Source organism: Monodelphis domestica, chromosome 4 (genome assembly GCF_027887165.1).
Source record: "Monodelphis domestica isolate mMonDom1 chromosome 4, mMonDom1.pri, whole genome shotgun sequence".
Lineage (NCBI taxonomy): Eukaryota > Metazoa > Chordata > Mammalia > Didelphimorphia > Didelphidae > Monodelphis > Monodelphis domestica.
Genome location: NC_077230.1, coordinates 387,041,608 through 387,598,035, shown reverse-complemented (window position 1 = coordinate 387,598,035; position 556,428 = coordinate 387,041,608). Strand labels below are relative to the sequence as shown.

General features: G+C 38.9%; 4 protein-coding genes and 2 long non-coding RNA genes across 40 annotated transcripts in view; 2 read left to right on the top strand and 4 right to left on the bottom strand.

Moving 5' to 3' along the window:
- Positions 1–22,200: 22,200 nt before the first annotated feature.
- On the bottom strand, positions 22,201–56,293 carry HP1BP3 (heterochromatin protein 1 binding protein 3). Of its 17 annotated transcripts, none has more exons than XM_016422068.2 (13): positions 56,046–56,293; positions 49,209–49,406; positions 48,643–48,739; positions 44,194–44,350; positions 41,990–42,149; positions 38,504–38,647; positions 37,212–37,292; positions 35,074–35,228; positions 29,341–29,431; positions 28,475–28,634; positions 26,595–26,706; positions 25,071–25,208; positions 22,201–23,930 (listed from the first exon to the last, which is right to left on the bottom strand). In XM_016422068.2, exons 2-13 carry the CDS (start codon positions 49,302–49,304, stop codon positions 23,642–23,644), a joined length of 1,680 nt encoding a protein of 559 aa, XP_016277554.1. In that variant the 5' UTR covers positions 49,305–49,406; positions 56,046–56,293; the 3' UTR covers positions 22,201–23,641. The 17 variants fall into 17 exon arrangements, with proteins under 17 accessions (XP_016277554.1, XP_056651636.1, XP_056651635.1 ...); XM_056795658.1 differs by having other exon boundaries at positions 48,661–48,739; positions 55,785–56,276; XM_056795657.1 differs by having other exon boundaries at positions 48,661–48,739; positions 56,046–56,269.
- Positions 56,294–69,373: 13,080 nt separating this feature from the next.
- EIF4G3 (eukaryotic translation initiation factor 4 gamma 3) lies at positions 69,374–456,069 on the bottom strand. Of its 16 annotated transcripts, XM_056795635.1 has the most exons (38): positions 455,933–456,069; positions 350,769–350,844; positions 325,095–325,223; positions 282,126–282,176; positions 268,096–268,164; positions 245,328–245,423; positions 243,759–243,872; positions 240,064–240,096; positions 223,926–224,105; positions 223,063–223,177; positions 215,467–215,564; positions 206,472–206,594; positions 163,401–163,509; positions 158,612–159,490; positions 141,938–142,026; positions 137,514–137,763; positions 132,234–132,367; positions 125,527–125,646; positions 125,034–125,144; positions 117,651–117,821; positions 112,978–113,175; positions 107,395–107,541; positions 106,476–106,712; positions 105,142–105,246; positions 101,110–101,242; positions 100,690–100,784; positions 99,231–99,324; positions 98,137–98,254; positions 96,388–96,608; positions 94,415–94,530; positions 93,650–93,822; positions 86,712–86,837; positions 85,584–85,665; positions 81,223–81,321; positions 79,816–79,962; positions 74,160–74,241; positions 72,243–72,389; positions 69,374–70,414 (listed from the first exon to the last, which is right to left on the bottom strand). In XM_056795635.1, the coding sequence occupies exons 6-38, from the start codon at positions 245,355–245,357 to the stop codon at positions 70,233–70,235; spliced, it is 5,058 nt and encodes a 1,685-aa protein (XP_056651613.1). In that variant the 5' UTR covers positions 245,358–245,423; positions 268,096–268,164; positions 282,126–282,176; positions 325,095–325,223; positions 350,769–350,844; positions 455,933–456,069; the 3' UTR covers positions 69,374–70,232. The 16 variants fall into 16 exon arrangements, with proteins under 16 accessions (XP_056651613.1, XP_056651628.1, XP_056651616.1 ...); XM_056795650.1 differs by lacking the exon at positions 125,034–125,144; XM_056795638.1 differs by lacking the exon at positions 125,034–125,144 and having other exon boundaries at positions 163,401–163,506.
- LOC103098439 (uncharacterized) lies at positions 419,502–428,006 on the top strand. 2 transcript variants are annotated; one of them, XR_466355.2, is made up of 2 exons: positions 419,502–419,611; positions 424,132–428,006. It is a non-coding gene; the product is annotated as an uncharacterized LOC103098439 (long non-coding RNA). The 2 variants fall into 2 exon arrangements; XR_008911534.1 differs by lacking the exon at positions 424,132–428,006 and adding an exon at positions 420,906–421,083.
- Positions 456,070–456,090: 21 nt separating the features above from the next.
- On the bottom strand, positions 456,091–457,351 carry LOC130459003 (actin nucleation-promoting factor WASL-like). The gene is made up of 3 exons (XM_056826193.1): positions 457,292–457,351; positions 456,673–457,130; positions 456,091–456,230 (listed from the first exon to the last, which is right to left on the bottom strand). Exons 1-2 carry the CDS (start codon positions 457,349–457,351, stop codon positions 456,690–456,692), a joined length of 501 nt encoding a protein of 166 aa, XP_056682171.1. The 3' UTR covers positions 456,091–456,230; positions 456,673–456,689.
- Positions 457,352–499,427: 42,076 nt separating this feature from the next.
- The window catches only part of ECE1 (endothelin converting enzyme 1), a 198,700-nt gene continuing 141,699 nt past the window's right edge, over positions 499,428–556,428 (bottom strand). For all 3 annotated transcript variants that reach the window (XM_007491232.3, XM_007491231.2, XM_003341004.4), the window contains exons 5-19: positions 553,405–553,526; positions 551,608–551,754; positions 548,725–548,790; positions 545,703–545,894; positions 536,186–536,328; positions 533,575–533,689; positions 525,225–525,335; positions 523,920–524,018; positions 522,119–522,196; positions 520,496–520,599; positions 517,836–517,946; positions 515,326–515,393; positions 507,218–507,408; positions 502,839–502,934; positions 499,428–502,503 (exon numbers count right to left, since the gene is read on the bottom strand). In XM_007491232.3, the coding sequence (XP_007491294.1) occupies positions 502,327–502,503; positions 502,839–502,934; positions 507,218–507,408; positions 515,326–515,393; positions 517,836–517,946; positions 520,496–520,599; positions 522,119–522,196; positions 523,920–524,018; positions 525,225–525,335; positions 533,575–533,689; positions 536,186–536,328; positions 545,703–545,894; positions 548,725–548,790; positions 551,608–551,754; positions 553,405–553,526 (1,820 nt within the window). In that variant the 3' untranslated portion in view covers positions 499,428–502,326. The remainder of the gene's footprint in view (positions 502,504–502,838; positions 502,935–507,217; positions 507,409–515,325; positions 515,394–517,835; positions 517,947–520,495; positions 520,600–522,118; positions 522,197–523,919; positions 524,019–525,224; positions 525,336–533,574; positions 533,690–536,185; positions 536,329–545,702; positions 545,895–548,724; positions 548,791–551,607; positions 551,755–553,404; positions 553,527–556,428) is intronic.
- On the top strand, positions 533,138–548,891 carry LOC130453887 (uncharacterized). The gene is made up of 2 exons (XR_008911533.1): positions 533,138–533,507; positions 548,393–548,891. It is a non-coding gene; the product is annotated as an uncharacterized LOC130453887 (long non-coding RNA).

Genomic DNA, 556,428 nt, shown 5'->3' with positions numbered 1-556,428 from the left:
AGGTCCCAGTACTAGGAATTACAGATGACCCCACCACACTAACCAATCTCATTCCCTTATAATCCCAATGTAGAATTCCTTCTTTACAAAGATTTCCTTGTTTCCCATGCATCACCCCACCCCACTCCAAGAAACCAACTCCCCACAACTTTGGAAATGTTGCAGATTCCTGCCTCCACACAGAAAAGGGTATGGATGTGCTCCCAGCCTTCTACAAAGAGGAGTCCATGATGAATAAACCCACTCCCTCACACCCCAAGGAAGTCTCCAAAATGTTAGATTGCAATCATAAGGACTGGTTTAGAATCCTGGTTCACAAACTTTCTATCTATGTGCCCTTGGGGAAGTTATTTCACCTTAAGATTTCTGTAATCTGAGGGGCATCTGGGTGACTCAGTGGATTGAGAGTCAGGTCCTAGTTCAAATCTGGCCTCAGACAATTCCCAGCTGTGTGACCCTGGGCAAGTCACTTAATCCCCATTGCCTTAAAAAAAAGATTTCTGTAGTCTGGGGAGAACACAATATATACACATCTGCCTCACCAGGTTGTTCTAAGGAGGGTGACAACATAAACTTTAAAGTAGTTAATCACCATGACTCATGATCACATCTCCTCTTATTCTCCCCAAATCAGAACAGGAAAGGTTGAAAGATGGAGATAGGCATCCTCTACTCCCACCAGAGGGGGTAGGTCAGGAAGACAGACTTGAGAAAGAGGAGGAAGAGGCTGCTGGGGAGGAATCAGTTTGAGATTGAAGATCACCACTCTGCTCCTGACTGGCTTCATGACCTGAAGAAAATCACTTCCCTCCCTCAAATCAATTCTTTATCTATGGAACAAGAAGGTTGAACTAGAGTAGCTCTCACTCTTTCTTTCCAGCTCTGCCATTCAGTGTAAGGCTCCTCACAGCTCTGCCATTCTGGATTCTAAGGTTCCCCCTTGATTCTTTCCAAATTTCTACATACCTCGGTCCCAGAGTCATAGATTTAGAGCTATAGGAGCTCTAATAGATAAATTAGAGCTTTCTTATTTTAGCCCTGGGGATATTGAGACTCAGAGAGATGAAGCAATTTGTCCAAAGCCACATATGTCCTTTTCAGTTTTAATCTCTGGCCCTTTCCAGCTCCTTATTCTTTGGCTCCAAAATCTTATGGGGAATGCTGAGCACCTCCAGAGAAAGGACTGTTGCAGTCAGATGTGGATCTAAGCAGACTATCTTTCCTATCAGCGGATTTACCAGGGCTCTCACAACAATGACCAAGATGGAAGTGTGTTTTACATGACAATACATGTACGGCCCATATCAAATCGATTGCCATCTCCAAGTGGGGGGAAGGGAGGGAGGGAGACCATTTGGATCTTACAATTGGGGAAAACATATACTGAAATTTAGTATTACATGTAATTGGGGAAATGAAATATCTTTGAATTTTAAAAAAGAAGTATGCCTGAAAGAGATGGGTGGGTGTTGGGGTGGGGATGGCAGGATTGGGACCTGAACCCAGCTACAGATTAAGCAAAGAATTTAGCAGCCTTGAATGACAAACAAGAAGCTTTGATCTGTCCAGAAGCATCGAGGATCAATCCATCTACCAACAAACAACTTTAACATGCTTTTCTGTTTGGGGGCCTCTGTTAGATCGTGGGGAGAGGCATGCCAAGGTGAGACAAGACCCATCCTTCAGAAGTTTTAGTCTATTCACGACAGTCTGTTCAGAGAACATGCACCCCAGCTTCCTAAGCGACCACCCAATGGGAAGTCTCTGTTCCTCTCTCAGAGGAGAGAAATCCAGGGGCAAAAACAGAGAAAAGAGGAAAACCTTCAAATACTACGTAAGCAAATTCTTTTCATGAGCCAAGATTGAGAGAGGGAAAGAGAATGAGATGGAAGAGAGAAAGAGCCCAGCAATCAGGCAGAAAGAGAGGAAAGCAGCAAAGTCCAGATGTGTGTGTGTGTGTGTGTGTGTGTGAGAGAGAGAGAGAGAGAGAGAGAGAGAGAGAGAGAGAGAGAGAGAGAGAGAGAGAGAGGGAGGGAGAGAGAGAGAGAGAGAGAGAGAGAGAGAGAGAGAGAGAGAGAGAGAGAGAGAGAGAGGGAGGGAGAGAGAGAGACGGAGGGAGAGAGGGACAGAGGGAGAGAGACGGAGAGAGAGGGAGGAAGGGAGGGAGAGGCGCTGGAGATAAGATAAAGAAAGGCAGAGAGGAAAGATGAGTGAGAAAGGGGGGTGGGGGGAGGATGGGGGAGAAAGAGAGGAGGTGGAGGAGGGAGAGGCAGAGGGGAGATGGGGAGACAAAGGAACTGAGCGGGGGTGAGAGAGGTGAAGGAAGGTGAAAGCAGAGAGAATGAGAGCAAGCTCGCACCCTCCCAGCGCTGCCGCCACAGCCCCTTCAGCACCGAGTGTAGCGGAGAGCGCTCGCCTCTCTCCAGGAGTCCGACAGATCCGCTCCTTGCTGAGAGCTGCTCGCTAGCTGCTCCCGGACATTCTCTCCCTTGGCCAATGGTCCCGAGAAACCAAGCACAGCATTCAGCGCTAGCCCGGCCTCGCTCCCCCGTACCCCCCGAGGGCAGACTGGGAGAGCCCTAAGCAGCGCCCAGGACTGAGGGGTCCCATTTCAGACGCTAGTGCCGATTTCTTTGGACTTGGTTAGGGATGGGCCCATCTGTAAAGACCAGAAGCCTCTGCCAGGCGAGTCTCGCTGGCTTCCTTCCACCTGCTTTGCATTTTGAGGAGTCTGAAGACGTGCGGCGGAATACCTGTGCCAGTCTCGCGGCTGGTACGGCTGTGGGCAAATCATTTCCCGAGCTCAGTTTCTTTCTTTCTAAAATGGGTCTACATGCAACGCTCCACCTTACGGATCCCTCGGAAGGCAAGCCTTAAGTAGCAAACCTTAAAGGGCTATAAAGACGGGAGGGAGGATTCACCGGGCCCCTCGCACCCAGTTAGCACAAGTGACCTTCTCCTGAGGCAGGCAGTTCCCCAGCAATCCAGGCAGCTTCTTTCCCACCAACAGCCTCTGCCTCTCGTCTTCCTTCCTTCCCTCCTTCCCTCCCACCTTTCACATCCCAGAGACAGCCAGAGGCTAGGCAGGGACGCCAGAGAGTACCTTGAAGGGCCCAGAGCCGATCTGATCAGCGAGGCAGCTGTTTTCTTTGGCTCCTTCCACCCGCCATCTGGCCTGGGGCAGTCACAACCACTGGAGAATGCCAGCCAAGCCCAGGTCAGTCCCCGTACTGCCCCCGCATGGCTAGCACGGACTAGAGTGCTTCCGCGGATCCTAGATCTCAGCTCCGCCGACCAACCATTGCTTAGGAGGGCCCTGGGAATTCCTTTCCTCCCACCCCTCGGGCTTCCCTAGGCTATCCCACTGTCTGTCATGTCCCGTCACTCTCCAGTCACCGAGGGTGAGTACGGCTGGGGCAAAAGTGCAGGGGAGCGGGGGAAGACTTTCAGCCCCACTTGCCTTCTCCCTGCAAACCCCGCCCCCTACACACACGAGCTCAGCTTCCAACCCTTCCCGAGCAGAACCCCCCCCCCCCCCCCCCCGCTAGAAAGATCCTCGCAAATCATCTAGTCTACCTTCCCTTTTTACAAATGAAGAAACTGAGACCCGGGCATCCCTCCCTCCCCCCGCCCCCTGGTGCTCTAGGGGCACAAGCGCAGCTCACATCAACACTGTTGGGCACAGTCAGGGCTGGGTAGCCTGGCCAAGAGGAGTCGGGGCCCAGAGAACCCCCTCGGCTGCCAGGGTGCCGGCGTTAGCTCCGGGAGCAGCCCCACTCACTCGGGTGGTGGCAGCGGTGGCGGCAGCTTCTCCAGCCCCGGGTCCCAGCCACTCCACGGCTCCCGGCTCTACCTGCCTTTAGGCTCGTCCCCGAGGTGCGCACCTACCGCTCCGGTCGAGGATGGGCTCCTCCGAGCCGCGGCTTCTCCACCGGCCGGGACGTCCCCGTTCTGGCCGCCCCCAAGCTGGCAAGGCCCGCCCCTGCCCGCCCACCCCATGCTCCTCCCCACGCGGCCGCGGGGAAGAAACACCCCGTGTCACCGGCTGACAGCGGCCCCCTCTTGACTGTGCGGCCTGGAGGGAACCCCGCCACTGTCACATACCTCTCTGCTCCCCTCTATCACCAACCCAGCTGCCTCTTAAAGGACCCCGAGGTTGTGACGGAGTGAGGAGAACCTTCGGCTGAGCTGAAGGCAGCGACTCCCTCCAAGGAGACTGGGCTAGCCTTGGAGAGGCGGACTTGGGCATTCCGGCCAAAGCACGTTGGGTTTGGAGCCTGGATCCCTGGGTTCGAATCCCCGCTGCCCTACTTCGCCATTTATGAGACTTTGGGAGCATCTTCTTGAAAATAGGAGGTTTGCGTCGGATGCAGTATAAAAGCCTGCGGCCCCTCGGAAGCTTGGGCAGCCTTTCTCCTTTGCGGTCAAAGAGGCAGCTGATGGCTGTGGTTAGCTAGTGACAGAAGCTTCTCTTCCAACCGTTAGTAACTGGGCAGCTGGAGTGGGTGCAAGATGGAGTCGGAGATGGGGGCGACTCTCCCCCTATGTAAATTGGCCACGGGAAGAGCAATCCACGGTAGATAACGGGTCTAGAACCCCCGGGTTCTGAACTCGGACCCCTTGTCCCGAGCAGCTCAAATTGTCGGGTGAGATTCCTCCTACTCCTTGTTAAGAATACAGAGCCTCTAGAGTGGGAATGCAGATCCAAGTAGAAGGTTTTTCACTGTAATTTACTGGGGGTTTGAGTTTTCTATCATTATTCTCATACAAGACGAACAATATGGAACTGTTTTGCATGATAATAGATGTGTAATGCAGACAGAATTGCTTGCCAGCTCTAGGAGGGGGGAGCATGGGAAGGAAGGGGGTCAGTTTGGATCCTATAACTTCTAAAAACTTCAATGAAAATTTGTTATTCATATAATTGATCAAATAAAAATTTACCCAAAAATTGCCAAAAAAGAATAATGAGATACTCGATATGTCTTTGAGTGAGAGAAAGCTGAAAAGATATAGGCAGGATTAGATATAGTCCAGATTAAACAGCAATACAGGGGAAGCTGGGGAGCCCAATGGTTAGAGAACTAGAACTAGAGACAGGAGGTCCTGAGTCCAAATCTGGCCTCAGACACTTTCTAGCTGTGTGACCCTGGGCAAGTCGCTTAACCCCCATTGCTAAACTTACTGCTCTTCTGCCTTGGAACCAATGGTTGGCACTAATTCTAAGACAAAGATCAAGGTTTTTTAAAAAAGCAATAAAAGTACAGCTAGTAGGAATAATGGATTTTGTGATTACATGGTGCCCCTGACCACTAACCAGCTGGTTAGCTTTGAGAAAAATCACAAACCTGCCTCTCTGAACCTCAGGCTCTTCCTCATCTGCAGAATGAGAGAGATGAGAAAGAGAGAGACAGAGACAGAGACAGAGACAGAGACACACAGACAGAGATGGAGATAGAGAGAGAGAGACAGAGACAGAGACACAGAGAGAGACAGAGACACACACACACAGAGACAGACAGACAGACAGACAGAGATGGAGACAGAGAGAGAGAAAGAGAAAGAGAGATAGACAGAGACAGAGAGAGCTTTTTACGGACTGTGGATTTCAAATTGACAGAAAAGATACTTTCATTTCCTTGGGAGAAGGCAGGGATATAGGGGCCTCAACTGGGAACCAACCTTGATCTCTTTGCAGGAACAGAAGAGAAATAAAGAAGCCATAGATGGGGTTGCAGATAAGAACTTTTTAGAGGATCTAACTGCAATTAATTTGAGGCAACAATACTGGCCCCACTGCCAGGAAACACAAGTATCTTTGATGGCAATGAAACACCAAAGGTTCCTTTGTAGTGAGATTTTTACCAGATACAAATGATAGAATAGAGACCTAACAACTGTACCTTGGAGAGTTATTGTGGGAAGATCATGGGGTGTGTGTGTGGGGGGGGGGGGGGGGGGGAATCACATTTGTAGAGTGCTGTAAGATTTTCAGAAATTCACATTATCGTCATTTAATCCTCCAACAAATCTATGAGGGAAGAAGGATGGATTTTTACAGATGAGAAACTAAGGCTAAGAATAGCAAAGGGACTTTGACAAGATGACACAACTAATAAGTTGCAATGTTGGGTTTAGAACTCAGGTCTTTTGACTCCTAGTCCTGTGCACTTTTTTTTTTTTGCTGCAAAGCCTGGAAAAGCTTACTGGTAAGGGGAGAATGGAAAGAACCCAGGACTTGGAATGAGGAGATCTAGGTGAGACCCAGCTTCCTAAATAGCGGTGTGACCTCAGTGAAATAACATAGCCTCTTTGAGCCTCATTGTATATTACCAGAGTTGATCTAGAAGATAATAACTAGCATTTCGATCAAGCTTTAATGTTTGCAAAGAGCTTTACAAAAGGTATCTCATTTTATCTCAAAACAATTCTGAGAGATCAGTGCTATGATCATCCCCATTTTACAAATGAAGAAACTGAGGCTGAAGGACCTACAGTCACACAACTAGCAAGGGTCTGAGGCAGGACTGAACTCAGTTCTTCCCAACTCCAAGCCTAGTGCTCTATACACTTTACCGCTCAACTGCTTCCACATTTTGACTCAGTTTATAGAGAATATATTTTTTTTCTATTGAAAGGATACTTAGACACCCCCAAATCCATTAAGATGTAGAATCTTACAGCTCATTTGAACAAGACTGAATCCAGAATGAATGGCTAAAAGAAAGAGCATTTATTAAGTCCTTGCCATGTGCCAATCATTGTGCAAGGGCTGGAGATACAAATAGAAATTTGAAACAGTCCAAGTCCCTGCTATCATGAAATCTACATCCCATAATTTTAAACATTATTATTTTAAAAAATAAATAAAATTAGCATTTCCTGTTTTATTTTTAACAGAAAATAAAATGATAAAAACAGAAAAGTTATTGACATCATGGAACTATTCTTTTAAAAAATATTTTTTTTAGTTTTTAAAACAAAAAAATAATTTTTAACAACAATAAAATGAGCATTTCCATGTGTGGAGTTATAGATGAAAACATGAGTCTCTCTTGAGTACAGCTTGCTTTACCTTTAAGTTATTTTTTTTTAACCCTTACCTTCCATCTTGGAGTCAATACTGTGTATTGGCTCCAAGGCAGAAGAGTGCTAAGGGCTAGGCAATGGGGGTCAAGTGACTTGCCCAGGGTCACACAGCTGGGAAGTGGATGAGGCCAGATTTGAACCTAGGACCTCCCATCTCTAGGCCTGGCTTTCAATCCACTGAGCCACCCAGCTGCCCCCTACCTTTAAGTTGTTAACAACTTCATCATAGAAGTTCATCACATTCCAGTTTTTCTCCTTACCTCTACTTCCTCTTGTTCTCTTGGGTATATTTAAAAACAATGCTTCCAGTGTCCTCTTTTTTTCTTTTCTTTGCCTTTCGGAGCTTATATTTTAATGAGGGATGAAAAATAGAGGGAATTATTGTTGGGGAGAAGTGTTTAGGGTCAGAAAAATACAGGGAGGGAGATGACTTAATATTGACACCTGCTTTCCAGTAACAATGGCAGGATTGATTTAATCATGCTCCAGAATCCAACATGGTAGATGGGAGATGAAAGCACTGGGCAGCAGGGCTGGCGAGGAGATGGCCAGCAGAATGAAGCATGGCTGGACTGGCATCAATCAGGGCAGCTTTCCAAAGAAGTTGGACCATCTAGAGTTGTTGGAAGAAGTTGGACCAACCAGAGGATGACTCTGAGAGTACAACCTGGGGCTGAAGAGAAGAACTCTAGCGTCTTGTCAAATTCCTCGGGGCTGGAAAGGACCTTAAGGGTCATTCAGTCCTACTCCCTCATTTTACAGATTTACAGAGGAAACCAAATGACTCACCCAAGGCCACACAGTTAGGAGGTGGCAAACATAAATCTTCTGAGTCCAAGTCCACCGCTCCTTTTGCTTCCACCATAATGCTTTTCCAGGAATCGCCTCTTATCTCTACTTTGTGCCTACTCCAATACCCAAGATCCTCTGACTTTCCAGGGCCCAGAATGGATCATCATAATCTTCTCAATACAGAGAACTCATAATACATACATAAAACTCTCTAGCCCCGCAGGTCACAGCGGTAGAACTGTGAGTCATCTTTGCAGGAAGCCCCAAGGAGTCACATTCAACGTCGATGATTTTCTTTCAAGAGAAGCAGCCAGGCAGGAGGAGGAGACATGTTAAGGCAGACTCACATGCAATGGTTCCAGGGTGTTTCCTTATGAATTGGGTATTTCCTTATGAATCACCGAGAATTACTAACCCACCAGGGTGTGAAATCTCAAACGAAAGCCCTTCCTCCAGGTTCCTCTGAAGCTCCGGAAGACGTCAGCTGGCTGAATGACTGGAACACCAAACTATAGGGTGGCAAAGCTGTTCTTCCACAAGGCAGAATACTAGCCCACACGAAAATGATCAGTTTGAAGCCTCACCATATCATTATTAGCAGCAGAGAGTTACAGAAAGGGGCCTTTGGCTCCCGTTTCCTTTGAATTCATGCCCAATATAGAGGGCAACGTTTAATGTCCAGCCTCATTTCCCCAGTCTGTCAGGATGTGTGGTAACAGCTGCCTCTACCATGCCCTTTAAAAAACCACTATAGACGAGATAAAAATGGAATTCATACTACAAAAAAGACAGCTCTTCCCAGTGATGTGTGGAAGATGTTTCCACCCTTCCTTGCCATCTGAATCCTTGAGGATCTCTTTCCACCCAAAGGGAGGAAGAAGCCCACGTGATCTCTATTTCCTTCGTTGGACTGGCTGAGAGAAGGAAAAAGCATTTCCTAAGTAAGACCTTGCTGTGGGCCCTGCAGTGTTCCAAATGTTGAATTTACAATTGCATGTAGCACTCCACTGGGGTGGGTTTGGGAGGCCCCAATGAAGGGTAGAGATGGTGCAAGTGACAGAGATGCAATTGCTGAATGGCCAGGAAGAGTCTCCTAAGAGAGAAGCAGGAAAGGAAAGAGAGGGATAGACAGGCAGAAATAGTTGGGACAAGGTATGGACGGAGAATAGGGGAGCGAAGCTAAAGGCTCATAGGAAGGAAATGGTGCCCCACTATGCCACTCCCTACTTGAGTTGAGATTTTATCTCGTTCTCAAGTTGCCCAGAAAAACCCCCTTGCATGTTCCGTCATCCAAATAATCTGTACAACATCTCTGATTTCTGTTTCACTACTTTCTTTGATAAATATTTCTTACTTGATATCCATGATTGTCTTTTGTGAACTAAGCATTGGTTGGGAAGAGAGAGAAACTGCTGGAGAGGAAGATAGTTGCTCCCTTCCCACCCTGTCCAAGTGACCTGGGAAAGTGGCTTTTAATCTGAACTCCCAAAGAAAATTATATCCCCAGACTACAAATATTTCATGTGGAATAGATATACTTGTAGCACAGGACCCCTTTTCAAGTAGGAGAATGAAGGAATGATCGATCAACTGGTCATGGCCCCTTCTACTGTACATAAAGAAGAATCTCTCACTGTCTCTGTCTCTGCCTGTCTCTCTCCCTCTCCCTCTCCCTCTCCCTCTGGCTCTGTCTGTCTGTCTGTCTCTCGTTCTTCCTCTTTTTCTCTGTCTCTCTAATTCTCTCTCTCTCTGTCTCTCCCTTTCTCTTTCTCTCTTGTCTCTCTCTCCCTCTCTTACACTCTGGTTCTCTCCTTCTCTGTCTCTGTCTCTCTCTGTCTCTGTCTCCCTCTCCTCCCTGTGTCTTTCTCTGTCTCTCCCTCTCTGTCTCTTTCCCTCCCTTTCTTTCCTGTCTTTTTCTCACCTGTCCCTCTCTCTCCCTCTTTCTCTCTCTTCCTCCTTCTCTGTCTCTTTGTTTCTCTCTCTCCCTCTCTTTCCCCCTCTCTATTTATCTCTGTCTCTCTTCCCCTCTCTCTTTCTCTGTCTCTCCTGCCTCTCTCTCCATCTTTCTCTCTGATTTCTCTACCTCCCTTTCTCTGTCTCCCTCTCCTCTCTGTATCTTTCTTTAGCTCTCATAACCCTTACCTAATGTCATAGAATCATTTAAAGTATTGGTTCCATGGCAGAGGATCACCAAGTGCTAGGCAATTATAATTCAGTGACTTGTCCAAGGTCACCTATCTAGGAAATGTCTGATACACTGTGGTACAATTGAGAAGGAGGGAGAGAAACAAAGAAACAGAGAAGGAGAGAGAAAGAGGGAGAGAGAGAGAAAGACACAGACAAACAGTAGAATTCTCTACTAGTGGTAATGCAATGATCCAGGACCATTCGGAGGGACTTATGAGAAAGATGCTATCCACATCCTGAGGAAGAACTGTGGGAGTGGAAATACAGAGGAAAAACAACTGCTTGATCACATGGGTCAATGGGGATATGATTGGGAGTGTAGACTCTAAATGATCACCCCAGTGCACATGTTAAATCCTGTGCATTGGATATGGGAGGGCTTTGGGGGGAGGGGAGGGAAATAACATGATTTTTGTAATCCTGGAAAAATGCTCTAAATTAATCAATTAAATAAAATTTTTAAAAATGTAAAAAAAAAAAGATGGGAGGGAATTATGGTCTGGGGCCCATCAGTCAACTAGTCAAAGCAATCAACAAGCATTTATTAAATAGTTACTAGGTTCTATGGAGGGCAGCTGGGTGCTAGAGTAGATATAGGGCCAGGCCTGGAATCAGAAAGATCTGAGTTCAAATCTGATCTCAGATGCTAGCTGTGTGACCCTAGGCAAGGCATTTAACCCTGTTGGCCTCAATTTCCTCATCTGTAAAATGAGCAGGAGAAGAAAATGGCCAACCACTCCAGGATCTTTGCCAAGAAAACCTCAAATGGGGTCAGGAAGAGTCAGACATGACTGAAATGACTAAACAACAAATACTATGTACCAGGCACTGTACTAAGTGTTGGAGGGAAAAAATAGAAGAGCAAGAATAGTTTCTGCTCTTGAGGAACTTATATTCTTATGGGAGAGACAAGAGGGAAATCAAATCATATAAGATGGAAGGTAATCTTGGAGAGGAAAGCACTAGTCAATGGGGTATCAAGAACGACCTCCTGAGAAGGGAGGGAAGCCAAGGATTGGAGTCAGAGCTTAGGAGGGAAAACAGTCCAGGCACCAGAAGCAGTCAATGCATTGACACTGAGGTGGGAGATAGGAGAACCTGATGCAGGCCAATGTGGCTGGATTATAGAGTTTGTGCCTGGGGCTAGGATCCAAGAAGACTGGAAAGGGGCCAGGTTGTGAAGAGCTTTAAATGCCTAACAAAAGACTTTCCATTTGACCCAGGAGATAATTAAGAGCCCCTGAAGTTTATTGGGCAGGGGAAGGGGACATGTTTATACTCTTACTTTAAGAAAGTCACATTGGCAGCTGAAAGGACAATGGATTGGAGTAAAGAAAGTCCAAGTGAGGGGTAAGAGAGGTGCCTAAACTAGTGTTGGGATGTGAGCCTGGAGAAAAGGGGGTACATGAGATGTGGTAGAGGAATGACAAGACCTGCCAGTTGATTGTCTATGTGGGGTGAGTGACAATGAGTTGTGTGTGACGAGTAGGTGGCCAACTTGGGTGATTGGGAAGATGGCGGCTCTCTTGGCAGGAATAGGAAGGTTCAGGAAGAAAGGAGGGTTTGGGTGGTAGTGGTGGAGTCAGAAGTTAGGGAGAGATTGGAGATTACAAGGATTGGGGGTGATGGTGGAGGTAATCTGCTGGAGTAGATATGCAGGGATAAAATAGAGGGCACACATAGAGAAGTTGTCTCAACTCAATTGTCTTCTGAGCCAGACTTCAGTTCTCTAGAGCAGTTATAATCTGGTATCAGGAGAAAAGCAACAGTTGCTACAGGGAAAAATTCCATCTCCCCTTTATTCTATTAAAGATCCATTTTTCCCTGTAGGATTATTCTCAGTTTTTCAGGGCAAGTTATTCTTTGTTGTGAGCCTTTTTGTTTTGTCTTTTAAAATATTATATTCCAAGATTTTCTTTATATAAGTTGCAGAATAGTCTTGCGTGATTCTAGTTGTTGTTCGTTGGGATTTTATTTTTTTGGTTGACTTGGGAGAGCTCGATTTTGGTTTTGCCATAATCCTGGGTATTTTCAGTTTGGGATTTCTTCCCCCTCCCTTTTTTTAAACTCTTACCTTCTGTCTTAGAATCAATATTGTGTATTGGTTCTAAGGCAGAAGAGTGGTAAGGGAGGCAATGGGGGTCAAAGACTTGCCCAGGGTCATACAGCTAGGAAGTGTCTGAGGCCAGATTTGAACCCAGGACTTCCCACATCTGGGCCTGGCTCTCAATCCATTGAGCTACTCAGCTGCCCCCTCAATTTGGGATTTCTTACAGGTGATTGGTGGTGGTTTCTATTTTCAGTTTATAGGATTTGAGTGATAATATATGTATAACCCAGTGAAATTGCTTGTCAACTCTGGGAGGAGGGATGGAAAAGGGAAGGGAGACAACAAAAATCATGTAACCATGGAAAAAAATTTAAAAAATATTTTCACTTTTCTCTCTAGTTCTTTACCTTTCATCCAGTTCAGTTTTGGATAATAGATGCATTACATTATCAAAATTTTCAGTCTTACCATTTTGTTATAATATTTCTTATCTCATAAAATAATTAAGTTCTGATTGTTCTATCCAATATTTCAGGAAGCCTACTACTTGGGTAAACAGTTTTCTACATTCTGTTCTGTGTTATTTTTCTAAATTTTTTCAAGAGCTCTAAAAGTTTTCTTTTCATCACTTGATTCATTCTATCATTCTTGGAGTCTTTTTGTGGTCAAGCCATTTTTTGATGTTCCATCTGTCCTTATTATGGAGTTATGCTCTATTTCTGGGTTTCCTTCTTGGGCTTCTCTTCTTCATTGTAGTTAGGGGTTTCTTTTTTTCCTGTTTAATCATATTTTAAGATGGTTGTCCCCTATGTCTGGAATGCACTCACTCATTATCGCTTCCCCATGGACTCTTTCTTTCACTAAAACCCTTACCTTCTTAGTATCAATAATAAAACAGAAGAGCAGCAAGGACTAAGCAATTGGAGTTGTGATTTGATCAGGGGCACATAGCTAGGAAGCATGTGAGGTCAGATCTGAATCCAGGTCCTCCTGACTCTAGGCTTAGCACTCTGCTATCCTGCCTTGTTGCCTCCTTCTTATCTTTAAGATACAGCTCAGGCACCATCTTCTGTATGAAGCTGTTCTTTCCTGATCTCTCAACTACTCCCTCTCAAACTACCTTACAGTGGTCTCTCACTTTTGCATACCCAAATTCTTAGGAAGTCTGCCAACATTTATTTAATTGCTTATATTCAATGTACAGTCTTGGTTGATTACTAACCTCAGATGATGATAGAGTATGGATGTCCTCCAGTGCATTGTATGAATCTTCTATGGAAGATTTACAGTTCAAATAGAGAAGAATCATCTGTATTTGGGGAATGTGTGCTGACATCAAGATGATGATAGATGGATCAGAGGTCAAAGTAACAAATTAATTTAATGAAAGCATATGACTTTGATAATTGGCTTGCCTTTTAATAAGTAACAATGTTAATTCTGAGGTACCACCTCACACCTAGCAGACTGGCTAACAAGACAGCAAAGGAAAGTAATGAATGCTGGAGGGGATGTGTCAAAGTGGGGACATTAATGCACTGCTGGTGGAGTTGTGAATTGATCCAACCATTCTGGAGGGCAATTTGGAACTATGCCCAAAGGGCATTAAAAGACTGTCTGCCCTTTGATCCAGCCATAGCACTGCTGGGTTTGTACCCCAAAGAGATCATAGGGGAAAAGACGTGTGAAAAAAAAATAGCAGCGCTCTTTGTAGTGGCAAAAAATTGGAAAATGAGGGGATGCCCATCAATTGGGGAATGGCTGAACAAATTGTGGTATATGTTGGTGATGGAATACTATTGTGCTGAAAGGAATAATAAAGTGGAGGAATTCCATGGGGACTGGAACAACCTCCAGGAATTGATGCAGAGTGAAAGGAGCAGAACCAGGAGAACATTGTTCACAGAGATTAATACACTGTGGCACAAATTGAATGGAATGGATTTCTCTAATAGCAGCAATGCAATGATCCAGGACAATTCAGAGGGACTTACGAGACACGATCCACATCCAGAGGAAGAACTGTGGGAGTAGAAACCCAGAAGAAAAACAACTGCTTGATCACATGGGTCAATGGGGATATAGACTCTAAACGATCACCCTGGTGCAAATATCAATAATATGAAAATAGGTCTTGATCAATGACACGTGTAAAACCCAGTGGAATTGTGTGTCCACTATGGAAGGGGAGGGGAGGAAAAGAGCATGAATCTTGTAACCATGGTAAAATATTCTTAATTAATTAATTAAATAAAAATTTCAATTAAAAAAAATTAAGTGACACTGTTAGAAGGTAGTGTAGTACCCTTGATAAGAGGATTTGCCTGGTTTAACTCCAGGCTTTTTCACTCATTGGTGCATTTGTCTGTTGTCTAGATCTATAATTTCATTGACATGGAAATTCCCTCTACCAGTGCAGGTCAGTACTTGTTCTACACCACTTAAAGTTTTAAGAGTTGTCTACAGGCACAGAGAGTTGTGATTTGCCCAAGGTCACACAGCAGAGGCAGACCTTGAATACATAAAATAATTAGTTTTCTACCATGGCCATTTTCTTTTCTTCACACTAGTGAAGACAGCCAGACTGAACCCAGTTGTGGTTTCTGGAGTCTCTTAAGATGGGAAAAATCTGTTCACATCACTGAACTCTTCTTCCCAGTGTTAAGCTTAGGGGAAAAAAAAGAGATACAATAAATGGGTGATTTGGGGGCTGGGATGGTGCTGAGGTTCCAACATCAATATAGTTTGGTAATAATTTATTAATGACTTTATTGCCAAAAAGCTCCTTTGATCTAATGTCTAAATGTAGGATATGCTTTCATTTTTACTTGTGGAAGGATGAAACACTATACAAAAAGTGAGAGGGTAAAACAGTAGCACTTCAAGAGGAAAGTGAGAAGAAAAAACCACAAACACCTTAAAAATATTTATTTTTATTTTCAGATCCAAATTCTCACTTTTGTGAGGGTGGAGCCAAGATGGCAGCTTAGTAGCACCAAAAGCTGGAACTACTCAAAAGAATCCTTCAAAACCAAATTCTCAGTTTCCTCTAGTCACTCTCCAACCCATGAGAAGGCAAGAAATAAACTATTCATTTCCATTCTACTTATGAAGTCATGCAAAAGATTTATGAATTAACCATGTTAAAAAAAAGACAAGAAAAATAAAGAGAAAAAATACTTCATTCTATGTTCTGAGACTATCAATTCTCTCTCTGGAGGTGGATGTTACAATTCATTATTAAAATAAAAAATCCTTACCTTCTGTCTTAGAATCATTATTGTGTTCCAACGCAGAAGAGCAGTAAGGGCTAGGCAATGGGGGTTAATTGACTTTTCCAGGGTCATACAGCTAGGAAGTGTCTGAGGACACATTTGAACCCAGTACCTCCTGTCTCCAAGCCTGGCTCTCAATCTACTGAGCTATCACAAATTTTTAGAATTGTGATGGGTCACTGGATTGATCAGAGTTGCTAAGTGTTTCACAGCTGATGTTTCACAGCTGCTCACTTCATTTTGCATCAGTTCATTCGATTCTTTCCTGGTTTTTCTGAAACCATCCTGCTCATTATTTCTTATAGCATAATAGTATTTCATCACATTCTGTGAAGATGGGATTAACTCTCTACTGCCCATTTTTTAGATTTAATCACCAGAAGCATATACACCCCACTTATCCGATAGCTGCAGTTGGTCCATGTAAAGTGGAAGGAAGGCACAGGAAGTGAGGAAAGGAAGGGTCTTTAAAAGTAGCAAGAAACTTCCTGTGATGGAGGCTTGTAGTCAGGTCCCCAGCCAGAACTCCTCCAGGGTCAAGTTGAAGGCTATAGCTTTGCTTAGGACTGCCCAGGGGGCAGTCAATGGGTTTCTGACAGCACATGTGGGTCATAGACCTCCCCCACTTAAGGATAAGTGGGGTGCATATGCTTCTGGTGATTAAATCCAAAAATGGGCAGGGGATAGTTAATCTCATCTTCACAATTCATATAGCACAATTTGTTCAGCCATTCCCCAGTTCCTGAGCATCCCCTCAGCTTCTAATTCTTTGCCACTACAAAAAGAGCTGCGATAAATAATTTTGTAAATATGTTTTTTTTCCCTTTTTCTTTGATCTCTTTGGAATACAGGCCTAGTGATGGTATTGCTGGGTCAAAGGGTATACAGTTTTATAGCCTTCTTCGCAATTTTACTTTTTTCCCCCCTTAAAACCCTTACCTTCAGTCTTGGAGTCAATACTGTGTACTGTTGTTCTCCAGTTGTTAGTGATTTGGGACATTTTTTCAGAAGACAGTTGATCACTTTGATTTCTTCCTCTGCCTGTGTTCATGTATTTGTCAGTTGGGAAATGGCTTCTATTTTTAGAAACCTGCAGTGATTTTTCTATACATTAAGAAATGAGACCCTTATCAAAGTAAGTTTCTGTAAAAATTTTTTTCCTAGTTTCTTGCTTTTCTTTCAATTTTGGTTGCATTGGTTTCCCAAGCACTTTCAAGGATTCCAATCAATGTGATCTATTACTTATCAATTACTCACACTAAAAAGATAGCCCTGATACACAGATTCTTCACATAATCTCAAATATTCCTATTTGGCCAATTACTTCCTTTTCATTTCTCACTTCGACTTTTTTGTTTTAATTCAAATTTTCTATTTACTTGGTTTGAAAAATAGACTCATGACAATAGCACCTTTTTTTCTCTCTCTCAGTAGACAGGAGTGAACAAAGACCTGGAAAATCTCCAAAATGAGTAAGAATCCATGTCCCAAATAAAAGTTGATTGTGACATTAAACTTCAGAATCACAGACCCATAATTAATTTATAGCTAACCTTGGATAAAGGAGTCTTTCTGAAACCCAAGACTTCAGGTGAAATTTTTAACATGTGAAATAGAAAAAATTAGTATTGGTCCTTTCAGGATCTACTACAAATATCTCAGGTCTTGGCCTGGAGATGATCTTGGGTCAGGGTTAAACAACTGCTCTTATTATAGGTTCTACCTGTTCTACCATGCAGGAAAAATTCTGGATCCTGGGATCATTGTTGTGTACACTAATACAAGAAGAATCATTAGGTTGATGGGTTCTTCTTTTTTTTTTTTTTCCTTGATGATAAACCCTTACCTTCTGCCTACTCCAAGGCAGAAGAGCGGTCAGGGCTAGGTAATGGGGGTTAAGTGACTGGCCCAGGGTCACACAGCTAGGAAGTGCTAGGCCAGATTTGAGCCTAGGACCTCCCATCTCTAGGCCTGACTCTCAATACACTGAGCCACCCAGCTGCCCCCTTGATGGGTACTTTGACTTGAGCAATATACAAAATAGTCACTTCGTGAAAGGGCAGAGAAAAAAGCAGAATTTAAGGTGACTGCTTCCCTTAACCTTTAGATTGAAAACTATTAAAAACAACCAAAGACTATTGCTACAACTACATCAAATTAATTTGAACAGGGAGGGGAAGAGGACATTTCCTAGTAGGAAATCCAAATTTACCATGATAATTTTGTGAAAGATGAGAGAAAACTGAGTTGTAAATGTGGCAAAAATGTTTAACTTATTCAAGAAATAGGCTGAATTAAACATAGTAGGTCATGATTAAGGTCAATTGCCAACAATGGGTTTATAGCAGCAGTGCATTAGAGCTTTAGGGGAGCAAATCCTCCAAGACAAGGGTTTCAATAGGCAGTGTCGGTCCCCTAGAAGCATGTGACTAGAATATGATCCCAACAGCATGAATCAGATATCCTCTGAGAATGTGAAATTGATAATAATGTAATAGATAGGCATAAAAGTTATGGAGAAACTTAGAATTCTCATACTAACATAAATTACCTTTCCTCTTCCAAACATACTGATTACTGTTGAAAGCAACACTTTCTTCCCAGACACACAGGCTCAAAACCTAGAAGTCATCCTTGTCTCCTTTCACTCACTCCCCTATTAAATCTGTTGCCAAGGTCCTTTATTTTATTTAATTTTTAAAATTAATAACATTTTGCTCCTTTTTTTGGAAAATTTTATTTAATTAGATGATTTAGAATATTTTTCCATGGTTAAAAGACTCATGTTCTTTCCCTCTCCTCCCTCCAAACCCCTCCCATATCTGACATGCAATTCCACTGGGTTTTACATGTGTCATTGATCAAGACCTATTTCCATATTATTATTATTTGCATTAGGCTGATCGCTTAGAGTCTACATCCCCAGCCATATCCCCATTGACCCATGTGATCAAGCAGTTGTTTTTCTTCTGTGTTTCTGCTCCCACAGTTCTTCCTCTGGATATGGATAGTGTTCTTTCTCATAAGTCCCTCAGAACTGCCAAGGCCCTTTAATTCTACCTTTGAAACATCTAATATATCACCTTCTCTCCTCTGACATTGCCACTATCCTGGTATAGATAGGTCCTCATCACCTCATATTTAGAGTAATGCAAAAATCTGCTGGTGGGTCTGTGTCACATTGATCTTTCTAAGAACAAGTCTGATCATATTACTCCCTATTCCATAAACTCCAGCGGCTCCCTATTTGCACCTCCAGGACCAAAGGTTTTTTTTTTTTTTTTTAAATATATTTTATTTGATCATTTCCAAGCATTATTCGTTAAAGACATAGATCATTTTCTTTTCCTCCCCCCCCCACCCCCCATAGCCGACGCGTAAGTCCACTGGGCATTAGATGTTTTCTTGATTTGAACCCATTGCTTTGTTGATAGTATTTGCATTAGAGTGTTCATTTAAAGTCTATCCTCTGTCATGTCCCCTCAACCTCTGTATTCAGGCAGTTGCTTTTTCTCGGTGTTTCCACTCCCATAGTTTATCCTTTGCTTATGAATGGTGTTTTTTTTCTCCTGGATCCCTGAAAGTTGTTCAGGGACATTACACCGCCCCTAATGGAGAAGTCCATTACGTTCGATTATACCACAGTGTATTAGTCTCTGTGTACAATGTTCTCCTGGTTCTGCTCCTCTCGCTCTGCATCACTTCCTGGAGGTTGTTCCAGTCTCCATGGAACTTCTCCACTTCATTATTCCTTTGAGCACAATAGTATTCCATCACCAACATATACCACAGTTTGTTCAGCCATTCCCCAATTGATGGGCATCCCCTCGTTTTCCAGTTTTGGGCCACCACAAAGAGCGCAGCTATGAATATTTTTGTACAAGTCTTTGTGTCCATTATCTCTTTGGGGTACAGACCCAGCAGTGCTATGGCTGGGTCAAAGGGTAGATATTCTTTTGTCGCCCTTTGGGCATAGTTCCAAATTGCCCTCCAGAATGGTTGGATCAGTTCACAACTCCACCAGCAATGAATTAATGTCCCTACTTTGCCACATCCCCTCCAGCATTCATTACTTTCCTTTGCTGTTATGTTAGCCAATCTGCTAGGTGTGAGGTGATACCTCAGAGTTGTTTTGATTTGCATCTCTCTGATTATAAGAGATGTAGAACACTTCTTCATGTGCTTGTTAATAGTTTTGATTTCTTTATCTGAGAACTGCCTATCCATTTCCCTTGCCCATTTATCAATTGGAGAATGGCTTGATTTTTTGTACAATTGATTTAGCTCATTATAAATATGAGTAATTAAACCTTTGTCAGAGGTTTCTATGAAGATTTTTTCCCAATTTGTTGTTTCCCTTCTGATTTTAGTTATATTGGTTTTGTTTGTACAAAAGCTTTTTAGTTTGATGTAGTCAAAATTATTTATTTTCAGGACCAAAGGTTTTTAAAGGTCTTCTTAATCTTGACCCTTCCTACTTTTCTGCACTGTTATCTGTACTATATTCCCCTCCATATATTTGATTTGGTGATTCTGTGCTGTTCCTAGAACAGTTAGACACAGTTGGACATTCATCTGTGGGACTTGGCATCTTTTTTTTTTTTGGCTGTTTTCCATGCCTGGAATTCTCTCCCTCTTCATCTTTGCCTCTTGGATTCCTTCATGTCTGCTAAAATTCCATCCTTTCACATCCTAGAAGCCTTTCACAATCTGTGTAATGTTAGTGTCCTTCCCCTTGGGGTCTTCAACAAATTTTTTTTCTTTATACCTAGCTGTCCGTATGTTATCTCTGCCATTAGACTGGGAGCTCCCTGAGGGCAGGGACTGTCTTTTGTCTTTCTTTGTATCACTGGCACTTAGCACAGTGCCTAACATATATTTGACACTTAATAAATGCTTGTTGATGTTTCTGGGGTTAGATTTTAGCTGTTCTTGTGATTTTTTCTTTAGGTAATGTAGCAAAGTGAAAGGATTACTATTTTGTTGGCAATGGGAATGTCCTTTTATGGGCTAGGTTGAGAATCTTTCTGCCTTTGAATTTTTTAGACTGATTTACTTGCCTTTTAAAATAAATTTCGTAGTTGTAACTCTAAGGCAGAAGAGTGGCAAGGGTGAGGCAATTGGGGTTAAATAATATGTAAAGCTAGGAAGTGTCTGAAGCCACATTTGAATGCAGGTCCTCCTGACTCCAGGCCTGGCATTCTATCTGTTATGCTACCTGGCTTCCTCTCTAAGACTATTTCTTTATTTTAATTTTTACTAATTACATGTAATAAATTTCTACATAAGTTTTCCAAAGTTATATGATCCAAACTATCTCCATTCCTTCCTTCCCTCCCCACTCCCTGGAGCTGGCAAGCAATTCAATCTGGGTTATACATGTATATCATGCAAAGCATATTTCTATATTGTTTATTCTTGAAAGTGAATAAGCATATAAAACAAAAACTCCAGGAAAAAATCCCAAATAAATAAGTGAAAAATTGTATGATTTCATCTGCATTCTGACTAACATTTCTTTCTCTGCAGGTGGATAGCATTCTTTCCAAGATTGCTTTTAAAATGCAAAAGGACAAGACTGTTCAATGTACCCCTCAATCATCTAAACTACTGAAGCCAGAGTTGAGTCAGATACTTGCTGAGTTTCTTGTTGGGCATAAAGTCACTGCTTGCTCATAAAGAACACATAGGAAATCATAATAATAGTGAACATTTATGTAGTGCTTACTTTGTGTTAGGCGCTTTACAATTTTCTCATTATTTGATCCTTAAAACAACCTTGGTATAGGGTGTTGTTATTATCTTATTTTACAGATGAGGAAACTAATGCAGAGGTGAATTGACTTGTTCAGGGACAATCAGTATCTGAGGTCAGATTTGAACTCTGGGGTTCCTGACTTCCAGGCTCAAGCACTTTTTTTTTTTAATTTAATTTTTTTTTTAAACCCTTACCTTCCATCTTGGAGTCAATACTGTGTATTGGCTCCAAGGCAGTAAGGGCTAGGCAATGGGGGTCAAGTGACTTGCCCAGGGTCACACAGCTGGGAAGTGGCTGAGGTCATATTTGAACCTAGGACCTCCTGTCTCTAGGCCTGGTTCTCAATCCACTGAGCTACCCAGATGCCCCCTCAAGCACTTTTTTTACTAAGCCACCTAGTTATCTATAATAATGATTCCTTTCTAGCAGAATACAAAAGGAAAGATGATTAAGAAGTAAGCAAAGGAAGAGACTGGGGAGTCAGAAGCTTTCCCAACCTTGAGAGCCAGAGGGATGAACTACAGGCCTCTCTTTCTCTTCAAAATGGCAATGATATTTAAGACAGTTGACTTTTTTTTAGGGCTGTTTATAAATAAAGCACTCTAGAAATATAAGATTAGCATTCCCAGAGTAACTCCATAGGAGGAAACTTTACTTCATATTAATCTAAGTATGCTTTAAGAGGACACACATGCTGTCCTCTGATACCATTAGTTATTGAAACAAAGAGACCACAATTATCCTTACCATGGTTAGAACCACTATCTTTATGTTTAGATGATTCAAGCACTATTGGGGGTAGGTCTCTAGAAAGAACAAATTGGTTCTGCTTGGTATCACAGAGCAGAACCAGAACAAATGAATGGAAACTGCAAGGAAGCAACATGGGTTGGAACAGCAAGTGAAACTTACTAATATTAAAAAAAAAAAAGGGTAACAGGTCAAATGGCTTAATATCTCAAGAAGGAAAAGATTTCAAAGTAAGGGTTTCTTTTGCTACTTCTGGGGATAGATCACCAACTTTTAAACATAAGCTACAGAACAACAGCTTTTTAAATTTCATGTTTATTCATACCTTTCAAAATATATGTACATAAAAAAGGAAGATTTACAACAGGAAAGATTGCCTTACATGCAACACAAATTCCAATAAATTCATGATGGGATCACACGAGTATGAATCTAAATCAAGCTAATCTTCTCAAGTCCATTCCCTAGCCAAATGGAGGCTACAGAAAGGATCCCAGAAAACAGACTGCACGTGGAATGAATAGGAAACAAACAGGTTTAGCCTCTGGCAGTATTCAAAGGACCAGAAGATGTACATTGAATATCTTAAGACAATAAAAATTTTAAGTGCCACAGGGAAGTTAAATTAAGAATCAGAAATGGAAATTTCTCAGATAGAAAGCTTAGTAATATTTAACACAACTTCACAATACCAAAACAAAATACAAAGAAAAAAGGGTTAGGTAGTCAGGCTTCATTTACTTAAAATCTCAGAGAGGAAGCCACCCAAATGACGTCAAAGGTGCCAAGGAAAGGAAGAGGGGATGAGATGGGTCTGGAATCTAGTTTCATTTATTTTAGCAAACTGCATGTTTTCCCACTTAAATCTTTACATTAGCGACCACATAACTTTCCAACATTTCCTTTTAAAACAGCAAACAAGAAGTGACAACTCAGGCTCTTAGTCTTAAAAAATATATTTAAACATTTGATTAAGAAGATTTTTATATACTGTGTTTTTCAGGAACAGATAGATGATATGAGCAATCAACCCAACAATAAAGGTTTGTAAGACCATTTAACCAAAAAAACCAAGTTTTGTGAGAATTGTGCTTGTATGGAGGGACTGGACTGGACTAGTTAGATCAGGAAGCTTTTTCTGACAGGAGGCCTATGGGATCCTCACCTTTTTAGATTTCAATGGGATCATAATATATGTGACTATTTCTCAAAAGAATCTCCTGTTTTCTGTTGAAGAGTTGATGGAGTAGTTTCTTAAATAAAAGAAAGCTCTACGGCTATAACACAGAAGACCCTGAAGGTAGAGGTCTCATATTGCTCCCCCCTTTACTTCAAGTACCTGATGTCACATTGTTCTGTTCCTGAAGCTTTCTAGAAATATAAAAATCTTCTTTGCAATTGTTTAAAAGAAAACCAAACAATAAAGTCTAAGCAGAGCACTTAAAATAGGAAAAAAGGGGGTAGGAGCAGGAAACGAATAAAAGAACAAGCCTAGATTATATAGTGTAGAAAAGTTCTGAATTGTTGCAGAAACTAAAATGACTTGAGGGGAGGGACAGGTACCAAGAACAGTACCTAAAGCTAACAAATTACTAAACTGGTTTATTTTAACTTCCCTCCCCATGCTTTTTAAAGGAAAAAAATTTTAAAAGCATTAAAACTAAAACAAATGCACAATGACCTTAAGAAATAGAACTAAGATTTGAAATTTCATTGTGGTACCCATTTGCCTGTCAAGTTTCACTTCTTTGCTCTGAGAGATTTCCTGGATTTTCCCTTGGTGGAAGATTTCCCGTCCTTCCTTCCACTTGCTGCTGGCTTCTTGGAAGAGATGCTACCAGGCTTCTTGATGGCTGGTGGAGCTGGTTTGGTTTTCTTGGCAGGGGTTTTGGCCTTGGGTGGGGCTTTCTTGGGTGGGGGTCTTGCTTTTCCCCTCTGGGCAGTGGGGGTTTTGGGCTTCGGTTTGGACTCTCTTTGTTTTGCTGAGGTGGCCTTTCCTCGAGATTTAGCTGGGGCTTTCTTCTGCAATCTGTTAAGAAGGAAAGCAAAAGGAAAGAGCTGAGCACACAGATACTGCCATCTTCTTTCTTTCTTGTTTTTAAACCCTTACCTTCCATCTTAGAATCAAGACTGTGTATTGGTTCCAAGACAGAAAAGTGGTAAGGGCTAGGCAATGGGGATTAAATGACTTGCCCAGGGTCTCACAGCTAGGAAGTGTCTAAGGCCACATTTGAACCCAGGGACCTCTTGTCTTTAGGCCTGGCTCTCCAGTCACTGAGCTACTTCAGCTGCCCCTGGTACTGCAATTTTCTAGGATAACAAAAAGTCTACTGTTTTTGCCCCCCAAAAAGTTACAGTAAAGGTAGAAACTAATGGATGGGTGCTGGGTTCACAACATGGAATCGTACAGTTAACTGAAGTGGTGCAAAATTAACAGATGTTGTTCAAGTCTATGCCTAGCTCCAATTTTGCTAATAAATTTTTATTTGGCCAAACACAAATTTGGCCTAAAAGAACTTCTTCTTCTTCTTCTACTTCTAGCACTGCCACCTGCTAGATAACCCAGAGTGAGTAATTTCACTTTAGTGACTTCCTGTGTAAAATGAGGGGATGGAATAATGATCTCTAAGATCATGTCCAACTCTAAATGCTATGATTTTATAATCTGTAAAAAGGATTTACAGTAAAGTATTTATTAGCAATAGCAAATATTTTTATGACTCTTCTTTGCTAACATAGCCAGGCAAAGCAAAATCTGGAATAAAGAACAGTATTTGGTTCAAAAGTTTTAGCAGTTCATTGATTTAATATGTCAACTGGGAAAGATGACTAAAAGAAAAAAAAATTTTAAATGTATTATTAAAAGCAACAACCAGTGATGTAAAAGGAATTCCTGTCATGAACTGTTACTTTCAGCAAGGAACTTAAGCTCTCTGAGTGTCAGTTTCCTCTTCTTTAAAAAAAAAAGAGGTAGAAATATCTGACTTAACTCTTCTAATTCTAAATTTATTTTCCAGAGAATCCCTTGGGCCTCATTTTCCTCTTCTGTAAAATGGGGATGAATTACCTGATTTCTAGAGTTCTATTAGCTCCAACATTTTGTTATTTTATGACCTACAATTTGTCCTTCAGTCTCTATTTACTGCTCTCAGGTAATTTCAAATGTCACCTTTTCTTAGGTGGTGGTTCATCTTCTTCAGATTCTTCTTCCTCAGATGAATCTTCCTCATCTTCCTCTTCTGAATCATCATCCTCAGAATCCTCAGACTCTTCGCCTTGCTGTTTCTCTGGAAATAGCACTCCTGGGCTGTGAAATAAACTTAGGTTAAAACAAAAGTCCTATTCGGGTCAGCCAAAACAGTGCTAGCTTAAATAGTGGATGGAAAAAAAATAACCTAGGCCCCTAGATGACTACAAATGATGAAGTTACAATTGATTCTGAAAATGTGTGTACACACACAAACACATCCCTTCTTTAATAAATGTACATAAGCCACTAGGACTCCATGCTCCAATTTTCTCTATGTATCTCCCTTACAATTCCAACCTTAAAAGAAAGTGTCATGCCTCCACCCCCAAAGACTAAGTATTTTAATATTTTGCAAAGGCGGTCTGAAATCAAAAGTTCAGATCTTCCACTTTTCTCTGTCCACAATAATAATAATCTAAGAGTAATAACAGTATATAAACAGTATAAAATAGACTAAAACTTACATTAAGAACATTTCACTTGTAAAATACAAATAATTAACACACACTTAATCTATTCTCAAAATAAAATGAAACCAAAATGAAGTCCCCCTAAAATAAAGGTCTAAGGATACATGTCTTAAAGAGTTTTATGAAAGATTAAATCATATTACTCAGAATCAGAGGGTATGGATGGGCTGGGATTTCCATCACTAGGTATACTGACACCAATGGGATTACTGGATATATTGAAGTAAATGACAACCATACTATTAAAAAAAAAACAACCCATTACCTTCTGTATTAGAATCAATACTAAGTAACAGTTCCAAGGTAGAAGAGGGCTAAACAATTGCGGTCAAGTGACTTGCCAAGGGTCACACAGGTAGGACGTGTCTGAGGCCAAATGTGAGCCCAGGCCCTCCCATCTTCAGGCCTGGCTCTCTATTTACTGAGCCACCCAGCTGCCCCTAGAGTATACTATTTATGGTAAGGCACTTGCAGTAGAGGGCTAGAAGCACACTTGGATTTCTCTACTTCCTGAGAAATCATAACATGTATATCAGGGAGAAATTCTTGACTCTCCTGCAGGCCACAAGTTATGAAGTAAAAACAAAGTATTTGGGAGCATATGATGCTAAATCTTTCTAGCTCTTCCATTCTAGATGATCACAAGCAGTGAAAATTTGGATTTGCAACATCAGAAGCCAAAACTGAATTATTAGTCTGATAAAAAAAGGAACAGCATAACTACCAATGGATTTGAGAGCAGGGACTATCAAGAACTAGTTAGAGGGAAATATTTGGGTCCTGGCTATGAGACTTCAGGATATGACCTCTCTAGTCTTACAGACCTCTTAGACTGTAAGATGCAAAGGATAGCCTTAATTAGCCTAGGCCCCAGATGATTTCTAAGTTCTCATCTTTCACAACAAGTCTATGATTCCATGAATTCAACTGTGTTGTATGATGGGTCATGTTATCTGTAAAAACCTCTCTTTACCTGGGGTAATATGGAAAACAAAGCTGGAAGGTGCCACTGAACCCTTTCCCAGAGATCTGTTCCATCCATCCATTCTTTTCGCATTTCTGTAGGGTTCTTTTCAGTAGATGCACTGAGAACAAAAAGCAAAAATCTATTAACCAATACTCTAATTCTGTATAAATTACAAAATAAATGGGTGCCTATAGGTTAGGGGGTTCTTAATTTTGTGTGTGTGATGGTCCTTTTTGGCTGCCTGACTTAATAAAGGCATTCTTTTTTCTCATTCACATATCCATTGAAATCAATCCATAAGTCCCAAATTAAGAATCCCTATTCTAGGAGAATGTGATATTCTGGCAAACAACTGGGATACATGCTTTGGTCAAAGTTCAGATGTCTGCATTCTAGCAACATCTCAAGGATTTCATGAAGTGATTCCCAGAGCTGGCTGAAGGAATTAATTCCAGTCACTCAAAGGATGTTATCTTGAGTTACAACAAAGGTGAAGAATAGTTTAAGGGGATCCTGAAATTCATTCTAATACTTTCCAGTTCTCTAAAATCAAGAACCGAATGCCTTTAAGAAGGTAGGCATTATGCAATGATCTCACATGGAGGCATGGGCAAGTTTTTATTGTTTTTAATATGGATTTGGATAAAACCTTAAAAATGTGCACTAAAATTCTGTGTTCAAAGTTTTGCTGTCAAATTAGCAAACCCTTCATTTCTTAAAAAATTAAAGTCATCTTCTTTCAACTCACAAAGTAGGCAGAGAGTACTATACAGGAGAGATATTTTGTACAAGATGCCACATGAACAATTCCCTCCTCTGGCAAAAAATACATAATTCAAAAGAAAAACCCTTCTGAAATAGCATTCAAAGTGGAAAAACAAAAATTTGAGAAAGCATACCCTTAAATAATAAAGTAAATGACACATCTTATAAAAAACTACACTCAAAATTCCAAGATCATTTTCTCCCTTGCAATTTTAAGTTGCTTTGGTTCACTCAGTAATTTTCTTAGGGTATTTAGTTTACTAGTTTCATATTTTTCTTCTAATTTGCTTGCTTAGTTTCAGGTTGAAATTAAAGTAATCTTAGAATAACCTTTACAATAAATTCAGGAAGAACTTCCTTGAGACTTACTAGCTATGTGGCCCTGGGCAAATCTCTTAATCTGTCTCCTAAATTCTTCCTCTATAAAATGGGAGTAACAGCACATCCCTCCCAAGGTTGTTGGGAGGATCAAATGAGATAACATGCAAAGTGCTCTGCAAACTTTGAAGAGCTCTATAAATGCCAGCGATTATTAAATTAACATTCAGAAATAGCACACGCTGAGCTTGAGAATAGAAAATTCTTCATGTAGTTAACTCATCTTTTTTCTTTTATGAATGATAAATATGGAGCTGGGAGGAACCTTCAAAGACCCTTTCACTTTGCAGAGGAGGGGCACCCAGGTAGGTTGTAGTGATTTGTTTGAGGTTCCTCAGGAAGAAGTAGCAGAGTTGGGTTCTGAAATGAGGCCTGGCAACCCTGAGTCCTTTCTATGCACAACTAGGGATGTCCACTCATGAACTTGGTTTTTCCCCATGAGAAGGGAGTGGTTCTTCCTCATCTGACTGCACAGCACTCCATTTCCTCATATTTTGCTGTAATGCTTTATCTTGGGTACCAACACCACCATTCCTCCTGAACCAAATGCTTACTGTGATACACAATGTCATAGTCGGTATGTAGTAAATATGTGCATCTGAATGACCTGATTACCTTGCATTTCCAAGCACAGTATCATCTCTCTCTGCAGTCTGTGGTGTGTCTCTGCTGGAACTGATGGCAGAGACCTTGGAAAAACCCAGGAGCTACCCTGTCCTTTCTAAGCACACATCTAGTCTTACCTTGGAAATTAGAATTGGTCCCTGGGTGGTTCTCCAAGACATATTTCTTCAGAGCAGTTGTTGAACAGGTCTTCGGCTCGTTCATGGCAGCAATAGCAGACAGGATAGCATCTTCCATCAGACTTCCACCAAGCAGGGGTTTCTCCCCTGATCTCTTCAGCTGTTTTCCAAGGAGGAAGAGAAAAGCATCAAGACAACACTCTCCCAAAGCAGGTCAAGACAAGACTCCTCTGCACCAGGTGGGTCGGAGTTCCTGCATTAGCACAGATATGTTTTAAATTAAAATGTCGCATTAGGGACTTTTGCTTTCCAACCACCAAGAACCTAAACTAATTTGAAATCCCCAAACCCTCTCATGGATACTTTCAGTTATTCCTTCTCCCATCTGCCAGATTTATGTAACATTCAAAGCATAAATAGTTGACAATTCCTCAGGCCTAAGTATAACTACCCCAATAGGTATATTAGTTAACTTAAAACGCTCATGTGAACTGGAGGCTCAACTATTGTGCAATAGCACTAAATGAACTCCATATAGGCTGCTTTTGAAAGAATACGTACTACATTTTCATGGATGAAATGAATTAAATCCTTTTTATATCAGAGAATACTTTCCTTTAGCAATCTGAAAAATGAAGAAGCTGTGTACTAGTGAAAATAATAAATAACCCTATAAACCCTGTAAGGATAACAACAAAGAGAAAAGTTTAGCAATAATCAAGGTATCTTACTAAAGAAAAATACATACACACCATATTTCAGAAGTGGGTTGAGGTAGGAGATAAAAAAAGCATTCATATATAAGGGGATGATGAAAAAAGGATTAAGCCAAACATGTTCTAAAAAATGAACCTTTGGCTTCTGACCTGGAATGTTCCAGAAGCTCCTTTGCCTGTGATCTGCTCTAACTGGCCTTTCTCTACAGCTCTCTGCAGTGCATTCTTTAACAGTTGAGGTCTGAAAGAGAAATAAAAACAGGTATAATCATATAACGTATAATAACACATAATCAACTCAACAAACTGGTAGAAGCGGTTTTCTAAGGTCCCTTTAGCTTGAAACTTGTATGTTATATTTTCTTAAAACATGACTGGACAAACAACCATTTATGGGCACCCTGTAACATATGTCTTGTAACATTTCCTGACACAAGGTATATGAGGCAATTCATCACCCTTTTTCTGGTGCAATTTTGAACATACACAGATTTCCAAATGATAAAAATTCCATCATTCATTTATCTTAAAACAAACACACAAACAAACCATCAGACTATGACAATGATCAAGTTTGGGTTCCTTTTCCTTTATCTTTGATCTCTGGGATATGGACCAAGTAGTGGTATTGCTGGGTCAAAGGTTATGATTTTATAGCCCTTTGGGCAAAGTTCTAAATAGTTCTCCTGAATGTTTGGAGCAGTTCACAACTCCACCAACAGTGCATTAAGGTACTTATTTTTCAACATCTTCAGGCTTTGTATTTTTCCTTTCTGTCATCTTAACTATTTTAATGGGGTAAGGTAGAACCTTAGAGTTGTTTTAATTTACATTTTTCTAATGATTAGTGACTTAAGAGTCTTTTTAAATATAACTATTGATAACCTTTGATTTCTTCTTCTGAAACCTGCTTTTTTAAAAATACTAATTATCAACTGGGGAATGGCTCTTATTTTTATAAATTTGACTTGGTTCCCAATACAACTGAGAAATAAGACCTTTATCAGAGAGACTTTCTATAAAATTTTTTGGATTTTTTTTTTTGTGAAAAGAAAAAATTTAATTCAGTGTAATCAAAATTATTCATATTCCCTCCTGTGACCCTCTCCAATTTCCTTTGTTACAAACTCTTTCCCCACCCGTAACTCTGACAGGTAATTTTCCCCCATGCTCTCATCTGTTTATATTATCTTTTATGATTAAGCCATATATCCATTTTCTGGGTATATTGCTACATATGGTAAGATATTGATCTATGTCTAAATTTTTTTTTAAACCCTCACCTTCCATCTTGGAGTCAATACTGTGTATTGTCTCCAAGGCAGAAGAGTGGTAAGGGCTAGGCAATGAGGGTCAAGTGACTTGCCCAGGGTCACATAGCTAGGAAGTGGCTGAGGCCAGATTTGAACCTAGGAACCTAGAGACTCCCGTCTCTAGGCCTGGTTCTCAATCCACTGAGCTACCCTGCTTCCTCCTATGTGTAATTTCTCTCAAGATGCTTTCCAGTTTCCCTAACAAATTTTGTTGAATAGTGAGTTCTTGCACCCAAAGCTTGGATCTTTGTGTTTATCAAATATTAAGTTATTGTGGTCATTTACTTCTGCGTATTGCATACCAAATCGATTCCATTTACCAACTTCTCTATTTTTGATCTAGAATCAGATCATTTTCATGATTACCACTTTGTAATATATCCTTTGAGATAAGTTATTGCTGGACTGTCTTCCTTCACTTTTCCCCTCATTGATTTCCTTGATATCCCTGATCTTTTGTTCCTCAGATGAATTTTGTTATTTCTTCTAGCTCTATAAAGTAATTATTTGGTAGTTTGATTGATATGGCATTAAATATTATTTTTTCTTTTATGATATTGTTTTGTTCCACCCATGACCAATTAATCTATATCTGTCTAAATCTAGTAACTGAAGAGGTTTTTTTGTGTTCATATAGTTTCTGTGTATCTTGGCAGGTAGACTGTCCCATATTTTATTACCATATACCAATAAAATATATATTGTTCAGCACTATTTTACATGGAATTTCTTTTTTTCTATCTCTTCCTGCTGGGTTTAGTTGGTAATATGCAGAATTGCTGATGCTTTGTGTGGGTTTATTGTATATTCTGCAACTTTGTTAACACTTAATTGTTTTGACTAGTTTTTTTGGTTGACTCTCTAGGGTTTTCCAAGTATACCATCATATCATCTGAAAACAACAACTTTTATTTCTAGTCATCTTTGCTTATTCCTTCATTTTCTTTTGTTATTGCTATAGCTAGCATTTCTAGTGCAATATCTAATTGTAATGATGACAATGGACCTAACATCGGAAAGGCTTCTAGTTTATACCCATTATTGGTGTTTGTTCTTGGCTTTTGATAGAAATTAGTCATCATTTTAAGAAAAACGCCATCTATTACTATGCTTTCTAGTGTTATTTTATTTTTAATAAACCCTTACCTTTTGTCTTGAAATTGATACTAAGCATCTGTTTCAAAGCAAAAGGTAAGTAATTGGGGCTAAGTTACTTGCACAGGGTTACACAATTAGAAGTGTCTGAGGACAGATTTGAACCCAGGACCTCCTATCTCTAGGTCTGGCTTTTTATTCACTGAACCACCTAGCTGCCCCTAGCCAGGAGACTGTTATTATTTTTCAGTCAGGTCTGACTTTTATTACTCCATTTGGAGTTTTCTGGGCAAAGATACTGGAATGGTTTGCCATTTTCATCCCCAGTTCGTCTTAGAGATAAGGACACTGAGTTACACAACTAAAAAAGTGTCTGTGGCAGGATCTGAACTCAGGTCTTCCTAATTCCAGGCCTGTTGCTCTATCTATTGTGCCCCCTTGCTGCCCTCTAGTGTTTTTCAAAAGGAATCAGTGTTGTGTTTTATCAATGGCTTTTTCTGCCTATCTTACTATAATCACACTTATAATTTTCATAATATTGAACCAGTCCTTGGTAAAAATCTCATCTGGTTAAATTTTATGTATGACCTTTGTGATTGATATATTGCTGTATCTCCTTGCTGGTTTTTTATTGAAAAATTTTGCATTAAAATTCATTATGGAAATAAAAGTCTATTTCAGGATCTTTTGAAGGATAAAATTAAGAAAAAATTAGATGCTCTGCTTTAAGCAAAGAATTATAGCAGATGTCTGGATAATTGGATTTCCATATCACTACTACTACATATAATTCCTCAATGCTAGGCTTTTGATCTTTCCCAAATTCTTCTTGTTTCCTTCTTCTATTTAAGTACCATGAAGTACCCTTGCATAAGAATATGATTTTTCTCCTAGTACAGTATGTGGTACATAGTAGAAGCTTAATAAGTGTTTGATGATTGATTCTCCTGTTGATATTCACTAAAATATTCCAGTCCCAGAACTCTATCTACTGTACTACTTAGCTGCTCCCAGTTGTAGTTTCATAAAAGCCTACGAAGAAGATTCAAGGAGAGGATAATCAACAATTGTTAAATGAAACAGAAAGGTCAAGGAATATAATAAACTGATAAAAGGCCTTTGGATTCATTGTCTTTTATATATTGATGAGTAATCTAGAAAATCACAATGGAAGTAATTACTTTTACACTAAGGCAGTACATATTCTACAACATGAGCAAGAAAGCTGCCCTTAAAGAACAGTGTAAAGGAAAGAATGCTACTTAAGGAGTGAAAGGGACTGGGTTTAGGTCCCTAATCTCCACCCTGGCTCAATCCTATAGCCTTTTTGAGCTTGTTTCCTTGCTTGTAAATGAGGAAGCTGAATAAGACCTCTGAGATTCCTTCCAGCTCAATAATTTTTATGATTCCTATATACACAACAAGCTAAAGTTTGGATCATCATCTTTGTTCAAGTCCTATAAAATCAAATAGAAAACTGTTGGGAAGCCACTGTATATAACTAAGAGCCATGAGTAACCATGCAATAAAGGGATTCACAAGCAGGATGAATTTCCATGTTTAGGTGTTTGTTCACACTATAGTTAGTTCTTTCCCTGAGTTTTTTTGCAGACACAAAATACTATTTTAATGAGGCTCATAGTATAGACCCACAATTTCATGGCTCTATGATTCCATGTGTTAAGTACAAATGAGCTATTTTAGGAACTCAAATTTGGTACTTTGAAAATAATTCAATAGTGTTCCAAAAATTTTGCTTCTGGATTAGAATTTTAGCATCCTGATTTGCCTCCCTCAGTTATGAAACAAGAACTGGTACCAGATTAAGTATTGTTTTATATTCTGAATAATTTCCTTCTATAAAAATAAAATCTTATGAATTCTATTTAAAAACAGGTAATATTTCATATTTCAGACTGAAGACCTATATAACCTAATTAATTAAGTTATTATGCAGAACAACATAATTAACTATGAAATATGATTTAAATTTCAGCTCCATAGAGAAATTCATGTGATTTCAAATTCAAATACATTTACATATGTAAGATCAAACTTGAATCTGGGCATGGGAAACAAACCCAATGGAAGTCAAAATATTTGCAAGCAGTATCTTTTATAAGTTAACTATTATAAAAATGTGCCCATAATTTTACATCATATGTTTAAAAAATACACAGATATCATGTAATTCATGAGTGAAGGCAGATGAATGCTACAAAAATTTAAAAGTACAGAAAACATTCAAAGTTAAAGTTCCTGACCATGGTTCTGTAATATTGTAATACTGAACATGTGGAGGAAATGAATTCTATCATTTTATACATTAGAAGCTGCAAATGCATGGTCTAGTAGAAATTACACTGGTCTGGAAGTCTAATTCCAATTTCAGCTCTGCCATTAACTGACTATATGCTTACTATTTGGTTAAGTTTTTTTCTCTGAGTCTTTCTGCTCAGCTGTAAAATAAGATCTCTTCAAATCCCATTTGACTATTGTGAACTTTAAATTACTCCACCCTACTTAGATAAAATTGTAATCTCCTGATTGAACAATGAAGGTACTTAGTACTCACCTTATAGTGAAGATAGAACTTTAAGCTAAGTCTATTTTTAGATCTTAATACAAAAAGATGTTAAGTCACCATAGAGGTTAAATTAATCACAAAAAGGTCAAGTAACTAAAAAAAGGTGAACTTAACAAAGAAGTGTTAAGTAATTCAAAAGATATAATCTAATCAAAGAAGATGAGAACTAAAAGTATGGGCAGTCCTGGAGAAAGCCTTTAATGTGATTGGTAGATGTAAAAATTTAGAGGAGGAGCCACAAGGGTGAAAGGTCTATATATTTGGGATTTTTCGTCTCTCAGCTGACACTCTTTCCCTGATTGGCGGTGGAGTTAGCTGAAAACAGTGTGTTGAGCTTTCAGCATCTTAGCGTGTCTACAAGTTATTGTCAGTTTCGGTGGTGAGTTTATGGCTATTTCCTCCTTTACTTTCCAACTTTATCCTCTTAGAAGCCTCTAATCTTCTTCAGAGACCTAGAGGTGGGGATTTTAAACTACCCCTGGCATAGGCCAGGCAGGAGAAATCCTATATCCTCTTCCCTCCTCCTTAAATTTCTTCCCTCTATATTAATTAAATTACCATAAAATTCCAGACTGACTTGGGTATTTTATTTGAGATTTTCCCTGGTGACCAAATTTAAGTCACAACTCTAAAATCATCTTACACTATAAATGTAATGCTAGAGGTTTGGGTGTTAGAGAAATAGCACAGGAAGAAAGGGAAAAGGGACAACCCATGAGGAAGTTTTGACCACTGTGTATCTAAAAGAGTACTAGCACTAACAGCTGACATTCCCACTGTCCTGACCAACCTCCAAACTTGGAAAGATGCCAAAGAAAGACACTTTGAAATTCCAACATTCAAGTAAATGTAAGAGTAAACATTCAAGTTTATACCATGTGTCCATACCTGATATCCACCTTAAGTTTTGGATAATACTGAGACACGTATTTCCTGATCAGGCTGTAGGAAGCTTCTTTAGGTTCACAAAGTCGAGTGAAGGCCAGTGGGAGAACATCTTCTAATTTTACCTGCTGTTCTGGAGCTAATGTAGAACTACTCTTCTGAAATGCAATATATCCCAAATATGTCACTCCAGAATATACACAATTCTGTTAATACTTCAACAACTAAAATACTACTTCAAAGAGAGTAGATGATGTAGACCTATTCAAAGCTTTGATAAGTCCTATTGCAAGCTCTAAATGTATGTCTTTTCAATGTTTCCATTCCTTTTACTACATATATGTTTTGCTTGCACAAATTGATTGCCAAATCAATGGACTGAAACAAGTAATTATTACATTCCAGATATCTAAAATATATTATACAGTAGAGGGTTGAAGCTGCATATACTAGGTTTGAAAAAATATATTCTTCTTTAGAAGGATCTACTGTAAGTCTCCATTAGGACCCAACACCCAGGTTCAGTGAGCCCAGAATATGCAAAGGAGTCTAAAATCATGGCAGATTTCGGGGGGCATTTAAGAAGTCATGATTGTATGCAGCAACAAAGAATGGTTAACAACCTTGCATTAGATACTTTATTATGTGCTGTGAATCCCTATGCTGAGTCACAAATGACTTGGGGGTCAAGAATCACTATGCTATCTATTGTAGGAAATACATAAGTGGGGAAGGTATAAAGAGTTGCAAGCATCAAGATGAAGGGAACAATCTTGCCTCGAGCTGTATGTACAGTCAGCCCCCGACATACTCACAAGGTGCTTTTCAGAATTTGGTTGTTTTAAAATCTCTCTGCTCTATACATTCTTTTAGCCATATGATCTTAGACATAGTGATTAGATTCCCAGCTGGCTCCTTGAAAGTGTATTTAATTCATAAAGTACCTTAATTATAGTCTGAACACACTTCTAGTTTCCATTTATTTTCTATGGGAATAATAAATTCTGAGTTCAACTGAGGATGCCAAAACTGCATAATTTTCTCTATGATGCACTCTTCAGAGTGGTAACAGGGCCCCCTTAACTCCCAGCTACTTCTGTGATGGGGCAAGGAGCAATTTGTCCCTCAAAACTCTTACCTTGAACCAGTACTAGGGAGAGGAATTGTTTGGTAATAAATGGGATTGATATGGCATTTCTGATACTCTTTTCTTCTGAGGGTCCCAGGCATTAGCTGACCCACTTTCCTTTTCAGTGACCCTCTGTTGCTTTCCAAAAGCATTCCTTTTTTTCCTCTGACTGTGGAACAAAATAGCCTCACTATATTTACCCTATCTTCTTGTCCTTGAAGTGCAATTACATGAAAGTTTTTAAGGGAAACAAGTAAAAATGTTCTCTAGTATGTATCTTTTTTCCCACTCCCCCACTGAGATTTGGAAAGATAAAGACCACACAGATAATGGTGGGAGTCTTTCAAATATCGTAGGTTTTTGCTCACTGAATTTGGGTATACAAAGAACTGAATTAAGAGTTCAAATGAACACATAAATGATCCTAGACATTTTGTCATAGGAACTTGGGTTGAGGGGAAGGGGTGGTGATCAAAAAGGATTAGGAATATATCAAGGGAAATCTCAAGGGCTGGGGATGCCCTGTTAGGTGAAGGAATAGAAGTGGTTAATCTCCCCCTCAACTTTCATCACCACTAAATTTAGCACCTTTATCTTTAAATAACACTTGGAAGTGTTAAGATTCAGGGAAGTGTGAAGATAGGGCCCCTAGGTAGCACTAAGTCTACATACAGCAACAATGGAATAGGGAAGGAAAGTCTAAGCTGGAAGGAATAAGAATTTCTATGGCTACCTGGTCTATAGCCTAGGGTAGCTATTTTTATCTGGGAAGTATATGTCAATAACAGCAGAGAGATAGCTTAAATATTATGGTATTATACATCTAGGTATGTGTGTTTGGTTGTGAGTTGGAGAGGATTTGAGATAAAGAGTATATAGAAAAAAGAGAAAGAAAATTAGGTCTAGGTCTAGGGAAAATTTTAAAAATTTCACAAAATCTTCATCATATCAAAATAGTTAAATATAGTAATACCATAGTGTTCAAATAAACTTTTGAACACATATATCTTACCTTTTTGTCTTTAGATTTTTGAACAGTTTTTCCTGCATTTGGGACCACCACAAAACTCCCAGAAGCTCCTTTTCCTTTTACCTGAAATAGTTTTAAATGCAGTGACAACTAAATTTTATTTTTAAATAAGTTTGTAAAGAGAATTTAAACCTTTATATTGCACTAATAAAACTACAGTGCTTTGTCATGTTCCAATTCAAAGTAAAATTCTAATTTAAATTTACAAAGAGGAAGGGGGATCTCATGCTTTTAAAATAATTTAGTGAACTACATTAACAAATGTTAATTATGAGGACCACAGGTCTTCAGTAAGAACTGCTCATTAAAGGGAGAAAAAAACTGATGTTAGGTTAAAAAAACAAACACATATCACATTCTTATGAAGATAATCATTTCCCAGCAGAAGTCTCCCTTTATATAAGGTAGGTTTTCCCATGATTTCCAGCAACAGAAGCTTCTTTTCTTTTTCTTAACAGGCAAAGATGATCATTTTGCACGATGATTTTCAGGTGCACTTAAGATTTTGTTTTAATTATCTTTCCTTTAAGGTGATTTCTTAATCATGAGCTGAATTCTCTCTACTTCGGCTTTCTGTTTAAAGCAAGAACTTAAACTGGGGAGTTATCTCAGTCAATTCGCTGTTAAAAAAAAGTGGCCAAAAATTGACTTTTAATTAAGAAAAATTCAGATTAATATCTGAATTGGTATTACCTCTCAAGATTGTCTCATTCATACCTTCTAACAAATAACTTTAAAGATCTAGGACATGAGAGAAGGATCTTTAATGCCAAACTGGTGACCACTGCTGAGAAAAGGCAGATATCCTTCCCAAACAAATGACATGCTATAGTCTGGTGTAGATCAAAGAACAGTGGACTGACTAGAAGACAAGATCTAGATTCTAGGGTGGGCATTGCCAGTACTGTAATGATGTGGGCTTGGGCAAGTCCCTTCCCCTAAGCCTTCACATTTTGAATCTGCCATGCTCTGTCATAGCATTCGATCCCGCCAAAAAAAAAAAAGAGGAAAATGAGTTTTTTTTCTAAAGTCAGATGGTACAATGGTTTATGGAAACTATTCTCAGACATTTTGTGTAAGAGTAGCTACTAATTATTCACCATGTAATAATTATAGGTTTTTGGGAAAACAAGCTGAGAACAAGACTGCAAACCAAATATGGGATTGAGAGCAACCAATGGGGTAATGTATTTAGTATATACTACAATACACTATAACATAATATGCTATATAAGCTAATGCATGAATACCCCCTTTGTCTGAATTATATTTACTTGTCTGATGACTCCTCTTTGTAATTCTCTCTTCAGTGCTTGCTTAAGGAGATAGCCTCTTCTCTCTAGCTCCAGTGAAGGATATTTGTGAATGATATATTTTCGAATAGCAACAACTGATGCTCCAGTCTTCTGAAAACATGCCTAGAAAACAATCAATCTGTTAATCAACAAATATTAATTAAGCACTTATGTGCCTATGGCGGATGCTGAGGACCTAAAGCAAAGAAAAGAAAATCCCTGCTTATAAGATTGAATTTTCATTCTATTAGAAAAGATGATGTATATATGAATAAATACCAATCAACCAACCAGCATTTATTAAGTATCTCCTTAGGGCTAGGCACTGGAGATATAAAGAAAAGAAAAAAGTATTCCTTATTCTCAAGGAACTCAGTCTCATGGGGAAGACAAGATGCAAAAATACAGTGTCCCTCCATTAATGCATTACTGGTGGAGTTGTGAATTGATCCAACCATTCTGGAGGGCAATTTGAAACTATGTCCAAAGGGCTTTAAAAGATTGTCTGCCCTTTGATCCAGCCACAGCATTGCTGGGTTTGTACCCCAAAGAGATCATAAGGAAAAATACATGTACAAGAATATTCATAGCTGTGCTCCATGTGGTGGCAAAAAATTGGAAAAAGAGGGGATGCCCTTCAATTGGGGAATGGCTGAACAAATTGTGGTATCTGTTGGTGATGGAATACTATTGTGCTAAAAGGAATAATGAACTGGAGGAATTCCGTGTGAACTGGAGGGACCTCTAGGAACTGATGCAGAGTGAAAGGAGCAGAACCAGGAGAACATTGTACACAGAGACGGATACACTGTGGTACAATCGAATGTAATGGACTTTTCTACTGAAGCAATGCAATGATCCAGAACAATTCGGAGGGACTTAGGAGAAATAACACTATCCACACCCAGAGAAAGAACTGTGGAAGTAGAAACCCAGAAGAAAAACAACTACTTGATCACATGGGTTGATGGGAATATGACTGAGAATATAGACTCTAAATGATCACCCCTAGTGCAAACATCAATAATATGGAAATAGGTTTTGATCAAGGACACATGTAAAACCCAGTGGAATTGCGCATCAGCTACAGGAGGGGGTAGAGCGAGGGAAAGGAAAGAACATGATTCTTATGACCATGGAAAAATATTCTAAATCATCTAATTAAATAAAATTTAAAAAATAGTCTCCCTCAATAAAATCTAAGCTCTCTGAGAACAGGGACTGCCTTTTTTCTTTTCTTCTTATCCCCTGCTCTTAGCACTGTGCTAAGCACGTAGTTGGCACTTAATATTTACTGACTAAATAAAAATAGTCATTAAATAAAAAGTAGTTAAGGGCACTTTAGTTGCCCTTATTATAATTAGTTGAGGAGATTCAGGAAAGATGTGCCTGCGCTGTGTCTTGAAGTGAGGTATTCTCTGAGGTAGAGATGAGGAAGGAGAGGATTCCAGGCCGGAGGGTGGGGACCAGTACCAAGGCTAGAGAATTTGAGATGGAGTGTTATTTGTGAAGAATCAAGAGAAGGCCAGGTGAGCGCCTAGACTGTGCCAAGTGGAATATTTATTAAGGCCTCAACTGGGTTCAAGTTGCAAAGGGCTTTAAAAATCAAACATTGCTGTGTGACCCTGGGCAAGTCACTTGACCCCCATTGCCTAGCCCGTACCACTCTTCTGTCTTGGAGCCAATACACAGTATTGACTCCAAGATGGAAGGTAAGGGTTTAAAAAAAAAAAATCAAACATTGGAGGGGGCAACTTAGGTGTCAGTAGATAGAGAGCCAGGCCTAGAGATGGGAGGCCTTGGGTTCAAATTTGATCAAGATACTTCCTAGCTGTGTGACTCTGGGCAAATCACTTAACCCCAATTGCCTAGCCATTATTGCTCTTCTGCCTTAAAACCAAAACGCAGTATCAATACCCAGATGGGAGGAAGGTAAGGGTTAAAAAATAAATAAATAAAAGATGATTGGTAAGAAGCCATCAGATTTGGCAATTAAAGAGATCATCAGTAACTTTGGAGAGAGGAAGTTTCAGTTGAATGATGAGGTCAGAAGCCAGAATGAAAAAGCTGAGATGTGATAGGATAAGATGTTGAGAAAATGAATGCAGATTGCTTTTTCTAAGAGTTTGGCTGTGAAAGGGAGAGAAACAGTAAGTTAGCTTGTAAGGATCACTGAGCTGGTCTTGGTGAAGTCTCTTTATTAGAAACTGGAGTAAAGGAGGACAGAATGGGATATGTCAAAGTTCGTAAGAGGGAGATCATGTGTAATGGCTGGCCTTTCTTGGTAAAGTATGAAAGCAGTGATCCTTAGCTGAGAGAAAGGGAAGAGATAGATTGGGGAAATTTTATGTGTTTCTGTGGGAAGAGGAATAAAGAATCAATGAGGGAGGAAATAGGAATAAGGATTAGGTCTTGCTTCAGTGAGGACCCAGATGAAATGATTCAAATGTACAGTGAACCAAGTCAGCTTTAATTCCTCCAGTTTGGTATAGCAAGTATAGAGGAAGCAGTATATTCAGTATAAAAGAGGCAGATGGTGGTAGTAATGTGTTGATGATCAGATCAGGAGACAAGGAATTTAAGAGTAGAAGATACTGTAGAGTTAAACTAGTTAAATTGATGGTTGAAGACAACTCTTGGTATCCCCTGGGTCTTCTCTTCTCCAGGCTAAACATCCCTGGTTACTTCAACTTATCTTTATATGACAAGGACTCAAGGCCTTTCAGTATCCTTAGATAGCCCTATTCTAGACCTTTTCCAGCATATCCATATTTTTCTTAACTATAGGGGCTAAAACAGAACAAAACATTCCAGATAATCTCTGATCCAGGGCATAGTACAGAGGAAGCATCATCCTTGTTCCTGGAGGTTGTGCCTCTCTCAACTCAGCCCAAGATTGCTTTAGTTCTTTTTTTGTTTGTTGCTGCCATAGGGTATACTGTGAATAAAATGAAGTGAGTTCATTAGTGCTTTTATTTCACTTAGTTATAAAAACAGAAATGAATAAGACAAAGTTTTCTTAAAAAACAAAAATGATTTGCTGAGGAATAAATAGCTTCAAATTACCTTGAGTCATTTTCAGTTCACAGAACTCTTTACAATGCATAAAATGGTGCTAACTTAAGAATATGCTTAAAAAGACAATACTTACTAATCTTAATACCTACCTGTATGTAGTGAGGATAGTTTATAAATATTAGAGCTTCTAAGTCATTTATTATTACCAAAAATTAGAAATTCTACAGGTTAACTAAAAGTATATGTTGTAACATCTTTCTGATAACAGCTTAATTCTAATTAACAATGCTCAGCAAATCCAAGTGTGACTATCTTTTTGTTAAGAAGCAAAACCGAAGACTTAGACTTTCTAAAAAAAAGTCTTAAAAAAAAAAGTAAGCAAATAATGAACAAAACGTATCAAAATGGACTATTAGGAATATACATTTAAGATGAATTTTCACTTGCCTTAATGGCCTCTGTTAGGATTGCATCCATTTTGGGGCGTGAGGAAGCAGCCATGTGAGTTTGTTTCTGTGCCCTAGCAAGTTGGCTGGCAGAAAGAGTAGCCCAGGAAGGGATTGTTTTTTTCACTTTCTTCTCCTTTTCTTTAGTCTGGTCTTTCTCACTTTAAAATAATAATAAAAAGCACAATTAAACAACACAAACTTTCAAGCATGGAGGGTCATCTCTGAAAGCAGAGGCAAATTAGGATAATTTTGTATTTTAAAACTAATTTTATTTATATCTTAAAAATTTATATGAGGAATAATTTTTTAACATATCAAGTTCTATAAATGAACCTGAATATGTTTGTTTTTGTTTCAGGGAATGGGAGTCATTCAGATCACTCTCCTGGATATCCAGGACATAAACTACTGGTCTAAGAGCAACTTTAATAAAAACTGAAATTCACTCCATAGCCCTATTAACATTCATTTTGATTATTGCAAGTATAGTATTAAGCATAGAGTAAGATGTCTGATAATTACACAGGCTGGTTATAATTTCTGGTACCTATCTGAAAGACTTGGGGAAGGGTAAAGGATTTCCCAAAGAGTTAAACCGGGAATTTGTAATTCCTGGGGTTTTTTCTTTCTCTTTTAAAAACTATTAAATAAAGGGATTATTAACATTGCTCAGGTCAAGAATGGAAAGGACAGAATGAATTTTAAGTCCTTCTTACTGATACCCACTCTTTAGTGAAAAATAGGTAATCAACTCTATCATCCAAATTCTATCATTTGCAGATTAACCATGGCAAACCTCTCTTTCAAAAATCTGCAAGTCATTTATATACTTCAGATTTATTTGAAAGGACCCTCTTTGGGAAAGGGTAAACTGGCAATTTGGGAGAGCTGGGTAGAGAACAGCAAATTCTACTTTAAGTTAGAAAGAGACAACATGTTCTTCACATGGAGTTAGATCCAAATTAAATCTTCACAGTAATTATTTTGTCTAAAGTGTTTCTATGAATGGTAAAATCAGACATTCTCATATTCAAAAAAATCTACATACTTTCTAAAGCCAAATATGATTAAAACATTTTTTTGAACTAGCTTCATCAGTTCTAAGTATAACATGTACCTATTTTTTTTTTTAAACCCTTGCCTTCTGTCTTTGAATCAATATTGTGTACTGCTTCTAAGGCAGAAGAGTGGTAAGGGGAAGGCAATGGGGATTAAGTGACTTGCCCAGGGTCATACAGCTAGGAAGTATCTGAAGCCAAATTTGATCCCAGGACCTCCCATCTCCAGGCTTGGCTTTCATTACATTGAGCCTCCTAGCTGCCCCCACATAACCTAATTTTGAAACTTATGTTTAGAAATGTGAAGATGGAATTAACTCCCCCCTGCCCATTTTTAGATTTAATCACCAGAAGCATATACACCCCACTTACACTTGAATGGGGGAGGTCTGTGACCCACGTGTGTGAAAGTGGGTGATGAGTTAGAAACCACTGACTGCTCCCTGGGTAGTCCTAAGCAAAACTATAAACTATAATTTGTCCACATAAAAACTAGAGGAAGGCACAAGAAGTGATGCAAAGAAGCGTCTTTAAAAGGAGTTACAACTTCCTGTGAAGGAGTCTGAGTTCTTTGTTCTTTGGAGTTCTGAGTTTGAGTTGGAGGCTGGTGAAGAATCTACTTACTGGACCTGAGACCTCAGACTTGGTGAGACTATTCTTAAATTTCTCCCTTTGAACTACCACATGGGTGAATGAAAAAGGCCGACTCTTTTCCTGGATTTTCTGAAGGGACTAGCCTCAGGAGAGACCTTCCCTCTTGAGAGAGGCTTCATGACTGAAGCTCTTGCTTTATTCATCCCCGGGTCCTAGGCTCAAAGCTGAGGCTGAGGACTAATTAGCCCTGCCTGAGTTGAGCCAGGGGCCGGAGCAAAATACTCAGTGTGTTTAGGTTAGATATCTTACCCCATCCTCTCTCTGATTTTTTTACTTTCATTCTTTCTAAATTTTATAAATAAATTTCTAAAAAATCATTTGGAATTGATTAAATTCGACCGTACTCTTAAGTCCAACCCCTTACATTCTGGCCCTTACAAAAAGCATGTATTCTTATCTCCAAATCTGCAACAGAATAATTTAACTTCTATTCTTTTTACAAGGAATTTGGTTCATCAAAAATTATGATTCAGAGGACATAACTACTTACTCTTTCTCCTTTTTGGTTTCTTCAGAAGGCTTGTTTTCTCCCTTCTCCTCTTTCTCTGGTTCCTTTGGCTGTTCTGTTTCACTTGATGTAGCAGGTGGAGTTTCATTTTCTTGCTCTTCTCCAGTAGAAGCAGACTCCTCTGAACTTACGTCTGGTTCTAAAATTATATTAGTACAATTGCATGAGTATTTTAAAACCTCACTAAACAAGAAAAAAAGGCACTTCTGATAAAAACACCTATCACCTTTACCAAATATTCTAGTAAACCCATGAATACTAAAATCACAGTCTCCAATGGCCATTATGAATCCTTAGTGAGGCCATTGCTTCCTCTGTAGAGCACCAAAGCTACCTCTATAGGGCAAGAATCTATATTGAGATAGCAAAACAGGTAGTGGTCCAGTGCCATAGAAAGGGAAGCAAATGTAGTATATATTTCAAAATCTGTGATTTCATTGTTTGTGTATTTCCTTTACCATTGAAAATTACAATTCATCCAGACTTCATGAATTGACGTGTCTGAAAAAAAAATCTGGTCATTGTTTTTGTGATGAGCCATTCCCACATTCAGGTAGGCTGATCCTCAGATTAGACATAGTCCATAAGGGGGACAAACTTGTCATCTTTAGCCTGGCAGTACTTATCAGAGCTTTTCCTCTATTGGCATAGGTTTTGAGAACCCTGAGCCACTTACTTGCCATAATGAATTATTAGGAAAGAACTTTATTATTATTATTATTTTAAAACATCCTAACCTCCTGTCTTAGAAATCAGTACTAAGTATTGGTTTCAAGGCTGAAGAGTGGCAAAGGCTAGGCAATTGGGGTTAAGTGACTTGCCCAGCATCACATAGCTAGTGTCTGAAGCCAGATTTGAACCCAAATCCTCCCCATTCCAAGACTGGCTCTATTGCCTGAGCCACCTAGCTGCCCCAGGATAGGGGGACTTTTGTGTATTTTTGCTATCTCTTCTGTATCTCTCAAATGGTATGTGGAAATAGCAGTGAATTTGACAATGAAGTAAAATATAATGAGAAAGAGGCGTATAAATAATAGGTAACAATCAAATATTCTCCAAGTAGAAGTTTAGTATGAAAAGGAAGAAAAGACACAAGGCTAATATTTGAAAAATCATTGCATAAAGCACAAGCTGAAAACTTAGAGAAAGAATATCTGCATTTTTTCTCAGGCTGTGTCTGGGCACCTGCTACATAGCCTTTCCAGAATACTGAATCATATTAAAAGTTTGAATAGATGGCTTCTTCCAAAATGATTTTACAGATCAACATTAACTGTTCCCATTTTTTGGTTATCTTTGCCAACTTGCAGGGTTGTTTTGATATGTATTATTAGTGTACTGAATCATTCTTTCATGTAGTTGTTAGTTTGTGAATAGTTTGCATAGGCTTATACCACAAGGAGGGAATTGATAAGAATATCCACATACAACAGAGTATTTATAGTAGTTTATAGCAGCACTTTTTGTGAGAACAAAGAATTGAAAATGAAGTAGATGCCTGTAGATTTGGGAAAGACTAAATAAGTTTTACATGAATTATAATGGAATATTACTGTGCTATAAGAAATTAATATGATAAATACAGGGAAGTATGGACAGATCTACATGAACTGAAGAGTGAAGAAATGAATCAAGAATATACAGACTTCAATAATACAATACATTTTGTAGGGAAAACCCCTACAAAAAAACCCCTGAAAGTGAGTGTTGCAAAGTAATAAAGAATAAGTATGGCTCAAATGAGGTATGAAGTCTCTCTTACTCTAACTCTTGGCAGAAGTGGGAAGCCCTGAAGTATAGCAAATTGCACAATATTTTTAGACTTTATCAATGACCAGTTAAGCTGATTATTTCTTCTTTTTTTGTCTTAGAAATATACTATTATATGAGATAGGTTTCTGAAAGAAGTATTGGAGGAAAACAAAGGTGATATTTAAAAAAACTCAGGACATCAATAAAAACTTATCTGAAAAAAATTAATAAGCCTTCTTGTGGTTGAAAATTATCCTGAAATGAATTTCACTTGCGAAAATTGGGTTGTTAACCTAGTTTAAGGATCTTTTGGGCTAAGTATGTTTCTCAGACTCAGAAACTAAAGAATATCACAGTACCACTCTATTTACATATGTTATGAGCCTTGAAGAAGGGAGAAAAGTGCTGCAAAACTAAAGACCAAGCAGGTAGGAGTTAACTGTTCTTTGAACTAGTTATCCTGGGAACCAAGAACTAATCAACTTTATTACACTTTTCTTAAAAAGTGGAGGGGTAGGGGTGGCGGGGAGAAAGTCAGGGCAGGTAAAGCCAAATTTAATTTCTGGTTCATTTACTGGAAAGAAAAGCTGCCAAATGCAGCTTATGGAGTTCACACATCTACAAGGTGGAGTAGGAATGTTCTACAATGTTCACTTTTGATTTTTTTTTTCCTTTTGGCAGTCTTTCCATTTGCATTGTGTAGTCATTGTGTGAACTGTTTTTGTGACTAGTTTCTTCTTTATGTATTAGTTCATGTAGATCTGTTGAAACTTTTCTTGATATAGGTTGTCATAAAAAGTCTCACTGAGGATTTAAGATAATAAAACTTTATACAGCACTAAGACTTTTGGGACACCTTTATTTAAACTAAAATTGAACTCATTCTACTCTCAAATAATTGCTTCTTTTGTTTTACACTGGTCTGCCTATCCATTCCTTTTCTCTATTTGGATAGTTGATCGTATTATTATTTTTCTTTATATGTCACTTTGATCTTCCAATCTACCCCAAAATACTCATCATTTGATTTTTCCCAGACTAAAGCATATTTCCACCTAAGTTCCTCAATGGCCCCCAAATTAATTTCCCCTTCCTTTCTTTCTTTTTTTAAAAACAGCTAGAAAGTTTCTGAGGCCAAATCTGAACCCAGGACCTCCCATCTCTAGGTCTTGCTCTTTATCCACAGGGTCCACTGACCTGACTCTCCCACATATTTTCAATTCCAAAATCTCAGTAATACAATATAACAATGGTAAGGGGGTTGTGGTTGATAAGGGGGTTGTGAAAGGCACTTCCTGTTATGCTAAGAGCTGTATTGTGATACATTATACATTAGACTTTTTATTTGAGGGGACATAAGTTGACCTGTAGTCTAAAGGTTATCTGTGGTAGGAAGTGTTGTACTGTGATTTTACTTTACACTTAAATAACACATCTTTCCCTCTGTCTTTCTATGTTTTTTATTCATGAAACCATATATTATAATTCCGCAGAACAAGTATACTCAAATATTGCTGCTTTTAAATTTCCTTCCAGATCTAATTGTTAAAATATGGGCTTATGTATTAATTTGTATATATGTTATACATTTACTTCTCTGTGTAAAAAGTCTATTAAAGATAGGAATGGTTTTGTTTTTATATTCTATAAAGTACCCAACAATATCTGTTAAATTTAACTCTGGCTTATTTGAATAAACCTAGCAGAAGAAAAAAAAAACATATAATGAATCCATTGGCCTGGTGGTGATCCCCAAAATAATTTTACTTAGAAAGGACTATGGGGCAGCTAGGTAAATCAGAGGATAGAGAGCCAGACCTGGAGATGGAAGGTCCTGGGTTCAAATTTGGTCTCAGACACTTCTTAGCTGTGTGACCCTGGGCAAGGCATTTAACCTCCCCTGCCTAGCCCTTACTGCTCTTTTGCCTTGGAATCTATATCTAGTATCAATTCTAAAATAGAGGGTATGGGTTTAAAAAAATAAAAAAGAGAAAGAACTAGTCAGGATATTAATCCCTAACAATTGGGAACATCAGCACATAAATTAATACACTATTTTTCCTTAATATAACTATCTTAAGTTTTATAAACCTAAACTGATTATTCTTTGCCATCAGGTTTGCATTTTGGGTTTCTCTCCCTAAATAGAGGGTATATAGTCTGAAAATTCAAACTAATTGTAAAATTGGTCTAAGTTAGACAAAATCTAATCCTTATTTTATGAAAATTCAGTGTTCCTTTAACTATCTCAAGAAGTGTTGTAAAACAATTCATACATAGATCTCATTCCTAAAAGGGAGAGACTGGGCTGAAATTTTTAAATTTTACATTTGAAAGAAATCTTAAGCTGAGAATTCCTCCAGTGCTCTACTTGTCAAATGATTTCATTTGTTATTCAGTTAAGGAAATCTTACTCTTTCATACCGCCAAGACTTAAAAACTTACACTGCCCATGAAATCTGCGAATAGAATTCCTGTGACTGCATCTACTGTTGGAAAGGGATTAAAAAATCATCTAATTCAGCTTCCTTATTTTATAGAGGAGTTATCTTTGGTTTCTTAGTCTTTTAAAAAAATAATGGCACATAAGATTTAATTTTGAAACATTTACAACATTTCACAGTACAGTAGAACAAGACTTTATTTAATAAAACAATCTCCATTATTGTTTCACTTTACCTGGTTTCTCCTCCTCACCTTCAGCTCGTTTGCTTTTGGGAGGAGTTTCCCGGGTAGAATTCACAGCTCGGCGAATTGGCATGGTGTTATCTTCAACCTTCCAAGAGAAATTCAGAAATAGCAAAAATCAAATAATTATGACAATGTTGCCGAATTAAATCTTTTTTTTTTTTTGGTGTGTGTGTGTGTGGCATTTTTAAGGGGACCTAGTTGGGTGTTTGTTAGAAGATGTTGGAGAAATCTTCAAGCTGACTCCAGGGTAACTTCTCTGAAGGTGAATAGCTTTTTTTTTTTTTAAAGGAAATACATCTCAAGCTTTTTAAGTTCACATTTGAAGTGGCAACCAAAATTAACTGTTTTATTTGGAATAAACGTCAAAGGATTTCAGGAATTTTTAGAAGAATGGGAGATTAAAAGGATACCTGTACACCTCTTTGGTTTTGTCAGACTCATAACCCAGGCTCTTAAAAGTAGGGGAGGGAGAATGCACCACCACGTAGCCCTTGGCAGGGCTGGAAGTCAGGGATGGATCCAAGGGCGAGCTTCAAGAACGGGCCAGCCCCTACCTCACCTAACTTGTCCGCGTGGATCAGCTGAGCTCCTACTCTGAGTGGGAGTGCCTTAGGATGGACGAGTTCAGCTTCAGACGTATCAGTCGCCATTTAAATTAATTTCTAGGCCCAAGTGCAGGTTACACTCTGAAGCCTCAGCTTTTAACCACAAGGATTTTTCCTAATGGTTTCACAGTGCAGTGAGGAGTCAACCTAAAGTACAGAAAAGACCTGGTGTGAAGGTTAACAAAAACAAAACTAAACTAAAAAGTCTAAACTTATTTTAAACCCAAAGGAAATATAGCTGTATGTTTAAAAATGGAAAATGACTTGGGTCATCTTCAAAAATATGATAAAATAGCTAACAAAATATAAAACTACTTAAAGCAGCAACTAAAACAAATGCAGAAGCCAAAGCAGGAGCCTGTTCAGTGCTAAGCCTTCGATATGAAAAGAAAAGGCCAGGAAAAAGTTCATAAAGAATTTAAATCTACCCTTATTCAGGAATTTAAAGAGGAAAGCATAAGATTATAAGAGTACTTTTCTAAAGAAAGGAGAGGTTTTTAGCCTAAAGGGAACAATCAAGGAGAGTTTAAACTATCTGCACTACTGTCTTACAGTTAGAGAAGCAATTTTCTTCTCCTTTAAAGGGAAATCCACACTACTCAGGAGGATGGTGGTGGCGCAGAATATTGCATCACAGGGAGATCCTACAGACTTAATTAAGAAGCAAAGCTAGGCTTTCAAAGAGTAGCACTACACTAAGTTTCAAAGACTTACTTTTTATATTTTTAATATTATCAAAAGATATGTTAGAGAAAAGGCACAATTTAATACTTTAAGTCAGAATATGTTCGTTCACTCAATGATTTTTTAAAAATTGCAACAAGTTTAGTGGCTGGGACAATATATTTTTAATGAAAATTCTATTTATAATTTAATTTTTAAAAATAAACTTAATTTATATAGCTCCGCACTTGTGGAAAAAGCATAAATTAGCAAAATGAAAGAATCAGCTATTTCAAAATGCCTTGGCTTGCAGCCCAATTAAAAATATACAAGTTTTAGATTCCTAGAGATGACAATTGTGGAGAATCTTGGGGGCATAGAGAAAACAATCATTAACAAGAAAAAATATCAAAATTTGAAATCATTTGTAGTTTTATACCAAAGGAGGAAACTGGGTAGCAAAACGCTTCTGACAAATAACAGTTAGCATTTATATTCACACTTTAAAAGTCTGCAAAGTGCTTTATAGATGTTATTTTATCTTCATCAATTCAGGGAGGTAGTTGCTATTATTTCCATTTTACAGATGAGGAAACTTAGGCACTGAGAGGTGAAGTGACTTGCTCAGGATTTCACTGCTAATAAGTGATTAAGGCTGGATTTGAACCAAGGTTTTCTTGACTCCAGGCCCAAGGCCCTATCTATCCACTATATCACCCAGCTGCTTGGTCAATAAATGCATTGTCAAAAACTACATATATGAAGATGACAATTTAGAGATGATGTATTCTCAAACTTTGGTCATATTTTTTTAGATTGTGAAGTAGTTCAAAAAGTTCTTTCCAGATGAGTTCCTTGGTCACATGACCCTATTACCACAGGTAATGCCTTATTTCTCTTCCTACAATATTAAAAGGAAAGATGTGAGGTATAAAAATATTAAGTGTTAAGAGAACACAAAAAGCTTGCAACTGAAAATGTTAATAGAAGGTGGACACTAGGCATGAATGTCTGCATTCTGTATTCTTTTTTGTCATTTAAAAAATCTAAGCAAAGTAAGAGCTTTGAAATTTTGAAAATGTAGATGTTCCAAAAAGTTACAAAACCTTGATAAGTATTGACAAATGTATAACAGTTGCTAACATTGATATTGATTTCAGGTGTCCAGGAAAAGAAAAAACCAAACATTGTTAAGCATGCAAGATTTAAATCCCTTTTTAATGCTACATTTAAGGTGCATTATTTTTAACAGAACATCAAAGCATTCTTAAAACTATTTTATCTTATTTTTTAGTGCTTAAACAAGTCCTGGAGTGATGACCAATTCTTAAATTCAATGGATTTTAAAAATAGGAAGAGCTCACAGATGAGCAGCTTCTAAGCAGTATAGCTGAAAGAACCATTCAAGGAGTACTCTGTTATTTCTAGGATTAAAATATAAAGTCTTATATTTGGCACTAAAAGGTGTGGGGAGGTAACTTGATTTATTAATCACTTACTATGACCCAGGCACTGTGTTAAATAAAGCACTTTACAAATATTATTTTATTTGATCCTCACAACTTTGTTAGGTAGGTGCTATTATTATCCTCATTTTATGACTTGCCTGGAGTCAAACAGGTAGTGTTTAAAGTGGAATTTGAACCCAGATCTTCCTTAATCCAGGTTCCATGGTCTATATACTAAGCCACAGAACTCCAAAGTCCTGCACAACCCAAATTCTCCCTATTATGATTCCAATCTTATATTTTGCTCTCCTTCATGTGTCCTACAAACCAGTTACACTGGCCTACCTGTTTTTTTTTTTTTTTAGCATATCACCATGCTTGGTGTCTGGGATATTTTCCTTTTCACTGAATTACAAATATCACCTCCTTTCTAAACTCTTTAAGGTCAAAGATTGTTTTTGATCACTCCATTTCCTTTTTTTTTTGTATCCCAGGGCCTTCTAAAGTGTCTGACACCTAATAAGCAGTGAAATCTTGGTTTATTGACTGACATATTGTGAGGGACTCATTCCACTACAAATACTAGATTCTAGATAAAGGAAAATATATCACTTTAGATGTGAGACATAGAATATTTTAAATGAGTGGTATCAAAATCAAATAGAAATGGATTCCTGCAGATAATTCACAGACTTAGAAATACAACATAGATAACATTAATTTGGGGTTTCCTTTTTTTAAAAAAATATATATACTTCCCAATTACATTTTAATCTGATACTGGTCTCAGTGGGGAGTTTTGGGGAGCTTATGGAAGCTTGCAGTGAGTTTAATATTTTTGCCCTAGAGTGATTTTAGAAGTAATCCCTCAGCCCCATGAAAGGAAACACATTTGTCAAACATTTTTGTATCATGGAACTCTAAATATTCATGCTAAATGAAGTCATTGCTCAGATAGTTCAACAAAGTGGTTTTGCTTCTAAGGATCAGAGAACTCAAAAAAAGATATTCTTTACTCCATTCAAAAAAAAGTACCTGTAGAAAGGTGATAATTGTGATATGATAAAGTACTCCCCCAGTCCTGCCATTTTCTTGTCACCTAAGTTTCTAAGAAATAGCAAGCTATAAGTAAATCTGCAATTTTCTATATTGTATTCCATATGTCCAAAGAGAATCTGCAAATAAACAAAACTTTTGGGGGTAAAAGCAGGAAAAATGTTTCCTAAGTGAAAGTAAAGGTATTTAAAATTGCAGCCTAGAGGATCCTTAAGTGGGAACTGATTAGTTTTATAAAGCAAACTAGCCAATGATAAACACTGTAGAAGGAAACATTAGCAACCCAAAAGACTGAACAATTGATCTCAAACATCCAAAAAGAAACAAACTTCACTTTATGCTAGTTAGTGCACCTCAGGGTGGGAAGGAGAGGAAAAAGGGATAGAGAATGGAGACATTAACCTCTTTTACAATTCTCCAATTTACAAAGCAAAATCACTCAACATACACCTTAGCATAATCCTCTCCAATGACACCTACTATGGTACGATTTGTAGTTTACTACACTTATGGAAGTCACCATCACCATCAGTCTTCTAGTCTCCCCAGTGAAAATCAGTACTACCTGTTGAAGGACTTGATTTCTTAGGTAAGCTTAGATTATTTTAATACCATTAGTAAAAGAAATATTAAAGAGGGGGGGGGGGGGGATTCTTATATAACATACTCCATTCAGTTCCTTTTAACTGAATACTAAAAACATAAGTAGGGGCCTAGCAATCTTTGCTTCAGGGCATTTCTATTATCATATGCATGTAAACTTATATAAAACAATGACACTCTAATTTGGCCCAAAAAATATGCAGTATTTGGCCACATACCTTACAAAGGGTAGATAATACTAAAGGCTGTGTATCACTGTTCAAAACTATGGGGAGCATACCCACAAACTTTCCCAACTCTAAATCTTTCAAAGAGTCCTCCGAAAGAGTTAATTCTTCCCCAAACTTAATGAGTAACCTGTCACATAAACACTTTTTATTAACTAAAGGCAAGGAACTCAGCAGATATCTCTCACTTTCACATTTTAACCAAGAAATAAATATTCATTATCTGCTTAGTGTTGCTGTCAGGGAAGGCAGCAGTACATAGGGATACAAAATGTTGGATGATCAAGTCGCTTGAACGCTTGTCAGGATTTTCATACAAGAATATTTGATGTTCTCCCCAATATGCTTAGTAATGGAAAAAAAAAACACCACCCTATTTGATGTGCTTTTAAAAATTACACTGTATTTTTTAAAGATAGCAGCTGGCTAGAGCCATTTGGCATAAAAAAACAAAATCACAATAACCATAAAAGGGTATAATTGAATGAAACTAGTTTCTAAAGTGTCTTTGAATTCTTGGATCCCATAAAACCTGTATTAAAAAATGCAATATTTCTACTGAAATATTACTGTCCGTATGGTTATAACAGACCCAGATGAATTCCAAGACTTATTTCTAAAAGTCCCAGATAATTTTGAAGTTAATATACAATTCTAGTGCTAGTAAATTCGTTAAGAGCCCATATAGTTCAACCCACTCCTTCAGAAAAGAGTAAACTGAGACCCTGGGAAACTGAAAAGGCCTAGGTTCTCCGGACTACCAATCGGCGGTTATTATCATATCTTCCCAGCTCAGTTTGGTCATGGGTCTGGCCAGAAAAGTCTATCTACAACACTTCTAACACACCCTTACCCAACCGGAGCAGTGGGTGATCTGGCAGGCCATTGGAAAAAAAACCCCTAAGATTAAGACTGAATATAGTTGAAGTTCCGCTCCGTCTTTATTTGGGGTGAAAAGAGACGGGGATTTGGATTGGGATGGGCTTTAGGAGTGGTGAGAAACCCTAGAGCACAAAGTCCCTCTACGAATGCCCAGCAGGTTCGGCAGGGCCCCTAGGAATCCGCTCGGGCTCGTGTCTTCCAGACTCCGGAGCAGGCCCACGCGGCCTCCACCAAACCCTTCGCAAAACGAGCATCAAACATCGCTCAGACCCTGGGGGGTGGGGTGGAAGGAGCCGCGCGTGGCAAGGAACACCACGGGGGGGAGGGGGCAACAACAAGAGTTCCAGGGCCGCCGGACCCCCTTCCCCCCGCCCGCGCGCCCTAGGGCTGCAGGCCGCGAAGGCCCAAAGAGAGGACCCAGTCTGGAGAGGACGCCGGCTAAGGGGGGACCATCAGGGTCGGAGAGAGCCTCCGCTCCACTCTCCAAGGTCCGCAGGGCAGTCGGCAGCAGCGGACTAGCGGGCGGCAGACACTCACCGAGCCAAGAGAGCCCACCGCCTTGGCCTCGGCCTCGCCCCCACCGTAGGCGGCTCCGTAATGGCGGCGGGGGGCGGGGCCGCGCGGGAGGGTCGGGCTCACTGCGCGCGCCGCAGCCAATCACCGTTTCCGGTATCTTTTTGAGTTCAAAAGATAGGACTGTAACTTCGCGGGTGGGGAGGTCCGGTGGGGGGGATAGTGTGAAAAGAAGAAGTTGGGGAGAAGGCCCGGGGTGTGCAAGGGGGAAAGGCAGGACCCCAAGTCTCAGCATTCGGAGAATGCGCAGCCGACTGGGATTCGGTGAGCCAATCAGCGGCGGGCAGGAAGAGGTTGCGCAGGCGCATCTCGGCCCCGGAGGGACCGGACCTAGGAGGAACGTCTCTCCCCTCCCCGCTTCACCCCTCCCTCCCGCGACTGCAAACAAAACAGAAGCGAGAACGCGCGCGCGCTAGCGGGCCCAGGGGGATGCGCCGGCGCGAGGGGCTGGTGGGAAAAAAGAAGGGGGGGGTGCTTTGGGGGACGGCAAACAAAAGGCACTTGGCATCCCCCTCCCCCTACCGAGGGTGGCCCCCTAGGCCCCCTCGCGTCGGCCCGGCCCCGCCCCCCTCGCTTCGCTTCGCCTCAGGGACGGGCGGCGGTAGCGGCCTCGGCCCCAGGCGTTCCGGGGCCCGCGGAATCCCACCGCGGCCTCCCCTTCCGCCCCGCCAAGGCTGCGGCCTGCGTTACCTCTGCGCTCTCCCCCCTTCCAGGCGCCCACGTCCCCCTGAGGCCTGTCGGCTTCGCTCCCCGCCCGCTGCTCGCCGCCGCTGGCTGCCTTCCGCGGGTCCGTCCGTCCGCCTGGCCCCGCCGCTGCGCTCTGCAGCCCCGCCCCCCTGCCCGCGGCCCCGCGCGCGCGCCCGCTTCCCCTGCCCCCCTCACGCCCGCCAACGGTCGCGCGCCGCCGCCGCCCCGCCGCGCACTCCCCCATGCCCGAAGGGGACGCCCGCCCCCTGCCGGCGCGGCCGTGGGGGTGCGGAGAGGCCGACCCGAGGGAGTGCGCGCTCTCTCCAGCGGCTGAATGGACGAGCCCACAGGCCAAAGCGCCCGTCAGTGGGCCTTCCGCTGCGGACCTTCCCTTAGGAGAGAACGCGGCTTGGGCCTTTCCTCGGCATGATCGAAGTATCCGGCGCCTGGGGGCCGGCCCAGGGTGGGGACGGGACGCGGACCGGGAGCGGGCGGAGGGGGCCTTCTCGGCCGGCGCAGGTGTCCGAAGCTGACTGACTGCCCCAGGGCGCGCGGCCTTGGCGCCAGACTCTAAACGGCGGCTCGGGGACGACCGTGACGGCAGTAGCTCGAGCTGCGACGGGGCGGCCCCGGCCTCCGGGCTCTACCTCTCCTCGTACGGCCGGTCAGTCTGTCTCTCCAGGGGTGTAGCCGTAAACGGGCTCCTCACACGGCCCGCCGCCTGGCCCTAGCGCCTGTGATTCCCCAGACTGTTGCGCGTTCGGTACCCCCGCTCCGGCTACTCTCTCCCCCTCCCCCCCGTGCTCCTCTGCTGCACTAAAGCGGCTGTTGGGCCAGTTCCTCTATTTCCCATCTTCCTGCAGCAACAGCCGCCCCGGGCATCAAGAGACAATAGTATTCGAAGGCAGTTACAGCAAAGATGCTTTGTGACTCCCCCTCCTAGCTACTTCCTTACCAGGGAGCCAGCACCCCTCAGTCTGACTAGGCATGATCTCAAAGTCTTGATTTTGCATAGCAAATGTCTTTTCACTAATCACAAAACGCATAGATGTGGACCCGAGATGAGAAAATTTGCAGGAGGGGGGCAATTATTTAAGGATAGTTAAACTGGGCACTCCCTCTCCCAGCTAAGTGCTGTGGGCCCATGCTGACTCCCTCCTTAGCCTAGCCCTACTCTTATTCGCTATTAACACCTCAAGCATTTGCTACTGAGGTCATTCTAGAGGCTCCCCAAAATATTTCATATTAACCGCACAACTAAATAGGATTCTCATCTTTTTGCATGCCCGAGTAATCAGTTTCCTATATGGTATTGAGCAGGAATTCAACGTTTGTCCGGAGGAAGACATGAACAAAATTACTTTCCTGGTCAATGAACTTTCTAGTCCACAAAACAACCTGGGCCCCAACATCTGTCTACGCATGGAGAAACTGTAAGACCTATAAACAATCCTAAACAAAAAGGAACTCCATTTTAATTCCACCATGGTTGAGAATTCAGGAAGGATAAATTATCTTTGCTATTTAGCCGCCCATTTTCAGTGTTTTGGTTATATCATGCCAAGGGCCATATTGCAAGAAATATACATAATCTTGGTAAAGGGATGGCAAAGTATTGATCACTTGACTCAATCGGGCCAGCATTATATACATTAGTAACTTAGTTGCCTCCTCCTTTTTCTTTTTGGGGTAGAAGGAGAGGAATTGATATGGGAATAAAATGATGAATGGGAGGTTGGGAGGAAACACTAAAGATATATCCTCCAAAATTAGAAACAAATTTATTGTATTTATTGAGAGATGTAAAGGAGCGCAGAGAGAATTTTTTCCAACCCTCTTGTTTAACAGATGAGCAAATCAGGGCCCAGAAAGGTAGAGGAGTCTTTCCAAGGTCAAACAGGTCATCATGGCAGAGCCTATATAGAACCCAGTCTCAGCTACATTAAACACAAAAACAACCTCCTTGTGGCATATAGAAATCTTTTTCTTGCCCTTTAACTAAACATTAAGCATGTTTTAAAACAGTTTAAGAACTTGCAGTGACCTTAAAGGTAATTTCATTTTACAGATGAGGACACAAGCCCAAAAAACTTCATTGACATCCTAAATAGGACACCCCAAGTCTAATTTTGCAATATGGAAGGTCCTATGTGGCCAGACTCCAACTAAGCAGGGTCATTTGTGTTCTCATCATTTGCATAGTGTCTTGTACTCACCATTTGTTAAATATTAAAACTAAATGAGAGATGGCATGGCACGTTCATGTTGTGATAATAGTATTTATCTAGTGTTGATCTTGCCAGGAGCCCTTAATGTTCTACTTTATCTTTGAGACTTTCCTATAAGTTTTTGTTGTTGTTCAATTTGTTTCTTAGGCTTGTCCAACTTTTGGTGACCCCATTTGGGGTTTTCTTGACTGATACTCGAGTGGGTCATTTTACAGATGAGAAATCTTGAGGCAAACATGGTCAAGTGCCTTTCCCAGGGACACACAGCTGAGAAATGTCAACTCGGGAAGATGAATTTCCTGATTCCAGGCCGGCACTCTGTGTAATATCTAACTGCCCTACTTCTTACAAGTTGGGGAGGCTTAATTCTGCTATTTTTTTAGCATCTCAAATCTTTAATTTATCTGAACATTTATTTATTATTTTTTTAAAAGCCCTTACCTTCCATCTTGGAATCAATACTGTGTATTGGCTCCAAGGCAGAAGAGTGGTAAGGGCTAGGCAATGGGGATCAAGTGACTTGCCCAGGGTCACCTAGCTAGGAAGTGGCTGAGGCCAGATTTGAACCTTCCATCTCTGGGCCTGGTTCTCAATCCACTGAGCTACCCAGCTGCCCTCTATCTGAACATTTATGAAGAACAAGAATTCATTTCTTAAACTATCTTCCAGAGGGAGGAAAGACAAACAGAAAAAAGCTGGGATGAGCACAAAAGGGAAGGCATATTCTAGCAACAGTGGAAAGGAAGTACTGGGGCCAGCTAGTTAGATCATCAGTGGATATAACACCAGGCCTGGAAATGGGAGGACCTAGGTTCAAATTTACCCTCTGATACTTTTTTAGCTGCACAACCCTGGGCAAGTCACTTAACCTCAGTTGCCTATCCCTTACCACTTTTCCCTCTTGGAACTGATTCTAAGAGGCTTTTTGTTATTTGTTTTTTAAAGAGAGTACTTGATATAAATTCAAGAAGTACTATTGATATTGGATACCTGTGTGATTTGGGTAAAGTCCCAATTTCTGCTGATTTGTTTCCTCATTTGTGAAATGGGGCAAAAGTCCTGGATTAGATTATTCCTAGAATCCTTTCTAGCTTTAAAACTAGTGCCCTAGAGGTGAGCTAGTGAGAAAATAATTTATTAGCAAAATTTTATAATTTTCCCTTGTTATTCTAAGAGAAATTTGAGTCATCTTTAACAGATCAATTTTCAGCTCCTGCTTTCAGTTCAAGATTGTTAGGTGTAGTATGCTCAGAAAATATGCAGTCTTTGTGGTCTCAATTGCACTCATCCTTTCATGCTTGAAAAAGTAAAATTTCCAAATATGATAGTTCAAGAATCAAAGGAGGAAATTGATTTGGCTTTAAAACTCCTTCCACTATCTAGCCTAAGGGTCTCTTTAAGCAAAATTATAAAGTGGGGAAGTGGAAAAGAACTTCCTCTCCAAATTCTTAATTGGGACAATCAAAGTCCTAAGGAAAGGGGCCTGCCTTTGCAGTTGCCAACTAGTCCTGCTAACTTCCCACTAGTGGGCACCAGTCACAGGAGTATTACAATAAATCATATTTAAACTTGCTTGTTCTATTTAGTCTTTGACTTTAGTCAGGGGACACTCATGGTATCTCATCTTAGGTTGTAGTCTAACTTGAACAAAATTGTGAAATGCAACCTTATGGAGAGACCCTTAGTATGATGTCCTATTCTCTCCCCACAAAGTGCAAGTGTCTTCCGTGACAAAAGAATTCAGGTTTTCTAGCAGGTACCTTAAAACCACCACCTGACAAGCCCTCCACCACAATGGTCTTCCTTTGGCCCTCTGTGACAGTTGGCTGCTATTCTGTGGGACAATAATCTGAAGAGGGGAGGGGGCTCCTATGTGTGAAACCAGGGATGGCCAATCATATTGACTCCGTGACTTCACATGATGATTTGTGTTCTTGGTCTGCTTTCATGAAAGCAAAATACCTGGAGATATACTCAACAACTTTTTTTCCTCCTCCTATGCCAATCAAACCCTTTGCATTTTTTCATACAGCTTCCCATTGAGCTCTGTCACCTTGCATTTTGTTATCAGTGAGTCCTAATTCTATGTATGAAGTTCTGCTCATCTGAATGAAGTCCTCTCCTGTTGTGCCAAATTTCAATAAACTTTTCTAACAATGTCCTTACCCCCTCTCAACATTAAAGCCATATACTGAGGCTACCACTTGCTGTGCCTGGGATAGAAATTAAATTGAACACTGAAGATTGGTTAAATTTTCTATTTAGAGGGATTAACTTTTTTATGTCTTGGCTTAGGCTTGTTAACTTTTCGAGCTGTAACATCTGACCAATTTTAATTTTTACACTTAGCTGCTCTGTTGAAAGTGCCTCAAAGGTAAGGTTTCCCCCATTTTCTCCTCTAGTTTCCCTGGAGCTGTGCTAACAAAGACTCCATCGATCTTTGTTAAAAAGTTCCTGGGCTTCTTGCCTCCGTGCTTAGATATTCCCCCCAAGTCAGTACAAAGAACAGGACATACCTTACATTTGGAGTGATAGTGACATTCAAAGGGGGCCCAACAAGAATCTTTGGCAAACAATTTCCCCCAAGTGCTTAGTGTCCAAAATGGGACCCTTTGGAGACTCACTACTCTGGATTAAGTAATATTACGCATGGTGTAGTTGCCTGAACTCGAATCAGTGAAACCAGAGTTTAAATCCAGCCTCAGACATTGGGTAGTTTTGTGACCCTGGGCCAGTCACTTCCCCTATCTGAGCCTCAGCTTCCTCATCTATAAAATGAGGGGGCTGGACAACAAATTTTTATCCCACTTTAAATTTATGACCCTGTGATTCTTAAAGTGCAAATACTGGGGCAGATAACCTCACTAATTTGGGTAACCTCAGCTTGAATTAATTTGTGTTGTATGAGTAAAATTTGTGAGAATAGCTATAGTTTTTCTGTTTGCTTGCTGAAGAGTATACTTGGTCTCATAAAAATGTGAGCTAGGTTAGTGATCTGTAAATTATGAGGACAGGTGTTAAGAATGCTACTTAGAATGCCAGATTCGACCTCCAATCTTCAACAAAGAGGATACTTACCACCAGACTGCCAAAGGCCCGCTCAGCTCCCACTATCCCTGCAGACTGGCATGGTATGGACTCTGCAGACGTAGCTCTGTACTTAACATACCGGATTGACTAAAGCTACTCAGTGCACCTGTCTGTTTGGATGGTTTTTGCTAAAGCTAAATGGTAACTGTGAGCCTTAAGATGAAATGGCAGCTTTTTTTTTTCCTGAGAAAGAAAAAGTCGGGGGAGGGGTGGGGACCCTACATGTGAGGAATGAGACTCAGAGAAAGAGTTGGAGATTCCAGAGTCCAGGCATGTAGGAGACTAGAGCTCAAGTATTAGAGCCCACTTCCTGAATTGGAATAATGCCCAGTACAGTTGGGTTAACTGTTCTCATAGTACAACTGGTATGACTATCAAGAGGTTTTTTTGTTTTTAATTTTAAATGCTTTCTTTAGTATCAATTCTAAGAAGAGTGACAAGGATTAGGCAAATGACTTGCCTAGGGTCATACAGCTAGGAAGTGTCTGAGATCACATTTGAACCCAGGTCCTCCCAACTCCAGATCTAGCTGCACCATGGAGGTTTTAAAGAAGATTGTTGTTACAGAGAACAGTTACTAATACTCTGACTAGGTTTGCTGTGTTTTTCCTTCCCATTTACAAAACAAGAAGATAAAAATATTTTATTTTTTAGCACAGTATGACTAGAATTAGGATTTCATAGCAAAATGACATAGGGTTTGATTAGGTTAAGAGATTTCATCCCTCTGATATCCATGATCAGCCAGCTTCCCACTTGCCTGCCTAGACTGCTTTGTAGCCATTAAGGTTTTATGTGGCATTGACTTAGGATGGCAAGAAACTAATAGCTAATTACCAAGAGTACAATTCCTGGATGTGATTTCATAACGTACATAATTTTATGCAGTTTACAGTTATGTGCACATCAGTTAAGCCCTCGGCTAGCCTCTAAGCAACAACTCTGAATTTCCCCTGGTAAGTGTTGAAGGTTTCTCATTGACTCACAAGTAGAGATGGTTCTAATAGTTTTGGCTCATTCCAGTCAGCCCGAGAGTCGCCCTAAAAGACAAGTAGCCCAGTTCAGTGGAGATCAAGATGGGTGCCAAAGAGTCCATTTGTAGAAGAAATTCAAGCGGTCTTCTGGCACAAGACTTCCATTGGGTCAAACTCTGGGTAACGGATCCATAGTTGGACCCAATTTGATCCAGTGGAAGTCTAATGCTTAGGAACTTCCCAAGAGAGGAGCAACACTTTTCTCTGCTTTGGGAGAGAGGCTACTAGTTGTAGTTTGAGAGGAAAGCAGAATGCAATTTACGTTATGATAAAATATTTTTAGATTCTTAAGAAAGCTTTATTTTCAAAGTGGGAAGGGTTATTTTATTTTTGAGAAACTCCTTTTTTCCCCTGTCTACTTTAGTATAAATTCGAAGTCAGAAGTGCTGCAAGGCCTATGTAATTAGGGTTAAGTGACTTGCCCAGATTCACACAGCTAGAAGGTGTCTGAGGCCATATCTGAAACCCAGATCTTTCTGACTCCAGACCTGGTGCTCTATCCACTATGCTACCTTGTTGCCCACAGAGGGGTTTGGCTTTTTTTTTTTTAAAGGAAAATGTTATTCTAATACTACTAACTGAAGAAAAAATAAAATCCAAATTAAGTGTTATAAAAAGGGATTTTTAGCTTAAAAAGAAAAAAGTTTATATAAAGTTGGGCCTGGGGAATATGGACAAAGATCAGTAGTCAGTGTTCAATGAGACTGAGAAGAGCCTTTTAGGAGAAAAGGAAGATCAGAAAACACTGGCTGAGGTTTGCTTTAAAAGTCTGGAGAGAGGTCTTAAAAAGCTTTACTACATTAGTTTGAAGAGAGGGGCACACTTTGAAATAACCAAACTTGGAACTATGAAAACTGACCATTTTTTTCACAAGAAGCAGTGTTGGAATAGTGGGGAGAAAGTCTCTAACTGGTTGTGTGTTCCTGGGCAAGTCGCCATCCCAGTTACAGAGATGGTGGCATATTGCATTGGTAGCACCCACAGAGTTGTTTTGTCATACCAACATATATCTGGCTCTTTCTGAGAGAAAGCTTTCAATTCAAATGTAGTGTAATGAATGGGAAGAGCTCTGGACTTCCTTTAGCTCACCTACTGTCAGCTAGCTAGGTGGCTCCACAGTGCCTGGAGTCAGGAAGACTCATCTTTCAGAGTTCAAATCTGGCCCTACCACCTAGGTCATGTGACCCCGGACAAGTCACTTTACTTCATTTGCCTCAACTTCCTTAAATGAACTGGAGAATGAAGTGGCAAAACCATTCTAGTCCCTTTGTCCCAAATGGGGTCAGAATTGGACATGACCGAAAAAATTGTGTGTGTGTGTAAGGCAGCTAGGTAGTACAGTGGTTAGAGCACCAGGTCTGTAATCAAGGGGACCAGGGTTTAAATCTGGCCTCAGGTACTGTCTAGCTGTGTGACCCATGGCAAGTCACTTCATCCCAATTGCCTACCTCTTGCCACTCTTCTGTTTTAGTATTGATACTAAGAAGGTAAGGGTTTAAAAAAAAATCACCCATTGCATCACCTCATCTCTACAAGGGAAATAACATTTTTGCATTCCCTAACTCGAGTTGTTGCTTTCCAAACTGAAGTGCTTCAGAAATGTGAGCTATTCTTTGATTCAGCATTGCCTGTTAGCATGAGGGAAACCCAAAAGAAATGAGAGAATCTCTGCCAGAGAGCCTACCATGGTGAATGTCTCCATCATAGCGAAGCATGATCCAGAAGTCATTACTCCATTTTCTATTCTGTGTGACTAAATCTGATTTTCTCAGTGAGGAAACTTAGGATGGAGTAAAATTTGCAACCTTAGTCTAATAGGTCTGAAATGCACTGTGAATGAAGCTTGCTTAATGAAGGGGATCAAAAGTTAGCTAATGATGGCAGAAAATGCATATTCAAGGATTTTTAGTGATTTATTATGGTTTCAGAGGGCACAGTGCTTACCTCTTTCTTGTTAAAATATGGGTGCGTGTCACTTTCATTAAGCAATTGCCTATGGGGAGAAATGAATTTAGCTACATCAGAGTGTTTTGTTGGAGTTAACCCAAGGGTTTAAGGCTTTAATTCCCCACTATCTAAATGTTAGCAGGCTTAGGACTTCTTAGTACATCCCACTTCTCTACAAAAACAAAGTCAGAAAGGGATGCTACTGAAGAGGTATGGACATCAAAGCTATAATCTCTATAATCTTATAACACTTATGGAGATCAACTCAAGACAAACAACTGCAAGGTGAGGTTATTTAGTTTTAACTGCAACTGGCTCATGTTAACAGTCATGTAATTTCTAAAGACAAAATAAAAAAAAATCTTAGGAGAAGATGTGGTTCTCTGGTCAAGAGCTTTCCCCTCCAAGTTTGTCTCTGAGGCTTGGGAAAGGGAAGAAAGTCAGGTTAAAAAAATGGTGTGAGATATTCCTGTTTTCACTTTGGCAGGTTGTGTGTAAGAACTTTAATGTAAATTCAAATTTCGGGAAACTGACTAAAGCTAAAGCGAAGGAAGAAGTCTCCTTGGCTGGAGTCCGTTTTTGCCAAATAGTTCAAAATTAAATTTCACCCTCTGATCTATCACCATTTTTAGATGGGTAGAAGGGCCACTTCTTTCAGAAAAGCGAAGGCACAGGGTTAGACAAAACACAGAGGCATTTGTGGGTTCTGTGCATTGCCACATACAGTTAGGCTGGGGGCAAGCAGAAGTTAACATGCCAAAATAATTTCACAGCATCAATTAAAAATATTCGGGGCAGTGAGGTGGGTCTGGAATCAGGAAGACTCAACTTCAAATCTCACCTCAGATGCTATGTCACCCTGGGCAAGTTACTTCTCTGCCTCAGTTTCCTCATCTGTCAAATGAGCTGGAGAAGGAATTGTTAAACCGCTAGTATCTCTATCAAGAAAACCCCCAAAGGAGTCATGAGTCGTGCATGACTGCAATGACTGAACAACAGACAATAATTAAAACTATATTAAGCTTTTGCAGAATCATCTCAGTTTTGGCCCAACTATAAGCATTCCAAAAGGCTTCCTGGAGGAAGTGGTTTGTCATTTTTAAAGTGCTAATGAGAACAGAAGGCTGGATAGGAAATCACTGTACTGGACTCAGTGAGTGGATAGCTTTAAAGTATTCATTCACAATAAAATCTCTCATCAAGCTTAATAGGCAGTGTTATTAACCATCAACACACTTCCTTATGAATCTTGGCAGCCAGATTATTTAGTATCATCAATCACACTCAATTACTGGCAGAGCAAAACCAAGAAGTCAGCTTTAAGGACGACCCCATTGAGTATCGTAGGCTTACAGAATTTGGGGGCAAGAAGAGAAAATCACATAGTCCAACTCTTTCATTTACCAGATGGAGAAATGACAGTGTAGTGTTTGTGACTTGACCAGTGCCATATAGTGAGCTAGTAATGAAGCTGGGGCCAGAACCTATTTTCCTGATTGCCAGTCAAGTGCTCTTTCCACTATCCTACACAGCTCGCAGCTGGAAATATATACCCTTCTAAGCTAGGTACCATTTACTAAGTGAAATAGTATTTTGAATGGCAAATGAGGGGGAAAAGTGTTCTGATGCTACCTTTCTACTTATAACATGGGAAACATGGATAAAGGAGAAATTTGGGACCTTTTAACTCAGCAATCTATATAAGTTTTATAAATTTGGGTGCTATGCTAAAGTTATTTAAACTATTTCAGGTGACCAGGAGCTGAAATCATACAATCTTAAGAGTTGGAATAGACATTAAAAGTGATTTGGTTTCAGTCTCACATGAAGCATGAATTCCCTCTTAAAAAAAAAAACAAAAAACAAAACCTTTACTTTCCATCTTAGAGTTAATACTAAGTATCGGTTGCAAGGCATTAGAGTGTTATGGACTAGGCAACTGGGGGTGGGGTAAGGTGGTGGCTAAGTGACTTGCTCAGGATCACAGCTAGAAAGTATCTGAGGCCAGATTTGAATCCAGGACCTATCTCTAGGCCTGGCTCTCTATCCATTGGGCCACTTGGCCGCACTTCTCCTCTCTCCATGAATTACCTCCTTATCAAAGACCTTTAGTGACAAGTACAACTCACTCCCTCAGAAAGCAGCCCATTCCTTTTTTGGACAGCTGTCTTCTCCTGCTGTGCCAAAACACATGTTTTTGAAACTACCACATGCTATCTCAGTGCTGTCTTCCTGGGCCATACGGAATAAGAACTATTAAATGGTCTGGAAATTCAGACAGCTCAGAATGGATAGCTTTCATCCTCAGAGTAGCCAAGAGCATTCCTTACTCCTTTGGAAAGCTCTTTATTCATTCCATGATGTGGGTATCTCTACTCCCCGTGAGAGGTGGTATCAAGAGAGAAGTCCCTTCCCCCCTTCGTGGGATACATGTAGTATATGTGTCTTTTGAGGGTGTAATTTCTAAAATCTCTGAACTATAAGCTTCTTAAGAAGAAAGGAAGCTAATGAACTAGGACTGACCAGTACGGGAGGTTCTGTCTCAAGTCATTTTTTTTATTCTTTAGTGAGATGTTTTAATCTCATGACAATTCAATGAACAGCCTCAGGGTTTCTCCCAGCTGCTGTATAAAATCCACTCATCCATTCAAAACAAAGTATGAAAAATAATCCACCCAATATGGTGGTTTTCTGAAGTTCCTATAGCCAAATGTGCTTAAAACAATATGAGGAAAAACAGTGGCAACCATGTGTCTGTTCCCATAAAAGCTAAAGAACGAATATTTACAATCCTAGTCATAACCAATCTCTCATGGTGGAGGCAGCTTTCTGATTCTCTGGTTCAAATGACTTCCGCTTCCAGTCAAGTCATATGGGAAGCTCTCTATGGTACAGTATACCATCTCGCTCTCGAGACCTTTAGTCGTGTCTGACAGAGCTTAGCTGCCCTTTGAAGCACGCCACAGTCATACCCGAGGTCACAGCAGAACACCAGAACGTGACAGGAAAATCCCAGTAACTCCTGCTTACCAGGTAAGGAGTAACTAACAGATGGCTGCCAAAATTTGTAAGAAGAAGATCCAGCGTGTATTCGAAGATCAAAGGCAACTGACTCTGGCTTTCGGTCCATGGTGTTAAGGGCTAACACCTGAGAGTTGTTCTTGACCAAATGTGGGTTCAATGGCCAGATCTAACAATACAGTAAAAGGGAGGGGAGGATACTTTGCTATGAATGACCAACTAACATGGTTAACAATATAAAAAGGAAATTCCAGTTATTCTCAAAAGTTGTTTTCTGAGAATAAAAATCTAGGTAACGTGTGAAAATACAAAATCAGGGCTGAGGGTATGGGATTATTCTGTTTGTTTCAATCTGGTTTGTACTGAACCTACAGAACAAAAAAATTAATTTGAGCACATTTTCAGTACTTTTCCAAATAAGCCTGCCTGTTCCATGAGAAGTGGCGCGCTGTCAGAGACTTGCATTTTCCAACGGATTTAAGCTGCTTTTAGTGATAAAAAAATTTTAAAGGCAACAACTCCAAGATCTGTTGTACTTTGCAATCACACATGTGAGAGGATGCTAATGGAGGCAGGATGAGTTACTGGGTTTTAAAAAAGAAAAAAATAGGCTGTGAAAATGGCTTTTTGACCACTGTAAGATGAGAACTATCTGCTGAAAACTCATATAAGTTTGGGCATAGAAAATGGAATCTTATGTCTTGTTGCTTCAAAGAGCTTAACTCATCAAACTTACCCAGCAGCAATAGGTTAAATGACTTGAAACACAAATAGGAAATATCTCTAACTGACATAAATATAATACCAACTCCTTTAGTCTGCCTGCTGAAAAATGTCCTGCCCAATTAAGCTGCTGGGGGAGTGTCATGGCTGCCAAGACCACTCTCAAATACGAAGAACACCCCCAGGTGTGGGCAGGAAGCCAGCCTGAGGAATCAAAGAGCAGGCAGGATGAGAGCTGGCCAGGGCACCCGAGCTGAATCCCTAAAGGAAGCTCTAACTACACTACCATCTTGGGTGTGCTTTTCCTGCATCCTTTCTCACATAAATCAGGAGGAGAATTTTAATTTGCATAAAGAAGCAATTTTCTGCTTCTAAGAATGCTTTTTAGTTTCATTAATCGATCTTACAGAACTGATGAGAGGTTCTGTTATTGACATTGTACTATAAACATTTTATATCTGAAGTTTTTTCAATGACGTTTTATTTTTAAAAATTTCGTTTCTCTCTTCTGCTTTCCTTACATTTGCATGTATTTACTACTGGTGTGAGTGAACACAACCAATGGCTCCACACGACAGCTTCTTCATGACCTACAAACAACAGTTGCTGATGTGACTGTGGCCCCACCAACTATGATTCCCAGGGAGCAACTCTACCCCTTCTTTCTCCCCAAATCCCACTTTCCACCACCTCTTAAAAATCCATAGCACTCAAAGGAACCTCTGTGCTTTGGTTCTGGAAATTCTGAATATTCACTCTATTGTAACATCTGGGTAGCTCTGCTGTCCTCCTCCTACAGGAAGGCTTCAAGGCTGAGCATGCAGCCAGACCCAAGAACAGCATGCCAGGTTCCAATCGGTGTTGTAGGCTCATCTGTAGCACATTCTCTGCCAAGATCATTCATTGGCCTCTGTGGCCAGAGCTCTTCATCATTCACTTTCTTTTGCTCAGGATTATGCCCTGCTAATTATGGGGAAGCATTCTGAGCTGGTTTAAAAACCATGCAGAGGAGAAAAACCTTTTATTGCTACTGAAAAAAAATGTATTTGAGGGCTTCCACAGTTCTGCCAGGTCTCTCAGTGAGGAAGCTTCTTCAGAGGTGGGAGGTGAAGATCCATCTTTGGTTGGCATCCAACTGAGAAACACAAAGACTGTTTACTTGGGAAAGAGTTTGGTTTTAGGAATAAAAGCAGCTTTGCAAAGTGCTACCCTTCAGACAATAGACAGAACGCCACCTTTCAATCCTGTGCTGCAACTTTCTTTGGAAATAAGCTCCCAATCTTTGTGAAAAAACCAGAGGCCCAGATCTCACCGACTTCACACATACCACAATGGCCCGGGGCTAGCCGGGGAAACAATGCCCTTGTCACATAGTACTTAGCTTCATCTTAAAAAACCCAAACCATGTTGACAGTTGCTTTCTTTTACTCTCTTACACACTGTCTTTGGTTCCTGAAACATGAAGGCAGCTGTTGTTAGCAATCTTAAAAGCTGTGGTGGTGGCTGACTAGTAAGAGGTAACCAGTCAAAAAGTCTCAGAGAAGGGGAGGATGGTCATTTGGCTCAAAGGCTGTGTGCCAGGGCGATCGGGGCTAATGCCAGTGGGGTATTTGAGTCCTGACACTCAAGGTAGGCAGAGATTGTGAAACTGGACCCATTGTGCCCTTTGATCATCTCCCACTCTAGCAAAGATCTGCTATTGGAGGTCTCAAAGACACTCAGCCTGGCCTTTCAGGGGAAGTGGGTGCCCGAGTTCAAATTCCCTCCTTCACCCAAAGAGGCTCACCTTCCCTGGCTGGGGATACATAGACACACACACATTCTATGTACACAGATCTGAGAGACCTGGGCCTGGCCCCTAAAAGGGCAGAGACAGCACCTGTCGGAGATGGTGCCCCATCCAGTAGCTGCCAAAAGGAGAAATCGCTTTACTTTTCTTTAAACTTGCAATGCTTGTCTTTATTTTGTTCTTTATATTTTGAAAGTGAGAAGAAATAATATTGAGTCAATTTCTTTTTGTTTTTAAATATTTGTTCTATGTATTTACAAGCCTTAAAGTTGCTCTAAAGGTTTCAAAAGTATTATGAGTACTTTTCCCAGGGTAGCACTTTTTTTTTTTTGAACAAGTTAATTCTTGGAGCTCTCTGGTCCACAGCATTTTCTCTGTTCCAGGTTTATGTATGTTTTGATTACTATTTTGATTTTTAATTTCTGAAGCAAGCTGAGAGGCAGGCAGAAAGATTTGATGCCAAAAAAACAACAAAAAATGATCTCTCTTCCCTAGCTCACCCCAAAACCCTTACGTCTGGACTATCTACTATGCTTTGAAACAAAAGTGAGGTGCATCTGAAGGGGAGGGAAATTTATTTCTCTGCTTTTCTATTATACAATTTGTTTACAGAAACTGCAAATTAAAAAATTACACTGGCATTTGCAGTCCTTAAAATAAATTAAAGTTCTCAACTTTTTTTTGCTAAACAGATCTGTGTTTCCTTTAAAGTCTGAGTCCTTGTTTCAAAAGAAAAGAAAAGCTTAAAACAGAAAATAGTTTCTACAAATAATACATGTATTTTGGTTTAGTGCTCCCGCCCTCAGGTCTGCCGTTTACTTTTTCCAGTACCTTTTTCCTCCATGATCACCTTTTTGTTTCTCTCTCCCCTCTCCCACTCGTGCACACGTGGGGGTTTCTGCTCGAGAATTGGCCTTGCTGCACTGTGATTGGCGAAGACGTGAAACTTTTTAAAAAAATACTTAAATTGTTTCTTTTGTTTCGTTTTGTATATTTGAAGTTTTAGTTATCCTCGGACTCCTCTTCAGCTTCCCGCAGCCACGTGAAGAAGGCTGTGACCGACTTCAGCGCCACGCCTTTCCCGCTCTGCTCAGCAGGGTCCTTGCTGCTCTCCCACTTGTAGAAGGCGTCTTCTGAGATCACCTCCTCGTCATAGAGACAATCAAAAAACATCCGCAACAAATCTGCAAGGGACAAGGGCAGGGTCGTCAGTCCTGATCAGAACAGTTTCTGAGTGTGGCCACTGTGGGGGGCAAGAGGCCCTTTAAGGGGGAACCAGCAGAGAGGCTTCCCCCCAAACCCTGATTCTGTATAGATTCTCACAGAGAAGGAAAGGCCATCAACTTCAACCCTACCCATGCCCTTTCTAAAAACCGTTCTCAGTAGGACACTTGGGTCAAGATGAAAGATGTCACTTTTGGTGACTATAATTTAATTCAGTTTGAATGGTTCTATGGATCTAGGTGCAGAACGTTTTACATTATACTCCAATCATCTTTTTAAAACCAAAGTTTGATCTGCATTGCCCTGCTCCCATACTTATAATTTTGTGGTGATTTTCTGATGTGAGAAGATTAAGACAATCATCTGGATAAACTGGGCAAAAATTATCCTAGATAGGAATTTACATATATTCTCTTATCTAGAATTATACCTCATTTATCCATAACTTTAACCAGTCCAAATTATGTGGCTGATAATCTTAACCCTCTGCTTTTCTTTAGCCAAGGAGAGAGGGTTTGTACAAGGCAGGCAAATTGACAGGAATATCATACCTCATCAGATTGTCCATTTTCCATTTTTCATTCCTCCAAACCAGATTAGTGATTTGGAATTATCATATGACAATTTTGCTAAAGGTTTATATTTATAATTATATTATTATTTCAATTAATTTTCATCATTTAAACAGGAAGGTCAGGGGGAAGAAGGTAGCCAGGAATGTGTTAGGTGGTGGTGATGAATTTGGCCCGGGATGAAAGATTCAATGAAGGTTATTATATTAGACAATCAGTCCTATAGTGACTAGTGAGAGGTCACAGGTGTTAGCAAGGCTGGATAGAAAACAACATCCAGAGGCTTATTGGAAATGTACAGACCTAGCTGTAGAGCAGTGATGGTGAAACTTAAAAGACGGAGTGCCAGCCCCATGCCCTCCCCCACTCCCAAGTGCCCTGCCCTGCCCCCTCTTACCCAGACAGGGGAGGAAGCACTCCCATTGGGCTGCTGGGTGAAGTGAGGAATGTCCTCAGGCCCATGGAGAAGGGGAGGGGAGTAGCTCTGCCTGGAGTCCCTCTACCTTTCTAGTAACAAACGCTGGTAGGCAACTGCAGGCATGCCTACAGAGGGTTCTGTGTCTTTTTGGACACATGTGCCATAGGTTTGCCATCATTGCCCTAGAGAAACCTGAGAAAACATCTGGCTTTCTAGGAATGGACTGAAGTGATTCAAAAATCACAATCCACTGTTCCTTAACCAGAGACCATTAAAATTTCTTGCTATTTGTACAGATAGAATGAAAAGCCACAATTTTGAGATCCTGTGCTTCACCATAAACTCAAGTTTTTAAAAAGGCCAATGGAATTTCAATGTATTTGAGTGAGGTGGTATAGTTAAATGAACTTTAAGTTGGGCTCAACGTTAACCTGGAACTCTTTTTTTTATTCGAGAATGAATGGCTAAGTCAGAATCAAGTGGCTTTTGCCACTTGTGGACCTTGCATATTGTTGGGGCTATTTTGGTTGGAAAACAGCATTGTCCCTAGACCCTAGGAGGGGCTCTGGGAGCTATCTGGAGAAGAAACCCCTGGCATGATCTTACTTTTTTTGTTTCTTTTTCTGATCAAAATCAAATTCAGATTTATAGGACTACAGACATGAACCAGGAAAGGCTACTCATTCACTTTAGGGTCACTTAACAGAGGTTTCACTGCCTAGGCTGTGGCCCAACGGGCACCACCATTCATATGGACTCTGGTTGTTCATTCTAACACCATGTAACTTGTGAACTTACTGGCAGGTTGATCAAGTTTGACAATGGATGCTTGTAGTGCATAAAGTGCTTGTAGTTCCTTCTCTGTATCTGAGTCTAGGTACTTGAGTAAGATCGGCACTCTCTGCTTGATCACAGCAGTATCCACTCGGAAGGTAGAACAGTCCGCTGGAGAAAGAGAAGAAAACAACTAGGTGATGCTGATGTCAAGGGGTTGAGAGAGGAAGAGTGGAGGTAGGAACCCGACACGCCCTGCTGGTTCATTTTTAATTGGATACCCTCTTGATGCTACCATTCTTTTATCTCCCCACAGCCCTTTGAAGGGTCATACTAAAGTCTCAAAGTTCTGCAGACACATCAGCACTAGAGGCCTTTCAGTGCCTATTGTCTGCAAAGGCAGAGCACCCAACTAGTGACTCAATTCCAGGGATGCAGCAAAAAAAAAGGAGAACATTGGGGACGGATGGATCAGAACTAATTTATTAATTTAATTAGGGTATACACTTATGGTCATCTTCAAAACCAATATTGATCAGTTTTCTCAAGAGGCCAGACTCATTGCTTCTTGGGGGATGTTTGTTTTTTTCTTTAAAAATAAAGCAACAACAGAAGCTTTTTTCTTTTTCTTCTCTTAAACCCTTACCTTCCATCTCAGAATCAATACTGTGTATTGGTTCCAAGGCAGAAGAGTGGTAAGGGCTAGGCAATGGGGGTTAAGTGACTTGCCCAGGGTCACACAGCTGGGAAGTGTCTGAGGCCAGATTTGAACCCAGGAGTTCCCATATCTTAAGCCTGGCTCTCAATCCACCAAGCCATCTTGATACTCCTTTAAAAAAGTAGTTTTTGTAAGAAATTGTCTCAGTGTTAGTCTCCTTCCTGGAAAAAACAAAACAAAACAAAAAACTTCCAGAAGGTAGGCTTAACTGAGAAAGTTCTACACATGATAAAACTTAAGCATATAAAAGCCCAGTAGTATTTCAGATGCTGAGAATGTTTTTAAACTTTCTGATTAGCTTTTTAAAGAGAAAACATCTTGAAAGGGAGTGATTTATCCAAAAGATGCTAGATAACCTTTTACAGAAGGCTCTTCCTGCCCCACATCAATGGGATGCAGTATCAGTTTGGTATGTGTTGTACAAGCTGTCTCTCCCATTAGAATAGAAGTTCTTGAGAGCAGGGAATCTTTTATTTGTATTTCCAGGACCAACCTAGCCCAGGGCCTGGAACACGAGGATGGGTGAGCTCAATAAACGACACTTGATTGATTTAGGCATAAATAGTAGTGTGGCCTTGTTGCCTTGCTTTACCTGGGAAGAGAATCAATGCATTCACCAATTGCATATATGAATGAATATCTCCTATCCTTTCTGAAGTTTTTATGGTAAGTGCAGAGAGACTGCAAATTATGCAAATATCTTCACGAAGAAATATTACAGATGGACTGGAGCAAATGAAGTTTCTAATTACTAGTTATAATTTTACCCACCACTGTGACAAGTAATAGGGTTAATGGTATGTTTAAAAATGAAATAAAATGTGTCATTCCCACTCCCAAAATACTCTGTACTTAACACAGTGAAAGTAGCTGCTTTACAATGAAGAGCTTCCTCTGATATCAGTTTTCGTCTGAAAACCTCCCAACCCCAGCATGTCTCCATGAGAATTGGCTAGGACACTGGAGCCCAAAGGAGGGCAGCCAGTCCCTCATGGCAGGGGGTGCCTGGACCACAATCAAGCAGGACTCCTCCTTCCTTTTGCTTCTGGAGTCACTCCCTGACCTAGGGAGAAAGCAGCCCCTGACCTCTGTGGAAAACAAACCAGGCCAGGGAATGGCCCAGGAAATTAAATCTTTTAGACCGACGTAAATCAATAATCAAGAGCTTGACAAACGGTGGTTTTCTGATGGTAGGAGCTGCTTTGACAAATGTTATTACTTACCTATAATAGCTGCTTTACAAACTGCTGTCATTAAAGCTCTAAGGAATGTCGGTGAACTCATCTGGCTTTCATCTAGATTAGCCTAAAACCAAGAGTAAATGGATGTTAGAAGATGGAAGATGCCTTCTGTAGAGCAGTAATTGTTCCCCAAAGCCACTGGGGAGCTCAGCATTCACTACTTGGGCAGGGAAGCCATTTCAGCTCTCCTGAAAGAATTTATTTGCCCCATTAAGTGAAAACAGCTTTGCTGCTACCAATGTGGGCAGAATTATGCAGTTTGCAGTGTGTTCCAATGTGACTATGCTTCATGCCATTCCTGCCTAGGTGGTTCGAAGGCACAGGAGGTGAAGGGAACATTTTGCCAGGGAGAGGAGTCATAAAACACCTCTGAAGAGAGGTCAAAGGATGTCACATTCTTTCTCCAAAAATACTTTGCCTTCTGGACTTAAAGAGGCTTGGATGGTAAGCAACATCTTCATTTTAATGCAGACTCGTTTTCAAAACTAAGAAAACTTAATGAGGTTCTAAAGTTGTCTTAAGTACAAGAGAAGGTCTGTAGAGAAAGATTTTTAGTGGCAGAAGACTAGTTCACTGTTCTCTAAGGAAGCCAAAGGAAAATGTAATGGAAATATGGGACCCTGATCCATCATGAATCACATTCTAGTCTTTCTCTTTAAAGGGAACAAGCCGTTTAGACAGGAGGACAGTATTCTAAGTACTACAACAAAGAGACAGGACAATAATTTTCTTTCTTTCTTTTTTAAACTCTTCACCTTCCATCTTAGAGTCAATACTGTGTATTGGTTCCAAGGCAGAAGAGTGATAAGGGCTAGTCAATGGGGGTTAAGTGACTTTCCCAGGGTCACACAGCTGGGAAGTTTGAACCCAGGACCTCCTATCTCTAGGCCTGGCCCTCAATCCACTGAACTACCCAGCTGTCCCTAGGACAATAATTTTCTAAGTAGGTCTTAGAAGTCCTTTTCCAAGTCTCCATTTCATTCATAGCCCAGCATATAATTTTTTATGGAGCAGTCCCCCCCCTAAGAAGGTAAACAGCCAGGCCAAGAAAATGAAGAAAAGGTCATAATGAAAAGCAGAGCATGTCAAGGCTGTTTTAAAGCTCAGGTTCATTTTTAATGAATGAGCCAAGACTTGACGGGCTCCATTTTTCTTTCTGGTGTAGGACTAACCAGGTCTGGATCTGGTGGCAAGAGAAGCTTCTGCTTGAGATAGCTCAGAAATATTAAGAATGGAGGCAGAACTCAACACAAAAGCCTGAAAGATGAAATTATAAGCAAATCCAACCAGCATTAATAGATAGTAACGTCAGAGGAATGAAAAAGAAGTCATTTCACCCACAAATCATGAAGAAACCACTGTAGGACAGACAGATTATAGCTTTTTGTTACCATGTGATATCACGATGGATAGTCTTATTCCCCTCTAAGGGGTTTCATGCTCATTTCCATGATATTGGCCAGACTTTACTTGCTTATAATTTTCTAAAAAATATTTCACTTGGGCTGGGCTAACCTCAAAGGAATTGCTTCTGGAAAATCTGAGTGAACTTGAGTTAAGTTATAGGAGAGGGAATAAAAACATAGCCTTGCTTTTTGGCTCACCAAATACTTTATAAACAGATGGACAGAACAACTTCAATCTTGGCATATGGCTAGACTCCCCTAAGGACTAGACTTCAAGGCAAGCCTGAGAAAAGTACATAAAAATTCTGGAAATGAGGAACAAAAAGTACTGTCTGGAAATGCAAAGTAGGGGACCTTGCTGGTTCTGAGCTGTGCCTGCCTTCATCTGTTTCAAGGGACAAACAACATATTTTTTCCACCTATTGAAAGCCCAGACCAAGGGAAATGCTTTAGTTTACTCTGGAAACAAAGTTCAGGGAAAAAATTGTATGCATTAGGAAATTTAAAAGGGCTCCTCAAATTTAGTCATTTTTGCCTGGCAATAATCTCAAAAACTTGACAGGCTTCACAAGGACTAATGCGGATGCAGGACCCAATGTATGCTTTTTCAAGAACACAGGTAATTAAGGTCTACCCATGTGAGACACAAAGGATGTGGAATTAACTCAGATTTTAAAAGGACTATCTGTATTTGCTTTCTGGACTTTTAGTGACTTTTTCAGTATTATCTATTCTTAAAAATGTGGTAACTGCATTATGGGGGACAAACTGCTAGGTGACATTTCCATGTATCAAATCATTATTTCTGTGGACACGATTTTGTAAACCACCTCTCCCTTCTCCAACCTCCCTCCCTCCCTCCCTTGGTAAACAGGACATTTCCTATAGACATCTTAAAAATATATATTCAAAATCAAACTCATTAACTTTCCCTACAAGCCCTCCCCACTTCCAAATTGTCATTCTCCCAGTCTCTCCACCCCAGCTCACAACCCAGGGGGTCATCTCTTTGACTCTCACTATCACTCACTCCCAAGTCCAATCTGTTACCAAGGCCTTTCAAGCAATGCCTCTGAATATGCCCCCTTCTCTTCTCTGACACTGATGACACCCTGGTGCAGACCCTGGGCTATTACAATAGTGGAGTGGGAGGGCTTTCAGCCTGCCTCAAGTCTTTCTCCCCACTCCACTCCACCTTTCATTCAGCCACTAAAGTGATTTTCCTAAGGCACAATAAATCCCCGTGGTTCCCTATTGCTTTTCTTCCTACTGGTTATCTCTGTCTTCTGCTAAGGCAGTGGTTCTCAACCTTTCTAATGCCGTGACCCCTCATATTGCAGTGACCCCAAACCAAAAAATTACTTTGGTGGCTACTTCAAAACTGTAATTCTGCTACAGTTATGATTCGGAATGTAAATACCTGATATGCATTCTGTATTCTCATTGCTACAAATTGAGAGGTTGAGAACTGCTGGCCTATAGGATCATACAAAACACTATGTTTGGCATTCAAAGTCCCTTATAACCTACTCCCCGATACCTTTCAGAATCTTACTCCTCATTCCCCCCATGTACTGTTTGATCCCATGATACTGATCTCCCGGCTGTGCCACAAACAGTGAAAAAAAAAATACCCCACCTCTAGCCTCTGGCCATTTTCTATGGTTGTCCCCCATATCTGGAGAACTCCGTCTCTTCCTTTAAGTTACAACTAAAGTCTCACTTTCTAATAGGAGGCCTTCCCTAATCTCTCTTAGTTCCGGTGCCTGTTAATTATCAATAATTTCTCATTTACCCTGTCTATAGCTTATCTGGTGTACATTTATTTGCATGTTGTCACTCTGTTTAGATTGTAAGTCTCAAGGGCAGGACCTATTTTTTGCCTCTTTTTGTATTCCCAGCTACTTAACACAGTGCCTAGCCCATAGTAGGGCTTAATAAATATTTATTGTCTGCCTGCCATACAATGCCTGTGCAACTCCTAGCTGCCTTTCTTTTTAATAGCTGATACTTTCTTTTGCCCAATATTGGAGATTTATATTGCTCAAATTGAAGATATAAACATCAAGGCCCTACTTTCTGCAAGATGACTTACATGGGTAGGTGTGTGCTGCTTGAGACAGTTAACATAAGCATTCATCATCTTATTTCTTGGCTCCCTTTGCAAATTTTTCATAGAATTCCATTTTTTGGGACATCCTTTTAGTGTCTAGTTTGGTATAAGAAGACTATTTCCAAGATATCAGTCTCAAATCCTCAAGATTTCCCAATGTGTAAAAAGAATTGTATGACGTTTGTGTTCCTTGTTTCTTTCCATTTACAAGCCAGTCTCTCTTCTCTCTATCTCTTGGATAAGATATACTATTTGTAGCCAAATATCTAAGAAACACTGTTATGTTTTTCAAAATGCTCTGCTAATTGAATTCTTGTGGACTGGAAGAAGGACTGGAATTTCTTTTGTTTTCTGGTTTTTAGAAAGAGTGCTTCTGTTTGTGGACTGATGGGAATGCTAGGAAACTGTCTCAATTCAGGATAGAGAAATCACATTTCCTAGGATAACAAAAGCCCTTGTAGAAAAATCCATTTATCTTCAATGTGGGAGTAAAAAAAATCAATGGTGATTCCAGGTGTTCTGCTGACCTGTAAGCTTGTCTTAAAGGGAGTCATTCTCACAATGATTCTTGGCTGCTTTGGTGACTACAGGTACTGTGCCATTTTAGAGCCCCTGCAGGATGGAAACTGAAAGCTGGAAGTATGCCCTAAATAAAGTCCCTATCCTAACAACATTCTGAAAAACCCATCAAACATATATATGCATAGAAATAGTTTTAGCAGAACAAAGAGCAGTATTTACCCCCCTTTAATCTTAATCTTTCTCACACACACACACACACACACACACACACAGAAGTACAGGGCTTACTAACAGTCCAAAGAGAAATGCTTCTTTCAGTTTCCAGAGTGTATGTGTTTTTTTCCCACAATAAGAATGCCTCTGTCATGCACCAACCTACAAAGTCTGTTGCACTGGCCAATATAGAGGTTACATCAAAAAGGTTGGTTCTCTGGGTCACTGTGAGGGCCATTAATGATGATAAATGGAAAGTGCTTTGAAATCATAAAATTCTATAAAAATAAAAGCAAGAATGTTTCCTCAGTCACCAGAGAGAATAGTCTGAAAAGGCCATTGCTTAGAGATTTAAGGCATGATAAAAATAGGAATGGAAAGCAAAATAGGGGAGGGGAGAAGAGGATAAGATAAAATCAGTGTTAACAAAGGCCATTTTTAGAGTCAGAAAGATACACAAGGTCTTTGCTCTGCCCTGCCCTGCCCTGCTCTAGACCTCAGGCTAGAGAATTCAAATCTGCTCGCCAGAGCTATGCTTGAAGAACTCCACAAAATACTCTTTGTAGAAATCAAACCTGCAAAAGTAAATTGTCCTCCATAACCAGAAACCCTGCACAGAGGGCAAGGTCCTAAGTTGGCAATCAGAAAAAGCAGTCCATAGAAAACAGGTATGAGCAGACCCTCCCGGATATGGCAAGCATCAGGAAAAGCCTTCACAGACCCCTTCTGAACTCATCCCAAGACAGTACAGAGTAGCAAAAGCTTTCTGATGACCCCCACTCTCTGGGACGTTGTTTATAGTGTCCACTCTCTGGTCAGGGAGAGCTGATAAAGAAGTCGGTGCCTTGACTGATAAGGGCATCAGCATCTCAGGAGGAGGCTGAATTCAGAGAAGAGCTTTCTGTGGTCAGAACTCACGGCCAGGACTTCTTGGAGCAATTCAGAAGAGGGCTGCTTTGGATAAAAATGGTTCTTTTCGGGGGAGGCATCTGGACCTGTAGGGCTTTACTGGGGGAGGGAACTATCTGTTTGGAAACCCTCCTTCATACAGAACAGCAATTTGTGTGTGCCTACTAAACTTAGGTCTGCCTGGTTAAGTGATTTGTCCACAGTCACAAAATGGATATGCAGGTTCAGAGGCAAGACTGGAACCCAAGGTTTCCTGAGTCCAAGTCTGGCAGCTCTATCCATTATGTTAAGTAGTTTCTCTTTTTCAGACATGTATGAATGCACAATGATTGAACATGATGGATGCATAAGAAACTAACTTGCTTTCCCACTCCCAAGCGGAACAAGATGGGTAGAGGCTATGTGGCTTAGGAAAGGTTAGATATTGCAGAAATCATGTAAGCGCACAGGTGCCAGGGAGGAAGAGTCTTTATACCTCTACCCAGTCAAAGATCTGTTCATCATTCGCCTTGTCCTCAATAATGAGTTTCTCAAGCCGTTTGTACAGCTCTTCAGCAGAGAGTTCTTTCTTTGAAAGTGCTTCTGAGGAACTGGAACAGTCAGACTCTATAAAGTCCAACTTCTGAAATAGGAAAAGTGAAATATATTTAGTGTAGCATCCTTTGGGTTAGGAACCCTGAGAACCCTCCCCCCTAAGACACTAAATGACCTAATAGCAGGCAAAATTAACATTCTCAAACATATGCCCTCCTGTGGACTTTTCAAGTTTTCCTATAATTCCCTGAAAAAGGGAGATAACGCACGACAAATGATTACACTTTGTGGCTAGCCTCTTCCCAAGTGGCTGCTCCTATAGTTCCCCTCCGTTTCTTTGGTGCCGGGGCAGGTCCTAGTTAAGGTCACTCATAGAGTCATGTGGGCACTTCACCATTACTAGATAGTTCTGGAGTGTCTCACAGGCCCAGTCCCACACCAATCAGCTTCAGAAGGTCAGAGCTCTGCCTTGAGAAACTGTCTATTTAACTGGTTCTTGAATCCCTGCTGGAAACCAAAACTCAGGAGATCTTCAGTTTACAAAAGGACCAAACAAAGTGTCAAACAATGTGTTCTACCCACGTCTACTGGCTGAATGTAGAAGTGACGGTAGTTTCGAGCTCTACTCCTAAAGCACTTGAAAAAGCTGAATACTTTCAGGGATAATCCAGCTCTTGCAAAACAGTTTCTGAAAATGAGAAGCTCTATTCAAAGCCATGTAAAAATGTGTTCTCTTCATGTTCTGAGGCATTAGGACTCACAGAGGTGATGGAAAACAAGACTGGTGTATGTTGGTCTAGCAGTTAGAAAAGCTGAGGCCGAGGCCCGTTAGGAGGTCCAATCAGTATCTTTATAATGAAAGGCTGGATAAGATGACCTAACGTGGCCTGGAACAATTCGTCTAGGATTATATGAGCAAGTGATTTTCAAGAGTGCCTTTCCATGAGAGCTGACTGAGTGGAATGATGCCGGTGACGTGTGAGGGAGGACGACACTGGCCAGTAGACAGAAGCAACTGTTTACTGAGCTGCTCTCTCTCATCACAGTTTGGTTCAAACAGCCTCTTTCTGTGGCAGGACGAAGAAGGGGATCCTCTATTTGAGAAGGAACGCCTTGTAATTCAAAGGGTTTGAGTTTTGAGAAGCCCTCCATTTTTTACCGCCATAAACCTTTATAGGATTACACGAAAAGCTCAGAACTGTCGTCGTTCCATTTCAATCTAACTCGAAAGCCTAAGAGACATGCTTGCATACAGCTTCCATTTAGGGATAGACAAGACACTACAAAATAGAAATGATGACTAGTCATCAGTCTCACCATTGGTGGGCTCAGGAGACTCCACACTCACCTGCTCCAGGAGAAAGTTATGTACATCTTCCCCTTCTGGCAAATAGTCCTTCCAGCTGAGGCCGGCCTCCCTCCATAAGGCTCCCACTTTCTTATGGCTCTAAATAACAAACAAATGCTCATTACCAGAGGAGAGGACAAGGCTTTCAAGACAACAGCTTTGGGCTCACATCAAAAGCAGCCCTCGGTCTCACCAACACAAACTGCCTCAGACTCTGGGTTCCTAGTGGGGCGACTGTGTGTGCCGGTAAATGCAAAGACAAGAAGGACTTTTCAAAAGCTGGCCCACAACGTGGAACAAATGAATTGGTGTTGACCAGACACACACGCAGGTGCACGGCCAGGGTCACTCAGAACATCTATGTCTGAGGTGAAAAAGCAACGCTTCAGGAATCTTCTGTTTCTATCAATGCCAACATTCAATAACGGTCATTTACACTGCTCTCCACAGACCGCGGGCCACGAGCGCGTCCACACGGGCCACACTCCAAATCCTGAAGGCTGCTCCCAAGTCAGGAATGAGGCATGTTTGGAGGACTTCAGGAAAGGCAGAAAGGGGAGGAAGCGCAGGACCTGGCTCTGGGAGCATCGTTATGGTTCTAGGCTGAGCTAAAGGAAGAGGAGGCCTAGGGAAACACAGCGCCACAGGGGACGTTCTGGAGAGCGGCAGGGAGACGCCCCGAGTACAAGGGTAGGAGCGGGGTTGGGCTCCCCACTGAGCTCTCAGACAAGGCCACATTCACAGTCAACATCTACGAATTCCACAGAGCTTACCAGAAGCAGCCAGACACACTAGCCAGATAGACACAACATGCAGATTCTAAAGAGGGGGTCATTGGTTCCTCTAATAATGACCCATGAGCCAACCTTTTCTTGCAGCATTTGCCAGCACATACGTTTGTCAAATGGGAAATCCACAAATCTGAAAAAATGTAGGTCAAGTTCCTGGGTGGAAAACTGTTTGTGGATCTTGGACTGAACCGGCCCAGCAGTCCGGTATCTCTGGGAGGTAGTATCTTTTCAGCACCAGTAACTTCCTTGATATTTTCCCGAGCCCTTTTCTTTGGGATTCTTAGCTTTCTCCTTAATATCTTTGTCCATAAGCCCTGTATTCTTTTGCTCACTCTCATCCTTAGCCTGATCTTGCCCTTGCTTTTGTAAAACCTCCTCACACATCTTCTTAACCATCTGCTCAAGATTAGTGTCTGTCACCAGGATTTGAACTGCTTTTCTTGGTGTAACAAACTTAATGACATTCTTGATGAAAGAGAAAGTTTGGATTGCAGCTGTGGTGAAGACACAGTGGTAAATGGTATAGACGTTATGTTATGAAAGCTGTGGTGTTTGATATGAAGCTTCTAGTGTCCATGACTACAGTAGTCACCGCCCTATACAGGATGGTATATGCCCAATAGCAAGCAATGGCAGAGAGCACTAATAGTCCACAGATATGCAGCAGCATCTTCTTTCTTTTTTCACTATTTTTCTCAGGGAAGGGTAAGACCTTTTCTGGGGTGCCAAGTTGTAATAGATGCTCCTCACTAGGATTTTTTTTTCTTTTAAACCCTTACCTTCCATCTTGGAGGCAATACCGTGTATTGGCTCCAAGGCAGAAGAATGGTAAGGGCTAGGCAATGGGGGTCAAGTGACTTGTCCAGGGTCACACAGCTGGGAAGTATCTGAGGCCATATTTGAACCTAGGACACCTCCCGTCTCTAGGCCTGGATCTCAATTCACTGAGCTACCCAGCTGCTCCCCCTCACTAGGATTTTTAAGGTAGCAGAGAAGTGCTGGAGCGATGACACCAGGAAATTAGTTAGAGGGAAAGCTAGGATTCTCACTCCTTCCCCCCCACCCCACTTCCTGTCTCTCTCTCAGTTGGTCCCAACAGCTCTTCTCAATGTGGTGAGTTATCAGAAATTTCAAAAAGACTACTCTCACACTGTGGCTCTTTCTGAAAGGGGTTTATTCTTAAGGAAGGGAAGTTAGGGAGGTGGGAGAAGGAAAGAGGGAATTTAGGGTCTCCCTAATCTTCTATGAGATTCAATACAGGGAAGTAAAGTTAATTTATCTCTGAGGGGATATTGTTGATAACTGAAAAGGTTCTTCAGAGCTATGCTCCAATCTTTTCAATGTTAAGTCACAAGCCAGGAATCCAGAGCAGTTTGTCTGCTGGCTCCTTCTCCAGAGTCCGAGAGAAGAAGTGACTGGTTTCAGATGCTGGCTTTCTTAACTGCCTCCCTGACCAGATTCTTCTTTGGAATCTTCCTTCTCTCCTTGATTGACAGTTCCTTCAAGCTTCCATTTCCTGGCAATCCATGGCGTGTTCATCACACTCTGCAGAGACTACTTCAGGCCTTCTCAACTCCCACCTCCGGCCCCTCTTCTTTTCAAGGCAGAGGAACTGCCTTTGTATGTGAAGGATGCCATCAACTCCCTCTTCCCTCCTTTTCCACACTGGAAACCTTCTTGACATCATTTCCTTCCCTTTCCCTCTTCCACATCAGTCTGAGAAAGAAGTGATAATCCGTCTACCTGTGACTAGTTTTCCTCCTCCCCAAATCTTCAATATCCAGCTGCCCATCCACTGTCTCCTCCTCTACAGTCTACAAACATGACCAGGTCTCTTCATCCTCAAGGTCTATTCACTCCCAGTCCATTCATTTCTAGCTTTTGATGCTATCACTTCCTGAAAAGGCTCTTGCAAAGCCAAGTGCCTCTAAACTTCTAAGTCCAGGGACTTTCTGCCAGGTGCTCTCAGATCTCTCCTCTAAGGCTATGACATTGCTGACCAGCGATTCTCCTCCCAGATATCCCTTCTTCCCCCCTGTAATGGCTCTTCCCTGCTTTTCCTTTTCTGAGCTTCCCACCTATAGAGCACAAGGGTCTTCCAAGACTGTCTTAGGGCTGTTTCTTCTTCCTTTATATTCTTTTGATGCTCTCATTAGCTCCCATGGTTCTAATTATCACCTCTGTGCAGACTCTTTATCTCCTAAGGTGATTTCCCATTCCATAGAGCAAGCGTTAATTAACCCTTCTGCTTGACTCTACTCCTTTCTAACACCTGGGTATCTTTACCTTGCTGTCCCACCAAGTTCTCAAACTCAGTACGTCCAAAATGAGACACATTTTCCCTACTAAATTCACTCTGCACCAAATCTATCTACTTCTTTGGAAGCCATCCATCACCTTTTCAGTCACACAGATTTGCAGCCTTAGTTATCCTTGACTTCTCTCTTATCGCCTATATCTTGTCACTCTCCTCCTTCCCTGGGACTTCTCAGATAGCAGCCCCTTCTATCCACATGTATGGCCAACGTTCTTATTTAGATAAACGTGACTTCTCACCTTAACGATGACCAAAGTCTCCTAGCTTCCAGGCTCTCCTCCACTCCATCTTCCACACAACTATCAAACTAATATAACTAAAACAAAGGTGTGACCACATGGCTCTCTTTGCCAAAGCTACTTGGTGAATCCTGTTGCCTCTAGAATAAATCCAAGTCTGAAATCTGGACAAAGTTTTCAGGCTGGTTCTCACAAAAGTTTTCATATTTGATATTACTTCCTTTGTTAAATTATTTCCTGTTTATCTTGTTTACAGTCTGTTCTGCATATATGTTTGCATGTTGTCTCTCCCAATATTGTTAACTCCTTAGGGGAAGGGACCGTTTTTTGCCTCCTTTTGTACCTTCAACATTTAATACAGTGCCCAGCACACACATAGTAGGTGCTTAGTAAAATGCTTACTAATTGACTGATCTACTTATTCTACATTGTCCTTAAATTGAAACTGCAGTTCTATTCTCTGAATCTCCCATCTCCCAACCGTTGCATCTGAAGCACATTTCCTTCTTACACCTTTGTAAGATTTTTCTCTGAGGCTCAGCTTAGATGTTACCTCATAGAGGTCTTTCCCAATACCTATAGTTGTCAGTGCTCTCTTCTCCTTCTCCTGACATTTTCTCATGCTGCCTATCTTTGTAGAAGCTATCTCCCCCAACTGAAAGCAAATTACTCGAGGAGAAGGAATGTTTGGTTTTCGTTTCTGTAGCCCCAGAATCTAGCACAGGTACCTGAGACACAGTAGGTTTGAAAATGGGTTTATTTTTGTTTCAAGATTGATCACGAGAGATAAAAATGCTCCTTAGCATCAAATTTAGATAAATTTGTTCCTTTCCCATGGAGCACACGCCAAATGCTCAGAAGTGAAGCTATGGCACAGCCCTCCCTGCAACTGGTCCGCAAATAAAACTAGGCTTCCTGACTGCTTTTGTGCTATGGTTAAGCCAGTCTCCCAACCACAGCTCCTCGCCCCCTCTCTCAGGCTCCTCTGAACTGAACACAAGTGGAAACACTCACCATTTGTTTGCATAGAAGGTGCAATATTTCAGAAAGCAAGACCCCGGCTCTTCCCACAGGAAGTAAAGGTTTGCTAAATTCTCTGTAACAGAGCATACAAAGCAATGGTCACATTCATAAAGTGGTGGGTCAGCCACGTGAAGTAAACATTTCTGATTAAATCCTCCTTGTGCCATGAGAAGAGAATGTACAGCTGAGATGATAAGAAGGGTGAGCAGAGAATACCATGTGCATCCCAGTGCATTTCAGGGATTTGGGGTTTCAATCTGGATATTATAATGCCTAGACGGAGAAGCTTAAAAAGAGATTTTTCAGTTAAAGTGCCAACTCGTCCATGAGCTCCTGCCTCATGCTCAGGTATCTCCTGCAAACCTCCCACGGCACTTTTTTTGGTAGGCCTTGAATGCATGTACTGTGTAATACTGTGCATAATGGCTGTGTGTGGCCATATAGTCCTCCTCACTTGATGGTAAGCAGCTGGGGGGGTTGGGACCCAGAGACAATGTCTTGGTGTCTATCACAGACTCTGCTCTGCTGTCCTACAGAACACCTCTCTCCAACACCATTTAACTCAGTGCTCAAAAGCTGGCCAAGCACAGCCTTCTCTGGTGATCTACTTGTATTCTCAAATTCTTCTTTCAAGGCAAAAGGAGGCGAGCCTGAGCAGCCAGTAATAAAGTTACAGAACCAAGTCTGGAAGGCATTAGGGAAAGGCACTGGGGAATGTGTAAGGAGCAGCTGAAATAGAGCGGACCCGAGGAAGATCAACCTGAGCTCTGCTGGCCAACAAGCTGATCTTTCTCCTTTAGATGATTGTGCCCAGGACAGCAGCTCAGGGAGTTAAGGGAGAAGACATGGGCCCATAGAGGAAAAAAGGAGCCTTTTCCCCCCAGTTTTAAGAAGGACGGACCTTTGAGGCACCTCGTATAGCATAGTGTGGGTCAGTAAAAGAGCACCAGGTTTCAAGGACTATTAGAAGCCTGAGGTTCAGGGGCTTTGCAAATCACTTATGCTATGTTCTAAAAATAATAGTAATGATTGTGACATTTATATAATTGCCTTATGATTCACAATGGGCCTATAGTGAGCAAATTGGTCACTTCTGAATCAGCTACCCGAGTGACTCACGTGATAAGTTCTCTCATAGAGATTCCTCCTTCTTTTAACATGGGGGTCACCAGCTCAGCAAGGTACAACCAAATATGGGGAATATCAATGGCCATGTCATCTGCCAACTCCAAGGTATCTGAAAACCTGCCAAAGAGAAAGAAAAGACATTCAAGAGCCAAAGTCAGTTCCAATGTGATATCTTCTCTTTATGAAGCCCCCAAACCCCTCTATATTACTAAGACACTAAAGAGAGGGTAACCAGCAGATGCTATATTCATTATTATGTATGTCAACACTATGTGGAAGAGATGTAAATGAAGGAAAAGGCAGAATTATTCCTGCTTCCAAGGAGCTACACTTTCATGTAAATAGAAAGAAATCAAGAAAAAGTACCTCCTTTTAAGTTTTTGCAGAAGTGGAAGATATCTGCCAGACATGATTATGTTAACAGGTTTTACTGTCTTTTCTCATGTGCTTAAAAAAAAACCAACAAACTTATATCTTATAAATAATGGCTAGGGAATTGGACTCAGAGGAAGATAATGAGACATGAAAAAAGTTTGAAGAATTAATTCGAATTTAAAAAATCAAACTACAGATATAAAAATTATGTTTATTGTTTAAAGATCTTACCTTTGGCCTCCACCAGTGTCAATAAATAATGCTAGCTTAATTTTCTAATGTGTTTTCCTCACAATCCCCATGTGAGATAGAGAAGAACTGAGGCTCCAAGAAGGCCCCTGATTTCCTACTTCTCAGCTCAGGGCTATTTTTCCTATTCCCAAAGCTAGATGTCAGTAAATGAGCACAAAATAGAAGACTTAAGATGCTTTGTGAAATATGGCACCCCTTTCAAAACTGATGGCCTTGAAGTGCCACATGTATCTAATCTGGCAAATGTGTTTTATGTAGCCTAAGGATATAAGGGAAGCCAGAACATGGCAAAAGAATATATTTTTGGATATCTTCAACTCTTCTAACCAACTCAGTAAGCTGTGAGCCTCCACAGAAATAAATCACGGGGCAAGAAACTCCAGCATGCTGATGTCTACAGCACATAGACAGAGAGGGCCAAACTAGAGGCTGCCATCTTGAAGGAGGTGTCTGCACCAGAGAGACCATAAGTGCAGTTCAAGATGTTTCATCATCAATACGGATCAAGCTCTGTTTTGATGTTTCTTTGGCGTACAGTAGTAACCCTGGGCCTCTCAAAGGCTATGCCAACAACGTAAGCCTTGGTAGCTTTGGCCAAGCTGGAAAGGTAACTGAATAATGGCTTGGTGTACATGTTCTATTCATAACCAGGGTGGCTGCAGTACATATTTTAGTTACAGCACCGTGTAAAGGTCACCATCTACTAGGCAAGAAAGGCTTTGCAGTGTGTGCTGACAGACTGAACACTCATAATGACAAAATCGGAGATCTTCAAGGTCCTGAACAAAGTAACAACACAGAAGTAGTTGCCTGGAATGCCACCACCACATGGTGCCAAATCCCTTGGCCAAAGAGCCAACATTCTCTCCTGTGGATTGGGGGAACTAACTCATCTCTAAGTCGGCCTGTCAAGCCTTCAGACCTACACATCTAAATAGTGAATGAAGGGTATTGTGGGAGTTTTGTCACTTGGTGACATTCCTCCTCAAACCAAATGGAGGATGTAGATGCCATGATGGCTCCTTGTGGAAGCTGTTGTGAGATTGGGACCTACACCATGTGTGACCTGGGACTGCTCGGACAGCTGGGCGATACCACCACCCCAACAGAACTTCTTGTGGCAACACAAGAAGGGAAGCAGCAGGGGCACTGAGAGAAAAGTGCTGGACCTGGCTTCAAGAGGCTCATTCACAGCCCTGCCACTTTCCTGTCTAGTGATCTTGGGCAAGTTGTGGCTGGCAGGGTCACATTTTCTTCCTCTGTAAAATGAATGGTGCTTACTCATCTCTAAGGCCTCCTAGCAGCTCTAATATTCTATGATGCTATGACAAGATCACTAAAAGGGAAATCCTAGAAAATGGACAATCTCAATGGCATCGAAACATTGTTTACCACCAAAGAACTCCAATGGGATGACCATTAGCAAAAATCAGGGCAGAATAACCAAGTCATCATTGCACAGGAAAGTGAAGCAGGATAATCACAAGTTGAAAGGGCAAAGCTGTCTTAAAGCTAGGCTAAAGTATACTTCTAACAGGTACATATCTATAAATTGCTGAGCAACAGCAGGGCATGATGGAACTATTCTGAGGAATCTGTGAACTTAAGGCAGAACATTATAAAAAGCAGACTTATTTGTGTAATGAATTCAGATACAAATAAAAGTACTTAATGAATGTGTGCAGGATGGGGCTCTGGCAACAACCAGCTGTCTTCTTTCAGGCACACCCTGACATACACAGGTTATAATCATCATCTTTGAAAATATACAAAATTTATTTGGGGAATGCCCTCTCTGTCCCTTTCTGCTTATTTAAATTCAACTTACCTTCAGCATCAATGCTGGCCCTTCATAAAACTTAAATGTCTTTTGGATTTTATTTCCTCTTAGCCTTCAAGTGATTCTTGGTTCACATACTATACACATTTATTACACTCTTAGGGAGTATATATGCGTGTGTATTTAACAGATGTTTTCACTACTGTATGCTTTTCCTCTACCACCTTCCCTCCTCCTTCCACCCCCAACTAGACTGTGTAGGGGACCGGATGGTATCTTATACTAATACAGCATTTTGGAAGTAGCAGGCATATAACGGACCAATTCACTCTAAAATGACTCAAGGAGAGGATATCTCTTGGACGACAGTAACCTTAGGGAAGTTATACTTGCTTGATAGGCAGGTAAAAGTTCCAACATCTCCTAGGGGTGTCAAATACTTAAAAAACCTCAATATTTAAAGAGTATTGATCTTCATTTATCCAGGTATACAGCAAAGACCACATCCACTCTATTGCATTGTGCATTAAAACCATGGTCTAATTCCAGAACATGACTGATGTTATCAGACTGCAGCCTCCATGAGGGTAGGGACCTCATCTAATTCTTCTTTGTGTCCCCCATGATGGTCAGTACAGAGTTGGACATATTGTAGATTCTCAGGAAAGGTGTGCTGAATTGAAATGAATGTCATTCAATATTAATAGAAAAGAAGAACCCTGTACACAGGGTTTAGAGCTGGGACTTTAGAGATCATCAAATCCAATGTTTTCATTTTACAGATGAGGAAACAGAAGCCCAGAGAGGGTAAGTGACCTTCCTATGGTCCACTAGTAATTGGTAGAATCAGGATCCAAACTCAGGTCTCTTCTGATGCGGTGTGGTCTTCCTGCTATACCAGGCTGCCTCAGCTGAGGGTGGCACTGAGTATTTTCTTGTGACAGTATGCAGAGATGGAATCATATCAAATTGTAGATAAAAGAAGGAAGGAGATAACTAAGGAAAAGATGTGATTTGTATTATGGAACTACCAAAGGCAAAGCATTATGTTACCTGAAAAAGAGGCAACTAATTTAAGAGATGGACAACTTGAGTGGCATGATGGACACTCCCAGAGGATGGAAAAACTGGAAGGCAGCCTCCAACATTTGAGTTTATGAAAAACAAGACTTATACGAAATGAAAAGACATGGAGGAATTGTGGAAAGTATGCTTAAGGAATTAGACCATTTAGTAAAATAAGACTATTTAATGAAAGATATGAGGAGGAAGGCTAATTGTAGGAGATGGTGATTGATAATATCATACTACAGTTCTAGGGATGCCTAGAACACACCTGCTTCTCAATCCACATCCTTTCTGGGTGAGCCACCTTGAACACTGTCATCAATACTGAATATTGCATGGGAACACAAAGTTTAAGTATCTTAGAAACACTGATGAAATTATTTTTTCTTCCAAAAAGCAAGACTATCAGGTACACCAAGAGGGGTTCCACTGAAAAGGGGTTCACATAAGACAAAACACAGCAGAAATAATTAATTTCATCCTCTGAAGTGCAGTGCATGTGTACCACATTTTGGGAAGAGTTCTTTGCCTACTGTCAAAGGTGGTTTTAAGATCTTGGTTTTCACTGGAATATTTTATACAGAAAACAACTCTGTAAATATGTGACACTGACTAATGGCTCTCAATAAATAGCCTTTGCTGGATACTTATGCAAAAAGAACTGTTTTGAACCTTGATAGAAAATGACCATGTTGAAAATATTATTGAATGTTTAAATCTCTGTGTGTCTCTCTCTGTAATCCCAACCATGTATAAATTATTCAGATGACTGTATAGAATTGTTTGAGGTCAGCCTAATGATAGAGCCCCATTTTATCTAAAATGCTTATTAGATTTACAACTTACAAAATCTAAAGATAAACAGACTATGCAGAGTTGAAACACTCCACCTATGACCTCATACAGCTTGGTTTCACATACTCCAAATACAAGGTTGAAAGGCTTGGTGGGGAAGCAAGAGAGTGGATGCTGGGCCTCAAGAAGCCTGAGAAGGAGCTCGGAGACCCCTCATCTCCTGATGATCAGCACCGTCACACCCAGACTGGGAAGGTTCTTATGAGAAGATGGCAGCTGACTAGGACTGCCTCCATGGAAAGGCAGCCCAGGAGTATTCTTCCAGCATCCCAGGAAAGGTTCAGAAGGGACGGATCTTTGGTGACTTGGGTCACAAAGACTATAAGTGGTGGCAGTGCCTGGTCCAAAGACACTTCTGTGGCAGGAAATCCAATGGCTTCTCTGGAAGGGACTAGAGACCCCTTGGGGGAAAAAAGAAGGCCCTCTGTTGGCCCATCTGCCACAAGGCCTTCCCCAGGTGTTCATGGCAGTCTGTTCCTATGTCCTGAATTTAATCAGAGGCCACGATATTACTCTTTGGGACTGTCAGAACTTTCTAATTTTCTGTTAAGTTTAATGCTGTAGGCCTTAGGCTGGTACAGGTGCCAGTCTCCACTACTGATTTAGACAAGGGGAGAGATGGATGAAGGAGCAGCCTGTGAGCACAAGCACCTGCCTCCTTTTTCGTGGGAGTAAAATCTCATCCTCAACAAAGGTGTAACCACCATCTCCCCAAAACAAGTTGTGGATGATACATATACATCAGGTTAAGGAACTCTGTCAGTGTGTCCCAAGAAAAGATCTAGTCTAGGGCTGAAACAGCCCTTGCTTATTAAATACTTCTGATCATATTCATCATCAGGTTAGAGAAGCTCCTAGAGCTAATCAAGTGAAAAGTTAAGCAGGCTCATACACCCAACTGTTGTCTAACAAGGTCCCCCTTGTTAGAATGCGCCTTCTGGGGGGTCCGCTTTGGTCTAGGGTTTGCACTAGAGCATACCTGAATTTCTGATGTGTCCCAGGAAGCAACCCAGCCTCTCAGGAGTCCTCTCAGCCAAGAATGACCCACAGCCGGGCCAGACCTCCTGGAATGGCTCTGGATTGGAATAGATCTCCTGGCCCCATGCCAGATGTGGACAAACTTCTGGGAGTGATGGGGAGACAGAGTGAGGATGGTAAGGCACTGTGCAATCCAGCATTTCCCCCCCATTTCAGATTCCATAGCATTCATTGGTAAGGTGCCTTGTTATCCTGATACGTAGCAATGTGAGAGGTTGAGATTATGAATTGGTATACCCAATGCCCCAGCTGATCCAATTTCCTGGATGTCAATATGGGGTCAAAGCAAACAGAGCCAGCCAGAACCCCCTCAATTTTGGTGTTGCTAGAGACTGGATGAGAGCTGGTTGAGTTTGTCCGTTGAGGTGGTGTATTTGCCCATCTGTTGTCTTTTCCATGGGCAGATCATGGTAATAAGTCATATAATCTCAATGACTTGGAACTGGGTCATGTATGGTACCATCATCATGGCCTTTATCGATGATCACCACAGAGATTTGTGCCAAATTTCCATGTTAAACTCAACAGGCACAAGTCAACTTCACCAGACTCCAGGTCATTGCTGAGAGCCAACTCTTCTGCTTATACTAGCAAGGAGATGTTTCCCAAAACCTTGAGGCCTTCTTCAACATAGTCCTATGAATAATTTCCCCTGCATGTTTAATCTTAGTCTCTCAATGCCATTGCATGTGAGGATATTTCCATGTCAGGCACTGGCTGGGACACCTGTGATGTCAGAGCTAAGAATAAACTTGGATGGCAGGATTCAAGAGAAGCTGAATACCAGCGACAGTTGGAACTTCATTGGACGAGATGCTGTCAGGAACCACAATGAAGCAAACCTGGAATGGATTCTATGAATGAGATACCAAAGACTTCTAAACTTCCGTGGAACTATAGTGGGCATAAAGGTTAGAATTTTCTGAAGCAGTAAGATACAAAACATTGTTCGTGTCAAGTCAATAGTTGCCCAGGATAGAAAGCATTTGCCCTCAGATATTCATGCAGTTGTTTTTATGAAGTGAGTTGATAAGCTCTCTAGAGTTTGTAAATTTTGGGGTGTCTCTGCTAAATTCACTCTCTTCCATAGCCCTGAACTACCTGGGGTAAGAATGCAGAAAACAGCAGCAGGCACACTCTAGTTAGGGAAGTTGTTCCCTTCGACATAGCAAGAAGTATTTGTATCCCCAGCGCTTGGCACAGTGCCTGGCACACAGTAGGCACTTAATCAATGTTTGTTGCCTTGATGCCTACAAGAATGAGATGGAATTGCAGTAGGTATTCACTTGGATAATCAGATTGGCACCTCCGAATAAAATCTATTTGACTAAATTTATCATTTGTATTTTCAACCTTTCCACATATCTCACTAGACACCTCCTCAAAGAATCCGTACAATCAGCAAATTGTTGTCATAGCACAGCCCAGTGGACATTGGATATTTCTGTCCATGGAAGAAGCTGAAAAGAGAGAAGAGTCACAGACAGGAAATACAATTTTACACTTCACCATCGCCCAAGAGTCTGATAACTTGACGGCTGTCCTTGAGGGGGATACCAACCCTTTGAAGAAGTCCTGTTTGCTGAGTTTTTCCGATTGCACCAGCTGGTGTAGTAACTGGCCCATGTGATCCCTAGTGATCTGACTCCTTTCCAGGGTGGACTCCACTCCCACTCGCACAAAAATAGGCAACAGGTTCTGTGCATTTAGTTCCTCTACACACTGCATGGCTTCCTGTTCAAATAATGGAAAGTAGTGTAACTCCTTTAATAATTGGGACAATATCAAACAGAAAGGGCCAAATAAAGGAAGGCTTAACATTAATGGCAAGGGCACAGAAAACACTGAAAAATGGGCTCTTTGTAATAGGGCTTGTTAAATGATGACTGTCATGATTCATTGCATGGCATCTGGTTTGTGGATTCTTGGATCTTTCTTATGATGGGTGGAAGAATATGATCACCATTTAGAATTTTATAACTGCACCTGCTATCCTTCCTTCTTTTCTTACTGTGGAATGCAAATCAACTGATGCTGCTTGATTAAAAAATAACAGATGCATGGACACATTTATACATAGCTATATTAATAAAGAAGGTCTATCTCCCCTTGTTTGGCCGATCCAATCCCCTGAAGTAAGTGACCCTAATTCATTCTTCATATTTGACTTATTTAGCAAAACAGAAAGTATAGTAAATGGGAACTGACTACATTGTAAATCTGGCACAAGGTTACAAAGGATCTTCTAGATCTCCTAACATAAGCCCCCTAGTTTTAATATTAACTCCCAATCACCCATAGCATCCTGCATATTTATTTTATTTACCTTAAAATCATTAATGTGTAGGAATTCATCAATAATAGATTTAGACTTTCTCTCCATTTCTTCCTCTGACAATGTAGGCTTTTCAGGAACTGGAGTTGTGGAAACATCTGGTTTAGCTGGTGATAAGGAAAAAAAGAGAATCAGGTGAATATTGTACTTTTCCCCCCAAGTGGGAGTATACATTCTCTTATCAAACAATTTTGGATGGATACTGATTCTTGTTAAGAAGCTTCAAGAAGAAAAACAAAGAAAACAGTGGTAAGATGATAGCTTTTGCTATTTCATACCTTATTTTTTACCCTATGCTTTTCACTAGTAAGTAATCTTAACAAGAAATGTAGAGACTGTAGACTCCAACAGTAACATTCAGATACAAGAGTGGACATCACACGGGCAAAAGGCGAGAGACAAAAATTCATAGTTCACAAATAACATGGGGGTGGGGGGGAGTTAGTTTCCAAGAGACCAAAGGAAAAGGGTTCTTCCAGATCATACAAACTCACAGAAATACAGGCTACAGGTCAAAAGGTTTTAATGAACTATCAGGAGAAACTGTTTATATGGGAAAACTCATGAGGGTAGAGAAACTGTTTACTTCAAGCAGCCATGGTTGATGAGCCCCTGAATAGCCCTGGACATGAAGCCATGTCCATACAATGTAAAGGGAAAAGAATGACATTTTAGCACCCACCAATTTCTGCTTCCTTTCTCCATAACCTTATTCCACAATAAATCCCATAGCCTAACAAAGCCTACTGTCTTTACCTGTAACCACTGAGCAGTTACTGCTCCCCCTTCAGCTCTCAACTATGGTGTTCTGCCAATTCCTGTAGCCAAGCATCAAGAATGACACTTCCCTCCCCATGACTTCTGACAGTTACGATATGTGACAGGGTCTATAACTCTTTTACTTCAAATTACATATTTTAATTAAATTTATCAAAATAAAACAATATTCATGTAAAATAAAATAACATCACTATGTGACTTGAGATTAATAAACTGGTGATGGGGCTAAAGAACAGTTCATACAATGCATTCACGATCTCTTTAAGCACCTCTAAAACTTCAGTCATTTGGTTGCAGAAAACCTCTGAACAACCTCTTAATGGCCCATAAGTTAAAAGTCTGGACCAGGACATTACATAATTGCATGTAATGCATTTTTATTTCAGACCTCATGTCAAGCAATTGAGGCTACTAACATTAAGAAAAATTCTGCCTCATTCAGAAACACTGAAGTCCTAGAACCAACGTGGAGAAAATTTCCACTTGCATTAAAAACCCCATGATAGTGTTCCCACCAGAGTTGCAAGGGAAGTGACGGATTTAGTTTGCTGTTAAAAATATTAGTGGAGTAGAGTATGTGGAAGCCCTGTACAACCTTTATGATGGATGTCCTTTTCACTTATCAGAATTGCTGTTTTCAATCCACAATTCAACCTGAGCATGGAATAGCCCCTCAAAAAGTACATACATGATTTATACCACATATAATATTCAAAAAGCCTACAGACAATAACTTCATACAAAAGAGAATAGCAAGTCAAGCCTGCCTCCCCCTCCTCAGTTTACCTTGCTGTGCCTGGATATTGTGGGTGTCTTCAGACAGGGCACGCTTATACCGAGCAGATGGGCTGCAACACCCACGTACAACAAGGTGAGCTGAGGGCAATGGCACAGGGAGATTAAGGGGCTGTTTCACTGGATGGCAAAGTAACCTCATGGCTCATTGAAACATTTGGGAACAAGAGGGGGTATCACAAGTCAAACATTGGACAGCCAGAACCAGCCAATTGCATGTTTTTGAAGAGGTGATTTAACTTCCTGGGCACTGCGGCCCTGTCTGGTATGTGTGTGTCTTCTGAAGCTCCAGGTACACCCTGGTCTCTTCCCCACCCCGGCAGTGACAGCCTCAGATTCTGAGACCCAGATCCTCATCTCTGCCACTCAGAGAAAGCCCAATGGCTCACCTGTCTCCCTTGCTTTGCTTCGGTCTGCCTCTGCACTGCCCCTGTCCATATCCATGCCCCCTGTTAGCTGTTTCACAGTCTCAAGCATCTCTCGTCGTTGTTCTTCCTGAGACTGATTGTCTAACAGATCTTTGCTGCTGCTACCACGAAGGAAGGTGTTTGGACGAGGCGTTGAAGATGGAAGAGGTTTGTCGTTCTTCTCCCTGCCCATGCTTCCTCGACTTCAATACAAAACAACACTTCTTCAAAAGGAAGGCCACATCAAACTTTAGAAGAGCAGATTATCAAATTATCACCTAGCTTTTAAGATGCTTAATTCTCAGACTGTATTGAAGAAACTTTTGTGGCACGGTTTCCAAATACATGAACCTCAAAGCAAAACAATCTTTATAGCATTCCAGTACAGGAGGTAAGAAAGCACCAGAGGGGGCATTTATTAAGATATGACTCAATTCTCTCTTTCCTAGGTGATAAAGAGATGAGCATCATGATAACAATAATTTTTTACTCATCTCAATTTTTAAAAGGCTTAAATACCTATAAGAAGTATGATCCTAAGTAGGTAAAAGGAAGTTGCAGGAGGAAAGTCTCGAGACCTAAGGGCCAATTAAGAACACTCCTAGCTAGGGAATTCAAGCCTGGAGTCCTGATCCTACAGTGAAAGCTCAATGAACCAACAAGCTCACTTATATGAGGAATATAGCTAGAAATGAGAGAGTAAGAAAAATGTTACTCTGAGCAGCCAAATTGAACACTGTCATTCTACTCCCTCTTTTACTCCTCAGAGACTTCCAGAGGCCCTCCCAGAAGCCACATACTTTTTTTTGAAAAAAGACAGATTCTTGTTTTAGTAATCTAGTTTGCCAGTCCACAGCACATTAGAAGCAGTAAGTTAGAAGAGAGGAGCAAGGAGGCCTATTTCAGATAGGCATTTCAACAAAAAGAGAGAGTTGAATGGCCAAAAAGGTGATGTTAGAAAGCTGTGCAAAATTGAGACAAGGATTCAATAATGGGATTCAATAATTCTGGTAGAGAGCTGAATAACCCTGGAGAACTTAACAGACTTTGAATTAGAAAGACAGACAGACAGGTGAGCACCAGAGCTAATAACTGATTTGATGAGCCCGAGTTAGGAAGAAAAGCTTAAATCAAGGTCAGGTTACTTTCTCCAAAAAAGGAGGGCCACCCACAGAGTGCATTTTAGAAAGACTACCACTCTAAAAGACCAAATTAAACAAAGTTTTGGTGTTTAAATTTAAAGTTTTGGTGTCTAACACTTGTCAAATGAGGCATTACAACATTAATGCCTGAAAAGAAGAGTAGATGGGAGAACAGAAGACAAAAGAGACTTGTGAAACTGAGATGGGCATCAAATTTGACAATAAAACCAGATTAAAGTGTGACAGAGAAGGGTATGGGGTAGAAATATTTTAACTTGGGCTCCTAAGTTTGACAACATTGGATCTAACAAAGTAAGAAGGTATGTGGGTGACTCTGGGGATTTCCCTTTCCTCCCAGTACACCCTGCTTTGATGGAGAAATCTCTAAGATTTTTGGGCAGCCAGTCTGGCCATACTGTGGACTTTATAGGATATGGAGGCCCAAGAGGTCAATGGAAGAAGCCATGTTGGAAACAGGCTGGGGCCAGTTTGTTTTCATGGCAGCTAGCCTTTCCTTGACTTTCCAGACTCAGAACCTTGGTCCCGGGGCCCCAAAAGTCATCAGAGCAGGCAGGACAGTGCCTCTTACCTAGTTAAGGCCCTGCGGGAGTCAAACTCCAGAGGGGTAGATGAAGCAGACACAGATGACACGGGAGGTTGCAGAGCAGAAAATCTGTTCAAACTAGTGGCGCCTGATCGTAAGGAGTCTAGACAATGGGAGAGGTTCAGAAAGGAGAGACGTTAGCAGGAGTGCATACACAAGGGAAAGTGACAGCACTGTAGTTATTTGTAAGCATTATTTATACTTAAATATGGCTATAGAGGACCAGTTGTTTTCCTCCTTGGAAAAAAAGGGCTTTAAACATCACAGGGCTTCTAAGAAGGCTTCTTCACCCCAAAATCTTTTCTTAATGAGCTCCCACATGAAAGAAGGAGAGGCCAGGTGAGATACCTGGATAGTCAGTAAATGTTTCCTACTTTTCCTTGTGTAGTTTATGATCTTGTTGAAGGGGAAGAAAGCTATGTCACATACACACATATTCAAGAACTATAAAGCGTGGATGACATAATAAGAGCACAACAAAATCATATTTATAAAAAAAAGTGCTTAGCAGGGTGCCCAGCATGTAAGAGGTTTTATATACATACTTATATCCCCCTGTTGCACTCCTCCCCTTCCCTATAATAAAATGGGAACTATGAGAGGAATTGATGGTAGGAAGCATCTGGGCCGCGAGTTTTGAAGGATGGAGAGGATTTCCAAAGGTGGGATGGAAGGGGTGTCATAACGGGCTTGAGAAGCTCTAACACAATGCTATCCAAAGTGGTCTGAACTTCATTCCCACAAAACACTGAGAGGCAGAGAATGTTAACTCGGTACCTGCCAGGAACTGAGGAACTGAAAGGGGTGGACGGGGAGGGTATGTATGTGATAGAGGTTAAAGAGAGGTGACAAAAGAACATAGAAGGGTATCCACAATTTGTACAGCCTAAATCGAAGGAGTTGGGTCTTAAACAGACTGTGGGACTGAAATGAAATGCAGAAAGTAAGGCAATTCCCATAATTTGGTGACAGCCTTCTCTCCCAAACCCAACAATGTCTGGAGAATCACTGTGCTACTCTTGGGGAGACTTTAAAGGCAATGCGATAGAGAACCCTTTCCCTAAGTTTTCTACACTTACCTGTCTCACTCGCTTTTGCTCCCCCGCTGCTGCCCTTCCCCCAGCTGCCCAACTGGGCTTTAGGCACAAGTTGAATCTTCTCATCTATTGTGGGCTGGAATATAAGGGAGCTTAGTTGAATATGGACAGCAACAAACAGAAGTCAGTTCTGGGGTCAAGATTCTAACACTTGAAATACAGGTACAAGGGAACCTGCCTTCAATGGAGGTCATATGCCATTGGTCACCCTGCAGTCACAATGCATACCAATACCAAATTCTCCCCCAAGGGTTCCCTTGTTCGCTACTACTCTAGGGCTGTAAGTCAGAAGAAAACAGAGAACAAAAGCACGAATCACCCCAAACCCCAGGTAAAGACAAAGTTAAGCAGCATTCAGTGTGGGAGGAAAGTGACCCTGTAATGGAGGAGGACTGTTGGAAGGAAGGGTGTTGGAACCCTGGCTCTAACAGCCCATGAGTTTCCCGCCTTGGCCCCTCTCACCAATCTTTGGGTAACAAAACTATTAATCGTGGTCCTTATTGTCTCTCAAATTTTAACACGGTCTCTTAGGCTTGTAGGAAGGGACTTTACAAGTCACCTGGTCGAAGCCCATCATTCTACAAATGAAGAAACGAGGGCGCAGAGAAGGCTGTGATTTCCCAAGGTCTTCTACAAGGAGTTGGGGCAAAGCAATGAACCCTGTGGCTTCCTTCTGCCTGTCCTGAGCATGGCGCCTCTGTCTGCTGGACACTAGGCACAGTACTCAACTATAAGCACCCTCCACTGGGCCATCCTGCCTTCACTTGGGGCTTTTGTGAACAAATGCCTTCTTCCAAACAATCCTGTATTTTACAGAGAGGAGAGACAGAGGGAGGAGAAGGAAGGTGACTGGCCCACAGACATGCAGCTTGCCAAGCATCAGACACGAAAGCCCCACATTCCATGTCCATAATTCTCTCCACAACTCCTTGCTGCTTTCTCTATCAACAACCTCCTATTTATACTACTTTTCTGAAGTTAATAGTGCAAATGTCATAAAAGGAAACTATTTTAACAGAACATGAATTCAGAGGTCCTTGAGCTATGCTAAGGAAGAAGGTATCTCTTTGCTTTACATCTCCCTTCAGGGACTATATTTGCCTACATTATTAGCCAGCTGAGTAAATATCTCTGGGGATCATGAGGGTTCTTTCAGATGAAAAAACAGGCTCAGAAAGGCTTAAATGACCTGGCCCAAGCTAAAGAACAAATGGCTCTCGGGGCCAGGCCCCAGGCCCGGTGCTACTCTTATTGTATCAAATGTAACAAATGACTTGGAGTGACTTGTTTGGGGTCACAGAGCAAGCAGATGATGGAGGTGGGGCTTGGGGACCCACGTTTTCTGGCCTCAAGGCTATCTCTCTGCTTATGCTATATCAAGGTTTCTGTAAAACAAGGTGCATTCTGAATGACTACAACCCCTTTAAGACATGAGGCTCACCTTAGTGATTTTGAGGAATTTGGAGGGATCCAGCACACGGCTATTCTTGGCCCCCTGCACAGTATTCCACCCACCTTCATCCACTCTTTGAACACCTACAAAAACAAGCCAAATGAGTCACATCACCACATCAGAGCACTGAATTCGGCACACAAGAGGTGCTTAATAATGTTAGTCAAATAACTGGCTGACTTAGCCTAGTAAAGACACAAAAACACTTTATAAACATGATGCATTTAACCCTTTCAAGCTTCTAACACTCAAGACAAAGGTGCAGGAAAGCCTATTTACATTCACTTTCCAAAACCAATCTCTGCACCCAAATTACTGTTCAAACCATTCATTCCAAACCTGACCCTCCTCCCTCTTCCACAGGCATAATTCCTCCAGCACTCAGTTCTGCCCTTTCACAAAAATTACCGGGTCTTCTCTTCTCTTTGGTCATGAGCTGCTGGACCTTTCTTTGTTCTTCTTGCTCTTCAATTTTGGCCTCTTTATGAATCTGTTCAATAGTTTTGGGTCCTTGATCTGCCCTTCGGGACACCCAATTGCACTGTGAAAGGAGTAACGAGAAAGTAATAAGCTTAAAAAAACATCTGCAGTAGGAGACCAGGGACCTGGCTCTAGTTCTGGTTCAGCCATGTACACACTGCCTATTCTGGGGCCTGTTCTCTAAAAAATGACATGAGGAATGGTGAGCTAGGAAAGACTTGAAACAAAATGTGCCTTAAGAAGGAGAAGCAAGGTGATCTCTGACACTCTCTCTGCCAGTGCAGATCTTAATCCTTTATGGTAGCCTTATCATATTATGAGATTCTATTCCATGTCTTTCTCCCTCTTTCTCCCCCTAAAACCCTTACTTTTTGTTAGAACAGATATACTATGGAGCATCTTCAAGGCAGGAGAGAGGTACGGGCTAAGCAACGGGGGTTAAGTGACTTGCCCAGGGTCACCCATCTAGGAAGTGTCTGAGGTCACATTTGAATCCAGATTCTTCCAATTCCAGGTCTGGCACTCTATCCAATATGTTACCTAGCTGGTCCCCTAAGATTTTTTTGTAAGCCCATCAATTATGTGAGAAGCCTTTCTCTGGTTCTTTTACTATCTTGGGGGCAATCAATATGTCACTTAAGCTATCCATCTGTTACCGTCTAAATTTACTCCAGGGCCATGCCGAAATCTTTTGCTGATTAAATATGTACCTTTTATACCACTTTTTACATGCGAGTTACCCATTTGTTAGATACGCATGTGTCCTATGGGTTCTTTGTCATTTTGATTGCTACGAGATCATGATTTACCACAAATCATGAAGAGTCAACCATAGTTCTTAAAACTCTTGTTAAAGTAGACTTTAGGAAGGCTTCAATGTCCTGGACAATTTCCCATATCCATACTTGACTGTAGGTCAAGATTGTCACTTCTAGCACTGATTTCATCTACATGCGAATTAGATAATGTTTATAGCTTTTAAAGAGTCATGCAATTATTTGGTTGGCTCCAGCCACTTTTTACAATTTTGCCTCCTAGAATGAGAGCTAGAAAAGATCATATGAAACAATTTCAATTTGACTCCCTCTTTTTAGAGATGAGGAATGTGAGGACCATGGAGATTAAGAGATTCGCCAAAGGTCACACTACCAAAGATACATAGTAAGCAAGAGAGGTGGAATTTGAACCTGGTCCTTGCAGTTTTCACAAAAGAGTAAACTAAGTCTGACATAGCAAAACATACATGTGGTAATTACACTACTCTTGATAAGAAGAGATCATGATAAAAAATGTCTGCTTCATCTTGAGTCTGCTGTTTTCTTTTGACTTTTAGATAGAAATACCACCAGTCTACTCTGGTTCAGCTGGACCTCGTGTTTTAGAAGAAACAAGGAAGTCTTCCGATTCCACCAAATTTTAAGATTATCAATGAACTGGGACTTGATACTGGGGGTGTGCTGGACTACCACATAGCTCCACTTGTCAAAAAAATTAAATATTTGATCAACAAGGCAGTCCTTGGGTTCTTTTAGCTTTTCTGGTCTAGCAGCTGTTCCAAACTGGTTCACTTTCTTAAAAGAAACATTAATAAAAGTCAAGTTTTGTCTTTTCATAATTTTTTTTTCATTCAACAGCCTTTTAAACCCAGGGAGGGTAGTTGTATAGTAATGATGTGGCACTAATTACAAGTTTATCCTTTCTTCTCATTGGATATTTCTTGTTATATTTCCTCTGCCCAATTGATGAATGATAAATGATGCTAAAAAGCATTCTATGCTCATTCATAATAGTTCAAGCTATTAAAAGTATGTTAAGGATGGTCAATTAAAATTTTTTTTTAATCACATTCAATGGTTGCCTCATTCAGTATTATATGGTTCTCTTGTTGAACAAAACATTCATGATACCTAGGTCTGAAGCTTCTGAATAGTCATTAGTGATTGGCTTCTTCCATTTATTGATCTTAAACCATTTTTTCCAAAATAATTTTTCTGTTGTCTCTAATGCTTAGATTAATATTTTCACCATCTGCTCAGTATCAAAGTATGTTTATTTGGTTTGGAGGATCTTAAATTCCTCAAAAAAGTCTCTCTAAATTTAGTTTCTATGTAGGAAAACATAGAAGTTGCATTTATCTTCATGGTGGATCTATCAATGGGAGATGAACAAGCATCCCCTGAACTATTTCTTTAAATGCTTTAAGGTATATGCACATGATAAAATAAATTTCCCATACATCCTTATTCACTTACTTAAAGTTAAGTCTAACTTCTTTTTATTAATAACTGATATTTTATTCTTTTTAATAGCAAAAAATTTATATCTGCAACTTCTTAATATTTTCTTATTTCATTTTTGGAATCACAAGGAATAGTGTTTAAAAAGCTAAGTGGCTTAGTGGATAGGGCACTAGGCCTGGAGATGGGAAATCCTAGGTTCAAATCTGAGCTGAGACATTGTCCTAGCTAATCCTGGGCAAGTCACATAATCCCAACTGCATAGCCCTTATGGTTTTTTTGCTTTGGAACTGATACTTGGTATCAATTCTAAGACAGAAGGTAAAGGTTTTTTAAAAAAGGTAGCATTCTGGCAGTAAAAGTTTAAATAGTTATTACAGAATCTAAATTCTTCCTGTGGACTTGGGTTTCCCACTTTAATTATCAATTTCCCACATAATTATCAATTACTTTAAACAAAATTTTACCATTTTAAGAGATATCGCCTTCCTTCTCTTTTTCTAGTTCCACTCTTTATTTCCAGTGTCAGAGAGAAGACTTTTCATGTTGATTAATAAGAATGTTGATAAGCTGGAGTGTTTCCATAGAGGGCCATCAATATAGTAAAAGGACTCAAGATTATGCTAAAGAAGCATCATTTTTAAGGATTTGGGGGTGTTTATATCTTGGAGAAGGAGAATACTTACAGAGGAGATGATAGCTATATGTAAAAAGGATTATTTTTCAGGAATGGGTCAGATTGGTCTCTGAGAACTTGTACAACTCTGGGATTCACAAGATTAATGGGGGGAGGGGGTTTGAAGAATAGGGGGCAGGGGAGAGCGAGAGATTTGGTGTATTTTGGGGGAAGAATTAAACTGCTTCAGATGGAAGACAATCCAGACAGCAGTGTGGAATAAGAATGAGAGAGCCAGCCTTGGATAAGGAAGGTCAGTTGGTAAATTCTTAGGAGGCATGGATGGGCAACTAGTGAATTGATATAAACATGTTCTAAGCAATAGGTCCTTTTGGAAATGGCCTCCAGTCTCCGGGAAGAATGAAGTTATAACAAGTACAAGAAGGAAAAAAGATTTTGTCCTTAAAGAGCTCATTTTACTTTTTTTTTAAATGGATTTTTGTTGATTTTGTTTTCACATTACCTCCATTTCTCCCTGTATCTTTCCCTCTCCCAGGGAGTTATATCTCATAAAAAGGGGGGGAAAGGAGGGAGAAGAAACCTATCAATATCTTAAAAAACATGATTATTATTTTCAACAGTTATTTATATCCACATACCTCCTTCTACAAAGGAGCAAGGGGAGGTACTTAGATAACCCTTTTTGGAGGGTCAAGCCTGGTTCTGATAGCAGCACCATGTCTACTGGACTGAACTAAAAGGACCAACTCTAGGGCCTGGAAACGAAAAATATATATATTTTGTTGGAAGAAATAATTCTCTGAATTCAGGAAATATGTGGGGAAAGGAAGAGAAGAAAGAAGAGAGACCAGAGGTAAATGAGAAATGTCAGGAAATCCCTGACATTGACAATGGAAAAAGGAATAGGGAAATTTTAATTTCAAATCTGGTCTTGTTTCCTGATCCCAAAATTTTCAGGTAAAATTTTTTAGGTAAAAGACTCAAATATAACATAAGTAATAGGTATGTTGCTTCTGAGCAATACTATACACTCTCAGAATAGACCATGGAAAGGAATCAGGATAAAGGGTTTGCTTCCCCACTCACCAGTCTTAGGTCAATTACATCCTGAAGCATGAAGCGGATCCTGGATGATGTTTTTCTCTCTTTCACGATTTTCTCCATTTGATTAAAATACTGGTCCATACGAGGCTGCCAGAAATAGAATCATCAGTATCTAGAGAAACATTGAGTGAATTCTATCATAGCATCCACGCCCCAACCTAGCAAACACCAGGAGAGTGCCTGCCACAGAAGACAACACCAAGTAGACTGCTGCTAAGTGTATGCCATCGCCCATCTCTGGTAGCCTTGCTAACTTGTCTGACCAGAAATCATCTGGTCTAATCCTGACTTTGATAGAGAAGGAAAGGGATTTGTCCACATACAAAGGATTTGAACTTGGGTCCTTTGAGTCTAGAGCCAGTGCTCTTTCCATTGTACTACACTGTCTCCAACATGCACAGGATTAATATTGAGAAATTACATTCTTCAAAACTTGTAAACCAAAGGCTAGGGAATAGTCACACAAATATAGGTTCTGAGGATATTTCGTCCCCCCAAGGTGTTGACAAAAGGCCTTGCGCAAATGCTCCCAAAGACATCCCTTTTAGACTCAACTACTGTAGCTCTGACCTTCATGGGCCCTCTCAAGCATGAGATAATGCTCTTAGGAACTCATGTTTATGACATAAAGGCATGAACCACCACTTCCACCACTTCTAATAGCACAATATTCCATTACATTCACACACTAATCCATTCAGGCAGGTCCTGATTGATGGGCACTCCCTGGGTTTCCAGTTTTCTGCTACCACAAAAGGAAATGCTATTAATATATTTGTACCTATGAGTCCTTTTTCTCTTTCTTTGATCTCTTTTGGGGCACAGGCCTTATAGACATTTTTGTGTGTCAAAGGGTCTGTCCACTTTAGAGACCTTTGGTGGCAAGTCCAAATTGCTTTCCAAGAACTGGAAAATAGTTGATACAGTAAAAACAACACTGTACCAACAAATGAATCTGAAGTTTCGAAGCTCTGATTGAGGCAATGACAATAAGGACCAAGAATCAAAGATCATTGCCTATCTCCAGACACAGAAGGGATTCAAGATGCAGAACAAAGTACGCATTTTCGGATGGGGATGGTATATATAAATTTGTTTTCCTGGTTTCTGCATATCTGCCATGAAAGCATTGCCCCCCCCCCCCCCCCAATTGGGCATAGGCGAGAAAGGAGAGAAAATAAATGCATTTTAAAACTCAAAAAAAGAGGAAAATCTAATTAAAAAAAAAGAAAAATGGGTATAAGTGATACAGGTACATTATGTAAGGGGGAAGAAATCCATATTCAACAGTCTGGTGACAGTCAGTAATCCTTTACCTTTGCTTTCTCAAAGTCTAAGTCTTTGCCAATTGTTGTGAGCAGGCGGCAGAGGCACTCTAGCGACTCCTCATCATGGTTTTTCAGCAGTTTCACCACACAATCATGCATGATGGCCTCTGTTAGCATTTTGAGTTTAAAAAGCTCCCCAATGAACTTGATGTTGCCAATGGATCTTCGCCGAGCTTTGTCCTTGGCTTCCTCTAGTTCATCGTGGAGTCTCGTCTTCTCCTCTGGCTAGAGTTTGATGGTAAAACAGAGATCATGCATGATAAGGGAAGCCACAGCAAAGTCACTAGAACCAAAACTGAGGGGGGGGGGGGGGGTTCTGTATTGTAAACCTTCTATGTCTTCATTCCTAAAATGAGCAAACATAGTATCTGAGGACTTGCTTTACTCCAGTTCAGGAAAAATGGGCAAACTGAAGAGCTGGACTGGACTTGAATGATCACCTGGCTCATCTTATCCCAATCAGGAGTTTGATGGATTCACACCAACCCTCTCTGTAAAGAGGAACCAAGCACTGCATACTAGGGAGCTCAGCCCATTTGTGGACATTTTTAACAGATATAAAATTCTTCTTCATACTGAAATCTGATTTCCATTCACTGCTCCTAGTTCTGCCCTTTCGACCGTGACAAAATAAATCTAATCCCACTTCTATATGAGAGGGTTTAAGAGAATTGAGGACAACTAAGTCCCTGCTAAATCTCCTCTCCTTTAGGCAGTGCATTTTCTTTTAAAAAAGTTAGAAATCACCCTTTTATGACAGGCTCAAGGGGTTACCTACACACACACATCAACATGTTGTGTTCACACCCAAACAGGCATTGGTTCCCTTGCAGCACGGACACGTGGGCCTACACTGTTCACCAGCAAATCAGTAGAATGGGTTGTTCTCAACTGTAACAATACTCACTGCGGTGGCTGCCTCAAGTTCCTTCTGCTTCTTTTCAAAGACATCATCATCTGCTTTATCTTTTTCAAACTCTTTCTGGCAGCGGTTCAGGAGCAGCTTTCTGAAGTTCACCGTGTTCCCAGGCTTGTCCGCCATGGGCACTTTTAGCTATATCCAGACAGAGAAATACACAAAGCAGCTGTGAAGATATGTTCTCCCAGGAGCTCTTTCTGGAATCATAAAGGTCACCAAGCATTCCTGGGGCCTAATAGAGGGCAAGGCAAGGACCTTGCCAAGAAGATTGTCATAATTACATTTGTAGGCATTCCTGAATTTAGCTGTAAGAATTTCATTGCACTTTATTCAAGAAACAATGTACTTTTTTTCTCAGCAGTGACCTCCTGTACTCTGTTTTCTGTTGCCAGTGCATACTGAGTTTTAAACCAATTTGAACCACTCAGAGCACCCCAAGGACTAAGAAGTTCCTAAGTAGAAATTGCATACCAGTAAAGAAGGGAAGTCTGTTTATCCATAGGGAAACTGTCATCTAGGTGGGAACATTATTCTGACCAAAAGGCCCAAAGGTCCTTGGCACTTAGCAAGGTGCACCTAGCCATATGTAAGCTATTTCTAGGAATGCCAGCCTGCAGCCACTCTGAATACCAACACTTTATGTCTGATCATTTTTATCTTAAGCACATATTTAGAAGCAAGGCCTCACTGTTAAGTGCCCCATAATGGGTATGCTTCTGAGCCACAGAAGAGCCCACCAAAGAAGATCACCTGGGATAGACACACTTAGAAAACAAGAGTCCTAAACTGGAGGATGCCAATGGAGCAAAGACAGTCTTCAGTCCCAACCCTTAAGTTAAAAAGTAGAAACTAGTTGAAAAAAATTTTTACAACCATAAGAAAGTGATCAAATAAAGGAATTTTTATAATGGTCTAAATAATCAAAAAGTCAACGTACATATCTACTGAACAAAATCATGACTATTCTTGAATGATGACAAAGTCTTACATGTCTCATACACATACACAAGCTGAGAATTGCATTATGCCTTTAATGGACCGTTAATGCTACACAGAATGCACATGATCATGAATTGTAGTGACAGACTACATACAGGCAGACAGACAGATAGAAACTGGGTCCAGTGAACTCCCATAAGGAATTCCCAGATGAGAGCGCTCCCTAAACCTCTGCCAATGTTAGAAGGAGAGCTGGGCAGGAACTAAGCCTCGTATCTGGGTCTTGCTGGTTTGGAGCTCGGTTCATAATCTACTAGGCCACACTGCTTGCACGGTGTTTAAGAAAAAATGTGAAGAATCACCTGCTATATTCAACTATCCCAAAGAACTTAATGCCAGGAACAACTGCAAATCACAGACACCTAGAAAATAACTGGGGGACCTCTCCTCCCCAAGGGCAGGCATTAGCTTAGGCCTCTTTCTGTAGTCCCAGAACTTACAGCACCTCTGCCTGGCACCAAGTAGGCACTTAATGCTGACCGAATGATAAAGATTAAATTGGTCCAAGTAGTTTGTCCTGGAACTGATAAGTAGCTTGGTGGTGCTGTGCTAAACTGGAAGTCAGAAGACCTGAGTTCAAATGCTCCCTCAAAACTCTAACTGATCCCAAGGCAAGTTTTTCATCTGCAAAATGGTGATATTAATGGCACTCGGACTGTGACCTGACCACTCTATTCTTGAAACACCAACACAAAAGACTTGTGGTCACTTTGTGACTTACCTAACCTGAAAGACCTACAAGTTAGTCGAGGCACTAACTTTCTTTAGACAAATGTAACATGCTAAAGACAAAGGGCCCACTAGTGGCCTCAACCTTCTACTTGCTGCCATAGAAGAAAGATGCAGGGATGAGCCAGTGGGAGGGCCAGTGGGTGAAGCCAGTATGAGCATTGCTTTAAAGCTCTCTGCAGAGGTCTCCCAGGCTCTTAGGGGAGTTCACACATCTGATGCAATTGCTCTTACCACAGCAGGAATAAAAAGGTGGGTGAATGATGTGGATCAAGGTACAAACTGATGACCTGAAATAAATTCTGGATCTGACGTGAAACTCAGAGAGAATTCTGATCCTCATCATCTTGTGAAAGAAAGTAAAAACATCACAATAGTCTGAAATATTGCTCATGTCCACAATCACTGTGAATTCTCTGCAATAGTTACTATGGAGGACTGTAAACCTTGAAATTTCTCAGACTTGTGAATGTTAAAAATTTCCCCATTGGACTGGGAACATTCCCCATTTTGATGAGAAAACTCCTTGCTATGGGAGGACCTCTACTCCACCCATACTTAAGACTGCTTTAGGGGAGAAAACTCCTTGCTAAACAAAGAAAGTACTTGGACCCATGCTTATAATAAGGCAAGGAGTTCTTTGAGCCATGCCTGTTTTTTAGAATTGATACAATGGGATGCTAGGTACCTATAAAGGTGGGGCAACTTGAAAACTACTTAGACCTAAAAGGTAAAAACGTACTCAGAGGTTTTCTCTTAATGAAATTAGTTGACACAGCAGCATTTTTTTCCTGACTTACTAAAGAGATTAATCTACTCAGCTGTGAATTCAAAATGGGCTGTCTTTTGGAAAACATCTACAGTGATGGGTAGATGGAAGAACTTAGGGGAGGTGACATAGGAGATTTTGCCCTTAAAAATAAGAGCTCAGAGAAGAACTGGAAGTCATTCTGAAACATTCAGATTGAGGAGGTCATTCTGAAACATTCAGATTGAGGAAGGACTGATTCTGAAACATTCAGATAGAGGAGGGAGCTGGTGAAAGCAGCTGAGATGATGCTGGCCTGGTGTCACTAGAATCCTTGCTTAGGCAGACCTTGTGGTGAGTGTTAAAAGACTAACTGACTGATCTCTCTCTCTTAAGACTCAGGTCTAGGCCATGTTGGCTTAAGGCCCTTCATACTTATTTCCTTTTTCTCTTTTTCTCTCTTTTTTTAATTCCACATTTGTATTAATTAAAATCTCTATAAACCCAGTTGACTTGGGTATTTGAATAATTGGGAATATTTCCCTGGCGACCACCTTATATTTGATTTAAAAACCAAGACACTGTAGTGAAACATATTTCTGCGGTCAAATTTACTCACCCGCTCTTATATCTATCACAATTTATATCTTCCACTATTTTAATCACTACAGTTTAAGACCTCAACCATTTTAAATCTTTAAAGACAGGATGAAAGTTATGAGGTTGTCAAGGCAAGAATGGTGGCATTTCTGTTTAAAAGGTGCCTGAAAATACCAGCAACACTCAAAATCACCATATGTTAATCAAAATTTGAGATTTGTTTATGTTTTAGGTACAGCCCACTCTTTGGGCACCTCCCCCTTTAATCCAGGTTTTGGGATCTTCTGGAACACTTTTTTTTTTTTAACCCTCACCTTCCGTCTTGGAATCAGTACTGTGTATTGGTTCCAAGGCAGAAGAGTGGTAAGGGTTAGGCAATGGGGGTCAAGTGACTTGCCCAGGGTCACATAGCTGGGAAATGTCTGAGGTCATATTTGAACCCAGGACCTCCTGTCCCTAGGCCTGACTCTCAATCCACTGAGCTACCCAGCTGCCCCCCTCTTCTGGAATACTTTGAAGCCTTGTTCTCCCTGTAGGAAAAGGACTGGATCTAAATGTAGGTCCATTATGGAGCTTTGCATTCTCTGATTCTACCATTATTCAAAGTTGAACAGTTAGAAATAACAGGGTACCCAGGGAGGCTCCTGTTATCTTCTTGGCTGATGTTTTTACCTCACCCCTCAGTACAGCCATGCATTGTATCAGGGTATTTGTGAGGCTTGACTCAAAGCAGTGAAGGCACTCAGTGTACATACGTGACTTTGTAGCAGCCCATGTATTTCGAATAAAGTCACCCAAGAGCTGATTCGGGCTGTCTTAGATCTATGACCACTCAAACCAACTTCTCTGTCCCGGAAAGAGCTCTTGGGTTAGTAGCTATTATTGCTGCTCTGGACACTATACCTAAAGGCTTTTCTAAGGAACAGTACTCCATTAAACTTTCTATGAACACAGAAATCATGTTTAAATTAAATCTTCCATAGTGGGGAGAAAGAACAACCCTAGAGATTATCCTATGTCTTTTCCCAATCATCCTAAATTCCCTATATTTCTGTACAGTATTTGCTCGGTTGCCACTCTTCTTGATTTCTTTTGTTCCTATTCTGGTCAAGCAAGCTTTTCTCCCTTGGTCTCTAGAATAATATATTATCATGTTTTTTCTCTATGTGTCTGAAAACTTGTGGATCTTTTTTGCTATGAGTGCTACCACTATGTTGACACTCCTTCTATTATTACTCCTATTTATAATCTTACTAGTAATCTTATCTATACTTATCAATACATGCCCCATCTTTGCAGTTTGTCCTCTCTGATGAAGGACTCTTACCCTATCCAACTGATCACTCTCACTCTTTCCTCTAAGGGACCAGACCCTGCCACTGATTTGGTACTCAATACACACTATCTTTGTGTGTTCATCATATGTCATCAAATAATGAAAAGTCACAACAAGAAATCATGATAATCAAGTTATAAATCAAATAACAAGAAAGATCTACTCAAAAAGTCTGGTAACCAGGAGCAATGAGGAGAGGAAACACATATAATACACGACAATTTTATGAATGTAGACCAGAAAAAACCACATGGGGAACAGTAATTAGAGGTGTGTTGGTTCCTCCTTTCCTTCTGTGCTCTAGATTTAGCAGCATGTAAATCTAGCTACAAATGCTGGGAGGCAACAATCAGTTGTTTTGAAAGAGAAAGAAGAGCAAGGCAATGGGGAAGAAAGCTAGGATTATAAATAGAAGGATTGTAAAGATTTTAAATGGGGGTCTCCCTTAACAGTGAAACTAGGAATCCTTCACCTAGGAGGCTGTGAATTTGTTTTTAAAAAACATTTTGATGTTTGCATTTCAACAGAATTGGTTTCCTTTGTAATGCTATGGATTTTAATGAATATATTTAGCAGGATCTTGAAAAGGGGGTCATAGGCTTCACCAGATTGATCACCAAAAGGGTGAGTCCCTGATACCACCAAGGTTCAAAATTTCAGATTTAAACAATCTTGCTTCTTTTCTTTCAATCACAGAACAAGCATTCTTTAATTTCCTAGGAGACTGAGACAAAACTGCTACATTAATGAGATAAGTTTGAGTTCTTTTGTTACAGTAGTTTGTGCCCATAAATTGACAGCCTCACAGCTAAAACTGTTCACATCCCAAGGAATTATAATGGGCTCTGATACCACTTTCTCAGCATTAATTTTTCTCTGTTTTCTAGATCTTTTATTTTCTGATACCAGCAACATGAAGACTAATATTTTTTCAACATGTGTCAGCAAATAAATTTAGATATATAACATATACATTATGTATTCAAAATGAAGGCTCTGGCTCTGTTTCAAACCAGGAAAAAGAAAAATTCTATTAAAATGCCAAAAACATAATTCTCCTCTTTACATAGTCCCATGAATACTTCTGGGAGGAATTGTACAGTGAGGGGAGAATATACCTCTTAGGGATTTCTGGTTTTATTCCTTCCTCTCTTCTTACCGTTACTAGACATCGACACATGTTTGCATAAGCCACAGAGAAGCTGGGTTCATCAATAGCCTTCTCAAAGACCAGGTCAATGACTCCTTTCAGCCGCTCTTCTGTGTCAACAGTAAGCTCGGCCACTTGCTTCATCAGCTGGTTGAACATCTGTGGTGTCAGTTTATTTAAGATACTCCGAACCTTTCGGAAAAGCTCCTAAAAAGATTATAAAAAGAGAATATCCAGAAAGATTCATGAAATGATGCTGCATGAAAAACTAGTCGTGATTAAATTGTTTTAAAATACAATATTACATGTTTGTAATGAGATGTTTCTCTTGCTTTCTCAAATGGGTAGGGGGAGGGAAAGTGGAAGAAAGAATTTGAAGCTAAAAAAAGAACATAAAATTGAAATGAAAATAATGAGTTCAATATTATTAATAATGTATATTGATTAAAGAAATTAAATATATCAGTCTTATTGGGACAGGGAGACTATCAGAAAAACAAGTGAATTAATTTTTTAAAGCCCCAGGGGATAGAGCTAGTTTCAGGAAGACATCTGCCCGAGTAGGAATATGAATTTTCTAATAACTAGCGGCATTTCATAAATAAGTAGTACATTTTCAGTTGCAAGAAAGATTCAAGCAGAGGGATAGGAGAGACTCCTTGATTTCTGCAAGGCCTCTTCCAACTCTGAGCTGCTATCCTATGAAACACTTCCACCCCTTTCCTCTTGTTTATTGAGTTCATTCATGGCTGTTACTCTTTATAATCTCTAACAATTGCATGTAAATATGTTTTTTGGAACAAGAAGTATATAAGATGTCCCTCTCCTGCTTGGGAAGAATTAATACTTCTCATATGAAGACTATAATCACTGAATTTTACAAATAAACTTCAGGATGGAAAGTAGGTAATCAGTCTGGGCTCAAATTCTTCCCTTCAAAGAATACGGAAAGAGGATCAATCTGGGCCCAGCACTCAGGTACTTCCTGAGGATACAAAAGACATAAAGATTACAGCATAGATCCAGCCCATCAGAAACTTGCAATCTAGTTGGGGAAATAACCTCATATTTGGAACAATTAATCAAAAAGTGAGTTTATGATCAGGTCTGAAAAAGAAGTATCATGAAATTTAAATTAGTTGAGGCCAGAACCCTGGGAAAAGCTTGTGGAGAAAATGATACTTGAGATAAATCTTGAAAGATATACATGATGAGACAAAGGGAGGGCATTTGGAGTAGAAGAAAAATATCCAGCCAAGTCTTGCAGTTGGATCAAAAGAGAGAATAAGCAGGATCAGAGAGGAGGCAAAAATGGAAGAATTAGGGATTTATGTTGGGGAGAAGTGGATGAGAAGTTATAGATGGAAATGGAATTTTATCCCAAGGAATAAGGAGTCTCTGAAGTTTCTGAGCAGAGACATGATTGATGAACATGAAGTTATTAACCTTTTAGAGACTGCAAGCCATGCCCCACCTCCAACAGACCAAGTAAACTGCCTTGTGTGGCCCCCACCTTACCCAAGACAGGGGAAGGAGGAAGTGCTCCCCATTGGGCTACTGTGCAGAGGAGCAGGTAAGGGGGGAATGTCCTCAGGCACGGTGGAGAGGGGGAAGGGAACAGCTCTGTACCTCTGATTTTTTAGTAACAAATTCTGGCAAGCAATGGTAGGCATGCCAACGAAAGAGACAAGCTCTCCATGCCCTTTTTGGCATGAGTGCCATAGGTTTGCCATAATAGACTGTCTTGGATTCAGAAATATTTTTTCCCATGAGTTATGTAATAATGGCTATTGTACTTCTTGATTTCTCAATGAGTAGAGTAGGAAAAGGAGTGGAGAAAGAGAGAATTTGGAACTGAAAATGAAAATAAGATTTTAAAAATAGCCTTTCAGGACAGGGAGAGCATGGAGTGAGAAAAAAAAAAAGATGCCATTGTAGTTGTCTAGGTAAAAGGTGCACATGGTTTAGAACAGAGGTTATATTTCCTTGAATCCATGAAAACGTGGATGAAAGAAAAAAATGATAGCTTCATTTTTAATAAATTCTAAATAAAAGTTGGCATTTTCATAAGCTTTTATTAACCAGAGTACAAAAGTTATTTCCAAACACAAAAAGATTCAAAGCACCAGATCTAGAACCAGATAGCAGAAAGAGAGAGATGCCCTTGCATTTTCCTGCTCATTAGCAAGACAAGAGAGAAAAGAAATAGCAAAAGTTGGGCAGAGGCATCCTGGGGATAGAAGATAGCTCAGACTAGTCAATATTGTAACATAAATAAGTTTTAGGAATAATAATTAAATATTTCCCAAAGAATAATAATTAAATAGTTCCCAAAATTTGCTCTTAATTTCTGACTTCAGCTAAATGCATTAATCTTCTATTTGCCAAATTAATTATTTATTTATATGCCATTTATTTATAAAATTTATCATGTATTAAATTAATTAACTCTAATTTTACTAAATTTACTGGGGGTGGCACCAAAATTTGCACTAAAATTAGAAACTGAATAGAGACCAAGTTGTTGTGCTATAATCAGAACAGGGTAAATAGAAACAACTAATGAAGATCTAGACTGAGAATATCCACCTAAAGTGGGATGGAATAAAGATTCTATGATACATGAAAGTTTTAGGCATGCTATCTGCTTTCGGAAAAAGTAAAGAAATAAAGGCCCTGGTAAGTTTTAACAGATCCGTATATGCCATCATAGGGGTAGCTATGTGGTAAAGCAAATAGAGTGCAAGGCCTTGAAGTCAGGAAGATTCATTGCCCTGAGTTCAAATATAGTTTCACACAATCACTAGCTGTATGACTCTGGGCAAGTCACTTAACCTTGCTTGCCTCCGTTTCTTTATCTGTAAAATGAGCTGGAAAAGAAAAAGGCAAACTAGTCCAGAATCTTTACCAAGAAAACTCCAAATGAGGTCACAAAGAGTTGGAAAGAAAAACTGAAATGAACAAACAACAATACACCAAAATGGAAAAGCTGAAAACAAAGCTATAAAGATAAGAGCATGTATTTGTCTTCTAAGGAAAAGAGAAGTTAAGGGCTGAGAGATCCATCACTAGGAAACTGACCACCAAGTCATAAATCTGGTCAACAGTAGCAATTTTTAAAAATTGTCCGGGGTTGGGAGATTGGGGAGGCAGGGTGGGCAGGACAGTTGGCATTCATAGGAAAGAGGACTCCACACAGATAAAATCATGGAACCTTGAAATAAAGAATAGGTGGCTCAGTGGATAGAGTTCCAGGCCTGGAGAGGGGAGGTCCTGGGTCCAAATGTGGCCTAAGACACTTCTCCTAGCTATATGACCCTGGGTGAGTCACTTAACCCCCCACTGCCTTAGCCTTTTCTTCTGTCTTAGAATCAATATCTGGTATCCATTCTAAGACAGAACATAAAGGTTAAAAAAAAAAACTGAATCAACCATGGTTCCCACCCTCAACTTAGTCTCATAAGGAAAACAGCATACCACCAAACAATGACATGCCTAAAAGGTTATAAGTAGATGGCCACCTCAGATGAAAAGCATTAGCATTGGAGGCCTGAGAAAGGCCTCCTAAGGAAGGCAGAATTTGAATTGAGTATTGTGAGACAAGGAACTATGAAGACTTGGGCAGTAGCCTCTAAAGATTCAGCATCAGGAAATGGCAGTTCCATGCCTGAGGATGATCAAGGAGGTCAGTGCTGCTGGACAGTGGCATGCCTGGAAATTTCTTAAGAAGCCTAGAAGGCAGGAAGGGTTTGGGCTGTGTTTGAAAGTCACAGAAAGGATTTGACATCTGGCTTGAGAAGTAACAGGAGCCACTGGAAATTAAGCAAGGAAGTAACTGGTTGGCTTGGTGCTTTAGAAAAACTACTTTGGGAGATTCATTAAGGAGAAAATGAAGAGAGACTAGACCTATAGCAGGAACACCATCCAGAAGGCCTGAACCAAAGTGATGTCTATCAGAAGACAGACAGTACACATAGATGTGAAGACAGAAACAGCAAGACTTGGCCTCAAAATGAATATGTGGAGCAAGGGTGGAAGGAGAGTTGAAGATGATCCTTTAGGTGCTGGGAGGACGATGGTACCCCTAACAGAAATAGAAAGATAATATAAGAGGGAATGGTTTTGAGGGAAAATGAATGAGTTTTGTTTTGGATGATGAAGCTGCCATGTTTATAGGACATCCAGGCTTACATCTCCAAAAGAGCAGGCTCAGGAGAAATATTAGGATTGGATACAAAAATCTGCAAATTGTTTGCATAGAGATGATCATTGAACTGCCAGAAACTGAGGAAGCAACTAAGGGAGACAGTAAAGTGGGAAAAGACAAGAGTCCCAAGGATGGAGTGTTTGGAGACACTGACCGGTTAGTGGATCTGCTCTCAATGAAGACTGAGCAAAGATTGAGGCATGTGATCAGACAGGGAAGAAGAGAACCAGCAAGAGATCAGTGTTACAAAAACTTGGGAAGAGAAAGTATCTAGAAGGCTGACATTGTCAAAGGCTGCAGAGAAGTCAAGAGGGTTGTGACTGAGAAAAGATCAGTGGATTTGGAAATTAAGAATAATTTTAGAATAGCTACATTAATAAGATTTTTTAAAAGCTGAAGCTCAGTTAAGTTTAAGTACAACTGAAGATAAGATTATGAACAAGAATTCTAGGACCACTTCCCTGAGTAGCCTTACCTGGGTTTTTATGTTTTCAGGGTCCTCGGCCAGGCTGTCTCGTTTCTGGCTGGGCTTCCAGGCATTCTCTGCCTTTTTAAGATGGACATCTTCCTTCACAGAAACAGTGATGATCTTCCTGGGCTCTCTTCTCTGACCCGGCTGAGATCTTCTTGGGCCAACGTTCAACAACTAGGATAAGAACATTCCTGATTATATCTACACAGAGTACTTACAGTTCACTGTATTTGTTCTGCTGCTCAAGCCATATCAGCTGATGACTGTAAACCATTCTAGATGCAAGCAAAGACTGGGGTTATGTATTGTCAAGGTAAGGGGCAATCAATGATCTTTTTCTTTCAAAAGATGGAAAAAGTAGCACCCCCGTGGGCCGATTGAGCTTTCAGTGACTGAACTTTTCCTCTCCAGTTTAAAAAATACTTGTTTTTCTTGATGACCTAAAGTTTTTAAAGATGGTGATTATTAGGTCTGTAGTTTACATTGTCCCCCTCTCCCAAACAAATATTCTAAGAATTAGAAGGGACAAATCTAGTCCTTCCCTGACATTTGAAATTACTCTATAAACACGCTGATGAGAAGGTAACCAACTTCTGTGACTTTTTTTTTTAAACCCTTACCTTCTGTCTTGGAGTCAATACTGTGTATTGGTTCCAAGACAGAAGAGTGGGAAGGGCTAGGCAATGGGGGGGTCAAGTGACTTGCCCAGGGTCACACAGCTGGGGAACTGTCTGAGGCCAGATTTGAACCTAGGACCTCCCAACTCTAGGTCTGGCTCTCAATCCAGCTGCCCCCCTGTGACTTTTACAACATAGTAAGTAGAGGTAACAGTGATAGTACCAAATCTGCTCCAAGGAAATATATTTCTACACTATCAGAATTAAATGGGATTATAAACAAATTCCTTACAGTTCATTAAGATTTTTGTTTTTTTTCTTTGGGAAAATACAATCTGTTAAGCTGGATATATAAAAACAAAGAAGGGGGCCTGTAGAGCCTTTGTCAGCATTACATCTCAATTGCATTTTGAAACAGAACCTGGTCAATAATTAGGTTCCAATATACGTTTCCTGTTGGATATAGATTGCTACCTTCAAATGGAACACCGGCTATCACGAATGCCTTCATACATATAGAAATCATTGCCGTTTCCCAAAAGTTTCTTAAATAAGGTCTCTCTGCTCCTATTTCTTATGTTTTCCATATCCCACAGCAACCAAAAAATGAAACCATGTCATTCTCATCATTAAAACTAAGGGAGATAATGACAGGGGACAATCAGGTTAAGCAAAGCATGGCACTTGTCCTATAAAATTTTCATCACAATAACTCCTTTCATTACTTGGTTATTGTTGCTCCAATTTAAATGTTTAGGGTGACTCTCTGGCTGGCAAATCTGAGATACATAATATACTGACAGACACCTCTCTTTCTGACATTTAATTCTCTCCGTGCTACAAGCAGTTATCACTATTTAGCTCCCAAACACCAACCCGTATCAGCTTGAATCATATCTGGCTTGAGGCCATCATCATACTGCACCTCAGAACTCCTATGGAACTTCAAGGAGTAAAGTCACGTTCTCTAGGAGGGCAAATGCAGAGATAAACCCTAGTCTGAGTCAGATACTGATGTTTATTCATGAAATTTTAAAAAGCTTTGAAAGGTTTCATACACACTGTGGTCTTTCTAGATTCTGCCTTTCACATACTGCCATTCAAGCTCATTAGAAATGGCCGTGCCCACAAGGAATTGGCAGCGTTCAGATAAAACTGTTCCAACACCCATTAGTGCCAAGATCAAATAAAATGTAGGAATTTTGGGAAGCCAACACCAACTGTGTCCCCTGCAGCCAGCTAAGAATGCCAGAATAGGAAAGCAACTTGGAGGTCACAAACAAAGAATCTAAGAGGTAGAAGGGGCTTTAGGAGCCAATTCCTTCTAAAATCTTCCTGACAAGTATTCGTCCAACCTCTCTTTGCAGACCTCCAAAAAAGGGAGAATTCCCACACATACACACTTTGGAGGTGGCCCTTTTCACTTTGAGGTAGCTCTCTTTGTTAGGAAGTCTTCCCTGATCCAAGACTATACTGGTCTCTGCCTCTTCCCCTCACTACTGCTGGTTGTACCTTCTAGGGCTAGATGAAGAAGTCTAATCCATCCTCTACCAGACAGACCTTCACTAGAAGATAGTTCCCCTGTCCCCATGACTCTTCTCTAGGCTAAAGATGTCCATTGTTTTTTGTTTTTACCTGATCCGTAAATAATGACATGGACTCAAGTTCGTTCAATACCTTAGCTGTATTCTCTGGATATTCCTGCTATCTTTCTTTAAAATGGTAGCACTTCACAATGGAAAACAGTGAGGTCTGATATGGCCAGAGTACAGTGGAATGCTCATTCCCCTATAATGTTGCACTACTTAAGCTTATAGTCTGCTAAAATCTCTGGAATTTTCCTCCCTAGAACTGCTGTCTCATCATATCTCTTCCATCTTAAATCTTCATTTTTACAAATAAGGAAAACATGAGTCAAGAGGGAAATCTAATTCATTACAGTCAAATAGTAAAACTATATCTCAAATCAAAATTAGTTCTAAGTTCTAGACCTGTGTTCTTAATTCAATGACATATAATCTCTCATTTTTGCTATATACACATAGCTTTGTAATATGGTTATGAAAAAAAGCTGCATTTTGTGGGTTAGGGAGAGTTAAGGGACATATATTTAAAAACAGGGAAAAGACCCCCCCCCCAAAAAAAAGGCAGCCAGGTACCAGGGTAGCTAAGTGGCACCATAGATTTATATCTTAAGACATTTACTTTTTTTTTTTAAACCTCTATCTTCTATAAGAGAATTTTATATATCCCCTGGCAAAAGAGCAATAAGGGCTAGGCAAGTGGGGTTAAGTGACTTGCCAAGGGTCATACAGCCAAGAAGACATTTACTTTTGCCATGGTGTTTTCATTTGGTTTGTCAAGAACTGCTACTACTGGATACATTAAAAATTGGTATAAAATGAGACCAAATGGATATTTAACTTTAAGAAGCAATTTTCTTCTTGCTGGAAGAGATATAAAATTCCCATCTCTTCAAAAGTCCACACATAACCCTGAGATTTGCATTTGGAGGGCAACAAATGGTGCTTGTATTCAAGCTCTCTACCTATCAAAAACATGTATTTACATGGATCTTGTCAATTCAAGCAACTTAAAAATGTGATCACTATTGCTAGATCACACTCTAAACTAGATGTCCAACAGAAAGCCGAAGTAACAAGAAATTAACTGATAGGCTGCCAATGGTCCTGGGGGGAGAAGTTGAAATTACAGATCCATATTTCCTTGTTCTGAGGTCAAGTTGAATTGTAGGTTCTATATCTGAAGAAGGATAATATTGTTCACAAGTGCTAATTATTTATTAAAAGTCATGATTTATATATAGTTCTATTAATTAATTTCCTCAAGGACTTGCAACCTGTAATTCCAAAGAAGCTTAAATAGCTAATGTTACTAACTGTCCCCCCTTTTTATATTCTCAGTTTCTCATAAGTTCACAGATATAAACATAGACCGGAGTAGATAATGTAAATGTGTGCATATATGTATAGTATACATGTATCTACGTACACGTCAGCTAAAAAAATGGATAGATTTCATTAAGAGCAAAAATCAAAAGTCCAATGAAATCATTGAACAATTATGGTTTCAAATTATTACCACTAAGTATTTTTCATTTCTTTTAATTTATACAATGCTTTTATAAGAACTATTAGCTAAAAAGCTTTAGAGAATTCTATCATTATCTCCTACTTATCAATGAAATTGCTGGTAAACATTTCCTTGAGGCCTCAATGCCTAGGCAAAGCTTTGCCCTAGGAGCGGGTTATCTTTTGACAAGGAGCCCAAGGGCATAAAGGCACAGAAGTATAGTTATTGAGTGAGACCTTAGGGATCATTTGACCCAGATTTCTCATTTTACAAATGAGGAAATGGAGTCCCAGGGGGAGAAGAGCTAAAGAATAGATAGAAACTAGAATCCCGGGCCCTAATTCCAACTTCAGGGTTTTCTTATCTACTAAACTGTTTGAGCTTCATCTGTCCTTCAAGGAGCTTACAAGCTCCATCTTTCAATTCGGTCTGGGAGGTTTAAGCATCTGGTCACAGCCATAGGCCCCTCATGATGGCAAACTTGATCACTTACAGCCTAACTGCTAATACCTGCAGCCCTCTTTCTTCTTCTAAGGAAATGGAGAGCTGCTGATTGTAACCCACTTTTCATTTGAAAAGCAGATGTATTGTTGCCCCATCTCCCTCAGGAAATGGATCATTCAAGGAGACATACTCCATGACACCAGAGGATCACGTCTTACAGCTACCACCATCGGGCCCAGCGCACAGCCATGGGGAGGGCTCACAGTAAATGGCAGCTGAATTGATGAATTGTATCTAGATTCATCACCAGAAGTTGAATTTTTTTTTTTTTCAATTTTGGAACCTCTTCACTTTGCTGCTAAGATCTTTAGGATTTAGACCTGGGGGTGGGGTGGGGAGTGACTTGGGTATCATTTGGTCCAACCTTCATGTTCTGCCCTGTGCTATAATTATCTGTATCCATATCTGCAGTCTCCTATTGAACGTTATGCAAGCTTCTGTGTCTTATTCATCATTCTATTCCTTAGGGCCAAACATAGGGGTCTTGCATAGAGTAAGTTCTAAGTAAGGATCTGAAATGAAACTTCTGTGTTGGGGTACTTCAGTCGGGGCCCCATAAAAAGACAGGAGAGATAAGATGACCACTCAATGGTGGCTTTAACTATCTTTATCAACTAACTTAACACACTGTTTTGATGGCGTCTCTTTGCCCTCTTCCCCCATCCCCTCCTTTCTTCTAGAACTTTTTTGGTAATGTAAGATTACTACTAAAAATACAAACCAATTTGCCCACATGATTCTTATAAAGAAACTGCAAAACTCTCACATCCAGAAGCCCTAACAGTGTGTGGAAAGTAACACAAGAATACTTTATTTTGCATGAAAGAGACCGTTGTTTGACCTTTTTACTAAACTGCATATGAAAGTCAGTCTTATTTGCTGATCAATTTAAAAAGTTTTTCTTAGTTGGTCACAGAAGAATACATATTTTAAAGTAGTTGTAAATACTTTATATTACTTTGAGAACTAACTGAAGTACATTTAACATATAAGCCAATTTATTGTTTCTGGTAATTTAAAAAAACTGAAGTATTTTGTAGAATGAACGTAGAGGTCAAAACTGGCAATGTCTACTACAGGGTTCACATTATTTTGTGTTTGTTGCTATGATCTGCTAAGATTAAAAGAAAAAGTCACTGGATCACAGACTTAGAAGGGAAGCCTAGTGCTTATCTAAAGAATGAGGCCCCTCCTGCTATAATATCAATAGTTAAAAAAAAAAAGCATATAACATCAGAGGTATTTCAATAGCAATGTAACAAAAGTGATAGGAAAACTTCCACTAGTTTAGCATTTTTTAAATATAATATTCTGGGGGAGGGGGACAGGTGGAACAGGCAAAGTGGATAGAGCGCCAGACCTGAAGTCAAAAGGACCAATGTTCAAATCTGGGCACTTCCTAGTTGTGTGACCCTGGGCAAGTCACTTAATCCAAATTGGCTAGCCCCTGCCCTTCTGTCTTAAGATTTGTTAGTTACTAAGATAGAAAGTAAAGGTTTTTATTTATGTGGGTGTGGATAGATCCACACACACTCATAAAATATTCTCATCTTCCTTCTCTTTATTCTAGTTTCATGTGGGGTACGCATGAGGGTCTTATGTAAACATTTTCTCAACAGTTTTGCTTGAGAACATTACAAAATTAACTAATCCCTAAAATTCTACAGTCCAACAATTAAATTAAAAATGAAAAAGTAACAGAAACTGGGATGTAAGGACTAGTGTTAGTTAAGGTACATGGTAAGATTAGTTAGGCAGAAATCAGGTCATTACTACTCCTCTAAGTGCATTAATTTGATTTGCAATATTCTAGAGATACTTAGAGGAAAAGAATAAAGAATTTTGGTTGTCCTGTTTTGCAGAAGTTAATTCTTGGTAATGGTTCTATTGCTGTCATTTTTTTCTGACTATCTTGTATCTAATACAGAATCAATCGACGCACACACATGCACACACATGCACACACACACACTCTATATAGTAGTCTAGAGTGACATGTATACATACATTCTGATAACATTTAAATCATAAAGAAATGTTGTAAAAAGTAGCTTTGGCTATTGTATGAGTGGGTAAGAACCTATTCTTGACTGGCAACGTTTCTCTTCTGCTCTAATTAACTACTGGCAAACACGGCATAGCAAGCTGGTAAAGAAAAGTGAATGTTCATGATAAAAGAAAGAAATCAACACTTGATGTGAGTGGCATATGAACAAAGTTGAGCAATATGATAAGCACAGATGCTGTTAACCATAAGAATAATCTGAATGGTAAGAATAAAAAAAAAAGAACAAATTTAAACCATCAAAAAGAAAGGGAAAAAATGTTGTTAAATATGAGGTTCAATGGTTCTGGAAAGCTGCTTTCTTAGACTTTGTGGTGAGATCATTTAGGAAATAGAAAAATCAAAATTTGGTTTTAGAAAAAGCTGAACAACTGCCAAATTTCCAAATCTGTGTGAGATTAGAACATAGTGACACATACACACAGTGTGCCTTCATAGTGGTAATTTCAAAAGCTGAGAAGCCCTCCAAAGGGAAGGTTCTTTTTAAATACTTTGTGGCATGGAGTTCATTGTGGGCACATTAATATATCTGCTCAACGTTTAGCTGCCACAAATGTTTATCAGTTTTAAGTGTCTATCCATGAATTTACTTTTCCAATAATGCAGTCTTAATGCAAAGCAGGTTTCAAAAAAGGTCATGAAAAAAAAAAAGAGGTGGTGGGGAAATACATCACCTTGTATAAAAATATTTAAAAGAGAGAAATTACTCTTAACAGGGTGATCTGCAAATGTACACGAGACCCCCAATCCTCTAGAACATTTAGCATTAAGTGCTGAATGTGTCAATGAATCACGGGCCAAGGAGGCCTCCCAGCCCCTGACGCTGACCCCAGCACGTTGACTAAGTGCAGAGCGGGCACCAGGTGGCTGAATGCTGCACTGCACGGTGCTGGCCACACCCCCGCGGAAGAGCCTGCCAGCCTGGGGGGAAGGGGCGGGCGGCAGGCGGTAACGGTCATCTGCTTTTTACCAGTACTGCACCATTTTGCATATGTCATCATTCACACTCTTAGTTCCTGCCCTACACTCAACCAGAAGAGCCACAAGCGGGAAAGATTACGCCACGCCAGCCACCCAAGCGCCCAGGAAGAAAAGGATCCAGCGCACCCCCAGAGGCAGGCTCTTCAGCGGGGGGTGAGACATCGGCAGTGGGGTGCACGTGGGGGCTTTGCCCTGCTCCAAGACCGGTAAGCCGTGCCTGCTCTGCACTTTGCAAATCTGCAGTAAAAAAAGACAAAGCAAAGAGATGCCAATTAGGTGGGTCGTGTCCATCTCTTTTTCTCCACTTCTCAGGACCGGACAAAGCCAATCAAATGATTAAAGAGCACAACTCTACCTAACACATTTGCAGGTCATTGTGAAAGAAGTATGGGGAAAACAAATCCAGACCAAATCAATGCAGACCAGCTTCTATCAGTTTAAAACCACTCAAAAGTATCCTTTATTTGCTTCAATATTAGCCTGGAAAGCAGAGTCTCCACCTCTTCTACTTAGTCTTCTCTGGGAGAGGAATAAAAGCAGCTCTCTTGCTGTTAGGCAAGACTTCATGGAGTCTGTGGTCAGATTCTAACTAATTGGGTTGGAAGGAACAGGCACTTACAGGTACACCTCTTCCACCAGACGTCTGCCTCCCAAAGTCTGCAAAGGCTGGAGTAAAGTCTGGTCCTCGTGGCAACATCCGAGGGTCCAGAGTTCGCATGGGCAATTTGGGTTGATTGATCTGCATGAGGAAGCAAAGGAGGATTTTAAAAAATCATGTAAGTGAGGGCCAAGCCTGGAGTGAGAGGGAAACCCTGGGTTCAAAATTGACCTCAGACACAGTTGCTAGCTGTGTGACCCTGGGCAAGTCATTTAACTACAATCACCTAGTCCTTACCACTCCTCTGTTTTAGAACTGAAACTGAAGGGAAGGGTTAAAAAAAAATGGAAGTGTCCAAGATTCAAAAAAGGCAAATGCCATAAGAGTCTTGACCACCTGCTAGATGGAGTGAAGAGTCATCCAAATGTGGAAGTCAGCAACCTCTGCTCTGGTCCTTGGCTCATGAAGGCCTTCCAGTGCTTTGAGGGCTGACCCAGACTACTCAGGGTACACTCTACGGGGCAGAAGAGTGGCCAATCTATCTGTTCTGAATGGTAGAATCAAAGTTGAGCTGGGACTGTTCAGGATGTCAAACACCTATTTCAAGAATTAAACTATTTTTCATTCTGACCAAAGTCTAATGACTGTCAAGAATTTACTTTTGAGATATAGATCAACTTCAAAAGAGCATGTGTTTAAAACACCTAGATGATTTAGGACAAAGTCTTTACTTTCATGAACAAAAGACACAGATTCAAGATTCAAGATTCCAGTTAAGAGGTGGGACCATGGACTAGACAGGCAAGCTAAACTAGCTAGACTAGAGGGCAAATCAGTTATTTTTGTTCCATTGGCCCCATACTCCCCCAAAGGGAACCAATTAGTCATAGATGAGAAGAGAACATGGACAGCAATATAGATTTGAAGATGTTCTAACTTGATAAGTCAATATATACTTTATTAAGTGCTTATTAACAAATCAATCAATTAATCAATAAGCATTTATTAAAAGGCTAGATGTGCCAGACACTGTGGATATAGACCAAAGACAGTCCTTGCCCTCAAGGAGTCCCCAATCTAATGGGAGGAAACAAAAAACAAACAATAAATAGGAAATCATGTACAGAGGGAAGGCACTAGAATTGAGGATTGGGGAAAGCTTCCAGTATGTGGGATTTTAGTTGGGACATAAAGGAAGTCAGAGAAGTCAGTAGTTGCAGTGGTAGAGAGAAAGTGTTCCAGATAAAGGGACTGGCCAGAGAGAATGCCCAGAGGTAAGAGGTGGAACATCTTGTTCATGGGACAATCAAGAGACCAGGGACATTGAATGGAAGAGTACACGGTAGAGGGTATGGTATAATTAGACTGAAAAAGGAAAAGGGGGCTGGGTTACAAAGGGTGTTGAATGCCAAAAAGAACTCTAGGAAAAACAGAGAACTAGTAGAGAAACGACACAAAAGTATAATTGACAAGTCTTGGTAACAGAATGGAAAAAGGGGGTGAGAAGTAGTGAGGAGTCCAGGAGAATCTGAAAGTGGAACTGGGAAAGTGCTAAGTGGGAACAAAAAGATGTGAGTAGGTTAAACATTAGCCATCAGACCGTTCATATAGCCTCAATTAAACATCAACAACCATTCAATTGTCCTTTACATAAGTACAAAATAGAGAATTCTATATAACTAATTTCCATATATTTGCATTAATATTCACTTTATGTTGATATATATCCTTGTTGTCTCCCCAGAAGAATGCAAACTTCTTGAAAGAGGGAATTATTTCATTCTTCGTTCTTTTATCTCCCAGCACTTTGCCCAGTGTGAACAGATAGTAGGATAAACATATTTTGATTAAGAAATCCAAAGACTGCTTCATATAAAAAAAATCCTATATGGTAATAGACAACTTCTAGATCCCCTTTTCCCCCCCGTTAGATTTTATTATAAGAGAGTTTAATTTGGGGCAAGCCCATTTTGGGGCAAAACCATTTCTTATAATCTGAAATTTTTCCATTAGAATCTAATTGCTAGTATTGGTTCATTTCTGATTCATGTGGACTCAGTTGAGCATTTTTAGAAGATCACATTTCAAAGACATAAATCTGAACGGTCCTCCTTATATTAGCTAATAGACAAATTAGATTCTATATGGGCGGTTTTTCAACATCCACAACTAGCATGATCATTTTATAAGCTGACTACTTGCAGAGGCAGAATATTATGAGAGCTGGAGGACAACAAGAAAAACTATGTGAGAACTCTCTTTGATATATGGACCACTTTCCCTCTCCCAACAACTCTGTTCTGGGTTTTCAAACTGTCCTTAATGTTTGCCTTAATGAAGCTTTATGGGAAATACTGGCTCAGGAGGGAACATATGATGTTGTAAGCATGCCTTCCTTAAAATAGACTGAAAGGCCACTATCTCATATAGAAATTGTGATTCATTAAAATTAGAAGGAAAACTATTAACCAAAGAGAAAATCTTTGAGGTAACTTTCTCTCATAAAGACCTGATAGCTGAGATACATAGAGGAGAGATTCAAATATGTAAGAATCAAGGCCATTCTACAATAGACAGAAAAGTGGTGAAAGAATAGGACCAGTTAATTCTTAGGAAATCCAAGCTATCAACAATTAGCGTGAAAGAAAGTCCCTGAAAGAGAAATGCAAATAATAAGAGAATTGCACATTAAGGCAATACTGATAAGGAAAATGACAGCTGCTGGAGGAAATATGGGACTGTAATTTGGGAGTTATTCAAGCTACACCCCTAAATTCACTAAATTGGGCCTACCCTTTGACCCAACCATATCACTACTAACCCTCTGGTGCAAAAGGATCCAAAAAAAGTAGGAAAGGACCTATACAGACAAGAATATTCTGAGCAACATTGTGTTGTTGTTGGGGCAACAAACTGGAAAATCAAAAGGATAGCCATCAATTGGGGCATAGTTGAACAAATCATGGCATAGGAGTGTAATGGAAAATTAATGTGTTGTGAGAAATGACAAAGGGAGAAATCTAAGAAGACTCGTACAAACTGATGAGTGAAGGAAGCAGAACCAAGAGAACTATTTATAAAATGACTACAACATTGTAAAATAAAATAACTGAAAGCCCTTTTAATAACAATAAGCAATGTCATTACTGACCACAACTCTAGAGTCCAAAGAATGAAGCATACTTCCTAAACTCTCAATAGGGAAAATATGGCTTAGAGGTGTAAAGAAGAAAACAGTGGCCAATGCAAAGATCTGTTTGTGTGACTACGATATTTTTTTTTAAACAAGGGTTGATTTTCTATTTTTGTGAGGAGGAAGGGGAAAGAATTAGCTAGAAATGAGGGCTGGTGAAAGCAATGCCAAAAACAAGGAAAGAAAGTGTCTATGAAGCATTTTTGAAAAGGCACATATAGAACAGAAGGAGGTTCTGAGAAAAACGGAGACAAAAGAGATAGCTTTGGAGCTGTATTAAATTATAGATGGATCGATAGATAGACATAGTTTTAGAGAACAGATGCAGTTTTGCATATCAAACTCTTTTTCTGTTTTGTATATGTAAATGTTCATATTTGTTGATGTTCAAATAAAAAAAAAAATTCTCCATACCTAGACTAACTCTTTTTTTTTTTTAAACCCTTACCTTCCATCTTAGAATCAATACTATGTATTGGTTCCAAGGCAGAAGAGTGGTAAGGGCTAGGCAATGGGGGTTAAGTGACTTGTCCAAAATCACACATCTGGGAAGTGTCTGAGGCCAGTTCTGAAACCCAGGATTTCCCATCTCTGGGATGGGACCTAGATCTCAATCCACTGAGTCACCTAACTGCCCCCAATCCAGTAATTCTTAATAAAATTTTAGCAAAGAAAATTTATCATTAGCATAACTTAAAAAAAATGATTCTTTAGTGAGGATTTGTACCAGTTATAAGAAACATTTCTTTACATTATGGTTTAAAAAAAAAGAATTACTGTATCAATGTTAAACAGTGATACTGATAAAGATCTTTCTCTGCTTTATCTCTCTTTGATTTAAGTATCAGTTTGGGAGGATTCCTTTTTTTCTCTATTATTGAAAAGGTTATAAAAAAGTTACTCAAATTAAGCACAAAATGCATAAAATATCTGGGAGTTTATCTAACCATGAAATTCCATATTAAAAAGAAAGACCTAAAAACCTTCAGAGCTATTTGGTGTTATGACTAAATCACACCAATGCCAAACAGACATAATCTAAAATTAAGGTATTGAATTTGTGTTCTACCACCTAGTGGTTGCTTTATAGAAATACATAGAGTTATTGATGAATCAAAGATTAAGAATAAAGAGAAAAGGAATGAAGAGGGCTCAAACAATATCCGATATCATTCTAGATTACAAAGCATTAATTATTAAAACTATGTTACTTGTTTAAAAAATGGGGAAAAAAATACCCAAATGGAGAAGACTAGATAAACAAGATCTGGAAAAAAAGAAACAGGAACTTAATTGTTCTGTAAACTCTAAAAAAAAAAATTATTGGGAGGGCTTCTGATTCATTAAGAATATCCTAGGAAAACTAGAAAGCAATTTGGTGGAAAATGGTTTTTAGAACAGGATCTTATATTATAACAATAAGCACTAAGTATAAGAGGTACTATATTAGAATAAATTGAAAGAGAATGGAAGAATGTTTCTTCCATATATATGGTTATGAAGAAAATTGGGTTTCATCCATATTCTTGATTTTCTCACTATAGCCTTTGATTTGAAAATGAAGAACCACAGCTTTCTAGTATTGTACAGCTTTCTAGGGGTGACAAGCAGTTTTACAATGATTTTCCTGTTAGGAACACTGCCAACTATTCTCCCCCAAACATAATTTTGTTAATACTTGTATATTCTTTTAAATACTTATACTTTTCCTTTTCATTTTAGGGATAATCATAAATAGACAAAACATGAAAAAAGAATTTTAATTGTATAAAATTTCAAAGTTTCTGCAGCAGAAATTAAGGAGATGTCCTTCAACTGGAGAATGATGGAACAAATATGGTATATGAAAGTAAAGGATTATTACTATACTATAACAGTGGTTCTCAACCTTTCTAATGCCATGACCCCGCAATACAGTTCCTCATGTTGCAGTGACCCCAAACCAAAAAATTATTTCAGTGGCTACTTAAAAACTGTAATTTTGCTACAGTTATGATTCGGAATATAAATATCTGATATGCATTATGTATTCTCATTGCTACAAATTGAGAGGTTGAGAATCGTTGTACTATAAGAAATGATGAAAGTGGTGGTGGTCAAAGAAACCCACAAGTATTTGTGTGAACTGATGCACAGTAAAGTGAGCAGATCCAGGAAAACAATTCATACAATCACCACAATATTGTAATGACAAATGCTTTGGAAAGACAAGAACTCTGAACAATGAATGGCTGAGCAAGACTGCACAGAGCTTGCCTCAAAAGCCTGCTTGCCTACCTCCTGCCACCAAAGGTGAGCAACACAGGGTACAAAATGAGACATAATTTTTGCAAGCCAATGAGGGAATTTTCTTTGGTTGACTACATATATTTGTTGTGAGTTTAGCTTTCTTTACCCCTTGCCCCCCAATGGGTGAAAGAAAAAGGTAGAGAAACAATTTTTGCTTAATTAAAAAAAAAAAGTTCTGCATGACAGGATACAAATTTCTGTACCCAGCATCTTTGCTTAAAGTCTCATTACTCAAATAGGAAAAGGAAAAAACTTCATTCAATTTGAATCCACATAACTGGCTAAATAAGGTTGGACATCAAAAAATTTTTAAAGAAAAAATGCAAACTAACAATTTAAGAAACAACCAATATCCAAAATCCACATAAATGTCCTTTTGGTGGAATTGAGACTTGCTTTGTAACTATCCTGGAATGTAATTTATGTAATAAAATCTAGCAAACTGTATATATTCTTTCATCTATAGCAGTTCAATTGAATAATTTCAATGAAGTCAATAAAGGAGAAATATTCCATGCACACCAAAATCTTCTGAGCAGCCCAAGTTTAGAAGCAAAAGAATGTTTTCCTCAACTGGAAAATGAATGAACAAATTATGGTATAAAAATGTAAAAAAAAAAATGTTCATGAATATAGAGCAATGAGTTCAGAGAACATGTGGAAAGGTCTATGTGAATGTATAAGACTATGGCAGAACCCAGAGAAAAATATACATACTGATGTCAATAAGGTAGATGAAAGACAATACTAAAAGACAAAAAGATTCCAATCAAGTGCAGGGATGAGTTCTAGAAGCCTTTGCTTTTCTTCTCTGTTGAGAGATTGTGGTACAGAATATTGTGTATCTTTTAGTTGTGAAAATCTGCTAAATAAATTTGCTAAAAGTTGCTAAACTTTTTTGTAAGGGAGGGTGCTACAGAAAATGATTATTGTGTAAGAAACAAAAATGCATCAATAAAGTTCTTAAAAAACTAAGTTTGCATCAGAGTTAATATTTGGGAGTTTTCCTTAGGTCAGGAGTTCTTAACTTGGACTCTATGAACTTACTTTAATTTTGTTGGTTTGTTTTTTTAAATATTTGGATAACTGTATTTCAACATAATTGATTTCCTTCATAATCCTATGTATATTAAAAAAAATGCATTTAAAAACCAACTGATCCTGAGAAGGTATCCATAGACTTTATCAAACTGCCTAAGGGTTCAATGTCACAAACAAGGTTAGTAACGCCTAGAATCTAATTCACCTTGTCAAGAACCACATCACTGATTGGAGGCAGGCCCTCTGGCTTCTGTATACAGGCTGGCATGAACTGAAAGTCAAGAAGGAACTCCCTGTCATACTGCTTCTTCCCTTCAGTATCAGCAGGCTTCCAGGGTTCTAGGAAGAGAGAGATTAGCAGCAACATGTATTTAGTATGGTCATACACATAGATTTGCATGGCTATGTGAATATATATTGATATTTTGGTTTACATGCAAATAAAACGATCAAGAACATACACTAGACACATTACTTATCTAAGATTATGATCAAATACACAAATCAATTAAGAGAATTATGAGAGTCACCAAGGTGAGGCAATAGGAAGAGCACAGGCTACATACAGGGTTATATTATAATATATTATATTATCATATATTATATTATGCTTGCTATAAAAACAAATGGAAAATCAGAGGCAGCCTGTGGAAATGGCCATGCAACAACCACCATAACTATATGAACTTCAACTATCATCAAATACAAAAGCTGTGTTTGAATGGCATTGATAATTTTATGGGAAAATTTGAAAGGAGGGGATATGATTATGTCTGTGATAATTCATCTTGAGCTGGAAATTCAGGGAAGAAAGAAGGTTGAAGATGCTTTTAAAATCTTGGCTTTCTCTGCAACAGTCCAACATCAGCTATTTTTTTGGGAGCTATATTCATGCTCCCAAACACTTGGAAGTAGCAGGGGAGTTGGAGATTGTCCTCTTCTGTCTGTTATTCACACTAAGAACACCCTTCTTCCTCATTCCAAACTCCAGTCCTTTCATAGTGTCCCCCACACTCACCTTCTCTCTCTGAGAGAGAGGAGGCTCTCAGTTCATTGTGTCCTTGACTGGAGCCCTCTGGTCCTTTCTGGCACTCTATGCCCCCGCCCCCCTCATCCCCACACTCACGCCTCCCCATGTTCCTTCACTGTAGGCTCAGAGCCTTGGCCTCCAACATTTTACCCCTTGACTCTTCTCTGACTCTCCATCCCACTTCCCAGAGAAGCCATTCTACAACTATTTTTTTACCCCACTCTTCAGGTTTCCCATGCTAGTCAGCTCCTCTCTCAACACAGACTTCAGCTAACACTATAGTGGCTAGATAGAAGGCAGGTGAACAGAGATCCCTCCTCCCCTCTCCATCAGCTTAAGCCCCATGGTAGCTTCGAACATATTTGATATCATCACCCCTTATTCCAGACTTTGTGGAAGAAATGAGCCTTTGATTTATCCTCCCTAAGCACTCAGGGGCTTAGCACTGAGGCCCAGATCCCCCACTGCTGACTCTATTTGCTGAACTGAATTCGATGTGTTAGACCATGGATGTGAAACATTGTCTATACAGTCAGTCAGCTATTGTGTTGGTACACTTTGCTGAGCTACACTCTTTTTTTCTTCATTGCTTACTTTCTGTTATAACAAAAAACTACTAGATAATCAGAAATGAGATGATATCATATTAAAAATTTTTTTTCTAAAAGAAAATCTTCTTGACTGCTGAGCACATTAAATTAGGGAATCCTTTATTTCCTAACATTAAATCTCTTTAAAAGTATCATCTCTACATATGTATGCATATATAGATGGATGATGGAATCTTTATAAGGTCATATTTTCTGATGGAACAAGTGCTACAGCTTACATAAGAGAGACTACATACCCTCAGTATCAAATGCTAGAGAGAGAGAGAGAGAGAGAGAGAGAGAGAGAGAGAGAGAGAGAGAGAGAGAGAACTCTTCTCTTAATAGTTATGAGGAAATAAATCAGTAAGAACAGAGAAAGCTTGTCAGTATTTAATACAACAGCAAAATGGTCATTTTTACTAGCAAATCAAACCATCTAAGACTGAAAAGTGTTGATGGGAATGACTTGAGAATATATTCAATGTTTACCTAGGACCTTGAATTCAAAATGAATGTATGTATTCTTCATATAGTGTCTGCCACTTCGGGGGAAAGCAGCCATCCATCAGTTATGATTAGTTGATATTCCTGGTAGCAGTGGGACACACAAAGCTCTACACATTGCAGAAGAATAGTCACTGAAGGACTTCTTTATAGAATGAGCCTGAATAATTTGTGGTATTTAATAAAAATCAGATGATACCTTATCAAAATAAATGCTAGGTTTTCCCCATCTCCACTACTTTAGGTGAATTTCTTTTTGTTAGTTTTAAGTAGTAAATAACTGGAATGAGCTGATTAGGTATGGCTGGCATTCTGCCTTGAAAATCTGACAAATTAAAAATGCTTGAGGACTGCTAGTTCACTAGAAGTAATGAAGACATCACAATAGTTAAGAGAGGCCAAAAAGTGAAAATGCATTAATTTGTTCACATAGGTAACTTATCAGGCAAACAGAATGGTGGGAGATAAATAAATTACTATGAAGGTTGAGTACAGGTGGAAAGGACATGTAACATTTTCCAGTTAAATACAAGCAGAGTTAAAAGGATACTTGGTTGGCTGTAGAAAACAGAACAAAACAAAACAAAACATAACACAATACAGAACAACAGGAAGCAGTAGAAGAAAAATGTCCCCTCTTCTAATACTAACAACCACTTCTCATCTGATACGGTGCTTAAAGATTTGCCGAGTCTTTTATCAGTAAAGGAGCTAGGAAATGTATGACCTTCCTCATCTTACACATGAGGTGACCTGACCATTCTATGACAAAGCTATTACATGTCATAAGCAGGAATTCAACTCAAGTCTACCAACTCTAAATCCAGTATTTTCATCAACAATAACACACTACATCTAACAGAGGAAAAAGCAACTGAAAATGGTACATACGTCATATGCTCCTATTTACTCATCAGTTTTACCCATTTAAAATGTTATACAAATTGTGGTACATGATGGTGATACTATTGTGATGGAAATGATGATGAATCCATGAACTTCTATAAGAACTATAAGACCTCCATGAACTGATGCAGTGAAAGAAGCAGAACCAGGAGAACATTGTGGGAAGATCAAATGTAATTGACTTTGTTACTAAAAGCAATGCAATGATCCAGGACAATTCTGAGGGACTTATGAGAAAGAATGATATCCCTAGCCAGAGAAGAGTAGAAATCCAGAAGAAAATATAGAATTTATCACTTGTTTATTTGGGTATATGATTTGGGGTTTGGGTTTTATAAGATTACTCTATTACAGAAACAAATAATAAGAAAATAGGTTTTGAGTGATAATATATGCATAACCCAATGGAATTGCTTGTCAACTCTGGAAGAGGAGAGGGAGACAAGAATCATGTAACCGTAAAAAAAATTTGAAAAATAAAATAAAATTAAAAAAACAAAAAGTTATAATTCATGAAGATATATTAATTGAATTTTCAATTTTATATACAGTTCAGTTACTCCAAAGTAATTCATGTAAAAAAGGGCCCTTTACTAGGAAAATTAATCTAATAGACAAAAACCGTTTTTAACCTAGCTAACAGAGCTATATTGCAAATAAAATAATAAATGTACAAGCAAAATTTAGCAGAACATGAGTACAATCATCACATATATAAAGAAGTGCCATATCTTTTTCTCAAAACAAGTCAACATCAAGGGAGACACTGAGATTCAAGCATAAGTGCAGATGTAATGGAGCAAAGATAATGGAAGAATAGAAGACAGCCAGAGCAGATTATTTAGTGGTACTTGTTCTTTCAAATTTTCTTGTGCACCTGAGTTGGTCAAAAGAGGATATACTTCTGTTGAGTCAGGAGGTCTGAATATGGACCAGAACCAGACAATAGATATCTCTGGGCTAGACAAGAGAGGTTCTGGTCCATTTCTGGACATGCTTAAGGGATCTAGCTCAAACTGAACTTAGAGACTCTTACAAAAATTACTCAGCTCCCTGAAGGTTCTCTAAACAAGCAGGGGGGTGAGGGTTACAACGTGGGCATGTGCCCAGAATACATTCTCCTCTGTTTATTGAAATTGAACATATGCCCATGTCTCCATTTAAACAGATCATGGGATCACCGATTTTGAGCTAGATGGGACTTTGGGGGTCACATTATCATCTTCCTCTTTGTTTCCCAATTAAGAAAACTGAATTTTAGCAAGGTTAAGTGCCTTGACCAAAACCACAGATAGGTATAATAAGAGGCAGATTTAGAACTTGAACCTAGAGCCTTTGACTCTTAAATCTAACCCTCTTGCCCACATGTAGTACCATTTTTTGCAGTTGGCCAATGAATATTTTCCCTTAGAAGCACTTGAATAAATATACTGTACATCTTGGGGACCACATCTAAGTTTGTTCCATCATTTATGTGGACTAAAGAAAATAGGTTTGTTAAAATAACAGAAGTAATCTCAGAATATCAAAAATCCCCACATAAAATATATTTCTTTGTAGCTTTTAAATAGAGATAAGTACAGTTTGTTCTTGAGTTTTTATGTGTTCTAAATTCCAACCCAATTTTCTACAGTTGTCTTTCCAGGCTAGGTATAATGAGCAAAGGCTCTCACCCCCACAAGACTTTTAGATTAAAAAAAAAATTATTTCCCCACATGTCTATACTAAGTACCATAAATTTGGGAGATGGAAATAGCAACAGAGTAACCTAAAAGCTTATAATCAAATTACAAATGTATTTAAATTGTATTTGCAAGGAAATGTGCTTTCTGGTACTATCCTGCAAAGGAAGATATCTCTAAGGAAAGAGCTCACAGTCCACATAGCTTCATACTCTGTTGTGATTCAGTCAGTATTTATTTACTACCATGACAAACTATATTCTGGCTCTGCAATGTAGCTTTGGAAAGCAAAGTGTTGAGTTGGTTCAGACTTCACGGAGTACCTGGCTCTTTTTCATACATCAAGTACACACCTATATTTTCTTCCAATCAGAGTTGGTGAGTTTATTTTTCCCCCTAGACTTACTTGCTTAGGGACCAGTGTCCCATAAGGCTTAGTACAACTTAAAGGTATTAAATCTTAAAACTCCACTAAGATTTTTGGGATACCCTGGAGAATAACCACTTTAATTCAGAAAAGTCATCTAAACTCTAGAGAAGTCAGAAATTCCAGTAATTAGACATCTATTGCCTTCATCATTGTTTGTTTTTTAAGTGCCAGAGAAAAGAAATATTTGGCTCCCCTTCCTATAAATGTGGTATGCTTTCCTTTGGAGGATGGGTCAATGAAACTCACTCCTCTGTAGTCACCAAGGAGACCCTGACCCTGGGCAGCCAGCACACACATGGCTGGGGAAAGGAAAAGGGCAGGGGTGGGGGAGGGCAAGACTCACCTGGCTTCAAAGGGAAGGCCACCCCGTCGCCAGAACTGTCAGGGGAGCCTGAGTTTGCTTCGACTCCTTCACCCTCAGAAGCACTCTCAGCGCCATTACGCACGGGCTCACTTTCCTGCTCTCCGTTTTCTTCCAAAGCTTTTGCCTTTTTAAGGTCAGAGGGGTCTCGCTCAGGGTGAAACCCTTGGCTCATTTTATCCTGTTCAGATTCAAGTACTTTGTCACCTGAAAGCTCCTCTTCAACTTTAGGCTGAAGTATAAGTGAACATAGAGGTTACAGTTTAAAACAAAGCTATGTATGTTTGCTTGCAAAAATATATTCTCTCACACATATGTATGCACGCACTTCTCCAAATGCCTGAGCCTCAATATGAGATGCTGCCATGTATAGCATACACAAGTATCATGACAAGTTTATTTAAGACACTGCACTTCATTCCCTCAGGCTAACACAATTACCAATGTTACTAAAATTGTTTAATTATGACTAATGAAGGCCAAATATACTAAGGCTTAGAATGGAAAGAACTGTTAATCCTTCTAAGGTGTTGGCCTCCAGTGAGGAGAAGAGTGGAAGATCTAAAACAAGGTTGGCACTCAGCCTCTCCATGAGCCAATGTTAGGGGCGACTCATGGTTTGCTCTTGGCTGACAAATGGCGATTTCAGGGAAGTGTTCAAAAATAACAAACATCTAAAGGCTACTCCTTTGCCTTGCTAGAGGGAGAATATCTTTTTTAATTCTATTTTGGGAGATAGAGTTTAGAATTCTGGAAGAGCTTGGCCTTATCCAGCTTCCACAGAGCCCAGCAGGAGGAATGTGCTCTTCCAGTGAAGTTTAGCTTCTGCTCTGCCTTCTGTATTAGAGGAACAGAACAACAGGCTGACTTTACTGGCTAACTGCCTCACTTTCAAATGGCCATCGAAGGGGAATGGCTACGTGTCATGCTCATTCTGCAGAACATCTTAATGTCAAATTCACTGTGAACGTCCTTTTTGGTGGGAGACATGAATGAACACAGTGCTGCTTCACAGGAGCCAAATCCAGCTCTAAAGGCTAGAATCCTCATCTGCTTCACATGGCAGCTGCAGAAGCAGGCAAGCCCTCTCTGCAATGCCCTTCCAAGCTTAAGGAAGAAGCCATTCCAGAGGAGGCACATCCAGACCTAAAGAGAGTCAATTCAGGAGCATGAAAGCAGAGATACATACTAAGTTCTTGTTCAACTCAAATGCTTTGTGGAGTAATAAAGTTTCTTGTGGAGGGGCAGAAACTATTCTGGTACAAGAATGAGGTATGAGAGCTGGCACACTCACAGGCCAACCTTTTACCATGAGACACAATTTATTCTAAGATGCTGCTATACAGACACAGATGAGTATGTGTGGGAAGGTGTCATTTAAAAATGGAATGAGGAAACTGGGAGAAAAGAGAATATACTTTGAATAGTAAGAGGATGTTGTATAGAAAGTAATGAAGACTTAATGTTCTTTTTCTTTTTTTTTTTAAACTCTTACCTTCCATCTTGGAGTCAATACTGTGTATTGGCTCCAAGGCAGAAGAGTGGTAAGGGCTAGGCAATGGGGGTCAAGTGACTTGCCCAGGGTCACACAGCTGGGAAGTGTCTGAGGCCAGACTTGAACCTAGGACCTCCCATCTCTAGGGCTAGCTCTCAATCCACTGAGCTACCCAGCTGCCCCCAAGACTTAATGTTCTAAGAAAACAAAGGCATCTGGAAACAATACTTATTTTTATTGACTACACATGGCAGAAATCAGTCATTTCCTGAACACTAATGTTGGTTGAACATGAATATGGCTTCCCCTCCTACCTTTTATCATCCATACATTACTTTGCTTCTAAACTAATTCATCTCATCTTTTAATTTCTTGACAAATCCTTTTAAAACTCTACCAATACATGACCAAAGTGGGATTTATTTGCTTGAATAGGCATAAACATCACAAGAAGTTTATTTTGTTTTGTTTTGTTTTAAGTGGGGAAGGAGGAAGAGAAAACAGGTTCTTGTCAATTGAAAAAAATAAATTCCCATTTATCAACTTGGCTGTAGGTATAGATCAGAAACAATCTCTATATAAGTGGCATTTAAAGATATATTTATTAAAATTCAAGAAAACCATACCACACAGTTAATGGTGCACGACACATCCTTATTCCAGAATTTGGGCAATACAAAAAGTAGCAATAAGAAAAAGTGATATGGGAGCAAGAATGAAGCCCATGTTAGGCTGTGACAAAAATCCTCTCTGCTCATTACTAGAAAGTAATACTCAATTTCTATGTGGATGAAGAAACCTAAAGAAACAAAATCCCATGAACCATGACCAGGACTAGAACCAAGGATACAGTTGTGAGGGTTACACAGGAAAACATTTTCAGTGGCACCCATCAAATAACAGTTGAACGAAATCTACGAAACCAGCAAAATGGAGGATATTCCACTCGGCTATGAAGGTTTGTGTACTTAAGATAGTAACCATGGGATTTTGATTTAATTATTATTATTATTATTTTCATGGAGATCAACTGATAGTATTTATAGCTTGGATCACCATTCCTCACTGTCTAGAGAGCGTGGTGGTCTTTAATTATTAGCAGCTGGCTATTTTTTTTTTACATAGAACGCCATCAAAGTTGAATGTACAATGATGACTTTATGGCAGAACTTTGTCAGATGAACAGACAGAATTCCCCATGTTTACACTTGGGTCTTTTGGGGCATCTCTGTCAAAAGTCTAAAAAAGGTGTTTGAGATGAATCATTCCAGCTCTCTGTCTAAGTGATCATTTCAGACTGATTATGAATGATTCCATAATGACAGGAATATTGAAAGTGATTCGATGACATGGCAGGAACTCCCAAACACCCTACCCTACTGAAGGGCCTCAACACTATTTTAGATGGATTTGGAGAAAAACAGTTTCTAAAGGAACTGGAAACGGAGTTCCTAAGGACTACTAGAAAGAGGCAAACATCAATAGAATGAAGCTTTTGATATGAGGCATTGTGAGCTCTCGCCATGGTCATTAGATACTGCTCACCTTGGAGAAAGGGAGGTGGGCATCAAGCCTCTTAAGAAGTATGCCCATAACACTGAAAACCTCACAATTTGCCAGTAAAGTAGGTGGGGCAGGAGGGGAGGGCGGTAGAAAGGCAGGGTCTGGCTCAAGAAAGGGGTCTCTAGGCACCCGAAGAGGCCCAGTGCCTCGTCTATTCATAGGACAAAGAATCCCAAGTGTGCGTGCAGGTGAGAACTCAAGAAGGACCCCTGTCACCATACCGGGAACGTGTGAGACTCCCCAGCCTCTGGAAGGTGCTGTAGGCATTTGATCCTCTGTAGGAGCAACATTTTCCTGTTCAGCTGCGACCCGTGTGCAGCTCTATCCACAGCTCTCTAGCTTCCTGCCTGTTCTTAACTCCTGATCACCACAATGAAATCACAGCGTGCAACATTTTAGTGGTTGCTATGGGCCTAACTGTGACATCAACAGAGCATCATGTCGGAGCAATGACAAGGGAACACCGCCTAGCAGGGGGCCTGCCTGAAGGCGGCCAGACTTAGAGCTAGCTGTACATAGTACACGGACAGGGAGTCATCAGAAGACAATGTCTAAGTTTGAAATGGTAACTCCTAGTTTGTTACAGAAGCAATTATTTTAAGATAATAGAAAAGACTCCAAGACTGGGGCGATGAGTCAACTATGGCTGCACTGCTGTCCACTTTCCAGCTCCAGGACTTCATGTGGAACATTTTGATGTTGTGATTATAAAACTGCTGACCCCAGCACTTGGGATTAAAGTCTGCTCTTCACTCTAATTTGAATACTGGGTGAAATTTCGATGTTGGCATTTACAACAAAATCTAGTCTAGGAAATGGGGGGGGGAGGCACAGCTTAATAATAGAACTGTGCCAATGTGGGACAAATTTGAAAGAGGTCGAAGAAAGAAATCTCTCTTTGAATTTCCCTGGAGTGGGTCATCATTGGTCTACATTTGGAAAAAAAAAATCTCAAAGTGCTGCTTTGATGAATTGATCTATCAAATTAACACAGAGTAAACTGAACTGGCTGAAGCTCAAGAGAACAGCCAGGTGAAATGAATCCCTACATTCTAGCCAAGGTAACAAAGAAAGAATGGAATGGCTTCTAGCAGAGACCATCACAGCTGACTGACCCAGGTTAATTGACCCCTAGTCCTGCAAAAGGAAAGGGAGGAGAGGAGAGGGAAAATGAAATCAAACAAAACTGTTAAGAAGCTGGTAAGGCGGATCCCACAGTAACATATGCCTAAAAGCTTGAGGAAACCAGCAAATCTTTTCACCCAAGGACAGAAGTACAGACCCAATTGTGATTTTGTGACTCAGCTGACCTGAAATGGAATCACAGAAATCCATGGAGCTCCCTTACCTCTGATTCTGCCTCTAATGTCTCTTCGGTGGTTCGGGTTCGATCTTTTGGTTTCTTCCACATCTTTGGTGCTGTTACAGCTGTTTGGGCTGCAATACAAGTTTATGCCTATTACTTGCCAATACCAAATCATGCCAAGGAGAATCAGGTCCTATGGGATGGGGTAGGGAGAGGGACCAGAGAGTGCTGAAAGCTAAGGGATGGCAGGGTTGGGGATCCATTACAAGCAGGACTTTTTAAAATTACACTGAATATCCCATGCTACCAATCAACAGGGTCAAGATTCTCCTTTACTGTCTACCAAGAGGAAGCCATAGGAAAATTCAGAATGAAATTAAAATGAAATCCAACTTCACAGTATCAGATGGCCTAACCAGCCCTTCTCAAAATGACCAGGATGTGTTATCAACTAATACTGTCTTTGCCTAAATACCTCCCATGACAGGGAACTTTTTCCTTCCAAAGCAACCCATTTCCATTTTAGACAACTTTAAAATATGAGGGCCTCATTCTGAAATCTGTCTTTCAATAACCTTTAGCCATGTTACATTTCTATTTTTCCAAAGAAAAACTAACTGCCTAATTCTTCTTCATATACAGTCCCTCAGATGGCTGGAGGCAGTGACTACACTTTTAGGGCTTCCCTAAGCTAAAAAAGCCCCAGTTCTTTAAATTGATTCTTTTACAGAATAGTCTCTACTTCTTGCAGTATGCTGGATTACTCTGACTTGTTCACCTCTTTCCTACAATGTACTCAGAACTTATGGCAATACTACAGATGTGGTCTGATTAAGGTAGATTGGAGCAAGAAGACAATACCACTTTGGACACTAAGCCTCTATTAATAAGGTTTCTTTATAGACCAACGTGGAGGCTTGGAACTTGCAGTCCACTAAAAGCCAATGCCATCATATCCTGCTCACACAATAGTTGTCTAGCTACTTCTCCTCCATTCTGTACCTGCAAATATAGTCATTGCTACATTCGTACCTATTCAATTGCATCTTATGAGAATTAAGTCTATTGACCTAGATTGTTGAGATCTTTCTTGATCTTGCTTCTGTTCCTTCTAGTTTGGTGTCATCTGTTTTATTTCAGAAGTTAGTGTCCCAAATTGCCTAGCAACCAAAAGAACACTTGGCTTGATATTTCATGAAAGCTATTAAAATATTTCCTTCCTATTGCTACCACATTATGCATGATTATACAGGTGATAATGAGGAGACAAAATATAAGACAATGTCAGGCTTGCTACTAGATGTTTCATTAATACTCAACAATCTTCCAGGGTAAAGTGAACTTTAACTGTCAGAATCTAATTAGACAAAAACTTACAAGGTACCTATGATATGTGTAAGGCATCAGCATTTAAACAACCGAGTAACATTTCATCTTGATTAACAAATGCTAAAGAATTACTGTGAGTCTAGTTTAAAAAGAAACCTTAATTGTCAATTGAGAGAGAATGTTATGGACAGAAGATGTTGGGGGAATGAAAGTAAGGTTACCAAAGAGATACCCAATAAGGACATGAAATATATTCTAAAATCAAGGAATATGAAGCTGACTCATTGAAGTCCTGATTAAAAGGCAAGAGCGCTCAGATGATGACGCTAATCCCTTCCCATGACTGTTAAAACTTTTGCTATTTACAAAGATGATTTGGTGATGTTTCTTATATCACTATAGTAGAATCATCAGATGGTTTTCAAATCTCCCTTATTGTCCCTTGAACCTATTTTTTCTTATTCTAAACCTTGGTGTTAATCATTCTCCCTCTATGCTACCTAGGTCTTTGGATGAAACCGCTCTTAATTTCTCGACATAACCAGTCTTTGAATTTATACTTCTTACATAGCTTTCTTGTGTGCCCACTTTTCTATTATTCCCACTATACCCACTAGTATATCAGACCCAGACACCAATACCTCGACTATCGCAACAACATCCTCACCCTTCTTGCCACTTTCATTCTCTTCCTTCTTGAATTCCTTCACACAACTGCCAGACACAAACTTTATGCAATGAATTTCTATTGCCTTTATGAATAAATCCCAGCTTTCTCTGGCTGTCAAGCAAAGTTCTATAAAACCTTGCACTTTACTAACTTACCAGCCTCATGTCATGATTCTCGTCTAGGTTCCAGTCAAGGCATATTCTAAACACCCATACGTGTGTCCAGTATTTTTCTCCTCCCATGCCTGTTTGCATTGTTCTCTGGTCACCCTTCTTGGTTTGAAATTCTGCACATTCATGATTCATAACTGTTCAAATGCAACCTCTTTCATAGAATCTCTGTTACAAAATGATCCTATTTTTCCTCTAGCCTCATTACTCAGGATTTTGTGGGCTGAGTGTTCAAAGGAACAAGGAGTGCTAGGGAAAAGATCAGGAAGAAAGAGTAAAAGAAAGCATCCAAAACAGTGATGAGACCAGGAGATTACTGACTGGATTGCTGGCAGATGGGGATGTAGAACAAGCATGTGGGCAGGCTCACCAATCACCATGCACTTAGGTTGCTGTGACTCTCCCTGGGCAATGAAATGGAACCATTAACGGATTAGGTGGGAAATAAATTAGACTTACTTGAAAGTGAGATGTTGAAACTACTTCACTAAAAAGTTTAGTATCCTAGGTTCAGGACTGGCTTTACTTTTCTTTGTATGCTCAGTGCTTAGTACAGTGCCAGGGACACAGGATACACTTAATACATGTGTTCTGATTGCTGCCAAGCATTGGCTTTGATAAGGGAGACATAAGGGAGACAACTGTTGTACAGCATAATAGACAAATGCACAGGATCCATAAGACTTGAACATTCTTAGAGTTGCAGATCTACCACTCTCTGGGACGTCTTGGGAAAGTTTTATCTCCATTCTGGACTCGATCTCCTTGGAAAAAGAGAGGGATGGACTTTTGAAGTATAGAGTAGCTAGTAACTGCTAGAGTTCTGAGGGCAAATTGATCTAAGTGCTTACTAAAATTATTTTGAGATCTTAAATGAGAACAAATGTGAACAAGGGCAAAATAAAATTTTTCTGCTAAGCTTTATTTTCTTTTATGTATGAGTTTAAATTTTAAAAATAATTCTAAGGGCAGCTAGGTGGCTCAGTGGCTAGAGAACCAGGCCTGAAGATGCAAAGTACTGGGTTCAAATATGGCCTCAGACGGTTATTAGCTAAGTGACCCTAGGCAAGTCACTTTACCTTAATGGCCTAGCCCTTATTGCTCTTCTGTCCTGGAAATGCTACTCAGTATCAATTCTAGGACAGAAGGTAAGGGTTTTTTTGTTTGTTTTTTGGAAGAGGGGAAAAGACTGTGATTTCAGAAAGAATCGTGGCTATCAAATTATAGGACTAGAGATTTAAAGCTAGCATGAACCTCAAGTCAGGAACTAGGCATTTTATAGAGGATAATAGGCCATCTGAAAAGAAAATATAATAATAGGCCATCTGAAAAGATAATATAAAATACTGAATGTGGTGGCAATGAATACTTCCATTCTTGCAGGATCTATATTTTTGTCACCATGAGTACTTCTGCCCCATCTGTCCATTTTGTTCTGGGCAATTCATGCTCATGTTCTTCCCCAGATTCTCCAGTGAAGATCCACTCAATGTTAGAGGTTTTCTGGTTCTTTTTGTGTTTCTTTATTTTTAAAAAAAGGTTTTAATAAAATGTAATGTTATATCTTAATATTTAAACTAGATTTAATTTAGCAAGTATGTATTAAGAACTGACAAGGTATAAAAAATTGCCTGGGTGCTAAGAACACAAAGAAAAAAACCAAATCCTTCTCACTTTCAAGGAGCCACGCACTATACAAGGGGGATGGGAGACAACACATACAAAGGTAAAAAGTAAACGGAAAATTTATGCAAAATAATTTCAAGAGGGAAGGAGGATGTCAGTAATTATGCTGCAGAATGGTGCCCAGACAGACACTATTTGACATATGTAGAACAATTTTTACCTAGACTAAATGGTCTCAGTCTATTTTTCCCCATTCTTTGGTTTATATATTGAAAGGTTTTCTGTCAAACATCATTTACTTTTTTCTGCACATATATATAGCAGTTTCATCTAACGCTAATTAAACTACCTCTAATCTTTTGTAGGATGGGAAACCACATAACAAAAATGGCTAGGATTGTAACTATAATAATGGTGAATAATTTCTGAACCAGGAACTAAAGACAAAGATGACAAAAGGGGGAAATATTGGGTTGGAGGAGATGTAGGAGGACAAATACAGTAGTCTGGTATTGGTGGAATGATAAAACACTTTAGAACTATATCCCAAAGTCACTAAACTATGTATCTCCACTGATCCAATGAAATACTATTAGGCATGTACTCCAATGAGGCCTATGACAAAAGAAGCCACAGGGAGTAGCAAAGAATAGAAAAGAAATGTCTTAGTATTGGAGAATGGCCAAAAAAATTGTGGAACATGAATGCAATGGAATTTTATTGTGTCATAAGAAATGAGGACTAGGACAGATGGAGTGATAGAGAAGTTAGCAGAACCAGAATAATTTACCTCAATAATATGAAGAGAAACCACCCTGGAAAACTTAGGAATTCTGATCACAGCAACTCCCCGATAAGGCTTTAATAAATTTGAGGGTGAAATGCTACATGGTGGAAAAAAGAAGATGAGGGAGGGGCAGAACCACTGAAAATATTGTTACAGTGAAGAGCTATTCATTGTGCTTGACTGTTCATATCTGTTAAAATGAGGGGAGACATGGAAAGTAATAAAAATGGAAACAACTTGTGTTTTGCTTATTGTAATTCATTAAAGCATGTGGTTATTAAATAAGATTAAGTGATTGCATTGGTTTTTAATACTGTTTTCAATAAAACATTGAAAAGAAATAAGGGCCTAACAGAATCTGGAACTCAAAATTTTAAAAAATGTTGTTTTTACCTGTAATTGGGGGAAAATAAGATAAAATTTTTGGGAAAATCTTTTTAAAATGAGGGCCTATGATACTTTGCCGTGAGTAAAGTACATGAACTTGACAACAAAGGCTCTTTAACATTAATCTTGCTTAGGCCTTGTTGGCTTTTTTTTTTCAGGTTCTTAACTATATTATGGATACTTGAAGTTGACAGTTAAGTGAGATATATATCTATATTGTATTTCAGGTGCTGAAGTATGTTGGTGGCTTTCTGTTAGATTTTATTCCTTATGCTGAAATCTCACTTAAAAAAAAGAAATGAAATGAGAAGGAAAAAAATTTACAAGGACACCATCAAAAGCCAGTATTTTTTACTTTTTAAATTCATCTTTTTTTTCCTTTGGATATATTTCTCCAACAACTTTCAGCCCCAATCTATTTACTGCTTTAACCTGTGACCTAGTACCCTTGGTTATATATTTTTGTGACCCAGGTTCCATCTTGGGGAGAGTCTCTATCCTTGAATCTTTTTTTTTTTTTGCCTAACTTGAGGCCCCACTTATAGCTTCTTCAGGGAATTTCAGACTATAGATTGTGTCTAGCTCTCTACTGTTATAGGTGAAAAAGTTCCCAGTTTGAGTGTCAGTACTTAAGGTGACTATATGTATATACATACATATATCTGTATATACGTACACACACACACACACACACACACACACACACACACACACACACACACACACACACACACCGTACAGGAAAGGCTTTTATTTCATCTCACAAAAATGCAGAAAACTCAAAATAGTCGATAAATAAAAGATCCCATTATCTCCTCTACAGTTGTTCCAGAATTATAACTCTCCATCTCATCTCTCAGCTAGGGGCTTTTTCTCTGGCTGACCCCAGGATCTGAGAAACTCTCCCTCCTCATCTCCTCCCCACAGTTTAAGTCCCAGGTAAAATCTCTAAGTTTTTCCTGACTGCTTTTCATTCTAGTGCTTTCTCTGTTACTTCCTATTTTCCCTGGCTATGGCTCACTCTGTATATATTTGTTTTCATGGTGTCTCCCTCATTAGATTGTGAGTTTCTAGAGGGCAGAGGCTATCTTTTGTCTCTTTTTGTATTCCTGGCACTTAGCACTGTGACTGGCACATGGTATAAGTAATTTAGTGTTTATTGATGGACATTGATACAATGAGTCTCATCTTTCCTTATAGCACTATACTGTTTCTTAGATTCTTAGCAATATCTTGTGGCTTGGTCTCGCCTGGGGAAGAGAAAAAACTCTGGGTTCCCTGGCTCCACTTTGACCACAGGGACTCATACAGTTCTTTGCTCTTGTGATTTACCCTATGGTAGTAGTTCTCAAAGGGCCAAAGGTACCATGATTCACTAGTATGTCCCATGTCTGTCATTTTTCAATCATGTCTGACTCTTTGTGACCCCTGTTTGGGGTTTTCTTGGCAGAGACACTGGAGTGCTTTGGGCAGTGAGGTGATCCAATGGATAAAGTACTGAGCACTTGGAATCAGGAAGACTCATCTTCCTGAATTGAATATGGCCATAGGTACTTCTAGTTGGATGACCCTGGACAAGTCAATTAACCTGATTTGCTACAGTTTCCTCATCTATAAAATGAGCTGGAGAAGGAAATGGTAAATCACTCATGTTCTGCTAGCTAAGCCATAAAATTCTAAGATGCCTTATTATAGATAAAAAATATGTTTGTTTTAATATAAGTTTTAATTATCTGGCATACATATTAAGGTAAGAAGGTAATTCACACACAAACAGAAAACAAAGTCAAACCTTGCATATTACATGTATTTTGAAATGTGTCAAATCTGTAAATACAAAGAAATTTATAAAATAGTTGCTCTTACTGTCCAGGCACAAATGATGGGCTACTCCTATGTGGCTACTAAAAGAAATGGTTTAGTGGGCAGGATTCTTCACAGCTAAGAATATTGTGCTATGAGCAAAAAAGGCTTAAGCACCACTCTCCTCAGGGCCTGGACTCAACCAGAAGCAAAATGAAGCTGGGATAGAAAGGCAACCATTTCCCCACTAAATCTCTTCAGCATAAGCAACTCATAGGAAACACCTTTTCTACCCAAAGGGTAGGCTATGCCCAGTAATTCTCCCCTTCTGGCTAGAAGACTGAATTTGAAGACCTTTTCTCTCTAAGAGGTTGATATTGTTGTCCAAGTATCTCACTTCCTCTCTTTCAAAGGGTGGGCCTCAGGACACCCAAAATCAGACTAATTAGGGAGAATCCTAGGGCTAATGTTCAGAATCGTCCTGAATGTGTCAAGAAGGTTGGACCTAGAGAGCCTCAACATTAGAGGAAATACCCCCTTCATCTACAAATTGGGAGTTTCCCCAGTCTTGCCCCCAGGAACTTAACAGTCCATGTTTTTCAACAATTTATATGTTAAATGAATTTTAACCCACAAAATATCCTAAATTCTGAGCCAATGTTTTCAACTTCTTGCTCAGAGGTTTTTGTTGATTCCCATTCATTTTTCTACATCCTCGGTCTTAGTGAAACAGGACCTCATTTTTCACATAAAGACATGCCCTTAAATTCCTCATTACTGTGAATCTTCTATGCCCCACCTCCTGCTCTAATGAAAAGACATGGCCATCACACCTTTGTCCCCAACTGTTCTCTACAGCCTCCCTTGCATGGAGTGTGATGAGTGTCAGGAGTTACTTTGGTTACTTTAATATACATCTCTTTGACTACAGCAATGGTCAACAATTTTTTCAGTCAGGCAAAAATTACTTTTATTGAAGGGCTTCAAAAATATAATTTAAACTCCATTTCCTTTTCTGAAAATGTCTTTATATTTCTGATCACATAGTGTTGTTACACTGATGTAGGAATTATCTCCAAAAATATTAAAATTTTAATACATTTCAATTATCAAATTAGCCAGTTATCAAATATAGCCCCAATTAGTTATTCTTTTGGCTTTACTCTGTTGTTTAGAATATAAAAATTTTAACTTAATCAAGAACATCTAAATAAGCATACCTTAATATATTTGCCAATTTTTTTCTCTATGTTATTATCTCAATGGTTTTTATCCATCCAAAGATAGCTAAGAAGCATAATAAGTGGCCTTGAGAGGTCATGAAGACCTCAGTACAAAAGCTTATTAACTGTATGGCCCTTGACATGACATTTAACCTCTATAAGCTTCAGCTTCATTATTTATATTAAAGGGAAATAATAATAGCACCTATCTCACCAGACTGACAGGATAAAATATGAGATTTTTATCTACACATGGGTATGCAGAGATAGAAAAAATGCACTTTGTAGACCTTGGTGGGCTGTAGTATTATTAGTGATTATTATTATCATCTACTTCTATGAAGAAAGACCTTAGATTCTTAACCAATACTACCTCATTAAATATGTAAATAGGCAAATATTATAATTTTACTATTTAAATTCAACCCATCCAAATATAATGAATGTCCCTCATGTCTGAAATTCCCCTTCTCTTCATCTTGAACTCACAGCATTCCTGGTTTCCTTCAAGACTCAGCTTCTCCCTTCTGTAGGAGGCCTTTTCCCCCCTGTCCTTCCTGCTGCCTGTACCTTGCATTCATTCCTAAGGTTGCCTTGTATCTAATTTGTGTTACTCTCTCTCTAATCTACATGTGTACATACTGTTTCCCTGAGATGAGGGAGTATTTTTGCTACTTAATTTTTAAATTGCCTAATGTTTAGCACAGTGTCTAACACAGAGTATAGAATTAATAAAATGGTTGCTGATTGACTGATGTACATCTTTAATTGAAAACATCATAATTTTATAGATGTTTTTACAAAGATCATGTGAATTCCTTGGGGGGGCGGAATACCCATATGTTTGATATAATTTTTTTCTTGATGTTTATTGCTATTGAATAAGAATCTAAATGATTTTTAGGTTAATTCTGTATCCTAATTTTTCTTGTCTGAATATTACTTCTGATTTACTTAGATGTCCTAAATTTACTATGCATCATCAACAAATGATATGCTTTTCACTGATATTTCCAATGTTAATCCCTCTAACATCTTTATTATCTCTCACCCCAGTTGCTATAATTTTTAATCTATATCATATATAAAGGTAATGAAAAGTGGGAATACTTTTATCATCTCTTCATAACATTATATTTAAGATTTTGTTATGTTTATGATTTTGTTATCATATCCCTATTCTATTTAGCATTTTTCTTGTAGATAATTGTAATTTATCTCATACGTTTCCTGTATCCATTGATATAAGCATCTGGTTAAATTAAAGAACAAATCAGAAAAACAACAGAAGCCTATAACAAGACAATCGCCAAAATTCATTGGATGCAGTCACAACAATTTTTAGAAGCAAATTTGTAACACCTAAATTAATAAGATAAAATAATCAGATTAAGTTTACATCTAAAATCACTACCAAAAAGACAAAGCAATAGCTTTAGAAAATAAATAAAAGGTTATAAAGTTAAGAGAAAAAACAAATCAGAAACATTAAAAAATAAAAGATAACAACACAAAAGAGGTTAGTAATACTAGAGAATATTACACAAGATCTCAAATTAAAGAACCTCCCAAATAAAATTTATGCATAAAAATGTAAATCATTCAAATTGAGAAAATATTACTCACTAATGGAAAAGGACAATTACTGAATTTTAAAAAATAGAACAAGCATTAAATAAGTACCTTAGTCAAAATCTACATGGACCCAATTCACAGGTAAATTCTTTTAAAACTTTCAAGAACAAATAATACCTATACTACATGAAAACCTCATAAATATAGAGAAAGATGAAGTACTGCCCAATACCTTTAATCAATTTTAAAATCTGGTAAAAATAAAACTAAAAAAAGGAAATTTAGATCAATTTCCTTAAATATAAATGTATATGTAAGGGGAAGGGAAAGGACTAAAACAACATTAATATTAGCCAAAAGTATACAGCAATCCCCCCCCCCCCCAAAATCATCATGATCAAGCAATTTATAATAGATATATGTACAGGACTTATTTAACCTGAGAAAAACTATCAACATAAACAATTCTCAAAAACATTCCATATAAGCATATCAATATACAGAGAAAAAATTTTCTCTTTGTGTTCTTCGATTTCATGGGTATAAGCAAATCAGCACTGGTCTTCTCATACATCTTTTTTGCCTCATCAGAGCTGTTTCATGGATGACATCTTCTACTCCTTGTGCACCCATCACGTTTTTGAGTCACCTGCAACTCTGAATCAGAGACTGTAGCACTCAAAGATTCATAATAGTCTAGCATTTAAAAACACAGCAAAAATGCCCCAGTCAAAAATTACAAAAATCAAAATACTCCAACCCCAGTTTAAAAAATAAGAGACCATATTTTTAGATTATTCTTAACCCTTGACGTAGAAATGGAGGCTCATATAGGCAAGATAACTTGCCCTAGACAAAATGGTTACAGTCAAGTGTTAAGAGCCAAGACGGGAAGCCAGGTCTTTTATCTAAGGTAGCAAATGTTTTCTTCTCCACAGTATAGAACACCATCTAAAATAAGGTAAATGAAACTAAATGACATAGAATATGCCAAGAGAAAGAAAGGCGATGAAAAAGATTCAAGTAGCTAATCGTAGCTCACATTTAGAGAGCATTCATTTGAATTCTATGAAATAGATGATGGAATCTAGTTTTTGAAGTATCATGAATTCATCCCTTTGCAATGTCACAAGATTTAGAAATGATGATGATGATGATGATGATGAAGGCTAACATTTATACATTCAATCCTCACAACAAACTTGGGAGGCAGGTTTTATTATCCCCATTTTACTGAGGCAATCAGAGCATAAGTGACTTGACCAGGGTCATAGACCTACTCAATTTGAACTTGGGTACTCCTGTCTGGCACTCTATCCACAGCACTACTTAGTGGAAGAGAACTCAGAGAATAACAACTCCAAGTCATTAATTTTACTGTTTAATCTGTGAGAATGACAAAATTTATTACGTGTGTGTGTGTGTGTGTGTGATCCCACCCCACCTCCAAAAAAGAGCAAGATAATGTCAGAGAATTTTTGAGAACTGTAAAATTGGGGAATAACCTTTTAAGCTCCAAATTAACTGACTAGGTACGCAACACAAACTATCAAGCAACTCTGGTCACTCTTTTCAAACAAAGATGACAAGAGGGTAAAAGATGTCACATTGCCCTTACAGCTTCTTTTTCATAATGCTTATTCCCTGAACTCCAAGATGCAATTACTTAGAAAGCATGCTTATAATTTCTCAACAGGACAGAAGTAGCAGAAATGATATAAAGGAGGGAAAGCCTAATCAGTGCTCTCTCTTCTCAGCTGACAATTCTGTTTATGTTTCGTGAAAGAGACACGAGTCCACCCAGGCCTGGTGGTGTGGTGGCAGAGGAGTCTTCAGGTCTCAAAGTTATACATCCTTTAAGGTCAGGTTTGAGTCAGCTCCTTCTTCTGGAAATTTGTTCATAATAGTACTGCAGAGCATCTAGGAATGTTTCTATTCACAGCCAACACCAGTACAATATTCAATTGCACTTGAATTCTTTAACTTTTTGTTCCCAAGTAGACTGCAAGCTTTTTAGAGGCAGGGGCAACATCTCATTCTTCTTTCATGTCTTCTAAAAAGTATCTAGTCAAGAACGGGGCTAAGTGTACTAAAACTTAAAAAAACAAACAAACAAACAAACAAACAAACAAACAAACAAAAAACCCTCAACAGTCAACTGTACAACAACCCATCAGTAATAAGTTTCTGTGTAACAACAGCAATTAGCAGGTATTGTATGTAGTAGGTATTCTCTTAGTGTTCGCTGAATTACTAAGTGAACTATTTCCTTCTTTTCTATCCTAATGGAAATCTGGAATCAAATGGAAAAACTGAGTTAAATTAAACCCAGGTCATTTATTTTAAAGTTAGTGTTATTTTGATTATACTATGTAATACATATTCCTTGCATCACATGCCCAAGGATGCCTTGACAATCCAGGACCTTGGTGCTGGAGTAAGGTTTACCTCTAGATCCTATTAGCCCTTATTTCAAGAAAAAATTCAAATGGTATTTCGTCCACTAAGTGATTATCCCAGCAGGGTCATCAAGCAGCTATTTTACGTGTTTCTCATGTTCATCTTTTTTAGTTGTAAATGCTGTTTGTAAGTATATTTTTATTATTATTACTTCAGAGTAGAATATGGGCTCTGTAAGAGCAAGGATCATTTAATCTTATTTAATCTTTGTATCATACCAACACCTAATACAGTGTTCTAAGCACAGTTAAAACTTAAATATCCATTGATTTGTATCTGCTGTTGATATAGATTGGAAAGAGAAAACCTATATAACTAAGAAAGACGGTTAAGAGGCAATTATTGAGGCAACCAAGTATAACAGTGGAGAAAGTGCAGACATGGAGTTGAGAGACTGGTTTCAAATACAGTCTCTCTGACACGTCTTACATGTGTGACCCTGCATGAGTCACTTAACCATGACTGATTAGCCCTTGCTGCCCTTCTGTCTTAGAATAGAGGCCAAAAGGTTTGTTTGTTTGTTTGTTTTTGTTGGGGGGTTGTTTTTTGTTGTTGTTTTAAAGAAAAAGAGGGCAATTGTCCAGGTAATGAGAGACTGGACTAGACCTTTCCTTGCCTTTTTTTTAAACCTTCACCTTCCGTCTTGGAATCAATACTGTGTATTGTTTCCAAGATAGAAGAGTGGTAAGGGCCAGTCAATGGGGGTCAAGTGACTTGCCCAGGGTCACACAGCTAGGAAGTGGCTGAGGCCAGATTTGAACCTAGGACCTCCCATCTCTAGGCCTGACGCTCAATCCACTGAACCACCCAGCTGCTCCCTAGCCCTTTCCTTTAAAAATAAATGTTTACTGAATTGAATTGAATCCCTTACATCTTGATACAATCAGTGTAATGTTTTCTCAATGCTCAATTACTCTTGGCTTAGCTCACCACTGAGGTTCCAGAACTGTACCAACTAAGCAATCATTCCCAGAAGTGGTCTTATTAGCTGCTGCTGCTAATAATGCCCACAGACATGGTAGAAAGATAGCTGCATATGTGGTCAGGACTTGAGTTCATATCTTCACTCTTTTTACATCTGAGTGACGTGGAGAAATTCCTTTCCCTTTCCTGGACCACTGTTTCATCATCTATAAAATGAAGAAGCTGGGCTAGAAGAACTCCACTGTGCTTTTTGGTTTTAACACCTGGATTCTGTCAAAAGACAGATTCCTAAAACAGAATCATCCAGGTTTACATCAAATGTTAAGGGTGGTTTCTAAGGCAACCTGGATGCAGTGCACAGGAGGCTTTAAAGATGAAAGATAATATACAACCTGAATGACATCTGAAATTAAAAGGAGGATTTTATCCCCCTGACAGGATCTCAAGTCCAAGCATCACTGAATCCAGACTTCAGCTTGGCCTAACCTGGGAACAAGGACATCATAGTCCATAGAGTCTGCACCTCCAGGAGAGGTTGCTGACTGGCTTGGTATGAAAAGAGTCTTTGCCTGGGAGTTGACAGATGGTTTGTGCAACTCAGCCACTTATTCCCTCACTTTCTTCCTACTCAGAGTGAAAGAGTCAGACTACATGATGCAGAACATTCTATGAATTATTCTATTCCATCTCAAGCATATAATAGCTGGACCAAGACAAACAGAGATAAACTATGGGCCAGTGCAAAGAACACCTGAACAGTAATTAGAAGAACGGGATTTCAAAGGCCCAACTTCTTCAGGCTTCAGCAGTACCAGTAAGGGCATTTAACAAAAGGATAATCACCTTTTTATTAACTATCTTACTTAGGTGCTGCTGCCTAAGAAAGTGATTTTTGACACCCACAACCAATATGAGCCATTATTACCATTATATATCTTACAGCCTGTTATCTCAAGAACTGTAAGATATCACAGCTCAAAGGCAGACCTACATTAATAGCTTAACCAACCACAGCCACACAATCAACACATAAATTAGAAAATAAAATCTGAATTTGATCTGAGTGGTCCCTAAAATGGAATCTAATGGGGGAAAAATAATGCTCCTTTCACATTTCTATCCTCTTCCTGTAAGTCACATGCCTGCCTATGGGATAAAAAAAATCTTTACCAAAAGGAAATGCCAAAAAGACTCCAAGAAGTTCAGTTAAGCCAGCAATTCATGTGGCAGCCACAGAGAGCAGTCAGAGATTACAACCACAGGGCCATTAACATCCTTTAGAGACCACTTATATTTTTATTTCCTTTGTAGGCTTGTAGGCATTTTATGCTTTTTGAATCTTAAATTCCATTATGCCATTTCAACTCATTATTAAAATGGACTGAAAATTAATTTAGCACAGATAGGGAACTGACAATCTTTAAGGCAGAAGAATATAATTTAATTATAAAACAGGTATGTGCATTCACTTTTGTGTTCATTCCACTTTACCTTCAAAGATATTGCTACAGGTAGCTATCCTGCCTGTGTAGAAAAGACTGCACCTTGATCAGCAGCTCCTTGTTTGTAGTATCAATCAATCTACCCAGTACCACAGTCAATGATAATTAGACTCAACTATAATCTGGGAGAAAAACCTCTATGAAAATGATGCCATTTAAATCTGTGGTTTTCTGCAAAGAATACAGAAAATAGGGTTTTTCTTTACTCCCACCTAAACTACCCCCAAGAGCAGAGCAAAGTCCTGGCAAAATGTAAAGAGTTAAACAGGAAATATTTTGATCATCAGAAAATTCTGACTCTAGAACAAGGAATCATTAAACTCTTTTTTCTGTCCTGACATAATCACATAGAATTACAATGGAAATCGATTATATCAAATAGTTTTCCAAATTTAACAAAAATCCAAGTTCATAGATTCTAGGTTTAGAAACACATTCTAAAATGAAGACATCCAGCGTCTTAAAGGAGCTAAAAGCAAATTCTAGTATCTTGATTTTATGTTAACTGTTAAGTTCCTTCCTCAAATATAGAACAAACTGAATTTGTGTATAACAAATGTCCACCTTTTCAGAAATAAATCCATTACTTTACAAATAAAAGCTAGATGCCCACTTCCTAAGTAGGCTATGGAGAGGATTCTCATGCTAAGGATTGGGCCTCATAATACTAACAGGTTTTCAAAACACTTTATATATGTTATCTCATTCAATTTTCACAACTACTCTGGGGTAGATACTCTTAAAAATTTTCATTTTATAGATGAAGAAACTAAGGTGGAGGAAGGGTCAGTGATCTGCCCACATAACTGATAGAGCTATTAAGTATTTGTGGTGGGTCCTGAACCTAGGTAATCCTGATTCCAAGTCTAATATTCTACCTATTGATAGATGAAAGGCTAGTTGGAGTAAGGGGGACAAACATACAGAAATTATAATCTTGAAAGTAGGGACCATAGCTCCTAAAATTCCCTTTTACCATACCTAGCATCCAGCAGCCACTCAACAAACAAGGATGATTATGATGGTGATGGTAGTGATGGCAATGACCAGTTACAACTCTTCTGTTTTTCTAATTCAAACTTCTGGGAACCCACCTGTATTTATCAAACTGCTTAATTACTATTTACATCAACATTATTTAAGGAAATGGTGTTGAATGTTAGAGCAATAACAACAGTGACATAATTACCAAAAAAAGGGACCAAACTTACTGGTTTTAAGATATGACTACAATGTTATTGACCCAAACATAGCGGAAAAAAAGGAATGACTTCATTGGGGATTTTCAAACTTCCATGAACAGTACTGTTTCTCAATCAACTATAGTAGATCTTAAGAAATGTTTTAACACGCAAATATAGTGCTTTCATGATTAATAAGTCCATGTTAAACCTAAAGGCAAAATATTTATTTGCAGATGGTATAAAATTTCTCAAAAAAACATTTTATTCTTTCAAAACCAAGTACACAATCTCCAAATTTATGTCAGCTATTCTGATTCCTATCTTCTTTAATCTGAGTTGATAGGAAGTGGCTTTATATACAAAGACCCAATGAATCTCCTCCAGGACTTATTTCTTCCATTCTAAAGCTGGCAGTCCAAGCCAGCAGGTAGCCAAGATCGCACAGGTTTTGGTAGGACTCCAGTCCCACAAACCACACTACTACATAGCTGATTTATAACAACTTACACATAGGAATTAATGGGCTATCAAATAGATAAATGCTAAAGTCCCTGAATGCCCTTTTTTATATATTTTGGAAGATTCCATTCACATGCTAAACCAACAAAGTAGGAAGAATATTATAGAACACAATGAAAATAGCCCAGAGTGCTTAACCATCACTTGGTATTTCCTGTATTAAAACAGTCCTCAATTATACCCTGCTCTGATACCTTTTCATGGCCTGGTGATGATGGGGGGGTGGGGGTGGGGTGTCTCTAAGGATGCCTGCAGAACACAAATTCTGCACTGGGTTCTAAGGGTACAGGTGGAGGGATGATACCCTAGGTGTCTATCAACTGACAAAGTAATGCTAGCTATCATGTTTTTGCTGATAACGGTTTTTGCTGGCTACAGTAACTTTAGAAGACAATTTACTAAAGGTGAAGAGGGTCTGATTTGTCCTGGTGGGTAGAAAATCCAAGCAGATGAAATAACAGATCCTTAAAATATTTGAAATCAGGAAAAGCGAGAGTTAAAAAAAAAAACAACCAATGCATTAAATACACAAAATTATTAAAGTAGGTAATGCTTACCTGGGACAGGGCTCTTTCTTGAATTTAGGTTTTGAGAATCCACAATTTCTTCTGTTTGCCCATCTGCTTCCACCTCAGCTTTTGGCTGGATATCTTTTGTATCATCACTAAGTGCAGTTCTTATGTTTTCATCTTCTTCTAAAACTCCAGGAACAGCGGCAGGAACATTAGGAGCACTAGTTGTAGTGAGAGCAGCAGGAACAGCAGCAGGAGTTGGAGGGGGTGATGCTGGAGGAGGAGGAGGTGGAGGAGGAGGAGGAGGTGGTGGAGGAGGAGGAGGAGGAGATGGAGAAAGAGAAAGAACAGTGGAAAGGGTGATGGGAGTTGATATGCTTTCCATTTTTATATCTTCTGGGGAATTTTCCAGAATTTCTAGATCAACAGTCAAAGGCAACATCTCCTGTTTGACAATTTCTACAATACTCTCTGTAGCTGTCAATTTTTCACTAACTCCATTAATTTCATTAATGAGGTTTGTAGTAGCAATCACTGGAATATCATTAGGTGCCACACTACAGGGATCCTTGCATACGTCCTCTTCTATGTCGTGTGGTGGTGATGGGTTGGACATTTCTGTGCAAGGTATAGGACTGGGTAGAGGTATGGCATCCTCTTTTGGGGAAGCAAGTTCACATCGATCATCTCCATCTGCTGTGAAGAGGTTACACAGAGGGACAGCGGCAGGTGGGGGAGGAATGGTGCTGAGAGCAACTGGAGCCATGGTAGTAGGTGATAGAGAAGGAGGAGGAAGCTCTGGTATGGATTCCACTGGAGTTGTCTCAGGTATTGGACCAGCTTGTTCCTTCTTTTCCCCACTAGGCTCTAGGCTAAGGACTGGGGAAGGAGATTTCAATACTGGATCTGGTTTTGGCTTCTCTTCTGGGGAAAGAAAAAATACAAAGTCTCAAGAAGACTTCCTATATCAATTTACATCACATTATCAGGGACTACATCTTTTGACATATTCCAAAGGCTCTTTAACACTAATATACAGACCAAAAGAATCAGACATTACTTACTAACCCAAGAAAAACATTTAACCATCTCCCTTCTTTCTTTCAGATCATGGCTATTGTCGACTCACCTTCTCTGGAAGATAGAATATCCCCAACATCCTTATGTTTGATTCTGGAGCACAGTACAGTACAACTACACTTTATGTCTCAGGAAACCTAATCAGCAAACTGATTATTTGTATCAAGGCAGGATGTTTAATGGGGGGTGGCTGGCTGAACCAAAGGATAATTCATCTAGTGAATCCTTCTAAAGAAAGCAGGGTTAGTTCCTATGGCAGAATGGCCTTCAGCCTTGCCACACTTCTGCTCCATGAAGAAAATTCTTCTATGAAGGGCTCTGTGTCTATGGCAGGGACTGATTTCCAACACAGGTGAATAATTCAGGGTTCTATGCATTTAAAAAGGTCATCACAGAAATATCTGCTGACTAATAAACTTCTTGTATTATATGAAATGAATTTTTAAAAATGAAGTTAAAATGTGTTTCTTGTAGGTGAAAAATAACTGGAAATAAGAAACCACACAGCTTGGGCAAATGATAATTTTGACAATTTTTGTGAGGGCTTCAAATGATGAAGAATTTATAAAAATATGAGTCAAACTGAAAACCCAGGTTAAGTAAGGTTCAGCAAATAAAATATATTTTCCTAAAGCCTCTGTCAAAACAAAAAGTCCAAAAATCTTCAGGGTAACAAATATATGATGAATTTTAAAAGATAATGCTTTCAGAATTTGTAAATTGAGGTACCAAAATGGAAGCTAGTTAATCTGGGGAAGTTGAAAATTAGGTGGGTGCTTGTTTGGCAAGATAACACAGGCTTAACTGGAAACAGAGTTGGTCTGAATATCACTTAAATGAAAGCAAATTTTAAAATGCATTAGAAAGAGCATCCCAATGTTGCAAATATCAACTTTACTTTCTCTACTTTTAAGAATCACTGACTCTTGCCCTCTTATCACCAGATATTAGTCAAGAAAGCCTATCAACAAAGGTCTGTCTAATCACATACAGTGACAGTAAACATGAATAAACCCCGTTTTCCTTGCCTCTGAACTAACTGGCCCTAAAATACACTTTCATTTATGGATTGCATGCTAATGTTTCTAAAAACTGGTCTCTACCCACTCATTTGATTATGGTGGTAAAGTGGAAATATGGGAATCCTTGTACTATTTATAATATGAAATACTGTTAGAACCATCAGACTAGTAGGGTATTCTAGATGGAAATAATTAATTTCTAATTCACTCTTGTAGCTAATTATATATGGCCTTGGGTGTGCTTACTCTGGGAACCATTCACCAGAAAAATTACTATATGACCACTAGATGAAATGAGAATGTGGGTAAAAGAAAAAATAAACCAAAGGCTTTGCATTCATAAGCATAGGGAACATAACAATTTAAGAACAGCTTTCCCCAAAGGAATTTCCTCTTGTGGAGCTTAGGTCAAAGAATATCCAGTGTTGCTGAAGTCCCAGTTATGATGATAAAATCACCGCTTCTGCAGGCTTAGAGGCTTGGGAGAGCCCAGGACAAAAGAGTTAAGAAACAATCATAGGTAGAGGCAGGGGGCCAAGCACTCACTGCAAAACCTCAGAACAAATCTTAGCTCTTGTTTTCTTTACATTTTTCTAATGGGTTCACATACCTAAAGTGTTCAGGGATTGCCTGATTTCTTGGGGGGTGGGGGGGTGTCTCTGATTCCTCCATGTTCTCTTCAACTAGAAGGTGTGAGGTCAATGTGGTGAAGTCATATCACAATATAGGGAAGATGAGTTTTGATTTTTTTTAAACCTTTTACATAAAATCATTTCTCTTTTCTTCAAGGTATTATTCATAACTCTAAAATGCTGATTTTTATTAATAAATACGCTAACCAAAAAGCATGAAGGAAAACCATGTTGGTCAACTTCCCCCATACCCTCTGAAAATTTAAGTCTGAACTTGCAAAAGAGTTTTTATCCAAACATTAGTATTCTTCTTCGCAAAATAACTGAATAAGGCCATTTTGTCCTCAGAAAGCTCAGGCCCTGGCAGCAGAATGGTGCATAAAAGATTTTCTATCTTGGCAAACCTGAGGAGGAAGCTTGAAAACAATTCTGCTCTAGGGTTAGAGCTCAAGTCTGAGGTGAACTGGCAACATCGAGTTTGGTGATGGCTCCCAGAGTCATCAAAGAGTAGTGCTGAATGAAAAACCAAGTTTCCAAAAGAAAGCTTTGAAATTTACTCACATCCAAAACTGTGGCCATCTGGTTGATTTCTGACTGAGGAATTCTATGTCATTTGCATGAGTCTGCAAACCAAAGTATTTGCAAATAGTAAGTTGTCCCCCTCCCCACCTTAAAAGTTTTTTTCCAATTTAAATTTTTAATTTTTCAAGGTGCTCTAAAAGAATCTGTCAAACTCTGGTTAAAAAGCATGGTTTTAATGCATTTTAAATTAGCTCCAAATAAGCATAACTCTTTTTCTTGTGGGAGGAATATATAAAAGACCTGATTTAGAGGGAACATGGATAGGGTGGGGGCGTTTCATTAATTTGTGGTCTCTGGCTTTTTTCTTCATTAAGAACATTTTAATTCTTAATTTCATGAAATTTCAATATAAATAACATCGTCAGAATCTAATGGTTCAGGTTTACTCTACCCAACACTTAAACACAATGTATGAAGTTCCAGTTCACTATACTCACATCTCAATAATCACACATTATTACTGCATAATATAATGGGAACATACTACAAAAGTCCAACTTTTAGTGAGTTTATTATGTGACCCTTAATATTCGGTCTGCTGAAATCCCCAACCCCCCCCCCACTTTGAATTCTAGAACAATCTTAAAACAGAACTATAACATATACAAATTTTATGCCAAAGAAAGTCTAGAATAATTCTTACCCATCAAAAGTAATAAAGGCATGAAAAATTCAAGTAAGCAAATAATTCAAAACTTACTTCTATTTATCTTTGAAATGCCACACATAAGCAAATACAACCTGCACCCCTGTCCCTGCCATAATCTTGTCCCAGGTCCCAGGTCCCAGGTTTAGATAACCTGAAATCTGGTTAAGCTGAGTTAGTAAGGAGCCATGGCTGTTTCAGTACACTGCTGTCTCTTGTGGATTACAGACATTGAACTGTATTACCACTGGAACTCACTCTGGAGTCAGTCAATTTTAAAGTCTCTTTATAAGAGATAAGCTTTCCCACACTGCATGTCTAGAGAAACTAAAAACTAGTACTTTTAAAGGAAAGTTTAGTATTTTTGTATTTAAGGCAACTAGAATTACATATGAATAAAAATGGCCTTGGGAGTCCAATATTTCAGGGAGACAAATGACATTTCTTTAAAAACTAAAAAATTGTGAAATGATGTGTCCAATCAAAATTATAATCCAAGTGTTATGTGCCTTAAGAAGGAGAGCATACAGGGTTATTGTGAGAAAAAGACTTTGTGAACCCTAAAGTGCTATAATAAAGGGAACTCTTGTGTTAGGGGATAATGAGATTTTAGGCAAAAATGGGGAAAGCTCTAACTGGTCCTGCCTCAGTTTCCTCAGAAGTACACTTTACTAGTCAATGTCTCTCAGCTTTGTTAAGGTGAAGATCAGATTTGAGTCTTGAGGTTGGAAACATTCCTCACACAAATAATTGTGGGGGCCAGAGGGAAGGGGGGAAGGAAGAGGTAGGGAGGGAAACATAATTAACAAGAAAGAGACAGAGAGAAGACTAAAGAACTCAAGAGAACAGGGAGAAAACAGCCATAAACAAACCTTGCTTCGGGTCGCTAGGCGCAGTGACAGGGGTGCCGGCAGCAAGATGAGTGTTCTCCACAGTCCCATAAACCACGGGGCTGTGCTCGGGGACCTGGCTGGACAGCTGCTGGGATTTGAAGTACAAAAAAGGGTGATAATGAGCGTGCGAACATAAAAACTAGCAACATGGAACGCAAGCAAGTAGGAGAGACAGAGTGGGGTGAAAGGTTAAAAAGAAAAAAAAAGAAAGCAAGGAAAAAAGGGAGTGACCAATTGAATTAAAAGTACATGGGAAAGGCAAGAGGGGAAGGAAAAAGGCGGCAGGAAAGGGGGAGGGAGGAAGAGATGATTACTATTAACCACAGCAAAAGATGGCGCAACAGTTACAAATACAATTCATTTGCTAGTGTTCCTTCTCAAGGCATGAGGAATCTTCCTGACAGCAATAATTTTTCAAAACTGAAGTGGAAGATGGGCAGGAATTTAATATCTTTCCCTCCTAAGTGATCTTTGCTAAGTTTTTCACATAAACTACATCAAAGGCTTTGGATGGGAGGATGCAGGAAGGAGAGCCAATTAGTGATCATCTAGTCCAATCCAATCATTTTACAAATAAGAAAAATGATTATTTCTTTTGTGGAGATAATTTCTTTTTAAGTTGTCTGAAAGGGATTGTCTTCTTGTAGGGACAGGGATTTGAAATAAGACTTCAAGAGGCTTTTTGGTCTAAGAGTGGTGAAAAGTCTCTTACTTCCCACCCAACTGAGCTCAGCACTGCTCCTCAAAATCACAGGCTTAAGGATTTGGAGGTGTGAGATCCTTCCAAGATTATGTCTAATGGCCTCATCTTACCAAAGACCAGAGAGGTTATAGGACTTGATCGTATTCATGTAGCAAAGATGAGACTGGAAATCAAGACCTCTGACTAGATATCCAGCATCCTTTCCCCTGCACAGATACTATTTGCAGGGCTATCTAGTTAACTCCATAACTTGGTTGTTTTTGGTGGTGAGATTTTTTTCCCTTGAGCTCTTTTTGTTGCCAAGGTGGAGTGAAGAAACCCCTCCATGCATGCCTTGGAGGGAACAATGCTCACAAACCAGAGGCATGGAATTCTCTTTGGGCTGCAAGGTCACATAAAAACCACAACTCTTTCTAGAGATCTAAGGCCAATTCCTTACTCTTCTATAATACTCTAATATACTGAATTCTAATCACCTATGTTAGAGAAGCCAAAAGGAAGATTTTAAAGGGATCAAACCACTAGAAACAGTATTCCAAAGGTACAAAATATATTTGGACATCTGCTACAAGAAACAGAAAAACATCACTAATTTAGTAAATCAATTTTTAGGATGCATTATTGGGAGAAGGGGGAAAAACACTCTTGGAAAAAGCGTTACTAAAGCAAGCTGTGGTAGGCACCAGTCTTTATGATCTCTGGGATGCTGGAATATAGATAAACCTCATTAAATGCATTTATACACACATTTAATGCAGAGCTTTGTACTAAAGAAGGTCACAAATTCCAATTTTTTACATTAAAATGCATTAAGTCATATTCAACCTCATGGTCAGTCAAGAGATAGTACTTGGCTGAACTGAGAGATAAAGAGTGAGTCCAACTTCAAGTGAGTCCAGCACTTCTGTGTGGATAAGCCTTCTCCATTTATAACTACTATGGCTCAATAAATGGGGAATTCTTCTCCCCTGAAAAAATATCACAGACTTAGGTTGTAGGAGGTGACAAATAAACCATCCTTTGCTGTGATATTTCCACCTTCAAAAGATGGTATGTAGAGTAAAAAGAGGCTAGACCTGGAGTCTTAGGAGACCTAGCTTTAACCCTTACCTCTGACCCTTAGGAGAGAGCCATATGGCCATAAATGAGTCATTTCATCTTTTGGGGCCCATTTCCTCATCTACAAAGTGGGAGTCAAAACACATATGAATTGTATCTAGGCTGTTGTGCAGACACAGGATGGTAAGTGCTTTACAAACCTTAAGGGTGTTTTATAAAAAAATGTCAATTGTTGTTCTCTCTTGACAATTCATTCTGAGTTCTACATCTTCTCAACCTTGGCATGGCCAATAGAACTAATAAGAAGACATTTTTCACCTGTGTTTTGTACCATCGGAGTCCTTTTTTTAAGTGTAAATAGATGTGACTTCTATTTTTCATCTATCTATTGGTCCTCATTCCACTGCAGCCCCAAACAAACCTCTGTTGTTAAACCTCAAAAATCTAAGTAACTGATTTCTACTTGGACTCCAGTTAAATAACGGAACAGAGCTATAATTATTAGTCTATTCTAAATCATTCGTGTGAGAGAAAAAATATCAGCCTATGACTTTAGGTTTATATTAGGAAGGCTTTGCAGCTATAAAAGAAAATAATGACATAGTTCAATTTCACGGGCTGAAAATAGAACTATGATAAAGAAGACACACTGAATAAATGGATGCTGTTAGGATGACTTTGTTATCTACAGCCTCTAAATAAAAATATGATTAGTCTCATTTACTTAATGAGAAAAGAGACTATAAATCATTTTAAAAGACTGCAGGGCTTCGACATCTAAAAAATGGTTAACTGTATCAATCAGGCCACACAAAAAGCCAGGCTTCAAAGATAAGAAGGTGGACAGCAAAAGTAATCACCATTATATCCCTTGATCTCATGACCTTAATGTATAAAGAAAAAAAAATTTAATTGAATATGAAACAGGCTTAACTTTTAAATGAAAAATTTTTCATAATCTACCATATCTAAGATGGGTCACAAGCAAATATTCATGAGAAAGTAGTTAGTTTAGGAATAAGCCAGCCTGAAAATAAGAACATGCTGGAAATGCCTATTTCTACACACCAAATTATGAAGAAAACAACTTTTCAAATACTAGCAGGCAGTCAACAGAGCCACAGAAAGTGGGCAATTACCACCAAGAGAGTTCTCCTTTAGGATCTTTGCAGGAAGACAATTACACATTCAGACCAGGGCTATGCTGCACTTTGTTCTCAATCACTTTTTGTATCACAGTCTTATCTCTGGAAGTTAGAAGGAAACTATGCAAGTGTACCAAACTTTATATATCACTTATATTCTTGGAACAGTCTGTAGACACCAATTTTAAGATTAAAAAGAAAATTATTTCCCCAAAGACATAACTTCTGACAGGCTCTGTTTTCATTTTGGAATGATCTTCAGTTGATCTAGAAAAAAGATCTATAGAGGAAGAATCAGGGTGATAAATGCTATTCTGTCATGGAAAGGTCACGCTTACTCTGTTTTATCCCATGAAGAACAACTCTCCTAGGCATGGACTCCCTACAGGAGACAGGGAAAGTCCTGAAACAGAGTCTGGACGACCACTCATCAGGTATACGGTTTTCAGAATTCTCTTCTTGCATATGGGTTAGATCAGATGGGTATTGAGGTCCCTTCTGATTCTCAAATAAAGACAAGATGATGGAAAGTCCAAGACTGAGGTTTAAATTCCACTTCTCCCAACTACTTCTCACATGGCTAGCAATGGGCTAGTCACCTGACTTCCCGGATTTTAGTTTCCTCATGTGTGAAATGAGAGTTTAAGTTTAAAACACATCAAGAACTGATGATTATTATCCCAGATACCTTAGATTTAAATTCCCTTGTTTTTAGGATTTGAGTTAAGTCAGTTAGGGTCATGAGAGACCTCCTTCTCCACCAACTCCCAACCCCCACCACTAAGGACCTCTTATAACTGTCATGGTGCCCTGCAACTTCTAAAGCAAGGGCAGTAGCATGTAGACCCTTACCTAGCAGGGTCTAACACATGAGAAAAACTTTATGTCAATAAGAAAGGCTCCCAAAGCCTAAAAGTGATAAGGGCCCGGTACAGAAATTTTGTGATTAGGAACTAGGGGAGATAATGTGAGAACCAGGGTTTCCTAGGAGAAACTGCATGACTCAGCTTAAATTATTCTGGAGACTAGAAAACTCAGAGGGGACTTAAAAACTATATTCAAATATTTGAGTAGTTGTCCTATGAGAAAGATTTTAAGAGTTGTTCTTTTGAGACCCAGAAGGCAGAAGTAGGAACAAGAAGGGAGAGGGGAAAGAGCACTGTAGAGAGGAAGATTTCCAGTATAATTAGAACTGTACAATAATGAAATAGGTTGCCATGCAGCAGTGAGCTCCCCATCACTAGAAGTATTCAAGTGAGAGCTGAATGTTCACTTATTGGGGGTGGTACAGAAAGGATCCTTATATGAGAATAAATTGGGTCTAGATGGCCTCTTTGGTCCCTGGAAACTTTTAGATACTATGAATCTATTATCCTCCATGTGAAAATCCACCAAGGCCAATTCTTTGTACCCACTGGTTTCACTGTTACTTCCACATCTTTTCTTCTACCAGTCGTAGGGACTGTCTTAGTCTGCCAGCTTTCCTTTCTATTAACATTACTGACCCTATCTGACCAGGGTTTCTCTTCTGTTCTCCTCCTCATCTATTCTGGAAGTTTTATTTTTTTTTTAAGAGGGGAAAGGGGAGTCAGAAGTCCTACGTCAATGGCTGATTATGATGTAGAGGTAACTAGATTCTCTGAAGTTGAGATGGGGGAGTAGAAACTCTGCTAGGTTCTAGCAAGGCAGCTTGAAAAACTCTGAATGTGGGCCAGTAGGGAATAACTGTCTTGTGTTTGTAGACAATCTGAAAAGGACGAGTTATCTGGGATGACTTTTTTGGGCAAAAGTTATCCACTGAACAGGAGTAACTATTCAAGGGTCTCAGACCTATGCCACTTTGAAGAATGGATGAAAGGACTAAGAACAAGAACGAGTTCTTGTCCTAGTGACAAATGTTAATTTAATTGTTGGTCTCCTTCAAACACGACCTCTGTCTGGGCCTAAAGAGCTGAAGTACTTACAACCAGGTCAGCTGAACCTCTTGGCCGCACTGATCCACTTGAGTCAGCAATGGCCCTGGTACAAAAGGACCCATTTGTACAGAGGACTGAAGGGAAGAAAGGATCCAGAACTGCTCAGGCTGAGATAGTGTGGTTGAGACCGAGAGAGGGCCCACCCTGATTAGATGGCACATCCATCCCACCCATTGAAGTTTCAAGGTATGGCACAGATTTGGGGGGAGTGGGGGGAAAGAGAGAACCTATCTTGTACATCCCGCCTTTCTTTTTGCTCTGGGATTCCATAATGATCTATAGGAATCATTAGGTAAAGATTATGATTGATAGTTTCTGTCCATATAGAAGAAGGTTGGAAAAATGTTCTACTAACATGTTAGATACAGCACTTTAAAAGTACAATAAATCTTACCATACAGCCTTAATGGGTATCTCATGAAAATGACCCACTATAATCAATCAACAAACATTTATCAAGCACTTACTTACTGTGTGCCAAGCAATGGGGAAAGATAGGAAATCAGAAACACGATTCTTGTGCTAAGGAAGAGTTATAAGGCTTAAGATTAAGCAAACTTCAAATATAATATTTGCTCTAATCCCATAATCTACATTATATATAAAACCTTCTCTGACCACTTGGTCTCAAGAAAAGGCTAATACTGGAGCAGTAGGTGGCTCAGAGCAGACAGTGCCAGGCCTGGAGTCAAAACGACCTAGGTTCAGATTTGATCCCAGACACTTCCTAGCTATGTGACCCTGGTTAAGTTAAGTCACTTAACCCACAATGCCTAGCCCTTAGTGCTTTTCCACCTTGGAATTGGAACTTAATATTGATTCTAAGATGGAAGGTAAGGGTCTAAAAAAATTATCTGCAATTCTAAGATTTTTATATTATCTCTATTTTGCCCAGACAGAGGTTAAGTGACTTGCCCTGGGTCATAAGCTAATGAGTATCTGAGGCTGGAATTGAACTCTGGTCTTTCCAACTTCACATCTGGCATTCCAGTCACTAGTTACTAGTTACCTAGTTCCTTGTTTACCATTCATTCCAATTAATTCTTCAACTCAACCCATATGAGCTCCTTTTAAATCAGTTCAATGCTTAAGCTTTTTGCACAAAAAGCTATTTTTAAATTAAGGTTTAATTTAGGGAAGTTCATTAAAAGGAATGAAAAATGGTGATGAAGAAAATCTTACAGCTTACAGCTACTGTAAGATGTTATATTGTGGGTTAATCAATGAAGGCTTAATGTAGGCATTATAAATGCCTACAAACAAAGTGGTTCAATGGATACATGACTGGGGTTTTGGCTTTAGAAGAACGTTATTACAAATATGAATAATGTGTAAAATTTAAATTATATCCAATAACTCCAAGTATTATATTTTATAAGGTTTATTAATAATCACTTGAAGTAGAAGAAAATGAAAAGAACAAAAGTAAAAACCTGAATAAAATTCTCTTGCCTCTCACTTCCCCCACTTCCACAGCCGCATTTCCTAGAGAAGAGAGAGAGGGCGGGGCTACACCAAACTTATAACTTCCCTACCTTAGCACATAATGTAACTGGGGTGCTAGGAAAGAGAGTCCCTGGGGAGAGAATTCTAATTATACCTATGGAAATAGATTTTGAACAATGACCCGTGTACAATAACCCAGTGGAATTGCTTGTCAGTTCTGACGTGGGAAGGGAAGAAGGGAGGGAAAGAACATGAATCTTGTAACCATGGAAAAATATTCTAAATATTTTTTTTTAAATGAAAGAAAGAAAGGAGCCTCAGATGTCTTCTGGTCTAAGGATGGAGGGAAATTTCTCTGAATTCTTTTGCATATTTGCAATCTAAATTCAAAGTCTTGACCACCAGGGGTCAGGGAGGAGCCCAGTGTACATTCTATAAAATCCAAACTGCTTGAAAAACACACAAGCTTAATTTCTTTTATCATCATTTAAGATGCCGAATGTAGGGTTTCTTCTGGGGGAAAGGCTCAACATTTTTCCAACCAGAATTTGAATATGTTACTGATTTAAAAGGCTGGGTGTTTAATGCTAGAAGCAGGGCTACTCTAATGGAAGAGGTAGAATATTTTAGGTGGTTTATAGACAATCGAGTGGTGAAACAGCCCATCCTGTTATTAATATCTTTAGCTTTCATGAAATGGGAATTTGTCTTATCACTACCTGCACTCTTAATCGCATTTTATGTTTACCTACAAAATTCATTTCTGAAAGCTAAAGCAAAGTCAGTGGCAGAAATACACACTTCTAGAGAAATGGGTTCTGTAGCACACACATGGCAAGCCCAGCATCTCCTAATATGAAACTTCAGACCAAATTAAATCCAAGAATTTAAAGCTATTTCTGTTTATATATGACATGGAAGAGATGGTCACTGGAACACACACACAAGTTACATAATCATTTGGCAGGGAATATCAGGGAGCTGTTTCAGAGACTTTCAAAATGAATCTTACATCAGAGTTATAAAAAAAATGAACATGACTTCCATAAGTCACTTGCCTCTGACTGGCAGATCATCATATATACTAACTGCAGAGTCCACAGCTTTGTGCTCAAAAGTCCCTCTGTTGCTCCCAGCTTCATTAAGTCTATGGATATCAAATAAACATGGGCCTAGTCTGAGGCTTAGGGCACAGGAGTATATCCCTAGAAAAATTAGTGTCTGGGTAATCTGATCTAATTTAGGCTTACATCTAATAAGCTAAAAACTCACCTCAAGTGAGATTTCCTCAGACTTCTTCCCCTAGAATTCAGGTTTTATTTACCCAAATGGCTCAAGCCACTGACCTTGTCTTTTAAGCAGTGAAAGAAAGCCAATTATAAGCACTTCTGGAGAGGTGTAGCAGACTGCTGGTAAAAGTCGGGCGTATGGTTTGCTTCAAGGTGAATTGCATTAAAAGATTTATTTGAAGATGATTTTGAGAAGGGAGCAACATTTCCAAAGACCAAGAGCTTTTCAGATCACAGCTCAGATGACTTGCATATGAAACTCTAAAATAGGAGTGTGGGACATTAATAGACGGTCTCCACACTCACATCTGGGCAAAGCGATAATCATCAAAAAATGTAATGCTGGATAAATTATAGAATTAGGGTTAGGGTTGTTGATCAGTGAAACAAATAAGGCACACAATACACAGACACAAACAGCACAGTAATCTAGTGTTAGATAAACCCAAGATTCCAGCTATTGGGGCAAGAATTATTTAACTAACTGTTGGGAAAACTGGAAAGTAGTCAGGTAGAAACTAGGCATAGACCAACATCTCATACCATATACAAAGATAAATTAAAAATGGGTTCACAATTTAGATATAAAGAGTAATATCATAAGATAATTAGGAGAGCATGGAAAAATTAACCTGCAAGATTTATAGATCTTGGAAGAATTTATTACCAAACAAGAAAGATGGTAAAATGGAAAATTTTAATGAAATAATTTTTTTGCACAAACAAATTTAATGTTGCAAAAATAAGAAAAATGGGAAACTAGAGAAAAATATTCACAGTAAGTTTTCCCAATAAAGGTTTCCTATCGCTATGATATAGGGAACTGAGCTAAGTTTAGAAAAATGAAAGCCATTCCCTAATTAATAAATGGTCAAAGGCTATATAAACAGGCAGTTTTCAGAGGAAGAAATCAGTTATATGAAACAATGCTATAAATTATTACTAATAAGAGAGGTGCAAATTAAAACAACTATGAGGCATCATTTCACAATCCATCAGATTGGCTAAGAATACAGAAAAAGAAAATGATAAAAACTGGAGGGACTGTGGGAAAGCAGGTACACAAATGCACTGATGGCAGAACTATGAACTGGCCCAACCTTTCTGAAAAACAATTTATAAATAAGCCCAAAGCACTAGGAAATTGTCCTTGCCCTTTGACCTAATGAATCCCATCACTGTTTATATCCCAACAATATTAAAGGAAAAGGAAAAGAACTCATATAGGAGAAAAAATTAGAGTAGCTCTCTTTGTGTTGGCAAAGAATTGGAAATGGAGGGGATCCCAATTAATTGGGGGAACAGCTGAAAAAGTTATGGGATATGGTTGTGACAGAATAGTATTATGGGGGCAGCTGGGTAGCTCAGTGGACTGAGAGCAAGGTCTGAAGCCAGGAGGTCCTGGGTTCAAATGTAGCCTCAGACACTTCCTAGCAGTGTGACTGGGGCAAATTACTTAACCTCCATTGCCTAGCCCATGCCACTCTTCTGCCTTGGAAACAAATACATAGTAAGGGTTTTTTTTTTTAATTAAAAGTTTGAAAAAGAATAAAAAAAGAATAGTATTATGCTATAAGAAATAAAGAGTAAGGGGACTTCCGGGTAATCATGGCTGCAATCTAGTCGCCACATGCTTCCTCTCCCCGGCACTGAACGAAATAGACTACATCAAAGGAGCATAAAAATCACCTTTGGAGGAACAGAAGGACACCCCAGGACTCCTAGTACTCCACAGAGGCGAAGGTACGTGGGGCTTGAACATGTCCACACTATAATAAGGAGGAAAAGCTTGCACAGAAAAGTGAACTGAGCCGCCCTTCCCCCACCCCACCTCCCCCACCAAAACACAGTGAGCTACCTGAGCGCTCACTGGGACAGCGAGTGAGTGGGGAACGTCTCTGTCTGAGGGGGGCACTCCAGGGTCCTTGGGATCTGGGGACTGCCAGGAAAAAACGTCTCAGGGCGGTTTCACTGGAGAATCCGGCGCTGATTACGGGGGTCCGCGGAGCTGTACTTGGGGTGGCTGCGCTGAACATCTCCACGGAGCTAAACACCAGGGGCGGACCACGAGCTGATTATCTGGGCAGAGCTGAACACCAGGGCAGTGTGGCTGTGATCAGGGACCCAGCTCTCTAAGAAACCTCAGAGGCTGGGAAGAACTAGTTTGAAGCAACCTAAATTCACAGAAAAACCGCCCATATAACCCAGACCCCAGACCAAAAAGGAAAGGGGAATAAAACCACCAAAGGGATGGCTCACATGGCCCAAAATCAAGCCTCCAGGAAGAAAAGGAAAAAAGTGACTATTGAAAACTTTTATGGTGGAAGTACCCAAGGATTATGGTGGAAGTACCCAAGGAAAAGAGGAGAATGAGGAGGAAATCCAAAAAAAATCAGAACATGCCTCCCAAAATGGAAACTATCAACAAGCTCTGGAAGATCTCAAACTGGAACTTATCCAAAAGATGGAAACCTGGAAAGAAAAATGGGAGAAAGAGATCAGCAGTCTGACAGATAAGACTGCTCAATTGGAAAAAGAACTTGAAGCATCCAATAGAAGGGCAGACAAAGCTGAAAAGCAAAACCAGTCCCTAACAACCAGAATCAAGGAACTCGAAGAAAGCGAGATGATAAAACAGCAAGAATCAATAAAGCAAACCCAAAAAATTAATGAATTAGAAGAAGACATAAAATATCTCACTGAGAAGGTCACTGATCTCGAAAACAGAGGGAGAAGAGAAAACCTCCGAATTATCGGTCTCCCAGAAAAACCAGAGATAAACAATAAGCTTGATATTATTCTACAGGAGATTATAAAAGAAAATTGCCCCCAAATTCTGGAACAAGGGGGCAAAATAGAAATAGAAAGGATTCATAGAATACCTTCTATACTAAATCCCCAAAAGACAACCCCTAGGAATGTAATTGCCAAATTCAAGAGCTTCCAAGAAAAGGAGAAAATCCTACAAGAAGCCAAGAAGAGGAGCTTCAGATATAAGGGGGCACCCATAAGGATCACACACGACTTAGCGGCTAACACACTAAGAGACCGGAAAGCATGGAACACGATATTTAGAAAGGCAAGAGAGCTGGGTCTCCAACCAAGAATCAACTACCCAGCAAAACTGACTATATACTTCCAGGGGAAAGTATGGACATTCAACAAAATAGAAGATTTCCAAGCATTTGCTAAGAAAAGACCAGAGCTCTGTGGAAAGTTCGATATCCAAGCACAGAAAGCAAGAGAAACATGAAAAGGTAAATATGAAAGAAAGGGAAAAGGAGATAAATCTTATCTTTTTCTTTAAGTCAAACTCTCTTCTATAAGGACTACATTTACATCAAATTATATATATTAATATGTGGGGAAAATGTTTTGTGTAACTCTCATAAATTGTAGCATCATAAGAGTAGTTAGAAAAAACATGCATAGGGAAAGATTGGGGCATTAAGAAGATTTGGGGAAAGTGGGGGAAAAGAAAGGAAAAGGGAGGGGGGAACCGTCGATAATACTAAGATTAACTTCAAGAAATGGGGGGGGGGGGGACTCAATAGAATAATCTTTCCCATATAAAGATACACATGGGAAGGGGAGGGGAAGAACTCTCATATGAGAAGGAGAGGAAGAGAGTGTGAAGTGGAATTACTTAAACCTTACGCTCAGTGAAATCAAATCTGAGAGGGAAGAACATCTAGATCGAGTGGGATCCTGAATTCTATCTTATCCATTAGGGCAAGAAAGAAAGGAAAATTAAGGAGGGGGTGGGGGGAGGGAGTATAAAAAGGGAGGGAAGGAGAGGGGGGAGGGGAAGGGGGCATAAAAAGGGAGGGGTTAGAAAGGGAAGCATCTCAAGGGAGGGAACTAGGGGGACTGACCTAAAGTAAATCACTGGTTCAAAAGGAGAAAGCTAAAGAAGAAAGGTCAGAACTAGGGGAAGATATCAAAATGCCAGCGAATCCACAAATGACAATCATAACTTTGAACGTGAATGGGATGAACTCACCCATAAAACGTAGACAAATAGCAGATTGGATTAGAACCCAAAACCCTACCATATGTTGTCTTCAAGAAACACATATGAGACGGGTTGACACTCACAAGGTTAAAGGTTGGAGTAAGACCTTTTGGGCCTCAACTGATAGAAAGAAGGCAGGAGTTGCAATCATGATATCTGACAAAGCCAAAGCACAAATAGACCTGATCAAAAGGGATAGGGAAGGTAAATATATTCTGCTAAAAGGGAGTATAGACAATGAGGAAATATCACTAATCAACATGTATGCAACAAATGGTATAGCATCCAAAATTTTAATAAAGAAACTAGGAGAATTGAAGGAGGAAATAGACAGTAAAACCATATTAGTGGGAGACTTGAACCAACCACTATCAAATTTAGATAAATCAAACCAAAAAATAAACAAGAAAGAGGTTAAAGAGGTGAATGAAATCTTAGAAAAATTAGAGTTAATAGACATATGGAGAAAAATGAATAGGGACAAAAAAGAATACACCTTCTTTTCAGCACCACATGGCACATTCACAAAAAAATAGATCATACACTAGGTCATAGAAACATGGCACTCAAATGCAGAAAAGCAGAAATAATAACTGCAGCCTTTTCAGACCACAAGGCAATAAAAATATTGATCGGCAAGGGTACATTGAGAGCCAAATCAAAAATTAATTGGAAATTAAATAACATGATACTCCAAAATCAGATAGTTGGAGAAGAAATCATAGAAACAATTAATAATTTCGTTGAAGAAAATGACAACGTCGAAACATCCTTTCAAACCTTATGGGATGCAGCCAAGGCAGTACTTAGAGGAAAATTCATATCCCTGAGTGCATATATTAACAAATTAGGGAGGACAGAGATCAAGGAATTGGAAATGCAAATCAAAAAACTTGAGAACGAACAAATTAAAAACCCCTAGAAGAAAACCATACTAGAGATCCTAAAAATTAAGGGAGAAATTAATAAAATCGAAAGTGACAGAACTATTGAGCTAATAAACAAGACTAGAAGCTGGTACTTTGAAAAAACAGACAAAATAGACAAAGTACTGGTTAATCTAATTAAAAAAAGGAAAGAAGAAAGGCAAATTAACAGCATCAAGGATGAAAAGGGGGATCTCACCTCCAATCAAGAGGAAATTAAGGCAATCATTAAAAACTACTTTGCCCAACTATATAGCAATAAATATACCAATCTAGGTGATATGGATGAATATTTACAAAAATATAAATTGCCTAGACTAACAGAAGAAGAAATAGTTTTCTTAAATAATCCCATATCAGAAAAAGAAATCCAACAGGCTATAAAAAGAACTTCCTAAGAAAAAATCCCCAGGGCCTGACGGATTCACCAGTGAATTCTATCAAACATTCAGAGAACAGTTAATCCCAATACTATACAAACTATTTGACATAATAAGCAAAGAGGGAGTTCTACCAAACTCCTTTTATGACACAAACATGGTACTAATTCCAAAGCCAGGCAGGCCAAAAACAGAGAAAGAAAATTATAGACCAATCTCCCTAATGAATATAGATGCAAAAATCTTAAATAGGATACTAGCAAAAAGACTCCAGCAAGTGATCAGAAGGGTCATCCACCATGATCAAGTAGGATTTATACCAGGGATGCAGGGCTGGTTCAACATTAGGAAAACTATCCACATAACTGACCACATCAACAAGCAAACCAACAAGAACCACATGATTATCTCAACAGATGCAGAAAAAGCCTTTGATAAAATGTAACACCCGTTCCTACTAAAAACACTAGAAAGCATAGGAATAGAAGGGTCATTCCTAAAAATAATAAACAGTATATATCTAAAACCATCAACTACTATCATCTGCAATGGGGATAAACTAAATCCATTCAGATTAAGATCAGGAGTGAAACAAGGATGCCCATTATCACCTCTATTATTTGACATTGTATTAGAAACACTAGCAGTAGCAATTAGAGAAGAAAAAGAAATTGAAGGCATTAAAATAGGCAAGGAGGAGACCAAATTATCACTCTTTGCAGATGACATGATGGTCTACTTAAAGAATCCTAGAAATTCAACCAAAAAGCTAATCGAAATAATCAACAACTTTAGCAAAGTTGCAGGATACAAAATAAACCCACATAAGTCATCAGCATTTCTATATAATTCCAACACAGCTCAGCAGCAAGAACTAGAAAGAGAAATCCCATTCATAATTACCTTAGACAAAATAAAATACTTAGGAATCTATCTCCCGAGACAAACACAGGATCTATATGAACACAACTACAAAACACTTTCCACACAACTAAAACCAGACTTGAACAATTGGAAGAACATTAACTGCTCATGGGTAGGACGAGCCAATATAATAAAAAATAACCATCCTACCCAAACTCATCTATCTATTTAGTGCCATACCCATGGAACTTCCAAAATTTTTTTTTACTGATTTAGAAAAAACCATAACAAAGTTCATTTGGAAGAACAAAAGATCAAGGATATCCAGGGAAATAATGAAAAAAAAATACAAAGGAAGGGGGTCTTGCAGTCTCAGATCTCAGACTATATTATAAAGCAGCGGTCATCAAAACAATTTGGTACTGGCTAAGAGACAGAAAGGAGGATCAGTGGAATAGACTGGGGGTAAGCAACCTCAGCAAGACAGTATATGACAAACCCAAAGATCCCAGCTTTTGGGACAAAAATCCACTATTTCATAAAAAACTGCTGGGAAAAATGGAAGACAGTGTGGGAAAGATTAGATTTAGATCAACACCTCACACCCTACACCAAGATAAATTCAAAATGGGTGAATGACTTGAACATAAAGAAGGAAACTATAAGAAAATTAGGCGAACACAGAATAGTATACATGTCAGACCTTTGGGAAGGGAAAGACTTCAAAACCAAGCAAGAATTAGAACGAGTTACAAAATGCAAAATAAATAATCTGGATAACATCAAACTAAAAAGTTTTTGTACAAACAAAACCAATGTAACCAAAATCAGAAGGGTAGCAACAAATTGGGAAACAATCTTCATAAAAACCTTTGACAAAGGTTTAATTACTCAAATTTATAAAGAACTAAATCAATTGTACAAAAAATCAAGCTATTCTCCAATTGGCAAATGGGCAAGGGACATGAACAGGCAGTTCGCAGCCAAAGAAGTCAAAACTATTAATAAGCACATGAAAAAGTGCTCTACATCTCTTATAATCAGAGAGATGCAAATCAAAACAACTCTGAGGTATCACCTCACACCTAGCAGATTAGCTAACATGACAGCAAAGGAAAGTAATGAATGCTGGAGGGGATGTGGCAAAGTGGGAACATTAATTCATTGCTGGTGGAGTTGTGAATTGATCCAGCCATTCTGGAGGGCAATTTGGAACTATGCCCAAAGAGTGATAAAAGACTGTATGCCCTTTGATCCAGCTATAGCACTGCTGGGTTTGTACCCCAAAGAGATAATAAGGAAAAAGACTTGTATAAGAATATTCATAGCTGCACTCTTTGTGGTGGCGAAAAATTGGAAAATGAGGGGATGCCGTTCAATTGGGGAATGGCTGAACAAATTGGGGTATATGTTGGTGATGGAATACTATTGTGCTAAAAGGAATAATAAAGTAGAGGAATTCCATGGAGACTGGAACAACCTCCAGGAAGTGATGCAGAGTGAAAGGAGCAGAACCAAAAAAACATTGTACACAGAGACTGATACATTGTGGTACAATCAAAGGTGATGGACTTCTCCATTAGTATCAATGCAATGTCCCTAAACAATCTGCAGGGATCTAAAAAATACTACCCACAAGCAGAGGATAAACAGTGGGAATAAAAACACCAATGAAAAGTAACTGCTTGACTACAGGATTGGAGGGGATAAGACTGAGGAGAGACTCTAAATGAACACTATAATGCAAATTCCAACAACAGGGAAATGGGTTCGAGTCAAGAACACATGTGAAAACCAGTGGAATCGTGCGTCGGCTATGGGAGAGGGAAAGGTGGGGGGTGGGGGGGAGGGGAGGAAAAGAAAATGATCTTTGTTTCCAGTGAATAATGTATGGAAACGACCAAATAAAATAATGTTTAAAAATTAAAAAAAATAAAGAAATAAAGAGTAGTATGGGTTCAGAAAAATCCTGGAAGACTTTGTAAGAAGTAATACAGTAAAGAGAACAATCTACACAGTAACAGCAAGGTTGTATAACAATAATCAGCTGGGAAAGACTTGGTAAATCTGATGAATACAATGATCCCTCACATCTCCAAAATACTCATGTAAAATGCTATTCATCTCTAGAAAACAAGCTGATGGACTTGAGAATAGACTGAAGCAGAATTTTTTTCCCCTCATTTTTCTTGCTTCCTCTAACCTCCGAATATGGCCAATGTGGAAATATGTTTTGTGTGGCTTCATATGTAGAATGGGTAGTGGATTTCTTCCTTTTTTCATAGGTGGTAGAGGGGATGGAAGGAGCAAGAAAATTTGAAACTGAAAATAAAAATAAAACTACAAAACAAAAGAGCTTAAGGTCCTTAAAGGTTAATGGCCATGATCTTTATGTCATCCCTTTAGATAGCAATATTTGATTTCGGTGCTTAAAATTAAATGGCTATTTACTGTACGAATTCCTCTAAGTATATTCAATATATATCATGAAATGATATGGTAAGACATTAAAGATGTTTGAAAATGCATCTATCTCTATATACCATGGGGGCAGTTGGGTGCAATGGATTAGGAACCAGGCCTGAAGTATCCATGAGTAGAGAATTCATGAACTTTCGAAGGAGCAGGAACAAGAATTTGAACCAATAAAAACACTTGGTATTTATAGAGCTTGTTACGGTTTACAGAAAGCTTTACAAATATCTTCTTTTACTCTATAACAACCATAGGAGGAAACTGAGGCTAAGGGAGGTTAAATGACTTGCTCAAAGTCACACAGTATCTAAGGTTAGATTTGAATTCAAGCTTTCTTGACTACAGGTCCAATGACACCATGTTAATATAATACTAATGAAACTAAAAAGAAGTAGTTCCCAAAAGTATAATCCAGGAACCCCTGGAGGTCTCCAAGACTCTTTCAGGGCATCAATGAGATCAAAACTATTTTTGCAATCATACTGCTGTAATTTCCAATATAGTAAATATTGATTCATATAACCCACAAAATCTCCATGGGGTCCTCAATAATTTTGTAGTAACAGATTTCTAGACCAAAGAGAGAATGATTTGAGAGCTGATTAACTAGAGAATTTAAATTTCTGAAGATGTTCCATTATGCCACACCAAGTCTTCTGTCTTTAATTTTCTATTACTTTATTAAGGCTTAATCAATGTACTGTGCATTAATGACCAAGTTGTTACATATTTGTTCCTCTCCCTTAGTATGGGAACCTGACCTCTCTGAACTTCAGCCTGCAACTGCAAGCTCCCAAGTGGTGACACAAGAAGCATCGTTAGCTGAGCCATCTCTTATTGCTTCCTTATGTACACTTCCAAGATTACAAGGATAAATAACTTAACTCTGCACTACAGGCTTTCTAACCACCAAGAAAACAATCCTTTGAGCTAGTTTCCTTTTCCTTGGTGCTTCTACCCACGAAATACCAATATGATGAGAAATCAATAGAATGTCCCCTCAGAAAGTGTCAAGCAAGCTGAAAGATCCCTTTCTCCTTTAGAAAGTGCCAACCATGGGCCTTTCCAGAAGATGCTAGTAAGGTCACCTGTGACTGATGAAAACAATAATCACGACCTTATCACTGACCGAAGAGAAATGAGATATACCTTTTGTTACACCAGACTGATGAACACTGTCTATTTGGAGGTTCTTCTCTATAAAAGAGCTTCCTTGTTTGTTAGGTGTATCCTTGGCTACTAAGAAGTCTTAGATCACATTTTTCTGGCAATTGTCAACTTTTCTAATTAACAGTCTGTGCCTCAGTTTCTCTTTTTATCATGATGTTGCCTGACAGATTCTTTTTGGGTTAATGAACCCTAAGTTTGTTCTGAATGCTTCTAGGTCTTGGACACCAGGTGTTTTTGTATATAATAAGTCAAGTGATCAATTTCTTCATTACAATAGTTTCATCATATTCATGCAAAAAAAATGTGATCAGTCCTCCAAATGATGGATGGTCCCTGAGTTTTCAGGTTTTTGCTACCACAAGAATTACTATGAATATTTTTACACATAAAGGATATTTTATCTTTTTTTGATCCCTTAAGTATACAAGTCTAACAGAAGATTTAGTGGGTCAATGGAGACACACTGTTAAGATATGTTTTGTGCATAATTCCAAATTGACTTTCACAACGGTTGGACACATTCACAGCTCTGCCAACTGTTTTCCTGCAGCCCGTCCAATAAAACATTTCCATTTTTTTTTGCTGCTGTCTTGGCTAACCTAATGACCGTGAGATAAAACTGAAGAATTCATTTAATTTGCATTTCTCTAATTATTCATAACTTGGAATATTTTTTTAAAATATGGCTATAGCTAGCTAGCCAGGGTTTCTCTTCTTCAGAATTGGCCTAGTCATATCCATAGATAATCAATCAATTAGGAAATAGTTCTTATTCTTATAAATGGAATATTTTTCTTATTTTTGGTGGAAATGAGATTTTTCATAGAGAAATTTTCTGAGAAGAATTTTTCCTTGGGTTGTTTCCTTCTGAAGCATAGCTTCATTGAATGTGTTTTAAAAATGATTGAATTTGTCTTTAAAATTTTAAATTCATAGAAACAAAATTATACATTTCCTGTTTTGTGAACTCCCTTAGTCATTGTTTGTTCAAGAACTCTTTCTTTTTGTTTCCCTAAATTGATTTGGATGTGATCTTTTCTATCTAGGCTATGTATTCATTGGGAGTTTTATACAGCTATAAGGCATGAGGTATTGGGACAAAACCAAATTTCATTTATATTGCTATCCAATTTTCCCAGTACTTTTTAATCCCAGTTAATCCTTAACTCCAGTAGTAGGATATTTGAATTTGATGAACACAATGAGGCTTGGGGGTCTATTTCTGAATATTGTGGAATTCATGTGTTTTCACTGCTTGACCTCTTTTTAAAAAACTAATACCAAACTGTTGTTCAAAATTACTTTTTTTTTTTAAACCCTTACCTTCTGTCTTGGAGCCAATACTGTGTATTGGCTCCAAGGCAGAAGAGTGGTAAGGGCTAGGCAATGAGGGTCAAGTGACTTGCCCAGGGTCACACAACTGGGAAGTGTCTGAGGCCAGATTTGAACCTAGGACCTCCCATCTCTAGAGCTGGCTCTCAATCCACTGAGCTACCCAGCTGTCCCCCAAAATTACTTTTAAATGATACATTGAAATTTACTACAACTGGTCTCATTAAATCGCATTGGCTTCCCCTCCATTTATTATTACTTTCTTTGAAATTCTTGACTTTTTGTGTCTCCAAATGAATTTTTCTTTTTCTTTTCCAGATATGTAAAATAATCCTGTGTTTAATGTGATTGTGATGCCAAGGAATTTAGTTCTTCAATCATTTTAGTTGTGTCCAACTACTCATGACCTCATTCAGGGTGCTCTTGTCAAAAATATTACAATGGCTTAACACTTCCCTCTCCAGTTCATTTTACAAATAAGGAAACTGAAGCAAACATGGTTGTATTTGCCCAGGTCACACAGCTAGTCTGAGGCCAGATTTGAATTCAGGAGGAGTTTTCCTGAATCCAGGTTCAGTTCTCTATCCAATGTGCTTCCTAGCTGCTCATGGAATAAGTAGCATTGTCATTTTTACAATATTGATTCAGCATAATCATAAACTATTAGTATTTCTTCAATTATTTAGGTATGTATTTCTGCAAATAAGAGTTTGCAGTTTTCTTTTGTATAGTTCCCATTGTATATCTTGGCATATAGTCAATTCCCAAGTATTTTGTAAATTCATTCTAGTTATTTTAAATTGACTGATGCTTCTTAAAAAATTATTTTTAAATGCACGAAAAACAACTTTAATAGTTTTTTTAAATTTTGAGTATAAAATTCTCTCATTCCCTTTTTCCTCTTCACCCCTTTAAGAAGGCAAGCAATTTGATATGGGTTATGCATGTGCAGTCATGCAAACCATATGTCCATGTTTAAAAGAAAACATAAAACAAAAATTATAAAACAAGAAAAATAACTAAAATTTAAAAAAATAAGACCTGCATTCAGAATCCTGAAGGAAGATAGCATTCTTCTTTATAAGTTCATCAGAACTGACTCAGATCTTTGTAATGCTAAGAACAGCTAAGCCTTTCACAGTTGATCATAGTACAATATTGCTATTATTGTGTACAATGTTCTGGTTAGTCTTACTTCACTTTGTATCAGCTTATGTAAGTCTTTTCCAGGTTTTTCTGAAAGCATTATGCTCATCATTTCTTACAGACGGTAGAATTCCATCACATCATATCCACAATTTCTAAATCTTTGCCACCACAAAAAGGGGTATAATCAATTTTTTTGTACAAATAAGTCTTTTTCCTTGTCTTTTTTAAAAATTTCTTTTGGATAGAGACCTAAAGTATTGCTGGGTGAAAGAGTATGACCAGTTTTATGGGCCTCTTGACACAGTTCCAAATTGTTCTCCAGAATAGCTGGATCAGTTTGCAACTCCACCAACAGTGAATAATGTCTCAGTTTTTCCACATCATCTCCAACATTTGTCATTTTCTATCATATTAGCCAATTTGATGGAGGTGAGATGGTATCTCAGAGTTATTTTAATTTGCATTTCTCTAATCAATAATGACTATAGTTTTGATTTCTTCATCTGATAAGCACCTGTTCACATCCTTTGATTATTTCTCATCTGGGAAAAACTTGTATTCTTATAAACCTGACTGAATTCTCAATATATTTGAGAAATGAGGCCTTTATCAGAGAAACTTTTTTAAAAACATGTTTTCACAGTCATGATTACAGTGTATTTCCTTCCATTTCCCACCCATTAATCTTTCTTTCTCCTTTTTCCCCTCTCAAGTGTTCTGCCTATCTATATAGTCCTATACCACTGCCTATACAACAAGTGGACTACTATATTTGGGTAAAACTTTTTATAGAATGATTACGATTCTCATTTAGAAAGCTGTGAAAAGTTACAATCAGCATTTGTGAAGGCACTGTGCAACCGCTCTATAGGACTTGATATAAACAGGTCAATGTCATCTAAAAACAAGAGCATTTGGAGGTGCTTATTCCTAGCACCAATTCTAAGCCCCTTTTTGTGTCTTGGACCCCCACTCTGTGTAAAGAGAAATTGTATACCCCTGAACTACATTACCAGCTTCCATTTCCTTTATGTCCTGACTTTGTGTCCTTACATTTGGGAAATAAGTTTGCTGGAGATGCTGCCCTTGGAGCTTCTCTGGCAACTCTGCGCTCTCTCCTGGGTGTACAGTCTGAGAAGCTTTTTCTTTACTGAAGCTATTCTTTCCTTTGCTTCAAGTTATTATTATTAAATCTTTCTAATGAGTGCTGTGGCAGGCCATCTTCTCAGAGTAATGTTTTTAAATGCATAATAAATAGGGATAAAAAGAAAAAAATTATATTGAAATGCATTCAACAAAACATTTCTAAAAATTAACTTCATGGAAACCAGGTTAAGAACTCTTCTGGTATAGGAAATCTCTCTTTGGAATGTTACATCTATTGTTAGTGTTGTGGGTCTAGTTATAAGATGACTAAGGATTCTGACAACAAAGCTTTTCACTCAATTGTGCTTCTTTCAGAGATGAAGGATCCAGGCCAACTTGAGCATGAGGCAGTGTGGAACAGGGCTTCTGGAATTTATGGGCCTGGATCTGCGCCTCAGCTCTGGCACCTGTGAGTTGTATGACTATGTGAATGTCACTTAACATTTCCTGGGCTCAATTTTCTCATCTCTAAAATGGGAATATTAAAATACATGCCCTCTATCCTACTCTGATTAATGGTCATTTATATAACACATAACAGTTTGACAAGGGCTTTTTTTATGATGTCATTTGATCCTCCCTACCACCTATGACACAAGGGGTTCCTGGTACTGGGAAATAGACTAAATGGTTTTTTCCTGGGATCATACAACTAGCAGGCATATGAGGCAGGATCTGAACTCAAATGTTCCTGATTCTCAGTCCAGGGAGCTATCCACCATACCCACCAACACCATCCACGCAGGAAGAGTACAAGTCAAGTACTGGGTAACATAAAAGGGGTGTAACCCACAGGGGCACAGACTTAGGAGCTGAAAGGTTTTTTAGAAATCATGATATCAATTCTTTTCTCCTTCAATGGGAGAACTGAGTCAGACAAGTGGAATGAAAATGTTTTTAAGAGGATCACTCAGAAAGTGAACAGCAGGTCTCAGAGCTGAACTTGGGTTGCCTCAACTCCTAATCTTGGCCTTTTTCTTCTCATACTGCTACCTCAACAATTATTATCCATTCAATATGTGATATAGGATGTGTTATAAATGGATGTGATCCTTAGCTTGTAACAGATTAGAACTGAGTAATAAAACAATACTAATAATTAAATGTAGATAAGCAATAAGTATTTGTTTTGGAAGAAAATACTTTAAAATAATTCTTCTAGGGGATAAGCTGAAACAAAAGGAGCTGTTTAATGTAGGAAAATGAAGGCAGAGAATGGGACTGTGCTTTTTAAGTATTGGAGGGCTTGTTCCCTGGGAGAGAAGAGATTTGTTTTCTGCTTAGCTCCTTAAGGATGAAACTAGTACCAAAGGGTAGAAATGATAAAGAATTAGAATTATATTCACCCTAAGTCAAAGCTAAGTATCAATTAGAGCTGTCTGACAATGTAGCTACATTCCACAAACTAATTCATAAAACTTTCTTTGGAAGCAATTTTACATCATTTGAGATATTTGAATAGAGGTTAAATAACAATTATTTGAGATGCAGTATCAGGATAATTCTTTCTACAACTTCTCCAACACAAACTATTTTATATTTTATCATAAAAAAAAATAATTTGTAAGGAGTAAGGTGAAGGTTCAATTGTTTCTATTCGTCTTTTATATGGGAGATTTCATATCCAAACAAAAGGATTAAGGAGATCATATGTGATGAAATATGTAACTTTGATCTTATGAAACTAAAAGGTTTTAACATGAACAAAATCAATGCAGCTTTAAACTCAGGACAAAAAAAGAAACACAGAGATAACTTTATCAAATGTTCCAGATAAAAATCTGATACACAACATACCTAGTGACTGACACAAATGCCCAAAGGCTCAGAACAGCAATGGAGTCAGGGCCTAGCTCCTATATTCTTTGCCCCCCAAATACTCACAGCTTTGAACACTCAAAAATCCACTGGCACTGGCAAAGATTGCAACACCAGAGACAGACTTGAGTTTTTTCACGGCAATGATGCCAAAAGGGGATGTGCCCCAATGTCATTCAGGAGAGCTGGACTACTTCTCACATGCAGGCAGATTTGCCCCTACTTTGGCCTTTCCATAAGCCCAATCTTCATAGGCCATGCCGCCTATTAAAAAAAAATATATATATATACAAAAAAAAAATATATATATATATAAATATAAGCCCCAGTGCTTAGCAAGGTGCCTTATGTGTAGTAACTAACAAACTTTTTTTCCTTATGCATTCACATTTCAAAAGCAGCCCTTAACAGGAAAGTGGACAAAGCAGGGCTCAAAGTGCTGGGCACAGGTGTGGTACTGACATATAATGCAATGTATTGGCAATCTACTCTATTGCCAATTCCAACAACTCTACTATAAATGCCAATCCAATAACTCCAAAGAAGAAATCTGAATTTAAACAACTCACACCCAACAACTTGGCAAAGAGGACAGGAGATGGCAGTAGCAAATGTTGGACAAATTTGCCCAAAATAAGAATAAAAAATATGAAAAATGAGATGGTAAAGAGGTAAAATTAGAAACTAAAAAGATCACAGAAATAATTAAGAAAATTAAAACATGGTTCTTTGAAAAGACTAGTACAATAAAAAAAATCTGTAGCCAATCTGCTTTTAAAGAATAGAAAAATCAAATAAAAACAATAAATTAAGGTAAAATCACAATAAATTAGAAGAAATAATAATTATCAGAAACTGCTCTATGTATAGTTATGTGCTAATGAAACAGAGGCGAGGAATGCCTTCAAGATATAAAACACTCAACCTAATAACACCAAATAGACTTTATATAATCTAATCCAAAAAAGTAAATAATGTAAAGGAACTAGCAAAGGAAAAATCCTCAGTCTTTATGGAGTCAGAGGAAAATTACATCCAACCTTTAAAGAATAGTTAGTATCAATACTACTATTATTTTCCAAAACTGAGAAAGCAAAAAACTCTACAAAATTCCTTTTAAGAGAATAGCCTTAATACCTAAGCCAGAGAAGGACAGAGAACAAAGAATTACAGACCAACTTAGTAAATTAGTAGAATTTAATTTCTTTTTACTAAAATCCTGCCAAATAGACAATAATAATTCTAAGAAATTATACATTATGACCAAGTTGGATTTAAACCAGGAACAATCCATATAATTAATTATAATACAACAAAAATAAAACCAAAGCCAAATGCTTATCTCAATATATACAAAAAGTCTTGAACAAAGTACAATATTCAGTTATACCATGTAAACCTCAAAATTCCTTAGACTTATAAATGTTGGAAATTTCACCATTGGGATATTTCATACTTGGAAAATTTCTTACTGATAGTCTATTGGAATGGGAACTCCATTGGCATGGGAGGTTCCTTCTCTTCCCTTCTTAAGATTACTTTAGGACAGAAACCCTTTGCTGAACAATGGAAAGGACTTTGACCTATGCTTGAGCATAGAACAGGAATTTCTTTGAGTCTTGATTGATTTAGAATTGATACAATGGAGATACTTGGAATCAATCTCCACCCTATTCAGTCCTAATAGGATTGAGTAAGGGCTGCAGCCTAGATCAAAATTTAATTATTCCAATCTCTACCATACTCAAGTTAACAGGATTTAGAAAGGGCTGTAGCAAAGGAGTATAGATTTAATCATTTGAAAATATGACCTTCAACAGACATGTGCAAAAGCCAGAAACCTCTGGGCGGTCCTGGGTTAAGCGAGAGCCTCCATTGACAGGGAAATTGATGAAGAGTGATTGGTAGATGTGAGGACTGAGGGGAGGCAACTTGGATGGTGTCCTTAAAGATAGGAGGGTCTGGAGACTGGGGAGAGGATTGAGTTTTTGGTCGGTGTGGTTCCTGGGCTCTGAGGAAGCTTGCTCTGAAGGAAGCTGAAGGTGGGGGCCTCTGAGACTGTTTCTCCATTTTGGACACGTGAGTGAAAGGGACTGATCTCCTTTCTTTGCCCCAGCTATCTAAGGGCTTGGGCCTTTTGGCCCAGCCTAAACAGAAGGGGTATTTAAGCCCTATTCCCGTCTCTCCCCTTTCTCTCTCTATATATATCTCTAATTCCTTTCTTGCTCCTATTGTAATTAAACTCCAAAAAAGGCTGATGGCTGACTTGAGTTTTTCATTTAGGAATTACATAGCTGATTCCTTGGCGACCTTAAATTAATATATATCAGTCTTTTAAAGTGATTCCCTTGTAACAACCAAAAACTCTGCAAAACAGAGGCATACAGGGACTGTCTATCAAAAACCAAAGCAAACATCATGTGTAATGGGATATATTAGGATCTTTCCAAATGAAGAGTAAAAGCCACTCTGTTATTCAAAAATGTCCTAAAAATATTAATAAAATGGCCATAAGCAAAGCAACAGAAACTAAAGATATAAAGATAGTCAAAGAAGATAAGGAACTATCCTTATTTTCTGAACACATAATACTTGAACAATCTTAGGGAATCAGCAAGGATACTGCAACAATTATAAGTTTTGGCAAAGTTGTAGGGTACGAAATTAAAGTGGATAGGATAAGAAGGGACACGGTAGAATGGGAAAAATATTTATAAAATTTTTTTCTGATAAGGGATTGGTGCCTATAATCTATAGAAAATAACACACATGCATGAGCATGCATGCACATACACACAGCCAAAAGGGATTTCAAAGGACATAACAAACAGTTCTGAAAAGAAGAATTGCAATCTATTAATGACCATAGGAAATATTACTACCTATTGCTAACAGTAAAGAAAAGTAAATCATAAGAACCCTGAAGTGTTACCTCAAAGATAGTAAGTTGGCAAAGATGTCAAAAGACAGTAATAGTCACTATTGGAAGGGTTGTGGGAAGATAAGACTAGTACATCATTGGTGGAGCTTTAAATTAGTACAGCCATTTTGAAAAGTAATTTGGAATCATGAAAATAAATTAAAATAACATGGAGAATCTACAAATAGATTAAAATTAAATTCTCATAGATTAGCAAAATATTGATAGCAATACTTTTTTTTAAAAAAACCCTTACCTTCTGTCTTGGAGTCAATACTGTGTATTGGCTCCAAGGCAGAAGACTGGTAAGGGCTAGGCAATGGGGGTCAAGTGACTTGCCCAGGGTCACACAGCTAGGAAGTGGCTGGGGCCAGATTTGAACGTAGGACCTCCCATCTCTAGGCCTGGTTCTCAATCCACTGAGCTACCCAGCTGTCCCCTATAGCAATACTTTTTGTGGTAACAAAACTTTGGAAACAAAGTAGATATTCATAAATCAGGGAGGAGATAAACTGTGGTGCATAAATGTAATGGAATATCATTGTGTTATAAGAAGAGACAATAATGATTACAGAGAAATCTGGGAAGATTTACACAATCTGATCTATAGTGTAGTAAAGAGAGCCAAGAAAACAATATACCCCATGACAACAACAATCACCACAAAACATATAACAAGCATGATCCTAAAGAAAAGATAAGACAAGACTCAGTGCCCAGACTGCTTCCCCAAGGCAGGAGATTTACCAAATAGATGCTCATTGGCAAGGCAAATGATGGCACAGGGATTATGATAAAATATTCAAAGCAGCCCATTTTCTGTGGCAGCAAAGAACCAGAAGCAAAGTAGATGTCATCATTTGTTGAATGGCAGAGTTAACTTGTGATAAGAAATATCACTGAAATGTAATCAATATGAATAATATTAAAAGCTGGTATTAGAAGAGCACTTACAGGTTTTAAAAATGCTTGACAAATGCTATCTAATTTGATCCAATTATCATTTGCATTTTAAAAATGAGGAAACTGAGTCACATAGTAGTTGTCCCATCCCCCACCCCTGCCTCCAGGGTCCCAGCTGCTAATTGGTACCTGAGGTTGGATTTGAATACAGAATTTTCTGCCTCCAAGTCCAATCTTGAGTCTAAGTCTCCACCTAAATGATTCTCATTCAGAAGCATGGGAAGACTTACATAATTTGATGTAAATCAGAGCAAAGAGAACCAAGAAAAGAATTTACACAATGATTTCACAGTAAATAAAATGAACAATAAAACAACAACAAAATTGAATTCTGTTCCATTTTAATGACCACTGAGGGGATACATCTCCATATCTTCCTTTAGAGTACCTGGTGACAATGGGAGTAGAATAGTGTCTGACTTGGCTGATTTCTTAGTCTGTGAAATGTTATTTCTCATTTTTCTTTTGTTACAAGGAATGCTTTCTTGATAAGGGAAGGAAATAAAAATGATAAAAAATTATTAATGAAAAAATTTTTAAAGGAAGTCAAACCCTGAGGAATAAATGAAAAAATCATGATTGTACAAGAGAGGAGAAAATTAAATAGACTAACATACTTTTGAAAATAACTTAGGAGACTCCTGGAATAGAAAATCAAATATGGTGAAAGATTTGGACACAGGTTCAATTTTATTTGCTTCACTGTTTTTGTTCTTCAGAGAGATAGTTTTAAAACTAGGGACAGAATACCATGTATAGAAACAGCTGTTTACTATGAAGAAAAAAAAAGAACTAATACAACTTTTAAAAAATTATTTTTAAAAATTATTTTTGAAGTGTTCTATTTTTATGATGATTTGCTGTCACGTTGTGCTGTTAGCATTTTATTTCTAAAATGCCAATATACTTTTCAACAAAATAAAACTCAAGAAATATTACTATTATCTCATTAATCAAAATAACACATAGAACTGAATAATGTTAATTTCAAATGAATACCTAGAATGAACAGCATGTATTAATGGATCAAAAAAAGGGGAAGCATGAAATTCTCAACAGCTACTAAAAAAACAAATATGTAATAATCTATTTTTTAAAAAAAGAAATATATCAGTTAAGGATTATCATGATATATTAATTATTCAATTTATTATTAATAAACATTAAATAATTGCCTTATTTCATTGTTTAATATTAATTGAATAATTATTCTTTTTAATAATTACAATTATCATCATCTTTATCCCCTCTTCCCTATGACTTCCCTATGACTTGAAAGGACACTAACATCCTTCCAGGTTGACTCCACCCTCTCTTGCACTTTGTATATCTAATTAGTTACCATACATCACACCTAATGATTTCTCTCCATTCATGCCTTTCACATTTCACCTGGATGGTTAAAATAATTTCCAATTTGGCCTCTCTGCCTCAAGTCTTTCAATACGACCTTATACTGAATTGCTAAAGTGATTTTCTGAAGCCACAGATGTAATCATAAAAGCCAATAAACTTTGGGTGCTCCCTATTAACAATAGGTTCAAGTGTACATTCTGCTATATAAATTTCTTCACCACCTTGTCCTTTGCTGAATTCCTAGGTTCTAATTCATGACTCTCTTCCATAAAGTCTACAACTAAGTCATTCTGGGCTCCTAGCTGTTCCTCATACATGACATATATCACTTTATAAGCTTCTCTTCACATGCCCTTGGAACAGGTCATTCGCCATGATGGAATCCATTACCACTGTGCCTCTTCTTGTTCCTTACAACCCTTTGGAGAAAACTTTGCTCCAGCTCTCCATCTGTACAGACCGTCTCCTATCTAGATATATATATCTACAACATATGTATATACATAGAGTCTATGTACATGCTATTGACCATCCAGAGAGAAATGTAAGCTCCATGAGGGCAATGACTGCTTTGCTGTTCTCTTAATGTTCTTTGTATTCCCAGCTTTTGGAACAAAAGGCACTTTACTTTTACTTTTTGGCTTGCTGCTTGATTAGATGAGGCCTACAGTGTTTCCCAGGTGCCTCTAGATGCTTTAATAGAAATGTATTAATAGTTATTCCAAAATAATAAAATCAAGGCTTAAGTACCCAACACATAGATGTGCTTTGGATTTTCAAGTCTTATTTTAGGTTATGAAATTTTATACAGATACACACACACACACAGAATACACAGAGCTAGAAAGGGTCATAAAGATGACTAATAACTCCAAGCTTCTCATTTTACAGATGAGGAAAACAAAATCCAAAGGTATCACTTTAAAAATGCTGGGATTAGAAATAGGGATCTTATAATATAGTCCTTTTAAAATCACATACCAGTTCTATCTGTTTCTTTAAGCACACCCACCCACAAATATATCTTTTTTAGATGTAAAATTCATTTATTCATTCAATGGACAACAAAGTTGTACTGCTGGAACCAATCACATCAAAAGCAGCAGCCACCAATAAGCAGAGAATCCACTTTTGCAGAAAAGTCCCCATGTCCCATGTCAATGCTAAGGCTTTGCTGGTTAACTAAGCCTAGCTTCCGACCACATCTCCGTAGACTCAGATAAATGATGACTAGTGCTGTATATGCAGTGCACTGCTTTCTCTTCCCCTCTAGGGAAAGTGAGTACAAGGACAGTTAGAATCTCGGGCCATGTCACAACAGTGTTGCTTGTCTGGACAAAGTTGCTGCCCTCCAGTTCCCTCCCCATTCAACTCCTGCTCAAGTTACTACAAGAGAGATAAAAAAGATATATTTGTGGGTGGGTGTGCATGACTGTATGACTCTGGGTTGAGTGGCTTAATTTCTGCCTACCTCAGTTTCCTCAAATGTTAAATGGGTATCATCACAGCATCTCTCTCCCATGATTGTTATGAGGATCAAACGAGTTAATAATTGTCAAAAGCATAGCACATTTCCTGGCATGCGGTAAGAGTGATGCAAATGGAAGGTATTGTCATTATCATCATTTGTCGTTGTTATTGTCATATTGTCAGAAAAGAGAAGAAAACATGCTTCAAAATCCTTAAAAAGAAAAATATTTCCATGAAATGGGTTAGTATTAACTAGTATATATAAAGACTTACTTGCATCTAAAAGTAGAAGAAATTAGTGACAGAATTGATCTAAGATAAGGGAATAGGGACAGAAATTAACCTCAGGACCAAAGCCTTTAAAATAACTGACATTGCACACAACTTTCTATTAGATAGATTTAGCAAAGTGTTGGCACAATTTATTTTACACAGCTAAATTTTAACAGGCAAATTTTCTGTTGTGTTGTGGACTTGGAAATAAATTTCCATAATATTAAGAAAAAATAAAGCACTGATATGACAGAAAGTATTAAATTACAGGGACACAGATACAGACTTAGACCAAAAGAACTTGCTGAACTAGCTACAATTTTATGTGAAAAGCAGTCACTTTAAACCTTTGTACCAAATAGCTTCCTGTCTATCTCTATTTTCTATAAAACCACCAATATTGCAAGTTTTCCTCTATTAATCTAAAAGTCTGGGGATAAAATGACTTTGAAGAACTATATTAGTAGCACAAATAGAAACGGAGGCAAATCACTCAATAAGATCATGATTATTGATAAACTATAATAAATGAATGAATACACACACACACACACACACACAAATTCTGATTCTCTCTGAACAAATATATCTATTAGGTCTCTTTGACCCTGGCGAAAGGTGGAGAACACAATTTATTCTATAGACTATGGGGAGTGAAACCCAAACACTTCTTTCTAAATTGAAAAGAGATCTTTCTCTAAAAGGGAAAACACTCCTTCATTCTGTATTATCTGACCTATATAAACTAATTCTGATTTCTCTTTTCATATAATTTGAATAAATAGGTTTCTTTATTGAAAAACAAAAGCAAAAATTTGATGGGCAGTATCAGGTTGAAAAACAACTACCACCTACAAGGAACTTTAATGCAAAAAGGCATACTGAAGATGGCAGGGAAAGAAAACAAATCCCCTCGAAAAAACTATGATATAATGCATTAAAACAAATTCTATGGGAACATAACCTATAAAAAGATGGGGTGAAAGAATTTTTCTACCCAAAATAACTTAGAAAGCCAGGATGAAAGATCTATTGCACTAGGGTGGAAGTAGAGCACAAAGGAATATGCCAAAACAGGCCCCACCATGGCAACAGGCTCTGGGTGTAACTGAAGCAGCAGCCAAGACTTCTGGAGCTCTTAGCCACAAACTGTAAGGGACTTGGGGGGGTGGGGGAGGGAATGAGGGTAGGACAACTGCTCAGAGGGAGATTACAGGGGTCACTTTGCTGGTTCTAGGTTCAAGACTCCTGCTGCATTGTGTATATGCAGATAGATCCAATGGTCTCAGGGTGAGGAAGAGCACTAGCATACGCCAGTGTTTGCAGCCATGGGTGATCCTGGTCACACTTCCAAGGGGTAAAAGTTCTTGGGGGATACTCACAGACCAGAGCACATGTGGGGAGAGTATTAAACATACTTCTCCTTATATTATACCACCTTAGAAGAACTTAAAGATAGAACCCCAGAGCTAGTTCTGAAGGCAGCTGCACAAAGAACCTGAAACTCAGAATCCCTTCACCACAGTTACAGAGCCCAACTTTAACAGTTTAAGTTTAAAGAAAAGAAAAAAGCTGGAAAAAGAACAAACAACAAAAAAGGAAGATAGACATAAAATTTTTTTTTGTGACAGGGTAGACTCAATCTCAGAAAACAACTGTATAATTATTCTAAACTTCAATGTTTAAAATCTTTTGGAGGTGATATAAAGATGCCTGTGGAAACCACACACAGCATAAAAAGATTCAGAGTGAACTTTGATGCAATAAGCTGAGCTGAAATGGGTTGAACATATTTATTCTGAATGTAAACACTTATGCCAAAGGGGAATGCACCCTAATTGGCTTTTTGTCAATGTGCCTATCAATCACTGTTTCTGTTTTCTTTCTCTTTTATTTCCCTCATCCCCAAATTATTATAATTCCCTCTAGGTGAAGTGCAATATTTTATACACCTCTAGCCAGAGAATCTTTAGAGGTATAAGCTGGTTATTTTAAATGATTCACTGGGGAGACTAGGCATGTTAATCTCCCCAAACCCTCAATTGGGGAGATTTCAACATGCTCATCTCCCAACAGGGTCACAGGGAGGATGTGTGAAGGTAATTCCCCTCCCCATTACATCGCTTTGTTTTACATCATCAATCAGCAACTTAAGAGGTTGTTTACCATTGAGATGTGCAGGTATAGACAGGCCCTCAGAGAAAGAAAGTTGAAACCAATGAGACAGGAAACTGAGCCCATAGGCACTGCCCACCTGGGTGGTACTAGGCAAATTAAGGAACTAGGATTGGTTCCTGAGATGTGACGTGGGAGAGCTACTGGGTGGAAAAATTGCTTATAAGGAGAGACCAAAGCATTTCTCGCTCTCTTTCACACACTTCTGGCTGAAGACTGGAACCTGAAGGAACCCCTCTCGGTGGTAAGCTTCAATTCATTAAACAGTACATAGGGTATTAAGCTAAGCAACTCTTTACCTCTTTCCTACATTTCACTCTCTTTACTATCACTACTTTGAAGTAATAAAGCTACTAAAACTATTAGCAGCCTCATAATTTAATTTTAACTATTACACAACGAGGTCTATAATGCTACATCCAAAGCCTCCAAGAAAAACATCAACTGCTTTCAAGTCCAAAAAGAATGGAGGTTCTCAATACCTTAAAAAACAGAATAGACTGACTAATAAAAGTCTCACAAAAATCCACTGAAGAGAAGAACTCCTTTTAAAAAAGCAGAACTGGCTATATGGAAAAAGAGATATAAAAATTCACTGAGGAAAATAAATCTTTTACAAAGTAGAACTGACCAAATGGAAAAGAAGATACAAAAACTCACTCCAAAAAATCATGTTTTAAAAAACAGAATTGGGTTAATAATTCCATGAGACATCAAAAAAGAAAACCATATAGTCAAAACAATGAAAAAATAGAAGAAAATGTGAAAACTAGAAAAATAACTGATCTAGGAAATTAATCCAGGAGACAGTGTCTGAGCCATCAAAAGCCATAAGTGTGAGCACATCTGAGCAGGGTGGAGTAATTTTAAAGTTCTCAATACATGCCTGACCAAGCACCTGCATTGTTTAAAATGGGGAATAGCTTAACCAAATCTTCTAAGGTAGAGTCTGAGCAGTTTTAAGATTCACACCTTAAAATAAAAGATTGAAGAGAAGCATAAAATGGTAAACAGGAAAGAGAAATCAAAAGGCATTCAATAAGGTAAAAATGTTTAATTTCTACATGTTGATTCTTGTAACTCCAAAGAACTTTATGATTATTAGAGTAGTAAGAAGGAATATATGTAAAAAGGTCAGAGTCAAATATGATGGAATGATATGAAAAATAAAATTACAGCCTGAGAAAGACGAATGAATTGGGAGAAATGGGAAAGGAAAAGTAGAATTGGATAAATTATCACCTATAAAAGAGGCATGAAAGAGCTTTTACTGACGAGGGAAGCATATAAACCTAACTCTCACTGGAACTGGCTCCATGAGGGCAGAACGTACAAAATCAACGGGATATAGAAATTTATCTTATTCTACATGAAAATAGGAAGGGAAAGGGATATGGGAATGGGGGTAGGGCTGACAAAAAAAAGGAGAAATTGGGGAGGTAATTGTTAGAAACTAAATATAGGGAAACAGGATCGAGAGTAATACAAGATAACAATAATGGTACAAAATTTTTTATAAGCCTCTCTAATAAAGGTCTTAGTTCTCCAACATATAGAATATGAATCATTCCCCACTTTTAGTTTTAATCACCACAAGTGTACACACCCTACTTATCCTTAAGTATGGGGAGGCCTGTGACCCATGTGTGCTATAGTGGGTGATGAATCACTGACTGGCCCCTGTGCAGTTCTAAGCAAAGCTAAAAGCTGCAACTGGTTCATGTAAAGTAGAAGGAAGGCACAGGTAGAGATAAAAGGAAGGGTCTTTAAAAGTGGGAGAAACTTACTGAGACCAGCTCTTTTTTCAAATTCCCTGCCTCTCTGCCCAGTAGCCCAATGGGAGCACACAGGGGGTAAAGTGGGCAGCTCACAGACAGCAGAGCTTCAGGGGAGTAGAGCACTCAGGCCCCTCTTCTCCTCCTCTATACCCATGTTGAGGACATTTTTTCACTTCACCCACCCCTCTGCACAGCAGCCTAATGGGAATGTTTCCTCCCTCCCCTGTGTGAAATGGGGGTGGGGCAAGGCAAGCCAAGCACTCAGTGGGGGGTGGGGGCAATGGCACATGGTCTCTAAAAGGTTTGCCATCATTGTTACAGAGCTTACATTGTCATATTAGGTATCTTTTCTCTAATGTCTTCACAGTATGCTGAAAAGCCTTCCTCTAGGGTTTTTAAATTTATATAAGTAATTGAACAGCATCTTTGTTATCCCCTCCATTTCCCATGAGGCCAAACCATATCCTTTTCTAATCAGACATTCCCTACACAAGGTTTTTCATTCAATTTCTTGAGAAGGAGTTGGTAAGATGATGGTGGCTGATTTACACATATTAATTAAGCATCTCTAAACTGCCCTTTGAACCACCCGTTTTACAGTACTTAGAGGGAATGTATACGAAAGAGATTATGGAGTTGTACAGTTGTGCCCCAGAGGGAAGAACCAAAATCAAAGGGTAGGAGTTTTTAAAGTGTAAGATTTAGTCTTAATATAAAGAAAAGTTTTGTAACCATTAAAACTCCAAAAGTAGAATGGGAGTAACAGGTTCCTTCTGGTTGGAGATCTTCAATCAAAGACTAGATAATTACATGGAAGGGCTACTGAAGATATTTTTTTCGGTTATGGTTTGGACTAGATCATCATTAAGATCCCGTCCAACTATGAGATTATGTATTTAATCCATTTAGCAGTTTTTTCTTTTTTTTTTAAGCCCTTACCTTCCATCTTAGAATCAATACTGTGTAATGGTTCCAAGGCAGACGAGTGGTAAGGGCTAGGCAATGGGGGTTAAGGGACTTGGCCAGGGTCACATAGCTTACAAGTGTCTGGGGCCAGTTTTGAACCCAGGACCTCCGGTCTCTAGGTCTGACTCTCAATCCACTGAGACACTTAGCTGACCCCCGTCCCTCCCATTTAGTTTTTCTTAGACAATATGAATGACTCATTAGATAAGTATTGAATCTCAGCAAGGAAGCTCTCCATGATTGAGGGGTTTGCAATAAATCCAAAGTCACCTGCAAACAGCTTTGCAATCTCAATCCTTCTCCCTCTCCCTCTCTCCCTCTCTCCTCTCTCTCTCTCTCTCTCTCTCTCTCTCTCTCTCTCTCTCTCTCTCTCTCTCTCTCTCTCTCTCTCTCTCTCTCTCTCTCTCTCTCTCTCTCTCTCTCTCTCTCTCTCTCTCTCTCTCTCTCTCTCTCTCTCTCCCCTCCCCCCCCTCCCCCGAGTGAGGCTATTGGAAAAATTTACACACATGGTTATACTTTAGTTAGATTATTAGGCATTGAACTTTTTTCTTTTTTTTTTTATTCTTCTAGTTCAAGTGATTATTAATAAACTTTATAAAAATAATTATTGGAGTTATTGATATTAATTTAAATCTTACATTTTTGGTGACCCAGAGCCTGGAATTTAAAACCCTTACTTGTAATAGTCATACGGACAGATTAGCTTCAAGGCAAGCCTCTAGGTGTTCCAGCTACATTGTCTGTATCAGCATCCCTCCTGTGGTTGCAGTTGGTTGCTGTTGCTGCTGCCTGCCGCTGGAGCACGGATTATCCCTGAGAGTCCTACGTAGAGGGGTGAGCACTCCTGGTCCCCTGCCTTGTGGGGTACCCACACACACACCCCTACCCCTTTCCCTCTGCAGGGAGCTATAGAATTCCAGCTTGGAGCTGAGACAGCTTTTTAGACTAGTAGTACAGTGCAGACATGTGGCGAGCAGGAGATCCTGGGCCCCTTCCATGCTGACCACCCAAATCCACCCCACTCCCCATCTAGATTCCAAGCTGATTTTAAACTAACCCTGGGAGCTTCCATTCTCCTGGCCGTGAGGGTGGGGACTGAGGTGTCACCACTCACGGGGATCTCCCATGCCATCTTCGAGATCCTGAACCCACCCAGCACAGCAGGGGGTGGGGGGGCAACTAAGTAGCTCAGTGGATTCAGAGACTGGCAATTTAATAGGAGCTCCCTGCCAAGCACCCCTAAGGCCTTGGAAACACGTGACCACTTGCTTTATGCCTGGGGGGGGGGGGACAACAAAACTATTCTCCAGAACATTCCTTATGAGGCTCTTACCCTTAGCGAGTATATACTAGGGTAGGTCCACCTACAGAAAGGAAATAGACTTGCAACCAATTTAATAATTAGATTTAAAAGCATAGCCCACTCTATGAAAGAGCAGTGCATTACCAAGCTCATGCAGCTCACAGCTTTAGAATATCTTTTTTTGCTGCCATTCCTGGGTGTGCTCTTATTGATGGAATACCTTGTAATTTATCCATTCCTTCTCAAGAAAAAACAACAAAAAGATAGTTTGAGAAATCTCAAGTTTCAGAAGGGAGATTAATCTCCCTACAACATCCAATATGGGGTTCATCCACACTATACTCAATGTGGAAATCCCCCTCAGTATGGGGGACCCTTGAGGTGTGACCAAAGAAATTTAGATGAATAATGGCACTTTAGAGGGAAAGGAACCTCAAAGAGTCTGGAGGCAAATTTTAAGCCTTTTCAGACTCCATTGTCATATTGATGTTAACTGTCTCAATTTGTTCCCCTCCCCATAGTGAAGAAGTCTCTGTAACAATTTTAAATGCAAGGTATACTTAAAGAACTTCCAGGGAACTGGAGGAACTCAGCATGCTGGGAAGGTCAGTTTCAAGTACTGTTCACCATTCTAACAGCTATCAAAATTGGAGAAAAGGCCTCTTGGAATAATTGCTCAAATGTATAACCTTCTAATGACACTCAGTGGCTGTATGCTGCCATGCTTATTATACTTGCTGCTTGTTTAAGATTTAATTTTGTTTTTAAATTCACATATTAATGTGATCTAAAATATTCCATTATGTTATGTCATGTTCAGTTACTGTGATTTGGCTATTAGCTAAATGTTCAGGCCACATTGTCTTTATTTGTACTCTCCCCCTATGACTGGCCCAGAGAAAATACCATTATAAAAGTCCATAGGCAAGTTGAACAAAACCTTTTCCATGGCTATGCCATAGGTCCTTATGGATGCTGGGTTTGTCACATGTTGCCTAAAAAGCTTTTTGTTCCTTTTTGCCTTTGATAATTGTCACATAGACAATGATGGAACCAACAAACTGGTTACAACCTGTATCAGTAACCTTTAAAGAATTTAATGAGCTAAAAAATCTCAATTGATTTTAACGGGTCTTCAAAAATGATTTTCAGATATCTAGGAGTGCCACTACCTCTGACTATTTGCCTACCTTTGACTTGAGTAATAGTAAGTACATGGGTGACAGAGTGAAATGCGATAGCACTATTATATTCCTCACCTCCCTGTTTATAATGGATGGGATATATAAATACATGCCTTTTATAGCTGTTACAATCTCGTCCTGGAGGTGGGAAGGATTTCCCAGGGCTCTTAGTAACCCCTGGATGGCTCTCAGAGGTAAATTTACCATGGAGCTTGGATGGTTTTACATTCAGCTTACTCTACCCTTCCACCACGATGATAATCCAGATTCTTGGTGACATCTTAGAGCCAAAACCTCTTCATAAGCAGTACATTAGTTTTTCTGGCCTTTCCTACTGAATTTTGGAATGATGGCAGTAATAGACTGTTAGAAATATCTCAGCTGAGGTTGAAAGATTGGCTCAAGACACAGCTCAAGTCATCCAAACTACTTAGCATCTCTTTCCTACAGGACATCAGTCTTGTTGTTCTTATGTAAATAGATGTGGAGAACTTGTGACAAATATTCATAAGCCTCAAAGGTTTTTCAAATGACACACCACAAATAGCTATAGAGACTCATGTGAATCCTAATGATAGTGAGTTTGTTTGCAATTGTCACCAAAAAAGGCTCTTATCATTTTGAAGATTTTGGTACTCCTTAGAATCTGCATTAATTGCTATATGACTGTTTTTAAAAAGCTGTTATCTGGTTTAAAAAAAATTATGTACACTCACACTGCGGATCATGGCCAAGGTAAAAAGGGAATAGATCTCATTTTTGAGTGAGAAATCTTTGTGTTGTGCCTTTGCTTGGCTAATACAGTCACATGGAATGTGAAATATGAATATTTTATATTTTGAATTTTATTGTTTTTCCATTTATGTGCAAGATGATATTTGCATTTTCTTTCCTCTCATTTTTTGTACTTGAAGTACATGTTCCCAGTATTAATGGTTTTTTGATTTTTCATTAAAATAATTTTACAATATCCATTAGCCCTAATATCTATGCATCGTTAAAAGCTTTAGTTAATGGAAATCTGCCATTGACTATTAAATATTATGAGTCTTTGACTAATAGTTGTGTATTATTCAGAAGAAGAGATCCCAAAAGAGTCACTGTACAGTACCAAGAAGAATAAGGTCAAGGAGACCAACTAATCCCAGTAGGATTGATGAGAATCTGCCTAGAAGCACAAGGACAAGAAATCCAACCAATTCTGGTGGGACTGATGAGAATTCATGCTAAGACAGAGGACTTGTTTTAGGATTCAAAGAAGTAGTTGTTTGACAACGTCAGAGGCAGGATTTCCCTGTGCCAGATTCAGACAAAGTATTTTGGCTACAATTTTGGCTCCCTATCTCTGTGAGTGAAGGTAAAATCAAAACAGGGAATGTTATTTCCTGTCTGATAAAAAAAAAAATCTAGTCCCTTTTTGGTCTTTTATAAGTGTGGCAATTCTCTGTAGTCCTGGCTGCTGATTGGGTAAGTGCATATTGCTGTAATGGTCCTATAGACTTGTAGAACACAAATCACTTTATTGGGCCCTGATTCTAGAACCTGTTATTCTTGTTTACTCAGAATTTTTATATACTATTTGATTTTGAATTTTTTTCTTTTCTTCTGTTTTTTTTTTTGGGGGGGGGGCAGGGGGGATTGATTCATAAACCTCATAACTCAGTCATGTATCCCGGAGTGATCCAGGTGTTGGTCAATACCCTCCTCAGGGGATATTATTATCCTATAATGCAAGGTTTAATATCTTTTAGAGATATTTCAGGAAGGGAAACTTGCCAACTCCTCGAATTAAGAAAGGAAACTGTTTGGAGAAGGAGCCATGGAGATGCCTGCAGAAACCACACACTTCATTAAAAGATCCAGAATGAACTTTGGAATTGCAGTGGGGTTGAACACATTTATTTTGAATGTAAACTCTTATGCCAAAGAGGATTGCCCCCTAATAGGCATTTTGTCTCCTACCGAACATTGGTTTTGCTCTCTTTCTCATTCATTTCCCTCTCATCCCCAAATTATTGTAATTTTGCCTTAGAAAGTGCAATATTGTACGCATCTTTAGTAAGAGATCTTTAGAGATATGAGCTAGTTATGTGTAATGATTCATTGGAGAGAGTAGGCATGTAAAATGGGAGATTTCAACATGCTCACTTCCTAACAGAATTACGGGGGGAGGGATTGTATAGATAGAATTTACTCCCCAAGACTTGTCTACAAAGCAATTCATTTGGATGTGAACACTATGTGAATGCACTGACCTGCATGGAGACAGAGGATATATTTTTGTGTGTGGTCCTACCCTCTCCACCAACCACCACCCCCCCGCCCCCGAAAGTTGCTGCTGAAGCTGGTGTTCAGCCAGGCAGGAGAATTTATACATGTGGACATACTTTAATTAGATTAGTAGGCTTTGAACTTCTATTTCTTTTTTTTATTTCTTCTACTTCAAGTGAATATTAATAAACTTTATAAAAAATAATACTTGGAGTCATTGATATTAATTTAAATTTTACATCAGGACTTTGAAAAGGCTATATCAAAACACACCCTGTCTGATGCCTTGCTTGATACTGAAGACTGAAGCATCACTGAACAAAGTTAACTCTCAACACATCCATGAAGGAATGTTAAAAAATCTTTTACTTAAAATCAATTGAATCACTGTGCTTTGCTATCATTTGTTTCTTTCTCATATTTCCATATAAATTATTGATATATGTAGAGATCATTCTCCAAAATTTCACGGAAAGAAGAAAGCAGGCATATAGCTAATGATATCCTTTCAAAAATCTTTTGTTGTTGTTGTTCATTAGTAATCCTATTCATGATTTCCCCCAATGTTTTGTATCTTGATCCCTTTTCTAGTATCTTGGGATCAGTACATCTCAATATCCTGACCAGGTATTAACAGCTGCAGAGACTTCTTCTTTGAATACATAGTCTAGTCCAACTATCCTTTCCATCTTTAGCACAATTTATTTTCTTCAATAAGCATATTGAGATATGGAACATTAGAATCTAAAAGAGGTTTCATTTTAGATGATGAAGATTGTTATAGAAATGCTGAAAAATATATTTCATTTTTTATCTGTTTCACTTTTATATGATTTCAAATGCTCTCTGGATAAATGGACCATCAATTAACAATCTGGACACAAATACTTTCTAATATTCATTCTTTTATGATTCCCTCCATAATATTTTGCAAGTAAGTTTCTAATCTAAGCTAGAATTGTTCTGGACCACCATGTCTTTATTCTCCCTAATTATGAAGATCAATTATTTGTTGAAGAGTGATCAGTGGCAGGGCAGCTAGGTGGCTCAGTGGATAGAGGGATAAGGCTGGAGATAGGAGATCCTGGGTTCAAATCTGATATCAAGACACTTTCAAACTGTGTAATCCCTAAGTATGTCACTCAACACTAATGGCTGAGCACTTACAGGAAGGCTGGCAGGCAGGAAGGTAGGGAAAAGTGATCATGGGGTTCCTTTGGCTTCCCCAATAGGATGGGTGTTTTACATCTTCTTGACATGGAGTTAAGAGGAGTGTGTAGGGAAGCAAACAGGGGGCTAGTCACTTTGCCTAGTGTCCAGACATTTTGCTTTATCTAGTTCTTATTGTGGGATATCATTCTGCCACTGTGTCAGGTTGGAGCTGTTGTAACTGCATACTGTCCTCTCATTTTTATTTCCTTCTGGCATGATATTGATTCTGGCTTTTGTTTTAACAAGTCACTGATTGGATTTTACAAGTTACTCCCACATCATTTATGTGTTAACCAAAATATTCTGCAGATGACCCTTCCAACAAAATCATTTTCAATAAGACAATAATGCATTATAACCAAAAATTCATATTAAAACCAAAGGATTCCAAAGTGTTTGTATGACAATTCACATATTTTAAAGTGATGTAGATTATTAAAATATCAATGATGGTCAAATTGTGAAGAAAAAAAGAATGTTGTAACAAAAAAAGGATGTTGAGCCCTAAGACTAGAAAGCCAAATCTTAAAAGTTATCAGAGGATGTCCAATAAACTGATTTGCCAGCTGAAGCAAAGGGGCCCAAAGCCCCACAGCTGACTAACACAGAGCTGACACTAATAGCTCAGATGTAGGTGGAACAAATAATTGTTGCAGACCACCACAACCCAGCCTCTTATTAAAGAATAAGGACCACAGAAAATAGAAACAGACAGAGGGTTAAACTGAAGAAGCCTCAAGGCTGTTGGCCACAAGCTTAAGTGATTATACAGGGAAGGAAATCACCACTTAATTCCTTATCTCAGAGAGTGTCAGAGAGAGAGCGACAACATCTGAGAATAATGACAAAAAGTAGAAAGTCAATGGGAGGTCATTTTAATGTTCTGACAAATAGTTAAAATCAATTAAATTAGAATCTTACTAATAACAGAATTCAGTAAAAAATGTATATGCTATAACAATGAGAGATAAGAAAATTTTCCTTGCTGAACCAATTAAATTAAATGAGATCATAATGGTAAAGCACTTAGCACAGTGCCTAGCACACAGTAGGTGCAAGATAAATGTTCATTACCTTCTCTTTCCCCTTCTGATTCTGTACTGACTTTAACAGAAACTCTTCACTCTGGAGTGGGAAGAACTTCCAGAAATCTCTCTCCATTTTCCCTTCTCTACCTTTATTTTATAATTCCTCTGTTTAGTTGCTAATAAAACCCAAAGCAGACCAACAACTATGCATTCCTCTTCTCTGCCCCAATAAAAGGCCTGCCCAGAAAATCCTCTCTGCTCAAGACTCAGCTTTAATGCCAGTATCATCTCAACCCTGCTATTAGTTCCCTTTCTCTCTTAAAAAAAATCTTGCAGATAATTTACTGAGAGGTTTAAATGTGAGATCCCTCTAAAAGAGTATAAGCTCCTTGAGGTTAAGGACTGTTTGATTTAGGCTCTTTACCTCCAGGATCTTCTCACATAGCAGGAGGTACTTGATTAATGCTAGCTTTAATAGAAATATTTGTTTGTATTTTATAGCCAATTCTGGTACACTTAACCAAGCTCATGTGTACATTTCTGCCAAGTCGAAAGGAGAACTTTAACCAAAATGTATCACTACACAGCAGCAGGAGGGGCAGCTACTTTCAATGGAGTTTCTTCATTTTCATGGCCATACTATGGATCCATGTTCCATGTTCAGACTCATAGTCTCCATGTCCAAAAGTGATGGAGTACATCTATTTATGAAATTACTTTAATTGATAATTAAAGGGTCATATCCTCAAAGAATTGAGTCTCAGAAGATCCCCCAGAACAGTTACAATATATTCATATATATGTGTGTGTGTGTATGTGTGTATATGTATACATATACACACATACACACACATACACACACACTGAATAACACGAGTGATTAAACAACAGAGAGAGCCACAATTTGGTTTATCTTCCAAACCTTGATATTTGCACTAGCATGAGGAATATAATATTTAAAGCCTAGCCTAATATTCCATAACAAAAATATAAAATCCTTTCTATCAGACAGCAAATTTTTCTGACAGCATGGAAGAGCTTGTTAGGAAACATGACAGCAGTTGAGGTTCCAATTATGAAGACTATTACCAAGTTGTTGTTTTTTTTAAAAGAATACCATCTAGAATCTAGATATTCAGGGCTATGAGACGAATGATGGAAATGGAAAGTATAGAAAGTGGTTCTAGATAAGAGCAAAGCTCAGGAGTGGTTAGTAACCAAATGCAGATGGGCTCACACCAGTATTATTGCCGCTTACCTGAGGAGGAGTGGGTGTTGATGTGGGTCTCCCTATGGGAGGGGTAGGGTTTCTGCTGCCACCTCCAGACATGATCTCCTCTGTTATGTCCTTACCCCCTTGGTTTGGATCGCGGATCCGTATCTACCAAATGAAAACAAAACATCATATGCAAAGACTGAATGACCACTCATCAGGATAGTGTAGAAATAAATCTGTGCTTTACACAGATTTCCTAGGTAGGCAGAATTGGGCAATGTTAGGAATACAAGATTGTGAGTCAAGAAGAAGGGTTCAAAATCTTAGTTCTGTCATTTATTATCTGTATGATTGCAGTCTAATTGCTTTTCTGCATTGGGCCTCAGTTTCCCCTGTTGTAAAATGAAAACGACTATTGATAGGGCCTCAAAAATCCCTTCCAGTTTTGATCTATGATCTTATGATCCTTATATACTCATCCAAGCCAAGGCCCAAGAGCTTCTTATATGTGTTAAGAGCTATACACAGAAAAAGCCCTTTGAAAGATAGAAATAGCAAAATGGCTCTTTTTTTTTTTAATTAAAACCCTTACCTTCTGTCTTGGAGTCAATACTGTATATTGGCTCCAAGGCAGAAGACTGGTATGGGCTAGGCAGTGGGGATCAAGTGACTTGCCCAGGGTCACACAGCTAGGAAGTGTCTGAGGCCACATTTGAACCCAGGACCTCCCGTCTCTAGGCCTGGCTCTCAATCCACTGAGCTACCCAACTGCCCACAAAATGGCTCACTTTTAAGATCACTCAAATTGTCATTTGAAATTAAGACATTAGACCTAACTTAAGATACACATAAACTAAGAGTTATTCAAAGAAGATTACTTTTCTCAAATTTTTCAGTCAAGAAATATTTCAGTGTCTTTGAGTTTCCTGTGTGTTCACTGATTATTTTATTCTGCTCAGGTCAAGTTAGAGGTAATTTAATATTTACTACAATACAAACTATGGCCAGTTAATTCTGTAACCTTAGTAAACTCACTTCATTTTTTCTATAAATTGCTTTTTAAAAATCTATTCAATCAGGGGGTTAATAAGATTCTTTCAAAGCTCTTTCAGCTTTAAAAATCAATAATCCTCAATAGAAGACCCATTTCAGTTGGTTTTTAGTTTTTTATAGTTCATCTCTTGAAACTTAGAAGGAGTGAGTGTCAATGTAGTGGTACAAATAGTCATTGTAGAGTGCCACAAATCAGTCTCTTACTTAAAGATAACTATGGAAAGTAGAAACAGAGAGAGGGTTAAATTGTAGAAGCCTCAAGTATGGCTGGCTGTTGGCTACAGCTTAACTGATTAGACAGGGAAGGCAATGCCATGAATTCCTTAGCCTATCCATCTTCAAATGAACAGGTATCCACAGGGATGGCACATGTATGTCCAATAAAATGAGCAGATATGCAAATAATTTCTCCTAATATATTCAGCCTATATATTTGATGTCTATTGTTATCTTTAAAGAGTTAGCACAGGAAAATATAATTTTTTTAAATGTTCAAACTCTTACTTCCTGTCTTAGTATTGATTCTAAGACAGAAGAGCAGCAAAGATTAGGCAATCAGGATTAAGTGACTTGTGCATGGTCACATAGTAGGAAGAGTTTACCAGATTTGAACCTAGGTCTATTATCCATGCTACTTAGGAAGACTGTGTTGCCCCTATGAAGACATTATTTGTAGTGACAAACGTGTAATTGTCTGGATTTTGTCAAAAGCCTATTGTAAAAAGAACACAAGAATTAACAAAATTTGTGTCCTCAAAGTCTCACTACAGTTTTAAGCTTTGAGACTTTAGGGGCATCCTCTAGAAAGTCATTTCCTAATTCAAGCTCTTGATCTAGAAGCCATCCTTGACTTCACTTTCATTCACCCTACTCATAGTCAGTCCAGTTGCCGAATCTTGATTCAGCCTTCTCAGTATCTTTGGCATCCCTCTTCACATTGCAATCACAGCAGTTCATATCCTAGTCACCTGTGGGCTCGATTACTGCAGAAGCCTCCTAACTGGTCTCCTTGTAACTTGCCTCTCCCTTTCAAATCCACTGTGCAGCTGCTAAACTGAGCTTCTTCAAGTTCAGGTCTGATTATATCACTCCCAGCAACTCTGTTTGGCACTGAAGGGACTTTACAACCTGAGCTATCGTTCCAAGATAGTCCCATATCACTCCCTCTCCAGCAGCCCCATAAATGAGATTTATCTCCTGCTTCCATGGCATTGTACAAGCTGTCCTGCATGATTACAATGAGCTCCCTCATCACCCCCATCTTTTAAAAGCTCACTTCATAAACCATAATCCATGAAGAGGCCTTCCCTGATTGCCACAGTTGTCAGTGACACCCTTCCCCTTGAGTAATTACATTGCATATAATTTGGATTTCCAAGCCTGTGAATATACTATATGATGCCAAAAAAGGAGGATAATCATGATTTTGGAGGGGTTTTCTGTCTGTTTTTATCTGATCTGATTTTTAAAATAAAAAATAATCAACATTTCCTCCTACATTGAAAAAAGAAAAAGAAAACCCTGAAAATAAACAATAATCAAGCAATTCCTACATTAGCTTCATCAAAAAAAAAAAAGTCTCATTTTGCACCTGAGTTCAGCATCTCTCCATTAGGAGTTGGGTAGTACGCTTCACTCATTAACCATGGGTGCTCCCTAAGACTTTTCCATGTGCCATTTTCTCTTCTCCTCCTATTTGTTTGATCATTTCATCACCTGCTATGAATTCAATCATCTCTATGTAGATAGTTCTCTGATCTGTTTGTCTAGCCCTAACCTCTCCCTTGACCTCCAGTCTTCTATCTCCAACTGCCTACTGAGCAATGCAAACTACATGATTAAAGAGCACCTTAAACATGACATGTCTAAAAATGAACTTGTTATTTTCCGCTTCTACTCCCAACCCCCCTCTGATCCTGACTTGTCCCAGTCTGCTCACCTCCTCACTTTCTCACCTGCATTCAACAGTCAATAAGTTACCATATCCTTCCTTTCCTGCTTTTGCAATAACTATGCATTCATTTCTCTCCTGAGAAGTGCCCCCACTCTGGGGCAAGTCTTTTTGACCTCTGGCCTCAAATGCTGCAAAGCCTACTGGTGAGGATTGCAGCTACTCCTCACTCGCTTCAGTTGTCATACTGATCTTCCTACAGCGAAAGTTTCCCCACACCAGCTGCCTGTTCACTAATTCCAGGACCAGACACAAAAATCCTCGGTTGAATCTGAAAGTTTTTCATAGCCTGGGCCCTTTCATTCCAGCCTTCCATAAACCACAATACAGTGACACCGACCTCCACGACATTCCTTACACACAACATTCATTGTCTTGGCCTCATGCCTGGAGTTCTTTCCCTCCTCATAGTTATGCCTGGGCTTCCTTGACTCCCATCAAGTCTCAGCTAAAGCTTCATCTGCTGTGAAAAAAAGTTTAACCTAGTCCTCATTATTGGATTTAGTATCTCTCCTCAGAAATTATCTTCAGTTTTATTGCATATTTCTTGTTTGATCATAGTTCTTGGCATATTTTCTCCATCATTATACTGGGTTCCTTTGCCAGGGGGTAAGGGGTAGGGGTGCACAGACTTATTTGTATTTCTAGCAGATATTACAGGGCCCAGTACATAGTAGGCATTTAATAAATGCTTAGTGATCTGGCTTGATCATGTAGTCTCGAGAGGACTGTGGTTGGTTATTGTATTGCTCAGAGATCATAAGTTTTTCCAAGTCTCACTTTACAATATTGTAATTATAGAAATATATATTATATTTACCTTATATATATATACAAATAAATATATATGTTCTCCTACTTCTCTGTTTACTCTATATAGTTCTTCTCAGATTTCTCTAAAACTACCTCCCTCATTATTCCTTAAAGCACAACAGTATTCCATTGCATTTATATGCCAACTTTTGTTTAGCCATTCATCAACTGTTAAGAATTCCAATAGTTTCCAGTTCTTTGCCACAACAAAAAGGGCTATTATAAATATTTTTGCACATATTGACTCTTTTACAATCTTGTTTTGGCATTTTTATCTATAGCACCTAGCATGCGGTGCTGAGAGAGAGAGAGAGAGATTCAATCATTTTTCAGTCTGCCTGACTCTTCATGACCCCATTTGGAGTTTTCTTGGCAGAGATACTGGAGTGGTTTGCCATTTCCTTTTCTAGCTCATATTACAGATGAGGAAAATGAGGGAAATGACTTGCCCAGGGTCATACAACTATTCATTCCAGGCCTGGCTTCTATCTATTGGCCACCAAACTACTATATATATTCCTGCAACTCTCTCTCTCCATTAGGGTAGAGGTTCTTGTCATATAAACAAACTGCATCATTCTCTAGCACCTAAAATAAAGTTCTAAACATATTATATAATCAACAAATATTTAATTTAATATTAGTTAATAATATTTAATTAAGTTAATGTTTGATACTCAGTAAATATTTAATAAATAAGGCTTATTCTAAATAGCAACTCTACCACACTGGCAGTCAAGAACTTCCATTTGGAAGCTATGATAAGCATGGAAGCTACTGATTCTACTGACAATTGAAAAAGAGGAACCTCAGAATAGCTGTGTTTGAGCTAACATTCCATAGCTAGATAATCAAGAAATCATAATGAGAATAGCAATTTCCCAGCTTCTGGTAATAGTTCTTCTGAATTTTCTGACTGTGGTAGGGGAAATACCTTTTAGTAAAAACAGATGCCAATGAAAAATATATTATTTTCTACACTTAATTTCACAATAATATTGTAGAAATGCCACTGTTCTGGTCCTTGTACTTCCTACACAGAGGACATGTACATAAGATTCGGCTATCTTAGATGTGAATTTCAGGGGGGAATTGGTTAACACAGATGAAATCCAAGGGGATCTCATTATTATGTATATTCAAATTTAAATTCAAATCATGAGCCCTGAATGCTACCTATGGGGAAAAACACAGCCCAAAAGAATGAGCTGATATTTACAGAAAATAAAATAGTGGCTAGTTCTCTAATGCTAGAGCTCAAGTACTAATACTAATGGTTCACAGAGATTTGGTTCTTTATGGTTTAAAAAGTGAAAAATCCACTTATACCCCCACCCACCCCCCCATGTCTTTTGGATGTGCAATTCGAACTTCAGAGAGCTCGGCAAGGGTCTTCTGACTCCAAGGGCCATGTTCTGTTTACTTCATCCTGCTGGCTCCCCTGAGAACTCAAGAGAGTTCAAAGATGACTCCTAGAATACTGTGGTATTTTCTCAACTATATGATGTTCCTTCTTGTCTACACTAATGCAAAACATTGTAATGACAACCATACCTGGTCATGCTTATTCAAAACAAGACCTATATTCATTCTCCTCTTATCTGTAGCCTCAAAGAAGAAAGAAGTGACAGGTCTGCAAAAAAGAGTGAATGAAAGGAAATTCAACTGAAAACTACCAGAGGTACTAGAAGAAATAGTTTGCTGAATCAGAAATGAATAAATTTTGTTAAGATGGGGAAATGTGCCTAAGGAATTAAATGACCACATCAATTTGATTGATTTTGAAGCCTTTTAACTTGAAATTTTTTAATAAACTCAGAATAATACATGATATTTAAGAAAACAGGATTCTTTCTCAATTCTCTATTGTAAAATATATCTGCTTCCTCTTGGCAGAGATGGGTAACCCCCAGAGGGGAATATAATAATATATACTACCATGGACAGTGACTATATCAACTGCTTTTTCCTTAATGTTTTTTTTAATGAATGATTCAATTTGGGGAAGAGGATATTTTGGAAAATGACTTTTGAAGAAAGAAAGAATTCATGAAATTTAAGGATTGTGTTTTCATTTAGTGGTTTCAGTCTGTTTCAGCTTTTCATGAACTCATTTGGGGCTTTATTGGCAAAAATACTAGAGTGGTTTGCCATTACTTTCTCCAATTTATTTGACAGATGTGGAAACTGAGGCAAATAGACTGAAAAGGCATGCCAAGGGCTAATTATCTTGGGCCAAATCTGAAGTGAGGTCCTCCTACTTCAGGCCTGGCATGGCACTCTTCCCACTGCACCACCTGGTTGTCTTAAAAGTTTATGAACTCTTCTCTAAAAAGAAAGCAGTACTCCTGTTCCCTTGATGTCCCCAAGTAACATATTATACTGATAAGCTATGATTTGTCTACTGGAGAACAAGGCCCAAAAAAGAGCCCAAGTACTATGTGAGCTCAACAGGCCATTTAAACTTCATGCCTCTTTCAACATCTGAAAATAAAATGAGTGATTACAAAGAAGCTCTGGGGAAATATCTGACAATATCTACAAACTACTGGAACTACAGCAACATATGGATCTACTGTCATAGTAGTTGTAGAATAGTTGTATGCAGTTGGCCAATGACCTAAAAATATTTTGAAAGAATAATATATTTCAGCTTCTACTGGAATTCGATTACCAAAAGCCCTAGAAATGCTCTTCTCTATAAGTTCAGCAAAGTTTGTCAAGTTCCTCTGCTACTGATTGGTCAATATGACAGCAAAAGAAAGCAATAAATGTTGGAGGGGATGTGACACTGGGACACTAACACACTGCTGGTGGAGCTGTGAATTGGTGCAATCATTCTGGAGGGCAATTTGGAACTATGCCCAATAGGTTTTAAATAAATGTCTGTCCTTTCATCCAGCCATACCACTGCTGGGTTTGTACCCCCAAAGAGAAAATAAGGAAAAAGACTTATACAAGAATATTCATAGCTGCACTCTTTGTGGTGGCAAAGAATTGAAAAATGGGGGTGGGGGTGTCCATTGATTGGGAAATGGCTGAACAAATTGTGTTATCTGTTGGTGATGGAATACTATTGTGCTCAAAGGAATAATGAACTGGAGGGATTCCAAGTGAACTGGAACAACTTCCAGGAATTGATACAGAGTGAAAGGAGCAGAACCAGGAGAACATTGTACACAGAGAATGATACACTGTGGCACAATCGAATGTAATGAACTTCTCTACTAGCAGCAATGCAATGATCAGGACAATTCTGAGGGACTTATGAGAAAGAACACTATCCACATCCAGAGGAAGAACTGTGGGAGCAGAAACACAATAGAAAACTATGATTAACCACGTAGTACAATTGGGATGTGATTAGGGTTTTGATGTTAAAGGATCACTCTAACACAGATATGAATAACATGGAAATAGGCTTTGAACAATGATACGTGGATCACCCAGTGGAACTGCTTGTCAGTTTGGGGGTGGGGAGAGAATCATGAAGATCATAAATCCTGTAACCATGGAAAATATTCTAAAATTAAAAAATTTTTTATTAAAAGTTCCTCTGCTATGGTGTGCCATGATAGAGAAAACTAAGATAAAGCAAAGAACAAAGATGTTTATCACGGAAGTTTTTGGATATGCCTCTTTAGGGACCAGTTGGTGTTTGGTTATATATGGCAGGGGACAAGGGAGGCTATCAGGTGAGATGGAATGTGTGAACCGTACAATAGTATGAATCCAGGGTCTGCCACTGCCAATCTGGTTGATGAGAAAGTCACTTGACCTTGCTGATTCTCAGCTTCCTTATCTGTAAAATGGGGATAAGGAATCCTTAAACCACTACAAAGGCATAATACAGAAAGTGCTTTCTAAGCCTAAAAATGCTACAGAAATGTTACCTGCTATTACTTATTGCACTTGTTGCTTTGTCTCTGTCCTTTTGTGATTTAAGAATGATACTAATTTTCATTGAACATTTTATAACTTGTAAGGTATTTAGGAATATCATCTTGTTTGAGCCTCATGAAGACTTTATGAGAAAAGCACTAAGACACTGTCCTGGAGGTTTCATGATTTACCCATGGACTATGTGGTATCAGAGGCAGGATTTGAATTCAGGCCTTCCTGAATCCACTTTTCAGATGTTCAATTGAAGGGAAACACCAGGATATGTGCTGAGGAAAGCAAGGACCAGTCAAATATGTGTAGAAGAGCTACCCTGTCCTGAGCAGAATGGGAGGGCACTTAGTCTTCCTCCTGGCAAACATTACGAGTGCTTTTTTAAATAAAATAATATATTTCCCACAAGGAAATGCTTCTCCTTTGTCCAGTGGCTTCAACACTACCCAGAAACCCAAAAGGACCTTCAGAAACGGATAGGGTAAGGGTTGGGGGTGGGGGAGTCAAACTGCAGGTCACCAGCAAGAAAATGAAGTCAAACCAGCATGATCATCTCAAACTATGCAGGACCTAACAGAGAGTAGAAAAAGCACCAGATCTATGCCCTCTACCAATAGTACTAGGATATACATCTATTAGGAAAAATACAAGATCTCTAGGGCACTTGGTCCAGGCCCAAATTCTCATATAAATTCTTCTTCAGGGACAGTTGAGTTGGGGGTGGGGGGAGGGTACTAAGTTCAAATGTGACCTCAGATACTTTCTACATGTGACCCTGGGCAAGTCACTTAACCTCAAATACCTAGTTCTTACCACTCTTCTGTCTTAGAACCAATACATAGCATCAATTCTAAGGCAGAAAGTCAGGGCTTCAAATAATTATTTATTTACATTAATTTACTTATATTAATGATATTACTTTATTATTATATTACTATGGTCTTATATGTTATTATACATTATTAATATTAAAATTTATTTAATTTTATTTAAATAAATAAATTCTTTCTTCCCTAATCTTCAGACCAGTTTAAGCCTGGCCCAAAATAGTCAGGGAATAGCAAAGTGACTGATTTTATACATTTACTATTTGCCAGACCCTAAGTGAACTCATTTAGCATTTAGCACATGCAGAAGGCTATGTGAAACGAGACATTCTTCCAAATATGATTTAGGTGAATTTAGTGTCATGAAAGGCCTTCTGAAATTCTAAAACCTGCCTTCGGTGTAATCAATGAGATGAGTCTAAGAGGCTCAGCACATTCATTGGCAGCCATGACTGAAGAAGGCAAATCTGGAATGCAAAAACAAGAGAAGTGCTCTTACCGTTTTTTTCTCTCTCTTGGCTGGAGGAGGCTGTTGCTGTGTAGGCACTATGATGGGTGCTGACTGATAGACTGGCTGACTTGGATAGAATGGTGTCCCTAGAGAATTGGGAAAGGAGGAAAACAAGGGTTCAGTTCACTGGCCATCTTTGCCTATTGAAAAATGACTTTTTCCCATTTTAAGCCCATAGCCCAAGAGGGGCCATTTAAGAAAGCCACAATCATATCTGTCAGAAAATCTCTACAGCTTATTCCTAGCTATAGAAGGTTAACCAGCAAAAGGCTGAATTCAACCATAAGTAGTGAAATACCCCTATCTTCATTAAGTATCTAGCATAAAAAGGTCTAAACAATATTATTTTCAAATAATTAACAAATACTTAGGAATTGTCTACTATGCAATAAGGCACTATGCTGGGGAGTAAGCAAAAGGCAGGGAGGTCAATTGATTATTGTTCACATTACAGTCCTTGCCATATGAAAAGTTGAACAGTCAAACAAGATTCAGATAAAGGCAACAGTACAAGATATGTCACAAGGGAGGAAAGGATTAATTGTCAAATAAATGATGAAGACAATGAGGGATACTGAATCCAGAGGAGCGTGCAGTGATGGTGGGTAGGTATGTTCTGGGAAATCATCAAGGAATTGGAGGGATTTTAACTGGCTTGGTATGAAGGAGAGGTTTTGGCTAGACAGAGAAGAATGCTGAGGACCTTCCAGATTAGGACAGGGAGATAGGTAGAATGGCCTAAACATAGGCAAGGATATGGGAAAATGAGAAGCATGTTCAACAACTGGAGGGGAGCAATGTGACCAAAAAAAAAATAAGAGAGAAACAGAGTTAGAATTAGACTATACAAAGCTCCAAACAGAGAGAGGCTAAGGAATTGAAACTTTTCCCTCTAGGCAATGGGGAGCACCAAAGGTTTCTGAACAGAGGGTACAAAAAGACTGAAATCATTCTTTAGGAAAATTATTCTGGCAAATTCTACAGCAAGGACTGTAAATTACTCCATAAGAATGGTGACCATCTTGGTTAAACTTTGTATAACCCCCAGCACTTAACATAGTACTCTACACATAGTAGGCATTTAATAAGTGTTTGTTGAATGAATGAATGAATGAATGAATGAATGAATGAATGAACAGATGGGCAGATAATGCATAGACAGATGGGTAGATGGATGAACTGACTGGAGAAAAGTGAAAAGGAGAGAGACTGAGCGCAAGGAGACCAGTTCAGTGAAGGCTACTTCAATAGTCCAGGCAAGAGAAAATGAGGACCTGAACTAAGTGGTAGCACTGTGAACAGAAAAGAAGAAACTAATGCCAGGACATCACAAAGAAAGAATCAATAATAACTGGTGACTGAATGAGAGGTGAGGGAGAGAGAGGAGTCAAGATGACTGAGGTTTTTAAAGCCTACCATTAACAGAAATAGCAAAGTCTGGAAGGGGAGTCAGTTTTGGGGGAAAGATGATGAGTCCAATTTTAAGCATGTTGATTTGAGCTGATGGGAAGGCATCCAAGTGGAAGGAGGCAGAAGGCAGGTTGAAACACACGCCTGGAGCTGGGGAGAGAGGTTAAGGATGGGAGTCATCCAAGTAGAAGTAAGAATAGATGAGATCTCCTAGGGAGAGTATATTTTCCAGCAGTTAAATGTACATCATTAAGAGGAAAAAAAGGCTAGTGACCCATAGGACTTAGGGCAGGAAAGAACTTTAGACATCATCCAGTATAACCCCTTCAATTCACAGATGAGGAAAGTGAAGCTACTAACTGAGCTTTGATGGCGTACTAATGGAATGGATTCAAACCCAGGTCCTTGGACACCAGCGCCAGAGAGGTCTTTCCACGATAGCATTCTGCCTTTAAGATTATTACAGGGAACTCTTCACAGCTTTGCCTCAATGCTGAAAACACAAATTCTATTCTGAAACCATGCTGACTTCTCTAAGTCCTTAACGAAACTTGAGAAATAACATAGCCTCACAAATGAGGTTTCAAATGCTCCTAGAACATAATCTACTCAGCTTGCCAAATTTTTCTCTCAGAGAAATAGGATCCAAAAGGTGAACCAGTCATTTTTACAAAATCTCCTAATGAAAACATGGTTGAGTCAACAGCATAGCAGGGTAGTGTAATCTCAGAATACCAGAGTTTAAGCAAATAAATACACAACTAAGCTTCATTCTAATGGGAGACAAAAGAATGGGAAGCCATTTACTCTTTCAAATATCTGATAAAACAATTAAGCCAAGCCTATGGTTTATTTTAGGATTATGATAGGGGAGAATTTTGATATCATAATTAACTCTCTTATTTTCATTCTAGTGAAATATTTAATTATTTCTATGAACAAATAACACTAATGGTATTGTTGGAAGCATAGGAAAATCCAAAACCCTTAATCTATCATTTATCTTCATCACTTGTTTTAATGGAAAACAACTTGCTTCAGTGACTTAAAGGGTTTTTTCTTTTTTTTTCCTATTCAATTCTATTTGAATCTGGTATTCAAATGAATTCATCCAAAACACATGAGGATTTTAAAGCATGAATGTGAGTGTGTGGGGGGGGGGAGGGGGGGTTAGAACGTCTGGCATATAGCAAGTACTTTTTATCTATATGCAGATATATAGCCATAAATTCCCACAAAAACACAGAAAGATACAGGCACATGCACACACACACCCCAAAATACTCAAAAATACCTTGAGACAAAAACATTGAGATAAGCTAGAGAGGAAATAAATATGTGAGCCCTCATAGAATCTGTGACTTGGGGCTAAAAATGATCTTAGCAGTTATTTAATTTACCATCTCGTTTTACAGAGGACAAAAAAGTAGCCTCAAAAGGGGAATTCCTTCCAGAGATCATAATATATGACAAGTGAGATTCCAAACATGGAAACTCACAACACTCTGAGGGGGACCTAGGACTTTCCTGCTAGGAGATGTGTCAAGAGAGGCCATGCTGTTAGACCTGAGCTGGGCTTAGTCCCCAAGCCACTGGATCTTCTTCAGGCCTCCAAGGCTGTCATCTAGCCACCATGCTGCACTGGACTTCTTAAGTGTCTCAGGGAAGCACTACAAGGACACCCTGGGAGAATGGAATGACACTGGTGAAATAAAGAGAGGCTCCAATTGGCTGGAAACAGCATGGGCTGGAGGAGTGATAGGAAATCAATCTAGAAAGAGAGACTGCAGTTGGCTTGGGAAGGGCTTTAAATATTTTTATCTAGAGCCAGTAGGAGAGGCACCTAAGCTTAAACTACCTGGTCAGGGTCTTTAGGGCACAGACACATCTGGGCCTCAGGAGTCTCAATTTGCCACTTGTATGGAAGATGGACTGGAGACAGGTGAGACTGAGAACAGGACACCAACTCAGGACTATTGTGGTAGCTCAAGGGGAGGAAGTCAAGAGCCTACGGTAAGACAGGCCAATGATATAGTGGTGTACAAGTGTTGGGAATGACTCCTGCAGCATCATGGAGCCAATTTCCAGGCTGGTGGGGTATGGTCAATTTTGCTATTTGTGATCCTATCTAGGTACTATTCCCCCATGCCCAGTCTTTTCCAATTAATTTCTTAAAAGATATTCCTGATACAAAAGCTTGAAGCTTCTTTTAGCCTTTGGCCTCTTTTGCTAATTAATCCTCAGACCTATTTTCCACCCTCCTCCTCATTCACTATCCTTTGAACTGAAGTCATTGAGTACTGAAATACAGGATGGTTTAATTTCTATATTCTTAATGAACTCTTCATGGAATTTTTGTTTTCGCATCTTCTACAATGGAAACTGTTACAAATAAGTTACAATATTTTTGCAAATGAAATGTTTCTTATTGTCCTTGGATACACAATAAAACTTCAACAATGTCTTTGTCTCTAGAGAAGATTGAGCTCAACATTCTTTTCTCTTGGGGCTTCATTCTAAATGAGAAGCTCAAGGATGTTCTAACTCTATTCCTCTTTTACTATGCCCATTGATAATGTTTCACATTTAGAGGACCAAGATGTCAAATTTATAGATGGTCTTAAAAATCATTCCATGGCTAGCACTTTTAATCATTGAAGAACTAGAAAGAACTGCAGTCTACAGTATACATACATACATACATACACACACATACATGCATACATATATATATATATATATATTTATATGGGGGGGGGGGGGTTGCCAAGGCCAAATGACTGATGTCTTAGTGCCTAAAATTCTGCATCGCCACACTCATCCAGGGTGATCTTCACTAAGTAGATACAGTCTACAGTCGTTTGAAATTAATCATGGAGATGTTAGCAACTATTGAGAGCTGATCAAGATCTGGTATTATGATTAATGAGGAAATAGTATGAAGGAAGGCACAGACAAAAGAGAGAGGAGCATAGTCAGTCAAGAGTCAATCAATCAACAAACATTTATTAAGTGTCTACTATGTGCTAGGCATTGTCCTAAGCACTGAAGATACACAGAAAGGCAAAGACAGTCTCTGCTCTCAAGAAGATCATAAGCTAACAGAGGAGACACAACATGCAAACAACTACATACAAATGAGTTACAGAAAAGGTCAATTTAACATAATCAACTGCAGGAAGGCACTAGAATTACAGGGGATCAGAAAAGGCTTCCCCGAAGAGTAGGGTTTTACATGGGTCTTGAAGGAAGCCAGGAAAACCAGAAGCAGAGATGAGATGAGAGAATTTCTAGCATTGGGGAGAGTCAGTGAAAATGTCTAGAGTCAGGAAATTGAGGGTCTCCTTCAAGGAGACAGCAAAGAGGTCAATGTCCCTGTACCAGAGTCCATGAGTGAGGTGTAAGAAGACTGGGAAAGTAGGGTGGTAATGGTGGTTATAAAGTGTGAATATCAAATAAGATTTTATAATGGATTCTAGAGACAATAGGGAACTATATAGCAATTTATTGAGTAGAGGAGTGACACAGTCCGGCCAATGCTTTGGGAAGATCACTTGGACAGCTGAGTGGAGGATGAACTGGAGTGAGAAATTACTTTCATCCTTTCCTTTCTCTTTTTCAAGTCTTTGATCACCTCATTCAGTCATGCCTGGTATGAATGTTAACCCTTTGGCCCAATTCAGGTGTCACTTCTTCCAAGCAACTTTCCTTCATTCCGCCAAGGCAAAAATGCTTCTTTACATTATTCTGTGAACCATGTCTGGAACTCACTCTCCTCATACTGTACTAAGGCCTCAGACCACCTAATCTGATGGGAAGTATCCTGAGATGGTCAGTTAAATCTTTCTGAGGACAGCCAAGTTTAAGCACAAGATTATTCTTAAGTTGGGTACTTAAGATTAATTGAATGAATGTATGAAACATCCAAAGCAAAAATTCAACATTACCCCAAAAAGCTTTTAAAACACAGAGGAAAAAAAGAAAAGCAAAGGGGTGGGGGGTACCCTAGTATAAAAAAAGGTAAATTTTTATGACTATTCCTACATAGCCAAGTTTTCTTCTCTCCTTTAAATCCTGCTTTAGGAAGTGGATGGAAGGGACTGACTTATGATGTCCTTTCTGAGAACACACAGAAAATGTACTGGGCTTTATCATTAGGTACATAGCAAACAAACTAAACAACCCGTAAAAATTATCTTATTTGGGGGAAATAAATGAATTATCCTCCTAATGCCCAGTGTAGAATAGAGTTTCCAAAACCTCTTTAATCTGAGTAGTGAGGGAGAATGTCTATGTCCCCTTGTTCTACACTAAGATAACATAGCCATGGTCCTTATCATGTATTAAGATTTTTTGTTTGTTTGTTTTTAAAACACATTAAGTCAAACAAGATTACAGGGGACATTACCTATTGGACATTTTAAATTGGATGTCCACAAATGCCTCAAATTCAACATGTAAAAAAGAGAATACATTCTCTTTCCCCAAATCCAGCCCTCTTTTGAACATCTGTTTCTTTTGAAGGTGATGGCTGTCGTCTGTGCAACTAGAACCTCAGTGCAGGTTCCATTGCAGGGCCATAAGATCACAGACAGAAAAAGAAGGACCTCACAAGTCCAAACTGCTTTATTTTCTATACAGAGAAGGAACCTAAGACTTAGAGTTGGAGAGTGACCCTTGCTCAAAGTTATAGGGGTATAATAATGGCAACCCTTCACAATTCTCTAGGTTTTCCCCTCCCAACAAGCCCACGGTATGTTACTAAGCAGCACAGCACGCAGAAAGTCTCACAGCTGGGATTTCATCCTGGGACTCTAACACCCAAATCTGGAGCTTGTCCACATGTTCACTAGCAGCCCCTAGGTCTACAAATGCATTCAATGTCACCCCTTCACTTTGTCCAGCTTGGGGGCTTGAATGGATAATGAATAGTTTTTCTTGTTGCTACAATGATACTGGATCTAAACATACCAAAGACTAGCTGGGCACCTCAGAATGCGTGATTTATTGCGGGGAGAGGGAGCAGTGAAGGGCAGATATATTTTTGTAATAAAAGTACTGCCTCTGCCAAAGATCTGCACTGCCTGAAACAAGGAAATCAAATAAACCCTCTCTTATTTTGGCCAATTTTAGAATTTCTTAGATTCACCATAATTCTTTCTAACCTAGAATACAATTTTAGTGCATTAAAAATGAATTTCAGTTACTAGAGGGTTTAACATCTCCTTACAAACCAAATACAAAAATCAATACTTACCAGAGCTCTACACGATACCTATATATAGCATTTCTAACTATTCAAAAACACTTTCTTAGCTAATGTTACTTTACTTAAAAATATTTTACTAAAAATCAATCATTATTAGATAAGATTAATTCATATCTTATAATCCTATCTTATCTCGATTACAACTCAGTAAACAAATATAAATAAATGATATAAAATGAAGTAGTTTTCCATTTTACAGATGAGGATATTAAGGGTTTGCTGTATTTTTGACAAATAAGTGACTAAAACCCCAAACTCAAGCTATTTAGGTCTGAGTCCAGCATGAGATCAAAACATTCCAATCTGAAAGATCTTCAAATAACATCTATCTATTCAAATCTGGCCTCAGACATTTCCTAGCTGTGTGAGGCAAGTCACGTAACTCCAAAAACCAAATCCTTACTACTTCTGTCTTGGAACTGATACTCAGTATTGATTCCAAGACGTAAGGTAAAAGTTTAAAAAAAACAACAGTGCATCTAATCCAAATTGTTCCTTTTCTAGATGAGAGAATTAAGGGTTAGAGGAGTAAAATCCTTACTTAACCAGAGATGATACAACTAGTAAATGGCAGTACAAAGCATTCAAAGAAAAGTCTTCTGATCCCCAAACCTGGTGTTCTTCTCTAAGACTGTATTTTCATAGTATTTCTTCATGATAATGTAGTGCACCCATAATATGAATTTAAAGGCACATTATTTTATTTAATCCCTTCAATCATCTGTAGTTGATAGAGCAGAGAACCAGTGGCTTGCCAGAGAACAAAGCCATTAAGCAGCAGAACATGAATTCCAATCATCAGACTTCTTCTACAAGATTTCATTAAAAAATCTTAGGAACTCCTCAACCCACAATCCATGAAAACAAAACACAACTGGCAAAAATGACTTAATTCTTCAACTTACCATAGGCATTGGGGAATTCCCCAGGCCCTGGTCCAGGATAAAAGGGGCCTGGCCCTGGAGGCTGAACAGGATACTGCTGAGGAGGCCCAACATATGGAGGGCCACTATGCCGATACTAGGAGAGAGAAATTGTAGATTGCTTTTAAAAAGAACTGGCATGCAACAAAGAACCATCAACTAAAACTCTTAACAAGTAATTTCCAGAGAATTGTTTTAAATGAGATAAAGCAATCTTAGTCAAAACATTCAAAATAATCCCTGGCCACTAAAGGGCTGGTGAGGGAAGAATATGAAGAAGACATTTTTAGGGAAAGATACAGAACAAAGCAGTGCTCAGGTAGCCATGAACCAACTAGATTGTCTTGATTCAAAGTAGGCAGACTTCAAGGAACCTGAAGGGAATTTATCACAGGAATAATACAAGAAGTTACTTTTCTCCTAGGTTTGGAGATGGAATAACAAAGGGGGTGTAGAAATGATCATCTTATGAACAAGAGGAAAAAAAATTCTCCCCCTCCTCTAATTAGAATGTAAACTCCTTGAGGGCAGGGTTGTTTTGTTTTGTTCATTTGTCTTTTTTATTCCCAGTGCCTTCTATATGCCTGGGTCTCACTTATAGAAAGCAGTAAGAAATGCTTGTTTAACTGAATTGGATTCTGTATCCATTATGCACCTTTGAAGTAAGATATCAAAACTATCTCTTTATCTAATGGAAAATGACAAATAGCAAGACTCATGGACAATAAAATAGCTCTCATCTCAAAAGGGAACCCCACTGCTTATGCTCCCTGATGACCTGGGTAGTAACTTTGAGTTTACTGCAGACATTTTTCTGGGTCCTATGGACCTAGGGAATACGTTACCTGTGGTATACAGTACTGAGGGCCCTGGGGCATTGGATACGGCATTGGCAGATGGTTAACCATCATGATGTGTTGATTGGTTTGATACACTGCAGTTGGTGTTTGGGCACCGGGACGGATGGAAGGGCTGCTGTTCTGGATGGTAGCTCTAGGAGGCTGTATTTGAGGCCTCTGAAAAAACTGAGGAGGGGAAAGAAAGAGGTTTATTTATTTATTTATTTGTTTTCAGCAAAGGACCAAGTTAACTTTGTTTGCCGGAATCTTTTCAAATTTTCCTCATCAACTTGAAGTCTAAACACAATGTAAATGAAAACAAACTAGAACTGAATAACTAGATTAAAGAAAAATTGATGTTCTATATAACAGGTTATATTTTCAGTTTGGGTTGTCACATGTCTGAAAATTGTATAATTACTTCAAATATTTTAAAAGCTAAGCCATACATCACAATTTCAACTTTTGAAAACTCATGTTTAAAAAACAATTGGTAAAAATGCTTTTTGTAGATTTATATTCTGTTGTAAAAGTCTTGAGGTTTTTTAGCCCGTCAATGGATACCACATACCAAATAAGTTTCAAGTGTTTTCAAAAGGCCATTGTTTATACAGGAGTTCATGAGACACACAGAAGACAAGCAAATCAATGTTTCTACCTGCATATTTAAGTGCAAGTTTATAATCAGGCTTAAAGTGGCCTGAGAATTTCCCACCAATTATTTTCAAGCTTCAGGTAACCAATTGACATATTTCAATTTTCAAGAAGATGACAACCCCATTCTGAACTGAACCAATTTCTCCTGCATATCTATTTGAAGTAGCTTGCCAAATAAGTGGAGAACACAAATAGATCTAGCATTAAAGTGACCTAGTGCAAGAATCGTTGAAATCTAAAATAGCGTTAGAAACAAGCAACCATAACCAGAGTCATTCATCGTTCTCACATTAGGCTCACTGGCCTTCAAACAAAAGACCAAAATATAAATTCTCCACATGGATACATTGATTCAATAGAAAAAGGAATAATGGACAAATGATATCAGTAATATGGTGGTAAGAGGAATAACTAGGCCATGCAGAACCAGTAGTTTGTTACCTGGATAGGTCTGAATCCTCCCTTCAATGAGGAAGCAAGATAGCAGCAGGAAACAGAAAGAAAGCCAATGCAACAGCTTACAGATCAGTAGGAAGGGGCAGGACAAAGCATGCAGCTCAAGAGAAATATTATCAGTATATTTTTCTAACAACAGAAACTTAGTAATGTAAGCTAGAATCAGACTCACAATTTTCCAATTTGGAATTTTTAGAAACTCAAACCTGAAGGACAAGCCACTAAGAAGAGAACAGTGGCAATAACATTTGATGATGACAGCCACAATCTATATAACTGAACATAGGGGGCTTGTAAATAATGACCATGTGGTGATAGGAACAGTCAAAACTTCTCTCTTATATGGTTCCATTACACACCAATGGTATAACTATGGATTTATTATTTTTGGCTTCTCTGGGCTCCACTAACCATAGTGAAAATGAGATGACATTAATTAAAGATGCTCTTCATGAAGAAATCTCCAAACATATTCAACTTCATAACTACTTATTAGTTCCTCTTTGCCACCAAGAATGGCTAAGAGTTATCATATAAGTATCTTTGATACGAGGGCCTAGAAACTTAGTTTAGGATTACAAATCTTTTTTGAGCATCTTCAACACAATTCTTGGCTAGCACAATGTATACTAGTCCAAATAAAGGAAGTGATCAACTCTGACAATGGGGTACTAGTCCATGTCTGTTTCTGCCCAAGTTCTAAGTCACAAGGTACAAAAAACTGGCCAGTAGAAAGAATTTTAAACCCAAGACTAGGGAATATAATAAAGTACAGTCAAGGGGAGAGATAGGGCTAATGTCCTGAGTATAAAACCATTATGTCATGACACTAAACTCTAGCTTAAAATAGTAAGGGAATAGTAGTCAGGGCAGAGGAGGCCCCATGGAGGTGAATGAGAGGAAAGCAATAGTAATAGGCAGGTAGCATGGGGTAAATGGGACAAGGAGATATGACACATTAGAGGAAAAGCATAAAAAGCAGATGTGGGGGTGACACGGAGATATGGGAGGTGAAGTGGTCAGTGTGGAAAAGGCAGAAAATGGGAGCTAGTCACAAGTGCAGCCTGAGCTTGCACAACTACTCTCAGCAAGATCATGCCGGTAATTGAATCACAGACTTTTCTAATTGGACTTTCCTTCTCTTGCCCCTTTAATTTGTCAAGAAGCGCAGGAATGTTTTAGAGACTACAGGTGTCATACAAAACTCTTATCCAAACATTTCACAGTTAGAGATGTATTACACTATTCTTAAAATTATATAAAACTTGATACTCAGTTTTTTTCTTCTTTTGGGACTCACAAAATCATAGTATGTCAGAACTGGAAATGCCCTTAGGGATCTAATCCAAACTCCTCATTTTGGCAAATGAAGAAATAGGAACAGGACTTATCTAAGGTTACAGAACTAGTTAGCCAAAGAACTAGCCCAAGATCTTAAAGGATTCCATACCTTCCGAGGTTAGCACAAAGGACTTCTAATATGAGCAGAATACCAATATGTGAATTTCACATCATGACTAACTTGGCAGTAGGTTAGAAGTGACCAGAGAGTCTACATAGTCTACGCACTCCAGTCTGAAGAATGAATTTTTCTCTACTACACATGACATTGCCAACCAGAGTCACCTAAGGGTACAGTATTTCTATACCATTTCAAGGTTTCCAACGGTGCAAGGAAAACTGCAGTCAATCTCAGAGGCAGGAATACATGGCTTTAAGTTCTGCCTCTGGGCCTCTCAGCAAATATCTCCAGTTCACTTTGCTCTCAGACACTCTGATGCTATCGATATACACTGGTAAAGGGGGCCTCCTATACTAAGAAAGTTACAGCCAACCCTTCTGCCTCTCCCTTGAAGGTTTCTGAAGAGGTCAGCCAAGTTGAGACTTGAATTGAATGGAGACAGCCTAGGAGAGTGAAGAAAGGGTAAGATCTAAAATCAGAGAACTTGCTTTAGACACTTACTGCCTTGGTAACACTGAACACATCATTTAACCTCTCAGGACATTCGTTTCCTTGTTTATTTCAAAGAGAAAGTGGGTAGGGGGTGTAACTGGTAACATGACCTCTAAGAACCCTTTCAGTTTCAAGTTTTTAATCCTAAAACGCTCACACCTAGAAGTCACCATCTCCTTTTACAGTCGGTTCTATTTGGAGACCGTTCTAATTGTTAAATATTTTAATTATGAAACAATATACTACAAATAATAATAGAGCTGGTGGAAAGAGCATTGAGTTTGGAGTTAGAGGGTCTGGGTTTCAATTCCTGGCCTACCACCTACACACAGAAACTAGCTGACCTCTTAGATCACCCTATGATCCCCCGGAGCACTTAATACACATCTGCTGAGCAAATGGATTCTAAATGAAGAGTATCACATAGTCGTTTATAAACATATCCATCATTTATATCCATAATAAGCCATGTTGGTTATCACCACCATTTAAAAGTACTTTGAATTAGCTTAGGGGAAAAAAGTCCATATCCAATGGTATATTAAGTACAGAAGAGAAAAATGCCAGCTTCATTACTGGAAGTCTCTGCTCCACCCCCTCAATTCTCTGAATCCGATTTCCCAAAATTATGCCAGTCATTATGAAAGGAATCTTCAGCTCCTTCTGAAAGTTCCCCATACCTGCATTTCTTTTGGATAGTCATTAAGTCTATTGGCATTTTCAAACATCTCTCAGAGAATCACAAACAGTCAGAGCATAAGAGACTTTTCAGAATTCGGCAAATCCAAAGCCCTCATAAGATACATGTGGAAAGGCTCAGATACAGGACGCGATTTGTCCACAGTGATACAACTAATTAAATGGTGAAGCTGGTACTTCATTCAGTTCAATGTTCATCCCCACTATTTAAGTGGGTTTCAGGATACTGCTCTACAAGACTACTTCCTTTAGGAGGTTTAATCGAGAAATACTGTTTTTGTTTTTCTACTTGGAAAAACTGTAGTTATAAAATATATTCTGAAAATTACAGAATTCACAATTTCCAAATCAAATACTGTGAACTCAGTGTTTGTGACAGTACACCAGATATGTCCACATGAATAAAGTTGACAGCATGTCCCAAATAAGTTGGGTTTTGCCCTTGGGTTCCAGAGCTACCACAGCATCCGGAGCAAGGGTTTTGTATGTCCTGGACCTGGTGATGCCTACAGATGTCTTCTCAGAATCATATTACAAAGGAAACTCAAAATGGGCATCAACTTTTCTCAAGTTCCTAGACCTCAGTTGAAGAAGCATGGATCTAGAAAAAAAGAACTTCCTTAACAGCTTTCATACAGGAACTCTTAAAATGTGCCTTCTGGTTAAGTGGGGGGATTCTAGCTAAATATGGAATAGGGCTTCAAATTTAAATACATGATTCAGGAAAACTAAAGTCTCACTTTGAAACATGGCCATAATTCTCTATTTCCTTTCTAGCTACATCTGTTGTGTTAGAGGCTATCATCCCAGGAGAAACATAAGAAGAAAGATTTATTGTACTTTGCAGAAGGCTTCTTCCCGTCCTCAAATTTTCTATTTTTTCTCAAATTCTTACCAGTATCACACCATGGCAGGGATCAACAATTTGGGAATAATTTTGTCCCTGTTAGGTTAAAATCATATGAACCAAAGGATACATACTTAATCTACAATGTACCATAGAATAAAAAAATATCCAAAACATTATAATTTGCAATGAACAAAATGAGAAAAACACTATCCTTATATTCCTTCCTAAATGTTCAATTGTTCTGGCCTATAGAATCCAAATCACCTTTTGGAATATCCAATAGGAATTCAAGGGAGCCCTAGGGATAGGAGCTGCTATGCCCCATCAAATGATTGATATTGGGAGTCTCAAACAAGTTCCTAAGAATGGATTCCTCTGGGCTTTTCCCTAACTTCCTTTTCCTGTTGAATCCTTTCTCTCAGCTGAATCCTGCACAGTTCTTTGATGGTGGTGATCACAAGCTATTTCAATGCTCTTAAATGTCCTGGCTTATAAAGGTCCCAGAAAATCCTTAGCTGGAATCACTTGACAAAAGTGAAGTAAGAAAACTGACCCACAATCTGCAGGGATCTATGAGAAAAAACACTATCCACAAACAGAGGACAGACTGTGGGAGAAAAAACACTGAGGAAAGGCACCTGCTTGACTACAGGGGTTGAGGGGATATGATTGAGGAGACTCTAAATACCAAGAACAAGGAAATGGGTTTGGATCAAGGAAGAATGTGATACCCAGTGGAATCGCATGTCGGCTATGGGAGGGGTGGCGGGAGGGGGGGAGGAGGAAAAGAAAATGATCCTTTTTTTCCCCAATGAATAATGTTTGAAAATGACCAAATAAAATAATGTAAAAAAAAAAAGAAAGAAAACTGACCCAACCATGAAATAGACTGGAAATTTAAGAGTTTATAAATTTTTATTCAATTCCTAATTAAGCAGAAAAGTATATAACTCTTTCCAAGTCCATTTTTCAGTCCCTATAACATGTGAAAAGTTCTTAGCATGTAATCAAAGAATTAAGCTTCTTTGCAAAATAAAATTATATGGGGGAAATAGGGAAAAAGGGAAGGGGAGAGAAAAATAGGGGGGTTATCTTAACTACACTGACACAAAAATGGAAAAAAATGACAGGAATGTTCGTATGAGCACTGTGCATTAAAGAGAAAGCATGAACCAACCTTGTTAACCCCAGAATTCTTTATATTCTTCTCTCTCCTTGAAATGTGAATCATTTTACAAAGAAAAAGGAACGGATGCTTTTGGGGGGGGGGGGGGGGGGGAGCAACACATAAATAAGTTCCACGCATGGAACTCCCTTTCCAGAAGGTGAGTTGATGATTTTGCTGAGGCATAGATGATGAATTTGTACTACATAACTAAGGTCTCATTCCACTGGTTAGGAGTTATCCCCAAATGATGGAAGATCTGAGAAATCATTAATTGTCTTTTCAAACCAAACCAGTATAAAGTGCTAAAAGGTATTCAGCCATTATCCAAAAGCTTAAATAAACAAAAAAATAAGGGCGGATGTATTGTAAACATCACTGTGTTCAAATGATGGCATTAACTTAAAGGTCAGCACTACCATTCCAAATGGCCAGATGAAGAAACTAAATTTTGAAGGCTTAATTTTTGAAAAATTCTTTGTATTAAAGCCATATCTGCTGAATGAGAGCCTAGATCACTCTCCATCAAACAACACTGTCTAAATCCACAAGCTGGTCTGTGATAAGTAAACAATAAGCTTGAGCTCTGTTTTGGAAGGACAAGAGCTATGCCACCTAAAAGGGCCCCATTATTCTTTGATTCCTTAAATTTCCTTCTAAACATTATGAAATTAGAGCAGTCATGGGGTTTTGTTGTTGTTGTTCAAATGTGTCCAACTCTTCATGATCCCATGGTCAATACTGTCCACAGAGTTTTGGTTCTCTTGACAAAGATGTGGTTTGCCATTTTCTTCTCCAGTGGATTAAGGCAAGTAGAAATTAAATAACTTAGTAAGTATATGAGGCCACATTTGAACTCATGTCTTCCAGACTCCAGGCCCACTGCTCTATTCACTGAGCCACCCAGCTGAGTTTGAAGCTACAGATAATTTTATTTTTCACTACTTGCTCCATTTTGCTGTATGAGAAGACCATTCTGCTTTACCAGGTATTTTCTATATATGATCTCCTCTAATCTTTGGATTATCTCCATGAATTATAAGTATTACTATCTAAAGATGAAGGAACTGAAGCTCAGATAAGTTCAAACTTATCCTGTCAAACAAAAGAGCATAAAAGCTGGCCTGGAAATGCTAGAATCTGAATGGCCACACATACTGATTTTTCCATTGGCTCTATGCTAATACTTCTGTGAATTTAAATAAAGACAGAATATCCTATTAGAAACTACAAAATAGAATTACAGACCTAGATGCATTTTCTGGGAAGATGATACTTAGCTCTAGCATCTCTGTTATTTCCACCAACTACTCTAACAAAAGTACAGATTTTCATTTACTGAAAGACAGCTCCCAACTATCCCCCCAAGTCATCATTACTGCAGGACAAACATCTCTAATTTCCTTAACCAATCTTCATATGACTTGGTTTCCAATTCCTTCACTAGACTGTTTAACATTTTCTGCATATATTTCATCATGACAATGCCTTGCCTAAAATATAGAACCTAAAACTCAATACAATATCAGAAACATTGCGATCAGGAGAGAATACAAAAGGACATGAACCTCCTTCATTCTAGACACTATGAGTATTACCACAGTCTAAGACTTGACTCGCAGTGAGTTTGTGGTCCACTCAAACTCCTCTGGGTATTTTGATATGAACCCCTGGCTTGTCATGGTTGCTGGATCCCATACTTGGGCTTTAAAAAAATGAATTGTTGTGTATCAAATATTAAAGTTAATTTAATTTCTTAGGTTTGGCCTATCATTTTAGTCTATCAATATTTTTTGTTTCCAACTTGGTAATTTAAATTTATAACTTTGTGACATTTTAGTTAGATAAATATGACACTTGTCATCCAAGGGAATGACTGAAATGTTGATGAAAATACAGCTAATGAAAAAGCACTGAGATCCTGCATTAAAGATTTAAGTGTTATTTGGCAACAATCCACTAATCATCACTCTTTAGGCAAACTGGTGAAACATTTCTGAGTCTATCTAAATGAAATATGATACAGCCTAAATCTTTTTAACTTGTCTGCAAGGCATATGGAGAAAAAGCTCCTTTCTAAAATCCAGATATAGTCTTGGATCTTTTTCTCTTTTTTTAAACTCTTACCTTCCCTATTAGAACTGAATCTAGGTATTGGTTCCAAGTCAAAAGACAATTAGGGCTAAGTTATTTGTCCAGGGTCATACAGGCAGGAAGTATTATGAGGATAGATTTGAACCTAAGACCTCCCGTCTTCAGGCTTGGCTTTCTTTCCACTGAGTCACCTACCTGCCCTTCCTCTTTGATCTTTGATGCAAAGGAAGAAAGTGGGGGCTGTATTACCTTGTTCTTTATAAATCTTTGCATGCTAGGAGTTAGCATGTTTTTCTTTGCATCTTTTCTTTTTAAATATTCTCAACTCATCTTTTTAGCGATACTGCATTCAAAGGTATGACCAAGAATTATAAGTCAAGCTTATTGGCCCATAGTCTGCAAAACTCATCTCCCCTTCTACCCACCCTTTTTCTTAATAGATAAAAAAAAAATTAGGGATGGGAAGTCCTAGGTTCAAATCTGGCCTCAGATACTTCCTAGCTGTGTGAACCTGGGCAAGTCACTTAACCCCTATTGCCTAGTCCTTACTGCTCTTCTGCCTTAGAATCAATACATAATATTTGATTATAAAACGGAAGGTAAGATTTTTAACAAAAAATAACAAAAAGAGTGGTAAGAGCTAGGCAATAGGAGTTAAGTGACTTGCCCTGGAACACACAGCTGGAAAGTCTGAAGTCACATTTGAACCCAGGACCTCCTGTCTTTAGGACTGGCTCTAAATCCACAGAGCCACCTAGATGCCCCCTTCTTCTTCCCCCTTTTGAACATAAGGGTAATATTTCTCATGACTGTTCATGTGGCAAGTGTCCTCAATTTTTCAAAGACCAACAACAGTTTAATTACTACATCCAATACTTCATTTAGGACCCTGAAATGTAGTTCAATTGAGGCTTGATGACTTGAACTACTAATGCAGCTATGTATTTTCTGATCCTTTCCTTCCTTATGCAGTATTCTCATCATAACTACTTGGCAGTATTCTAATCATAACTATTTGTGTCCTTCCTTCCTGGTTTAAAGATCATTCTCTCCTTGGCAGAAATAACACATAATAAACCTAAAAGATGTGTAGTTTTAGTTTTTGTCATTTCTCCATTATCAACTCCATACACCATCACTAGTAATAGCCTCATCCTTTTTCTTGAAAAAGGTCCAAAAGGTTCTCAAAACAGAGGCCATTTGTAAAATGTCTGAATGAATCTGTCTCTCTTTCTTTTATTAGCATAATCCACTGTGTATACAAAGCAAAAATTGATGTTTGGTGAATGAATAAATTAAACAGTTTTTTTCCCTTAAAATAATAAAACCTAAAAGGTGATATTGAATGTATCTCAGTTTCCATAAGATAGCACTGGGTCCATGCATGTCTGGATTTTCTGGCAGAGTTTTGGAAGGGGCCCTTGAAAGTGCTACAAGTGAAATAGACAAATTGCAAATGTGAGGTTGTGAATAACTCAGAGAAGCAGGAGGTCCCTCAGACTCTGTCCCATTAAATCCCATCTTCTCCTCTCTCAAGTCTTTGCTGCATCTTCTTGGCAGCTATTCCAAGGATGCCTAATCAGGCCACTCTCCTGCTCAAGCACCCCAGGATAGTCATCAGTGACTCTAAAAGGAAATTCAAGCCCCTCACAGTCTGACCAAGACTATTTCCTATTTTCCCCTGTAGCAGATGCCCCTCAGTGGATTTGCTACACATTCCTGATTAACTGGCCTCTTTGTGCCCTGACCTTAGCCACCAGGGCTCTACACACCTAGTGTATCCGACTGGAACCAAACATCCTCTCCTCTCTCAAAGGCAAAATTTGAGAATCTCCATCATTCTGCAAAGTTGGGCTCATGTTCTTCTTCCCCTGGGAAGCCTTTCTTTTCAAACCATCAACATATATATTTATGTGAACGTGTCCTACCAGTAGTTGCTTGACTGAAGCAACTGGTTTTTTTCATCTTGGTATCCTGAGTGTCCAGCCTACTTACATTTTTGATGGATTATCTCTGAGATAAGGAAAATGAGACTGAGACTTAAAATGATCTTCCCTGAGGTCACAGCAGCAAGATGCAGGCAGAGCATGGATGCAGAATTCAGGGTTCTTTGTGCTTCTCTAATAGCTAATGGTTTACAAAAACAATTTCAATACAGAACCTTGGGAAAGAGGTCAGGTAAATAGTGTTATCTCCATTTATGAGAGAAGGTATAGGATAATGTAAAGAAGGCTAGGCTCAAAGCTAGGAAGACCTGGTTCAAATCTCACCTCTGACACACAGTGGCTATATGTAGACAAGTCACTTACTTCCCATTACACTAGGAAAATCCCTGAGGTTATCAGCTGCAGAGAGTGTAACAATCTGCATTGACAGAGTGAGTTTCTTAAATGAGTGGAATCACAGATTCACTATCTCTCTCTCAAACATTTGTAAAAGGAATACGTAGTCACGGATTACTCACTGCCAATCACAGCATGGGGACATGAAGGATTTTCAAATGCCAGTGTGTACAAACCGATCTTACGAGTTAGAAGTTATGTTCAAGCTCTAGCTAGCTTCAATGTCATGTGGCCCTGGATAGTGATTTGCTTCTCTGGCCTTGCCTTCCTCATTAAAACTGTACTAATGAGCCTTAGACTATCTTACTAGGTGGTTGTGAAACAAGTACTTTGTCAACCTTCAAGTGTCACAGAAATGTGAGCCGTTATTAGAGTAACGTTCCTGGTCTAGGGGACAAAGCTAGAGGGACTAGAAGAAAGAACTTCAATGTCACCACAGTTCTTTCCACCTCGGGAATGGGCACAAAGAGAAGAGGTCAGCATCTCCTGACCAGCATCAGGCAGCCAATTGCTCTGATGCTACAGCAAGCCAGGGTTAGAAGAGAGAAGATGAGATGAGTGACATCACAGGATCATGAAAAGAGTTTGATTCAGGTTAGAGAACTGGAGTCCTGCCAGTGACTAGAACCAATGTAGAGTCTTGGGCAAAACAAAAACCTCGTCAGGTTTCCAGATCCTTTATCTGTCAAATTAGAGAAGATAAGAATATCTCATCTGAAACTCATTGTCTAAACAACTATATTCAATCCCAGTTTAGCTTCTTATTGGCACTGAGACTTAGGACTAGTGGCATTTCCTCATCCTCAAAATAAAGAAGTTGGACTAAAGGAAGTTTAAAGTTTCCTTATACCTATGAATTACATAGTCCCTCCCACAGATTCCCTCTAAATAGCCAGGTGGCACCACAGGGCCCAGAATGCTTAACGTGGAGTCCAAAAGACTCATCTTATTGAGTTCAGACTTGGCCTCTGACATTTAATAGCTATGTGATCTTGTGCAAATCATTGCACCCTGTTTGCCTCAATTTCCTCATCTGGAAAATAAGCTGGAGAAGGAAATGGCAAACGGCTCATGTATCTCTGAAAAGGAAACCCCAAATATGGTTATAGAGTCTAACACAGCTGAAAAACGACTGAACAACAACAATGAATTATCATTCTGTTTGACAGAATTTACAAGTTGACAGAACTGACGAAAGGAATTGAGAGAAAAGGGAGTGGGAGTGGGGATAATTCAAGCATGTGAAGGGTTGTTGTTTGGAAGAGGGATTTGACTTCATCTGCACTGTTCTAGGTTGTAGAAATAGGAACAATGGGTAGAAGTTGCAAGGTAGAAAATTTAAGGCTAACAAAGACAATCTTCTTAATACTTAGAATGATAAAGAAGTAAGAAGGCAGGGGCTGTCCCCACCACCATCACTCCAAGTACAGCACTATGGATTACTTCTGTGCCTGGGGAATTGTCAGTTGGATTAGATGACCTCTGAGGTTCCTACTAATGTGGCTAACTTGTAAACAGAAAAATTAATATGAAAATATCACATGTTGGAAAGAGCCTTAAAGACTAACTAAAACCACTTCATCCTACAGGTTAAGAAACTCAGGTGTAAAGCAGAAGGAACTTTCTTATGGCCCTATCACTAGTTCACGCCAGAGTAGGAACTAGAAAACAGAACTCTGACTTCTAAGATAACTGTGCTCTTCAATACACCTAGCTATTATGAGTGAAACATGACAAACATTATCTAGATTTATATGATCAAGAATACCTTTCGAAATAGCCAAGCCAAAATATAGCAGAAAAATTACATCCTCTTTCAACACATGCCACAAGAGAAACTATTCTTCCTTGGCAAACACTTTCTGGCTCTGGCTAAAGATCTATTTGTTTATTCAGCTGACTAAGGAAATCATGCCACTGAGCTTTTATGAACAGTGTGTAAACGAAACAAAGACATACAGAAATATGTTGCAAAATGTTTTCTGTTTTAGAACAAGCCTAAAAATCAATTCTCTGACCTATTTCATGATGACAAGGCTGACTCCTTAGCCCAAGTACTTTTACTTGACTTTAGCTTGAATCTGCTTAAATATAATAAACCTAGGTTTCCTATTACATTACATGGCCTTTAAAACATATGAGATTATTTTTTAAAGTAAGATTTTAGAACTTTTAACCATTATTATATTTTTCTAAAAACAGTATCATAAATTAATGTTTATTAAACAGCAATATGGTGTTAAAAACCATTTGAAATAGACTTTTTATCCTAGAATGCCATAAGATGAGGACATTGCAGCAGCAAGGTTTATGTCACTTATGGTCTTCTGGGATAGCTAGATGGCTCAATGGATAGAGTGCTAAGTCTGGAGATAAGAAGTCCTGGGTTCAAATCTGGTATGAGACACTTCCTAGCTATATGATTCTGGGCAAGTCACTTAACCTGAACTACCTAATGTCCCTTACTACTCTTCTACCTTGGAACCAATACTTAGTCATCAATTCTAAGACAGAAGGTTAAGGTTAAAAAAGAAAAAGATGTTTCCATTCTTTTCTCAATGTGCCTATGTCTTGTGTGTTTTGCCTAACTGTCCTGATGCACGATGATTTTTAGGTCTGTCAGACCCATCTTTTGCCTATTTTGGTCTGCATCTGCCTCCTTTTGATTTCAGTGCAGGAAAGGCAGTGAGTTCTGAAATCAGACCATTCAAAATAGCACCCCTCTGTGAAATGGGAGCACATAGTGAAAAGTGTTTCCACTGCCCTCCGCCACATTAATGGCCAATGAACTGAAGTGCATCTTTGCCATTATTTGTTTAGTTTCATAGCTTTGTGCTCCCTTGTTTTGATTTTTAAAATGGAAGAAATACCCCTAAAAATAGGAAACCTACAGCAATACACTAGTTAATTTTTTCCCATCACAGATGTGGTAGGTATCCATGGATGTTACCCAGGGGATTTTTAAAAAACAAAGGTTCCAATTTAATCCATCAGAGAATGGAGTAACAACTTTTAAAAATAATCAGGTTATACCTACACAACACTGAATGTTATTAGCAAATTGAACAAAGCTTTACTTTACTGGTTTTGTCTAGGCAACAAAGTAATGAATCACATTTATTTTTTTTTTTGGAAGGAAAGGGAAAATCTCAATGTCCTATTTACAGCTTAAAAACGTCCAAAACTATTATTTCCACCATCTGATTTCCTCACTTTTTTTTTTAACCCTTACCTTCCATATTAGAATTGATACTGTGTATTGGTTCCAAGGCAGAAGAATAGTATGGACTAGGCAATGGGGATAAAGTGACTTGTCCAGAGTCACACAGCTAGGAAGTGTCTGGGTTCATATCTGAACACAGGACTTCCCATCTTTAGGCCTGGTGCTCTACCCACTAAGCCACCTAGCTGTTCTACCCACACCCACCCCACTTCATTTTTAATAACTCTCTAACTAAGGAGAGTTAATTTTGCCAGGTTCTTCTCTTCTTCACACATGCTGATGATTAGAATGTTTCTTTACTCTTTCTCATTTATATCCAATCAGTGCTCAAATCCATTTGATTTTACCTTTCTAACGTCTCTCATATAGGTCTCCTCTTCTCTGACACCGCAGTAATTGTTTTCGTGCCGGCCCTCATCAGCTTAGGCCAGAACTTCTGAAAGGGCGGGCTGGCTGGTCTCCTGCTCCAGTACATCCTGCACTCAGCTATCAAACTGATCATTTGACCATATCACAAGTCCACCATTTATGAACTCCAGAGACACTCCTGGTGCCTTTAGGACCAGATATAAAAACCCTGTGGTTTCGACAACCTTTTCTGATTTACAGTTTTCTTCAACTCCTTGCCCCCCTGCACAGATCCAATGACACTGGCCTCTTTGCTGTTGGGTGATTTCCCTCGCTGTCTCCCATGCTTCTTCCAAGTCCTAGCTAAAGCCCACCTTCTCCCAACCTTTTCCTCCTTCCCCTCCCCCCATCCCTCTCAGTGCCTTTACTCTAAGATAACACCTCAGTTTATCCTTTACCTGTGTCAGATTTGCACCTGGTAGTTTGCATGCTGCCTCCTAGAAACAATAATAAAAACTCCAAAAGAAAACTTTTTTTTCCAATTCTAAAAGAGCATGGGGTGGGGAGAGGTGGGGGGTTGCAAACATGTGGAGTTTTGTCCATATAAATAAAATCAAAAGTCTCCTCCACATTAGGCAGCAAAGGTGGCAATTGAACACAGCACTCAGTAACACTTAAGCCAAATTCTGCCTCCTCTACTTCCTAGCTCTATGACTTTGGGCCAGGTACCTAACCTCTCTCAGCTTCTGCTTCCTCACCTGTAAACCAAGGATGATGCATCTAGCTCAGAGGTGTTGCAATAGTATATGTAAAGTATTTACTATAAATGCTAGCTATTACTTAGTCTTGGCTAAAATATTTCACTTCTGATATCCATCGTGAAAACTGGTTTCTTTATTTTCATAAATCATTAAATTTCTTTTCCTCATAAATGATATCAGATTTTTTCATGGTGTTTTAAGGTTTGCAAAGAGTTATTCATATAATCTCCTTTACTTCTCACAACAACCCTGTGAGGAAGGAACCAAAGGCATTATCATCCCTATTTTATAGATGAGAAAACAGGATAAGAGAGGTTAAAAGACTTGCTCACAGACACAAACAAAGCTCACCTGAGTTAGAAGAATTCACAACAAGGCTCTTGGCTCTAAGTTCAGATCATCTAATGGGATGGCAAAAATTACTCCAAATTCCATTTAACTCTCTAGTTTTAAATTGATATCCCGGATTTACCTTTCTATCTATGTGTATATATTATACCCAATTCTCTTGGATTTCCTGATCTTCAGAAGTATTGGGACAACAGGGCAGCTAGGTACTACAGTTGATTAAGAGTACCCGACCTAGAGATGGGAGGTCCTAGGTTCAAATCTGGCCCCACACACTTTCTAGCTGCGTGATCCTGGACAAGTTACTTAATCCCAGTTGCTTAGCCTTTGCCATTCTTCCTTTTTAGAATTGAGTCTAAGAAGGTATGGGCTGAAAAAAAATTATGAAAACATTTTAATTTACATTGTTCTACATTTTGAAGTAGGAAATCCTTCCATTAGGTTAACCTATTCCCTCTATAATAATGACTAACAAATACAGCACAACAGGTCATCAAACAACAGTAAGAACTCTTCTCACTCTTTTTGACATAAATATTGCCTGGACAATTGCCTGCATGAGAAAGCCTCCTCTCTAAAGCCTCTAAATGCTATTTTAAATAATATGAAAAATGATATGCAGAGTGATTCTTTTTATTCAAGAATTTTTAAGAGGTGTGCTAAATGATCTATTACAATCTAAGACCATTTTGAACTTGCTTATTTAATAATTACTTTTATTCAAAAACTCTGAGCAATCAAAAAACTTAATTAAAATCATTATTATATGTTCTAAAATTTTTAAGTAATTCAAGGTAAAAATTGAACCCAAATTTCTATTAAAAGGAGGTTATAAAATCTAAATTAGTAATTAAAGCTGAGTGAATTTAGAGATATCACTCTTCTTTGCTCTATATGTTAATATTGTTATATCAGCATATAATTGAGAAATCTTAGAATGTTGCCTGTACCACTGAGTGAAGTATCGATAGTAAAAACATGACAATTTTTAGGACTGAATCTTTGAAAAATTTAAAAGGTCTCCTCAATTTGATCTCAATAATTTCCATCAAAACAAAAAGACACTTACTAACTGCAAACAGTGTAGTCTCATTCAAGTAAACAGGTTGATCAAGTCAAAAAGGGCAGTGGGTCTCTGGGTCTGAGAACCAGGACCCATTGGATGGCAGCATTCTAAGAATTAGCAGCTGTTAAAGAGCCCCAGCCCATTAGTTAAGATTTAGGTGAAAGGGGCAAGGGTACAATACCTGATGATGGGCAGGTCGAGGCCCCGCTGCAAACTGAGAAAAGGAGGGAGAAGACAAACACAAAAGGAAAGGCACAAAGAGTCAGAAACACTACAACAAAAAATCAAAATGTCACACAATCTGCCACAAAAAAAAAAAAACCCACAAGTAAAAAACAACAAAAAAAAAAACAAACAAACAAAAAAAACAAACAAACAAAAAAAAAACCCCACACATACACAAACAGTCAAAGCTTTGCTGCAGGACAGTGAAAGACAGGTACTAGGATTCCACAGGTTAACACCGTTATGATCAACAGGGTCTGATTTAAAAACCTGTGGAGAAACACGGGAAGCCAGCTGCCAGGTCATATGGGCTTTCTTACGGTAATTGTACAAATGTGGGTACAATGCATAAGAAAGCTAGAAGGACTGGCAATTAGGCCAAGCCAATGAACAGCAAGTATGCTATGTGTAACAGATAAGGCTTCAATCAGAGCAGGAGGAGGTAAGAAATGCTTTGAGGCTGCGCCATAGCGTGCAGATCATTAAGGGATCCAAAATGTCAAAGGAATGCATCTTTATCTAAGGTTAGATGTGTTCTAGTACCTCGACAGCCAAAGGTGAGGAAGGTTTAGCATTTCACACATGAAAGGATTAAATCCTTTCAAGTGTTTGTTTGAAGGGGGGAGGGGAGCAAATTTAAAACCATCTAAGCATAAATCAAATAAACTAGTTAAGCATAACAGCCAGCACATCCAGGCAGACAACTAGGGAACATCAGGCTTCTACAAGAATGAAGATCCTATTGGAAGGGGCCAAGCAATTAAATATACTGTGTGAAATCTGAGCCCACAACTAATGCTTATGCACAGTGGCAAAATGCTCTGTGTGCATACTTATCACTAGCTACCACTGAGAGTAACTCAAAGAGAATAAAATGTAATTTCTCTGCCAGCCTGAGGAATGTTTGAAAGGAGTAATCGACACCGTCATTCCTTACTTTCCCTTAACTTAACCACACAAGAAACATGTCTACTTAATTCTCAGAACAAATAGATATCTCAGTGACAAAACAGTTCTCAATGTACCTAAAAGTTTTTTTTATTTGGAAGAACAAGACAAAATGTGGAAGCTGCAACTCTGCTCCATTGCCCAGCTACTAATTCACTAACAGACAAAGTCACTCTCTTCAAAAGTAAAATGGAAAAATCAACTAGGAAGGCTGGTTCATTTCCACCAACATAATTATGGCATAAAAGATCATGGTTTCATTTGTCCAAACAAACAAAGTCTACAATAGTTGTGGCTTATTATACACAAATTCTTCCCAGAAATAGGAAACACTGTACTGAGAAGAAATAACCTAATCCCAATAAAGAAGATTATACACTCCAACAATCTGCATGACCCTGGGAAATGCTCATTTCCCTAGGCTGCCATATGAAACTAGAATGTCAGAGATGGAAAATACCTGAGACTATGTATAGTCTTACCACTTCTTTTGATAGAAAAGCAGTCTATATAACAAGTCCAACAAATTTTTATCACAGCACAAATCTACAGTGTCAGAAGATTAATGTCACAGGAAGTTCAATGCAGAATTCACTTAATAAGCTAAAATGTCATCTATCTTCCTAGTAGCAAAAATGTCTTAAGTGAGCATGTTATGAAGAGATTCAGAAGTATGTCATTAATAAAATCCTTCTTTAAACTACATACTTCAAAGTAAGGAGTGGGTAAGGGGAGAACATTCCTTTCTGTTAATGGAAATACTGTGCTATTTTAGAATGGTGGGTTACTCATACAAGCTATCACTCTAGCAAGAAGTTCTCACCTCAGAAGGATATATGACTGTATTGTGATTTTCCATTTCTTACTTGTGAAAAAAATCTGATCATATCTCCTGTAAAGATAAGCTTCATGTATAGGCCACGCAACTTGCATTAGCCAACAATAAAGAAGAACAAATTCTTCCAACCCAAATATTTATGAGGGAAAGGATGGGGTGTGGAAGGGAAGCCACATTTTAAACAACTTAACCTGAGAGTAGTAGTACCTGTCTTATCACTGTTCCACAGAAAGGTCCCATTTCTAAAGCTCTAAAGTCAATGCTGAAAGTTTATATAGTAAAACTTTCTGATCAAAAAAATATTTTCTATGAGGAAAGGAATACATTATAAAAATAATAATCAAATTTTGTTCAAGTTAGTGGGAAAGTATCCTAGTCTATTTTGCACTAGTCACCATTGGCCATTGAGTTTTTTATTTGGTTGACAGTATTTGTTTTCCTATGGGTAGCTGTAAGCAACAGAACAAACTGTAGTCGCTGCTGGCTCATAATAAAAGTTGAAACTTCCGTTTCATTTGGTTTTGTCTTTAGATGGAAAAGATAGTAGATATAAAGGAAAGCAGCCTTCTGAGAAACCTGGATCAAAATGCTCCTGCCACCCACCCCCTTAATAGTCTCCCTCTCACACCCCTTTGTGCAAAGTTGGCAACCAGGAATGGCCAACATATGGTGATGTCAATTTGGCACACTGAACCATAGCATTTTAAAATAACCACAGAGTATTACAAAAGCCATGATGCTCCCCTCTCCCCAATTATGCTTTCAGTAGTCTGACTACATTGGACAAATTGAAAATAAATTACTATTTGGAGACTTGATGTGACAATAAGAAACAAGGGTAAACTGATAAATTATACTTGGGCTTACCACTATTAAAAAAACAAAAACAAAAACAAAAACAAAAAGAAAACCAACAAAAAAGGCCCAGAATTTCCCCAAGTTAGAATTCAAATAAGATCCTCTTGGTCTCAATTAGAAATAATGCCACAAAGATGGATTTAGGGGTGGGGGTGGGGGTGGGGGACACTTAAAGCCAGTTGGATTGCAAAGGCAGCTGTCCAGGGAAGAACAGAAGAGCCGCGGGTGTGCAATTGCCAATGGCCCATTAATGCAGAAATAGAATGGAGTGAGCTCTGGATGCTCTACAAAGCAGGGTTAGGGGCACTTCCTGAGCGGGACAGCTTACCTCTCCACACCAGCGGGACTCGCTGTGGGGTGGATGGGACTAGACTAAGGAAGCCCAGGATGTCAAAAATGCAATCCAGAAAATTTCCTCACCCCTGCTTTACCCTCCCAGCACCATCACAAATGAAATCAAAGAAATCAAACCCAAAACAATAAGCAAGAGTAGTTTGGGGCCAGCTAGTCTTGCACTTGTTTTGGGAGCATGTAAATGGAATGTTATATGTGTGGTTTTTAGTAATGGGGGTGGTAATGGTCACTAGCAGAGCGGATGGCAAAAATTGCATAGAGGATAGTTTAAAAAAAATAAGTTTACGACCACAGAAAATGGCTGAACAACTGCAGACAATTTCCCCCTTGATATTTAATAAAATAATGGGAAAATACTTATAATTTGCATTCTGAATCAAATAAATTTGAAAGTGCCATCCCTTTGAATTTTTTCCATTAAAAAAATTCCCAAATTCTTCCTATCTAATTCCCAATGGAAAAGACCCACCCACATTCTTTCATTCTTCCCCCACTAACCCTGGCAGAAACTGCCATGGTCTCTTCTACTTTCAGGGAGGAAGCAATCAATGCATTTCTGTAGATCAGCCAATAAATGGATGTGGTCAAAAAAATAAAAAATCGTGCCAAGGGCACTGCTGCCTGCAAGAAGTACAGTTTGTTATATTGCTTACAATGCAGTATTTTATCCAGCCTCTTCCAGCCAAGGACCTGTAAACGGGAGTCTGTTCCAAAACCTTCCTCCTCTTCCAGTTGTCTGTGCAATGTATTGGCACTGTTCTGCTGGGCTGTCAAAAAAACTGGTTTAGAGATGCAGCTCTTCAGTCAGGTTTTGCACCAGTTCTAACCATGTAAACTTACTCGTGCTTTTCAACAGTTTAAAAAAAATAGGGGGAGAAGAGGACCATAGTACTCACTTACTGTTTATGAAAGTTTAACATCAGTATTCCAGGCTAATGATTAGAACTGGGGCCTATGTGAAATGAAATGGTGGGATCTCCGTCCCATTCCAAGGGGTCCAGTGTCCGCATCCAAAACCACTCTCAGGATTGAGCTTCCATTGGCCACCTTGTTGGCAATTTCAGTAGAGAGGTGAAGAATTAAATGGGCCACTGAGCCTGACCACCCACCCCACATCCTCACCACCCCCTTTACTCTTAAGAGATTATTCTCCCACAGCTCAATGAGACCCACAGGCTAAGAGCTGCTATCAGAGAAGAAGGGATGGGGAAGGTTGAGAAGAAAGTGATGAAAGTTTTCAATGCAGTCTGTGTTTTCCCAGTAGGCTAAATACTGAAAAGAAACTGACATAAGGCACCAGATCCACTAATTCTCAATTCACATGAAACAAAAAAGAATGGGAGCTGGCATAGTGAGTTTCCTTTTCCTATCAAGCAGAAAGCATGGACATGGGAGCCAAACGATGACCCTGCCTCTTCCATCCTGGGGGCCATGCTGCGGAACCACAGAGGTGATGCATAAAGAGTTTAATGTTGAGATGCTGCAGAAGCGCCTTCTGGCCAAAGCTAATCATGCAGGGCAGGGCAGGGAAGGGCAGGGCAGGATAGAAAAATGTCCAGAAACTGGATCACTTCCAGGATTTCCTATGAACCAGTGGGAAAAGGAGCCTGAACTCTGGGAGTGCTCTCAGTCTCTGAGGAACCTGATGCACTCAGAAAAAATAATTGCAGGAGAAGAGACCTTACATTTGGATGCCAATTGGCTTAACACCCAACTAAACAGATATGCTCAGCTATACCGGCATACACGTATATAGTCATACTGTTAAAATGGTTAGAACTGATCCAGTGACACTGATTTACAAGTTTTACTCCCTAGAACACTGGAGACTGAGAGTGCAGTTACAAAAATTGAATTGATTTTTTTAAGTTGCCTTGCTTCTTTTTTCTTTGCTATCGAAAAATATTATTAATGCATAAAGTACTAAAATGAGGTGAACTTGAATGTAAGTATACTAAAAAGAAACCATGTTACTGAGTTGGAGAAGTGGACAGAAAGAAATCTGTCTTCTCCTTTTTTTGGGAGGGGGACACAAAATTTTAAATGAAATGTTCCAATGGGGAGAGCTCTGAAAATGCAATGCAAACCAGTAGGAACAAACACTTTGGAACAAACTTCCAGAATTCAATGAAACTATTTTGAAAAACACCAAGCTACTGTACACAAAAACCAGACAAAAGGCGATAGAGAAATCTACGTGGAACTAGTTTATATTCACTTACCGGAGAGCGGGTTTGAGGCTGTGAGTTCATTGTCTGAGGGGCTTGGGGATACACCAGCGTGGTTGGAGCTGCATTCTGTCCAGAGGGATAAGGGGTCTAGCCAAAAATAAATAAATAAATGAATGAAGGAATGAAGGAAGGAAGGAAAGAAGGAAGGAAGGAAGATTAATATAACATTTGTAAAAATCAAAGCCAATGACTCAATTCCTAGGGTTTGGGGGCATAGGATTAAAAACTGCTAGGGTCCCTAGAAATCACCTAAGCAAACTTCTTCATTTTACAATTAAAGAAATTGAGGCCAGGAGTGATTTCCCACCCTCCCACCCCCCCCAACCCCGCCTTAAACGTTTTCAAAGTAAGTACCTAATAGGAGAAGCAGTATATAAACCCAGATCTTCTAAGGTCAAATTAGGTGCTCTTTCCACTATACAACACTTCCTGAACAATGTCAAGGACACAGATGATTCCTACAACTTTACTAATAAACATGGTCTAGAGGTCCTGCTATTGAATTTTAGACTTATCACAATACAAAGTCATATAAATGCAGGAAATATTTTCAGTGCTCTCATGTAGTTCCTGCTGACCAACAGATTCAATCCAGTAAACATGCACTAAACATTTACCATGTGCAAAGAACTGGGCCAGGTGCTTATGATAAGAAGATGAGACCTTAAACTATGCCCACCTTACAGATATTCATATCCTAATATAGATACTTAGAACATGCAGCATGTATGGGCAGTTGTAGAAAGAACAACTGGAATCAGAGTTCTGGGCCTACAGGTCATTACTTGGATGACCACAATTAAATCACTATACTTCTTTGAGGCTCTCTTTCCAAACTAACAAAATAGTGGCCCAAATAGTGGGATCATTATTGATTCAAAAGGAATTTGTGACCTCAGAAAAAAATAAAAATAAGCATCTTATTATTCTTTGTGTACTTCTCATAGATATTTATAGTATAACAGAACACAGATATGGCATACCCAGTGGTTTCACAATTTCCTCATACCATGGGCAAAGAAGGGATGAACTATCTACTTAACCATTTCTAAACTCTTCCCTCATCCCCATTTGACCTCTCCAAGTCATTCATTCTTGGAGGAAATACCAAGGAACAGGGAGTAGGGTTTAACAGTTAATAGTCACAGATTTACTATTTCTAGGTTTCTTACCAATACTGGAGCCATTATCATTCTCTGTATAATCTCATTGAAAAGTAAGAAATATGGTTAAACAAATCATATAAAATGTAATAGAACATATTATGGCTTCAATAAAAAAGGGCAAATATAAAGAACCTGGAAAAGCAGGAAAGAGTAAATTAACTAGTGCAGGATCAAGTAAACAGAACCAAGAAAACAACATATAAAATAACTACAATAAATGAAAAATCCAGATTGCATGTGGTGATCAAAAGTAAGGGGTTGGAGCAGTGTACATAATGTCAGTCATCATTAAGGTCAGTTCCAGTTCCCTCCTATCTTTTTTTTTTTTTAAACCCTTACCTTCTGTCTTGGAGCCAATACACAGTATTGACTGCATAAGGCAGAAGAGTGGTAAGGGCTAGGCAATGGGGTCAAGTGACTTGCCCAGGGTCACATAGCTGGGAAGTGTCTGAGACCAGATTTGAACCTAGAACCTCCCATCTCTAGGCCTGGCTCTCAATACACTGAGCCAGGGAGCTGCCCTCTCCCTCCTATCTTAAAGTCTGTTGGATCCAATTTCTGATGGGTCACTGAGAGTTATTCAGATGGTAAGTAATCAGCATCAAAAAGGAAATGAATAAAAATAAGGTAAAGAAATTTAGGAGGAACTTCCTTAAGGCTTCAGAGGGGAGAAGCCCCATCACAGGAGTCTCTGTTAATCCTACCTGGACCAAGGAAGAAGAATCACAGGCTTATGAGTACAAAATTAGGCAAAGGCTAGGATTCTAGTCCAGATATAGTATCAGATTGCTGGTTACTTATGTGAAAAGGGAATTCTTTGTCCTCTTTGTCTATTTTGAGTTAACCCTTGATTAACAATAACTTAAGTACTCCTACATAATATCTCACTAGATTGTGAAGACAGGGTTAACTCTCCTTTGTCTACTTTTGAATTGAATCAACAAAAGTTTAAACACCCTACTTAGCACTAGGTGGAGGAGCTCTCCACACTTTCAACTCAATCAGGAATCTGAGAACCTTTTAATGAGTATTCACTGGTCCAAAAGGTGAAAAGTGGTTCCCACAAACACTGCCTACTGGGCAGTGCTGGGCAATTTGGAAGCTGTGGTTGGCCCTTGTGAAAAGGGGAAAGGACAAGAAGACTCTATAAAAGGCCCTGAATTTCTGGAACTAGGGAAGTCAATATCAAAAAGGAAGTCATCTTCAAGAAGTTCAGCTCAAGGAAGAAAGTTGACCTCAGGAATCATCTTCAGCTCAAGTCATCCTCTTGACCTGCCTCTTGGAGGGAACTTGGGTGAGTAGATAGCTGGCTTTCCTTAACTGACCTCTGGAGAGAGTTTAAATCCATTTGAAGGGTCAACAAGTCCTGGCTGAATCTAGCACTGGAGCAATATTTAGTTAGTTAGGCTAATGTCTTCTCTACCCTTCTGTTTTTCTCTGCTTCCACTCTTCCCATCTCTTTTGTAAGTAAAAGCTATTAAAGTCATTGACTTTGAGCAATAATACTTTGAATCAGCAACCACCATTATTATTTATGATTTTCAGGTATTTTAGTCAAACCATTAAAATTTAATTCTCAGACTTACTCCTTTGTCATATAGAAACGGGCATTTGATTTTCAGTGGCTGGTGGTACCACAGAATGCATCATTCAAGAAGACATGAGTTCAAATCAGACCCTGTGCATTCCTTACCCTACTCTCTGCCTCAGCTCCCTCATCTGTGGAAATAATATCTCTTTCCTCAGTGTCACTATACAGATTAGATGACCTATGTGTAAAGTGTCTAGTAGACAGTAGGAGCTTAAAAAAAAAACTTATTCCCTACTTACCAAAACTCCCCACCTGTGGGCCTGGAGTTAAGTTATTGTGTAAAATGAAGGCATGGAGATAGATCATTCCTGATTTCTTACACTACTGAAATTCTGAAGAGGCACAGAACCAACCAGGAGGCTAACACAGTGACACAGATATGGTCCCCTCCAAAGTGGCAACAAAGAGTCATGCCCACTTGTGATTCCTTATCAGTGAACAGTTAACAAGCATTTACTGAGTGCTTATGATGGGCCAGGCAATGTACTAAAGCTGGTGGGAGTTGCATTCTCAAGGGGAAGACAGCATGCACAAAAAGCTCTGCACAACCAAGATAAATAAGTGTAAACAAGAGGCCATCTCAGAGGCAAGGCAGAAAAAGAACAGGAAGATCCAGTCAGGATAGGCAGGGAGAAAGAAGAGTATAGTGGTAAGCTGTGTGGTGTGCACAGAACACCAAGAAAGCCACTGCAAGCAGGGGAGTGCAGGGAAAATGAAAGTTAGGAAGGAGCCATGCCATGAAGGGCTTCAGAAGTAAAACAAAATATTCAATAATTAACCCTGAGTTGGTAAAAGGGAACCATAGAAGTTTACTGTGTAGGGACAAGATATTACTGGACCTATCAGTCAATCAGTAGTCAATTTACTAGGAATTGTGCCAAATACTGAGGACATTAAAAACAGAGTTCCTGTGAAGCATCAAAGGAAAATAAGAAATACTCGCCAGCCCAAAAAGAACACTTAGAAGAGCTCAGAAACAGAAATCATGATCTGAGACAAAGCAAAAGCAAAATCAGTTCTAATTAAAAGAGTTAAGGAAAACAAGTTCTTAATAAGGGTACCCAAGGCAATATACTAACCATATATGCACCAAATGGTAGAGTATCCAAATTCTTAATGGAGAAAAATACTGGGATAAAAAACACATTTAAATCCCCAATTAAACACCAAATTGAAAATTCTGAAACATCAAAAGGAGAGATCAATCAAATTCAAAGAAAACTATTAAGCTAAAAATAAGAGTAGGAATTAGACTTTTAGTTTTTTTTTTAAAGCCAATAATGAGATAGATAAACCATGGCAACCATGATTTTTTAAAAAAGAAAAAAATAAAATCACCAGCATCAAAAATGAAATGAGTAGATTGATTCCCCACCAATTGAGGGAAAATTAAAGCAATTATTAAAAGCTATTTTTAAATATTTAAATTTAAATATTAAAAGCCAATTATGTCAATAAATCTGACAATTTAAGCAAAATGCATGAATATTTTACAAATATGTGTGGATATATATGTAATTTGTTAAAATAACCCATTTTAGAAAAAGAAATTGAACAAGCCATCAATGAACTCCCTATGGAAAAATCCCCCAAAACAGATGGATTCACAAGTGAATTCTATAAAACATTTAAAGATGAATTCCAATACTACATTAAAGTATATGAAAAATAGCCAAAAAAAGAATCCTACCCAATTCTTTTTATGATACAAATATGGTGGTGATCCCTAAAATAGTATCATAACAACCAACAGAAATCTTATCTAAGTATAAAATCATTTGACAAAATACAACACACTTATCCCTATGGAAAACAATAGAAAGTATAGGAAACAATGGAGCTTTCTTGAAAATAATGAGTAATACCTATCTTAAACCATCAGCAAGAAAGGAATGATGAACTGGAGAATTTCGTTGTAAATTGGAAAGATCTGCAGGAATTAAGGCAGAGCGAAAGGAACAGAACCAGGAGAACACTGTACACAGAGTCTGAAACATTATAGTACAATCAAATGTAATAGACTTCGCTACTAGCAGTAATGGGAATGATCCAGGACAATTCAGAGGAACTTATGAGAAAGAACTGTGGGAGTAGAAATGCAAAAGTAAAACATATCATGTGGCTCAGTGGAGATACGATTGGGGTAAAAATGAAAAAAAAATAAAATAAAACCATCAGCAAACATTATTTGTAATAAAGATAGGCTAGAAGATGTACCAAAAAGATGAGGGGTGAATCCTGGATTTCTATTATTACAATTATTATTCATATTGTTCTAAAAAAATAAATAAGAAAAGAAAAAAAAATTGAAGGACTTAGTATTGGCAAAAAAGAAACAAAACTATCACTCTACAGATGATATGATGGTATGCTTAAAATTGAAATAATTAACAACTGCAGAAAAGTTGAAGGAAATAAAATTAAGCCACATTAGCATTTCTATGTATTTCAAAAAAACTTAAAGAGTTTTTTAAAGACAGAAAAATAAATTTGGTTTAAAATAACTGTAGACAATTTAAAATACCTGAGAATCTACTCACCAAGACAAACCCAGAAACACAATTATAAAATATTTTTCACACAAATAAGATCAGATCTAAAGAACTGGAAAAACATCAAGTGGCCATGAATAACCCAAGCCAATATAATAAAAATGACAACTTAGCTAAATTAATGTACTTATTTAATTCCATACAAAACTATCAAAAGTTGCGTGTTTTTTTTTTTAAGAGCTACAAATTCACCCGGGAGAACAAAAGCTCCAGGATATCAATAGAATTAAAATGAAGGAAGGTGCCATAGCCATACCAGATCTCAAAGTGGTAATAAATGACAAACATCACAATAATTTGGTATTTAGAAACAGATCAGTCCAGTGCAGTAAATTAGGTATACAAAGCAAATTAGTAAATAAAAGTAATTGAGTATTTGATAAATTGAAAGATCTGAGCTTTGTATTTTTGGGGGGTAAATATTAATTTAATTAGTTAATTTAGAATATTTTCCCATGGTTCCAAGAATCATGTTCTTCCCCACCTTCCCCTCCCCCTCCCATAGCTGACACACAATTCCACTGGGTTTTACAAAGATCCGAGCTTTTGGGAGATATATTTACTATTTGACAAAAACTGTTGGGAAAATTGAAAAACATTATAGTAGAAACTAGGTACAGAACAACATTTCACAACATAAACCAAGATAAAGTAAAAATAGCTACATAATAAGGCAGTGATGGTGAAAGAAAGATGGCACACAGAGAGCTCTCTGTGGACAAGTGGACACCCTCACCCACCACAATTACTAGAAACGCAGAACTTTGGTGGAGCTGTTCCCCTCCCCCTCTCCACCATGCCTAACATGCTTTTTTCACATTCCCTACCCCTCTGCCCAGCAGTCCAATGGGAATGCATTAGGGGGTAAGATCTAGGCAGCAGAGCTCAAGAGCCACTTCCCTCCCGTTCTCTACCCTTGCTGAGGACATTCCTCACTTCACCAGCCCCTCCACCCAGAAACCCAGTAAGAGCACTTTCATCCACTCCTTTGTGTGTGTGTGTGTTGGAGGCAGGGGAGAAGAAGGTTTCACTGCACCCAGCATTCAGTATAGGGGAGGAGCACAGAACTCCATATCTAAAATGTTCGACAGCACTGACATAAGGTATGATATCACGAACAAATTACATGAGCATAGAATACTTTGCCAGGGATTAAGGAAGAATTTAAATTTATCACCAAACATTAAATAGAGCAATATAGGATATAAAATAGATAATTTTTTATTATATTAAATTAAAAAGCTTTTGTACAAATGAAACCAATGCAATAAAAATATAAGGAAAACAAAAAGCTGGGGAAATTTTTTAATAAGAATTGTCTCGAATAAAGGTTTTAATTCTCGAATGAAGAACAGAGTCTAATTTACATATTTATACCAGTCATTTGACAAGTGATCAAAGGATATATGAACTGACAATTCTCAAATAAAGAATTTAAAGCTATTATAATAACATGAAAAGATTCTATAAATCAATTTTTTAAACTCCTATCTTCTGTCTTAGAATTAATAATAAATACTGCTTCCAAGGCAAAAGATCAGTAAGGGCTAGGCAACTGAGGTTCAATGACTGGTCCAGTGTCACATACCTAGGAAGCATCTCAGATCAGATTTAAACCCAGATTCCCATGTATCTAGGCCTGACTCTTTATCTATGAGCCACCCATACACCTCTCTAAATCACTACTATTTTAAAAACTGCAAATTAAAACAACTCTCAGGTTATACCTCACATGTAGCAGATTGGTTAATATGACAGAAAAAGAAAATGTTAAATGTTAGAGGGGATGTAGGACATGATTGTACTGTTGGTGGAATTATGAACTGATTAATCACATTCTAGAGAGCAATTTAGAACTATATCCAAAAGGATATAAAACTGTGTATAACCTTTGATCTGATAAAATCTATATGCCAAAAAAGATTTTTCATGGGTGGGGTGCAAAATGGCCTATTTGTATAAAAATATTTGTAGTATCTCTTTTTGTGATGTCAAAGAATTGGAGAGTGAGAGGCTATCAATTGTGGAATGGCTAAACAAGTTGTAGTAGATGATTGCAATGGAATACTATTTTGATATAAGAAATGAAGAGCCAGATGATTCCAAAAAAGTCTGGAAAGACTTACATGAACTGATGCAGAATGAAATGCATGAGAACATTTTACAAATTAAGAGCAACAATATATGATGATCAACTGTGAATGACTTAATTATTTTCAGCAAAAAGATTCCCAAGGACTTATAATAAAAAATACTATTTATATTAGTATATTGGGAAAATGTTATTTGTAACTCTCAAAAATTATATTCACTATTATAATAATAAGAGGAATCATTCACAGGAAGAGATTGGGGTAATAAGTTCTCTAAGATAATATGCAAAAAAAAGAAAAATGGAGGGGGGAAATCAAAGATGGCACCAAGAGATACTTGAAAAAATAAAATAAATATGATAATCATTATCACACAAAAGATGCACATGGGAAGGGGAGGGGAAGTATACTCTTATAAGAAGGAGAGGAAGAGAGTACTAATAGGTAATACTTAAACCTTACTCTCAGTGAAAATAATTCTGAGAGTGAAGAGCATCTAGATACATTGGGGTACTGAATTCTATTTTACCCTATAGGGAAAGTAAGAAGGGAAAACTAAGGAAGATAGGAAGGCAGGGAGTACAAAAAGAGAGGGAAAGAGAAGGGGAAGGAACTTAACAGACCCTAAAAAAATAAGAAGGGAACAAAAAGGGAGGGGCCATAAAGGGAAGTTTATAAAGGGGAAGGATTAGGAGGACGAATTAAAAACAAACCACTGATTTAAAAGGATAAAGGAAAAGAAAAAAGGACAGAACTAGGAGAGGATATCAAAATGCTGGGGAATATACAAGAGACAATCATAACTTTGAATGCAAATGGGATGAATTCACCCATAAAATGAAAACAAATGGGAGAATGGATTAGAAATCGACATCCTACCATATGTTGTCTGCAAGAAACACACGTGAGGCGATAGACATTCTCAAGGTTAGAATAAAATGGTGGAGCAAAACCTGTTGGGCATCAACTGATAGAAAGAAGGCAGGAGTCTCAATCATGATATCTGAGAAATCCAAAGTAAAAATGGATCTGATTAAAAGGGATAGGGAAGGGAACTACATTCTGATGAAAGGCAGTATAGACAATGAGGAAATATCAGTAACCAAGATGTATGCACCAAATGGTATAGCATCCAAACTTCTAAAGGAGAAACTAGTGGAGTTGAAAGAAGAAATGGATAGTAAAACTATACTAGTGGGACACCTGAACATACCACTATCAAAAATTTAGATAAATCAAGTAAAAAATGAATAAGAATGAGGAAAGAGATGTGAAAGAAATCTTATATTTAGTTAGAGTGAATAGATATATGGAAAAAAATAAATACGGACAAAAAGGTATACACCTTTTCAGCAGCACATGGTACATTAACAAAAATTGAACATGTAGTAAGGAATAAAAACATGACAAACAAATGCAACCATTTCAGATCATAATGCAATGAAAATAATAATCAGTAAGGATACATGGAGAGGCAAATAAAATATTAATTGGAAATTAAATTATATAATTCTCTAAAATCAGATAGAGGACAAATCCTAGAAACAATAATTTCACTGAAGAAAATGACAATGATGAGACATGCTTTCAAAATCTATGGGATGCAGGTAAAGTAGTATTCAGGGGAAAATTTATATCCTTGAGTTCATATATTAACAAATTAGGGAGGGCAGAGATCAACGAATTGGACATGCAAATCAAAAAACTTTAAAGCAAACAAATCAAAAATCCCCAGAAGAAAACTAAATTAGAGATACTAAAAACCAAGGGAAAAATTAATAAAATCAAAAGTGAAAGAACTATTGAACTAATAACTAAGACTAGAAGCTGGTATTTTGAAAAAACAAACAAAATAGACAAAGTATTGGTCAACCTAATTTAAAAAAAAAAGAAATAAGAAAACCAAATTAACAGTATCATAGATAAAAAGGGAGACCTCACCTCCACTTAAGAAGAAATTAAGGGAATCATTAAAAACTATTTTGCCCAATTATATGGCAACAAAAATGGCAAACTATCACTCTTTGAGGATGATATGATGGTCTACTTAAAGAATCCTAGAGAATCAACTAAAAAGCTAGTGGAAATAATCAACAACTTTAGCAACGTTGCAGGATACAAAATAAACCCACATAAGTCATCAGCATTCCTATATATCTCCAACACATCTCAGCAGCAAGAATTAGAAAGAGAAATTCCATTTAAAATCACCCTAGACAATATAAAATACTTGGGAATCTATCTGCAAAGACAAACACAAGAACTATATGAACACAACTACAAAACACTTTCCACACAATTAAAACTAGATCTAAACAAAATCTAAATAATAAAAAAGTAAAAATGGGAAAGATATTAAGAGAAAGAAAAAAAAAACCTTACCTTATTTTAGAATGGATATTAAGTATCAGTTCCAAAGAAGAATGGCAGTAAGGTCTAAGCAACTGGAATTAAATGACTTGTCTAGGGATCACCCAGGTAAGAATTGTCTATGGCCATATTTGGACCTGTTAAAATTTTTATGTGTGGATGGACTTAATATTTAAAGTTGTAGTCGCCAGGGATTTAATTACTAAATCTGAAAATGAATTACTAAATTAAAATGGAATTTATGGTAGTTTTATTTACAATAGAGGGAAGATATTAAGGAATAAGAAAAAGATAGAGAAAGAGAGGGAGAGCTTTTGCTTCTTCAGGCCCAGGTAGAAATTCTTAAGCCCTAATCAGAGGAAAGAGTCTCAACATGATGGGCCTTTCTCAGAGGTTTACACCTCCAGAAAGGCAGGGTCACTAAGTCAGCCTTTCACTCACCAACGGTGACTGTCTAAAAGGAAAGCAGTCTTGAGATCTCCTGCACAAGCTCCTCCAGGGGCCCAGTTCCACAGCCAAGTCTGAGTGTCCATCTTCCACTCTCCTAAGGTGTCTGTCTTCCCTCTAGCTCTGAGTGACTAATCCTTCTTTCCAAATCCGGGTGACTGACTGTATCTCTTCAGTCTTTCTTTACTCTACTTAAAGACCTATTTCTCTAGTGTCACCTCCCCTAAATTTCACGTCTACCAATCACAGCATATGCTCCTCTCCAGGAATGCCCTCTCTTTCACACATGGGTCACAGACCTCCCACTCAATGCATGAAATGGGTGTTTAACACCTTTTTGTGGTTAGTTAAAACATTTTTTGGTTAGTTCACCTTTTGTAGTTAGTTAACACCTTATTGTAGTTAAAATGGGTAGATCTACTTCAAATATTGAGTTAACACTTTGGTAGATTAAAATGGGTAGATGTACCTCAAAAATTGAGTTACCACCTTTGGGGGATTAAAATCTAAAAATAGACTGTGGATTACAATTCATCTTCACAATGAAGGAAGAGATAAGTAACTTCATTGTTACAATCAGGAGATAACTAATTTCAATCTTGACAGACCAAAACCCTCCCATTTCCAGGTTCATTCTCTATCCACTTAATCACCTAGCTTCCTCAAGAAAGGGTTTTTGTAGTAGATAGGATTTCAGGGAGGACTTATAGGAGGGTATCCAAGTTGGAATTCTGGGTGACTGGAAGAATGTTGATGATTTTGCTGAAAAAAGAACATTTATATAAAATATTAATAACAGCACTTTTTGTGATGGCTTATAATTGGAAACAAAGTAGTGCTATCCATCAGTTGAGGTATGACTAAATAAACTGTGGTACATAATGTAATGGAATACTACTGTGCTATAAGAAGTTATTTGTGTGATGCATACAGAGAAGCCTAGGAAGACCTATACAAGCCAATACAGAGAGAAGTAAATAAAGTCAAGAAAGTAATATCTACAATGACTACAAGAATGTAAATGGAAAGAATACCAAATAATTCAACCTAAATGTAACAAAATTTAAAAGATCAAGCATGACTTGAATGAAGAAAGATGAAAGAATACTCTCAACCCATCTCTTCAGGGAGGTCAGAAGTCCACAGGTATTTTACATCAAGTGTTTCCAAACTTTTTAAATATATTAATTATACCAAATTTTTTCCTCTCTAAAAAATTCTTCTTGTCATATGGGATGGTTGCTTGAAGGGGATGGATACCCAGGATAATTCTAATTTATGTAAAACTTTCTACAAAAAGAAAGAAAAGACTAGAAAGCATAGGAATAGACGGGCCTTTTCCAAAAATAATAAACAATATATATACATACTGTTTATTATTTTTAGAAAAGGCCATAATAATAAACAATTGTTTATTATTAAAGGCCATCTATTCCTATGCCCCAACACTGACCAGCACAGAGGAGACCATCGAGCAGTTCTACTCTGACCTGAGTGCCGTCCTGCACTCAGTGCCCACAAATGATAAGCTGATACTACTGGGAGACTTCAAAGCCCGCGTTGGCCAGGACCATGAAAGATGGAAAGGAGTGCTCGGCAAACACGGCATGGGCAAAATGAACGACAACGGCCTACTGCTACTCAGCAAATGCTCAGAGTTCGAACCTACCATCACGAACACTGTGTTCAGAATGGCGAACAAATATAAAACAACGTGGATGCACCCAAGATCAAAACAGTGGCATCTCATTGATTACATCATTGTACGCCGGCAAGACATCCAGGATGTAAAGATCACCAGAGCCATGAGAGGAGCTGAATGCTGGACAGACCACCGATTGGTAAGAGCGACTCTTCAAATGTGCATTGCGCCTCACCATCCAAAACGCGCCCAGACAGTTCGCGCATTTTACAACATGAGTCCTCTTAGAGATCCATCTTATTTGCAAACATTCCAGTCCTGCCTGGACAACAAGCTGTCTGCCAAGGGACCACTCACTGGAAGCTCAACTGAGAAATGGAACCAGTTCAGAGACACAGTGAAGGAAACATCAAAGGCAGTCCTAGGCCCAAAACAAGGCAACCACCAGGACTGGTTCGAAGAGAACAACACTGCTATTGAAGACCTGTTGAGCAAGAAGAACAAAGCCTTTATGGAGTGGCAAAATAACCCAAACTCTGCTCCTAAAAAGGACAGATTCAAATCTCTCCAAGCCACGGCGCAGCATGAGATCAGGAAGATGCAAGACCGATGGTGGGAAAAAAAGGCAGAAGAAATCCAGCAGTTTGCTGATATGAAAAACTACAAACAATTTTTCAGTGCCCTCAAGACTGTCTATGGGCCATCAAAACCCACTACCACTCCCTTGCTAACCTCTGACGGTGACACTCTCATAAAAGATAAAAAAGGCATCAGCAACAGGTGGAAAGAACACTTCAGTCAGCTTCTCAACCGACCCTCTTCAGTTGACCAAAGCACCCTTGACCAGATCCCCCAAAACCGCTCCATTAGACAAATTGATGTCCCTCCTTCAATAGAGGAAGTCCAAAAAGTCATCAAACAAATGAGTGCAGGCAAGGCACCCGGTAAAGACGGGATCCCAACCGAGGTGTACAAGGCCTTAAACGGAAAGGCGCTCCAGGCATTCCACATAGTGCTGACCAGCATATGGGAAGAGGAAGACATGCCCCCAGAACCACACAACCGCACCTCCCGTAACAACTGGCGTCCCATGCCCCATGTGCCACAAACTCTGCGCCTCAGCCTTTGGACTCCAAAGCCACATGAGGGTACACCGTAGATGAAACTGCACAAAGACAATAGTCATTCTCGATCACCGAGAGACTATTATATATATATATATATAAAACCATCAGCAAGTATCATCCACAATGGGGATAAATTAGAAGCCTTCCCAATAAGATCAGGAGTAAAACAAGGATGCCTATTATCACCTGTATTATTTAACATTGTATTAGAAATACTAACACTACCAATTAAAGAAGAAAAAGAAAGGGAAGGTATTAAAATAAGCAATGAGGAGACCAAGCTATCACTCTTTGCAGATAATATGGACTACTTAAAGAATCCTAGAGAATCAACTAAGAAGCTAGTGGAAATAATCAACAACTTTAGAAAAGTTGCAGGATACAAAATAAACCCACATGAATCATCAGCATTTCTATATACTTCCAATTCATCCCAGCAGCAAGAGTTAGAAAGAGAAATTCTTTCTAACTTTAAATAACCATAGACAGTATAAAATACTTAGGAATCTATCTGCCAAGACAAACACAAGAACTACAAAACACTTCCCACACAATTAAAACTAGATCTAAACAATTGGAAAAACTTCAATTGCTTGTGGGTAGGACAAACTAACATAATAAAAATGACAATCCTCCCAAAATTAATTTACTTATTTGGTGCCATATCCATTGAACTACCAAAAAAAATTTTTTTACACAATTAGAAAAAACCATAACAAAGTTTATTTGGAAGAACAAAAGATCAAGAATATCATGGGAAATAATGAAAAAAAATGCAAAAGAAGGTGGTCTAATAGTACCAGATCTTAAACTGTACTATAAAGTCATTATCATCAAAACCATATGGTACTGGCTAAGAGACAGAAGGGAGGATCAGTGGAATAGCCTTGGGGTAAGTGACCACAATAAGGCAGTCTAGGATAAACCCAAAGATCCCAGCTTTGGGGACAAAAATCCACTATTTGACAAAAACTGTTGGGAAAATTGGAAGACAGTATGGGAGAGATTAGGTTTGGATCAATATCTCACACCCTACACCAAGATAAACTCAGAGTGGGTGAATGAATTGACTATAAAGAAGGAAACTATAAGTAAATTAGGTTAACACAGAATAGTATACACATCAGATCTTTGGGAAAGGAAAGATTTTAAGACCAAGCAAGAGTTAGAAAAAATTACAAAATGTAAAATAATTTTGATTACATTAAATTTAAAAAGTGTTTGTACAAACAAAATCAATGCAATCAAAATTAGAAGGGAAGCAACAAATTGGGAAACAATCTTCATAACAAAAACCTCTGATAAAGATCTAATCAATCAAATTTATAAGGAACTAAATCAATTGTACAAAAAAATCAAGCCATTCTCCAATTGAAAAATGAGTAAGGGACATGAACAGGCAACTTTCTGTTAAAGAAATCAAAACTATTAATAAGCACATGAAAAAAGTGTTCTAAATCTCCTATAATCAGAGAAATGCAAATCAAAACAACTCTGAGGTATTACCTCATACTTAGCAGATTGGCTAACATGACAGCAAAGGAAAGTAATGAATGTTGGAGGGAATGTGGCAAAGTTGGGACATTAATTCATTGCTGGTGGAGTTGTGAATTGATCCAACCATTCTGGAGGGCAATTTGGAACTATGCCCAAAGGGCATTAAAAGACTGTCTCAGCCATAGCACTGCTGGGTTTGTATCCCAAAGAAATCATAAGGAAAAACACTAGTACAAGACTATTCATAGCTGCGCAGTTTGTGGTGGCAAAAAATTGGAAAATGGAGGGGATGCCCTTCAATTGGGGAATGGCTGAACAAATTGTGGTATCTGTTGGTGATGGAATACTATTGTGCTCAAAGGAATAATAAACTGGAGGAATTCCATGTGAATTGGAGGGACCTCCAGGAACTGATGCAGAGTGAAAGGAGGAGAACCAGGAGAACATTGTACACAGAGAATGATACATGTTGGTAAAATCAAACGTAAAGGACTTCTCTACTAGTAGCAATGCATTGATCCAGAACTATTCGGAGGAACATATGAGAAAGAATGTTATCCACATCCAGGGGAAGAACTGTGGGAAAAGAAATTCAGAAGAAAAACAACTACTTGATCACATGGGTTGGGTGGGGCTATGACTGAGAAAGTAGACTCTAAAAGATCACCCTAGAGCAAATATTAATAATAAGGAAATGGGTTTTGATCGATGGCACATGTTAAACCCAGTGGAATTGCTCTTCACATATGGGATGGGGTTTAAAAGGAGAGGGGAGGGAAGGAACATGAGTTTTGTAACCACGGAAAACTATTCTAAATCAACTAATTAAATAAAATTAAAAATAAAAAAGATAAAAATTAGGAAGAAGGTTGGGTTGTCTGGGAAAGAGAGTTCTGTTTTGTAAATGGGGAGGGGGGCGGGGGGAGAGCCAATGTGGCAATTCAGAAGAGGAAGCACAAGCCAGACTGTAGGCATCTTCCTCATGGAGCTAAGAACCAGGTCAGTGGCTAGCTGGATGGTGCGTTCATGTGAGGGTTGTTTTGTTTTGTTTTTAAATAGCCCTTACCTTCCATCTTAGAGTCAATACATTGTATTGGCTCCAAGGCAGAAGAGTGGTAAGGGCTAGGCAATGGGGGTTAAGTGACTTACCCAGGGTCACACAGCTGGGATATGTCTGAGTCCACATTTGAACCCAGGACCTCCCATCTCTAGGCCTGACTCTCAATCCACTGAGCTACCTAGCTGCTCCCTACATGTGGGGGTTTTAAAGAATGTTGGAGCCACAACTGGTTGGGTTTCATGGGTATCTGTAGGTAGCTGAAAACTGGCCAATAGACAGGGAGAAATTGAAGGACAGTGACAGAGTGGAAATGAGCAAAGGGACAACTTGTTGGAAAAAAATGGATGGAATATAATCATAAGGAGATGAGAAACTTCTTCATGTGAGACAGAGAAGAAGAGGAGGGGATAGTAGCAGAAGGCAAACGGAGATGAGGAAAATGAGGAAAAAGAACTCTTAGGGAAAGGCCTCAATTTTTTCAGGAACATAAGAAACAAATCCTTAGCAGAGAGGACAGGAGAAGTGTTACAAGTGAGGCTGAGGAAGGATGAAAAGGTCTTAAACAGTGACTATAGTGGAGGGGTAGTGTACAAACTAGCTGCCCTTGAGCAGGGAGGGCCATTAGGATTAGATAACATGAACTGACCATGGAGCCAGTGGACAGTTATCCCTAACTCCTTTCAAAGGAAGTGGATGATGGGAGTAAACCAATATCATCCATCAGCAGAATAAGGGAGTGAGGGACTTGAGTATAAAGGATAGGGTAAAGAGAAGAGGGCCAAGTTAGGATTAGGTAACATGAACTGACCACGAAGCCAAATTCCATAATATTTATAAATACAGGTGCTCTCTATGAGTTCCTTAAAGGGCTGGAACTGCTTTGGTCTTTGCATCCCTAGCCCTTACAAGCTTACAGTAAGCTCTTAAGTCTTTAGTGACTGATAATAAAAGACAGAGAAGGGAAATAAAGGCCCATGTCTCTCAATTCAGCACTCTGCAATGAACCACCACCTGACAATTTCTGGGAGGATTTCCATCAAGCTCCAGATAGAAATCCAAGGCACAGGGCATAGTTAGCAAAAGGTCAGATATGTCTTTAATTTATCTTCCTAGCAACACTACCATCAGTCACAACCACCCACCTAGACTTTTGCTATTGTCTCTACATATGTACTCCTACCTGCATTATGTCCTCTTCTTCACCACTATTAAAATAACCTTTCTTGTAATTTCAGAACTGAGATCTGGCTCCCTTCTGATAACAAAGCCTCCTTGGCTAACCTTTCCCACAGTAAATGCATTTTTCACTTATTCCCATGACTTACTGGTTGAAATGGGAGAGATGGAATAATCCTTGCTGAAACCTTTCCACTTTCAGGTTCTCCCTCTATAACCATCACTCCACAACCTTTGCTTTTAGATTCACTCAATCCCTTTTCAAAAAAATGCTACTGCCCTTCAGGGGACACCATTCCTTAATTAAGAGTTAAATGCTTGGCTCTCAGTCTTTCTCAATTCCCCAACTCTTGACCTCAGACTGGAGGGTTTCCACATATATATTTATATTCTCTCAAACAGCCTGATCTTTCTTCCTTGACGTGCTTATTTCCCACAATCTATCCCTCCATGCCACCTCAGCTACACAGAAAGGGTGATCTCTTTGATTCTGCCATCACTTACAAATAGTCTAATTTCATGTCTATGAACTCTGAAATTCCTTTGTCTGATCACAATCTTTTGCCATTCTACTTCAACTTTACTACCCCAAACTTGTCTTTCATCTACCCTTTCATTCTTTCTCAGACCATCACCCCTGCCAATGACTATACTCTTCCTTCCCCATTCTAAAACTGGACCAGTTCAACTCTTCACTGGCCTCTTCTCTTGAACCTCTCATTCCCTTATCCCATCATCATGCCCTACCAAGCCTCAGCTCTGGATTGCTCTTACTATCCATTGCTCTCACTTACTCACATGCTGCTGAATGAACTATAGAATAGATCTCAAACTGTACTAATCTCAAACAAGCCTTCATTTGCTACAAAGCAATCTTTTTTACTAGCCTCTCTAATTCACTATTCCTCTCACCAGAGGAGACCTTTCAAACCTTTTGATAATTCCTCAAACTTCCATAGTTCCCGCTCCCCCCACCCACTCAATTGAGTATTGCCTCATATTTAACTGAAAAAAAAAAAATTTGAGGCCATTAGCCATGATCTTGTTCTTTATTCCTCCTCTACTCCTATCTCACCAAAGCCACTATGTCCTGGTCCTTCTCTTTGCCAAAGCTAACTCTTCCATGTGTGCAAGTGATACCACTCCATTCTGGCTTCTCCAACAGACTGCCTCCTTTATCATTCACATTGTCCTAATTATTTTCTTTCTCTCCTTGTCTACCGGAAGCTTCCAGCTGTTTACAAACATGTTTACATTTCCTCTATCTCTCTGAAAACCCTGACTTGATCCCACTATGCCTCTAGTTATCACTACATACCTTATCTCCATATGGCTAAACTTCCCGAGAAAGCCATCTTCAATTGCTGCATCTCCCTTTGCACACACTGTCTTTTTACCTCTCTACAATCTGGCTTCCAACTTCATCATTCAACAGTACCTGCTCTCTCCAATGTGACTAATAATCTCTTAACTGTCAGAACTAATTGTTTTTTCTCAATCATCATCTTTTTTGACCTTCTAAAGTCCTTGACACTGTCAATCTCTCTTTTCTCCTTGATAGTTTCTTCTCTCTAGATTTTTGTGACCCTGCTCTCTCCTGGTTTTCTTTCTATCAGAGTGCTCCTTCTCAGTCTCCTTTGCTAGATCTTCATCTGGATCATGCCCACTGACTATGTTTTCCACAGGGCTCTCTGCCTTAAGTTCTCTTCTCTCTATGTTCTATTTCACTTGGTCATCTCATCAGCTCCTATAGATTCAATTATTATCTCTATACTGATGATTTTAAAATCTACTTATCCAGTTTTAACCTCTCTGTTGACTTCCATTTTCACTAACTACCTATTTTACAAATTGATCTGAATTTCTTGTAAGCATCTTAAACTCAGTATGTCCAAAACGGAACTCACTTTATTATCCTCCAATCTTCCCATTCATTAAGGCTTTCAACCAACATGTCATTCTCATTTTCCCTCATCGCCCATAACCAAATTTGTTGCCAAGGCCTATCAACTTAACCTTTGTAACATCTCTCACATATACTTTTCTCTATTCTGATATTGTTGCCACCTGAATGCAAATCACCCCCTAATCTTTTGTGATAATCTTGCTGGTTCATCAGCCTGATGCAAGTCTCTTTCCCACTCCAGTTCTCCCTCCACTCAGCTGCCAAAGTGATCGTCCTAAAGCACAAGTCTGATTGTATCCCCTTCCCTCACACACCTCACCCCCACTCCAGTGACCCCCTAAATACCTTCAGGATCAAAATATAAAATTCTCCAATATTCAAAGTCCATAACTGATCTTCTTCCCCCAAATTTTCCATTCTTCCTTACAGCTCCCTATGTACTTTGTAATCCAGTGACTATCTTCCTTGCTGCTGTTTGCACAAGGCACACCATCTCTAGACATTTAAGCATTTTCACTCTTTCCACAATTCCTAGAATGTTCTTGTTCCTCATTTATCTCTTGGCTGCCCAGGTTTCCTTTAAATCCTAGCTAAAAAGTCTATCTTTTAAGGAAGGTTTTTCTAATCCCCCATTAATTCTAGTGCCTTCCTTCTATTTACTATCTCCAATAGATGTTTACTGACTGACTCAGCAAGATGGCAGAGTATTTCATCCTACAGAAGTCCAGATCTCCCCTTCATCAGTTCAAAACAACAAGATATGCATCTTTTGGGGGGAAAGTTTGAAAAGAATGAAAGAACTTCTCACATAAAAGAATCTCAACACAAAACCAGTGGAGAAATTAAACAAAGGACTAAAGAATAAAAGATTTTATAATGTAATGGAAAGCGCAAATAGGATAGAAGATGGTTTCCAGATGTAGTTAGCAAAAGTATCATCAAGGCTCAGGCTAAATAGTGTTCCAAAGAACCTGAACATCAGCCACACCTAAGAAAACTCCTGAGAAGTTAAAAAATTTCTACTCCAAATGAAAGAGAAACTAAGTACAAATCCTTATCTTCTGACATTAAAAACAAAAAACCATTGTTTTACCACTGTCCAGAAATCATACTGGAATAAGGAACAGCAGTAAAAATGGTCAAAAGTTTAAATTTTGCTTTTGTTTGGCAGAATAGGATTGACCCAAATCATAGACAACTCCCTGGTATTGTGAATCCCTTTACCAATGCAAATAGACTCTTGAGTCCATAAAGCAAGTCTATGACATTAAAGGAATTCTACCAATTCCTGAGACAGTTCTTATCCGGGCTCTCTCTCTAGTAATTCTATATTGCTGCATTAGTTAGATTCCTCAACTCCTATGTCAAGACAGAAGCATTTTCTTCTATTTCCTAGATTTTCAAGGTTTTTGAGAACTAGAACAAGATGGAGACCCAGGAGTATCAGTTTAACAGAAGCTCATGGGCCCTTGTATCTTTTTTAAGCAGGTGTATTAAATGTGGTTAGTATGGTACTAATATACTTAATAGTTCCATCTGAGTTTGGTATGACTGTCTTTCTGTTCCTTGAGAACCTTAACCAATTCAGACCAGTACTTGAAAGAAAAGAGGAAATGGAAAGTGGTTTTTCTTAGATAGACTTCCTATTGTCACCAGTCAAGAACTCCTCACCTGGAATTGAAAGTTTGCCGACCCCCAACTCCCCAGTGCTTAACCAGCTCTTTATTCAGCACCAACATTATGCACTCAACACAAGAGCTACACTGAATAGCTCCCCCAAATATGCACCTGTATCTGTGCTCAAGCTTTTCCCTATTTCTAGAAACTTCTTCCTTTCTCTCTTAACCTACCCAATTTCCTAAACATGCGTTACTCCAAATTAAATGTTCCTTCATGATAATCATAAAATTTCAAAGTTGGAGGGGACCTCAGAGGCCATCTGGTCTGATATATCTGAAAAAAGAATCTCCTTTTATATACACTCAACAAATGGTCATTAAACCTTTGCTTAAAAACTCCAATAAAAGGGAAACCAATCCCACCCAAGAAATTCAGCTCTCTTTTGAAGAGCTCTAAAGTGGTCATTTAACACAGGGCAAACACTCTCTTTTTAAATCATGTCCTCCAGCATGAACAGCTCAAGAGCAAGAAAAGTCTCCAAACACACTTGTCCCCTTCAAAAATGACAATGAGCCACTAATATTCTTTGGCTCAGGCCAAAAAGTCACTCCTCCTTAATCAATCCAGCCCAGCTCTTCAGCTTTTCCACAAAACACCATGAAATTGTCAAATGCTTTATTCAAACAGTTAAATGATTTTGTACCAATTCCTCTAATCTATCAGTTTAGTGACCTCATCAAAAAAGGAAATAAGACCAGTCTGATATAGCCTCTTCCAAAGAACTATATTGTAGAATGACCACTTCCTTTGCCAGACATTTGCTGATGACCTCCTTAATAATACATTGTAGAATTTTGCTAGGAACTAAAGTACAATGTCTTAATCTGTAAACTCCACTTTCTTCCCCATTTCAAAATGTTAATGTTATTCCATTATTGTTGTCATGCACACCATGATTTTTTCAAAGATCTGATTGACTCAGCAATGCTATCTGCTAACTGTGGTGTTCTCTATACCTAATGTGTGAAGGAAGTTATTGAGGGGATCTTTGATTATGAGGATAGAGTCTAAACTCTGATGCCCCTTAGGATCTGCAAGCCAGCAATTAATGTAAGGGACAACAAGGTAGGAGGCAGGCTGAATGTCCCTTGGGCAGGCAAGTGAAGGAGGAAGTTGGCTCAGAACGCATGCCATATGAGAGTTGGTGGGCAGAGAGAGAAACTATGATAAACCTAGGTCACAGCAGGTTGCAGTCCCTCTACTTCCATGTTGGGACTGTCTGAGAACTGCTGACACTACTTTGGTAGAGTATAGGCTGAAAACCAGCTAAATGGAGGCTATGTATTAATTCTTTCTTTAGGAATGATCTATTTCCTTACTGTTCTCTCATCTTCTCCTTTCTATTAATAAAACAATTAAAATCTATGGCCAGACTCCCCATTTTAATCTTAACACTAACTTGGGTATTTAGGGTACCTTTCCTGTTCCCCCAGTTAACAACAATTTTAGAGGCAGCAAGATGGCACAGTGGATGGGAGTTCTGAGTCTAGAGTTGGGTAGACCAGAGTTCAAATTTGGCCAGTCACTGTGTGACCCTGGGTAAGTTATTTAACCTCTGCCTCAATTCCCTCATAATAAAAATAATAATGAGATAATAAAAACATTTCCCAGGATTGTTGTGAGAACTAAGATAACAATTGTAAAGCACCTTGCAAACAGTGAGCACTATATAAAAGTTAGCAGTAGTGATAACTGTCATCTTCACAGTAACAACAGCAGCAGTAGTAGTAATAGTAGTAGTACTATTATTTTTCCACTTGTATCTTATATAACATATTGCTTGTAACTCACTAATGTGCTTATTAATATGCTATACTATTAGACTGCAAATTCTTTGAGGGAAAATAACATGTCTTACCAAAAAATGTTTATCTTCCCAATTCCACAAGCTCCTTGAAAACAAAATGTGAGGAGTCCTTTTGTCTCTGCAACCCTCAGGGCCTACACTAGTGCCTGAGACACAGGGACCCTTGAGGGCTGATTCCTTAGACATATTCATATCAAGGTGATCTTTAGCAATCTTAGTGCCCTCGTGAAGTGTGGCAAACCACCCCAGCTCTACTCCATTGAATGCATGCCCCCCCCCCACTATTTTTTATTTAGAATAGTTTTCCATGGTTACATGATTCAGGATTCCCCTCCCCCCTCCTGAAGTGGATAAGCAGTTTCACTGGGTTATGCATGTATCACTGCTCAAAACCTACTTCCATGTTATTCATATCTGCAGTAGAGTGATCCTTTAACATCAAAACCCCAATCCTATCCCTACCACGCTATGTGATCAATCACTTATTTTTCTAATGCATTTCCATTTCCACAATTCTTTTCTGGAAGTGAATAGCAATGAATGTTTTTTTTTTTAAATGAGTGCTAGACTAGTTAGGAAGACTCCTCTTCCTGAGTTCAGATCTGGTCTCAGCACTAACTATGAGACCCTGAGCAAGTCACTTACCCTGTTGGCCTCAGTTTCCTCATCTGTCAAATGAGCTGAAGAAGGAAATGGCAAACCACTCCAATATCTCTGCCAAGAAAACCCCAAATGGGGCCATGAAGAAGTTAGACATGACTGAACAACAAAAGCTATGAATGCTCATCACGATTCCACAGAGTAAGAAATACTACTTCCACTTAGAAGGTTCAATGGCAAGAGTCATAATATTACTCTAGGTGGCCCTTCCATAACAGCATTTGCTTGTGTAAGAGGAAAGCCTAAAGCTTGACAACGGAGAGGTCTTTGGTTGTATTGCAGTCCTCCCAGCAGAGGAACAAGAGGTCCTAGAGCTGATTCTGGTTACCCTGCTGGGCACATAAGCTACTCTGGAGGAAGCAAACAACCGGTATACAAACTGAATGAAGTTAGCTTGTCTCTGGATAACACAAGGTTAGAAGACATTCAACTAGGGGTTGTTCTTAGATAATCCATTATATTATTCTAGATTATTATCAACTAGGTCACACTCACATCATTCTTGCCTGTTGAGGCAGGCTCTCTGCTAAGCCATTACATTCCTTACTGATACTGGCCCTCACTGGACAGGAGAGAGGGGCCCTTTGGGGGCTCAAAGAGACCACACATTAGGTTGATTTCTAGAAATCCTATTTTAGAAACACAGGTGAGCTGGAGAAGTGTCCAGAGGGGAACAAGCATATTTTAGAAGAGTGTCAAGATGGTGACAAAAGAAGATCTACTGATGGAAGTTTAGCCTAGAGAAAAGTCAGACATAAGACCTGTCTTTGTGTATTTGTGGAGGAGAATTCAACTTCTACATCACTGCAGAAAATGTCTTCAAAATAAGAACAAGTTGTGTCCCCAAGACAGTAAATTTCTCTTCTCTGGGACCTAATATACAATCATTATTCCAAGATGGAAGGGAAGGGTTTAAATAATATATTAATCTTAACAAGATCAATTAGAAACCATCATCAATGAGAGATAAAAGATATTATGGAAGGGATCTGAGCTGGGACATCGTCAAGCTAGGCAGGTGATAGAACTTTCTACAAATATGTTTTAAACTAAACAGCTCCCAATACCTTTCTGTTTGGTGCTGTGAGTCTGGAAGATTCCTGATGTTCTGCCAGGATCAAGAAATCTAACAAGGAGGGGCAAGGGCAAGAGAAAGGGCAGTGGTCCCAGCAGCATATGCCATATATGCCAGTATATGCCACCAGCACTGCCAAAGTGACAGAGTGAAGGAAATCCATTTTCACATTGGAGTCTATTCTTGTAAGGCACCACAGTGCCAGTGAACAGTATTAACATGGAAAGCAGCAGTAAATTCCTCTATGGAGCTATATGTGTGTTCTCTCCCAATCCCCTCCTCCATTATAAATAAAGTTATGGTGAACCCTTCAAAAACTTAAGTATAATAAAGGTGCTTTGGCTAGCTATGAAGGTCAATCTCACATCACTCAGATGCCTTGTGCCACTACTTCCATCTTCAGGCCTATCTCATAGGAAGTGGCTGTTCTTCTGGCCAAGGCAGACCCATTTCCATGCATACATGATCCCATTCTGCCCCACTTTCTTCAACACGTGTCTCTCCTCTCATTCCCACTCCCTTATATTCAATCTCTTTCTGGCTACTGGGTGCTTCTCTACTCCCAGTAGAGTAACCAGGCCCATGTCTGTTTCCTCAAGCCTCAAAACATTTGATTCATTCATTCCTTCTGATTATCATCCCATGTACCTCTCAGCATGTTGGTGGCGAGAGGAGAGCAAGAGAGCAAGTGAGTGAGAGAGAGAGACAGACTGACAGACTTCTTCCAGAGGTGCTTCCACTTTCTACCCTCTCAATTCTCTACAGCAGGGCACCCAACTTCATCACCAGACTGCTCTCTCCAGAGCTCTTAACAATATCCTAAATGCCAAGTCTAATGGTCTTTCTCAATCTTTAGCATTCTCCGTTTTTAACACAATCACCTTCACAGTCACTAAACATGTGAATCACATATGGTTCTGTTTGGGGCTCTCTTTTCTTTACCCTCTGTACTTATGTGGCCGGGTCATCCCAAAGTCCCATGGATTCACTGATCATCCCTATGAGTAGTCACAAGTCTACTTCTCCAGGATGGACTCAGGCTTGCAATGGAAACGTCATCCTTGAATGGTCACACTCCCTCAGGTTCTGTATCGTCTGGTGACAAAGCCTAGGCATTCTTCCTTCCCAACATCCTTTTCTCTCCTCCAGCACTGCCATAAGCTACTTTGGTCTCTTTGCTTTTTTCTTCAGAGAGAGAAGGAGAAAAAGAACCAGGTTTGAGTAAACTCCTATTACAATAAGGCACTGAGCTAGATTCTTTGCAAATATTCTGTCACCTGATCATCTTGGGAGCTAGATTCTGATATTATCCCATTTTGTACTGAGGAGAATGAGGCTGATAGATGTTAAATGACTTGTCCAGAGTCACAAAGCTAGTGCCTGTGACTGAATTTGAATTCATACCTTTCTGACACTCAGTCGAATGCTTGGTACACTATGGCATTATCTAGCTACCTCTAAAGGCAAGACACTCCATTTCCCAGCTGTATATTTTCTTTGGTGTCTTCCATGACTGAAATGCTCTCCCCTCCTAATCTCTGCCTCCTGGTTTCCCTGCTTTCTTCCAAGTTCCTACTAAAATCCAGCAATCTCAAGGAGCCTCTCTGGTGGCTATCCTATGCAAGAGCTCATCTGTTCTCAGTAATTTGTTTCATTTCCCAGTTAAACTGTGAGCTGCACAAAGGGAGGAGCCATCTTTTACCTTTCCTACTATCCCCAACGCTTAGCCCAGTACCTGGCACATATTAGTAATTTGAAAAAATTATAACTGACAGGCTGACTAACTGATGGAATTAAGCCACCAACATACTGGCTAAGCTCCCACTATGGGTAAATAAAACACTAAACTCTGCTTTTCCTAAATCATTCCCAAAATCAATCCTGAAATTCTGGACCAAAAAAATTTTTCTGATATTTTTGTACTTTCAGGTACAAAAGGCCCCAGGTATGCTAAACTCAGGAGACTACAAAATTTGAAAGCTTGATTCTTGACTAGAGAGTGTGTTCCAGAAATCTATTCTCACCTCAGTAGTATTCAAAATCATCAACATGAAAGAACTCATTTCAATCAGAAATGGTAGCACATGAAAACAAATACCAACTTATCCAAATGAGGAACCACTATGAGATACTAGTCCTCAATATAACCTTGTCTACAATATCCTGTAATCAATCATGGCCTCCAAGCAGATTTGGAGACATCATCCCCTCTATAAGATGTTGCTCTGAAAAAATGGAGATTTGAACCCCAGACTTTAATCCCCAGAAGTCCTTGGTATTTCCCAGCATTCCCTATAATCTCACCTGAGTCTCCATCTGGGCGAGATCACAATTAGTATTTAACTGCCTCTCTACCTCCCACACTGTCTCTTCCATTTTGCAATGATGTAGTAAGGGGGTGGGGGTGGGGGGCTGAATTGGCTAATCAACCATGGGCACAAACATGGTTTATTATTTTGTATCCTTGATTTCTAATAATCTTAATAAACCTCATAAAATATAATACTTTCATTACTAGAAACTAATTTAACTGTTACAGCTCCCAGTGCAGGCTATTCAACCATACAAACAACCTAGTTCTGAAAGCCTTAATTCTGGACAGCTAGATCTATTTATTGATCATACCACAGACAGTGTATGGGGGAGGGGGGAGGAGAGATTTTCATTCTGAATTAGTAAAAAGCAAAAGTGATAGTATTTTTGAACAACATCATCTAAGACTGGTGCCACCTTCCTAATGAAATCCTTTATATCTGGCCTCAGTTAGGGAAGCTGGCAAGGATAGATGCACAATGGTCATCCGGGGAGAATATATCCTGGCAGAGATAGAAAAAAGCAACAATGGAAAATGGTCTTTTGAATATAATCAAGTATGAGTATTAAGTTATACCCAAGAAGATGAATACACATCCACATAGACTTTTAAGAGTCTCATGAATTCATTATTCCAAAGACCAGATGGAAAAGAACAAAGCTAATTTATCTGCTCTGGAATTTTTTCTGCGACTTGTTGGCCTACCCTATTTGCCAAATTGCAAAATTAGCAGCTAGAGAAGTTCCAGTTTACAAAGTAGATAAGAGCAGGCAGACAACATATGGGTTCACTAAAAGAAAAAGTAGTGCCTTGTAACATACATATTTATATGTAGATAGAGACTCATATTAAGAAACAGGTTGCAGGAAACAAAATAATGTCTATCAGTCTAGAAATGAGTATGTTGTGCTTAAAACACTTTTCCTTCAATCTCATTATTTACTGACTTGTTTTCATTAAGTATTAGAATAATGAAGTTCAAGCCAACTAAAAGGCATTTTTGTTACAAACCTACTTTATGTAAGGAACTCAGGCAGGTACTGGAGATGTTAGAGAATATTGCAAAATGACTATATCCCTGGTCAAGAATGTCATCTAATGGGGAGGGCAAGGGAACAGAGGCTTATATCACATGCAAGTATAAGGGTGAAAATATGATTTGAATTTGAAGAGGAAGTAAAGATAATGAGCTACAGAAGTGAATTACGGGAGAAAGAGAATACATTCAGTCTGGAAAACAAAGAAACTTGTTGCAATTGAAAAGAAGAGAAAGATTTTGAAAGTAGAAATTTGAAGAGATTGGATTTCTGAAAAAGGAAAACTACCAAGAATAAATTGGAAATGAGAAGGGAAAGCATATATTTAGAGAACAGTGACTAGGCTAGATGATCAGAACATGGAGCTTGTGAAGAGGATAGTGTGCAATAGGGCAAGAAATAGCAGGAAGATACTTAAATGGCATTGTAGGGAGTTTGATATTTAAACATTAAAGTTTCAAAAATTTAAATTCATTAGCTAGCTTTGCTACAACTCCAAATTCCTCATTGTATCATGATGGAGACCTTAGGCTATCAAATATTTGGCAAGGAAAAAGTAGGCAAGTCATAAAGGGTTAAAAAGATTTTTAGCTTGATCCAAATAACAAGGTATCTCTGCTATCCAACAACCAACCTAACTTAATATGGAGAACCTGATCTTTAGGAGTTCCTTGATAATTTATTTTTAGAATTTTTATAAATGTTTACTTCATCGTAGATAATCTCAATTGTCAGATCCTTATATCAAGTGGTGTAATGAGTATTATAATACACTAAAGAAACTGAATGGTATAGATATTCACATTCTCACTACAAATGAATCTTGAAGAAAAAAGTTACAATAAATAGAAGGATGGCTCATATATACATATGACTTCATGAGGAAATGTTGTTTTATTATGGTCCAGAAGGAACAAGAAAATATCATGCATGGGATATTTGGTCAACTCATATTACAATAATTAAAAGAACTATCTGAAAAAACATGTCCATAAAATCACTTATTTATAGCTTCTGTGCCACAATATCTGTTATAATGGACAAGGAACTAGAAAAACCATATTAGGAATTTGACAAACACTACCAAATTAAATTAATACAAATAAGAAAAAATTTTGTTTTGTTTACTGAAAAAGCAAAGTTCAGAGGAAGGAAATGAGACTCCAAGGGCTTATAACTAATTGAAGCCTCAGATCTACACATAATGAATAGATTCTTCAAGATAACAGCTAGTAGATTTGGTAATAAGGAGTATCAAAGATATATATCAAATAATTAAACTGATTCTATCTAAATGAGCAATAAACAATGCACTACTCACGTGGGAATCACTGTATGACAGCTATCAGTGTAAAATGAAACTTGTTAGGAAAAAAAATTAGCAGAAACTAGACAAATAAAAATGGAAAAGCATCTAACATAAAAATTAAATTAATTTTTTGCCACCACAAAGCTATAAATATTTTTGTACAAGTCTTTTTCCTTATTATCTCCTTGGGCTGTAAACCCAACTGTTAATTTAACTATTCTGAAGAACTATTTGAACCTATACCCAAAGTGCTGTATAATTGTTCATACCTCCAAGATACCAATGCTAGGTTTGCATCTCCCCAAAAAGATGAAATATAAGGGAAAAGGACCAATCTGTAAAAAAGTATTTATAGTAGCTCTTTTTGTGGTGGCAATAAATTGTCAATCAAGGGGATGCCCATCAATAAAGAATGGCTAAAAAAGTTGTGCTATACAACTGTGATGGAGAAATGACAAAAACCTGAGAGACTTATATGAATTCATGCAAAGTTAAGTGAGAACAAGAAGAAAACAATTTGTACAGAGTAACAGCAATATTTTAAGGATGATCAACTTAGCTACACTGAACAAGACAATTCCAAAAGCCCCATGATGAAAAATGTTCTCCACTGCCATAAAGAGAACTGATGAACCCTGAATGAAGATCGAAGCATACTTTTTAAAAACTTTATTCTGTTTTATTTTATGTTTTCTTTTACAACATGGCTAATGTGGATTTTGCATGGCCTCAAGTGATAAATCAAAATCTGCCTTCTCAAGGAGGGGAAAAAAAGGCTGGAAGGAAATAAAGAATATGGAACTCAAATCTAAAATAGAAATGTTTTTGTTAAAAATACTTTCCCATTTGGTGGAGAATTCTTTTAATTAAATAATTTCTTTAATAATTTTAAATATACAGTGAATTCTTAGGGAGCATAGACATATGCATCAATAGAGATTGTGGTAGAAATGTCAATATTTCACTTCAAGTTATAAAAGTTTAGCATCTATGAGATACCTCAAAAATACTATTCAATGACTAAAATTTTACTCTAGAAGCTTATTATTCTTTATAAACTAGTAGGTTAATAAATCAACATACTAACATACTCTGTAAGTATTTTTGAGAATTCAACAAATAAGACAGACCTGATGTTCACAATCATCTGGAAATGAATAAACTAAAATTTAAGAATGATAATGCTTATTGGATGCAGCCATACCAAACACTCAGAATTGTCAAACTAATAAGAATGAAGACTTTTTCAGCTATAGAGACCTAATAACCAAAAAATTAAATCATGTAGTGGCACAAGACAAATGTCCTCTCTTTTGTCTTATGCACTACTACTGGAGTTGTCTCAAAGATGCTTTTGGTGAGTCTACAGATTATGAGATTATATTCCAATATTCTTATTAATTCAATTACCAGTCACTTCAATCACTTGCATAGCAGACAACAGCAATTTAAATATGAAATAATAATATTATTTCATGTTATTGTTATATAGTGCTTTAAGGTTTGCAAAGCACCATATATATTATTCTTGCAACAACACTGTGAGGTAGATGCTATTATTAGAAGTTCCATTTTATAAATGAGGAATGAAGGAGATGAAGGATAACTTTCCAAGAAACTTTGACAAAGCTAGCAAATGAATTCTGAGATAGTATTTGAAATCTGATTTCATAATGCCAGGTTTGGCAGTCTTATTTACTGAACAACAGAAATGCCTTTATTTTTTGGAAATAACAAGACCCTGTCAAAGAGATGCCAGCAATTGAGGGAAAAGAAGTAGGGACAGTGGGATTAAGTGAGAAAGGAAGGATTTGAGAGTCTACTATAAATCAAACATTATGCTAACTTCTTTGCAAATATTATCTCATTTGATCTTTAAAATAACCTTGAAAAGATAGATACACTATTAGCATTGCCACTATATAGATTAGGAAGTCAAGGCAAACAGAGATGAAGTAACTTACCTAGGGTCACACAGCTAATTAAGTGTCTGAGGATGGATCTGAATGCAGATCTTCCTGTTTCCAGGCCTAGCACTCTTTGCACTATGGCATTCCCTAGCTGCCTATGACCAAGGTTGCAAGGATAGTTTGACATTAGGAAAATAATCAACTCAATCAATCATCCTAAAAAAAATATCTTAAAATACATGATTATCTCAAGAGATGAATAAAAGTCTTCTAAGACACTAATTTTTTCCAAAACTTCCAGAAAGAGTTCAGGTGACATGATAAAGAAAATGGAGAACTAGTCATTTCCTTTGATCCTCTCTCAAATCATCCATCAAAAACAAAGAAATTTCAGCTGTTTTGATGACTTAGGGCACCCAGAATCCAAGCCATCATATGAAAAAACATGAACTGATGAATATGAGGAGAAAGTGGCTTAAAGGAGAAACAAGACGTATGACAGCAAATTTTTGTCTAGCATAGCAAAAATGAGAAACTGCAATCTATAATAGCAAGATTCACCCAAGAAAGAAAAGAAAACTAGAGTGGGAATGCAAATAAACAGGAGTGAAGGACAACTTCACTTGTTGGAGTAAAGGGAGTAAAAATGATAGCATTAAAAGAAATATGCTCAATGTACAAAAAAAATGCTGATCTGAAAGATAAGATGCATAAGGATCACAGGTTGCGCAGAAGAACATGACAGAACCAAGAGAAATCACAAATAAACTCCAGAAAAGGGGGTGGGGGCGCAAATTCTAAGACACATATTGGACAAATTTAATGATTCATTTCAGGAACAGTTTTTCAAAGAATGGAAATTCAAATAATGCCTAGACTATTCAATACTCAACTAAAGACACAGGAAAGAATAGAATGTTATAGTACAAAGACTAAACTACAACATTTTTTTTTTAAATGAACTTTCAATAAATAGACATTTGAAGAAGAATGGGGGGGGGGGGGCACCAAGGAGGAGACAGATCTGAGATTATTTGCTTCTCAAATAACCTAGACAAAAAGAATGCAACAGCCAAGGTTAGCAACTGCAACAGACTGAAGCCAGAGATCAGTAAGAAATTTCAATTTCCATCTTAAAAAGGATGGAGGAGAGTTCTCTATAATGGTGCAATGTTTTTGTCACCTTTAGAAACTTGTCTTTGTTCTGAGTGAGGCACAATGAAAAAAAGGGTAATCCTTGAGCTTATAAGGCAATGACAGAAACTGCCAAGAGGGGAGAACTCAAAATGGATAGCTTAGAAGTTATGATTGTATGAGGAAAACAGAATAGATAGAAACTAGAAAATTACAGGTGCCAAAAAGAGGATGAGAGTTATGCAATTGGAAATCTTGTGCCTTTGAACTACATTTCCCAGGAGTCCAAGGACTTCCTGTCATTACATAATGATATAGACATAAATTGGGGATAGTTCCATGTCTAGATCTCTTTCCTTCCTGGGTCAGGGCATTAGTGGAGGAAGCTGTTTAAGCAGGTAGATTAACCATGGGCATGTGTTTTTATTTTGGTAAAGTAAATTACCAACAGCTGAGTGCTTCCTCGCTGCTTGCCTTGAAAGCCCAGGTGTGTTTCCTTTAGGCAAAAATTAGCCTCATAACTCTTTGCCATTTCTGCTGTCCATGAACTACTACATTCAATGCCCAATTGTCCCAGGTTCTAGAGCCATTTAGAAACACCTTCCACCCCCCCCCACCCCCCTGTGGAGGGTGAAGTATAAATCCCTTCTCCTCCCCACCTTGGGTATTCAAGCCTAGTCTACCTGCATTTCAGTAGGGGAACACACCCATCCCTACCCCAATTTGGCTAATCCAGATGCTCTGCCTGTGGGGGAGGGGAATGGGGTCGCATGTAGCCCCTAGTGTTTAACCTCAAGGTGGAAGGAAGGTTACTCTTCCAAACAGAAAGTGGAATGGCAAGCATGGCCAGCTCTATGAAAGAGCAATGCATTACCTATTTCAAACAGATCCAATTTTAGGATTTTTTTTTTTCCTTTCATTCCTGGGTGCACTGGTCCTTGCAATTATCTTGCATGAAATTCCGGGGAGAAATTCATCTCCCTCCAACCCCTTGCCATTTGGGCCTACCCAGTCTAAAATACATCCAATTCTGGAATTCCTACACACTATGTTCATCAAGGAATTCTCCCTCACTTTGGGAGATCCCAGAGGTGTGACCTAAGGAACCTAAATGGATAGGAAAGGAACTTTAAAGAGTCTGAAATTGAAATTTTTAAGCCTTTTCAGATTCCATTATTTTATGAAAGTCTCTGTTTCTTATTATATTTTGATGATTGTATGGTTTATGATTTAATTTTGTTATTTTAAGTTCATATATTAATTTGATCAATACTATTCTGTTACACTGAATCAGTTTGATCTACTGTGTTTTGGCTATTAGATATATTGTTACATTATTTTTATTTCTACCTTTCCCCTATAATGATCAAAATATCAAGTCCATAGTGATCTTCCAAAAACTCTCTTTCATGGCAAAAAATGTTAGGTCCTTAGGGGTACTGAGGTTGTTAACAGATCCATAGAGGTCACATGTTGCTTATACAGGCTTTTTCTTCCATTTTGCGTTTGTTAATTGTCACATAAATGATAGATAAACTCTGTCAACCTGGCTAACAACCTTTTGGAGAATTTAATGAGCTAAATATCTTAAATTGATTTAAGAAGTCTTCAGAAGTGATTTTAGAATTCTGGTAGCACCAGTATTCTGATCATTTTCCCGGCTCTGAATTATTTGTGACGAGAGATAAGAGCCCATTTATAGTGGAAGAGAAGTACAATAGCACTATTGTATTTCCCCATCTCCACATTTATTAAAAATATAATAGATGAAACATCTTTAGTGATTTTCACTATTTAGCCCTTGGCTCTACGAGAAATGGGTGGGACATATTGTAGACAGGTCTGTTAACTGTTATAGTCTCATACCAGAGATAGCAAGGTGCCCAAGAGGCTTAGTTACCCTGTAATGGGTTACAATCTCATCCTGAAGGTGTGAAGGATTTTTTCTCTGTGAAGTCTAGTAGCTTCTGAATATTATTTTACATATATAAAATATACCTTTGTATATTTTATATAATATATATTAAAGAATGTTGAATTAAAGGTAGAGAACAAAATAGAAGTTTCTGCCAAAAAGTTTTATATATAAAGCATGAAGTCTAAAGTAGCTTCTGCATAATATTTTAACTCTTCAGTTTAATCTATTTCCACCAGAATAATTTAGATTTCTTGGTGATGTTTTAGAGCCCAAAAGGTTTTTATCAGTAGCACAGAGATTTATGTTTTTTGTAGGCTCTTCTGCCAAATATTGGAATAATGGCAGTAATAGACTTTGTTAAAAATATCTTTGCTAAGGTTGAAAGATCTACTACATCTGTAAAACTTGTGACAAGTATACATCAATTCACAGGTTTTTTTAAATGTCACAGCAACTCATGTAAATCCTATATGATAGCACATTTGTTTGCTATTATCATTTAAATGTGCTTTTATGATTTGAAGTATTTTGATACTTCTTAAATGTGCTGTGCTGTTATACTACTGTTTTATAAAGCTGTTACTTTGTAAAAAAAAAAAATCATTTGCACTCACTGTGGATCATGGCCCAGTTAACAAAGGAAATGGATCTCATTTTGGGTTGAGAAACCTTTGTATTCTAATTCTCCTTGGCTGATATAGGATGTCATTGATTGTAAGCTATATTGTTGATTGTTAAAAAAAATTTTTTTACTACTGTTTTTCCTTGCATGTGCAATATAGTATTTGAGTTTTATTTTTTCTCTTTTTGTATTTGAAGCACATGTCACCAGTATTGAGATTTTCTTTAACATTTTTGATTTTGCAGTTTTATAAGTTTGAAATACATTTGTCCTAATGTCAAAAAGCTTTAGATGATAGAAATAATGCCAATGATTGTTTAAAGAAATATGAGACTTTGACTCCAGGAGAAGGGAATACAAAAAGAGCTAGCACACAGTGACAAAGAAAAACAAAGCTAACCTGCAATAGTACCTACCAAGCACAAGGTCAAAAAGACCAACCAATTCCAGTGGGACTTTAAAAATTTTGAGCCAAGACAAGAGGACTTAACTTGTTTGGGGTTGAAAGTTGTGACTATTTTGACTCCCTGAGCCCCATATTCTATCAAACATCTCATTTTGGCTGCCTTCCTGGCTTGCACAATCTAATCCCTTTTCTGTATTTTAATAGTGTGGCAAAATTTCTGTAGTCCTAGCTACTACATGGGTAATTGCATAATTACATTAATTTGGCACTGAGTAAAGGACTTCTGTTAAAAGTTTATTTTTCGTTACTTAGAATTTTTACACATACAACTTTGATATTCTGTATTTCATTCAGAAGTTATTTTTTCTCTTGTATTTGGATTTTTTTACATTTTTTTATTTTCTTTTGGCAATTGATTCATATACCTCATAACTCAGCCATGGATCCCTGTGTTTTTTCACCATCCTCCTAAGAGGAGGAATGTGTAATTATCCTATAATGCAAAGTTAAAATTTTTTTGAGAGTCATCTCAGGATAAGAAACTTACTACCTCTCCGAATACAGAACGCGAACTGTTTGGAGAAGGTGCCATGAAGATGCCTTCAGAAACCACACACTACATCAGAAGATCCACAGTAAACTTTGGGATACAGTGATTTGAACTGTGGTGGACTGAAGCATTTGTATTGTATGTATACTCTTATGCTGAAGGGGACTGCCTCCTGATTGGCTATTTTAAGTATGTTGTTGGTTTTGTTCTCTTTTTCTTTCATCCCCAAATCATTGTAATTTAAAAGTTGGTTATGTTTACAAAATCCATTGGAGAGACTAGTCTTCCAAGGTAACTCAAGGGATGAATGTGTAATTGGAAATCTTGTGCCTTTGAACTACATTTCCCAGGAGCGCACTGACTTCCTGTCGTTACATGCTGACATAGACAGAAGATAAATTGGAGGAAGTTTCCTGTCTAGGTCTCTTTCCGTCCTGAGTTGAAACATTAGTGGAGCAAGCCTTCTGAGCAGGTAAATTAGGCATGGGCGCATGGTTTTATTTTGTTACTTTTTTATTACTTTATTTCTAGTGATTATTAATAAATCTTATAAAATATAATGTTAAAAGTTATTCTATATTAATTTTTACTGAGTCTAGAGTAGAACAGAAAGAAAAGATAATGAGGAAAGTGAGTAAAATCTCTGGAGTTACCCCTCAAAAATAAGTGAAATTAAAAAACTAATGAATAGAATTGACTGAAAGGGAGGAGGGGGAAAGGAGGAATCAACTTTACTGAGAGGGAGGAAAAAAAGAATCCATTAATCAGGTAAAAAAAAAAAACAAAACACTAAGCAAAACCCCAGAAAGGGTAACTAATTAGGAAGGAATAAGAAGTAAGGGCAAGAGAACCTTTAGGAGCAGGTCTACATTTTAAAAAAAGAACAAAAATAACTTAAGGAACACAGTCCCATATTTACAAACAAGAGTGAGAAAAAAAAACAGTATTAGAAATAAACAGAGGAAAATATAAACATAAATCTCATAACTTTAAATGTGAATGAATTTAACAATTCAATTAAATGAAAGAGACATATTGTGTAAGAAAATTAGAACCTACAATCTGTTGCATACAAGAAATGCATTTTAAAAACAAAAGACACACCCCACTATACTCAAAGCTGAGAGGATGGATAAAAATGCACCACACATCATCAAATGAATACAAAAAAAGGTGGGATTACAATCATGCTCCCTGACAGAGCAAAAAAAAAATGTAATAAAAGGGATAAAAAGGAAACTACATAATGAGGAAAGGAACCATAGAAAACAAACCAAATTTATGAAATAAACATTAAATACAAGAATACATGGATAGTAATACAATAGTGACAGGAGATTTCAAAATAGTCTCCATTTTAGATAAATCTAGCAGAAAGAAAAAAAAAGGAAAAATAAAGGACTAAACAAATTGCTGAACAAACTAAAGTGAAAAGACTTATGACATCTTCTAAATAGAACAGCAAAAAACAATGCGGGGTTTTTCATCACCAGATGAAATCTTTATGAAAACTGACCATATATTAGGACACAAAGATATTACAAACAAAAAAGCAGAGTTAATTAATACATCCTTTATAGAACATAACAGTAAAATAGCCATTGGTTAAGAGAACACAAACAAAAATCATACATCCAAATGGAGATTTGACAAGGAAATCCTAAGTAATGAATGAGTCAAAGAACAAATTATAGAAACAATAATTATGTGAAAGAAAATGATAATGATGAAACAACATACCAAAATTTCTGGGATGCAGCTAAAGGAGTCCTCAGGGGAAAAATCATATCTCTACAAACATACATTAAAACAAAATAGAAAAAGAGAAGATTAATGAACTGAATATGCAAAAAATTAGAAAGCCAACAAATAAACCTAAAATAAGCACAAAAGAAGAGATATAAAACTTTAGAGGAGAAAGAAACTGAAACCAAAAGTAATAAAACTAAATTCTGGTTCTTTAAAAAGACTAATAATATTGATAAACCTTTAGCTAGCCTGTTTAAAAAGGAGAGGACAGAAAATCAAATCAATAAAATAGAAAATGAACAAGATTAAATCACAAAAAAGCAGAAACAGAATAATCAGAATACAGTATATAGTTATATGCTAACAAAATGTTAAGCTCAAAAGAAATAGATTGTCTTCAACAATATAAACTATCTAAAACATAAGAAGCTCATTTAAAAATCTTAAGTAACCCAATCTCAGAAAAATAAAAGGAACTCCCTAAAACAAAAAGCAAAACCAAAAAAACTCCTGATCCTTTCACAGGATAATTGTTATCAAACCTTTTAAAGAACAATTAATACCAAATACTTCACAAATTTTTCAAAAATTGATAAAGAAAGCTCCCTACTGGAATTCTTTAATGAGACAAATATAATCTAAATACTTAAACCAGGGAATGATAAAACACAGAAGGAAAGTTATGTCATTATAATTAATGAACATTGACTCAAAAATTTAAATAAAATGTATAGACTACAGTGGCTTATCCAAAAAAATCATTCTTTATGATCAAGTAGGATTTTTATACCAAGGATGCAAGAAAACAATCAATATAATTAATCATATAAAAAAGCAAAAAAATTCAAAACTACACAATCATCTCCATAAATGCAGAAATTTTTTAACAAAATGCACTATTTTTTTCACATTAAAAACCCTACAAATTAATAGGCATGTGGAGGGACCTTTTTAAATATATAAACAATCTACCTAAAATCAAAAGCAATTAAAGGTATAAAGACAGGTAAAGGGGAGATAAAACAATCCTTATTAGTTGATAATATGATAATCTACTTGGAAAATCCTAGGGAATTAGCAAAAATATTAACTATCATTTTGATAATTTCAGCTAAATTATAGGTTACAAAATAAACCCTCAAAAATCAGTGACATTTCTGTGAAATAATAAAATCCATGAAAGAAAAACAGAAAAGAAAATCCCATTTTGAAAATCTACAAAATACATAAAATATCTGGGGATTGATCTAACAGACAATTTAAAAGAATTAGCAGAGCATTCAGTGTTTATGGATGTCATGAAAATATAATAAAAATGATAATGCTTTGAAAAGTAATTTATACTTTTAATATCATCAATTAAATCACCAAGAGGATACTTTTTAGAACTTGACAAAACAATAACAAAATTCACTTTGAAAAGCAGAAGATCTAGACTATTGAGGGAAATTAGAACAAGAAGTAGGAAAAAAGGAGAATAGCACTTCCAGAGCTCAAACTATATTCTAAAGCAGGAGTCATCAAAACCCTCTGTTATTGGTTTAAAAATAGAGAGACAGATCAATAGGATATACTAAACAATGGAGATTCAGAAACTCAATAACCCAGTGTTTGATAAAGCAGAAAACATAAATTTCTTAAGAAAAACTCCTACTTGATAAACATTGCTGGGAAAACTGGAAAGTAGTCTGGCAAAAATTATATCAACATCTTACACATTTCATCATAATCTACAATACATGCCGGGAGGCTACACATTCTAAGTGAATGTGTGACCTAAATATTAATGAACAGACTAGAAAAAATTAGAAGAGAAACAGATCATACATCTTTCATAAGTATCGATAGAAGATAGATTCTTAAACAAACAGAAGAAATTAAAAAAGACAAAACAGATAGCTTTGAAAAGCTGAACATATGCTAAGAAAGGAAAAATCCAAAGGGGAAAGAAAGTCTTTGTATCAAATTTTTCTGAAAAAGATTTGATACTCAAAATATATAAACAATTAATAAATACATTCAAGACTAATTAGCCATTTCCCAATAGATACCCACAGTGAAAGAAAAACAAATGAAAACAATCCTGAAGTTTCACCTGAAATTCTTTCAAAACTGGCAAAGGCAACAACAACAACAACAAAAACAGTGATAGTCAATGTTGGAGGAGCACACTATTTATTGTATGTTGGTGTAGCTGGGAAATGATACAACTATTTTGAAAAGCAATTTGGTGTTATACAAATAAATTAAAAAGTCAACAACCTTTGAACCAGAGACTCCATTACTGGCTTAATAGATGCCCCAAAGGAAACCACTGATAATAAAGTTCCCATATACAAAAATATTTATAGCAGCATTTTAAGTGAAAGCAAAGAACAGGAAATGAAGTATATGTCCATCAATTGGGAAATGGCTAAGCAAACTGTAGCACATAATATAATAGTCAAGAAAGCAATATACATAGTAATAACAACATAAAAGGAAAGAATAACCATAGGCAAAAATTAAAAGTATAAATCTATAAAGCTCAAGCATGGTTTGGAAGAAATATGAAAAGATACTTCATGGAGAAGGAAGGTCCCCCAGTACCCAGATTTCAATACACTGATTAGTTGTGCTGATTTTTTTCATCTTTTTTTCCCTTGAACAAATACAATTGGTTTTATGGGATGGCTCTGGGAGAGGTAGAAGGAAGAATACTACAGAAAGCCATGAGAATGTTTAAAAAAAAAGGCATCAAAATTAAAAAAAATTTAACCCTTCAGTTCAAAAAGATATCAGGATTGTGACTTGTCCTCAAGCCTTCCATCTGAATTTCACCATAAAAAAAGAATGAGAAGAACAAATTAAGATTGATAATAAGAAATAATCATGCTGAGTGGGAGCTATTCCCCAAAGTCCTATGCCATCCCCACCAGGCTCTCCCATTTTCAGTGGTTGCAGGTCTCCAAAGCGCTGCTTCTAGGGTGGACATAGCAATTCATACTATTTCAATGAGGGGAAAAGGGGTGGGGGGGTTGGGGGGGAGAACATGCATTATATTAAGCACCTACTATGAACAAGACACTATGCTATGGGAGGTGAGTGCTATTGTCCCCATTTTACAGTTAAGAAAACTTAGTCAGACACAGGTAATATACTTGGACAAGATAAGTGTCTAAGACTGAATCTAAAATCAAGTCTTCCTAATTTCAGGCCTACCACATATATCCACTGCACCACCTAGCTGTCTGGAATATCGATTTAAAAGCCAGTAAAAGTGGGAAGACCACCAGTGTAAAGTAACTTTGGTTCCAGCTAATAACCAGACTGGCAGAATACAAAACAAGGAAAATGACAAAGGGGGTAGGCATTGATGCTCTGGTAATAAAGTTGTGACCTGGTCTGGCCATTCTAGAAAGCAACTTGAAACTATGCCCAGAAAGTTATCAAAATTACAAAACCCTTCACCCAGGCTCCACCACCACTAGGTCTGTATTGTTAGAGATCAAATCAAAGAAGGAAGGAAAAGGACCCACAAAAAATATTTACAGCAATTTGTTTTGTAATGGCTCAAAATGTACAAACATTCTGTCCCACAATTGGGGATTGGATAGACAAATTGTGGTATATGAATCTAATGGAATATTACTGCCTTATATGAAATCCTAGACAGTTTCAAAGGAAACTAGAAAGAGAAGGCCTCGTTGAACTGATACAGAGTGAAGGGAGCGGAACTAGAAGAGAACAATTGATAAAATGATAACATTATAGAAGAAAGTAACTTTAAAAAATTTCTTATCAAGGCACTGAAACCTTGACTCTGAAAGAAAGATGAACTCTGTCACTCACTTCCTGACAGAGTGATAATAACCCTAAAATACAGAGACACACAAATTTTCAGACGTGGCCAAAAGTGGGGATTTGTTTTGCTGAAACATTAGCTATCTACTGAAGGTTTGTGTGTGTGTGTGTGGGGGGGGGGGGAGTTACTTGCTCATTTGGGATGGGGTAAGTAGTGAGAGACTCAATTTTAGAAACTAAAAACATACAAAAGATATTTGTGGTATGACATGTCAAATTAATTTCACTATAATTTACTGTTGTAATATTGCTATGAATTAAAACTCAGGTTGAAATGGTATAAACACACTATTATCTTACTATTACTATGCACTATCTTAATGAGATCTTAAAGAGATCTTCCATCTCTTTCCATCTATTGGCTCCTTTCCTATTGCCTTTAAATATACCCACATTTCTCTTATGTGTTTGTTTTTTCTAATTCACTAGATCACACCATCCCCTGAAGATATCATCATATACTTTTCCATTTTTTCTCAAACTCCCAGAAAAACACTATCCTTGTTGCCTGGGCTTCCTTTTCTCTCACACCTCAACCCTTTCCTTTATCATTCTATGAAATATCTTTCTCTAAAGCTACCAAAGATCTCTTCAATGATAAATCAGATGGTCTTTTCTCCCATCACAAGCTAGATGGTGCTGTGGGCATAATGCTGGGCTCAGTCAATAAGTCATGAATTCAAATCCTGCCTTCTTCTAGCTGGGTGTCTAAGAAAGTCCTTCAGCTTCTCTCAGCCTCAGTTTCTTCATCTGGAAAATGAGGAGGGGCTGGATTGGATCTCCCCTAAGGCTCCAATGTATTCTCCTATGATCCTATAGTGATCACTATGTCTTCTAGTCTACTTCTCTCTATTCTAGATCTTCATCTATCTCTCTTGAGAGTTCCTTTCTTTGGACCCCTTTTGCTGACCCATCATTCATATCATGGCCTCTAATTGAAAGGACTTCCCAATAATGGCTTTTCTTCTCTTTGTAAACTTTGTGCCTGCAAAAGTTTGCATGAGTTTAAATATTATCTCTAATTCAACATATCCAAAGCAAAGCTCATTACCTTTCTCACTTAACCCACATCTCTTCCAAAATCCTTTATTTTTGTTGTCAACATGGAATCTAGAAGCCCCCAAACTTGTAGCCTAGAAAGATTAAATGAACCCCAGTTTACTTAGCTTAAGGGTGAAGGCTCCAGGTTTGACATTGTCACATGGGAACTATGGGAGGGAAAGTACTACTTCAATGTGGCTCAAATTAATAATACTTTCAAGATGTTGAATATCCCTTTTGTCCCAAAGGTTTCTCCCCAATCCACTGTCCCTCTCATCCTTAGCCCCCATGTCTCACCTAGAAAGGTATTTAAGCTCCCTGACTTTAATGGCTCCTCAGAGTCGTCATCTAGAGCAGTATCACTCCCAGGGATAACATCCCCAGAGTCCAGGGAGTATACACTGTAAAAATTGTGGCACCAGACTCTGAGTAAAGAATTAAATACTGAACTTATCCCTATCCTGATTAAAGACTGAGTTTTTCTGACTATTTGATAGATCTGTCTAACTGTCTATGCTAACACCATTCTTCCAGCTTCCAAGATCATGTGACAGCAGCGTTACAATGGATTTTCTCCCTCACTGTACATGTGCACTTCCCAAATCTTACTACCTTGACAGCATATCTTCCATTTAACCCTTTATCTTTGGTAATAAAAGTAGTGTTATTTCAGGCCACCATCTCCTCTACTCCTAACTGATCAATCTACTTAAAGCTGGGGGTGGGGGCAAGAGGGAGGTGTTCTCATGCAGGAATGTGGCCTATTCAATAAATTCTAATTACCCCCTATTGACACCACAAAATCAAATATAAACTATTGGGTTTTTAAAGCCCTTCACAAACTAGCTTTCTAACTTCCCTACATATTATTGTTCTTACACACTGTACTCTCCAGATGACTTAGCCATTTCTCCTTTCATCACACATGACATATCCATCTCCCACCATGATGCCTTGTATATGGCTCAGGAGCCCTGACCTCCTCCACCTCAGAGAATGTCTTGCTTCCTTCAAGATACAGTTCAAACACTCTTGTGTTTGAACTGTAGTTCTATCCATCCCATCCTACCTGTATTTAATAAATTTGTATTTATTCTGTATATACTTTTGCGTGGGCATGTTATCTCCCCCCTAGAAAGTAAACTGTCTTTATAACTCTGCCACCTTTCATGGTGCTTGGAACACAGCCACAAAACAAATGCTTGTTGAATTAACTGATTAAGCCTAAATTCTAGCTGTTAGGAAATTTTTCCAGCAAACTTTGTCAAATAGGGAGTTCTTCCCAAGGTAATTTCTATTAGGGTTTTACCAAATACTAGACTACAGAGTTGCTATTTCTGATTTTTCTTTGTCTAGTCTCTTGGCAGTCTCAAATGGTCCCAGAGATTGACTCCCAACTAACCCCACTTTTAAAAATTACTTCTCTTCATATTCTAGATTGGTTTTGTTCCACCAAAAGAATTCTGTTATTTTGTAATAAAGTGTACAATCTTTTCCAATTCTTTTTATATGGAAATGTTCCTATTTGTCAAAATCAGAATATGAAAAAAATTTTAAAACATTTAGAGGGTCTTTCTCATTCATCCTCTCCTGCCCCTTTGTAAGCACTTCCTACAAGAAAATACAGTATTTAGTTTGTATTTACTTGACCCCAATGAATATAGTTGCCCTCACCCCCAATAATGTTATATTTGAGAGCAAGGTTCAAGTGCTTTCTGGTCTCAATATCCTCAGGCCAGGGACATAATTAATATTAAGAAATGCCTCTTGCTGTTATTAATGGGTTCTCTCTCATTGGAGGCCACTGAGTTAAAAAAAAATGACTACATGTTGTAGGGGGATTCTTTATCAGGAATGGTTAGGACAAGTGGCCTCAAAGAGTTCCCCTCCCCCCAACACTGATTCTGCGATTCTACACTTCCCTATAGGATGACAGTCTGCTTTGACTAAAATAATTAAGCAGGCCTTTCTTCTAAGCTACTACTCATTTTACCAACTCCCCAAATAGGGCTTCAAAATTTCACATCCTGCTAAGTCAAACATGTACCAATCTTTCTGGCAATATAGAGGTTTCTTAGAAAGAAAGGCTCAAATTAAGGAAGGAAAAGACCTCAAATTTCTGAATTAGGCATTTTCCCAATGTCTTTCCTTTTTAACCTGGTGGGTAAAGCATTGCTAGAAATCAAAGAATACAAGTTAATCATCCAGCTTCACAAATAGAACAAAAACTTCCCTCCCTATAACAGCTAAAGTGTCTGTTTTTACTCATCCCCACCCCTAGAAATATCCTTAATAAAAAGGAAAGGTCTGATAGCATTTTGTGCCATTCTGAACAACACTGATAAAATGTTTTGAACCATAATGATTTCATATTAATTGCCTGTGGTGACTGCTGCCTGCACCCTCTGCTACCCATAGGTGATAGAGTGGATTTTGGCACCAAAGCAAGTTTTGGCCATTTAGATAGTAAATAACTCAGCAGGCTGACAAGGTCTCCTGAAAATTTTCCAGTTTGCACTTGGGACTATAGCCAGGTACCGAGTATTACGATTGGGTTTTTGTTCCTGTCCAGATAAACAGCCAGAAAAGCCACTTCTTCCTCATCCCTGTGGAGCAGCAATGGAAGCATGCAATATCGGTTAAGGAGGAAGTTGTGGTTAGAGAACTGAGCTCATTCACATGTAGACAGCGCCAACTGTTCCATGTGGTATCTCGCTCTCATTTCATTTACAGTGCCAAGAAACATTTACCTAGCGAATGTGTCAATTACCTTAGTGGAACAAAACATTTCTAGTTTGATGTACTTAAAATCAAACTCTCCATGACCTCTAAATAAAAACCCTTTCTTGGCAACCCTCCTGAAAACTATCTCAGGGCCCAAGTACACCAGTGGCACCAGGCAAGGGAATAGCTTTTATAGGTCCCAAAGAATAAATCATCAGGATCCACCACTCCTCAGACAAGAGAACCCATCACCGTTACTGGGCATAGGCCAGCTTCCATGGGCTCTGGTCTCAAGCCAAACCCATAAAAGAGAGACATAGAAGGGGCCTCAGGATTTCTGGATGGACAGGGAAACTGGGACTGTGCCCAGACACTAAAGGAATAGGAATGGAACAGAATAAGTGAAGTCACTAGGACAGAACTCTTCCAGGTTTTATGTCTCTCTGGAGTATATGCCTATTAGTGGAATTTCTGAGTCAAAAGATATAGACATTTTAGTCAGACACTTTCTTAAAATACTTCCATATTATAGCAGCAATTTTTAATAGAAAAAAAAATACAGGAAACAAACATCATCCTATCTATTAGTATAGTAGTAGTCTCTCAGTGACCGAGAATGACTATTGTCATTGTGCAGTTTCATCTACGGTGTACCCTCATGTGGCTTTGGAGTCCAAAGGCTGAGGCGCACAGTTTGTGGCACGTGGGACCTGGGACGCCAGTTGTTACGGGAGGTGCGGTTGTGGCCTGGTGTCGGCGTTCACGCGCAGCGGCAAGACGTCGACATCGCTCATCTTCAAAGGTGGTGGCTGCATGGTGAATGTGGGCTCGCCAGCTGCTTCTGTCAGAGGCAGCGAATTCTAGTTGCTTCAAGTTGAACTTTAGCTGGTCCTTGAATCTTTTCTTTGGTCGGCCTTGTTTCCCGAGTCCAGCTGACAGTTCACCATAGAATACCTGTCTTGGTATTCGCTGTGGGTCCTATCTATTAGAGAACAGCTAAACAAATTGTGGTATACAGATGCTGTGGAATATTATTTTGCCATTAAAAAAATACAGAACAACATGGTAAAACTTGGGTAACCATGTATGAACTGATTGAGAGAATGGTAAAGAGAACAATTTCTACATGGATACCAGTAACTACAGTAAATTAACACAAGACAACTTCAGGACCAAATTCAGAGAACAATCTTGACTTCAAGGGCCTCAGTGCAAAGGGAACTACCCACATGCCAAGAAAGCAGTTCAGAGTGAAATGTGCATTTTTCAGAAGTGACCAATGTTTCCATCGGCCTGACAATATGCATATTACATGGGAGAACTCTTTGGAGATAGGAGTCAGTGAAAGCAGAGCGTAAATTTTTTTAAGCACCTATATATATTTTTTAACTTAGGAAGAGGAAAGAGAAGCTCCCAGATAATGATGTCAGTTTATAAAGATTTCAGTGATGGGACTTCTTAGGATTCAAATTCAGCAGCACTACACAGCCAGCATGTACAGCTCAAATAGAATGTGCCAGTCTACTAAGATTCTCTTTTCTAAACCTTTTCACCTTTTATCAATGCTATAAAAACACCATCCACCTACTAGTATATTCAAAGAAAGTTAAAAAGGAGAAGCCCTCAGTGACCACTTCCTGTACTGATTTTCTCCCTTTGCAGTGCTGAATTTAGAAAGTAAACGAAACTCCCCTACCAGTTATTTTCAGACCCACCCTTGGGCTGGTGAAATAAACACCAAGGACTGCTGTGTAATGTGACTCCTCTGTGTTCACTCCTCTGCCCGGAATCAACACAGCAAAGTGCACACTCAGTCCCATGAGCCCAGCCAGAAAACAGCTGAGTCACCCCCAGGCCTTTCAAGTCCTACTCACATTAGCACTGCAGAAACCTCTCTCACAGGGTTGGCTCCTTCCCACATTTCCACTAGCAAAGTACCCAGTTTTCTGAAGGCCCTCCAGCTGGGTAACAACACTGTCTAGTTTAGGAGGAAGCTGAATTTAGACATATCACATGGTCCTTCCGTTCCTAACAGGGCAGAAAAGACAGGCCGAAAAGACTGGGCAGCTAATTAGGTTGGGTCTACTTTTGAGAAAAACACATTTGTCCAAATGACCTGGAAGTGAACTTAAACCCTCAGTGCCCGGAATGTTGATGAAAAATGGGTACTATTGGGGGGGGGGGGGGGTGTAATTTGAGGAAACTTCTTTATGTTTTATTTTTATTTATTATTTAAATATAATTTTAAGATTTTTTCAATGGTTCCATGATTCATTTTGTCTCCTTCCCCTCTTCCCTCCCCACTCCTAGAGCTGATAAGCAATTCCACTGGGTTAAACATATATTATCATTCAAAACTTATTTCCATATTATTCATTTTGGTAATAGAGCAATCTTTTAAACCAAAAGCCCAAATCATATAGCCATTTAAACAAGTGATAAATCATATGCTTTTCTTCTGTGTTTCTATTCCCACCGTTCTTTCCCTAGATGTGGATAGCATTCTTTCTCATATGTTCCTCAGTATTGTCCAGGATCATGGCACTGTTACTGGCACCATCTTAATTTGACTATCAACTCTTTTTCTTAGTTATCACTGAAAATTCATAGTCTTTCTGTTCCACCTTCTTAAGGCCCTTTAATTAGAACAAAAACATTAAAAAAATTAGAACAAGGTCAAAGACAACAATGTTTCAGGTCTGTCATCCTTTGTGAAGTCTAACTTAAGAGTAATGGGTGCTAAACTTTTTCAATATGTAAAACCATTTGGCTTGAAGTTTTAATAAACTTTTCAATTCTATTTAACTCTGAAAAAGATGGTATACTAGGAAGAAGATGTGATCCTAACTCTAAAGTCTATTACTTATGAAACCCTGAACAAAGTAAACTCATTTCTCATGGCTTCTGTATTCTAGCCTGTAAAATGAAGGATTTAGCCTCCATAAGCCCACAAATTCCTTCCATGTGCCAGGAATTGTGTGGAAGGAAGAAGGAAAGAAGGACCCCTACTCAGAAGGAGTTTAGTCTGACAGAAAAAACAAGTGCCAGTTAGCATGAAGAAGGTCAGTAAAGATGTCCTGAAGAATAAGGGAAGAAAGTAGTAAGCTGGGCAATACCAAGAATATAAAAACTAACCAACCTGGAGGAGATTCAAATATGGTCATCAGATTAAAAATATAAATATGTAAATATATGCAAATATAAAATATTACCAAAGTCTTAAGACTTTTAAGACACTCTTGTTTCTTGTTTCTAACAGGTATGGTGTGAGGGGAGAGGATATAAAGGCCCCTTAAAAAAATGGTGCTTAAAAATAGGTGTAAAGAAAATGAGGGACTCTAAGAAAGGAGGTGAGGAAGACAAAAATTCCAGGCAGGAAAGACAACAAAAAGGCAAACAGACAAAAGATGCCATTTTATGTATTAGAGTAAGTAAGAAGATCATTTTGACTGAACTTTCATATGCAAGAGGGTTAAGTGATATGTAACAAGGGCTGAAAGATAGGTTGGGGCCAAATTATGAAGAGGGTCAAACACAAAACAGAATACTATAAATCACAGATAACCGGGAAATACAAACAACTCTGAAACTTTATCTAACATCCAACAAATTGTCAAAGATGGCAAAAGAGAAGAAGAGTCAATGTTGAAGAGATTATAGAATATTACATTGTTGGAGGATGGGTAAATCATTCTAACCATTCTGGAGAACAATCCAGAATTATGCAAAAAAGACTAAGAGATTTTGATTCAGAAATTCCACTGTTAGTAAAAGGCAGATACTCCAAAGAGGTCATGTAAAAAAGGAAAACCTCATATGTACCAAAATATTGAGAGCAGCAAAGAACTGAAAATAAAATAAGTAACCAAGGACTAGATGACTGGACAAAATGTAGGGTATGAATATAATGAAATATTAATGTTACATGATTACTCTCATAACATAAGTAAGCAGAATCAGAAAAACAATTTTTTTGATAACTAAAATTATATACCAACAGAATAAACCAAAACTGTATAAAATTATAACAACTATTTTGACACCTAAAGAAGACGTTGAAGACCCCTTTCTGGATACCCTTCCCACAAACAGAAGCAATGAACTGTGAGTGTGGAAAACTGCATCCAAAATTTTCCTTTTTCACTTTATTGGAACCTTTGGTAGACCATAGAATTACCCTTTCTGAATTCTCCTGAAAGTTCACAAACATCTCTAAGAAATGGGTCACAGCAAAGAACTAGGAAAAGAGGCTAAAAATGGGTAGGTGGGTAAGCATTTATTAAATAGCTAAAATATGTCACGCACTGTACCAAAAGCTTTACTAATAATCTCTTATTTCATCCTCACAATTACATGGTTTGACTGGTGCATAAATTGGATTTACGTGAGACAGAATTGCACAAAATCATCAGCCTCAGGGCAGCTAAGTGGTTTAGTGGATAGAGAGCCAGGCCTAAAAACCAGAGGTCTAGGGTTTAAATCTAGCCTGAGACATTTCCTATCCATGGGAGCCTAGGCAAGTGACTTGCCAAATCCTTAAGCCACTCTTCTGCTTTGAAACCAAAACAGAAAGTAAGGGTTTTAAAAATAATGTCATCAGCTTCACTCTTTACCAGTCATCTAAGTCCAGCGGCAAGACAAAAATTGGGACAAATGATGATGGTTTGGGATGCAGTGGATGACATTAGCATCTTCCATGTTTCACCAAGCTCTAAAAGGTTCACCATACCTGCTTCTGTTGCCTTCATTGCTACTAAAACAAACTGTTTTCATCCACCCATTCCTGAGAGGGAAGTCTTCACCTCTTAGGGCAGACATCCCCCTAACTCACCAACAGGTTCAAGGACTATCAATTATCTTCAATTTGGTTTAGCTCAACTGTAAAGACAATTTTACCTAGGTTTGGTCATTGTGCATACTACAACTTCTAGAAGACACAGGTGAGAGCTGGGTGACACCAGAGTGGATGAACAGCCTGAATTATTTTAATATGTTATTATTTTGGCACAATAATTTTACACTAATGTGCCATAAATTCAGTCATTCTCTAGTTGTTGGTTATATGGCTTTGTAGTTTTTTGCTATTAAAAAAAAGCACCTTTTTTACAGAAAATACTTTTGTATGGGGTATTTCAGGAGGACTAGTACCTCTGGGGTGAGAGCTTGGCAACCCCCATTTTATACTGGAGGAAACTGAGGCCAACAGTGGCCAAGTGACTTGTCCAGGGTCACACAGCTAGTGTCTAACGCTGGATCTGAACCCAAATCTTCCTAAATCCAAGTCTAGCATTCTATCCACTGCATCATCTAACTGCCCCTATATGAATATATATAAACAATACATGGTCCATGTCAAAGAACAATGATTGATTTTGTTAATGAAGAGCCTCATACTGACAGCTTTCTTCATTTGTATAAGCTTAGATCTTTCAACCTCATGGAGTAGCTATTTCAGTGAATGGCTTGTTTAAATTTATAAGTATGTAGCACAAAGTGGCAGCTTAATGAATGAATGGATTTTACATATCTCACAAGAGTCAGGGAAGATTTTCATATAAATGTCATTCAAAAAGTATTTAAATGCATTTATTAATGCATGTCTAATGCACTCACATTTATATCACCCTAAATAATATAATAATAATAAATAAAATGTGTTTTCTATTGACTCATGAAAATCCTTTAGCAAACAAATATAATTAGTATGATTTAAATGATGACTGGTGTTACTAGCACTTTTCCTATCATTTACACTGATAATACTTATGGCTTCTCCATTCTTTAAAATTTCTATGACCTCCTCCCTCTACCTGAAATGGCACATCATAACTAAGAACTCTTTCTATCCAGATCCTATTCAGGATCTATTCTAAGATCCTGAACTCTGAAGTCACTCTAACTTTAGTCTATCCCTTCTCCACCTGGTCAAGCGTCATTATTCCTCCTGTCTCTTCTCCTACTGCTTAATTCATGACATAAAATACTCTGACACTTCTGTATACATCAACTCAATGGAACCTGAAGCCAGACATTTCAACAATTGCCATTTAGGCACATCAACAAAACAATCTCCTCCATATCCTGAATATTTCCTTGTCTTCCCCCTATTCCTACCCTGCTAATGACTAAACTTGGACAAGCTTATATCCACATTCCAATTCACAAGCACCACAGCAGAAGTGTCATAAAACCTTGCCAGTAGTTGCTGTCAATCCTTTTAATCATGTCTTACAAAATCCCTATGACACTTTCCAGAGTGAATATTGTAACCATTTCCACCCAAAATCTCAGAATCTTAAGTGATTGTCTTCCTCTTTATCTCTATAGATATATCACTTTTATGATAAAACTCAGGCTTCTTCAGGCAGTTATCTCATCTCCCTTCTTTAATGCTTCAAAACCTGTTTGAGTCTTATTCTATCCTTTCTGACTCCAGTAGTCTGCCCCAGTGGTCTACCCCAATGGCAAAATTCTACTGCTTCAACCTATCCTGACTCTATTAAGAACAACTCACTCCCATAATCATCTTTAATATTATACCCCTCTCTACTGAAAGCTTCCCCATTATTTACAAAGTGACTAAGGCATCAAAAAAGATTTTCTTCATAAAAAACTTCCCTTTTATGAATTTTAGATTTACTCCACCCCGCTTAGTCTTTAGAATTTTAGGAAACAGGAATGTATACATCCCCACTGTAAAGGATAATTTTAGCATTGTGACTTAAAATCTAAATTAGTTTGTTCACCATGGAAATCCCATAATAAAATACCCAAGTCAGTGGAAGTTTATGGTGATTTTAATTAATATAGAGGAAAGAAATTAAGAAAGAGAGAGAGAGAGAGAGAGAGAGAGAGAGAGAGAGAGAGAGAGAGAGAGAGAGAGAGAGAGAGAGAGAGAGAGGGAGAGAGAGAGAGAGAGAGAGAGAGAGAGAGAGAGAGAGAGAGAGAGAGAGAGAGAGAGAGAGAGAGAGAGAGAGAGAGAGAGAGAGAGTGAGAGAGAGAGAGAGAGAAAAGAAGAGTTAATTTAAACTGCTCCAGCTCAGGCTGAGCCAGGCAGGAGTTTAAGACTTTGCTAAGGGGACCTCTCCTGAGAGCCACGGGAAAAGGAGTCAGTCTTATCACTGACCACGTGACCATCTCAAGGAAACTGTCTAAGGGAGCTCCTCCAGGCTCAAGTTCCAGGATCGAACTGAACTCAGCCTGCTCTCAGGAAGGCACCAGCCAGAGCCACCTCTACTGAGGAAGAGAGCTATGAGAGGAAGTGACACAAAATATATAGACGATTTTTACATCACTTTCCTGCGTCTCATAAAAATGGAGATTTGAACCCCAGACTTCAATCCCCAGAAGTCCTTGGTATTTGCCAGAATTCCCTAAAATCTCACCTGAGTCGTTCTCACTTGGACCAAGAACATAATTTGTATTTAAACTGACTATCCGCCTACCTCGGGTCTCTCTGCTTCCGCTTCTAAGCACACACAGGCAAGATGTGAATGGCTGTGAATGGGCTCTGTGCCCTAAGCACATGCATTCTTATTTTGTATTTTCTTTATTTCTTAATTCTAATAATCTTTAATAAACCTCATAAAACATAATACATTTTAGTAGAGAAACTAATTTAATTTTTACAGTTTGGTGACCACGTCGGTTGTGATGAAATACCCTCAATCTTCTTAACTTTCCTAAATCTTTTCTCTACTGTGACTAAATTCAGCTTTTAATAGCTACTGCCTAGATTTTTTTTTTAAAGCCAAGTTACTCCAAGGCTTTTTAGAAAACCATCTTGATCAGCTACTGCCTGCAGCCATCTGCTTCGGGCTTTCTTGATTCAATATCGCTCAAGCAGTCCCAGCCCTTCCTGCCTGGCCCAGCACCTGCTGCCTACCTGCTACTGCTCTCCAGCAATCCGAACCTGTGCTCTCGTTCACCTGACGGAGGCCCAGCCTGGCCCCAGCAACTCTGGCCTCCAACCCAGATGGCTCATTGCCCCAGGCCCAGCCCCAGGACCCAGGCTACTGGTAGCAGGCCCAATTTCTTCAGAATCAAAAACCAGCTGGTAAAAAACAGGGGTGATTTTCCTTAGGCTATGATTAGCCTCCATCTAATTTTTACATCATCTGTACCAATGGTAGCATAAGCTTGACTTAGGACAGCCAAGGGGTCTGTCAGCTATTTCTGATTTGTCATTTTTCTCTAACAAAGGCCATACCCTAAATACTTAATCCTTAAGTTTGGTTATAAACATTCCTGATTTTTTTAGACAAAGTAGGGTGGAATAATGTAAAGTTCCCAAGACATCCCTGATTTTAGTAGACTAAGTATCTTCATTGTTACAATCAGGAGATAGCTAAATCCAATCTTCACACCACTTAAGGATTAAGTGAGGATAACCCTGGGCTTTCCAAAGCCAAGTTTAAGCAACCATAGGTACATGAAAGACACAGGAAGTAACGTAAAGAGCTGCCTTTATATTTCGTGTCACTTCCTGTGAGAGGTTGGCAGTGGAATTTGACTTGGAGGAGCTCCAGCATGAGACCTCAGACTATTTCCCTGAGAGGATCACTTGGTAAGTGTTAAAGCTGACTACCCTTTCCTTGGCTCTTCTGGAGGCAAGAGCCTCTGGAAAATCACCTTGGCTGAGGCCTCTGAACTCCTGCTGGGTTCAGACCAAGCTGGGGCAGCTATCCTCCCCTTTACCCTCTCTCTCTCATTCTTAATTTCTTCCTTCTATTATAAATAAACCACTATATATATATCCCTCCCTCTCTCCCAAATTTCCTTCCTCCTCCTCCTCCTCCTCCTCCCCTTCTCCTACACTCTCACTCTCTCTCACTCTCTCTCTCTCTCTCTCTCTCTCTCTCTCTCTCTCTCTCTCTCTCTCTCTCTCTCTCTCTCTGTGTATATATATATCCTCCCTCTCTCCCCCTTCCTCCTCCTTCCCCTTTTCTCTCTATCCCTCCCCCTCTCTCTCCCCCTTCTACCTCCTTTCACTTCTCTCTCTCTCCTTCCCCTTCTCTCTCTCTCTCCCATTCCTCCTCCTTCCCCTTCTCTCCCTCTGTCTGTCTGTCTGTCTGTCTGTCTGTCTGTCTGTCTGTCTGTCTCTCTCTCTCTCTCTCTCTCAGCACTTCAATAAGACACTGTCTTCAGTGTGAACTCTAGTGAAAACCCTTGGCAGTCTAAGCCTCTTGTACACTAAAGGTTCTCAATGGGTTTTCACCATCTCCTGGCTCTTCAGATTTCGGCTTCCTGATGAGGACCTTGAATTCTGGTGAGATCTGCTTTTGGATTTGCATTTTGGGTCTGGAGTTACTAGGATTAAGACGTGGAGTATTTGTAACTAGGTGATTTTTTTCTGACTCTTTCCTATATTTCCCACTTTACTATCTCTACCCTGCTGTAAATAAAAGCTGCTAACAGTCATTCTGACTTAAGAAGCTAATTATTTTTTATAAATGGCGACCACAACAATAATTTTTTAAATTCTTATATTTGTCAAACCCATTTCAATTACTACAGGGTTTAACATTAAAAAGTTTGAGAAACCAATATAGTAAAAAAGAAATGTAGGGAAAATCATCAGACTTGTCAATGCTTACATATTATTAACCTTTCCAATGAAATTACATCCAGATTAACTTTAGACATAAAGACATAGCATAAAAAATGGCTTGAAAGTCATTATCTCGATTCTTAAATGGTACTTATTATTCTTTGCCCTCCAGAGGATCTATGTATCATCAGACTAACACAAAAACATTAAGTGAGACAAATAACCCTCAGAACTCAAAACCAAAAACAAAAATTCTCAAGAAAAGCAAACTACCTGTAAACTAATCCTAGTAAAGTGAGTCAAATTTTTAAAAGTATATACATCTTAATTAGTCAGGATTTGATTTAATTCTTTCCACTCCTATTATTTTGTTACATTAGGGCATGATAACATATAGAGATGAAGAAGTAATCATTTTTGTGACCACCTGATTCCAAAAAAAATGGAGAAATAGAATTCTCACATGTGAGTTAAAAGTAAACTAGTAATGTTATGGGATTTGCCCTTCAAAAGTTTTTTGAAATAACTGAAGGGTGAAATTTTCAAGAGGTAGAAAGCTTTCATATGGAAATGTGGAGCCTTATATGTAGTCTTGAGAGTAAATGAAGAAGTTAGTAGGTCAGAGGAAGACAGATGATTTGAAAGAGTTCATGAAAGTCAACTATAGAACAATATGCTGACAACTCTCCCTCATCTTTGTTTCCTCTGCTAGAGAGAATTCTGATGAAATTCACCCTATATTGAGGACAAAAAAAGCAACCCTGAAGTACCATTCATGAAAATATAATCAAGTTTGGCCTCCTACCTCTGATAACTAACCAATGTGAAAATATCCATTTCTGTAGTTTAGGTGAAATTTTAAAAGAATGAGATAACTAACATGGAAAGTACAGCCTACAATTTCAGTTGAAAAATACCTATCTTAGATTGCATGGGAGATTCCAATCCAAAAATGAATAAGATAATAAATTTAGAGTTGGAAGGGACCTTAAAGGCAATGAAGTCTAAATCTCTCATTTTACAGATGAAGAAAATGAGGCTCACTGACAGTAAATAACTAATCCAGGCAGAATTCAAACTCAGGTCTTACTGAATCCAAGTTCAGTGGCTACACGTATCCAAGATCTTCGTAACTAGATCAAACACTAATACCACCTAAGCTGCCTCACTAATAAAGCAGTACAAATCTATTTCTAACAGCAGTGTAACACTGGCAGCATAGACATTAATGGAAATACAGCTAGCTAATATCACAGTGCATGGAGAACTGGACAGGAAGATAAGTTCAAATTTGGCCTCAAACACTGTGTGATAATGGACAGGTCACTGAAAACTGTTTGCCTCTGTTTCTTCATCTCTAAAATGAGAATTATAAGACAACCTATGTCCCAGTGTTGTTGTAAAGAATCAAACAGGAAAATCATTGTAAAGCACTCATTAGAGTGCCTGACTCTTACTGTAAGTCTTAATTACTTAACATGTAAATGTTTATGATTATTACAAAGGAGAGGTATTTGGGCTGAAGTTTATACATTGTAAGAAGGCAAGAATGATATTAAAAATACAGAAGAGAAAAAGTGTCAATAGATTCATGGGAAACAAGGGACAAAGAAATATAAATAGTGAGTTTATATTTTCAATTGCGATCTGGTCTATGAAAAGGTATGGTTTAGACAGAACGCTAGCCTTAAGAGTTAGAAAAATTTAGGTACAAGTTTCATCCTGTAATTTACAAGCTACATAACCAATGGTTAAGTTATTTACCTTAAAGTGTCCCCAGACAACTCTTTAAGACTATAAATTAAAGAAAAGGTACCAATCTGTACTGAGAGAGGGAATTCCTCACTGGGAAGAAACCACTACACAAAAGAAATCATAAGACTAATCAATAAGGAAAGTCTAAAGCATGAAATAAATTGTTATTCACTTAAACAGGTGTAGATGTTGTTTAATTAAGAAAGACAGAGTCAGAGAGAGTATATGTGTCTGTGTAACAGAAAGAGACAAGAGACTATGAAGTTAAACCTATGGGTAATTTCTGTACATAGGCAGTTTATGAAATCTCAGTCTGGTTTCTAAAATGGGAAAAAAGGTTTTGAGAATTCATTCCCACTCTAACTGCAAGAAATGATGAACTGCAAGAAAGTAGTAAATCAGGACAGATTTGTCATGTTTGCTATACATCAAAAGCACCCCAATAAGAGACTAGTTTCTATGAAAGATGGTAAAAATTCAGAACTCACTTTATTGTTAAATAGATTACAAGTAGGAAAAATGAGTTTAATTAACATGTTAGTTATTATAGATGGTGAGCCTAATGACATGCCTGAAAACATAATAAACATATATGAAACCAAATAAAATATCTTATAACATTGGTCTTAATCTTGTTCCAGTCACAATCAAATACGCACATTAAATGCCAGGCATGGTTACCCTTGGAACTAAGTATAAAAATATGAAGGCAGAATTCTTACTTGCAATGGCTTATATTCTGACAGGGAAGACAAAAAGTACATATATAAATACGAAATGAATAAATAAGAATACATGCAAAGTAAACAAAAGGTCACATTGGAAGGAGTGCATGAAAGGCTGGGGGTACTTGGACTGTGTCTAACTATAACGGAAAGGAAAAGAAGAGATCCATGACCATGTGGGCTAGGGCAAAGGCACAGAAACAGAGGGTATTACAGCAGGTCTGAGGCCCAGAAAAAAGGCCAGTATATCTGGATCAGAGAGTTTGAGACAGGGCATAATAGCCAGTGAGACTATAAAGATAGCTGGGGGCCAGTGTGGGGTGAGCTGCAAAGCCAATGACTTTAAATTTGATCCTAGAGAAGTTTCACTGGAGTAAAGTAAACCAGTGAAGAAACATATAATTAAAAAAATATATCGTGGCTGCAGAGCATAACTAGGATAAACTGGAGTGAGAAAAAGACTCCCAAACAGAACAACCAAGGAAGAAGCTGATACAATAGTCTAGAAGAGAAATGTGGTTAGGACTGAACTAGAGTAGTAACAGAGTGACTGGGATGGGGTCAGGGCTGAATGACAAAGACACTGTGAAAGTAGGAAGAGCAAGATTTAGCAAATGATTAGATGTGTCTCTAAGTGATAAAATAGAGGTCATCAACTTGAGAGACTACAAACAAGTAAGAATGCAAGAGGGAAAGGTTTTAAAGGGAAGATAATGAGGTCAATTTTGAAAAGTTGAATTTGAGATGCCCAAAGAACAGTCAATGCAAAATATCCATTGGGCAAATTGAAATATAGGAATGAATTTCAAGAGGAAAAAAATTCCAGCATAGATATATAAATCTATGAATCATTTTCTGAGAGATGAAAATTCAATCTATGGGAGGCTCATGGACTTACCAACAGAAAGACTACTGAACAAAATTGTAAAACTAGAAGCCATACATTCAGGAATTTCCGGGGGGAGGAGCGGGGGGTGGGGACCCCCACATTCCTACAACTCTTTTTATTAAATTTCCAAATGACGAAACATGGCGTATCAGTCAATTATGAATTTTTTAAAATTATTTTGATAACACATTTCTAATGTTCCTTAAACATTCAAAAGTCTCCGTGAGACCAAAAAAAAAAAGAAAGGTTAAAATAATCACGCAAAGAGGAAAAAAGGAAGAGCACCTAGGGTAGAACACTGGGAAATATCCACAGATAAGAATGTTCATATGTATCAAGAATCAAAATAAGAAACTGCTAAAGAGTAGTCAGGTAAGAGGCAAACCAAAAGTGACTTGAAAACAGAGAGGAAAGAAAATTCAGGTGCAGAGAATAACAGTTTCAAAAGTACCACTAAGGTCAAACAAGATGAACACAGAGGAAAAAATGGGTGATTTGTGTGAAGATTAAATTTAACTCTCCCCTGAATATAACAATGAAATTAATTAACTCTCCCCTGATTATGAAGATTAAATTGTAACCCCTGACTATTTTTAGAACACCCTATTTAAAGGTGAGTATGGAGATCTGCCCATTTTTAGATCTAATCACCAAAAGTGTAAACATACCACTTAAATCATTAAGTGGAAAATCTGTGACCCACATGTTCCATAGTGGGTGATGAATCAGAATAGACTGACTGCCTTCTGGCAGTCCTAGAGAAGAACATTAACTGTGATTGGCAGATGCAGATTTAGGGGAAGGCACAGGAAGTGGCACAAGAGAAAATGTCTTTAAAAGAGAGTGGCAACTTCCTGAAAGGACGTCAATTCTTCATGCTTTCAAGTTGAAGCTGGTGAAGAGGGGCAAAAGGATCTACTGACTGGACCTGAAACCCTGTTCCTTTAGACTGACACATGGTGAGTGAAAAGCTGACTGTTAACTGATGGATTTTCAGAAAAGACAAACCTCAGGAGAGACCTATCCTCTTGAGAGAGATTCCCTGCATTCCCAGGGCCTCGGCTACAAGGGACAAGGCCCAAGGCCCCTCCAGTTAAGAACTAACTCTCCCTGCCCAGGGGCCAGGAATAAATTACTTAGTGTTTACTCTAGATATTCTATCTTATCTTCTCTCTAATTTCTAACTTCATTCTTTCTACATTCTGAAAATGAATTGTAAATAAAATCTCTTTGTAATTAATTATATTCCTGGTGACAACACTCTTAAATAATCAAGCCCAACCTTTTAAAATTAACCCCATTTCTCCCTTACATTTGGCAATTAAGTGATCACTGATAACTTTAGAAAGAGTGGTCTTATTTGAATGGGAGGGTCACAAGCCAGACTGTGATGGATTGAGGAATGAGGGTCAAGAGAAGATATGGAGACAGCATTTTCAATGAACTTGACTAAGGAAGAAGAGAGAGAGATGGAGCATAACAGTTTGAGAGGATGGTATTATTTTGTGAAGGCTTTCTAAGGATCAGAATGATTAATCTGTCATTTAAAGTTATCAGAAAATGAACTAGTTGAACAATAGCCAATCTATTCTTAAGGCCTATCAAATCTTCCTTCATAACTATTCGGTGATATCCTCTCAACCCCTCTGACACTATACACCCTGGTCCAGGCTCTCCTTACCTCACACCTAGACTAGAGCAACAGCCAACTAATTAGATTCCCTGCCTCAAATCTCTCCCTACTCCACTAAGTCCACCTTCCATTCTGTTGGCAAAGTAATTCTCCTGAACTGCTGGTCTAATCACATCACTTCCCCTTTTCAGGAAACTCCATTGGCTCCCTATTGCCTCTAGGATCAAATATAAATCCTCTATTTGACTATTAAAACCGTTCACAACTGTTCCTTTCTTCTCTCTCCAGCCTTCAAATACCTTACTCTTCCCCATGTGAAATTGGCCTTCCTACTGTTCTTTGAACACATCACATTTTCCAGTCCCAAACATTTTTACTGCCTGTCCCCCATGCCTAGAATTCTCTCCCTCCTAGACGCTGACTCCTTTGTTCACTCAACTCCCAGCTAAGATTTGATTTCCTGCAAAAAAAAAAAAAGGCCTTTCTGATCCCCTTAATGCTAATGCTGTCTCTGCTGAATATGCCCAATTTGTTCTGTACATGGCATGCCTGTATGTAGCTGTTTGCATGCTATTTCTTCCACCAACCCCATTTCCCATAAGACTGAGAGTTCTTTGAATGCAGAGACAATTTTTGCCTTTATTTCTATCTCCAACACTTAATACAGTGCTTTGTACATAGCAAGCCCTTAATAAATTCTTAAATTGACTCAAAGATCTGAGAAGGGAGACAGGATGACAGAAGATGTAATGTGCTGAAGAAGACAGAAAGAGAGGAGATCAAGTACCTGTCTATAGAGGGGAAGAACAGGCCTTGTTAAAGACAAAGACCACCCCTTTATCAAAAAATAAGAGAAAGCAGGAGAGAAGTTTCTTTCTCACAAAAGGTTCTAAAATAAGGAGAATGGCTGGAAGAGCTCACATCTAATAATCTCAATTTTATCACTAAAGTCAAAGGAAAGTTCCTTAGTGAATAGGCAAAGAGAAGGAGGAGGTATAGGAGTCTTTATTGAGGAAAAGAGGTCTGTTACCCCGAAAAAAGAAAATTCTTATTTCTGTAGGGAACAAAAAAAGGGAATCAATTAGGGAGGCATGATGAGATTACCATGCTGCAGAGTAGGCCCATTGGAAAATATGAACATGTAATTCATCTAACCAGCAAAGTTGCAAGACTTCTTCCAGATTTATTCAGCAACTTGTGAATAGAAGCAGAGGAGGTCAGTGGTAGAATTACTCCAAGGCTGAGGTAGGATAAGAACAAAGGAGAAAGGGAGGGGGCGGGGAGAGAGAGAGACAGAGAGACAGAGACAGACAGAGACAGAGACACAGACAGAGTGTGTTCTGGCTATATGGATGAATAAGAGTCTCTAATTAGTGAAGCAGAAAACTGATAGTTAAAGGTAACATCTATTAGGTAGCTGAGGTGAAATGAGAAGTAGATCATTGGATTTAAGAAACTTTCAGGATTAGGGAAGATGGGGAGTTTAAGAGGGCACCTATGTGAATATTACAAGTTAAAACCTCTAATATAAAAACAAGGCATAGTTGGATAATACCATGATAGAACACTGGGCTTAGAATCAGGAAGACATCTTCATGAGTTCAAATTTAACCCTAGACACTTACTAGTTCTATAACCCAAGGTCAAGTCACTTAACCTTGTTTACCTCATGTTCCTCATATATAAAATAATTATCTTTGTCAAAAAATTCGAAAATAGGTCATTAAGATTTGGACAAGACTAAAAACAAATGAAAAAAGCATGAAGACTGTAATTAAGGAGAAAAAGATGGTGAATCTGGTGATGAGTTCCCAAAAAGGAAAATTGGAGGGGGAAGGGAAATGAAGGTGTCAATATACTGCAGCTAATTCAATTTTGACTGATTGGAAAACTTCCAGGGAACTTCTAAAGCGAAAGATTGCTGAGCAGAGTTGGGTCCAACATTGGAAAAATTACAAATGTAATAAATCATAACAAAAATAAGTTATTAAAATAATAACTATAAAATGTAACAATAAAAGCAGAAAAAAGGTTAGGAAAGAAGTTTAAAAAACCCTCTGTGAAGCACAGTCAAGATAGCAGCTTAGACTCAGCAAAAGTGCAGACCTCAAAAAATCCTTCCATGAACAATGCTTTCAGGGAACAGAAAACCAAATCTAACAACAGGAGAGAGCTAGGGAGCCCTCCTGCTGAACTCAAATTAAAAGGCACACCCCCCAAAAAGCCTGAATTCTTGAATATTTGGGTTTAGGGGGAAGAAAGAAGGAACGTCCTAGGACCCCTGCACAACCTACAGGGCTGAGCCTCCGATGGTGGCTGGAACCTCTGGGGTTTCAAGGGGCCAGTCTGGAGGGAGTACCTTGCTGGAACAGCTGTACCATCCTCAGGGAATTGAACACAGGTGGCATTGGGGAAGCAGCAGGATGAAAAGCTAAGAAAAGGCAACCTAGTTGTAGCCAAGACACTCCATCTTACCCCCATCCCCTTGAGGATTTGGCCTCAGGGAAAATCCAGCTCTGCATATCAACTCCACTCCAGATTAATTTTGTCAATGTAGGCTTCAGAGGGCAGGGAAGCTCAAACTCCAATACCCCTCTGGCATAGACTGCTCTGAGGGCCTTGCTGACAAAGCTCCAAAGGCAAAGACTGCAACCACTACAGGCTACAACCTTGATAACAGAGTGGGAAGCCAAGCTCCTTTTCAGCTTCTGCTGCCAGCAGGGGGCAGATTTGACCTCAGGGATCAACAATACCATCAGAGCAGAGAGGAGGCCCATTCAGGATAGCCCAAAACCACATATCCAGTACATAATAAAAGAAGCAAGATAACAGGCAATTATGGGGTGGGGGGATTGGGGTAGAGAAGGAAAATAGATAAATAAACCAACAGAAAAAAAAATTATGATCAACAGCGTCTATCCAGGTAATGAACAAAAAGCAAATGGAACAGAGAAGGACCAAAGAACACCAAACAGAAACACAGAAACTCCAGCGAATTGGACACAGGCTTTGGAAGAACTCAAAATACAAATTAAAAAAAAAACAATTAAGAGAGGCAGAAGAAAATTGGGAAAAGAACACATGGACTAAAACAAGAAAATAGTTTCTTTAAAGCCAAAATTAACCACCTTGAAAATGAGGCAAAGGAGATTAAAGATGACCCAAAGAAGAAAGAAAAGGCAAAGATGAAAGATGGCCTACAAAGAAAATCAGACCAGAAGGACAAGGATGACAAAAAAAACCAGGGATGAAATTCGTTCTTTAAAAATTAGAATCCAAAAACTAACAGCAAATGACTCCACAAAGCAGGAAGAATCGATGAAACAAAATCAAAAGAATAAAAAATTTGAGTAAAATATGAAACACCTCATTCACAAAACATCAGACCTACAAAACAAATGAGAGAGAGACAACTTAAGAATTACTAGACTACCAGAAGATCATAACAAAAGAAAAGACCTGGACATCATTCTAAAGTAAATTATCCAAGACAACTTCCCCAACATTCTAGAACAAGAGGGAAAAGTGGAGATGGAAAAGATCCACAGATCACCTCCTGTACTAAATCCTCAAATGACAACACCCAGTAATATTATAGCCAAATTCAAGAACTACCAGACCAAGGGAAAAAATATTACAAGCTACTCATAAGAAGTCGTTCAGATACCATAGAACTACAGTTAGGATAACAGAATCTGGCTGCATCTACACTGAAGGACAAAATGGCATGGAATATTGAAAGCAATGGAAGTAGGTCTACAACCAAGAATGAAATACCCAACAAAACTGACTATATTCTTGTAAGGGAATGTATGGCTATTTAATAAAATAGAAGACATCCAAGCACTCTTAAAGAAAAAACCGGATTTAAACAGAAAATTTAGATGCCCAAAAAAAGAACTCAAGAGAAGCACAAAAAGTTAATTAAAGGGGGGGGGGGGGGGGGGAGCACGACAAAAACCTTTATTTAAGGGAACCAATGAGTTAAAATAATTTGTATTCCTATAAGAAAAAACAATATTGGTGACTCTTAAAAATTGCTATTAACACCTGGGCAGCTAGAAAAATTATACTAAGAACAGTGACAAACTGTATGAGACAAAATGTCAAGATAGACAAACAGAGAGATAGCTAGATAGACAGACAGAACTAGAAGTTAAGAAAGAGATTAATATTAAAGATAAATGAAAACAAGAGACAAAATAGGGTGAATTTATAATTCATAAATAAATACATGGCAGGAGTGAGGGAGAACACCAATACACTGGAAGGGTGGAAATTAGGGGGACAGATTAAAAACAAAGCACTGGTATAGAAGGAAATACAGAAAGTAGAAAGGGCAGGACTAGGAGTGGAAATCAAAATGTTGGGAAATACATAATTTCTGAATGTGAATGGAATGAACTCACCCATAAAATGGAAGAAAATACCAGAATGAATTAAAAACCAAAATCCTACCATATGTTATCTACAAAAAGCACACATGAGAATAAGCAATTTTCAGTTAAAGAAATCAAAACTATTAATAAACACATGAAAAAGTGTTCTAAATCTCTCATAATCAGAGAGATGCAAATCAAAACAACTCTGAGGTATCACCTCACACCTAGCAGATTGGCTAACATGACAGCTATAGAAAGTAATGAATGCTGGAGGGAATATGGCAAAGTAGGGACATTAATGCATTGCTGGTGGAGTTGTGAATTGATCCAACCATTCTGGGGGGCAATTTGGAACTATGCCCAAAGGGCAATAAAAGACTGTCTGCCCTTTGATTCAGCCATAGCACTGCTGGGTTTGTACCCCAAAGAGATAATAAGGAAAAAGACTTGTACAAGAATATTCATAGCTGCACTTGTTGTGGTGGCCAAAAATTGGAAAATGAGGGGATGCCCTTCAATTGGAGAATGGCTGAACACATTGTGGTATATATTGGTGATGGAATACTATTGTGCTAAAAGGAACAAAAGTAGAGGAATTCCATGGAGACTGGAACAAACTCCAGGAAGTGATGCAGAGTGAGAGGAGCAGAAACAGGAGAACAGTGTACACAAAGACTGACACACTGTGGTACAAGAGAACATAATAGACTTCTCCATTAGTGTCAATGCAATGTCCCTGAACAATCTGCAGGGATCTAGGAGAAAAAAAAAAACTATCCTCAAGCAGAGGACAAACTGAGGGAGTAAAAACACCGAGGAAAAGCAACTACTTGACTACAGAGGTTATGGGGACATGATCGAGGAGAGATGCTAAATGAGCACCCTAATGCAAACACCAACAACAAGGAAATGGGTTCAGAGCAAGGATACATGTGATACCCAGACGAATCGTGCGTAGGATAGGGGAGGGGTAGCAGGGGGGGACTGGGGAGAGGAAAAGAAAATTATCTGTTTCCAATGAATAATGTATGAATATGACCAAATAAAATGTTTTAAAAACAACCAAACACACACACACACACACACACACACACACACACACACACACACACACACACACACACACACACACGAAACAGGTAGACACACATAGCAGAAAGATAAGCAGATGACGCAAAATCTATTGGGCATCAAGGGAGAAAAAGAAGGCAGGAGTCACAATCATGATAATTGACAAAGCCAAAGGAAAAATAGATCTAGTTATAAGAGATAAGAGAGGTAACAATTACATCCTGATAAAAGGAAATATAGACAATGAGGAAATATCAGTACTCGGCATGTATGCACCAAATGGTATAACATCCAAATTTCTAAAGGAGAAACTAGTGGAGCTCAAGTATAAAACAGATAGTAAAACTATACTACTGGGAGACCAGGACCTTCCTTTATCAGATCTAGATAAATCCAACCAAAATATTAATAATAAAGAGGTAAGAGATGTGAATAAATTCTTATAAAAATTAGAGATAATAGATATGTGGAGAAAAAGAAATGGGGACAAAAAGGAATACCCATTTCCAGCAGCACAAGGTACATCCACAAAGATTGATCATTTATTAGGGCATAAAAACATTGCAAACAAGTTTAAAAGTGCAAAAATAATAAATGCAACCTTCTCAGATCACAATGCAATGAAAATAATAATTAGCAGGGTACATGGAGAGGTAAATAAAAAATTGGAAATTAAACGATACAATTTCATAGAAACAAAAATTTCATTAAAGAAAATGACAATGATGAGACGTCCTTTCAATACCTATAGGATGCAGCCAAAGAAATACTCTGGGGGAAATTTATGTCCTTGAGTTCATGTATTAACAAATTAGGGAAGGCAGAAGTGAATTATTTAGACATGCAAATTAAAAAACTAGAAAGTGAACAAATTAAAAACCCCCAGATAAAGACAAAATTAGAGATCCTAAAAATCAAAGGAGAAATTAATAAAACTGAAAGTCAAAGAACTATTGATTTAATAAATAAGACTAGAAGCTAGTACTTTGAAAAAAACAAATAAAATAGACAAAGTACTGGTCAGGCGAATTAAGAAATGGAAAGAAGGGAAAAAAAAGAAATGGAAAGAAGAAAACCAAATTGATAGTATCCAAGATGAAAAGTGAGATCTCACATCTAATGAAGAGGAAATTAAGGCAATCATTAAAAACCATTATGCCCAATTATATGGCAACAAATATGGCAATCTAGGTGATATGGTGAGGGAGATCTAAATTGAAAATTGCCTTGAGAAATTCAGCCAGGAAAAATGCCAAGGCCCTGCTACAGACAGATAAACTTCAAACCTGGCCAAGGCCTCCCTAGAGACAGATAAGCTTCGGACCTTGTGCTGGGACCTGTCCAAGGTCCCTGATAAACTTCAGCACCAAGACCCCACGGACTGGACTGGAAACGGACTGGAAAGAGGAAGGGAGGGGGATTATTCATGCTGAAAAGTATTTAAGACTGAATCCTCAGGAGGGAAATCTGAACTCTGATGGTAGAGGTTCCCACTGATGCACGTATCAGTTCAATAAATGGCCTTTCTCTGCCTGTTTGCATTGTCCACGGGTCTTCCTTGGTGGTGGGTGAAATCCCGGACCTTAACAATGGATGAATACTTACAAAAATATAAATTACTTAGACTAACAGGGGAAAAAATAGATTACCTAAACAACCCCATATCAGAAAAAGAAATTGAACAAGCCATCAAAGAACTCCCTAAGAAAAAATCTCCAGGACCAGATGGATTCACAAATGCATTCTATAAAACATTCAAAGAACAACTAATCCCAATATTAAACAAACTATGAGAGAATAAGCAAAGAAGGAATTCTACCCAATTCCTTTTACGAAACAAATATGGTACTGATCCCAAAGTCAGGCAGGTCAAAAACAGAGAAAGAAAACTATAGACTAATCTCCTTAATGAATATAGATGCAAAAATCTTAAATAGGATACTAGCAAAAAGACTCCAATAAGTCATCACAAAGGTTATTCACTATGACCATGTAGGATTCATATCAGGAATACAAAGATAGTTCAATATTAGGAAAACCAGCCACATAATTGACCATATTAACAAGCAAACTGACAAAAATCACATGATTATCTCAAAAGATGCAGAAAAAGCCTTTGATACAACACCCATTCCTATTAAAAACACTAGAAAGTACAGGAATAGAAGGGCCTTTCCTAAAAATAATAAACAGCATATATCTAAAACCATCAGCAAACATCATCTGCAATGGGGAAAAACTAGAAGCATTCCCAATAAGATCAGGAGTGAAACAAGGATGCCCATTATCACCTCTATTATTTAACATTGTATTAGAAACACTAGCAGTAGCAATTAAAGAATAAAAAGACATTGAAGGTATTAAAATTGGCAATGAGGAGACCAAGCTATCAGTCTTTGCGGATGATATGATGGTCCACTTAGAGAATCCTAGAGAATCAACCAAAAAGCTAGTCAAAATAATCAACAACTTTAGCAAAATTGCAGGATACAAAATAGACCCACATAAGTCATCAGCATTTCTATATATCTCCAACCCATTTCAGCAGAAAGAATTAGAAAGAGAAATTCCACTTATAGTCACCCTAGACAACATAAAATACGTGGGAATCTATCTGCCAAGACAAACACAGGAACTATAAGAACACAACTACAAAACACTCTCCACACAATTAAAACTAGATCTAAACAATTGGAAAAACATTGATTGCTCATGGGTGGGACGAGCTAACAAAATTAAAATGACAATCCTGCCCAAATTAACTTACTTATTTAGTGCCATACTCATTGAAAAACCATAACAAAGTTCATTTGGAAGGACAAAAGATCAAGGATATCCAGGGAAATCATGAAAAAAATGCAAAGGAAGGAGGAATTACAGTCCCAGATCTCAAATTATACTATAAAGCAGTGGTCATCAAAACAATTTGGTACTGGCTAAGAGACAGAAAGGAGGATCAGTGGAATAGACTTGGGGTAAATGACCTCAGCAAGACAATCTATAAGCCCAAAGATCCCAGTTTTGGGGACCAAAACCCACTATTTGATAAACACTGCTGGGAAAATTGGAAGACAGTATGGGAGAGATTAGGTTTGGACCAACATCTCACACCCTACACCAAGATAAACTCAGAATGGGTGAATGACGCGAATATAAAGAAGGAAACTATAAGCAAATAAGGCAAACACAGAATAGTATACATGTCAGATATTTGGGAAACGAAAGGTTTTAAAACCAGGCAAGAGTTAGAAAAAAAAATCACAAAATGTAAAATCAATATTTTGATTACATCAAATTAAAAAGGTTTTGTACTAACAAAACTAATACATGCAAAATTAGAAGGGAAGCAACAAATTGGGAAACAATCTTCATTACAAAAACCTATGGCAAAGGTCTAATTACTCAAATTTATAAAGAGCTAAATCAATTATACAAAAAAGCAAGCCATTCTTCAATTGATAAATGGGCAAAGGACATGAATAGGCAATTTTCAGTTAAAGAAATCAAAATTATTAATAAGCACATAAAAATGTGTTCTAAATCTCTCATAATCAGAGAAATGCACATCAAAACAACTCTGAGGTATCACCTCACACCTAGCAGATTGGCTAACATGACAGCAAAGGAAAGTAATGAATGCTGAAGGGGATGTGGCAAAGTAGGGACATTAATTCATTGCTGGTGGAGTTGTGAATTGATCCAACCATTCTGGAGGGCAATTTGGAACTATGCCCAAAGGGCGATAAAAGACTGTCTGCCCTTTGATCCAGCCACAGCACTGCTGGGTTTGTACCCCAAAGAAATCATAAGGAAAAACACTAGTACAAGACTATTCATAGCTGTGCAGTTTGTGGTGGCAAAAAATTGGAAAATGGAGGGGATGCCCTTCAATTGGGGAATGGCTGAACAAATTGTGGTATATGTAGGTGATGGAATACTATTGTGCTCAAAGGAATAACAAAGTGGAGGAATTCCATGTGATCTGGAACAACCTCCAGGAATTGATGCAGAGTGAAATGAGCAGAAACAGGAGAACATTGTACACAGAGACTGAAACTGTGGTATAATCATTCTCCATTAGTAGCAGTGCAGAGATCCTGAACAACTTGGAGGAATCTACAAGAGAAACCACTATCCACATTCAGAGGATACATTGTGGGAGTAAAAACACCGAAGAAAAACAACTGCTTGATTACATGGATCGAAGGGATATGGTTGGAGATGTAGACTCTAAATGAACATCCTAGTGTAAACATCAACAACATGGAAATAGGTTCTGATCAAGGACACATATAATACCCAGTGGAATTGTGAGTCGGCTGTGGGAAAGGTGGGTGGAGGGGAGGTGGGAAATAATGTGATTATTGTAACCAAGGAATAATGTTCTAAATTGACTGACTAAACTAATTCAAATGGAAAAAAAAATACTAGAAAGCATAGGAATAGATGGGTCTCTCCTAAAAATAATAAAGAGTATATATCTAAAACCATCAGCAAGCATAATCTGCAATGGGGATAAATTAGAAGTCTTCCCAATAAGATCAGGAGTGAAAGAAGGATGCCCATTATAACCTCCCTTATTTAACATTGTACTAGAAACACTAGCAGTAGCAATTAGAGAAGAAAAAGAAATTGAAGGTATTAAAATGCAGATGATATGATGGTCTACTGAAAAAATCCTAGAGAATCAACCAAAAAGCTAGTGGAAATAATCAACAACTTTAGCAAAGTTTCAGGATACAAAATAAACCCACATAAGTCATCAGCATTTCTATATATTTCCCAGCAGCAAGAGTTACAAAGAGAAATTTCATTGAAAACCACTCTAGACAATATAAAATATTTGGGAATCTATCTGCCAGAACAAACACAGGAACTAAATGAACACGACTACAAAACACTTTCCACACAATTAAAACTAGATCTAAATAATTAGAAATAATTAACTGCTCATGGGTAGGACAAGCTAACATAATAAAAAAGAGAATTCTACCCAAACTTATTTACTTATTTAGTGCCATAACCATTAAACTACCAAGAAACTTTTTTACTGAATTAGAAAAAAACCATAACAATATCAAGAATATCGAGGGAGACACTGAAAAAAACAAAATGTGAAGGAAGGACGCTGATACACGTTGGTAAAATCAAATTTAATGGACTTCTCTACTAGCAGCAATGCAATGACAGGGACAATTCTGAGGGACTTATGAGAAAGAGCACTATCCATATTCAGAGGAAGAACTGTAAGAATAGAAGAAAAGAACAAAAACAACTACTTGATCACATGGTCCAAAGGGGATATGATTGGGGATGTAGACTCTGAGCGATCACCCTAGTGATAGCAATATCAATATCAATAATATGGAAATAGTTCTTGATCAATGACACATGTAAAACCCAGTGGAATTGCACATCGGCTATGGGGGGGGGGGGGTTGTGGAAGGGGAGGGAAAGAACATGATTCCTGTAACCATGGAAAAATGCCCTCAATTAAATAATTAAATAAAAGCCCCCTCCACCAAAAAATCCAATCCAATCCAATCCAATCCAATCCAATCCAATCCAATATAATACAATACAATACAATACAATACAATAGCTTCTGTGAGGAGTGAAATAGGAAATGAATTGGGGAAGAAGAAAAAGACTACTTTGCTGCAACGATAATATGAATTTTTTTATTTTGACAGTCAATTTATAGTTGTGAAACTTCGTCTAGTTAAAATTCAGCAGATTATTAGTAGGAGCAGAAGAAGCTGATGGCAGGCATAATCCAAGACTGAGGTTTGGCAAGAGATGAGCAACATGACAAGAAGGCAAAGGATTTAAGTCAAGGATATCAAAAATCTGAAATGGCTAACAGGTTGAGATTAGAGGGAAGAAGTGAAATCAGAGCCAAGTCACTAGTCTAAAGAAAGTAATTGGGAATTAAGGACTGTACTATAGGTCTCAATTAGATCTCAAATATTTTATTGTTTGGCTATTCCTCCCTAATTTTATCTTAGCAACATGAAATCAGATTTTTTTAAAAAAAACATAGTATTAATGGAATCATTCTGAAATTTTAAAAGATTAATGGCTCAAAGAAATACTATTTTCAAAATTCTGCTTTTAAAATATTCCAAGAAAGCACAAGTCATTTATTATTTATTTGTTTATAAATACAAATAGAAAAAAAATACATGTCACATCTAGATAAGATAAAGCACATGGAACTAAAATCTTATGCTATGCTATGATAAAATTGTTTACACTATTATTCGAGCTATAATTCAACCTAAATATTAAATTAGTGGCCTTATATTAGAAGATGCTATGACTACAAAGGTAAATTAGGAAAGATTCTGCCTTTAACTTCTTCAAGTGTTTAAAGTGGTGCTAAAAAAAAAGGGATGGTGAGCTTACCATATAGCAAATAAAGGAACTATTTCTAAGCAGGTTATCTATGAGAATTTTAAAATAAGGTAGTAGTTCTCAAAATCTAAAACAAAAAAAAAACCCTAAGAATTCAGGATTTTGCTACTAATTTCTAATACAATAATACTAAGGGAAAGCAGGTTTTCCTTGCTCTAATCATAGAATCCCAAATTTAAAGAGAAATTGATGTAGTTTGAGTGACTACACAGGCAGAGAAGAAACTGTAGTTAACCTATATGCTTCTGAAAGTCAGAATTACTTTCCTGGATGGAAATGAAACTCTTCTATCAAATTTCTAGAAATAAGAGAGGAGTTGCAATATACATTAACAAAACCAACAAGGGCTTTTCTCTCTCTCCTTCACATATTGGTAATCTCATTGCAAAATATAGAATTGCCTTGAACACACCATTTTGTGCCCTGTTTCAATGTAAGGTTCCTACTCTTCCCTAGCTCAGGTCAAGGCTCTGTTCACATACTATCTCTTACATTTCCTTATTACTGTAGATGGCAGAACTCTCTCCTTCCTCAATACCAATCCTTTGTAACTGTGATACTCCCTTGTAGCAGGGAAGTTAGCTTGTTCAGTCAAAAGGGTTTTTCTTTTTTGTCATTTGTCAACCCCTACCAAAAACTAAGTTGTTATGTATACCTATAAAGGATAATTTTAGCATTGTGACCTAAACTATATTAATTATTGGTTGCCTTGGATATCCCAAATAATAAAAAAAATTTACCCAAGTCAATCTGGAAATTTATGGTGATTTAATTAATATAGTGGAAAGAAATTTAAGAAGAAGGGAGAAGGAAAGGGTGTAGGATTTCTCCGGCCTGGCTTGTGCCACGTGGGAAGATTAGAGGTTCTGCAAGGTAAGGTTTTGGAAAATAAAAGAGGAAGGAATCAGCCTGAAAGATGGTATTTTTTTCTCCCATTCCCAAAAGAATAAAATCAACATAACTTGGGAAGAAGGCAAAATGATGTTTCTGGTAACCATGCACCTTTTAGATAATCTCTCCTCCAGGGTTCATGTCTTCCTGCTCTCTATTGATTGGTTCTACTGTTTGAGCACTCCTAACCTGTTTCCTTAACTGGGAGACTAGGTACCCCCACTCCCAACTCCAAAGAGAGCATGTAAACCCAAGGTTCTGTCATAAATGCTCTTCTCCCATATTCTCAGGACTCCTGGCAGCAATAAAAACACAAATTAGCATCTCTAGAAAGGCAATTTCAAAATACGCACCTCAATCATTTATTTTCACTCTAACCTTAAATTATCTCAAGATCAATCTACACCAAACAAGATTCCTAAACGTCACCCCTAATCCAGTCCCTTCTCACAACTTCCCTATTTCCGTGAAGGAAATCTTCCTTCTTATCCATATTTGTAACTTGAGCCACCATTGCCTCTTGCTACTCTACACAACTCTCACAGCCAAACATTTATCAAGTACTGTGGTTCATTCTTCTATAACTTTAAAACATCTGTTAGCATTTCTCCAGTCACACAGCCCACCCCTAAATTTAGGTCCTATTGTACAGCAACAGCTTTTCTAATTGGTCTTTTGGATTTCCCAGGCAGTTCCTTTGCAATTTCCCCCTTAACTCCACATGTCATGCCTGGGCTTTGAAAAGGCTGGTCTTTATGCTGGAAGTAATACCCTTGAAAACAATGTTACTATTCAAGTTTAAACTCAGGGACTCAAGCTTCCACTTTATCAGTGCTACAAATGCTTCTCAAATTGCTTTGAACAAACTTACTGTATTTATTACAAAGTACAAAATGATGTGCAAAGACATCCTATTGCATTACATAATATAACCTCTTTGAAGGCAGAAAATTATTTGTTATTGTCTTAACTTACAGATCTTTTTTCCCCTGAATTTAAATTCCAAATAAAATTAATATTTCCATATACACTACAGAGCAGAAAAGATTATACATAAAATTGTAAGAGCCTGCTTTTCTTTTTATGATTAAAATAAATTCAACATATAATATTCAAAGCTAACCTGCTTGTCTGGGAGTCTTTCCAGACTGGTAAGCCTTCAACAATGTTTGCTGAATTTAATTCAGAATGAATTAATATTTTCCCTAAATTGATAATTTTTCTGTTTTACTTGAAGGGCTTCTGTTGGGAACAAGGACCTTAGGGAGGCTAGGTTGGAAGTGCCATGAAATAGAAATGGAAGGCTGAAGGGCCACCTGGAAGCATGAAAACAAACCTAAACAATTTCCCAATTCTTTCCTTTGGAGAAAAGACACAGTTTTTCTGATTAGCAAATAAAAACAGGGCAGAACCTTTTGTCCTTTACTAAACTTAAAAGCTATATCATTTGCTTTGGTTTAATTTGATTTCTCTTCAGAATTGTAACAGGCACAAAGAGATAGCAAGAATCTTGACCCAAATGCCAAGTAAGCATGACAGTTGATAAAAGCATAAGATTTCAAGCATCAAAAGAGATTTCATATCAAAAGAAAAGTGAAAGAATTTCTTCTGAACTTTTGTTTCACTGAACTTAAAAGTTCTTTGCCTCCAGTTAACCATTAGTATCTACCGAATCCTTCTAGGAGCAAAGTAGTTCCATAAAACTTATCTCTAAGTGTAGAGGCCATGCTCCAGGGAAAGATAAAGGCTTTATCTGGAGGCAAAAGTAAGTCCACTTATTGTGGAAAAGACAACACATCCCTCCAAAACTTCTCCTAAGAAAGAAATCTGTCACCTACCCAATCAGTGATACCCTACATCACACTGGTAGGAAATAAATGAGTTTGAGAAGTACAAGGAAAGAATGTGAATTTTAGATTTACTCCACCCTGCTTAATCTAACAAACAGGAATGTCTACACCCCTACTTAAGGATTAAGTGTTGAGAAGGATGGCCTATGAGGGACATGTGCTAACAAATGACAAATCAGAAACAACTGACAGACCCCTTCGGTTGTCTTAAGTCAAGCTTAAGCTACCACTGGTACATGTGAGTCTCAGGGAAGTGATGTAAAAACAGTCCATATATTTCCCGTCACTTCCTATCTCCAGGCTCTTTTCACGGTGGGGTGTCTCTGGCTCTCTTGGGTGGCAGAGGAGCCCTGGAGTGCCTGTAGCTATTGTCTGGGTTTGGCAGTGAGCTTACTTGATACAGTACTGGGAGAAGCTCAGTATCATGGTTCAGGTGAGGCATCTTCCCTGAGCTCTCTCAAAGTTTAGGCTGATTCCGTTTTCCTTTACATTTCCAAAAACACTATCCTCTTAGGAAGCCAAGCTAATTTTAGTTTTCTGAGGAGGCCTCGTGCCTGAGTTTTCTGAACCTCCCTTGGCTCAGGCTAGGTCAGAGAAATCTTATACCCTTTTCCCTCTCTCTTCTTCTTAATTCCTTCCCTCTATATGAATTAAACTACCATAAAATTCCCAAACTGACGAGTATTTTTATTTGGATTTGAATTAATCCCTTGCAATAATAAGGATAATATATTAGTCAAAAACCCCTAAATTTATCCCTTACAGGAGCAATGTGATTTGTCACCACTGCCCCTAAAAAAAAAATACTTAACTATGGAATGAATGGGTTTGTCAAACATTTGTCAAAAAAAAAAAATGGGTTTGTTTAGACAAACTTTTCTGAATAAGTTAAGGATCCTGACAAAAAATTGGTAAAATTTTGACAGGAAAAGGTGAGTAGAAACACATATATGCTAGCTATTGGTTAGTCTCAGAATGTCAGGAAAAAGGAATGGTTGAGGTAAAAATGGGTCAGGCCAGACTGAAAAGTTCTGCCTTATCAGTTGAAACATAAAGAGAAAAAAACAAGCCAAAATTGGTCATGACAACTCAGTTTAAATCACACAATTCTCATCATTCCATAAAAAATGGGAAGAAGAGATCAAGTTAGAAATGTTTTTTAGATGCCCAGCAGAGCATTTTCTTTTTGATCCTAAAGGTAACAAAGCTCTTAACAGGTCATTTATGGAGTAAGTGGCACAATGGCAAGATCAAGCCACACTTTCAGAAAATCACTTTGGCAGCCTAGCCATAAGGCAAATTTTTTTATTCCCTCCTAGGGCTGTAGTGGTGAACTTATGACACACATGCCATTCAGAACTCTCTCTGTGGGTACAGAGTTCACCAGAGTTCATTGGTAGAAAGCCAGAGAAACTAGGGGCCAGGCTCCTTCCCTCCCCCTCTTCATGGATACCTAAGGGCATCATGTCCTAGAACCTCCATATTTTCATCTATAATAAAAAGGAATTACTTACACTGCCTCCCTCACAGGATAGTTGTGAGGAAGGAACATTATAATCCTTAAAGTCCTATTTAAATCTGAGGATTTGAAACTTTTCTTTATGAACAGTCAATAAAAAGTAAGAGCAGAGCATTTCCTACTGACCCAATCAATGTCTAGGGTTTTTAAGATAACGTGCGACTACAGAGAAGATGATTTTTCATCCCACCTGTCCCTCCCCTCCCCACAACTGCAAATTCACAAGAGCTGATATTGATATGCCTGTTCATAGACACAGAATGACATGGAGCAAAGAACTGGGCCAGAACGCTTCAGGAGAGCAGCCAAAGCAGCATGGCCATTTCTGCCCTATCCTCAAAGAAAATATAAATCAAACCTATAGGTGACAAGATGGTAAAGTGAGGGCAGCCACTCAGTTGAATTCTCTCAATGTTTCCCTTAAAATTACTTTAGAATGATTCCTTAAATCAAAATTTGGAATAGCAAAGTCAATAAAAGATCAAGGTAAGACAACATGGGAAATTAGCAGGAGAAATCTGTGACACCAGAGTTGGGGTCTGTCCAGCAAGCAAGCAGCAGCAGCACCCGTAATGAGTGGGCCTTGGGAGGAGCTACGAAAGCAGCAGCAGCTTCAGCAGCTCTCAGTCCAGAGTTGGTAACTCGTCAGAAAGAGATTACAGGGGACTTTTTCCTCAGTACTGACTATCAATTGTATTACTCATAAGCAAGACATAGAGAAATAATTCTGGTTAGTCACAAGGAAGCACAGGTCCTGATCAGAAATCCAAGATGGAGAGAAGTGCTTGAGACTGCAGGACAGCAGGAAATCTGGTCATAGTTCCAGGACCAAGAGGAGTGCCAGGGTTTATGGCTGGAAACAACCAAAAGCAAAAGGAAGACTTTGGGTAGAGACCAAAGCACAGACTAGAAGAGCAATGACCATTCCTTTTCCCACATCACACTACCTTGGAAGCACTGAATACTTGAAAACTTCCCGAACTAGATCTGAAAGTAGCACCACAAAAAAGGGCTGAAGCTTGGCAAAGAGCCTCCCCACACTCCTGGCTGAGCAAAAACCAACTTTAGCATAAAGATCAAAGTAAGGAAATAGTCTGGGGAAATGAGCAATCAATTTTTTAAAAAGAATTTGACCATAAAAAGCTACTACTATGGCATGGAAAACTAAGACACACACTCAAAAGAAGTCAACAAAGTGAAAACAGCTAAAAAACCTCAAAGAAAAATACTAATTGGTTGCAAGCCAAACAAGAATTACTAGAATAGTTAAAGAAAGAGATGAGTAGTAGAGGAAAAACTAGGGGGAAAAATAAAATTATGAATTGGAGAATTAGCAACTTGGTAAAAGAGGCACAAAAAAAAATACTATAGGAAAATAATACTTAAAAAAGAAAAAAAAAGAATTGGCCTACTGATGATAAAAGAGCTACAAAATTTCATAGAAGAAAATAACTCCCAAAAAGGCAGAATTGGAAAGGCATCTAGGTAGCACAATGGATTGAGAGCTAAGTCTAGAATCTGTAGGCCCTGGTTTCAAATCTGACCTCAGACATTTCCTAGTCATGTGACCTTGAACAAGTAACTTAACCGCATTGCCTAGCACTAGCCATTCTTCTGTCTTAGAAATGATATTAATATAAAAGGTATGAGTGTTTTTTAAAAAGGCAGAATTGGCCAAATGGAAAAAAAGATATAGAAGTTTACTAAAGAAAATAATTTCTGAAAAATTAGAATTGGGCTAATGATTTTATGAGAGTTCACAAAACAATAAAGCCAAGTCAAAAGAATGAAAAAAAAGAAAAGAAAACATGAAATATTTTCTTGGAAAAACGACTGCCCTAAAAAATAGACCTAGAAGATGACTTAAGAATTACTAGACTGCCTGAAAGCCTTGAACAAAACACACACACACACACGGCATAAACATTGTATTTGAAGAAATTATCAAGGAAAATTGCCCTGATACCCTAGAACCAGAGATCCCAAAATGAGTATTATAGTCAAATTCTATAGCTCCAAGGTCAAGGAGAAAATATTACAACTAGCCAGACAGAAAGAATTTAAGCATCATGGAATCACACGTGTCAGGCTAAAACAAGACTCAACAGCTTTCATATTAAAGGAACGAAGGGCTTGGATTACAACCAAAAATAACCTACCAACTGAATACAATCCTCCAAGGGAAAAAATAACTATTTAATGAAATAGAGGCCTTTCAAGCTTTCCTAATGAAAAGATCTGAGATGAATAGAAAATATGAAATTCAAATACAATGATCAAGAGAAGAATAAAAAGGTAAATATGAAAGAGTAATCATAAAAGAATCAACAAAGTTAAACTAGTTGCAATCCTATTTGAGAAAATGACATATATAACTCCTATTCATTATGAGGGCAATTAGAATGAATCTACACAGATAGAAGACATCAGCATAAGCCGATTATGTTGGAATGATCTCCCCTTCCCAAAAAATGGAGTGAAAAAGAGGGTTGCATTGGGAGAAGGAAAGGAGAAGTAAAATGGGGGAAATTTTGTCACATTAAAATACTGCTCAAGGAAGAACTTTTATCATGGAGGAGAAAATTGAGGAAGAGATAAGAAGCAATACCTGAAACTCACTGTCATCAGAATTGGTTCAAATAAGAAAAAACAAACGTGCACGCATACACGCACACACGCGCACACACACGCGCACACACACACACACACACACACACACACACACAAGGATACAGAAATTTAACTCGCTCATAAGGGAACTAGGAAAAAGGAATAATAGATATTGAGGGAAGGAGAAGAATGTGATAAAAAGGAAAGCTGAATCAAAGGAAGCAGTGAACAAAAACAAAACAATATTTTTGAGAAGGAACAGGATAAAAAGAAAGAAAATTAAACAGGAAAAAATAGGATGGGAAAACACACAGTAATCATATATGTGAATGTAAACAGGATGAGTTCATCAATAAAACAGAAGTGGATAGCAAAATGGATCAGAAGTTAGAAGCATTATATTGTTTATAAGAGATATATCTGAAACAAAGAATTAAAATAAAGCACTAGAGCAAAAAAATGCATCAAAAAGCATAGGAGGTAATCATAATCTCAGACAAAGCAAAAGGAAAAATATACCTAATTAAAAAAGATAACTAGGGAAATTACAATAAATATATCACAAAATTTTACAGCAAGTTACTTTGATAAAGGCCTTATTTCTTCAATATATAGGGAACTAAATCAAATTTATAAAAATAGGTGCCATTCCCCCAACTGATAAGATGGTCAAAGGGTATGAACATCCATTAATATGTTAAAAATGCTCCAAATCACTATTGATTAGAGAAATGCAAATTAAGAAATTAAGAAAACTCAGAAGCACCACTTGACATCTATCAGAAGTGACAAAGCTAGAGGGGTTACAGAAAAACTGTGACACCCATGCACTACTGGTGGAGTTGTTAAACATTTTAAAGGGCAATTTGGAATTATGCCCAAGGGGCTATAAAACTATATACAGGGGGCAACTGGGTGGCTCAGGGGATTGAGAGTCAGGTCTAGAGTCGGGAGGGCTAGGCAATGGGAGTCAAGTGACTTGCCCAGGGTCACACAGCTGGGAAGTGTCTGAGGCCAAATTTGAACCTAGGCCAAATTGGACCTCTGAGCCACCCAGCTGCCCCCTCCACATTATTTCTTAAACTTAAGGTCTGGAAGAAGGTATGGGAGGCTCAACTAAATGTCAAAAGTAAATTTTCATTATTCCTATAAAAATTTCTACAATGAAAATCATTACATAAAAACAAAGGAGATATCTTATAGCAGATGATCAGATGATCAGATGATCATAGTACCATGTGGATGAGGCCATGGTTGTGGTTTTGATCTCTACATAGTCTAAGTAGTGTCACAATATTTTTTTGATGAAAAGATCAGTGGCTATTTTGTAAACAAAGCAAACAGGGTCAAAATTACATCAATGTTGACAAAGAAATAAACAAAACCATGCATTTTGATAAATACATATTATTTCTCACAATAGGAAAAAAGACTTATATATATATATATATATATATATATACCATGGCACGGTTCATATGGCATCAGTACAAGACAGTAAATTACTATAACCATGGCCTTTTTCTATGGGTCTTCTATGCTTTATACCTGCCCTCATGGTAAATATATACCAAACTGCCCTAAATCTACAATAATTCTAATAGATTTTTAAAATGAGAAATCCTAGCATGAATGAATTACAACTAAATCCTGCATCTGTCACCATACTCACGGAAGTGGCCAAAAGAAAAAATCTCCACAGTGGAGAGTACAATGACTGATGCAAGATGTGAAAACTATGTTTTACTCTACACACGAGTGCTCTTTGTGAGAAACAAATGCTGGGTCTTATTTTTTAGACCAGCCTATAAGGAAAGATCTCTGGGTCTTTAAAAACAACAACTTGAGATAAAAATGAGAATCAAAAACAGGCATTGGTCACCACACAACCCCCAAAGTGCAGAGTGATACTCCCATTCTCCATCTGAGTGGTATGAGGAACTTAACCTGCATAGAGTTTTACACAAACCAGCCACAGACAAGAATTTAGCTTAGAAAGAAAGAACAAGGAGCAACAAAGACATTCTTGGCAACTTTTCTAAAATGAGGGCCTGCCTTACCTGTGAGAGTCCAGGGGACGATGCATGTCCTGGTGGGGTTGCCGCAAGATTTGGATGTCCCTTGTTTATTTCATGTGCTGAATAAGGGGAAGGGGTGGGAGGTCCAGGTTGTCTTGCTACTTGTGTTACCTGTGAGAAAATAAACTTTTAGTAAAAGTATTATATTAGCAATCAGATCTTTATCAATCTATGCACTTCTATAACTAAATTACATTATTTTACCTAACATCTCTAGCACTGTTGTGACATTTCCTCAAATGGCTAGAAATTGAGTATAGGTCACTTTAGTCTTAATGACTAGTAAGAACAAGGATAAACATGAAGAGACAAGATGGCTTTACCATCTTAAAGGACCAGAATTATCTACTAAATCTAGTATCTCATTCTATTAGAATCATAAAAGTAAAAGCTGCCCGACATTTGTAAAAACGCTTTGTAATAACCAAGTGAATTAAGTTTTAGCCCATTTTACAGAAGAGAAAAAAGGTGCGGAGAGGTCAAGGGACTTGCCCACTGTCATATAGCTAATAAGTACTAAAGGGAATAACACAAACCCACCCCCATATAAATCCAACTTCCCGTCTTTATTGACCAAGTCATGCTGCTATTAAAGGATTCAGAGCTACAAGAGAACCTACAGTTTTCCCTGAAATACAACTTCCAAAATTTTACAGGGGCACAAACTGAGGCATGACTAAAATGCATAGGTAACAAGGCAAGTTGGGTGTCCAGTAGATAAAGCACTAAGCCTGGAGTCAGGAAGACCTGAATTTAAATCCAGCCTCAGACACCTCCTAGCTTACTGATTCTGAGAAAGTCATTTCATTTCTGCCATAGTTTCTTCATTTGTAAAATGGGGATAATAATGGCACCTACTATTGTGAAGATCCAATGAGATTATGTTTATAACATGTTTTGTATAGCCTAAAGCACACTATAAAAGCGGCAGGTATATAATGATGCCATTCATATTAAAGGTTTCCAAGTGTCAATTAAAAAAAAAATCACTGATGTTTGATCATGTTCTTTTAAGAACTTCAAACAATGAGAAGCACTGCTATCTTAGAAAATCATGAAATAGCCCATTGGATTTTGAGTAGGAAAGCAATCATTTATTAAGCATTTATCAAGCAAGACCAAGAGCGCAGGGAATTGGTAGGGAGGAAAGATGAGTTAATTTTGGGAGAGAGGGGGGTCCTAGCAGCTACAAGCATCAGGAAAGGCCTCAAAGACAAAGTGATCCGTAAGAAGAGTTTTGAAGGAAATGAGAAATTCTAACAGTAAAACATCAGAAATGAGTTCATCAAAGGGATGAGGAGCATGTGAAAGCAATGTCATAGAGAACAGAGATGAATGAAGGATGGCATGTAAGGAACTCAGAACCCTAACCCTAGCTGGGCCAAAAAGTACATCAAGAAGAGTAATGTAAATAAGGTGGGTTGGAGCCAAAATATGAAGGGTATTAAAGGCAAAATAGAAGCATTTATAATTGATGCTAGAATTAATGGGGAGCCATTATAATTTATTCAATGCAGGAATGCATGGCCAAATGTGTTAATATCACTTTGAGGACCACATACACCAAAACATTTAGAACAACATTTTCTGGAATATCAAAGAACTGGAAGCAAAGTTTATAGTCATCAATTGAAGAATCTCTGTAAACAAGGTGTAGTAGATAAATGTAATGGATATTAGCATACTGTAAGAAATTACTAACATGGTACAGTACAATCTTTAATATTCAGGCTGCTTATTAATGTTGAATTTAGGGTAGAATATGGTTTAAGATGTTGTTCTATGCCTAGGATCTGCCAGACTGTCTTCTGGTTTTCCTAGTAATTCTTAGTAAATGATGAGCTCTTTCCTAAATGATTTATGTTTCACTTTCTCCCACAGAGATAAAGTGCTATTACACTTTTAACTCTTCTTTGTTTCATCTGTTCCACTGATCTACTTTTCTGTTTCATTCATCAATACTATAGTTTTGATTACTGATACTTTATAATATAGTTTAGGTTCTGGATGTACTGTTCCCCTTGTATTTCTACTCCGATTTTCATTATTTCATCATTGACATTCTAGCTCATTTGTTCCTTCAATGGATTTTGTTATTATTTTATCAAGTTCTACAAGTATTCCTTTGGAAATTTGATTGGTATAGCATTAATTCTGTAAATTAACTGGCAATATTGGTATTTTTAACACAGTACAATAGCTCAGCCATGAACACAGAATATTTCTCCAACTATTTGTGGTGTTTATCCCTTAAAGGAGTTATTTTGTTATTAAACCTATCCAAATACTGAGTGTACAACTGATGGAATGACTCAGATATATCTCATACAATGTGTAGTTACTTTGAATACCTAAAAACTATTTTTATTACTGCCTTTCAAATTTTGTCGCTATTCATGTTTATGAGCTTATTTTTTAGCCTGAAACTTTGTTGAAGCTATTAAATGTCTCAATTAGTTTCTTCGATGATTCTCTAGGATTTTCTCATTTAACCATCATGTCATCAGCAAATGGGGTTGATTTTGTTTCTTCTTTGGGGAATAGCTAAACAAATTGTGGAATAAAGGAAGCAAACAAGTATTTAAGAGCTTACTTCAGTCAGGCACTGTGCTAAGTTCTTTACAAATGTTCTCTCATTTGATCTTCATAACAATTTGAAGAAACCAAAGCTATCAGAAGTGAAGTGTCTTGTCCAGTTTAAGTGTTTGAGGCCATATGTGAATTAAGGCCTTCCTTGCTCCAGGCCCAGCACTCTGTGCACTGAATGTAATAGAATGCTACTGGGCTATAAGAAATTACAAACATAAAGAAATATGGAAATACATGAAGTGATGCAATTTTTTAAAAAATATGTTTTAAGGGATGGCTTTCAGGAAACAATAAGGATATGGGGAAATTCAGGTGATGAAAACCAAAAGATATCAATAGCTATTTTTAAAATAATAAAAATGAAGAATACAGAAAAGCACAAGAAAACTTATATGAACTTCTGCAAAATAAATGAACCAGGACTATACAGTCTATCCAGTGACTATAATAATGTAATTCAAAAAAAGTCCAACAAAATAATCAAGCCTGAATGGTGACCTAAAATAAGAGATGTAAGGAAGTGCTCCCCCCACCCCGCCCAAAACACCAGGCAATGATGGGAATGTGACACTGAATAAAATGCCAGGATTTAGGTCAATTACTCTATATTTATGTTATTTCATTACAACTGGACAATCATAAAGCAATATTTTTATTTCTTCTCATCTGATTCTTTATTTCCCATTGTCAACAGCAGCTATTTCTGTTCCCTCCTAGAGTCTTCCTCAATGCCAGCCCCTAACTTCCCAGGAGAAACCTAACCTCATGCATACTTAACAGAGCAAGGTCTTTCTTTCCCACTATCTCAAAATGCCTTGACAAGTTGAATTCTGTAAATTCTAATTTCAGATGAAGAAGTAATCCCTTTTCCTAAAATGGCAAACCCCATTACTACCGGTAACTTTGACATTCTGTACCATTCAGCTCTTCTAGCAAACTACTCCTGCAATCCCTTATCCCATCTTCAGTGTCTCCTTATAGGATGATTATCTCTGCTACCAAATAAGCCTATGTCTTTACCATCTTTAAAATACTTTCTCTACACAGAGACTCATACACACTGTGGTACAATCAAATGTAATGGACTTCTCTACTAGCAGTAATGCAATGATCCAGAGCAATTCTGAGGGACTTAAGAGAAAGATGCTGTCCACATTCAGAGGAAGAACTGTGGAAGCAGAAACACAGAAGAAAAACAACTGCCTGATCACATGGGTCAATGGGGATATGATTGCAGATATAGAATCTAAATGATCACCCTAGTGCAAATATTAATAATATGGAAATACCTCTTAGTAAAACCTAGTTGAGTTGCATGTTGGCTCTGGAAGGGAAAGAACATGAATCATGTAACCACGGGAAACTATCCTAAATTAATTAAAAATAAATTTAAAAAATAAAATAACTTTCTTGTGGGTCCATTATAAAATATAATCTGATAATTTTTCCTTTTCATAAACTTCTACAAAAAACTGGCTACACAAGTTGCTTCCACTTGTTATTTTACTCAGTTCTCAACCTGCAGCCTGGTTAGTGACCTCATCACTCAATGAAAACTGCTTACTCCAATGTTCCAAAATCTACTACCTGCAGCGGCAAATAAAGATTTCTAGGATTGGCACTTAAAAGACCTCTCTCTATAAGCTGGATCTGAGCCTTGTTCAGCATCATTCTGTTTCCCTCTTTGCTATTCCTCCCATACATTATTCCATCTTGTTTCTATGTCCATACATAAGCTGTCCTGCTTGCTTGAAATGCATCACTCCTCAGCTCTGTCTCTGATATAATCAACAGTGCCCTTAAATTTCCACTCCAATGTCACCTGCTATATGAAGCCTTCACTTTTGTCTCTGCATCCTCAGCTTCTAGAATAGTAACTAACAAACTGCAGGGAATTAATCAATTTCTGTGTGATAGATATCAGAGTGCATCAAGAAAAGGGTGGCCACAAGAGTGTAAATAAGGCATATCATATGAACAGAAGTGGAAGGAGTTATGGCTATTTCACCTAGTCAGAATGGGCATTATAACATTCCCATTTTAAAAATAAGTACATGGTTCTATGCATTTTCTCAATTTTGGTTAGACATTCAACAGAACAAATCATAACTTCACATGCCCTCTCATTCTTTGCTACTTCCTTTCTTTAACCTTCTGGGAATCCTGCGAAAAAGGCATACCCAAGAAGCTGGAGGCTTTCCCCTAGATTTCTTGGCAAAGCATAAACACCAATGAAAGATGCAAATGGAAAACTTGACATCCTTTACCCCAGCTCCTGAAGCAGCCCACTATTTTTCCAGGCATCCAGCTCTGTAAGGCTACCCTTTACTTGGCTTATCCTGGGTAACATATGGGAGCTTGCCGACATCCTTCTAAGTTACTCCATGGCCCTTTAGGGCCATGTATCATGGGAAAACATATTGATGAACCTTTGTTTCAGACAGAAACTGGAAGGCTATGGGGCCCAGTTCACCCATTGGTTAGCAGGAGCTAGCCAACACACACACACACACACACACACACACACACACACACACACACACACACACACACACACAAGTACATCTTTCTTTTGGTTGTCCAGAGAAAAGCCAATTATAGTTGAGATAATGTATTTTCTTCAGTCACTTGGTTTTCCTATTTGAGAGTTAAGTCAAATTCTTAAGTAATGCAGAATTCACTCAAGAAAACTCTGAAATGTTTCATAGTTTAAAATAGTGAGCAGATATCATCATTAAATAGATGGTTCTGAAGGAACTTACCATCTATAGGAAATATCTTTCGTACTTGGATTGTGCTCTGGATAACCTCCATTACAGGGATAATACTTTTGTTTTGCAAATTTCTCCCTGTTTTCCACTTGACGTTATTAGTCACAATCTTGAGCAAAGTGACTTTTGTTACTACATCTTTCAAGGAATCTTATAAAATTCTGATATGGGTTTGGGGGCTGTCTTGGTGGAGAAAGTTTTAAGAAAGCATTTTGCTCTACTGAGTCATATTTTACTTTAATAGTTAACAAACTAGTAGCACAGTTAAGATCTTGTATTCTTTCCATTTTTATCAATATGGGTCGCTATCAAATGACATTTGTAAAAGACTTTCTGGCTCCCTGCTCCACTCTTTGTCAGATACCCTCTCTGTGTGTAGATGATTCTCATAAAGATTTGGTAGAGAGAAGAAATGAGGCATGCAGGTCAAGAGTTGCTGATATTCTCTTTTTGAAATGAGCATTTATTGCCATAATTTCTTTTGACAACTCTTATATTTCCCAATATATCCCTTACCCAACCCCACCCAGAAATCCATCCTTTATACTTTATAATAAAGAAAAAAATTTTAAAAGAGGGGAAAAGTCTAACAATCAGTGTTCCTGCCCTCTCTTGTCTCCTCACTTCTGCCACATAAGGGGGTATCATAAGCATTATTGCAATTTTACAATATTCAATTTTGATTGCTTTAGTTCATGATTGTAGTCATTGTTTTCCAGCTTCTATTTAATTCACTTTGCAAAAGTTCACTTCTTTCCATGCTTCTCTATATTCATCAAATTTATAATTTCTTAATTTCTAATTCTTTGCCAATTCAAGTCAATAAACATTTATTAAGTACCTACTATAGATAGGTACAGTGCCAAGTGCTGAAAATACAAATGGGGGAGGAGGGAGATGAAAGGGAGGGACAGTCTTTGTCCTTAAGGAGTTTACAACCAATCAAATGGGGGAAGATAAAAACTGTGGGGCAGGAAAGGGAGACTCTAGGAAATTAATGATAATGACAATGGAAGTGGAATGTATGGCTGCAAAAACTCTGGACCATGTTGAAATGGAGGTTTTTGCTCTTCCACCCTCTAATCAGAGTGGCAGAGGCTATTGAGAGTACAGTTGAGGTAAGAGTATCAAAACTGATGCAATCTCCAGGATGAGGAGATTACTAGTACTGAGCTTGGCAACATATTTCTTGAGAACATGATGCCAGTGAAGTTGAATCTAGGGATTGCAACTGATAGGAACTCCCCAAAAGGTACTGCTATAAATAATTATCATGTAGGGACCTTTCTTTTAAAAATATCATTAGAATCCATTGGGCAAATACATAGTATATGGCATAAAAGGCAAAGCCCTAAGCACAGAATCAGGAAGATCTGAATTTAAATATGGCATCAAATATTTACCAGCTATATGACCCTGGGCAAGTCACTTAACCTCTATCTCCCTCAGTTCCCTCAACCATAAACCATAATAATAAAAGCACTTGCTTCCCAGGGTGGTTGAGAGGATCAAATAAGTTAATATTTGTTAAGCTCTTAGCACAGTGCCTGGCACATAGTAGGTACTTAATAAATCTTCATTCCCTTCCCTTTCTCCTGCCTTTTTGTTAGCTGCAATATAATTAATTCTTCGAAATATAATCTTTTGACTGTCTGTGAATCTTTTGTTTTATGTATATTCCTCCTAAATAACAGATTTGGGGGTTTTTCTAATTCATCCTGTTAGCCTCTTCCTTTGGTGTTCCCAGTTGACTGTTAATGGTTCTGACTTTCCATCATTTTCTATTCTTTCTCCTCTTTTAATCAGTATTCTTGTAGTCTCACATTCAAAAGAAGTACCTAAAAGAAGTCTGATCTGAACTAGTTAATCCCTAAATGAATATGGTGTTCTGCTGCTCTGCCAAATCCAAATCCTCATTTCTGATTTGTATGTTTTTTCTCTTTTTCATCCCATTATGATTTACTCTCAGAAGTTTACTCTGACCTCCCTCTTAGATGCTTTCTCTCCATTCCTGCCTGCCAGTCCATAGAAGTGTGTTGTTTGTTTGTTTTGGGGGGGAGGGGGGGAGGTACAGACTCGGAGTGAAAGGAGCTTAGTGACACTAATGGAGAGAGGAGGGCAGAGGGGAAGGGAAGGGAGTTGAAGAAAGTAAGAAAAGAAGAAACTATCAATGAAACCTTTTTTCAACGTATAGAAAAAATAGAGGAATTTCAGAGAGAGACAAAGATGAGCAGGTCAGCTTTGAAAATAATGTACTGAATTTATTATACACTTTTTAAAAAGTTGTACATAACAAAATTTGCTATTTTATATACAATAGTTTTTGTTTATCTATATAGAAATACAATATTTCTATGTAAATATTCACATTTATTGATGTCATGGTTCATAATAAAGATGAAAATTTGTGAAAATAAAAAGAATGTACATCAATGCAGTTTGTGGAACTATGATATGGTTTAAACATTCTAAAGAAAAATGGAAAATACACTAAGAAAGTGAGTAAAATATCTATCTTGATACAGTGAGGTTACTATTCTATCTACTCAAAGGCAGAGGAAGGAGGAGGTAAAGAGGTAGGTTCTTATATATATATATATATATATATTCAAAGTTTTCATAACAGCACTCTTTTGTAGTAATAACAACTAAAAACAACATAAGGCCCTGACTAGGGAATGGCGAAACAAATTGTGGTGCATGAATGAAAAGAGCATTACTATGCAGTGAAAAAGAGATGATTATGAACTCAGAGAATGACTTCTATCATCTAATGTAAAGTACACAAAACCAGAAAAACAATATACAAAAAATAATATAATGGGATATTGCTGTATGGTAGGAAACTGTATAGATGATGAATACAGAGAAGCCTGGGAAGATCTATATGAACTGATACAAATTGAAGCAGGGCCAAGAAAACAACATACACAGTGCTAATAACAATGTAAGTGGAAAGGACAAACATCAAAAACCAAAAGTGAAAAATTCTAAAGATCAAGTAGATCTTAAATGTGGAGAGATGAAAAGACACCCACACACACTCCTACTTAGAGAAGAGATGTTCACAAGTGTTGCAGGCATAAGTTTTGGGACTTTTTTCAATGTAACGATTAGTTGTGCTGACTTTTTTGCCTCTTCATTTTTTGGTCTTTAATAACTAACTAAATGCCGCTTGTTACAGGAGATAGGGGGGAGATAGGAGAAGGACACTGGAGATAGTTATGATGTAAATAAGAGAAAACATCAACAAAAACCTATCAAAATTTTAAAAAATATAAACACATAATGACTACAATAATGCAAACAGCAAAAAAAAAATAGTAAAACAAATAATGCTATCATTAAAATGACCAAACTTAGCTGGGGGGGGGGGGGGCTGCAAGTAGAGAAAATACAGTATTACTATTACCCCTTTCCTTAAAAAAAAAAGTTGGAGTCTATGAGAGTAGAACACTGAGCATTCTCAAGCTCAGTTGATGTGTATAGCTACTTATGCCATTCTTTATTTTTCTTCTTGTTTTTTATTATGTTATCAAGTTTCAGAGTAGAAATAAAGAGAATCATGCAACCTTTACCACTTAAATTATGTGAAGCTCAGACACATCTATCAATGAAAAGAATAACCTGGGTGTGAATACAACCTAAACATGTCTAATGAATCAATCAACAAGTCATTAGATTTAGATTAGTCATTTAGATTTAAACCTCAACTTGTCATTGCTATTGTTTAGTTGTCTTTTAATTGTACCTGACTCTTCGTGACCTCAATTTGGAGTTTTCTTGGCAAACACATTAAATGACTTGTCTTCTCCTTTTCCAGCTCATTTTCACAGATGAGAAAACCAAGACAAAAAGTTAATTGACTTGCCTAGGATCACATAGCTAGTAAGTGTCTGAGGTCAAATTTGAACTCAGGACGATGATTCCTCCTTATTCCAGGCCAGTGCTCTATCCACTAGACCAGTGGTGGAGAAGTGTTTAGAGACTGAGTATCTAAACTGCAACTGTCACACCACATGTGAGCTGCCCCCTTGCCACAGACGGGAGGGAGGAAGTGCTCCTATTGGGTTGCTGGGCAGATGAAGTGAGAAATGTCCTCAGGCACTATGGAGAGGGTGAGCAGAGCAGCCCCCTCCAGCATGCACTGACACCCATGCCATACATTCGCCAACACAGCACTATACCATCCAGCTGCCCCATACCTCAGTGTAAAAGTACTTAAAAGTCACTGGATGAAAGAGAGTGCCATTCACCAGAAGTGGGTAAGTAATGGCTGAAGAGCCTTGGTCAAGAACTGTGACAAGTTATCTATGAAATAGCAGTCAACTGAGAGCCTAAGGCTCCTTTCTTCTCCCCCTGAGCCAAAAGAGAACTTTTTAAATTTCAGGTTTCAGAAAATTCTGGCCTTCCTAATGCTATCCTAACAGTCCTACAGGAGCTACTAGCAGTGTTTGCATTAAAAGCTCAGGGGAATTTGGACAGAATAAGGAAAGGCAATAATAAGGCTCTACGAATAGCCCAGAAGAAAGGCTACATTATACTTAATAGGAACAACTTGAGGTCTCCAGCAAAAAGGTTTCCCGGAGTGATGAGTTATCCTATTACCTAATACACACTCTAAGTTTGAGTTTAAAGACTCTGTACTGGCAGAAGAATGTCACCAACTTTGGGAAGTAGTTGTACCAAAGTTGGAATCAATTATTCCTAATATTCCACCTTGGTAGAACAGCCCTTTCTAGAAAGTTAATTAAGTCTGGTCAACTAATATCAAAAATCAAGTTGGGGCACAGGATGAAAGCAACAGAGTGGTTTCTAGCAAGACAGCAGTTCAGTTGACTTTAATAAATTTAAGTCATCAAATCTACCTAAAGAACTGGCACCTGAACAAGCTCCTAGGATTAAAGAAGTTTGAAAAGAAGAGAATCAAACACACAATCACATACTTTTCATAATGTTGGGTGGAAGGCCAATACTTGATCAGAAAAGGAATAGAGGAAAGTAAGAGAAGATGAAGTAGATAATTTCATTTAATAGAACTATGATAAGAAAGGAAAGAACTGACTGGGGAAGGAAATCTTTCTATAAAAATATTTCTGATACACAAGGCAAAGAGAAACACTATGGCATGATGGACTGAGAGCTGGTCTTCTTGAAGACAAGAGGATATGGGTTCAATTTTACCTCTGAAACCTCTGACTACATGCCCCTGGTCAAATTACTTAATGCCTTAGTGTTCCAGACAACTTTCTGAGACTATGTTTTGAGTTGTGCATGTGCCAACATACATTAAAGAGCCACCCCATTTAGCAGTTCCCTATAACCAACAGGTTCAGTCTCTATCCCTAACTAAGGTAAATAGGTAGAAACACTAAATAAATAAATAAATAAATGAATAAGTAAATAAATAAATGAATGAATGAATGAATGAATGAATGAATGAATGAATGAATGAATGAATGCCATTTCCCTATAGAAACCAAAGGGTATGAAAAGAATTTCCCAAAGGATTGCAAACTTTGAACAAGTATATGAAAGAATGTTCCAAATCACTAATGAGAGAAATAAAAATCAAAAAAATCTTCAAGTTTCTCACTTCACACACAGCAAACTGGCAAAAATGACAAAAAGATAGGAATAATCTCTGTTGAGAAGTATGGAGGAAAATAATTTGAAATTGTGTAAATTAAGTGGTTAGAACATCCATCCCTTTACACCAGAGATTCTACTGATAGTCATAAGCAGGAACCCTGTACCCACAAGAAGATAATAACAAAAAGAAATGTTTCATATTCACCAAAATATTTTTAACACCACTTTTTGTGGTGACAAAGAACTGGAAATAATATTGATGCCCATCAGTTAGGGAAAACAAAATCAACTGTAGTACATAAATACTACAAACAAACTATTACTGTGCTGTAAGAAAGGATAAATACAAGGATGACAGAATAGCATGGACTGGATGATGTATAATGAAGTCAGGAGAAGCAGAATGACAATATACACCACCACTACAGCACAATGAGCAAGAGAAGACACCTCTTACCCCACTTCTCTGCAGAGGAGGAAGACCATGCCTGGGAGTGGAGGAAGAGACACAGTGGTAAACATAATATAAAAACAAAATCATTTCTAAAAAAAAGAAAGAAATATTGTGGATAATATAAAAGTTCCTATAGGACACAGGAGATCTGTTGCATTCGTTTTCAAAAGAGGGGAAAAAAAGAGTAGTCTTAAAAACTATAAAAACTATAAGCTTGATGTTAATCCAATTAAAATTCCAAAATTATTAGTCTTTAATTATTTGTATCATATTGTTATCATTGGTGTTATCAAATAATTCCTGAGAAAGTTTTTGGTGTTTTTTCATTTGAGTATAATGCTGAAGTTTTGGCTTAAGATCTATACCCTTCATGTTTTTTTATCATATTTATACTTTTTATCTTTTTAAAGGTCTTTCTATGCTTATACTTTACAGTTTTTAGCATATGTTGTGCTGTTCAAAGGCCTTTTCTGAATCTACTGTAAACCTATGATTTGAAATTTTCAATATAAGTATGTTGTTTTCTTTAAAATGAACCAAACTGCCATGCGTTGTATAAATCCAATTTGATCATAGAGAAGTAATATTTTGAACATAGTGCTGTCGTCTTTTTGTCAAGATTTTATTTAAAATTGAAATCAAATGTTCATTAATGATAGTGAGTCCTTTTTTTGCTTTGCTTTGTTCTCTGATTTAGACATTGTTCCAATGTCTGGCTCATAAAAGAGATTAGTAGAATGTTTTCTTAATCAACTCATGAAAATAATTTCTATAGTAAAAGTATTAAAATTTCTTTTAAAATCTGATAGACCTGAAAGACTGATGAAGGGGATGCTTTCCACCTCCAGAGAAAGAACTATTGGAGTCATAGTTCACATCAGTGTATTTATGATTTTATTTAGTGGTTTTGGTTATGAATGAGTGTGCCCTTGCAACAATGATCAATATGAAAGTGTGTTTTGCATGACAATAAAAAATGGGGAGTGGAGAGTATCTGATAGAATTCACCTGAAAACCCATCTGGACAGGGCTGTTTTTCTTTTTTCTTTTGGTAGTTCCTTTAGGAATAGTTTGATTTTATTTTCTGAAGCTTGGTATCTTTATATCAAGTTCCATTAATTTAGGTATTTCATATTTTGATGGGTGTTGGTCTACTTCTAAGTTTTTGGTTTTACTGGTATATAACTGTAGGTTAATAGCAGGTAATAAGGCAATGCAGAGGACATTAGATTGCTGGGCCTGGAATGAGGAAGATCTGATTTCAAAGCCAGCTTCGGATACTTACTAGCTGTGTGACCTTGGGCAAATTTCCTCAACTATAAAATGGGAAAATAATAGCACCTACCTCCCAAAGTTGTTGTGGAAATCAAATCAGACAATACTTATAAAATCCTTAACAAAGTACCTAGTAAATGGCAGGTCCCATTAATTCTTTTTAGTTATTTTCTGTCATGTTTTTCACCTTACTCATTTTTTCACTTTGGCAATTTGAATTTTCTCCCTCTATTTTAACACATGTTAAAGTTAGTCATTAATTTAATCTGTACAAGTAGGCATGGAAAGACATACCAACTGATGCAAGCTGAAATTAGGAGCAACAGAAAAAGGAGACATCCAGTGACTATTACAGTGTTAATAAAAAGATTAATACCAAAGATCATGTAATTATAACCATCAATCCTGGCTCCAAATAAGAGCTGGAATAAGGCCCCTTTCTCCCTACCTCTCTGCAGTGCTGAGGGACTGATAGGCTGAAGAAACGTACTGCCTAGTTTTGCATACCTTTTCAACTCTTGCTTTTTTTATTCTTTGTAATAAAAAATGGCTTGGGGAAGAATATGTATATAATGAAAAATTAAGATAATGGTAAAGAAAAGAAAATATATTATATCGAGCAGAAAATGACCAAACAACTTGTGGTACACTAATGTGGAGGTGGGTGACTACATTCCCAGAAAAGATGTCCATGACAAATGCAGAGGAGATAAGAATAATATGGGCTGGGAAAAAGCAACACACATAACTGCCATGTACACAGAAACACCACAGTTGTAGGCTTGCCCTCACAAAGGGGGTTAAGGGGCATGGAGGGGGCACAGTTAGGGGGTAGAAGAGAGAGACTCTTGTCTGCTGGGAATGTCATGTTGAGCTAAATGTTGTTACTCAGATTTCCTCAATTTGGGTGTTTTCCCTTCTTTATTCTTTGGTATTAAGAATGACTGTCTGGAAAGAAGGGAGAGGAATGGCATTATGGGAGATTTAAGTAATATAAAATTAAAACTATCAATAAAAAAATAAAACAAAATAGGAACATAATGATCACCAAAAGCCAGAATGACCTTATCAAGAATGTACCACACCAAATTAACTTCCTTTTTCAACAAGGCAACTAAATACACAGATTAGGGAACTCCTATAAATATAGCAGACCTCGATTTTAGCAAAGCATTTAACAAATTCTCTCATCCTATTCTTGTGGGGGAAAATGAAGTGCCGCGTACTGTATGACAGTCCAATTATGTATATTCCACTCTCAGACCAGCACTCACAGCCATCAACTGGGGAGGTGGCTCCTATGGAGAAGGGGTCAGATATCCCAATCAACTGCCAACCAACTGCCAACCAACTGCCAACCAACTGCCACACACATAGCATCTAGGCCAGACTAGCTAAGGCACTCAAATACTCTATGAGAGAGAGCAGAGGCATCCTGTGCCAGCAAAGTTGAATGACCACCACCACCCTAACTACCAAATCCCCTCCAGAACCCTGATGGAGATAGCCCAGGATCCTGAACCAAGAGCCTTGGGAACCCTCAATGTAGCCATCACCCTGGGAAACAACTCCTGTGGAGGACCTGGGAACTGCTCCTACAGGTGTGCAGCCACAGCTACTGAAGACACAGAAAAGTTCTTGTCACCAACGTCCTGGGCACGGTCAGATGGTTCATTTTATCAGTGCCAGTACACCCGAGGGACCATGAGACCCTACCATCTGACTTGCAGCTGAAACTTTCCATTTGGGTTGTCTTCCCCATTAGATGTGAGCTCCAGGAAAACAAAGAGTGTCTTACTTTTGCTATGTGTATTCCCACTGCTTAGTAGCACAATGCTTTACACAAAGTTAAGCACTTAAATGTATAAATCGTTCATTCATGAATTTGGAAATGATAGAATGTCCACATCCAAAGAGTTCTCATTAAAGACACAATGTAAACTTGAAAGGAGGCTACCAGTGGGCTTCTCCAAGGTTGGGTCCTGAATGATTCCAAGTTTTTTCTCTTAAAACAGAAAAAGACAAAGATGCCATCCTCACTGAAATTACATTTGACACAAAGTTAAGAGGGATGGCTAACATAATGACCAAGTCGGGAACCGAAAAGTGATTTAACAGGATGAAATCTAAAAGGGATATAGTGAAGTCTTGCCCTTGGATACAACAAACAAACTTCTCAAATACACAATAAGAGAGGCATGGCTAAAATGCAATTTGTCATGTCTGGTGGCTTTAGTGAACTAAAATCTCAAAGAATCAAATGTAACAAGTCGGCCAAAAAAGCCCAAGTAATCTGGTATTGCTTTAAAAGAGGCATCCCCTCTGGGCACAACTATTATACTGTGTGGTTCCGGAGTCAGGCCATTTCCAGACTTATGTGTTCCCTTTAGGAAGAAAATAAGCAGTGATGTGTTCAGAAAAGAACAAACCAAGATTGCAAAAGTACTGAAAGGAAAAGACTTTCAATGAAAGGGGGCTATTTAATATAACAGCAAATTTGGAGGCTTTTTTTCAAATACATGATATGGAAGTAGGATTAGACTGATTTATTGTGCTTGGTCTCATTTAGTTTTGTGCTACTGAGGTAGATTTTAGGTTTGGGGTACTGAGGAAGTAGTAGGCTGCATAAGTCATCTAATGTCCACATAACTCAAATTCTGTGAGTTCCTGAAGGACTCATTTCAATAAAGAAATTAATCAAATCTGGATCCTAAGGAGAAATACAGGACCAAAGTACAAAAGGTACAGAAAGATAGATATTGTATCAATAAAAGGAAGGTACTTCTAAGACATAAAACTATTCTCCAATAGAAAAGTCTATCTTTTAAGAAGAATCTCTATTCCTAGAAGTGTTCAAGAGTGTTCATGAAGAAAGAACTCTAAATTCTATGATTCTATGATGTCAGTGCTATTAATGGCTCCATTCCACTGAAGGAAAGACAATTACTTTCAAAGTGATTCCTAACTTTAATATTCTATAAGTAAGTCTATACTGGACATTTCAACAAAAAGATTTTCATGAATTAAATTATTAATGGGAATTCTATTTCTGATTCATTTAACAATGAAAATCAATAGTAAGGGGCAGCGAGGTGGCATAATGGATAGAGTGCCAGACTCGGAGAGGAGGACCCGAGTTTCAAAACTGACTTCAGATACTTCCCCCTAGCTTTGTGACCTTGGGCAAGTCACTTAACCCCATTTGCCTAGCCCTTGTTTTTCTGTCTTAAGAGTTGTTACTAGGCCAGAAAGTAAGGGTTAAAAAAAGAGAGAGAGAATGAATGAAAATCAATAATAATAGTAAGTAAGGCATCATCATCCAGAGACCTTTTCTTCATAGGGACACTTCCTGAATAAGACTAAGACATTAAACATATCATTTCAGTGGATTATTTGATTAATCTGAAACAATTACACCAATACTGTAATTACTTGAAGATCAAAGGGTTAAGAATGAGTATGCTTTTTAAGAAAAACAAAGAACTATGGATTTAAGATTTACCCAGACCAGAATTCTCTAAATAATTCATCTAAGGTTAAAAGACATTTTAGTGAGAAGCATTTTTCTACTGCCTTTGGTTCTGCGGGCCTAGACAAGGTTATCACTTAATGATAAGAGGGACTTTGGAGATTACCTAGTCCAACCCTTCCATTTTATAGATGGGGGGGGAGGGGGGAGAGACCCACCTGAAATTCCTAGTGATATTTAAAGACTGCAAGCCTCCCAAGTCTACTGTTCTTCCCAAGATGCTACATAGTGCAACCCAATTTAAGAGAGAGTATTCCTAGGTACGTATTTTGAGAACACTAAAGTGCCAACCAATTGTTGAGAAAAAAATGAAATTATCACTTAATTTTTTTTAAGAAACATCAAATATTTATTGTATATTAAGCATTGTACTATGCCAAGTGCTGAGCATATATAGAGAAAGTTACAATATAGTCCTTGCTCTCCAGGTCACAATCTAGTGGGGTGACTCATTCTAACAGAATTAGTTATCGTCAATGTGAAGACAGGTCATCTTTCATTGATAAAAAGAAAAGTATTCTAACTACTAATTTTGCATAAAAATAAGAGGTCCATCAAAATCAGTCAGTCCATCCATTTAAAACAATATAGTAAGAAAATTCTAAACTATTTCTGAGTGACTAATCCGTTTTTTCTAAATTTAAGAAAGGCATCTAAAAACAACTGCAAAACAAGACACCAAAAACCTTAAACGTAGTAAAAAAATTGTGACAAAAATTCTTCATAGCTTAGATCAAAAATGTGTGGTACCATTGTAAAAACACAAGACTTCTAGTTAAAAGATCCAAGTTATGGCCCTATCTTTAACACTAACAAGTTGTGTTACTTTGAACAAATTACTTCCCCACCCAGAGGCCCAGTTTTCACATCAATAAAGACAGGTTTACTGTGTTTCAATTACTGCACTAGGAAATTAACAGGCTTCAGCAACAATGAGAAACAGAACAGAAATGCAGGCAATAAACAATGCAGGGCCCAAAACCTAACCAAAAACTTCATTAGTGAGGGTTTGCCTACTAAAACTTGTATAAAGAGGCACCTAGGTGGCTCAGTAGATAAGAGTGCCAGGCCTGAAGTCAGGTCTTGGGTTCAGATCTGGCATTACCATTTCCACAGGTGGAAGACCCTGGGCAAGTGTTGATCACTCCTGTCTACAAATCTGAGCTCAAGTCTCACCTCTGGAAAGAAAGCCTTTCCCAGTCCTCTTTAATCCTAGTGCTTTCCTTCTGTTAATCACCTCTGATTTATCACATATATATGTGCATTCGTGCATGTGTGTGATTCAAATAAAATTGTTTCTTTGCACCTTGTCTCTGCAATTAGTCTACTAATTCCTTAAGAGCTGGAATTGCTTTTTGCCTTTCTTTATATATGCTCACCATGCATAGCACAGAGTTTGGTCTAAAATAGCTGTTTAATAAACCACTAGTAAATTAATAAAGCAAAAAGCTAACTGGTTGACTAGAGATGTAAAACATGAAGACTTGTGCTTAATACCATTGTCAATAAAGCCTAATAACCCAAGGAGCAGCAGGGTCAGGAAGAGAGGGCAAATCTCAAAATGACTGACTTAAAAACCATCAATTTAAAAATATATTCTTAAATATCATAAAAGAATGCCTGCAAGTACATTTACTAGTTGGGTTTCAAGGGAAAAAAATACTCTGGGCCATTGGTGACATATGAGATAGTGTAGGGCTTGGAGCCTAGGAGAGAAGGGTTCAAATTAGGCTGTGAACCTTCTCAGATATGTAGCCTGGGCAATCTGCCTAATAATCTCCCTTATCTTTCAGGAGGGAATACTGGGAGCACCAAGCATTGGTGTGAGGTTTAGAAGATGGGGAAAGGAGGAGGAGGAAAAGGGGATAGGAGGAGGGAGGAAGGAAAGGGGAAAAATAGTGGAGGGATAATAATAACAAAATGCCTTTACACAATTTTAAAGAAACATTATCATTTCCAGAACCTGGTAATTAGTAGACATTTAAAAAACATTTATTGAATTTAAGTGGACTAAATGATTTTCATTTCCATGTTTATTAAATATCTCTCATGTGCCCAGTACTGTGCTAAAAAGAATCCAAAGACGTAACAGTCCCTGCTCATATTCTAAAAAGGGAGACAGCATGAACACATATAAAAGCATATGCATTATATGTACAAAACTAATTCAAGGGAGTTTGGGAAAGAAGGGCAGTAGCAGGTGGGGGGGAGATGGGTTCAGGAAGAGCATGCAGAAGGTTCTGCTTGAGCTGAATTGAGATTTCTTGAGGAAGGAGAACATTCAAGACAGGGAGACTAGCTGCTCAAAGACCTACAAATAGTATATAAACCTAAGCTCTCTACACCCTACAAAGAGCAGCAATTTTCCAACTATAACAGGTTGCCTCTCTGGCTCTGTCACCACACCACCCCCCAGACCAAGTGCATGCCTCACCCCACGTCCCCTACCCCCACCCCAACCAGGGAAGGAAGGAAGCACTTCCATTGGCTGCTGGGCAGAGGCACAGCTAAAATAAGGAATGTTGGGTGATGAGGTCCATGAGGAGAGGGGGAGGAAAGTGGCCTGAGCGATCAGCTCAATCCTAGCTCCTCTCCAACCCCACCACAGGAATCACCTTCACTGCCAACTTAACAGTCTGCTGTCTATGTTGCACCCTCACAAAGCATATGAGTCGTACCCCCCCACCAGCCCCCCAGGACCTCACCCCAGACAGGGGACGGGGAAACACTACCATTGGGCTGGGGGATGAAGTAAGGAATATCCTCAGGCACATGGAAAAGGGGAAGGGAGAAGTTCTGTCCTCTTTCTAGTAAGGAATTCTGGTGGACAACTACAGGCATGCCCAGAGAGGGCTCTGCATGCCCTTTATGGCACACACACATACCATAGGTTTGCCATCACAGGTCTAGTTACTATACAGGAAATTGAAGAAACCCAAGAACACAAAATCAAGGTATCTGGAGGAAAACAACCAGGCTGGAACAAAGACTTGATGGGTTTAATTTAAAACTGGAATGGTAGGGTAGCAAGTTATTTGACGGACTCTGAATGCCTGGTATTGGCATTTGAATATCACTTAGTAGCATGATCCATATTCTGCTTGGCCCAAGAGGACAAAACAAAGACAAATGAGTGGGAGTTCTAGAGAGTCAGATTTTAGTTAAGGATAAACTGCTTAACCATAAAAATGTATTAAGTCTCCTGAGGGCAAGAATATTTTTGGCCTTTGTTGCTACTGCTTGAAACACTATGAACTACAAGCACACACAGCAGGTAATTCCTACAAAGTTACTGCTATTGTTCAATAATTAAACAGACTGCCTTAGGATGCAGTGTATTTTCCATCACTGAAGCAATTCCAGAAAAGGCTGGATCTAGATAGCCACTTGTTGAAGCTGGTGCAGATGGGATTCATGCTTCACCTAAGGGATAGATTCAATTTTTTTGGTTTGTTTGTTGGGGGGGGGGGAGGGGGAAGGGGGTGTACTTTCATGGGGAGAGGGAATTGGGTCTCTAAGGCAATTTAGTAAAGCATAAAACTCCTCAAAAATCTTGTTTAAATGCATAAGATAGAATTAAATAGACTAAGTTTTTTTGCTTTTAGTAAAGAAATTTTCTCAAATGGTACAATATGAACAGTCGATATAACAAAACACTCCTCCCAAAGGTCTAGGTTATACTCTCCCACAAATATACACACAGCATTCATAAGAACAGATTCAAAAAGTGTTCAATGGTAGTGAGGTACCCATATACAATACAGATGTGGCAAAGGATAATTCATAACTCCTGATACTTCAGGATCTGGAATTTCTCTCTTCATAAAGTTTTCAAAGACTTAAAGATAAACAAAGAAAACAAGTTCTAGTGAAATAAAGTTATCAAAATATTAAAAACAAATTCACATAGCCCAGGTTAAGAAACCCTGGACTAGATGATATCTAAAGATGATTCTAAGACCTTCTAAATCCTTTACTCTTATGATAGATATGAAATGAAAATCTTTGGGGGCAGCTGGGTGACTCAGTGGATTGAGAGTCAGGTCTAGAGATGGGAGGTCCTAGGTTCAAATCTGACCTCAGACACTTCCCAGCTGTGTGACCTTGGGCAAGTCACTTAACCCCCATTGCCTAGACCTTAACACTCTTCTTCCTTGGAACCAATACACAGTATTGATTCTAAGACAGAAGGTAAGGTTAAAAAACAAAAAAGAAATTAAAATCTTACCTAATCATGGAATATAAATGGAAATGGCACAGTCAGGTCTAAAGAAGTAATAACAATAATCAATCTTGAAGAATTTTCAAAACCCTTTTGTTGTTCAGTTGTTTCAGTTCTGTCTGACTCTTCATGACCCCATTTAGGATTTTCTTGTCAAATACTGCCATTTTCTTCTGCAGCTCATTTTACAGATAAGGAAATTGAGGCAAACAGGCTCATGTGATTTGCCCAGGATCATAGCTGCTGCTGTTTTTCAAAGAAGATAGATGACATCACAAGGTGATGTCCTTGTGATGGATTTAAGTGAGGCAGAGCTGAACAAAATCATCAGTCTCAATCTATCTTCCAGGCATCGAAGTCCAGTGGCAGGACAAAAGTCAGGATGATTGGCAATGGCCTTAGATGTAATGGATGACCATGGACTTTTCCATTTCTGACCAAGCTCTACTCTTTCCAACAGTGCTTGCTTCCACTACCCTCATGGCCACTGGAACATATTACTCTTAACCATCTATTCTGCTAGAAGAAAACATACCATGTCACACAGCTAGTAAGTATTTGAGATCACATTTGAACTCAGATCTTCCTGACTACAGACCTAGTATTCTATCCACTGCACCACTGAAATGCTCCATAAAAACCCTGGGCAACTTTATACATATATACTAAGCCTGAAAATAATGTCAAATAGAAACAAATTCTTCCAAAATTATTTTTAAAGCTAGAATACATGAACTTATTCAGATTGTTTTTTTTCAAACTTAAGTTCTCTTTCCTTGTTCTTACTTACCCCGACCAATCACTCAACTCTCTATTATTTTAATTTAATAAATATGTCCACTTCTTAGAAGACAAGTTGTGAAAAAGTAGTGGTTACCAAATTAAAAGGTTACTCATTTACAGTACACTGCTTTTTGCTTTGATCCCACCTAAAGAAACAGAATAGATTTCAATTAAGGTGTGGCTGACATACTGGATATATGGCCATAACTCCTCCTATGTGATCAGATAATACAGTCATAAAATATCACAAAAGGCAAGAATTTTTTAAATCTTCTAAGTCCAAATTCTTCACTTTATCAAAGAATAAAGTGGGGCCTAAAAGGGGAAAAATTAAGCCTCTATACCACGTTTACAGGAAACACCAAACCCAGGTCTATAAGAATTCAGACCTCCAGAACTCAAAGACTAATCTGGACTTTGGTCTCTAACTCAGATCTCTCTCCTCTCCAAATCATCCTCCACATAGTCCCTAAAAGTTATTTCTATGCCATAGTTCTAACTATATTACTTTCCTACTGAATAAACTTGAGTGTGTAACAAGGGAATCACAAACTCTCCTCAAAAATTCATCTTAACCAAAAAAATTATAAATGTGATACATGGTTAATTTGCTATTACCTTAGAGGCAGGTTGAGTGTTGAATGTTTGCTAAGGAAAACAGAACTTAAGGAAAACTATCTCTGCTGCATTTATCATAGGTGGCCAAATTCTCTGCCTTGATAGTCTTGACCAATGGTATTTGTAACAATAATATCCCCAAATTCTCCTTTCTTTCTTGCCTGCTCCTTTTTCATCTCCTCTGCTAGCTCATCATGAATGCCATGGGCCCCTAAGTGTGAATGCTACCCAAAGCAAACTTTCCTGGGCCATCTTTTCACATATATTAATAATTTCATGGGCTCCCATGGGTTGAAATGTCTCTATGCAGATGACTGGGCTTCAGTCACACACACACACATCACTAACTGCCTTCTGCGTATTTCAATCTGGAGGCCCCAAAGGCATCACAAGTTCAACATATCTAAAACAGAACTCATTATCTATTTCTCTAAGCCCTTCCCCTCTTTGGAAGTTCCCTATTAATATCATGCCACCACGATTCTCCCAGTCTCTAAAACCTGCAACATCAACATTGAAACTGAATCACTGTCATTCAACCTATATAGCCCATCAAAATTGTCAAAACTTGTTCCTTCATCTATAGTCTCTTTCCGAGATGCTCCCTTTTCCTCATAACTAACCCCCTTTGTTCATTACCCCTCAACTAGATTATTAAAAGGTCTCCTCATTGGTGCCCCTGCCCCAAATCTCTCCCCATTCCAGGTCATCTTTCCAACTGCTGCCAAAGTGATTTCCTGAAAGAGATTTGACCATGTCACTAGAGAGGCTGGGATAAAATATAAACTTTAGTTTGCTTTCTAAATCCCTTCACAATTCAACCCCAATCCTACCTTCTCCAACCTTGTTGACATTATTCTTCCTACAATTTAAGGTCTAACCAAGCTGGCCTTCCCTGTTCTCCATCTTTACTCTTTTGCACAAGCCTGAACTGCTCATCCTCATCAACTCAGAATTATCTTCCTTCCTTCAGGATACAACTCATGTACCACCTTTGGTATAAAGGTGTCACAGCCCTCCACATGGGATTTAGCTTTTTCTTTAGAGTCAGCATGGCTTAGTGAATAGAGATAGCCTAGGAACCAGAAGGCCTGAGTAGTGCAATCCTATTTGCCCAGCCCTTAGCACAGTGCCTAGCACCCAGGAAGCACTCACACAAGTTCACTGACTGTCTTAGCCTTTCTTAGTGTTCCAAGCAACTAAGACTGTAAGCTGGAGAAAATGTGTCAATAGACTGCCCTTGGCAGAAGTCTGCACACACACCAGTGGTATCAGACTTACCCTGGGCCATAGAGTGACTCAGAAAGCCACAAGTTCATATTATTTATAATTTACTGTCTTTTTACTTATTTTGTGAAATATCTCCCAAATACATTTTAATCTGGTTCCTATAATATTGGGGAGTTTTGCTATGGGCCTTGCCATTCTGAGATCTCTGGTCAACGCCAATAAAACTTCAAAGTACATTTACTATCCTAATTATCTAAATTCACTCGTCTGTCTGTATATACTTGAATATGTGGATACTGTGTTCCTCCGATATAAGTTTCTTATGAGGAGGACTGATTTTTGTTGTTCTTGAACTCCTGATGCCTACCATGGGACCTTGCATATCTTGAATAATAAATGCATTGTGATTGATTGTATGAATGAATGAATGAATGAATGAATGAATGAATGAATGAATGAAAAGCAGCTCAAATAACTTCATAGGTCACCCCCATCACCAGCACCACCACCCCTCCAAAGACCTGGTTCCCAGCTATCTCTCCTGATTCCTAAGTTGCTGGCTCATATCACCATCTCATAAAGCACCTGGGCCATCCTCATACCACTCTATTCTACTTCCTTTCCAGACTTCTCTACCCTCTTCCCAGTACTCTCTCCTTTCCAGCTCCCCTTTATATGTTGTCTTTTCCTATTATAATATAAACTTCTTGAGAGTAGGGATTGTCTTACTTGTTTGTTTCTTGATTTCCAGAGCTTAGTAAAGTATCTAGCACCCAATAAGAACTTAATAAATGCTTTTTTGATGTCTTTTGATTATCTCAGGACTGCTATGAGGCAAATGCTTTATGAAGTGGAACATGCTATGTGAATTAGTAGATCATGTATTGAAGTCCACAAAACACCACTGCAAAAGCCATTCACCAACTGGTAAGTGCTCAAAGGATATGAACAATCATAAAGTGCTACAAACAACTATTACTAAGAAATCCAAATCCAAACCTCTCTAAAGATTTCACTTCACACATTGCCAGCAAACTGGCAAAGATGACAAAAATAGAAAGAGTGGGAGGGCTATGGGATGACAGTCACACCAATTCACTAATGATGGATCTGTGAATCAAGTATAATCATCCTGGAACATAATCCTGGAATTATGAAAATAAAAGTGTTTAAAGTCCATATCCTACTTCATGATTCCACTGCTAGCCATATACCCCAAGGACACTGACCAAAAAAATTATAGCAGCACTTTATGTAGCAGAAAATCATTAGGAACATAGTAAATGCCCATTAAATTGAGTAATGGCTGAAAACTGTGGTATATGACAATGACTATAATGAACACAGAGAAGCATGAGAAGACTTACATGAACTGATACAAAATGAGGTAAGAAGATCCAGGAAAACAAGATATATAATAACAACAATGTAACTAGAAAGAATAATCACCACAAAACAATCAAAAGTAAATGCTGTAAAACTGCAAAAGAATAAGAGTGGCTCCTAAAGAAGGGATACAAGATACCTTCCCCATTCCTTTGCAGAAGTGCCCCACCCCCCTTACAGATGGTGTATACTGTATATGATATTAGATGTTTTCTTTGTACTGATCAGTTTTGTTGAATATTCTCTTCCTCCTCTTTTTTTTTTTAATTCTTTGCAATAAGGGATGGTTCTCTAGACAGGGAAGGAGGAAAAATACATGAGGAATATGAGGTAATACAAAAACAAAAGATAAAAACTTGGTTTAAAAAACATCAGCATAAACTAGATGAAACATACTTTGAATAAATAGTTTTCCAATGTCATCTTAAAAGTCAATGGCTGTTAAACATTGCATTTAAACTCATTGAGTTTGCTTTAAAATATGTGACCAAAGAACTGATTTCTTTTCCATATGGGTTAATAGATGTTTTATACACATTTGCAAAGCTACCACAGCATCTTTGTCAGTGCTGCGATTAAAGAGAATAAAGCTATCGATGAGCCAAATTTAGAAAACATATTAGTTTAGACAAGCCAAGTTTCATACATATAAAACATTTAAGTCCAAGTTTAAAGTTTACAAAGAATAGAATTTTTCATGGAAACAGTTAAAAAATCATATGCAACATAAATAGTTGATGGGCTAATTTACACTACTGGTGTAATGTCATTCTGAGCACCTGGGAGATCCCTAATATTACGTTTCAAACTACTTTCTGAAACAATTTGAAATATCTCTTACTACTTTTAACAGTGTCAAGAAAATGTGAAAATAAAACATTTGAAATTCACACTTAACAAGGAGGAAATTGTGACTATAATATCCAGTTCCCTTAGGATGGTCACAATCATAAATTGTTTCCATCAGGAAAACTAAGCATATAAACTCTTCATATTCCACCCTCAATCTTGACTGGACCTATGGAAAAATAAATATCTGATTGGCTAAGAACTATCCCTGTAGTATGTATTTAAGTAGTATGAATAAATCACAAAAATGACAATATGAAGATTCATTAAAATATTCTAATACATGATATATTAGGGATGGCTCTGCTGCAAAGCAGAGCAGCCACATGGCTGAGCCCCACAGCTGTCAAATACTCACAGTGCTGTAAACTGCCGAGACCGTAGGAGTGAAGATTCGATCTTCCAGAGGCTGCTGCACAGGTCCTCTAGGAATTCTAGAGTGGTAAGTTAAGGATAACAGAATTCAAACAGATTACGTTCTGCTATAAGAATAAATCACAAAGAAAAAATACTTGGTCAAAACACAGGACTACATCCTTAGAGTGACACTTTAGATTCCAAAACAAGAGCATGCCAATCTTTCCCCAAACCAATCTCCCATACAAGTATTGCAAAGGAACTGAAAAAAAGGCCAGGCCTCCCAACTTGAAGCCTTCAAGAACTTCCTACCTTACCTTTCCAGAGAAAATGACCCAGGACACCAAGTCAGGGAGCTAAATGTTATTCATCAGGACTAGAAATGCTGACCAAGCTGGGCCAGGCATGCAGAAATGCCTATATAACAACTGTTTCCTTGTTAGTTTCTTCCCACACCACAGCTTTCACCATATCCACCCCTAAGAAAACTTTTTAATCCCCTCCCATATAACCCAAATTCAAAATATTTTTGAGTACTGATGATGGACAAAATATTATCACTTTGCTAAGCTTCAGGGCATGAGATTTGAAAAAAACTAAGCCCTCCTATCCACTGGCACTATATTGATAAGTTCAATGCCTAAATATGAGGGCTCTGCATATGCGCCATCTTAAATGGTACTGCCAAAAAGTTACAATCCCAAAATGAACCAAGTTCAATTCTGGCCTTAGACACTTCTCCTAGCTGTGATACCCTGGGCAAAGTCACTTAGCCCCCATTGCCTAGCCCTTGCTGTTCTTTTGCCTTAGAACCAATATTGGTTCTAAGACAGAAGGTAAGGGGTTTTGTTGTTGTTGTTGTTGTTTGTTTTTAAAGCACAGAAGATAGTGGCCACAATAGTATTCTATAGTTCATGGTCTCATAACAATTTAGAACTGAGCCCTCTTATATGACATATAAAAAAAGAGTCCCAATAAATGAAGCACTCTGCCCAAATCATACAGTGTTTAAAGGCAGAACAAAACTAGAACCAAAGTTCTCTAATGTGTCTTGGCTTTGCCTCTGAAAAATGCCCAGGCTGGTCCTTTCTGTCTCTTATCCTAATTACCTATCCATTGAGAAAATAAATGAAATGGCTTTGTTATCATAGTTGAAAAAGACTGTACACTCTAAGGTTTTAGTTTAAGCCAACAGTTTTTGTTTGTTTTTATTCTAGAAATACATTAGAGAGGGGAATGTTTTGGGCTATTTCTTTGTTATCCAATCATAAACAGAGTAAGGACAGGAAAGTAATAGTCTTCTTTCATCATTTAATCCTACAAAAAAATTCTGCATCCTGAAGTGATCATTCGCTTATTTGCTTTGGTAGCACCTAGCACAAGACATGCATGACAATTTCAAAACCCAGAGAGAATAAGCTTTTGTAGTAAATATTACCTCCTCTTAACAGACTCTAGGCCCTGCAGCCATTTTTAAAAGATAAAGCTCCATAATCTTAATGTCCAATTCTACTATATCCCTTTCTTCCAGATCCATCCCATTTTTGTCCAATCCTGGGCTCACAGTGCATACCTAAGAACTTAACTGCCCTGGATTTTGGAGCCAAGGGAAATCAAATAATTTTTCTGAAGGTGCCAGAATAAACAAAGAAAAAGAATTTAGGGGGAAAAAAGATTACCACTATCAAGTTTCTTGAATTCAATCTTATTTCCGATTCCCCTTTGTCTCACTGAAAGAACTTTTATGATTTTAATGACTTTTTACACAAACATCTTTTGAATGGATTTTATTTTATTTTCCTACCAGCCTATAGTAGCTAGAATACACTCTATCTAGATCTCAACCTCTCAATTTGTAGCAATGAGAATACATAATGCATATCAGGTATTTACATTCCGAGTCATAACTGTAGCAAAATTACAGTTTTGAAGTAGTCACCAAAATAATTTTTTGGTTTGGGGTCACCGCAACATGAGGAACTGTATTGCGGGGTCATGGCATTAGAAAGGTTGAGAACCTCTGATCTAGATAATTGTCAACCTTGGTTTGTTCTATACTTATATTCTTTTCTAGAGTCTCCTAAAGAACTGTCCTTGTCCCCTTTCATATCAGGTTGCAGGAAACTTATATGAACACATCAAATTTATGGCAGACAAGTTCTCTTTTTACAATTCTTACTTTTGTAGTTAGTACCTCTACTCTACTCTACTCTATCTCATATGAGAGATGCCAGTTGTTGGACAACGTAAGCAACCCTCTAAGAGTATAAACTACAAAAAATGGCCACCTGCTTTGCGGGAAAGGATTTTCTCACTAAGAATCTCTGAAACTAACAAAATCATAGATATGGGCCCCCCAAAAGGGGAGAAAGCAACAGTAATTATAAAGTACCCTAAAAGGAAAAACACTTGAGGTTGAGAAGCCTTAAAGATCCTATGTAATCTCATTGTTATGTGTGGTAAAAAAAACTGTTAACAACAATGTGAAGGTGAAGAAAACACAGTTTCACATGCAGGAAGAATTAAATATCTCAGTGTCAACATATTTGGAAGTAGGTTTCACAGAGAATGGAGAAAACCAAGGGAACACTTGGTTTACCTCCTTTTACCTAACTCAAAAAGACCAAAACATAGGTGTTAAGAGAAAAGCACACAGCAGAGAACTTTTGTGGCCAGATCCTAGTTTTGTAATTTATCACCAGCCTGACTTGGAAGAAGTCAAACTGAGCTTTCATCTCTAAAATGAGCATACTACTACTATCTAAACTACTTTACTTCATGGTCATGTTCAGAGCACCATATAAAATAATCACTGTAAAGAATTTTGCAACAGTAAAGTGGTAAATAAATGTCAGCTATTTTTTTTAAAAGAGCTAAAGTTAATAGAGAATTATCAGTTAGAGAAAAGAGGATATTTAGAAACCTTATTCATATAATTCAAGTCATTTGTTTTGAAGAAAAACTCAATATTCAGAGACCTAAAAAGAGGCTTTTAAACCATGGGAACCAAGGAAAAGTAATTCTATTATATTCTAACTTTGTGATGGAAAAAAAATGTTATAGGCCATCAAAGAGTAAAATCAAGTAAACTTGCTCTGCCTCCCATTCTTCCTTAAACAGATCAGAAATGTTCAACCCCCTTTGAGATCACTTTTAAGAGCCTCTATGGTCCAAACAGTAAATCTACAAATGCCTAAATAAAATATTTTAATTAAGGATTCACTCACCTAACTCCACAACTAGTGTCCAATAGGGAAGCTAAACAGTTACTAGCATTTGAAGACAAAGGATCTGGGTTCAAATCTCACCTCTGCTAAATACCTGAGTGAACTTGGACAAATCATTTCCAGCCTTTAGCTCAGTTTCCTCATCTGTAAAATGAGAGAATTGGCCTAGAGAGTAGTATCCAAGATCCCTGAAAGCTTATCTTGAAATTCTATGAGACAATGAAAGTCATTTTTAATGTCATAAGTAGTCAGTACACTCCTCAATGTAAGGCCCTCTCTAGAAAGCAGACAAGCTGAGGCTACACTCTTGTTGCATATGAAATTTGTAAAATTTGATTTTCAATTAATTATGATTACTCAAAGACAATTCTTTAAGAGATGAAGCAAATATTTATTCACAACATCAATAAGTAAATAAGCCTTCTAATATGTAGATATGTTTGTTTACTAGCAAATTACTTGGGATCTTTTGCAAACATTGCTGATATTAATACAAAAAAATCATTTACTTAATTTCCCCCCAAATATAGTATCACATTTGAAACCATATGATAAACCCAAAAAAGGGGGGGAGGAGGCTCAGTAAGAAAAATTCAAATCCAAAAATAGTGCCAAAATACTCATAGCTTACTCTACCCAAAATCATAACAAAAAAGCAAGACTTCTCTCCAAATGTCCAGAGAATGATTTTAAATTGCTGTTTAAACCTAGAAAATAATACTGATCAGCAGATGACAAGCATCACTTCACATTTCCCTAAAAAAATGAGTGAATTTCAAATACTAACTTGAATGAAATATCATATTACAGTGTATTTCTCAAAATGGTCACATTTTTTCATCCTATTACTAGCTCTCAACAAGTCTTTAGCCCAAAAAATAAATCTCTGGCTGTTTCTGTCCACCTGCTCCTTCAGGTGGAGATAAGCAAAAATCTTCTCCGATTACACCTGAAAATCTGTCCCAACCAATAAGGAATAGAACCTGCTGTCGAACATGCCTTTTTACCTCATTACAGGAATAGATCAAGTGCCCACACACACTCTAGCTCATGGATTACCATTTCTCTGCATGTTTCAACTTGTTTTATGTTTTATCATTTATTATTATTTATCACAGAAGTCATTAGCCAGATTACAGAAATAGGTAACAACTGAACTAATTGTGATCACAAGTGGAAAAACAAAGAATTTTCAAATTTCCCCACTGATTGTTTTGGCTTGCAAAAAATTTTTTTCCAAAAGAACACAATATTAATATTTAAGGGAGCACATATAATAGAAAGCATCATGTTAAGGTACTCACTACAAATCCTCAAAATTCAAGGTATTCAGATTTAGTTATGAATTGCTAGATTTGATCTGATTTTAATACCAAAGAACTTAAGTGGGTGGAAAACTGCAGAACACATTTAATACTGCCTACCTATACCATCGAGGAAGCAGGTCATAAAGATCCATTTTAAGATCCAAGCAGCTCAAGTTATGTAACATCATGGATGTTTATGGAAACTTCCTCAATGATAAGCAGCCTTCCGAGGGCAGCCTTTTATCCCCTGGCAGCCTTACCTAGCATAGTCAGCACCTCCACAAAGGGATGATTCTGAAGAATTCTTTCTTTAAGGATAGCATGCCATGGAGAATGTCTTCCTTCAGCTGGCTCCAACACTAACACTGCATCTCTACCACAGGGCGAGGCTCCAGCTTCCTTGAGCCGACTCCTCTTTCCTTCCAAAGCAAAGATACTGCAACCCAGCAGAGTATACCAGCTAGTCTTAAAGTAACAGCTGCAACTAGAATCCAGCCAGTCAAACACCTTCTTGAAAGCCATCAAGTTTGACCTCTAAATGCTCATTTGCTCTCTACCCAGTGGCTTTTCTCTAAAAGGAGGCAATGCTATAAATCTTGCTTATTAACACTTCCTCAAAAGCATTTTCTTGAGAGAAACATACATCTGCAAAGATTCATTCATTGCAGCATCTTTCCTATATTGCCTCAGTAACAGGGAAGAACACCTGAATAGGAATCTCATTCCCCAATTTCCTCTTTCCTCAACAGTGTTTCTGAATTAGAAAGAAAATTAACCTTCTACAACCAGCAAGAAGCAGGAACAGAACTTAAATACTGTGCACCACAAATATACAAAATAGGACATATATGCCTTTGTACCAATGGTTCCAAAGCTCCATTTTAAAACAACCGCAATAATTAGATAAATTAATTTCTACCTTCATAACATCTCTCCAATATGCAACCCCACCTTCTCTCCTCTGACATCATCACCCATGACTCTTGGACAGGCCTTCAATACTTCGTGCCTGGATTATTTCTAAAACCTGCTGGTGGGCTGCCTGCCTCCAGCTTCTGCCCATGCCATTCTATCCTCCAGTCAGCTGTCAAATCTGACCTCCCTAAAGTGTAGATTTGAGCAAATTGCCACCACCACCCATTTAATAAACTCTAGCAACTATCATCTCCCAGATCAAATCTAAAATCCTTTAATATTCAAAGCCATGCCTAACCTGTCTCCTCCTTTCCACTCTTCTGACAACTTGCTCTCCACGCACTGGTAACCTCCTGGTTGGTTCCTTGCTTATGACACACCTGGAACTCTCTCCCTTGTCATTTTCATGCTTCTAGCTTCCCTAGATTCCTTGAAGTCTCAGTTAAAAAGCCACCTTCCACAAAAAGCCTTGCTCAGGCCTTAAAAAGCCTTGCCTTTCCTCTAAGATCATTCCCGATCTGTCCTGTAGATGTCTTGTTTGCACAGTTGTTCACCATGTTGTCTCCCCAGTGAGCTCTTTGAGGGCACAAACTGTCATTTGCTTTTCTTTGTTCCTAGAGCTTAGTTCAGTGCCTGGCACATAGTAGGCCCTTAATAAATGCTATCTGATCATATGACTGCCTGATAGTCAAGCTGCAAATAATTATACTCCCTTGACATCATAAATTTTAATGAAGCCTTTAAAAAATACTAGTCATTTCAAGTCTACTATAGTGATTTGCACACCAAAGACACTAAATAAATATTGGTTGTATACCACAAACAGAACTTAGCTATGAGATTTTTAAGTCGATTTTTTAAAAAAAAACTCCAAGCAAGATTCACACATCTATGTTTTGTTTATACTGCAATCCTAAACAAAAATTGCATGCTATGATTATTATAGTGAAATGATTACACAACTTTCTTTAGTCAATAAACCTCTATTAAGTAGCCCTATAGGCTGGGCATTATGCTCAGAATATAAAGACAAAACCTCCACAACTCCTATCCTGGATGAGCCTTCAGTTTACTTAGGGAAAAGAATATGAACAGAGGAAAAGGAAATTTGTGAAAACTATACAAAGCAATTTGCCTCTATTGCATGGAAGAAGGCCAATTAGGCAGCCCCCATGTAAGAGGAGGCATATGGGTAGAGCCTCAAAAGAATCTGTAAAGAAATGAAATGGGAGTATATTCCAAGAATAGGGGAACAAGATGGTCTGTGTATAAAGTCATAGAGAAAATATTGCCTACAGACAACCCTGGGCAGGTCTGGATTGAATGTAGAAGGAATGAAAGACCTCAGACTGGGAAGGTGAGCTGATGGCAAATCAGGAGAGCCTTTAAAAACCAATCACCAGTATATAGATTTTATTCTAGACCTGAGCTTTAAGAATTCTAAGAAACCTGGGGGATCCTGTAGGATCCAACAAAGTGAGCAGATTCTGGACAATATGTAAAATGATGACAGCAGCATAAAGGTCATTAGCTTAGATAAACAGAAGAGCTTGATGAGCCAGCAAAAGAAAATGAGGAAGAATAGCAAGATGGGCAGAAGAAACAGGGAAAAACAAATCCTGGGAGATGTGAATTAACCCTTAACAGAGGGGAAAGCATAAATCAATCCATCAAACAAATAATAAACATTTTCCAGTTGCCTACCATTTTCCAGGACCAAGGGATACAACAATAGAAGCAATGCCTGCTTTCCAGGAGCATATATTTGGCTTGAATCCAGAAGGTTGGTGGTCAACTCTAATGCTGAAGAAAGGTCCAGTAAGATTTTTGGAAAGAGGCTGTGGGAAGTGGCAATTAAGAGATCACTTTGAAGATGGCAGTTTCAGTTGAGGGAGGAGCTCAGGGAGGAGGCATGACAAGAGGACAAGAAGTGAGTGAGATGGATGTGGGGATGTAGAGCTCCAACTGCTTCTGATATGAGTTTGGTTATAAGAGGGATCAACAACTGTGATAGACTTAGCTATTATTAGCAATACAAATATCCAGGACAATTCTGAGAGTCTTATGACAAAAAATGCTATCTACCTCCAGGGAAAGAACTGTTGAGAGTCAGAAGGAAGATGAAAGTGTATGATTTTTCAATTGTTTCTTTTGGTTAGTATTTTGGATTTTGGTTTTATAGGATTATTCATTTACAAAAATTATCAATATGGAAATGTTTTGCATGATGATACATATATAACCCAGATCTAATTGCCTGGCAGCACCAGGAGAGAGGAGGGAAGAAGGCAAGGCAGGAAGAAAGTTTGACCATATAACTTGGGAAAACTTATGTGGAAATTTGTTATTACATGTAATTGATTAGACAGACAGACAGACAGATACATAGATACATAGATAAAATACAAAAGAAAAAATCAAGGACAACACCTCAAAGAGAGGAAAAGCTCAACTAAAGGAATTTTTAAGAATGGAGGAAACAAAACCAGTCTCCAAACCAACAGGCCACTAGAGCAGGTGAGAGAATGATCCTGGAGGCAAACTTCTGGCAGAGATACCAGGAAACCATATCAAGAGGATCCCTCCTAAGGAGAGACTGAAGTAAAGAAGACAAGAATGGAAGGGGCGGCAAAAAGAGCATAAGATGTAGGAGAAAAAGAGATTAATGTCTTCTATTTTCTCAGTAAAGTATGAAGTAAGGTATTCTAATAGTCATGAGGGAAGTTTGAAGACTCTCTGGATAGTGAGTCAGGGAAGAAGAGTAAAAGCATTGATTTGGGAAGATAAAGTAAAAATCTACAGTGGATCCAGGAGTAAGCTGGTAAATGTTTAATAAGTGGCTTCCTGGGGAGAAAAAATTACATTGGATGAACTTTTGAGTTTATTCTGCATTGTTAACATTTTCTTTATCACTTTAAGTCTAGACAATCAGTCAAACATAATTCAAGCCCCAATTTGGAGCTTTCCCAACTCCAAAATTTAAGCACTGAGACTGAAATTTTAACAATCAGTTCACCTATAAGAGCTGGCTCCAGCCCACCCCTTAGTGGACCCAATAAGCATATGTTCATTAGTAAGGGTCAGCAAGACATAAGTGATCATGGGACAAGGAGGCAAGTGATTCAAGGAGAGGATAGCACATACATGAAACAGTTAACTATAGGAGACAGGAAAAGGAAGACAAACTTTTGTGTTGGTATCAGACAGCAATGAAATGGGACTATGGGGTCTGAGTGAGGATGAAAAACTGACTTAAGGAAGAATAAAGAACTGAGAGAAATGGAAAGGTATAATCCTAAACAAAAATCCAACATTAGGATATTATAAGTATGTATCTGTAGCATCTTAGGATGAATTGTTCCAAGGAGCAAGCACTCTCTCTCGGGTTTGAAAGCAACTCAAGATTATCAAAACTTTAACCCAAAGGAAAGCTTAAGTTATGCCAAAGAACTCTTAATAAGATACATACACAGACTGAGAGGAAAGCTCAGAGCCTGCCCAAATGGAGAAGCAAAAGTAGCACAAGGGCATGGCTGGAAAGAGCTAGTAGAACAGGGGCAATAGCCAGAAGGAGAAAGACAGAGCAGTTCCACTTCATGGGTCTGGTTCCAACTGGAGCTCCTTCATTTGAAATAAAGGCCTGAAGAATAAAGCTCCCAGTTCTTGATCTTGTTTGGTTATCAGCCAATCAGCTCTTTCCCCTCTTCTCCTGATGTTCTTACCAATCTGCTTCCCATCAAGCCCTCTGACTAGCAAAAATATCAGGGCTTAAAGAATTTGGTAACTGAAGAGGTTACAAAGGAGGAGAGGGGAGGATCCACATCTCACACACATGCAATAATAGCTCATGTCTAAGTGTATCATTCTTTTTGTACCAAGTCTTTCTACACAACCAACCAAGAAGGTAATCTGGATACTAATGTACCCATATTACAAATAGGGAAACAGCTCCAAAGATTAGATGACATGTCCAAAGACACAAATCTAAGTGTGAAAGCTGGGTCTTGAACCCAGGTCTTCTGGCTCCAAGTCTAGACAGAAAGATGAATCCAGATATTATAAGATCACATTTCCAGAAACCAATTAATGAGTATGAAACTTCATCCATTGAACTCCTAAGAAGACATAATATAATCATTATTCTCATTCACATTTCAATAGTGCTTTAAGGTTGAAGAAGCCCACAAAAATATTAGTTTAACTAAAAGTTGATCTTAAATTCATCAAAAATGATCCCTGCCCTAGGAAAAGCCTGACAAGAATCAGAGCTATGATATGAACCAACAGGAAAGCAAAAGATGCCCGCTTCCAAATTTCCTCCTGAAACCATCAGTGATCACCTAAGAACTGTCACTTGACCCAGCTTCTTTTAATGGCTATAAAAAAGATTCATAAGGTGAAAACAGAGGACAACGCACAAAACAAAGCCAATACTCCTGAAATTCAAAACTGGAAATAAGAGGACTAAATTGAAATGATTAGAGCAAACTAAGTAGAAATGTTTTATTTCAAGACATTATTATTCAGGGGCAGTTGGTAGCTCTGTGGATTTGACCCAGATCCAGAGATGGAAGGTCCTGGGTTCAAATCAGACCTTGGACATTATTAAGACAGAAGGTAAGGCTTTAAAAAAAAACCAAAGGTATCTTCATTCCATAGGATGAAGAGTATAGATCCAGTGAAAATCTTCTGCCTTGCTGATCACTATGTATAGCCTCTCTTTTTTAGTGTTTCATAGATTGTAGCTAATCATCTGGCTTCCTGGCCCTCTGATCAATAATATCTTGTATACACTATAGCTTTATAATCAAAATATACTTTTTCCTACATTATCTAATTTGATTCTTACCACAATACTTTGGAAAAAGTAATCAACATATATTTATCTCTATTTTTCGGAGAAGGAAACTGAGGCTCTAGGAAGTCCAGTCACCCAGAAGCCCTCAACTAGGAAATGAAAGAATCCTGGTTCACCCCAGGCTAGTCATCAACCAAGGTCAGGACTTGGCATTCATGTTGCTTTTTCAGAGTGCACTGCGATCATAGCTATCCTTCAGAGGCACTTGCAAAACAGAAGTTCAAGGGAATCAATAAGGCCAGAGCTGCACGGAACTATGTACACACATACACTGTGAGAGCCTAATATGTGCTCTATCAGTTGCCATTCACAAATAGAAATATATCCATGATAAACGAAGGTGACATACATACATAGGTGTATGTATGTATGATACATGATAAACGAAGTTGACAAACAAAATAACAATACAATAGGGAACCGAACATCACCTTTTGTTTGTTTGAATCATTTTCATGGTTTATGAGGAAATATGATATGGAAAGGTTTCATTGCTCCTTAGAATCAGTAAAATTAAACTTTTCTCAATTTCTATCTTTATTTTTCCTTTTCCCTTCTGTTCACTTTAAATATCTAGCTCCTAAAGCCTTTAAATCTATTCTATTAAAAAAATGGTAACATTTGAACTTGAAAGTCTATAGACTGCCTGTGGATTTTTGAGAAACTAGTCTCAAAATACTTATCCAGAATTTCTGATGTTGGCCCATTCTCTTCTAAGAGAACATAGCCTACACCAACTGAACTCCAAATACTTATTTCCAACACCAACAATGATGGCTTCACTCACCTTTGTAAAGCTCTCTTTAAGTTCCAGCCCCTGGTTCTGCCCCTAACATGGACAAATCATGTAACCACTTTGGGCCTCCGATTCTTAAAGCATAAAACTCTGTGAAAAACTAGGCTAAGATCCTTACACTTCCAGTCAAGATGGCGGCTTAGAGGCAGCAAAAGTTCAGACCTCTGAAAACCCTTCCTTACCGATCACAAACTGTATGTTCTTAGGGGACTAAAATTCAAACTTAACAACAGGACGGAGCTGGAGAACCCTCCTTCTGGACTCAGATCAAAAGGTATGCCCTCCCCCAAAAGCCGGAATCCTAGGGTCTAAGGGGAAGGCAGAAGGAAGGTCCCAGGAACCCTCCCCCCCGCCCCCAACCCAGAGCTCTGAGTCCGCAGCAGCAGCAGGAACCTCAGGGCCAGCAAAAGGGCCTCAGGAATGGATGGTCTGAAGGGCTCACCTTGGAAGCAACCTGAGCCAGTCTCAGGGACGTCCAAAAGAGATGGCAGAAAAGGGGGGGGGGGGGGGGGGCAGGCTCCGCCATCTGAGTCTCACCTGAGGTTTTTGCTTCAGGGCACATCCAGACCAACCCAGCTGAACCTAATCCCATCAGTAACCCTCAGAGCTCAGTGAAGCAAGGACCCCTCCCCCCTTAGTGTGCAGAGTCCTCTGAAAGGACAGAAACCTCCGGTCCTGTAAAGGGGTTGCTCCGAAGGGAGCACCTTGAAAGTAATCTGGGTCATTTGAGGGGGGAGGGGAAGGGAGTGAAGCAGCGGAGGTTTTTGCTTCGGGGCCACATCCAGCCCAACCCAGCTGAACTTAATCCCATCAGGAGCCCTCAGAGCTCAGGGAGGCCAGGACACCTCGCCCTTAGAGTGAAGAGTCTCCTGAAAGGTCAGAAACCTCAGGGCCAGAAAAGGCACTGAGGTACCTTGCGGACAGTGCTGAGCCAGGCTCAGAGCATGGAATTAAGGCAGCGGAGAAGCAACTGGAGGGAACTGAGAGCAGTAACACCCGAAACGCCGGCAGACAGGGGAGGGAGACCCTGGGCTTCCCCGGGAAGACAAACTTATTTATCTATTTAGTGCCATACCCATTGAACTTCCAAAAAATTTCTTTACTGATCTAGAAAAAACTATAACAAAGTTCATTTGGAAGAATAAAGGATCAAGGCTATCCCGGAAATAATGGGGGAAAAAAAATACAAAGGAAGAGGGCCTTGCAGTCCCAGATCTCAAACTATATTATAAAGCAGCAGTCATCAAAACAATTTGGTACTGGCTAAGAGACAGAAAGGAGGATCAGTGGAATAGACTCGGGGCAAGTGACCTCAGCAAGACAGTATATGATAAACCCAAAGATCCCAGCTTTTGGGACAAAAATCCACTATTCGATAAAAATTGCTGGGAAAATTGGAAGACAGTGTGGGAGAGATTAGGTTTGGATCAACACCTCACACCCTACACCAAGATAAATTCAAAATGGGTGAATGACTTCAACATAAAGAAGGAAACTATAAGTAAATTAGGTTAACACAGAATAGTATACATGTCAGACCTTTGGGAAGGGAAAGACTTTAAAACCAAGCAAGACTTAGAAAGAGTCACAAAATGTAAAATAAATAATTTTGACTATATCGAATTAAAAACCTTTTGTGCAAACAAAACCAATGAAACTAAAATCAGAAGGGAAGCAACAAAGTGGGAAACAATCTTCATAAAAACCTCTGACAAAGGTTTAATTACTCAAATTTACAAAGAGCTACATCAATTGTACAAAAAAATCAAGCCATTCTCCAATTGATAAATGGGCAACAGACATGAATAGGCAGTTTTCAGATAAAGAAATCAAAACAATTAATAAGCACATGAAAAAGTGTTCTACTTCTCTATTAATCAGAGAGATGCAAATCAAAACAACTCTGAGGTATCACCTCACACCTAGCAGATTGGCTAACATGACAGCAAAGGAAAGTAATGAATGCTGGAGGGAATGTGGCAAAGTAGGGACATTAATTCATTGCTGGTGGGAGTTGTGAATTGATCCAACCATTCTGGAGGGCAATTTGGAACTATGCCCAAAGGGCAATAAGAGACTGTCTGCCCTTTGATCCAGCTAGAGCACTGCTGGGTTTGTACCCCACAGAGACATTAAGGAAAAAGACTTATACAAGAATATTCATAGCTGCGCTTTGTGGTGGCCAAAAACTGGAAAATGAGGGGATGCCCATTAATTGGGGAATGGCTGAACAAATTGGGGTATATGTTGGTGATGGAATACTACTGTGCTAAGAGGAATAATTAAGTGGAAGAATTCCATGGAGACTGGAACAACCTCCAGGAAGTGATGCAGAGCAAAAGGTGCAGAACCAGGAAACATTGTACACAGAGATTGACACACTGTGGTACAATCGAACGTAATGGAATTCTCCATTAGTGTCAATGCAATGTCCCTAAACACTATCCACAAGCAGAGGACAAACTGTGGGAGTAAAAACACTGAGGAAAAGCAACTGCTTGACTACAGGGGTTGAGGGGACATATCTGAGGAGAGACTCTAAATGAACACTTTAATGCAAATTCCAACAACATGGAAATGGGTTCGAATCAAGAACACATGTGATACCCAGTGGAATTGCGTGTCCTCTATGGGAGAGGTGGGGGAAGGAAAATAAAATGATCTTTGTCTCCAATGAATACTGTTTGGAAATGACCAAATAAAATGTTTAAAAAAAAAGAAAAAAGTTGGCTAAGATAATCTGAAGCCCTTCTCAGCTCTAGTATAGAAGTCTATTCTGTAAAGAATGGAAGCCTACTATGCCAGGACCAAATAATTATAGACTGAGATCTTTTGATATCTATTATCCAAGAAGGAAGTTCTAAATCTTTTTCTGAGAATCAAAAATGTCAAACCTAGACAATTCTCTGACCTTCTGAGCTATACTTGGGTTTTCTCTTGACTGCTGTGTAAGCTTCAGTAAGCTGATAAGTTTAAGATAAGTGTTGACCAAAAGTCATCTACATTAGGATAAAAGCAATCCAAGTCCAAGAACAGAAAAGACTGCACCTGAATGCCTTTCATAAATCCCACATGAAATAAAGGTGAAGCTAACAACTTGAATTATGAACCGAGTTTCCAGGGGAGGGACTTCCTTAACAATTCTGAATCCCTTACCAATGGACGGTTTGATGAGGCACAAATGACTGGTCATGCTGACAAGCCAAATTTATCTGAACTTGGGCCCTTATAACATTAGCTGAATGCATCTACTTAATGACTTTAAAAGTACTCCCACAGAAACTAACCAGATCAGGCAAAGATACATGGAGGGGAAAACTGACAGAAATATCTAAATGGAAATAACTGGGAACTTAAGTGTAATTCTAGATTCATAACAGAATGAAATGGTTAATAATTTCACTCTTTTTCCAAGTGGAGATTTGACTTTTTGATGGTTCACTCTAAAAAATACAAAGTACTTGGCATCCATAGGTACTGAACCTAACCTTGGTTGAAGATGAGAGGATATTCTGCAGGCCATTCTCTGTGAAAAGAGTAAGAATCACTGACCTGTTTGTGATTTTATAGCATATAGCACTCTTTTTCTGTCACCTCATTTGATCTTAGCTCTAAAAAAGTAAAAAAAGAGGTCATCTGTTGATTAAACAAATAAGCTAGTGAAACCCATTTGGCAAGGAATTCGCCTGATGAAAGCCAGTTTTCTTTGGATATAAGGGAAAAAATACAATCAATTCAAAACTCATAAGATTTTAAAGAATGAGAAGGAAGAGCAGCCATAGATAGTGGAAAAAGTGGAAGGGCACCAGGGAGAAAAATAACAATACAATTAGATGTAGGCTTAGAATTTAAATTCCTAGGAGAAAAGTCTTACTCAATTCAACCAGTTTATTAGACACTGCTTTTTACACATTCCTTTGCCTGGAGAAAACAAAGACACAGTCCCTGCCCTCAAGGACAAACAACATCCTAAAGGAGATTAAGAAATGCACATATAATTATATTGAAAATCACAGGGACAGAGAAAGACCTGTGAATTCATTGGTAAAGGAAACTCCTAAAGGAGGGGTAGCATGTAGGTCAGCATCTTCTATGAAACTGATAGCCTTAGAGAGTTGTGTGGGACAAGTAACAGGTTAAGGGAATTGCCTAGGCCCACAAAACCACTATACTTCAGCAGCAGGACTTGAAATCAGGTCTCCTATCCTGGACTCCAAGGCCAGCCCTCTAGCCACCAAACCAAACCCTTATGATAATGGAAAATCATAATACAAGTTAAAATAGGATAAGTATATGAGAGGCACCAAAGTACTTTAAGAAACCATGTCATAGATGTGTATACTACATTTGCTTAACATACCAAGAACATTCAATATTAAATAATAAGAACCAATATTCACTTCAGTTTCAATATAACAAGCATTTATTAAGTATATATTAAATATAAAACACTACACCAGACAAAAACGCAATGGTCTCAGGCACCAAGGAACTGACGCTCTACTAGAGGGAAATAACTTCTTCAGAGAAATACAAAATATTTAGAAAATAAACAGAAAGGAATTTTAGGAAGAAACATTAATAAGGGGGAGGATCAAGGTCAGCATCTTCTGGTGACATTTATGTTGATCTCTGAAGGAAGCTAAGGACACCAAAAAGCAAAAGAGGGAAAGCCTTCGAGGCACAGGAGATGGCTCCAGTAAAGACACTGCACAGAGGCAAGAGAGAGAATTCATGTGAAGGAAATATCAAGAACCCAGTCTGCCTGGAATGTAATATAAAATAAGGGAAAGAATATGTAATTAGGAAAGATAGACTGGAACCAGATTTTGATGGGCTTTGAATGCCAGTCAGTCAGTCAATAAACATTTAAGTGCCTACTATGTGCCAGGCACTATGCTAAGTTCAGGGTACAAAAAGTTACAGGAGCTATTGGGGGGATGGGTGGCTCAGTGGATAGAGCAGTGAGGTGGCTCAGTGGGTAGAGATCCAGGCCTGAAGATGCTTCCTAGCTGTGTGACCCTGGGCAAGTCACTTAAACCCAACTGCCTAGACCTTACTGCTCCTTTGCCTTAGAATCAATATTTGGGATCTATTCCAAGACAGAAGAAAGCTCACATGCAAATAACTATGTATATAATCAATAGGAATTAGTTAACAGAACTAAAAGAATAGAATTTCTGGGAATTGGGCAATGAGATGCTGCCAAAACTCCTGAGCAAGGGATTGCTGTAGTCAGAGTTGTGTCAAAGGAATTATCAATGTAGGAGCTATATGAAGGAGGGATGAAGAGAGGAGAGACTTAGAGAAACAATTAGGAGATTTCTGCACCAGGAGAATAGTATACAGTAACAGCAATATCATACTGATCATCAACTACTTTGATCAAGACTCAATTTCAAAGGCTCTCCACCTCCAGAGAAGACTAATGAACCTTGAGTACAGATTGAAGCAGATTTTTTTCACTTTATTTTTCTTCTCTCTCTCTCTCTCTCTCTCTCTCTCTCTCTCTCTCTCTCTCTCTCTCTCTCTCTCTTCTCTCTCTCTCTTTTTTGCAACATGGCTAATATGGAAATATTTTGTGTGACTTCACATGTATAATTGCTATCATATTGCCTGTCTTCTCAAGTGGAAGAGGGACAGAAGGGAGAATATGAAGCAAAATTTTTTTAAATGAATGTTAAATAAAATATATTTTAAAAAACAATAAATAATTTTAAAATACATCTGGCAATACACTAAGGTAAAAGGTAAAAAGTATCTACACTACAGTGTGGAATAAAAAAGAATGCAAAAGATGGCGAAGAGGTACAAACAGCAAGATTTGGCAACTGATAGTTTTGGGAGAGGAAAAAGCTGAGGATGATTTCAGGGTTTGAACCTGGTGGAAGTCAAGATCATGGTGATCTTGATAAAAATGAGAAAGTTAGGAGTAGGGATGACCTTTTAGGGGGAAAGATCATGAGTTCTGTTTTTGTCCTGTTTTTGACACATCCAGGCAGTGATACAGAAAAAGGCAGCTGCAATACAGGATATAAGCTTGGAAGTAAGGGTTAATTATGGAAAATTGGTCCCACTGGACCTGATGAGATGGCCAAGAGGATATAACAGAAATAGGAGAAAAGGGCTCTAGACAGAGCCTGGGAGTACATTCACACATAGAATTTGGAGCCTCAAAAAAAATGACAATGAGTATTTAAAGGAATGATACATTTTTAAAAGTTTAGCAAAAAAAGAATTTTACTAGGTAAGAAACAACACATTATATTATGAAAAATCCTAACTTGGGTTCTTTTTAAATGTACAAAGGACCACATTCCAGAAAGAGACAAAGAAAATATGATGAAAACTCTAATTCCTCTAAAAAGAAACTGGTGAAATAAGGAACTATTGTAATCCTTGTGCTGTGTGATTGAAAGTATCCGACAGACAACAGCTAGAGAAGGGAAAGAATTGGCTGGAATCATCAAGGATTAGGGTTAATGACTGGAAGGAGGAAGGAGAGCACTTTTGCCATTATGAGAAAATGAAATTAGCAAAATACAAAACAAACCAGAAATCCAAAGCTACATTGGGATTCCTCAATTTTATGATAGGAGGACAAAAGCCAATAAGGGTCAGAATCATTTAATTTCCAGGAAAAGAAAGATTTTATTTGTTTCTTTTTGAGCCCTTACCTTCCATTTTGGAATCAATACTATGCATTGGTTCCAAGGCAGAAGAGCAGTAAGGGCTAGGCAAAGAGGGTTAAGACACTTGCCCAGGGTCACACAGCTAGGAAGTGTCTGAGGTCAAATTTGAACCCAGGACCTCCTGTCTCTGGGCCTGACTGCATCCACTGGAGCCACCTAGCTACCACCAAAGAAAGATTTTAGAACAAAAGCATAAACAGAAAACAATAGTATAGTTTTGTAACTGTAACAAATTCAAAATTGAGTAAAAAACAGATAAAGAATTATTCAAAGTGGACTAAGAATGTTCTGAGATGTGACTCTAGCAAATGAGAAAGGGACAGACAGAGTCATAGAATGTACTGGAAATAACCTGAGAACATGGAATGCTGGGTCAACAAGAGATCTTTGAAACTTTCCAATCTAATTAATAAGGGAAAAGTAACACATTGAGGTGGTAGCGGTGGCAGCAGGAGAAGAGAATGACCAGAGAATGGAGTTAACAAGACTGACAACTCCAAAGCTACATAAACCTATTATACCTATCAGCAAAGAAGAGATCCTGGGTCTCATGACTGCCACTCCAAGAAGCAAAAACTTCTGTAGTCGCAGAGGAAAAAAAAAAACATACAAAAATCCTTGACTGAAACAGCAGAACCACTAAAGGCATACTACAAAGAAAGTACTAAAAAAGAAAGACCCTTGGACTTCTTGAATATCTAACTAACAACAGAACAGAAACTGATAGAAATAGGCAAAAATTCAAGTCCTTTTTTTTGTGGACTTTTGGCTTCATTAACATTCAGCACTCCCAATATACCAGATTGGCAGCTGCTCTGTAACTGATAAAGAGTTTTGCCTGAGGCACTAAGAAAGCAAATTGGCCAAGGTAACACAATCAGCAATATGTCAGAGAGATGATGAGAAATTGGATTTCTGACTCTTGAGACAAGCCCTCTAACCAATGAACTTTACTGGACCTTCCAAAGAACTACCAGGTAGAAAAGTGAAACATTCTGAATGTTTCATAACAAAAGAAAACAGAACAAAAAGCCAATCCAGCAAATATTTACTAAGAACCTATTAAGTGCAGGGGCTATAAAGGGCCATAAATACAAAGAAGGGGAGAAAAAAATCCCTGCATGCGAGCTCACATTCTAATAAAGGGGGATAGTGTGAAAACAACTATGTACAAACATGATAGAGACAGGAAAAAAATCAACAGAAAGAAGGCAGTAGATTAAAGGAAGGTTGGAAAAGGCTTCTGGCAGAAGGTGAAATTTTATCCAGGTTTTAAAGAAAACAGAGATGAGGAGGTAGAGCATTCTGAAGATGAGGATCAACCAGACTCAGAAGAAGGCTGAAAATATATGGTGCAAAGAACATACAGACATGCTTCAACAAAAATCCTTCCTGAAATGAGTAAAGATTGGTGCTATATAAGCCAATTAGCCTCAAAGTAAAACGTTGGCTGATGTTAAGAAGCTATAAAATTGGGGGCAGCTGGGTAGCTCAGTGGATTGAGAGCCAGGCCTAGAGATGGGAGGTCCTAGGTTCAAATCTGACCTCAGACACTTCCCAGCTGTGTGACCCTGGGCAAGTCACTTGACCCCCATTGCCTAGCCCTTACAGTATTACACAGTATTGACTTCAAGACAGAAAGTATGGGGTTAAAAAAAAAGAAGGTACAAAATGTGGAATTAGAAAATGTGAGAGCTTAAAGATCATCACTTCCAGCTACTTCATTCTAAAGGGGGAACTGAATTGTCCAGAGGACAATAACTTGCCCATAGTGACAGAATGACAAAGACAATATATTGGAGGAGACAGGACAGAATGGGATCACTTGAACAAGTAAAGCCTGGGTAAGGAGAAGGGCCACATTGTCATTTGAAACAGAGTGAAGGAGGAGAAAGCTGCAGAAAGCATCTGAGTGATAGATGAGAAAGAAGGAAGAGGTAGTTTGTAGAGAAAGATCTTAATTTTTTTGGTAAAATATAAAAACAGCTAAGAGAGCAGGGAGAAAATCTGAAGTGGGATGAAAAGATTTGAAAGAAAATTATTAGATAAAGGGTGAGAATGAGTGGAAAAATAAAAAATAATCCTGATGTGATAAAGCCAAGTAGCTGGGCAACTAGTGCATCAAGCACTGGGCCTGGAGTTTAGTAAGACTCCTTAAGTTCAAACCTAGCCTCTCAGACACTTACTAGCTGGGTGACCCTAGGCAAGTCATTTTTCCCTGTTTGTCCAAGTTTCTTCATTGTAAAATGAGCTGGAGAACGAAATGGCAAACTACTCCAGTATCTCTGCCAAGAAAACACCAACTGGGGTCAACAAAGAATAGGACATGACTAAAATGACCAAACAACAACAAAGAAAGGAAAATGGTAGTTTTCTCAAAATAAATTAGGAAATATAAATCAAACACTGGTTAAAGGAAAACTGAGGATGAAGCACATACTCTTCCACTCAGAAGTGGGAGCCTATTGGTATGGAATGATACAGACATTAGCAGGCATGGTTGCTTTACTGAGCAGTTTACTTAATTTGCATTGTCATCAAAAAGGGTTTGATAGATAGGAAGGGGCACATAATGGAAAGAGATTACACAAGAAAATGATTCATAATTTTAAAAAAAAAGGTCATTCATACTAAAATGGAAAAAAAAGAAATGGCAGAAAAATAAGAAACATGTTCAAATATAAGTACAATACCAAGTAAATGCAAGGTAACTAGAAAAGCACTAACATCTGGGAAACAAAAAAGGCCACATGTAAAGGGTGACAACTGAAGGAAACCTAAAAGAAAGATGGGCTTCTGAAAAGAAGAGGTCAAGAGGAAGAACATACAAGGCATGAGAATTAACTAGTAAAAATATAAACTTGAAAGATTGGAAAGGTGATGCCTAAGGCTAGTGTGGCAGGGCTACAGAATAATAGTAATAAGGCTTGAAAAGTCATCTGCAGATAAGCTGTAAAGGGAAGTGATTCTCTTTGATCCCAAAAGTCTAGTCATTAAACAAAGTCTGAATCCACTTTAATATGTTATCATCAGGCCTGAATCTCTATATCATGTCCAAAAGCATAACATGAGGGACTGACAAATGCTTTGCTATCTAAATCTAAATGATGGCTATAAAATTCCCCTGCTCTACAATCTACAAGTATAATCACTTGAAAATTTTAAGTAGCAAAGGGGGGCGGGGGGGGGGACACACAGACAGAAACAGGGAAGGAGAGACAGAGAGAAGGAGGAAGTGAGGAATGGAGGGAGGACAGAGGGAGTATGAAGAAAGGTGAAATCTTGTGAGTTTTCTAATAACAAATGCTAGGATTTTTCTAAGAATCTAAGTAAAGTTCCCTGGCCTATATGGTTTTCAGATTGTATTCTCTTGTCTTTTTTGTAAAATGGAGTAACAAGTCATTCTCCAAAATCCTCAATAATCACATCTACCAATCTTTCAACTTAAATACATAAATTTATCTGTTATACATTAACTCACTGTAAGTTTCAACATGCTGCCTGGCAATCTCCTTACTAGTACATCTAGGGTTTCTACTCACTGCAAGTTTTCATATTCTATTCTTCCTAGGCCCCAGATCTTTCTTTTTGAAAGAGAAGTAAAGTAAAAGTTGCCGAGTTCTCATTTTACTCCTTTACTCATTCTCTAAGGTACAGGAATATGGTTAGTGGTTAAAGTACTAGATTTGAAAGCCAGGAAGACCTAGGTTTGACTTCCACTGCAGACACTTAATACCTTGGTCACCATGAACATAATGTTTCTGGGTCTGTTTTTATCCTTACCTAAAACAATGAGAGTAATCAAACTTGTAACACTTTCTCCTGGGATCTCTAGAAAGCTAAAATATAATGATATATGTGAAGCACCATAAATCTTACTGTTGTTTTTGTTGCTTTTTTCTTAAGGTACCCATCTTTCCTTTCATCTCCTATACACATCTTCAAATCTAAATTTCCTAAGCAACCAGTGTCAAGTCTTTCGTGCCAGGTTCCCTTTTTTTTTTTTTAATCAGAATCATTTCTGGTTATGACATCATAATTTTATTTTTAAATTTCCAAGCTCTCAGGGGCATCTTTCTTTATAAATATTAAGTCACTAAATTCTCACTATCCTTTTTCTGAGCCCTCAAATCAGCTCTCCCAAAAAGGAAGGTACATATTTTTTAAATACATCCTTCTTCTTCAGCTCCACATTATTACTCAAGATAAGTAGTCCTGCTTCTCTACTAGCAGCAATGCAATGACCCAGGACAATTCTGAGGGACTTGGGAGAAAGAACACAATCTACATCCAGAGGAAGAACTGTGCGAGTAGAAATGCAGAAGAAAAAACAACTGCTTGATCACATGGTTCAATGGAGATATGATTGGGGATGTAGATTCTAAACAATCACTCTATTGCAAATATTAATAATATGGAAATAGGCCTAATAATGAACTGGAGGAATTCCACGTGAACTGGAACAACCTCCAGGAAGTGATGCAGAGTGAAAGGAGCAGAACCAGGAGAACATTGTATACAGAGACGGATACACTGTGGCACAATCGAATGTAATGGACTTCTCTACTAGCAGCAATGCAGTGATCCAGGACAATTCTGAGGGATTTATGAGAAAGAACACTATCCACATCCAGAGGAAGAACTGTAGGAGCAGAAACACAGAAGAAAAATAACTGCTTGATCACATGGTTCTATGGGGATATGATTGAGGATGTAGACTCTAAATGGTCACCATGGTGCAAATATTAATAGTATGGAAATAGGTCCTGATCAATGATACATGTAAAAACCAGTGGAACTGCTCGTTGGCTATAGGAGGGGGGGTGGGAGGAGGGAAAGGAAAGAACATAAATCATGTAACCATGGAAAAATATTCTAAATTAATTAAATAAATTTTTTCAGATCACACTCTCTCTCTCTCTCTCTCTCACACACACACACACACAAATCTTGAGTTACCATTTCCTTTTGTTCTCTCTGCTGTCTGAAAACCATTATCCTTGCCGGAGAAAAGTGAAATCAGGAAAACTGTTCTTGCTCCTTCTAACCTCCTAATATTGTATAATCTCCTAAAGCAGAAAGACCACTGTGTCCTTGACATTCTTCCGGTCAAATATCACCATTCTAGGTATATTCAGCATATTTTCCTCAAAATTCAACTAACTTCTGGATTTATCCTTCCTGATGTGTAATGGCTATTACCATTCATACTTAGCCAAATGTCACTTTTCTTTTGCATAGTTTTAACTTACTTATCTAAGATTTATTATAATAACAAATAATCTTATTATTAAATTCTACCACCTTCCAAAGAATACATGGCATGTGATCTGGATGTACTTCCATGCTATGTTCTATAAAATACCAGTTATTATAGTCTAGCAAGTGAAACAAATGAAGATTTCCTTAAGATTCAAAATAAAAGTAGTTAAATATGTAAATATGGAAGGATGACAGAATCCCACATCCAAAATCCATCCCTTAGAACAAAATAAGCCAGCCAAGATTAGAGCAAATACAAAATTGCCATCATATTTCTATAGGAAAAAGCATTCAGGATTAAAATGTGGATGCAAAGTACACATCTCTAATACCACAGGGCAAATACTCTCTATTATGTGTAGGAGTTGGAATTTATAAGAGTGATGCATAAGAGAAAAAGAGTCAGGGTGTAACCTCTAACAAGTAAGACATAGGTTCAAATCCTACTCTACTTCTTGCTAACTAAACACCTTAGATAATTAACATATATACTTGATCCAAGACTCGGCTGTTAAATAAGGAAGATGGATTAAGTGACATTTCATGTCTCTTTCAAATCTAAATCTTGTGACCTTAAAAAACAAATAGCATAATTTCAGAGCTAAAAAAACTGTTCTGTGGTGTCTGGCACATAGTAGTTGCTTAATAAATGATTACTGACTGACATTATCAAGGACATATGTCACTAGAAATGGGGGTAGGCTAGTCTTACAGGGAAAGGAAAAGATCAAAAAAGGAAAGCTCATGGACTCCAATGGTATTCATAAAATATTAAATGACACAATTATCAAAGTTTTGTCTTTTTATCAAGTATCAAAATTGAGTTTATGTCTTATTCTTCCTTATCTAGTCTATTTCACTGAGCTATTTCTTTTTTTTTTTTTTAACCAGGACTAGATTACCTAGTACCAGTTAAAACATTACTTAATTGTTTCTCTAGGGTCATGTTGGCAAATCTATGGCATCCATACCAGAGGGGGCTGCTCCCCTCCCCCTCTCCACAGGCACCTGAGGACATTTCTCACATCACCCACTCCTCTGCTCAGCAGCCCAATGGGAGCACTTCCTCTCTGTCTGGGGTAAGAGGGTGGCTCACATGCTGCATAAGGGTTGCAGTTTGGGCACTTGGTCTCTAAAAGGTTCGTCATCACTCCCCTAGTGATTAAAGATCTTTTGATTCTTCCAAGTAAAATCTGCTTTTTAGCTTAATTCTATAAAGTTATTTCTTTGGTGATCAGATGAGGAAAAAGTACAAGGAAAAATGTGCAAGGCACTGTAAGGTCTTTACAAATATATTTTAGGCATTTTAAAATAGTTATTCTGAATGAGACAAATCTTTCTATTTCCTCCTGGATTTAGCTGCTATTGTGTAGAAACCTGATAGCTTTTCTGGGTTTATTTTGTATCCTGCTACTTTGCAGAAACTATTAATTATCTCACTTTGGTTTCTTTGCTGATTCCCTAAAATTTGCTAAATAAATTATCATGTTATTAGCAAATAAGGACAGTTTGGTCTCTCTTCCAGACCTTTTTTTCCTTTTATCCACTACATTTGTAGAACTATATAACCAAATAAAAGTAGGGAAAAGAAATAGTTTTGTTTTACTTCTAAATTTACTAAAAAAAAAACAGCTAATTTTTCCCATTGTACAAAAATGTTAGTTTTAGATCCATTTTTAACATTTTTAAGGGCTTTCTTTCCTACATCTTGAATGGTTTTTAGACTAAATTAGTGCTATATTTGGTCAAAGGATTTTTCTGCATTGACTATAATTATGATATTTTATATTTTTGCTTTAAATATCATTATATTGGTTTTCCTAATTCCTTGAACCTAATATAAATCCAATTTGATAATAAAAATATTTAATATTTTATTTTATTTATTTATTTTGATGTTTAATTTAATATTACTTTAATATTTAATATTTTAATACTGCTATATATATGTATTTTTATCAGAATTTATTTTAATGTAATTGCTATTAATTCATTTTAATGATATGTAGTTCTCTTTCTTCCTTGGCTTACATATCAGAACTATATTTTTATCATAAAAAGAGTATGGTAGATTATTTCTCAATTTGAGAATGACTTAATATAGTCAAGTATTAACTGTTTTAGAAGTCTATCAGAATTCTTTAGCAAATGCAAGTGGATCAGGATTTTTTTTGCCCCCTTTTGATAGTATCTCTTCAGCTACTTCAAGTGTAATTCTGAAATTGGGCTAATTAAGATTATTTAGTGTTCTGCTTATCTAGATATTTCATATCTTTATAGGCAAATTTAAATTCTAATATTTATGGACATAACTAGAGTAGGTTTCCATTATTCCTTTTATTTCTTCTCAGATGTGCTTTCATATATTATTCATTTTTTATTTTAACTTTATTTTCCTTGCCAAAAATAATGTAAAAAAATCATGAAAACCTGGAAACCAAATTTTCTCAACTACTCAAAAACCTCCAAGATGAGAAATCCCAGGGGATTATGAATGCATATTGAAAATATTAAAATTCAACAGCTTCTGAGTAATTTGCAAGAAGAAAAAAGTGATCTCAGAAAAGATGGAAATTTAGTAACCAAATTTCAACAAAAATCCAGATAGTATATAAAAATTAATTCCATGACTTAGCAAGTTTAGCTAATCACATACACTTTCCATTAGCACCTATAACTCATGGGATCATAACGTTAGAGCTGAAATAGACTTTAGATATTTGGTGCAACCACTCATTTTACTAACGAGTAAACTTAGAAACAGAAAGATTAAGTGAATTCTACAAGGAAACTTCTTCAGTCACACAATATTGACTGCACATTCCACAGAGTTCTACTGTTATCACTATACCATCTTTTTCAGGCAATGACAGACAAGTGAAAATATTCGTTTAACATTCTGTGATACAATGAATGACTCAACACTATCATAAATGTTATCCATTTAGATTCTTGTTTTTATTGTGTTGTGGTTTGCAAAGGACCTCAGAGGGATAGGCTTTTTCATATGAATTCTTCATTTCTATGTGCTCTAGAACATGGTCTAATTTTGTGATGTTACCATGTGGCACTGAGAAGTACATACACATGCACACATAAACACACACAGACACAATTTTTTTTTTATTTTTCATTGTCCTCATTCAGAAATCAACCTCTTCTTACAGCTCCAAATTCCTTAATAGTTTGTTCAGTTCCCTTTTAACTGCCTTATCAGTCCAAATCTGAGTACAGAATATTAAAGTTTCCTATCATTGTGTTACTATCTTTTAGCAATTTAGTAAATTCTTGAGTTAACTGTGCTATGATGCTATGACATTTGGTGCCTGTGTTTAATATTAATATTGGTTCATTATCTATAATATCTTTAGTCAAGACATAATTTCCCTCTATTAATATAGCAAATTTTTTTTATTCTTTTGCCTAGATTGGATACAAGGTGAAGTAAGCAGATGTGGAAAAACAATATATACAATGACTATAAATATATAAATGGAAAACAAAAAAAAATCAAAACATTTAAACTGAATATTATGGAATAATAGTGGCCAAGTCTGGGCCCAAAGAAGAGCTAGGAAAATGCACACACTTGCGTGCACACACATATATACCTTTGCTTCTTTGTTGCCGAGGAGGAACAATGAATGTGAACCCCTGCATATTAATGTCAGACTTCTCTGATTGAGTTTTTCTGCACTTTTTTCCCCATTTTTCTTCTTTGTTCTAACACATGGCTCTCTAGATGACTGTAAATGTACATAATATAAAAACAAAAGAAAATCAATTTGAAATGTTAAAAATCTGTGTAATAACCTAGAAGAAAACCTGCTATGGAGGATTTATAGAAGGACATGGGCAAAGACCACAAAGGGATGGACTTTCATTTGTACTGGTAGAAGGACCCTCAATAATGGGATTACAAAACCACTGGAACATCACACCCCCTTTTTCCAGGAATCAAGCTGTCTAGGATCATGAAAAATAATTTCAGTCACCTAAAACACATAAACCTACAAAGAATTCTAGAAAATTAGATTTATTATAACAAATATCTTGTTGGAAAGTAATTTTTTTTTAAACTTCACAATTGTCTCCTATTCCTTTAGGGTGCTGCTCTTCAAAGGTGTAATCCAGTTCTATTTAGTTTTATACAGTATACAGACCAAAAACACTATATGGCAGAAGCCAGTATGAATGATGAATAATGAATGAGAAAGAAACAAGCAGATCTTGGTTTCCTAACAGATACTATCATAACACAAGCAGTAAGAGAACATGGATAGGTTTTTCTTTCTTTTAGCAAAAACTCTCACAGGGGAAGGAGGGAGGGAAGGATAACATTTTTAATTAGTTGTATAAAAACACATTAAGCCAGGTTCATTTGTCTTCACATAACCTTCAGCACAAAATACAATAGGCCTGAGAGGCACTGAATCATGTGTCCATAGCAGAGTGCTACTGTTTCTGTTCAGTCTTGTCTGAGTCTTCATGACCTTTAAACCACTGCTATGTGTGAAGTTTTCTCAGTGGATTAAAGCAAACAGAGGTTAAGTGACTTACACAAGGTCAAAAAACTAATAAAGTGTCTAAGACTGCATTTTAACTCAACTCTTCCTGACTCCAGGCCCAATGCTGTATCCACTGAGCCATTTGGCCACTTCCTAGCAAACACTAGCATTTTATAATTTTATTTATATATATAAAGACCAATTTAAAAAATTGGTCTCCAGTTGAAAAGAAACTGCATAAAAGTGAACTATGAAAATAATTCACTGTCACCCTAATCAAAAAATATACTCTAACAATTAATAGTACTCCACTAAAGTTAAAAATGTGATATTTAAAAATTACATTTGATAACGTAAAAAAATGTGATATAGGTGACAGAAGACTGTCTTGGAGTCAGCAAGTTCATCCTCTATCTCTAGCTAGGTATGTCCAAGTCAATTAACCTCACTTTACACCAGATAACTCTCCATTCTAATTTTAGAGTTATACAAGCTATAAATCTGCAAGGAGCTTCTACTTCACAAGTTTTCCACACCAACACCCAGGTTTAAGCTGACTTAGAAATGATGGTCCTATGTTGTCACACTGGTGCTAAAAGAATCACTAGTCTTACCCAAAATAAATAAATGAATTCCAATAGGAACCAACTCAGAAATGTGAAGTTCACTGAGAACTTAGACATGTTTTAAATAATGGTTGAGCTTTTTAATGTTTAAAGCACCTATATAAGATCTATGTTAGACAAGTGATAGTAAAAGTGAATTTCAAACTTCTGACACATTATCATATATGAAAACACAAGGCGGGGTGGGAGATTCCCCTTGTCTGCATCCAAGGAGGCTGACTTCACACCGCTATGTCCCACCCTAAAGCAGCAGAACATGCTGGGTAGAAACTGATGAGCTAGCCAAGAATGGCTACAAGATAAATGGGGGGACGGGGGGGCCAGGGGCAGGGCACAGAAATGGAAAGGGAAAAAACTCACTAAGAATCAGAGCTTGGTGAGCCCAGCCAAAGACTCCAAAGCCCACATCCACACCAGAGGCATGGCCTTCAAGTTCTCTGACCTGGAGCCCTGCTCTGAATTCTATTCATGAGAACAAGGATTCTACTGGCACTGGCAACGATGTTTCTAAGTAACATAATGATAGGAGGACCAAAAGCTCATCAAAACTTTCCTATTAGAGAAAAGAACCCTGTGGGGGCATGTTTAATTTGAATGATGCTTGTTCAGTTGACAAATTTCATTCCCCCCCCCCCCCATTTACCAGGAGCAGGTAAGAGGTTATCCTGCAGTCATTAACCACATTCCTTACATAAAGAGAGCTATTTAGAAGAAATAAAATCAAGGCAGAAAGACATAGTAATAACCCAAAGCCAAACCCAAGAAAATTCCCACTCAAAAAACATGTGACAAATGTCTGATTTAGGATTTTTAAAACATCACTTCAAAGTTTTAATTGCTTTATCAAATATATCAACTTTAAATAATGTAGTATTCCCAAATTAGACCCCAAAAGAAACCATCCATTAAAAGAAAAGACCACATGCACCATGCAACTAGATGAGGCAGTGGATAAAGTGCTAAACCTAGAGTCACAGAAATCTGAGTTCAAATGCTTGCTGGCTATATAAAATTGGATAAGTCATTTAAATTTCTGCCTGCCTCAATTTTCTCATCCAGAAAATGGGAATCATAACAGTATCTATACCTCCTAAAATTGTTACAATTATAAAATGTGACAATATATGGTGCTTTACAAACCTTAAAGCATTATATAGATGCTAGCTGTTATTATCAGAATTATATGTTAAAGTAATAGAATATCATTGAAAAACACAATGGCGTATTTGTCTTTTGTCATCTCCTCACTATACCAGAGGCCCCTGAAAGCTAGGGGTTTCTATTTTGTGGCCTGTTAATTTGTTTTTAAAATACCTTGATTTTACATTTAAATTAAATGGAATTAAATTGATTTCCTTTGTAATCCTATATATTTTATTTGATACAGTCAAGCAGGGTGTCCACCAGAGGGTCAAATAGAACCATGACACAAAAGAGTTTGGTGTAAAAAAGAATCCAGAAAGAATTAGGAAGGGGTTTGGACAGATACAGAGCCAATCCTAAATTTAGGTAAGGAAGAACAGCATCTTGTGAAAGGACCTTGAGTTCCATTTCTGGTTCTGTTCCTGGCTATTGTACAAATCACTTATGACTACTCTGGGCATCTATTCTCTCACTTGTAAGATGGCAATATGACTACTCCACAGCAAACGTTACATGTTATGAGAAAAGGCTTTGAATCCTTAAGATACTATTTCCAAATGTAAATGTAGCATTTCCAGGCTGTATGTGCATATAAGTACGCACATACTTCAATATACAAAACATGGAAACTCATGAAGGGCTAGTGATTTCTTTACACCATGGCTAAACCTTAGTAGCCAAGTCCTAGGGAGCTGCCTGAGGCTTGCATGTAAGCATATAAGGCAGGATTGGAATTGGTATTCCTGAGTCCACACTCAGCCTATTACTACTAAAACCTTCCTTCCCTGTGCTGTGTACATACACCCGGTGAGACATAGAAAAAAGAAAAAAGAAAGATGCCTGAGCTACCCTGGAGATATATATGTTATATATACTGTGAAACACATTGCCAAAGATGACTTTGGTATACCAAATAAACATAGGATCATAGGCTAAGAGCTAGAAACCCAACCACCTCACTTTACATAAAGAAACTGAGGCCAGGAAAGATTAAGTGATTCTCCAAGGTCATGCAGATATTAAGTGGCAAGTTGGCATATGACCACTAAATAACACAGAATGAGAAAGGAACTGGCATAATCTATACCCTGAGAAGACTTGCCCACACTAATTACCTCATGGAACCACTTAAGCATAGAAGATATATGTGTACATACACATACCCAGAACAGAAAGAACTATGATGAAACATCTACTACTTACCTTTCAACCATTTCATTATATCTGAATAACTCCATGGAGCTTCAACAGGAAAAATCAGAATGAAAAGTTATAAGAACATTCAATTTTAATAACAGAACTTTCTAACAATTGGAGTTGTCAAATGTGGAATGAGTCAGGTGATAAGCTTCCTATTGTTAAAAGCAGATAATCACTTAAAAGATAATCACTTAAAAGAAAAAAAAGAGTACAGCATGTGTATGTTTCAGGTGAGATAATGTATGTAAGTCTATGAATTATGCTACCACTGATGGGTGAAAGATAAAATTATCTTAAACTTAGTTATTTCTCCCCAATACAGATAAAAGGTTTCAAACAACTGACAAAATTTAATTTAACTTAAAATGTTTATTCCATTTCCATTTAAAATATAGATTTTACTCATCCAAAAGAAACCCAAACCTCCCATTAACTGCAGGTTAAATTACACCCATATTCACAATATAAGTTCATAATATGATCATATGCAAATATACTAACAAAATAATGTATATTTTCTTTAAGAACTTTGATTTTCAATTGTAGCTAATCCAAAGTTAACCATTTAATTTTCAAGTTAACTCCTGTCATTTAAAAATTGTTATGGTACATAGTGATACTACTTTTTAATTGTTTTAGACCAACTTGTTAATGTTGAAATGAAAACTCTTAAGGCTCAAGTTATAAACATAAAAGATTGCAATTTAAAATAGATAAAACTGAATTTCAGACCTTCAGTTTATTAACCTTCAGTTTATTACACAGAACACAATCAGTTCTTTTGAATTCTAATTGAGCAAAATTTGGTGATAAATGGGGTTGAATTAACTTTCAATTCTCTGCAGGATGATTATTCCAAGTGTAGATTATTAACAGCCAGTCTTGTTGGCAAAATCCTTGGTGCAGGAAGCCAACAGACCAGACCCCCTTCCCCCACCACTGGCTGACAAGGCCACAGTTTGGGAGAAGGAACTGCAAGGCAGCCTCCCCAGAACAAGGCCTCCCTATTGACTTCTTTGACTTCTCTCTCTCCAACTTTCCTAACTAATGGACTTGTCATGATTATTATTCTCATCCCAATAAAGGAGAAATAATATGAGAGCAAATACTTATAGGATCAATAAATATATATTCTACTTTAATCCCCCTAGGTTATTACTCCAAAAGATTGCATTTACAGAATTAAAGCGCAAAGATCACTACCCATTGTCCCCCTCCTTTCCTTCTCCAGAGCTATATTCACTCCCATTACAAGCCAGGCAAGCCAAGAACATCAATCACCTTCAAGACAGACTCCACTGAATTCTGTTTACGGACAGAAACCAAGCAACATTGCCAGGTGCTTTAAAGTAACACAAGAAAAATAGAACTTGTAAATTGAGGAAAACCCCAAATCTGGTCTGTCATTAAATTGCCCTCCAACCTTGTACCTAGCTACAAAATGTTTTGTTATTCATCTCCTAAGTAATTGTGATTGACTGTGAAAGCTGACCAAAAGTAACAATGATTCTCCTAGGTCAGGGAGAACCAACCTCTAAATCACCCTGCTTATGCCACTCATCTATAGCAACAGTGTTTTGTTGACTATCTCTTTAGGCTATGTTTCTTGTTGTTAAGTTCCATGGAAACATATATGTAGAAAATTGATGTGTGCCAAAGAAGTATGTAATCACCAGCCTATATAATAAACGAACCTCCGTGCTATGACAGAACACTATGTGATGCCTATGCATGTGGGTCTGAACACACAGTGCTCATCTCCATTATTCAACCAGATTGTCACATCTAGACAGAGTATGCCCTCACTCTCAGAGACTGCTGGACGGCTCCCAAAGCCTAAGATGTAATTATTCAAAGTAATTTAACTCTTACTATAGAATCTATAGCTTCGTTACCCTTCCTTTTCTGACTCTCCACCCCAAAGGACCCAGAGAGTTCACAACAGTAGGGCAGTAGCACAAGGTGGCTAGGAGTTTACAGACTTTTGGTGAGTAAGGCCATCACAGCTTAGCTTAATAATTGGTTATGTAACAAATTCCTAAATCAGACTAAGTCATATTCAAATGCAGCAATATAAATATTATTTCAAAGTAAAAAAAATATTTTTGGCCACCTTGGATTATCCTGCCATCATTCCTTTCATTAGAAAAGCTCAGCAACAGCTAATTCCTTGCAATATTACATTATACAAGATAATTACATAAGGACTATAATTCACCTTCCTCTGAAACGGGAATAAAGGATTTTGCTATAGGGCTTGGATATAACACAACTTACACAAAATCCCACTAACACCTCCAAAAGCTCCATAATCTTTTCATTTTATTCTTCATCCCAATCCTGGGATTATAACAGTGAAGAGGAAATAAAGGAGTGAGCAGGCCTCAACTAGAATACAACACATTACATAATGAGGAAACTACAATGAAGCTAAAATGAGGTTTAACATTCTACACCTGGAATCATTTGTAAAGGTACGGAACCTCTATCACTTGCCTACTTAAATGCTAAACTATATTCTCTGAGATACCTGTAATTTTCACTAAAAAAAAAAATTTGCATTTTTTATATTTATTTTACACATTTGTATTATTTGTATATTTATTTTACAAATAATAATTTTTCCATGCTATCAGCTCTCTTCCCAACTCTCCATCCCCCAACCACTAATCTTAAAAGTCTCCAACATAAATCTGGTACTGGCTAAAAAGCAAGAGTGGTGGTTCAGTAGAATAGATTGAGTATACAAAATATGCTATAGGTAATGACCATAGAAATTTCAAGTTCAATAAACCCAAAACTCCAAGGTTTTGGGACAAGAACCCACTTTTTGACAAAGAGAACACAAGAAAGAGGTTTGGCAGAAACTAGATATAGACAAACATCTCATGCCATATGCCAAATAGGGTCAAAATGGGTACATAACTTACATATAAAGTGTGATACTATAAGCAAATCAGGAGCATGGAAGTTTACCTGCCAGATCTATGGATAAGGAAATATTTTTATGATCAAACAAAGAATAGAGCATTACAACATATAAAATGGCTAATTTTGATTACAGGAAATTTAGTTTTGCACAAACAAAACCAATGCAGTCAAGAGTAGAAGAAAAGCAAAAACCTGGGAAGTTTTCTTATAGCAAGTTTCTCTGATAAAAGTCTTATTTCTCAAATACATGGAGAACTGGGTCATTCACCCACTTATAAACGGTCAAAAGATACGAACAGGCAATTTTCAGATAAAGAAATCTAAGTTATATATATATATAGTCATGTGAAAAAATGCTCTAAATCACTATTAATCAAGAAATATAAATTAAAACAATTCTGAGGTACCACCTCAGATTGGCTAATATGACAGAAAAGGAAAATGATAAATGTTGGAAGGGATGTGGGAAAATAGGTAGAGTTGTGAATTGGTCCAACCATTCCGAAGAGCAAATTGGAACCTTGCACACAAAGGTTTATAAAACTATGCACACTCTTTGACCCAGAAATACCACTACTAGGTCTATATCTCAAAGATTTTTAAAAAGGAAAAGGACCTATGTCTACAAATATTCACAGTCGCTCATTTTTATGACAAAAAAAAATTGGAAAATGAAAGGATGCCCATCAATTGGGAGATGGATGAACAAATTATGGCATATGATTATTATGCAATACTATTGTGCTATAAGAAATTATGAGTAGGATGCTTTCAGAAAAACCTGGAAAAGTCTGATATAAAGTGAGGTGAACTGAATCAGAACACAGTAACAGCAACACTATGTATGATCCATATCAGCAATACAAAGATTCAAGACAATTTAGAAAGACTTATGATGAAAAATGCTATCTGCCTCCAGAGAAAAGAACTGATGGAATCTGCGGAAAATTGAAGTACACTATTTTTTACTTTATTTTTTTATGGAGGGTTTTTCTGGTCTGTTTTCTTTCACAACATGACTAATATAAAAATGTGTTTTGTATGACTGCACATATATATCATATATCAAATTGTTTGTCTTCTCAATGAGAGAGAGGAGAATAGGAAGGGAGAGAACTTGGAAACCAGAAATTTTAAAAACAAATGTTCAAAATTGTTGTAGTATGTGATTGGAAAAACTACAATAATTTAAAAGTCTCCAACGTAGAGTGAGACAAATACCTATTTAGCCAAACCTTGAACTAATCTTGCAGAAATTAATAGAGTGATTCTTGAGTGAAGCGAATTTTGCTTTTTGTCACTATAAAATGAGAGGGCAAGAAGCAAGTACATGGTAAAGTGGATGAAGGACTGGAAATCAAATTTAAAACCTGAGTTGGAATTCTGGCTTCTACTGTGTGAAATTAGAATCATAGTTGGAAGAGGTCATCTCATTTCTGGACAAGAATTCTTTCTTGAACATTTCCAAAATTATCATCTAGGATTCAAACTGTTGTGGAATTTCAAACTATCTACTGAGAAAAGTAGCTGTCCATAGCTATCAAAACAGTATAGTCCAGTCCCAAGAACTCTGAGGTTCCTGACAGTAGATCCTTTAGATCCAGTTCTGAACTTTTAAAAATCCAACACATGGGCTCCAAGATAAGACCCAACATAAGCAGTCAACATACCCAGAAGGTTTATCTGTGTCATAACTCAGTTCCAGGAGAAAATCCCATTTCAGGAACAAAACCTGGAGAGACGAATAAATTAAAGATGAAAATAACATCCAGAACCAAAACCAGAGATCCTCAAGATGAAGGAATGAGCAACTCTATAACAACTCTAACTAGAGACTTTAAGGAAAAAATAAATTTTCCACAAGAATTTCATCAATTCTTAGAACAAATGAAAGAAGAGATAAAAAGTGAAATATGAGTCCTAGAGGAAAGAATTGGAAGTAAGTTAAATAGCTTAGAAGAGAATGTGGAAAGCCTTGCCCAAAAAGTAGAGTTCTTGGAAGCAAGAATAGATCAAACAGAAATCAATGACTCCTCAAGACAGCAAGAAATATTGGAACAAAATCAAAAGATTGAAAAACTGGAAGAAGAAAATGTAAGATATCTGGTATCAAAAACAACTGATTTAGAAAACTGGTCAAGAAGAGATAATATTAAAATTATTGGGCTCCCTGAAAACACTGATCTAGTAAAAAGCTTATATACTATTTTTCAAGAAATCATAACTGAAAACTGCCCAGATTTATTAGGACCAGAAGGAAGAGTAAAAATCGAAAGAATCCATAGATCACCTCCTATAAGAAATCTTCAAATGAAAACTCCCAGGAATGTCATAGTTAAGATTCAGAATTCCCATATCAAGGAGAAAATATTACAAGAATCAAGAATGAAACAGTTCAAATACCAAGGAGTTACAATTAGGATCACACAAGACTTTGAAGCTTCAACAGTAAATGAGAGGAGATCTTGGAATACAATATTTAGAGAAGCAAAAGACCTGGGTTTACAACCTAGAATAATTTATCCTTCAAAACTCGGCATAATCCTGTATGGGAAAAAATGGACATTTGATTCAGTAGAAGATTTTCAGGCATTCTTGATGGAAAGACCAGAACTGAGTGTGAAGTTTGGAATAGAAACAAAGGAATCCAGAGAAATGTAGAAAGAATCCTGGTAGTGTGAACTGATGCTGAGTAAAATGAGCAGAATCAAGAATTAAAATCAACAATGTAAAGAGAAATAATGCTGAAAGTAATGAAAAAAACTGGACAACCAAGTTTTGAGACAGAAGAGATGGACTCGAATGGATAAAGAAACCTATATTTTTTTGACTACGGTGACTAATCCCAATATGGGGATTAATTCTGTTGGTGTTAGAAATCCTCTCAACACTGTTTTGGGTTTAGCAATAATGATGTCTTAATGGCCATTGCAATATTGTAAATTCACATAAAGGAAGAGAAGTTCAAATAGCATGACAAATATTTTGAAATGAAAGTAAAGAATTCTATACTTAAAGAAAATGGTATGAAGTTAGCATTCCTGGTTTCATATAAAGTCCACTTGTTTGTGTTTACATATTTTGTTTTAGGTTTGGAAGGACTTTTTATGTTTATTAGTAATAAACATTAAAAGTCCCCAACAAGTTGTAATTCACATTGTCTTTGAAGATGTTTTATGACTGACAACCTGCCTTCCAAACCATCATATTTTGTTATAATAGAAATTTGGAAATTTTCATTATAATAACTTGTCTGATCTCCAAAACTTGGCTCACTGGTTCTAGTTCTTTTCTGTCCCTTCCAACCCACCTCTTAAGAAATAGAAGCCTGATTCTTACTCTTCCCCATGATCTTTCTTTACTGCTACTGTCAATTCTACTTCAATAGGTTTAGAGGTTTCCCCATTACCTTGAAGGAATAAGTTCAACCTGTTTACCTTGACTTTCATCTCCCTACATTTTGACACTAACTCAGTCACTCCAGCTACTCTCATCCACTGAAGACCACCAGCATTCTTACCTTTATTACTTTCTCTTGAGAAATTTGCTGCCCTCCCCTTTCCTTCATTCATAGAAAAAAGTTCCTTGAGTAAGTTGAGGATCCTTAAGTATACCTTACCTTGTCTAAAAGCTTTTTTTTATGCACATAATAAATATTTGTCAATATCAAAAAAAAAAGTCTCCAACGTAAACAGCTTACATTTTTATTATAAAAGGGCAAGAACTATGGTCTTGTCAGTTGCCAAAATAATTTATACAACTTTAAGGATGAGGTTAACAGGAAATATCATATGGTCTCTTTTATTTGTTAAACTTGTTCCTAACTTTTTCCCTAAAATAACATTTAAAATCATGAAAACATTCTACAAGTCATCAGGTACTGGAAGTTTCTGAGAAAAAAAATTTTCCAAATCAATACCTTTGAGTACAAGATTATAATGTGTAAAATGACAGTAAGTACAATACATTTTCAGAGACAGACAGATATCATTATAAGTTTTTGCTAAGAGACCAAAAATGTTTCTAAAGAAAATATATGCCCATGGCACAATGGAAGGAAAACTGGACTTGGATTTGGAACAATTAATCTAAGAAGAATGGAAAATGGGGAAGGGGAAGGTTTTAAAGAGCCTTGATCTGGTCAGACTTGTACTTTAAGAAAATCACTTTAGCTTTAAAACCAAGCAAGATATAGAAAGAATCACAAAATGTAAAATAAATAATTTTGACTACATCAAACTAAAAAGCTTTTGTACAAACAAAACCAATATAACTAAAATCAGAAGGGAAACAACAAATTGGGAAAAAATCTTCATAGAAACCTCTGACAAAGGTTTAATTACTCATATTTATAATGAGCTAAATCAATTGTACAAAAAATCAAGCCATTCTCCAATTGATAAATGGGCAAGGGAAATGGATAGGCAGTTCTCAGATAAAGAAATCAAAACTATTAACAAGCACATGAAGAAGTGTTCTACATCTCTTATAATCAGAGAGATGCAAATCAAAACAACTCTGAGGTATCACCTCACACCTAGCAGATTGGCTAACATAACAGCAAAGGAAAGTAATGAATGCTGGAGGGGATGTGGCAAAATAGGGACATTAATTCATTGCTGGTGGAGCTGTGAACTGATCCAACCATTCTGGAGGGCAATTTGGAACTATGCCCAAAGGGTGCTAAAAGAATATCTACCCTTTGACCCAGCCATAGCACTGCTGGGTCTGTACCCCAAAGAGACAATGGACACAAAGACTTGTACAAAAATATTCATAGCTGCGCTCTTTGTGGTGGCCCAAAACTGGAAAATGAGGGGATGCCCATCAATTGGGGAATGGCTGAACAAACTGTGGTTGGTGATGGAGTACTATTGTGCTAAAAGGAATAATAAAGTGGAGAAGTTCCATGGAGACTGGAACAACCTCCAGGAAGTGATGCAGAGCGAGAGGAGCAGAACCAGGAGAACATTGTACACAGAGACTAATACACTGTGGTATAATCGAACGTAATGGACTTCTCCATTAGTGGCAGTGTAATGTCCCTGAACAACTTGCAGGGATCCAGGAGAAAAAAACACCATTCATAAGCAAAGGATAAACTATGGGAGTGGAAACACCGAGAAAAAGCAACTGCCTGAATACAGAGGTTGAGGGGACATGACAAAGGATAGACTCTAAATGAACACTCTAATGCAAATACTATCAACAAAGCAATGGGTTCAAATCAAGAAAACATCTAATGCCCAGTGGACTTACGCGTCGGCTATGGGGGGTGGGGGGGGAGGAAAAGAAAATGATCTATGTCTTTAACGAATAATGCTTGGAAATGATCAAATAAAATATATTAAAAAAAAAAAAGAAAATCACTTTAGTGGCTAAATATAAAATGCACTGGAGTGAGGAAAGCCCTGGGGCAGGCTGACCCACCAGCAGATTATTACAATAATCCAGGCAAACAGTAATGAGGGCCAACACCAGGGTAGTTAAGAATGTGAGAGAAGAGAAGGTTGAGAATTCAAGAGATGTTGCAAAGTCAAATGACCAGGCCTTTATAACAGCTTGGATGGGGGAAGGGAGGAATATGAGACACCTAGAATGACTGGGGGAATCTGAAGAACTAGGAGGATAGTGTTGCCCTCTACAGTAAGAGGAAAGGTGGGAGAAAGTGGGAGTCTACCTGAAATTCAGGTCAAGATTATGAAAGGCAATTGGATATGCAAGATCAGAAGAGGGTTTAGAGCAGAATAGGTAGATTTGAGAAGCACAAAGATAGCCATTAAATCCATGGGAGTTGAGGAAAATATCAAGTGAAGTTGTATCGAGGGAGAGGAGAAGGGGACCCAGGATAGAGGTCTGTGAAACACCAAGGTAAACAGGATTTGAATGAGGGTCCAGCAAAGAAGACTAAGAGCGAGCAGTCGACAACAAGTGTGTATATACATGAACAAATATGCCCATACACGTATACCAACATACATATTTACACATATCCACAGCCATACAGAAATAATCAATAACTTATTAATTATTATGTAATTATTCACTTCTGGATTTTGAGTTTGGAAAATTAACTGCATGCTAGACTCATTCTATCTCCAGAAAAGGGAACAACCAATTTTTCAGTGATATTTTTGCCTAATATAAACTTTGAAGGGGTATAACACTCCTTGAATTTTTCAACAAAAAGCCATAAAATGAAAGGATTTATCTGTTTAAGAGGTAACTTTTCATTTTTTTTATTTTTTACAGAGTTGAGTGTAATCAAGTGTTTCTCCATAAATACCAGACCAATTTAATCACTAAGTATTCATTGTCTCATGATTAAAAGTCCAAAATAGATGATTGCAAATAATCTCTACAAACAGATCGGCTACAAAAATCAGTTTCTAGGAGAAAAAATCTAAGATTTGTAAATAGTCTAAAACATGAGTCTTGTCCAGTTTTAAGTTCAACAACACATTGTTCTCCATCCTTACCCACATCCTGCTAGTGCTCAACTCTGAATCATCCCCATCACTCCACAGCATCTACCAACCATATTCAGAAACCACAAAAGCAAGCCGGGGAAGAATCATATCACTATGTCAAATGAATCCACTACAAATTCTCATTATCCAAACTCAACTAGCCCTCATTGCTTATATCACAAAATTTAGTCTTTCTTGATTGACTATCCCACTCCCAAGCCATAGAGACTGAAAACTTTCTAAAGTACCCAACAAGGCTTCCACCAGTAACCCTAAACAGATAACTTCAGGAGTTCTAATGAGAAAATAGAGACTAGCCATGTGGGAATTATGCTTGACTGTACATGGTTTGTAACAAAACTGTTTTTCTTACTTTCTCAAGGTGAAGTAGGGATTGAGGGCAGAGTAAGGAAGGAGAAAAGGCAGATATCTTGTGAAAATAAAACAAAATTTAATAATTTTTAAAAGTAGAGGCTGTGCTTCCCCAAGTTCCCTCTTTCTTCCTACCATATACTTTTAAATCTCTCTACAGTCTCTTCGCCCTTTACTCCAGTCTTTACTGATAAGATGTCCTTTCCTCCAGACAAATAAGGCCAACCCTTCAACTATATTCATGATTACATTCCTTTCATTCTCCTGCAGAAACTGGTCCATTGATCACAACCTTACTCCCACATCCAACCTAACCTCCCACATCACTCACCAGCTATTGGCTCAAAGTTATGAGCCTTGAGAACCATTCCATAGCCTGCAAGATACTATATACTAACCCTACATCACATTGGTGATTTGTTTAAGCAGAAAGGTCTTGTTTGGGTTTGGGTTTTTTCCCCCATACACACACCAAGTAAGGATTTTTAACTGTACTTTCAATTGCAAAAGTACTTCATTTCAGATATGTTTAACATACATGACTTTGTTCAATGTCTGCAACAGGTTGTGTGCCCCCAAAACAGACTTAACAGTAAAGTAGGAAAAGCACTTAAATGGCCTTCCTTTAGAAGTTCTCCCTGTGGGCAACTGACTTCCATGACTCAAACTCTTACTTTCTCACAATTAAAAGTAAAGTGCTAAAGCCTTCATTTGAGAAAATAAAGTACAATGGATATTAATAGGTCAAAAAAAAAAAACCTGTCTTCCTTGAGGTCACCTACTGTGCATACTGGGATCTTTAAAAATACAGGCAGGGAAAGCAACCTTCTGGTACTTCATTTGAAAAGTGCCCAATAAACAGAAGCCCAGCAAGTCAGGAAAACAACCCAAAGCCAAGACCTGCCATCATCCCTGGGATAAGTCTCAACAAAGCAGCTAAACAAAGATCTTGGATTTCAATACTTTTAAAACCTAAAGAAGGTGCTCCAACTATTAAAAACCATTTAGCATTGATGATATTCTGTGGCTTAGTCCCTAGCCCCTACACAGCTATGGACCAAGTAGGGAATAATAAAAGTGAGACATCTGAATTTGAAAGCTTTACAGATATTAAAGAAGAGCCATTCCACATTTTAATTCAATTCATAATTATATACACCATTAGGGACAATAACTCCTGTTTATAGGACAGAAAACAAGAACTCATTATATCTGGGAAATTGTAACACTCTCAATGATCCCAGGAGGATTCACTAATGTAAATGCCTATCTTTTTAACACTGCTTTGCCCCAGTGATAGTCTGTGACTGAGAATCATGGAATATCATCTCAAAAAAATGAAAATTAAATTGCAGTTTACCCAAAGGCAATGGCAAGAAACTCAGGGTCAATAGGACCCAGTGTTATATGAGATGTAAGAAGAAGCCTTTCTAGGTCTTAGCTTTCTCATGTAAAATGAGGGAATTGGACTAGATATCCTCTAAGGTCCCTTTCAGCTCTCAGTATAGGGATCTCATGATCCCAAATGAGGTAAGAGACATCATCAATGGCATCTAAGTCCTGAATAGAGCTAGTCACTCATGTTTCCCTAGTAAGGGCAAACAGACAGCCTAGGTAACTACACTTATATGAACAAAACATTCAGAGAAAGAAAGGAAGCCATCTAGAACAATGTTCAAGGTACTCTAGAGAAGATGTCTGGCAAGCCAGGGATGGAAAGTGAAAAAAGGGAAGGCATGATTAGGAAGCAGTCTATGCTGGCAGCACAATTATCCATACCAATCAAATCACATTCATACATTCATTCATTCATTCATTCATTCATTCAAGTATCTTCATGTCATTTCCTAAACAGATGATGTGGGATGATTGAATCTCTAGTCAGACATTGAAGCTATCCAACTGTCTTCAACATTCAAATTTGCTTACATTCTTCAAATCCAACATGTCCAAAAAAGAACACAAATCTTTCCCCCAAAACCAACCTCTTTTCAGCTAACAAACCTATTTCCATTCAGGGTCCCACCAATCATTCCAAATCAACAGGTTCATAATCATCAAATCATCCTACCTTCTTTGTTCTCTTTCACCCCCACGCCAATTCAACAAATATTAAAGTATTAGATATTATTATGTTAGATGCTGGGGGCAAAGACAAAAATGAAAGCATCACTACCCTCAAAGAACTTCTAAGTCAATCACAAATTCATCAAATACATTCTACAAATCTATTCCCTCCATCTCCTTCTCTTTACTCACAAGGCTCCCAGCTATCCTCCTAAAATTTGGTTATTACTCTTGGTTATTGCAACAACTTCCTAATATCAATCTTCCTGCCTCCAATCTCTCCCCTCTCTCATTCTTCCTCCACAAAGCTACCCAAGCATACTCCAAAGGCACAAGTCTGACCACATCACTTCCCTACTCAAAACCCTTCAACACCTCCTTCCTTAGTTCCTCTAGGACAGAAGCTCTTAATTTGAGTCCCTGAACAATCTTTCTTAATATGTTAATAATAACATGTCAATATAATTGTTTCCTTTATAGTCCTATGTATTTTATTTTATGCATCTAAAATACTAGAATACCAAAGAGGGTCTGAGATACAAAAAAGTTAAGAAACTCTGTAGTAGAATAAAATACATCCAGGTCTCAATGCAAATAATAAATCCTAAAAGGCGTTCACATTTGAATTCATTCTGCAATACAGTGGGCTGGAACCAATGATCACATTTTACATAATTATAACTTCAAATAATGTGAATTCAAAGCCATGCTACTACCTCAGAGGATGCATTATTTGCACTAATCTGGATCAAGCTGTATAAACAGCTCTTTTGGCACTTAAAAACCTTCACAAGCTGGATACAACATATATTAGATAATTTCACATACTTCCTGTCACACATTCTATTACATTCAGCCAAACTGTCCTATTGACTATTCTTCATACACTGTATTCCCTTCCCCATTTCCATGCCTGGAATGTTCTCCCTCAGATCCCCTCCCCCTTCACTCTTGAAATTCTTAACTCCCTTTAAAAGTGCTACCTCCTAGGAAAACTTTTCTAATCCCCCCCAACTTTTAGGGTTCTCTCAAGCACTCTACCAAAATTCCCCTTTCTTGGCCATGTCCATTGCACTGGTTCAAACAGCCTAGGTATTTATACTATCAAAGTAATGTCGATGAACCATATTAATTTTGATAATGGCAGAATATCTTCTTGACCCAAGTTTGCAGGTCAATTACAAATTACAGTAATTATATGGTTATGAAGGTCCATTTATTAATTCATACTAGAAGCGATTTCTGGTACACAAGCATGACATGGTGCCTATTGCTACTGTCCACAACTAATGACAGTTCACGAAAGACACGTTCCCAGAATGGTTCTGCTCCCACAATCCCCAAATACTTTCATTGCCTCCTTTATATCTCCTGAATAGTTTTCTTCTCTGCTCCTACTGCCAGCACCACAGCTAAATTTCATATTCCCAAACACACCAGGATTACTGTAACAAAAGCCCACCTGGCTTACCTTGTCTCTTACCTTCCCTCCCAGTCAATTCTGAACCTTGACAGGTTACTGCTCTTAAAATGTGGCATGTCTCTTCCTTAATGAGACTGTCACATTTAGTCCATATTCTTCAACCAGATCACAAAAGCCCACAGGCATGTATGGTCAGAACCTTTTTCATTCTAGCTCTCTGCTCTACAAGATGTCCAGTGCAGATTCACCTTCAGCTCCTCCCCTTTCCTTCACCTCCTCCATCTAGTCAGCTGCTAAATCCTTATCCTTCTTCCTCTATGAGCTCTCACATCCATCCTCCTCCTTTCTCTAGATCCTAATCTCATTTTCCCTGGATTACTGCAATAAATCTTAGAGTCTACTCTTCTTTAACTTTATCTATATGCCTCATATATCCCAAGTCTCCATTAGTTACCTGCCTAGGAATATCAGGCTTCATTTCAATGCCCTTTAGGTATCAAGAGACAGAAAAGGATCAGTGTGGAAAGAAAAGAATGCTGGATTCAGAGTCAGGAAGACCAGGGTTCAAAGTTCATCTCCTTTACTCACTAACTATATGACCCTAGGCAGACATCTTGGCCTCAGTTATTCATCTGTAAAATGAAGGGATATTTTGGGGCTCAGGTTAAGAAACAGGACAGATTAGCCCTAAAAATCATTACTAAACAAAGTTTCAAAAAAAACTTATGCACCATAATGGAAGCTTCAAAACCTAACAGAAAGTGGAACTCTTTGTACCTTCACCCCATAGGGCTTTATTAAAGCACATCAAAATAAATTTTGTATAAATGAATCCCTTTTTATAACGCACCTTTCACAACACGACAGTTGATGCAAGAATTCTTATCTCCATTTTACAAATGGAAACAGGAAGCCTCAGGAAGCAACATGACTGACCCAAAGGCTCAAGTGCAATACCCTCACCAACATGCAGAATTGATGCAACAACCTAAAGATCAAACTCCAAAAATAGCATTACAATCAAAATCAAATATATTTCTCTGTGTTTCTTTTAAAGTATGTATGTATATGGAGAGGGGGATTTTTTAAATTACTCTTTCAAAGGTGATAAATGTTGGAGGCAAAATTGGGACACTAATACACTGCTGGTGGAGTTGTAAATTGGTCCAATTATTCTAGAAGGCAATTTGGAACTATGGGCAAAGGGCTTTAAAAGAATGTCTATCCTTTGACCCAGCCATACCACTGCTGGGTTTGTACCCCAAAGAGATAATAAGTGAAAAGACTTATACAAAAATATTCATAGCTGAGCTCTTTGTGGTGGCAAAGAATTGAAAAATGGGGGTGGGTGTGTCCATTGATTGGGAAATGGCTGAACAAATTGTGTTATCTGTTGGTGATGGAATACTATTGTGCTCAAAGGAATAATGAACTGGAGGGATTCCAAGTGAACTGGAACGACTTCCAGGAATTGATGCAGAGTGAAAGGAGCAGAAACAGGAGAACATTGTACACAGAGAATGATACACTGTGGCACAATCGAATGTAATGAACTTCTCTACTAGCAGCAATGCAATGATCAGGACAATTCTGAGGGACTTATGAGAAAGAACACTATCCACATCCAGAGAAAAGAACTATGGGAGTAGAAACACAGAAGAAAAACATATGATCAATCACATAGTTCAATGGAGATGACTAGGGTTTTGATGTTAAAGAATCAGTCTACTGCAAATATGAATAACATAGAAATAGGTTTTGAACAATGTTTAACTGCTTGTCAGCTCCAGAAGGGGGGGAGGGAAGGAGAGAGATTCATGAATCATGTAACCATGGAAAAATATTCTAAATTAAAAAAAGGAAAACAATTACTCTTTCCATAACTTACCTGACTCATATAGTGAATTAGCATTTAATGAGTGTACTTAGAAAATGTTCCTCTTAATAGACCTATCTTGGAATCTCTTGCCTCCCTTAAGACTCCCCTCAGGTACCACTTCCTTTAGAGAGCCTTTTTTGATCATCCCAGCTGTAAGTTGTCTCCCAATACTAAAATTATCTTGCAAAGTTATCTATTTTTGCATTATAACCACCCCACCCAGACCATTTGAAAGTAAGCTCCTTTAGGGAAAGGATTAATTTTCCTTTTCTTACCTCAGCATTTAGCTGTTTTGTTTTGTTTTGTTTTGACTGTTTCTATAATGTCCTTGCAATGAGAAACTCTCAGCCTAGGCAATTTTGCCTACTAATATAGATGGGTACCTCTTTTCCTTGAGAGTGACCTGGAACACAGACATTATTAAGTGTCTTGCCAAAGTTCACACAGACTGTACGGGTCAAGAGGTATTCCTTAAAGCTAGATCTATCTTTCTGTTTCCAAGGCAAACTTTTTATCCATTGAACTGTCCACACTGCTTTTCCAATTTATAGAAAATTACCTTGTGTCAGACTGCATCCACACTGTGCTAAGCCATGTGAAAAATACAGTTCCTTGCACATATTAGGCTTAATAAGACGAATAACTATGTTGAATAAATACAAAAGAAGTTTAAGATCCAGATAATGGAATTCAAGCTAGCTGTCACAATCTTAATCACAAGCCTCTACTTAAACAAAATAGGGTAAACTATGAGTCCTATTAAGGGCTGTGCCTGTTACAAGACCTGAAGTGTACTTCTGACAATTTCAAAACAACATGTTCTTGAAAAGAAAAAAAATCACCACAGCTGTGGTCCTTCTTAGCAAAGAGAAGAAACGTGATTTTCTTTAAATGAGCAAAGATGCAACCACCTTGTTCATGAGCACTAGAAAGTTTTATGTTTGCATGTCTATAATTTATTTTAAAATGAAAATCCTCATCAGTATTATTTCTTAATCATCTAAACACACAATTCCTCTCAGTCAACTGCTTGGTACTGTACTTTACAACAAAATAAATTACAGCTTGCCAACATCCAAGATCACATGGCACAGGTTAACTAACACTAGGGGGGAAAATACTCAATACAAGATTCTTATTTTGGCCAATTATCAAGGAGTATATGTTGTGGAATGTTAAAACCTATATCTGACAAATGGACATTTTTATTTAATTGAGCCTTTTGGAGGCTGAAATAAATATTTACATTCCAATGTGGTGACTTTTCTTTCCACCAAATTACTGAGGATTCATTTTCAGCATTTTCAGATCTGCTTCTCCTCTTGATATGATTTTTTTTTTTAATTCAAAAGCTTTACAAATACATGACAATGTGCTACAGATCTCCTTGGAACACATAACAGTAAGGGGAGCAGGCAGGTGGCTCGGTGGATAGAATCAGGCCTGGAGATGGAAAGTCCTGGATTCAAATTTGACTTCAGACACCTCCAAGCTGTATGATTCTGGGCAAGTCATTTAACCCCATTTGCCTAGTCCTTACTGCTCTTCTGCTTTAGAACTGATATTTAGCATCAATTCTAAGGCAGAAGGATATGAGATGAGAAAGATAATGTTGAAGATGTTGGGCAGAAAAGCCCTCAGAACCCAGAATATTAAATTAGGTCAAATAAATGGTAGATTCAAAATAGGTCTTAACTGGACACTTATCTAAGGTCACACAATAAGGGATTAGCAAAAGATGAATGAAGCAAAGGAACTAAATCCACCCAGTCATTTGTGAGATAAGCTACCTGGTACTAAAATCCAAGTTTCCTGAATCCCAGTTCTTTCCTCTCTCCACAATAAGTGTTGTTGTTATTGTGAACCCAGAATTTCCCATCAGCTGTTCTTCTGGACTTCATGATCTCCAGATTAGGAAATAAGACATCAGCTTGCAAACTAAAATCCACTCTGAAACTCTCCCTCTTCACATCATTTCCTGCTCCTTAACAGTATCATGCCCTAGTAGTAGGTAACCTCCCAACCTCTTTCAGTTTCTTTGTATCTAGTGTTTCCCCATCAGACAGTGAAGTTCCTTGAGGGTATATACCAGAGGTTATATCCCCAAACTGCGGCCCCCTGAGGTCATGTATCCAGCCCCCACCGCTGGAAGGGGCACCTCTTTCATTGGTGGTCAGTGAGAGGAGCACTGTATGTGGCAGAGTTGCTCACATTCAGTACTACTTCCAGTGACATAATCCTTGAGGTGGCACCCTGTTCTGAGAGTAACTGAACGAGAACTAGACAGCCCACAAAGGATTATGTGGCTGCACAATGGAAGACATCAGCATGGTGAGCTGTGATCTGGGGGAGGGGATTCCGCACTGTGTATACTGCTGCACGGTATAGTGGTGGCAGTGACAGGCCTGTGCAAGGTGTGACAGGCCCATCACAGCCAGCGCTGCAGCCTCCGCTATCCCAGACAGCAGTATACGGATTTGTTCATAGTTTTTTTAATAGTCCAGCCCTCCAACAGTCTGAGGAACAGTAAACTGGCCCCCTATGTAAACAGTTTGGGTACCCCTGGTATATACTGTCCTCTGGCCTTTCTTTGCACCCCCAGTGATTAGTATGGAGCCTGGCACAGGGTAGGTGATTAATAAATGTTTTTTGACTCTACCTCAGAGAATACATACTCAAGGCCATGAAGGAATCTGAAGAGGAAAGTCACAGAAAATCTAAGAAACTTACCCAAAGTAAGTCAAAGTAGTGAGAGAAATGGTTTATTTTATTCCAAAATTGCAAGATATCTATGATCTCATCAGTAGAAGTATTTCCCAAGTCAAATATGCAGATAACAATCTATTCATGCCTGACAATACTTTGGAATTCTTATCTATGTCCTCCTGTTAACTAACCCAATATCTTGGGCCCTTCCTCAAATTCTCTTGACACTGCTAGGATACCAACAGGGCACATACTCTTGCAATAACCACAAACCAGCCTATTCTCTTTATTAAGCATACTTTTCTTGAATGACATCCTTAATAATCTTTTCTTTTTAAATGGCAAGATCCTTTAAGGATCTTTGTGCTTGGTCTGGTGGCTGTTTAATAAATCATTCATTAAAGAATGAAAAATAGAATGTATTAAAAAAAGCACATGTGTCCCAAAAAAATCAATATGGCACAGTGGGCAGAAACTTGGCCTTGGAAGTCAGGAAGGTTCCATGAGTTCAAATTCAGCCTCTGACCCATGGGAACTGGGGGGGGGGGGGGGGGTCATGATATAAAATCAATTAGCCTCTCAGTGCCCCAGTCAATTACCTAAATTATAGAGGAAATAGCAGACTGCCTTCCAAGAAAGAGTTTCCATACAAGGAGTTCAGATTAAATCACAAGTCCAGACCAGAAAATATATATATACACACGTGTGTACATCTGTGTAAGGAAGGATCTCAATCTCTTCGTAAAAATGTCTTCTTTAACAACAGTATTCACCACCATTAGCAACTCCAGCAATGCAGCATGGAGAGGCAGGCACAAGGGATCCTTTCCTTTGGACAAATAAACATGTCAGAAAAAGGAGTTGACCTCACAAATTCTCCTAAGGTCCTTTGCCTTTTCTTTTTGCAACTGTTTATTTTTGAAAGGAACAGGTGAAATTCCAAAAGTCATGCTGTTACTGCTGCAAAGGACTGTCGACAATGAGAGGAGAGGGTGGTGAACAAGGAAGTGGGCAGGAGGATGAGGCAAGAACCAGCCCAGCAGCCAGGCTTAGGCCAGGGCCTGAAAGGGCTCTTTGTCTTTCCAGTCAATGCCAAGCCTTTGAGACTGTCCTAGGCAAGAGTAAGGAAGAAAGCCAGGGCGGATAAAGGAAGAGGGCTGCTTCTCTAGGGACAATGCCTACCCTGCCAGGCTGCGGAATCCAGACTTAAGAGAACATTATCTTACAGAAGAGGATGCTGAGATCCAAAACAGCAAGGCAGCTTGTCCCCAATGCCCCCTGGACCAAAGACTAAGGAGTAGGAGAGACCCAGTTTTAAGAACCCTGCTCCAATGAGAAGCAGATAACTCACTTTGGGAACATCACAATGAAGCTCTCTGAATCCAACTTATAACAATGGAGATGAAAACACTTTCAAAATCTGTCTCAGAATTCCTCATAACCCATCAAACTCCATGTAAATGTGATGATCATCATCATGTTTATATTATGCTTTGAACACAGTATGTAGCTTAATCTTCTCCAAACCTCTGAGCTACACACTGGAGAAGATGGGGACTAGACTGCTGATTGATTTCATTGATAGGAAGGATTTCTAGATAAGGATACTCCTCCCTCTTTATGATAATCATTCCTTTCTCTAAAGTTTCAAGAGCACTACCTAAAGCAGTAAGACACAAGAAGTGGCCTTGGGACCAAGGGCTGGTCTGGCTGACCCCAAGGCAAGCTTTCTTTGCCCAAGTACACATGACACCCCCAAGCCAGATGCCCCCAAGGTATCCTAAGCCCCTCAGGCCCCAGCTCTCCCCTTGCCCCATACTTCAAGAGCAGGCCACACAAAAAGTTCTTAAAATTTTTATTATTTGGGCAAGTGGAATGTTATGTTTTGTTCTTCTTAACAAGTGCCTCTTTAGCCAATGCCCTTCCTTTAAATTTAGCCAAATTCCTTTAGCCAATTTCCCCCACTTCCTCAAAATTACAGCATACTTGCTGAATCTGTAACAATGAAATCATGAGCTCCTAGCAAGTAAAATTAGGCCAAACCAAAGAGTAACAATGAATACAAGTCATCAGTATGGAAAGCAGTGCTGAGAAAAACCAAACAATGAACATTTATCCAGCACACTAGAGATAGCCAGTCAATATTCAACAGTGTAACTTCGGGAATCCAAAATTCAGACTTTTTCCACATTTCTTCTACCTCTATTGAATGTAAAACAATAAGTTCCACAGAACTCTCAATCAGCAGCAGCAGGATACGATTTAAACTTTCTTAGTCTGAAGAAAAATGAAAAACCTTATTTCTTACTGGTTATAGAAACACATAATCTAAGAGGTGAAAGGGAAATCTCCCTCAGATAATTCTGAATACAGCTAGAACTTGAACACAACTCCCTTCTACAACCATCTTCTCAGGGAGGACCTGTGAAGGTGGCTCAAGACAATTAATTACAATTGTGAAGTCTTCTTTCTCTTCAGATAACTCTAACTGCCCAGAACACATTCTTCTGTGTTTACACAAACTGGTATGTTACAAAGTTTAAAAATGAACAAATATTAATTATCTTCTTCCAAAAGACTAAGTATTCACCCTAAGCACAATACATATAAGTCCCTGCTCACTGAGACAGCACTGCCCCTTTAAGAAGTAGATTTGAAGGCATCATAGAAGTCTAGTTCACAGGAAGCTCCACAAACCATCCATAATTGGCACCGGTCCTCAGCTCCAGGTGAACTGTTTTCCTCGGCTCCCTCCCTTCTTTTCTCTTCTTCTTTTCTATATATGTCCCATATATATACACACATACAAACACAAGTCTAGTACAGTTCTTTTGGCACTTAAAACAATAGTTGTTAAGTAGATGTACAACAGCTAATGTATACATGCTCTCATGCTGCTCCTGCTAATAATATCTACACTGTTGAGATGACATCCCCAGCTCTCTGCCTTTTGACCCTCAGCTTCATATGTAAGCCCACAACAACACAACTCATCAGAGGCAGAGTTGGCTAGGTTGCTCAGTGGAAAGTGCACTGGATCTGGACTCAGGAAGACTTGAGCTCAAATGCTGCCTCAGACATTCACCAGCTATGTGACCCTGGGAAAATCACCTAACTTCTGTTTACCTTAATCCACTGGAGAAACAAATGGCAAACCACTCCAGTATCTTTGCCAAGAAAATTCCATGTAAAAATTTAAAAAAAGAAAACTCCATGGACAGTACTGGTATGCTATTAATCCATGCTGTCAAGAAGAGTCAGATACACCAGAACAACAATACCCTTCATAACAATCAGCCACTCTTATTCCTAACTTCCTGTTAATCCCCTCACTTAAAAGGAATCACTAACCATTAGCTGCTAAGTATCTCACAGCCCTTCAGATCAAATGCCACACTAGAAGTACACACAAATGTGATTGGAAAAAAACAATTTGTGGCTATAGTATTTGAAGATTTTGTGACCTCTACTGTGTTTGTAAATGGAAGGAAAGGAGCTAGGCAATTAGAAACTGAAGAAGGAAAAAAGAGGATGACGGAAGGACCAATTCCAATGAAGGATGTCTTATTCAGAAATCTTAGCTAAGGAGAGAGAAGACAAGGGATGATATAGAGGAATTTTAAGGAGTAGAGAAAGAGAACAGAAGAAACTCAGCAGATGACTTCAGTTTTCTCAGTAAAACAAGAGGCAACATCATCTGATAAAAGGAAGATAAAGATAGAGTTGGAAAGTAGAAAAGAAAAACATTTTCATAAGCCACTAAGGGGAGTAACATAAAAGAGTCAATGAATAAAGAATGAAAAGACTGGATTATAACATTAAGGGGTCCATTGTGATTATAAAATAACTTTGTAATAGACCCAATAAGCACAATGATGTAACTTCTTCCAGCAGAGTAAAGTATTTGGGAAATACTGTCTAAAAAGGGGTGGAATGAGGCAGATGATCTTGGGTTGAAGAATGGCAGGATAGATAGTATAAGGAAGGGAATAAGGCAATAAGTGGAAAATGATATATAAGTGAATTAGTTAACTTTAGAGTCAATACTATGAAAAGGAGCAAACTGAGAGCAGAGCCAAGATGATAAATTGAAAAATGAGAGTTAACACTGTGGTAAAGATGAAGGAAGGATAGGTTTAGAATGACTGAAGATGGGGAAAATATGAGAAAAGGAGTTTGTAAATGGAGGGGAATCTGAAAACTCAAAAAGGTAATATTTACATTGTTAGGAGCAATGGCAGAAGACTAAGCTATGATCAACCCCCATGGGTGTTTTAGGCAGAATAAATATGCAGGTAATGGAAATTGGAGGTTGATTAACTGGGAACAGATATCTGAAGAGACATTAACATGCATACTAAAACTCACTAGGCAGAAGTTAGGGTGGAGGAGCCAGCTTCAGTTCAAGTATATAATTCCTTAGAGGGAGGAAAAGAAAGAATCCTTCCTCTGTTAACCAGCTATATAAAGAATTTGTTCTCAGAGAATGTATTTGGAGGGTGTAGGGTAAATATTTTGAAGAATATTTGTTGTGTCAATACAAACTATAGCAATAATTTATTTTTAAAGGAGAGTGAAGTGGGATGATAAATTAATTGAAGAGATATAAACATGTACACAAAATATACAGACTAGAAATCATTAGATCCCAACAATAAGGATCTGAACTGTTTGACAAGAAACATGGGATAACCCTCAAAGGAAAAAGGAAAGGCTACTGAGCAATAGCTATAAAGGATATTATAAGTAAAAGGTGTAGTAGAGATGGGAAAGTTGGGAAGGAAAGAGCAGACAATACATCAGAACACATGAAAGGAAGAGCAACAAGCACCAAAGATAGTGAGCAAGCATGATTTACAAAAAAAAAATCAGATCTTTTGTTCAGCCCCAAATTGTAATGTTATCTTAACATTACAATTCTATTCTATTCTTTGTCTTCAAATTTCCCAAACCAGCCTTCATGTGGGTCGTTATCAAAGTACACTGCCTATTTTGATTTCACTATTAATTTTTAACTCTAGAATACCAAAGCCAACTTTTGGCTATGTGTAGAATTTCCCTGGAGTCCAGTGGTACAAAATTTTGGTCTCCTGGAGCTTATTATGAGTCCAAAGCACAATGCTGACTCTACAAAGTGGTTCACCATCATTAGTGTACCTTCAAAAGTACAGCCCTCACAATTTGGAACTATGCCCAAAGGGAGCTAAAAGACTGTCTACCCTTTGATCCAGCCATAGCACTGCTGGGTTTGTATCCCAAAGAGATAATAAGGAAAAATACATGCACAAGAATATTTATAGCTGCACTTTGTGGTGGCAAAAAACTGGAAAATGAGGGGATGCCCTTCAATTGGGGAATGGCTGAACAAATGGTGGTATATGTTGGTGATGGAATACTATTGTGCTCAAAGGAATAATAAAGTGGAGGAATTCCATGGAGACTGGAACAACCTCCAGGAAGTGATGCAGAGCGAAAGGAGCAGAATGAGGAAAACATTATACACAGAGACTGAAACACTATGGTACAATCAAACATAATGGACTTCTCCATTAGTAGCAATGCAGTGATCATGAACAACCCAGAGGAATCTATGAGAAAGAACACTATCCACATTCAGAGGAAAAACTGTGGGAGTAAAAACACCAAAGAAAAACAATTGCTTGATTACATGGGTCGAGGGGGATATGATTGGGGATGTAGACCCTAAAGGAACATCCTAGTGCAAACATCAACAGCATGGAAATAGGTTCTGATCAAGAACACATTGTAATACCCAGAGGAATTGTGCATCAGTTATGGGAGGGATAGGGGAGGGGAGGGAAGAACAGAATATGATTTTTGTAACCAAGGAATAGTGTTTGAAATTGACCAGATTTTTTTTAAAAAGTACAGCCCTCAACTCAGTACACAGCAATTTTCAGAACAAATGTCTAAGGGCTTTTGATGGAGTTCAATCCATCAAATTGAAAGAGAAACAATTTCCACCAGTTACAGTGCCAAATCACAAAGTACAATTACACTTTCACATGTAGAACACAAGACTTGATCATAAAATGGGCAGATTTTCCCTCCTTTTTAAGAGGCAAAGATCCAGTGCTCAGAAGATCATGCTGGAGGAGAGGGTGGAAGTTGGGGGTAGAGAAAGGAAGAATATGGATACAGACAATAAAGGAAGGTTCAAACTTAGAATAATGGATGTAAAAAGGTCTAATACATTAATTCTCCACTGGGCAGGTGCAGTGAAAGAATCAAAACCAAGAAACTAATACAGTATATACAACTTCAGCAATATAATCAGAAAGAGTAATGAAATGAAACTAAAGGTGGTGTAATTATAATGATTAAACCTGGCCTTCAAAAATAGCTCAGAAAATTCCTCCCCTCCCTTCCTTTCATAGGCAGATCACTGGATAAACCTGACATACATACATGCATACACACACACACACACTGTAAACCTCAAAATTTCTTAGACTTATAAATGTTGGAAATTTCACCATTGGGAAATTTCATACTTGAAAAATTTCCTATTGATAGTGGGTCTTGACTATTGGAATGTGAACCCCATTGGCATGGGAGGTTCCTTCTCCTCCCTTCTTAAGATTACTTTAGGACAGAAACCTTTTGCTGAACAATGGAAAGGACTTTGACCTATGCTTAAGCATAGAACAGGAATTTCTTTGAGTCATGATTGATTTTAGAATTGATACAATGGAGATACTTGGAATCAATCTCCACTCTATTCAGTCGTAACAGGATTGAGTAAGGGCTGCAGCCTAGATCAAAATTTAATTATTCCAATCTCTACCCTACTCAGATTAACAGGATTTAGAAAGGGCTGTAGCAAAGGATCAAAGATTTAATTATTTGAAAATATGACCTTCAACAGACATGTGCAAAGCCAGAGACCTCTGGGCGGTCCTGGGTTAAGCTAGAGCCTCCACTGGCACAGGGAAATTGATGGACAGGTGATTGGTAGATGTGAGGACTGAGGGGAGGGAACTTGGATGGTTTCCTTAAGGATAGGGGGGTCTGGAGACTGGGAGGTGGTTGAGGAGTTTGTCGGAGTGGTTGCGGTGTGCTCTGAGAAGCTTGCGCTGAAGGAAGCTGAAGGTGGGGGCCCCCCGGAGACTGTTTCTCCATTTTTGGTCACGTGAGTAATAGGGACTGATCTCCTTTCATTGCCCCAGCTATCTAAGGGCTTGAGCCTTTTGGCCCAGCCTAAACAGAAGGGGTATTTAAGCCCTATTCCCTTCTCTCCCCTTTCTCTCTCCCTCTATCGCTCTATCTCTAATTCCTTTCTTCCTCCTGTTTGTAATTAAAACTCCATAAAAGGTTGACTGCTGACTTGAGTTTTCATTTAGGAATTACATAGCTGAATTCCTTGGCGACCTTAAATTAATATATATCAGTCTTTTAAAAGTGATTTCCTTGTCACAACACACACACACACACACACACACACACACACACACACACACACACACCCACCACACACCAGACATTGGTTTTGATAAACTGCTTTTCCCCTTTCTTTTCATTTTTTTATGATTTAAAAGGAGAGGGGTATTGAGAAAATGAATGTGACAAAAACTAAAAGCAGAAATAAAGTAATAATAATAACTTATTACTGTTATTCTAAGTTCTATCATTTTGCCAGGAATCCAAGTCACATGTATTGGCCTAGAGTTAATAGATTCCATTATCTTCTCTCTTTTGAAAACATGGACAATTGTGCTTTTCCAATATTGTGGTACTTTTCCCATTCTCCACAATCTTTCAAAGATAAATTCAGTCATGACTCACCAGTACCCAAGGGTATGACATCTTGGTCAAGTGGCTTCAATTCATCTGTATTTTCTATTTGTTTTTTAGCATGGTGTCTTGCAAAGTATAGAATAATTGCTCTTTTTTTCTCCTCTTTTCTCATTCATTCATACACTGATTGATTTTCTTGGGGATCAATGCCCTATTCCTTCGTTTTTGCCTCATACATTCCAGTATAAATGTCCTTCTCCAAAGAAGACACAACAGAAATAAGAGAAATGAACAGTTTTGTCTCTTCTCTACTGTCACTTATCACCCCACCAACCCTGAAAGTTGCCATCTTTTTTTGACCTCCCTTTTTCCCTCAATATGGCTAAAACAGAGCTTTCTATTCATTCTATATAGGATTTTTTAAAGTCTATTGGAAGTTTAGCCCAATTATGTCCTAGGATTGTATAATTTTAGAGTGAAATACAGTGCTATTCCCTTTTAAAATATAATTCAAACAAACATTATGGGCCAAGCACTAGGGATAAAAAGAGGTATAAATCCTTAGTCTAGATAGGTTAGAGTCAGAGAGTCTGAGATCAAATCCCCACTCTCCTGTTTATTGCCTATATACAAATGACTTTACTTCTTAGCCTTGGTTTCCTCTTCCAGTACCAGATAGCAACTGACTAAGTGCTATAAAAGAATTCAGAAGAAGGAAGACCACAATGAGCAGAGATAGGCAGAGAAGATTTCACAACAGTTGGGATCTTCGATGAGGCCAAAAGGATAAGCAGAATTTAAGTAGAAATGGAAATGGTATTTCTGGAAGTACACTCACATACTCAGAGAAGTGAATAAATATATCAATAGTCATTCTCCCACTAGAAATCAATCGTTCCAGAAAAGCTTCCAGAAAAATTCCTATTTTATTTTGGAACCTTCTTGCTTAAGAGATCAACTTCAAATTTCTCCCAGTCTAGTCTCAACCTTCACTTCTTTCACACTTCAAAAGGAACTCTCCAGGACAGCCTCTCCATCCAGGCTGTCCCCATGGAGGAACAGCCTTTCCTTTCATGCTGTCCTCCCAAGGAAATGCCCCCCATCTTTCTCTTCTACCTTGCTATCCTCCTGGCCACTCTCAACATTACTTTCTAAATTAATAAATCTCTTTGTTTTTAAGCAAAAAAAAAAAGGAACTCTCCACTCTACTCCACTCCAACCAAAGTCCTAGTTTTCCTTTTTAAGTGTGAGGAACAGAGAAACTAGATGATAATACCAAAAACTACCAAAATGCCAATTTTCTTTTATGTCTAAATCAGAGGTCCCTAACTTAGACTCTGTGAACTTATTCTTTTAATATTCTGACAACTGCATTTCAATACAATAGGATTTCCTTTGAAACCCTCTGTATTTTATTATATCCACATCTGTGCATTTTAAAACATGTTTTAGAGGAGGACTACATCAAAGGAATCCATAGCACAAAAAAGGTTAAGAACCCCTGCTCTAAAATGTTCTAAAGAGAAAGTGACATGTTTGGAAAGGTTAAGATTCCAGCTAAAAAATGTTTAGTAAACCTCTCATTCAATGTGTTTTTCATACAACCAGCATTGAATCCGTTCTTTGGTAGATGTCTCCAGGTTCAGAAACAATGCTCACACAAACCAAATCCCTTCAGTCCTTTCTGGTACAATTCAGGTCTGCCTGTTATTCAGTTCTTCTAGTCCAGGCCAATAATGAGAAGGTAATTCAATTAGAATGTGTGAAAAGCCTTCTCTTCTTATGCATTTAGCACCACAGCTAGGTTAGACTGCCAGTTTACATTGCACATGTTACTGATGTGTAAATGCAATTACAATGGAAATCAGTTCTTTGCAGATACATTTAAAGTAGTCAGTCATGTTTTTCAAACAGAAGCAAATCTGGGGGGATCTACAAGGTCAAATATTTGATATGCCAAAAGCATTCAGAGCCAAATAACACTGGAATGGGAGAAGTGAATAAAAATACTGAGAGCTAAATGATCCAGACCAGCACACATTTAGGAATTGAGTACTACAATCTAAACCCTGTGATATTGAGATACTTTCTAGTTCTGTGACCCTAAACAAGTCCCTTAACCCCAGTTGTCAAGTCCTTACTGTTCTTCTGCCTTGGAACCAATATTTGTATCAATTCTAAGACGGAGGGATTGGGGGGTAGGGGTGGGGGAGGGAGAGGGAGAACCTGCAAAGAACTACTATTGCCTGCTAAGGGCCTACAAACTAGAGAAGGAAAGAGACAAGCATCCAACTAAGATAAAAAGATTGTGGCAAGTAAAGATGAGAGGGACAAAGTGCTATGAAAAATGTGAAATAAGAGAGTTTACTTTAAACTTCCTTCAATGAATCAAAGTACTAGAAAAAAAATTCTAAGGCTTCACAGTGCTCCTCCTAATACCTCTTGCTTGTACCACCTAAAATGGACCTTGAAAGAACTGAAGGATTCCAAAAATTTGAAAAGAGGGAATCCATGAAAGACCTAACTACCCTGAACTTGAGTTGAGAAGCACCACTGCCACAGACATTTATTAGCTGCTTAATGCCAGTCCCGGCATCTCTTGGCTTCAATCATTCCATCACTAAAGTACAGTGAAGGTGGTGGAGCATTTACTTCACCAGGCAATTGTCAGGATCAGAGGAGATAACACTTTGCAAAACTGAACACACAATATAAATGTCAGTCCCTTTTTTGGGGGGCCAAGTATGGGATAATAGCATGAGCAAAGACACAAAAAAAGGAGAGATGGGGAGGTCAAATGGGGAAGGGAGTATTGAAAAGTAAACAAGTATACTTGATTCAATATTAATAGGCAATGGTCAAATGCTAGTCTAAGAATTCCCCTTGAAAAGTGATCTCTTTTCACTGGGTCATTAAAAATCTTCAAGAGAGGTTTTATAAGGTTTGCTTGTTATTCAGTTCCTCTGACAATCAATACCCTCTATTTCATGGATGAAGATGGTTAAGAATAGGAAAAGGGACCTGGGATCAAGGAGGAGAAAATATTATTACAATAATCAGGAGATCCTATACTGCTATCAGGGCCAACAATAAAATTGGCGAAGGTACTTCCAGCTTCCCCTAGGGTCAGTATATTCTCCCCAAGGGAAGGAGCTGAAATTCATTACTCTAAGATTTTAATTATTAGCTTAAAGCCTTAGCCTTCTCAGTCTTTAATCATGGATCAACTATTTAAACTGAAGAAAATAGTATCCGGTACTTGTAAAATTCCAGGCATCAGCTAGCAAATAATTGAGACTGTGGAGAAGCCTTCCTAGAATTCCTGAAATCACTCTCTATATACAACTGTCGATGATCAGAGCTTGATTACTATTCAGATGTTGTTGTTTTTTTTCACAAGTTTGAGATCACAGAATTTAAAACTGCAAAGAGACCTTAGGGAGCTAACCTCATCCAACCTCTTTCCCCATTTTATAGATGAAGAAATTGAATTCTAGAAAAGGCAAGTGACTTACAGGGGTTCCAAAGAACAGAGGAAGGAGTTGAGTCCAAGTACTCTAATCTGAAATCCAATGTTCTTCAGTCATCTGATTCCAACCAACAGAAACTGGGCTACTAGGGCATCTAACTTCCTATTCACAGCCATGTTATCATTTATTACAGAGCCTGCCTCACTAGTAGAAAATCCACCCAGTCACCACTGAAAACCTTACTTCCCACTATCAACCACTGACAATACTACCAATCAACAGAAAGGGCCAGACAACTAGCATCCTCCATATATAGGAAACAAAGATCAATAAGCCCAAAGGAGAATTCTTAAGCTTAACTTCAATACGACTCCTCTCCCACTAGAGAAACAAGGAGAAACCTCCATTCTAAATCTTGAAAAGCTACTAAAAAAAGAAAAGATATTGTAAAGACATGTTCTAAATATCATCATTAACCATATAGAAAATTCATTCCATCCTAGACCAGAAATAAACTAAAATCCATACAGTTAAGAGGTCTCTCTTATTTGTGAGACAAAGCAACAGAAACAGACAATTCAAAACAAGGCTTGTCAGAAGTGCTCTCTCTCCTAAATTCTCTTCTGATGAACTCTTTGACCTCTAGTCCAAATCATGGGTGCAAGAGAGATCACGGGAGCAAAAGTCAAGAAGCCTCAAAAGACTAAGGGAAAAAGCCAGATCAGGACTGAGAGATGTCAACACTGAAAACAGAAACATAAACTATGTAGTAATGTCAATACCTGTAACTTCTACAATGCTTTACGGTTCCATTTTGGACATGTTCAATTTAAAATGATCCTCAAAAAAACACTATGAAGTAGGTGCTTTGACAGAGAAAGACAAAAAGCCATATAACAGGATGTTCACTGAACAGACAGAATAAAAGAAACAGGACTCTGATCTTAGGAATATATTATTAGGCACATACGTATTGCCCACCAATAAACAGAAGAATACTTTTAAACTCGAAGTTCCCATTTCTGAAGTCAGAGACTCGAAAATAAATTAATTCAACAAACACATAACTACAGTAAGCAAAGGCCTATTCCAGCCTAGAAAAGAGATAAATTTTACATAAGATACTAATCCCAAGATAAAGGAAACCAAGCTATCAATCGCCATATTTTTAATGCTTTAAATTATGAATTAGAAAAATGCAAATTATAACAAATCTAAGATACTACCTCTCACCCATCAGATTGGCCAAGATGAAAGAAGCAGGAAAAAGGCAAATGCAAGAGAGGATATAGGAAAAAATAGGGACAGAAATGCACTGCTGATGGCATTGTGAAACAGTTCAAAAATCCTGGATAACAATTTGGACCTAAACCTAAAGGCTCTATAAAACTGTGTATATACCCTTTCATCCAGCACTATTAGGTCCATATACCAAGTATATCAGAGAAAAAGGAAAAGATCTTCTATGTACAAAAAAAATATTTATAGCAGCTCTTTGTGTGGTGGCAAAGAATTGGAAACTGAGGGGATGCCCATGAATTAGGGAATGGCAGAACAAGTCAAACAAGTCATACACAGTGTATGAAAGTGATGAAATACTACTGTGCTGTAAGAAATAATGAAAGGGAAGGTTTCAGAAAAACCTGGGAAGATTCATATGAATTGATACATAGTGAATGAGTAAAACCAGAAGAACAATTTATACAATAACAGCAATATTGTAAAAAAAAAATGATAACTGAAAGATTTAGTAACTCGAATCAAAACACTGACCAACAATTCCAAAGACTCATGACAAAACATACTATCTTCCTGCAGAGAGAGAACTGACTGTCAGAGTGCAGATGGAAACATTTTTTCTTCTCTTTGCTTTTCTTGAATATAGCTAATATGGAAACTTGTTTTGCACAAATACATATATTTGTAAGGGGTTCTGTTTTTCTTGCTTTCGCAATGGGTAAGAGGGAGAAGGAAAGAAGGAAATTTGGAAGTGAAAATGAAATAAAATTGAATTTAAAAATTTAAGATACTAATCCTTATGTTCATGGGGCATAATGGTCTATCATTAAGAATAGAAAACATATACAAATAATTCTAATATGATAAAATACCTGCTAAATACAATTGATCTATGACATTGTGAAGAAAAAGGATAAGAAATCTTATACAGATTTTGAGATAAGATTTTTCAAGCCATATGTAAAACAGTGCAAAATCCAAGGATATTTATCATCACTACTATCATTTTCCAGCAGGGTTCCCATAAAACTAAAAAGAATTTTCTATATTAGCATATCAGTTGTCATTGTCCACCTTCCACTGGTATTCCACCAAGCACGAGGCTCATTTCACAGGTGGTGAAGTACCAGTTAATACAATATCAGAGTTGTTACGAGGGTGTTGTTTTCTTCTTTTTCATCCACTTGGGAGTCTTGGAGAGGAGAGAAAATAAATGTTTGATAATTGGGAGGGAAAATTCAATATTGACATTTACTATGCTTTCCAAGAAGAAACAAATAAGTACTCCTTCTCATCTCACTCCACAGATTTGTGGCACGGAAGAAAGATGGCACTATCACAGTGAGTTACCAATGATAACTTTTGTTCTGTTTTAAGGCAGTAAAATCTGACCTACAACTACCCTTCTGACAGCAAGCTAGCTAAAGGCTCACTCTATACCCACAGAACTCACAGGCAGCTCTATTTGGGACTTCCACCTTACACTGAGTTAAATCTTGCCTCCCTCCAATTTGCATGCATTTATTTATTATTGGTCACAGTTCTTTCCTCTATGGCTAAAAAAAACTCACATTTTTTTTAATCTATTAAAAAATTTCTGGAAATTAAAAAGAGATCTGTAGTCACAGGGCAACCAACCACTATGATTGATTTCATGATGGTTCCAATAACTCAGAACAAAGGGACAGAACAAACTTGAAACCCACCTTTCCAGTCTAAGGCCACATGCAGATATAATAGAACCACTCAGATTCTCATCCAATGTCAAAATGAAAGAGTCTGGGCTTCACCAAGACAAATGCGCATGCCCAGGGTAATGATAAGCAGGGCCTCTCTCTGAAGCCCAGGCAGAGCACCACCTCCCAGGTCTTCATCCACAACACAGCCAAGTCAGGATCAGCTTAGGGTGCTTAGCAAGGAGAATACCAAGCCCAGGCAGAGAATGCAGAGCACTTCTTCCATAGTCCATTCCTTGTGAACTTTCTGGTTCAAAGGCAGGTTAGGCAAGCTTTTCTTCTGATAATGAATGATATGAGAGGGGACACACTTCTCAGGGAAATTCCCTACCTTCATGCTCTCTGCCTTCTCAAATTAGCTTGAATTTACTTCTCTGTATATATCCAGTATTCTCACCTGCAGCCCAGAGCTTAAGTTCCCTGAGGGGAGGGCCAGGGACTGAGCACAGGGCCTCCAATTTAAAAGCCATGTTTGCTGAATTTAACAACTCTTCACTCAGCAAACAGACCAACAACACAGAAGAAAGTTAATGCCAATGAGACAAATTACAATGTTTATTGCTATGTAAGCATGAGTTTGAGATGAGGAAAGAACAGGCTGTGGAAAGTAATTTCCTCAGTCCTTAATAAAAGTAAGTAAAATTAAAATGTCACTCCAGATCTATTCTGAGATTCTAATGGTGTCTGATGCTCCTTCCCAATGCTTCCTCCTCTGCTAGAGCTGTTTTCCTTTCAATATCCCCATTGAACATAGTGTAGCTTTTGATTTTAGCTGATAAAGCTCTTTCTGCTAACATAGCTTCATTCTGACTCCTATGAGTTACTTATTCCCAATGGATAAACACACGTGCACACGCGCACACACACACAAATACACACATACTGTATAGGCAGACAGGTCACAGAACCTGACTGTAGGTTGCTAAAAATATAAACAAAAATATGCAAGCAATATACAAACAAAAATATTTGTTATATATTTGGGATAAAATTTTTCTTAAAAACACTATGCTATAAGTGAAGCTTAAAGGGGGGGGGGGGGGGAGAAAGGTTCAAAAGGCCATAATTTATTAAGAATGAAATCTCTTCTGATAACCCAGAAAAGTTTTTCTGAAAAGGAATCAAATCAGGGATAGTCCTATCCTCAAGGGATTTGGGATCAGGTCAAGAATTAAAGGTGGGAACAAAGAACACAGAAAACAATGTTCAGTTCTCAGTGCTTTTTATTTAAAATTAAAGCAATTAAAAATAAACCTATCATCGCCAACTACAGGATGGTCTAAACCCCCAGGAAGAATTCTAAAGAAACATCTTATTTGGCTTGAAACTGCCTCTCACTGAAACTATAATATCTGAATACCCAATATTTAGGTAAACAATTTTGGATGTCATTATCAAAACAGGGACAAAAAGTTATGTAGATACAGAGGTTCTCATGAATCAATAACCTCCATCATAAAAAGGTGAAGGGTAAATTTCAGACCAATTTTGTATTGATGGCAAATGAAAGAAAGCAATGACTGGACAGTATAGGGGTGGGAGAAATCATATATAGTCATTCAACAAGCAGTGTCTACTACATATCATGCCCTGTATTAAGTATTGAAAATACAAAGAAAAGCAAAAAATATTTTTATACATTCACGGGTATCTTTGTACAATTACATATAATGTTATATAGTAATGTCATATAAATAACATTTTATGACTGTATAATTAAATGACTACATAATAACTGCTAGACTATCATTTTAATTTCAGAAATTCATTTCAGTATTCCAAACCAATTTTAAGTCACAAAATGAGCATTAATAAACATCTATTAAAAAATTCTTCTATGTGCAAGGCACCATACTAATCCACAGGATATCAAAAACTGAACTTTTTCTGCCTACAAAAGAACATATATTTTCCCTTTGTAGACTATAAACTCCTCCCCCCTCAGTAGTTAGAAACCCCTTGTAGACAGAGAAGACTTTGTTTTCTTGTTTTATATTTTAATTTCCAAGGCTTAGAGTGGTATAACCTGTATATATCAGGTGGTTTTAATAATGTTTAATTAATATTAATTTTCCCTACATAAGGATGGGGTGATTGAGTTATTCAACTTCATCTATTTAAACTAAATAATAAGATGTTCAATTAATTTAGTCAAAGGCCTTAAAATAAGTGCAAAACTACCTTGGCTTGGAATGACATTGCCCAAAAATTATTTTGGAATAAGTCAAGGAAACTTGGTCACAGCTCAGGGAACATCTATAAATTATTAAGCAAGTTAAAAAAGGAAATTGTTCCAGAAAAGAGATCAAGCAGAGATGGCATTCTGGCTAAACCCCAAAAAGGAATCACCTGAAAGGCAAGGAAAGTTCTTAACCAGGTCTCCTTGCCTCCTCCCCCTTCTGAACAGAGGTCTTTGGTGCAGAAGATGCTGACCTTCCTATTTTCCCATCAGTGTCCCAACAGGATCCCCAGATCAAGCTGACAGCAGTGTCTGCAATGGAGGCAGAGCAGAAATTCAACAGGCTATAGGGAACTTCTGGCACACAACACAGAGGAAAACCAGGTCTCTACTTTGCCACATATATATATATATATATATATGAGTTGGACTCACTCTCCCCTGGACTATATATGTACTTGTGTGTTACAGGAACAATCTGTACCAACTGTTCTAAATACAGTACTTAGGAGATACCCCTTTCTAAAAATCTACTTAGAGCTAGATGACTAAAGATTCTATGCTGGTAATTTTTGTGAGGGAATACTGGTGAGATGGAGTTTATGGCATTAGCAAATTACTCATGACCACTCAGAGGTCATGAGGCCTTGCCCTAGGACCAAAACTCATTTGCAGCAGTGGAGATATAAGATAAGGATCCTCAAAGTATGTATGTGCTACCTTCTTTAGTGAATTCTTAAACTAGGCTGAAATTTAAGAAGTTCTGAACTAAGACTAAAGAGGCCTAAAAAGGGCTAAAAAACAGGAAGACAGAAAAGGTACTCTATAGGAAGTGGTATCTGGCCTTTGATGTGAAGGAATTTAAGGCTCCTAAGAGATGGAGATAAGAAGGAAGCACATTCCAAATATGAAGAATCACTCATCCAAAAGCTCAGAGGCAAGAGATGAATCAATATGTGTGAAGGTCTACTAGCAGGACAGCTTGTGCAGAATGAAGAGTGCCTAAAAAAAAAAGAGTAAAATGAAACAAGCTTAAAAGAGTAGGTGGGAGTCAGATTTTAAAGGGCTTTAAATGCCAGGCAGAACTTTCTGTGATCACAAAGAACTAAAAATGAGAGAGATGCAAATCAACTGTGCTAAGTAAAGGGAGTGGCTAAGTAAAATTGTGGCACAAGAACATAAAGGAATTTTACTTGACCATATTAAGAGTACAAAGAGCTGAACTCTTAAGTGAACTGATCCAACCATTCTGGAGGGCAATTTGGAACTATGCCCAAAGGGTGCTAAAAGACTGTCTGCCCTTTGATCTAGCCATAGAAGTGCTGGGTTTGTACCCCAAAGAGATAAGGAAAAATACATGTACAAGAATATTCATAGCTGTGCTTTGTGGTGGCAAAATTGGAAAATGAGGGGATGCCCTTCAAATGGGGAATGGCTGAACAAATTGTGGTATATGTTGGTGATGGAATACTATTGTGCTAAAAGGAATAATAAAGTGGAGGAATTCCATGTGAACTAGAACGACCTCCAGGAGTTGCCGCAGAGTGAGAGGAGCAAAACCAGAACATTTACAGAGAGACTGATACACTGTGGCACAATCCAACATAATAGACTTCTCTACGAGTAGCAATGCAATGATCCAGGACAACTCAGAGGGATTTACGAGAAAGATGCTGTCAACATTCAGAAGAAAAACTGTGGGAGTAGAAACACTGAAGAAAAACAACTGCTTGATTACATGAGTTGATGGGGATATGACTAGGGATGTAGACTCCAAATGATCATCCTAGTGTAAACATCAACAACATGAAAAAAGTTTTTGACCAAAGACACATGAAAAACCCAGTGGATGATTGCAAGTCAGTCACAGGAAGGGGTGGAGGGGAAGGAAGGGAAAGAATATGATTCTTGTAACCAAGGAATAATGTTCTAAATTGACCAATTAAATTAAAAAAAAAAAAGAAATTGTAAGGGCTGTCCATCAACTAGATAATGGCTAAATAAATTGTGGTATATGATGGTGATGGAATACTATTGTATAGTAAGAAATAATGAACAGGATAATTTTAGAAAGAGGTGAAAAGATCTACATGAACTGATACAGAATGAAATAAGCAGAACCAGGAGAACATTGTACAGTAACAGAAATACTATAGTATGATCAACTGTGAAAGACTCAGCTACTCTCAGCAAATACAATGATCCAGGATATTTCTGAAGGATTTATAACAAAGAATGTTATCTACCTCCAGAGAAGGAAGTGTTAGAGCTGGAATGCAGATCAAAGCACACAATTTTTCCCTTTAATTTATTTGGGCTTTTATATGGAGGTTTTAGGTTTATGAGTATTCTCTTATTACAAAAATGAACACTATGAAAATATATTTTGCATAATAACATATGTAAACCTAGATCAAAATGCTTACTAGTTCCAGGAAACGGGTGGGAAGGGAAGGAGAAAGACAATTTAGATCATATAACTCCAGGAAATTCTTATGGAAAATTGTAGTTCCACATAAATGGGAAAATAGAAGTACAAAAAAAGTTTTAAAAAGAATTGAACTCCTGGTGAAATCTATGTTAACTGAAGAGTGAAATATGGTCAAAAAAACAATAAACTTTTCTTTACAAAACCAAAAATGACTAGGAGTAAAATCTTGATCTGTTATAAGTAATGCATCTGAGAAAATTAAATGAATACACCTCTCAATTTGAAGATTCATGCAACAGTCTTTTCAATATTCTAACCTTTCAATTAAATCACTGGCAGATTTCAACTTCCTTTGACATTTCTAATAAAGGTATATGTTGGTGTACTTTATTTGAATACCTTAAAATTGAGTCTAATGTATTATTAAAACATACTTCAATTATTTAGGTTATGACTAAATTAAACTATTTGAAATTCATTCAATAAGTGTAGGTGTAAGAAGCATTTGTCCTAGATTTCATCTCCCCAAGAAGGAATTCACAGTTCACTATTTTTCCTTTTAAAGGACTCACAAAGGGACAACAAACTATTTAGCTTTTGTTTAATTTTTTTCACTTGTAAGAGTTTTTCTCTCCCAATAAAACTAAGCTTAAGTACAAATTCTACTCATCCCCAGATTGTATTCATAAGAACCATCTTAACTAGGGTGGCTGATTTTTGTTTGTTTTGTTTTTAATTTGGAGTTCTAAATTTTCTCTCCCTCAAGCCTCTCCCTTGCCCATTGAGAAAGCAAACAGTATGATACCCATTATGTATGAGGAGTCACACAAAGTATATTTCCATGTTAGTCATGTTGCCCCCTCTCAAAAAAAGACAAGAAAAACAAAATGAAAAAAAATTCAATCTGCACTTTGAAACAATCAAGATAGCATTTTTTTTTATCACAACCTTTAGAATTGTCATGGATAAGTCTTTTACAATTGATCATCATTACAATATTGCTGTTACAGTGTATACTAATATCTTCATTCTGTTCACTTTTGTAAAAGGGAATTCTTTGTTCTCCCGGAGGTTACACTTGTGAAAGGGAATCCTTTATTCCCTTTGTCTATTTTGAGTTAATAAAACTTACATACCCCTACTTAGATTGTGAAGACAGAATTAACTCTCCTTTTCTATTTTTGAATTGAATCAACAAACGATTGCACACCCTACTTAGAGCTAGGTGAGAAGCTATTAAGTTACTTAAGAGAACTGACAAGTCACTTACTTAGAGAGCTCCACCCTTTTAACTCAGTCCCAAACTTGTGAATCCTATGATCAGAGTTTACACCCCAGAAAATCAATCAGCCAGGAATCTATGAATCCTTTTGATGAGTATTTACCTCTTCAGAAAGTGAAAACTGCTTCCCACAAACACTTCCCCCTGGGCAGTGCTAGACAATATGGAAACTGTGATTGGCCCCTGTGAAGAGGGGCAGGGACAAGAAATCACCATAAAAAGTCATGAATTCTGTGGCTTGGGTCTTGTGGAGACAGTCTCCTGACTGGAGAGAGTCTTCCAGGGGCTTAGCTGGAGACTGAGGCTTGCATCATGGGCTTGGAGCTCAGCTTCAACTTGGACTCTGACTCCTAGACTGCTTCATGGGGTGAGTGAAAAGCTGACTCCTCTCCTAGTTTCTGGAGACTAGCTTCCATCTTGGAGGAGGCCATGTGACTACTCATTGCCAGCCTTCCTGGTTGAGAGCTAATTAATCTCTGCCTGGATTAAGATAGGATAGATAACTTTTCTATCCCCTTCACATTTCTCTACTTTATTGTTTCCTCTCTATTTTGGAAATAAATTTCTGATTCAGGGGCAGCTAGGTAGTTCAGTGGATTGAGAGCAAGTCCTAGAGACAGGAGGTTCTGGGTTCAAATTTGGCTTCACATACATCCCAGCTGGGTGACCCTGGGCAAGTCACTTAACTCCCATTGCCTAGCCCTTACCACACTTCTGTCTTGGAACCAATACCCAGTATTGATTCCAAGATGGAAGGTAAGGGCTTTAACAGATAGATAGATAGATAGATAGATAGATAGATAGATAGATAGATAGATAGATAGATAGATAGGTAGATAGATGAACAAATAAGTTAATTTCTGACTCAAAATATAACAAATATTGGTGACCACATAATTGCATAAATTATTCAACCATTATTTTTCACCTTTACATTTCACTCTGCATCAGTTCATACAGATCTTCCCATCTTTCTCTGAAACTATCCCCCTCACTATTTCTTAAAACACAATTGTATTCACAATCATATGCCACAAACTTGTTCAACCATTCACTAATTGATGGACATCCCCTCAGTTTCCAATTTTGTCTCACCTAAAGAGCTACTAAAAATATTTTTCAACATATAGGTCCTTTCCTTTTTCCTTTGATCTCTTTGGGATAAAGGCCTAGTAATGGTATTGCTGGGTCAAAGGGTATACAGAGTTTTATACCCTTTGGGCATAGTTCTGACTAGATTTTTTTTTTCAAAAGAATTTCTTGAATGAATATGCATCTCTACTAGAAGGTCTAGGCTCTAGTTCTGGGAATACTGATGTGAAAATACAAGTTTGACTTGGCAAAAGAATTTTAAGGGGACAGCTGGGTGGCTCAGTGGATCGAGAGCCAGGCCAAAAGACAAAAGACAAGAGGTCCTAGGTTCAAATTTGGTCTCTCTAGCTGTGTGACCCTGAACAAGTCACTTAACCCTCATTGCCTAGCCCTTACTGCTCTTCTGCCTTGGAACCCATACAGTATTGATTCTAAGATGGAAGTTATGGGGTTTAAAAAAATTTAAATAGTCTGTTAACTAGTGTAGAATAAAGAATAGAATCAGAGAGCATTAGAGATGGAAGGGAATTTATAAATTATTTAATCCAAATCTTCTCTCATTTGTTCAGGAGAAAAACAGAAGCCAAAACAGGTTAAAGAATTTCTTCAGTCACAGAGCACAGCTGAGACAAAAATCCAGCTTTCCAGACTCCTACTCCAGTGCTCTTTCCATCGAGCTGACCATTATATCTTCTAAAATTGAAATGCAGTTTCTACATATAAAGCAATTAAAGAAATTAAAGAAAACACTGATTAAGTACTTACTGTATTTATACCAAAAAATGAGCTCCATTGGGAATACAAAAATAAAAAATGAAACAATTCCTACTCTCAAGGAGCAAACAATTTATTACCCCCAAAAATCCTGACTTCCAGCATTTACTTAAATTTTCAAGTTTCCCAGGATACCTAGGGATATTTTGTTCATGAAGTTTGTCTATCATAACACAAGTAAGCTTTTATTCCCTCCACACTATAGATAGAGACAGGGCTTAGAAATGAGGGTGACTAGTACAAATATTAATAATATGGAAATAGGTCTTGATTAATGACACATGTAAAACCCAGTGGAATTGCATGTCAGCTACAGGAGCGGGGTGAAGGGAGGGGAGGGAAAGAACATGAATCTTGTAACCATGGAAAAATAGTCTAAATTAATTAATTAAATAAAATTTTCCAAGTAGAAATGAGGGTGAGAGAGACAAGGAATTGATTCTGGCAGATATAGTCATAAGAGAGAGTAAGATTATGAGTTGAGAAGTAAACTGTCTAGCTACCAGCTTCTTTTTCTTTACCTTTAAAGATTTTATGCTCTAAGATTAAAGAATGTCAAGAGCAATTAGGTGGCACAGTGAATAAAGAGCCAAGCCTATACAGTCAAGAAGTCCAGAGTTCAAATCCGGCCTTAGACACTTCCAGTTGTATAACCCTGGGCAAATCACTTAACTCTGTTTACCTAGTCTTTGCCCTTCTGTCTTAAGAGTTGTTACTCAGACCTACCTATTTTGTCAAATTCAAAGTCAAAACTTTACCAAGGCATTCCAGGTTCTCTACACTCTTCACACTGCTCTGCTTTTTCACATTACTTCTCTCCAAGCTCTCTTTGCTACAGTCACATCTAGCCTTTGCTTCCCATCTTCTCTATGTAGGATGCCCACCCTTCCCCACCTTAAGGTTTAATTCTTATGGATCTTTTGTAGCCTGACTCAAATACCACAGACTGCCCTATGTGACTTACTTCCTTGATGCACTTAGGTAGTAGTAGAATAAACATACTGTTACTGTGTCTGTCTCCAACTCCCTCTCCTCTCCTTCTAGGACAGAAATTCCATAAAGGCAGAAACTGCTCTCACCAGCCTTTCTAACTGCTGTAATGCTTAAATGTTTATATGTATATCACACATATGTATATATGTATATGTTATCACTATTCTGATTCAATAATTTTTTAACAAATCATCCCATTTCTATGAGTATTCTAGAAATAGAGGAGTGAAAATCAAGTCATGCTATTTGAACTGTATTTGGGGTGGAGGGATGGCAATGTATGTATTTAAGGAGAAATGTTCATGAAGCAGAATTCATTTATATATAGTAAGGTCTGAACCTGAGATTATTTTTACAGGAGTCAGAAAAAAGACAGAAAAAGCTAGAGGGCCGGCCTCATGCAAATATGCATAGCTAATTGTTTATAAATTTATAAAATGTTTGGAATGGAAATTAAGTTTCAGACCAATATTACTTTAATTACACTCACTTCATTGTCATTTTAAGTTTACATACATAGCAAGTGTGAGCAGATTTTCACTTCTCACTTCAAGTAGAAAGTTCAAGATTCTCATTCCACTTCAGTTTATATTATAATTATTGTTGTATATTGTTGTTATTAATAGCAATTGGTATTTCTGTAATATTTTATGGTCTACAAAGAGGACAAGGACTGGATCCATAAAGTGCTATCTCTACACAGAAATAAAAAGCTGCATAAACTATTAGGTAGTCAAATAGAATGCTCATATCACAATCACACAGCCAGTATGGGTCCAGGATAAGCCCCCAAACCAAAGACCTCATAGATGCAAAGCTGGCTCTTGTTCTTGGCAAATCAAGTGCTTCCTGATTTGCAAAAAACTTCAGAAACATCTCCTATTATTCTCATAATACCCTGGTAAGGTGCATGTTATGTAATTATCCCCATTTTAAAGGTAAGTACACTGACTCACCTAAGTCATAACCTGGGAAAGTCCTTCTTAACCTCTCAGTGATACAATTAATTCTATCAGAGTGTAACATGTGAAAGAAGCTGACTTAAATTGGCAACAGGAATTTTCTCACTGAGAGTTCCCTATACTAATGAAATCATATCCATTCCATTATAAATTACAACCTGCAAATAGGCAAATAAGTTTTTTTTACATAAACATTAATGTAAAAACCCCTAATGGTTCAACTTAAACTATAAGGAAAAGTTTTCAGTGAGACTGTACCAGGAAAATTAAAAAAATAAACATTTAACCTCTCCAATAGTAACTAATTTTATGTTTCCCTAATTTTCCAACTCGGAAAAAACTAACTTCTTAAAGCATTATTCTCACCTAAAAGGGAGGATTGGATTATTTGCCTATAAAAAGAGGGGATTGGATTAGATAATCTCTAATGACTTTTAGAGAGACAGCTAGGTGACTCAGTGGATTGAGAGCTAGGCCAGAAAAAGGAGGTCCTGGGTTCAACTGTAGCCTCAGTGAAGTCCTAACTGTGTGACCCTGAGCAAATCACTTGACCCCACTGATTAGTCCTCACTGCCCTTCTGCCCTGAAACTGACCCGTAGTATCTAAGACAGAAGGTATGAGTTTTAAATTTTTTTCAAGATTTTTTTTCAAGATTTTTAGAGCTAAATGCATGATCTTATTCTATGATCCTAAATGTAGATAACTACATTTACATCACCATAAGACTTCTTAAAAAAAAAAAATCCAAACACTTAATCTCATTTGGCATCACATGCTTTACCAGTAGGATCCAGTAGGATGATGTAGGCAATCAGAAATCCAATTCTTGGTTTCTACCAGACCTACACATAATTCCTCATCTTCTACAATCCAATTAACTCGTTCTTACAAATGCTCACATAGGACACCTCCTAGCTCCTCACCTCCACACTAGCTGCTCTCTTTCCCCACCCAATACCTTCCCTCTTAGAATCCCTAGCTTCCTTAACAGCTCATATCAAGTGCCTTTCCTGACACATACCCCTACAAGCTGTTTTTGTATAGTAAGTGCCTTCTATGTTTCAGGTACTGCGCCAGGCATTGGAGATTCAAGAAAGGTCCCATTCTAATGAGGAAGACATAAGCAACTGGGTACAAACAAGCCACAGTCGGGATCAATGGGAAACAGGGTTGGGAAAGCCTTTCTGGAGAAAGACAAAATGAACCTCCCCAGGAGGTCCCAAGAAGAAGAAAGTACACAGGGCTTTTCCTGATACTCCTGCTTCTTAGATTCTATCACAGATTCACACGGAGAAGAACCATTAGGGGAAACAAGTCTTCCAAAGTGGAGAACTCAGGTGGCATAGCTAATGAAAAAGAAACTGCTTACAAAAGAATAGGACAGGCTCTAAATAGATCTCATTCCTTACCCTGGGGTTCAGATTCCATGAAATATCATGGAGGATGCCTTCTTGCCTCCCTACTTCCTCCTTGATTATTTTATAATAAATACAACCCAGAAGTACCCAGGAGGAGCCAGATTCTATTCCTGAGCCACTTTGGCTTACTCTGTACCAAGACAACACAAATAGAGAACATATGGATGAAGTCTCAGCCCATCCATGAGGCTTCTCTAATTCTACTCCATCAAGACCTTCCCCTAACCTAGTCCCAAAGTTGCCCTGTATTTACTTAGTGGATATATAAAGAAGCAATGGGATACAGTAAATAGAGATGGCCTCAAAGCCAGGAAGACCTGAGTTCAAGTGATCTTTGACAGGTACTGACTAGATGATCCTGGCCACAATCACTGAAGCTCTGCATTGCCCAGGCAACTCTCTAAACCCAAAAGTTACAAAGCAAATGCCCAACTACATTGGGAAAATTTTCTCACAGGGTGTTCCTTATGCCAATGAAGTCACGAGCCAGGCATATAAGTATGCATGTACATGTACACATATACATATATACACATTTATATTTATTACATTTTTCTGTGTCATTATTTCTCCAAATGAAATATAAGCTCCCTGAGCACAGGTTGAGATGCTTTCATTTTTATGTCTGCATCCCCAAGGCCTAGTCCATAGGCCTACTGGGCACTTAACATGTCTTGATCAAAAATAAGCACTTGACTTAGCCACCCAATGGAAATAATCCTACCCATCTTCCCTGAAGCCTTCCATTCAATACTTATATGTAACTGGCAATAAATGTCTGGAGGCACAAAATAAAATCCCATCATACCCCATCTGTCAGTTCCACATCCAGATCAATGGCTGACAGCAGAGGGGGAAAAAGCAGTTTTAATTCCCTCTTCTTTAAAAAGAAAATAAGACTCAGAATTTTAACTGTCAGTCCTGAAGATTACAAATTATTCATTTCATTAGGTCACACATCAGACAGTAAATCGAATCATATTTACACAAACAATTGTTATTATAAACCCAAGAAATCTCAAAATTATGTATTCAAAATAAGTAGAACTCTGCCAATTTTTTGAAAGAGCCAACAATTGTGGTTGTTGCTTTTACCAAAACTGCTCATGTGGATACCAATGAAGGTGAAGTGAAGGTCACAGTTAATCAATAAAGGGAACACAGATGATAGGACTAACTTTGGAAGGTGGAAAGATATTAAGCCTGAACTTGGAGTCTGGACACCTTCCATTTCTAGTCCTGCCTGCCATGTGACCACAGGCAATCCATTTCACTACGGTCCAACCTCCTCCCCCCACAATATGCTCCTTTCCAGCTTCTGTTTCATCTATAAAATAGGGATAATCATTCCTGCATTACCTAACCTCCTGGGGTTGTTGTGAGCCAAAGGCTTTGTAAACAGTCATGGGCTATAAATGGGAGATATCATCATCATCATCATCATCATGACTTGAGGAGGATAAAACTTCTATAGTTCAGTAGGGAACATGTTAGATTTGAAACAATTACCCAGGATCTGAAACCTCATTCTGATATTCCCTGTGTGATCTTTGGCAAATCACTTCACTTCTCTCTGGGCTTCAATTTCTTCATCTGAAATTTGAGGGGAAAGGAGACTAGACAGCCTCTCAATCCCTTATTGGCCAAAAACCTGCAGGAAATTGTTCAAGCCCAATATTTGAATGTTACAGGTTTAAGTTTCGTATTCCGAGTCAGTCCTTTATTGACTGGCTAAAAAATACAACTGCAGTGAAGTTAAACCATAAACCTCTTAAGAACAAGACGTTAGAGATTTCTTCCTTTTTTTACACATGTCAGTATTTACCCAGAGCTCCAACTCTCCAGCCAGGCTCTGTCTGGAAGTAAAGGACTAGAGGGGGAAAAAAATTTTTTTAAACAGAAAAGTTTGATAAGAGTGGCAAATTTGGAGTTCTGTTTTGGACATATAAAGTTTGAGGGGTTTTGTGGGACATACAATTTGAAATGTTCAATAGGTAACTGGTGATGCAGACTAGGAGTTGAAAGAGAACGGGGCTGACAGTCAAGAATCACCTACACAGGGATGTTCAGTAAACCCAAAGGGACTAATGAGGTCACTCAGCGAAATAATGTACAGAGAGAAGAGAGTCCAGGGCAGAACCTTGAGCTATACCCACAACTAGGACAATTAATTGGGAAAAATAACATTTCATTAGTCAAGCTCTAAATATTACTAAAGTGGCATCGCACAAATGTATTTTCCAGTTACAATAAAGACGAATGGAGTTAAAAGTAATAATTCCTTTTTTCCTTTTACTTAAAACTCATCAAAGCTAATAACTTGTCAATGAGGGTAGGACTAGCCATTTAACAAAAAATAAAAATGAAATTAGTGGTATCTGTCAATGAGCAAAATGAAATTCTTTAATTCTTTAACTAGAAGTATAAGTATGTATAAGGTACCTATAAAGAAAAAAATTTCTACTAACTCTAAAGCTTCATTTGCATCATTCTCCAGAAGATTTTAAAGGAGTAAAAAAACCATTGTTACCAAAACAAAATACAAAGTTCACTGAAACTAATTCCCCCCAAAATTACTTCCTATTTACCAAGAAGTGCCAAGGGAAGAAGTATCTGGGAAGTAACCATCTTGTTTTAGAGAGAACAAATTATCTCAATAAAGATTCTGATTCTTGAACATCATAAATCTCACTGGGCTGGTGTTCTCCAAGCCCCTGCCCAAGAACAACCTAGATGGAGTTCTAGCTTAAGAATCCAGGAGTGCCTTTTCAGCTGTCAGAGGGGATCATGTAAGATTTATACCCACCCCTTATTCCACTTCTTTCCCAATATTCAAAGTCTAGAAAATGAAGGTTTAAAAACCCGATCCCAGATATGAACCCAATTTCATTCTTCTTAAAAGTACTAGAAGAGCTGGGAAAAGGCACTGTAGGGGATTTTTTTTTTAATGACAAAAAATTCTTGGCCAGAAAAAAAATTTCTTAACTTGAAAATTACTTTTCTCCTTAGTATTTGAATCATGTTTCATAGTTATTTTGCTTTCTAATATACAATAACTTTCAGCAATTTTGGAAATAGGATTTTCCATCATAATTTCTGGCCTCTTTCAGCATTTGGTGTTCACTGAAGGCTTCTTTCTAGCTGTTTCTTCTATTCTCTTCCCTGGGAGACTACAAACTGGCAAAATTCTATTGCCCAACAGTTTCATCTCATAGTCTGCTCTCCTAGAAGGACCTAAGACTTGAAGAGGATTTTCCTGTGACCAACAGAGGAAGGAGGTTTTCTGGACCTGGCGGCGGGCAGCATCTATTAGAAGATCTCTGGACCTACTTGGACAGCTATCAACTTTAAGATCCTGGCCCTATCTGAATTGGACTCCTGATGTGAGACTTGGATATTAGGAAATTAATGTTTAGCTTAGTAATATAGTTTTAGATATTAGCTTTTAAATTAAGTAGAAGTTTATTCCTAAACCCTTATTCCTTCCTACCCTTCCAACCAATAAATTTGAATTTATTTAAATATTCTCTCTTGTTCTTTCCTTACCCTAAATCCTACCATAACAAAACCCACTGCAAATTAAAGAACGAGTTCACTGTCACTCAGCTAAATTTTGGAAAATGAAAACTTTTTGTTAAAAAAAAGAAAAAAGAAAAATCACAAAAAAACTAAACCCAACATGTAGAAAAACTAGAAATAATCAGTAACAAAACACTTACTTCTACCTTCAATAATCACATTCCTTGGCTTTTCCAATTCTAGTCTCCATTATTAATGGTCTTTGCTTTGGACACAATTCTCAGGCATTACTCAAATCCAGACAATCTGATCTTCAGCAACTTTTGGCCAAGGATCCATCCATCAACAAATTTTTTCATAAGTTAGTCAATACATTTTAGGACTAGTGTTTTGAAAATCAATGCAAGATCCTCAACCAAATAAATAATACTCATTTCATGTGTTAAACTTTTGTTCTATCATTTTTATTCTTCTGAAATAGTCATTACTGGCATATTATGTTACATAAGACATTAATGACATGTCATTTGTGGGAGTTACAAATATATAAAAGTTGATAGCAGATCAGTGCTAGAGCTGAAATTAAGTTGCATTTTCTATTGTAAAATCTGGCTAGGGTCTTAAAATTCTAAAAGGTTAAAAAGTTACTACAAACTAATGGCAGTAAGAGCAGGTCTAGCAATTTGGCAGAGTTATTACTAAGAGCATGCAAATCTGAAAGGTTTTCTAATCCCTTGGCTTTTATATAAGGCATTAAATATAAAAAATGGGGGTGATAATCACTGTCACCTGTCTACCTGAGAAGGATGGAAAAATTAACATGTATAAAAAAGAGCATTTCATTCTATAAAATCAAATCTATAAAGTCTGAGGGCTGCTAATACAATAATGGTAAAGCAGGAAGATAAGCCTAAAGTTTTCCAAAAGCCAATAAATCTCCTGGGGAGAGGGTTACACCTTAATAGATTTGAAGATCTCTTCTTAATAGTCAGCTACTTTTCATGAGAAGTTATGAGTCCAAGAATACTTTTCATTTCTTCATCATAAGGAACTATGAAGAACACTCTCTGGAGAGTAATTACATACAACAATATTCCCACAGTAGAGAAGAGGAGCATCTCAATCAAACTGGCTAGAATACAAATTTCAGTATACTGAATCTTGGTTTCACACTGTCTGCCATTATGATTGGGAATCTATTCCTTTTTTTTCCAGGCTTCCAAGACAATATAACAATGTTTATAAAAAGCAAATCCTTTTGTGGGGAGAGGGAGGGGATACAACAACAAAGTAGTAAATTTCAATTGGTTCAACAATCTCCATGTTTAGTGACAGCTAGGAAAGACAATGCAGGCATGCTGTAGACACCATCCTAACACGGAACTCATTTTGAGCTATAAAAAGCAAGACAACTCAAAGAGGAAAGACAAGACCACAACAAACAAGATTTTTAAATGGGCAAGAACTCACATAGTATGACTCCCATTTCCATAACACTTGAAGGTTTGCCAACAACCATAAGTGCTATAAGACCTGTGGCTCCCATTTCACATGGAAAAGAGGAGATTCCTAAAAGTTAAGTGACCAGGGACAAACAGCTAGGAGCAGAGGGCCTGGAAAAGGCACTCAGGGCTTCCAACAGAGTGTTCCACTACTGATCACAGCTGTCTCCAGAGGCAGTGAAAAGAGCTCTGAATTTAGGTCAAGGTCTTCACTTCAAATCCCAGCTCAGGTACTCAAGTAAGACCTGGGTAACTTGGATGAGTAAATTGGTCAATTCCCTTCTGTGAGCCTATTTCCTCCCTCAGCAGTGCAACTAGGGACTAGGCCCATGAACCGTCTCTCAATTCTGAAAAGGAATGCTCTTTCCACTAAACGAGATTATTCCCTTGGGGGACCACAGGCAGAGCCAAGCCACCTTGGGTCACCCCAGTCCATACTCTGACTCACAGTAAGGGCCAAGATTTCTAGCCCTATACCCAATGATACTTCATGCTCCACAGATAAACCATTTGTAGCATCTCTCTGTCACAGCTGAACCTTTTTTGAAACATCCATAACAAATGATGTATCCATAATTTTCCTGTAGAAGGTGCAAATAATGGGTATCACCCCAATCTATACCAGCTGGCCATGGTCTAAACTGTGTTCTGTCTTCAGAAATGGCCATCCCCATTCAACCATATCACAATCATTTATTAAAGGCCCCTTTGTAAATGACTATGCAGGACACTGGGAGAAAAATGCACTTTGAGATACACAGGTAATTAATGATCAAGGTATGGACCCTGTCAAAGCAATACTAGGAAAGAGAAGGGATTCAGAACAACTGCCCTGGACACCACAGGGAAGGAGACAAAATGATCAGTCTTTTTACATTCTTTAAATAAAAATGCATTCTTAATGCAAGAATTCCACTCACCTTCCCCAGCAAAACGGCTTTTGTCAGTTTGTGTTTCAATGAAGTCTGACTACCTCCAGGGGTCAGTCACCATCACCCATGGGCTACGCCTGAAATTCTCAAAACCCTTGGTGTGTGGTGGAGACCTAGGCCAGGGCTCAGATCTCAGCTCACATAATAGTGATTAGTGGCCTTAGGCAAGGAGCTACAGAGAACACTCTGACCCTCCACTTCTTCCTCTAGAAAACAGAGCTAATACTCCCACTACCAATCTCATAAGATAACGGGGGAGAGGAAAAAAAAAAGAACTCTGAAAACCTTATAGAACCAACCACTAGAATGGGACTTGTGAGGGGCAAGATTTATGATCACTAGTACAGAAACACTCTCTGCCAATGGAGTTGAGCACAATCATAGGGAGTGAACTCCCTAAGAGCACCAGGAAATTCCCTGCTCAGTCCAGGGTCAAACAGCCAGTACTGAACAGAGGCAGGTCTTTTGGCTGACTATCCACACTACTCTATCCTCTCTAGAATGAGATTATTAAACTCACTGTGAAAGATTTATGGAAAGAGACATAGGGCAAGGGTTGTTTCACGAACCTGAAACAATGGGTCTGTCACTCTGATTTTGGACCTGAAAAGGCAAAGGAATTTTCTACCTCTCCCCAGAATCTGACATCACATCATGTTGCCTCCTCTAACCCCAAATTCTTAGCACTACTGAATCTAAAGCTGTCAATGCCTAAGGAAGCTTCTTCAAGGTGGATGGACATATTTTTAACTACAAGATTCAGTCCAAAATAACTGCTTAATGGCAGTCAGTGGAAACTGTCAATTTATAGATGTGCCATTCAATCTCATCAATCTAGAAGGCAGCAAAAGACAGGTGCCAGTGTTTACACAGCACATGCTCTCTAATGGCCTCTGGCTTTTAATGGCCTAGAAAGTGTGTTTTTAACAACCCAAATTCTTCCTATTTGAGAGTACAAAGGTAAGGAAAACTAATACACCAAGTGACTAATCATCTAAAATCTGAAGGCTGAAAAGTAACACAAAGGCTACCATTTTAATAGAATTTGTTTATTTTTTAAGAATTCCTAGGTAAGAAAATAGATAACAGAATATTTATATTCTCTTGCAGCTCTCATCTTGATTACTGCACAGTCTCCATTACCCTAGTACTTACAAATGTGCAGAATCAAAAGGCACACTCCCAGGAATATCTCAGTCTCAAAGAATAATAAAAATCATACTTAAGCCATCAAGCCATTTTGAGAAAATATAGGATATTTATGATAAAATATTAATGCTAAAATACTGAGTAAGCTTAAGAATTTGTGTACCATATGCAAAGACTGAAAACTGGCCCCTGAATTGAGAAACCTCTACAGGATATACTCTGAGCCTTCATTATAACACAAATCATGTGATATCAGAAAATAAATAGGTAATATAGAGAACTAGTGGGATTTGCTAGATTTTTTAAATGTACGTTACCAAGAAGGAATATTAAAAAGTATTCTTTGCTGCTGCCTCTTGTGAGTTTCTCCAATGGGTGGCTATCTACCTTGCCTACCCAGAGCCTCTTGATCTGCTCTAATCTTCAAAGAAAATTGCTGGACTCCCTCACTAACCTGAGTGTGATAGCTAAAGCAGCCTGGGAAAGAGCTCAAGGCAACATCTACTTGGCAGGGTACTCTAGTCCATTAAAGTGTCTCATTTCCACACATCCTAAAAAATGTTTTACTAATGAGAAAGATCCTACGCCATTTTAACTTAGTTCTAAGTTTGGACATTACAGAAGACCTGCTTTTTCATACAAGCCATCTAACCACAGTTAACCATGTCAAGGAAGCTCATCCCTTCCCCCTTCCTGAGTAACTTTACCTGTCCATCAAACATTCCTGACATACCACAGTTGCACAGGTTTGCATTGGCGTATGTTCTGTACATCAATAAAAGGGGAGACCAACGAGAGAACGGACGAGACCAACTAGAGAAAGGGGGAGACCGACGAGAAGACCATGAGGGAAGCATGAGGAGAAGGGACAGTGCAGGAGGTGAGGGGGAAATGAGAAAGGAACTGGCAGGCTAGGCTCCATGCAGTCAGGTTACATGGGAATGATTGTCTACCCTTCATAATAAACTTTATAATCTATACCTCTGGGTAGAAAGAAATATTATTTATTTTTAATTTATTACATAACAATCTTCTGGGTATGTACCCAAAATATCAGGTAATAATCTAAAAACTCTGTTCAAGTGCTACCTTTCTGTAGAAAACCTTCCTTGATTCCCCAACTCCTAGTGTTTCTCTAGCTGCTACCACCCTCTCTCCTATCCTGTGAAAATTTTGTCTCAAATATACTTTGGATTAATTTTCTATGCATGTTATTTCTCCCAATAGAATGTAGGCTTCTTGAAGGCTAAGGCTGTTCCACAGTCCTCTTTGTACTCCTGCACCTGGTTTAGTCCTTGGTTCATAGGCAGCAATCAATCATTGCTTACTGATTGAAAGAACATAACTAGCTAATATTTAATATTATACTTCTTAACCAATAAGATTTAAATTAAATTGAATACTTTTAATTATCTACTAAACTTTCAGATTACTATATCCCTATTACAATTTTTAAATGGCCTAAGCAAAACTCATATAAGAAGTTACATATTATTCCAGTGTCAAGATGTTTAATTCCTCTAAATCTCAAATTCTCACCCTATTAATTAAAGAATACTACTACTAATGACCACATCTAAAATCTAGAATCAAAACTGATAGCCATGGCAGCAATGGAAGAGCTGTAGAAAAACAGGTACACTAATACACTGGTGGTGCTGTGAACTTGTCCAATCATTCTGGAAAACCGTTTGGAACTATGCTCCAAAAGCTATTAAACTGTATATACTCTTTGACCCAACAATACCACTATTAGGTCTATATGGTGGCAAAGAATTAGAAACTATGGGGATGTCCATCAATAAGGAATGGTTAAACAAATTATGATATATAAATGCAAAGGAATATGATTGTGTTGCAAGAAATGATGAACAGGAGGTTTCAGAGAAGCCTACGAAGACCTGTATGAACTTTCCAAAGTAAACTGAACAGAATCAGGAGAATAATTTATAAGTAACAGTAATATCATAAAAATAACCAACTGTGAAACTTGGAAATTCTTAATAACACACAATTCTAAAGGACTCAAGATGAAACATGTTATCCCTGCTCCACAATAGAGAACTGATAGTACAGAATGAACATATTGTCTTATTTATTTATTTTTCTTACTTTTTCTTAGAATATAAACAGAATGAAATGACCCCATTTGACCCACTCACTGAGCTAAGCAGGAACCTATTCCTGAAATAAATTAAAATCAAAAATGACCAAGAGAGAAAAGAGAATGCCTTAAAAGTTCTTCAAGAACTCGGGTGTCAAGAAGAAGAGCAGAGTAGATTTGATTTGGTTAATGGTGACTGAAGATTTTTTTTGTTGATTTGGGGGTTTCTTGGTGGAGGAGTTAGAGGGGGGGAGTGGAAGGAAGGAGAATGTTAAGCTCAAGTATAGATTGTTCAGGCTATATTTGGAGAATAACTTCATGTATAAGAGACCTTAGAGGCCATTTGTTTAACCTTCTACCTCATTTAAGAATTCACTCTAATCCAGTGGAATAGCTCATTGGCTATGGGAGGAGGCGAGGGAAAGAATATGAATCATGTAACCATGAAAAAATATTCTAAATTAATTAAATAAACTTAATTTTGAAAAAGAATTCACTCTATAATAATCTCTGAGAAAAGGTCATCTGATCTTAGCTTAAGTATTTCCTAATTAAAAAAATAAAAAACAGAACTATAATTTATCTAACATAGCTTAATTTCACTCATGCTACTGCACTAAATAGTAGGAAATATTATTTTGCAAAGTAGTTTATTATGTCTACTCAATTTTGGCTGACAAGTCAGGTCAAGATCCTTAACTTTGAGAGAATAAATTATTATACTATTTTCTGGTCTATTCTGTTTTGCATAACGTTTCCATTATGATCAATAAATATTTGAAAATTTAAAAAAAAAAAAGAACTCAGGTGAGGGCCAATATTCACATTGCTGTAGAGTAGTATAGTACTGGGATATAGGTGTACAACAGCATAAATGACAAAAACTAGTTAATAGATTCCATTCAGTAAAAATTAAGACATAAAACAGTCAATGTTGGAGGAAGTGAGAAAAGATAGATACATTAATACACTGTTGGCAGAACTGTGAAATGGTACAACCACCTTAGAAAACAATTTGGAATTATGCAAATAAAGTGGCTAAAATGTTCATACCCTTTGAACCAGAGACTCCCTTACTAGGCTTATATCCTAAAGAAGTCATCAATTAAAAAAAAAAGACCCCATATACTCCTAAATATTTATATTGGCACTTCTTGTGATAGCTAAGAATTAGAAGAAACAGCTAGGGGGGTGTGGTGGATAGAGCACTAGGCTTGGAATCAGTAAGATGCAAGTTAAAAAAATTCAGCTTCAGAAACTTACTAGCTCTGTAAACCTGGGCAAGGCTCTTAACCCCTATTTGCCTCAGTTCCTCATCTGTAAAATGGGAGTATAGTAGAAAAAGAAATGGCAAACCACTTCAGTATCTCAGTCAAGAAACAAGAGTCAAACATGACTAAATGACTGAACAACAAGAACTGGTAGATGCCCATCATTGATTGGGGAATGGCTAAAGAAATTGTGGTATATGAACTTTAATGGAATATTACTATGCTAAAAGAAATTATATGTGTGATGAATATAGACAAGCTTGGAAAAATCTATGTAAACTGATGCATTCAAGCAAACCAAATACACAATAACTACAACAATATAAATGGAAAGAACACTAAGAAAAAAATCAAATATAATAAAATCATAAAGATCAAATAAAATTCAAAGGAAAACCTAAGAGAAAACATCTCCAATCTACCCCTTTGGTGGAGTTGGGAGGTTCACAGGAGTCACACACTGCTTATGCTTTTGGACACCCTCAATATGTCAAACAGTTATGGGGGCTTTTGTTTTTTCTCTCTTAAAAAAAATACTATTTGATATATAAGATAGCTCTAAGGAAGTGGGGGGGAGGTGAAATCCATGAGACACCATGATAATGTAAGAAACAGAAAACATCAATTTAAAAAAACTAAGCCATAAAATCTGGCATTACAAAATAATTTTGATTAAAAAGCATTATAAAAAGTTTCCTCACAGGATACAAAATAAATCCATATACCCCCATCAGTATTTCTATTTATTACCAACAAAGTTCAGCAAGAATCAGAAAGAGAAATTCCATTTAAAATCACTCTAAACAATATAAAATATCTGGAAATCTATTTGTCAAGGCAAACACAGGAATTATATGAACACAACTACAAAACACTTCACACAAATAGTCAAATCTAAACAATTAGAAAAATATTAATTGCTCATGTTTAGGACAAACCAATAAAATTAAAATGGCAATTCTAGCTAAATTAACTTATTTATTCAGTGCCAATATTTTATTTAACTAGAAAAAATAATAACAAAATTCACCTGGAAGACAAAAGGTCAAGAATATAAAGGGAAATGATGAAAAAAAAAGTGAAGGATGGAGGCCTAACAGTACCAGATCTCAAACTGTACTATAAAGCAGCAATCATCAAAACAATTTGGTACTGGCTAAAGAATAGGATGGTAGATCAGTGGAGTAGATTAGATACACAATATACAGAGGGGGTAAATGACCATAGCAACCTGAGTGTTTGATAAACCCAAAGACTGCAGCTTTTGGAATAAAAACTCACTAGTTAACAAAAACTGCTGGGAAAATTGGAAAACAGTAGTAGCAGAAGCTAGGTATAGACCAGTATATCTCACACCCTATACTAAAATACAGTCAAAATGAATATATGATTTAGATATAAAGAGTGATACAATAACTAAATTAGAGGAAAAACAAAACAGTTCACCTGGCAGATCTTTGGAGAAGGGAAGAAATTTATGACCAAACAAGAAATAGAGACCCTTATAAGATGCAAAATGAATCATTTTGATTACATTAAATTAAAAAGGTTTTGTACAAACAAAACTAATCTAACCAAGATTAGAAGGGAAACAATAAATTGGGAAAAAGTTTTATAACAAATTTCTCTGGTAAAGGTCCAATTTCTCAAATTTATAAAGAACAAAGTCGAATTTATAAGAATATAAGCCATTCCTAAATTAACAAATGGTCAAAGGATATGTACAAGCAATTTTCAGATGAAAAAATCAGACATCAATAACCATATAAAAATGTTCTAAATCACTCTCGATTAGAGAAATGCAAATCAAAACCATATTGAAGTATCAGCTCACATCTATGAAACTGGCCAATATTGCAGTAAAGTAGTAAATGCTGGAGGGGATATGGCAAAATTGGAAGACTAATGCATTGTTGGTGGAGTTGTAAACTGACCCAACCATTCCGAAGGGCAATCTGGAACTATACCCAAAGGGCTACATAAAACTGGGCAGAAATACCACTACTGGGTCTATATCTCAAAGATAAAAAAGGGGAAAGGACCCACTTGTACAAAAATATCTAGAGCAGCTCTTTTTGTGGTGGCAAAGAATTGGAAACTAAAAGATGTCCCTCAATTGGGGAATGGCTGAACAAATTGTAGGATATAATGGTGATGGAATACTATTATGCATAAGAAATCATAAGCAGGATGATTTTAGAAAAAGCTGGAAAGCTCTGTAGAACATTGGTGCAGAACAAAATAAGCAGAACTGAGAGAACACTGTACACAGTAAACAGCAAAATTGGACAGTGGTTATATGCGAAAATTTGGCTACTCTCATCAATGCAACAAGCTGGGACAATCCTGAAAGATTGATGAGAGGGAATGCTATCCACCTCCAGAGAAAGAACTGTTGGAGTCTTCTCTCACATCCAGTGTATTTTTGTATTTTTGGTTTTATTTTGGGGTTTGAGTTATGTAGGACTTTGCTTTTACAACAATAACCAATATGGAAGTGTTTTGCATGACAAAAAAAATGTGAAAAATAGTTTCCTCACTTAATTCCTCAACTGCACCTAGATATCAACTATAGGGGGCGAAAAAACATTTCTACAAGACTCGAAAATCCACGCACTCCATATCAAACCAATCATCAAGCACTGACTGGCACCTGCTATGGGTAGGCACTGTGACAGGTGCTAAAGATACAATGAATTAAACAATGGCTATAAGGAGCTTCCATTCCAGGGTGCCCTAGTACCAATGCCACAAGGAGGTGATTACTATTTCAAGCACCAGCTCACCTACACTTCTGATCATTCTTGAAGTCCAAGTCTCCCTTTGCTGCCAAAACAACCTGAAAAGATCCAAGTACCCAGCAGCCATGCAGGAACTCTGGAACACACAACAAGGTCCTCCCCAGGGGCTCCTCTTCACAGGCTTATCAGACTACTGCTCTAGAAGCTTCAGCTCTACTGCTGCCCAACATCAGAAAGCTGCTTGGTCCAACATCTTAGAAAGGGTTATTCAGGAACTCTTCAAGCTGGCTCTCTGGACCCCAGAAGCCTCCCACAACTCACCATTAGTGGGCTGCTTCTTTGTCCCTTCCATTTTTCTTGCCTTGAAAGCTAAAATTTTACTTCTGGATTCAAGACAAGTGTGCTCTATCTAGCATTTCTAGATAGATTTCTAACAACCACAGTGCACTAACGAGGAAACATTTATAAAATATAACTTGCTTCAATGACCTGATAGAGAAAAAATAGCAGTACCCTTCCTACCACTTACCCTCCCAACTCTGGAGTAAATGAGATTCCTTCCCTGGGTGGGAGTTTGATTTTTTTTAGGTTTGAAATTTTTATTTAATTAATTTAGAATATTTTGCAATGGTTAAATGATTCATGTTCTTTCCCTCCTCCTCCCACTCCCCTGCCATAGCCAACGAGCAATTCTACTGGGTTTTACATGTGTCATTGATCAAGGCCTTTTCCATATTATTAATATTTGCATTAGGGTGATTATTTAAAGTCTACATCACCAATCATATCCCCATCAACCTATGTCGTTTGTTTTTCTTCCATGTTCCTACTCCTGGGTAGGTGTTTGGAAGGGCCTTCTAGGGTCTCTTCCAATTCTGAGATTCTATGAAATGAAAACACAACAGAATAATTTATAGAAGCAGGCTACAACGCCCTCTGGCTAAAGTGAGGGTTACAATAAAAGCCTAGCTTTCTTTAAGATGACCAACTTTCCATTTTAAAAAAGTCAAGAGGAAAAGCATTCCTAACTTAGCAGAACAATCACGCTCCCAAAAAGTGGTAACTAAAGTAAATTTTCTCAACATCATGAAACTCAAGACACAAAAAAAGAGAAACAATTTTGGAGGTAAAAATTTCTGAAGGAAAGTATTATGTTCCTGATGATACAATTTGTAATTGTTTGAAAATACAAATATCTACAATCAAACTGAAACTGGTACACCACAAAAGAGAGAAAACAGGCAGCCAGGAAAAAGAGATTCCTGATCTCTTAAACATCAGAGTTCCATTTCATTTTCCCTCGGTCACCTCCCAACCAAAGGTAATTCCTTTAAATCTCTTTGTTCTAATAGGGTTTATCATGCTCCCCACTGAGTCCTTAATTGTTTGTTTGTTTAACAGCCCAGATTAGAACATTAAAGGGTCCTTGATCAGTTTGGGATCTTTTCCAACTTCTCCCCAAGTTCTTTACCCAGGAGTATGAAAAGGTTCATTGATATAATTTATTATTTCCTTGAGTACAGTTGCTCCCAAGGGTTTCCTTTAGGCCAAACACATATATAATGTGAAATTAAGCAATATGAATCTTTATGAAATTACTACAATCCCTTCCTACTTGGTGATCATCACACATTCTATTCCTACAGTCTTAAAACACAAAGTTTCCCAGTGGAGAAATTATTCTTCAAGTAAGCACCTCAAAAAATTTAAATTTCATCAACCCCACTAAAGTTCTTCATTCCTAATTATGTTTGACATTATGCCTCCACAGTAGCAACCCAAATAAATTAAATATCATGCTAATAAAAGCAATAACCTTATTCATTCCTTTCCTCAACAACAAATATTTCTGGAGTTGGCAAAATGCAGTTACTACCTTTTAGTATTTAGTGTGTTTCATTCTAAATGGTCAGACCATCCTATTACAGGCTCTGGAGCCATCTGTTGAATGGAATAACAAAATCTCCACAGTAAAGTAGGAAAGGACCTCAAAGGCAGCAATCTAGGAGGCTAGCAGCCAGTCTCCACACAGATAACAGAGGCTTCCTGGATCTTTGGAACTGGGCTCAGATCTGGGTCCAAATCCCAGTTTACATTCTCTAGTTTCAGGAACTGATTTAGGCCTCAGTTTCCACCATGGGCATAATAACAACAGCCCTTGAAGGACTGTTATGAGAAGCAAATTAGAAGACTTATATTAAACATTGGGCAAATCTTCAAGCACTACATAAATGTCAATTAATATTCCTGTTCCACTTCCCAACAACTCAAATCATAAAAAAATTCTCTTTGAATTGATCCCACAGGGCCTGTCTGCAACATCTAACCAAAGCTTCTAGTTCTAGTCTCAGAGACTAATAATAATCGTAATTCTAATCATAATTGTTGGGGCAGTTTATGACCCTGGAACCTCACAACATTATTCTCATCATTCCCATTTTACAAGAAACTGACACCCAGGGATTGTGACTTGCCCATGTTCCTATGCACACAACCAGAGGAGGAGGTAGTTCTGATCGATCTCAAGTCCAACAATCTCCATGAGACCACTCTGTCGCCTCCTGAGCAGAACCTGCCTGTTCTTTCTCTTCCAGGCAAGCCCTCCAAATGCTGAAGGCAGCTTCAGGACCTCAAAAGTCTTCCATTCACCGGGCTAAACAAACATCCTCTATATGCCTCAGATGGCATGACCTCAAGCCCTCAGCCGAGGCCCCCAGTTATATCAGCCAAATAAGTAGATTCAACAGATAAACAAACAGAAAGACCAAAGGGCTAGGCCTGGGTTTCAGAGTAGATCCTGGAAAGGTCCCAGGGATTCCCCAGGGAGAACAAGCATCTGCTGTGACTGTCACCCAGGCATCTGTACTCAAGACATCTGTTGGTCACTAGCAGAAAGGTTAAGGACTAGGACAGCTTTGCACTCTCCAGCCTGCAGCACCTAATCTGCCCCTTAAAGAGCAGAATTCTTCGATAGCAATCCCAGCTAGGGCAAGTTCAATACTCAAATGGTGAAGGCTAGATGAGAGAGACCCTTTAAAGCACCAAAGACTTTAAAGTTCTGCTCAAACAACTCAAGAGTTGGATCACACTTTACAAAAGGTAGCGGGGGTGCCACTGCACACACAATGGAAACAGAGCAAAGCTTGGAGTGTCAGGAAGAACTGGATTCAAATGTGGCCTCACAAACTCATTAGCTGTGTGAAGTCACTGAACCTCAGTCTGTCTCAGTTTCCTCATCTGTAAATTGGATATCTTAACAGTGGGGCTTTCATGGGGATTGAATGAGGCAAGATTTGTGAAGGCCTTATTTAGCCCAGGCCTAGCACACAAGAGGCCCTTAAAAAATGCTTTGTTTACTTTCTTCCTGTCTTTCACTCCCTGCTCTCCAAGACCTTCACAATTATGAGAGCAAATGAAGAAAGTTTAGCTAAAGATACATCAAAAGACTGACATATACACAAAGAATATCAGACCAGACCAATCAGTTTTGAAAACCAAGTTGCATGTGCCAGACCACACCACTGAGGATCTCCAGGTGGTCCAAGTTCCCTTGACTATGATGTAACTTGCAGGTCACCACTCAAAAATTGGCACTGGAAAAATGAAGGAAATCCACACTCCAGTGCCTAGTGCTTCTGCTTATGACTGAACAAAAAACAAGAAGAAAGTCTAGCACCATTAGGTCTTCCTGGCCTCGAGCTAACTTCTCACTGAAAAATACCCTCCCTCTGGAGTTCTGAAACACAAAAGGGAATAAGCTAAGGTCAAGTGAGCGGCTGCCTGCTTGTGAAATATCACTTACCTCAGGAAGCTGGATCAGTTCCAAAGAGCAACATTTCTGAGAAATCTCAACACCCTCATACAACAACATAGCAACATAACAGCTGACAATAGAGTACTAACTAGCCTTGAAAGTCAGGGATATTCAGATGCTCGACATTATTAAAAGTTCAACATAAATTAATTTATGCCTAGTGTTCCAGCACTAGCTTTTGTCCAACCCGGTGGTGTTCATGCTAATTTAATAGCCACAAAAATGAAAAATAAGAAAGAAACTCCAAAACCCATACAACTCACAAGCATTTCAATTCCATTCACCCAATGATGGCTTATTTTTATCCAAAATAAATAAACTCTGCTTTTATTAGACCCCAAAGGTTATAAAATGCCTCATTCTAATATGGCCTTTTCCTGCGTAGTAAATAAAAACCCTGTTAGCTTAAAGGGATTTCCTGATCTTGCTTCTTCATATTTTCACCACAGCAGACTGCTGTAACATCAGGGTCTACTTTGAATAAATCAAAAAGAAAACTAATTCAGAAAATTTAGAAAAATTATATGTTTTAACTACAGGACTAACACTTCTATCAAAAGCCCCATGCCTTCTCCTTAATAATTATTGTTATGACCACTATCAAAGCAAGGTAACTCAACCAAAACTACACTTATGATTTCATTTCTTCACACCAAATATATTCCATATCAAATACCTCTACCATCTTAGGACATGGAAATGGGGTTTATTCATTCCACTTACAACTCTATCATATTGCTGACAGAAATGAGCAAAATTATTTCAGAGCAGTGACTCTCCTGATTCCCAAAAAGTACTCAGGAACTGGTAAGGATGTTGAGCTCCTATTGGCCTTTTTCAAACCCTACTCAATCCTAGATCAGATTCCCTGGACTTCCTGACTTTGATGTCTTCCCAAACCAAACTATCTTACATACCTCAGGCAAACTAACCTTAACCTAAAACACTGCCTTCTGCAGCTGTGAACTAGTCTGACTGTTCCAAAAAACAACTTGGAATTATGGGGAAAAAGTGGCTAAAATGTGTGTTCCTACCCTCTGGCCACACCATGGCACATGTACCCCAAGGAAGCCAAAGAAATAAGGAGATGATATAGACCAAATGTTCATTAAAAACAACTTTTTGAAAGAACAGAGAACTGGTAACAAAATGGGACATAGTAATGGTTCAACTAATTATGAAATGTGGATGTAATAGAATGAGACAAATGAAGGGGTTAAAAAAACCTCAGGAAAATAAGGAGAAAGAAAACAACAGTGAAATAAAGAGACCAGAAGAATGACATATACAATATAATATAATATACATACATACGATACATAATATACATACAATATAAACTTAAAAAACCCTAAAAGGAGGACAAACTGAGTAAGCTTAATGACCAAAAGTGGCCCTGAAAAATGGGTCTCTGAGACTTCCCTCCCTCTCACAACCTACACCATTCACCTCAGAATGGGTGAATGACTTGAATAGAAAGAAGGAAACTATAAGTAAATTAGGTGAACACAGAATAGTATACTTGTCAGTTCTTTGGGAAAGGAAAGATTTTAAGACCAAACAAGAGTTAGAAAAATTTACAAAATGTAAAATAAATAATTTTGATTACATTAAATTAAAAAGTGTTTGTACAAACAAAACCAATGAAACCAAAATTAGAAGGGAAGCAACAAACTGGGAAAAAATCTTCTTAACAAAAACCTCTGACAAAGGTCTAATTATTCAATTTTATAAGGAGCTAAATCATTTGTACAAAAAAAAAAATCAAGCCATTCCCCAGTTGATAAATGGGCAAGGGACATGAATAAGCAATTTTCAGATAAAGAAATCAAAACTATTAATAAGCACATGAAAAAAGTGTTCTAAATCTCTTATAATTAGAGAATGCAAATCAAAACAACTCTGAGGTATCACTTCACACCTAACAGATTGGCTAACATGACAGCAAAGGAAAGTAATAAACATTGGAGGGGACGTGGCAAAATTGGGACATTAATACATTGCTGGTGGAGTTGTGAATTGATCCAACCAATCTGGATGGCAATTTGGAACTATGCCCAAAGGGCACTAAAAGACTGCCTGCCCTTTGATCCAGCCACACCACTGCTGGATTTATACCCCCAAAGATCATAAAGAAAAAGATTTATATAAAAATATTTATAGCTGAGCTCTTTGTGGTGGCAAAAAAATGGAAAATGAAGGGATGCCCTTTGATTGGGGAACGGATGAATAAATTGTGGTTCTGTTGGTGATGGAATACTATTATACTGAAAGGAATAATGAACTGGAGAAATTTCACGTGAACTGGAACAACCTCCAGGAATTGATGCAGAGTGAAAGGAGCAGAACCAGGAGAACATTGTACACAGAGACGGAGATACACTGTAGTACAATCAAATGTAATGGACTTCTCTACTAGCAGGAATGCAATGACCCAGGACAATTCTAAGGGACTTATGAGAAAGAACACTATCCACATCCAGAGGAAGAACTGTGGGAGTAGAAAAAGAAGAAAAACAACTGCTTGATCACATGGGTCGATGGGGATATGATTGGGGATGTAGACTCTAAATGATCACCCTAGTGCAAATATCAATAATATGGAAATAGGTCTTGATCAATGACACATGTAAAACCCAGTGGAACTGCATGTTGGCTATTGGGGAGGGGGGGACACACACATGTAACCATGGAAAAATATTCTAAATTAATTAAATAAAATTTTCCAAATAAAAAATAAACCATTGGATAAGAAGAAAGACTTCTCTCCCTCTGCTTGTCCAGCAGGTAGATGACAAGAGGGGCAAATCATAGTACACCTGATCAGATGGGTCACTATATTGGTTAATTTTTATTTAACTCCTTATCTTTGTCACATGGTGGATAAAGGAGCAGAGGGTGAGGAAGGAGAATTATTATGTAAAGAAGGCCAGTGTTTAACCAGAAATGACTGATCCCACTAAAGGCATAAAAATTAAAAAAATAAAAAACCTTTGTAAAAATGGCATTAATCAAGTCACTGTTCTTCAGACAAGAATAGTCCCCAGTGTGGATGGCATGGGAGATATCATATAGTAACAATGAGCCCAAACTATTTTCCAATTGCATCTGTTAATATGTCAAACCATAAAACCAAACCACACTCAACTCTAAAAATACACTAAGTTCATTCACAAATCTCAAGTCTCCCATAGGCTATTTTCTCCTCTCTCTCACTTCTCCTACAAGTCCTTCCTCCTTTTCCTCTCTCCAAATTCTAACTTTCACAACATCCTTCAAGAAAGTTAAATTACTGTGAACCCCATGTCACATGCACCTACCCCTCCCAAGTGTTGTTGAAAGGATCAAATGAAATAATATTTGTAAGGAGCTTAGCATAGTATCTGACACATAGTAGGCATGATATAAATGCTAGCTATTATAATTATTACTACTACCATTTCTATATATGGTTTTATTACACACTAAGCCTGAGAGCAACTTGAGACCAGGACTTTGTCATACTTAAACAGACACCACAATGCTAAGCCCAGTGTAAAGGCTCAAGGGATATCTTTTGAATGAATAGTAAGACATGAGATTGCAGTCATCAAGAACTTTTTATGAGCTGCAAACCAAGTTAACAACTGTATGAAACTACTAGTAAATATTAATATCATTAATAAAAGAAAGGCAAATCAAAACCACTTTGAGGCTTCACCTTTCACCATGCCAGCAAACTAGTAGAGATGGCACAAGCTGGAAGAGTCAATGCCTGAGGATGAACAGGAACACTACTATGCTTTTAGTGATGGACCTTATGCTGGGTATGAATTGGACAAATCATTTTGAAATGAAATTTGGAATTATGCTAAGAAACAAAAATATCCATAGAGATACTAGCCACACACGCCAATGATCAAATTCAGAAAAGAGGGGTTCCATGTGTACCAAGACACCCAGCAGCATTTTGTGTTGGCAAAAACCTGAAAACAAAGTCCAACGTACTCTGAATGGAGAAAGCCTAAACAAGTCATGGCACATGAATTAAGAGAATATTATTTCACTCTAAGAAATGATGAATCAGACTTCAGAGAAGCCTGGGAAGACATGTGAATTAATACAAAGGAAAGAGTCATCAGGCCCAGGGAAGTAATACTACTTCAATAATGGTCATAGAAAGAACAAAAACAAAACAAAAACTGAGGCCTTTGAAACTATGAAATGATAATGACTGTGCTTAGTCCTAGGGGAAAGGTGAGAAAATGTACCTGACTCCCTGCTTTTCAGAGCAACAACTATGGCCACAAAACATTGCATGTGCTGTCTATACCAAGTAAAGTGTTGGTTAATTATCGTTTTTCTCTTTTTAATTTTCCCCCCAAGGGACAGCTTGTTGAGGATGAGAGTAAGAAGGGTCTATTTAAAAATGAAAGTAGTATAAAAATAAATAGAATTTTTAAAAGTTTTTAAATAAAGAACTTCTTATAATAAAGGTGTAACACTTCAAAGGACTGACTCAAGATTTTTTTTTTAAACCCCTACCTTAGAATCAACACTATGTATTGGTTCCAAGGCAGAAAAGTGGTACAGATTAGGCATTTGGAGTTAAGTGACTTACCAAGGGTCATACAACTAGGAACAAATGTGTCTGAGGTCACATTTGAACCCAGGGCCTTCTATCTCTAGGCCTCTCTAGCCCCTGACTCACCTAGCTGCCAAGTTTCTAAAGTTTTCAAAGAAAACAGCAACAATGATTTCTTGGTCTTCTAGATTAAAATTTACTTTTTAGTCATAGAAAATATTTTGTATTTGCCATTTCTCCAGGTCCATCAGGTGTGACTAACAATTCCAATGACATTCTCACCATCCTTATTGATGGCATGGCTGCCTTTCACAGGGAAGACAAGTCTTTAAAGTCACAACTGTGCTAACTACTCCAACTGCTCCCTCCAGTAGTTTTTCTTTCCTTATTTCCACTAGACTTGGTACTTTGAAGACAGGCTCTGTGAAGCATCTGGATTCTTTTCCCACCCTATGTACAAAAGTCGGAATCCTTTCCACTCATTTCCAAAGCAAAAAACCCCATTAATGCAAGTTGCCTTCTCTCCTTGGAGGCCATTCATTTTGTAAGGAAAGGATGGGTAAAGGGCTCTTCTCTCAACTTTTCGTTTGGGAGGCCTGAGCCATCTTCAGCTCAAACACCCAATAAGCTTCCTCCTTCTCCCCTACTTTTCTGCCCACTTCAGTTGAGCATTCTGTTCTCCTAACCCTACGCTAAAGTCACCTCTCTCAGCTTCCCAGGCCAGTACTATCACACCTCACCTCCTAGCTCCAGAAGACCTTTCATAGAGAAGGGCACATTCATGTACATAAATCATGGCTGCAGATACGGACATGCACTGGCACCATCACATCCTACTAACTGCCTGGTAAGGAAGGCAACCTCCAAGTCTCTCTCTCGCCAACAGTTCCAGCTACTCTACTACAAAATACTGATGGAAGGATGCTCCCAAATGAGCTGAACAGCTGTTCTTCAACATGTGGAGGAATATAGTGGAAAGAGTTCCTGGATCTGGGAGTCAGGAGGAGCTCTGGTTCAAATCCCACCTTGGCCTCAAATCATAACTTTAAAGGATCTTTGTGATTCAGTCAATGGTGCTTTAGAAGTAGATAAAACTACTACACAAGGTACTGTGGCTGAAATAATGTGGCCTCCATTGATTATCAAAATCAAATAAAAATACCAACTTTGTGGTGTCAAGCCCACCCAAATTTAGTTGGACTAGTTATCAGACAATAGACAGTCTGCCCCCTTGTCTATATTTTTCTTTTTTTTTTAATACACTTACCTTAAAATCAATACTGTGTATTGGTTCCAAGGCAGAAGAGCAATAAGGAATAGGCAAGGGGGGGCTTAAGTGACTTGCTCAGGGTCACACAGCTAGGAAGTGTCTGAGTCCACATTTGAACCCAGAACTTCCTTTCTCCAGGCCTGGCTCTCTACAGAATCCCTTATTTGCCCTCAGTGGCCTATATTGTTCAGTAAGTCCTCTTAGAGCTTATGTTCTTCAAGCTCAGCCTTTAAGAACTTGGGGGCATTCTCTAGGACAGTGGTGTCAAACTAAAATAGAAACAGAGACCACAAAACCAAAAATAAGGACTCCTGTGGGCCTTATATTGATATAGCTTTAAACTGTAATATTATCTGTGGTTTACTATATTTTTGTTTTGCTAAATATTCCCCAATTGCATTTTAATCTGGTTCAGGCTGCCCTCGGGAATATTGTGGGCCACTGGTCATATGTCTGACCCCTATTCAATAGGCCCCAGGGAAGCATCAGGAAAAGGCAATAGTGGAAGCATGCAATAATAAACTCCAAATTTTTCCTATTGCCTCTTTTCTTGATTTCCATCCTTCACCTTCACCACCTATGAAGAAGTAAATCTCCCTGACCAATATAATTGGAATGTTCTTTTTTTTAATGAATAAAAACTGCTTTTGGTGCACATTGGGTTCTATTAAATCAGGTACAAGTTAATAAATATCTGCATGCATCAACAGAGATAGGTTGTGAAAGCATCTAAAATGAGTTAGCTGAGAAGAACCTGGAAAAGTAGAAAAAGGTGCTGGATTTAGAGTCAGAGGATCTGGGTCCCAATCTCAGCTCTGCAATAAAGGGGGAGGGTTGGACCTTTACTTCCCTACTTCCCCTCATTTACCAAAAGAAATAGCCAGACAACATAATTTCTGTTTCTCCTTCCTTTTGGTTCCCAAACCAAGGATCCCAGAGAGACTGGGAATTCCAGTACAGGGCATCTAAATCTGCTTCCAGTACTGAAATTCAAAACCATCAGGGATAGCTACCTACCATGTAAGACTCTAAAGCACCTGTGGGTCCTCCAGCACTTCCCAAATGTGAATTTTAGTGGCAGTTTACACCAAAGCCACCATGGAATTTCTTTTCTCTTACTTGAGAATTCCATCAGTCTAACTAATAAACACATTTGTTATGATCTGGATTAAGCCCTAGTATAAACCCCACAGCACCAGGGGAGCCATCTCAATTAAACAATTTCTTTCCAAACTTCCTTCCCTGGTATACCTGTTGCCAATGACACCATCTCCAATGAAAAAGCCATTCCAACATTTCAGTCATTGACTAGAAAGCATCACACTCTGATAGTAAGGCCCAAAGTTCTTAGGTCAAACACATTGCCTTCACATAACTTAATTGTTCCACAGAATGTACCTTAAATCTGAACCAGACATCTCAAAAATGTTTATCACTGATCACTCAGACCAAGCAGGAGACTGCCAGGGAATAAACCAATCAATCAACAAGAGCCTTCTTTGGGCCAGGCTCTATGCTGAGCCACAGGGATACAAGAACAAGTGGATCTTCACTGCTAGGAAACAGCTTGCATCATATGTCCTATTGACAGGAGGCCAGCAGCACTGTTTTCATGGATGTGGCACGAGGTGTCCTTAGCTTTAACTGGGAGTGATGAACACAGGAAGAGAGAAGGAATGTGTTCCATCTTGAACATGCTTCTGGCCAAGGCTAGGGCAGGGCAAGGAAGGCAGCAGGGTCCAATCCCAGCTCTGCTACCTGCCACCTTAGAGTATGGCCTTCTCTCTCCCTTCCAGGACCCAGATCCCTCATGTGTACCATGAAGGAACTGCCCTACATGTCTCCTAAGATCTTTTCTAGATCAAAATTCATGGATTCAATGAACAAAGTCAGTTAAGTGCTGGAGAGAAAAAAGTCAACAAAGTAACCTGACCAGCCTCCTGACTCCCCTAGTGTGTACCCATCCTCCCAACACTGAAGTTCTGCCAGGACTTCAGCTCCAAAGTAACAGCTTTTACTTGCCAGGCCCCTTATCTTTCCTGCTTCTGCCAAAGTTTGGAGGCTCATCTCCATAGAGGAAAAGTTCTTATGATGCTCTAGCAATGGAACCAGGAACAATCTCTGAAATGTTTTTTTTTTTTTAATGTTTAATGACACCTGCCCCAAACGAGCTTACATTCTACTGGGAGCAGTGATCTGTACACATATAAGCATGTACAAACAAGGTAAATACACAGATATTTTTGGAGAAGTCCTCCAGAAAATGAGGTAGCCCTTGAAAGGAACTTTGAGGGAACTGAGCAATTCTAAGGAGGCAACAGGAAGAGTACATTTCAGACAAGGGAGATGGCCAGTGCCAAAGGAAAAGCAGCACAGGCCAGTTTGGCCAGTACAAAGCGCAGCAATAAGTAATGACCCTGGCAAGGTGGTCTGGGGACAAGCTGCAAAGGGCTTTCAATGGCAAATTGGAGTTATATTTGAACCTAGAAGGAATAGAGAGCAAAAGGAGTTTACTTAGAAGGTGAAAAACATGGTCAGAACTTCTCTTGAAAAAACTTCAAGAGTTTCTTCTGGAGTTAAAGTCCTATGAGAAGAATGTTATGAGAGTGGGGAGAAACTTGAGGCAGGGAGACCACAAGGAGGCAAGTGAGAGTCTATAAGGGCTTAAATCAGGCTGGCGGCAGAATGGGCACTGGATTCAAGAGATGTTGTACAGGTAGAATCAATAAGACTTCACAACTAAATAGATTTATGGGTGAGAGAATCAAGTGAAGGCTTCAAAACTGAAAGAGGAAAAGTCTTGCCTTCAACACAAGTTCAGAAGAAGCACAAAAAGAATGACATCTGTTTGATCCTTGATGGAATCTGAGATGGTTAAAGAACATTAGGTTGGGCTGAAGGAAAATCTAGTCAGTCCAAGAAAAGAGATGAGGAGTAGGAGGAATTCAGAGAAACCTGAGATTTGTGTGAACAGATCTAGAGTGAAATCAACAGAACCAAAAGAACAATGTACAACAATGTAAATGAAGGGAAGAAAGCCAAACTCTGAGAAAATGAAAAACCATAGAAAACAAATCATGAAACACAGTCCAGTCTTCTTAGCAAAGAAGCCAGGAACTCTTCCATATATGTTGGATATGGTCATTGAACTAGCATTTTAGCTTCACTGTTTTTTCTGAGATACAGTTCAATCGGGAAGATGGATCATTTCAAAAATGACCATGATCTAAAAACAAAGGCTGCCAACAATTTTTTAAAAACTTATATTAACACCATTTTGACCATAACTTAAAAATCTGTGCTCAATAACTTACCACTTTTATTACTTGAGACCCCCAGAAATACTAGTGCTGCACACTGAGGTGGCCAGGCACACAGCAGGCACTTAATAAATGTTTACTTATTCATTTTGGCAGGAGTTGTGGGACTGAAGCACTCAGCAGCACCAGTAGCACTCTAGGCCTCCCTACCTCAGGATCTTATGACTTCACCCCTCTTTCTCCTCTCTTCCCACTTTCAGTCTCCCTTTGTTTCCCTTCTTTCTTCTTTCCCCTTGTCTGCCTCCCTTTTCTCTTTTCTCCCCTTCTCTGTAACCCCAATTCTCTTCTCTCCTCTCTAGCTTCTTTCTATCCCATGTGTGCCCCTTAACAATTCAATTCAATAAACCACATGTAGGCAGAACATGCCCCAGGGCACAAAAATGAAGTCATAGCCAGTGTCTAAAAATTGAGTTCTGTAATGTCTGAAAAGGGCTTTCCTCCCAACAATCAGGTACTAGTACAAATAATTAGCCCCATTTAAGAGATGAGGAAGGTAAAGTTTTAGGAAGCTGCAGCCAAGGGCCCAGGGGCTCATGGCTTGAAATAATATCTAAAACAACTCAAAATTATTGATTTAAAGTTTACAAATTGTTTTCAATGTCTAAACCTGGACCTCAGCCCAGGTCCTCTGAATCCTGTCTCAAATTGCTTCCATAACCCCAGACTAGCTCTATAACCCAATCCCTGCCCTCAAAGAGTTTAAAGTCAATCTGGTAGAGAGATAAGACATGCACATAAGCAATTCCAAGTTAGGACGTCCTAAATACCCAAGAGAGGGAGGACTAGATATGTAGAAAGATAAGATCAATCTTCCTTAGGAAACTATGGGAAGGGATGAGGCCTTCTCAAAAAGAGTCTTCATTAAATGTGAAGGAGGCTATGGTTTACCCCAGAAGCTAGAGGGAGAGGATCTGGTATCCTAGTGGATACAGCCACACAATGGACATGCACTTGACCAACCACTTGGCCCCAAATGAAATTATAGCAAACTCCCCCAATACTAAGGTTCAAGAAGTTAAAAGCATCTCAGTTACCTGAGAATATGGGAAGAATTGGGCAATTTCAATGGAATCCAAAGAATCATTTCCCAATGTAAAAATTAAATTATATCTCTAATAATAAAAAGTGTTTTTTTTTTTAAATATCCCTATAGAAAGCTTCCTTTCTGATGTACAGACCCTCCTTATCAACCAGGTAAAAAAAAGTATCTCCCTACTCTCATTCCAGAACAGTATACAGACTTAGTTGTCCCAATCACAATGTCCAAAACAGAAGAGTACAAGGAGAAGAAAAAACATGGACTTACAATGCTGAAACTGAATATGAAAATAAAAGTGGTGATGGAAAGAAAAATACAAACTGATATGGTTGAAGACTTATTTGTAGGAAAAAGATGAGAGCCACAGATCATTGGGCAATCATCTTGCCAAAGACTTTAGAGTGTTAACCCTCCTCTACTCTAAGTCATTTCCAGCCTCATCTCAAATTACTCTGTCTCTTCTCATTACTGCAGTCATACCCTGGGCAATCTCTACCTTCCTTTCTTAATTTGGGATGTCTTTGCTCACCCCCTTTGATGTTAGATCACTCCAACTTTTAAAGACCAATTCAAATGCCAACACCAGCAGGAAGCATGCTCTGATATTCCAAACAGAGCTTGGTCTGTCTCCCTCTAATACTTGACCTGGCATCACTGTGCACTTCAGACCTTGTGTAAAAATCATATCTCCCCCCTCCTAGACCTTAAGCTCACTGAGGGCTTCTGAATTTTTTCTCTTCTGCTCCCCTTAACACCAACCTCTACAAATTGTGGCTACTCCATAAATGAGGCCTGTAGTAATGGAATTTGGGCCTTCCAAATTCAAGTGAGTCAATCAGAAGAACCACTGAAAGAAAACACACTCAGGGACTTCTACATAAAAAGATGGCTGAGAACAATTGTTCATAATGACCAGAAGCCTGGTTCTATTTAAGACAGAAGCTTTTTGGCATGTGAACACAACCTAAATTGTTTCAAGTTACTCTGAAAGTGAGAAGCTTCAAGCTGATTCCTGAGTTAATAACAGCCTCGTGTATCTTAGCATTTCTGCTAGAAATGAGGCAGATACATCTCAAGGTAAATATATTAAAGTACTACATTTCAGATACACGATTAAACTTATGATATGGCCCAGGGACATCTTGTGCCAAATATTATTGTTCCCACTTTATAGCTTTGAAAATTAAGGCTCAGCAAGATTAAATGATCACATTTAGCTGAGTAGCAGAGTAGAACATGGGTGTCTTCTCTCCAAAAGCAGATTCTGCATGGGGGGTTGGGGAGGGAGAGACCCTATTTCCAACAAAAACATACACACACAGCTGCTCTCTCCGCAACAATATATTCCTTTCCTGATCTCAACGTTCTTCCATTTCAAAGATCAGAAGTAAAAGATTTTTCATTTTGCCTTTGACCCACATTTTTTGTAAAAATCAACTCCCACACTCCAAGAATTTCCCTGGAGTAGTCTTGTTCATTGGCATCAGAAAAATAAGTTAGTTTTTCTACTATTATTATTTTTTTGAGAAGTCTGCCAATTTCAAGTTCTTCACTTAAGTTTACTATTTTTCCTAAGATGAACAGGCAGCCCCGGGTAGATTTTTGTGCCATTGCTGCAAATTCACTGATGCCACACTAACCTACCAGTTCAATTCAGAAACAGCAGCACCAGTCTTTCTAAGGCAGTGCCCTAGAAAGAGTACCATCCAAGCTCACACATCTGACTCTGAGTTTCCATATTATGACACAATGACTATTTTCATCAAACACAAAATCTAAACTCAGGGGAAGGGGTAAAAGAACCAAAACCTGGCAAGAGACCAGTAAGGAAATAAATACCTGTATGCTATTATGTGCAGATACAATCCAAAAGTAAAAATAATAATAATTATTATAAAAATAAACTAAACTAATTGCTTCTTAGTGTTGCCACATTTTTGTAAATTTTAACCAACTCTCCATTATCAAGATACAATTCTACTGATCCCATGAGCAAATGCCAATGTAATCCTTACTTTAGCCTTCATTTTACTCTATACACTCCCAAATCTTAGCAGTTGAAATATCTGGCTATTTAAATAAGAGAGGTCAAGGAGAGTTGGGGAAAATAGACGAAGAGGAAAATTATTTTCAGCTTTAATGGTGAAAATTAAGTCAAAACTAATGAAGAGAAAACGCCAATGTTTTTAATCAGTCTACCTGAAAAATCCACCTTAAATTCACCAGTCTTCTCTTTATGAGATAGTACAAAGTTGCAGCACTAGCCTCTACCAATTCTAACAGTTTTCAAGCTCCCTCCTCCTGGGATCCATTGAGAAAAAGCATACTGGCCACACTAATTCCCAGCCCTTTGTGTGTAATCCAGAATCAAGCCACAAAGCTCCCCAAGCCTTGTCACATACAGGGCTGCAATCCTTACACGTTAACTTTTCCAGCCCCAAACAAGTTACCCATAGGCTAGCTTGAAAGCTAATGAAATAGTACACTACTTATTAGTTAATAAATGACCCTTCCATTCCAGGATATCCCACCTTAGGTGGGGGAATAGCTAAAAGGTATCAAGGAGTGTCTTCTAACAAAAGTAGTGTAGCTTGGATTTGCTGAGGCCACACCAGCCAGCTTTCCCACTGCAAAGCACTTGGGAGAGCTATCAAAATGAGGCAAGTTTCACATGAGCAATGCATGGTGTTCAAGTGTATGCCTCACTTGGAATTAATCTCATCAATGAGAACTCTTTCATTGAAGAGAACCATACCAAACACACCTGGTGTGAAATATGTATACATATTCCCAGGGCAATGGAACTCAGTCACCACGTTTGCATCAAAGTGTTATAACGGTATTTAAAAGAGGAGAATAAAAACGGTACTTAAAAGAAAAGTAGCCAAAACAATGGCTAACAATGATTCAACAGGGGACGGATGCTTTCTTTCCCCCTGTGTAGGCATTATCATTATATTTATGAATAAAACTAAGATCCTAGGAAACACTGTGTCTGAGTACCTCACACCTATGTCTGGAAGTTCCTTGAATTCTTGTATTTCTTCCCTCAAATACCCTTCTTCCCTCTCTAACAACATTCTGCCAGTCACATGCACCACCATATGAAACAAAAAACAACCCATCAAATGGCCAATAATGATGTATCGATTTTATGCTTATACAGGTGACCCTGTGCAGATGAAATCGTATTTGTAAGTTGATAATAACTGAAAATCCCCAAGGGTTTGCTGTAGTTCTTTTTAAAATTTCATTTATTAGACTAATACCTTGTCATCCGCCCCCAAAATCAAAACAGTCTTTAAATTCCCAACCAAGCCACACTTTTGAGCCCTGAAAACGCAATGAATGCACAGAAAACACGCGCACAACAAGCACTTCACTTCCATGCGGATCCTTGAATTACCTCTAGACCTCAGGCCTACCAGGAGCAAATTAAAGACTTTTAAGCCTCTCCACACAATACCACTCTTTTCTAGCGGTGGGAATTGGGGGGAAGAGGAGAGGAAAGGAAGAAACATTTCGGGTAATTTCCTCTTCCGCTAAAGGCCAGAGAGTGGGAAGTGTCCGGTCTACATTTCTTTCTCATATCCAGTTCTATAACCACCATGACAACTCCCCAATTCACCATATAAATAAATAAATGAAAGTTGGGGGAGGGGGAGAGGTCCTTGGGAATTTTCGTTTTACATTTTTTAGGGAATCCACTTACCTCTAGGTGCAAGCCGGTAAGTTTCAATGTTGCACTAACAGGACATTTACCAACAAAAGTTTATTGTCTATTAATTAGGGGCCCTGCCCGTTAGGTGAAAGACCGAAGGATGCCCTCTGGGGCTGGATGGAAAGGAAGAAGGGATCTATCTTCCTCCCACCCATCCCTCCCCCAAGGGGCAGGAGGTGACGCTCCCACCCGTGAGGGAAAGCCTTAGTCTCCTCAGCCCCAGTTCATAGTGCCCGCCGGAGGAGGGGAGGGGGCACAGGAAGGTTTCTCCTCCCCCCCAGCCCCGCGGGGGCCCTTAGTGTCGCCGCCACGGGCGTGGACGGGATCCCCGCAGTGCTGATCCCTGAGGGGGCGGAGGGACACGGCCCATGGTCACCCAAACCCAAGCACGCCCCCGCCCCCCTCCCGATCCCGGGGGACTCGCCCCCTCCTTGGTAGGGCCGGCGGCCGGTAGGGCCCGAGCCTGGGCCCCCGCGGGTGTGCAGGCAGGTGAAAAGGATACTGTTGGGGCGCCTGGCTCTGGAGGGCCCGGAGGTTTGGGTGGGGGGCCGCCGCCGCCGCCGCCGCCGCTGCTGCCGCCGCTGCCGCCGCCGCCGCCGCCGGGTGAGGGGGAGGCGGGACCGCGGCCGCCGCCGCCGCTGCCGCCACGGCCGCCGCCGCTGCCGCCGCCGCCGCCGCTCCGGGGGTGCCGGGGCCGGGTCCTCCGGGTCCTGCGGGGCCGCCGGGGCCGCCGGGGCCGGGTGCTCCCGCTCCCCCTGCTCCTGCCGCTGCTCCTCCCGCCGCTGCCGCCGCCGCCGAGCCTGATTTCAGAGCCGGTTTCTGCGGTAAACTCATGGCAAAGCGCAGCCACCAACCCCCCCAGAGGCGGAGCGGGAGCCGGAGCGGGAGCCGGGGCCGGGGCCGGGGCCGGGACCGGAGCGGGCGCTCCGGAGAGCGGGGGCCGGGGGCGGCGGGGGAAGAGAAGGAGGAGGAGGAGAAGGGGCAGGGGGCCCGGGGGGGCGCCGGGGCCGAGAGCAGGAGCAGGAGCAGGAGCAGGAGGAGGAGCGGGGGGGAGGAGGAGGAGGAGGAGGGGGCCGGGGCCGGCCCCACACGCCCGCCGCCGCCGGCAGCAGCAGCAGCAGCAGCGGCAGCAGCAGCAGCCGCCCCGCGGGCCAGCACCACCGGCTGCCGGTCTCCGTGACAACGCGACCCCGGGGGAGGGGGGGCCGGACCCGGCGGGGGCAGGAGGCGGAGAGACCGGACCTTTCACGGCAATATCCTCATGGGCCGGCGGCGGGGGGTCTCTCTCCCCCTCCCCGGGGGAAACGGCGCCCTTCGGGGGAGCGGAACTCGGGCGATGCCGGCGGATTTTCTTCACTCAACGAGCTGAGCATCCAACATGGCGCTGCGGCCGCCTCCAGCAGTCCGGCAGGACGGCCGCTCGGCAAACTTCGGGCCTTTTCGGAGGAGCTCGGGGAGGCGGGGAGTAAGGAGGGGGCGGGGGGCTGGGGAGGCGCTTCGGCTCTTTCCGGAACGGGCGACGAGTCGGGTGCCTTCGGACGCCTCTTGGAAACGCTCTGGGGCAAGCTCGTGGCCTCCCTCGGGAAAGCTCGGGAAGGGTCGGGGGGTGGGGGGCGGCTTTCCTGGGCCCGTGGGGGTGGAGGGAGACCCTGGAGGGAGGCCCAAGCTGTGGAGTGCTCGGCGCGGCCCCAGGTTAAAGCCTAGCCCGAGAGAACAATAAACTGGCCATCGTGGTTGGGGGGGGCGGGGGGAGCGCGGACCGCCCAGGGGCGGGGATAGTGCTGCCGGAGCCTGCCCGAGTACTCCGAGGGGGCTTGGCCGTGGGATCTCAGGGTCATGTTAACCGCGAGCCCTTATTTACACTGTGCGGCCTCCCATCGAGCAGCTCGGCTGACCGCACCCCCACCCCAGGGACGGTCATCGCCACTGGACACCCGTGGACAGAGTTCAGTGACTTTCCAGAGGTCACACTTAACTCAAACAAGAGGCTGTTAGAACCGAAATGAAGGGAACTGAGCTAGAAATGTTCCTAATCATTCCTCTTCATTCTAGAGCCTTCCCCCTGGTCTTTATTGACTATCAATCCTGGCCATAGCCCGCTGGTGCATCGGGCTTTGCACTTGTCTCCCCCATTAGACTGGGAGCTCCTAGAAAGCAGAGACCGTCTTTCGACTTTCTTTTTATCCCCAGCACAGAGCACAGGGCCTGGCACACAGTAGGGACTTAATAAATGTTCACTGATCCACCAACAGGACCACCTTTCAATACACTCTAATATCAATGCCAGAATCAAATCAATATAAAAAATCCTGTATGGCACTCAAAAGTTTACTCTTTACCAATATGGCCCCCTCCTACCTTTCCCATCTTAACTAACTCCACACACACACACTCTTGAGATCCAATGGCATCAGCTTCTTTACTGTTCCTCACTTAAGACCCATCTCCAATGGAAGCATTTTTTTTAAAACCCTAACTTTCTATCTTGGTAACAACTCAAAGACAAACTGGGTTAAGTGACTTATTCAGGGTCACACCTAGGAAGTGTCTGAGGCCAAATTTGAACCCAGGTCTTTCCTGACTAGGCCTGGTGATCTATCTTACTAGATGCCCCAATTATAAGCATTTCTTTTCTTTCTTTTCTTTTCTTTTTAATAAAACCCTTGCCTTGCATTGTTTCCAAAGCAGAAGAATAGTAAGGGTAAAGGAGTGGGAGAGTTAAGTGATTTGCTATGGTTCACCTAGCTAGGAAGTGTCTGAGGCAAGATTTGAACTCAGAATCTCCTATCTCTAGGCCAGGTTCTCAATCCACTGAGCCACCTAGTTGTTACCAACTCTAAGCATTTTCCCTGACTGTCCCCCACTCTTAGAAATTCTCCCCCTCTTCTCTGCCTCCTGGATTCCTTCAAGTATGAGGTAAAATTCCACCTTGCCTGATCCCTCTTAATGCTAGGGCATCAGTTTTGGATTATCTCCAATTTATTCTGTATATACCTAACATTTTAACTTGCCATTCTTTTCATTATAGGATCATAGATTTAGAGTACCTTAGAGATTATCCTAGTCCAAACTCTTAATTTTACAAATGTAGAAACTAAGGCCAGGGGAGGTTAAGAAGAGCCCTTCCTGAGGACATGTAAGTAATAATAGGGCCAGGATTTGAACTCAAATCCTCAGGTTCTAGATCCAGCACCATTTTCCACTAAACCAAGATGACTCCTATCCTGTAGGAGAGAAGAATAGAAGAAATGGCCAACCTTATTTCAGATATGTAAGGAAGGTCAATAAGATATAAATAAGTAGAAAGAACAGAACTGGAGGAAGAAGACAGATGGGAATTCTGGGTCTGCCACTTGATTTTAGGAAAATCACTTTCTCTAACTTGGAAAGCTGCGAATAAACAAAAGCAGCATTATATAATGCAGTGATGGTGAGCATATGGCATGGGTGCCAAAGATGGCACATAGAGCCCTCTCTGTGGACATGCGGCCACCCTCCCACCCTAGTTCATTACTAGAAAGGCAGGGGGACTCAGGCAGAGCTGCTCCCCTCCCCTCTCCCCATCCCCACCCTCTGCCCAGCAGTTAATGAGAACACACAGGGGATAATGTAGGGATCTCACAGATGGCAGAGCTGGAGGGGAGCAGAGCTCTCAAGCCACTCCCTTGCCCCTCTCTACACTCCATAAGGATATTCTTTGCTGCCCCATCTTTCTGCCCAGCAGCCCAATGGGAACACTTTCTCCTTCCCCTGTGTGGGGTAAGGGTCTGGGAGCAAGAGGGGCATGCCACACAGTCTCTGGAGGCAGGCAGACACAGCACTGGGTCTTGGGAGTGGGGTTGGGGCAGGGCCCAGCCATCCATCTCTAAAAGGTTTGCCATCACTGATCTAATGGAAGGAATATAGACTTGAAGTCTGGGGCCCTGAGCTCCTAAGCTGCTATTTGATTTTGGATATTTCCTGACTTTCCCTATTAAGAATTTGTGAATACAAAGCACTTTCCTCACCATTAGCCCTGGGGATGGGTAGTACAAGAATTATATACCCCTTTGGGACAGCTAAGTGACTAGTTTAGAGAACCAGGTATGAAGACAGGAGGTCCTGACTTCAAATATGATCCCAAATACTTGCTGTGTGACCCTGGGCAAGTCACTTAATTCCAACTGCCTAGCTCTTACAGCTCTTCTCCCTTGGAACTGATACTTAGTATCCATTTTAAGACAGAAAATAAAGATTTTTTTTAAATCTTATAAATAATTATACTTTTTTTTCATATGAAAAGATGTAGTCCCTCAGAAGTAAAGAGATTTAGAGCAGCTAAGTGGTTCAGTGGATAGAGAGAAAGCTTAGAGACAGAAGGACCTGGGTTCAAATGTGGCCTCAGATCATTCCTAGCTATGTGACACTGGAGAAGTGACAATTCCCATTGCCTAGCCCTTACCACTCTTCTGCCTTAAAACAGATATTTACTATCAATTCTAAGACCAAAGATAAGGGCTTAAAAAAAAAAGACAAGAAAGTAAGAACTTTTTAAAAATAGAATTATGTCTCCTTTTTCATATGAGAAGATGGAGTCCCACAGAACACAGTATTTGTTTGAACAGGATTCAAGTGCTGATCTCCTGACTCCAAGTCCAATATTCCATTAGATATTTTTCTTTTTTTCCTGTTTCCCCCTTTATTCCCTCAATTTCAGTTTACTCGAGTAATGGATTCCAGGTTATGACAATGTGTCACTTGGGGTAACTGGACATCAGGGGGGCTTATCTTGTCCCATGCCTTCTTCTAAAGATGAGGGTACTCAGATAGGTTAGATAACTTGCCCAAAGTCACAAAAATAGCAGGCATAAGAGTCAGGATTTGTCAATAAACATTAAGTTCCTACTATTTGCCAAGGACTGTGCAAAGTTCTAGGGATACAAAGGCGGAAAAGATAGACCCTGCCCTCATGGAGCTCCCAGGCTAATATAGAAGACAACATACACACAGTTTTGTACAAACAAGGAATAGACAGGATACCTGAAGAACAGTCAAGTCCCACTTACTTTGGAGCTGCAGTACCCTAACCTTTGTTTAGACAGCTTCCTGTTTCCTGCCTTCTTCCAGATTATACAATCTCCAGTATCCTTAGCCTCTTCTCTGGGGATCTGCTAGCATGAGGAGATCATATAATGGGGGGGGGGGGGGAGAGGCATAAAGAAATTAAGACTGGAAGTTTAAAGTCTTCAGTCCCAATTCCAGCTCAGATACTTGCTGGTCATGTATTCTTGAGCTAGTCACATAATGTTCTAAATTGTAGCTTTTCCCCCTCTGTAAAATAAAGAGGTTGGATTAGATGAACTTGAAAAGCTTATCACTCTCAATTACTCAGAGTTCTGATCTCTTCATTGTGAATGCACTCTCCAGTGACAGAAATTATATGACATCCTTGCAGTTCTTGCCCATGTCCTACCATAAGTTCACCTCAGAAAAGCAGTAAAAACATGGTGAAGGCCTTCCATCATTCCTCCTGTTATCCAGAGGAGGGACAAGGAGATGAAAGAGATGCTCAAGGAAATATCCAGTGATTTGCCTGTTACCCCTTGCCATATACATGCTTTTCATTTTCAGTCCTTCATTTCCCAGAGGACATTTCTATTCCTCTTCTCACATCAAGGAAATGCTTTCTGTGGCTCACATGAAGAAGAGGTGGTCCTTCTCCAACCCATTCTCTCCATTCGCTTGCCCACTCTGTCATCCACATTCTTTCACTTAAATTGAATCTTTATTCACTGCTTCCTCACCACCTACAAACATGCTCACATCTTTCTCATCCTCAAAAACACAAACAAAAAACAAAACAAAACAACCCTCTCTTGATTCCTCCACCTAGCTAATGTCCCATAGGATTCCTCCCTTATGTGGCTAACCTCCTTGAGAAAGCTATCTACTATAGGTACCTCTATTTCCTGTACTCTCATTCCCTTCTTAACTAATAGTCTGGCTTCTGATATCATCATTCAACCAAAGCACTGTTCTCTCCAAAATTACTACTAACCTGGTAATTTATTTATCAAATCTTATCACTTTTTTTTTCCTCAGGCCTGATCCTGCTTGACCCCTCTGTTGTCTTTGACACTGTTGATCCCCCTCTTCTTGGTATTCTCTTCTCTCTAGGTTTTCATGATCCTACTCTCTCCTGATTCTCCTCCTCCTAACCTAGATGACTGGTCCTGTGCTGGGTCTTTCACCAATTCTCTCTGTCTCTCTGTCTCTCTGTCTCTGTCTCTCTGTCTGTCTGTCTGTCTGTCTCTCTCTCTCTCTCTGTCTCCCTCTCTCTTCCCCCCTCTCTCTCTCATTAACTCCCAGTGATTCCATTATCATCTCTATGCTGATGATTCTCAAATCTGTTTATCTAGCCCTAATCCCTCTGTTCACCCTAACCTCCAGTCTCACATCCCCAATTCCTTATTGGTTATTTCAAACAGCAGGTCCTATGTCCAAAATGAACTCATTATTCCTCTCCCCCTACAAACTCTTCCCTTTTCCTAACATCCCTCTTATCACTGAGGGTATCACCATCCACCCAGGTCAGGTACCCAGACTTGCAACCTAAGTGTCATCTTCAATTCTTTATTCCCTCCTGCCCCATATCATATCATCTGTTCTCTGCTAAATTTGTCTGTGTGGCATCCCTCTACCCTACCCTCCTTCTCTCCTCTGATACCACAGCCCCCTGGTATGGGTCCTCATCACCTCATACCTGGACTATTACAGTAGCCTGCTGATTGGTATCCCTGCTACAGGTCTCTCCCCATTGCAGATGTCTTCATTCAACTGGCAAAATGATATTCCTAAAAGTTGAGGTCTAACCACGTCCTCCTCTTCATCAATACATTCCAGTGGCTCCCTATCACCGCCAGGATCAAGTAAATATAAAATCCTTTATCGCCTGACCCCCTCCTATCTTCCAGGCTTCTTACACTTTACCATTAGATCACACATATTCTATAGCTCAGTGATAGTGCTGTCTTTGACGTTCCTCATACAAGACACTCCATTTCTCAATTCTAGGTATTTTTTTCTAGCTATATCCCATACCTGGAAGGCTCTCTTTCTTGTCTCCACCTCCAGGCTCCCTTTATGTACCAGCTAAAATTTCACCTTTGCCAGGAACCCTTTCCTAATCCTCCTTAATTCTAGTGCCTTCCCTCAGTTGATAACCTCCAATTATTCTGTATATAGCCAGTTTATACATAATTATTAGCATGTTGTCTCCCACATTAGCCTGTAAGCAACATGAGAACAGGAATTAGTTTTTTGTCATCTTTTGTAGCATATAATAGGAGGTTAATCAGTATCTGTTGGCTGACTGACTGAGTGACTGACCCTGGCCTCTTTCAAGATGCATCTCAGATGCCACCTTCCACAAAAGGCCTTTCCAGATACCTCCAGCAGCCAGAGTCTCTTCTAAAACCACACTCCATCAACTCTGAATGTGTCTTTTAAAAACTATTTTATTTGGGACAGCGAGGTAGCCCAGGGGATAGAGAACCAGATCTGGAGTCTGGAGGACCTGGGTTCAAATTTGACCACAAATATTTCCTAACTGTGTGATCCCAGGCAAGTCACTTAACCCCATTTACCTAGCCCTTACCATTCTTCTGCCTTAGAACCAATATAAATTCTAAGACTAAAGGTAACAGTTGCCTTTTTAAAAATTTCTTTATTTTTAAAAGCTTTTATTATCTCTCACTTTCCCCAAATGAATTTTTTTAAATCCTCTTTAAAAAACACACCTAGTTCATCAAAACAAATTCCTACATTGGTCATGTCCAAAAATACCAGTCTGATGGTGGATTTTACATCCCTCACCTCTCTGGCAGAAAATGGGTGGCATAATTCATCTTTAGACCTCTGGTCTTGTGCTTTTTGATTGTATTAATCAAATTCTAAAGCCTTTCGAAGTTGATTTTCTCTATAAAATTGTCATAATTTTGTAAATTGTTCTAGTTCTACTCCCTTCGTTCTGTATCAGATCATAGAGGTCTTCTCAGTTTCTTCTCAAATCTTCTATTTTGTCATTTATTATGGTACAATGATATTCCATTATATTCATTTTCAAATTTATTTAGCCATTCCCCAGTGAGGTTTCCAGTTTTGAGCTGATAAGAAAAGTTTCTGTAAATCTTTTTATACTTATGGGCTCTTTCCCTTCTTTCTTAGATCTCTTTGGGTTATAGGCCAACTAGTGATACTCTGTATCTTGTATGTGCTCAACTTATTTACATGTCTCAAAGCAGGAACTGTCCTTTGTATCCCCAGGGCTTATAGCCCAGTACCTGACACATAGTAAATGTTTAATAAATTGACTCATCCTTTTCTCTTTTTTGCTTGTTTTTGCTTGTTCTTTTTTCATTAAGTAACTTTTGCAAAAATTAATTTTAATAACATTAAATTTAAAAGATTTTGTGTAAATAAAACTAATGTAGCCAAGATTATAAATTAGAAAATTGGGGGGGTACATATTTTATAGATTGTTCTCAGATAAGATCTCATAACTCAAAAATATAGAGGTTAGTAAACATTTATAAGAATGAGCCATTCCCCAATTCATAAATGGTCAAAGGATATGAATTGGCAGTTTGGGGATAAAGAAATCAAAACTACATATTGTCATATAAAATGCTCTAAATCATTAATGGCTAGAGAAATGAAAATTAAAACAACTCTGAGGTATATCATCTCACACCTATCAGACTGGCTAAAATAATAGGAGGGGGAAATGAAAAATGTTAGAGGAAATCATGGAAAAATTGGGATACTAAAACACTGTTGGTGAAACAGTGAACTGACCCAAATATTTTGGTAAGTGATCTGGAATTATGCCCAAAGAATTACGAAGCCATGTATTACCCTTTAACCCAGTGACACCACTATTAGGTCCATACCACAAGGAGATTGGGGCAGAGGAAAATATTCTAGAATATTTATAACACCTCTCTTTGTGATGGCAAATAACTGAAAATTGGGAGGATGCCCATCAGTTGGGGAATAGCTAAACAAATTGTGAACGAATACTGCTATGCTATAAGAAATGTTAGCAGGTTGATTTTAGAAAAATATGGAAGGATTTGCATGAAACAATGAAGTGTGAAATGAGCAGAATCAAGAGAACATTGAATACAACAATTGCAATATTGTTTGACAAAAGCTGTGAATGTCCATCTCCAAAAAAAGAACTGCCTGCATATTTGTGACAAGGGTTTTGGGGTGTGTGTGTGTGTGTGTGTGTGTGTGTGTGACATTGAGAGGTAGGAGGGAGTAATCAAGAAGTGTATATGGCATAGTTTACATATATACATACACACACATTTGTGCTTGTATGTATATTTGTTAAATGGTAGTCTCCTCTGTGAGGGGAGGAGAGAGGGAGGGAGGAAGACAGCTCAAAACAAAATATAACAAAAAATTTTTTAATTAAATTAAAAAAAAGAAACTTTTGTCTCTAAAATATTATATACTCCTTTCCCCTTATCAAATGCATTTTTTTAAAAAGTTATTCATATTGAAGTATAAAAGACTGACAGTCACCCTAACTCCAGTATTTTCCCGGACAAAATCAAAGTCTTCAGCTAAAGAATGAAGAAATGATAGCTGAAAGCCTCTGAAACAAGAATTTGACACACAAACTTCTTATGTGGTATTGAGTAAGTCCTTTTCACTCTCAAGACTTCCATTTTCTACATCTATAAAATAGCAGGAGTTTTAGACTAGAGGCTGTGGGTTGTGCTTTTAGAGAAACCTGGGAAGACTTCTATGAATTGATGCAAAGCAAAGTAAGCAGAACCAGGAGGATAACAACAGCATTGTCAAAACAAACAACTGAAAGATGAGTATTCTGGTTAGCCAAATAACCAATCAAGATTACAGAGGATGAAGCATGCTACCCACTTTTTAAAATCTTACCTTCTGTCCTAGAATCAATGCTAAATATAGATTCCAAGGCAGAGGAGCAATAAGAACTAGGCAATGGGGGTTAAGTGACTTGTCCCTGGTCACACAGCTAGGAGGTGTCTGAGGCCAAATTCGAAACCAGGTTTTCCCAACTCCAGGCCTGACCCTCTTTCTATCCACTGTGGCTACTCAGCTGCCCCTGCCTACCATAGACTCCAGACATTTTTTGGACATAGCCAAAGCAGGAATTTGTTTTATTTGACTGCATATTTCTGACAAGAATTTTGTTTTGCTTTTTTCATTCCTTGTGGGGTTGAGAGGTAGGAGTGAGAAAATAAATACATTTATTAATTGAAAATTTTTAAATTAAAAAAATAACTTCCCTTCAGACTTTTTGATCTCATGAGTCTTTTGTAGTCCTAATGGTGGAATTACTGGCATCAGCCTTCATATTTGCTTTTGTATCAACTCATCAATAAATATTAAGTGCCTGCTATGGTCAGACATTGTGCTATTTAAAGTCCTTTCCCCCCCTTTCTTTGCACTGCTAGCTCTTTGTACAGTGCCTGGCACATAGTAAGTGCTGGATAAAAATGCTTATTGATTGGTCCTGGTAAGAAGATGAGGATGCAAAAGAGACCAAACAGTATCAGTTTTTCATTCTGCTCATGGATAAGGATGATCTTAATGCTGCCCCCACATCCACCCAGAACCTCATGGCATATATTTGTTTTAAATTCAGTAATATGAGCCAAGGCTCCTGTTCCTATGATGCCTTACAAATTACACAGTGCCTTCCTTTCTTCACATTGCCCCCCCCCAAGTAATCTTCCTAATGTAGACAAGGAAATTGAAGCCCACAAATGGGGAAGTGACATGTCTAAAATCACAGAGCAAGTGGGTGGCAACACCAGGACTAGCTCTGAAGTCCAGTGTCTGTTACACAGCCCAAATCTGCCTCTGTGTGTTTCCATGTGACCAAAGGCTCCCACCTGGCCATCATTGGGTCAGATTTGGCCTCTGAACTGTCTTATATCTAAGGGCCATTCCTGCTCCTTGACCATAAATTATAGGAAAAGAAGCAAATATATATATATATATATATAGTTGAGTGTGGGAAACAAACAGAAGTCAGCCTCATCGACAGGATAGATGGGCTGTCACCTAGCCATTCCCTTCATTTGGATCATCTTCACAGTTGTTATAAAAGGGTATATGACTGCCTGAGCTGGAGTGATGGATAGGGATTTAGTCAGAGAGGGATTGAATATTACAACTAGGAAGGGATCTTGGGAGTTCATCTAATGCAACTCCTTTACTTTACATTTGTGGAAATGAATAACAATGTGGAAAGGTCATTGGATGTGGATTTGAATCCAGTAACAAAATGGGGGACATGCAACATAGAATCATGGGTAAAGCACTGAGCCTGGAGTCAAGAAGATTTGGGTTCAAATCCCTCCTCAGACAATTACTGGTGGTGTGACTCTGGACAAGACATTTAACTTTTGTCTGTCTTATTTTCTCCTCTCTAAAATGAAGAGGTTGGACTCAGTGGCTCTAAGGTCCCTTCTAATTCTAAATGGGTAATCCTATGATATTGGACAGATCATCTGACCTGTATAAACTCAAAAGTTCTCTTCTTCCTAGTAGGTGTTTGACCCTGGGCAAGTCACTACCCCCCCACCCCCATTGCCCAGCCCTTACCACTCTTCTGTCTTGGAACTGATACCCAGTATTGATTATAAGACAGAAGGTAAAAAGTTCTTTACAAATTCCCTTCTTATTCTAAAGTCCTGCACTTCTAAGTATTTCAGGAAGAAGTAGGAGGAAAAGGAATTATTCTTGTTCTTCTTGTCCCCAAGGTCATGAACAAAGAGCAATAGTGGCAGTTAAAGGGAAGCCTTTATATGCTCTAAAGGAAGAAAAATTCTGTAACAGAGCTGTACAAAACTGGATGGGGAGTGAGCTCCCTGTCAATGGAAGTTTATAAGCAGAAGATGACTCATAATTTGCCATCAATGGCTTAGAGAGAATTCTTGTTCAGTTACTGGTTGAAGTCCTCCATCATTCAGCTTTTCATGTACTTGGAAAGAAATTACATTTCACCTCCCACCTCAAGTCCTCTTGAATCTCTCCACCCACATCGCTAGGCCCTTTACTATCCCAACCTTTTTGTTAACGCCAGTGTCCTTTTATTTTTTTCTTTACTTTCTATCTTAGTATTAATTTCTAGGATAGCAGTCATAGTGGAGTAACTTGTCACAGCTAGGAAGTGTCTGGGGTCAGATTTGAACCCAGGTCAACACATCCTCCAAGTACCATTTTAAAACACCTTTGTAACATTGGGCTTCATCAAATTTTACTTTGTATGATGAACTCCTCTTCTTTTTCATAATTAAAATCTTACCAATTCTATTAATATAAAAGGAAATTCAAATTCTCTTTGTAAATTAGGTCCATTATAATATGAATTTTCAAAGGAGGTACCTGTTTTAAGAAATAGTCCGGCATAGTAATTATATTACTTTCAAATTTGGAGAGATATCAGTAAAACAATTTAATGACAAAAAGCCCAAACCCAACAACAACCCTACTCCATGCCTGGTGCTCTATCCACTGTGCTACCTAGCTGCCTCTAATGCTCTTTTTAATGCCCTTCTTGATATATGGGTCCTAGAACAGGACCTTCTTTTCAGATGTGATCCAATTAGTGGGTCCACCAACTCCCTGATCTTGGACACTAGATCTCTCTTAAGAACTAATAAGCTTATTTTTCAATAAAAAAAAAGAAAGAACTAACAAGCTATTTTGTTGGGGGGGTGGGGTTCCTACTGTATTACACAATTAACTAACATGCTTGCACTCTACTAAAACCCCCAACTTTCTCAGATGAACTGCTATCTAGTCTTGACTCCAAAACTTGTAGAGCTGACTTTTTGAGACCAAGTGTAAGAATTTGCATTTGTTCTGATTGCATTTTATTTTATTTTATTTTACTTGATGCAATAGACTAGTGTCTGCCATAGTCTTTTCTGGATCCTGACAAGGTCATCCAATATGTCGACTCTTCTGCCCAGTTTTTGCCTTTTGATAATTTCAGAAACATGTCATCTATTCCTTTCACTAAATTATCAATAAAAAATTCTTAAAGAGCTTAGGGACAAACACAGATTACTCCTAGATCTAGAGTCAGGAAGACCTGATTCTGAATCTAGCCTCTGACACTTAATAGTTTGTGTAACCCGGGGCAAGTTTCTTAACCCCTGACTACCTCAGTTTCCTCATCCATAAAATAGGGATAATAATTGCATCTACTTTCCAGGGTTGTTGTGGGGATCAAATGAGATAACATCTATAAAGTGCTTTGCACACCTTAAAGCATCATCGAAAGGCTAGCATCATCATCTTCATCATCATCATTAGATGTTATTCAGTTGTTTCAGTCAGTCATGTCCTTCTCTTTTTAACCCCACTAGGAGTTTTCTTGCCTGCCATTTCCTTCTCCAGTTTTGCCAGGGCCACCCAGCTAGTCATTGTCTGAGACCAGATTTGAACTCATGAAAAATGAGTCTTCCTGACCTCAGCCTGGCGCCGTACCCACTGTACCACCTAACTGCTCCGTTATCAGAAAGACACCATCATTAGATACTTCTTTTTGAATTGACACTGACCCATTCATTTCTCTTTGAGTCAGGACATTTGACCAATATTTAATTTAACTGCTATTTTTTAAAAAACAACAACAAAATCCTCTGTCTTTCCAAGAAGGATTACGGGAGACCTTATCATATGTTTTGCTAAAATCTGGATAAAATATATCTGCAGCATTTTCTTCTCTTACCAATGGATTTGGGATCAGAAGGGGCCTTAGAGACAGTCAAGTTCAACCCCCTCATTTTATAGCTGAGGAAACCAATGCACTGCACAAGTGACTTACTTAGGGTCATATTGCTTATAAATGTCTATGCCAGCCATTATACTGTATTCTAGACCAGTGATGGGGAACCTTTTAGAGATTGAGTGCCCAAACTGCACCCTCACTCCATGTGTGAGCCACTCCTGAACTCAGACAGGAAATGGAGGAAGTGCTCCCACTGGGCTGCTGGGTAGAGGGGCAGGTCATGTGAGAAATATCCTCAGGCATGGTGGAGAGGGGGAGGGGAGCAGCCCCCTCCTGCATGTGTGCCATAGGTTTGCCAACATGGTCTAAAGGAAACAAGAATCTAAATAAAATGCCCTGTCCTTACATTCTACTTTGCAACTTTTGATGCTGTCTTTGATAAAATACCAAAGAGAATGTGGGGAATTGCAAAAACACAAACACAAACATAAACAAAAAACAAAAAATTGGACTTGAAATTAGAAAGCAAGAGATCTAGCCCCAGCTCCAAATATTCCCTAGCTGGATCAGGTTGTTGTTCAGTTGTTTCCAGTCACATCTGACTCTGTGATCCCATTTGAGGTTTTCTCAGAAAAGCTACTAGAGTGGTTTTCCATTTCCTTCTCCAGCTCATTTTACAGATAAGGAAAACTGGGGCAAACAGGGTGAAGTGACTTGCCCAAAGGCACACATCTAGTAAATGTCTGAAACTGAATTTGAACTCATGACGATGAGTCTTCTTGACTCTGGGTCCTGGCACTCTATCTAATGTACCACATAGTTGCCCAGCTATGTCAAATCAAGTCAACAATCTTTTCTTAAACACTCACTATGTTCCAGGCAGGCATTATACTAAGAGCTGAGAACATAAATAGAAGCAAAAAGAAACACAGTCCCCTGCCTTCAAGGAGTTTACATTCTTTTTTGTTTTTTAGCCCTTACCTTAGAATTAATAGAATTTATATTGTGTATTGGTTCCAAGGCAAAAGCATGAAAAGGGCTAGGTGATGGGGGTTAAGTGACTTGCCCACTAGGAAGTGTCTAAGATCAAATTTGAACTCAGGACCTCCCATCCCTAGGCCTGGCTCTAAACCCAGTTGCCCCCAGGAGCTTACATTTAAATGGGAGAAGGAAACAGCAGACAAAAGGAAGCCATAAATCAAAGAAGATGAAGGAGAAGAAGGAACCACGTCAGGGCATGGTAGATGAGTCTAGAGAGTCAGGAGTGAACCTGGGAGAAGATTAAAGGCATCTCCTCTGGGACAGGATAAGTCATTTCCCTGCTCTGAGGCTCATGTTTCTTTATCAGTAAATGAGAAATAATCGTTCTTATGCTCTCATTCCTCACAGGGGTGCTCTGAGGAAACCATTTTGTAAACTCTGAAGAGGTGTAGAATTATGAGCTAGTATTCATTCCCCCATTTAAAAAAATCCTTCACCTTTGGTGCTGGCAATACTCAGGGAGAGGTCTGCCTACGACAGGTTTCTCCTGTTGTGACTGTGTTTGACATTCAGTTCCACTGGTCATTTGCACTCATTGCACTCAAGATCAATGAGAATAAAAGACAAAGATGATCAAAACGCCTCACAATGGCAGTCAGGAGGGCTTTCTCCACAGGGCTTCAGGCCTCACAAAGGTACCGCCCGTGTAGGGGGGATTCCATGGAAAGCTCTTTGACTCACAGGCAGCCCTTCTGCCCAGATATGCCCCAAATGGTTCCCATGACAACGGTGCTCCCAGTACTTTATATAAATATGCTTCTGTGTGTGTGTGTGTGTATGTGTGTGCCTGCATGGGCATCCATCCACCCAGAGAGGCTCTGAAATAAACTCTTTGCACAATTTTCCCTTTATAGATACAAACTAACCTAGAAGGATTGATGGTTAGAAGAAAGAATTTAGACAAAATTCTACAACTGTGCTTTCTTGCTTCGGTGAACTTTCAGCCAAGCAATGTTGCCATGTCCCTCTTCCTGACACCACAGTCAATTAGAGGGTATTAGAAGATTTGGAAATGGAGGAATTTGGGGACATTGAACTCCAGAACTGAAATGGATCATGGAATACCAGGGCTGGAAGGAACATAGAATGTCAGAACTGGAAGTGCCCTTAGAATATAGAGTTTCATCCCTGGGACACATTTTGGAGAACAGAATGTCAGAGCTAGAAGGGATCTTATAACACAGAATATTAGAATGCAGGCTGTCAGCCAGAATGAACTTTAAAGCATCTCATGTTGTAGTGGGAGGGACCCTTCGAATGGAGAATGTCAGAGCTGAGAGGGATCTTAGAAAAGAAAAATGTCAGAGCTGGGAGAGACCTTAGAACAGAGAATGTCAGAGCTGGGAGAGACCTTAGAACAGAGAATGTCAGAGCTGGGAGAGAGCCTAGAACAGAGAATGTCAGAGCTGAGAGGGATCTTAGAAAAGAAAAATGTCAGAGCTGGGAGAGACCTTAGAACAGAGAATGTCAGAGCTGGGAGAGACCTTAGAACAGGGAATGTCAGAGCTGGGAGAGAGCTTAGAACAGAGAATGTCAGAGCTGGGAGAGACCTTAGAACAGAGACTGTTAGAGCTGGGAGAGACCTTAGAACAGAGAATGTCAGAGCTGGGAGAGACCTTAGAACAGAGAATGTCAGAGCTGGGAGAGAGCCTAGAACAGAGAATGTCAGAGCTGAGAGGGATCTTAGAAAAGAAAAATGTCAGAGCTGGGAGAGACCTTAGAACAGAGAATGTCAGAGCTGGGAGAGACCTTAGAACAGAGAATGTCAGAGCTGGGAGAGAGCCTAGAACAGAGAATGTCAGAGCTGAGAGGGATCTTAGAAAAGAAAAATGTCAGAGCTGGGAGAGACCTTAGAACAGAGATTGTCAGAGCTGGGAGAGACCTTAGAACAGGGAATGTCAGAGCTGGGAGAGACCTTAGAACAGGGAATGTCAGAGCTGGGAGAGACCTTAGAACAGAGAATGTCAGTGCTGGGAGAGACCTTAGAACAGAGAATGTCAGAGCTGGGAGGGACCTTAGAACAGAGAATGTCAGAGCTGGGAGAGACCTGAGAACAGAGAATGTCAGAGCTGGGAGAGACCTTAGAACCCAGAATGTCAGAGCTGGGAGAGACCTTAGAACCCAGAATGTCAGAGTTGGGAGGGACCTTAGAACAGAGAATGTCAGTGCTGGGAAAGACCTTAGAACAGAGAATGTCAGAGCTGGGAGAGACCTTAGAACAGAGAATGTCAGAGCTGGGAGGGACCTTAGAACAGAGAATGTCAGAGCTGGGAGGGACCTTAGAACAGAGAATGTCAGTGCTGGGAGAGACCTTAGAACCCAGAATGTCAGAGCTGGGAGAGACCTTAGAACAGAGAATGTCAGAGCTGGGAGGGACCTTAGAACAGAGAATGTCAGTGCTGGGAGAGACCTTAGAACAGAGAATGTCAGAGCTGGGAGAGACCTTAGAACAGAGAATGTCAGAGCTGGGAGAGACCTTAGAACAGAGAATGTCAGAACAGGGAGAGACCTTAGAACAGAGAATGTCAGAGCTGGGAGAGAGCTTAGAACAGGGAATGTCAGAGCTGGGAGAGAGCTTAGAACAGAGAATGTCAGAGCTGGGAGAGACCTTAGAACAGAGACTGTCAGAGCTGGGAGAGACCTTAGAACAGAGAATGTCAGAGCTGGGAGAGACCTTAGAACAGAGAATGTCAGAACAGGGAGAGACCTTAGAACAGAGAATGTCAGAGCTGGGAGAGAGCTTAGAACAGAGAATGTCAGAGCTGGGAGAGACCTTAGAACAGAGAATGTCAGAGCTGGGAGAGACCTTAGAACAGAGAAGAACCCTTTGAATGGAGAATGTCAGAGCTGGGAGGACCCTTAGATATCTAATCTGACCCCTTCTTTCTATATATATAGGGAAACTGAGGCCCAAAGAGAGTAGTTGGTGAAAAACATTTATTAAGTGCTTACTGTGTGCTAGGCACTCAGAGATAGCAAGCTAATGGGGAAGACAACATGTAAACAACTATGTACATAAAAAGGCACATAAAAGATAAATTGGAGATAATCAACACAAGGAAAGCAGAAGGAATTAAGAAGGATCAGGAAAGTATTCCTGGACAAGATGGGATTTTAGCTAGGACTTAAAAAGAGGCAGGGAAACCAAGAAGCAGATATGAGGGAAAGCATTCCAGACATGGGGAACAGTTAGAGAAAAATATCAAGAGTTTCTTGTATAAGCACTAACAAGAAGGCCAGTGTCACTGCACCAAAAAATATGGGGGGGTGAGGGTTAGGTAGCTCTGTGGATAGAGAGCCAGAGAGACTTCCTGGAGACAGGAAGTCCTGGGTTCAAATTTGACCTCAGACACTTTGTAGCTATATAACCCTGAGCAAGTCATTTAACCCCACTTGCCTAGCCCTTACCCGCTCTTCTGCCTTGAAACTCCTAATGGGTATTGATTCTGAGACAGAAGGTAAGGGTTTAAAAAAAAGAAAGAAAAATATGGGGTGGGGGCATTGAGAAGGGAAGAAAGAGGAGAATATAAAGTATAAGAAGACTAGAAAAGTTGGGGATGGGATGATTATGAAGGATTTTGAAAGCCAAACAGAGGACTTCACATTTAATCCTGGAGGTAATAGGGAGAAATAGGAGTTGATTAAACAAAAGAAGGACATGCTTTAGGAAGATCCCTTCCACAACTGAGAGGAGATTGGCATGGAGTGGGAAAGGACTTGTGACTGGTGGGAGTATCAGAGGGTAGAAGGGAAAATATGCTAGAATGTGACGAAGATAATATTGACAGACTTTGGCAACAGATTAGACATGGGGAGGTAGGAAAGAATAAGGAGTCATAGATGGCATCTAGGATGTGAACCTGGGCAACTGGGACTCTTGACAGTAATAGTTAGGAAAGAGAAATTGGGGACAGATGGGAGGTTAGAAAGAGAAGAAAGTTTAGAGAGAAAGATGAATTGAATTTTGGATAGACATTTTGAGTTCAAAATTTCTCTGGAATATTCAGGTCAGGACGTCCAATAAACATCTTATTGGAGATGTGAAGGTGGAGGTCAGCAAAGAGGTTATGTCTGGATAAACAGATTTGAAAATCATCATAGAGATAATAATTGAATCCATGAGAACTGATGAGATCACCAAGTGAAGTAGTATAGAAGGAGAAGAGAAAGGGGGCCCAGAACAGAAAGCTGTGTGTGATTAGAGCATCTATCCTAGAGGAGGATCTACAAAGGAGCCTGAGAAGTAGTCAGATAGTTAGGGAGAGAACTAAGAGTGAATGATGACCTGAAAACCTAGAAGGAAGAGAGTATTGAGGCAATAGCGAAGGTTGCAGAGAGGTGGAAGAAAACAAGGCCGGAGAAAAGGTCATTGGATCTGTCATTGGAATTTCTCTTCTTTCTTTCTTTCTTTCTTTCTTTCTTTCTTTCTTTCTTTCTTTCTTTCTTTCTTTCTTTCTTTCTTTCTTTCTTTCTTTCTTTCTTTCTTTCTTTCTTTCTTTCTTTCTTTCTTTCTTTCTTTCTTTCTTTCTTTCTTTCTTTCTTTCTTTCTTCCTTTCTTTCTTTCTTTCTTTCTTTCTTTCTTTCTTTCTTTCTTTCTTTCTTTCTTTCTTTCTTTCTTTCTTTCTTTCTCTTTATCCCTCTCTTTCTCTCTCTATTTATCCCTCTCTTTCTCTCTCTCTCTTTATCCCTCTCTTTCTCTCTCTCTCTCTTTATCCCTCTTTCTCTCTCTCTCTCTTTCTTTCTTTCTTTCTTCCTTCCTTTCTTCCTTCCTTCCTTCCTTTCTTTCTTTCTTCCTTTCTTTCTTTCTTTCTTTCTTTCTTTCTTTCTTTCTCTTTCTTTCTTTCTTTCTTTCTTTCTTTCTTTCTTCTTTCTTTCTTTCTTTCTTTCTTTCTTTCTTTTCTTCTTTCTCTTTCTCTCTTTATCCCTCTCTTTCTCTCTCTCTTTCTCTCTCTCTCTTTATCCCTCTTTATCCCTCTCTTTCTCTCTCTTTCTTTCTTCCTTCCTTCCTTCCTTCCTTCCTTCCTTCCTTCCTTCCTTCCCTTCCTTCTTTTTCTTTCTTTCTTTCTTTCTTTCTTTCTTTCTTTCTTTCTTTCTTTTCTTTCTTTCTTCTTTCTTTCTTTCTTTCTTTCTTTCTTTTCTTTCTTTCTTTCTTTCTTTCTTTCTTTCTTTCTTTCTTTCTTTCTTTCTTTCTTTCTTTCTTTCTTTCTTTTCCCTTATCTTCTGTCTTAGAATCAATATTCTGTATTAGTTCCAAGGCAGAAGAGTGATAAGGGCTAGACAATGGGGGTTAAGTGATTTGTCCAGGTCACCTAGCTAGTAACTATCTGAGGTCACTTTTGAACCCAGGACCCTCTAGTCTCCAGGACTGACTCCCAGTCCTCTGAGTCACTTAACTGCGCCCTCCTTACCACTCTTTTGCCTTGTAATCAATATACAGTATTGACTCTAAGATGGAAGGTCAGGGGAGAGAGAGAGAAAGAGAGAGAGAGAGAGAGAGACAGAGACAGAGAGAGACAGAGACAGAGACAGAGACAGAGACAGAGAGAGAGAGAGAGAGAGAGAGAGAGAGAGAGAGAGAGAGAGAGAGAGAGATCATTGGAAAATTTGGTTGAATGATGAGATCAGGAGTTAAACTGTAGAGAGTTAAGAAGAGTGAGAAGAAAGTATCTTAGATGACTTTTTTTAAGGAGTTTAGCCACAGAACGGAGGAGAGATTGTGGGGTGGTTGTTATTGAATGCTAAAGAGAAAGACTTGAGGTCTAAAGAGATATGGGCATGTTTGAAGTTAGTATGGAAGCAATCAGGACCAAGAGAGACCAAAGTGAGAGGGCAGTCTACTGGAGAAAATGGAATGGAATGGAGTCAAGTGTACACAGAGAGAGCTTTCCCTTGGCAAGAAGAGCCACCTCATTATGTGAGATGGGTAAAGGCAGAGATAGTAGAAGACATTTGAGTGATATGAGATGAGGAGACAGGGAAAAGAGGACGTTTTTGGTGAATGGTTTCTATTTTTTTTTTCCAGTAAAATAGGAAGCAAGTTTCTCAGCTGAGACAGTAGGGGGAAGGAAAGCTGGTTTAAAGGAGGGATGAAAGAAAGATGTTGATTTGAGGAGGGATGAAAAGTTTTGAAACTGCTTTTACTGTGGTAAATGGAAGTGAATTGATTAGGTAGATGTGAAAGAATTGCCCTCCAGCAGTGAGAGCCCAGTTGAAATTACATAACAAATTTTGTAGTAGATCCAATCAGAACACTTTAGTGATTTTCTCCAGCTTTGTTCAGTAGCATCTAATAAGTAGGAATGAAGGTAGTGGATAGTGGAAATGATCCAGGGCTGAGGCTTGGCAAAGTAAGATTATTAATAGTCTAAGGGGGCAAGGGAAGAGAACAGTGTAAAGAGGGAAATCATTTGTCCAAGACTACATGATATATTAGAAGTAGGCCTGGATCTAGAACCCGCTAAGCTGATTCCCAATTTAATCTACTTTCCACTATTCTAAACTACTTTCTCCTTCTTTTTCCTTTGGTTAGAGATATGGTTACTTCTTCCTGCTCATCTCCTAGAAGAGAAAATATCTATTGTCCTACATGGACTTCTTCAAGTTAGCAGTTCAGTTTCCATAACTGATCCAGGGTTGGCCATTCTTTATGCAAGGAATTCAGATGAAGAAAATTGATTCAAACTAGTTTCACATATGAAAATATTTCCTTATGTTTTGCGTGATAATACATGTATAACCCAGATCGAATTGCTTGCCAACTCTCAGAGGTGGGGAGGAGGGAGACAATTTGGATCATATGACTTTGGAAAACATGTGGAAATTTGTTATTCCATGTAATTGGTTAAAAATTTTAATTTAATTTAATTTAATAATATTTCCTTTTACTGCCATAGATAGCATTCCATAACCTAGGTCTTTGATGCTCCATGGATTACAAGGTGAGAGAATATGGATGGCTCAGGAGAGACAGACCTAATGACTAGAAAAATAAAGCAGAGTACCTTACCCTTCTTTGGGCATCTAGATGGTACAGTGGATAGAGCTCCAGGCCTGGAGTCAGGAAGACCTGAGTTTAAATCTGGCCTCAGACACTTACTAGCTGTGTAACTCTGGAGCAAGTTACTTAACGCTGTTTGCCTCAGTTTCCTCATCTGTCAAATGAGCTGGAGAAGGAAATGGCCAACCATTCCAGTATCTCTGCCAAGAAAATCCAAATGGAGCCATGAATGACTTAACAACAACAACAACATTATTCTGTCAGTGGATCTGGAATTTAATCAGTCACGAGCCAGATCTCTGACTGGCCTTCATCCATAACTTAGATCTTCTTCTTTGCCAATATTCCTTTCAAGAGGGGGCCCATAAGTTCACTTTCTTTGCTATTTGTCAACCCTGTACAGAAAATAAAACAAAACCCAATGGATAAGGAAAGTCAAATTTTTATTCAGCACTTAACTTTGTGTCAGGCACTGTGTTAAGTTGGGGATACAAATATAAGCAGGAAATAAGATAGTTCTTGTCTTCAGGAGGCTTTTATTATTTTTATTATTTTTAATCCTTATCTTCTATCTTAGAATCATTACCTGGTTTCAAGGCAGAAGAGCAGTAAGGGCTAGGCAATGAAGGTTAAGTGACTTGTCCAAGGTGACATAGCTAGAAGGTGTCTGAGGTCAGATTTGAACCCAGGACCTTTGACTCTAATGACTAAGCCACCTATCTGTCCCTGGGAGACTTATATTCTAATGGTGGGAGTTATTCGTAAAAGGAAGCTGGAAAAAGTGAAGAAGGGAGAGAGGATGTATCTCAAAGAGGGATGGAGGAGTAACTTGGGGACTCAGGAGTGGATCCCAAAGAGGAATGAAGACATGCCTGGCCTGGGCAGTTTTCGTAAAATGGAATTTCTTGTAAGAACAGACCTATCAGAGGAAGGGGGCAAAGCAGGAGTGGTGGTGGAGGAGATGGGGGGATGGAGGTTGGGAATAAGCTTCCAGATTGAAAAGGTCACGTTCTGGGATGTCCTGGGACAACCGTCACTGATCTAACTCGAGCACAAAGATGTCTGAGAGATTGGGCAATCCTGGGTTGTTTTGAACCTTCCAAATCTCAGGACTTTAAATCCTGCCTCTCCACAGCTTGTCCAAGTGCCTAGCCTTGTGAAATAAGAGGTGGTTACAGTCTGTGCAGTTCAATTATGTCCTTCTCAAGTGACATCTCTCTCTATCTCTGTCTCTCTCTCTGTGCTTGTCTCTCTGTCTCTGTCCTCTTTCTGCCTGTCTTTTTCTCTATCTTTGTCTTTCTGTCTCTGTCTTTTTCTCTCTCTCTATTTGTCTCTAACTCTCTCTTTCTGCCTGTCTTTTTCTCTATCTTTGTCTCTCTGTCTCTGTCTTTCTCTTTCTGTCTCTGTCTTTTTCTCTCTCTCTATTTGTCTCTCTGTCTCTGTCTTTCTCTTTCTGTCTCTGTCTTTTTCTCTCTATATATTTGTCTCTCTGTCTCTTTCTCTTTCTGCCTGTCTTTTTCTCTCTATATATTTGTCTCTCTGTCTCTGTCTTTCTCTTTCTGTCTCTGTCTTTCTCTCTATATATATTTGTCTCTAACTCTCTCTGCCTGTCTTTTTCTCTATCTTTGTCTCTCTGTCTCTGTCTTTCTCTTTCTGTCTCTGTCTTTTTCTCTCTCTCTATTTGTCTCTCTGTCTCTGTCTTTCTCTTTCTGTCTCTGTCTTTTTCTCTCTCTATATTTGTCTCTAACTCTCTCTGCCTGTCTTTTTCTCTATCTTTGTCTCTGTCTCTGTCTTTCTCTTTCTGTCTCTGTCTTTTTCTCTCTCTATATTTGTCTCTCTGTCTCTTTCTCTTTCTGCCTGTCTTTTTCTCTCTCTATCTTTGTCTCTCTGTCTCTTTCTCTTTCTGTCTCTGTCTTTTTCTCTCTATATATTTGTCTCTCTGTCTCTAACTCTCTCTGCCTGTCTTTTTCTCTATATTTGTCTCTCTGTCTCTGTCTTTCTCTTTCTGTCTTTGTCTTTTTCTCTCTCTATCTTTGTCTCTCTGTCTCTTTCTCTTTCTGCCTGTCTTTTTCTCTCTATATATTTGTCTCTCTGTCTCTAACTCTCTCTGCCTGTCTTTTTCTCTATATTTGTCTCTCTGTCTCTGTCTTTCTCTTTCTGTCTTTGTCTTTTTCTCTCTCTATCTTTGTCTCTCTGTCTCTTTCTCTTTCTCTTTCTGCCTGTCTTTTTCTCTATATATATTTGTCTCTCTGTCTCTGTCTTTCTTTTTCTGTCTCTGTCTTTTTTCTCTATCTTTGTCTCTCTATCTGTCTCTGTCTTTCTCTTTTTCTCCCTCCCTGGCTCTCCTCTCTCTCCTTCTCTCTTTGCCTCTTTCTCTGTCTCCTTTCTATCTGTCTCTCTCTGAGCATTTGCAAAGCTCAGAGCAATCCTCACGTCCCAGGAATTAGAGTTGGGTCGTTTAGTTGTGACCAAAGCTTCTAGAAAGCTTGGATAGATTGAATTAGAAGAGAAGCTGACCTTCCAGATAGGATAGCAAAAGCACCTTGACTCCCCTGATGCTTAACCGTGTGACTATGAGCAAGCTTCCCTCTCCTCATCTGTAAATGGAACAGTGATAATGTTCAAAGTCAGACAAAAGGCAGGGGTAGCATTTGAACTCAGGGCCTCATACTCCATATCTTTTTCCCCCACTGTACCACAAGACTCAGAGGACATGCAATCAAACCCCAGCAAATCTATTCATTATTGGTGGGATTCCTTGGTAAAACACTTCTCTTTCTCTGGGCCTTGGTTTCCTTCTCTTTAAAGACAGGTTGAACTGCATGCCCTCTAGAATTCCATCCAGGTGTAAAATTCTTGATTCTAGGATTTTCAGTTGGTAAGAATTAGAGTGAAGATCTTTAGAGATCCAAACCAACGTCTTCCAATTTTACAGAAGAAACTGAGGCCCAGAGTGGTGTTGTATGTAACCCCATTTTTCTTGGCGGAGATACTGGAGTGGTTTGACATTTCCTTCTCCAGCTCATTTTATAGACAAGGAAACTGAGGCAAACAAGGTTAAGTGACTTGCCTAGAGTCACATAGCTGATAAATGTCTGAGGCCAGATTTGAATTCATGAAGATGAGTCTGACACTATTAAGCCACCCAGCCACCCCTGGGCCCAGAGAAGGGGGTGTTATTTATTTATCATTTATTAAACCTTCCATCTTAGAATCAATACTGTGTATTGGTTCCAAGGGAGAAGAGTAGCAAGGGTTAGGCAATGGGGATGAAGTGACTTGCCCAGGGTCACACAGCTAGGAAGTATCTGAAGCCAGATTTGAATTCAGGATCTCCTATCTCCAAGCTTGGTGTTCTATCCACTGAGCCACCTAGCTGCTCCTGAGAGGCAGTTATTTGACCAAGATATCCCAAGTGCCAAGTTAGCAGAGGCATTGTAGCTAACTGAAGCTCTGGCTCAGGACCTGATACAATCCTGTTTCAGGATGGGAGTCAATCTGAGGCCAAGACTTTGGGGTCTCCTCAGTGGGAGCCAATATGAAGCCAAGACTTTGGGGTCCCCTTTGTGGGAGTCAATATGAAGCCAAGATTTTGGAGTCTCCTTAGTGGGAACCAATATGAAGCCAAGACTTTGGGGTCTCCTCAGTGGGAGCCAATATGGAGCCAATATGAAGCCAAGACTTTGAGGTCTCCTCGGTGGGAGTCAATATGAGGCCAAGATTTTGGGGTCTCCTTAGTGGGAGCCAATATGAAGCCAAGACTTTGGGGTCTCCTTGGTAGAAGTAAATATGAAGCCAAGATTTTGGGGTATCCTTAGTGGGAGTCAATATGAAGCCAAGATTTTGGGGTTTCATTCCCAGTAATAGTCAGGTTCAGCATTAGTGGGTGCCTGGCGTCTGGTGCCTTTCATAAATACTAATTAAAACCAATAGATAATTAAAATAAAAGGCTTTGAGGATCGAACTGTGAGCCTTTCTCAGTTCAGGGGTGTGTAGTCTGAAACCAAGAATGGAAGCCATCCCTTGAAGGGTGGGGAAACTGTCCTTCGTCTTCTTTCTTCTCTCGCCCTCTAGTGGTGTCCTCTGGGAACCACGTTAGGAAAACTGTGGCCCTAAGCAAGTAATTCCTGATTTTAGGGAGTGTCAACCACAAATCCACAAGGCACTTGGGGCTCTAGAGGACTGATTCTCTTCTCTGGCACTCAGAGAGGGCAGGATTAGCAGTTGGAAGGTGGTAATTCTGATCTGTTTGCAAAGGACAAGTCATGGGGTAGGGGTGGGAGTGGGGAGGTTTACCTCTGGTACCATATTGGAAGATGTTGCAATAAGGGGCCAGATATAGCCAAGCCCAGGTTCAAATCACAGCTATATCACCTTCCCCATTCAGCCTCTGTTTCCTCATCTGTAAAATGAAGAAAATGGATTCTATGATCTATTTTTTTTCAACCCTTACCTTCTGCTTCAGAATTAATGTTGTGGTTTGGTTTCAAGGTTTCTCTCTCTGTGTCTCTCTGTCTCTGTCTCTGTCTCTCTCTGTCTCTGTCTCTCTCTCTCTCCCTCCCTCCCCCTGTCTCTGTCTCTCAGTCTCTGTCTGTCTCTGTCTGTCTGTCTGTCTGTCTCTGTCTCTGTCTCTCTTCCTCTCTCTCCCACCCTTCTCTCTGTCTCTGTCTCTCTCCTCACTTAACTTCTGTATTAGAATCAATACTAAGGATCAGTTCCAAGACCAAAGAGTGGTAAGGGCTGGGCAGTTGAGGTTGACTTGCCCAGACTCACACAGCTAGGAAGCAGGCCCTCCAATTTCTCTTGCCTGTCCTCCTGTCCAAGGGTCCTTCTATCTCTTGGTATTACTCACTCATTCGTGGAAGGCTATGACTAGTCTTCTGTCTTTTCCCTGTGCAGACTCAACGCTCAATTCCTTGATCTCCTTCTTGATTCCTAATCTCCAAAAATCCTTTTAAAATGTCACTTTAGGGGGCATCTGGGTGGCTCAGTGGATTGAGAGTCAGGTCCAGAGATGGGAGGTCCAGGGTTCAAATCTGGCCTCAGATATTTCCCAGCTGGGTGATCCTGGGCAAGTCACTTAACCCCCATTGCCTAGCCCTTGCTACTCTTCTCCCTTGGGACCAATACACAATATTGATTCTAAGATAGAAGGGACGAATTTAAAAAATAAAATAATAATAAAATAAAATAAAATGTCACTTTATAACTAAACTGTCCTTTGAATGAATCCATTGAGCATTTATGAAGGTCTTCCTATGTGCAAAGCACCATTCTAAGCGCTAGGGAGGCAGAAAAAAGGCAGTCAGGAGCTTCCATTCTAATTAAAGACATCACACACCGTTAAAGGATGTTGAACCAATTTGATAGTACCAGGGACTTGGGGGTCAAGAACATTCTTTTCTCTGGCTGCCTGTAGGAGACGCTCCCAGGCTACTTCTCCCTTCTCAGCTTCAAGGGTTGGGCTAGAAGGATGACCAGAAGGATGATCTGTGAAGTGCTGCCACTCTCGGAGTTCCTGTGTCTTTCTGCCTGTTGGCAGCAGTTGGGCAGCAGCTGATGCTGGTGATGAGGAAAGTGGACTTCTTCACAATTTCTCCCCTCAATAGTCAGGGAAGGGGAATTAGGGCAGGACTGGGTCCAGGTCTGGTGGTTTGTGGAGCTGTTTTCAAACCTCTTGGTCTTAGAGGTCTTGTATGGGTATAGGAATGTGGTATAATATTATTATGCTCTAAAAATGGTGCGTATTCAACAAGTGCGTGCTCACTGAATACAGTAGCAGGACTGGAGATGGGAGGTCCTAGATTCAAATATGACCTCAGATACTTCCTAGCTGGGTGACCCTGGGCAAGTCACTTAACCTCAATTGCCTTGCCCTTACTGCTCTTTTGTCTTGAAACTTAGTATTGATTCTAAAATGAGAGGTAAGGGTTTAAAAAAAAGAATTATATAATTGTTTATACTCATATACTATTAAACTTGGTTGACAAGTTTTGGTTAGTTGATGACTTTTTTGCCTCTTTTCCTTTGTGACTAGGGATAGCTCTTTGAGGAAGAGAAGTATATGTATACACACACACACACACACACACACATATATATACATAAAATATATACATATGAAATATACATATATCAGAGATAAAGGTAATTTTAACATGAAATATATAAATTTATTTTTAAAATCTTTGTTCTAAAAGACTTTGAAGAGTATGATCATAGGATTTTAATGCTGGAAGGTCCTTAGAGTTGAGAAACACGTGGCCTAAACCAGATTAAAATGTAATATTTATTTGGGAAAAAATTGGGAAATATTTCACCCAAGAAATAAAAATACAATAAAACCTAGATTATATGACATCTTAAATCTAAGTTACCACATGGCCAATCTTTATGATTACTGATCCCCATTTCTATTTGAGTTTGACACCACTGGACAGTTCAACTCCCCCTTTTTATTATTTATTATTTTAAAGACTAAGAAAATAAGGACCAGGAAGGGGATCTTGGCCAAGAAGGTATGAATGAATCACATGGGACATTGGAGGGAGTACCCTGATCTGGTAGACTATGTAAAGCTAGTAAGGTACTTTACCTACGTTATCTCATTTGAACCATACTACAGTCCCGTGACTTAGTTGTTATAAAAGGACTCTAATTCTCAATTTACAAATGAAGAAACTAAGTCAAAGCAGTCAGGAAGGATTTGAATCCTGATCTTTTGGGCTTTCACTCTAGTCTTCCGTTTACTATACTAATTCCACCCCACCCCAACAACAAAAACCACAAGGCTCTATTCCCCTAAAAAATGTGTTCATTTTCCTTTTGAGTACTGGATTTGGAGTCAAGAAAACATAGATTTATTTTGTAGAGGTACAGAACAATTTTCTTTTATTAACATATGAGTTTATATTCAAGAGATTGCAATCCTACCAGGCATTTAACTTGGGAGACCATAAGCTTTTTGTAGCATTATAAACTTAGAGCTAGAAAGGACCAGAATTGTTGTTGTTTTTGTAACGATATTTTATTTTGCCAATTACACATAATAACAGTTTTCCACACAAGAAGAAAACATAGATTTAAAACTCTGCCTCTGACAGCAGAGTGGTCTTGGATAAGTTACTTAGTTTCTCTGTCTCAGTTTCCTAATCAGTAAATTAGGGATAATAAAGTTTGTTCTACTTACCTGAATGAGACTCAAATGAGATCGGATGCTTTACAAACTTTAAAGTTCTATGTGTTGTCATCATCATCATTATTGTTATAAGAAAATCCTTTCTTCAAGGTTCAGCTCAGGAGCCACCTCCTACATGAAAGATTCTTTCATCCCCCTCCTTCCTCTCAGTTAGAAGCGACCTCTCTAAATTGCTCATGTTTCTACACCCTGGGATCGTCGATTTAGATGCAGACTGGGCAAACCTTTCCAGTATCTTTGCCAAGAAAACTCCAAAGTCATAAAGAGATGGACACGATGGAAACCACCAAGCAAGAGAGCATCTTGTCCAACTCTCTCATGTAATCCCAGTCATGTGCTTCACAGATGAGAAAAATGAGGACCAGCAGTCTTTGTGCCCCAGTTTCCACAGCTAGTAACTAGCAGTGCTAAGACTCAACCCAGGGTCTGCCTCCATATTGAATCCCTTTTCGAATCTCCATTTACTTACATTTTAGTCTATATCATAGTTATTTCATCAAACATTTATTAAGTAGTTACTATATGCCAAGCACTGTGCTCAGAGTTTAGATAAGACAACTGGAAGCCTCATGGAGTTCATGGCCTAGAGGGGGGCTAAGAGACCCACAATATACCATATTTCAGGTTAAGTGCATTAAAGAATTTTCATGTTTTCTACCGAAATGTATTCTATATTATATGTAAATATAATTTTAATAATAATTTTCTAACATTATGCATTCCATGTTCTCTCCCTCCCTCCCACCCTTCCCTCCTCAAGCAGATAATATGATATAGGTTGTACATTAGAGAATTTTCAAGCATTATGTGAGGGCCCAGTCAGGGTCCAAGTAAGGGGAATTTGGTAATTGGGGTACATGTCAGTTGGTCAATTGGCAATTATTAAGCACATATTCAAGGGAAGTTAGGTGGTTCAGTGCATAGAGAGCCAGACCTGGAAATGAGTAGCTCCTAAATTCAAATCTGGCTTCAGACACTTCCTAGCTGTGTGATCCTGGGCAAGTCATTTAACCCTGTTTGCCTTAGCCCTTGCCCTTTATAGTTATTACTAGGACAGAAAGTAGGGGTTAAAAAACCCAAACATATTCCAGAAATAGTGCCAAGTGCTAGAGATACAAAGAAAGGGAAAAGGCTATCCTATTCCCGATGAGCTAACAGTGTTTACTTCTTGGAGGCCTGGGTGATATCTTATTCAGTTTTATATCCTCTGTGAGGTCTCAAATATAGACACGATGTAGAGTAGGGCTTTGTATTGTGGCTTAATAGTTTCATGCATTGGTGTCTCTTCTGATATATTGAGTCTTTGAGAGGGACTCTGATGCCCAATGGTACCATGTAGAGAGGGTTATCTATAATAGCTGCTCAGGAAATATTTGTTGAATGAATATGAACAGATGAACAAATGGATAGATAGATGGATGGATGGATGGATGGGTGGAGGGATGGATAGAGGGAGGGAGGGAGGGATAAATGGATGGATGGATGAATGGATGGATGGATGGGTGAGTGGATGGATGGATGGGTGGAGAGATGGATGGAGGGAGGGATGATGAATGAATGAATCAACAAATTTCTTGCATCAGAATTTCGCTATTTCACACATTTGTCTTGTTTCCCTAACAGAATTGCAACCCCTGTAGAGCAGGCATTGGATCTTAGTCAACTTTGTACCCCATCTTCTGCATATTGTGAACCTTCAGTAAATTATACTGATGATAGGTTCTAAAAGTACTTGTTGAATGAATGAATAAATTGAGTGGATGGATAAGACAACCAATTGCCTCTTGAGAAATGTGCATGGCAGCAGAGGGAAAAGGGAAAAAGAAAGGTTCTATGCCATGCTTTGGAAAATCACTTGGGCTTGGGGGAATGTGAAATCTTCCCTGACACCTGGACAACAGAGCTGTAACTAACACAAAGCAACTGGGTTTGGTGTCCCAAAGTGCTAACACAGGGATGGTGCCTTCCTTCCCCTAAGGGGAAGAATGTGTTTTCTACCCATGGCAACCACCACGCTGCCGCCTCATCTTATAGCTCTATATTAGCTGAGGCCACCATGATGCTTCTCTATCCTAGGGGGCTTGTTTTACCCCCAAACCCTAGAGGTACTAGGTCAGACTCTGAGAGACAGCCCTTTTCTTTATTTGCTGGAAATGCACTCCCCTTCAATCTGTCACCTCTCAGTGGTATAGTGAATAGGATACTAAACATGGAGTCAGGAAGACCTGGGTTCAAATCCTATCTCAGATGCTTACTAGCTGTTATGACTCTGAGGAAATAATTTAACTTCCCTGGGGCTGTTTCCTCTTCTAGAACATGAGATGGACTCTAAGGTCCCTTTCAGCTCTATCTAAGATTCTTGACTCCATATCTGTATTTAGAATTTATGACTCCATGGTCTCTGATATACAATCCAACTCTATGATACTATCTCTTGTTTTCTTTTACATGTAAATGGTAATCACAGGCCTTTAATTTCTGCCTTGATATTCATTGAAAAATCATTATACAGTTATCTTTTAATTCTATTTTTATTGGTTTCTCTCATTTTATGTCATTTTCATTACTAAATATATCCTTCCTTTTCCCTACTCAAAAAACCATCTCATATTAAAAATAATTTTAAAAAAGAATTGAATCTGAAAGTATATGCAATACCACTTATGATGTCTCCCAACTTTGCAAACAATGGAAGGAAGTTAATTTTATCAATTCTCTGTGGTCAAGTTTCTTAGTCATTAAAAAGATACAACATTCAGTTTGTTGTTGGAGTCATCATGTTTATTGTTTACCTGGTTCTGCCAATTTCACTCTGCATCAATTCATGTAAATCTCCCCATGCTTCTCTGAATCCATTCTTTTTAAAATTAGATTTTACTTCATTTTCAGTTCCAAATTACTCTCTTTTCTACCACCTTTCCCTCCCCCATTCATTGAGATGGTAAAGAAGAGCAAAAACAAATCATAAATATGTATGGTTTAAGGAAAACAAATACCCACATTAGCCATGTCCAAAAAAGAAGAGATGGGAAAATAGAAAAAAAGGAAAGGAGAGAAGAGAAGAGCAGAGGAGGGGAGGGGAGAGAAAAGGACAGAAGAGAAGAGAGGAGGGGAGAGGAAAGGAGAGAAGAGGAGGGTAGGGTAGAAGAGAGATAGGCAGAAGAGAGGAGAGGAAAGAAGAGAAAAAGAGAGGAAAAAGTATGGGAGGGGAGAGAAGATAAGGGGGGTAGAAAAGAGGAGAAGAAAGAAAAAAAAAGAGGTTTGGGTTGCCATCTAATCTGCACAGTTCTCTATCTGGAGGTAGGCAACCTGTTTTGTCATGAGAACTTTGGAATTGTGGTGAGTCATTGTGTTGATCTAAGGTTCTAAGTCTTTCAGAGTTGTTTGAACTTAAAATGCTGTTATTATATAAATTGTTCTCTTGGTTTTATTCACTTCACTCTACATCAGTTCATTCAATTCTTCCCAGGTTTCTCTGAAACCATCTCCTTCATCATTTCTTACAGCACAATAATTGAATTAATTGTTTAATTTTTTAACCCTTTTCTTCCATCTTAGAACCAATTTATTTAACCATTCCTCAATCAATGGGCATCTGATATACAACAAAATCATCTCAGTGCTTTTACTTATGACTCAGAGTCATAACAACTAGTAAGCATCTGAGGTAGGATTTTACTTAATTTTGAGTGATCTTGGCATATGCACTGGAAGCAGTTTGTTGGAGAACAACTTTTTCATGATTATTTTTGCTCTATTCAAAGAGGGTTTTTGTTTTATAACCAACAAACTCAGTAGAATCTTGGGTTCTCCAAAGTTTTTAGTCAATTGTATGACTGTGAAGTTATGGTTTGCAGCAGAAAAACAATTTGTGAAAGCTTTTCCCCTTCTTATATTTTCACTGAGGGGCTCTTGTACTGTCAGGGTGGACTTCCTCTGCAGAGCACAAATGGAAGAGAGATTCCCTAGAGACAGAAATGTCCTCCAGAGGCTCCTGATGCAGTCAGCCCCAAATTATCATAGAGCTTCATCACAATGAAATCTACACGCATTCAGTGAACCAATAAACAATTGTTAAGCACCTTCTGTGTAACAGGGACTGTGCTAGGTATGAGGGAAACAAAGACAAAAATGAAACAGTCCTTGCTTTTGAAGAGCTTACATTCTACCAGGGAAGATGATATGTGTGTAAATAAATACATATAAAATATACAAACTGGGTAATTGTTGCGGGGGTGGGGGTGGTGGTGGTGGAGGTATAGAGGGGCAAAGAAAGCTTCATCTAGAAGGTGGCATCTGAGCAGAATTTTGAAGGAAATAAGGGATTCTTTGAGAGGGAGAAATAGTAAAAAGGCCAGTTTGGGGAAATAGAGAGAGAGAGAGAGAGAGAGAGAGAGAGAGAGAGAGAGAGAGAGAGAGAGAGAGAGAGAGAGAGAGAGAGAGAGAGAGAGAGAGAGAGTAATATGAAAAAAGTTGGAAAGGCAGGTTGGGATCTGGCTGTGAAGGGCTTTAAAAGTTCAACTTAGGAAGATCTATTTGATCTTAGAGGCAATGAGGAACCTTTAAAAATTGTCTTATGAGGGATAACTAGGTGGTTCAGTGGATAGAGAATAAGACCTAGAGATGGGAGGTCCTGGGTTCAAGTCACTTAACCCCCATTGCCTAGCCCTTGCAGCTCTTCTGCCTTGGAACCAACATACAGTGTAGATTCTAAGAAAAAAGGTAAAGTTTTTTTTTTTTAATTAAAAAAAGGAAATTATTTTATGAGAGAATGACAAAGTCAGATCTGTACTTTAGAGAAATCACTTCAAAAGTTATATGGAAGATAGATTCAATTATCTATGCAGATGATTCTCAAATCTATTTATCTAATGAATAGAGTACTGGGTCTGAAGTCAGGAAGACTCATCTCCGTAAATTAAAATCTGGCCTCAGATACTAGCTGTGTGACCCTAGGCAAGTCACTTAACCCTGTTGGCCTCAGTTTCCTCATCTGTCAGTGAGTGGAGAAGGAAATAGCAAATCACTCTAGTACTTTGCTTAAGAGAACCCCAATGAAGTCACAAAGAGTTGAACATGACTGAAATGACTGAACAAGAAGCTTTTCTCTACTCTCATCTCTCCAACTGCCTATTGGACATCTTGCACTGGATATTCCATAGACATCTTTAAAATCAGTACGTCCAACCCTTCCCTCATGATCTTTCTTCTCAAACTCTCTTCCCTTCCACATCTTTCAAACACTGTGGAGAGTTTTACCATGCCCCTAGTCTTGGGTCTGTATTTTGGAGCTTGTGACACTTCCTAACTGGGTGGCCTCTGATCATTCAAGCTAACCTCTCTGAGCCCAAGTTTTACCACCTCCAAACTAAGACTACCCAGAGTACCTATCCATGAAATCTGACTTCTTTTCATCGAGTCTCAATTTACCTCTTTGCATCTTCCCCTCCGGCTCCCTGTTCTTTCTTCTTGAGCCAGAGTGAACAAATCTAATCTCTCTTTCATGTGACAGCCCCTCAAGCAGCTGAATAAATGATCCTGAACCCCCTGAAGCTTCCCTACTCCAGGCATTTTGCTTCAGCATTTTCTTAGTCTACTAGGGAACAGGGGAATTGAGCAGCCACTGATTGGAGCTCATTAAAGCACACTCAGCCCTCAGGGAGGAGGAGCAGGAGGAGAGCTGGGGCTCTGGAAGGGTAGGGGAGGAGCAGGGCACACTCAGTCCTTGGGGTGGGGGGCGAGAGGAGGAGAGCTGGGGCTCTGGAAGGGGCGAGGGGGAAGAAGCAGGGCACACTCGCCTCTCCGAGATGGATAGGAAGAGAATGGGGCTCTGGAAAGGGAGAGGGGGAGGAGTAACCACAGAGGCTTGGAGGAATGGGAGGGGGAAGAGAATGGAGCTCTGAACCCGGAGAGGGAGGAGCAGGGCACCCTCAGCCCTTAGAGAGAAGCTGGAGGAGAGTCGGGGCTCAAGGTGTGTGTGTGTGTGGGGAAGCCAGGACCATTCAGACCTCTAGGAGGAGAGTTGGGGTTTGGGAGTGGGGAGGGAACGGGGCACACTGGCTGAGGAGCTGCTTAGCCGCTCAGATGGCCAGTCACCCTTCCCACCCAGGCTCAAAGAGAGATGCTTCTTTCCCTGCCCAGCTGAGCTGCCAATGCCAGACTCTTGGCAAACACCCACAGGCCAACTCTCCCCGGATTGTGAATGGAAGGCTTGCCCTCACTCCCCCACCCCCACCTAGTTCCGAGTGGCGCTGGGAAGCTGCCACCAGCTTTTTAGCCTCCTCTCCAGGACCCCTTTGGCGGCCCTCCAACAGCTGAGCTCAATCTGCTCAGCCAGCTGGAAAGGTCTCCAGCTTCCTGGATTTACAGAATTTCTCTGGGGCCTTCTGGAGGCCAATGCATTCTCCAGCCTCTGCCCCTCAGAATGGGAGTCTCTGGCCTCCTGCCCTGGACTATAAAGGTTTAGCGGTTAGGGGTCTCTGGGCCACACTATTCATCCCATCTCTTCCACAGGGCTCAGGAAGTAGAAGCCTGCGTAGAGCTATCACTCAGAATTGTTTGTATCTGGGCTAAGTGGGGCCAAAAGCTCCCTTAGATCAATTCCATTGAGCTCGGGGAAGGGGAACACCCTAGAACATCTCGGTGTGTGTCTCTGTGTGCCTGGAGGGATTGATCAGAGTCCCCTGGACACAGGAGGAGGAATGGGCTGAGCCTGAGGGCCACCCACCTAGGATGCAGGCACTGGGAACAAAGCAGGCCATCTGGTAGCTTCCTAAAGGAACTAACTCTTCTTGTTTTTACATCCATCCATTCAACAGGTGTTTTTTAAAGGACTACAAAGCATAGGGCACTGTTTGAAAAATGAACTAGTCCTTGCCCTCAAGAAGCTTAAAATCTAAATGGGGGAAACAAGACATTCAATTCAGTCTCTTTTTTTTTTTTTTGTGGGTAAAGCCCTTATCAGTCAATATTGTGTATTGGTTCCAAGGCAGAAGAGTGATAAGGGCTAGGCAATGGGAGTTAACTGACTCGCCCAGGGTCACCCAGCTAGGAAGTGTCTGAGGCCACATTGGAACCCAGGACCTCCTGCTTCTAGGCCTGGCTCTCTATCCATTGAGTCACCTAGCTATTCCTCAATTCAACATTTATTAAGCTCTTCTTATGTGCCATGTCCTGCATTCAACAGTGGGGATATAAAGATGAAAACTGATAGAATTCCTGCCTTCAAAGAGCTTATAGTCTAAGGAAGAGGGGGAAGAGGGAACTACTACTACATAAATATGTATGCTACAAGGTAGAATATGAGCAGACAAAGGAAAACAATGAGAAATCAAGGAGGGAACAATCACTTTTGCTAATTCAAGAAGCATTTATTAATATGTGTTATACACTGTTAGGCACTGGGGATATAAAAATAAGAGAAGACACAGTTCCTGCCCTCAAGGAGCTTACAAATGGAAGGGAGAATCAAAGAAATGTATAATAATAAGAATACAAATTGTAAGATACAATGAATGCAGAGGGAAGATCTAGAGCTTTGAGGTGGGAAATAAACAAGTAATTGGGGAAGGCTTAATGGAGAAGATGGCACCCAAATGAACCTTAAAGTAAAGGAAGAATTCAAAAAAGAAAGAAAGAAAAGGAAGAATTTCAACAGCTGGAGACATGTTGGGAATTCCAGGTGTAGGGACCATGAAAAAAGGCATATTCATATATTCATTTACCTTTAAAATATTACATCCCTGCTCTGTGCAAGGCTCTATGTTAGGCACTGTGGTGGATAGAAATTATGAGCCCTGCCTCCAAAGAAGAGAGTTGAACAAAGTAGATATATATACAGTTTACATCTAATGATTAATATGAAACTCTAGGAGCCAGTATGGTAGAGAAAGCACTGGAGTCAGATCTGAATTCAAATTCTATTTCTTATGCTTACTTAGGGAATCGTTTAATCTCCCAAGGCCTCATTTTCCTCATCCTTATAATGCACAGATTAGAGTAGATGACTTCCAAAGTCCTTTCCTCCTCTATATCTCTGATCCTCTGATCCCTTCACAGACACAGTAAGTGAAGAGAAAGGATGGGATGGGAGCTTATCCTGACTCTGATCCTCAGTTGCCTTATCAGTAAAATGGAAGTGATCATTGGTCTTCCTGCTTCACAGAGATGTTAGGAGGAAAGTTTAGTTGGTAGAGTTTAAATGGTTTATAAAATCAGGAATTCTTCTAGGAAAGGGGGCAATGATACCCATAGAGCCTTTGGTTGCTGGGAGGAGACTAACTCATGTGGAAGAACCCATTCCAGAAAGGGTCTTGTGAACAGTGAAATTAGAGAGATGGGAGAGGACAAGAGGAAGACAGCTGATCGTGATGGGATCAATGGTGTTATTTAGACAGTGTTGCCTAGAGTCTATTGTTAGTTTCACCTGGAACATGGCCCTAGAACTGGGCTTTCTAAGCTGTTAAGCTTTAGCAACTCTTTCTTTCATTCTCTCTCACCAAAGTCAGGGCCAGAAGCATGCAAAATGGTGACAATGTGCAAAGGGCAAAAACATACAGGAGGTCACACACACAAAGGCAAATATAAAAATATTCCAAAGGTTCTCTGTTGTCCTTGATGTAGGAATTCCCACCAAGTGCCTGGCAGTGCCCCTCCAGCTGTGGTCCATCTTTTTAAGGTACTTTCTTCTACCTCTTCTCACACATTTGCCAAGGAAGGTCCACCTAAGGTACTGGGAACCTTCCTCGATTTGTTTTCTCTTTTCTTTTTCCTTTTTTATCTCCCATTTCTCTTGAGATCACTAGCATGCCAACAGAACACACAGGATGCCTATTCCATGCTTTCATTAGGTGATCAGCCCATCTTCAATCCAAGAAGCATGGGACATTTTAAATATAACTTTTATTAAGACACATTTTAATTCTGGGAAATTCTGTCCTTAATGGATTATTTTTATGGCTCTCACATTCTACTGGATGTGTTACAGTGGAGAAGACCCAAAGATTTCCAGTGGATAGGATGTATCGGGTGTCTTTATCCTTGCCCAAGCTATACAAAGGCCTTGTTTCAGCTCAGCTCTGTCACTGTAGAAAGAGCTCTCCAGACTCAGGGTTCCATGATGGCTCAGCTGTGCCATTTATTTGATACGTAAAATAGGTTTCTCAGTTTTCCCATGGGTGGAATGGGTATAATAATATTTGCACTACCATCTGAATCTGAGAAGGAAGGTATGAGGAAAGTTCTTTGTAAATCTTTAAGCATTATAGAAATGTGGGCTAGTATTCACTCATTAATTCAGTTTCTTTCATTAAACACTTATTCATTTAACATCAATTTATTTAACAAAGCACAGTGCTTACAGTGATAAAGAGTCTTGTGAGGAAGCACAGGGTATTATATTCAAACAATAGGTAGCATGAAGAGGTGGGGGCTTAGAGACCCAAGTGAGGAGATGATCTTAGGACAGCTCAGAAATCAAAAGGCTTTAGAAGAGGGATTGTCACAACTGGGAGAGACATTGGACTAGAGAATGTCACAGTTGGGAGAAGAACCTTTAAGGCACAGAATGTCAGGTCTGGGAGAGACCTTAGAACAGAGAATGTCAGGTCTGGGAGAGAACTTAGAACAGAGAATGTCAGAGCTGGGAGAGAGCTTAGAACAGAGAATGTCAGAGCTGGGAGAGACCTTAGAACAGAGAATGTCAGTGCTGGGAGAGACCTTAGAACAGAGAATGTCAGGTCTGGGAGAGAACTTAGAACAGAGAATGTCAGAGCTGGGAGAGACCTTAGAACAGAGAATGTCAGTGCTGGGAGAGACCTTAGAACAGAGAATGTCAGTGCTGGGAGAGACCTTAGAACAGAGAATGTCAGAGCTGGGAGAGACCTTAGAACAGAGAATGTCAGAGCTGGGAGAGACCTTAGAACAGAGAATGTCAGAGCTGGGAGAGACCTTAGAACAGAGAATGTCAGAGCCGGGAGGGCTTAGAACCCAGAAAGTGAATTGGGAAGGACTAAGTTCAGCGTCCAATTTTTACTCTCTCCCTATATTTAACAGAAGAGAAAACAAGTCAGGAGATGTGAGAATTTCTTCTTTTTTTAAGTTAAAATTATTTTATTTAATCTAATTACTATTTTTATATATGTCCATGTGTTATTAATGTTTATTTAGTAAAATACCACTATATTAACGCTTATAATGCCAGATAAAATTTTGATTTTCTGAGTGTCTGAAAAGGATGAATTCAATTTTATTATGGGAAAATTTCATTTGGCACTTGAACAATATGGTGCTTTCTTTACCTGTCTTCTGGAAAGAATTAAAGATAAATAGCAAGGTGCCACTATAATTGATAATACAAAAATTTATTTGGGGAGCTTTGGATTGAATTATAAATGGTCCTTTTCTCCTCCAAGTTTTGTTTTCCCTAATTATGTTTTGCTTTAGAATAATAATTTTTCCAGTAAGCATTAATTAGAATTTCTTCTTAAAGTCATACATTTTCCCTTTCTGGGCTACCCTTCCCTAGACTTGTGAGATGGCCCCAAAGGCCTACCAGGTACCAAAGCCAGGTGGGGCTCTGGGTCCGAAGGGAGATCTTTGCTCAGAGCAGCTGGCTAAGAGACAACTGAGCATCTTTCTCCTATCTCCTGGGTTTCCTTAAAGGGCTGTTCCCGACTTTGCCTGGAGACAAAGGCCTTGCTGTGAGCAGCTTTGTTCTCCTGTCTCCTCCTGAGGAAGAAGGGAAGGAAAACTTGTTGAGATGGGGAATATGGCTTGCTGTGTACTGCCTTGGCCACTCCTAGCAAGGTCTTGCAGAGAGGGCTCCTGGGTGATCTCAGTTGGGTGATTTAAATTTTGGGGATTAGGGGAGGGAGAGAACTAGTGATGTGGTCTTAGTCTGCTTGGTGGGAATCTGGTTGGCCCAGGAGAGCTGAGGTTCCCAGCTGCCCCTGCTTGGAAAAAAAAAACAAACCCAGGCCCAGTCATTTCAGAGAAAGTTCAGGGCTGGCTCTCCAGGGGAGAACAATTCCATTTCCCCAGTTTATTAATTCATTCCATATTGTGCCTTGGCTAGGGTCAGGGCTAAGGTAAGCTTGGCAGGCAGGGAAGGGGGCCTGGTGGGGAAAGGAGACCAGAGGCTGGATCAGAGGACCACAGGACAGGAAAAGGCCTTGGAAGTCATTCAGCTCAATCCCCTTCTTTTAGAGAGGAAAGAACTGAGGCCAGGGAAGGGTAATGACTTTTAGCCCGGGTCACAAAAGGGAAATGGCAGAGCTGGGAATTGAACTCCCTTTTGGGTCTGTTTTGACATCTCTTAAAACACAGAAGGGGAAGGTAGGTCCATCTGGGAGAATTCTCTTCTCCTGGAATCCCACGGGGTCCCTACTTCAACATGAGGGAGGCCACACCAGCTAAGGGGGGGGGGGCATAGCTTAAAATTGGCCTCATTTCAACAAACATTTCTCAAGCCTGCAGAGTGAAAAACTGACCTAGTCGCTGGGAAATACAAAGTTTAGATCAAATCCAGGCCCTGCCCTCAAGGAGCTTGCAGTCTAGGCTGGGAATAAGGCCCCAAAACAGAAGGTCCTTCCAATTCTCAAGGGCGTAGGGATGAGCCTTCTCAGCAGAGGCTTAAATGCCAGACGTTTTGGACATGGTGACTTTTTATTTAAAAAAAACTCCTACCTTTGCTTAATAATGTGAAATGGTTTCAAGACAGACAAGCGGCAAGGACTAGGCAATGGGTGTTAAATGACTTGCTCATGATCATAGAGCTAGGAAGGATTTAAGGTTAGATTTGAACCCAAGTCCTCCCAACTCCAAGCTTGGCTTTCTTTCTATCCACCAAGCTACCTTCCTGCTTCCAAGGTAACTCTTGAAGTTTTTCCTTTTGAGACAAAAGGGATTAAGTCACTTGCCCAGGATATGCATTGAGGTTGAATTTGGATTCAGGTCTTTCCTGACTCCAGATCTGGTACTCTAACCACAAAGTCTTAAAGGTAAAAAATGTGTAAGACAGATTCCCTAAAAGTCCTCACTCGAGATTCAAGGAAGGAAGGGACATTACTTGTTGGAAGAATCTGGGAAGGTCAACATTTATTAAGTACTTACTATGTGCCAAGCACTGTGCTAAGTGTTGAGGACAGAAGCAGAAACAGAAAGACTCTGAGGGTCTTCAATTTAGATCCAGAAGGGACCTTTGGTCATCTAGTCCAAACCCCTGCTTTACATATAATTAACTGAATCCTGGAGAGATGAAAGGATTTGCCCAAAGGTTCACACCCAGATCTTCCATAGCACTTTCTTATCACATAGTCCTATATATTATGTTTGCATGTCTTATATGCCTACTTGGTGGTGATCTGTGAGAGGAGAGATTGAATTGCCCAAATTGGGTATCTCCTTCAGTGCTCACACACAGTAGATGATTTAAATGTCTGTTGAAATGGACCATTCCATTTGGCTGGAGCGATAGATTATGTGGCAGGAGAGAGGGGAAAACAAAGTGGGAAAAGTTGGGTGACATCCCTTTGGGGAGGGCTCTGAATGTCAGGTGCATGATTTTATTTGGTTAGCATCTGGGAACCATCAAAGGATTGGGCCAGAAGAGGAAGATTCTTCTGGAAGCATGGTAAGAGATCCCAGCCACACAAACTGTAAGTAGCAAGAGGAGATGGGCTTGGGCAGCAGTTCTCTTCTGGGAAGCAGCTGAACTGACCCAAGTTTTGGCAACTATAAAATGGTCAGGGAGGTGTGCTCTGAAAGGGTCTCTGGATCAAAAGTCAAGAAACCCAGGGCTTGAATCCCAGAGACAGCAATGGACTTCTCTACTAGCAGCAATGTAATGATCCAGGACAATTCTGAGGGATTTATGAGAAAGATGCTATCCACATCCAGAGGAAGAACTGTGGGAGTGGAAATGCAGAAGAAAAACAACTGCTTGATCACATGGTTCGATGGGGATATGATTGGGGATGTAGAATCTAAAGGATCACCCTGGTGCAAATATCAATAATATGGAAATAGGTCTTGATCAATGACACATGTAAAACCCAGAGGAATTGCTTGTTGGCTATGAGGGAGGGAGAAGGGGAGCGAAATAACATGAATCATGTAACCATGGAAAAATATTCTTAATTAAATAAAAATTTTCAATTAAAAAAAAGAAAAAAAATTCCTTCCCTATGAAATGAAAACCTAACCCCAAGTCCTGCTTTCTTTCCTCTTACAGTGACAGGCCAAGCTCCTAGGATGATTTTTTAAGCCCTTACTTTGTGTTTTATAATCAATACTAAGTATTGGTTCCAAGGCAGAAGATCAGTAAGGGCTAGGCAATGGGGGTTAAGTGATTTGCCCAAGGTTCACCCAGCTGGGCAGTATTAGAGGCCAAATTTGAACCAAGTCTTCCCAGCCCCAGGCCTAGGATTATTCTTTTCGATTTCCAATTTTTTATATAATAACAGTAACAAGAAGTCCCATTTCTCCAGCATTTCATGGACCACCCAGGTGGGAAGTTCAAATTCTTTGTCATCATGTTATAGCTAGGCTTTTGGTTTTTTATTTTACAAGTTTCAGCGGGAATGTGATTTACTTTTTCTTGATCTCTCTCTCTCCATGTCTCTGTCTCTGTCTCTGTCTCTCCCTCTGTCTGTCTCTCTCTTTCACACACACACACACAAGCAGATGCTGAAGTTGGGATTTGAGCCTAGGCCTTCCAAGATGCCTCAAAACTCAAGGTTGGGGGGCAGGCCAAGGAGAATTGTTTCAAAAATAGAGCTAAGATGGGAAAGGGTCTCAGGGGCCATCACATGCAATTCTTTTCTATTACAAGCTCCAAGGAGGTTCAGTGACTTGCCAAAGTCAACCAGGTAATAAGTGGAAGAGACAGGATTTGAACCAGGAGCCCACTTGTTTCTGAGGCTTCTTTCCTCCTCCTTGGAGTGGACAGAGCTTTGGGAAGCCCAGGGATATCTTCCAGAGGATGTTAGATTTGTTAGTCAAGTTGTAGGGAGCCTAACTTTAGGTGACTCCTTTTGAGTTCCCATGAAGTTCTGAGAAGCTGATTCCCTTAGCAAGGCTCCTCTCCTTACCAAAGCAAGGGGCACCCCCCCCCCCATCTTAGTAGTTAACCTTCATGAATTGTTTTGACTTAGTTGATGAATCCCTGTACCTCCTCTGAGAGGGAAGGAGAGAATGTGCATTTATTAAGTTTCTACTGTATGCCAGGCATGGTGCTAAATGCATTGTAAATACCTCATTTGGTCCTCACAATGCTCTGGAAGGTAGGCCTGGTGATTATTTCCATTTTGCAGTCATGGAAACTAAGGCAGACAGAGATGAAGTGATGTGCCCAGGGTCACACAAATAGTAAATTTGAACTCCGATCCAGGCTTAGTGTTCTATTCATTGTGCCACCTAGTTGTGGTGGTACCCATGGTCCATCATAGGGCCTGAACCCAAACGTTTCCAGGTGGTTGTAGGGGCAACGCACCCAACTGCCCCCCCCTCCCCTCATGGAGAAATCATTCATTGTACATCACTTTGCTGAAAGCAGGGAAATACTGCAAAGTAGGGACCAGCAGGGGGAGCTCGGACAGTGTCATTTTGTGGGTAAGCTGGTGGGGGAGGGGAAAGGGAGGAAAGCCAGGTATCCAGGCAACCGAAGTGGGCCTGAGGATCCTCAATTTGGGTACCAACTGCTACATAAGCTTCCCTCCAGAGGCAGGCGCGTTACCCAGAGCCCCACTGAATCCCCAAAGCTCTGATGGAGACCTCAGAACATGTAATCCAAGAACCCAGAATGTCAGAGCCTGGAGGGTTCTCAGAACAGGGAAGATCCGAGCCCTGAGGCCCTTTTAGATCCTCATTTCCCAATGTGGTACCTGAGGCCTCCAGAAGGGATTTGGGCCATCAGTCTGCCCTCCTCCCCTGGCTCCCAGACCCTTACTGCTTGGCTGCCCTCAGACACAGACGCATGTGGCTCCCGTGTAAGAAGTCCTTTATTTCAATTACAAAAGTGCCACAAGGAAAACTACAGTAGCACAAAAAAAATAAAAATAAAAAGCCCCTCCCCCTCAGTTCCCACATCCCTCCACACACCTGGTAACTGGGCTGAGCATCCCCTGACCTCTGGCTGTGTGCCCCGAGGAAGTCCCACTGTCCTCATCTGGGCAGAGCCCCGGCAGCACCCACCCTGAGCAGAAGGGAGCGGAGTGGCCTGGGGGCTCCTGGTCTTCCCCTTCCATCTTTCTCTTTCTTTGCCTCCCCTCCTCCCCAAGCCCCACACAGCATGTGGAAACAATCAGGACCTTCCACATTCCTCTGAAGGATTACCCAGCCCTGATCACTTCCAGCTGGGACACCAGGTTTCCCGTTACCCTGAAACTGCTGAAGACAGAGACAAATGGATGAGGGGAGAAAGGGGGAAGAGAAGAAAAGGGGAAAAGGGGGAGGAAGAGAGGAGAAAGTGAGAAGAGGGGAAGAGAGAAGGAAGGGGGAGAAGGGGAGGAAGAGAGGAGAAAAGGGGAGGAAGGGGGGAAAAGTGAGGTGAAGGGGAGGGGAAGGGAAAGGAAAGAGGAGGGAAGAGAGGGGAAGGATATCCAGGGAGAGATGGGAAAAGAGGAGAGAAGAATAGGAAGGTAAGAACAAGAAGGAAAGGAGAAAGGAACCACCAAAAGGCACACATCAGACACCATCACTCTAGAACAGATAGATTCCCCAGGAGGTGGGCCTTTGAAGTCAAACTGGTCAAGTCATCTCACATGGGTTTTTTTTTTTGGGGTGAGGAGGAGGAATTGGGGGAAGGAAAAAAGAGCTTATTGGAACTGGATCTCGGTCAGCTAGCTTGGGGTTCTAGGTGAATTAGAAAGCCTTAAAAATCCTTCCTGACTTCTTTCCCCCTCCCTAAGAGGCCCCAAAGTTCTATAGAAATGACCAGGTCCCTGGAAAGTTGCTATCTTTGGGGCTGGCTTGGCAGGGTGGCCAGGAGATTGTCTCCTGGGAGGAGCAGGAGCCCATTCAGCCCAGGGCAGAAGAAACTACTGCTTGCCCCTAATTAGGAAACTCAGCAGCTGCATGAGAGCTGCGCCTTAGGGCTCTTGGTCTTTCTGGGGTCCCAGCCTTTAGCTGGGTCTAGCTTTAAGTTTCTTGGTTGACCTGGGGCAGGGGCTCAGCGGACTCTCAGGGAATTGGTCCAGATGCAGAGGGGATGATGTGTGTACATGTACAGGTGGGTGGCTTTGAAAGCCAGTCAGACACTTGGTGGGAATTCTTTATGGAAAAAGAGGTTCTCCTTAGGGCAAAGCCCTAGTTAAGGCACTAGATAACTGATAGACTAGGCTGAGATGGGCCTAGGATTACGGGGGTATGGGGTGAGGGTGGGGAACCAATTCGGCCTTAGTTAGAGGCAGGAACCGCAAACCCCAGGGGCCACAGTGCCAAGCTTGGAAAGAAGGGGAGTGGGGTGGGGGAGCCTAGAGCCTGACAGTGCCCAAGAGGTTACCTCTGCCCCACTGAGAAGCTAGAAGGGGAATTGGTGGGGGTGTGGAGGGTCAGCCAAGGATGGAGAGGACGGATGGCACTAGGGGGCTTAAGCTTAAGACTTAGAGGCCAAGAGGGGCTTCTCTAGCCCCCTTCTTTCTCCATCAGCATCCTCAGGCAGATTCTCAGCATAGCCCAAGGTCCCCTGGCTCCAGCTGGCCTGGACCTGTAGTGACCAGAGTGCTGGATACTGAAATGGCTGGAACCTGGAGGGCTGAGGGCAGGAGCCAGCAATGGGTATACATCAATCAAACAACAAAGAGGAGGAAAACCCAGGGCGCTGAAGCCTTAGGAGGCCCTGGCCTTGAAGCTACAACCATCCCTTTCTTATGGGGCAGGGAGGTTTGTGGTTTCTGCTGGCAAGAAGCAGAGGACCCAAGTAATCCCATCCTTCTCCTCTAAATTCCCTTTAAAACTGGCCCATAAAAGGGGATGGGACAATTTCCCCTCCTCCCATCCCCTTCTGGGAAATCAGAGGGCTCTCACTGGCTGAGCCCTGGGGCTTCAGGATTTAGATGCCAAGGAGAGGCGAAGAGGGAAAGTGCTAGAGAATGATTCTGCCCTCTTGATTCTTTCCTCCTGATGATCTCTTACTCTTACTTCTACTTAAGGGGACCCCCAAGGAGCCGGAAGAAGGAAGTCCTATAGTTACTCTGAAAGCCTCTGGACTCTCCTCTGCCCCGCCCCCCCAGCCCCCAGACTGGGGCTCAGCTCAGCACTACTAGCCCCTGCCTCAATTCAGCCACCAGAGAAGGGAGCTGGAAAAGGGTTGTCATTGTGGGGGTTCCCTTGTCCACAGGTCATTAAAAAAACACCATAATAAATATACCAATCCTTTCCTTAAAAAAAAAGTGTTTTAAATGCATTTTTCCCTGAAGATTTCCAGTGTATTCCACAACGTTCCAAAAAGAATTTCCCCAAAATAGAGATTTTTAAAGCACTTAACACGGTGGTGTTTGTGGGTGTATCCATCGTCACCCAGCATAGGTGGGACAAGTAAAGCCAGACAAGGATGCCAATTCCTTGTCCTTGTCCCCAAGCAGCTGGACGGACAGACACACACGCAAACACCTGTCATCGCCATTGTAAGAGTTGACTCGCAAGTGATTTGTGATTACAAGGGTTTTCACAGTGGTTCCAATCTCTGGTGGGCACCAAAAGCCCATGGTTTGGGACCCTCTTCAGAGGTGGGGAGGGAGGGTTCGTGGGCAAGGAGGAGGGCCACACTGGACAGATGGGGTGAACGGTTTCATTCCCTCCTTCCTGCCTCCCCCACAGGGTCTTTGTCCTGCCTGGCTTTCCCACAACTCTCCATCCTCCTCCTTTCAATTGGATTCACCTCTACCAGACTTCACACTTTCGATGGGGGTTCATTGGGGAGCCAGGGGCGCACTGGAAGTGTTCTGAGAACTCCTTGGAGTTGGAGACGGTGCCGATGACGCGGAAGCGAGAGGGGCTGTGGGGATCCGTGATGAGGCCTTCGTGGGAGCTCTCGGGGGTACGGACGGAGCACCAGACCTGCGTAAGAGGAAACAAGACAGAGGCTAAGGTGACTGGAGACACGGAGAGAAGCAGGGTAGCTTGAGGGGACGGGCAGAAGGCTTTCTTTTCCTGCTCTGAAGTCTCAGGAAGAGGGGAGGTAATAGGATATAATGGCAAGCAGCTCGAGTCCTGGGTCCTGGGTGCAAATCTCAGCTCTGCCTTTTACCACCCAAGGATCCTATTTGCCTTCTAGGGTTTCCCAGAGCCCCTACTCAGCTCCTTCTCCCTACCCTGGATCTCAGGTTGCCTTGGTTATCCTCAGCAGACATCTGCTCAAGACGGTCTTGCAGACGAAAGGCCAATGAACCCACCTGAGCGAAACCAAGGAAGAAGAGCTGGTTGTTGGTGAGGCCAAGGGTTGGCAGTGTCTCTTCCTCCCCATTCTTCTGCACCCAGTTCTGATAGGCCTGTGAGGGGACAGAGAAGAAATCTCAGTGGTCATGGAGGCCAGAGGGTTGAGGTCAAAGCCACTCTGGAGGTAGAGAGCTCATTCACTCATTCATTCAGCAAGCATTTGGTAAGCTCTGTGCCAAGTGCTGGACATGCAAAGATGAAAACTAACAATCTCTGCCCACCAGGAGCTTCCAGGCTAATCTTAATCAGGCACCAAGTGCCTCTAGTGACAGATCGTGGCGAAACAAATCCAGAAACGTCATCCTGGCCTCCTCTCTTCCCTTATGTCCCCTGTATCTAAACTGTTATTTAGAAACCATCCTTTATATATGTCCCCTTCTCTCTACTCACACAAGCCCCCACCTTAATTCGGGCCCTCTAGAATGGAGATGAAAATGAATAAAGGTACAATAGAACACAGATAAGTACATTTGAAAACTAAGTTTTCTGCACCTTGCATAGAGACCCTTATGTGTGGTGTAGAGCTGCTCTTATTTGAGTTTGATATCATTGCTGTAGACTTAAAAAAAATTACTCTTTGTTATTCCGAGTCTGACAAATACCAATAACTATGAACATTTCAATAGACAAAGAAGATTTTATACAAAACCATGAATCCCTCCCTGCTATACTTAGCTTGTCTGTTTTTTAAAAAAGATATCACTGGGAGAAAAGAAAGAGAAAAAGTGAGAAGGGAGGAAGAAAGAAAGGAAAAAAGGAAGAAAGGAAGGGAGGAAGGAAAGAAGGAAGAAGAAGCAATTAGTGCATAATAGAAATTCAGAATCTTTGTTCTACTTTGTATATAGAAATACCAATTTTTGTTTATTCATTCCAGAACTTTAAAAATGTATTAAAGCAAGGTGGGAAGCCCTTTTCAGACAAAAATAATTATTTTTAAGATATCACAAATCCAACATGTTAATTTCAAAGTTGCCCTGCTAATCTGTGCTCCTTCTCAACCCCTTCTGTCTTCCTCTGTGCCTTTAAATGATTTCCCAGTGCTCTTTTCTTCCCCGTTATCTTTTTTGGGCACCTCTACCACTACTTAACAACTCGCTCCCCTCCAACTAAAAAAAAATTAATGGATGTATGTTTTGCATGATAATACATGTGTAATAACTCAGAACAAATGGCTTACCATCTCAGAGGGGGAAAGGAGACAATTTGGATTTTATTTAAACAATTAACTTTCTCTTATAATGAATGAGTGGTCAATCAAAATAAATCCATCCAAAATCTAAGTCCCAAAGTGTTTGTTTCATGATATTGTCATCAGAGAGCCCTGAAGATTTCAAGTTGTTAGACCTGTGGCTTAGGAGGGTCTTTTCCTTTCTCTTTATCTCTCCCACTTCCTTCTCTCTCTTCTTCCTTTCTTGCTAACTTTCATTCTTTATGGCCTTTTCTCTTGGTTATTCACTAGATTCACCTGAAATCCCCAGGAAAATCTCTTGGGGTCTCTCGCAATGACTTCTGAGCTTGTCAGGAGAGGGAAGCGATGGCTGGCGGTGGCTCTTGATAGGACTCCCATCTTCTGCTCCCCAGCTTTCCAACCTTTCTCAGACAACCCAAGAGGGTTCAAAGAAAATGAGAATCCTGATCCCTGATGTGGACAGCTATCAGGGGGAGGGAATGATGGTTGCTATACTTACTTTTCAGCCTGTAGCAGCTCCCCCAAATCTGTTTATCTGCGCCTTTCTGGGGCTCATAAGGTCATACCTCTTGCCCTACCCTTTCTCTGGAACCTTCTATATCTGGAATTTTCCACCCTAAAAATGTCCAATGTGGAAACTTCTTCCTTTTCAATGCTCCCATGTACTCTAGCTCCTCAAATTAGGCATTCCCTTGTGAAAATTGAAATGCACCGGTTATAAAGACCTAGTGCTTTTGGCATCTTTGGCCAGTCTACCTTCTCTTACATCCCTCAATTTAATCTATTACAAGGTAGAGGAGTGCAATAGATAGAAAACAGGCTTTGGAGTCAGGAAGCCCTGGGTTCAAATCCTACCTTCAACACATGCTGACTTTTTGATCTGGGCAAATCACTTAGCCTCTCTCTCTTACTGCCTTTATTTTTTTCTAACCCTTACTTTTTTCCCAAATAACAACTCTAAGACAGAAGGACAAGGAGCAGGCAATTGGTGTTAAGTGACTTGCCCAGGGTCACAAGTTAGGATGTTTCTGAGGTCACATTTGAACCCAGGACCTCCCTCCTCCAAGTGTGGAAGGCTCTATCCAGTAAGCCACCTAGCTACCCTAATCCCAAGCCTCTTTCCACTGTACCATGCTGCCTCTCATAAACTTCCTTAACAAAGCTGACCCAGGACATGATTCTCTACCTTTTCAATGTACTAGTCATCTAATATTGTGTATTATAATACAGTGGCATGTTGTTGTGCCCCTCTCCTGGAAGAGTAGGCTTCATGGGGGCAGGGACCACACCTGTATTTGTATTTGTATCCAATGCCTAGCCTTCCCCACAGTAAGCAGTTAATAAATACTTATTGATTTGGGGCAGCTAGGGAGCACACTGGATAGAACATGAGACCTGGAATTGGGATGATTTGGGTTCAAATCTAGCTTCAAGCATTTCTGAGCTGTGTGACCCTGGGCAAGTCACTTAACCTCAATTGCCTGGCCCTTACTGTTCTTCTGACTTAGAATTGATGGTAAGGGTTTAAAAAAAATCTTATTGACTTAAAATATTTAAGAACCCTGCTTAAGCTCTGACCAAGTATGATTAGAGAAGACCCATGAGGAAGCCTCTGGACTGAGAGTTGATGGACCCTGGGTGTAGCATGAGAAATATAATTTTGGACACAGCCAATGAGAGAATTTGTTTTGTTTGACTGTGCATATTTGTTGCCAGGATTTTTGTTTTTTTCTTTTCTTCCCTGCGATGAAGGGTAAGACAATAAATTAGATTTTTGTTCACTGAAAAAAATTCAAGTTAAATCCTTCCTCTCTCCTCCAAATAAATAACTTCTTATTGATTGAATGATTGATTTTCCTCAGGGCCAAGTACAATGAAAGCATCTAGTAGATTTTTGTTAGAGGAATGTCTTATCCTTCCTAGTAGGCTTTGCAAAAAGGCAAGAAGCTGCTAAATCCCAGAAATAAAAAAAAAGATCCACATGCACAAAAATATTTATAGAGTCAACGAGAATGACTAAGCTATTCTGAGTTATATGAATATTCAAATCAACTAAAAGGACCTATAAAGAAAGATGCCATCCAGTTCCAGAGAAGAACTGATATATATATATATATATATTTTTTTTTTTTAACCCTTACCTTCCATCAATTCTAAGATGGAAAAGTGGTCAGGGCTAAGCATTTGGGGTTAAGTGACTTGCCCAGGGTCACACAGCTAGGATGTGTCTGAAGTCACATTTGAACTCAGGTCCTCTCAACTCCAGTCCTAGTACTATCCACTGTGTTTCTTAGCTGTCCCGGAACTATGTACTGTACAGTTTCACACACATACATATGTGTCAAATGTTGGCCTTCTCTACGGTGGTTTTTTGGGGGGGGGATGAGGGAAAACAGCCTGGAACTCAAATGTAACCAAAAAATAAAATAAATATAAAAAAAGATCACCCCAAATATTTATAGCAGCTCTTTTGGTGGTGGTAAAGAATTGGAAACGAAGGGAGTAGCCATTAAGTGAGGGATGGCTAAATAAGTTGTGGTATATAAATGTGATGGAATTCTATTGGGTTATCGGGAATGATGAAGGGAATGGTTTCAGAAAACCTCAGAAGACCTGGATGAACTGATTTAAGGTGAAGTGGGCAGAACCAGGAAAATCATTTACATAGTAAGAGTGAGAGAGTAAAGGTACTCCACTGTGAAAGAGGGATGACCAACCATAATTCTAGAAGACAACCGGTGAAGAATGTCACCTATTTCTTGGCACAGAGGGGACAGATTCGTGATGCAGAATGAGACTGAGGGTTTTGGGGCATGGACAATTGGGAATTTAAATTGTGCTTGATGATGCATAATTATTACAAATGTTTTTTTACTTTTTTGGGGTAGTGTCTGATTTTAATGGTGCTAGGGGAAATGGGAGAGAAGGGAAATCAATTTTTGTTCATTGAAAACAATTAAATGAAAAAAATTAACCCACCCAACTCAAATTTGTACTTATTTTAGTGCTAAATTCAGTGCTTGGCACAAAATAACTGTTTAATGAATGTTAATTCAGAAAGGCATCCTGCAAAGTACATCTGTCTCTCCTCCTTTCAAAGAACAAATCCAAAACAAGGAGGCCCCTGGGCCTCTCTGAAGCTCTTACCCGATAGGCTGCCTTGAGGCCTCCGTTGTCTGCGATGTTCTCTCCTAGTGTGTGGCGGCCATTCACCGCCTCCCCATTGACTGTATAGTTGCTGTATTGCTCCACCATGCACTCAGTCTGCTGCTTGAAGGCCTCCACCGAGGAGTTCTTCCACCAGGGCCGAAGATTGCCATCTTTGTCGTACTCCCGCCCTATGGTCAGAGAGAGGAGACCTGAGAGGGGGAAGCCGTCCGAGGCCAGGGAGCTGTGCTTTGTTCCCCTGCCTCCTCCTCTCCTTTTATGGCAGCAGAAAACCTAAGTGTACCTTGAAGCAACTGACCACGTGGTTCTCTAGGTCAGTGTTCTAGACTACAAGTCACAAATTTTGAGTGTCCTTTTAAAAATAATCTTTTTTTTTACATGTATAACCCAATGGAACCACTTGTCAGCTTTGGGAGGTGGGGAGGAAAGAGTCAGGGGAGGGCAGAATTATGGATCATGTAAGCATGGAAAAATATTTTAAATGAAAAAAATTAAAAAAATATATTTTTTAAAAATCCATACAATCATCTTAGAATAAAACTCTATTGGTTCCAAGGCAGAAGAGTGGTAAGGGCTAGGAAATGAGGGTTAAGTGACTTGCCCAGGGTCACTCAGCTAGGGAAGGTCTGAAGTCACATTTGAACCTAAGACCTCCCATCCCTAGACTCAGCGGCCCCTACCCAACTTTTTTACTTGACATCCAGTTTGACTTTGCATTGACTGGGAGACTGGGGTTAGAAATGGGGTTGTCAAACACTCTATAGGGAGGAGACAACCTTTGGTCCTTCCTATGATCAAGTCATTTCATTATCTTTGGCCTCAGTTTCCTGATCGGTTGCTGTATAGTCATTTTCAGTTGTGTCTGACTCTGCATGATCCCATTTGGGGTTTTCTTGGCAGAGATATTGGAGTGGTTTGCCATTTCCTTTGGCTAATTTGAGGCAAACAGGGAGAAGTGACTTGTCCAGAGTCACACAGCTAGTTAAATGTCTGAGGCTGGATTTGAACTCAAGTCTTCCTGATTCCAGGCCTGCTGCTCTATCCATGGTGTGACCCAGATGCTTCAAATGTTAATTAAAGGATATTTAATTGAGAAATAGTCAAAGGATATAAACAAGCAGTTCTCAAAGGAAGAAATTCCAGCTCTTAACAACTATGTGAAAAAAAAGTTCCAAATCATTAATAATTAGAGAAATGAACATTAAAATAACTGTGGTTCCACTTCACATCCATCAGCTTGGCAAATAGGACAAAGAAGGAAAATGATAAACGCCAGAGGGGCGGTGGGAAAACAGGAACTGTTGACGGACCTGTAGATTAGTCCAGTCATTCTGGAAAGCAATTTGGAACTCTGCCTCCCAAGTCACTAAACTCTGCATACTCTTTGACCCAGTGACATCACTACTAAACCCCCTCCACCAAAGACAGCAAAGAGAGAAGAGGAGATGCCGCAGGCACAAGATTTAGAGCAGCCATTTTTGGGGGGCAAAAGGGGGATCACAAATTATGTTCATGCAGCCGGTGTATAAAAGAAGTCAGCTCCTACCCGACTCCAAAGCTAGCCCTGGAGGCACTCCACCAGGCCTCCAATGAATCCAAATAATCACTAGTATTCAGATAAATGTTTCCAGCCTTATAAAGTGGTTGCCACGCAATGACCCTAACAGACACTAAGACCCAAGAGGGTAGGAGCTTCGGGGGGAAGTAACCACTCCATCTCAAAATCGGTGCCCAATGAGAGGTTAATGGGGTTATTATCTAACCTGGATCCTAAATTGTGGGAAAGAAGATTTTGAAAAGTTCAGAGAAAGATCAAGTAGCCCCCTGAGGATTAAAATGATACAGAAGAGGGGGCATCTAGATGGCTCAGTGGATGGAGAGCCAGGCTTAGAGATGGGAGATCCTGGGTTCAAATCTGGCCTCAGATACTTCCTAGCTGGGTGACCCTGGGCAAGTCACTTAACCCCAGTTGCTTACCCCTTTACTCCTCTGCTTTGGAACCAATACTCAGTATTGTAACATGGTAAATATTTTTTTAAAATGGTACAGGGGAGATGGAAAAATCCTAACAATCAAATCCTAAAGATACTACTACTACTACTACTACTACTACTACTACTACTACTACTACTACTACTACTACTACTACCTACTACTATTACTACTACTACTACTACCTACTACTACTACAAGATTAAAAAAATCCTAAAGAATATTGTAACATGGTAAATATTTTTTTAAAATGGTACAAGGAGATGGAAAAATCCTAACAATCAAATCCTAAAGATACTACTACTACCACTACTACTACTACTACTACTACTACTACTACTACTACTACTACTACTACTACTACTACTACCACTACAAGATTTAAAAAATCCTAAAGAATATTGTAACATGGTAAATATTTTTTTAAAATGGTACAGGGAGATGGAAAAATCCTAACAATCAAATCCTAAAGATACTACTACTACTACTACTACTACTACTACTACTACTACTACTACTACTACTACTACTACTACTACTACTACTACTACTACTACTACAAGATTAAAAATATCCTAAAGAGAAATGATTCCAATGAGGAAGAAAGGGAGTTGCACAAAGAGACCAATGTAGAGGTATAGGGAACTTGAACCAAGTTGGATTTTTTTTTAACCCTTATTTTCTGTCTTAGTAATACAGAAGTCTTTATGACTTAGAAATACAGAAGGGCAAGGGCAAGGCAAACAGGCTTAAGTGACTTGCCCAGGGCCACTCAGATAGGAAGTGTCTGAGGCTACATTTAAACCCAGGTCCTCCTGATTCCAGGCCACTAGCTAGTCACCACCTAAGTTACATTTTTTTTTAAATCCTTACCTTCCACCTTAGAATCAATACTGTGTATTGGTTCCAGGTCAGAAGAGTGGTAAAGGGCTAGGCAATGGGGGTTAAGTAACTTTCCCAGCCAGGGTCACACAGCTGGGAAGTGTCTGAGATCAAATTTGAACCCAGGACCTCCCTCTCTAGGCCTAGCTCTCAATCCACTGAGCTATACCTACCTACCTGCCCTCCTAAGCTAGATGAAAAATTTTCTTTTAAAATTAATTAATTAATTAAGAATATTTGTTCATGGTCACATGATTCATGTTGTCTCCCCCTTCCCTTCCCCCTCTCAGAGTTGACAAGCAATTCCACTGGGTTATACACGTATCATTGTCCAAAACCCATTTCCATGGTATTCATATCTGCAACAGAGTGATCTTTTAATGCCAAAACCCCAATCATATCCCCGTCGAACCACGCGATCAATCACATGTTTTTCTCAAGTTAGATTTTTAAAAGACTATAAAGAAGATGGGAGGGAGAAAATTGAGAGTGCATACAAAAGTCTGACACAGAACTCTAAGGATAGAATGCAAGGAATGAATACGCAAAGACTGCTATGAACAATAAAAAAAGTTGTTTTTTAATCTAATGTATATAAAGTGTGTTGCAAATATATATATATATGTAAAGTTGTGAAACACTATGTCAGTGCCAACCGCTATGATAATTATTGTTATTAGTAAGTGAAACTGATCAGTGAAACTGATCAGTAAAACTAGAGCAGGATCAAGAAGAGCCCAGACTCCTCGTTGGGGTGCATGGGAAGAGGATGATATGCAGTGGAGAAAAAATTTCAAACTGGGAATCAATGAACAAAAATGGCTAAGAAGGAGTTGAAATGCAAGAAGACAGGGAGATAATCAGAAGGCACCTTGCTGCCCCTTGATGAATTCAAGTCACCAGGACCAGGCGGTGTAAGAAATGCCTCCATCCTCAGGTACATTTGAAAAACTCACACACGTTATTGCACAATGACCAACTGGAAATGACTTAGTTGTTTTCAGGCCTACAATGATCCGGGACAATTCTGAAAAATGCTCCCCACCTCCAGAAAAAGGACTGATTGAAGCGTACTTCTTGTTACCGTCTCTATTTTTCTTGTTTTGGGTCTGTGTCCTTCTTTGTCACACATGGCTAAAATGGAACTATGTTTTGCATGACTGCACATGTAGAATCTGTATCAAAGTGCTTGTCTTCTCAGTAAAGGGGGAGGGGAAGGACGGAGGGAATTTGGTACTCAAAAATTCTAAAAATGAATGTTAAAATTGTTTTTAAATGTAATTGCAGGAAAAAGTTCTTTAATAAATGAACAAACATATTTTTGCAGAGGGGACAGCTTATCCACCATCGGCCAAAAGACTGGAGCACAAGAGAAGTATCAGAGAACTGGAGAAGGGCAGTTGTTTGCATTTTCCAAGAGGGAGGAGAGGGGCACGTGAAAACTGGAGGCCAGTGAGCTCAACTTGGACGCCTGGCAAAATTCTGGAACAGACTATTTAAGGGATGGTGATGGTGAGTAAACATGTAAAAAGGGAAGCTGTGGACACGGACCCCCAGCATGGAATCCTAAAGAACAAGTCATGCCAGACTAACTTTATTTCCTTTTTTGACAAGGTTACTAGACTGGTGGATCCATGGAATGCTGTCAGTCTGGTTCAGCCAGATTTTAGTGAAATAACTGGCAAAGTTTCTCAGGCCAATTGTGTGGACCAGTTAGAATGTTCTATTTGAGAGACAAGAAGACAGTTAGGTGGTTCCATCTGGTTGAATGGCCAGAATAAAAGTCTAAGTGACAACTCTGGGGGGAAGGACTTGTGGAGTGACCTGGGAATTTGGGCCTGGACCTGTCATGGCCATTTAAGATTTTTAACCATGGCCTAAGTAAAGGGAGAGATGGTGAGCTTATCTAATCTACAGACAACACAAAACTGGGAGAGTTGTGGGATGATAGGAATCAGGAATCAAAGAGTGGGCTGAATAGATGGAACCTAATGTGGATAAATGTCAAATTTTATACTTGGGTTAAAAAAAAATCAACTTTACAAATACAAGATGGAGGAGGTGTGCCTAAAGAGCAGTTTGAAGAAATGATCTGTTAGGGGGTGGGGGGCAGCTAGGTGGCTCAGTGGATTGAGAGCCAGGCCCAGAGATGGGAGGTCCTGTGTTCAAATCTAGCCTGAGATATTTCCTAGCTGGGTGACCCTGGGCAAGTCACTTCATCCACATTTCCTAACACTTACTACTCTTCTGCCTTTAAAACAACACACAGTATTGATTCCAAGAAGGAAGGTAAGGTGTTTTATAAAAAAATAATTAAGAATGTTTTTCCATGGTTCCATGATTCATGTTCTTTTCCTCTCCCTTCCCTAAGCTGACGAGCAATTCCACTGGGTTATACATGTATCATTGTTCAAAACCTATTTCCATGCCATTAATATTTGCAATAGAGTGATCATTTAAAGTAAAAAAATCCCCAGTCATATACCCACTGAACCATGTGATCAATTAGTCATGTTTTTCTTCTGCTTTTCTACTCCCACAGTTCTTTCTCTGGATGTGGATAGCATAAGGTAAGGGTTTAAAAAAAAAAGAAATTATCTGTCCAGAGGGGAAGTTTTGTTATTAAAATGCTAAATTTAACATAACCTAAAAAATCCCCCCAAACCCTAGTATGTAACAAAAGTTCAGATTTTGGTAAATAATTCTCTTTTTGACTTTTCTTTGTACAGAGTGTACCCCAAAGTCTTAGTGTAGCGTTAAGCTTTCACAGCTTAAACATAAATACCGAATTACTAATATATGTCAAGTTCATAATAAAAATGAAAATGGAAAAGGGAGAAAAAGGATCTGGCGATTTTGCTGTGACTAGATAGCTCAGTGGGTCAAGAGGACTCATCTTCCTGAATTCAAATGCAGCCTGAGATGCCTACTAGCTGGGTGACCCTGAGGAAGTCACTTTACCCTATTTGCTCTGGTTTCCTATCTGTAAAATGAGCTGGAAGAGGAAATAAATCACTCCAGTATCTTTGCCAAGAAAATTTGAAATGGGGAGTAAAAAAAAAAAACAACTTAACAACCTAAATTTGAATTCAAGTCAGCTGTGGAATACAGGAGCTGAAAAGGATGATGTGATCGTGGGCCCCTTTAAGAGAGGCAGAGCATCCAGGGAGGTGATGATCCTCCTGTGTGATGCCCCGGTCAGGTACCACTTCTGGGCACCATAATTTAGAAATGACACTGGTAGGCTGGCGAGGATCTAGAAGAGGGGAACGAAGATGATGATGGGCCTTGAGTAAATGGAAGGAATGAGGCACAGTCAAATGAAGGGACCTGATTGGCCTGGAGAAGAGAAGATTTAGCAGGTGCATGATGGGTAGCTTCAAGTATTTGAAGGGCCGTGGAATGAGGCAGGGATGAGACTCTGCTTGGCTCTAGATCACAGAATCAAGACCAATGGGTGGAGATGGCAGGGAGGCAGATTCAAGCCTGATGTCAGCAAGTAAAGCAGAAGAGGCAGCTGGGTTTTCTCATGTCCCTCAGTCTCCATGACTCTATGCCAAGCATCTCCTATGAAGGATTTGTCGTATTCAGGAACTGGTTGGACTAGATGTCCTGTGAGGTCCCATCTGAGTCCAAGGGTCATCAGGGTCTAACGGAACTTACCCAGTGCCTATCACAGGCCTTCACACTCTTCTTATTCAGTCATTGATGCTTTGTGACCTCATTTGCAATTTTCTTGGCAAAGAGCTTGGAGTGGTTTGCCATTTCCTTCTCCAGCTCATTTTACAAATGAAGAAACCGAGGCCAACAGGGTGAAGTGACTTGCCTAGGGTCACACAGCTAGTAAGCCAGATTCAAAATCAGGAAGATGAGTCTTCACTGCCCCAGGCACACAGAAGACACTTTAAGTATTTTTTTTTAAACCCTTACCTTCCGTCTTGGAGTCAATACTGTGTATTGTGGTACGGGCTAGGCAATGGGGGTGAAGTGACTTGCCCAGGGTCACACCGCTGGGAAGTGGCTGAGGCCAGATTTGAACCTAGGACCTCCCATCTCTAGGCCTGGCTTTCAATCCACTGAGCTACCCAGCTGCCCCCTACTTTAAGTATTTGTTGAATCTGAACCAATCTGTGAGATAGTGTAATGATTATTGTAATTGTAATAATTTATTATAAGTAATAAAATATAATACATAAACATATAAAATAATATTAAAATGTTTATATATGTAACATAAATATATTTTGTGCATAATAAAAATTCAATAATTAAATATTATCTATAAACATAATAATGAATCTATATATTATATATACATAAACATATATTTTTAAGAAATCTTCTTTCTGTCTTAGAATTGATACTAAGTATTAGTTCTAAGGCAGAAGATTGGTAAAGGGTAGACAGTTAGGTTTAAGTGACTTGACCAGGGTCACACAGGTAGGAAGTGTCTGAGGTTAGATTAGAACTTAGCACTTTTCATCTTCAGGCCTGGCTCTCTATCCATTGAGTCCCCTAGCTGCCCAATATTTTATTTATTATCACTTATAAAATCGATTGTGGATTGATTATAATATATTTATTATATGGAACAAAGCAAGTATATTAAAATTAATTATAGCAATCAAATATTATTAATTTAACAATAATAATAATTTTGATTTTGATTAAAATTGGGTGTTCATCTATCATTGAGGCTAGAAGTGCAGGGGCTAATCACTGGCTGGATCCCACTGCCAATAAGCATGAGTGCTGGGACCTGTTTAATTTTCTTTTCTTTTTTTTAAACCCTTACTTTCAATCTTAGAATCAATACTTTTTATTTATTCCAAGGCAGTAAGACTAGACAATTACAATTAAAATGACTTGCCAGGATCACACAGCTAGGAAATCTCTAAGGCCAAATTTGAACCTTGGACCCCTCCATCTCTAGGTCTGCCTCTCATTCCACTGAGCCACCCATCTGCCTCCATGACCTGCTTCATTTTTCATCCAGGACTAACTCAGCCCTTTTTTAGGGATTGTGGTGGCTTCTGTTCCCCAGGCTTCCATACTGGTCCTAGGCTTAATGTGGATCCCTGATTTCTTGGAAAGAAAACCTTGTCCCTTCCTTGAACCCAACGCCAGGCATGCTGGATCTTGGAAACTTCCAAACAGAGACAGGCAAGGATGAAGAGGGGACTCAGGTAGAAGGATCTTGGGCACGTACTCACCTTGATCATCAAAGGCGTGAGTCAGCTCATGGCCTACAACCACCCCGATCCCGCCAAAATTCAGCGACCTGAAGGGTAAGGAAAGAAATGTTAGATGGCAGATAGGAAAGGCAGGTTACAGAAGGACATGGGGGGGTCTCAGGTGACCCACACACTATTTTAGGCCAGTCCCAGACCCCTGGACCACACGCCACCTCCTCTCCAGAGACCCACCCCTGCCATTCCAGCACGTGGGCATACTCTCTCTTACTCCATATATACTTTTCATCTCTTGCTCTGGGAACAATAATTGAATCAATATTTATTTTGATCATTAAATCAATACTTGCTCCAAATGCAATCTGTTGCTTTCTATGACCATATTCACAAGCCAGGGTGGGCAGAGCCAAGATGGAAGCTCAGCAGCAACAAAAGATTAAACTGCTCTGACAATCCTTCCAAATCAATCTTTAAAAACCACCTCAAAATGACGGGAGTCAAAAACCAACAGCAAGACAGAGGGAAGGGGTTCTCCCGCTGAATGCAACTTGAAAGGTGGGCAGAGAGTTGATTTTCACAGGATTAGGGGGAACTGGAAGCAAAACTGCACCCGGGGGCGTGCTGGCTGACCCCCCACCTTCCCCTGCACTAGGTTCTGAGATTGGGTCTAGGCTAACTGTGGGGTGCCCGGACATGGGACCAACCAGCCCAATCTGTATGACTGCCTAGACCAAAACTCCCTTCTCTGGTCACCACAACTCTATATGTGGTATCCCCCTTTATCAGAAGGTATTAAAACCCTTTTTTATATTTGTATGCCAAAACCCAGAGAAGTCGATAAGCAAGTCAAGAGTTCTAGCATGCAGCAGGAACTTAATAAATGCTTTTCCCCTCACTGATTTCCTAGTCTAATGACCCTTGAGTCATAGGATCATAGGATTTAGTACCTAAATGAGGAAATGAGGTGGTCCCCAAGTTTCCTCCTCATTCACAATTTAAGATCTTGTGATCAGTCAACAAGCAGGCTAGTGCTAATAATTGCTAGCATTTATATTTATGTTGTGCTTTAAGATGTGTAAAGCACTAAAAAATATTGTCTCATTTGATACTTGCAACAAGCCTGTGAGGCAGATGCTATTATACCCATTTTACAGATAAGGAAATTGAGGTGAAGAGTCTTGCCCAGTGGTTACACAACTCATAAGTGTCAGATGCAGGACTCTAACTCAGGGTTTTCTTACTCTGGGTCCAAAATTCTACCCTCTTTGCTACCAGTAAAAAAGAGGCCCCTGCTCTCAGAGAGCTTATTTTATGATCCTAACGGTCATTAAAATGAACCCCTTCATTGAAAAAGAGGAAATGGATGCCCAGAGAGGGGGAGAATCTTGCCCAAGATTCTCTGTAGGTCTTGTCATACAGATAATAATCACCAGAGCTGTTACTAGAAACTCAGGTCATCTAATACTAAATGTAGGGTTCCCTCTCTCTCTCTATTCCCCCTCTCCTCTTTCACCCCCATCCTATCCCCCTTCTCTTTCTCCCCCCAATCTCTATCCCCCTCTTCCTCTCCTCTTTCCCCCAATTTCTATTCCCCTCTCCCTTCTCCCCCTCCTCTTTCTCCCTCTCACTCTCTATCCCTCTCCCCTTCCTCTTTCTTCCTCCTCTCTTCTCTCTCTCCCCACTCTCTCTCCCCCTTTCCTCTTCCCCCACCTTCTCTCTCTTTCTCTCCCCAACTTCTCTTCTCTCCCTCAGACTCTTTCCTAGCAACGTGACCTTATGCAAGTCAATTTTAACTTCTGTGGGGCTCTATTTCTTCATCTATAAATGATGAGGATGAACTTGTTGGCCATTCAAGACCCTTCTAGTTTTAAATCTATGATTCTGTGATATCAACTCTTTCCTCTGAAGCCCCCTGGAGAAATCCCAATGGTGACACCCAATAATAACAGCTCCTATCTCTCTAATGTCTACAAAACCAATTCTTCATGAAGGTCCATTGAGGCAGGTGCCATTCATTGTCTCCATTTTATAGATGAAGAAATTTAAGGTCAAAGAGATAAAGTAATTAACTAGGGTTTGGGGTTCAAACCCTGCTCTTTCCATTCAATGGAAATACTAATTATCTATGCCTCAGCCTGCTAACTCAGGCCCTATGTTCTGTTGAAGGCCTAGGGCCATTTTTTTCTCTGTAGAATTTCCAGCCATTGCATGAAGATGGGCCAAGAGCATGTTTTTATCTAGAGTCCTTCCCTCCCTGCCTATCCAGGAAGGATCTCCATCTCCACCTTCGCTTCCCAAATTCCAACCTTCCAAGAAATCTATAGGTTCCTTTTTATGTCGGTGTTACCTCTACCCATCCCCACCTTTATCAGAATGTAAGCTTCTTGATGCAGGCCCTGTTTTTGCTTTTTTCTTTACGTTTTCTGCATTTAGTTTAGCCCAGTGCCCAAGGTATAGACAGACTTTTTGACAGATTGCCTGAAGAGAAGGATTGCTGAAATGGGCAAGAACAGAATCTAGATGCATCATACTTGGGTGATGTTCGGGTGTAGAATGGAGCCTGCAGGATTCCAGCTGGGAACACGATCTCATTCTTGGTGGGCGAATAGTAGGCATTCACCGTGGGAGGAGTCATACTCCATCTGCATGGAACACAAGAATTAAAGGGGAAGAGGTCATCTCCACTGCATGGATGTATTGCTTGTGTCTCCACCATTCATCCCTCCAATAGACTGTGAGGGACCTTGTTGTATGAGTACTTCCAAGAGACCTAGAAGTTCATCAGCCCCTGAAGTCTTGTCTGAGTGCTAGAACTGGGGTCAGTTAGACCTGTATTCTAATTCTAATATCTTGGACTAGCTCCATATAAAATGAATTTTTACATTGGACTCAATATCAAATGAAAGGGACTAGACTCATTGGCCTCAAAATGTTCTCTAATGACTTCCTGAGAGAAGGGAATGAGCCAAGGCTCACTCAGAAAAGGGCAGTACAGTTTTCTCCTTGGAGGAAGGGAAGGGTTTCTAGGCTTAGAGACCTCTATGGACCCCCCCCCCCAGTCCCTGTGATCATGCTCCCCCCACAAAGAACTCCTAAGGTACAGAGAGTAATAAATTCTTAGGAATTCTCCCACAGCTTGGTGGTATGGTACATAGAAGGCATGACTTGGAGTCAGGAAGAACCAAGTTCAAATTCTGCCTCAAATTATCAATAATATGAAAATAGTTCTTGTAAAACCCAATGGAATTGAACATTGGCTATGGGGGGGGAGGGGAGAGAAAGAAGATGAATCATGTAAACATGGGAAAATATCCTAAATTAATTAATTAAATAAAAAATTTCAATTAAAAAATCAAATTCTGCCTTAGACACTCACTCTCTGGGTGACCCTGGGTAAATCAATTAACCTCCCTTTGCCTCAGCTTCCTCCTTTAGAAAATAAGGTTAATAATAGCATCCACCTCCCAGGGTTGTTGTGAGGATCAAGTGATATAATAATTCTAAGTTACTTAGCACAACATCTGCCATATAGTAAATGCTCCATAAATGTTCATTATTACTATTATTATTTATTCAGATGTCTTGAATTGGATGTTGAGTAGATATCCTAAAATCCACATGCCCCAAACAGAATTATTCTCTTTCCCCTTAAGCTCCTCGCCATTTCTACCTCCCCTATTACCGTAGAGAGCATCATCCCAGCCCCTCAGGCTCACAAGGTAGGTGTCATCCTGGGTTCCTCATTATCTCTTATGCCCACATACTCAATATATCCCAAAGTCTGTCCATTTCACCATGGCACCATCTCTCAAATATGGCCCCTTCTCTCCTCCAATCCTCTTCCCATCTGGTACAGGCCCTCATCACCTCAATAACCTGCTGGGGTGGGGGGCGTCTACCTGCCTTGAGTACTTCCCTCTCCAATCCACCTTCCATCTAGCCCCTAAAGTGATTTTCCAAAAGCACAGCTTGTGTCACCCTCTACTCAATAAAATATGGGGGTGCTCTACAGCCTGCAGAATCAAATACAAAGCCCTCTGGGGTTCCAAGCCCTTCCTCACCTAGACCATTCCTAGCTTTCTAGTCTTCTTACACTTTAATCCCCACCATCTGTTCTTTGATTAAACGACATTGGCCCCCTGGCCATCCCATCAATAAGATACTCCATCTTTTGGCTCTAGGCATTATTTTCTATTTATCCTGTATATAGCTTATTTGTATGTGGTTTGATTTTTTTTTGTCTCCTCCATTATATATATTTCAACCTTCATCTTCTATCTTAAAATCAATACTGTGTATTGGTTCTAAGGCAGAAAAGTGGTAAGGGCTAGGATTACCTAGGGGTTAATAGGGGTTAAGTGACTTGCCCAGGGTCACCCAGCTAGGAAGTGTCTGAGGCCAGATTTGAACACAGGAACTCCCATCTCTAGGCTCTCACTCCACTGAGCCACCTAGTTGCCCCCTTACTATTATTGATTCTAAGACAGAAGAGTAGCAAGGGCTAGGCAATTAGGGTTAAGTGACTTGCCCAAAGTCACATAGCTTTTATAGTAGCAAAGTTAAACCCTAGTTTTCTGAATTCAGGTTCAAAGATTTCCTCATACCTCATGGCTTCACTTACAACCTGTGATATCCATGTGGTGCTCATCAGATGCAACGCTGTGTCCATTGATTATTGATTATTGATTTTTATTTTTTTTAGGATTAAAGGAAAGCAGTAGTTTATTCCTTTCATGAAAGTAGGAAGATGCCCTAATGGCAAATGCAAATACCTGGTTGCAAGAACAGACTCCATTGATTATTTAAGCACTGACTCTATACTAAGGACTGGAGATACAAAGGCACAATAAGATGATTATCTGCCCTCAATGTGGTTCTATTGAACTGGGTCAAACAACATGTGCCCAGATAGGTACCATACAAGGAAAACGAGAGCCCAGGCTGCATATGATTGTAGGATTTAGAGCTGGAGGGACTTGAGGTCATCTAGTCCAGCCCCTTCATTTTACAGATGGAGAAACCAAGGTCTGGAGAGGCTAAAAGACTTGCCCATACTTGCACAGGAGCTAAGTGGCAGACTAAAGATTACACTTGGAGCTCTGTCCTTTCCTGGGGGTGGGAAGGTGGGTCCTATGGTTTTTGCTTCCCCTATGGGTCCACCAAGAGAAGAGAGAGTGTCCAAAGAACTTACTGATCCCTGTTGGGAGCTTTTCTGAGCTGGTCTGCAGTGACTCTGGATGAGAAGTTGAAAAATCGCATGGCGTTCTCAAAGTAAAGATCTGGTACGGCATTGTACTGGAAAAAAAGGGATAAGATTTCTGGTAAACATGCAGTAGGTGAGAGTACTGGATCCCATTTCACTGGGCACACATTTCTGTTCAGTCACTTAACAAGTCTTTTTTTCTTTCTCTTTGTTTCCTTGTTTCCTTGTTTCCTTCCTTCCTTCCTTCCTTCCTTCCTTCCTTCCTTCCTTCCTTCCTTTCTTTCTTTCTTTCTTTCTTTCTTTCTTTCTTTCTTTCTTTCTTTCTTTCTTTCTTTCTTTCTTTCTTTCTTTCTTTCTTTCTTTCTTTCTTTCTTTCTTTCTTTCTTTCTTTCTTTCTTCCTTTCTTCCTTTCTTCCTTTCTTCCTTTCTTCCTTTCTTCCTTTCTTCCTTTCCTCTTACCTTCTGCTTTAGAATCAATATTAAGTATCAGTTCCAAGGCAGAGAAATGGTAAGGGCTAGGTGACTGGGGTTAAATGACTTGCCCAGGGTCACACTGCTAGGAAGTATCTAGGAACAGATTTGATTGTCTAATTCTATAAAAATTTATTTTTGTTAGTTTGGTTGGTATGACACTGAATAAATAAATTAATTTAGGTAGGATTGTCATTGTTATTATATTAGCTTGTCCCTTCCATGAGATATTAATATTTTTCCAATTGTTTAGATCTAGTTTTATTTGTGTGAAAAGTGTTTTGTAGTTGTGTTCATATAATTCTTGAATTTGTCTTGGCAAATAGATTCCCAAAGATTTTATATTATCTAGAGGGATTGAGGACAGATTTGAACCTAAGACCTCCTATCTCCAGGCCTGGCTTTCTATCCATTGAGCTACCAAGTTGTCCCATACAGAAGTTTTTTTTTAACCCTTATCTTCTGGCTTAGAATCTACATTAAGTACAAGTTTCAAGCCAGAAGAGTGGTAAAGACTAAGCAATGGAGCTTAAGGGATTTGCCCAGGATCACACAACTAGTAGGAGTCTGAGGCCAAATTTGAACCCAGGATCTTCCACTGAGCCACCAAATTGCCCCATGAAGTAGGTTCTTTTTTTTTTTTAACACCTTCCATCTTAGAATTAATACTGTGTATTGATTCCAAGGCAGAAGAGCAATGAGGGCTAGGCACTGGGGGTTAAGGAACTGGCTCAGGGTCTCTCATATGGGAAGTGTCTGAGGCCAGATGAGGCCAGATTTAAACCCAGGTCCTCCCATCTCTAGATGTGGTTCTCAATCCTGCACAGTAGGTTTTTATTTTTATTTTATTTTTTAATTTTCCATTTGAATAAGTTGATTTAGTCGATTTAGAACATTATTCCTCAGTTACAATAATCACATTATTTCCCTCCCTCCCCTCCACCCACTCTTCCCACAGCAGAGTAGGTTTTTAATAAATGGATATTTAATTGAATGGCCCCAAGTTTGAATAGTGACAACATTTGGGTACAATCCTATCCTCCACCTCCTGAGTCTATATCAGAGAAGGTGGTGCCCAAAAGGATTTTACAATGCCAAAGAAAGTTTCCAACCCAATGAAGAACCACAAGGCCAACTCACGTCATTGAAGACCTTGTCCAACTCTTTGGGATCCATGATGAAGTTGGGGTAACCAATCATGTTGTAGATTGCATCTGCCTGGTTTGGGAGGCAAAGGGACATGTTCAGGTCTGACAGTGAAACATCTTGGGGTAGGGCAATTGTTCTCAAAGTGTGGTCCAAGAAACTTCAATGCCAATTTTTTTTCATAATAATTCTAAGACACTCTAGTTTTTAATATGGTAAATATTGATGGACATAACCCATACAAAAGAAAGCTTTTTGTGGGATGGTCCTCATCATTCTTAAGAGTGTAAAGGGATCCTGAGACCAAAAAGTTTGAAAACAGCTATGGCAGTGTACAGAACAATGGACCTGGAGTCAGAGAAACTAGGTTCAAATTGTAGCTGAGACTAGTGAGTAGAACAAATGACTGTCTAGGAAGGCAATGGTTAGAAGAATGACAAAAGGAACAGCTTCAGAGAAACTTGGGAAGACTTGTATGAACTGGTGCAAAGAGAAGTGAGCAGCACCAGCAGAACAATTTCTATAAGGATTAGAATGTTGTGAAAGGAAACAGCCTGGACTTAATGATTCTGATCAATGCAATGACCTAATACAATGCCAGATGATGATCAGGGGACAGGATGAGGAATGAGGTATATATTTCCAAACACGACCAGTTTGGGAATTTGTTTTGCTTGATTGTGCATCATTGATATAAGAGAAAACTTATATATATATATATTTTTTTTTTTGCTGGGGAGATGGTGGCAAAGGAGGTGGAAGGGGCTAGTGGTTGAGATTCAAAAAAATGAAGAAAAAAAGCGTGTCCAAAAAACATTTAAAAATACAAAGAAGCAGAAGGCAGTTCCAAAGGGCACACAGACAGAGAAGCCTTTTACACCACCATATTTAATTTGATATGCACTTTAAAAAAAAGCTGGATTGAATAGAGACTTTAGAATTTCACATATGGTTCTCCTTTTCTGTTCTTTTTTTTCCTATGTGGAAATGTTTGTGTTTGCTCAGTTTATAATAATTTTTATAGGTGGCGAAGGTTTCTAAGAGCTACTGCCTTCAGAGAATCAAAGCTGAGAGAAATATCCTCCAGATTCTTTGAAAATATGAGTCAGTTTACTGAGTGTTCATTAGGTTCCATCACTGGCTAAGAATGTGATGAGAATGAGGCCAGCGTCAAGGATTAGATGGTTCCCAAATAGGCCAGTTAGCTCCTTCCAGAGAAAATGTTGCCTTATACTGGTCACAGACCATACCCCACATCCTTTCTCTGCCACATCACAGGGGTATGGACAGAATAACTAGCTCAGCAGAGTTGATCTCCAGTATAGGAAATAGAACTGTAACCATTGGATAAGAGTGGGAAAAATAATAGATTTGGGGATAGAGGTGCTGGGTGTTTCCCCCATAAGTTACCTCACCTCCTTAGTCTCAGTTTCTTCATTTATAAAATGAAGAGTTTGGATTTAATGATCTCTAAGGTACCTTCTAGCTCTGTATAAAATAATAATAGCATTAAACAGGGCTTTACGATGTACAAAAGTGCTTTACAAATGTCATATCATTTTATTTTCAACCATTCTGGGAAACAGATGCTATTATTGTTCCCATTTCTGGGAAACAGGGCAATTATTCCCATTTTATAGATGAGAAAACTGAGGCAAATAAAGGTTAAGTGACTTGTCCTAGTAAGTGTCTAAAGCAGGATTTGAACTCTTTATCTTCATGATTCCAGGCTCAGTGCTTAATTCATTTCACTGGATACCTATGGGTAACATGCAGAGTCCGAGGCAGGACTTACCTTTTCCTTGGCTGATTTCCGTGTATCCTCATCCATCCACTGCAGGGTGGTCAGGCTTTCTTCGAATGCTCTCTTGATCTCCAAGATCATTTCGCTGGCCTGGGGAATAGAGACAGATGTAAGTGGAAATTTGCACAGCAGGCACCATGGGAGGAAGCTGTTTAATGAATAGAGGAGCACAGGTAGGGAGGTATTCATCTCAGTGTATAGTGTCAGCCTTGGCGAACAACAAAGGGGTTTTGTCTGGATCTGCCTCCAAAGAACTATATGACATTTGAGCAAGTCATTTCTTAGATTCAAGTTTTCTCCTTGGTAAAATGAAGAAGCCAAATGCTTTGATCATCTCAGGGGCTCTGAGAACTTGTTTTTTGAAACTATTTTGATAATGGCACTTCAATATAATTGATTTCCTTTACATTTTAATTCACACATTTAAAAGCATTCCTCTGAGAAGGGGTCTATAGGCGACCCTAGCCTGCCACAGGTGTCCAGGATATAAAAAAAGGTGAAGAACCTGTGGACTAGGTTCCTTCCAGCTCTGACTTTGTGTCCTGAAATCCTTCCTTTCTCTGACAATTGTATATTCCAAGGTTCCTTCCTTCCTGGCAACCTACAATCTCAAATCCCTTTGACCTCCTCTGTTCTGAGTTTGCTTCAACTCAAAACTCAATAAAATTCATTTTAAGTGTCACTCTCCATACTAGGTGCCAGGGACACCAAGACAAAAAAAGAAGTCCTATCTGCCCTCAAGGAGCTCTGAATTCTCTGTCATTTTCTATTTTTCTACGCTATTCTGTTATTCTAGGTTTATTCTCTTCTGACATCCATGTTCTAAGGTACTTCCCCAGCTCCGAATTTCTACAGGACTGGATTTCTCCCTTTTAAGCTCCCTTTGAGCTTTGACATTTTCTATTCTACAAAGGGCCCCAGAGGCTTATTTTAGGCTTAAGATTAGTGGCTCATATCTATGAGGCACCTAGTTGGTGGCTACTGCCCAGATTATAAAGCTTGGCAGTGCCACAGGTAAAGCTAAAGATGGAGACATGAATACAAGCCAAGGACTTCAGAGAAAAGCAACAAAACTGATTGGAGATTTAGGAAAATAGCACCCTGGTAGATGGATGGATGGATGGATGGATGGATGGATGGATGGAAGAGACAAGATGGGTGTCAAAAAGGGGAAGAATGAGGGCAGACTGTATGAATTAGAACTCCAAGCCTAAGAGGGAGGAATTTGGAATGGGTTACGATGGGGAACTGCCCCCCCATTTCCATGGAGAGCAGGCAGGAGGGCACAGGACTTACTATTTTCTTGCTGTCCTCAGCAAAGGTGGCTTTTACAAACATGGCTCCCAAGGCAAAGCCCAGGTTGCTGTCTGTGTCACTCACACAAAACTTCCATCGAGGAAGGCAGGTCTGTGAATGCAAAATTAGATAGGTAAAAAACTCTAGTCTAGAGAAACACAGTAACAGGGAAAGAGCTTTGGACAGTTGGGGCACCTAGGTTCGAATCCTACCTCTGCCTTCTATTTACCTGGGCAACCTTTCATTTCCTCATCTGTGAAATGAGGAGATTGGACAAGAAAAACTCTAACGTCCATGTTAGTTCTCAATCTATGATCCTATGCTTTTCTTATTGGGCTTTAGCCATCTTCTGTTTACTCCACTCCTTCTTTCCAATATAAAGTGACCTAGGCAGGATGTGCATTTCTCATGTATTCTTTAGGCAACATATCCCACTCTACCCCTGCATCCCTTTTGGACTCAGTAAGGAATATTTTATTTTATTTTTTAAACCTTAGTGCCTTAGAATCAATAGCTATGTATTAGTTCCAAGCAGAAGAGTGACAAGGGCTAGGCAATGGGGGTTAAGTGACTTGCCCAGGGTTACACAGCTAGGAAGTGCTGGAGTCCATATTTGAACCCAGGACCTCCCATCTCTGGTCCTGGATCTCAATCCATTAAGCCACCCCAGCTGTCCCCTAAGGAGTATTTTAGACACCTGAAATAAGTCATATTAGAAGGAAAGTAGAAAACTGGGGGGGGGGGGGATTTTATAGCAAGTTTCTCTGATAAGGGCCTTGTTTCTCAAATATATCAAGAATGAGACAATTTATCAGAATAGGAGTCATTCCCCAATTGAAAAATGGGACAAAGGACATAAACAGGCAGTTTTCAGAAGAAGAAATCAAAGCCATATATAGTCCTATGAAAAAAAATGCTCTAAATCACTAGATTAGAGAAATGAAAATTAAAACAGTTCTGAAGTACATCCTCACACCCATTATTGGCTAATATGACAGAAAAGGAAAATGTTGGAAGGGATGTGGAAAAATTGGGACACTAATGCATTGCCGGTGGAGTTGTGAACTGATCTGATCATTCTGGAGAGCAATTTGGAAATGTGCCCAAAGGGCTATAAAACTGTGCATACCCTTTGATCTAGCAATACCACTACTAGATCTGTTTACCAGAGATTTAAAAAAGGGACTGCTACATACAAAAATATTTATAGCAGCTCTTTTTGTGGTAGCAAAGAATTGGAAATTGAGGGGATTCCCATTGAATGTGGAATGGCTAAACAAGTTGCGAAATGTGACCATGATGGAATACTATTGTGCCACAAGAAATGATGAGCAGGATGCTATGAGAAAAACCTGGAAAGACTTGTATGAATTGATATAAAGAAAAGTGAGCAGAACCAGGAGAACATTATATAGTGATAGCAATATTATGCTATTCTAATCAACCCAATGATCCAAGACATTTCCCAAGGACTTAGGATAAAAAATGCTATCCAGCTCCAGAGGGAGAACTGATGGAGTCTGAATATGTATTCAAGCATACTATTTTTTTAAGCTTTCTTTTTTTCATAATTTTTTTGGGTCTGTGTTTTCTTTCATAATATGACTAATATGGAAATGTGTTTTGCATGACTGCATCTGTATAATCTATTGAATCTCTTGCCATTTCAGGAAGGGGGGAGGGGAAGGAAGGAGTGGCAGAATTTGTAACTCAAAAAATTTAAAAGAATGTTAAAATCCTTTTTATATATAATCTGAAAAAATAAAATAATTAAAAATACTAAGTTAAAGGCCAGCTTAGGTAGCACAGTGGAGAGAGTGTGAGGCCTGGAATTGAGAGGCCTTGGGTGCAAATCTGGTCTCACACACTTCCTAGCTGTGTGACCTGGGCAGGTCACTTAACCCTGATCTTCTGCCTTGGAGCCAATACATAGTATTGATTCTAAGATGAAAGTGAGGGGAGAGAAAAAAATAAAGAAATGAAGGAAGGAAGGATGGAAAGAGAGAGAGAAAGAGAGGGAGGAAGGGAAAGAGGAAAAGAGAAAGAGAGGGAGAGAGAAAGAAAGAATAGAAAGAAAAAAGAAAGAGAAAGGAGGGAAGGAAAAAGGAAGAAAAAAGAGAGGGAAGAAAGAAAGGAAGAAAGAAAGAAAGGAAAGAAGAAAGGGAGGGTGAGAGAGAGGGAGGGAGGAAAAAAAGAAAGAAAGGGAGAGAGGAAAGAAAGAAAGAAAAAGAGAAGAAAGGAAGGAAGGAGAGAGAGAAAAGGAAGGAAAGAAGAAAGGAAGGGTAAGAGAGAGGGAGGAAGGAAGAAAACGAAAGGGAGGGAGGAAAGAAAGAAAGAGAAGGAAGAAAGAAAAAGAAGAAAGAAAGGAAGAATAGGAAGGAAAGAGGAAGGAAGGAAGGAAGAAAGAAAAGGAAAGAAGGAAGGAAAGGAAGGAAAAATAAAAGAAGGAAGAAAGGAAAGAAGAATGAGTGGGAATGAAAGGAAGGAAGGAAGAAAGAAAGGGAGGGCAAGAGAGAGAAAGGAAGGAAGGAAAAAATGAAGGAAGGAAGAAAATGAAAGAAAGAGGAAGGGAGGGAGGAAGAAAGAAAAGGAAAGAAGGAACTAAAGGAAGGGAAAATGAAGGAAGAAAGTAAAAGAAAGAGAGAGGGAGGAAGGAAGAAAGGAAAGAAGGAAGAAAGAAAGGGAAAGAGAGGTGGAAGTAAGTAAAGAAGGAAGAAACACCAAGTTAAAAACAAAACAAAACTAAACTAAGTGGTCACAGAATCCTTAAGAGGAAAAAGACCATGAACTATTACAGTACAAGTAGAAAAAGTTGGAGAAACTGGTTTCAAATTCCAGCTCTGGTGTTTACAAACCATGCGACCATAGGCAAATCATATCTTTTCTCTGGGTCTCAGATTATAAAATAAGTGGAAAGAGGGTCTCAAAGATCCTCACCTACTTTAAATGACAAACTTCCAGGCCATTTCATTCAGCTGTAATCCCCTCCTAGAGGTCAATAATTGGTTTTTCTTGGGTTTAGGGAAAGTGGGAAATTCTGTCCTTAATTATTTCCCTTCTTAGGGAAGGGAAACATCCTTCCTAGATGTAAGTTCCTTCAGTTTGTCACTGGACAAGGATTTATTAGACGCCTGCTGTGTGCCAGGCCCTGAGGATATACAGGCAAAAGTGAAGCACTCTCAGCCCTCAAGAAGCTTATGTTCTGCTTTAGGGATGGGGGATCACAGATCACGAAATACAGAATACATCCAAAATGAATGCAGGGTGATCTGCTTTTGCTGGGAGACAGAACCCTAATGAGCAGAGAAAGTCTTCTTTAAGGAGGTGGCAGTGAGTGGCACCATAGTGCATAGGGCATTGGGCCTGGAGTCAGGATGACCTGTTTCAGATACCCTGGGCAAGTCACTTTACCCTGTTTGCATCAGTTTCCTCATTTGTCAAATGAGCTGGAGAAGGAAATGGCAAAACAGTCTAGTATCTCTGCCAAGTTATAACCCCAAATGGGGTCACAAAGAGTCAGACGTTCCTGAACAACAACATTATTCTGGACAGTTGGGCGATGTAGTGCCAGAGTCAGGAAGACTCATCTTCCTGGTTGCATGGCCCTGGGCAAATCGCTTCATCCTGTTTGCCTCAGTTTCTTCATCTGTCAAATCAGCTGGAAAAGGAAATGGCAAACTGTACATCTGCCCAGAAAAGCCCAAATGGGGTCACAGAGAGTCCGACAGGACTCAAATGCCTGAATGGCCCCACAACAAAGGTTTCTGGGAGATGGCGATGAGGAAGGAGAGCACTCCAGATATTTAGGACAGAAGCAGGATATGGAATCCTGTACCCAGAGAGAGGCCAATGGGTCAGTGTGTGGAGAGCAGAGATGCTCATGTGCAAAATGGAGACCTCAACACCTGCCCTGTCCAAATCATAGGCCTACTGATCCCATGGGGGGTTTTCTTGGCAAAGATACTGGAATGATTTGCCATTCCTTCTCTGGCTCATTTGACAGATGAGGAAATGGAAGGTTAAGTGACTTGCCCAGGGTCACACTGCTAGGAAGATTCTCAAGCAGGTCTTCTTGACTCCAGGCCTGGTGTCCAATGCACTATGAGGCCACTTAGTGGTCATCGCCTTAAAGAAGACTTTCCTGGTTCCCCTGGTCCTTAGGGCTCCCTCGCCCAGGACACTTATAGTTTGGGCAATCAGGTATTGAGATCCCCAGTCAGATAATCTATGAGAAATAGAATTCGCTCTATAAATCTTCTAAAAGGCTACCGAAATAATAACAACAATGAAAATATCTCACATTTATAGAGTACTTTAAAGTTCACAAAACACTTTACCAATTTTGTCTCATTCGATCTTAACAATAACCCCAGGAGAGATGTTATTGTTACCCCCCCTTTATGGATGAGGAATCAGAGGCAAGCACAGGTTACGTGCCTTGCCCAGTGCATATCAGAGGCCAAATTTAAGCCCAAATCTTTTATCTGGACCCCAAGGCCAGCTCCATCCCCTCTCCAGCCTTCATCGGCTAGTATTTGTTGAGCATTCCTCATGCCCCAAAGCCTGTGGAGAAGGACTGTTAGAAGCACTCCTAGAAAGCCAGGAAGCCATCTTATTTCTTTATCTTAGTTATCCCTTTCCTGTCAAGAGATGGCTAGACAATGAGATCAGAGGAAAAGTAGGAAAAGTTTTCCCTCCTCTAGGGTTTGGCTCAGGGAGGCCTACGTCCGGCCATTCACTGCCTGCTCTTATCTGGGCCTGTGTTGTCCCAAGAGGTACATGCTCAGCCCCGAGTTGGAGGAGGGAAACTCAGAAGCAGACGGAGAAGAGCCCTGACTAGGAAAAAATAATAACAGTACTTCACACTCAGGGTGAGGTGGGATAAAGTATATATAATCCTTTATTCATATTTCTAAGTGTATTTTTAATTTAATATTTTATTAAATAAATAATAAATAATTTAATGTAAGTATATTTGTAATTTATAGGCATATAATTTATATATTCATAATTTATAGAGATATTTATAATGTATCTATTTATAGATATATTTACAATTTATGTTTATAATTTCTAGATATATTTATAGTTTATATAGTTATAACCTATAGATGTATTTATAATTTATAGATATATGCATATTTATATATTTATAGATAGGTTTTAATAATTTATATATTTATAATTTATAGTTTATATATTCATTTATAATTTCTATATTTATAGATACATGTATAATTTCTAGATTTCTAGTTTATATGTTTATTTATAATTTATATGTTATAGATGAATCCATAATTTAGATATTTATAATGTCTAGATATATTTATAGTTTATATAGTTATAGTCTAGATATATTAATAATTTCTAGATATATTTATAATTTAGATATTTATAGATATATTAATAATTTTCTAGGTATGTTTTTATATGTATATATTTATAATTTCTATATATTTACAATTTCTATATATATACTTATAATTTATATATTCATTTATACTTTTTACATTAATAGATACATTCATAATTTATAGATATATTTATAATTTCTAGATTTATAGTTTATGTATTCATTTATAATTTATATATTTATAGATGAATTAAAATTTTATATATTCATAATTTCTAGATATAGGTATATTTATATAGTTACAATCTAGATATATATTTATAATTTCTAGATATATATTTATAATTTCTAATTAACATACATATAATTTTCTGGATGTTTTAATAATTTATATATTTATAATCCATACATTTATAATTATGTATTTATAATTTGTAGATATATAATTTCTAGATATATTTATAGTTTATATAGTTATAATCTATAGATATACATAATTTTTAGATAGATATTTATACTGTATATATGGGTATATTTATAATTTGTATAAGCACAATTTTCTAGATATATTTTAATATTTCATATAATTTATAGATATATTTGTGATTTCTACATATACTTAAATTTTATAGATATATATTTATAAATAAATTTATAAAATTCTTTCCACAGAACAAAACCCTCCACAAGTATCTAACTGCAAGTGTTCTTACTCCCATTTTACAGATGAAAAGATTGTGCCTCTGAGAGGTTTAAGTGACTTGCCCATGATTGTACAGAGTTAGTAATCGTCTGATGTGGGATTTGAATTGTGAGTCTCCCGACTCCAAGGGCAGCTAGGTGGTATAGGGGATAGAGGGCTAATGGTGGAGTCAGAAAGACCCGAGTTCAAATCCAGCCTCAGACACTTACTTGTGGTATGACTCTGAATAAGTCACTTCACCCTATTTGCCTCAGTTTCCTCATCTGTCAAATGAGCTACAGAAGAAAATGGCAAACCACTCCAGTATCTGCCAAGAAAATTCCAAAAAGGGTCATGAAGAGTCAGGCACAATGGAACAACAACAGTAACTCCCAACTTTCAGTTTTGTGCTCTATTCAACAGACCACAATAATTCGATAATTCCACGCACACCTATTAAACACCCATTATGTCCTGGGCACTCTGGTGGGTGTTGGATTACAAAAATAAAGACTGATGTAATCCCTAGTCTCAAGATTCCATTCTGATGCGGAGACAGCAAATATGGGCATAAGAATATTCAGAATAAATATGGTGGGAATGGATCCAAATTTATACACAGTAATTAAATATAAGGTAGTTTGCGAGGGAAGGCACTCGCAGTTGGGAAGATCAGGCAAGGTTTCATGGAGAAGGTGGTGCTTGACACTGAGGACTCTACTCCAAAAGTCACTGAAGTGTGGCACCCTTTGATCCACTGAGGATGCTATGAGGCCTTTGGTTGGAAGGGCTGGAAGAAAGAGAAGGGGGCCTTGTATGTCCAAAAATACTTAGAGCAGCAATTCTGCAGGAGTCAGACATGGACTTAAAAAGGGGATGCTCACGTTTGGGGAAGAGCTAAACAAACTGTGGTGATGAACTTAAGGTGATATTGTTGCACCCTAACAAATTAGGATACAGGAAGTTTCAGAGAAAACTGGGAAGATCTCCATGAAGTGATTCAGAGGGAAGTGAGCAGAACTAGGAGAGCAATTTATGCAATGACAACTTTATAGAGAAAAACAACTTTGAAAGACTTGAGAGTGCTGGGAAATAAGCCCTGAATTCTGAGCACTGAAGATGAAACATGCCCACCTACCTCCTGCCAGAGAACGGATGAACTTGGCATGCAGAAGGAGAAAGATATTTTTGGACATGGCCAGTATGGAGATTAGCTTTTTCTAGATTATGCATATTTGTTACGAAGATTTTCTTTCTTTTTTTTTTTTTTAAGATTATTCAACTGGGCAGGGGGATAGGAGAAGAGAAGGAAGGAGAGATAAATGTTTGTAAAAATAATTATATCTAGCATTTATAAATTGCTGTAAAGTTTACAAAACATTTATTTTAAAACCATTACCTTCTGCCTTCGTACCAATTCTTTTTCTTTTTTTTTTGAACCCTTTCCTTTCATCTTAGAATTAATACTGTGTATCGGTTCCAAGGCAAAGTACCAAACAGAACTCGAGGAGAAGAGAGATTACTTTTTTTTAAACCCTCACTTTATGTTTTATAATGAATACTGTGTCTGTTCTAAGGCAGAAGAGTGGTGAGAGCTAGGCAATGGGGGTTAAGTGACTTGCCCAGGGTCACACTGCTAGGAAGTGTCTTAGGCCAGATTTGAACTTGGTTCTTCCTCATTCCAGGCCTGGCACTCTATCCTCTGTGCTACCTAGCTACTCCTATAAAGCAATTTATAAATATCATCTCATTGTATCCTTACAACAACCCTGGGATGGGGGTGGGGAAGTGCTATTATGATGCCCATTTTACAGATGAGGAAATGGAGGCATTGTGATGAAAGTCCTATTATGATGCCCATTTTATAGGTGAGGAAATGGATGGAGGCAGAGAAGAAGAGTGTCTCCTACAGAGTCAAACAACTAGTAACTGTCTGAGGGCAGATTTGAACTTGAATCTTCCTGACTAGGTCCAGTGCTCTAACCATTGTGACACCTAGATGGACTAAGGCATTGTCCTCATTTTCTGGGTGACCAACATGTCTCAGAGGCAGGACTTGAACTCAGGCATTCTTGACTCCATCCCCAAAGAAGGCTGACTCTTGTTTTGTACAGAAAGAGGATTGAGCTTATTGGTTTGGATTGAAAGAGGAAACGGAGGCTCAGTAAGAGGCTGAGCTAAGATCTGACCCCACATCTCCTGGCCTGAAGCCCTGGGTCCTTTCCTCCATCACCAGCCTCGGGAACAGGTCAGTGGCCAGCGACATATAGCCCAGAATATTTCCCTCTCGCACGAGAGCCTTCCCTGCTTCTCACCTTCTTTGTCCCGTACATCACCTCCATGAATTTCTCCTCGGCATCCTGGAAACGCTGATCCAGGAAAGAACTCGTTTTTTTCACCAGGTTCCAGATCATGTAGTTGTTCAGGAGGCTGATGGAGAGAGGAGATAGGTGGGGAGTCAGGAGAGTCTAGGATGCTCTCTTCCATGAAGCCTGGTTATCCATTCTGAATATGAGCAGTCAGCTTTGGGGTCCACAGTGTACCTTAGAATGTCAGATCCTTGAGAGAAGGGACTAGCTTGCTTTTTGTCCTTGTATTCCCAGTGCCTGGTATGTAGTTGGTACTTAATAACTGTTTGCCAATTGACTGATTTATCGGGGTCCCCCCTAGCTGCCTTCGAGGATCAGCTCGGAGGCCACCTACTCAAGGGTTCTTCCTGAATGTGCTAGGTGCTCTCCCCCTCCCCGATTTACTTTTTGGTTACTTCTCTGTGCTGTTAAAACCCTCTCCCCAAAGAGAGGGATATAACTAGCTCCTGGAAGGCTGATAGGATTCCATTTTTTTCTTTGTATACTGGACACAGAGTAGGCATTTAATTAGTACTTGCTAGGTGGAGGAGCTAGGCAACCCAATGAATAGAGCTCCATGTCTGGAGCTTGGAAGTCCTGGGTTCAAATCTGGTCTCAGATACTTCCTTGCTGTGTGATCCTAGACAAGTCGCTTAACCCCAATTGTCTACCCCTTGCCATTCTTCTGTCTTAGAACTGATATCAAGACAGAAGGTAAGGGTTAAAAAAATACTTGCTAGTTACATTGTACTGAATCTCCTGATAACACTCTTTCCCCCCTTGGACCTCTCACAGCCAACGAATCAACAAACACTTATTAATCATTTACTATGTGTGACAACCCATAAATAACCAGGCCAAAACAAGACACAGATAGTGTAAAGGGAAGGTAATTTCAGAGGGCAGGAACTCGTAACGGTGGAGGGAGAGACAAGGTGGAGACTTCAGATGTCAAAAGTCCCCCTACATTAGGCAGAATTTCACTTCAGTCTTGAAGAAAGCCAAGAAAGCTGGGTGGAAAAGGAAGAATACTCAATGCAGTGACTGAAATGGGGAATGGAAGATTTTGTGTAAGGAACAGTAAGAGTACTTGTACTTAGATGGCAGAATGGGCAGAAGGGGGTGAGACTTAGGAAGTCACAGGAAATGTAGGAAGGAGTCAGGTATGAAGGGCTTTAACCACCAAACAGAGGAGTTTGTATATCATCCTGGAGATAATAGAGAGCCACTGGAGTTTCTTGAGTGGGGTTATGACACGGTGTGACCCGTGCTTTAGGAAAATCATTTGGGCAGTCATATGGAGGATAGACTGGTATGGAGAGAGACTTGACATAGTTAGGGAGCTACTGCAGTAGTCCAAGCAAGAAGACAGGAAATGGTTCTATACATATTTTGAATTTACTCATCTAGGTAGAATGTAAGCTCCATGAAGGCAGGGATAACTTGGCTTTTGTCTTTGCATCCCTCACAGAGTCTGGCCCCTGGGCAGGTACTTAATGAGTGCTTGTGAACTTGATCCAAATTGTCTGATAATTGCAATGGATTCCCCTGACTTTGGATTCTTGGCTCAGTTCCACTCCTGAGCTGAGGGGAAGCAGAAGGGAAGATAATGACTACTTCAGAGTACCAGAGTGGATGGATAGAGGTAGAGGAGAGGGAGGCAGCAATGGGAAAAGAGAGTCAAAGGGATGGGAATGGGGGGGATATTGACCCTCTATCTACTCCTTGATTTTCCTTTAGTCACTTATCCCTTGCCCACCCAGACCCTGGGCAATCTGTCAGCAGCTGTTACCATTTTGGCCAAAGACGAACCAAGCCTTCATTTCAAAGGCCATTTACTCATTTTCTCTATGGCGGAGAATCACAGAACTCCAAAGAGGAGAAGAGGAAATGTGTGGAAACTACAGAGAAGCAGATTTTAGCCTGATATCAGGGAATAATTTCTAACAATCAGAGAACAATTCATTAATGAAATGAGATTCCTTGGGAGGTGGCGGGGCCCCTTCATGAGTGGACTTCAAACAAGGTAAAAAATCTATTTCCCAAGTAATTGTGGAGGGGATTTCTGTTTGGATATGGAGTAGGTGAAATTGGAGGTCCCCTCGTGGAGAAAGTACTGGGTGTGTGGAGTCATAAGAACAGATTTGGACCTGTTGGTTGGCTATTTCCTGGCTCTGTGACTAAGTCTATTCTCTAGACCTGTTTTCCCATCTGTAAATGAGGGGGTTATACTCTTCCTGATACTAATTCTATAATCCTATGAGATTTTGTGACCTTAGACCTCTAATCTAACCTTATTGTATAGAAGAAGAAGATGAGTCTCAAAGAGGGAGAATGAACTTGTCCAAAGTCACTCAGCTTAGAGCGGGGACTTCAACCCATTTCTTATGACTCTAAGTAAGAACATTTCTCTTGCACCTTGCTACAATAACAACAATTCAGTCATGGTGCCGTGAGATTTATAGGATACTGTATTCATTCCTACATAGGCAAGAATGAGGACTAGCATCAGCAGAGGAATTGTTCAGTATCTGGTTGAGTCCTTTCCTGGCATCCCCAGACACAAGGAACACCTTACCTTTTGTCTGTATTGTTGATGAGGTTGGAGACTTGCTCCAAGTATTCTTTGGCATAGACCACCACAGGCTCTGATTCATTGATCTCCACCGGGTAGAACACGGTTTTAAGGAAGGGCATCCAGTTGATGGCAGGTGCCAAAGTCTGGAAAAAAAGCCAAGGATGTGAAACTGGCAGGCCAGTCACCTGTCACGACCCACATGGGTACAAATTGTTATTGAATGAATGGCTACAGGAAATTTTCCTGACCTGTAGTCTTGCCTGTGGCCTCCCAAGCCTTGCCAATGAGATTTCTGGTTGGCAGACTTTTCCACAATCTCAGTAACACCTGGTACCATCAGGACCTGGAAGACTCATCTAACTGGAGGTGGAACCAAGGGACAGAGAAGACAGGAGGCAGATAGGACCAGGGATAATATGCTTAACCCTACAACTTGATGGCACTGATGAAAAACGATTTCATTCACAGAAGAAAAACATATGATTGATCACACGGTTTGATGGGGATATGATTGGGATCTTGGCTTTAAATGATCACTCTACTGTAAATATTAATAATACAGAAGCAGGTTTTGAACAATGATACATGTATAACCCAGTGGAATTACTTGTCAGCTATGGGGGGGGGTGAGAGGAGGGGAGGGAAAGAACATGAATCATGTAACCATGGGAAAATATTCTAAATTAATAAATTTAATCAAAAAAAGAAAAATGGTTTCATTCCAGGGCCCTTAATAGATTCTCACCTTTAGTTACCTGTCTTGCCCTATAGTAAAAACTAAGGAAGGTGTCCTTAATAATAGAATAAGCACAGAATAAGGAGTTATTCTAGACCCTTATCCTAGGGCTACATATTGAAAATTTCCATTTTACTGCCCAAGTTCTAGATGCCCAGAATCTCCCTATGTAGGTTCTTGGATTTCTTTGGGAAATTTTTATCCAATGAAACCTATGGACCCATCTTAGGACCATATTTTTAAATGCATAAAAGATAGTACAGAAAATTACAAATGAAAACAAAATACAGTTATTAAAATATTTTATAAAAGTTCATGAACACAGGGTCAGGTAAGTGGCTCAGTGGATTGAGAGCCAGGAGATAGGAAGTTCTGGGTTCAAATCTGATCTCAGACACTTCATTGTTATATGATCCTAGGCAAGTCACTTAACCCCAATTGCCTGCCCTTAGAACTTTTCAGTCTTGGAACCAATATTTATTATCAATTCTAAGACAGAAGGTATGAGTTAAAAAAAAAAGTTCATGGACCCCAGATTAAGAACTCCTGCCTAAAGTCTCTTTTAGCCTTGACACTGTGCATTCTCAGGGCCCTTCAACCTTAGCCATTTTATATTTTAAGGTCCCTTCCAGCTTTAACATTCTGTGTTCTTAGGGTCCTCCCATGTCTGACATTCTGTGTTCTAAGGTTTCTCCTAGCTTTAACATTCTTTGTTTTAAGGCCCTGTCCAGTTCTGACATTCAGTGTTCTAAGAAAGGCAGGTCTGAAAGTCTGTGTTCTAAGGTACCCTGTCACATCTGACACTCTAGGCTCCAAAGGTTCCTAACTTTTTTATGCCACAAACCCTTCTGGCAGTCTGGTAAAGCCTTATGGATCCCTTCTCAGAATGTTTCAAAATTCACAAAATAAAATCCATTGAATTACAAAAGAATCCAATTATGTTGCCAGTTGTCTAAATACTAAAAAAACCAAACAAAAAACCCTCCACTACAAAAACAAGTGCCAGAGGCAGGATTAGAACCTGGGGTGTACTCCAGAATCTAGAGTTCTTTCCATAATACAAGTGAAGATGTTCTGTTCTCTGGGGCCAACCAGAACAAGTTGAATCCCTCTTTCAAATGTGAGCCCTTGAGGTTCTTAAAGACAGTTCTTGTGTCCCCCTTTTAGTCTCCTCTTGCCAGGACAAACATACCCAGTTCTTTCGATCCATCCTCTTATGCATGGCACATGGGAAGTGTGCAATAATTGCTTGCTAAGCATAGGAAGCACAGCTTTAGAAGTGGAAGGCCCCTTAGAGGCCATCAAGTCTAACCCACCCTTTTATAGATGAAGAAACTGAGGCATAGGTTAGGTGTCAGTTCTGTAGTAAAAAAAATGAGGACTTCTTTGAAGAAGGAGAAGCATAGATCAGAGCTACATCATCTATTCTCTGCCCCTCTTCCTTCTCCTTCCACTAGGGCTCAGACTCTGTCCCTGCAAAGTAAGCTTGTGCCTTATCTTGCCTGGAACCAAGCTAGCATAACATATCCTTGCTACGAGCAGGTTGAAGCTACAGCACCATACCACAATGACCTTTCTGGGCCATTTTCTTTTTTTTTTTCCTTTAAAAGGTCAAGTGTTTTATTTGCCCACAGTCTAACTCACAAAGAAAGCTAGGAATTAGTTAAAGGTGAAGGCCTCCACCAGAGTAAAATGGTAGAAACTCACCAGGTGAACATCAAATCCTCTGCCAATGGCTCAGTGGGATGGAAGTTACCCCACATTTTCTAACGCTACCCCCATGGGACAAAAGCTCTGGTGGGCCCTGAAGCAGAGTGTATATAACTGCTGACAGACTCCCTGTTCCTGATCTGAAGACTCAGTAAAATAAGAATGAGAGTGTCTCATCACAGAGGGCAAGGAGGCTTGGGGTCCTGAGGGAACTCAAGAACCTGTTTCTTGCTACTGAGAATACTGGGTTGCTACTAAACTTTTACTTTCTACCAACTTGGTATCAACTTCAATGGGAACATATTGTCTCTTTCAATAAAATATAAGCCCCTTGAAGACGGACTGTTTTTGTCTTTCTTTGCATTTAATGCTTGGCACACAGTTGGCACTTAATAAATGCCTTCTGAAGACCACTTTTACAATTATTACCAACATTATTACATAATGACAATAATGCCCAATTATATAGTGCTTAATGGGCAAAGTACTTTCCATACTTTATCTCATTTAAACATCACTCCAGTCTTGTGGGATGAGGACTGTAGGTATTATCCCTATTTTACAGATGAAGAAACTGAGGGGCCCAGAGGTGAAGTGATCTAGCCTACCTTTTGAGTGTTAATATACATTTCCCCCTCTTTTGATGTTTTAAAGTCCAGCCAAATAGCTTTCCTGCTACTGCCCACATGGAATAACACCATGCTGATAGCATGCTTGTTCCTCTCCTCCACCTCTCAGAACCCTTTGCTTTCTTCAAAGCTCAGCTGCTCTAAAACCATCATCTACAGAAGGCTTTTCCTGATCCCTCCAACTGTAAGTGCCTTCTCTTCAGTTACTTTCTCTATATTTGGAATATATTACTATATGTACATGTTGTCTTCTCTCATGTAATGTAATTTTGCTCTTTTTGGAGAAGGCAACTAGGTAGCTCAGTGGTTTGAGAGCCAGACCTGGAGATGGGAGGTTTTGGGTTCAGACCTAACCTCAGACACTTCCTAACTGGGTGACCCTGAGCAAGTCACTTAACTCATCGCCTAGCCCTTACTGCTCTTCTGCCTTGGAACCAATAAACAGTATTGATTCTAAGATGGAAAGTAAGGATTTTAAAAGGCTTTGGACACAGAATGTTGGGAGAGATGAATGGGACTTTTGGAGTCAACTGGTCCAACCAACTCCATCATTTTAGAGGAGGAAAGTGACCCTCAGAAGGAAAAAGATTCATCAAAATGTAGCTCCCTGAGGAAAGGGCCTGTTTTTCTTTTAGCCTATATTTGGACCCCCAGAATTTAGTCTTTTTTTTTTTTAAATTTTAATATTATTTTATTTGGTCGTTTTCATACATTATTCACTGGAAACAAAGATTGTTTTCTTTTCCTCCCCTCCCCCCCCCCCCCCCCCCCGCCTTTCCCTCTCCCATAGCCGACGCATGATTCCACTGGTTATCACATGTGTTCTTGACTCGAACCCATTTCCCTGTTGTTGGAGTTTGCATTATAGTGTTCATTTAGAGTCTCTCCTCAGTCTTATCTCCTCCAACCCTGTAGTCAAGCAGTTGCTTTTCAGCGGTGTTTTTACTCCCACAGTTTATCCTCTGCTTGTGGGTAGTATTTTTTTTTTTAGATCCCTGCAGATTGTTCAGGGATTGCATTGATACTAATGGAGAAGTCCATCACCTTCGATTGTACCACAATGTATCAGAATTTAGTCTTACAAAGCATTTAATAAATGGTCTTTCCTCTTTTCCTTCCTCTTCCTTCCCTCCCTTCCTCCCTCCCTCCCTTCTTTCCTCCTTTCCTTCCTCACTCTCTCCTTAACTTCCTTCCTTCCTTCCTTCCTTCCTTCCTTCCTTCCTTCCTTCCTTCCTTCCTTCCTTCCTTCCTTCCTTCCTTCCTTCCTTCCTTCCTTCCTTCCTTCCTTCCTTCCTTCCTTCCTCCCTCCCTCCCTCCCTTCCCTCTTGACCAACCTGAGGGAATTAGGAGCAGAATCAGGGCTAGAACCCAGGTCTACTTTCTTCTTGCTCAAGATTCAGAAGCATCTAGAAGTTGAGTCTTTCCCAAGGAGTGTTAGTATTTAGCCTTCCCTGTCTTGCTACTCACCAAAGGCTGCTGTTCAGAAGGGCAAAGCACTAACTCCTGAGCACCATCATCAGCCCAGTCTGTAAGAGCGACACCTAAGTGATTGCTGCTTTGTATTCTTGTGCCAGCAACACTGAGATGTTTGGCTCACTAGATCTCTTGAAATGAGGACTAATAGGTTATGGCAGCCTGACAGTCTTCAAAGTGCTTTGGGAAACATGGGTTAGTCTATAGAAAGTCACTGTTTACTCACCTCACTGTTCTCCCACATACAGTCAAGAATGTTAAGCAAACTGTCAAGTGATGAGAACTCTTTGGTCCAAGGTTCTAGATGTTACGTTTCTATCTCACTATCAGTTTCTGCTGCCCTTCTCTAGAGAACAAGTATTTTAGGGAGGGAAATTCTCACAATGTATCTATAAGGCATGTCCCATATCCCATCTGCCTCAGTTTCCTCATCTGTAAAGCGGGGATACTCATATCTTCTGCCTTACAGAATTATTGTGAGGATTAAATGAAACAATATTTGTAAAGCACTTTATAAGCCTTAAAGTACTATATACAACATACTATATGTAATATAGAATATATAGAATAATATAATATATTAACCTATACTAAATACTAGCTACAACAATAATAAAAATAACAACGATCATTATTATTCCTGGCTCTGAAGTAAGTTCTCTATCCACTGCGTGCACCCTCCAACACTCCCCACTGTACCAGATTAAAATTTAATTTATAGGGGCAAATTCAATGCTCTTTCCCACTAAATCATGCTCTCTGCTCTTCTTACGTAGATACCAAGCTTCCTGAGGCCCCAGAGTTCTCATTTAGATCTTGAGTCATCCCCAGTGCCCATAACACTAAATGTTTTGCATCCCACTCCTACGAAGAACTAAACAAAAGACATACCAAAGTCTGGAGCCAAGGGACACTAGGGAAGCTGAAATGATGGGGGCAGGCATGCAAGGGGAGCTGACACCTTCCTTGGCTCTTGGGAGGGGTTGCCCAGATAGACAGCTGCCATCCTAACCACCTTGACATCCACCCTAACCACCTTGGGGTGCTGAGAAGGTGAGAGGCTTGATATGTGTGCTGGGAACGTCACAGCTGGAACTGGCCTAATGAATGGGACATAAACAACTTGACCTTCTATGGCTGCAAAAGAAAAACAGGACCAGATGGCTCCCCCGGCAACAGGGGCCATAGACCTCCCTCCTGCTACCCTCTGTCAATAGCCCCCACCCCATAGCCTAGCATCACCTGCTACCTTCCAACATTTACAGATTCAAAGTGCATTCTTGGCTGTTTTGATTCCCAGAGTAAGAGCTGCAAAACACTCCTGTGTTCTCCCTGTTAGAGACAACTGAACCCCTGAGGGGAAGTGGGAAAGTAGGAAAAGCCTTGGATTTAGAATCAGATGGGACCTGGGCCATCTCTCTCCAGGTCTAAATTAAGCATCTCAAAGTTAAAACTGCAGTCAGACTTTGAGGATAGCCTGTATAAGACCCAGTTCCTGCCCCCAAGGGGTCAGACAGGAAGCAGGCAAGAGAAGACACACAAATATATATTTGAAGATTGCCTTAGACAGCAATAGGTCATTAGACGTATTTTCCTTGGTCCCAGACAACTAGAGATGCTGGGTGTATGTATCAGGAAGGCAGATTGAGCTCCACGTAAGCTCCTAACCATCAGATCTGCCCCCAAAGTGGAACAGACCACCTAAGGGGAGGGTTCCCATTACTGGAAGTCTGATAGATGGGGGTAACCACTTATCAAAGGAATTGCAGGACAGGTATAAGGATTACCTGGACTAGCTGGGGACCCCATGGAGTCCTGTCAGGCTCTAAATGGGGCTCCAACCAATAGCAGGAGAGAGTCTGTGCTCAGAAAGGCACATGTGAATGATGCCAGATGACAGGAGATACAAGAACAAAGAAGAGAAGAGTTCATTTCTGGCCAGAGGAAAAGATGGAAGGTTTCCTGGAGGAGGCTGGATTGGAGTTGTGTTTTAAAGGTTGAAGAGAATTTAGTTGGAAGGAGAGGATGGAGGGAAGAGGAATATTTTCTTCCACGTTTTGGGGACAGCTATGTGTGTGTCTTTGGACAAATCATTGCTCCTTCTTTGGTTTCCTGTTTCCTTATCTGTACAATGGGGATAATAAGACTTACATGAGCTACCTTAAAGAAAGTAGTTGTGAAGGCTGAATAAGAAAGGTTACAAAACCCTTTGCAAATCATAATGTACATTAATAATGCTTTCTGAGTCTCAATGATCTTGTCTGTAAGATGGGGATGATAATTTTTGTAATAGCTACCTTGTGGGTTTTTTTGAAGGAATAATAATATAATATAATAATAATAATTATAATTATATAATATAATACATAATATCCTTATTAAAAGTGCCACATGGATGAAAAATATAAAATTTTCTCTGAGCCTCAGTTTCCTCATCTTTAAAACAGGATTGATGCTACTTGCACAAATTTTCTAGGACCAGAGAATTTAGAACTGGATGGGACCTCAATTCTTAGCAGGTGGCAATGAACAGTTTGGGTATCCAGGGAATATTATTTGATAAGCTTGATAATCATGGGGTCTAGAGTTAGAAGGAACCGTAGAGATCATCTAATCCCCAGGTTCTTCACCTGAGGTCCACAGACCCACATATTAGGAGGTCTGAACTAGAGTTTTTTTCCTAACTTGATAACTATATTTCAATATAATTGGTTTCCTTTATAATCCTATGTATTTTATTCATTTTTGTATATGTATATATTCATGAAAACTTTACCCTGAGAAGACAACAAGACATTGTTCAAGGGGTTCATGACTCAAAAAAAAAAAAGGGTAAGAACTTCTGATCTGGTCCAATTTCCTCACTTTACAGGTAAGAAAATTGAGGCTCAGAAAAGGAAACAACTTCCAAGTTCTCACATGAAACAGTGATGATAATAACAGCTTGAAGTTATATAGTATTTGAAGATTTCCTTCCCCAAAGAGGGAATGATTATACAAATATGATTTTTCCTATTTTGCAAATGAGAAAACCGAGGCTCACACAGGGGAAAGGATTTATCTATGATCACACAGCTCGTTAAGAGATCAAAAAGTTGTTAAAAATTTACAGTTGGCAAACTACAATACAAGAAATTTTGGGGATTATGCATGCTTTCCAATTATCTTCACAAAGAGCAGTAGGAAACCACTAGGTGGCAGCCTTAAATTGCTGTGAAAGTATCCATGGAATCTCGGAACTGGAATCATAAGACTCTCAGAGCTGGAATCACAAAATTTTAGAACTGGAATTACAGAATCTTAAGACCTGGAATCATAGAACTGGAATTGCAAAATCTCAAAACTAGAATCATGGAATCTCAGAAATGGAACCACAGAATATTAGAATGTGAAACACAATCTCAGAAGTGAAGGCACAAAATCTCAATATTGGAGCCATGGAATCTCAGAACTGGAATCATAGACTCTAAGAACTGGAATGACAGAATTACAACTCTAAGTTGGAATCATGGAATCGTAGAATGCAAAACAAAATCTCAGAAATGAAATCACAAAATCTCAAAACTAGAATCATAAACTCTCAAAAAAACTGGAATCATGGAATCACAGAACTAGAATCACAGGATCTCAGAACTAAGATTATAGATTCTGAGAACTGGAATCACAGAAGCTCAGAGCTGGAACTATAGAATCTGAGAACTGGAATCACAGAAGCTCAGAGTTGGAACTATAGAATCTGAGAACTGGAATCACAGAAGCTCAGAGCTGGAACTATAGAATCTGAGAACTGGAATCACAGAAGCTCAGAGTTGGAACTATAGAATCTGAGAACTAGAATCACAGAAGCTCAGAGCTGGAACTATAGAATCTGAGAACTGAAATCACAGAAGCTCAAAACTAGAATCATAAACTCTCAAAAAAACTGGAATCATGGAATCACAGAACTAGAATCACAGGATCTCAGAACTAAGATTATAGATTCTGAGAACTGGAATCACAGAAGCTCAGAGTTGGAACTATAGAATCTGAGAACTGGAATCACAGAAGCTCAGAGCTGGAACTATAGAATCTGAAAACTGGAATCACAGAAGCTCAGAGCTGGAACTATAGAATCTGAGAACTGGAATCACAGAAGCTCAGAGCTGGAACTATAGAATCTGAGAACTAGAATCACAGAAGCTCAGAGCTGGAACTATAGAATCTGAGAACTGAAATCACAGAAGCTCAGAGCTGGAACTATAGAATCTGAGAACTGGAATCACAGAAGCTCAGAGCTGGAACTACAGAATCTGAGAACTGAAATCACAGAAGTTCAGAGCTGGAACTATAGAATCTGAGAACTGAAATCACAGAAGCTCAGAGCTGGAACTACAGAATCTGAGAACTGGAATCACAGAAGCTCAGAGCTGGAACTACAGAATCTGAGAACTGAAATCACAGAAGCTCAGAGCTGGAACTATAGAATCTGAGAACTGGAATCACAGAAGCTCAGAGCTGGAACTATAGAATCTGAGAACTGGAATCACAGAAGCTCAGAGCTGGAACTATAGAATCTGAGAACTGGAATCACAGAAGCTTAGAGCTGGAACTATAGAATCTGAGAACTGGAATCACAGAAGCTCAGAACACAGAGTCCTTGTTAGAAAGCTTGAGCCATTCTCTCTGTAACTTGCCACTGTTGCTCCTAGTTCTGCCTTCAGGGCTGAGAGGGCTAAGAACAATTTTAAATTTTCTCCCATAGGGCAGCTCATCAGGTTCCTGAAGTCACCTATCTGTTCTCCCTGATTCTTTTCCTTCAATCAATCCTCAAATGGCACTAAACCAACACATTAGTGTTTAAGGAAAGAAAGCCTGAAGGAGAGGAGAAAAAGCCCGTTTGAATGTGGGCTCTAAAAGAAGCCCAACGGGGCCAAATAAGGAGAGAAAGGGGTCCACTGCTATACTCTGCTAGGTGAGGACGACTATTTACCTGTAGGTCTCCGGCAGACATTTTATGGTAAATCACCTCCTCGTCTCGGCGCTTCTCCTGAGGAATGGTGATGTTGGCCAGCGCTGTCTCAAAGTCCAAGATCTGTTGCATCTGGTAACGAATGGATTCCTCGTCTCCCCCTCCTAGGAGCTTGCCCAGCTGCACCATGTAGTTCAGGTAGCCTGTTAAGACCTGGAAAGAAGCAGGGTGGCATGGTGAAGGGCATTAGAAGGGAAGCGTGAGGACCTGGGCTTTAGTCCGAATTTGGTCACTAATTCTCATGTTTGACTTTGGACAAGTAAGTCATTTTCCCACTCTGGGTCCATTTCCTTACCTCTAAAATGAGGGCCTTGGGTAGATGACCTCTGGGGTCTCCTCCAACTCTACATCAAGGTTCTCTGTCTTTTTTCTTTTAAGTTTTCTTTTTTTTTTAACCCTCACCTTCTGTCTTGGAATCAATATTGTGTATTGGCTCCAAGGCAGAAGAGTGGTAAGGGCTAGGCAATGGGGTTAAGTGACTTGCTAGGAAGTGTCTGAGGCTAGATTTGAACTTAGGACCTCCCGTCTCTAGGCCTGGCTCTCAATCCACTGTGCTACCCAGCTGCCCCCTCTTTTTTTTTTTAATAAATATTTTTCTTTAAGTATTTATTATTTTTATTATATTGTATAATATATATATAATATAATTATATATTATTAACTAAATAAAAATCTCTTTTCTCTCCCTCCCAATTTCCAAGTCATTGGAAAAAAGAAAAACAAAATTTGTAGAAATAACCATAGTAATGAATAACACGGAAATAGGTTTTGAACAATGATAAATGTATAACCCAGTGGAACTGCTTGTTGGATCTGGGAGGGGGGAGGAAAGAGTGGGAGGTTGGGGGTGGGAATCATGAATTATGTAACCATGGAAAAATATTTTAGATAAAAAAGTGAAAAAAAAAAGAAAATATTCATAGTAAAAAAAAAAGAAAGCAAATTCTTCAATGGGCCACGTCCATCTGTCTCATTTGGCATCCTGACTGCTGGGATCCCTTTCACATATTACCTATGAAGTCTTCCCTGATCCCCACAGCTGGAAATTGATTGCTCATTTCTCCAATCACATGGTGTTTTGTACTCTCCTTATGAATTTATTATATTCTAGTCTGTTTTACATTTGATTTATTTGTGTGCATGGCTTATTTCTCTCTTGCTAGACTGTTTCAGTCATCTTAATCACCTCAGGGTCAGGAACAGTGAAGTGCACACAGTAGGCACTTAATAAATGTTTGCTGAATTCTGAAAGAATCCAGGGCTAGGGAAGGGATCTCACTTGGCTTCTGTCCTTTCACAGAATCCCAGAACCCCAGTCTTGGAAGTCTTCAACATGCCAGATGATAATTATGCCCACCCCAGGCTCTGCTCCAAAGGAAGACTGCCAGGAAGTTATTCTTGACCATAAGTCTATATCATGTCTCTCTGCAACTGGTCCTCCTAGTTTTGCCTTCTAGAGAGCCAAGTAGAACAAGACTAAGGGCACATCACAAGATAGCCCAAAGACAGCTCATGGATGGACCTCCCCCCCCCCCCCCCCTCCTCCTCTTCAAGCTAAACACAGTTTCACTTTAGTTCTTTTAAACCAGAGGTCTTTAATCTCTTTTGGGTCATGGACTTCTTTGGCAATCTGAGTCCTTACTCAGAATAATGTTTTTTGATGCATAGAATTACCAAGGAAATCAATTATATTGAAATATAGCAACCAAGAAAATATATTTTTAACAAAAGATTCTGCTTTGATCCAGGGACAGCCTGATCTCTAGACCCTTCATGATTCTGGATACTGACCTCTTTTGGATACTCTTTAACCTAACTATATCCCTACTAAAATGTGTGAAGCTTCTATAGAAAGGAACACAGTTCTCCAGGTGTTGCTTGGCCAAGGGGAAGGACAGTAAGACATTCAGCTCCCTGATCAGTTCTGGATGCAAGGTCTCTGAAGGTAGCCCAAAATGGCTTTTTTGGCTCCTATTTCACACTCTTCCCCATGACAGGTGGCTATTTTTTAAAAAAAAATCATATTTTCCTAATGACATGTTTTTATGTAATTTAAAAACTAACTTTATTAATTTTAATTTTAAAAATTTAATTATATATAATAAAACATTTAAAACTAATTTTAAAAAATTCACTTTCTGACATTTTGCCATCCATGTTCTTTCTGTCCCCTCTCTGAGATGGCAGGTAATAGGATATAGGTTACACAAGTGCTATCATGCAACATATTTCCATGTTCATCATGTTCTGACCATAGTACATTCATGACTTGCAAATCCACTTTTTAACCCTTACCTTTTGTCACAGCATCTATTCTGTCCTAGTATCAGTTCTAAGACAGAAGAATGGCAAGGGCCAGACAATTAGAGTTAAGTGACTTGCTCAGGGTCACACAGCTAGGAAGTTTCTGAGGCCAAATTTGATTCCAGGTCCTCCTGACTCCATGTCTAGCACTCTATTCATTTTGCTACCTAGCTGCCCTGAGGACATTTAAAAAAAGATGCTTTATTATAAATTTAATAATTTAACATTAAACTTAATGAGATAAGCTGAACATGCTTTAGCAATTAGTTTCATTTATAGAATGAATTTCAACACTCAATCATTTATTCATTCATTCAACAATTGTTTATTTTTCTTTCCTATACCAGGCAGGCAAGTTGGGCTCAGATCTGCCCAAGGGCATCTCTCCCTGAAAGAGAAGAAGCTTATTGTCTGCTGCTTTGGACTTCATGTGACTTGTTCAGGGAAGACTTCCTCCCTGGCTCAAGGGGGTTTACTGCCCTCAGCTAAGTGGCATCTTTATTGTTTGTTAGTTTCCAACACTCTCTGGTGGGGAGAGGCTCAGCAAAAGGGATTACTGGAGGGAAAAGGAAAAGAGGGGAAAGAAAGAAAGGGAAAGAAAAAGGGGAGGAGAGGGAGAAGATGATGTCCTTGCACCTGGGACCTTGAGGAGCTGGGTTCTCTGATTGGTGAGACTCACCTTCTCATTTTCTGTCTTATTCAGATAATAATCTCTTGAAGGTAATCCTAAACCAGACTGGTCCACCTAGAATGAAACAAAATACATACTTGTAATTATGAAGAACATAGGCCATTCAGATCTCATTTCTCAGATATCAATAATATTGGATACCAAGCCAAATTTTTTTTTTAATTTTATAGTATTTTATTTGATCATTTCCATGCATTTTTCATTAAAGACAAAGATCATTTTCTTTTCCTCCCTCCCACCCCCCGTAGCCGACGCGTGATTCCACTGGTATCATATGTGTTCTTGACTTGAACCCATTGCCATGTTGTTAGTATTTGCATCAGAGTGTTCGCTCCGAGTCTTTCCTCTGTCATGTCCCCTCAGCCATTGTAGTCAGGCAGTTGCTTTTCCTTGGTGTTTCTATTCCCTCAGTTTGTCCTCTGCTTTTGGATAGTGTTTTTTTCTCCTTGATCCCTGCAGATTGTGCAGGGACATTACACCACCACTAATGGAGAAGTCCATTATATTCGATTATACCACAGTGTGTTTGTCTCTGTGTACAATGTTCTCCTGGTTCCGCTCCTCTCGCTCTGCATCACTTCCTGGAGGTTGTTCCAGTTCACATGGAATTCCTCCAGTTTATTATTCCTTTGAGCACAATAGTATTCCATCACCAACATATACCACAATTTGTTCAGCCATTCCCCAATTGATGGGCATCCCCTCATTTTCCAATTTTTGGCCACCACAAAGAGCGCAGCTATGAATATTTTTGTACAAGTCTTTTTGTCCATTATCTCTTTGGGGTACAAACCCAGCAGTGCTATGGCTGGATCAAAGGGTAGATATTCTTTTGTCACCCTTTGTGCATAGTTCCAAATTGCCCTCCAGAATGGCTGGATCAGTTCACAACTCCACCAGCAATGAATTAATGTCCCTACTTTGCCACATCCCCTCCAGCATTCATTACTTTCCATAACTGTCATGTTAGCCAATCTGCTAGGTGTGAGGTGATACCTCAGAGTTGTTTTGATTTGCATCTCTCTGATTATAAGAGATGTGGAGCACTTCTTCATGTGCTTATTAATAGTTTTGATTTCTTTATCTGAAAACTGTCTATCCATGTCCCTTGCCCATTTATCAATTGGGGAATGACCAAGCCAAATTTTTAAAAAGAAGAGCTGCTCCCCAGTTGATAAATGGACAAAGAATCTGAACAGGTAGTTTTTGGAAGAAGAAATCAAAGATATCAATAGTCACATAAAAATTCTCTAAATCACTCTGGATTAGAGAAAGGCAAATTAAAATAATGCTGCAGTACTACCTCACTTCCATCAGATTGGATAAAAAGGAAAATGACAAATGCTGGAGTGAATGTGGAAAAATAAGGACACTAATGCATTGTTGGTGAAGTTGTGAACTGGTCCAGTCATTTGGGAGAACAATGCAGAATCATGACCCAAAGGCTATAAAATTGGGCATACTCTGTGACCCGGCAACAACACTAGTAGATCTGTATCCCAAAGAGATCAAAGAAAAAGAATCCATATGTAGAAAAATATTTATAGCAACTCTTTTTGTGGTGGCAAAGAATTGGAAACTGAGGGGATACCCATCAATCGGGGAATGACTGAACAAATTGTGGCATATGACTGTGAGCAAATTCTCTTGGAATATGCTATCATGTGGAATGTACCATAAGAAATGACAAACCTGGGAAGACTTATATGAGCTGATGCAAAGTGAAGTGAACAGAACCAGGAGAATAATTTACACAGTAACAATAACATTGTACAATGATCATTTGGAAAGACTTAACTACTCTAATTGATACAATGATCCAAGATAATTACAAAGGTCCTTGATGAGAAATCATCTCCAGAGAGAAAACTGATGAGCTCTGAGTGAATATTGAAGCATAGTGTTTCACTTATTTATTTTTCTTGCTTTTTTTTTTGTGAAATAGTTAATATGGAAATATGTTTTACATGACTTCACATGCATAACTGATGTCATATTGCTTATCTTCTCAATGGATAGAGGAGGGGCTGGAGGGAGGGAGAGAATTGGGAACTCAAAATTTTTAAAAATTAATATTAAAATATAAAGTACAGGGGTGGCTCAGTGGAGTGAGAGCCAGGTCTAGAGATGGGAGGTCCTGGGTTCATATCTGGCCTTGGCCACTTCCTAGCTGGGTGACCCTGGGCAAGTCACTTAACCCCCATTGCCTAGCCCTTACCACTCTTCCACCTTAGAATCAATACTGTGTATTGTTGTTTTTTGTAGAGTTGTTATTTTTTAATAAATAAATAAAGAGAAGAGAATTGCCTAATGTGGAAGAATCATCAGGCTTGAAATGCAGATCCAGTGTTCTTCCCGTGACATCATGTTTTATTCAGGCAATATATTTGACATGTGTGTTTAAATAATTATGCTTTTAAAAATAAATAAGTAAATAATTGTACTATATATATATACATACACACACACTCATATATATATGTATATACATATATACATATATATATTTAAATTAAACCCTTACCTTCCATCTTAGAATCAATACTGTGAATTGATTCTAAGACAATGGGGGTTAAGTGACTTGCCCAGGGTCACACAGCTGGGAAGTATCTGAGGTCATATTTGAACCTAGGACCTCCCATCTCTCAATCCACTTAGCTACCTAGCTACCCCCATTCTCTTCTCTTTAGACCTCAGTTTCCTCATCTAGGAACTGACACAGTTTGGGAGAGGGAGAAATGAACAAATGTCCTGGACAGGCAACAGGCAAACTGCCCAGGTGTTTTCAACCATCCAGGGCTTCCCATAGGCTAGATGTCTTTGTTCAGTTCAGAGGTTGGTGCTCCAGATGGACCAGGGGTTAGAACTCACCTGAATCACATTGCTGTTGGAGTTCTTTGAGTCGGCACTGACGTAGACAGAGAAGAAAGGGGAAGTACGATAGTGAGCAGTGACCACTTGCAGGATCTCCTGGAAGTTGTCTTTGTCCCATGGGTCTGTGATATTCCAGCCACCAAGCTATGGGAGACGAGAGAATAAAGGTGAGAAGTTTGAGGGCCTGGTGAGAGTCCCTGCTAATCATAGTGGGACACCAGGGTGTTATGATTCTCATTTTACAGATATGGAAACTGAGACTCAGAGAGGGAAAGAAACTTGCCCAGGGTCACATAGCTAGCAAGTGTCAAAGTCAGAATTCAGCTTCAAATGTCTCCTGATTGCAAAGTTTGAACTCTCTTTTCAATCCCTATGGAAAATAGGAAAGACAAAGAGATCTAGTAGAAGGGAGGCAGTGGGCATTAGTAGAAACTTATGTGATGGTCACCTTTCTGGAGTGATCACGAGTCACATTTTAGAGAAAAGGGGTGACATTTTGTTTTTCTAAAGGAAATACACAGAATATCAGAGCTGGAAGGGATCTTAGAACATAGAATGTCAGGGATGGGAGAGACCTTAGAACACAGAATATCAGAGTCTAGAACAGAGAATGTCAGAGCTGGAAGGGATCTTAGAACATAGAATGTCAGGGTTGGGAAAGAGAGCCTAGAACACAGAATGTCAGGGTTGGGAGGAGGAGCCTAGAACATAGATTATCAGAGCTGGGAGGGACCTTAGAACATAGAATGTCAGGGCTGGGAGGGAGAGCCTAGAACACAGAATGTCAGGGTTGGGAGGAGGAGCCTAGAACATAGATTATCAGAGCTGGGAGGGACCTTAGAACATAGAATGTCAGGGCTGGGAGGGAGAGCCTAGAACACAGAATGTCAGGGTTGGGAGGGAGATCCTAGAACACAGAATGTCAGGGCTGGGAGAGCCTAGAACATAGAATGTCAGGGCTGGGAGGGAGAGCCTAGAACTCAGAATGTCAGGGCTGGGAGGACCTCTGTCAAAGAGTCCTTCATCCTATGCCTGATGCCTTGGCTGGCAGCCCATAGGTCACCAGCTCAACTTTCTCATTGTGATATCACAGGGAGAAGAGAAGGAGGAATGATGAAAGGCACCCCTCCCATTTCCTGAAGGGGAAGGGAAGAAGTCACTGGGGGCTCCCTCCACACAGATGAGGTTTCTCTCTAATCCTGGGCCAAGACCATCTGTCTTTCATACATACACCCTTCAAGGAAAAGGAAGTAGTGACACTGAGAATTTCCTCTTTTAAATAGGCTACCATCCATGAGAGTAGAGTTAGAAATGGAAGCAGTTTGAAAAGAACCCTGAATCACTACTTATTTCTTCTCCTCGGCCTCAGTTTCCTCCACTACCAAGGCAAGAGACTGGGTTAAATGGGGCTCTGAGATCCCTTCTAGTCTGTCAGCTAGAGTCTATTAAGAGCCCACTGGGTCCCAGGCAGCACTGTGCTCATCTTCGGACCTATGACCCCATAAGTGTAAGCTCCCTGCCTGGGAAAGCGAGTCTCCACCAACACAGGGTGGCTTTGTTATTATCTTATTAAATGGCATTTACAGTGGACCCTCCCTCTCCCCCAAACCCCAGCAACTAAAAACTATTTGTAAGAAGTTCATCGTTTTAGATGATTCTCTTTTTAAATTCTTCTTCCATGCTGTGAAAAGGTTATATTTCTTGATAACTGTTATGACTTAAATGAGAAGGGAAGCCTCCTGAAAGGCAAAGCAGGGGTCAGGAAGGGGAGGGAGACAGGCAGGAAAGCCTTACCTTCTCAATCAGCTGCATGAGGGGCTTCGCCTTCAGCTCCTCGATCTTGCTCTCATTCATGCAGGCTTGGTAATATTGCTGAGCCTTGCGCTCAGCCTCATTGGTGCTGGCAGTGACATTTTCTAAAAGAACAAAAGGCAGCTGAAACTGAGTTCCCCAATTAGATTTCACTCTTCTTGAACTAAGCTCATTCAGGAAACCACAAGCTTTCAGAACTGAAAGTCACCTTCAAACATGGGCTTTTAGAGCTGGGAAAGGACTTAGAATGTCAGAGCTAGGAGGGAGCTTTGACAAAATGACAGACCTCAATGGAATCTTAGAACACAAAATGTCAGAGGTGGGAGGGAGCTTAGAAAATAGATTATACGGGGCTTTGGAACACAGACTCTTGGCATTTCAATGAACCTAAGAATGTAGAATTTCAGCACTGATATGGCTCATTGAAGATAGAATTTCTGGTCAAGAAGGAACCTTAGGAAATGTTAGAGCTAGAATAAACTTTTAGAACACAGAATGTCAGAGCTAGAACAGACCTTAGAACACAGAATATTAGAGCTAGAGTGGACCTCAGAACATAGTTGGAGATAGAGTAGACCTTAGAAAACACACATAATCCTGAAGTTGGAGGAGACCTTAGTACACAGAATATTGGAGCTGGAGTAGATCTTAGAACACAGAATGCTGGAGCTAGAGTGGACCTTAGAACACAGAATTTAGACCTAGAGTGGACCTTGGACTATGGAATGTTGGGGCTATAGTGGACCTTATAAAGAACACAGAATTCTGGAGCTGGAGTAGATCTTAGAAAACATAACATTGGACCTGTAGTAGATCTTAGAACACAGAATGTTAGAGTTGGGGTAGACCCCAGAACACAGAATGTTGGAAATAGAGTGGACCTCAAAACACAGAATGTTGGAAATAAAATAGATCTTAGAACACACACATAATCCTAAATTTGGAGTAGACCTTATTACACAATGTTGGAGCTAGAGTGGACCTTAGAATATGGAATGTTGGAGTTAGAGTGGACCTTATAATATAGCATGCTGGAGCTGGAATGGACTTTAGAATACAGAAGGTTGGAGCTGTAGTAGATCTTAGAACACAGAATGGTGGAGTTGGAGTAGACCTCAGAACACAGAATGTTGGAGATAGAATAGACCTTAGAACACACAGAATCCTGAAATTGGAGTAGACCTTAGAACACAGAATGCTGAAGCTGGAGTAGATCTTAGAACAGAATGCTGGAGCTAGGGTAGACCTCAGAACACAGAATGCTAGAGTTAGAGTGGATCATAGAAAACAGAATGTTGGAGCTAGAGTGGACCTTATAATATAGAATGCTGGAGCTGGAATAGACTTTAGAATACAGAAGGTTGGAGCTGTAGTAGATCTTAGAACACAGAATGGTGGAGTTGGAGTAGACCTCAGAACACAGAATGTTGGAGATAGAATAGACCTTAGAACACACAGAATCCTGAAATTGGAGTAGACCTTAGAACACAGAATGCTGAAGCTGGAGTAGATCTTAGAACAGAATGCTGGAGCTAGAGTAGACCTCAGAACACAGAATGCTAGAGTTAGAGTGGATCATAGAAAACAGAATGTTGGAGCTAGAGTGGACCTTAGAACACATAATGTTGGAGATAGAGTAAACCTTAGAACACACATAATCCTGAAGTTGGCATAGACCTTAGAACACAGAATATTGGAACTGGAATAGATCTAAGAACACAGGACACTGAAGCTGGAGTAGACCTGAGAATGCAGAATGTTAGAACTAGAGTGGAACTTAGAACACAGAATATTAAGGCTAGAGTAGAGTAGAGTAGAGTAGAGTAGAAGACAGAATATTAGCGTTACAGGGGATCTTCGACCATAAAATGTTAGTGCTAGAATGGACCTTAAAACACAATGTCAGAAGCTGGGAGGTCCCTTAAAACAAAGACTTTCAGAGCTAGAAAGGAGCTTGGAATATAAAGTATCAGAAAAGGAAGGGACTTAGAGATCATTTGATCCAGGGAATGGCAAAGTACAGCCTGTAATGTCACCTGTTTTTATATAATATATAAGCTGTGAGTTTAGGATGGTTTTGACATTTTAAGATAAAATTCTATTGTATTTATTAGATTCTCATCCAAGCTCTTTCTTTTTACAAATGAGGAAACTGAGACCCAGGGAAAAGATATGACTTTCTAAGGTCGTGTATTACTAAGTGGCAGAGCCAGGGCTTGAAAATCCAAGTGTCCTCACTCATAATTCATAGTTTTTTAAGTCTCTTTTTTCCATATCCATGCTCTTTCTTTAGACTGTACTCTTCCTTAATAACCTGGCTAGGCTGCCACTCCCTTTTATTGTATTTTTTCAATTAAATTTTCAGAGATATGGATGGAATGCTCTGGTAAGGGTAGGCTCCCTGACAATTCACAACAGCATTCAGCCTCTCTCTCTCTACTGGAAAAGTTTACTTCCTAAGAGGGAGGCCTAAAGTATAAACCCCTTCCTTCCCCCAAATTATAGTAGAATCAAGCCTTATATAGTTTCTGTCATAATCTCTTCTGGACTTTGGGTCTTCCTCTGCCAAAGAAAGCAGATGGTGTCATGGTAGATAGAACATTTGACCTAGAGTCAGGAAGACCTGAGTTCAAATCTTGCCTTGGACACTTACTAGCTGTGTGATCATGAGCAAGTCACTTAACCCTGTTCACCTCAGTTCCCTCATATGTAAAATAAGTCGGAGAAGGAAATGGCAAACTACTTTAGTATCTTTGACCCAGTTTGGGTCACAAGGCATCAGATAACAACTGAAAAAGATGACATAATAACAAAAATGTGCCAGGCACTATGCTATGGGAATATAGTATCTGCCTCAGTTTCCCCAATCCATAAAATATCTGTTTCCCCAACCAAAAAACCTCACAATGGTGATGAGGTGGGTTTACAAATGTCATCTCATTTGTAAACACTAGCCGGACCTGACACATAGTAGGCATTCTATAAATGCTCAAGCTTTTATTACCC

Bases quoted from the DNA above. Each gene is read 5' to 3' on its own strand.
- HP1BP3 (XM_016422068.2), bottom strand. From the start codon at position 49,304: ATGGCGACTGATACGTCTGAAGCTGAACTCGTCCATCCTAAGGCACTC. The intron at 37,293-38,503 runs GTAAATATAATT...AAACTATTTCAG, and splicing joins AAAGAGGAGTCATCAGACAA to GTAAAAGGAAAAGGAGCTTC. The intron at 26,707-28,474 runs GTAAGACTAGAT...TTTTGTTCTCAG, and splicing joins GACCAATTCTAATTTCCAAG to TGCATCTACTGAAAAGAACC.
- EIF4G3 (XM_056795635.1), bottom strand. From the start codon at position 245,357: ATGAACTCACAGCCTCAAACCCGCTCTCCG. The intron at 137,764-141,937 runs GTAAGGGAGCTC...CTTATACTTCAG, and splicing joins CATTAGAGGCAGAATCAGAG to CCTAAAGTTGAAGAGGAGCT. The intron at 106,713-107,394 runs GTGAGTATTGTT...ATCAAACTCTAG, and splicing joins AACTTGAGGCAGCCACCGCA to CCAGAGGAGAAGACGAGACT.
- LOC130459003 (XM_056826193.1), bottom strand. From the start codon at position 457,351: ATGACCGTCCCTGGGGTGGGGGTGCGGTCAGCCGAGCTGCTCGATGGG. The intron at 457,131-457,291 runs GTAAATAAGGGC...CTCTCGGGCTAG, and splicing joins TCGATGGGAGGCCGCACAGT to GCTTTAACCTGGGGCCGCGC.